Raw genomic sequence first — 566,909 nt, forward strand, 5'->3', positions numbered from 1 at the left:
TGACTCTATTTCAAACTTTTTTCCCTTTGTCACTCCGAAACGGGATTGTTTTCTGACTGGTTCCAGCTCCCTGACCTTATCCGTCCGATTTGGCCCGGCCCACTCCGTCCCAAACTAATGCCCCGAGTTCTTCGAGTAATTATTTTCCATCCTTCACCTTCACTGATTTTGGAGCAATCAACGAGAGCTTTGTGTGTGTGTGTGTGTGTGTGTGTGTGTGTGTGTGTGTGTGTGTGTGTGTGGAGTTGCCCCAATGGCATGGCGGGAAACTATTTTCCGCTCGAAGAAATTCTCGTTACCCGCGAAGGGGAAGGGAAAGGAGGCTCAAAGTGAACCTACCAACTGGAACACTCAGCATTGAAGCATTTCATCCTCTGTCTGCGTCCATCAGTGTGTGTGTATGTGTTAACCGGGACTACATCATTCAAACTCTACCAGCAGAAAGCCACGTGATTCATAGCGCACCAACGGCGGACAAAAAAATCCCCCCCCCCCGGTTCACGTGTACATTAACAGCAAAAAATCAACCCCAGACGGAGAAACTCTAAACAGACACGGTCATGATGAGTGCCATGCCATGGCTGCCCGGTTCGTCCGTGACGATCAAGTGCTCGGTACGGCCCGGCTCGTTGCTCAGACTCCACATCAGCAGCAAAAAAAACACACACACACACCGAGCTCGTATTCGTATCGTTTCGATGAATCTGCAAACGGAAGCCGGTCACATCCGGGTTCCGGAGCGCTCCGGGAAATGGAAACTGTTGTTTTCAGCCCACATCTTCTTGTGCCCGATGCTTCAAACCGTACGGTGCGCGGCTCAACCATCCTCCCACAGGAAGCTCATCTTCAGCTCGGCTGAAGGCAAGGTTTGGGGGGTCATTTGGAGTATGCTGGTGTGACCCTGGTACGTTTCGTTGTGTTTCATCGACATTCATCGACATCGGTTGCGTTACGTGTGAACGCATCGTTTCAATTTAACGTCTGCAATCTTGCTTTCGTGTACGGGCTAAGAGGGAAGCTTGGCTTTGCAAATGTAATGCAACACATTGTGCATGGATTCAGCAAGCTAATGAGTTGCCATTTGCTCTTGCTGTGCATGGTACAGTTTGAGAGTTTGAGAAGTTTTTAATGGCTTCAATTTCAGTGCAACCATTTCGCATTCGGGGGTTTCCTGTTTGCATCCACAAAAAGTGCATCCATAGCTCACCCGCCACCAACCTTTTGAACCCAATTTGAGTGCGATGATACGATGCGCTTTTATCCATACCATAGCGTTAATTAATATCTATTATCTGCATATAATTTGTTCAAGTGCAGTGGAGCACTGAAGTGGCGAGGAAATTTGCAAAGCTGTGTGCTCATCCACACATCCGTCCCGCAACATTCGCCGGAAACAGACCGACCTCGGCAGCAAAACATTTAGCCCTTGCCGCAGCATGGTAAGTGTTCTGACCGAATTTCATTAGCGCCAGACCCGACCGACCCGATTGCCCCACGCCACATTTTGGACACGGGGATGCCGAAAATCCCACCCGCCCCCCCCCCCGCGCATCCCATTTGCAACGTATTGCAATGAATAAATTATTTAAAATCATGATCATAGCACGTTTAATATTAATTTGTTGCGAATCGCCACCGACCGTGGCGTAAGGAGGGGAGCAGTGAGCCACAGCACCGAATTATCAGGTTTGATTGCCTCCTCACCAATGCCAGTTCGGGCCAGAACGTTGGTCAATTTGACTGTTCGTTGGGGTTACGCTCCACAAAACATTCGCTTCATTTTATTCAATCGGGTTGGGTGGTGTGTGTCTGTGTGTGTGTGTATGTGTTGGATTCAATTTGCAATCAAAAACACTGTCACGGTGTGGTTCTGCTTCGACGTGCAATGAAATGTTGCTTTCGGAAGCAGAAACAAATTGAACTACTCATTTTCCATCCCATTTGCCCGATTGATTGGAGCATTGAGAAAACGGAAAAAAGCACAAGATTCCAATGAAGATTACAATATTTTCAATCTTGTTAGATTTGGAGCAAAATTGAACGGTTTTAGGTCCACATTTCAGTATTGAGTTCAACCAATTGATTTCTTTTTGTTATATCTGCGACTCCATTTAAGGCTAAGAACATTTAAGCATTAACCTTATTACGTACGAAGCCCTCTAGGCGTAAGAGTTGATGACACTCTGCAAGCAAAAGAACCATGCTGATATTTCCAATCTCCAAGATCATCATTAAGGCCGGGCTACATTGATCGTACTCGCAAGCGTAATTTTGATTTTCACTAGCGCATCTGGCGGCGGCTGACCGAAGCATTTTGCCAAACAACTTGAAGCCGCTTCAGAAAATATGTTATTTTTCCTTGTTTTTTACTTTAACTGGACTGGAAAAGCTATGCAATATATAGATGAATATGTTGTTCACGTATTTCAGCCATTTTCGCATCAAAAAACGGTGAAAAAACAACTTAAATTTGAGATCCGGCACGACCATTCCCTTGATGACCAAAAAAGCTTCCACCAGTCGCCGCCAGATGCGCTAGTGAAAATCGAAATTACACTACGGAGTACGATCAATGTAGCCCGGCCTTTACACCGAGGCATTGACCGAGAGGTTGTCCGGAGATCTTTGGACCTTCGGCGGAATCTTCGATCTCAAAATTCCATTCCACTGCGCCGACATTCCATCTTCTCCGCCGTCGAAAAACAGACAGCTTCAAGTGCATAATGTTTCAAGATCACAGCGCCCGCACACACCAACACAACCCAGCAAATCTGGGTCTGGTTTTAATTTTGAGCCGCGCGAAAAGTTTATAAATATCTTCCTATAACCACGCGCAAGCCAGACCCCGCCAGACCGGAACAGCGATGGATTTGGTTCCGATCGCTGTTGTTCGGCAATCGATACCAATGCTCGATGTTCTATATTCCATTCCACCCATTTAAAATATCTCCCAACCCTGTGTGTCTGTGTGTATGTGTGTATACACATGTGTACCAAAAGGACCAAGGACAGCTGCAACCCGATCCGGTTCGGCTCAGCCACTCAAACCATTCCTTTGTTGCCCCGTATCCTTGACATAATTTCTACGTGTTGTGTACCTTTAAATTATCTGCGACACAAATGCGTTTTCTTGCCCGGGCCGGCCCCACCCCAAATGCCATTTCCATCGATGCGATTATTCAGAAAAAATCAATCCAATCATCAAAAAACCCCCGGACGAATTCGAACGGACGTATTCAAATTTATCGATTATCTGCTTCCCTAAATCTATCCTTTATCCATCGGGGAAATATATTCCCTCGCTCCCTTTGTGTGTGCCTCTCTCTCTCTCTCGCTCTCCCGCTCTATCTCTTTTCTCCATCAAAGACTTTACACTCTTTACAGCTTGGTGACGCTATTTGTGATCACGGGTTTTCCTTTTTTATATTTTTGTGCCATCTGCCATAGAAGCTCAAAATGGTTCAGAATGTCTATTAGAAGAAGAAACTGGCGTCTACCGAAAGCATTCCATCTCTCCCGTTGATTTCCTCTCACCTTGCTTCCTCCTGCGCCCTTCCCTGTCCCAGAGACACACACACGAATTGATGATGCGGCAAATTATTTCCCCTCAACTCACGACGGCCAACGCTTGAAGGACTTTGTTTGTGTGAGTATTGCTGGGGCACTTGTTCACCTTCTCCGTCTTGGCTCCCTCCATTGCCCTCACGGTGACAGCAATAATGCCGTGCCGGGCTTTGAAAACTCAAGAGTTTATCCACCGGGACACCGGGAACGGGTGATGGGGAGACGGGGGCGTTGTAAAAGGACGTCACTGCGCTACTCCGCACCCGAGCACCGGAACCGGCCGACGGCAGCTTATTTTGCAAGCTATTTTTCTCCATTCGCTGATGCCGAAGCTGCTCGCCATTGCCGGGAGAGCATGCCCATTCAAATATTCACTCTCGACGCCGCTATTAACATCCCTTTTCTTGGGTGCGAGTTTTTCGTTTGCTTCCGTTCTATTTTTTTCTCCTTTTTTTTTTGCTCTCCTTCCAGTCAAACCCTCAAAGGCCCGGATCTCTTCAGACGGTTGACGGTTGAAGGTGACGAAGCCCGGGGCGTATGAAATTGCCCACTGTCGTAGCGGCGCATCGTGCCTCAAGTGGCAAGTGTAAGTGGCACGAGACTCTTTACTAGCAAACGCACAACGCACGGACAGCTCCCGTAGCCCGGCCCGGGTAGGTGTAGCTAATTGGGAAAATTGCCTCAAACCTTGCGTGGCGGGAGCTGGGTATTAAGTACACAACATTGATTGATTCTGTGCAAAGTGTTTTCCCTTTTTTCTCCCTGTCTCTCTCTCTATCTCTCTCTCTGATTAAATGCTTCACGTTTACACCGGTTTATCGCAATCTGACCTTCCACCGTGGCGGGATTATGCAATAAATCTAAAATTCCGGGTCGTAAAGCTCGCACGATTTATCTCGTATAAATTGATCGAACGCTTCACGCTTTTGTATGCTTTGGTCCCCCGTCCCCGTTGGAGTTGGAGCGTTTATGCAAATGTGTATGTTTTTATTTCTGTCACTGCGCCACCCGATAAAACACGTCCCATCCAAACACTCGCCTCAGATAAATGTGTCCATTTTTGTGCGGGGTAAAAGTCGACGCGCTGTTTGGGCACCACACGCCCTGCTTACGACCTAGCAAACAACTACACCGGTTCCACTCTCTCTTTCTTATCCCCTTCCCCTTGGCCGATGATGATGATGATGATTTACGAGGCCCAAAAGCGCTAGCAGCACTCTCGGAAGGCAAAAGTTTTGTGCCACCACCGTCTCAAAGCCTCAAATCTACTCCGGCGTCTAAATCTGCCTAATTCGTTCCAATTCCGCGCGGGGCAGGAGGAAAACTGTTGCAAACTTTCTCCCCTTACACCCCCTCCCCCAAACCAACCCGATATCACGCTGTGTGACCTTTCCGGAATGGACCATTACTTTCAACTCGTTCCCGGTCTTTGGGTGATATAATTTCCCATTTTCTTTCTTTATTTCTCTCTCTCTCTCTCCCGCACACTCACACACACAGTGTTTTCTCCTACGGAAAGGTGCACAGCAAGGGTAGGCGGAACACCCGAACTTTCACCCAGTTCAGGTCGATGTCGGCGAATGGCTGCTGAAGTTGGGCGAGGATGACCAGGATGAGAGAAAAAATGCTGACATGGGGTGGAAAAGTTTCCTGTTTTGTTGTTGTCAAAAATTGATTAAACGCCACAAAGGATCTCTAATCTCGGAGAGGGAAGAGAGAGAGAGAGGATAATAAGGCACGCTCAAACCTTTTCCCCTGTTGCTAAATGAAACGTGTAAAATTGTGTATAAACATGAAAGGCCTTTGGCTTCCCTTTTGGCCCAATGATGAAGTTATGATGATGGTCATGTTTCGAGCGAATTTGCGAGACGTGGAAATGCTAAATAGATGGCACATTTCGTTTGCCACTCGAATGATGACATTAGGCGTGTGCCCGAGATCTGCCTTCAATATTTTATGCTTTCACCAGAAAGATGGCGATGGGATTTGCATCTTACCAGCTTCCACGGAAAGGGAGTTCCTTTTTTTTGCCTTCTCCAAAAAAAAACCATCCAACAAAACTAGAAACACTTAAGCAGCGCTCAAGTTTTGTTCACAGAGAAAGCACCGAGAAAGTTTCAACGACGAGGTGGAACAAAACTTTCTCCCCAGCGCGTTCTCGAGAATTGTTATGCACTTCTCGATCGTTCTCTGGGGGCAATTTAACGAGCTCTCCACAGCGGAGAAACCGAACCAAAACTAACCGTTTGCCCGGGAGCTACTTTCACGCAGACTCACGCAGGCTGTGGCCAAAGTAAGAAGAAGAAGCATAGAAAAAACACATTGAGACACAATCATACATACACATAGACTCACATAAAAACAAGAAGATTTCACTCGAGAATGGCAAAATGGTGGCCATCAAAGCGTCCATCGCCTGAGCCGCCTCGATTGCTTACAAGGGGGCCGCGCTCTTTTATTATGTGCTTCGTTCGCTATGCCGGCCAATCGTTACCCCTGTCCATTATGGGGGGGGGGGGAGGAGATGGTATGAGTAATCAGCATTTCCAGCAAAGGCCCACACTCAAAGACAGCACCACAACCCGGCAGAAAGGAAAAACGGAGGGCGGTGGCGAACTAATCATTCCTTCCAAACTTATTAACGTTTCTTTTGCCGACGACTCGATTTTGCTCCGCAAATTCGCACCGATCGTTCGCTTTCATTGGACCTGCCGACGAGGGCAAAGACGTCCGTGGCGTGATGCTAGCGAAGGGAAATGGACAGCACGATACTTTCCACTTCCAGGTTCCAGGGGGTTTTGCTGCCTCTAGTTCTCCCAGTTCGGCAGCTCTTATCGGGTCGCGAACAAGAACATTCTTTATCATTGACGTCCGCAACCGGAACGTGTGCACTCGAGATGGTTATATACTGCTGCCTGTCCGCTGACGCCTCCGCTGGAGCGGCGGCGTGATGAACGGAGTGTGGCACACGCTATCGATCCTGCTATCCTGCTGCCCATCTTCAAGAGCGAAAGCATGCCCCCAGCTACCCTGTTCCGCCGAGAGACAATAAAGCTTACGGAAGCTGAACCCAATAACGAAACAATCTGTATCCTCGTTTCGATTCCTCGACGGGCCGCACGGGACGTATGAAAAATTATTGGAACGCTTTCCTTTCACCAGTATCTTTCCAGTTGCTGCCAAGGGCATTTTTACTGCCAATGGCGCTCTGCTTCTCCTAGCCCTGCACAAACTCATACAAAATCCAAGCACAAACTCATACAAATTCAATTAAAGATATTCATCTCGAGGTCCCCGCCGTCTGCCCGTAATGGTGTAATTCGCCCTAATGCACCCTTAATACGATACTTCACCCTGCGAGGGCTGCGGGCGGCTGTTGTTGGGAAAAGTTCAATCATGCAAAGGGGGTGGAAAAATCGTTCAATAAGTTTCGTTTCATGATCGCCCAGCTCGCCCTTCCGTTATTGAAATTGTTTTCCTAATAATCAAACCGGTTCGGTCGGTGTGTGCGTGGCCGGAATGCAAATATGCAGCCACCTTCAATAAAGTGGCAATCATTTATTCATACTCCACCGCTGGAGGTACCCCTCGGCAAGCAACACGCCGAGGACGCCTACACACACACAAACAGTCCACCGGAAGCTGCCAATGAACCGGGGGTGCGCCCGGAAGAGCAAGAACCGCTTCGCTGGCTTCGTAATTAATGAGATGCCATGAATATTTGATGCATGAGTTTAGCGGCGTTGGCTTTTTGGGGGCTATGCGCGCGAGTGTGTTAATGCGCCCATGCCTCCCCCGCTAAATGATGGATGTGTTTGTGGCTGCACATTTAGTGTATTGAGTCTTGAGGGGACTGCAGGCCGCAAAGGCTTCAAGGTTTTTCACTCGTCCCCAACGCCGTACGTACAAAGGCAATCCGTTTTCTTCTCGAACACTCTTTCTCCACTGACGACTGACGGCGACAGTATTTGCATTCCAATGCTCACTCACCAGCGACGGCACGAGACGCTAAATCAATTGCTCGCGGCTGTATGCTTTGCTTTTCTGCACATTACATTGCCCCCTCGCCCCCTTTCCGCCTGCCCTCCATTGCGATCTTCGATGGCAATCAATTGCGAATGAAAAGCGATTCATCTTGCGATGAAGATTAATGGTAATCTTCCCGGTAACGGTGGCAGCATTCGCTTGCCGCTTTTATCCCGTCGTACGACCAGCCAGCCAGCCAGCAGCAACACGCTACACCAATGATCGGGCCACAATCGTTCAGCACTGCCAGCGAAACGCATTCGGTGATTCATTTTTTTGTATCTTCCGTAGCGTTTTTCGATCGTTTTTTTGCCTCATAAAGTGTGTACCAAGTGGAGTAGCGACGGCGCGAGTTCATAAGCAGCACCGGTCCGGATGGCGTAACCAACAAACACACACACACACAGCGTCCACAGACAACTCCATTGCGCTGGAGATGGCGGGGCCGCCCGACGAAACTCGTTCCACTGGGGTCCCACCGGTGTTTACTTAATACACACTTCGATAAACACAAACATGTTTCTATCGCCCGCTGATCGAAGTGAGAAAAATAACTCCCAGGCTGGGTGGAGCAAGGGGAACGATCCATCCTACCCCTCTTCCACTCCCCCCGAAAGACATCTAACGCAAACTGGAAGATGCACGGAAGCGATGAAAGGCTTTGCGCTGAAGAATCGACGACTGGGAAATGGGAAAAACGGAGGGAGGGGAGCGAGAGACAAATTATGACCCCCCACGGACCGCTCAACGGCTGGTTGAATCACGTGAGCACCGACGGGACAGCGGAGCGGATGACAGAGGTCGAACTTCATTATGGATGCAGTAATGAGCTATATTCGGTCGCTTTGCTGCGCCATTTTCCCGGGACGGCGGGATGTGTGTATTTTGGGCTGCTGCTGCCTTTGCGCTCGGAAAGGTTATCGAGGCACTAATGGATGGCGCTTGTTGCGCTTCGCAACTACCGATACGACAGCGTGGTGTGGCCCTAGCCCTACCAAGAAGCTAATAGCGGTCCCAGTATGTGTGTGCTTGTGCACCCTACTAAGTTCATTACCCCGCACGGCGACCAATTTTCGGTACCGTACGGGTGAAGGGGTTTGCGTGCCAGAACACTTCCGTTTTGGGGCGCGTAGTGGGTGAGTGCGCATCCCGCAAACACGCACCGAGCATGCACGCAACCGTGCTTAAGCAGGGCTGCTAGTGGGGGAAGTGAAGGGTTCGTTTTTTATGACTCCTAAACTGCTGTGTCTGGCGAGAGCCGCGCTGTTGCTACGTGTTGAACGAGTGTAAACCGTAAAGGTACTTTTAGAGCCTTTTTTCACTCTCTACCCTACAATTTGTCTACTCATCGTGGTCGTGTATTTTGGGAGCGAGGAAGGAAAAGGAGCACTGACACCTCCAACACATCCCGGTGAAAAAAAGGGACGTTTCTTTTTTTACAAAACCCCTAAAAGTGAAAGCCACCGGTTCGGGCGCTAGGAATGCAAAAGTTAATTTTGTGCTTCATTTATTTAATATTACAGCAAAAATGTCCAAAATCCAACCGCCCACTCACACACACGAAGGCAGAGGAAGCCAATGTTAACAACAAAAGCGTGGCCAATCGGGGCGGAAATTTTTAGAAAGACTTCAAAAGCTGCCAGCTCTTTTAATTACGTTTGCATTTTTTCTGTCCTTCCTATTATCAACTGGCATTTCTTTTGTTTTTTTTTGTTTTTTTTCTTCTGTTTCCGAACCATTTCTTTGCAAACACTCTCTTTTTGCAATGGTCCAATGGCAGAAGCGAGGGCAAATATGTAATACGCACACGACTAGCTACTGCCCTCCCCGTTTGCACTTTCCACCTAAAAGCGCTTACATCCCTTTTCGTTACAACCCTCTTGATCTCTTGCTTTCTCTCTCTTTCTCTCTATCTCTGTCTCTGTAGCCTTTCTTCTCGTTCGAACGGTGCTGATGCTCGGGCTAGATTTCACCACATCCGATGCATCGACCATTCGATGTGCCCGATTCGAAGCATCGTTGCCATCATCATCGTCTGCATTAGAGAGGCTCGATGCACACAATCCTTTTTGCGTTACACAGCCTCGGTCGTCCCCCATGGGAGCGTTCTGGATCGCACACACACACACACACTCACTCACACACACGCACAAGTACAAACGCACTCTCTCAGGCAGTAGATGCGCGCGTGCTCATTCCACCAACATCCTTCATCACTGTGTATTCACCATTTTGATTAACTTTCCTTGACGTTACACCGCTGTGCAGGTGGGCTGCACACTGTATTGCATCCGCTTCTCTCTGTCTGTCTGTCTCTCTCTCTCTCTCTCTCTCTCTCTCAATCTCTCTCTGTGTCTGAATTCAATCACACGGATAGTTTCTGGGTTCGATCAGTGCACGGGCGAATGAAATCCAATTCCACGATCACGAGCGTCATCACCCTCACATCACATGACATCCATGGCCTAGGAAGCGTCTCGCACCAACTCTTTGCATCCAATTACCAGGAAACAGCATCCCCTGATTTTGAACCGATGCGTTAACAAGCTTTTCAACAACAAAAAGGGGGGTGGGGGGAATAAAGCCCACACACTGGTGCACAGCTACACACACACACGCGCTCTCCGCTACGACCACGGAAATCCCCCGGGAATGAATGGTCAACGCTTTTCCCGTCGGTTCGGTTGATGCGGTGGAGTCAATCCACCACACGGGGCCTGGCTACAGTGGTCAGACACATACACTCACGCACGCGCTGGTCTGTTACACGAAGGAGGGTGGCTGCCACTGTTCCCAGCTCGGCCGACGAAAATCGACTGACTGCACCGCGCGAGCCTGCGAAGGTGACGCGCTCGCACCAATCCAGCCCGGACACGATCGAGCGCCGGGCCCGACCGCGGGTTCGTACGCGCTCGACAGTTCGGGTTCGGGCACGAACCATCGCAGCGCGCGGAAAAGCGGGGAAATTGTGTTTTCCAGCAACTCACACACGCACGCACACACCCTGAAGGCGCAGTGAGTGGCACCACCAAGGGCACTTTCGAAGTGTTCTGGCCCAGCAAGCGCAAAAGGGCACATGGCTTTTTACATGTTCCAGCATCCAGCACAGCACAGCTGAGTGGCTGAGTACTGAGCTCCCTCTTCCCGTGAGTGAGCCGTTTCTGTCCATGGAAAGCATACATTGAAGCACTCACATACCCATTGGGGAGGGGGCAAAGAAAATGTATTTTCCATCGGTTCATTCTTACGTTTTTTCGCTGTTTCTTCTTCTCCAAACACTCCCGCAGGAATGACACTTACTGGGGCCTGGGTTTGACACACAACAGCGTATGAATGTCGCCCCTGGATACTCGAGCTGGCTCGGGCTTTCACACGCCAACTGATGAATGGTATCGCTTACATACAGTGGCAACGGCACAAACGAATCGAAAGGAACTACCGACTCACAACGTTGCCAAAATCAACCAACTCACACACAAACACACAGCCAGATCACCTGCTCTGCAACCGCAAACTGGTCGAGTAGTAGCTCCATTTACAGAAAATTGCATTAAAACCACACGCCCTCGTCCCGTTTTGTCCCTTGATTAGGCAGCCTAATTAAACGGGCTGCTCGCTGGCTTCTGAGGCCACACTGAGCGTGACATTAGGACCGCTCTTGTCTGTTCTTTCGGGGAATTTTCAAATAAAGCCCTGGTTACGCATTTCCCGGGTACAGTGTGACTTACAGCATGTGTGTGTGTGTGTGCGGGCGCAGCAATATTCAACCCAGAAAGGCTGAAAACGGCTCCAGGTTGAACGCCCAATTTGTCGGAAGAGTCGGAAGAGGTAGGAATTAAATCCCACACCGCCATCATTTCTCCGTACGCTCTTTCCGACGAGCTCCAAACCGGGAAGCGGGAAAGTTTTTGCCGGGAACAGTGGGCTGGCCGTTCAGCACGTACAACACTCTGCCCTTTTCATGGGAAAAACTCCAAAATCTAGCCGTAATTATTCGCCGCACAGCTCGGGTGGCTTTTTCCGTTCATTTCTTTTACTAGCACCCACAGGACCGACGCAGTGGCTCTTTTGGCCACTAACTTTTAAACCGACCTGAGGCCAGACCGGGCCAGGGCACAGAACTTTTGTCGTGCGAAGAGAAGGCAAACGCGGGGAAGCACTGCCACCACTCGCCTCTCAGCGGAAACAGGGAATCTACTTGAATGCGTAGCACACTAGAGGTGAACGGCAACGGAGGCGGACAGCGACGAGAGTGGACGCAAGCAAGCAAGAAACCAAAATCAAATAAGCACAAGAAAAACTTCCTCGCTGTCACACAACGAGAGGGAAACGAGAGAAGAGACGCCACGAAAAACAGACACCGACCAAAAAGCGCAAACCGTCGTGAAGGCTGTGCGTCATCTGGCACGCCATCATCATGGTACCTCCTTCATCCCGGCACCGCAAACGATGGAAAAGACCATCCACACGAATCCATGTGATAAAGCGGGGTGGGTGGAGGCTTTTCACCCACAACGCACACCACCGAATTTCGCTCGCTCGCTCGCTGGGATCAACTTTACTGAAACAATTGCCATTTGCCTTTTCTTTTCGTCGCTTTTGTCTCGACTCGGTCCGGGATGCATGGGTGTGCATAGCTGCGTGTGTATGTGTGTGTGTGTGTGTGCATTAGCCTTTTTTCCTTTACGGTTTAACAAGCATTCCCGCTATAATATCCCAGTCTTTATCCTTCCAGCAGATTGGCTACCGGTCGGTTCTGCTGTCCTTTCGGCCCATCCTTCCCACGCCACGTGCTGTTACGATACGCTCCATCGACGGACTTAATTTTCACCCTCTTCAGCAACCGGAAATGGTAAGCGAGGGCGCAGAGGGAGGGGTTGCGCGCCGGAATGGAAAGTTGAAACGCTCGGTGGAAGCTCGGTCCGAGTCCTTGGTCCCGTTTCGCAAAGGCCTACCGCCTTACCGATCATCTCATTTTCAAGAGCCCAGTTCTTGCCGCGTTTTCCGGCATCGCACCACCTGCCTCTGATCTGCACCGGGCCTATTATCACGCTCGGGGACATTTCAGAAACTCTCTTCCAGTGTGATTGCCCCGTGCGAGTGAGTGCCACCGGCTCCGGGAGCTCCCCGAAGACGGACGAAAAAGCACTCAGCCGCGCTGTTATTGATCGCGACCGACCGACCAACCGACCGACCGAGCTTCCAGCCGAGTATGAAAAAACGGGCCCCGAAGCCGGCCCCGAAATGCCCCCGAACGCTCCGTTACCATGGGCAACCAAAGCTCGGGCCGTCCCCCGTTACCCCGTTTCACTGCATGCAACAGCCCAATGCGAGCCATTTCCAATGCCATTCGACATCATCATTATCATCATGGTTGGTACCATCCCGCGTCGTTATCTTTCGGATTTTCTCCCTGTTTTTGTACGTGTGTGTGTGTGTAGTGTTACAACACTACTTCAGCGCTCATGTGTGCGTGTGTGAAATAGGAAAACCCTTCCCACAGTGTGTGTGTGTGCGCTTGGGTTTATGAACATGGAAACACACCAACACACGTTGGTTCAAGTGCTTCGCGCGTTCGCTTTGGGTGCTCCCCCACCGTCAGTTTTTGCCGGTGTCAGGTGAATGTTGTACTAGCCAGCTCCTAGCATCGAACCGTTCCCAGCATCCGCTCGCCCAAACCCTACCTCGCCCCGCAGAACGGGCCCGTCCTTGCTGGTCAAAGTTGGTGGGTCAAGTGTCGTGAATGTTTAGTGGTGCTACGTGTTCCAAGGACAACAACTGCGACCCCGTGCAAAAAAATACGATCCGCTGCCGAGGAAGTTTTGCCCGTGCGCGGAAAAAGGTTGCACCAATTGTAGGGAAATTTCTTCCACCCCTTCCACAGGCCTTCCACCTGGGCCACAGGCCACCCTTCGCCAACTATCGCTCACTAACATAACGAATGGGTATGTGTATGTGTTGTTTGCTGGTTGTATCCTTGGTATTTGTTTTCCTCCATTAACTGAAACTTGTTCCTTTGCACGTAAACACGTTTTTTCGCCCTTCACCTCCCCGTTTAATGGAACTCAATCGAGTGAAAAACTATAGTCCACTAACAATTCATGACAAGCCGGAACACGGTAGCAAGAGAGATATAAAAACCGTTGCAAAAACTCGCCCCCGTCACTCGGGCGCAATCAGTGTGATAGGTTTTATTAGTCGTCTGAATAATCGTTCCAAATAACAAGCTTTCGCTTTATCTTGTTTTGCCTTTGGACTGTAGCGCGCGCTGTAGGTCCAACAGTCTCCAATGGCAAACTCGTAGCAATTAAGTGAAATGAGCCATATATGTCATCTTCCCGATACGATTGGTAAATAATGCAGGAGAATAATATTTGATCGCCAAATAAAGGAAGAAACGCAAACAGAAGGCAATGAAACACGTACGCAGCTAATGGAATCGATTTGGGTAGAATAATTACTTGCATTACAATCATTTCCGGAATGCGCAGGGAAAGCGATCGAAACATCAAATGTGTTTGTTTTTATATGTCGGTTTATGTTTAATTTAAACAAAAAATATGCTGGTAGTATACAAGAAGACGTTTAAGACGAATTTGGTGCTAAAATTGGTTTTGTAAAGCAATCAGGTGCTGTTCTTCAATAGATAATTTATAAAGTAAATAACTATACAAAATGACACAACCAATTCCAGTTCTATTCTCGCTCACCATCACAGAAAAAAACAAACAAACCTCCATTCGATTTGTTCTGCCTTATCTTAACTGAGTTTGGTCGTGTCTTTGTGTGGCTTTGCAAAAACACACTGTCTTACATTGAAGCTATCCGCACGGCTGCACATCAGCAGCAGCAACAGCAGCAGCAACAACAGCACCGCCCATCGAGCAGACCCAAAGCAATACCCGGGCACGAGCGAAAAGAGCCCGCTCCTGTTGATGATTAATAGGGCACGATAAACCTTCGTCGCAAACCCGGGAAGAACACACCGTCCATTCAACAGCAAACACTGAACATAGATCAGCGCCACTGGGAGTGCGCTTTCCCGGCCGTTTGTCGGGTTTATCCGAATGCAGCTGCAGGTAAAGCCTTTTTTATAAAAGCGCAAACCAACATTTCCACCGAGCACTGTGTATTCGCGGCTGAAATGTCTCTTAAACACACTTTCATACCCGGGGACACAGCACTGTTGCAGTTTATAATGGGACAGTGATAGAATGGCAAAAAAGCAACGGAGCCATCGTGATAGTTTACAACTACGACAAGCTCTAGAGCGAGCATGGAGCATGGAATGGTGATCAATTTCAATGCTCTGTCCCACAACTGTCCAGGTAGCAGCGGTAGAGTCGAAGGCTCTTTGCATGTTTGGCGCACTAAATACTTCGGTGTAGCACACAGCAAAAAAAAAAAAAAAAACAAACCTAACCTCAACCGCGCTGAAACCTTTTTGCAGACATCGGGTGCTGTTGCTGTTGATTGCATAATTGAATTTCTGTGTTGAATCGCGAAACCAGCTCGCCTGTTAATTGAACGCTGGTCGAGGGACACTTACCGCAGTGTATGCGTTCTAAATGGTAAGTTCCATGCCCACCCGATGCCCATTGGTGTTCCTATGCAGTGCACAAACGTGGACTTACCTGTGGAAGAGAGAAGAGCAAGATAAATACATTAAAACAATTAGTTTAAAAGTTAAACGAGTTAAAACTTTAAAAAGACAAAGCTTTATATTTTCAACGCCCTTTATGGACATATTTGTGACCGCATAACAACTGCCCACAATACGTCAACCTCCCCAAAAAAGCCTCCACGTCTAAGATCGTTTCATTCAAACAGCCCACACCAACATCGGGCCACCCCGTTTAACCACTAAAAAAGATGATAAATGTCCTCTTCACGTATTGAACGACTCGAACGAAGCGGGGTGAACCATCGGCCTCGCTCTTGGAGCTAATCTGGCCAACCAGAACCAGAGGCTAGCCAGAGCGATAATTGATTAGATTTTTCTCCATCAGCAACGCTACCGAAGCGTAAATCAATTTTTTACCGCATTAGCCCGGCCAGTCCGCCATCAATTGCCGCCCAATCGTTGTCAACAGCCACCGCTGAATGGGTGCTAAAGCACAAGATGCTGCCGCGTGTGTCACGTCGACGGTTCCATTCACCCGCTCACCTACCAACGCGCACCGATAGCAACGACTTCGAGGCGAAGAAGAATGAAATCGAGCTCCATTCTAGTGCTGCTCGAACCAACTTGATTCCATTCCACGCTTTCAGCACAGAAATAGGGAATGAAAGAGCAAGAGAGAGAGAGATTGGACATTCCATATCGGAGTTTTGGGATTTTCATAAATTGTTGTTCCCACTGCGGAATTTACCGCCCCCATTGCAGTGGTTGTAACTTTCCCCCCCCCCCCCTTCCCAAAAACGACCGAACCTTTCATCCCATCGTTGACCTCTGGGCGCTATTTTTGAGAAGCACCTAACCCCCGGGACGAGCTTTTGCCCTTTTTGGCTCGTGAAAGCTAGACCACTGTATTTATTAGGGTTACCTGATATACCTTCGGTTTCGGGGAGAGCGGATGGGGTTTTCTTTCCAGCATTCGAAGCGACAACGGAGGCGAAGCAAATTTCCACTCCACTCCAATTTATTGAAAGTATCAAACGGCCTCCATTCACCTTGCGAAGATTATGGCCTTCGCCGGAGCGGAGTGAATGTTTGAATTAACAACTCCTCCATACCAGGCGCGGCCGATGGGTGTAGACGCCGCAGAAAGCAACGCAGGGAAGCGAGGGAGACAGCGGGTAAGATTGCTTCATATCTTCAGATAGACCATGCACGGAGACTGAAAGCACGACTAATAATGAGCTTCCGACGATTATGCCTCCGCCGCCGATGCTCCCTGTCGCGAAGGCTTCTCTCGGCTTCTCCACCGAGTCCACAGCGGTAAGTCAATCAATTCTCATTAATTATGCCCCTCGCGAAAAGCCCGTGTGAACCAGTTTATGAGCCCTGACACCGTTCCTAGTGGCAATGATTAAAAGTGATTGGATCATCAAAATTAGGATTTAAAAATTAACTACCCCGTGCTGCTGAGAGGCCCCGTAAGGCTTTTCGCTAAAGGCACTGCGACCCATCCTGCGAGGCAGCGGGAAATCTTCTCAGCAGGCACACTTAAGACGTATCTAGCTGCTTGGTACGATACAACGCTCCCTGCCTGCACTACTACCCGTCTCCTTACAGCGAACTTACACTCACCCGCTCATTGACGTGCTAATCACATTTACATTACTAAAGATTTCAATTTCTGTTCCGAAACAGGCTCTCCCAACTCCTGTGCCCGCTCGCTCGCATGGTTGAGCGAGCTTCCTCTCGTCAATCGCGCCCGGGCGCGGAAATGAATTTCATTTCTGCTGGGATCAACTTAATTTCTGCAACTCCCTTGCCAGAAGGCAACGAAGGCACGGAAGGGCCGGGGGTGGTTCCGTCACGGCCAAAATGTTAACGCACACGAATCAAAGGTGCTGACAGTTTTACGATCCCGGCATTAGCTGGGGCAACAAAAATCCTACACCTCGTGCCACGTGGCATGTTATTAAAATTTACAACCCTGGCTGCCAGCACCACCAACCATACCTTGGGTTGCTTTCCGTTCTTCAAACATGCGCGCCAGCAACGTCAAATCGCAAGGCATGCCTACGGATACCAAAAAAAAAATGTGGTCCAAAAAACACTACTACTCCAAACACCTAAAAACCCGCGACCGGAGCAGTTTAAAAGTCGAATGCCGTCGAACGCGAATTCTAGCGCTGCTATGGGGCAGGGCGCAAGAACACAAATAGCGCAAGAACGTCCCTTCTGCCCTACGAATAAGCAATGTTTTCCCCGCAGCCGAATTTGGTGCGCGCGTGCACACGGTGGTCCTTCGGTGGGGGAGGGCTCGTAAAATTGGGCACTTTAAAATCTTGCTTAAATATGAATGTCAAATTTTTAGCACTGCCCCACACCACATTCGGCTCACTCCGTTTGGCTCATTCTGGCAGTACCATTCTGGTTTTTGGCAGCATTTCCGGGACACGGTAGCATCAGGAATGGAGCGCGTTTTGAACGGCGCTTTTTAGCGGCACAAGTAAAACAATGCTATTTTTACCGGCTGAGTGAGAATGGCAAAGGGGAGTTGTGGAGTGTTTAGAATGGTGGAAATAAAATCTTTGTTACACAATGTTGAAAAACAGTTGAAATAGAAACAGAATCATTGCTGAAGGCTTTATCCTCATCATTTTGTTGAAATTCTTCTCCTTTGTTGAGCTTCTCTTTATCATTCCCACATGACAGCTGGCTCAAATGGAGTCGCTTGGCTGTAATTAATTTACACCAGAGTCCGGAAGTAACATGCTCCTTCACCTTATTTGTTTGATGTCCAAAGGTGTGCAAATATTGAGTTAATGTTTTCAATCCAACCAGCCAAGAGGTCCTCGGTTTGTTTACCTTTTCACCAGTGTCGCGTTTGTCTCTCGTTCTTTCACATTCGTCCTGTATTTTGCACTGCACTGCCATAGCGTACACGCTAGAATGAGCTTTTCCCATTCATTTCTCATAATTTCTTCCTCGCCACTGCGCTTCCCAGCGTTCAAACATTCCCAGCGTTGGGCTATCCCTTTGTGCTTACCGACCGGTGGGGTCAGACGTTCGTGGGGGAGGAGCGGCGCAGCCTCAGCCATAACCCAGCGGAAACCGTGGAAACGCTGCCTCCACTAAACGGTCCCACCGTATGAAGTTGAAGCAACTCAAAACTTTCCGCTCACAAGTGCTCGTCACCATCGACTGCGCCACTCCCTTTCTCTCTCACACTCGCTTCCCACTCGCTGTGTACCGGGTCAGGCGTAAAAGGATTGCGTAATTGTGCTCGGAAAAGAGCCCGAAGTTGTTTATTTACCTTCTTGCCCTCAGCTCTCTGGACACATTGAAATCATTGTCACTTCCACGAACGCGAATTGTGTGCGCCCAGGAAAAAGAGGAATTGGAGAGCTAAAAAAAGGGAACGGGAGTGCCGGGAAAAAACAACCCTACAACACGAGACGGAGGCTACAAAAATCTTTCCCTGTACTTGCTAGATATTTAACCACCGAGCAACACCAGCCCACCAGCACTACACCCGTACTCCTCCTGCGTGTCAGCTGCACGGCTCGAACTCCAGCAAAGCAATAACTTACAGATGCCCTGCAAGAGGAGCAAAAAACGGTTCAATTGACGGAACAAGCACACTGAAAATGATTCCACTGCACAGCACACAGGCACATGACCGCGCTCTCGGTCATAAAAAGAAGAGCAGCTATTAACATGAACAAGACCTGCGTTCGCTCGTTCTTACCGAGTGAGCGAGATTCATTTCGCCCCTGTTGCACTGTTGGGCGAACCGTTCCCTTGCTTAAGGCGTGCATTTTTAATGAGTGAAAGCAATATAAATAATAACTGTATCCAGTGTGCCTTGCGGACGCGCTTAAGATGGCCACTGTGGTCTTTTAAAAGTATTAGCAGTCTCAATAGCTAAGTAACATAAAGCAAAAGTTCGATAAAAACTACTTCAATTAACTGAAGTTCCTGTTAATGTTATTGTTTTATAACATGTTCTAAATTGCTTCGACAAAACCCAAAGCACCAACGCAGACGATGAATGTAGTCGATCACAACTTCACACCATGATTGTAATGTTATTTATTTATTTTACCCCTCGAGCACCAAAACACACACACAGCTTCCGCACACACACTCGATAAACAGATTGCTTTGTGTCAGCAAATAGCGCCCAAAACCAATAAACTATAGCTGACACCCAAAACCGGCTCACTATTTTTCGGACATTTTTCCAGTAATAAACCCCGACTCTGGCCTCGCTGGCCTAGCTGGCGGTCGAACGCACGCAGAGGGCGTAAACCTCTTTTTCACCCAACCAAAGTAAAGCGAGCGTGTGTAAAAACATACGTACGAAAACTGCACCACCACACGGTTTTTGACGGCATGTCAGTTTGTTGGTTTTGCGTTTTATGCCGCTCGCTTTGGAGCGCGTGAACTTCCTCACTCATCCCCCGCCTAAACGTCAGAACGTATTTATGTCCGCCTCCGTTTGTCCATGTCCGCCCCGTTCTTTGTCTGTGTACAATTTTCCTTTCGCACGCTTTTGCGCCTCCATTTTGGGGCTGCATGCAGCTTCGCGCCTTCTCCTGAGACGACCTCGGTCACTCGGTGCATTTATCAGTCATGTGTCAGTGGTGAATGGCGACGATTCCAAGTGGTGGCGGCTCTCTTTATCTCTCTCTTTCCCTCCCTTCCGTCACAAAGACCATCATTTACACCCAATGGTACATCCATCGCACAGCGGGCCTATACTAACCTACAACGGACGGCTTGATTGGCAAGCTGAGTGCAACTGGGGCAGCGTGTACTTGAGCTTCACCAACCGGCTTGGCGTGAAGTTGACAAGGCATGTATTTAATTTATCTCTGCCAAGCGGTGTTTGGAGTTTGATACTTTCAACTATAACTACCGAAGCGGTGTAAGCGGTTATGTCAGAGGCTCGCTGCTCGTTTGTGGTTTCTATGAGCAAAGTTTCGGTATTGTCTTCGGGAACAGCGTGTAGCGGAAGTGCAGAACATTGCCTTCCGCATGCTCCGGCAAGGCATCGCAATTGTTGCCTGCGGGGCTATCGTTCGCCAATAATTTACAACCCAATATGTGGGCCGAAGAAGAAGGCGGGTGGTTGTTGTCCTATAATAGTACTCAAGTGACGTCAAGCAATTTAGTGCAGCGATTCTGAGAAGAGAAACTATACATATCTTCTCAGTGATAAATTAGAATCTTGTTAATGTAGTCCTGTTAATATATAAATTAGGTTTTCTATAGCATACAACTGTAATATGTATGTGGCTAGTGCATAATTTTTGACAATAACGTTTGCATGAAAAACAATGGAAAATGGCACCAGAACTAACAAAACGTTGATTTCATTTTCAATAATAGTGTCCTATGAGTCAGCAGCCAAATTTTGAAAGCTCTATCAGTTGAATTCTAAGCGTAATGATCAAAAAATTAAGCAACTTCGCTAGAAAGTGTGCGCGATTAAAACAAAAAAGACACAACGCCACGACGGCAACGGACTTCGTGCGGCTGTTTGGGGACATCTGTAAAGTCCTTTCGGCATCTACAACATCTTGGCACTATTAGACAACAATCAGAGCATCGAAAGAAAGCCCGATTCAGAATGCCCGACGACCCTGCGCGACTTGAGGTTTCAAAGGAAGCTCGTAAAATGAAGACCGAGGAACAAGTAGCTACAAAGCTGCGTTCGCTTGGCCGGCAGGTCGATGCAACTGGCCAAACAGTGAAATAGTACCTAAGAAACATGAACAAACATATCAGTAAGCAGAAAACGAGTCCACTGGCTTCGCAGCGGCAAGCAATAGCGCCAAAACTCATTGTGATCTTACTTGTGATCACCGTACATCTCGTATAGCTTGTCATTGTAGCAGCTTCTCCATTGTCCTTCCACACATACGGACCCAAGTATCCTTCTGAGCGTCTTCCTCTCGAACGCGGCTAAGAGGGTTTCGTCAGATTTGTACAGTGTTCATGTCTCAGAGGCGTATGTGAGTACCGGTACTCTATAGATACTGTATAGTCCCAGCTTCGTCCGTCGCGACAGGTTCTTTGAGGTGAACTGATTTTTCACGCTGTAGAATGACCGGTTGGCAGTGCGGTCACCTATCTGTACGTCACGCCTACGTAGATTCTGATTATTGATTGTATTGTGGTCATTTTAGGCGAATTTCTGCAGATTTTTGATGTAACACCCAGGACAGCGAACCAGTTCAACATGTTAGAACCAGTCCACCATGAGGCAAAAGATCTACTCCAACAATTTTGTCGCTAAACCTGAGCAGCATTTGATAAAATTCGAAGATAGAACTTAAGACATCCCTACACACATGTCTTCGTCCACCATGTCGCAAATTTCGGATAACATCCGGAAGGCAGCTCGCAAGGTCGTAGTTGAAATAATAATCTTTGAATCAAAAATCAAATATTCAACCTTACTACTGTAAGGTAAGGTAAGATAATGTGTATATGCCCCCTTCGGTGTATAATACCTCTTCTTATAACTACTGCAAACAATCTCTTTGTAGCTTATAATACGGAAATATACACTCAATTTATCTGCAAAATTAATGATTGAAGCTGATTCATGCTGTTACACAGACTATAAAAAGTGTGCCAACATCTCAGGACAAATCGTGTAACCCTGCACAGTACGCAGACTCTATCAAAACTGTTCAGATGAATCACAATGGCCCGCTGGTCAAAGTGTAGAGCTTGCGGGAAAAATGAAATATTCACATCCGCCAAATGTTCGACCAGATTGCAAAGCTCCTTCCCACATAAACACACACACACACACACACACACACACACACACACACACACACACACACACACACACACACACACACACACACACACACATACGCGAAACATTCAAGAGCATACGTTAAGAAACTAAACAGCAGCGGCTCCCTCTGCAATCTGCACCTCCCACGCGCTGCCACCCAAAGAATGCCATAAACACTATCCCTTATGTGTAATAAATAATCTTCACTTACCTCCATGCAGAAACGTGAACATGTTAACAATGAGCAAAGCTGGTAAAACCATACGCAACGCGTTCCGCACGCCGTAACACCGCCGCTTGCCGCCCGCCGTACGGGTGTGCTGGTGGTTTTGCTGTTCCGGTCGCAGCTGCTGGTGCTGCCGACGCTGTTCGTTGTAATGTTGTTGCTTGTCAGCAATGACGCTAACGCCATTATCGCCGTGGTAGACGCTGCCGCGGCAAGTGTTGCTAGTTTCGCTACCGTGCGACGTATCGCTGCCGCGCATGCAGCGCTCACTATTGCCATCGTGGAGGGTGGTGTCGGCTGCTTCGTGCGGCCGTGCTTTTCTTCGCGTCCCACGTCGGTACGGTGTGGGCGTGCTGGCGGTACAGCCCGGTGCTGCTGCTGTTGCTGCTGCTGCCCACTGGGCTGCTGCTGGTGGTGATGGTTGCGCTCGGCCACCGGACCGGGGTTCGTTCGCGGACGACGACGACGAATGGAAGGCCGTGACGCTGGCGGCGCCGTTGCCGGGCGGTTCGAGATTGCGCTGGCCGGCCGCCCCGATCCACGTCCAGGGCGAGGCGAGCGACAGCAGACTGGCCAGCAGAAGGCGCACCAGCAGCAGGGGCAGCAGCTCCGTCCGCCGCAAAGCGCCGCCGGACTCGCTAGTCTTATGATTATGGTATTCGTTATCAAAATTATTACTCTTATCAAACGTACGTAGGTCTTCAGTGTTCTTTGATTGGAAGCATTCATGGTTAAATTGTTTACACTTAGTGGGTTTGCGGGCGATCGCCGCCGACCGCTTCGCTGACCGGGCGCTGGTGACAGTGGAAGGGAGGGGAGCGGCGGTGGCAGTCCCGGGCCGGCACGGGTGAGCACGAGCGGGCTCGCGCCGGAGCGGCCGAACGGGGCCTGTGTTAACTGCGTGTCGTCGAGCAGCAGCAGCAGCAGCAACGTCAGTAACGCGTGCAACGGGGCCGGCTGCAGCTGCAGCGATAAAAAAGTGGCTCGAAAAAGACGGCTTCGATAGACGGGTGGCGGTGGTGGCAGCAGCAGCGGGGAAAGGCAACCGGCCGCGGGCGGCTGGCGTCGTTCTATCGCGGGCGGGCGACCGGCCGCTCCGTTTCCAGCGGTGCCGCAGCGTGGCAGGCAGGCCGCGGCGCCGCATCCGTATCCGCGTTGGCCACCATGTTCGCCGCGCCACCGGGGACCACCGGGCCAGGGCGCCGGCCCTGTGTGCGGCTGCTTTTCGTCGCTCGTTAAACTCGCCCCGGGCGATGCGGTCCAGCTTGGAGCGGCTGCGGTTGAGGGTGCTGCGGCAGCAGTGGTCGCGGTGCGCGGGCTGTGTGCTAGCGTGTTGGAACGGGCATGTCCTCTCGATGAATGATACTGCTGAGGCCATGCTGTGCCCTGGAGGGAAAGGGGAAGGGAAAAGAGGTTCACACGGTCAATGTAAATATAAAAGCGGTACGAAAAGTTAGATAAGAAATCATGGGACATTTGGGCGGCTTCGTCAGGCCAACCGGTTCAGCATGTTTTTCTCCAACAATGGGCGTTAGCTGGTTACATAACAACGATCAAGGCGAACGGGCAACTGCCGCCGCCGGTTTTCGAACAAACAAGTCGAACAGACACAAGCACAAGCACGAGAAAACCTTTTCCCTACGCTTGCAAAAGCTCTGCATCGGAAGCTTTGCATCGCTATGCTTTTGGGCTAAGTTCAACTGCTCGACTGCTCGAATCGGATCCTTTCGGTCCTTTTTTGCCACAAACCCCACACGCTCGAGCACGAGCTTTTGCATTGTTATACGAAACTGTTATACAGCGGGACATCTCACCCTGCACTCATCAGCGCTCCCATCTCACAGTCTGCTAGACTCACTGTCTTCCTGTTCTCACTGCTCGTCTGTACGTTGCGAAGATAAACACTCCTAAATAAATCTCCCGCTCTTACGATGCCTTCACACACCCATTTCCCACGCACACGAGCAAAGCTCAAGAGCATCGAGCTCTCACACCACTATGTAACAAACAAACACGCTAGGGGACCCAGCGTTCGCTCTCCCACACGCTCGCTCTCGCGCCTGCCAACGCTGAGCCACGCTCTCTGGCCAAGTGGTGCTATCTCTCGGCAAACCGACCGACTCGCCCAGTTGTGACAAAATAGAAGTACACTTACATAATCATAATAATGGAGTAAAGTGTGTAAACAAACTTTATGAGGGATTTTGCTTGATTTGGCTCGGACACGGGCAGACTCGGGTGGGCCCTTTCTTTTTCACGCCCAACCCATCATCATTACCGGTATTGATTGTTCTGTTCACAAACACACACACACACAAGCACACACACACAATCGGTCCAGGTTCTGGAGAGCACCACAGGGACAGGGGGCTAAGTGGCTGAGAGGGCGGCAGCCAGCCGGGGGCCAACCATCTTCACCGAAAGGCTAAGAGCCCGTATCTTATCCTGTATCGTTTTACCTATTTCCGGTTCAGTTGAATGATGATTTGATGAGGTAAACGATGAGCGCGGTTGATCCACCCGGGGAAGGCAAACGAAGAAGAAGAAACAGAAGAAGACAAAAACTCGCCAATGCTCGGCAGGTCGGGACGGGATGCTCATCATCTGCCAACCGCTTTTTGGTGGAAGCGGACAGAGGAAGGACAGTATCGGTCGTCATGGTTGTTTATCGTAAAACACTTACATTATCGTACCCGATATGGTCTTTGCTGAAGGGGTTTTGCGCTTCGAGTGAAAGTGAGCCGCCGACGGAGCGGGCCCTTTTTTTTTTTTTTGGTCTGTGCGGGATGGAAGTGACACACGAGCCTACCGAATTTTGTCAAGGGTTATTCAGATCAAGAGCGAGCCCATGTCAAGGGGAGATTACGCGTAAAATCGGACCAGCGCTTCTCGCCAGCTTACCGAGCTTAGAATCGTGTAGCACGCATCTGTCAATGTGCGGACAGGCGAAGCAATTGGGACAAACAAGTAAAGGCACGAGCATAATCGTACCATCCCGTGCGTTTAGCTCGCTTGTCTGTTTGTGGAAGCTTTACATCTTACATTATTGCTCCTATAACTCCATCTTTCTGCCCCCCCCCTCCCCCCCTCCCAAACAACCCGCAAACCCGTTGCACGAATGCGTATTTACTTTACAAATTGTGATTGCGAAGAGCCGCCATCAGCTGCAGTATGACGTAATCAGTTACTTCCTTTCGCATTTCGGAGTTCTACCGTCTAGTCTCATTAATATTCCTTTAGGGAATTGCACACTGCTTCGCAGCATAAGCCAGTGTACGGGTCCTAGCACGTTGTACACGCGCTCTCGCCAAGCTGGCATTAAAACAGGAACGATTTAGACGGCATAATTGTATTTTTTTGCTAATGACAGCAAATCATTCAACCGAGCGCATCCAGCATCTCGCAACAGAACCAAACGCTCATGACCTAACCTCACATGACGCTCCCAACAACGTTAACAAAAAACGCCCATTTCCTCACCCCACCACATCCTGCTAACTGACTTTTATCGCCAAAAAAGGGCCCCGTGTCTTTTGCCTTCCCGCTTCCCGTTGTTATCTCGATACATTAAAATGACATTAAAGGTATCGACCCTTGTGCGCCGGTTCTAATGGTCCGTGTGCTGATTTTATTTCTATTTCGAATGGCTCCTTTTTCTTCTAGCTTCCTGTCCCTTTTGAGCACCCTCCGCCTAACTTTGCCTAAAGGCGTTCAATGCTCGTTCGCGTTTTTGCTGAGCGTCCAAGATGCAAGAGCGTAAGTGAATGGAAAGCAGCCAAAGCTGAGGTGGAACTTTGCGAGCAGGGCCCAACCGGGAAAAAACCCATCGCATCTTGTCGCGCGTCCCCAAGACAGAAGGTTCCCATAAAACCCACCCATTATGATGCTGACGGCGGTCAAACCTGCGTTCACCATACATCTCATTTTCCGTTCTTCCGACCTCCCCAACAAACACATCTCATTTCTATTATCAGTAACAGTGGTCACGCCTATCACTACTCTATTCCCTTGCCCCCAATTATTCCCATTAGCCGCTAAACACTCACCATATCGTCCGTTTCAAATCGTTGATACAGCAACGCCTAGAAAATGTTCGTGTCTATAAACCTGCAACAGGAGAGAGAGAGAGAGAGAGAGAAAGAGAGAGAATGTTACTATTATTATCAAATGCATTCAATTGAAAACAGATACACACAGTGACAGAATTAGCGATGGATGAGAGTATAATCACTTTTAATCATCAATTGTCTGTTCCAAGCGTGGACAAATTTAGTACATCGAACCTGACACATCTAATCTAGTTGCAGCTCATCCGACCCATCACTATCTACCGTGCATTGATTGCTGTGCTGTGATAGCGGAGAGCAATTATTGTACACAGCATGCTGTGTTTGCGTACAAACTTCGGACGCTCATCTGTCAATCATTGTCCTCGCGTGCGTGACATTGTTTATTGGTAATTTAATTTGTGTTTGTTTACAAAATAAATTACCCACTCACCGGTATCGCTATATAGGCGCGTCATCATTATTAGTTCGAATGAAAAAAGCTCTATGGAGACGCCTGGTTGTTTTTGGCAAAACATTTTTGTACTAATGGAGACGCCTAGTGATTCACACCAAAAAAGGCCCAACATGTTTAATGAAATACATATCAAAAGGCAAATTATGCATAATTAGAACCATGATAAAACAGTTTCATTTTTCCTCTCCACGCATAGGGTAGAAACTTTTTCACCCTCTACTAAAAATCGATTCCAATGTGTGCGCAATGATGGAGTATATTGCTATAATAAAGTTTCCAAAATTCCATACATAATCCATCCCAGATTGAACCCCGCTAGCATCACAAATAGCATCGTCATCATCATCATCATCAGCATCAGCATCAGCTTCTTCCTTTCCGATCGCTCGGATTCTTCATATTCTCCGTCGTGTTAGCCATTTCTCAACGAACACCCAGCACAAAACCGTCGGGGGGCCCAGGCAGCGCACAGAACGCGCACGAGATGACAGAGAAAATGAAATGAATTAAAATAATCGACTATAATTTGCATATTTTATTCATTCCACAAACGATACCATCATCAAATCCGGACACCGAATCAAAACCATATCAAAGCCGCAGCCTTCGCTCAATATGCTATTTATCGGGTGCGCTACACGGTGCGACCGGTATGAAAGAGCCGAGTGGCTCGCAAAGGGCGGAAGGGCAGAGAACGTTAGCAAACGTATTATTTGCTCATTTCCCAGCGATGAGTATTTTTTGCATTTTTTTTATATAAAACTCGTACCGTTTAGCGTACGTACGTACCTATAGCACAGTTGGTAGAAAATACAAACAGCAAATGAGTGGACAGTTTTTTGTCCCCTCCGCACGAACGTGACAATTAAATGCAAAGCCCTATAAATAATATCAGAACCGAGGTTTTCCGGTATATCTAAATTGCACAAGTATTGCTGGGACCGGCTCATTCCAGAACACCCGCCGCCTTCCCCTTTCCTTCCACAATCTGCTCCTCCAGGGAGCAGCACAAACTACTTTCATTAGTAAAGCGCACAGTTCCGTACCCCCAGAGAAACGGAAGGCGGGGGGGGGGGCTGGTTTTAATTAATTCCGAAACCGAAAAACCGATTACCGATGCGATCAATCAAGATGCTCTGCATCTAGCTCCGGGATATAATGTGTGCACCACTTGACCCAACCGTAGCTCGACCGTAGCGAAGAACCGTTTGGCACTCCGCGGATCCCGACCGAGACGGTTGACGAAATGAATCCCGAATCGCCATTAAAATTCCACTCTATTACTATGGTAATTTTTCTCATTCTTTGCCGTGACGGGCTCGTGCCTCGACCGGTACAGAAGACAGGGCAGGACAGGGCGGCAGCCGACAGGAATCATTCGGGTGGGATTTCCATCAATTTTGAAGCGCTTGATCGGCTTTGTGCTAAAACAATCGCAAACATGCTCTGATTGCTAGGATTGGAAAGGAATGGCTTTATGTTGAGTAGAGCATGTAGAATAAATCAAAGCTCACATTCCTAGGCGTACAACACATATGAAGCGTTCATTGAAAAAAATGGCTCGTTCTTCGTTTCAATTCTCTCTCAATTCAATGCATCTGTGTCTTGTGCGCCCGATGTTGGAGCTGTAATCCATCTTGGCCGCAGCCGTGAAACGAATTGCATCTCCGTTCCGCCCAAACCGCCAGCGCGAAACGAGCTCTCCAGCAACATATAACACAATCAGTGCCATTAACAACAACAAAAAAACCCTGCCTGTCTTGGGCGCACGGGATAGCGTTCGCTTCTCACTCGCAAAACATGATTTAATAAACATCAAATACCGCTCCATTACATTGTGCCGGGGAGAGAGATTGGGTAGATTAGCTGAATTCTTTCTGCACCGCTCACGCATGCCGCACCCATGCGATTCACGCGCCGTTTCACCTTCCCGTCAAGCCTTGGCACTCGTACTCGGCTCAATTGAACGCGTTTCAAAAGACATTCGCATCAGTTGCTGCGAGAGACATACGGCCGCGGCTCTTTGCACAGCTGCCCTTCTCCCACTTATGCTGTTGTTGTGTTGTTGTACTGTCAAATTGCATCAAATTGCTCATCAACCAATGGATGCCGCGCGTGTGCGTGTGCGTGTTTGTGTGTATAAGTTGATCCATTGAATCGCCACCCAACCGGACACTTCTCTCGACTACGGACACACACACATACACACACCATGCCACCCAAGGTCTAGCGCGTGTGAAAGCGACCGCCTTTCGCTTATTCTACCGTTGCCCCTGGTCACACATCGTCCCAGTAACAGGAAGCTTGTATGACGTCTTTGGGATGGTTCGACCGTTTCTTTCGCTCGGTGGAAGGGTGGAGAGAACGAGTAAAACAAATCCATCAACGAAATGATGATGGACAACCGGCGGATTACTGTTATCACACTGGCACCAGCAATGGCGTGGAGCGGCACCACGGGCACACCTTCTCTTCGAGTTTCTTGAGGCTCAGCATGGAAACGCCTCATGTAAAGAGACTTTGGTTATTGAATTTGATAGCGAAACTGATTAAGAACGCACGCAACCACGCCATACATTTCGTGGTGTAATGCTGAAGAACATCGTTTTTAAGGACATCGACGATATGGGCACTGTTTTGATATCTAAATCAAGAGCGAACGACTCACAAACACCTTAGGCTTCCAAAACAACTTAAACCACTTCGGAACATTCAGCAAATCATTGTACGAAACAGTGTCACTCGTGTTCACTAACTCTCCCTACCTCCAGTGCCGAAGCAAAGCATTTGTACCCAAGATTTGGAGGCTAAATAGATCCATCATTGCATAAATTTGTGCCACAAACTTTTACCCTGCCTGTCTTAGCACTATTGCTGCTGCTGCTGCTGCTGCTGAGAGGTGGAATAATTTGCCGAAAACTTTGCCCAAACGCATTCAAACAATTAGTGCTGCGCTGCCCGTTCTCGACGTCCTGTACGGTCCTTGTGCCGCAACACTCTAGATGACGTGTACGGGTGTACGGGCGTGTGTGGGAAAACATATTTATTTATGACAAAAATCTGCTCGTGTTCCACTATCCAAGGATGGCCATCGCCGTACACGCGTATTAGGAGGGCCCGGTGAGTTCAAGTCAAATGTTCATAAATAATGCATACACTAGTCACTGCTTTTTTGTCTTCGTCGTGTGTGTATGTATGTGTGTGTTTGTGTGAGAGAAAGATTGAGCAAAGCATGCTACTTACCCCATCGCTAACGTGTTAACGCTGTTAACCATCATTTCGACCAGTGCACTGGCAGATCAGTTCGATCGATCTGCTCCGAACGCTGAGCGGGAAAAATAACAAATAAGCCCACTCCTCTCGACAATCTCGGCACCGCTTTGCCCACACACATACACAATGCAACACACAACCGCAATCTACACACACACACTTAAAGCATTCGATTGCTCTTCCTTAAGATCGACCGCTCGATCAGCACGATCATTCGACCAGTAAGCCACTGTCACTCTTCCAATCTATACAACAACCTTCACCACGTACGACAATCCCTTTTCCGTTTCAGAGTGTGAGGAGGGGTGGAGGGCTGTGGGGGCCAATTGTCCCAGGTCCCAGGCCCGTGGGTTCACTAACTAGCGTCACACAAGCGCAATCGTCGATCGCACATTGCCAGCCACGCCACTGACCGATTACACTGACACCGCACAGACACTGTTGGCTGCTTCAGTGTCTTCGCTTCGTCACCACCTCGTCGACCACCGATCCATCGCCCAACCCCTTGGGGCCAGTACCCGAGGGCCACAGGGATACCCAGCGATGGTGGTGCTGGTGCTGGCCACCGCAACCGTACACAACTAGTCCCCGGTACGAGTGGACTGCCGTCGTCAAGAGTCAAACGACGATGAGCTCGACCCGGTTGCCATCATTTCGCATCAGACGCAACACACACACACACCACACCCGTTGGTGTCACGATCGTCGTCGCACGCAGTGAAGCTCTTAATTAATCACACACACACACACACAACTAACACACACATGCAGCAGTAGCTCGTGAACTTTGTAGCACTTTCACTTTTCACTCTTATCACTCGTGACGCTTCGATTCTTCCTTATCGGTTGTGATCCTTTTTAGGCTCCGTTCGGTCGCCCTCTTCGCGGGCGTTTCTCTTCACTGTAACACTGCACTGCTGCTCATTACTTCGGACGCAGGGGTTTTCTTGCCACACGGGGAAACGTTTGCCGAAGTCATCAAGCGTGTGGCCGCTGGTGCCGCTATTGTTTCTGCCTCCACTTCAGTTCATTCTGCTGAAAATTATCCAATCATTTTATACGGCTTTTCCACACATGTACTGTAAATTGAATCCCCCCCTCCCCTCTCTCTCTCTCTCGCATACATTCATTCTCTCTCGCTCTCTTCTCTCTTCAAACACACGCACCGATACATACGCAACCGTTTTCTTCAACCAAACATCAAACCCCACATCACAGTTACATTCTGCAATAGATTAGCCAAACCATGGCACACCCCTTGCAGTTCCTTTTATTCCTTTTCTTAACCTCACCTGTATTCATCTTCATCTTTACATCCCAAACCAACCGCAATGGACTCGAAAGAAACACACTAAACAAATGTGAACAATTGCAAAAAAGCAGGAGCGTGCGAAAGAACATGGCTCTCTCTCTCGAGTCAGTGTAGCTGGTGAACGTGAGCTTGTGTGCGGTGATAACGCATCGGGAAAAACACATCGTGTCTCTGATAACACGCACCGCACGCACACAAACACGACACAAGATAACGTTAGACGTCTGAAGGAACCGTTGGGGAACAAGCAGGCAGCCCACGAGAGCGTGAGATTAAATGTGCGCTGCATTAGCGCTTCTCTTTACACGGAGCAAATCCTCCCTACTTTCGAGCAAATCTCGTCGTCCTCATCTCAGCAGGACACTCCCGTCTCGATTGAGCGTGAACGGATGGGCAAACCAAATTATGGATTAAGTAAATTACTGTCCAGCATGGGTGTTGTGTCACAGGCAGGCAAAACTAGACACTACCCCTACTTGAGGAGATGTTGCTACTACTACCGGACCGTGTGCTAGACCGTTGTGCCCCATGCTGGCTTCCTCGCTAAGGATGTATTAGGGCGGTGCGCTTTGATGCTGTAAGCGAACAAACATCCCTCTGAGAGGCAGTCTGTTTGGTTGTCCTTCAAAAAATAAAACCAACTCAGCGAGCGTGTAGCGAAAGAGAGTCTGTGCTCACCGGAGAGATATTACTCTCACACCGCGCAAGGACACACCGAGTAAACACACAGTAATACTCACACACTCACACACACTCACACAGCAGCAGTAGCAGCAGCAGCAGCAAGACCGATACAAAACAACATCAGCGCACGCTTTGCTTCTGGCTGTAACTGTGTTAAAGCAGGGCGTCACCATGCAGACGTATGGGGTTCGGTAACGGTTTTACCCATCGCACAGCACACTATCCTGCGGTATGCTTGCAATGTTGGGTAAGGTTCGCACATAAAAACGGGGGATTCTTCTTCTTCTTGGGGCGTTAGGACTTAAACGCTTTATTCGAAGATCATAACGACGATAATATCTACTATCGAAATTTATTCAAATCATATTAGTTAACAGTGACGGTATCAAACTAGATTAAAGCCCCACTTTGAGCACAGTATTCACACACAGTATCACACCAATCGAACCGATCTTTGTCACCCAAACCACCAAACATCCTTCAAGCTGTAAGATTTCAACACAAATTCAAAAAACACAAACACTTACAAAACGGTACCAAACCCAAACGTGGCAAAGCAACGCGATGGCGAGATGCGATGGCGCTCACCACCAGCGAGCAAGTGTGTACTACCACGACGAACGTTCTATGCTACTGCCCTCCAAAGCGTTACTAGCTGCTGCTGCTGCTCCCGGTGCTATTGTTCACGCCATCAATTGTGCTAATGGTGCTCTACTTTGGCTATTACTATTATTACTGCTACTACTGCTGCTGTCGTGCTGCTGCTGCTGCTTCTACTACTGCCGCTAGGCACTATTGTACGAGAGCCTTTCGGGAAGAGAATGCAAACAAGCAAGAGAGAGTGAGAGAGAGCAAAAGTACGCTCTCTGTCCCTTTACAAACGCACACAACCCAACCGTATGCCTTTCTCTCACTCGTCACAATTTCTATCACACAGCATCCATCCGAAAGCATTCGTGACACATATCCACACTCACACACACATACACATGCACACATTAACGCACGACTCTGTGTTCGGGGCACAACCGCACTGACAGCCGCGACAGCCTTCGTCACGCTGTACGTCGTCGCAAGGGGCACACGGGGAAGCAATATGTCGCGTGCGGGTATGTCCTTCACGGGGGCCGTCAGTTCGTACCGTCCGAGCAAACCGCAGCGCGTATTACAATATAGCCAAAGCACACACACACACACACACGCACACACACACACACACACACACACACACATATTGCCTTCAAAAATGCGCTCCCATTGCTGCGTTGCCTTCGGTAGTTTGGCCGCTTTTGTAGCTCAATCACCCACTTAGCACGGTTGGGGTGCGCCACTGTCATTGTGTTTACGCTGCGTGTGACGTTTTTTGGTAGAGTTAGTGCCCTATCCCCTTCTTGTTGTAGAGGATTTTCACGACTTTTTTTTAAGAAAAGGCGGTGCCATCTCCTAGACACGTTTTTTTTTGTGATTGCAAAGAAAGGTGATGTTTATATTGACGATGGTGCCCCTGTTGTGACATGATTAATTGGGTTTTGGTTCCGGTTTTCCACCCAAATACACCCCTGTGCGGGCCATGCACCCCCATTTGAAGTGGTAAAAGTAATACATCAATTCGGGTTTGGTACCACTGCTACTGGGCCGACCGGTGGCAGGCTGTCGAGGAACTCTTGCCTTTTAAATTGCCTGCTTTTATAGGCCGAATCCACTCCACACTAAAGCTCTTCAATTTGTCTTCAAAACAATTTATAGCAAAGTGGTGCTCCCGCTCTTGGGAGGATTTCCATGCTGAGCAGATTGACACACAAAAAACGCACCCAACCCCACCCAACCTGTCACACTATTTCTTTGGCCAATAAAAATAATAGCGACACTTATCGCATGTCCTGTACGAGCGACGAGCCATTTCCACAACTGGCACATGAGTTCCACACTCCCACATCCGCACTGATGGGAAGGGGCGACCGGATAAAGGGGAGGGAGGGGCGGGAGGAAGCATCATTTATCAAGCTCAGCCCAGCTCCGGCTCAAAACCACACCGGTGTAGGCTCATCTGTTGGTAGCCCCCAAAATGCGCGACCATATACATCCATCAGCCCCAGTAGTCCCATAGAAAGTGTGTGTGAGAGAGAGAGAGAGAGCGGCTCGGTCTCGCTTCGCACGGATTCACTTCAATCTCGTTTGACGGAATAATTAACCAAGCGCCTTTGCCACACACACACACACAGACACACAAACACACCCATTGCCTTCGGAACTGAGCGCGGAATGGAATCTGCTTTCCTCCTGTCATCTACCGGAATGACTTATTGTCTTTCTTTGTTACACTCGATTGCCCTTGTGCCAACCACCCTTTCCGACCCGAAAAGGCGTAATGGGGCGAACCGGCGACACCGGAGCGGCCCCGTTGTTGGCTCCTCTCCCCCCTCCCACCATAGGGGCCACATGATAAACACATCCACCGAACCGTTGACACTAAACGATGATTCGGTAAATTTTGGCTTCTTTCACAGTGTCATCTTCATGGCCCTGCTCTGTCTGCCCCTTTTCCGTTTTCTTCCGTTAGTTATTCAAGACATGCTGCTGAAAAGGAGGAGAAGGGAGCGACGAAGCGAAGTAAAAGAAGAGGGGGAAAAAACACATACCCCTTCGCCCCAAACACTATTTCCCACTATGGTCGCGGTGTAAGGAAACTAGCACAAGCGTTCGCGCGCGCACACACAGAACATTCGCTTATCGCGACACCTACAGTCGCGCGAGGGTTACGCTGAAGTAAACTAAAACTGCTCCCAATCGCTGGCGCACATTACGTAACACGCACAACACGGTTTTGTCTCGGGCTGGATTGTGCTGGGGCTTTTTGTCGGATAAACCTAACCCATTTCGGTTCTGCCGTGTTGGTTATGCGGAGATGATTGATCTTGGGAATTGGCACACACACTCACACAAACACACACACACTCATGCATGCAGGCCAGATGTGTAAGGCGTGTCGGTTTCACTGGAAACGACAGCTGCTTCAAGGTCGAGGTGTGAGCTTTTTTATGAGCTTCACACATTCATTAAGCGAGCATAAGAACTTCGGCATTCGGCAAGCAAGCTCTGTAAAAGTTGTGACTTTCCAAAACCATGGTGAACATGAATGAAATTTTAAAGTCAGAAGCAGTATGTTAAAGAAATAATTCCTCAAGCATCAAACACTTTCGATTGGCTTTTCATACATTCCAACAGTCATCAGCCAACAAGCTGAGATTTCATCCTATCAGTGAAACAATAAACATCATCACAGGTTGCTTAAATTTGACAATTATGATCCGCCATATTGTATTTCACCATTTGTTTAAAAACAAAGATACATTTTAAAATCCTTTGTACTTTGAATAACTTTCAAAATTCGATCCAAACAATGTCTAACCATTGTTCACAAAATAGTTATGCTTCAGCAAGAATTATCAATCATGAGCTTCATGAGCTAACCTGATTGAGCATGCGACGAATCGACGTTGGTTTACATATTTATCAGCCCAAAATAATTTATTTGCATGAGCTTTTGTTTGAAGTATTTAGATTATCCTGCTAGTGAACCGGTTAGTGTCAAACTTCATATAAAAAAGCTGACTGGAATTGTAAAATTCCCCTTAGTTACAGACTATGCACAAAAAGCTCTGTACCGATGGAGGCGCTTGGTGGTTCATGAAAAAATCGAAATAATCATTTTTAATTTTATTTCCTTTTATATTAATTTCAAACTAAGGAAAATAATAGTACAATAGCGACATACAAAAACAAGTTTTCGATTAAATAAAAAAAACTTGAAAATCAACCTGCTATTCTCTCTCTCTCTCTCTCTCTCTCTCTCTCTCTCTCTCACTCTCTCTCTCTCTCTCTCTCTCTCTCTCTCTCTCTCTCTCTCTCTCTCTCTCTCTCTTTTCAGAGCTAAACGAGTCACAATGGGGAAGAAATATTACACAATATTCACTTTCAAAAGCCAATAGAATAGAGCAGTAGCAGCAGCAGCAGCAGCAGCAGCAGTTTCTCCAGCCCAGTAAGTACTGTTTGAACAAAACTGTCCCTTCTACAGAGAAATGGGAAGGGGGAAAGAAGGAAGGGACGAATCAAAATCAAATAAACAACCGTACGAAGCAGTAAGAGCTGCGAATGCCAGGCAACAAAGTTTCCCACCTCCCCCTAACACCAGTATGTTCCGCGCCCATCACATTCCGCCCCAAAACTGTGTGCACATCATTCTCCGGCAGCTACTTATGCTGACTGTTTGATGCTTTTGAGTGGCATCCTCCACCGATCCCACTCCCACCCGCACCCGCCCGCCCGTAAGTTCGACACAATCATCTGGCCTGGTACCATTCGCAATGTGGAATCGGTTACGCCCGGTTGGATGTGCTTCGTACCGTGCAGCTAGCTACCTACCTACCGCAGCGCCACCGAGCGAAGCCAATGACAATTTCATCATTTTTGTTGTGCTCCTCCGTTTCACAAACAGTGTCCTTCACTCAATTGCTGCGGCCCACTTCAAGGTGTACGGCGCCCGAATGCCGATGAAGCAAGCATGGGGCACGGCCGCGACCAACCCGGAACAGACAACGACAACGACAGCAACACAAAAAAACAGACGATGCTTGCCTTCATCCCTTCAGGGCTCGTTTGCATCGTACAAACTGGCCCTGGAACTGGCTGTGTGTCGAAGTGTGTGTGCAAAGGGATACAACACTTCCACCTCACCCGCGCGGGAGACTCGGAACCTTCTTATCATACCCGATCACCAGCACCAGCAGACACTAAATATGAGTGGAAATGGACAGAGCATTGTGCACGGTAGATGGATGCTTCTCGCTCAAGCGGAGCAGAGATAGAGCGATAGAGAGCGAAAAAGAGGTGATAAAACATCATTATCCTTCAGCTGTACCGATTCAACCTGCGAAACCTGGAACAAACAGAGCCGCCCTACCAGCTGCACCAGGCAGGATAGGTAGACGCAATGACAGCCGGCTGCTTTGTTTGTGGCTGCCTGTATCCCACCCGAGCCGTACCTTGTCCCCAGACGGCCATAAACAAACCAATACGTGCGTTAAGTAAATGAGAAAATAGAACGACGAGCGTAACCGGGGAAAGGTGGCCGCACCGGTACCATAAAACCGTTTCTGATACGCTGTTTAGTGATGATTGATGGTTTGCACGGGAGGATGGGGAAACGATCCCAGGATAGAGAGAGCAGCGGCAGAGAATGAATTGCAACGCCCAGCGTAGTTTGTGCGGCAGTAGATTACATTAACGGCTATGGGTATCGGTAGCACCCTCAGTCGCACTCGAAAGAGGGACAGAAGGGAATAGAAGGGAAAACATCTATATAACAGGGGGCAGAAGGAAACAAAAAGAAGCACGGGATCAATGCGAACACGAACAATAAAAGAGATTTAAGACGGTAGACGCACTGTCTGGTGTGTTTGGTTGTTTGAATGTCGACTGTTCCCCGCCTGTGACGCCGTGACGGTAGGACAGCTTCTCGATTATTTATTACGCTCAATCAGCGTTCCGGTTGATTGATTTTTGGACCAATATCTGGTGAGCCTGGTCAGCGCCTGGACATTGCAAACCATTCGTCATAGTTGTGGAAGCATTCCTTTTTTTTCTAACATCCAACCAGCTATTTCACAACATGTCGCTCGTTGCAGCACGCCTTAACGGGGTTTAAAAATAGACCCTTACTCCAACACACACACACAAGTAAAACAATCCCGTTACACACTACACTGCACATCCGGCCAGTGTCCGTTGATCCGGAGCAATCCCGTCCCGATCAAACCGCATCATTTAAAGCACGTCCGCGCTTTCAATCGACAAGCTAAAAATAGCCCAACGCTATGCCCTCCGTCCACGGATCGTCCACTATCACGGGCGCACACCTTTTATCGCCTCATCCCCACCAGCTGTTTGACGAATTGGAACAGTGGGTGTGTGTGTGTGCGATGAGAAGTCCATTCTGGCAGTGGTCCAGCCCATCGAGCTATTACACGTCCCCGGAAGCAGTTTGTCAGTGAAGGCAGCGGTGAGAGAGGGCGGACACCGTTGGGTGGACCTGTCACCGTTAAAAGGCGTCTCCAAAACGGGACTTCCGCCCGGTGAAGGGAAAAGAAAATTTCAACAAGATTGTTACCGTGTTGTCCTTCCCTCTTCTGCTTCCCCGGACCTGCTTGCTGGCAGCATCCAGGCGACGAACGCACCCACCGGTGCGGTGTTCGAAATAGACCGCAAGCAAGCCCGTTCCCGTTCGATCTTCATTGCTACTTCTGCACTTGTTTTTTTTTTCGGTCGATGATTGACTGATGCTGAAAGAAGTGGTGGCAAGTGTGGGTGGGGGGGGGAGGAGAAGAAAGAGGAGGTTGCTTGCTGCATGTGCTCCCTGGTGTCCGGGAGACAATTTGTCACATCTGACATTTCGATTTCCTTATCATCGAGCTCGACGACGCCGGTGGCTCTCTTCGCGGAGTGGCCCTTGAGTAAGGACCCTGTTGGACGTGCCTTTTTTTGTTTGTTTGAACGGCCATCATCTGCCAGTCGGGAGTGGAGTGGCCTATCCCGGCAAAGGAACTTGTTGGCCGGAGGTCAGGTGAACCTTGTCAGTCCAGTGACCAGTGATGTTCGATAAATGACTTTCGTCGTTGTTGTTGTCCCCCCCCCTCCCCCCTCATTCTTGCTCTTCTTCATTGGATTGGCAGGAGCAACTCGTCCTGCAGCGGGTCATCACATTCGCTCAGTAGCCAGCTAAATATATTGTCGTTTCACAGGACACGCTTGAACGGTTTCGGCAGTAAGGGGTGAAAATGTCAATCATTACATACCCCCTCCTTCACATCAACCTCTCCGCTCCCCTACATCATCGGTTGGGACAATTTCCTGCCAACTTTTGCCAACCCTCCCCTCTCCACTTTCGAACAAACTCCACAAAACATTCCATTGACATACTTTGTTGGAGGATTTGTTCGCTTCCGTTCGAGGCACACATCGCCGCCGCCGCTACCATTGTGACAAGCCACACAAAAGAAACCGGAAAAGAATGGACACAGTGTGTGTGTGTGTGTGTGTGTGTGTGCCAGTGGCTCAAAATGGGTGGATAAATCCACTTTCAAACTATTTGACTCCCGACCTACCACCCCGCCCCCCCCCCCCCAAACCCCCCCATACCATCCATCCATCTATCGCCCATTGTGCTACGGCCACAAGGAAAAACCAACCAAAGCCGCCCCATACCTTGATTGATGGAAGTAGAGATGGCACGCTTGTTGGTGGAACTAAAACAGCTCCCAAGCCTCCCGCACCACCTTCTTGCCAGCCAGTGTTCGGTTCGGGGGGAAAAAAATAGTTTCAAAAGGTTTGGCAGGCAACTTTTTACCCCGTAACAAAACGAAAGATTAAAAAACGCACACACGAGAAGGCGAGTGGAGGAAAATTTTAAAAAATTAACAAAACCAGACAATAGCAGTTCAGTTTAAGTTCCCCCACCCCCCTCCCCCTCCCACAGTGAAAGGCACCGGGCTTACCGGGCGGCGTAATGGTGTCTTCGAGGCGGGCGGGTGCTACCTGATCCTGCGTACGGCGCCGCACGCCGCGGATGGACGGAAATTATGCAATCTTCTAACGATGTGCGAAGATTCGCTGTTGGCACTCCTTTTCGGGCCTCCTTTTGCTCATTTCTCCCTTTCATTCCCCACCCACCCAGCTACCTACCATCTGCCAGAACATACACGCACACACGCACACTCGACACCGGACGCCTTTTTAAACGCGCTTTTGTTTCCTTCCTCCCAACTGCTGCGTTTCTGCGTTCTTCTCAAGACGAAATCAAAAGTAATCCGAGCCAAAAGGGGGCAGTGGGAAAAGGAAGAAGCAGCCACCGTTGATCCCAACACTGTGGCCACGGTGTCGCGAACATAAACCACCGCGCCCCACAACATCAAACGCACACACACGCACACACACTGAGTGAGCTTTGCGCTGATTGCACTCATTCACTCGGGCGCGCTCTCTCTCTCTCTCTCTCTCTCTCTCTCGCGAGAGCACACACACACGCACACACACACACACACACACTGCTAAGACAACTCCACCAATGCCACCATGCTACCACGGATCTTTATCGGCAGCATCGCCGCAGCAGGCGGCCCGCACGAAACCGAGAACGTGTACATCGTCTTTTGACATATTTTCGGCACCATCATCATCAGCAGCAGCAGCAGCTTCAGGGAGTTTGGTTTGCACCACACAGCATCGCTTACCTCCCCCCACATCGCTCTTTCTCTCACACACACACGCTCTTGCAGAAGCTCTCCGCTAAGTAGGGGCGCGTACACGAGAGATCCTTTTCTCAAATGCACTGATGATAAACTGTTCTCTTTACCATCTCGCGGCCACCACCACCATATCGCATCTACTTTTACAGCACGCGCTGCTTGGGGCGGTGTGGTGTGTTGTATTTTGCTTCTTCTTTCGAGTGTCCCCTTTATTTTGCTCTCGCGCAGACGCTTGTTTGTCTCTCTCTCGCTCTTTCTATGCCTCTCTTCTTCGTGGGTCACATTTTGCACAAAAGCTTGCACACAGCTTGCCTCCGTGCTGGCCCCTTGCTATCCTTGCGAGCAAAAGGCGAGCGAGATAGAGCGATTGAACAACAAAGAGAGAGAGAGAATGAGGGAGAATGAAACCGAAAAGAGGGAGAGAGAGAGCGCGAGCGAGCGCGAGAGTGCGTTTGCTCTGCCTTTTGAACTTCAGACCGCTGCCGTTTGACAGTTGAAAGGGAGTTGTCAGCAGTTCGCCCGCTTGCCAATTGGGGATGTTGATTTTTTTTTTCCTTTTCTTCTGTGTTGCTCCCATCTTTTCTTTGCTTTTTTTTTTGTTGTTGCTATAGCTGGGTGGATTTTCCCGAGAGGGGAGCTGCTGTTTTTTTTTCTTGCCTTTCCTTTTCTTTTCTTCTGGTTGCTGTTGTATCGTCACTGCTGGCAAATGGGTGCGCACTTGCAAACACACTCTCTCACACACACACACAAACACAAGATCTCGCGGCATGGAATCATACCAAAAAAAAACCGTGCCCGTTCAACAATCGCTTTTCCGCCGCTACCGCTGGTGTTAGGAAAAGTCGAGCAGCGTACCGCGCCGCGGATAAGAATGGGCGAGATGAACCGCGACATTACATAAACTTGCTGTACGGAGCGAATTTGCGGGAGGGGGGTGGCAAAAATGGCTCCCCGTAACGTGACCTACCAGGCTGCTCCATAACGCCATCAAGCGGCAGCCAGGGGGAGGGGAGAGGGATTGTGGGGTGGGGTTTTGTTGATACAAAAAATGTTTCAATTTCAACGCAACGAAATTGAATTAATTTGGAATTCGACTGTTCTGCTATTGATCTTCATATGCTTCCCTGCTCTTTGGCCCGTTTTGGGCACTTTACTGCACTGTACACTACATGAAGAATAGGAAATTAATTGCAGTATGAGAACAAAGTCTTATCCTTCAAGACGTTCGATGTATTACACCCAACACCATCCAATACAAGAACGTAAACGCTGCACACCATTGCACATACAATTGATATTGGCTAAAGCTCAGAAGGAACTGCAATGCCAGGGAAAACAGAAGATAAAATACTTTGTTTTGCTCCAGAAAGAATGAAAATATGTTTTACGAAAATCATCCAAGTATTATCCCCCAAACCAAGAGCCCAAACGATGCTCGATGGCTACACCCAGCAGCCGACGCACGCCACACTGTCGCAGTAGAGATCGCGCTGTTCCGGAACGACGACGTTCAAACCCGTTCCATTGTCCGTTATGGTGCTTACGTTCATGGCGTGCCTTGGCGTCGAGGATCTTGTGAACGGCTTCACGAACGATCGGGAAGGACTAAAAGAACACGCACACACACAAAACGTGTGATCGCGTTGGTTCGTGCACATGTGTTTGAAGGGTGCTTTGCCGAAAGGATGAACCGATGCTGCGGTTGGAAGAGTATGGGCAACGGAATTGGCAAAGGGGGGGGGAGGGGAATAGAAATACATCTTCGTTCTCTCTTTTTTTTTTGCTCTACCTCTCCCCCCTCCCCCAAAAACTCTCTCCCTTGCTGGTGTTCGCTGGCTGGCTTTTCTCAGCACGAGTTTGAGAAGATCTCCCCTGCTCTTGCTTTCTCCGGCACAGGAGAGTTCTCCTTCTTTCTTTTTTTCATCAATTTGAAGCAGAAGGAGAAGGGCAGTTGCTCTTCACTCTTCGCTCGCTGCTCGCATCGCGTGTCCGTGTGCTGCATGCATAAACGGCTTACGTACACGCCCGTTTGAAAGCATCATGCGAAACGATCTTCTTTTGGGGCGTTGGACTACCCGACTCCCAGCGGGTCTCACGCTTTTGTTTTGTGGGCAAAGTAACGCGTTTCTTTGCAATCGTTACTTCTCACAGTGTCACTGATTGTGGGTTTTGGAGCAAAAAAAACAAAAAAAAATTTACACATACAGTCACACACACACAAGCACTAACAAAACGGTACGAACAGCAGCAGCAGAAGGATTTAAGCTTAGTAGCCTGCGACAATGAACCACCACCCAGTGTGAGCGAGATGGTGCGATGCATCAAAGGCTAAAAAGGAGCGACAGAGAGAGCGAGAAAGAGCGAGCGAATGCTGGATGAGTAAGAAAACGTGCGTGTGTCTGTGTGTGCGAGAGAGCGAAAGGGACGCCCGTACACTAATTCCTTCGCACTGGGGAGTGTTGTATCCACTGCTCCATTGACACAAAACCGTCGCCTTTTTTCCGCATCATGCTGAGGAGGAGTGAAAACCCCACACACATGGGCGTTGAACGCTTTTCTTCGGTTGGTTCTAGCGGCTGCTGCTGCTGCTGCTGCTGCCACTGGGCCTTGTCCACAACCTTGCGGCCTGGAGGTGGTCAGTTAGGGGTTGATTTATTTCATGCCACAAGATTATCTCTAGCGCATTTACACACACACACACGCACACACACATTACACAAATTTGCCCAATCCACCTGCAACTATCACGCCCGTTTCGCGAAAGCAGTCACTCGGTCACACTTGCTTCTCGGTATTTCCATTTTTTCCCCGAGGATTTTTTGTTACGAAAAAAGAACATCCACCACAAGATATTTGCTAATCCTCAGGCCACACACTCAAACACACACACACACACACTCACATTCACATGCAGTAGAAAGAATTTGTTTGTTTTTTTTCCTTCCTTGCTTGGGAGCCTCGCCTCGGCTGGGAGGTCCCAATTTGGCAGGCAGCAGTATTCCATTTTCTTTTTTCGGGTTCTTTCATTGGCCCGACGCTCACGGTACGACGCCCCAGAGGCCTCGTATACACACGACCGATAGACGGCTGCGATTAGTATTTTTCACTTTTGTAATTAAGATTTATTCAACTGCTATGTACCACAAAAACCCACCACCACGGCCACTAACCGATTCAACCGAGCAGAAGAAGTCCTCACGTAGTCCTACTTGCAGCTCGACCACACTAACTCGGCACTCAGACGACTCTGGCACGGCCGTACCGTTCGCTGGTGCTCTCTTGGCTGGCCATCGGGGTGTCTCCTGCTGTCCACCACACGCACACACACACACACCCACAGTAAAGGGATGCTGGATGGAAAAAGCGACGTTCCAGAGCACGAGAATAAGTATACGCACACACACATACTCACCCACGGTGTCCTCTCGCATGAAATACGTTGAAAAGGGTCAGAGTGTTTTTTTTTGTTTTTGGTTTGCTTTCTCTTGTTTGTGACGCCCCGTATCGGAACACGCTGGGAGCGGCTCCTTATCACACCAACACCACCAAAACGGAGTAGCAGCAGCAGCAACGATTTCCCCACAGCACACTTGGATTCGTTGTGTGCGCGCGCATGTGCAACCTTTGGCTCATTCAGTCGCTTCCGACGGATGATGGGAGAGTTGATGCTCTATCCCGCTTGCACCTCGCTGGATCATTGCCCAGCTACGAGGTTGCTTCTCTCACTCTCCCATTCGTCCCATGCCGAAGCACGTTGTCGATTCTTTGTCACACCCTGTGTAGTGACAATGTGTCCGTGTAGGGCAAAGAGAAACGCATGCAAACATTGGAATCGTGTGTGCACGGCGATACACTCCAAAGCTTGCTAGTTTGTGTCAGTCAGTGTACTAAACACCACACTCACACACGTTCGTAGCTCACCGTTGTATCGGCAAAAGCTCACAAAAGCTGCCTTAGTGTGGTTGGTGTACTAGTGGAGCTTTCAAAGGGAAGCTTTTGCCGAATGGTGACACATTTTCAGAAACCCTTCTGCTTCTAAAAAAGACTGCTTTTTTGCTATTAATTTACAGATGTAGAGTAGTGATGTGCTCTTTGAAGCGCACCCACGACTCCGATTCGACTCCGGCAATTGTTAGTCCGATTCCGACTCCGGCAACATCCGAATTGACTAGTGAGTTTAACACGGAGTCAGAGTCGTCCGGAGTCGTTCGGAGTCGTTCGGAATCGTCCAGTGTCGCCCGGAGTCGTTCGGAGTCGTTGTGATCAGGCTTTTCAGGGACGACTTCGAACTAGTCAGACGACTCCGAACGACTCCGAACGACTCCGAACGACTCCAACGACTCCGACCGACTCCGACATCTCCAAACGACTCCGGACGACTCCGAGCGATTTCGGACGATCCCAAACGACTCCGGATAATGCTGAGTGGACCTACCTTCCGGAGTAGATTCCGAAATTATCGAAGTTGAATCCGAGTGTACTCCGGATTTTTGCCAACTTTACCCTTCACTAATGTCGAGCATTGTATCTTCTGCTTATTTGTTACAATAACATTAAGGTAAAATATATAGTTGTATATGAGTTCAGTATCAGTTCCAGGTTCCGATATGGGTTCAGTAACAGTTGTAGTAAACATATAGGTTCAGTATCAGTTCCTTGGTCGCTATAGGTTCAGCATCAGTCCTAGGACCGGTATGAGTTACCGTTTTGTTACAAAACTAGAACAGGTCTATGAACAGTTCCGATTCCACTTGGCTCCAGCATCAGTCTCAAGATCGATACGGCCTTTTTTACCAGTTCCAGGACCAGTACGGGTTCTGTATCAGTTTCAGGACGCGTTTTGGTCTTGAAAATGGTACAAATATCTCTAATAAGTATCTCTTGAATGTAATCTCGTACATCATTAGTCATGTTTTCCCAATGCAATGCGGACAACACCCTCGTGACAACGAACAACGATCTACAGTCCGCAGAGACTTAATGCATCGACCATTATCGTGCACTGTTTGCCTTCCAATTGTTACCTTTTAGCACGGTTTTTAAGAAACAAACAAACAATATTCAGCACCTGTTTGTTCAACAATTCACGATGCATCAAACGAACGTGGAGGTTTTATGTTGACGCAAACCATTAGCATAGGATAACAACAAAAATTGATTGTGTTGACAAAATTTAACACTCCACGCGGCATCCCCAGGTGTATCTAATTTCGAATGTTTTGGCTTTTTTCTTCTAACGCATGCATCAACACAGCACTCGGACTGCACATACTTCAGAGCTTTATTGTCAACAAATAAACAGAATCTCTCGCTCTCGATCTCTCGATCTTCTTTATCGCTTTACATGGTATAAAAATTCACCTTACAGGTTCACTGGTAAAACACAACTTCTACTCAAAATAGAACACATTATTCCACAGTTTTTGTCTGTTTGTTAAATCCTTGAGAAAACTAAGTCCTGCACTAGCATGTTTACACCACAGCAGCCTTCTGCTTAGTAGTTGCTTTTGTTTTTAAACGCCAATTCCTGCCAATCTTTCTCTAGAGGATACACTTTCGTATGGAAGAAAAATGGTTTACTTTCTGGGGAGGTGTTGAAAGATCTGTCTTTTATCGCGCATTTCGCCCTCTTGAACGGGAAACGGAAAGCTACAGGCAATAAGGTAAAAGGTGTGCGGGTTTTGGTAGGGGAAGATTGTTAGGGAAGCTGATTTCGCCGTCCTATCAGATTAAGGTGGTGCCAATTTCGAACTACTATTGCCACTACAGACTACTACCGGCTTTGCTTGCTGTACTAATTAGTTACTACCGTACGAACATTATTCGATTGTAAACGTTAAACGTGCGCCTAAAAATGTGTTGCGTGCGTAAAAGTTGCTTGCAAAATGTGTCTAAAAATTTACCTATTCTATAAAAAAGCATCTACTCACCACTGAGCAAGAGTCAGTGACTTTTGTTCGCATAAGAGCCGTTGTAAAGGAGTGTCATCGTCTCTTACTGGCCTGTCCCTTATCTACCTGTATTTCCTATGTCGTTTGGTTATTTATATATTCCCGCCAGGTACCATTGTTCCCGTATAGTGTTCTATTCTATCTTACCGATCGTGCCGTAAGATTGGTTCTCCCCATTTTAGCACCATAAGTGTAGCATCTTTCCATCTCTACTAGCTGGCGTTTCGCATCGTAGGATGAACAGTTTGTTCAAAGATTCTATGTTTTTTTGTGCATTTTGTTTTGCTGCTGTAAAGGACTTGCTGTTGTTAACTGTTGCATACACACTTTCACCCAAGAAGACTAATATCGGTTTGATTCGTTTAACGATCACACTTTCTCTTTCTCTTCCGCTCTCTTTTCCCTTCCTTCAAACACACACATTCCCAATTCGAGTGGCGTTCGGTTGTGATGTTCGTTAGTATGTTTGCATTGCATCGCGCGTTCGCATTAGGCTGCGGGTTGAGCTTGCGCTTTCTCCATCCGCTCCTTGCCACCCATATGGTGGTACTCGATGAACCGAGCGCCCTGCAAAGCTTGCGCGGTAGTGTTAGTAATGTGACACGCAAAAAGCAGCAAGTTTCTCGGCTGCACCTTCCAGGCGAAGCGCATAAAAACCATCGAGTACAGACAGAGAGCTACAATGAAGGAAATTAAGCTGTAATTGTGCTAATTAGGCGCCGCACCGAACCACTTACCGCCAGTCATCGTGCCGGAAATAATCTTAGGATCTTTCTTCAGATCACCGAGCGCCGCAATAGGGATGCCCCAGTTCGCTACCGGGCCCCAGAAGTGAGTGCTCATCAGATACTCCCGGAACTCTTTGCTTTTCAGGTTGTTTAACAATTTGCGTCCCATCGTGGCCATCCTTGCTAACCGGAGGGTGAGGTGCGTTCTGTCTACTGTGCAGGACGGTAAAGAGGCTTATTGTAAACAACACTTTCTATCGCAACTACAACACCAGCAACAAGATACCATCGATTGCGTAATCATCAAATCTGTGCGAAATTGATGAATGCTACTACCCCGCACCGTGTCCCTACTAACTTACCGCTCGCGATCTAAATGATACCGACACACACACGGATGGGTGAGTTAAGTTCAAGGTCAGCCGGAAGGTTCACGTCGTGCCTGGTTCGAAGATGTCCGCTTCCGTTAACCAGCACAACCCGGTCGTACTTTTTTTATGTAAGCACCCACCGTATTTACACACCCGCCGGAAATCGCACGATGAAAGCAAATATCAACAACACATCAACGCGATTAAAAACAAAACTCCTTTTTTCTTTTTCTTTTCTCTGCCACTTCAAACTGCTGCTGTCAACATTCGCGCACAAGGTGTAGAAGGTGCCAGATGGTACATCGCTCTATATATCTTGAAGCAATTGTGCTCGAATTGAAACTGCTCGAACGATTCAAGCGAAAAATTTCAACGTTTCGGTGAGCCGTTACGATTTGAATTTTGAACCGCAATTACGATCGGTTTGATGATGCAAAGGAAGGATGCACTTGCGCAATGCTGAATTTGAAATGCAACACAGACGTTTTTGTGGTGATTTGAAACCGTTAATCTTACTATTTAAAAATCAATCACATGCCTTCCATTATTTATGAAAATATTGCCCCTGATGGACCCTCGTTTACTATCACCTAGCACCCTGTTCGATCCAAAATAAAGGTATGTCCTTTTGTACACCACTTAACTGCATCCCACGATCGCCCCGGACCCAAAAAAGAAAAGATTCCACTCTCTTCCGGCTGACCAGGCCACCGGTGGTGGAACCGTATGAGGCGCAGAGGAGGAACCGAGCATGAGAGCGGTGGAAAGATTTGTTTTGTTCAATCGCATAAGACTAAATACAAATAGGAAATGAATAAATTTCGTCCTTTCGTGCGTGCATCTTCGCGTAAGCTCTCCACAGTTGGTTCTTGCGCATTTGCAGCTCCTCGCGCCATCGCTACCGCGCAATCGCCTTTTCCGCAAGCAGCATCCATTGAGCTTCCTTTTCTCCCCATATATCTCTCTCTTTCCTTCTCATACTCGCTTCATTCGCTGCTGCTGCTGCTCCTGCCATAGCCCTTTTCTCAGCTTTTTGTTGTACGGTGAGCTTCTTTCTTCACTTCCCCGCTCCACCACTGTCTTCCCCCGTTCCCTCACTGCCCTTTCCGAATGCCATTTCCTTTTGGCAGCGATTTTTTTTATGTTATTTTTGATTTATGGCTCCTTTGCGGCTGCCAGAGAGCCCGGCCGCCAGCAGCAGTTTGAGTTGCATGAGAAAATCGTTTTTTTTTTCTGTGTGTGTTGTGTTTGGTTCTGTCCGACCTCCGATGGACAATGCAATACGCGTACATGTACATAGAACCCGATATCCTTTCAGCGCCGGCTCTACACACACCGTAAGCCGAGACAGCCGGTGAAAGATGAGTCCTTGTAGCACGACACAAAGGGCCGGACTGACTGACCACTGCTTGCACCGGGTCACACGCGGAACACCGAACGCCGTGGAACAAAAGGCCAGAGCTCGACCGGCCACTGCGCACTGCACACCACCACCACCACTGAGACGGTGAAGTACTTCCGCCACTACGGCAACCATAAGAGGGATGTGAACCGTCAACCGACCAGCCCGTCTGTCGGTCCCTGGGTGACCCCAAACGTTCGCACTACCCCTGCTCTTTTCATCCAAAAAGGGTCTAAGGATACGTTTTTTACCTGCGCAACCTTTCGCGCACTTGTACGCTACAGTATCACGCTGACCGCAAAAAGGATAGCGCAGACGCAACCGACGATGATGAATGATGAGCCAGAAGAAAAAAAAACAGCAACCCAAGCAGACCCCACAACCTTTCGGGGTAATTTGGGTTAACTGGTTTTAAATAGGTTCAGAGGGTAAAGGGTTAAAAGGTAAGGTACACCGGGCTGGCACTCGATTAGTTCCTTGTCGCAGTGCCGAACTGCCGAACCCTAATTGGTTATGGAGTGCCGCCGTCTGCTCACCGATCGATCTACCTGCTACAGTTCGACAGAACCGATCTCTATGCCGATCATCCTGAAAAAGCTGCCAGCACTTCAACGGCTCACAGGAGGACAATGAGCATCAACGGTCGCATCAAAATCGCATTAGTCGCGCCATCGCAGCAACGTTTTTAACGACATCTGCCGTGCCAACGGTGCGCCGCCATTGCCTATACATGATCTATCGAGAGCAAAGGTACAGATCGAACATCTAACGATTTGCTGTACCTTTGTTCTCGGGTTTGTTTTCCTTTGCCCGCCGGTCTCACGCATCAGTTCGCCGGCCAAAGGCGCATCATCCGCCAAAAAAATACAAAACCCGGCGTGGCCTTTCGCGGTCAAGCAAAAGTGCACACAAAAGGGCGATCTTCTCTTCCGCCACCATGTGTGTGTGTGGCTGGGCGCGGGCTAAAACAAATATCTCCAATCCCCCATTGTCCCCGAAGCTCACCAGCATGTAACCAGCACTACTGCTACTGCTGCTGCTGCTGTCTTAACCCGGTCGGGCCAAAGCGGTCGTCAGCGGCGCATCACCGCGTGGTGAGAGGGCACAATTGAACGCACTACTGGTTTTGGTTATGCGGATATGCTCGCTTCGGTGCGCACACCGTTGTTGTTTTTTCCCGTTCCTCGGAATCTCCTCGATGGCCTCGGCCAAATGGCATTTAATGTGGCAATACACACACGAACAGAATTCCCGCGCGCGCGCCATTCCTCCCGTTTGCGCCCGGAGGCTGATAACTCCCTGCGCAATTTCCAAGCGTGTCTCTCTTCTCTCTCCCGGCGCTTGTGGGAAAGTTCCCAGCTTTTCCGGCCGCGATCCTGCGCACAGGAAACAGGTCACCGGAGACCTGAATGGAACGGGGGCACACCGGGATGCTGTGCTGACCGTTGTCTGTCCAGCGAGGACGAGTTGCTGCTGCCCCGCCCAGATTCTTCACCGATGCAGATTTTCACGCTTCGCTTCGCGGTAACACTTCGACAGGAAGCGCGCTCCTCCGGTCGCAACGGCATGGACGAGCATGAACTGGACACCAGCAGCAGCAGGAGAAGCAGTAACAACATTACCAACATAAAAAAACGATCACTCAAACACGCCAGCAGCAAGCAAAATCCCCGTGCATACATTAAATGCACCACCCTAGCCAAAACCCCGTTTTGTGCACACCTTCAGCATGCCGGCGTCTTCTCTATCTTGTCTCTCTGTTTAAGACATCGAAAGAAGCACACACGCACACGAAGACACAAACTGCCCATCCTTTCGGTTGTCTACGCGGTAAGGCCAAACGGGAAAAGATCGGCCACTAAAGGGGGAACAACGGATTCCGATTCCCCCTGGTGGTCGCCTGTGCATAGCTGCTCTCTCCCCTTGGGCGAAGAGCGCGCAGGCTCATCTTCACTATTTGCTGTTTCAACCCCTATTTGGTCAACTTCCCCCCCTCATTGAACCATTTACGCGCAGACCAAGCCAGCGCGCATCATCGACAGCGCATTATCTTGTCTCTTTTGGACGCTGCTGCCTTTGCTGCTGCTGCTGCTGCACGGACAAGGGGGAACTGTGTATATTAATGTTTTTGTTATTAAAATATTATAATGTGGACCTTCTTTTTTCGTCTATTCATCCCTTTAAATAGGCTGTCCAGTTTTGTGCGAGTAGGACACACTTGGAGGAAAGGAAAAGCAACAAAAAAAAAAGACAAGTTGGTCCGCTGGCGCTCCTCTAAGGATGTGGTGTTTCATAGACATCGCAGCAGCGTACCGCTTAAAGGAAGGAGAATGTGTCCTAGCCCAAAAGGATGAGGATTCTTGGCGGTGATGCCTTCTTTTTTCTTTCTTCCCTCCGCCGCTCTCGGGCACAACTATCTTTACCGAGCCAACTTGCAGGAACGCCGATTACACAACTCCCCTTTTTGCCGGACTTGCGGAGTTTTGGACGAAGCAGCAGCTGATTCGCCGCATAAAAAAGGCATCCCTCGAGGACAGACTACATTGAAAAAGTGATCACCCTGAAGCTATTTGTATCCCGGTTAGCCGGGAAAAGGTCTCTCGGGCTGACGTCTTGCAGCGAGAGTCACCTCTTTTGTGGTGTCATCTTGGTGTGTCTTGCTGCAATCATTGCTGCCCGCCTGGTGTAGTACCCTGACAACCCCGGATGACCCCGGACTGTGCGCCTGCCCTACGGCAGAGCTGAAGTTTTCAAAGAGTTTGCACTGACCGACGCGGAATGTATTTAGGTACTGTGAATTTATTCCTTCACTGTTCGTTAATTGGTATAAAAACAGGTCTCCGCTTTGCTTCGAGATTCGATTCTGATTGTAAAAACAAGGCAGCTCCTGTGAATATATATAAAAAAAAGGAATCTATTACAACTATGGATGCGCACGGGCATCCCCTACCGTTTTGCTGCTTTTGTAGCTATTTAAACTCTAACGTTCCTTCGTGGTGGGAACTCGTGCGGACGGCAACAATTACATCATGTTGGAATGGATGGAGAATAAATCTTACGTTTTTTCTTTGTACGTTAGTTTTGCACAATTAACCTACCTTTTTACCTTTCTAGTAGCTCTAGCTTCGAGAATGCAATTCTGGTTGCATATTGCATGGATGGAATGAATTCTTGTTAGCGCAGCGAAATGTGGGACCTCACTTCCACCTGCACTATTATACCCTTTTCCACCGATCAGCGGAAATGGGTAGAGGGTTTAAAATATAATGGCGTACTCTCTCGCGCTCTCTCTCTCTCTCTGATTCGCTTGCGCCTCATCGCGCCTACCGCCTAGCACTGGAGATTCCGGCGCAGCAATATCCACCCGAACAGCGACACAAAGACGACGATGGTAAACTGCACCTGCAGGGCGGCCGCCCCGGCCAGACGGCACTTGAACGTCTCGAACCGCGATTCCTTATCATTCACGATGTTTTCGAACTCGGCCTCGACCAGCTGCCCGTCATAGTAGGTGATCAGATCCTCGTACGGATACTCGAACCCTTGCAGGCACTCGCACTTATAGCCGCCCGTTTCGTACCCGCGGCCCAGGATCGGGACACACTGAAAAGGAAAAGGAGAGCGCACAGAAAAAAAACAGCAGAAGGTGAGCAGAATGCATTGCAAATTGTCCGTCGTGTGTGCGTGTGGGAACGGGGGTATCGGTTGCGCTGCGCAAATCCGTGCGATTCCGAGTGTTCCGTCCCATTATTACAGTGCTGCACTTTTAATAGGTCAATGTCCTTTGGGCAGTGCATAATCAAATACGTTCGTTCGTTGCATTTCCGTGGCGCAGTGTGTGTGTGTCTGGGAGTCTGGGACGTCCAACCCTATTTTCGCTTTGTTTGCCGAAGCTGTGTGCTGGAGGAAATGAATACCCCCGTCGGCCCGGGCACTCCGGCACAGCTCGCACAACGGTGATCGCATTACAACGGTTTACCCCCTCCCTCCCTTCCCGCTATTGCTCCCGAAGGGGTCCATTTTTCCGTTCGTTTGCCGTTCTCTCGTCCAACCGAGAACAAAAGCAAATCTTCAAGTTTCACGATGGCCGATGCAACCACACGTCCGAGTCCGAGACAGGAATATGGGGGGGGGGGGGGACGAGTATGGGTTTGAGGGAAACAACAGGCCAATGCACAAAATCGTGCCTGACGATGGCGAGACAAGAAAGCGGAAAGGATGAATAGGGACGTTGGACCGGGAAAGCGGACGCGTAACGTTTGCGCACGGCACCATTTTGAGCCGAGAGAGAGAGAGAAGAGAAAACAAAAAACCAAGGGCAGGAAGGAAAAAACGCATGATCCGCGCGCGCATACTTACGTATGAAGACTTCTCGTCGCATTTGTGAGTGTTTTTGAATGCATTCGGCTCGTAATAATCATCCGGACATTGGTTGATATCCAGCTGGAGCATGTTCATTGAAACTGCAACGACTCCCCTGCAGAGCGGACAATTCGGCGGGAGAGTGGAAGAAAACAGAACAAAAGGCAGTTAGAAAATGGTGCGACAGAGAGACCAACACAAGACCAACAAACGGGCCGCGTTTGGGAAAGGAGAAGAAACGGACCAAAAAAAACCCAGGCAGTTAAAACTGCATTTCCGGTTCAAATGGTCCGCCGCGCTATGCTTACTTGAATTCTAGCTTCGCCTTCAGGCTGTCCCAGCCGAAGAACGGCACCGCGTACGTTATGAGCCACTTCTTCACGTAGCCCTTGCAGTCGAACTCGGGCGTCGTCCAGTAGCCGTGATCCATCGTGGCCGCGTGGTAGAAGTTCGGGAAGTGCTCGTACCGTTGCGCATACTCGCCCGTCTCGTTGTGGCGCAGCCGAATCTTCAGATAGTACTTCTCGAGCGAATCGAAGTTGGTGGCCCACCGCTGCTTCAGCAGCCGGAAGAACGGTTTGTCGATGTACTCCTCGCCCGTCTTGTTGTAGCGGGCCAAATCTTCCAGATTGAACTTGCGCGTGTTCAGCTCGCGCTTGTACGCGTACGGTCCGAACAGGGTGCGGTTCGGGAACTTCCTGCGATCCCACAGCGTGGTCGCGGACCAGATGCGCGTGTTGCCCAGCACGAGCGCGAGCGTTTCGCCCATCATCTGATCCTCGGTCAGCGGTTTGTCGGCCACCCGCTTGCCGGAGTACACCTCGCTCGGGTCTGAAATTTGCAGAAAAGCGCTGATAAAGTTCGCCAACCGGATGGCCATCTTGGCCTCGTTCTCGAACTGCTTCTGCGCCTCGTACGCAAACTCGCCGGTCAGCATCAGATCCTGCGGGTGGTAGTTCTTGCACGAGCGTGCATTTACGCCCAAAATGAACTTGAGCACCTCGTTGATGTTGAGCTTGTGGGAGTGCAGCGAGCTCGGCCCGGTCGTGAAGTTCTTGTACTCGTAGTACCGGTTCAGGTACTGCTCCCTCACGTACGTTGGCGCACGGAACCACTTGATCGGTACCTTTTGTACCCCTGGAATTGGAAGGGGGAAAACGTCCAATACTCATTAAATGACCCAATACCACACACACACACAAGCCGAGGGCAGCACACTCACATCCTATCTTCATGCAATCGAACCCATTGTAGAACTGCTCGTCCGAGGCACGCTCGAGGATCTCGCCCAGATAGGGCCTCCGAACGACGCCCGGCAAGCGGTACCCCGGTTTACAGCGACACTGATAGCCGCCCCTCCGGAATCCCCACCCATCTATCGGTTCACATTCGGTCGTTTCCTTCTTGCAGCGCGCGGTGTCGGCGAATATGTTCGGTCCTTTGTTACCCTCGCCCTTGGGGCATTGGTTTATGTCGATTCGTTCGAAATCCATTTCCAGCACCGAAACGGCCGTATATCTGTAGCAAAGCGAGAAAGGTAGACACACAAATAATGCAATTTCTCCCCAAAGAAACCCCACCCCTCCCCCTCCTGCACCACACTTACGTCGGATACTCGATGTGCCGGAACTGGGTGTGGCGCGGGTAAATGTCGGCAATCGGTGTAACGGCCGCCACCAGCCACTTGTTCGACCGGCGGCAGTCAAAGTACGGCTTGGTGAACTTCACCGGGCCCGGGTTTTCGTCCGCCCCCGGCGGCCCATGGAACGTAAACGTTTCGTTCGTGTTGTTCGCGTACCGGATCTCCACCTGGTAGGTCGTTTTTGTGTCGTGCCGCTTGTCCACGTTGTCCGGCAGCCACAGGTTGTACCACTCGTTGATGTGGTAGTTCTTTATCGTGTAGTCGTGCAGCGCCGAGTCCGGCGGAAACGCACCCAAATCGCGCACGTAGAACGTGTTCAGCGTGGAAATCTTCTGCAGATGGATCGGATCGTTGAAATCGTCCTCCCGGTAGGTGCGGGGCGCAAACCGGGGGAACGTCTTGTTGAAGAACCCACGGTACGAGGAGGAGAACGACGAGTTCGGCGCAAAGTAGATGGCGGACGCGTTAATGTGCCGATTGGACGACACGTCCGCGACGGTCGACAGGAAGTAGTACATCATGCCCGGATCGTACGTATCATTGATGGCCGGCCGAATGAAGCGACTCTGCAGTATGTAGCTCCAGAAGAACGCCCGACTCAGCGCCATGTTGTGCAGGTGCAGCAGGGCCGTCCGGTTGGGGAACACCGGATTGATGTTTACATCCTTAATGTCCGGCAGGTGGGAGACGCTGTCCTCGGGCAGCGTTAGATCGCGCGGCGGCAGGATTGGGCAGTTGTCGCCGTTCACCTTATCGAACCGCACCTTGATCTCATCGAACGCGTCCTTTGGCTGCCATTCGTACTGGGCCAACACGCCCATCAGCGTGAGCACGGCAAACAGCCCATAGCTGCGCCACAGCAAACCCATTTTCCTGTGGGCCTTCTTTTACCAACCCGGTCCGGTCGCGATTCACCTTCCGCTTATTACAACCTCCCCCCGTGTTAATAAGGCACTTTTGGTGGGGAAAACGAAAAGATTTGTTTAAAATACCGATACCTTACGCCAGACAGCTCATTTCACCTGACACACCCAACAAAACTGTTTAACAATGGCAGACAGCGCTGGACGCAGGTTCGCCCAGTGCGCGTTTGACGTTTCCAAGCAAGAAGAGCTAGAAGACCGACAGTGACGTTTTAGATCAGAGGGTGATTCAGTGGGCGTACGCGCTTGGGTGCATTGCGTCGTCTCGCTACAAATGCTTTTTTATGTGTTTTTCATGCTTCGAGTCTTATCTCTCAGTTCCCCCCTCTCTCTTTGTTGCTAGTGTTTTAGACTTAATCAAACTTTTGATCCGAACTCTATTCTGCGGGTGAAAGACTGCTCACATAAATAACAAAATTGCGGACCAATTCATTCATTTTCGTGTTTATTTATTATTTTTTATTCTCATTTGTTCCATTATTTTGCCCCTTTCATCACTTCTCCCCCTCGCATTCTGAATTTAAACTAAAAAAAAACAAGCTCATCGCACCCCTACAGCATCGGCTGCGGTCAACGAGCGGCAGTCAAGGTCACCCACAGCAGCCACCTTCTCGCAAACTGACAGCCTATAGGCGCGTGCTGTCACACTGCCGTCACTGTTCGTTCAATTCAAATCGAACCGAATTCGGTTACGTCGACCCAAACCACGCGCTGCTATGTCGACCGGCTCACTTGTTTGTTTATTCGCGAGGCGGTTGGGCGAGAGAGAGAGAGAGAGGAAGAAAAAAGAAAAACAACAAAACGGGTCAATGCACTTCGCGAAACGCAAATTGGCGCAGCGAATGCAAAGCGACGCGAAAAGCAAAGGAGCGCTTCTTGGCCGCTAAATACGGCAAGAAATGGCCATAAATCAATTTACAGCCGTCTGTGTTTGGATGATCGAGACGATCGTTGGCCCACGTGATGATAAAATTGGGTTATACGCATGAGATCATGGGTCAGAATAGGTGCATTCAGTGAAAGTGGAAGGATGTGCTCAATTTTGGTTTTGTAAGTATATACTGTTTAATCATCGTATCTTTCACACATGCAAAAAGTAATAAAGGTTAATCGTCTCCGTTCGAATCTTTGGAACGTGAATATTAATAATGAAATACGCCCTTGAAAGCGAAAAGCCCACACCGTCACGTCACTCCCAACAGCTCAAGTAATTTAAAATACAACATTCAAACCCTACTACAACACTCGAATGCATCGGTGGAACAAATTCGCTCAAGTTACGCGCGCGCGCCTGTAAAAATAAAACCACCAACAGTGCAACGAAAACAACCTGCCCACCCTGCACCCAACACCTTATCCATCGCTCCCCATCTCCCCCACCCAGATAATCGGAAATCGAAAGAAAACCCTCTAACCTGCTCCCACCCCACGACCATACGCGCAACAGTCTCGCGCAAAAACAGATTCAATCGACCCGACCGATCCGAGAAGGAGAGTGCAATGCACTTTTTATCTTTTTATTTTCGGCAACAGCTGCTGCTGCTGTCGCTGTGGTGCGCTTTTGCGTGCATTGGCCAATCACGACAGCGCACACAGATAGAAGCGGCGCGTTCGAGAAGGATGCGCGCGGCACAATCTCCCACAAGGAGCGGCCGGAGCGCGGATGCAAGAGTGGAAAATGAATCTAACGCTATAGAGAGAGAGAGAGAGAACAAAAAAACGAACACACACACACTCAACCGAGTTTCAAAACTTTGCGTTGTAACGCAAACGCAAACTCACCAAAAACCGAGCTGCGCAAGGAGGTTCAGGAGGAGGTACTGGTTGCGGTAGCGTGCAGTTTTTGGGGAAAGATTGGTTCACAGAGAGGGAAGGGACACGCCAGATCTTTGCATCGTGGCAAGAAGAAAAAAAAACAACAATGGCCACAGTTTCGGCTCAAATCGATCGGGCAGCAATCGGTGGTGGAAGTACAAACCGAACCGAATCGAACCATCCCGCTGCCAGACGCCGGCTTGTTTTGGAGTGAATGCACTCTCGAGCGGAAAACTCACGATCTGTCCAGCATCACCGCCCTATCCCACGCCAAGGGGCCCACACAGCGAACATGGAGAACTTGATATTTATGCAAATGCACTTCTCCGTTCCTGTGTGTGTGCCTGCGCCGCTAGCTGCTTAACATGTCGGAATGCATCCCTGGTAAGCGTCGAACGTGTCACAGAACAAAGTGACATCGGGAGGGTTGTTGGACAGTTTTTCGGATGCAAATTTCCCGTGGCATCCGTTCACACACTGGGTACCGCAAGCTTCTTTTCATTTCGTTTGCAATTTGTTTTGAAGCGATCGGTTTCATCGGGCTTGGATTGTTCAGATTGCTGTGCATTTAGTGTGAATTAATTGACTGGGATGACGTACCAAAAGGCAACGTTTAAGTCGGCTTGGCAAATGTTATGTACAGTTATCCTCTGAAGTGCATTTGTCTCTTCTGAGCTTCTATTGCAGTATTTGCTTCGATTCGACTCGATTCGACATCAAACCACCCCACTACTGCTCGATAGAAACTATAAACACTTGCATTTTAATTAGCCACGATCGCCGCCCTTCCCACTCGATCGTTGTTTTTTAATAACAAATTCATTAATCACATCGCCATCGCTCCCTGACACGCATCTAAAAAAACTCACCCACCACGATGGAATGTGAAAAATGCTCCTCCTCCTTGCCGTCAATGTTTTTGCACTTGCCATAAATCCTACACGCTTCGCGATCGTCTCGAACTTGAAATAGAACGCAGTTGCAGTACTAGCTCCGCTGCAAGCCCACGTCACGCAAACGGCGCAAATGGGGGAGATTAGGCAAAGGTTTTGGTGTGATAAATTTAGCCAACCAAACAGTCACCGCAACCCTAACCCCACACACACGCACACAAATGGTTGCGCTTTGTGTTGCTTTCCGACTGTGCTGCGCTGTGTAAAGCTGTGTATAAAGTTGGTAAATTACTCAGCAGAGGTTAGGGAAAGGTTCATTATCAGTCGACCGTTATAGAGCAACCTGAAGCTGCCAAAATGGTCCCCCGAAAACTGCACCATCATGGTGTGTTACCCATCATCATCATCGTCATCGAAGAACGCATCTTATGCCGTGTGCATTAGCCGGCTGTCATTGATGAGGGGGAAAGAGAGAGAGCACCGTAACACAACAGTGTCTTATTTTAGGCGAAAAGGCGAAACTTTTTAAAAATATTCACCATCGTGTGCACACCATAGCAAAAAAAAACCACAAAAACCACCGAAAAACAGCTAAAGTAAAGTTAGAAGAAAAGTAAGAAAACACACAGATAAAATGCCACTACGCTGCACGCGTTGCACACAAAGACACACACACACACACACACACACACACACACACACACACTAAGCGGTCACAAACGCGAACGAGGTCTTTGGACCTTTGGAGCTGCTCCAGGGTGGCAATTAATAGGGGGGGGGGGGGGTTGTTCTCTGTGTTGCATTTCCTTCGGCATTTCTAACCCACTGTCAAATTGTTTCGTTTTTTTTTTTTTTTGGTCAAGCGTCAGAAGCGTAAAGAGGAGAGGGCATATGTGAGGTAGTTAGCAACTTTCAAATGTGCAACGCATTATTATCATCACGGTTGCCTTGCAAACAGTCCCCCCTTTCCCTCTTTTTTCCCTCCTTCTCCACTTCCACCGACCAGGTTTCGTTGGTGTTAGTAATCTAATCATTCTTGCTGGCTGCTTCCTTTTTTTGTCGAGCCATCTTCTTCGACTCTTCGACGCCCCTCCGTCATAATTTAGCTTCAAACCACCTCAATTGTTTCAATAAGTGTGTGTGTATGAAGAGACGAAGAAAACATTAGAATTCATTTCTACACTGCACTTTGCACACTGCCCGCGCACAGACACACATACTGGCATATCTCTCTACTGAACCGAAACCAGTCTTTGGCCAGCAGCGGGGGGGAAGGACTGGCTGGGTGACGCAATTCCCCCCTTTTTTTTGGGCCTCCCCTTTTCCTCTCCCCCTTTCGCCCACACACCCAGTAGCAAGTTTGTGCAGTTTGATGCAGTTTGTGTGTATGCGCAGCCGGGTTGAGTGCACCGGCCGGCCTGTGCCAATGACCGACGATCGGGCCTGCTGTTGTTGGTGCTGTTGTTGTTACTTATTCCTGTTTGTGTTATATTTTCGATGGGAAGCACTTTTCGTACCATTTCGCTTCATGTTCCTGCCGTTCGGGTCTTCTTCTTCTTCTTTGTCTTCTTCATCATCATCATCATTTTCTAACTTATCCTCCACACTTACGCGACTTTGCCATTTTAACGAATTACGATCGAAAACGATCGAGACAAAAAGGGTGAGTGCTGCGAAGCTGGGAGGGTGGAGAGGGGGATGAGGAGAAGAAGAAGAAGAAACAAAAAATTGGCGATGCATCTTCGTCACTCGCCCGCGAATCTGTGTTTGCAAGCTGGTGCAAGCTGTGTGCCCTCCTGGCCAATGTTTGCATTTAAAATCTTCACTTCACTTGGCAATTCTGTTTCGGGTTTTGCGTTTTCTTCCCACAGTTTTACTTATCTCAGCCCTCCCTCACCCTACCCCAAATAAGCTGCTCAAACACACCATGCACACACACACAAACGCTGACGCGCATACATCCTCCCTCCGTGTTCGTGTGTGCGAGGGGTCGTGTGCATTCTGCAAGTGTTAGGAATTTGTTTGGTTTGGTTGCGTTTTACGTTCATCGCGATGCTTCGTGTTACCGGTTTCTAATGCAGCTCCGTTTTTTGGTTGTCCGTGCTTCGCTTCTTGTGCCTACCATGCCTCTTTGCACAAGAAAATTTGGCAATAAAGAAGTCATTAAACTTTGTGCGCTCTGGGTGTGTCTTTGTGCGCTGGCAGGGTGTATAGGCAGGAGCAATGTTATTCGAAAATATAAAATATACAACACACACACAGAGCGAGCGGAGCACGATAGAAGAGTGGCTGTTTGGGTTGCATTTGCTGTTCGCTGGCAAACGACGGAATTAGAAGCGAGTGTATCATTTGACCGTGTCCGTGAAAATCATTCAATTCGACTGTATTTTTTGTTGTTAAAGCAAGCGAGAGATAGAAAAGCAAGAAATAATTTATTTGAAATTATTAAACTAACAAAAATAGTTTAATATAATGCCCGCCTTTCGAGTAGAATCCGGCTCGAAGGACCAAACATATTTCTTCTAATATATTCTTCTTTCCATTGCAACTTAATATCGACACTCGACACAGTAAATTATTTACCGTACAAAATGGTATCGGTCGCTATTCCAACTGCCATATTTTATGCACAACTTATTGCCTTATTTCCCCTTTATTACTTCGATATTAATCAAACCCACGCCACCACGTGGTTGCCGCTATCCAACAAACAAGTGCCTGCCAGTTGTCTTTCCCATCGCCGGGTACTGCATCGCGTTCCCCCTTTCTTTCTTTCTTTCTTTCTTTCTATCGTTCGTTCGTTCATTCGTGCAATGAAAGTGCAACGAAGGCCAATTGCATCGCTGTACCGGTGCCGGAACCGGTGGCAGTGGCGACGACATTTTGAAGACGCCTCACTTTTGGCGCGCATTTCGCTGTACCCGTAGCGCGTTGGGGTTTTGGGATGCATTTTTTGTTTTTTTGTTTCTTGCACTCCGAGCTGCAACTTGTTCGTTTGGCCGCTGGGACTTGGCGAGGTACACACACACACACACACACACACACACACAAAGAGATCTTGCGAGGCCTGTATCGATCGTGGCATCAAATTACTCATGCTCGCCCGATGTCAGCCGGTCGTAGCCCTGTCCAATCTCAAGCGATTGGAGAATGTTAATTAACTTTCTACCGTAGCGGAGCGTGTTGTTCCCGAATTTGTTCGGGATGGACAACCAGTGTTTAAGATGGATTACCGTAAAGGAAGTGAAAATGGCTCCCCAAACTCCGCGTGCGTGTGCGATCGCAACATCCCGGCAACATTAGAACTTTGCAAGTTTGGAAGGGAAAGCAAAGAGAACGAGAGAGGGAGAACAAAAATGATTCAAAAATAAAGGAGAATACAAAATAAAACAACAGCCATCCACACGACGCTACCACGCACAGCCGATACTCTGCAGGATGGATGCGAAAAACGTTTCCAGAAGTGCAGTTCGACAGTTCGTTGAACTTGCGCTGAATCGCGAATCCCTCGGCCCTATCGCGCGGAATGGCAGTGTGGCAGCAGTGTGTACTGTGGCGCCCTTGTGTGTGTGCTGGTTGGCTTGTATATTTTTTTGCCGTTTGTTGCACTCCCCATTCTCGAAAAAACAAAACAGCCGGCTAGCGAAAAAGTGCGTAAGCGATGGATTTGCAGCCGTAGGGACGATCGAAGAAAGGTGTGCCCTACCCACGGCTAATGGTGGAAGCATTTCGCATTCTATTGCACGTGTGAAGCGATGCACTCGAGGACAGATGCAGTCCTCCTCGACTACCGTTAGGTTAATTGTGTTTGTGGGAAGGGCATACGGGGGGGAAGCATAGCATATTGTTTTGTTTAACAATTTGTATTTGTTTCTCCTTTTTCTCTCCCTGTTCTACCCTCTTATTTCCACGGGATGAGTAAATTTTCGTTGAATTTCTTGCAAAATATCTGCCGAATTTTACGACTTCTTGTGTGTAACTGTTTCTACAACCGAAACACGTTTAAAAAAAGAGTTATGTTCAATACAAAACCACAACTTTACCACAATTTTGTCGTACAATATTTAGCGATCTTTATAAAGCATAATGACGACCCCGAGTAACGTAAAACGCGTCCCCTTTCCAGGGACATTCTATTACACAACTGCGCCCAAACAACTAACCAACGCGCTCGGCACATCTGCACATCTCTCGAAAGTGCGTTGCACCCTGTGGCCCCAGGAACACGAATGTGCGTAACGCACTCGATCACAATAACGCGCCATTTGCTGGATGCTGCCAAGCTCTCCCCCCCCCCATCGATTCGATTCTTTTCCCACAACACGAACAAAGAAGTGCTGCCACCTTCCATCCTGCGTTCTGCACAGCTTCCTGCCTGCCTGCCTGTCCGGAGCGGGGCGATGACAGCAAAAGGGAAATTTATTCCTGCGTTGCGTGCAGGATTTGCATAAGCGAAACTGCAGCTGCATCTGCAGTTGCGCTGAGGTGTTAGAAAATGGTGACGAGCCGAATTGGATTCCGCACCGGACCGATCCGCGGAATAACCCGGGCAGGATGCATGTGCTAGGAAACTAGCTTGTCAACTTAACGGCCGTAGTGTCCGGTTTTTGGGCTCCCTACCTTCTTTCTGGTTTCTTTCTGTTGCTTGAGGATATTTCTTGCAAATGCATCTTTTTCCCGTACTAAAATCGCACACACATGCACGATTTAATTCCCGTACATCCTGATGCAATAAACAACGGACACTACCAGGCAGGACCGGGCAAGAAGATGTTTATCATTCAAATGCAATTGCAATTGCAACTCGCCCTGGTCCATTGCAATCGAAGCATCGCCGTTTGTGCGACTGATGACTTCCTGTTTTTGACCCCGCTTGTCCACTGGCACCCCACGAACAGAGGGGCGGTGGCGAAACAAAAGGATAAAGCAAGGATTGGAAAGATTCTGGTGCATCGCAATCGGTATGAATAGCTGCATCGTGCATCAGGAACGTTCCGGCGTGCAGAAGCCTTAATTTTCACCCTCCTGTTTTTAAGGGCACACAACGCGTTCCCCGGGCGCATCCTGTCCGAGTGTGTTTGTGTGTGTGCGCTCGTATGTTTTAGAATGCAATTGCTAAAGCAATTCTGGCGAGAAGAAGAGAACATCTCAATGCACGCATAAATAAAACCGAAACCACGCCACGACGGCCAAGAGAGAGAGCGAGAGAGGATGCCGGCGTTCAGCGGGTGCAGCAGGAGGGCATGCTTAGTTCCCCCCCCCCCTTGTTTTGCTCGGGACGTTGCCCGGTTTCCTGCCCAGTTTTTTCCCCCAGCTCTACCTCTTCTGTTTGTTGCGCACTCGCAGGACAACGAGAAAATCTTGCACAAATGCTTTCTTTTCCCACCATCCCAGTGCAGGGACCGGTCCCGGTAGTTTGGCCATTACGAAAAATGAGCCAAAAACGCAATGGAAAATAATACCACAAATTTGAGATGGAAAAACAGTGCAGGCCGGGGCGAAAAACAAAAAAACAAACATCATACCACTGGCTCTAAATAAAACTAACAACACAACAAACTACAAAAAAGGTCTAACATACGACCACGGGAAAGGAACGCCAGTTGGAAGCGAGCGTAACAAACAAAACCAACCTTCACCTCCGAAGCTGGCCAACTGGCAGCAAGAACAAAGTGCATAATCACAGCAGATGCAGTTTGCACCAGCGAACACACACACGTACACGCGCATAAACTGTAATGCCAACATTACAGCACACGAGCAATGAACCTGGCCCTCCATGTCCTTCCAACCCCCCCCCCCCCCCCCCATGCAGTTATGAATCCCACGGACCTGCGGACATACGCGAAACCGTGCAAAGCCACAGCGTGCCCTGCCAACTGCTCTGTGTGCGATCGGGCAGCATCGGAGAGTGGTTTTTTGAAAGGATTCGCCTTCAATGAATTTGGCTGGCTAGCGCTTCAATGTAAAGCGCTTTTTACGAGTTTTGTTTTTCGGGTTATGTGCAGCACCACAACACCACACGTTGCGCTTTAATGGTTGCTTGTTTTATAGATACGGCCCAAAACGTGATTAATTTTAATGTACCGTGAAAAACAACACACGCACTGTAAGATGACGGCTAATTGTCGGGCAAGGATTATGGTGGTGCATCCTTTTCAGGATCATAAACTTAATAAGCAGTTTAAAATGAGGTAAAACAGACATAAACGTCTCGGGAGTTATGCAGAACGTTTCAAACACGTTCATTTTTGGTTTGGTTTGGTTCCACAAATAGATTGTTTTACACTTTCAGACGACTATATTCTATCCAACATGTTCGTTGTGCCCTATACTTATCACATCATTCCGTATATATATAGCTGACAGTACCTCAACGAACAAAATCAACATACATTCTCGTTATACCCAATAGACCGTTATTTGTTGCTTGGGACACTTATCATGCGATGATCTATACCAGCGATCAGCAAACTACGGCTCGCAGGCCGAAAGCTGCTCTTTGATATCGAGATGGCGGTTCTAAACAGTTCATATATTTAATACAACTTTCACACATGACTACTCTTGGTTTAACAATTTGGCTCTTTACGTGAAGCTTTACGAACATGTTTGTAGAATCTGTTCTCCTTAAGGACAATCTTTCACATGATTAAAGTGCAATTCATGTTATGAAAGTCAACTCTTGCTACGTAGAGATGACATAAAGAACATCGTTAAGGATTTTATATATCTCGGGTCAAAGGTCACCAACAACCGAATGGAAGCTGTGTTGTGCACGAAATTTGTATGCCGACGATCGATTGGTCATTTTATAAAACTGTCGAGTTGGTCGGAGCAAGCACTCAGACTCACATAGGCCACTGAAACACGTCCAAATCTGACAAAAAAGTTCGTTAGTTTCAGAGGAATATATTCAGAAGGATCTTTGGCTCCGTATGTGTGGAAGGACAATGGAGGAGTCGTTTTAAAGACAAAGAGTTGTACGAGCTGTACGGCAATCTAATTATCGTGATATAGTAAGTTGTTGTTGTTTAAAGGTTCAAAGAGGATTTGAACCTCTTAGGGTCACTTTCGCCTCTGGTGATCTAGTAAGTGAGTAAGTAAGCCCGCTGTTGGGGGTGGCTTGATGGTCTTGCATGTTCAGTAATAAACATATAACGGACTAGAGCCGTTGGTCGACTCGTGCCGTGAACTGAATGTTGCGCCATAACACCCGGTCCTGTGCTGCAGATCTCCAACTCGAGACACCAATCCTCCGCAAGTCCACCTCGACCTGGTAAAGCCACCGTACTCACTGCGCCTCTGTCCTCTGTGTGCCTGTTGGGTCCTTTTTCGATGACCTCCCTGGTTGGATAGCTAAGAGACCTCCTCGCTATTTGCCCCAGCCATCTCAGTCTCCCGATTTTCTCCCTGGATAATCGACCAGATCACAGCCACTTACGTAGGCTGTAGACTGTAGGTGTAGGCTGCACATCCCTAGTAAGGAGGCCAGCCGAATCAACATATACTACAAACGAACAAATAAAGTTCAGTAATACTAAATAGTATAAGGTCTATAGATTGATGTGGTTTGACATTGTCACAGTACGTGAAATACATCAGTAAAAATGCACCACAACCTCCAGCTCGTATATTCTCTCCAGACAATCCACATTTACAACCACAGAACGACTCCATTAATGACGCACTGAACACCCCAGGCCTCAAAATCACCCAGCAAAATGCTAGTGAAGTAATCAAAAATACCCTAATCTGTCAGCCTGCAAGACCTCTGTCCCAAAAAAAAAATCCCATTTCAACAAAAGGATCTTTTAAAAGATCATAAAGTCATCCGGCGTAGTCCCTAGAAGTTACATTTCCATATGACACACGTCCTAAAAGGCTGGAACCTGGAGAAGAAAAAAAAAACTACCCCTAATATCCCATCACAAGGGTCGCTCGAGACTAAATTTAACCAAATTAGCATCACACCTTAGGGACTTCGGATCATCCGAGCCCCGGTTCACCATGACCCATAAAAGGTACAGGTTGTTTTTTAATCACACACCGGACAGTCCCCGTTTAGCCAGCACGTGCCATCAACTTGCTACCATTCTGTTACCTTTGCCTAAGTCTGCTAAAGTTGAACTCCCCGCACAGGTCTCGCAAATGGCTCTGACCCGGACCCAGCCGCCGTGACGGTCACACAATTCTTACCGTTTCCCCGGTTCACAATGAATGACCTGTTTAGAAACGAACGATATAGTACAAACAAAAAAAACAATCCAGCCACATCGTCATCCGAAGACGACCAACCCTAGGGTTCTAGGCATTAGACCATCTTTTTAATAAAAAAAAAAAACAGACACCGTACACATCCCCTCGTGTGGAATCACAGCAGATCATCAAAAGGATCTCAGCCAGCCTCGCAACGCGCCTCGCCGGTTGGCCCCTGATCCCGACGCAGTACGCGCACCAGTGTCAGGGTCGATATGGGTATTGTTTGCGCAAGACAATGGGCGAGTGGCCAGACCGTGACCGAGACTTCTTTTATCCAGCTTGGGACATCCTCTCCCGACGAGAGCCGTTTCTCAGGCCGTAATGTTGGTCAGTGGTCATATGCAATCGGACCAAGAAGGCAAGACATTGGAGGAGCTACAGAAAAGAAGAGCTAGATCCTTCCCAGTGCGATCCTTCCCAAGGTACTTGTCTGCCCGGTTGGCGTGTTCCATTGTTCGTTTCTTCTGATGGACCATGGCCCAGACAGCAAGTGGGAAAACTGAACTTCTTTTTAGGGGGGGATCGTGCTCGTTCTCTTTTTTATGATGAGATTGAAGGATTGGAAGCATATTTTTGAAGGAAACGTAAGCATCCGTGATGATTCTGGAGGCCTGTGTCTTCCTGTATGTATGTATGTTTCTGGACTGGTAAAGGATCGTGTCACATTCCTGGGAATATGGACCACTGTCCACGGTACGGTATGGGGCCCGTTCCATTCCCGGTGATGATCGGTGCTCGTATTACAAGCGGAAGTGCTGCCGGTTTGCTGACGACTAGCCGGTCGCCACACTACTGCACACAGTCGCTTGCCGAATGGTGAGAAATGACCGTTAGCAACTTTCTTCACGCCACGGCCACGGAAAGACGACACCGAAAGATGCCAAGGTACCGCAGACCAGCGCAACAACCCTCTTGCCAGATGGGAAGCGCAGAATCGATTAATCATACACCCCGGGGTCGAACTGAACGCTGCGGCTGGGCCAGGGCAGAGCGTTTCGCCTTTATTTATTTACCGAAATGGCGCAACATCCGAAAGTGAAAAGTCTCCCGGCGTCGTATCACAGTTTCCCTTTTGTTTTCCCTCCTCGAGCCCGTCGATCCTTCCTCGTATGGGCAAACGGTAGGGGCGGGCAGGGATGCTCGATGGGAAGGAAGGAAGCGATGCGCCCCGGATCTCGAACCCGTTTTCCTATTCGGCACGGCCAAACGGTCAGCCGGGTCGGTCGGAGGCTGATGGTCAGTGTTGGCTCTGCTGGCAACACATAGGCAGCGTACGAGCCGTAGAACGACGAGTGGTGTAATCGGAATAATAAACATATGTGCAACATTATACGCTCACGTTCAGGATGATTATGATGATCCATCCATCGGCAGCGCCCTATGTGTTTGTGTGTCCTTTTCCTGCTCCGGCACCTTTCGGAGACCCCTCCCGGTCGGTCTCCTTCACGTTCGCTCAACACTTCTCCTGCAAAAGAACTCCTTCTGCTGCTGCTGCTGCTGTTGCCTCGCACCGATCTTCGCACTTTACGATCACATCGGAGCGGCAGGATCGGAGGGGATAAGTTTTGCCAATCCATTTACGCACGCACACAACCGTCCACACACGCCACACGCGTTGTCATCACGCGTCTTCTTTCGCGTCGGACCCAAAAAAAAGGATCCGAACGAAGACGACCACAACGACAACGACGACGACGACGATGACGATCCTTCTGCAAGCAGGAACTCGCTCGATGTCATCTCATTATTCCTGCGTGAATCTGTGGGAATAAAAACAGGAATTGCGTTTACAGCTTCTTCCATCCTGCCGCCGGTCCTGTCTTCTCCCCTTTCCCCCTATTCGCTCTGCGTTATGACCCTTTCGTCTGTGACTCCCTTGACCAGTTCCGCGTGGATTTAATAAACGCTTCCTTTCGCCTCGGCTGCGTCCAGCATCTTTACCGCTTTTTTTATCTCGCATATACCTCTCTCTCTCTCGCTCTTTCTTTCTTGAGTTCTGTTGGACTTGGTATTTACCTTGCAGCATCCTGCAAAACGTTCCTAAACCCAGCACAGGGTCTCTAGTGTCAGTCTGGCGAGTCTTTGCTTGGGGTCTTTGCGCTACACAGCAACCAGGCGGTAGATGACACGGTCATCATCGTTACACCGTGTGCTGTAATGGCCAGTCCAGCAAACACTACTCACAGGCCACGAAAGAAACTTTGATGTACGTTTTTTGCAACCATTTTTGAAGTTTACTTCTAAAAAAACTCTCCTTTTAACAATAATGCTGCCCATGTATGGAGAGTTTGTTGTTCTTCTTCTGTTCGTTTCGTTGCTCTTACACCTTTATTCCAATCATTTCTGTCCGATGGAGAACCGAGTACGGGCTGTGTTTTTTTTCACGTACTTCTAAGCAAAGTTCATGACACTTGGTCCGCTGGTCCTGAGAGGCGTACCATTCTTGTTGGCCGTTTCTTCCCTTCCCATACGGCTGACGATCGTTCCTCGCGTAAGAGGCCTCGGTCCTCGAGGATCATGCAACCGGATGCGGCATAAAGAGCGGGGCAGCGAGAAATCATTATTCCTCTGTGTCATTGGGGTCGACAGTTTGCGCTGGCCTCACGTTTCTTTGATCCTTCTCGATGGTTTTGGATTGAGCAGAAGGACAAAAGGTGCTGCCTCTGCTACCATATCCAAAGTGCACACAGGGTGACTCATATAAAAGTGGTTAGAAATGGGGAACTTTAATATCCTGAAGTATAAGCATGCTCTGTTTACTCCTTTACTCATAGTTATGCATCTATGTTTTATGATCAGTCGATTGTTGTTTCATACGATCACGTTTCCCTCATAGTTTGCACTGCCCTGTTGTACTCTCTACCTCTTCTTCCGCTTTTTCGACGCTCAATCTTCGGCTCTCGTACGGAATTTTAATACACTCCCGGTCCCTGGCCTTTAATGGATCCTGGCGACAACGTTCGCCAGGCTGTGCAAGATGATGCTGGCAGATTATCTTACAGGTTCAATCCTCCTTTCAAGCTGCCCCTGTGCGTGTGTGTGTGCGTACGTTTGTGAAAATGCATGTATTGGTTGCACGCCCGAAAATTCGTCCATCTTAGCTTGCCCACATGAAATGCTCCAAAAACCCATCGCTAACCATCTCAAAACGTACGCTGCAACATCTTCCAACTGCCAACATCTCCGCCAGCAGCTCGATATGTACGCACACATACACATGCAGCACCGTCGCTTCCTGATGCCGCCCCTCTCCGCACAGTTGATCGTACACAGAGCACGCACAAAAACGGACATCGTATGTCCGCACGCAGAAAAGTAAGACATTTCGCCGCGTTTGCCCGGCCGGTTCGACAAAACCAACAAAACGGGTTCGGTACAATCCGGCTGGTTTCTCGAAAGAAAATCGCTTAGAGTGTGCGTGTGTGTGCGTGTGTATGTGTGCTTATATATCTTTTACGCAAGCGATATAAACCTTCGCTGACAAAGGCGCACGCACGGAGAAGACAGTTTTGATTTACTTTATCGTCGTCGTTTACTCGGCGGAAAAGGGCTCACGGTCGGGCAGATTGGTGTAGTTTCGGTTTTATGATCGTTGGTGGCCTGCACACTTTAATGGTAGGTGTGTGTGTGTGTATGAGTGTGCATGTATTTGTGTACATTTCTAATGCTCACCAGCACACCAATACACGGCCATTCGGGGGAGAAGTGCAGTGCACTGCGCTCGGGTGCAATTGCAATGCGGTTAATTGGAAGATTGCACACACGATCGCACACGATCGTATGTGTTGGTGGGCGAGTTTGAAGCGTGGATAGTTTATGAAAGCGTCCCTGCACGCTACCAGGATAATCATTTATCCGTACTAACGTAAAACAATCATAAATATGATGCACAGTATTTTAAAATTACTTCAGCCTGCACAAGCCCCGATTTGTTGCACTTGTTTGTTGCGACTCGCAGGACAAGTTCATCGACTTTTTCTATTCTCTCTCTGTCGACCCCTCTGTATCATAGCTATGCTTTTTAATAACATCAAACATAAACTATAAAAAATGCATTCATTCCTCCCTATTCGGGTCCCTTTTCATGAATTCTAACCCTATTAAATTGCCCAGGATCACTTCCCAACTTCACATAATTATTTTTTCTTCTGGGGTGAACCCCGTACCCACGTTCCAAAGTGCCTTCCCTAGTGTGGGGTGACATCAGTGGTGCCCCTCGTCCGAGGGAACACCGAGCTTCTGGTTAACCACCTTCCACACATGGATGATTGCAATAGAACTGAGGGCAAGCAGCAAGCAAGACCAGCAAAACAAAAAATACCAGCACACACATGCATGCGTAAAGGAAAACTCAAACCAAGTTTTGCACTATTGCCATCAACCCTCCAATTAGGCCTACGTGTATGTGTTTTTTTTTCTTCACTGCACATGCCTCAATGGTTAGAAAATGTGTTTTTTTATAAACAGTTTTTAAGACTGTTTTTACCTCTGATGTTGAACCCTTTCCACAGAGCAATTATAGTTTTTTTACAACAACAAAACACTTCCATGCGACGGCCATGTATGATATTTAAATAATTTTGAGGGACAAACACAGGGCTAAAAGAGAAATGTAAATAAAGATGATTTAAAACGATCATAATTTCTTAAGGTGCGCGATGCACGATGGTGTTCCCGATCGCACAGAATAAAGTTTATGTAAATTGGCGAATTTATTCTTAATATGTGTTGATAACCAATGTGCAATGATCTAAAAACAAAAGCATAAATCAGTTGACTCTTTTGTGAAATGAAAGATGATGCGCCTCCATCCATCGTGCGCCGATCGTTCGATTTCATAACCACACGTCCTATTTGTCTGTGATTCTAGCATTGCATTTATCACCTTTGCTCAACGCCGGTTTCTTTCAAACTTCTTTACTCCCTCCTCCTGTCCATTCCCCTCCCGAGCAAACGTATTTCCCCGTTTGCGTGCAGTTCTGCGTGCACTCTCTGTATGCGTGCAATGAGTATGACCGTACCCCGACAGGGGGGGGCTGATACGTGTCTGTGTATGCATGCATCTTCTTTGCCTTATCTCGTTTCACCTCCCGGCCTCGTTCACTCCTTCTCACTAACCAACCACCCAACGCGGCCATCGAAAGCGCCGATGGAGACGCATACCGAAACGCGCCAACACACATGCAGCTGCACCGAATGAGCTGTGCCTGCGTTTGCGTATGTGTGTGTGTGTGTGTATACCGCAAATGCAAACTGCATACTGCATATGAGCGCTCGTGTAGAAGAAGTACGCAAGAAAGGGAGCACTCGAGACTGCAGCTTTCCCTCAGTGTTAGGCGCTGCAATTTTTCCTCGGAAAAAAAACCCTACTGCTTGTGCCGGTCCTGTTGTATGTAGCACCAACACAAACACAAAGAGACAAGCAAACCCAAAAGTATTAAGACGAAGGAAGGGACACAAAAAATTGCACACGCAAGACAAGAACAGCAACAGCGGAGGCCCCTCGCGCGCTTAATCGCGCATATGCGCGCAACACACGCAAATGCACGCGTAACCGAGATAGCGCGAGATGGCGTAAGTGTGTGAGCGAGAGGCCGCTTCTATAGCAGGCCGGCGGGACAAACAGCAAGGAGCATTGCGAGATGACGGGGAGTATGGAACGGAAGCCCACCACATGCAAGCGCTGAAATAAACGAGAAACGAGAGCGAGAGAGCGAGCGAGAAAGAAGTGAACCAAACAACAAGGAGCGACAACAACCAAAAAAAAAACAGCACACATTCCCGTGTACCGCGGGTCTTGACGAAGCGCATTCGCATACACCGGTGCACTAGTGAAGTGAAACGCGGACGATCAAGAACGTCGAGAAATCGAGTCGTGGTCGTCGTCGCCGTCGCGTTGCATTCTAATCCCCGTGGCATTCCCGTGGCTCTAGCAGGAAAAACTGTGCTTTTTTTTTTGGCCCTTCAGTGCGCGCACGAGCGAAGAAACAGTGGCCGTGTGTGAGCGAAGACAGTGTATTGTTTTTTGGGTACAGGATCTACACCTTTTTTGTATAAAATTTAATAATAGTTAAAGGGTACTGGGGTGTGAATGTTTAACCCTAAACTTTGACCCAACATCCAGACCCGGCTGTAGTTGGGACGGGATGAAACTGAGGGAAGCAAAAAACGTGCGTGAATGTGCCCTAAACCGGACCGGATTTTTTGAGAATCGGAAGCGTAGTGGACAATGTAAAGTGCTTTAAAAACGAAAAAACATGCAAAGTGGTTGAATAAAAACGTTCACAAGGTTTAGAGCAAGTTTTTCTTGCTGTATTCTGGATGAAGAAGGCCCACCATGGCCACGTGTGATCTGTCAGTGACTGTGACGATTGGTTTATAAGCGAATTAGAAAAACAAATTGCCAAGAGTGAACCATTGGGGATGAAAAGCCCTTTAAAACGTTAAAGTACGTTTTTTTTCATCGTAATTCATTGTGTTGTGTCACCATGCAAAGCGCGATCGGTTTCTGGTTTGCATTTTTGGAGGTTAAACAACTTTGATGATTTGAAAACACTTTACAAAAAATCAATAACTGAGTGCTTTGAATCTGGAAGTGTGCTCCAGGAGTAGGAAAATTGCCAGACAAGTTGTGTTCAAAACGTCGAGCAAATGGCAGCTTGACATGACCGATTGAATTCACTGCACTCCCGACGGCTTTCAGTGTGGGGACACTCTTTTCGTGTACTTATAACCTCAATTTACTCAAGAGTGTTTGCGTGTGTGAGTGATTCTGTGGCGGCACAGAGCTGCATATGAGTGTACGTGTGCAATTGCAACCCGACTGCAGCTACCAGATTGCACACCTCGTTGCACAATCACGTTGAAGACACACAGACACTAACGCGCACAGAAAACGGTGTCACTGGTGTTCTAGTAACCTCTCTGAAGACTGTTTGCTGTGCGTAGAAACTGTACATTTTAGTGAATAAACACTATTTTGGACATTCCCCTTCCTCTCCGTGACGCCACCCGCCCCCTTTGCTATCCCCTTTACCATATCTGGCTACAATAACTAACCCATGGTTTCGCAAGCAAAATTACTAATCTCTCTTTCGCCCCGTTCATGTTTTCCCAGTGCGATGCAATAGTTTCAAAAAGTTCGTTTCGGCCTAATACCACCACCACCATCATCACTACTAATCCACTAACAACTGTGCAGTAGTACCCTTCTTCACATTCCCTCCGTCCGTGGAAACGAAAAAACAGTATCTATCCCTTCTCTTCATTCTTTTACAATCGCTCGGCGCATCGCCATCACCACAGCACGCTCCACCAACACTGCTGGCATCACTGCTACCGGCGCAAGTTCTTTGATATTCGCATCTTTGATATTCGCGCAGTGCTAGAGAGCGATGCCACTTGCCGGTGCTGTACCGTACAGACACGTTTTCGGATTCTAACCACTAACAACTACCTCCCATACACCTGACACACACACACAGACACCCTCTTCCCACTTTTGATCTCCCCTTCATCCTCCTCTACACTCCTCATAATAACAATCGACGAGTGCAAAAAGAACTGACAGCGGCGATGATGATCGAGTAGTTCCATCGGTCCTCCGCCAGAGGGCCACCGAGCAGCAGTGTCGTACACTTACGCGTGTGTGTGTGCGCGCGCGCATATGTCTCGGTCTGGCGGTTGAAGAATGTACTTTTCCGAATTGCACTGTACAACAGCAAGCGCGTGAAGACACAAGCAAATAACAATCTCCTCTAAGTGTGCGTGTGCGAGAGTGTGTGCATCCGTTTGGCTTCTAAGTGTACCGTGTCTCATCTACTAAGAGTGTGCCCGCGTTGATTAAGATCGTTGTACTTTTCTCTCTTTTTCCATTTTCTGTTACAACTGTTGTGAACACTGTATTGTTATTAATTTTGTTTTTGCGTAATCGATATGCGCAGAGTTTTGTAATTTTTTTACCTTTTTTGGCGTGACGCGACTGGAAGAAGCCCTTTACTAGTGTGTATTAGGAAAACAAAATCGGGGAAGCTTTGCTCACACTGCTTTACACAATCGTGTGTGTGTGTGTGTGTGTGTACGCGCGCGCGCTTTTGTTTTGTGAAAGTGTATTCGTGCGTCGCTGAGTGTTATACGTGTGTTAGTGTGTAAAAAGTGTACTAGAAAGTAAGTCAGAAAATCATCAAACTTCCCGCCCGACCAGTGAAACGACGATAGATCGTACGCATGATTGTTCTGCGTGTGTGTGTGTTTGTGTGCGCGAGTGTCTTTAAAGAAAATGTAGCTTAACAGAGCGGGAAGATACACAAGTAGATCTAAAACTACAATTAAAACTTAAGCAAAAATACCCCCAACGGAAATAGTGCGACAATAAAGATCGGGAAAAAACAATTTCTGGGAAAGGATTTACGAACTGCACAGTGCCGCCATCTAGTGTGCAGTGTGCGAACCATACATCATAAGGCCGTCGCATATTCGCCACCATAATCATCATCATCATCATCATCATCATCGCCATCCTTCAGTGTGCTTCAGTGCCGCGGGTCAGTCAGTGGCCACGTGATCATCTTTTCAACGGTATCGGCCTCGACGTTGTGTGAGCGAAACGGTGCGCATCCTCCGTATCTTCAATGTATTCCATGTCCGGGTGCAGCCGCGTGTCGTGCATCGTAAGGAAGATTGGCATTGGTTTAAAAACTCAAAAGTCTCACCGAAAGATTAAATAAATCATCAACAACTAATTTTACAACAAAAAAAATCAGCGCCATCACAACAGGACAAAAGGGCTCAGCAAAAACTACCCAGTTCGGAGCTTCCGTTTGTACTCGCAACAACATAAAGAAAAGCAAATCCCACTTCCCTGCAAATACTCATATACTAACAAGCAGCAGATAAAACCCTTGCCACTTTATACATTGGCTTTGGCATACGGCAAAAACTGTTAGCTGCATTAAAACACGCGAGCGATACACTACGGTCTGTTGATCTTTGATCGATTACGGACTACCGCCGAAGCTAACCGACACCGATACTCATCATCCATCAATCATCATCATCTTCAGACATACTCATCATCACCAGGCCAATTTACCCAAGCGTCAATTGGGACAAATGCTAATCGGATTCCAAATTTTGCCTTAAAGCAAGCGCCTAACCCCATCGGCCACACAGTGCTAAAACTTACAGAACAGAAAACCCCAAAACCAGTGAATTGAAAACCTAAGGCTGAACGCAAGCAGCAAAACAGTGAACAGTGAACACAGAGAAGTGCTTCCCCGTCAGCAGGCAAAGAACTACATCCCGGAGGTCTAGAGAGCTATAGCGAGGATAGCTTTTACGGTCGAGTTCCTTACTTTAACTTCAGACATATCTTGTTCAACCTTTTGCTTTTGAGGTGAGTACAAGGTTTTATTTTCCACTTCTGATCAATGTAGCGTAAGTGATATTGTACGAAGCAGGTGGCACAAAAACCTAAGCCAATCATCATGTCGATAAACCGTGCGCAACTTCGCAACATTCCCAGACTAAAGGTAGTCAAGGTGGGGCGCAAAATATGACTTCTCGTCGTGAGGGGACCGCGTAAGCACTCGCTAATCGAACGTGGCAAACAGCTTACGGCTCTACTGCAGCTGGCCTCATCAACGCGGCGCGGCAGCGCTTGCATGCATCAAACTGCAGCTTATGCAGTTTGCTCACACACGAACTGGAGGGACTTTTCCTCAATGGCCTTGAGTTGCTGTACTGCTGCTTGATAGCTCAACTGAACTGGAAGATGAATGTTTGCTCACATGTTGCAGCCGATTGCAACACAGACAACGCCAGAAGAAATGCATCCCGGGCTGGCTTATTCGAGAAGCTTCCCACTGAACCGGAACTGCACTTTTATCATGCCTGTCCGTTCCGTTTGGGGCGTTAATTTTTTTGTTTTTTCACTGCACCTTTGCCACTCTTTTATCAGCAAAGCTGGGCCATCGTATCTCTCGCTCGCTCTCGCTGATACGGCCAAAGCATTGCTATTTGCACAGCTTTTTGTTTAGCCTCGCCTCAAGTGCAGTCTGTGTACATAACCTCAAACAACTGGCGCTCTCGATACGAGCTCTTGCCGGTCCTCGCTGGCTGCATCCATCCATCCGTGTTGCGCCGGTGTGTACCGTCGCTAATGGCTTATCTTTTTTTACGATTTTCTTCCCATTTTATTCCGCGATGTCGACCGCCATATCAATGCGCAACGGTCGGTCGCTCGGGCGTATGCCGCGACGGCTTAGAAAACTGCAACTCAACGCGCTCGTTCGCGCTGGTGCTATAGCCAAGGTGGAGTAGATTGTTGTTGCTGCTGCTTTGTCGGTTTATTTTTAACCGCACAAACGTGCAGATTGTCCAAAGTGGCATTGGGGCCGCATTTGCAACGCTTCTTATCAGCAAACCCAGTGGGTGATTTAAACGGAAACCCCTTAAAAAAGCGGACCCCAATCTAAGCTCACTTGGCGAGGGAAAAAGCGGAAGATCTTTCTGCTGTGGTAACTTGAGGATATCTTTTTCTCATTTTGTCTAGACACGTCATCTGAGAGCTCTGCTTTCTATCACCAACATCATCATCATCTGTTGCTAAACGCATGACATCATCGTGTTCTCACTCGACACGGCACTCCCTAACCATATCGCCGTGTGCAACGGTGTGCCCCGTAAGTGTATCTTCAAATGCAACTTATGCACTTTATGTAACACGGCCGAGGAGGGGCACAAAAGTGTCAAGGCCTTCCGCTCTCGCCTCATACCGCCCAGGGACGACGGGCGTGCATCCGCGGAGCCGGCCGCCGTACATGCACGCGTACACCCTTGTAGGGCTTCGTGCTGACATGTGACACCAGCGCGTCTCTACAAACTCAATATGTGTGTCGCCTGCAATAAATCTAGTTATAGATACGGCGATAGTATAGGAAGAAGAAGAATGCGAGGTCCAACAACAAAAAAACCCTTAGTTAAACAAACTCTGCTACGGGCAAAGGAGAAAAAGCAAGGCAAAAGCAACAGCAAAACAACAGCCCATACCATTGTGCTGGAATGCGTTTGAACTATCGGGGATAAAGAGAGAAAAAAAACGCACACAGACACATACATTACAGCGAGGAAAATTTACACCAAAAAAAACGGTTAAACCCCCTTATTTTTTAACGAAATCGGAAGTCACAGTATGGCTTTAACCGGCCTTTACGGGGATGAAAATTTGCATACATGGTTTATCCTTTCGAGGCGCTTTACATGCGCAACCCTCTCTCGCTGGACGCGTACTGTGTGTGAGTGTGTACGAGCGTACCGTAATTGTTCGCCAAGGACTTCCCTCATTCGCACATTCCGTAGGGTTTCGGTGCGGAACGTTCGCTGCACGCATTCCCTTAATGCGCCGTTCCTAATTTGCAGCCATTTACACACTTTATTCACTCGCGCATGGGCTGACTCAATCGGTGTGCGCACCGTGTGTGTGTGTGTGTGTGTTTGTACAGTAAATTGCAGTTTTATTTTTTGCACCAACTACCCTCACAAATCTGCCCGTACTGTTTCGTGCATCATGTTGCTACCCGTTCGCACAAGATGCATTTAGCAAGACGGGCAAGACCGGCCAGTAGGGCGTGACGGGAGCAATGAAGAAAAAACAACATCCCCTGCGCACCAACACTAGCCCGGGGAACAAGATTAGAATGCGCTTGGGTTGAGACAGCAGCAGCAGCAGCAACAACAACAAAAATCTCTCACACTCACTTCGGTGAGTTGGCTGTGCGCACCGGGCTAGATGCGCAAGATGCAGTAAAGATGCTGTAAAGATGGGCGTACGGCTGTAAGCTGAAGGAGTTTATTTGTTATGTGAAAATGAAACGCAAGCCGAGCACGGCACTGCTGGTTTGCTGACATTCCATTTGACATTTTGATAGCACGAGATTTTGTACGGACAGAGATAAAGCTTTTGGCTTTTGACGTTTACAGAAACTGTCAATTCGCAACGCAAGAATGCGAGCGAATGTGATTTTATATGAATTGATGTTGTAGCTATATAATTCAAATGATCAATTCGCTATGTTTTCAAATAATCTTTGAAATATTTGGGATTAAGGAATATTTTTTTGCATCTTTAAAAACGAAAAAAGAATTTAATTACACAAACCAGAACGACAGAAATGCTCGATGGAGACGCCCAGTACCTTATATTTCTTCTGCAGGCGGTGTAAATAATTTTATTTAAAATAATTTTATAAATTACCTTCCAAAATTCTAACTCCAACAACCACATTCCATCGGTTTGCCAACTTTTTTCTTCCCTCTGTGTGTGTGCGCTACAAATCCCGTTCACGCTGCATCACGGCTGCTACGCAACGTGTTCGATGTTGCTCGCTCACGGTCGCTCACCGTACGCGCTCAGGGCCACCGAATTCGCAACACGAACGCACACAAACCCCCATGCGGCACTCAGGCGGCACTCGCGCGGCACTCACGCTGTGCTAAAATTTCGCGAACCTCCCACCCCACGAACCCCTTCGCATAAGCATCAACCCCTTTTGTTCGCATTGACCGTGCGAATGTTGGTACGCTGGTATGCGTGAGATGCGTTTCGTGTGGGATTTCTTTTTTTGTTATTCGTTCATTATTGTGGATTCTCGAATTAGAAGAAATGCACATATCATCAGACCTCTCAAGCAAACACACATACACACATACACGCAGGCACACACAGAGAGATCGAGTCCAGCTAGTCGCGCTGTGCAATCGCATTCAATGCCGCTCAAAACCGCCCCTTCACCCAACCCTTACAATGATGCTTTTCGCGAACGCGGCGCGGCACGGCGTAAAGCTGTGTGCGTGTGTAATTGAACGCTCGCAAGTGTGGTTGTGTGGTCGACCAGTCGGTGCCGGACCAAGTTCCTTCACATTCAGCATCATTGTTTCGAGACGGGTAGCCGGCACTTTTTACCCTCCACAGCACAGCCCTTACACAGTAACCGACGGGGCTGGTAACGCATGTTGTGGTGGTTTCGTTCGCAGATTTTTTTCTTTCGTTCTGTTTTCTGCCCCCAAAAAAAAGCCGGCTTTTCATCGGTGTGTTTGAAGGTCTGGTTTACCACACAAAACCGGAATTGAGTGTGTGTGTTTAATTTTGCTACAAAAGGGGTTGGTGTCATGTGTGTTTCAGAAAAAAAGAATGAGGCTTTGCTTTAAAACTCCACCCCGATTCCGACTGTGCCCTTTAAATCCATCCAAGCACCAACAAACAGACCCAGACGTGTTTTGGGCGCTACAAGTGACGAAAGCAATGGGTTTTCCCGGCACTCCGTTTGGGGCTTTTCCTCTCGCGGATGGACGGCAGGCGGGTGTGTGTTTGATTTTGTGTGCGTGTCGGTCTTTTACAGTCAACCCAATGTGGGGGGGGGGCATACATTTTGGTGCGCGGAAGGAGGGGGCGCCTGGTTGCCGATTAGATCACCAACACAAACATACGCAGCTCGGTTTCAAATGCTTCGCTTACCTTCAAAGCACTCTTTGACTTGACGACATTACAACTTTGCCGAGGGCCGTTTTGACAGCCACACTTTGCCGCTTCTAAATATCACCCGCCCACCCCGCACATTGCCCCCTCTGTCTTTTCCACCGGCGTTTGACGGCTGGGCATGTGGGGGCACGTCTACAGCTGTGTTGGTGCGTATTATCATGCGTCCATTGGTACGAGCATATTTCGCGTGCGTTAGAAATCGAACTGTTTCCATGCTCCACACTCGCGTCTCCATGCGCTCGAAACGCCCCATACTTACAGCCACGCCAAAGCGAGATGGCACGATATCATAGCCTGCCTCGTTCGATTCTAACCACTTTTCTGCGTGCCCCCCATGTTCTTTCTACCCTGCCAGTCTTGGCCACAGCAAACATTAATTCCACATTTACGCTCCTCACGCGAACGTGTACTTGCGGCGAGAAACCTTTTTCGCAAACCTTTTCGCAAAAATCAAAACTCGGTACGTTTATGTGTGTATGTGTGTGAGTGTTTGTGATGAGACTCATAAATTCGCTCTGTGTGCGTGTGTGAGAGTGTCTGTTGAGCGTGTTGGTAGTCAAGCTGACGTAGAACTCGCACCAAACATTAAAGCAAGCCGTGTGCTGCGTCAGAGATTTGCACCAGTGTGCAAAAGGGACCGACGACCAAACGGTTGGACAAAAAACTACCCGTCGAATACTGGAAACGGAAGGACTTGGCACTGGTGTCCAACTAGGCAAAAGGGACATCTGTGGCCGTGTGTTTGTGAATGTATGCGAGTGAAAGAATGGCAAGACATACAGCGAACGAGCGAACGAGTGATAAAGGTTTTAAGATTTATGCTCTCGCACTCTTTCCAACCAAGCTGTTGCCTCTCTTTCACACACACACACACACTAGCCCTTCTTTCTCTTTCTTTCTTTCGCTCTTTCTCGCTCTCCCGCGCTCTTCGTTTTGAATCCCTGTTTCTTGGACATTGAAACCCTTTTTCTTTCGTTTTCTTTTTTGTTCCTCTCCTCCCTTTGCGCGCGTACGATTTTTCTCGCCCAAAACCCCGTCGTCGTCGCCGCAGCCGCTGTTGCTTCCTCCCAACAACCCCACGGGCAGCCCCGCACCGCACCGCACCGCACCGCACCGCACCAGTGCCGTGTGTCCCTTCGGGTCATTGTTTTCTTTGTGTGTGAGCGCGCGCGAACAGCATCGGCCAAACAGCATCGGCCGTGCGTACCGAACCCCTCGTCGCGTTTGATTATCCGGGGGCTAAAGGTTTTGACGGCGGTGGCCGGTTAGTTTTCTGCGCTTCTCAGCCCCAGTCGGATGAGACTGCTGGCTTGCTGGCTTCCCACTCCGCGACACGGTACGGTTCGCTTGGTTCGCCCGGCTCGACGGAATCTCTCTCGGTGTGTGCGTAGACTTTTTTCTCTTTTTGGCTGTGTGTGCTGTGTTAAAAAGCCTCTTGCCCATCCCCCCCTGTGACACGGTACCGCGTGATGATGAAAAACTCACACGCATAGCACCACCGGGTCTGGTTTTGTCTGGTGTGCGGTGTGGTGCCCTTTGTGTGGCAGTACGTGTTTGGTGTTTTTTTTCGGTTTAGTTTTCTCGTAAGCTGCACTGCGATTAAAACCCCAATTTCTCAATTTGTGTGCGCAAATTGTTATGCCGGAAAAGTCACTGGATGTGTAGTGTGCAAGACGGACGACAAGAAAAAAACTCACCCAACTCAGTGTGGCCGTGTCAACCCGTGGTGTGCTGCTGTTGCTGGTAGGCAGGACTGATGGTTGTTCGAGCTTGTTGGGGTGGCTTTCTAGCAATGAATGGAAACAAGATTCCAAGTTTTTTTACACTTCTTTTGCTGCTAATAAGACGCTAGAACACTGTGTGTCGTGTCTTGAATGGCTCTGACAGCACAAAAACCGGACAGCACACACTTGCCACCGTGTTTATGACAGTGCGCTGTGCCTTGGTGTTCGTTGGCCTACTTGTGTGTGCTTGGTGATGTGATTCGACGACACCACACGGAACGGAACGCGGGTGTGTGGGCCCGTGTGTACGTGATGCTTGTGTTGCTAGGGGAAACATTTATTAGCGGTGTGCATTCCGATCTCTTCTCGAACGGCGTTGGTATGCGATGGAAAGCTTCATGCAAGGGCTGATCTGAAACTGCCAAAGGATCTCTTGCGAGGGTAATTGATTCAGTGGATTTGTGTGTGAGTGTGTAATTGTGTGATTGTATCTCTGATGATCAAGTGTGATCGGAATTAAGGATGTTGGGTCGTGTGTAGAAACGGTCGGTGGTGATTGCCTCCATTTACAAAAGAAAAAGAGAAACGGCACACGGAGACGGAGGTTAGAAAGAGTATGAAAGAGACAGACAGAGCACAGATCGTTTCTATTGACCTACTCTCTCTCTCTCTCTCTCTCCATTCGAGTGTTACGGTGGGGTATCGGGGGGAGAGGCTAGCTTTCGTTCTACTTTTTTTCCAATACACCCTCGTGCAGTAGAAACAAGATCGCGCTCCAACATAGTTGACCGTTCATTCGATGCTTATTAGCGACGACGATCGCGTGGAAACAGGGCAGGCAGGCCGCAAGGGGAAAGCGGGTGAACGAGATACAAAAAAAGGTGAATGGTGGGTTACGCGTTTGGTGAAAGTTCACCCTGGCTATCCTGGCCGCGGTGTTCGTCATCATCAGCGAAACCGCTCGAATAAAGTGTAGAGTTGGTCATCGTCGCCGCCGCCACAGCCTCCTCCATATTGTGCGATCACGAAACTGTGCAAATCCTCGTGTGCCTGGTGTGTGTGTGTTGCGGTTTTTCGAAATTTAGGATGATTGGGAGTGATTTCGTGAGAAAATGCATAGTTTTTCTTCTGCCTGCGGTTCGTGAAGTGCTCGAATAGGAAGCTGGCGAGGTTGCGCAAGTTGAATGCGTGACTTACCGACTCGTCTGTATGCGTGTGGCTTTTGTTGCCGAGTGCCGAGGAGTGAGGATGGATGGGAGGAAGCGTCCACATTGAGAAATGTCGCCTATCGCTTCTCGGGAGGCGTGCGCGCTCGCGCGCCCCCCCTGTTCCTTGGGAGTTGGTGGAATAATTGTTTGGTTTTAATGCGATATGTAATTTCTGATCTTATTTTGTAGCAACATTCGGTATCGGTGCCGAGTCCAGTGGCTAACAAAGAAATAGAAAACCCGTCGATGAGGGGTGATGTATGCAGCGTGTGTGCGTGTTTGCGTGTGTGTGCGTTTCGGTTAGTGTACGCGTGCCCGTGAGGCGGGTGGGTGTACGTGTTCATCACCGTTCAACAAGCGACTAGTTCATGTGTGCAATAGTGCTAAATTTGGGATCAATCTGAGGAAAGCTACGCAGCAGCAGCAGCGGCGGTGTGCGTGATCCATATCAAAAAATCGTCGCAAATACGGAACGGGATACCGTGCGCAGACTTTTAGGCAGGCAGCGGTAAGTGTTGTGTCCACGGCGGGCTTTCCTTTTTGCAAAACTCAACCAAACCAAACCAAAACCACGACACGATCGTGATGCGCTTCACAATCCCGTTTTTTTTGCGCGGAAGATATTTGCGCAAGCCAACACATTTTTTGACCGCATTTTTGACGTTTCCACGCCAAGACGCACGAGGCGTCTACTAACTGCTCGAATCGCTCGCACTGCTCGAAATAGAAGGGCAAATGCTTGGAGTGAATGGGGGGGGAGGGCTGCCGCGTTGGAGCTCTGGGGTAGGTTGACACATTTTGTGCCCCTTGAATTGGTTTGATCGGCCAATATGGTGGTGTGTCCCAGGCCCGGGACGAACGAAACATCTTGCACTGCTCTCATACACTGCAGTGACGCGATCGTACGAAGCACAGGACAATGAGGGCAAAGCTGATGATGATGATGATGGCGATGACGATGATGATGAGCATAATCGAAGCAACAGAAGCACACACACTCTCGATCTTTGCCGCGCTGTCTCTCTCTCACTCACTCTCGCTCTCTCTCGCTCTCTCACTCGCTTTTCATCGCTCTTTCTCCCTTTCGCGCACACCCGTTGATGTGCCCCGGCCGTGCCGCCATTTTGTTTTTTATTTCGCATGGTGTGTATTGATATTTGCTCGGGGGTTTTCGAGCGATGCGGTTTTTGAGCTTTCTTCGCTTCTTGAAGTTTCTCTGCTGCTGCTGCTAGTTTCCCCGCTTCTTATTGGCATGCTGGTTGAAGTGTTGGCCGGCTTACTACCCGATGGGGTCTCTTGGTCTCATAATCGCCACCTTGTGCGCTTAAGGGGGTGGTTGGTGCACAGGAACCCAACCCTCCCAGGCTGATGCTATCTCTATCCGGGGTTCGGTTTTTCTTTCCGATGTGGCCCCCCTACACATTCAGTGCGACTGGGTGGGTTAACAGTTCTCTTCTTTTCCCGGGATCGGTCCATCACACACACACACACACACACACACACACACTAAATTGGAAACCTCTGAGTCTGAGGGGGCGCGAGCTCCTCTCTGCTAGCCGGTGTGATTTATCCCTCTAAACCGCGGAACCCCGGAAGTCGCTAGGAGCAAACTAACACGAGGCCACAACACTATAAAACGGTTCAGTCTCGCCGGGTTCTGTTTTTTTCCTCTTCTCTCTTCTCTCTCTCTCTCCCATCATAAGGGCTCCACCCCACGGCCAGCCGGCGTGAATGTGGCATGTCGCTGGCGCATTGGCAGTGTGTGTGCCCTCTCACTGTCCCGCTCACACGCGCTTGCCGGTCGCGCGTATCATACGTACAAGCCCAGCCTGTGTGTGTGCGTTTATACTCGCTCACCGGCCACGCCGTATGTACACCGGGGCACACATCTGTATATGCAAAAAGTGCATCACATGCACATACAATTGCAATTGCTTGCGCGCGTGTACGAACGATGTGCCGGGAGCGAGCGCGCGCGCCTGCCTGGCCCCTTCCATTCCTTCCGTTCCGTTCGAAGCGGCTTCGTCTTTGCCGACGGCCACGACGACCACGACCACGACGACGACGTTCGTCATCTTCGGGCCCGGTACGATGCGGGCAGTACGGTTTTCTGCGCCCTTGCAGCTGCATGTGCATGCGGTGTGTGACTTTGGCTCTCGAACGTTACGCATCCCAAAACCGGCCGAACCCGATCATCAGCACTAGCGGCGGGCGCAAATCACACGGGGCGGTAAGGCTTCCTTCCTTTCTCCTTCCTTTGCTCCACCTAATCATCTAATCAGAGACGGGGAGCGGCAAAGAGTGTTGTATTCTTGTCTGTGTGTGTGTGTGTGTGTCAGTGTGCGTGCGTATATGTGCTCCCCTTCTAATCGTCGTCCATCTTTTTTGCTCGCGCGTTCGCCGATCATTTTCGAGCAGTTGCTCAAGCAGTGTGCGTCGAGCGCAAAGAAAAGAAACCCCAACCCGCATACACACAGTAGCATTTCCGCGAAAAACGGACAGAGCTCCTCCAGTCCGTAGCGCACGGTGGGCCGGTCGGTGTTTGCTGTGCTGTAGTTCTGGATCCGGTCCGGTACGCCTAAAAGTGCATGCATTAGAACGAAAAAAGTGCTTTGAGTAGTCGCGTGTGAAAGCTTCGAGCTTGTGATACCTTTGCAGGAAGCATATTGTTGGCAGACCGGTTCCAAACGCGGCTAGGCTAGGAAGATCAGCAGAACAGAGCACGTGTGTTTTCGCCGCGAGTGATCATTGCCGTTTGACAGTTCTTCTTCCATACCAAGAGAGAGAAAGAGAGAGAGAGAAGAAAAGGAGTTGTTGTGTCTACTAGGGAAAGATTTTCAAACGATTTCACGTTGAAGTGTCATATCCTTCATATCGGAATCTGAACATCCGGCTTTCAGTTCACGGCGGCATAAATACAGTTTGTGTGCGTGACTCTCCAAACCCGTCTTGAAGGTGAGATAGTGGGGATTGTGATACTAAAACGAGATGGATTCTGTTAGTCATAAATTAGTCAAAAACAGTGATACGCTTACCCTTGAGATGTTGATATCCAACGTCTGGTGTTCTATTCTTCGTTGTCGGTCTTTGGATAAGCACTGCTGGTGCCGCTTTTAAAGTTTTAAACCAAAAAACTGGAACTAGAAAATATCTTACACATTTGCAGCATTCTTTGTCTAAATGTTGTTACTTAAAGATGTCTGACTTCTTCATTAAAGTGCTGAAAGCTACTCTTGAATTACCAGGAAGTTGTTGTGAGTGATTTCATTCTATTCCCAAAATTCCTCGTTTTGAGTTACGGGTTTAAGACACTCGCTCTCCAATGATCCTAATCCTGGCGGAACTTGGCATGCCACATAAAGAACGCATTTTCATTGCAGTCTGCAACATTTTATATAAACTGAGCGTGTCGTATTCCTTCTACGCCGAAGGGGACAGCGGAAAAGGGGCAAAAGCGTTCTACTCATTAGACACGTCTTCTTATATCCTAAATGGTTATTTATCGACTAGAGACATAAATCGAATTTGAAAGTACGGAAGGGTGCGAAAACAGCTCCCCGCTCCTCCACCCTTTCATTCGGCTTCCTTCTTCGCCTAGCATCATCTTTGCAGACACTTCTGGTGTGAGAATGGGTGTTGCCGAGCAAGGCAGAAAAACATCATAAATCCTTTTCCCCCCTCCCCCAGGAAGCACGGGGCACGTGGAGTGGCAGTGTGTACCGGCGGTTCCAGGAAAGCCCGAAAAGCTGAACAAAACGAACCCGTTCCCGTTTCTGTCGTTTCCGGCATTTCCGGGACGATTTTTGAATTTTCTTCGAATAAATCGATGAACCGTTGGACGCTGGCTTGCTGGGTGGAGGGAGGCCTGAGGAATGCAATTTTCATGTTTCATGTTTGATGGTGTGCTGTATGTGTGTGTATTTCTGCTGCAATCACCACACTTTTCGCCCCTATTTGGCACAGGTTGCGCTGGCAGACGGCCAGTGCGATAGTGGAGCCGACCACAGAACTCCGAGTCTCTCTCTCTCACACACGCACACACACACACAGGGATGTCTCGTAGCATTGCCTCCACAATGCTTTCCCGTTCGCCACCACCCGCCAAAAGCAACAAAAGTCTCACCGGCTAAAAATATCGATTTTGTCTGCGCTTTTTAAATGCTGTGGAAAGAGGGCCGCCGCCACCGTCGCCATTCCATGTGCAGAAAAAGGTGGCTTCTGCTCCGCACCTGCACACACACACACACATGCACACCCGCTGCTTGGGTGGGTGGGGCACGACACACAGGCATCCCTCATCCGCTGGTGCGCGGCAGCCGTCGGCATCCACCGAAGGGCCCGAGCGGGCCTCAATGCCGTCTGGCCGTTGGGGTTGGTCATAGCCTTCGTGCACGTTGCCAGGACGCGTGTCGGCGATACGAGCGGGAGTGCGACTGAAATAGACAATAGATATAGCCAGTGTGTGTGTGTGTGTGTGTGTGTGTGTGTGTGTGTGTGTGACTCACACCAACATACACACACTCATGCCGTTTGCTTTTAGTGTGGTAGTAGACATCGTCGCCGTACACGGAAGCACTTACGTGTGGGTTCGTTGCTTAGTGTGTAGGATAGATATCCACGCCGCACCAGTCCAGTGGAGGTACGGTGGTCCCTTTTTCGCTCGTGCTGCTCCTTCCCGCTCATGTCCTACGCAATGTTCGGGTTTGGGAAAAGTCTCACCCTCTCGCCGGCTCGCCGGTTCCGTTGTGTGCGTGTGTCGGGAAAATTCCCGACCGTGGTGCGCATTTACCGCGTTGGGTAAGGGCGCCCAACTTCCCACACGTACTGACTGACAGGCTGACTCCTCGAGCCTGGCTGGCTGGCTGGCTGGCTGGCACGCTGTTTTCCGGGACGTCTCTTCCGGCTTGTGGAACCGTCTGGTGCGGAAGAGACGGGTGTGTCTTCGACGGCAGAAGGACGACGACGTCACACCGCTTGGTTTATCGCTCGCTGTCCCGTTTTTTTTACCCTGGTGTGAGTGCTTTCTCTGTGTGTGTAGGTGAGTACAGATGCACACAACTCGTGTACATAGCCAACACCACCAGCCACAGACAGGGTTCGTGCTCGCGTCCTTCCCGTGGGTGTTGCTCCGGTCGGGTAAGGGCGCACTCGGTGTGCGCCGGTTGCTTCCGGGTTTTCTTGCATTCCGTATGGGGGGAGAGAACGAGAGCATTGCGAAGAAAAATCGATTTATATACAGCTGACGAAGTTTTTCCCGGGAGCGCCCGACCCCAGGGGGGAGGGAAGGAAAACTTTTTTGCTCCTCTCTTTTCCTCTCTTGCTGTCACCCTCCTGTGACGGGGATGCGGTCGTTCGGCGCTTTGCTGCATGTTCATCCTTCGGCGCTCGCGCTTTCGCACCTGCAAACAGAAAACATGAAGCTTTTTTGTAATTAAAAGTATTCCTCTAACTTACCGTGAATTGTTTAAATTGCCACTTCCAATTGCGAAACGCACCAGAAAGAATTTCTGCAAACCACACACACACACACACGCACAGTGCTTACCATCAGTTGACAGCTCTGCTCTGCGTCTCCATGGCAACGAGGCTCGCCGGGTTTCGCGGAGACGGTTTCAGCCACACACCACGCAGTAAACATTGCGTCCAGCCGTACAGCCGACCAGTAAATTTCAGTGCAGTGAAGTAACGAGTACGGTACAGCATCGGTTCCAAATCTTTTTCGCGATTGTCATCTTCATCTCCGGACCTGTCCTGCCGCTGCTGCTGCTGCTGCTCCGGTGCAGCTTCATTGTTTCCGATGAAGTAAATTGCAACGTGTGCGTGTGTGTGAGCAGAAAACAGGAAAACACAGACTGGATGGACAGAGCTTGAAGCATTTCGATCTGCAAGCAGGACGCGTGAAGTCAAGACGTGAAGCAAAAAAAAAACGAAAAGCGATTTTAGTAAAAGAAGAGGGCACGTTAGGTTTTGTGTTTTGTGCAAAAAATTGTGTACCGAAGAGATTTGAAGAGCAAGAGGAACGGAGTAAATCAAGCGACATTTTAACGAGCGAAAGGAGCGCGATTGAAGACGAGTGCGAAGGAAGGCGAGGCGACAGATACTGGCATTCAACACCCACATTGCGACCATGAAAAAGCGATTGGATAGGCTGCGCAAATCTAGTAAGATTAATTCACTGGTACACCCCAGCACCGAAGTGGAGATTCTGACTCCGTTACTTTGCTGCATGTGATGTAACAAAGTGCCGGGGAGGGATGCTCGTTTGATCGTCTCCATAGGTTACTGTGTTGGCTCCTGTGGCCTTTGCTCGCTTGTGTGACCAAATTCAGTTTTAAAGAACAGTTAGTTTAAGCATCCCCCCCCCCTTTCGCAACTTCCACTCCATGTGTGTAGGAACAAAGTGTAGGCCATCATGTCGTCCCACCATGGGCTCGCGGTTTTTTTTTTCTTGTTAGCAAGAGCGAGACAGCCACAGCGAGAGGGAATGGTGAAACACAGTGCGCGAGAGCGCCAGCGGAAAACGGTCCACCGTGTTCGCGTTGCGTCACAGAATCGGGCGTCCAGAAGGTGAATAACCTTAGAAACACACACACACACGGCAAAGTTTCAGCGCTGTGCGTGTGTGTGTGTGCGTTAGAATTGAGGATCTTTTTCGCGTTCTGCGGGCGCGTTGTTTCTCGTTGCATCGTCCCTCGGTTAAGATCTCCCCATTCGCGTGCATGTGTGTTTTTCGCTCGCCATTCCCCACCCTTCGGTGTGAAAGGGATGCCAATAATCTAATGAAGCAACTTCAATCGACGCACACACAAAAAAACACAAAGCACGCCATTACAAACACCATCATCAGTTTGGGGGGAAACATTGAAACACTCTCTCACACACACACATACACACACAATCCATCAATAGCAATGTAGGAGGAATGGCGGTTTGGGGGGCACGGAGAAGCGCGCGCGGGGCTAGGTTGTTGGCCACGCGCGCGTCGTCGTTCGCGAAAGATAATTAGTTCGCAAAAATTTTCGCGAATCTCCCGGTTGGGGTTGGTTCGGTTTCTTCCTCTTGCTTTTCTTCCCCCCTAATCCGGGTGGAATACTTTGAACGCGCTCTCGCGATGCGCGAATTTCTTTGCGATTTTCTTACGTTGCGCTGCCCGTTGGCTTTCTTGCGATGGGCCGGGTGTAACGCGCTCGCGCGATATAGCACTGGTGGAACAAAGGACAGAGCAAGAGAGAGAGAGAGAAAGAGAGAGAGAGAGTGTGTGCGTGATTGGTGGTTAGAGGAAAAGAGGATCCAAACGGGAGTGAAGGTGTGTGCCTTCTCCGCTACCACGGTGAATCAAATCCATTTCCTCAGCCCCGGTTAGAAGCAGTGAAGACGGGATGAAGTAAGGGCGACACATTAAGGTTTTTTTGTTGCTGTGCCTTCCTGCTAGTGTATTCGGTGTACTGTGATCGCGGCATCAAAACGTTCAAACTTTTGTTTGAGAAAATCAGCTTTGCAAGCACAACTCCAACACCCCACTTCCTTTCGCCTATGTTGAGCACTTTTTATTGGGAAGAAATTTTGTGCATTATCGCCATTATCGTCACACTTTTGCCGTGTGTGCGCGGTTTGTGTTATCTGATAAATGTAATTCATATTGATCTCAGTTTTGCATCGCGTAGCAGAGTTTGCGAATTTGTGTGTGGGTGGGTCCCATTCCAAAAACCCCATTCCATGTAGAAGTGAGAAGTGTGTGAACAGTGAAGCACGGGCCCTTTTTTTGGTAAATAAAAAAAAAATAAAAAGGGCTACACGAGGAAACACCGTCATCGCTTCACTCACAGTGCGGCGGGTTAGTAATCGAAAAGGGGGGAGGTGGCGATGGTGGTGGGCCCCAGGGCAGGGAGATAGTGTGTGCACGCTCGCGTTATAGGGACAGCCGATCTCGTCCAACTCGCTGCCAGACGGTGACGGGCGGGCGCTACGTGTAGTGAGGATAGAACATGGTTGTGCCCCTGCGCAGTTTGCTGGCAGATTTGTACAGTTAATCGTGCTTTCCAAACCATAATATCCGTGCGATCGGGGGGATACTTGGAGCTGTAGGGACAGTGCACCGATATTCAATCACGGGCCCTTGGTAGTGTGAAGAGATACATCATTTTCAGTATGACATTACACAAAACGTTTCCCATCAGTCGACAAAAGTACCGTTTTCAAGAAGGATAGTGAATGTTGTATGCTACCCATTGTGTTCGTGACAGGGCAGTGTTTTGGGGCGGTGTAAATTCATAGAGGAGACAACCCTTACGCTTGACAGGCGGCGGAACCGCGTCCGTTTCTACGGTGCAACAAGGTGCTAATGAAAAACAAACAAAAAAGGATGCTCAACAGGAGTCAAAACGTTTTCGAAGCATTTTAAAACACCACACCATTGCCGTCACCCCCGATGACCAATAATCAAAGAAAACAGCGTATCTGAAGGTCATTAGACTTAAGTTTTTTGACCTCTCTTTTCATCCGTATCGTCGTGTCTCTGTGTGGGTGTCTGTGTGTATGTGTGCGTAGTTAGGCGTTGTACTACAACACCCCCAGTTTGATGATATATGTGCGCAAAATGACTGAGTGTGGTTGTGCTTCTGTGTACCATCATCTAATACTGCCACCCCACTGCCACAACCTTCTTTTGGTATGCCTGTGGTACACTCTTGCAATCGTGGTGGTTGAAAACGCACGCCGCAACAGTGTTTTATTTAAGCCAAGCTGTGCCGAATGCGTGATACACTTGAAGTGCGTAAAATACCCATCTGCAACACTTAAGTTACGGTGGAGCAAAAGATGTGATTGTTGCTGGGAAGATTCGATCAGTAATTTGCTAAAATGTTGCTTAAAAACACCATATTCTCTTGCCTCTTGGCCCGTGTGATCTGGTTTCGATGTGTTAGAAGCACTGTTGATTGTATGTGTGCGTGTTGAGTTGAACCAACACTAAGCTAATTTTGGGGCGGGCGAGCATCATCACCACCAACATATCAAACGGACACTCACGAGCAGGCTTAGAAACAGCTACAGCCAGCAAAATGTGCAACACAGTGTTTAAGCGCAATTTTTAGAAAAACTAAATCAAACTATTCATTCAACTAATTTTGTGCAAATAAATCCAACGACGATAAAACGATGGTTCGTCGCTTGCTCCGTTTAAGCCACATTCTAAGGCACCAGCACACATACACATACACCGCCATGCACAACGCATGAGTTCAACGGGAAGGAAGCAGGGTTGGAAATAGCCCGTTGCGCAAGTTTTTCGCAAACGAGCACACACTGCCCCGTTGGGGCTTGGTTTCACTTGTACGTGTGTGAGTGTGTGGTGGTGGTGGTGGTGGTGTGCAAAAAATCTATCGCGCTCTCACTCCTGCCACTCAAATTGTGCGAACGTGTACGCACTCAAACAGAAGAGCACATTTGGTAGGAAGCGGCACTCACGGAACTTCCCACTGCTGCCCCCATGTTGCGTCAGGGAAGAAACATCGCTTTTCTGTTAGAATTATTCGTAATTTATTTTAACACCAACACAAAGTATCACTTAGTTGTCACAAATATTGGATAATTTGCAATTGAAAGGAAGTTATCAGTATGAAGTATGAAGACAAAACTGATAATCGCACAAAGCCTGCAATCACACTGGCGCACACTGTGTTGACTTACAGGGTTTCCCACGATTTATTGGTCAGTTCCCATGATTTTTTGGTGCGTTCCCACGATTTTTTGGTCGTATCCCATAGATTTTTGGTTCGTTCCCATAATTTATTGGTATTTTCCGATTGGATATCAATACAATTGCACCAACAAATTCTGGGAAACGACCAAAAAACCGTGGGAACGCACCAAACAAACATGGGAACCCACCAAAAATTGATGGGAACCAACCAATAAATCGTGGGAAACCCTGTATGTGTTAATAACCTTGAAGCTGTTGATTGAAGAATTAATGGCAATGTTTGTTCAAAACCAATGTTTTAACGCTCCTTTAAGTTACCAAAAACAGCACTTTTCCCAGAAAAATCCACCCTAAATGCTACGGTTCACATTCGGCAACGGCACAAACCTCCTTTTCTAAACTAAACAGCTCAACACCATGCGATACACTGTGATCGTGCGTAGCGCACTGACACAGACACTGTTTTCACTTTCAAACCGCGCACGGTGTTCACACTCTGGCTTCGGACTGCCTGCCAACTCTACATACATTAGAGCAAACGCAAGAAAACGATGCGAAAAGTAGAGGCGAAGGTCAACCCGTCGCTGCGTTGTTTGCGGGCTGAGTTCGCAAAACCTCAACCGAACGCAACCGGCAACGACCACCACTTCATCGTCAGTGCGCGACTAGATTACTTTTGCACCGTCTCTTCTCCCCTCCTATATTTCAATCGAACCTAACCCAGAGACCTTGGCCTCGTTTTCGGGGCCGCCTGTGCCGAAATATGATTATTTGGCGCACGCACTCACACACAACAGCACCGGCCTCTCGACACACACAACACACACAGCAGACAGTAAAAGCATGCGTGTGCGAATCGCGAAACGCATCGCCGGTCGAAACGAGATGCGTGCGTACCCGTCTCGCACACTTGCAAGAGAGTCTCACTGTACAGAACGGGGATAGAAAAAAAATCGGCGATGCGAAAATCACACACAAAAAAACACGCAACGCACACAATCATCTTTTCGCCAAAAAAAAACCGCATGCGCAAAAAAAAGAAACGCCACAACACAACGCACCATCGCGCTTATCTCTCTTTCTCGCTCTCACTGTCAGGCCTGATCTAGGCCACCGCGTGCTAATCTATAGCACGCACCCGCTTGTCTACCACTACCATCAAATGCGTTGCGCACGCGGTACGCGTCACCGTTGACCTACTTTGCGAGGCGAGACGCGCGAATTTTTGCCTACGCACACACCGCATGGGACCGTCGCGAACGCAACGGCCCCTTTCTCTCTCTCTCTCTCGCTCTCTCGCTAGACACGCACAATCGATACGCTAGAGCTACACGCAACTGCACGATACCGCGCGTGCACAGCATCTCCTCGCGCAAAGCCGGGTGCGTGTACGCGTACACAAACGCAAGAGAGCGAGCGAGTGCGCGAGCGTGCGCGACGGTGTATCGCAATTTTTAAACACACTCACACACCGCCCGACTCTTTGTGTTGAGTAGGGGAGAGCGGGGTGTAGGGGTGCGTCGCATAGAGTTTGCAAAAAAGATCCACCGCGTGCGTGGAGAAAGAAAAGCACTTGCAGATGATGGTCGTTCGCACCGCGAGAATAGAGAAATAGTCGCGGACCACAGGGTTGCGTATCGAGAGAGCGCGCCGGCAGTGTACGCATGATGCGTGCCGCGTGTTGGATTTACGCTTGCCCGGTGGTCGCTCTCACGCTCGCCATACGGTCGCTCTCTTGCGCGCCGCGACTTGCTCTACTCTCGCTGTCAGTGATCATCAGATGCTTTTTCGGGTGCTTCCTACAAACTGAACTTGATGATGTTGACGCTATCCTAGATTATTTTTCATGTTCCGCTGATTTACATAGGGAATTCTGAAAACTAAACATTGCTTCGTTTTATTTTAAACCGCTCCGTTTTAAACAAAATTTAACTATTTTCTCTTTTACTTTGCTTCACAGAAATGGCCGAAGGTAATGGTGAGGTTGTAGAAGAGATGGCAAATCAAAAATCAGGCGAGGGTGGCGACGGCGAACGAACGCAGGACTACTCAAAGCTGCTGGAATATGGACTACATAAGATGGTGAGTAGTTGCCCTGCGGTGCTTTCCGGCATTATTGTTCCCCCGGGTTCAAGTCTTCATTCCATATGCTCTTACCTTCATCCGTACAGGTTGCCGGCCGGTTGGACGACATCTACAAAACGGGCAAGCTGGCCCACTCGGAACTAGATGAGCGGGCGTTGGATGCGCTGAAGGAATTCCATGTAGAAGGTGCCTTGGACGTACTGGACCAGTTCCTAGACTCAAACCTCGAACATGTGTCGAACAAATCGGCGTTCCTCTGCGGTGTCATGAAAACGTACAGGTAACTAAGCGTCACAGCTCTCCATCTTAGCATAATTTGCACTGATTGTTAACGCATTACCGTTCATGCTTCCGCAGACAAAAAGTGCGGGCCACGCAACAAGGACAACCGGCACCTGCAGTCACAGTACAAGCGAAGGGGCCCGACGAGGAGAAAATTAAAGCAATTCTCGAACGAACAGGCTACACATTGGACGTCACCACAGGTATGTTGGAGAGTGTACTGGTAGTGTACTGGTGCGGTCTCTTACCAAGCACGCTAACACTTTTCGATTGCTTCTCCCTTTCTTCCCTTTCTCCGTATTCCGCACCCGACAGGACAGCGCAAGTACGGTGGGCCACCGCCAAACTGGACGGGCAACACGCCCGGCAACGGTTGCGAGGTGTTCTGTGGCAAAATACCAAAAGATATGTACGAGGACGAGCTGATCCCGCTGTTCGAGAAGTGTGGCAAGATCTGGGACCTCCGGCTAATGATGGACCCGATGACCGGCACCAACCGGGGTTACGCCTTCGTTACCTTCACCTCACGGGATGCGGCCTCGAACGCCGTACGGGAGGTAAGTTGTTTTGTTGTGTTTCCGATTTCCGACGACCCATCGTCGGCTCCCCCGGCGGCGGAGACCGCCCGGCCATTTGTGGCCGCGCTCCCCTCACTCGGGCGTACAGTGTGGTTCAAGTTTTACATGTCCGATTATTACAACCTTACCACACCACCGACTCCCCCATTTACTCCCTCTATACAACCACATCTGTTCGCTCCTCTTCGAGACTCTTCTTGTTTGTTTATCCCATATTCCCTGCTCAACCCTATTAGCTCCCCCCTGTGCCGTTTGGTAAATACTATGTATCCTTTTAGTTCGTTATGTTGTAGTACGCCTGTATTGTTTTAGTTTTTGTTAAGCACACAACTACAAGCTTCATTTTAAGTTATGTTCCTACCAACTGTCGCCTGTCCTTCAAACCCACTCCTTGATGCCATTTTTCGTGTTATGTTTATTGTCCTTTTCCTTATATTTCCCTCCTCGTGCTCCTTATTTTGTAGTATGTTCCTACCTTCCAGCCATGTAGTTACCGTTAATATAATTTTGCACACAAAAAAAAGAAACAAACCTCTTTCTCTCTCTCCCCCAATTCCCCACCCGGCGGCGTACCTTACTAATATCTATCGAAAGATAAGAGTATGTAGTTCGTTTTATATAGTTTTAACTGCAAATAACCACCAAACACAACAAACATCGTTCTTTTGTTTTGCAACCAATGTTTGGCCAGTGCAAAATTTTCACCCATCCGGTTAATTGATGCTTTAAATTGATGCAACAAATGATGCAAACAAAAAAAAGCTAGCGACAAAAGCAAAAAATATCCCCTATAACATTATGCAATGGTGGACTCTTCTGTTTTACAATGATGGTGTTGAGTAGAGGTGATTGGTATTTATTTATTCATAGTTATCTGAATGTATGTCGTTGTTTACTGGTAGAGAAAAAAAAAACAAGCACTACAGTGGGTTATCTCTCTCTCTCTTGCCCTTGTTTGTGTTACGGCTTCACACAATTAAACCATACATATATAGCACACACAGATACACCCCTGCTCCAACATTTGGCACTGCTGAATAAAACAATTGGAATCTGATTGGAACAAAAGTCAAACGAATCTTTTTGAGCGGCCCCTCAAACCAAATCATAACCGAACGGAGGTGATTAACTGAGCTTCATTGAACAGGAAAGGTTCTCATCGGCTACATGTTTGACGATTCTCGTGACAAATCCGTCCCAGTGTTTTCGTACACTACAATTGATAGTATTAGAATGTTTACCTTCACTCGATCGTTTATTTTCCTTTAAACTCCAATACTATCGTTTAACTTTTGCATATCGTTGTTATATTTTGGACGACGTTTACGACCTTCTAACCTTGCATCGAGGTAACGGTACTTTACCGTTAGTTGACTTGTTTGTTGATGTATCCCTTCAACCGCCTCCATATGCCTATTGCACTTTCTGCAAGATGGCTATGCACCCTGGGAAGGGAAAACGGTTAGCACGTGCTGCTTTCTCCACTGACTGCTCTTCTTTACCGTTGCGTGTGGGGATGAGCTATGGAGCCGCACCATCTGTATCCTGTTGCATTTGAATTGCATATGGCACCTGGCCGATCCGTCGTTTGTCACGTTTCTCGCGCAACCGAAAACACTCTTTTAAGAAGCAAAAACGCATCCGACGCTCCCCTCCGCAACATGGCGCGGTTGATCATCGAGCAATGTCGAGCACACTTTCATCGACTTGCCTCCACGTATCGGTCTTCCGCTTTTAGTGAGGCGCACGTGCATCGCACACGCCTCGAGAGATGGGGAACAGAAGGGCACAAAGAGGATGGTCCAAAAATATGATTAATCCCATAGCAACACGTCGCACAGGATGCGTTTTAATGCCAACCGGATCGGGCGCGAGCGATCCCTTTTTTCTTGACGCACACCGATCCACGCGTCGACCGGAAGATATCGATCACACACCAACACCGCTGCCACTATCAGCTGCTGCTACCACGACGCTACCTATTCAAGCCGAAACAAATACGATTTCCGCATCCTTTCCCGTTCTTGAGGGCGTGCTCTGGTGCTGATGAAATAACGGTATCCAAAAACGTCCTTCATCTCTCCCTTTCCCCGTCTTCGTCACATACACACACACACATACGCTTCGGTTCAGTCATGCTGCGTAGAACCCCCATTACTTTCGTTTCTGTGTTTCAAGGCCTGTGCAAGCCATCGTTACGGCCCAGGAAAGGAAATGTGCGCGTGTCCAACAACCCGCTTTCCTCTTTCTCTCCCACCCCTTTGTTCTAAAATGCACATGCACTTCCGATGAAGACGCAAAAAGTAACGGAGCTATCGCGCGCGTGTGTGTGTGTGTGTGCTCGGGTGTGTCTGTATGGGGGCTGGTGGACACAACAACCCCATACGTTAGTAATCGGTTCCGGTGGCAACAGTTCTCTGAACCCTCCGAGGAGAAAGGTTGCATACGATCGCTAACTTTCTCCCAACCTTTGGCTCGGGCCCGCTGAACAGCTGCCGGGGTCACTGCCGTGCACTGCCTGCTGCTGCTGCTGCTGCTGCTGTTGTTGTTGCCACTGTCATTTGTGCTGCAGTGTTGCAATTTTGCCTCCTATTTTTTTCGTTTTGGGGCCATTAAGAATTGCAAATGATTGCTGATCGGTTTTTGTACCGTTCTTTTGTATTTTCTTTTTTGTTTATTTGCCGGGAGCCATTTTTAGCTACGCCGGGGGCTATAAATGCTTTTATTTGGATGGATACAGCTGCATTTTTCTGGACCGGGTGCAGTTGATTGCACCGCTTCTGCAGCTACATTATCCGTTTCTGTCCTGTCTGTTTTCGTGTGCCATGGTGTTACCAGATGGTTGTCTATCGATGCAGAAGCAGAAGAAAAATGTGATCGTTAACATGCAAACATCAACACACAGCTTAATATTTCGTACAAGTTTTTTTTTTACATATAATGCAAAAACATCTATTCGCTTTGGTACGGAGCAGTGTAATGTTAGATATCCCCTCGCAAAATTAGAAATATTGTGTAAAGTAATTCTTTAGATTATTGGGATTATTGAATGTTCTATCTATTTCACTCAAGCATGATCATTAATTGTTTCCGAATTTCCTCTTACTATTGTAAGTATTGTTTGAAAAAGTTGTTTCTAGTGCCCTAGACGAGATCTTACTGTTAACGTTTACTTTCTCCACTATCTATGAACTGATAAAACACAACTGATAATTGATCGTTTTAGTTACGCTTTAGGAATGTGTATATTATCATAGACGCGTCGTCTCTCTAATTGCTTTCCACTACGTTTCTCTGTACACAAGCGATTAGACACACTTAGGTTATCATTTTTCCTTCCATCCTACGCAATCAGTTCAAAATTTATTCCCCATCCAACTCCCTTCCTCGATATTATTGCCCTGACTACATTTTCTCCACACCTCCCAACGCCTCCTGATTGGTCTCGTACGTCTGATGCCGGATCCGTCCGGGCACACCAATTCGGTCAAAATTGTTACATCTTTTTTGTTCACCACATTATTTTTTTCATATCTGTTACCCCACAGCTCAATAATTATGAAATAAAGCCCGGCAATTGTTTGAAAATAAATGTAAGCGTGCCGAATCTGCGCCTCTTTGTAGGCAACATACCTAAATCTAAAGGAAAAGAAGAGATTTTAGATGAATTTGGTAAACTAACAGGTAAATCATGCTCAAAATTATCTTATTTCTTTGTTTATTTTTTTCATTCTTTATTCTTCACTTCTTTACTTGTACTAAACACCTTTTACTTTGTTTTATATTTTATCTTCGTTTCCTCCGTTTTGTTTTTTAATGTTGAGTTTTTATTACATTTTATACACTTTTTCTTTACTATGTTTTCGGATTATTATTTTGCATTATGAAAATCGGAAACGATGACTACCGTTTACAGTGACGGGCCCGGTTCCGACATAGTAAAGAATTGCCTCGCGCGTTCAAGTCTTATGCGAATGCTTATTTTCAGCAGTTACGACCTATACCATACGACGACAATTGTGATGCCACCGGGGCATTTATGGTATCGGAAATTTCAAGCACAAAAATATTTTGAGAACAACCGATCACGCAAAAAACAGTTTACAATACAGTTGAATATATTCTACCGCAAGCGGATCTCTTACGAGTGACTGTTTTTGAAGAGTTATTAAAATCGCTGGCTTCTATCACGATCTTATTGCAAATAACATCGTGAGCTTTTCCATTCTAAGGCCACATTCAATCAGTCAAACATGCTTAGTTTTGGTTTCTTGCAAGCTTTTGCATTTGCAAACTGCTGTATCCAATCTACACATCATAATCGTTTCTTTCCATCAAACAACTTCAACCACTTCTACTAGCCAACAGCTTTTCTTGAGAACTTTCATGCTCAAAAGGGTTAAAGTGAATCTCCACACGGTTTACGATCGGCAATCGACCAAAGCGACCTTCTTCAACGTAGCTTAAAATTCTCATCTCCAGTGCCCAATGGTTTTGTTTGTATCTTCGCAAGAAGTCTCTTACACCCACACACAACAGTGGTAGTGCGTACTGTGTTTTGTGTTACTTTGTTCATCGCCGATATGTTTCTAATCCGCTGCAGCATACATTCATCCTATTCGCCTCACTCGTACCACAACACATCATCATCATCGACCATTTACCACCACTAATTTGTAATTAATGTTCACAGTCAAACATCCATCTTGCCTTCATGTCGCATTTACAACTGCAACAAAGGATTTATTTTTTTAAATGCAATTTTTATGTGTTTTGTGTCATTTCGTTTTAACGATTGTACGATTATTTTTGCACTGTTTCTTTTTGTTTTGCGTAACATATCTGTGCGTAACAATGAACAATTGTGTTCTAACAACAGTTATCGTTGTTTCTCGCTCATGGACTGTATTTTATGCTTCCATTCTACTCATCTGGTGTTTCGATTCGCTCTCGTTTTAATGGCGTATCTTTGTGAACACTCATCTCCAGTCATTATATTCAAAATACAAATACAAAAATAAAGCAACCAAAGAGGATGTATACACCAATTGAAAGTGTCGCCAAGCTCGAACCACAAAACAGTAATTTGCAAACTGTGGTGTGCGCGTTATGTATGAACTATTACTACTATCTCGCATTGCATTGCTTTTACATTTACGTTCTACACTCATCTCATTACTCTCCATCATACAATCGACAGCAGAATACCATCAGCTAAAAGCTCTATCCTTTCCATTCCATAAAAAAACCATTCCATAGCCATTCCATTTTGTTTTGTTTTCGTTGTTTTAAAAGTATTTCCTCACGAACCATTTCCATGTCGTGACAGACGGCCTTATGATTTGTTATCAAACCATCCATTTTTTGTTATCGCATTGGCATAAACGTCTTAACATGTACAATTGCTTTTATCACAACCTCGCTCGGGGTTGTCATGTCGTGTGTTTATTTTTATTTTACTTTATCCATTCCATGGTCCATCATTTTATGATTTTATCGCTTCGAAATATGCACTCCATAACAGTACACTGCTAGAAATAAAGTTCTTGTTACCACCCCCCTCGCCCTGAAACTCACACCCCTCTGCTCTACCCGTTCAACATAATATTGGTATTTTTCTTAAAGCCTCCAGAGAACTTACCGCAAAAGCAGCAAACGATCTATTTACCTCAGCAGTGAATGAAATCTCTGTCTCTCTCTCTTTCTTCCAAAACCAACAACAATAAAAACCAAAACCAACTTCACCGCGATAATCCGCTTCCTCCTCCAGCTGAATGATTATGAAATTCGGAATGGCAAAAAGATTGGTGTCACGATATCGTTTAACAATCACCGACTCTTTGTCGGCAATATTCCTAAGAATAGAGATCGCGATGAGTTGTTAGAGGAATTTGCTAAACATGCACGTAAGTTTCAACCACGTTCGAACCCCCCGAACTAGGGGAAATAAGACTTTTCCCTTCGTTTCTCCTATTAAAGTTAGTGTACACTTTGATTGAGAGCGCAGCTTATTATTAACTCTAAATCGACCAGACCTAGCTAAAGATATGTAGAGCACAACGCAACCTTAAATAGAGAAATCAACCAAACGAACAAAACATCACAACAACTACGACGAGAGGAAAATGTTGACGTTCTGTTGCCTATTTGAACATTGGATGCGTGTGGTAGAATTTGGAATTGGCATAACTTTTTTAAGAAAGCACGACGGTTTTGTTGTTACATTCATTTTCTCCTTTCAAACTACAAACGGCTCGTAGAGTATATTTGGCATCTCAGACGCAAACAAAACAACCCCTAAAATCTGCTGTTCGAGAAAACAACAATAACAAATGCATTGTCTATCTTCTTACAGGAAAATTACAAACTTACCAAAAACTCTGTCTCTCTCTCCTGCAACCTCCTAATCTGTAGCGTAATACACTAAACTGTCCGCTGACTGCTCACAAAATCATCTTTTGCGAGTCTTGCGAGTCTAGATCACAAACCACACCCACAACCCCCATTGGCGATCGGATTGGCACATGTCGGATTTTTCGATTGTTGTTTTCTTGTTTCATTGCATTTGCCATAGTTTGGTTTTTGTTTTACCGTTTCTTTGCTGGTTTTTATTGGATCGAATGCTTTTTAATTGGTTTTATTCACATTATATTCAATTGGTTTTTTTGCAACAAGTACAGAGTTAAGGTATACATAAGATCATGCAATTGGGATACTACCATGAACGACGAAAAACCAACCGTTAATAGCCACGTGTGTGTGTGTTGTAAGCGTGCTATGGATTTTTGTACTTATTGTTTTGCTGTGGTGTGAGTATCTGAGCTGTGTGATAAATATTGTGTGCTTGACTTTTCAGAGTTGAAAAAAAGAATGATTATGCGGAATGCATTCCGACCTTCTTTCTCTTGCCCTTTTCCCTTGCTTGCTGCCAACCAAATCTTGCATCCATTGCGTCACCTTTAGCTCACATAATATGCGCCCCCTGCTTCACTTGGTTTTTCGTCGTTCATGCTACGTCACCCTATATTTGATGTGTTTATTGTGCGCGTGTGTTCTCAAAATTTGTATGCAAAATTTGAAATTTCTTGTTAAAACTGCAAATTGCAAACACGGAATTAGCTGCACGAATCATCGCGTGCGGTAATGCGCCAAATGCACGTGATAATTCGGGCACAAAATCCTAGTATAATAAAGATAGAAAATCGTTTGCACAAAACTATTACAACTGTTAAAATTACCACCACTACTACTACCACTACTACTAGCCAACGAAACAAAATGACAGTAGGTAGAAATTGTTCTCTGCGACGATGCAGTGGAATGGAATGGAAGATACTAGTGTAAATTCAAAATTTCCATCCCCTCAGTTCTGTAGCTTCACAATTTCGACATAAAAGAGCATCTGAAAAAATAATCTAAACCAAAACTCTTACAAAACCCAAAAATAAAAAAAAAAACCATATTCAAATTCATTTGCCAAAATCATACAAAAACAAGATTATTAACGCCAGTCCCGCACTGCAGCGAGCACTGCCGCTGGCATTACCCAATTTGCTGTGTGGAATTGTTGGACAATCTGATACGAGTGCAATAATTGGACATTGCTTGTGGAACACAATTATGTTCGATTGAGAAGCTTTCAATTGGAAAACCTTTTCGGCAATCCTAGAATTGTCTGGCTACAGTACCAAACCAACCGAAGACTCCGCTGTGAATGAATCGGAACCGTCCCTTAGTTTCCTCTGATGTTAATGTTCTGTGTTTCGCCCTGGTGAGGATCAACAATCAACAATCTGGCGCCCAACAACCTTAGACTACTGCATCTTTTTCGTCTGTATAAATTCCAAACATCGCAAAACTGTGTTCAAATGGTAGCGATCAGCCCATCACCATCATCACAACCAACCCACCTTCACTACTACCCCCAGTACTACCGTCAGTCATGCCATTTCCGGTAAATCGGTAACCAATTCTAGATAACGTCTCTATGTAGTCGCACGTAAATAATGGTCCCCTACCCTGCCACAGGATACTGATGAATTCGGTTGCACTCTAAATTTGATACGAATGCCATATCTTACATTCGAAGAGTATCATCTGGTTATATCATTTGGTTCCCGACGTGTAATGACTGGAGACCAAAGAAAACAAACTCAACCGAAACGGCTATCTAACATTACAGCATATTTATCGGCCAAACCCCACCACCATCGCACCAGTTGTTGTGTTATAGATGTGGAGACAGTTTGCTTTGAATGCCGGTAGATTATGATATTTGGTTCATGTTCCAATTGTTTTGGTTTTGTTTACAAGTGGTGTGTTGTAAAATGCTTTCCTTCGACCTACTTTTCCGTCTAGCATAATTATCGTGCGTACGATGATGATTATGTTTTGCTCCTATTTGTTTTTTGTTTTGTTTTTTTTTAGACCACCCCTCGAGCTCTGTCCTCCTTCTCTCTATCTCTTATCTTCTACTCTATTTACCTATTTCTATTTCTATCTTTAACAATGTTACCCAAACTCCCGTCTGAACGAATCAGTTTTACTACTTCTCTTCTGACCCTCAATAGGTTTTCAATGTACTTTGTATGTTTAATTTCCCATCAGCTCTACTTATCCAGTACTCTGCTCTTACCTATCTCCAACAATTCCAAACGCTACACCACAACACAGATTGTTCTTTCCATGTTTATTTGAATTGTGTCACTCTTCAATGTTTATTGTTTCCCATCGCCAGAACTCCCACACGGTTTTCTCTATGTTATGTTAAGAGTAATCTTAAGTAATTCTAAGTCTGTGCCCCCTTGTCGCCTTACATAGTTCATGAGCGGGTGGATAATAGCGTATAATTTGTGCAGTATATTTTGGCAAATGAATTTGGCTAATTCAAACAAACCAACAAAAGGTTATTATATTGGATTCAAAACAAAAGCGTGGAACCGTTTGCAAAAATCAAACCAAATTCAAACGGATTCCTCCCTTCGTATGTCGAAAGTTGATCAGAACTGATGGATTTGTATCTTCTAGCTCATAATAGGCACATCAGTGTGTTTTCGTCCTGAATCAGGCGTAACAATTGGCACTAATTGGTTTCTAATGATAATAATGCTCAACTGAAATAAAACAAAACAAAAATAACTCAAAAACACACTGATCTTCTATGAAGTAAGCAGTGAAAAAACAAACAAAAAACAGTGAAAGGAAACATTAGGAAACGAAGAATTTCAACTCTTACCTCTAGTCTAAACTGTTTATAATCTCCTTGTCTTGAATACATTTTAAGACAATCGTATATGCTGCCAAGATGAAGCGCGTACATGACTATCGATACTAATATTTTGTATTTTCTTCTATTTATTCTCCACTCCAACCCCGTTTTTCCGCATGATCATTATTGAAAACTTGATCTGGTGAAAACAATCTACCACAACACAAAAACAAAAACCATGCTATCTAAAAAAACTATTACAGCGGGACTTGTGGAGGTAATTATTTATAGCTCACCAGACGACAAGAAAAAGAACCGAGGCTTCTGCTTCCTCGAGTACGAATCACACAAGGCAGCCTCTTTGGCAAAGCGGCGACTAGGCACCGGACGGATAAAGGTATGGCCGACGGAACAGCGTGGAACGCGGCAGAGCGACTCAGACGTTGAATGCAGTTGTGAACTTTATTGTTGTTTTTTCATTCCCTCCCTCAGGTATGGAATTGTGATATAATAGTAGACTGGGCAGACCCACAGGAGGAACCGGACGAACAAACGATGAGCAAGGTCAAAGTATTATACGTACGAAACCTAACACAAGACACGAGCGAAGAAAAACTGAAGGTAAGATTACGCCGCATTTATCAGCTACCGAAATTCCCGCCACTGTCTCATCAACTACAATGCTATTTATTCCCTTCATCATCTCCTACAGGAAAGCTTCGAACAGTTCGGCCGTGTTGAGCGAGTGAAGAAAATTAAAGACTACGCATTTGTTCACTTCGAGGATCGCGACAATGCCGTAAAAGCAATGAAGGATCTGGATGGTAAAGAAGTCGGTGGATCCAACATAGAAGTAAGTAGCACTGTGACAACCATCCAATGCAAAAGGAGGGCTTGCTAATGTTCTTTCATCCCCAAATCCACCAGGTATCGCTAGCTAAGCCCCCGTCCGACAAAAAGAAAAAGGAAGAAATACTACGAGCCCGCGAAAGGCGCATGACTCAGTTTCTGCAAACTAGAATAGGTTTGGTGAAGTAAGTAATAGTACATCAGCATCTTCCGCCTTCTGATCAACCAATGTGGCATTCTGACTAACCCATCCGGTCGATGTTTCTTATCCTTCTTATCTACCCACCCCAGTACGGTTCCATCGTTTCCCAGTATGTCGCCGCAGCATGCTGGTATGATGCCGGGCGCAATGCCACCGATGCGAGTGCCGAGCGGACCGGGAGGTCCACGGGCTCCGATGCGGGGCGGCCCAATGGGCGGCCGGGGCGAGTACGGTAAGTGACACATTCCCCGAACAACCAACTCCCCATTTTCTATATTCAGGAGGATGCAAAAAAAAACAAAATCCTCTGTCTCTCTTCACATAATCAAAATACACCAATCTATCTGTACTTTTTTGTGCCGTACAATATTGGCCAGTACTGTTGACCATACAATTGTATACCGTTGAAGAAAGTACCCTCATTCGTAGTTTGAATCTTCCTATGTATGATTGTGCAATCATCAATAATTGACCGTTACATTGGACATGAATATATAGAACATTGCATCCGTTTTCTGTAACCAATTAGTAAACGTAAACGTAAACGAACAGCAAATCAAAAGCAAAGTTGGTCCAGAATATAGTACGAATTGAGAACGAATTAGGATTTTACGCGTTAATCAATCTCTCTCCCCAGTTCCCACACAGACACACACATACCTAAAACGGGGATCCTAATGAGAAATGAATTTCAATGGAAAATTAGATAAGCTAGATCAGAGATAACAGCAGCTTAAATCAAATCAAAATCCATCCTCCCTGATTGACAGAACGCAAAATTTGAGATAGAAACAGGAACCTACGCCAATGAGTGTGTGAGCTTACTATCAATCGTAATTGGTAGTAGTGGTACCTACGAGAAAAAAGCTAAATTGTACAAAACACCATATCAAAACGATTTCAAAATTATTCTTGTATTTTCTCTCTACTGCCCAAATCTCTACCAAAAACTTTCACACATTCGGGAAAAGAAAAGATTCAACAATTGGAGCAAAATAATCCAAAATTTGTAATCAGGAATATCAAGCAAAAACACAAACATTGTTGAGCGCAAATTACATCGTTTAGACTCTTTATGTTGTGACGCAAAGCAAAATCACAAAACCGAACATCTTTTGTTTTTGTTACGTTCCTTTTTGTTGTATTTCTTTTTCCTTTCAATTCTCTGTTAAGTTTCCAACTTTTCTTTTGTACATTTTAATTGCCCTGTGTTTTAGTTTGTGTTTGAACCGCCGTCCCAGTTGTGAGTTGTGTACATTTACCAAAATCGTATACATGTTGCGGGTTTGTACAAAAAGTTACGGAAAGGAGTATTGATTCCTCCCATTCCCTCGCCCTATATCCAGTTTTGCGTAATTTCTTTTTCGAGACTTCAACTGTGTGCTCCTGAGAAACAGGCTCCGTTTGCATGTACAAAATTTAAATACCGATAAATAGCATTCACACACACCACCACCACTACCAAACTTCAGTTCTCTCTGGCATTGAACTTGTTGTTTCGTTGATCCTATCATACTGTGGCTTTTTTACACATCCCAACTCACCCACTTACATACACTCACGTCATCGTTAGTGGCTTCCACTGGATTCAAATACTTGCGTGCGTGTGTTTGTGTGAACGTGTGAGTGTTCGGCGATGATTATTATTTTTGCAACGCGTGCATAAAGCGTTGAATACTCCGTCGGGGCGTGCAAAGTAAAGGTCAAACCCAATAGACTGAGTAAATAAATATTCGCCGACAACTTTCACATCAGTTAATTCCAACATCATTCTGGCATAACAACCCCCCTTCCCCATAGTAATGCAACTGTGTGTGCAAGGAAACTGCAGTTGTGCGCTATAGTGCATGATTTTTAAAAATCGATTTTACGATCGTATACAGCCGTGCCTCTTACCCTGTACTCACACGAAACAAACAGAAAACCTAGTATCTAAACGAGAAACTGTTGTTGTTTATTATTACCTTTTGCAATGAGAAGCGTAAGTTGTTCTATATACATACCAAACCAAACGAGCAATCAAACATACAGAAGTAGTTGTTACCGTAGGTAAATATACTGTTGTCAAGATATGGTCAACGAAAACCTGTGTAAACTTAGTCCAGCTCTTCCCACCATACACTACTACTATCCCCTTGTAGCAAACGTACAAGTAGCAAGCTCTTCGGTAGAGGGCCGTCGTGTAGCACATCCCAAAGGCCGCGATCAAAATTTGCCTGCTCAATACGTTTCGATGCAACCGGCTTCACCCCGCAAATGTACCTAGCTTTTCCCTGATTTTTCCGAACTCTGTGCCATTGTGATTATCGCAATTTTGTTAGTGTCAGCTGCATACATGCAACAGGAGATGTTCACAAAGTCGCTCAATCATAGGCTAAACTTAATTTAAGATAACCAAAGCAAGTGCTCATGCACACCACAAAGGGCAGACCAACAACCATTCCCGGGAGAAGCGCAGCGCATAGTTCCATTTACTCTTCTGACATGCATCGCTAAACTGCACTTCCACCTCTTTATCATTGATCAAACCATGACATTAATCTGGCGGGCCAAGTCTACCTGACTTGAGTGTAGAGCTTTATAATCGAGATATAGCAGTAATGTGTGTGTATTGCATGAGTTGATGTAGATTTTCTTCCTTAATTTTGTATACATTTTGAAACATACACAGTAGAAATCTCGGAAGCCTTATCGTTTGGTTGTATTAAGGCAAGCGCAATTGCATGCTGATGTTTACAACACATCGCGTCCAGTTAATGGCGAGCCATTTATGTACAACCGAGCGAAAGGCTTCTTACAGTAGGCTACAAGAAAACCTCCCAACATGTACCATATCTTGGGTAAGTAAGTTTTCTTGTACACTCAAAATCACTTCACCATGTAGACGATGATGATGAGCAAGTAGTTGATCGAGTTGATGGCTAGCCGCTTGCAAGCCATATATGGTAGGGGTTCCCACTTATGCGTTCGTTTAAGTTTTTCGTGTTCACGATTTCGTTGTTACTTTTCATTTTGTTTAAACCGTATTGTTTTACCATTGGTATCTCGTACATACGAACATAACTTAATGCCATAAGTGCAAATCAATGGTGGGAGAAGAGAACAATACGCAACCAATTGTAATTCCTCTCGAAATTGTGACGACAGCTCTCCTCGTAGCTTGTTTAGTGCAACTCTTTCTAGTGCGGGTTTCCCTCTGCAAGTAAAACTAAAACTTTGTCCAAATTTGTTCAAAATCATCAAAATTTTCATCATACCGACGTCACCCACAAACAGAAACGAATCAAAAGCGAAAACTGTGCATTCTAAATCTACATTTTAGGACCAAACCTCGGGCAAAATTTACATGTTCGCTATGAAAAGTACAGGCCGCATTTTTCACGTGTACTATTGTCGCGTATGGACGTAACGCTGAGGGCAGCCCGGGAGCAGCAGCGACCGCAGCATCCAAATCATGACCAAACCTCTGTACACAGGACCGATACCGATACCGGTTACCGAAATTCCAATCGATCCCAATCCGACCGTATCAACGTTACGTTCATGCCTATCATTGTGATGAGTACACGATCCCCGTTTGCGCCGCGAGCGCTTGCGCATCCGTTAGTTGCTCTCTATCTTTGTCTGTTTCTCTATTTTTCCGTTCTCTTAATTTCTGTCATCCTTTTTACACATGCAAACTTGTGGCGCACTGCTCTGCTACTACTCTTCCGACACACTGTCCCATATTCAAACGGCTCTCCGCGCGCTAACTTATCTGTTCCATCGCTGTCCGCCCATGTGCGACGGATTGACGAATCTCGAACGACGGGCTCGGGCTTGTTTGCACTCGTCTCATTCACGATCTCGAACAATGATGCATCTCACACTGCGTGTCTTCATCACCATTTTGGGCGGAAACGGGCAACGGAAACGGATGGGACTCGACCGACACACTCTGTGGGTGGTTTGCTTTCCATACATAAACCATGGGCGAAATGCGACCCACACCTGCACACACACACATATACACACACTCTTTCGGCTTTCTGGACCTAAACCTTAACATACCTGCGGGCCAAAACGTGGACCATCGGACGGACAGAGCACGAGTACGAATCGTACGGGTACGCCGCGGACTATGCGCACCGGAGCTTGGGTGCTGGCGGGTATTACGAGACGGCCTCGTACTACGACGACTACTACCGGGGCGGTGGATGCTACGGTGATGGCGGAGGAGAGTACTACCTCGACTATGCGTCGAGCGCAACGGCGGCGGCAGCCGCGGCAGCTGCTGCTGCGGCCGCCGCCGCCGCCTTCTCGTCCGGCACCGGAGCCCATCACCATCATCATCACGCAACGTCACACCATCACAGTCACCACAGTCACAACTACCATCATCACCATCATCACCACAGTGCCGCTGCCGCCGCTGCAGCCGTTGCCGCCGCGGGAGCACGTAACAGTAGTACGGTGGGTGCGCTCGGGCGCCGGCTCAAACTGTTCTAGTCAGCTGGCTGCAGCTGTCCCGGTTTCGAATGCGACCATCACATCACACCACTATCCAGAGCAGAGCAAAACCAGGGAGGAAAGGGTATGAGGATGCTGTCCGTATCACGAGCCCCGCTCAACGCCGCACTCCGCTACAATTGTCGATAAACTTGCCTTAGCCGCCGTTTTGCGGTGGATATGTATAAACGAAATCACCAATCTACCTACTGTTCGCCGTGGAGAGAGAGTTGGTGGGTGTGTAGAACCTGTAGCCATTTTGCTACGGGGGTTTTCCACTCGAACGTTGTTGGTCGTTGACGACAAGCAGGAAGAAACAATCATTCATGCAATACTCACAGATTTATTCTGTTTTTTTTTCTTTTCGATGGCCCTTTTTCGTGTTGAAGCAGCCATACACATAAGAGTAAACATTCGAAGGCATACTCTAGTAATACGAGGCCGTAGAAGCCTAATCTATCGCAGTCCACTGTTTTGAACGCTTTTTAGTTACGCTCTTAGTTTACATCTTCCGCTTTTTCGCGCTTTTAGTTGTTAATTTGCTTTTTAGTTTCTTCATGCCAACTTATACGCTTCTTAGTGTTTTGAGTAACTTTGCTATTTTATCCCTCTCATTTCATATAACTTCTCTTAAGGGTATATTGATACATTTGTCCAAACTAACACTAATGTTTTCCATTTTCTTTAATATCTTTGTTAAATTATTCTGTCTCTTTGATGTTTTCGCTTTGATGAACAAAGACAAAACAGAAAAATTAATCAATTCTTTGGCACCATTATTAATACCACTAACAATAAGCTTTTTTTCTACAAAATAGTAATTGCTTTGCAAAACAACACAAAAATCAATCACAGTTTCGGTCTCACAAAGAAGTTGGACTTTGAGTAAATTTATGTTTAGAAAAAAATATATTCTCTTCAGAAATTAACAGTTGAGGATTGTTGCCACACTTGTGTGTTGTACAAAGCTAAGGATTTTCGGTGGCTTCAAACAGTTTCGAAAGACAGTGAAAAGACAGGTAGCGCTATACACAGAACCAGCTGTTCCCCAAAACAAAGATCCCAATGCAGGGTGCGCCTGCTAAGGCAATTATTTAAGTCTGTTGATTTCTGTATCGTTTATTTTTTTATATATCTAACGCGTTTTTGCTTTTTTTCTTTTTCGTTCTCTTTTCTTTTATGTTAAATGCCCTCCCCAAACTTTCAAATCGTCCTGCTATTACGCGCGTGCACACACACAAACACATATAAATATGTAAAAAACTGTGACAACGATACAATCGAATTCCATGTAACTGCGAACAATTGTATCATTTCTGACTCGTGCAATCGCGTGTGTGCGCATATTTCTTGTGCGTATTGTATTACGTTTGACGTATTGCTACTGAACATATGATGGTGTGATTCTTGCGTTGAAATGACGCTTTACTGAATGACATCCAAAACGTACAAAAACCAACCGATCTTCGTGTTGAACACAAAACACTTCGCCCCGCCAACGGTCAACACACTGTGCGAACCACATCGCGTGTGCAACAACACACACTCTCTCCAAACCACGCATTCGTCCTCATCGCCATCTGGATACCTCCCAAAACATGTAAAACAAAACGCATACAACAATAACTCAATCCCAACATCATCGCCAAAATATTCGTCCGACTGCGGATGTGTGTGTACCACGCCAACGACGATATCGCAAAACAAACAATGCCGACATAATTACCATGTTTCGCGTGGATGTACCTACACCAACCCAACCGACAACACAAAACCGAATCGAACTGAACCACACATGCATGGTCCCTTAACCCAATGTACCGTACGTTGCGCGCGTTGTATCAATCGTTGTAAAACCCCATTATCGCACACCGGTCGCCGGTTCGCAATGCGCCTATGACAGGAGGTTGGTCATGGACGTGGAACCATGGCACCTGGCCGAATCGCTGGGCACCTTGGCAACAGCAGCCGCCCGGCGGTCCCACCGGGTCCGCCAGTGGGCATCGCGGGGGTTCAGGAACAAATCGCGGGGGAGGTGGCCCATGGGCTGGGTCGAACTCGTCCCAGCGGGTATGGCACCCTGCGCGTCAAACCAAATATACCAGGTGAGGACGGCCCCAGTCTTAAGCAACAAACCCCGACACACGCACACAGTAATGAGAATTAAAATTAAAAAAAAATGAACAATAAAGAAATCAGCGTCGGCGTTGCGCCAGAGTAAATACAATAGTAAATTAAGCGACGAACCCTGTAACCTATCGCGCCCGGTGAACAAGCGACGACAAAAAAAACACGCACACACACGACGCCCGCAACTGCGCTTGCCTAACGACGTGTCCGGCCGCCTTCGGCGTACGAGTGGCAGGCTGGCGCGCGCTGGTTGTGTTGCAAGCTGCTGACTGCTAGAAAAAGTTTAAGCAATGCGGTTTGCAGGACCTCAAGACGATCAATCGATCTCGGGGAGCTTTTAGGCAGATCAGAATTAGTCCTATTTTTGTGTAGTTTTAGGATCGTACTCATAAGGATTACTGCCAATTCAGTGTGTAATATCTTCCCGTGAAGCAGCCGTGTCCTTCTTCTTGATTTGTACCCGTGCCGCTTGGCATTGCCATGTTTGCCGGGCATCATCATACACGCTTAATCATAATAAATAGATACAATTTTATATACTTTTTAGAAGAGTACGCCTCGAACAGTGGGGAAAATGTTAGCACAAAGTTAGGGGCGATGCAAAAGCATAATGTATGAGTGGTACACTGTATTGTGGTGTACACGCTGATTTAGGTTGTCCCTATTCTCCACGCACATCGTTAACGTGGATGATTTCAATGGCAAAAAGATAGTAGCAGCTTCTTGGGTGCCTATTTTTTATGTTCCTTCAAAATTTTCAGTTTTGCATCGTTTTTTTTACAAAATCGTTTTCGTTGTTTTTTTTTTCTTCAATTTGACCTTGTTTTCTTTTCACACAGCGGCGCATATTACGATTGTTTTGTTTCTATTTCATTCTGATTAGTTTGCGGTAGCTCCTATTATTATTAAGTCTTGTTGTATTTGCATTATTTTTTTTTTTGTAAGCGAAATTCAATTGTTATTCTAGATTGTGTACGTGTACTCACCGCGCTTTATGTTTTGGAATGTCATTGCATACGTTTAAACTTTCGTTTATATTATCTATTAATGTTTGCGCGTCGACGCGTCGACCCAGAAGGGCAGGTTTAAAGGAAAGGAGGTGTGTTGTAAACATGTGAAGAGTAGGATTTCCCTCACAATATATATTTTGAATGCTGTCAATAGCACAATAGAATGTGTAAGTTTTCTCTCTTCGGCAATCGGTAGGGTATTACGTCATTGCGGAGTAATGAATGCATACCAAACCAAAAAAAAAAGGAAACACGCGGAATATAGGATCTTTATATGTATATCAGAATGTATACTAGCGTTACTAAATCATGATTATGCAGAATGTAAGAGAAAAAAAAGCAACAATGTCACGTATTAATACAAGAAAAAGTGGTTATGAATTAATCGATAAGTCGTCTGTGTTAAGATTGTTAAGCGTACATTTAAGCACGGAAAACTCTCCATTTGTTTGTAAAGGATAAAAAGTATGGTTATGTGTTACGCGACAGGACAGCAATAGAATCGATTAGTATTTATAGGTCTTCTTCACGCTCAGTAGCCGACCCTGAGTGTAACGGAAAGCGGAACGGCATTGCTGTTTAGTACTAAATATTCGCATCCAGTGTATTGAAGCGTGTGATTTACCGACCCCCTAGTATCAGATGGTTCAGCGTACGAAAAGCATCGCTGATGTAATGTTACATCTCTCGCTACACCTTATGTCCAATGTCATTTGAAGAGAGGAAAAAACACAAACTTTGTTTTTACCCCTAACGGTTTTTTTCTACTCTCATGTATTTCATACTTTCAACATTTCATTCAGCTATCTCAACAAAAAACTGCTGACGCATCAGTTATGACTCCCTTCTTGTCTTCGGCTCTTGGCATCTTGGCACCTAAACCCTTTTTCTTCTAAATGAATGTTTTCGTGTTTTTGTTTAAGCTTGATCAACTTTTCCCTTGCTGTTTTTTTTCTCAAAATTAATTTTCTTTACCATACACTACTTACAAAACTATTTCAACAATCGAATCAAAACGCATTATAACAACTTGTGGTCAATCATGGTAGCGTACACCCCTCGGCTGTTACGACACCTACCTTGGTACCTATGACAAGACGGTGGGTTAATTAAGGCCATGCTATTTTTGTTCAACTCATTCCACCTAACACATAACTGTTCGATAGTTTAAAGTTATGCCTTTCATGCGCATTTGGGGAGAAAGAAAACTAACGTGAATAACAACTCTAATCGATATTTGTGCGTATTTTTACAATGCTTTCTTTCCGACCTTTTTTCCGACCTTCCCGTCTAAACTTTATGCTGCATACATGACACAATCGCTTTTCTCACTACTAATAACACCAACCATTACCTATGGGGAATAGGCATTACACTATCGATCCCATCCTAGAAACTCATCGCTGATATTCAAAGTTACAATTGCGACCGATGTGATATCTGCGCTAGCTTGGCGACAGGAGATCGAACCGAAACTAGATTACAAAAACTTCAGATCAATAATATAGTAGCGTACCTATACAAAACAAGTAACATACACTTCTCATTTTCAAAAGATGTTCTTTCAAAAGCAAAGAAATAATAAACAACAATAGTTTACCGACTAGAATATGATTCATGATACTGTCACAATAGGAATAAACAACCTCTATCAACAGAACACACACATAACAACATAACCGCTAAGCAATGTGAGATGCGGCACTATCAATACTAATCGATTCGACAGCTAACGATGTAACGAGATAAAACGATAAAATTATTATTAACCGCGCGAGAATCAAGCGTTCGGAGATTTATGTTGCAAGTGAGATATCGATCCGACATGGTTTTTATTTGTGTGTTTTTCTTTCTACTCTACTCGCAAAACGTACACGATTCTTTGCGTTCCACGTGTTAACCAAGATAATAATTGTATAGGGCAGGTTCTTAACGTAAGCAGCAAACATTTGTACCTTTAGTTAACGATGGAAATATGTGTATTATGTACAATGAAATATATCGACAACAATAAAGTGACAAGAAAATAGACCTGCTTTCTTTACGTCACCACTTGCACTAATGCACACAAAAAAATGCCGAAGAGAGAGAGAGAGCGAGAGAGAGTTGAACTGCATTGGAGAAGGCAGCCAAAAGCAAGCACAACAATAAGAACAAAGCATACCAAACGACAAAATAACGACAAAAACGGATTTTGGCAAAAGAAAAGCACCTTGGGATCATTTTCTTTTTTATGCGAGGATACCGATATTTTCTTTTTAAAAAGCTAGCCATTTTGCCACCAGTTTTTTTTATTCTGTAAATTATTTTTTAGTCAGATTCGGATACAGGATCATTACAGACTCAAAACATTCTGTTTTAGTAATTATTTTCAGTTTTTAGTTGAACTGTTTTGGCTAGTTCTTGCTCGATTGAGTTTCTATTTTGTGAGGTTCTGTTTACTTCTTTCATTTCCTTTTTTCACTTTCCAAGGTAAGTTAGCTAAGTAATGTAATGAATGAGTGGCTTGAAACATTTTTTTTTTATTTGAAGCTTACTGTTATATTGGGAATTATTCAAATCACCAGCAAAATTGGGGGATTTGTAACCACACGCACTCCATGCAAAAACAGATACTCTCCGTATCCGTTGTTGTGAATTATATTTGCAAATGTATTTCACTTTTTTGAAGCACATCTAATGTTTAATATTATTTTATGTCTCGTTTTATGGCGAACTGAATACGAAACTATCAATTGGAATCGAACAAACAAACAAACGTAAACTGATAGGGAGCAGCTATCACACGGGTAGTCGAAATCCTCCACTCTATCATTCTCCAATTTATTAGTGTACATATACACTGAGGAGACGAACGAAAAACCAAAAAGCTAGGGAAATATTGCCGAGAAAACTGAAAGAGAGAAAGAGCATATGGGGTTGCCAAAACGTCGACTAAAAAGAAGGTATCGGAAATGAGTACATCTGGTGAAGCGTGTTGCTCGAAATATACCTCTCAACTATGGAAATGGTGGACTCAAAGCACGTCACTCAGTTTGTTTGTTTTTCATGCTTATGATTTCTTCTTGTTTTTTTTTTTTTGCTTATTGATGATAGCCAAACACCAAAAGAAATATACGATATCCGATAACGAAGAGAGAAAATGTATACGATATCTCGTTGGAACAATCAAAATCGAAATCGAATGACATCATCGAACTAATCAGAGAAATAGAAACAAACGATATGTAGTAATATAATGTGTGTTTCAGCATAAGAAATGATGTAATATCAATCAATCGTGTGTATCGTAGCTTTGTTCGTTCGGTACAGCGCTTCTGCATAATCTACCTTTAGGCGCATTACGCTCCGACGTCCATGGAGACGCCTGGTAGCTTTCGTTCGGCACGATCGAAGCAGAAAGTGACAATTAACCTTTGAGGGACAGGAAGCTAGAACGATCTAACGATTCGACAGCGGTCAGAGTCAGTGCAGAACAATCGACCATAGACACAGACTTTACTTGCAAGCATTTATCTACATTATACTAATCATGTGTTTTATTTCTTCCCATTTCCCTCCCAACCCTGCGTTTCTCGCGCGGACACTACTGTTGCCCTCATGCCGCCGCCGGTGCGCGATCGAGCAGCAATCGGTAAACGCAAATTCGAAGGAGGTCCTCACAATCAAGGGGACATCAAACGACGCTATGGAGCATTAGCAAATTTTGGTAACAGCTGGGGCAGCCAACCATTGCCCCAGCAGCCACTAGGAGCAAACGGTGGAGAGCAATGGTATACCGACACCTACTCGGCGTGGAGCTAAGCAAACTATACACACACACACAAACATACCCAACCCCCCACAACATAACCCCCCCCACTCCTCTCCCCCTTCTTCCCCAATCAACAACTCATACCCACCCCACCAACATTAAGCTACGGTAAAGGCGCCTACTGACACAGCAATAAACACAGATGTTCGACGAAAACAAAGGCGGTGATGCGTTTGGCATAAAACGTATTTCGGGAGGCGGCGCGTTTGAAGTGTGTTCATTATGTGCCCGACACCAAATTCAACTCTTTCGCTCGGTCTTGATTGATCGACAAAGCACGGCTTACTCGAAACGTTAAAAACTTTGTTAAACATTCGGAGAAGAAGTGACAGCGTGGAGAGGATGAACCGCTTAAACCGAGCTAGAGACAGGAGAATAGGAGCAGGGACTTGTGGTATACAAATAACTTTAGGCAAACAAAGCAACTGGCGATTGGCGATAAACTGGGGCACCACCAATTGTGGAAGACTGTTGTGCCAGAAGCCGGAAGAAAGGGAAGATAAAAAAAGGGAGTACATTACAAAATTAAGCAAAAACCGACTGATTTTATTTGTGGCATTATTCTAATGACAATTATTCTCAAACTTAACGAAATTCGTTCGAGCACATTGAAAATCGTATATTAGAATAGAACTCATTCGCAAAAAAAATCTTCAAACTTCAGTGAGATGAGTAAAAAAAGCGCGAAGAGAGCGAGAGAGAGAAATGAACGTTCTAAAGGAATAAAATCTGTGCTAAAATTTAAAATTTTACTAAAACATGAAGACAGGGACAAAAAAACGTTGTGTAGCAGATGAAGCAGCAGGTACCAGGGGTTATTGTGTGCAGCATTGCAAAAAAAAGGGGGAAGGAACGCAATCATCAAACCGGGGGTCGATTAGTTCATGATTTTCGTCAAAGTCGTCGTTCCCCTCTCGCACACCGCCATCGTAATTTTCACTTAAAGTTTTCTATCATCAAATAATACATATTTACTCCACGCTGAGATAGGGTATAGTTAGAGGATACGCGAGCCCAGCAAAAAAACACTGGCACGAAACGCGTGCGTAGCAATTCAAACAAGTATGATAATGCAAGGAAACAAAACAAAAAAAATCGAGATCTCCACCGTTTTACAAAATCGATAAAGGCAAGGATGTAGTTTATGTAGATGTCGGGCGCAAAACATAAAACCAACGCGGAAGAGTTGCTCCAGGGGCTTGATTACCAATAATTTCTAATTGCTTGTGTGTAAGAGGAGAAGAAAAGGGCCCGGTGGGCAGAGAAAACGGGAGGGAACCGTCACAATGTAAACGAGATGACGGCGTTGCAGCCAGTGTAAAGGAATGGTTAAATAAGCGTGATTAAGATTATGTTCTTGATTATTTTCATTTTTAATTTCGGCGCTACTATTTTTTTGGACAACAAAAGGAAGCTGGCAGAAAATGAAGAAACAAAACAAAAAAAGAAATCCCAAACCTAGGAGAAATGCAACATCAGAGGACAGAGAGAGAGAGAGAGAGAGAGAGAGAGAGAGAGAGAGAAAGAGATGTGTGGTAAACGGGAGAAAATAACGTCGGAAAACACAGTCATTCTGTCAGGAGCACATTTATACACACAAGAAAGAGAAAAAAAATTGAAAAGCAAAACGCAAAACTCTAATCGTGATAGTAAGTGAAGGTCGAGCATTCGATTCGTGAAAGTTTTTTTTTTAATAATGTTTCGTTAGTAAAAATCGTGAAAAGAGAAAAAAGTTTATTTTGAGTTATGTTGGATTTGTTTTGTATTGTTCTTGTTCCTCCAATTTAATTTTTCGAGACAAAACAAAGCGCAAAACATTTTCTTGCGTATTGAGACAAGTGTATATATAGAGAGAGAGAGCGAATGCTTAAAAAACGAATCAAATAAGGAGCGATAGAGAGAGAGAGAGGGAGAGCAAAGTTATCCGATTGCGAAATATACGGTGTGCGAAATCGTTGACGATTTGAAATAGACAACACCTCAAGTTTTTTGTTTTAAAATCGTGTTTTGTTCTTTCCAGAAGAATATTTATGTGTACAATTCAGGCCAATCGGTATAAAAAGTATAAAGTGAAACTGACCTTAAATCTGTGGTGTGTGATATATTCGGAAAAAATATGAAGAAATTTAGTTACGAAGAAGAAAACCCAGGAGGAGAAAGGGAAAACCCCCTCGGCAAAAACCAGTCACGGTAAATAATGTAAAATAATATGCTAAAAAAACCCATAGTGAAAGGGTATAAAAAGTTGATTCTAGGCTTATTTTTGGTTGTATAAGTTTAAACGTAATGCAAAGTTAAAAAAAAAGCAGGACTAAAAAGTGTGTAGACAAAAAAAAAACAAACAAACAGAAAGCAAAGTGAATCAAGAAAGCAAAATTAGTGTTCAAATTTATTAAGAAGAATTGAAATTAACAATTTAAAAGTGATTCAATTGGTAATGCTTCCTTTACGGGAGAGCAAGTATTATTTGGATGAGGGAAAGAGAAAAAGAGACAGAGAGGGAGAGAAGGGAGAAGAGAAAAAACGTTATTCTGTACTGGGTGCTTAATTGGCCAACTAAATTTAAACAAAACCTTTGGCTTCGCGAACTCACGTATTACTCTTTCGTTATATGTTTTCGGTAACTGTTGCCACCCGTCAAACCCTGACACTGTGAGGTTTTGCCAAGCGCGGTATAAAAATATTAAACGAAGAAGAAAACTAAAAAACAATCCCGTGTTCATTAGAATCATTAGAAGCAAAATTGTATTCGAAGGCCATGATAACCGTTTTTTTTTCTTTTTGGCGAAAGCACATTTTGAATAAACGATAAAAATTATGGCGCAAAAAAAGGAAACAAGTAAAAAGGATAAAAGTGATAGCATTTGATTAAAAAAACAGTAAAATACTCTTCATAGACGAGTGCAGCATAGTGCAAAAAAGTGCAAAAGGCAAAGTGAAAAAAATGCGAGAAAAGAATGACGAAAAGGGAATGAAAACTATACACGAAGACAATATATCAACAAAAACAAAGGAAAGAAAACAAGTGGTATAATTAAAGCGACACTTTAAACAAATACGATAACGAAGAAGCACATCGTAAAGGCTTAACAACGGATTAACTGAGGCAGGCAGATGAATTAACTTACAACTTTGATTTCTGTGTGTTTTTTTATGTTTGTTAGGAATGGCAGGAGAGAAAGCATGGCAGAGGAGGAGGATGAGGAGGTTAGGAGATATAGGAGTAATCAATGTTTGCAATACACAAATGAATCACGCAAAGTGAAACGAAACATTAAAATTATAATTATAAATACACATCAACACTCAAACACACACGCAAAACGCCAACACGTAACTAAAAGAATGCATAACGAGTATGTAAGCACACGTGAACACGGAGACGGTTCGGGGGTTTGTGGATGAGCAGGCAAACATCATTAGAATGTCCCATAGCGTCGGGAATGCTGCTGCTGCTGCTGCTACTGCCGCTGCCGCTGGAATGTAGAATGCTAAACACAGGCTGTTAGTTATACGCGCGACACTAATCCCAGCGAGAACGGCGAGATTCATTTTGTTTTCCTTTCCCATTTTGTTATATCAAACGAAGTTGTACTCTTTGGCTTAGTCCACCAATTTACATACAATAAAACTAGTATAGCAGAACGCAGAACACGCTAACGCTACGAACGAACGAACGGATGCGGGCATAAGAACGGAGAGAACGGATTAACAGCGACAAACGGAAACTAACGCAATCGAACCTTATCGACAATTAGCATTGTACTTTACATTGGTAGTTTAAAACAAACGAAAAATACCTTACCGATTAATAGCAACAAATAGCAACCATTCAACAGTGTGACGTCAACAGCATATGAACAAAAACAATTAAATATCCTCAATGTAGACGAACTGACGGTACCCGTGAGCACACGAACACGAGAGGTGCATACAATAGGAGCATAAAACACGGTACCGTATACCGTTTATTTCTACCCTAATACTACAATTTGTTTGATTACCATTTACTTTTATTTTGTTGTTTACGTTACTTGATAGCAACTGCCGAATGTATGCCCCCATAACAGTATGTGTATGTGGCCCCTGCCCGTCACAACAGCCAATGCTTCTTATCCGGACGCTACCTTACTTAGCTAAAGCAATATTTCAGTTATCGGCTTTTACAACGTTGGTGGTTTTTTCGACTATTGCACAGTGCACAGAAGCTTATTGGAAACAAAATTATTCTTCAAAACACGCAAAAATGACGGAGAAACAAAACTCTAAGCAAACAATTTCAATTCCACCACAAGCGAGAAACTTCTGCAGCATGCAAACAAACAAAAATCAAATTACTTTAACGAAATCCTGTAGCAGTAGAGATTAAAATTCGAATAAAGCATACTGTTATCTAGAGTTAGGAATCTGTAAAGTGATATAAGCGTAGGGAGGAAAAGAACAGGCGGCAAAACACAGGCCCACTCTTGTAGGTTTGTGTGTGTAGTGCCCTTGGGTAGAAGATAAGAGACGAGACGCAGTGCTTTTATTTCTATTTCGTCTCTGCTACACTTAGTCGATAAACGGGGCGCTGTCGCTGTCAAAGGGAGAAAAAAAGGATACGTGTGGGGCTAGGAACGGACGGACTCGGAAGATGTTCTATGATGATGGTGCCCAATAATTGCGAGCTGCCTTATAAAAGCAAAGTGGGAGTAAAGACTGATTGAAATATAAACAAACAAACAAACAAATAGCGGCTTCCGCCGTTGAGAGGTGAAGTGTAGGTAAGGACGGACCTGCCCCTGCCCAGTTTCTGAAGGTCCGTGTGCGCGTGTAGGTCAAAATTATTATACAGATAACAAATTGTGTTCGGTTTAGGCTAGAGCTTACGTAGAACAGACATAGGGACACGAATTTTGGTCCAACATTCTAACCCTTAACAATAGTTATCCGCTATCTCCGGTACTACATGCATGGGATGTCATGCTCACTTTACAATATCGCTAAAATATAGACGAAAAAGCCCTTTAAAAATCCCCAAAAACAGCAACCAACAACCTTAAGCAACGTTGCGAACAATTACAAATAGAAAGAGCAGAAACTTTTAACCTTCCTCAGAGCTTATGGTAGTGCAGAACTTTTAACCTTTAAGCGGTCTAACGGTTGTTGATGAAACAGAACTTTCAAATAGCATGCATCACTCGAGGTCAAATTCTCTTTCACAGTAATCTACACATACATCATACTCCACGACTAGTGCACGGACGGTTATTAGGAATTATGCGTAGGAGTGAGGAAAAACGGAGGAAAAACGGAGGAGGAAAAAAGATTAGTAACAAAAGGATAAATTATGCAATATATTGAATGTTTATTTTATGTTATTACTTTTATTAGTATGGTAATCCTTTAACGGTTAACGTTGCTGGCTAAGCTTAAGGTTGGACAGATTTGATCCAGTTAAGGCAGTTTATTCGGACACCAAACCACACCACTACATAGAGCCCGGGGACCATCTTTGAACACTTTGAAATCAATTCGACACGATCATTTCAGCTAGATCCAACAAACACACACACACATGGAGTTCAATTATAATGCATAAGACACACCCACAATCATTTAATTATGCTTTAGAAGGACATAGTCTCTTTTATTTTATTTTATTTTATATTTTTTTGTTAGAACTGTTTTATCCATTAATTTTGGGTTCATCAGTAACCGTGACTGTTGTGCTGCAGTGCTCCTACATCCTTCGTATATAGATATTCGTAAACACGGAAGGGAAATTTTCAAACGCTTAAAAAAACCTGTTGAGTTGTGTGATTTTTCTACATTGTTTTCTTTATTTCCTTTTTCGTTTCGTTTGTTTGTTTGTTTCGTTTTTGCGTCTAAACATGCGCTCGCTCACAGGCCTTTTTGTTGTACTCTAGTGTACTAGCTCTTTACTATCGTTATTAGTTTGTTCTATTACTCACACATTTGTTTAATGTGATAGCTTCGTTTAAACGGCGGACAATTTGTTGCGTTCCGCAGTTTTGTAGTAACAGTTTTTCCTATCTTTTTTGTTTTGTTTAATTTTTCTATTTTTTTTTTTCGTTGCTCGGTCTGGTTCTGCATTATGTTACAACTAAAAGGCAATGAAGTTACAAAATAGTGTTTCACTCCTATCGACCCAAATCGGAATATTTCACTTAAATCTGGGCTAGAAAATTTCCCTTCCACACTTTTTATTGTTTGATTTGTTTTAGCAAAATAAGTAAATAATCAACTATCATTCAGCTCCAGCAGATTGACGAAAACTAAACCCCGTTTTTTGTATGCAAAGTAGAGAACGACTCGAAAGCACTAAGCTTAAACATTGCCCATTTTTTGTGTGTGTTAAATTCGTACTTTTTACTACATCGCTATATAATCGGCTAGAATTTAATTATTGAATGTTACACATTGCTATAACTAATATAGTTCTTACGGTTCAAACCCAGCATCATCTAATACTGTACCAGCTGCAGGCAAAGAGTAACAGCAACATATAACGTATAACATGAATCCGGCTCGATTGTTACTACTGACCCTTACATACATACTGACGCTCAAGTTTGCGAAAAGCTACGATCAAAATGTTGCCGTTATAATTTATATTGTTTGAATTTTACATCTTACTCTTCCACTCAGAAATGGGAGATTTTTATGTTTTAGATAAAGAAAAGAGAAAAAAACACCCCACGCGCCCTACGTGACCGTTGATTTTGTGTTTTCACTTTATTTTCATTCTCATGTAAGAATATACTAGCTCAGCAACAGTTGTTCCGGTGTGTGAGCAAGGTCAGGTCAACCGGTTAGTGCGCAGAAAACCCGTGCGCGCGCGCGCAGAAGCTCCGACGTAACAAACGTTTAGTTAGCGTAACGTTGCTATAGAAACGAATCCGCGAGCAAAAGCACATTTAAACAGAAAATATGCCCGGATGACACAGGAATTTATACCTTTTTCGTAAAATAGCAGATTATTTTTAAGATTGCTCCATTTATTGTGCATAAATAAAACTTTTAAATGTAACCGAATCTATTACACACAAAAAAAAGTTGACGTACACACACACACATACACTACAATATTTTGAATGGTTTTTTGTTTCCTTTCATTTCTTTCCTCAATATTATAACATTTACTCAAGTAATCAGAACACTCGAAAGCTCCTTTCGAAATAGAGCAGTTTCTTTCAATTCACCCGCTGTTTTTCCTTTCTTGGAATAAGCATTTATCTTAAGTTTGCCCTCCTCCGCACCAACCGCTTGTGTGTTGAACCGTGTTCTAAGTGTAGTAGTAGTAAGACACAAAATTGAAGCAATAGTTGTGAGAACATCTACAATCGCACTAAGACATAGTTGGATTGTTATTGATAGAATGATAGAATTCGGATAAACATAACTGAACGCATCCTTCAAAACCCTTCGCAAACGTACACACACATACATACATACATAGCAGGACGCAATTAGCGATATGGTTCGTTGTTCCGTTTGTTCTCAAAAATCCACCGCCCAGCCCAAAAGTGTGGGAAAGTGACACCGTTTTCCCAACCTCATTTGCCGTTCGTCTTTCATACAATTAGAAAAACATGCCCGATAAACCCCCGTTTTTTGCATACAACCGAAAGCGGACAGAAAGCGCAAAGAGCAGCAACAGTTCATGTTCCCCTTGATTGTATAAACTAAAACCAAACAGTAAAGTAACAACCACTACCAACGTAAACTACGAACCCACCACGCACGGGGGCTCCACGTGGGCTCCCCTGTCGGTGGCTACTAGATGCTACTAGAAGGCCGGAAAGGAAGGCTAAGGACTCCGTTCGAAATGAATTTAACCATCCCGCCCATCACGACGTTGCGCCATTTTTTTTTTTTTTTTGTAGTAGCTTCTTTTTGCATCCTATATATTATTCGTTTTCCACAAACGACGACACAGCCTTTGTAGCCGGTCGTAAGAAAGGGACACATAAGCTCGTTATGCCATTACCGAAACACCGCATGGCTCGACTGCCACTAAGCTATATATGTATAACTTGTAAGGAATCGAAGCAACCACAGCCCGCTGGTGGTGTGCAGTGACCAACGTGGTCGTCGCGTACCAACGTGGACCGATGTTACACGCCTAATTTCGCAAACATTTCGACATTCGATTTCCGGTGTAACGAAGCTCTTGCGCGGAGTTTCGGAGCGGCCCCGGCCACATCGCTCTAGCTACACGATAATATCCTTGTAATAAGCAATACCGACGGAGAGGGCATACCACTGATGGGATGAATTCATCATTTGAGCAGTTAGTTTATCAGTTTTCGTTGAACGGTTTTTTGGTTAGCTGGAAGGTTTGAAGGCAGACTGAAAGTCTGCGAGAAAAAACACCACGAAAGATTGAGAAGAAAAAGAGGACGAAACAGAACAAAAAGCTTAAAACAGGAACAGAAGAAGAAGAAAATACGTTAAAATAAGCTCAATCCACCACCACACTCACGGATGAAGAATGGCTGCAACAAAAAAAGAAAAGAAAAAAGAAAACACCCAATGACCACAATCAATGATGCCGGGAGCGAGAGAAAGAGACACACAAAGAAAAAGAGAGGGCGTACGGTAGAATTGATAACCGGAATCCGAACGTGTTTGGACGATTGGTCACACTGCAAAACCACATCATACTCCGACAACCGATCAGTCGCAGGCAGGCAGGCAGTTGTTGTATGGGGAGCCAGATAGGATGCGTTTTTTTTAAGATAAAAGGGCAGTAATAGGGATCGGTTGAGTGGAGGAGAGTTGAAGGAGGAGCAAAAAAACGGTGGAGAAGATAGGAGCGCAGGACTAGGAAGGAAGGAAGGAACACAGGTGAGAAAGAGAGAGACAGAGAGAGCAGACACAGGCCGTAGAGGAATAGTTAGGGAAGGACAGAAATAAAAGGAAAACATCAACCACCTTTGTAACTGCTCTATATACGAAAGAAAACTAAAAATAAAAAATAAATGTTATAATAATCGAGCGTGTGTATATCAATCTGTTTCCCGCTAATGAGAGAAAAAAGCCCCGCCCAGACCGTTACAGCTTTACAGACAGTCAACAAATTAAGCTTTATTTCGTGACAATTATCCTGAACAATACAATTAAGATTACGATTCGTGGAATCTGGTCTAGCGTGATACGCGCCCAACACACGCTTGTGCTGCTGCAGCTGCTCTGTGTGTGTGAGAGAGAGTTTGTGTAATAGAGTGGTGCTCTCTACCCCGCACTCCGCTACGCTATAAATAAATTACTGACTTGGCAGACTGACTGACTTCCTGTCTCAAACAACAGCTTCTAAACGAGGGACGCATCACACAAAAACGGAAACGGAAACATAAAGGGGGGGGGGCATATTCGAATAGCAACTTCCGGGTTTTGGCATGGGTATCCCCCCATGGACCCCCCGTTTGCCGCCTTACTTGGCCTTGCCCTGGTTAGCGACGGATTCGATCGCCTTGCGGACCGTCTCCTCATCGCCGAGGAACTTCATCGACACGACCGGCTTCAGGTTCTCGTCCAGCTCGTACACGAACGGGATGCCGGTGGGTAGGTTCAGGCCCATGATCGCCTCATCCGTCATCTGGTCCAGATGCTTCACGATACCGCGCAGGCTGTTGCCGTGCGCGGCAATGATAATGTTCTTGCCCTCCTTCAGCTGCGGAATGATAACGTCGTTCCAGTACGGCAGGGTGCGGGCGATCGTCAGCTTCAGCGATTCGGCCATCGGGAACTCGTTCGGTTTCGGGTCGTCCTTGTACCGCTCGTCCTTGACGATCGCATCGTAGTAGGCATGGTCCGGTTCCATGTTGGGCGGGGGAACATCGAAGCTGCGGCGCCAGATCAGCACCTGCTCCTCGCCATACTTGGCCGCCGTTTCGGACTTGTTCAGCCCGGTCAGGCCACCGTAGTGGCGCTCGTTCAGGCGCCAGGTCTTCTGGATCGGGATGCTCGTTTGGCCCGACTCCTTCAGGATCGAGTCCAGCGTGACCTGGGCACGGGTGAGCAGCGACGTGTGGGCAATGTCGAACTTCAGGCCCGCCTCCTTCACGGCCTTTCCGGCGGCCAGGGCTTCCTCCTTACCTATACGAGAGGATGGTTCGCACATCAGCAATCGTACTACATAGTTACATCACAACAAACGAGCGACCGCGAATCGCTGCCATACGTACCCTTGTCGCTCAGGTTAGCATCGAACCAGCCGCAGAACAGATTCTTCTGGTTCCACTCCGATTCGCCGTGGCGAACCATCACAATGCGGTACTTTGCGGCCATTCTTCTTAGCAGCGAGATTTTTCACCTGTTTGGAAATCGAAGGACAAGTCGGAAACCGTCAGGATACGAGCCGCACGGTAAATGCTGCCACTGCACAGGAGCAAACTGTGTAATCCACAACGACGACCTTTTCGATCCGCTGAAGGTCACCCGACGGTATCGCTCAACTGTCACCGCGTGACATTTGTTTTGATTTGTTGGGAAGAAGCGTGTGTAAGCTGGTCGCGTGGATGACAAAAGAATTAAATTCTATTGCACAAAAGTTTTACAGAAAAAGGCCCAATTATCGGAGCAAAACAATTGATTTTGAGCTAAATTAAATTATAAAATATGGTTTTCGTATTCAATTTGCACGTTCCGCTACGTGAGAGCGAGCGCGCGCGCGCGCGCGGTGCTATGTTTTTCCATGAACTTTCATGTCGCGTCATGTCAGTGACAGTTGCGGAAGTTTTGGCGCCTTCTTCATCATTTCCCTGCAGCCGCCGTATACAAAGCAATCGGTTGTGCGTTTTTGTTGTTTGTGGCAAAACTTTTCCCTCGTATTTACAATCGTTTTCGGTGTTTCAACACACATTTTCCGTCTCTCTGTGCAGTGGAAGTGTATTTTGGGATAGTGGTTTAAGGAAGGAAAACCGGCAGCGTATCAAAAACACCGTCCCGCACACCTAAAACACAATGAGTTCCCACGGGCTGACTGTTGGTTTCCTTGCGGTAAGTGTAGCTGCACTGGGACGATTGATAGAAGATGGGCGTTCATTTACACGGCGTTTCAACCCACCCCCGAACTGCAGGAAATCATGCAAGGTAACGAGCTGCAAAACCCGGTCGTACAGATTCTCGGCTCCAAGCGCATCGCCGGCAACGGGGAACAGTCCGAGCGCTTCCGGCTGCTCATATCGGACGGTAAGTCGCTGTACAGTTTCGCCATGCTGGCCACGCAGCTGAACGATCTGCAGAAGCAGGACAAGCTGCCACAGTACACCATCATCCGGATCGATCGCTACACCACCTCGGTCGTGAACCGGAACGAGAAGGGCGAGAAGCGGGTGCTGATCATCGTCGAGCTGACCGTGCTGAAGGAGGGCAGCTTGGTGGGGGAAAAGATTGGCGATCCGCAACCGATGACGGACACACCGTCCCAGCCGGCCACCACGCAGGCCCCGGCCCGCCCGATGGACACTGGCAGCAGTAGCATGGGCAATGGTGCTTCGTACGGCAGCGCCAACCGGTCCCTGTCGGGCGGTTCCGCCGGTCCGACGCAATCGATCGGCGACTCGCTCACCCATCCCATCTCCTCGCTCAGCCCGTACCAGAACAAGTGGGTGATCAAGGCGCGGGTGATGTCCAAGTCGGGCATCCGCACGTGGAGCAATGCGAAGGGCGAGGGCAAGCTGTTCAGCATGGACGTGATGGACGAGTCGGGCGAGATTCGCATCACCGCGTTCAAGGAGCAGTGCGACCGGTACTACGACATGATCGAGGTCGACAAGGTGTACTTCATCTCGAAGTGCCAGCTCAAGCCGGCCAACAAGCAGTACACCAGCCTGAAGAACGACTACGAGATGACGATGACGAACGACACGATCGTGCAGGAGTGCAAGGATGCGGACGGTTCGATGCCCGAGATACAGTACAACTTTGTGCCGATCTCGCAGATCGCCAACATGGAACCGAACGCGATGGTCGACGTGATTGGCATGTGCAAGGACGCGAGCGATGTGGTCCAGTTTACGGCGAAAACGTCCGGCCGGGAGTTGCGCAAGCGCGAAATTACGCTCGTCGATTCGAGCAACGCATCGGTGCAGCTGACGCTGTGGGGTGACGATGCACAGAATTTCCCCGCCACCACGCACCCGGTCGTGCTGCTGAAGGGAGCGCGGGTGTCCGAGTTCGGTGGCGGTAAGTCGCTCGGCCTGATCGGTGGCAGTGTGATGAAGCTCAATCCGGACCTGGAGATGGCACACAAGGTGCGCGGTTGGTTCGAGAACGGTGGCAGCGAGGCGTCGGTTAGTAGCGTGTCGGCCCGCACCGGTGGTGCCGCCGGAGTCAGCACCGAGTGGCTGTCGTTCCAGGAGGCGAAGGATAAGAACCTGGGCGCCGGCGACAAACCCGACTACTTCCAGGTGAAGGCAATGATACACACGATCAAGTCGGCAAACGCGGTGTACAAGGCGTGCCCGCAGGCGGACTGCAACAAGAAGGTGATCGATCAGGAGAATGGCCAGTTTCGCTGCGAGAAGTGTAATGCCGAGTTTCCCAACTTCAAGTACCGGCTGCTGGTGAATGTAAGTGTGCGAAGGGAGTGGCGCTCGATCGAGCCAGATTCAATAACTGCCCCTTTCCTTTACAGATGCTCATTGGCGATTGGACGTCGAACCGCTGGGTGACGGTGTTTACGGAGCTGGCCGAAGAGATGCTGGGCAAATCGTCGCAAGAGATCGGCAGCAGCCTAGAGTACCAGAAGGAGGAGGCGGAAAAGTTGTTCACCTCGATCAGCTTCAAATCGTTCGTGTTCAAGCTGCGCACCAAGGTGGAGTACTTTGGCGAGCAGCCGCGCAACAAAACGTCCGCCGTCAGTGTGGCCCCGGTCAATCACAAGGAGTACAATGCGCTGCTGATCAAAAGCATCCAGGAGCTTACCGGGGTGGGCAAAAACTAACCACACACACACTCATAAGCGCGGCATGTTTCGGCATGGAGCATAAGTATACACTTCCATCCCGCTTTCTTTCCATCTTGCTTTTTTCTCTTACTTTTTAAAATTAGTTCTACAACTACTACACACATACAAACAAACACACATTATACAGCGAATAAAAAATATGAGTGTCTCTTGGCGGACGCTACTCATAAGTCATTGTTGAGTATAAACCGGTTGCCCTCGGACTGTGCCCCAACGTACCGGTAGCGGCACCGGCCGTACGCGCCCCGATGATCGCCCACCTCGCGCAACGTCTCGGGCAGCGGACTGTACACCGGCGGGTTTTTCCGGCCCAATCCCAACCCACTGCTGACGGTCGTGTAGAGATGCTTCAGCGTGTTGCTCTTGCGGGTGCCGTTCGTTTGCTGCTGCTGCTGTTTGGCCGAACCGGACACCGCGTTCGGATCGTTGTCGAGCGTCTCGCCGTAGTTCTCCAGCTGGCAGCGCACAAAGTCGCGCTCCATCTTTTTCACCCGCTGGCCGTCAAGGATGCGAAGCTTCGGAAGGTGTCGGATGATGTACAGTCTGCGCAAGTGTGACAAGCCCCGTGAAAATTGGGTTCGATGCTTCCTTCTTCCCTTACTCAAACTTACCTATATTTCTGATAATCGTATTCCGTGTACTTCAGGTTGAGCAGATGGCACGGGCAGGCAGGATTGCCCAGCAAGCTCAGATACTCCAGCTCGGGAAAGCAGAGCGACAGTTTGGTGAGCAGGAGATCCAAATTCTTGAACTGCAATGATCGAAAACCTTTGTTTTAGTACACGAACGTGTTCGGTGCAAGCAGGCAAGCAACGAGCAAGCCTGCAGACTGCAGTGATGTGTGCATTATGGTGATGATGCTGCTGCTGCTGCCTATCGGTACAGACGAAACATGATTTCCTCTCGCTTCCGATGATAGCCTTTGAGCCACCCCGCGAGTGTGCATGATAGTGAACTGTTCTGGGCTGTAGCAATTCTTATCGTATCGGGCTTTTTTGCAATTTTACGAGTACCCCCGCCGTCACTTACCTTATTATTGTTCAGTGAAAGCAGCTTCACGTTATTGAGCTGTGCGGGAAAGATAATCTCGTCCGTGAGGTAGTTATTGTCCAGCAGCTTGTTATTTGTTGTGGCTCAGGTCGAGATGCTGCACACGGTCGGCGTACATCGTCACGATCGCTTCCGGCAGTCGGTACGTCTTTTGGTCGAAGTATATCAGCTGCCGATTGGGATTGGGATTGGGCGGGAGGGAAAAAACGAACCGCATTAGCTGTGACAAACGACGAACCACCGACAGACACACACACGCACACTAACGGTGAAAAGATTTCACCACCGCTCAAAGAGACGATCCTCCAAGATCTTTGGCGATGCTGCACTAGCGGGTATCGGTGATTGACCGTATGGTTCTAATCTCACAAAACTTCCACACGCACTCTCACGGCAAACAATGGCACAGAACACACACACTGAACCTCCTCCTCGTGGCCCCACGGTATGTCCGAAACACTTCTCGATTGTGTGAAACACCAAGGATTTCACGACGATCGTTTGTTCCCTTGCTCTGGAATCTGCCGATCCGGTATGAAGCTCTCTGGTCTCTGGGCTCCCGTCTGCGTCGTTGCTATCCTTGCCCGGTCTGGTATTGTAATGGCATCGCGGACCAGTACGAGTTCGGACTATATTATTGCGCGGACCCTCTCTGCGAGATACTGCCGGCTGGGATCGGCACTCTTACAATGCTCACCGGTCGATTGCACCCGTGTGTCCCCGCACGCACGCACGCACCTCCTCCCCGCGGAGTAGTTGACGGTGGTAGTGGCCCCGCCGTGGGGGGAAAAAGCCTATATTTACCCACCCGATTATTCAGCCGCCGCCTGCTGTGTGTGCCGGTCTTATCAGCAAACACAAGGAGACAGTGGTGGTACTGGTGGCACACGCTCGGCTTCTCGAGATTTGTTCGCTTGGTTGATCTCTCGATCGTTTTTACAATATAATAGCGAAGATGGTGCACTCCTTTTACTTCCCGCAAAGGCGGTTGTCCACAACCGCCAAATCTCTTGCCCTGCCGCCCGAGACACACGACAACAATGTGTGCTACCTTCGTCGTCGTCACTTACTCATCCAAGCAACCGCGCGGTGGATGCTTACCGGTCACCACGACGGCAGTTGCTAGATTTCGTCACCAGTGTGTTGTTGTACCCACCGGGAATGTTCGTGTGGGTTTGGACCCCTTTTTTGTCTCGCTCGCGGTGGCGGTAGCTTCTTATCAGTTTGCTGCAAACGGTGCTGCTTTTTTGTGTGAACAATTCGTTATTCGTGGTGCTGTAATCTTCGAGTGCTGCCAACAACAGTCGCCAGCGGAGCGCGATGTCTGTGGTTCACGTCGGATGAGCTGAAAAAGCACGCCGGCCAAGGAAACCCCTGGAACGTTCGAACATATACACGACGCGGATACGAGGGCCGAGTCCGTTTCGCTTCATTCGTCACTTGAAGTGATTCCTTCGGCAGCGTTTACATCGTGCGTTTGTGTGTGTGTTTTGCCCTTCCCTGTGTAGAAATGGCCGCTCCAGAATGATGGTGGCTGGGGTTTACCGGTTAGTGCTGGGTAATATGATACTCTGTGGAATGCCGGCATGTCTGCCTCAAGGTGTAGCTTCCACCAAAGGCAGACTTGGAGACCGTGAACAGAATTGCAAGCATGTGGTGCATTTGATGATAATGTCGAGCCCCAGTGTGTTGTTGTAAATTCTGTTCAATCTTGCGTTGCCAACTGCAATAGACGTTCGAACGCGCAAGTCGCAGATCGAACTTGATAAGGTCACTCTTAGTAGGCTGGTGCATGGCAATAGCAACGGCACAACTACATCCTCCGTGCCGTGCAGCGAAGCGAAGAAAGCGAAAGTGGCAACGAGTTCAATAACAAGCAGCGGAGTTCAGCGGAATTTACATATCAGTTAGAAATCATTGTACTTTATTGATTGGTTTTCGTTTTAAAACGATCGCGCAATTTGTGTGTGTTTTTAACATTAAATGTTTTTTTTTTTGTTGTTGCTTTCAATGATGGAACAGTCGCAGGTTCGTGTGCACCATCACGATGTCGTGCTCGTTGCAGGCATCAATCACCCCCGCATCGTTGGTCGACCCGGCCGGACTGGCAATGTACGACACGCCGCTCAGCTTCGCCCGATCCACATTGTCCCGGAAGGGGAAGAACGCATCCGAACCGAGCGAAACGCCCGTCAGCTGACGCGTCCACTGCTCCTTATCCTCCCCGGTCAGCGGCGCTGGTACCTTCTCCAGCATCGCCTCGAACTGCGCTACCGGCATGTCCTTGCCCACCGTACCGTTCACGTAGTTGTCGATCGCGTTCGAAATTTCCGCCCGCTTAACGCCCTTGCGGAACTGCATGCCGGCGACACGCGGATGCTGCCGCAGCCACCAATTGTCCGCCTTGTCGCCCGCCAACCGCGTACAGTGGATGCGCGACTGCTGCCCCGCACCAATGCCCACCACCTGCCCGTCCTTCGCGTAACAGACGCTGTTGCTCTGCGTGTACTTGAGCGCAATCGTGGCGACGATCAGATCGCGCAGCGCACCCTCCGGCAGCGTCTTGTTCTTCGTCACGATGTTCGTAAACAGGGCCTTGTTGATGTCGGCATCGTTGCGGCGCTGCTCCAGCTGCAGCCCGAACAGCGTCTTGCGCTCCACCGGTCCCGGCTCATACGTCGGATCGATCTGCAGCACGCAGTACGAACCGTTCTTCTTCTTGCGCAGCACTTCCAGCGCTTCCTCCGTGTAGCCGGGCGCAATGATACCGTCCGACACTTCGCGCGCAATAATCTTGGCCGTGGCCAGATCGCACGTATCGGACAGCGCGACGAAATCGCCGAACGAGGACATCCGATCGGCACCGCGGGCTCGCGCGTACGCCGTCGCCATCGGGGTCAGGCTGTCCATCATATCGTCCACCATGCACAGTTTCGCCTGTTCAAGCGACAGCGGCACACCGACCGCTGCGCCAGCGGGCGACACGTGCTTGAAGCTGGTCGCGGCCGGCAGCCCGAGTGCACGCTTCAGCTCGCGTACCAGCTGCCACCCGTTCAGCGCATCGCACAGATTGATGAAGCCGGGCGACGCGTTCACCACCTTCAGCGGCAAGCGTTCGAGCAGCGTGAAGATCTGGGCCGGCTTCTGGTGCGGGTTCATGCCGTAGCGCAGGTTGAGCTGCGACACGCCCGCCGAGTACTGCTTGCGGAAGTAGTCCGAAATGATCGCATCGTACTCGGCCGTGTGCGTGAACGCTTTCAGCGCCAGCAGCTGGCGGGTGGCCGGCGTTGTGTCGCCGTGCTGCCGGATTTCCTCCAGCACCTTCGGGTAGTCCTTCGGATCGCACAGCACCGTGACGCGCTGGTGGTTTTTGGCCGCGGCACGCAACAGCGTCACCCCGCCGATGTCGATGTTTTCCACCGCGTCCGCAATCGTCACGTCCGGCTTGGAGATGGTCAACCCGAACGGGTACAGATTGCACACGACGAGCTGGGCCAGCTCGTACTTCTGCTGGCTGATGTCACGCTGGTCGGATTCAGTCATCCGGGCGAGAATGGCGGCATGTACGGCCGGGTGGAGCGTCTTCACCCGCCCACCGAGCATCTCCGGTGCGCCTGTTATGTCCGAAACGTCGCGCACGGGCAGGCCCAGGTCGCGGATCGCTTTAGCCGTGCCGCCGCTCGCCACCAGCTTCAGGCCGAGCTCGTTCAGCCCCTTGGCAAACTCCACCAGTCCGGACTTGTCCGACACGCTTACGAGTGCTGCCGACAGGGATGGATGGAGAAGCGAGGAATTTAGTGAGAATTTCTTCGATCATTGTCCCCTGACACCGACCGACACTTACCAATCTTTCCACTAGCCATGGTGGTGGTGCTGCTGCTGGTGCTGGTGTATTGCTTCAAACCTTTCACTACCGAAGTCACGCAAAGACTGCCGTTCCGGGTCGACCACTGGACTGCTGGAAAACGAAGAAACACAGTGAACGATAGAACGATCGATAATGTGCGATCACATCACAAGTGAGAGTGGCAGGGACCGAGAAGTGGTACAATAACAACAACAACCCCTCGAGGGGGAAGCTGATAAGAGGCGCCCTCAGGCCAACGTCAGCCGAGAACCGAGAACCGACGGTCGACGTTACCAACAGCCTTGCCGATCGATGCCAATCCGCCAGCGGGAGCAGCCGGGGCAGCTCTCAAGTTAGTTCCGGAGGCGATAGTGCAAATAGTGATAGTATAGGGTATGGTAAAGTGCCTCCACGAGGGGGTCAATTTGGGAGGTTAGGGATTGTTTATTGTAAAAACCAGCAACGAAACAAACACACACACAAACAACTGGGTCACACACAGAGAGGAAGGACGTGTGCTACAAACCGAGTTGCCGGCGTCGTTTTACTCACGTTTTTGGTGAGACGAATGGGTTTGGGGGGGAGATACCACACACACACGATGAATTTTAATGTGAAAATCACACACAACACAAAGCTGACCACAGAACGGGGCAACCGGCTTGCTGAACGATCTGAATCGCAGTAAAAATCACACCACACGATATCCTACTCACAGCAGCCAGCGAAGACGAAGGCAAGTGATCGTTTCCAGCACATGGAATCCCCCCTCTCCGCTTCCGCTTGATTGGTGAGGTTAAATTACTTTGTCAAGCCGGTGACGGTGCTGGGACGCTTCCCCCCTTAGGCATTAGACGGACGAGTGAAGAGGACGGCAAGTCATTTGCGTCTCTTTTCCGCACGAATCACGCGATCACTTGAGAGCGCGATCGCTCATAAACACGACAAAAGGGCCCTTAACCGGCACATCGCTGTAGTGGTAACAATAGGATTTAGCCTACTGTGATGCAATACAATACCAAGGAACCATTTTTGTGGAGGAAAACCGGTTTTTAATTTTTCGCTGCTACTTTGACCGCCAAAGCACGTGGTTTTACCGCTGTATCGAACATGGTTGCTAAGGTAACGCTTACGCGACATGAGGAGCGGATTGAAAAGACAGTTGCAATTATTGAATGCTACAATTTAAAATGCATTTAAAAACAATAAGAAAGCCGTAACGTTAAGGTTTGACGATAGTTTTTATTTACGTTGTTTTTTTTGTTCCTGTTTGTTTTTTTGTCATTTGTTGTTCCGTAAATATCTATTCATTCTTACGGTTTTGCACGCAGAACACAAGAAAAGGAAAATATCGCTTTGATAGTCTTGATTGTTTCTACTCCTACTACGGTGTAAATGACTCTTGCTAGCTACGTTGGAGCTGCGGTGAAACAAAATATTGTTACACTGGCGACACAATCACGAGTAAAACAAAAAAATATTAATTGCAGTGCAGTAAAGACGGAAGGAAGTTACTGTTTTTTTTCTCTCTTAACGTAAAGAAGTGTTGTTGTTTTCGACTCTGTTAGCAGTGATTGTGTTCTTTCTCCCCCCTTTCCCAACGGGTTTACTTCCGCGGGACCGCGGCACTGCAAGCAGATTGCGGGGGGTTACAACGGGAGGACAATAAAATTTGTCCACCTCACCTCACGTCCTCGTCCTAACACCTCGAGAGCGCTCTTCTCATCAGTCCTCGTCCTCGTTATCGTCCCCTGCTCTATACTATGATCCTTACGATACAATTCACACATACACGCAGTCACACACTCACACGTACACACATACATAAATGCATCTGCATCACTTACATACAATTACAATACACACACTCTCTCTCTCTCTCTTTATGCGCACACCGTTCAGTCATGCAGTTGAATGTGGCCCGAGCTAGGCCACAAATGGAACAAGGGGTGAACTCGCTAGCTGGCGCGGCGGCACACCTTTTACAGCTCGTCGTGGTCACCACCATCGGCATCGATGGATTCTTCGTCCTCGTCGGCGGCAGCGCCGCCCTCCTCACCGCCAGCCGCCGGCTCGTCCACGAACTCCTCCTGCTCGGGCTGCTCGTCCAGCGAAACGCCCAACGTTTGGCGCATCATCCGCTCGACACTGTCGGCAAAGTCGGCCGTCTCCGGCAGCTGGAAGCCGGACCGCAGCGTGGCCGTGTTGAACATCAGCACCGCCATATCCTTCGCCACGATATCGTCCGAATCGACCTCGACGCGGCGCAACAGCTCGCGCATCAGCGGATGGCGCGGGTTGATTTCGAGCGTTTTCTTCTGGTTCAGGTAGTAGTGGCGCTGCGGGTCGTCCGTCTTCTGGTGAGCGTTGGCGAGCGCCAGCCGCTCCATGTTGCCGGTCCAGCCGAACATCGACGCGACGAGAGCGCAGGGCGAGTTGGACAGTCGCTCGGACAGCTGGGCTTTGGCGATTTTGTCCTTCAGTGCGACATCGTTCAACCACTTCAGCAGGGGTTCGTACTCCGTCTTCAGCTCCTCGAACCGGGCCTTCGACTCTTCCGACTCGTTCAGCGTGAAGCCCTCCTTGGCGACGTTCTGGAAGCGCTTGCCGTCGAACTCGGGCAGCGCGGAGATGCTGTACTCGTCGACGGCCTCCACCAGGAACAGGACTTCGTAGCCGCGGGACAGCAGACGCTCGACGAACGGCGACTTCTCGATCTCGGCACGGTTCGGGCCGGCGATGAAGTAGATGTTGTCCTGCTTCGGCTTCATGCGCGCCACGTAGTCGGACAGGCTGGTGTACTCCTTGTTCTTCGTCGAGGACGACTGGAAGCGGAGCAGCTTGGCCAGGCGCGACCGGTTGCTCGGGTCCTCCATGATGCCCAGCTTGATGTTGGTGGAGTACTCCTTCCAGAACTGCTCGTACTGCTCCTTGTCGATCTTCTTGATCATGTCCAGCGCCTTGCGCACGAGCTTCTTCTTGATCACCTTGATCAGCTTGTGCTGCTGGAGCGTTTCGCGCGACACGTTCAGCGGCAGATCGTCCGAATCGACCACGCCCCGGATGAAGCTCAGATAGTTCGGCATCATGTCGTTGAACTCGTCCGTAATGAACACGCGCCGCACGTACAGCTTGATGTTGTCCGCCTTGGTGCCGTACTTGTTGAAGCTCTCGGACGGCTGCACCTTCGGCACAAACAGCAGCGACTTGAACGTGACCTCGCCCTCGGCAATGAAGTGCGTGTGCGTCAGCGGGTCGGACGTGTCCTTCGTCAGGCTCTTGTAGAACTCGGTGTACTCCTCGTCGGTCACGTCGCTCACCTTGCGCGTCCAGATCGGTTTGCTGTCGTTCATGATCTCCCAGTTCCAGACCGTCTTCTTCACCTTCTTCGTCTTCGGCTTGTCGCTGTCGGTCGCCTCCTCCTCCTCCACCTTCACGTCCTCCTCCTCCTCGTCCGTGCTGTCCTCGCTCTTGGCCGGCTTCTCGGTCGCCTCCTCCTCGACGGCCACCTCCTCCTCCACCTCCTTGCTCGTCCACATGTAGATCGGGAAGTTGATGAACTGCGAGTACTTCTTGATCAGCTGCTTCACCGTATCGTCCTCCAGGAAGTCGAGCGCTTCCTCCTTCAGGTGCAGCGAGACCTGCGAACCGCGCTCCAGCGTGTTGCCGCGCGGGTCCTCCACAATGCTGAAGCTGGCCGCATCCGACTCCCAGATGTACTGCTTGTCGTCGTTGTGCTTCGTCGTCACCACGACCCGGTCGGCCACCAGGAACGCCGAGTAGAAGCCGACACCGAACTGCCCAATCATGTCGTTCACGTCCTGCCCGTCGGCCTTCTCCTTGTCCTGCATCTTCGACAGGAAGTCGGCCGTGCCCGACTTCGCGATCGTGCCGAGATTGTTCACCAGATCCTGCTTCGTCATACCGATGCCGGTATCGATGATGTGCAGCACCTTGCCCTCCTTGTCGGCCTTGATCTTCACCTCCAGGTTGCGGTTGCTGTCCAGCACGGACGGGTCGGTCAGGGACAGCAGGCGGATCTTGTCCAGCGCGTCCGAAGCGTTCGAGATCAGCTCACGCAGGAAAATCTCCTTGTTGCGGTACAGCGAGTTGATGATGAGCTTCATCATGCGGTTCACCTCCGCCTGGAACGTGAACTTTTCCGACTTTTCCCGCAGCTCCTTGATCTGGGCCACGTTCAGACCGTCCAGCTTGATGGCTTCCTCTTCGCGCTTGACCGCCTCCGCGTCGGTGCGCGACCCTTCCTTCGAGGCGCCGAGATCATTGTCCACCATTGGCAGTGTGTCATCGTCATCATCCGCACGCACTTGGTGAATTCCTGCAAAACAGAGAGCAATCCCATTGTAAATCCACGTCAACAGTCATGATGGGGGAGGCGGGGAGAAGGAGGGACTCTCGGTAGGTTGGGGATTTCCCCGACCTTCATGCAGCTTCTCGAACGTTCTTGATGGCCACGTATACGGTACCGGCGGTGTGGCATGGCGGCGAGAATGAAAATGCCGAGCAGCAGCACTTACCTGACACCAGGAACACACCCAGTACTAGAAGTAGCAAGTACTTCATAGTGATGTTTTTGTCGATTTAATTACCACCGCACACAGCTACAACCGATTTGCACCGGGGGCCAACAGGAAACGGGGACAAAAAACGTCGTCAGTAGGTTTGGTCAGAAATGGACGGACAAGCCGCTGCCTTCGACGGTTAACAAATGAATACACTCTGCCCTGCAAAAGACCGCTGTCAAATAAATGGGCAACCAAGCCGCCGACCGTAGTCGTGCCCACAGTGTAGCTCTCGCGTTTGAATCATGCTGCTGTGCTCACTCCAATGCGGCGGTGGTGCTGACGTCACAGTAGCCACAGCGTTTGCCGTGCTTCGTATGGGAAGTCTTCCTTACGTGGTGCTTGGAAGAATATTTGGCGAGCGCTGATTGGTCCAAATCAGAATGAGAGCTTACCATGCGCTCTGGCAACGGGTTGACGCAGCAAATGCTTCGTCTGACATTTTGCTCGTGCGACAACAAAACACGTCAGACATGCAAACGAGATGTTTTAATTATCAAAAAATAGGTTAATTTAGTTAAAATCGTATTGGTTTACCATACACTTTGTAAAATGGCCATAATGTTGTTGTTTCCAAATTTTAAATTATCGTTTTATGTGAAAAGAAACAGCTTTACATATTAAACATGTGATTCCATCAAAATTATATTGCATTAAAATCATTGAAAATAAAATAATAAAAATGTATAGGAGATTTAAATCTGAATTACAAATACTTAAAATTTTGTTTTCCCAAATAGTATGTGATTCTTGTGTTGCTTCCCACAAAGACAATCCAATCAGAGCACAGCCTAAGAAAAGTTGTTTTTGGGGGTGTTTATTAAAAACTAAAAATAAACATTTTAAAAATTAGCATATCCAATCCATCAACAAAACTCTTTTATATCGATCCTACAGCAATGCAAGCTCTCCATCCCCACACTGGTCACTACTAACAATCGGGAAACCGGATATCGGTTCCGTTCAAATTCCGTTCCGTCCACTCATTGAGCCGTCGTTTGATATCGTCCGTCATCTCTTCCGCATTGCCCCGAACCTGACCATTGCGGACGAACCCTTGCTCGCCACTGTTGAGTATGCCCACGGCTTTCAGCTCCTCGCATGTAACCGATTTGTTGTGGCGGAAGTTCCGAATGTCCAGATGGGTGCACATGGTGTCGATCTGCTCATCGGAGAAGCTTTTACCCAGAAAGGCTGCCGTCTTGCGTATTGTGTCCGGCAAGTTGCGCTTCATGTCCTCGTAGTACATAAACAGCACATTTTCCCGATCCCGCACGGCCCAACCTTCCTTGATGTGTTCCCAGTACGGCGACCAGGGAGCTAATCGTGACGGGGGAAATTGTGTGTTACCTTTACATCGCTTATCCGGTGCGTCGGAGGTAAATTACTTACTTAAATCTTTTTCAAAATAGTTGTAAAAGGTTTCAAAATCTCCAACGTATCCTTGCGTTCGGTACAGTCGATTCAGATGGTAGTAGGACACAGCCACATCGGAAGGGTTCCGTGCGACGTAGATGATCTGTGAAACAGAGGAAGAGCATGCTGATAACATTTGCATATGCATGCCTTACGTTTATCTCCCACCGTACCTTTGCCTTCTGCTCAAACACACTCGGCGGTAGCAGCGAGATGGGCAGATGTGTCTTGATGAATCGGGGCGTCTTCATTTCCGCCAACATGAAACCGGCCGGTTGAGAAAGTTGTTCGATGAACTTCATGCTTTCTACGTCGTGTTCGTTTTCCTTCAAAAATTCAGCCTTCACTTCATCGTGCACAAACAGGTGGAATCTGTAGGAAATGAGTGTCAGAAATCATCTAAATTTTAAACTTCGCACTGAGCTTGGTGTACTTACTCCAGGAAGGGAAATCTCTGCGTCAGCGGAATGCTTTTCGCGGTTTCAAAGTCAAGCTCGTTGCATAGCAACCAAACCATCTCCTGCGACCATGTGGTGCCCGACCGTGGATAGGTGACGATCTGCGGATAAACATAACACATCAGTAGGCCTTGCATTGGCTTTAATTGAAAATGCAAAGGCACATTACCCACGTGTCGTCCGGGCGTGCTTCGAAAGAGTATAAACTTTCCGCATACTGCTTGAAGCGGGACGGGAAAAACCATCGCTTTTCGCCAACTTGTACAAATCCGGTACGTTCTCCTAAAAAAAGCGTCGAGCTACATTAAATAAACGAATCAATCACAAACCAATTCCAACAAACCATGAAAATCTTTCAGCAACTGTTCGTTTTGTTTGGGCTCTACAAAGTCTATGCTGTATGGGAACGGCATTTTCGATGTGATACGCTACACAGGCCACAAGCTATTCCAAAGCCTACCAAGCCAACCAAACACCCAACGACGATGGGATCGAAAACGAAACTGAGGCGCGAAGCGATCCAGCAACCACCAATCAACAATCATCGACGTCATCATCATCATCATCATGGCTGGAGTCGTCGTGTTACCGAAATATGCTGACCGTAGTCGGGGTAGGTGTTTTGTGTTGAGTAGGAGAAAGTTTTTTGTTGACACAGTTCCGTAGCTTCGGGTGGCGCACCCGAAAGCAAGCATCGGCCGGATGGGGCAACGGCGCTTCATAACCATCATATTATAATGAGGAAGTGTGTGCGGTTTTCGTGCTGCAAGCTTTAACGTTAACAGTGACGGATTTCAATTGCCGTCGGTTTCCACGGCGCCTATGGTCAGTGCAATTTCCTTCAATCGCAATCTGGCATGCGATGAAGGTGATGTTGAATGAAGGCCTTTCTTTTCTTTTGTTTGTATGATAAACGATGTAATGGAATATTACACTGCAAGAACCGCGATTGGTGTTGTATCAGACTGACAGAAAGTGAAAGTTAAATCCACTGAAGTTATTTTTTGTTCACTTGAGATCACTTGAGATCGTGTGAGATCACCGCATAGCTAAATCGCAGTGTGGGGAAATTGTTTCTCAAATTCCTATGAAATAAATTGATTGGATTTTTAAAATCTTTATGATTTTGATAATTGCATACATAAATATTCCCTTTTCAAGTCTACAGGGGGATTTACCTAATAGAAACTGTATTAAATATCGACAAAAATTTTACATTTAATACACTTGCTTGTGTAGTTTTGCAAATAATCAATCACGCAACGTAAAACGCCTTCAAATTTAATATGAAAATGAGCACAATCGTGCTGGAATCGATTCTAGGAAAACACGTGCACCGCTTGTCGTGCAGCGGTTTCCATTCAAACACCTTTCTTTACAGCGGCTTACCTTGCGCTCTGCCATAGTGGATCACCATCAATAGAGCTATTTCACAGCGGCACATCAAAGCAGCTGACTGTCAAAATGCTAGTCAGAAGAAAAACACCCGCAGTTATGCAAACCAACCCGCGGTAGTGAACATTCCGTTCGATTTTGCCTGTTTTTGTGCGTCGACTGGACAAACAGTGAAGAATGCTTCGACGTGCGGTGTACCGGTTCTGTGTTCCGGGCGGATTTGTGTCGGCTGGACTGCTACCGTTCACGCTCAACGACCATGATCAGGTCAAAATCGACACCAAAACCGTACAGAGCATGTACGAGGAGGCGCCCGGTGACAAACAAACCGGCGTGGAGCGGCTACAGATGATGTTTACGATTGAGTAAGTGTATGCGGAGCACCGGTTTTCTCCCGTTTCGTTAACGTACCTTTGCTTGTTGCAGTGAATTTGGCCGAGTATCGAGCGAACTCAACTCCATCTATCAGGCCGGCTTTCTTGGCTTCCTGTTCGGCGCTTGCTACGGTGGGTTCGTGAACTCCCGCGTCGCCTACATGAACTTCCTCGAGCGCAACCAGGCAACGGCGTTCCAGTCTAGCTTCGAGGCAAAAAAGAAACTACAGGACCAGGTTACGCTCAACTTTGCCAAGGGAGCATTTCGTTGGGGTTGGCGTTTGGCACTGTTCACCACCAGCTATGTGTAAGTGGCTCTTTCCCCCCTTGTGGTTATGCATCCTTTAGTGTAATCACGCTTCCTCACTTTGCAGTGGCATTCAAACGGTCGTGTCGGTGTACCGAGGGAAATCCTCCCTGTACGAGTATCTGGCGGCCGGTGGCGTTACGGGCGCGATGTACAAATTCAGCATGGGACTGCGCGGGATGGCCTCCGGTGGGCTCGTTGGCCTGGCGCTCGGCGGTCTGGCCGGTGGACTGTCGCTCGGGATAATGCGTGCCACCGGTACCACGATGGAGGAGGTTCGATTTTGGCAGTACAAATGGCACACGAACCGCGAGCAGGCGATACGCGACTCGATGAAAAAGCAAACCGACGCGGAGGAGGAACCGTTGCTAACGCACCATCACAACAAGTTCGGCACCGCCAACCTCGATCTCGACGCGATCGAGGCGGAAAAGCGCAAGATTCAGCTGGCGGTGGAGCGGGAAACGTTGATGAAAAAGCTGGAACAGGAAGAACAGGCGGAAGCGGCAGCGGCTGCGGCTGCGGCAGCAGCAGCAGCAGCAACAGCGTCAGCGGCTAAAAAATAAAGCTTAAGTTCAATTGGAGAGATACGTTGCAGTATTTTTTTTCTTTCACTCCAAGCTATTAACATCTATACACGACACACGGTTGTCGTAGATGCATGAAAGATACAGTACAGAAGAAGAAGTTTTTATTTCAAACGGATGTATAGAAACGGAGATAAATACACACACACAGAGAAAATCAGCGTATCCTTTTGCCCTTTGGGGGTAGAGGACGTAACCGGATACACATTAGGAGAGGGATGGGGAGTCGGGAGGAACAGAACAGAAGAAAGATGGCGCAGCGGATACACGTTGCTCCTCGCTCCTTTAACTTATTGTCTTCATGTCGGGCAAGGATTTGGATTTCATTAGCTTCTTTTTGGCTTGCTGTTGCTCGTGCTTGAGGCGTAGCTGAAGCAGTACTGCCGCACCGCAGCCATCTGTGTGGGAGAGGGAATCGTGGACAAGGGCGGGGTGGAAAATAGAAAAAAAGGAAAATGGAGGAGGATAAGGATTAAAAATGTATCTTTTTTTCATTAAGAAAAGGAACCACTAAAACGGAAGAAAAATGTGTGACGCGCGTTAGGTGAACGCGCCTATCCGCAACACGCTCCATGCGCACCACGACGGCGTGTTAGGGATGGGCGCGCAACAGAGAAACGATCAGATGCTACACGAGCGAGACAGCTAACGCAACGGTTACTTTTCGACTTTTATTAACGTACAACATAATAAAATTATTTAAAAAAAATCTATCTACATAAAGGTATGTGGATGTGTGTGTATATGTATGCATACATGCCTGTGTGTGTGTGTTTTTATGTGTTGTTCTATTGCGATTGCGAAACATGTAAAACGCGACCACAGATGAACGTACGTACGACGACGCACAATTAAGGATACCACACACACACACTCATGTACACAAGTACACATTACATACACAGAGACGCCTAAACAAACATAAATGAAATGAAAATTTAACATAAAAATCGCTCCGTTTTAAAGTTAAAGGAGGTGTGGTGTGTAAACTGTCGGTACTGATTATTGTTTTACGTTCTTCCGCTAACAACACAACAATGATGCAGCGATGAAGGATGAACGATGAAAGGTGGGCAAAAATAATAGTGAGAATGTCGGTGGTGGTTTGCGGGAAAGGGAGGAACTGGGGTAGATGACCCATCCGAGAGCATTAATGTACGAAGGGGAGGGACGCATCGACATCCTAAATCCTCCTAGCCTAGCCACGCGCATAAAGCACCTCTTTCTGTTAGATTCTATTGCTTTTCCTCCATGAGAATGGGGTGGAGGTGGCACCCCACCGAAGCACGTGAATGTGGGTGTGTTTGTTGCTCTCTCTCTCTCTGTGTTCTCTACAACTGAATTCGTAGTAACATAAACGAGTGATTTTGGGTGGTTTTTCGGGGTGGGGTGTGTGGTGGGGGCGTGATGTCGCGTAAATGTTTGTTTGCCACTCTGCCAAAAAAAAGGTTAATTAATGTTGGATGTTTCGCGCTTTTAGGGCTTGTACTTGCCGATCCTGCCCTGTTGATCAATTGTCTTGCTTTGCGTCTCGCTTTTGTGAGATGGACGTACGCCCGCGCGCGCGTATGTGTGTACTTTTACACTATTCAATCAATATTTTAATGTTTTCCACTTTTCACATTCACACCTTCTTGTCGTCGACTTTGTTTGAATGTTTCTCCCGCTCACTCTCTCTTTCTTTATCACGCATTTCGTACCTTTTTTTTAAAAAAAAAGTTTATCAGGTAAGTTGACAAAAATACACTAAACCATAACAAGGAAATGAACAAAAGAAAGCTCAAGGGAAACGTAAAGGCAGGAACAACTAAACACAACAGAAAGATATAGGAAAATGAAAGGAAGCAAAAACAAAAAACAAAATTAAAACAAACAAAACGTATATAGCAACAAAAATTATGTACGAATAAATTTCACCTTATCACAAGTGTGCTTTTCTTGTATATCACAGAAGAAGGAAACTAGGTTGCAGTAAACGCACGCGCGCGCGCACGGACCCACACCCCCTCGCATTAGCAATTAGACGCGCTTAGAAGACCGGATTAGCAGTAAGATCAATCGATCAACAGGCAGCACTGTGCATACAGTACGCGTGGTGCATGAAAGGATATTGGAAAATCGCTGTGTGGCTTTAAATCGGTTATCGGTCCTGAAGATGGATCTGCTTTCGACAGCGCAATAGGAGCTGCTTTCGGTCGTGTGACACAGCAGTGTACCAGGTAATGATCCCCAGACTGGCAGGCAGAGATGATCATGGAATCTTGATTCTACAGTATGCGTGTGGGTGAGTGGGGGGACATGAATGGTGATTTCGATGATAGTATGATAAGAAAAAGGGATTTTTATGTTCGATCTCTTTTCTTTACGTGTGCTGCGTGTGTATGTGGGGCGAGACATTTCTCGATTCACGCGCTTTACGATTTGGATTGCGATCGATCATTCCTACTTCACTTTCTCTCGCTCTCTCTCTCTCTCTCTTTTTGCAATTTGTGTGCATATAGCTAATCTTTTTTCATCCATTAACTGTGGGTTCCCGGGGGGGCTGTGGTTTGTTTTTCCCTTCAGTGTTATTTTTGTTTAAGTAAACGTTTGCCTAAATTTATAATGCGTGATGCCGTGTAAGTAAAACGTATGCCAAAAACGTATCCTAAACAAAACAATAAGTACGTGTACGTAAAATCCGGTCCATCGTGTTTCAGCCCGACGCTGTTTTACGCACGTTTTTCTTCTTTTTTTGGGAGGGAAATATTTTTAAGAAATTAAACGTTTGCAAAATTATAGTACTTCGTTTCGACCATTTCGATTGCCCTTTTTCTAATGCACGCAATATAAATTCTATCCTTCCTTTTACACCAGTTTGCCCATTCGTGCGTGTGTGTGTGTGGTTCGTGTACGAGTTATCGTGCCTTTTTGTTTCAAACGTTTCATTTGTTCCTCTGTTCCTGTTCTTCAACGTTTGTTTTGAAAGCAGTTAAAGGGGGGGATAGGACACACTTTCCTTCCCCAGTGCCACACCAGAGCCCTCAGCTGTCAGTTGTCGGCGGAAGTGGGTTTGATGTTTGATGTTTGATGTTGGTGCCGCCCACGGCCATTGATTAATTGGTTTGTCACTTGAACGCTGCCAACTGTCCAATTCGTGCGGAAGCGGACACTCCGCCGAAAGAATGTAATGGCTGTATGCACTCTTCGTAGATGCATTTCTTTTTTTTTTTGCACCGTTCCTGTGCGACAGTGCCGGCGGCAGCTCGTTGGCCAACAGCCAACCGCTAGACCGCTGATTGGTGCCAACGAAAAACCACAGGCACAAGCGACCGAAACTCAATTTCAATGCTTGTTAGTTAAACTAAAAAAAGACATCCTCGGACAGAGGTGGGGGAGGGGGGGGAGAGGGGGTTCTGCTGCTTCATTCATCAATCTCACCTTCATTGACTGTGCGGCAAAGAGTGATCGAGCTGACCGTTTCCCGATACGAAGCGATCACAATTGCGATCTTTTCAAATGATCGCTAATAGCAGGCAGCGCGCTTCACTTTTTTTTGTTCGCACGCTGTTCGATTGCACAGAAAAATCATATCTTTTGTCTTTTCACTGTTGCTGCTTGATTCGTGGTGCAAAATGGTACAATCCATTCCACGCCAAGACCGGGAATGGGAAAGTAAAATAAAACTCTGTACCAAAAATGGCACACACACACTCCTTCGTTCAGCCCATTCAGCCAAAAACTAAAGCGATGATCGGTCTTGGGCCTACCCTATTGTCCTTCTGGGGCCTGTCTGTTTTGTGTGTTTTGGTTTCATCCTCACTTTGAATGCCCCGAATAATGCATATCCAGAGAGGGGGAGGGGGAGGGGGTTATGATAGCAAACTTTATGTCCACTTTTCTCTACTTCTTTGCTTCGCTCACGCTTTCCCCTATCAGTCGCCATCATTGCGGTGTATCCGTTTTGGGATTTTACACAGTGTTTCTACTCTCTTTCTCTCCGCTCTCTCTCCTCTCTCTCTTTCTCGCTTCTGGTTTGTGTATTCCTTTTTTTATATAATATAACCTATTCAGTCAAGTATAGTATATCAAAGTTGGTGGTTCATCCAATAATGCAATCTTTCTTCTCTACATCGCAACGGGGATGTACGTTTTCCTCGAGTTCATTAGTAGCTTTGCTTCCAGGTGCTCGTTTCGTAGACGATCGGCCAACTTGCATCGTTTCATCATCGCGCGCTAGTACGCGTAGGTGATCGCGGTTTTCGTTCAATTTCCAGCTTCCAAGTTTAAATTGTTTCAATTATTCAAGAAGGCACATTATGTTTCTTTTCTAGTAGACTGAAAGGATGGTAATGGTTTGATGGGGAGGGGGGAGGGGAGGAGAAAAAACCTCTATGTGATTTAAAGTAAAACAGGCCATATTGCGTTGTTTGTTAACTGAAAACAGTTCTATCAATATGATCTTGCTTTTTTCTCTCTCTCTTTCTCTCTCTGTTGTGGATTGTAGCTCGTAAACGTAATTCGTTAGCAATAGACACCAAAGGGGGCAATACATCATAACTGTTTGCCGCAACTGACCGCAAATATGATGAGGCACTGTAGGCACTGTAGGAGGGCACTGTGTTTCCCCGTGTTACCATTTGTAAGCACAACAAAACGAACACGTTAGCACACGCCCGGAACCGAACGCAACGAAACCCTAACAGATATTGTAAGCACACCCACACACACACGCACACCCAAGGGATGAACCAGTGTTGGACAGTTTGTGTTCAGATAAGTACTGCCACCATCACCCTTCGCTCTTTGCCCTGTGCCCTAGCGTGTTTCAAACTGTATGTCGGCCACCAACGGGGCCGCCGCCGATGCGGATGCCAATGGAGTTGATGATGACGATGCGGTCGATGTGGGTGGTTGTGGTGGTGCCACGGCAGTCGCGTTCGCTGCCACCACCGGTGATGCATCTTTCCGTCCCGCCGCTGTCTTGGTGTCGCCTCCGATCTCCGTCAGCGAGTCCATCGAGCGGATCGAAATCGAGTCCTGCGAGGTAAGACTGGGATTCTTGAACATGCTGAGCGAATCGCGTGCCAGCTGCCCGAGATGGCTCAGCACCACGACCGTGTCCGACGTGGCCGACTGTCCGCTGGTAGTGCTCGGCGAGGGGGACACAGCCAACATTCCGCCACTTCCGCTCATCATTTCGCCGGCGCTCGTGCCACTGCCGATGCTGATGCCGCTGCTGTTGCTCGTGGTGCTACCGCCAAGCAAACTGCTCGGCCCGCTCTGGCCACCGCCACCACCCAAGCCCGGATGGTTGCCGTACCTGCTGGTCAGCGTATCGATATCGTCCTCCGACTCGTCGTAATCGCCGCCGAGCTGGAAGATAACCTTCGCATAGGCCGTCGTCGCCGGTGCCACGTTCACGATCGGAGCAGCAGCCGGCGCTGGCGAGCTGGGCGCTATCAAAACGGTCGACACATCCACCCCAGCAGCGGGTGCATTCGAGGACAGTAGCAGCTTGTTGGTGATGGTGTTTTCCGGTGAAATGTTTTCCTTCATCTCCACCTTCAGCTGCCGTGGCATACGTTCGGCACTGTGCTGCTGCTGCAGCGGATGACTGGAGCTGGACTGCAGTTGCGCCATCACCTGGGCCTGGTTTTGCAGCGGCTGCAGCTGTTGCGGCGTGAGGGTAGTTTCGGGCGAAACGTTCACCTTCAGCGCGGCCGCCCGATCGGCCTCCTTTTTGCCGGCACTGGTGGGGCTGGTGTTGGCGCTCGTGTTGCTGCTGTTGCCACTGCCCGCCCCGTGATGCGCCCAGTAGAACAGCCCGCCCATCGGGCTTTCCTTGCGCGACGGCGGCTGCGAACCGTCCTGTGCCGCGCTCGGTGGCGGGCTGGCCGACGACGCGGACGAGGCTTTGCTGGAGGAAAACAGATTGCTCGGATGAAAGATACTGAGCAGCTTCTCGATGGCGGGCGGGTAGCCGCTGCCACCACCACCGGGTGTCGGCGTGCTGCCACCGCTCGAGCTCGAATCCGCGTGCTTGTGGCTGCCGCTGCTTCCGCTGCCACCCAGTATCCACGAGGTCTTGCGGACGCGCGGTGGCTTCTCGCTGTGGCTTGCCGGCTTGGTAACTGTCGGTTCGCGCTCCAGGTTTTGCACCGAAGTGAGCGTGCTTTCGTTGGAATTATTGCCACCCGCCGACAGGGTTGCCGCCCCGGGTGCCGCACCGGTAGTATTTGGCGTAGGAAGAACACTGCCACCTGAGAAAGAGGTCGGCACCGGCGGGAGGGCGGTCACTGTCGGTGGTGGTGGCTGTGGTTTCACCGTTGGCGCTAGATTTGCAACAGCAGCAGATGAAGAGTTTGAGGAGCCCGATAGATCATGCACATCGTACAGCGACTCTTGCGAGCTTGCCAGCGGCACGTGCACCATGCTGGACGAAGAAAAGCTTGCGGGCGCATCGAGCGTTGCCTTCGGCGGCTCACCACCGCAGGAGGCCGACTGCCTAGCAATCAGCGTACTCTCTTCTTCCGGGATGCGCGAAATGGAGCTAACGTTAGGGCTCACTTCGGAGGAACAGCTTACTGCGCCACCTGCCGGCAACTGTACGAAGCTGCTGCTCGCAATTGCGGAGGTAGTGACCGGCGGTGGAGAGTTTACGATCAAATCAAAGCTTTCATCCGTCGAGCTGATGGAGGTGTTGAGGTTGAAGTGTGCATTATCGATCGACTCGATGCTGTTGCTGCTGATCGACGAGCAGCAGCTGTCGTCCCGCAGCGCTCCGCCGGACATGAACCGTTTTACCTCGAGGTCCGGACTTTCGATGCTGGTGGAGGAGAGCACGGAATCGTGCAGCGTGGTACTGCTGGTGTTGCTGCTGCTGTGCTGATGCTGATGGGGTGATTCGCATGAATGCTGACGCCCCTTGCCCGTGTAGGATGACGGTGTCTGTGGTGGAATCTGCTGTTGTTGTTGTTGTGGGTGCTGTAGTTGTAATGGTTGTTGTTGGATCGGGTGCTGCGGGGGCAGCGTTACGAGTGGTTCGGTGAGATTAGGGTACTTTTGTATTTGGGTAATCATTGGCTGCAGCGGAATCGATGTACTGTTCCCAGGGCCAAACGTGGTGATAAAGTGATAGTTTGGCTGCAGCTGCTGTTGCTGCTGCGGCATCATGGGAACGAATTGTGGCTGATAGTGAGGCTGTGGTTGTAATTGTTGGTGCTGCTGCTGCTGCTGCTGTAGTAGTGTCTGTGGGATTCCCAATGGCAGCGTGGCGGTGTTTGCGACGATCGGCACCAGCCCACCAGGCATGGTAGGGGACGATCCCGCCGTAAGCAGTGGTGACGGTAGCATGGTGGTGGTCTGGAACCCCGTGCTGTGATACCCCGTGCTGTATGAGGGAGGCAACAGTGGCGACGGTGTTTGGCTAGCGACAGCGACGCGTCCCCCTACCGGCCCGCCCGCAGCCAGCGGCGACAGTGGCGACGGAGGGAAGGACGAGAGCGTCGGGGCAGAGCTGCACACCGGGCGCCGATTGATCGTGCCCGCCGAAGAGGCCATCGTACCGGCACAGCTCGTACCGCCCATGGCAAAGGATGAGGCTGACGATTTGCTCATGGGCAGACTGATCGTGCTGCTGCTGCGGTACGGATTACCGTTAGCACTCTTTGCCGCATCCGGCTCGGCCACCGTCACCACGCGAAACCGCGAGTTCGAGGGGAAGAAGAGCGTCGGCGAGCTACCGGTCGACGAGGGTGATGGCGATGACGCCGTCCCGCCAGCACCACCGCCGCCAGAATCGCTCACTCGCGACACGTGGAATCGATTGCGGGACGGGCTCGGCACTGGCGAGGCAGCGGGTGAAGGAATGGGACTGGGCAATGGTGAGCGTAAACGGCCCCCGGTTGACTTTTTGCACCCACCGTTCGGATCGAGCAGATGCTGCTTGTCCGCGATCGCACTCGGCGACGTTTTGATCGATGGACAGGTGAGGGAAATCTTGCGCGAGCTCAGATAGTTGGCGCGCGCCCGCCGCACCGTCGTGCTGATGGGTTCACTCGGCTCCGGCGGGTTTTTGTTCCGTTCGCACTGTGCCCGGATGTTGTTCACCAGCCGGCTGTACTCCGACCCGACGCCGTCCAGCGATGTGTCCTGCCGCAGAGAAGGGGGATTAAGGATTAATGAAACGTCCCGAGCTTTCTTCGCCCGCACCTTACCTTGATTCGTCGCGGCGTATCGTCCAGGTCGATGCGGGTGACCGATTTGTTCGACTTCATCGCCTCGTTCAACGCTTCCAAGCCCGCCTTCTGGATGTTGTTGTGCCGCAGATCGATCCGCTGCAGCGATGAGTTACCGCCGAACTCGATGATTTCCGCCATCGTCTTTACGCCCTTGTCCGACAGATGGGCACCCTGGAGGCCCAGGTTGGTGAGCGTCGTGTTTGCCTTCAAGCTGCCACTGATGCCGGCCACAAAGCTATTGCACAGCTGATTGCTACCCACGTTCAGCGTGTCGAGCGTGCTGGTTTTCTCCAGCAGCCGCTGGAAGTGACGGGCCGAGCTGCGCGTCATCTCATTGTTCCACAGCACTAGCACCTGCAGCCCGCCCGGATTGGCGGCCGCCTGTTCCGCGCCGGCCGCGTCCCGGTTCACGACCCGGTTCGATTGCTGCCGCTCCAGCGTACCGTTTTTGGCGGCAAACTTCGACTCGTGTATTTTAAGGCTCGATTTCGAGTCGTTCGAATCGATGGACGTTTCGCTGTTCAGGCTCTCGGAGCTGAACGATCGCTCGTTCGGAAAGGGACCGGGCGCAGTCGTGCGGAACGGGCTGCTGCTCTCAAAGTCGGACTCCGACTCACCGCCGACCGAGTCGAGCGAGCGGGACAGCGGCACACTGTCTTTGATTTCAACGTTCACCATCTGTATGGCCCGCTCCGCCGACGGCACGTAGCTGTCGCTGCTGCTTGATTGCGTCCGATTCTTCTTGGTAGTAGCTGCCGGCACTGCTGTTGCTGCTGCTGCTGCTACCGGCCGCTCATCACTGCTAATGGCACTTTTTCGCTCCCTGTCTCCGCTCAGCGTCTTCTGCGGCGTGGCTGGCACTGCCGATTGCTCCAGCCGATCGGCCACGGCTTCGCCTGCCGCCGACTGTTTCGACTTTTCGATCAGCAGCTGCAGCTCATCCTTCTTCGATGGTACGGCGACGAGCGGGGGAAACACATCACCCGGCGAATCAGGCGCACCACTGTCCGCTTCCAGGCGCTCCTCCTGCTCGCTCAGTGCCGGTATGCCAAGCTCAACGAACAGATTCTCCTGCGAAATTCGCAAATTGCTACCATCGTCATCGTAGTCGGCGCACAGCTCTGGCACGTCCTCTTCCATCACGCTCGCCGAGCTGGGCTGCTCCTCGATGACCGAAGGTATCGTGACACCTTCGCCGCCACTCAGTTTGTTCTTCGGCTTTTGCTCGGTTAGCCCCTCACCGTCCTCGCCCGTTTCCATGGCGGTCGCGATCGATGCCTCAAACTCCGTCAGCACGCTGTCCTGCTTCGCCAGCCGGGGCTTTTTAGGTGCCTGTGGCACCGGACTCTCCGAATGCTTGTCCAAGTCCTTCCCCGTCAACTCTTCCTCCGCCCCACCGTTGCTAGCTTCTCGCACAACCACCGTCGACTCGCTGCGGTCGGTTTGTACTGTTTCCGCTGAGGTGCTCATCGTCCTGCTCTCGCCATCACCATCGCTCAGCACTTGCTCTCCTGTCTCCTGTGCTGTCACCAACGCCACCGCTTCCACCGTGGCCGTTGCTCCGCCGCTAGAGGAATTCATCAGTGCTTCTTCCTCGGCCGTCATCATGGCGGGGCGCGCTGCCACCGCGTCGAGCTTCTCCCTATCACTAGTTGTTTGTAGACTTACGCTATGTTTTGTACTCATTTCCACTAGCTCCACGTTCGACGGAGCAACAGCACCGAGCGTTGGCAGGGTGAGCGGTGACGATGATGTTGATGATGCTGATGGTGATGATGGCGGTAGTAGTGGTGGGTTCGTTTCGTCATTGTTGGACTGCTGCTGCTGCATCGTATACACTGTGGGCGCTGCTACCGCGAAGGTGGCGTCACCATTCGTAGGCTCTAGCTGCTTCTCGCTGCTGGCCTGTGGTTGTGCCACCTGCTTCGTCTCCTCCGTGCCCGTTTCGCACGTGGTGGGAAGAGCGGGAGTCGACGGTGGCGTTACTGGTGGGGTAAGAGTTAGGGGCGATGGCGATTTGTCCTCATCGGCTTCCGCGCCCGCCGGCATGGACTCGGAATCGGACGATCGTAGCCGTTGATGGGGGAAGTAGTTTTTCGCACTGTTGTTAATGTTGTTCAAGCTGCTGGATAGATCGGAAAAGTTGAGATCACTCTTACGCTTCTTGTCCTGCACGTCCTTAAAGTACACCGCCTGCTCGACAATCGCATTCACAATGTGCTCAACGCCTTTGTCCTGGAAAAAAAGAGATAGAAAGAGAGAGAGGGAAAACAAACCCCATTAGCAACGATGCAATGACCTTGAATGTGTGTTGACCTTGTGGAAAAAAAATGTCGCCTACCCCGATCCTGTTGTTGGAGATGTCGATCAGCTGAATGTAAAAGTTCGACCGCAGCAAATTCGCAATCTGTTGCGCATCTTCGCAGTTCAGCTGGTTGTGCGCTAGCCAGAGCTCCCGTAATACTTCGTTACGCTTCAGCACATTGCAGAGCGATGCGATCGGCTGCTGGCTCAGCACACAGTGCTCTAGCTTGAGCGTGTGTATGGCGGACGCGTTCAGCGCCTTGGCGAGATTGTTCGCCTGGTAGTCGGATATCGTGGGACCGCGCGTTATCAGCACGTTCAGCGCCTGGCTCTTCTTGAGCATGTTGATGCACGCCGTCCAGCTTTTGCTCGACATCTGCAGATTGTCCGATATGTCCAGCTCGGTCGCCGCCTCGTAGTACTCGATGATGTCAAACATCACGCTGGCCGTCACATCGTTCAGCCCACTGTGCGACAGGTCGATGCACCGGTACTGCACGTGCTTGAAGATTTCCTCCAGCGCTTCGCAGCCGCCGTAGGTGAGATGCTGATCCCTCAGCGAGAGCAGCGGGACGCGATCCTTCGTGGCGTCGAGCGATTGCAGGTGCTCCAGCACGCTTTGGAGCGGCACCGTGTTGTGTCGCTTGCAGGAACTACGGTACAGTTCCAGCAGCTCCGTTGTTTCGCAAATCGATACTGTGGAAAGGGAAAAGAAAGCAAAAAGAGCTTGTATGCTTTATCGTTTGCAATACGGTGTACATACACAGATACATACTGCAGGACCAAGGGTTGACGGGCTCCAGATACCCGGTGATAAGTTGCGCATCCTTCGGAAAGGAAACTCGCCTCGTGTTTTCGCCCTTTGCCGTCTCTACCGCCGCTGCCGCTGCTGCTGCCACTGTTCCGGCGCCAGTTGCGACCACCATCCTTTTGCTCGGTTTCTTCAGGCTGCTGTGCAGAACGGGCGACGTGCTTCTACTACTGCTGCTACCACTGACCACCGCTGCTGCTGTGCCGGCAGCACTCTTTGGTAGGACATCTACGACTGTGGACGGTGGCGGTGCGCTTGCTGCTAAAGACGGTGCTGCGACGGTCGCGTACAGTGACGAAGGCTCTGCTGCTGCGCCTGCCTGTGAGAGCTCCTCGGCTAGCGTTAGCAGCCGCGTGCCCGTCGTCGTGACCTGTCTGTGTCGCCCGCTACCAATGCTGCGGCACTCGTCGTCCTCGCTGCACGACTGCGGAACCACGGCAGCATCTGCATCAACCGTTCGAAGGGCGGGTGGCGTTCGATGATGCGTAACAGCGGGAAATCCTTCACCATCCTCAAGGGAGTGTCCTTTCGGTGAGCCATCACCTAACGGTCGATTGTCTCCGACGAGCTGACTCGCATCATCATCACCATCATCTCCCTTGCCAGAAGGTTCTTGTTGGGATCCGGCCAACACCACTTCTGGCGATGGTTCGGACGAAGACGACGAGGAAACCGAGGACGACGACGGTGGCGATGGGGAGGGTGCACTAGTAGTAGTAGTAGACGAACAAGAGGATGACGAGCTAGATGGCGATGCGCCCACGGTTGTGTCGGTCGCATCGCTTCTGCTGGCACACGTTTCGTTCTCCTCAGATTGCGCCGCCGTAACCGCATCACCTTCATTCGCCTCCTCCTGCTGCTGCCGTTCATCGCCGTTCTGCTGATCCACCTCCGCCACGGCCACCACATCGGCAGTGGTAATTAAGTCGCCCTGTCGCTGCACTGTACTGCTGGTGTCGCTCGGTAACGGTTCGGTTTGTACTATCTCTATCGGTGCTACGGACAACTCGCAGTTATTGTCGTCATTCGTTTCATTCGCCACCTCCTCCTCCTCCTCCTCCTCGTCAGCACTACTACCGGCGGCTTTACCCAGCAGTGGCGGCAGCGATGGTGGTTGTTGCGACACATCAACACGGCTTCCCAAATGCTCGCAATCGCAACCGGCCCGCTGGCAGGTGGCAGCAGTACATTCGTCGCCACCCTCGCCGGGAGCAACACAGCCCCGCCGATGTTCACCTTGTCCTAGGGCTATTTCGGTGGCGGGTGCTGCAGCAGACGTTTGGACGCCTTCCTCCAAGTCGGTGCGACTGGCTGGGGACGATAAGAACGTTGCCGACTCACTGTCACCACCATCCTCAGTCCGTTCGCTGTCTTGCGTGTGCGTGGTGTTGCTGCTGCTGCTGATGTCACCCACAATTTGAAAGTCACTATCACTGCCTTTGCTGATGTCGTCGTTGTTGTTGTTGTTGTTGTTATTGTTGTTGTAGTGGTCATTGATGCAGCCGCTACTGCCAGCATCGTCAACGAGCACCGGCGCCGTGAGCTCAACCTCTAGCAGCGCAGGATTATTGTTCGATGCGGTTAGCGTCTCCTCGTCCTCGCCCCTACTAAGATACTCCTCGTCCGCTGCAATCGTATCCTCTTCCGGCACGGCCGGCAGGCGCCGCTCCTCGCTCACGGACGGCGTCGACGATGTGGATGAGGAGGAGCTCGACGAGCTCGCTGACAACGATGGTGGTGTTTTCGGTGATAAGGCTTCCGCGGTTAGTTCTTGCGTCGACAGCGCCTCGCCCGCCGCACCATCCTCCTTCGCGCTGTCGCACTCGTCCTCCGTCCTCGCGCCCTCCGGCACTGGCACTGTAGCTGGCGCATCCGTATCGGGTGTCCTTAAGTCGGTGGTCACGTTTTGAGCTAGCGTATCGGTCGCTTCTAGTGTCATCGTTGCGTTCGGCCCAGCGCCCGCCAGTTCCGTTGGCGACCGCTCACCGTGCTGCTGCTGCCGAACGGGACTGTTATTGTGGTGGACATCATCTTCATCGGCTCGCTGTTCGAGTTCAAGCTGCTGTGCCGTTTTTAGCTGCGGTTGTTGTTCGTCCTCCCCTCGGTGTGGTGCCGCCGTCGATGCCGTTGCCGTCACCACCGACTCGGCACTACACACTGCTTCTTCTGGGTGCTGCTCTGCTTCCGCCGTAGTTTCATCGACCTCGTCGGTGCTGCTGTTTTTCGAAATCGATGAAGCAGTGGGCGAAACGGTCGACGCTGACGAGGGTGACGATGGGGATATTAGTAATGCTAGAGCTGCTGCTGCTGCTGCTGGTGGTGTTGTTGCTGATGTTTCTGGTTCGACCGTCACCGATTCCGTCGCTGCCACCGTCGTCGTTTGCTGCTCTTCCTGTTCTTGTGCCTGTTCCGATGGATCTATATTCATTTTCCCAACAGCTTTGCCACACTGCCGGCTTCGGGTTTCAGGTTTCCGTTTGTTTGGAGGGAGCAACGGTTTTTGTCCACAAAACAACCGAGTATCATTCGAGTTTGCTCCCTGTTTACCTTCTTGCTGCTTTGTCTACTATCACTTACCGGTTCAAATTGTTTCACTTTTTATTCTGCCAGTTCTCCCAAGATTCCAAATTTGATCGTTTTGCGTACGTGTTTGCTACCTCTGTTTATCGCAACAAACGCAGGGCAGAGCAAGAGTTTGCTGTGCTGTGCTTTGTTTTTGCCAACTCCTCTTCTTTCTGTGCCTCCTCTCACACTCGATCTACCTCTCGGGGTAACCGCTCAGTACAGCACTGCCGACAGCTCTTTGAGGTTTAATTTTAGTAACCAGAAATGGCTAATTTTAAACCGACAATCATCTGTTCTGTGTTCCACTTTTTTTGCGCCCCTGCTCGGTCAAGCCGTGTAGACACAAATTCACTGGGGGAGGAGGTTGGAGGCCTAACACCGGTCCTCACTTTACCCGACACACAACACAAACACACCTGTAAAAACGACAGCGCAGAGGACGTTGTACTTGGCCTGCCTTATTATTAGTATTGTTTTTTTAAGTGCTCCTTCTCCTACTAATTGTAACACTGGCCGCAATCGTGTAAGTCTTTACTGTTGTTCGCCACGCCAAGAAAACGTTGTTCTGCTGCTGCTGTTGCTCCCTTAGCTGGCGGAATATTATTCCCTAAGTACAGAGAGACGCGTATGTAGATCTCGTTTGGGGGTTGACGCTGTTGCCCCCTCGTTGCTGTTTCTCGCTTCCCCCTGTTTTGCTGGTCTGGCGGATCTCTGGCTACACGTAATTTTAAAAGAGACCGCCAACACTATTAGGTTACGCTCAGGGTACGCTCTCGCACTGTTGCTGTTGCTGTTGCTGCTACTGCTCACTTAACAGACACACCGACGCCGACGATACACGGCCGCCTATAAGTAATTTGTTCGCATTTGCTGATTTGTTCAAGTACTCTCGCTTTGCCGCTTGTTCTTCTTCTTGTTCGCTGCTGCTACCCGTTCCTTTACTCTTAGTGTGCCGTAGTAAACTGCACGTACGCACGCGGCGGTTCGGGTTTGTCCCACGTCGCGGACCTACGCCGAGCCGGGTGGGGAGGGGGAACAACCCTGCCGCCGGTCCTCGCTCTTCGCGCCGATATGTACCCGCTCGCTCGCTTGTCCAGTTATCAGCATAACCGTCACACACACGCTGGACGTTCGTCGTTCGGTAGGGTAAGGGTTGTGTGTGTGTGCGCGCGAATCCTTTACATTGGACAATCCTTTGTTCCGGTGCGGCTTCTGTTCTCTGTTTGCCCCAATCTTGATTCTATCACTCCTTCGCCATTTTCGCCCTAAAGGTCTCTCTTCTCTTCCTCTTTTGTATATGACACACTTTGCTCCTCTCTGTGCGTGCTGCTTTTGTCTTTCACGTGTTGTACTTCACGCAACAACCACACATGCACGCACGCACACTTTTGGTTTATCGTTGATATTCTTCTACTGTTTTGCTGCTGCTGCTGCTGCTGCTATTGTTCCGTGTTTTGTGTTTATTCCTCTTGCATGCACCTCCTTCGTGTATTGGCTTGCATCCACTAGCCTTTTCCTACAAAGATACAACAAAAACAATAAGCATAAAACAGAGTGCAGATAACAAAAACGACAAGCAATTCATTAAACAGTCTTTAGCGCGATAACAAAACAGCAAAGATCATCTGTGACATGAAACACAACACTTCCGTCGCAGCGTGTACGCTCTTTATCGCAAAAAAAAGCTGCGAAAAGCTGCAGCTTCGGCTGATCTAATGCAACAACAAACGATCCGGTTCCGTCCGGTTCCGTTTTTCCCGTACGTGTTAAGTGGTGCCGCACGAACAGTCGCGCTAGAGTCGCGCTAGATCATCGTTTTGCGCGCGGGAGCGCGCGTGTATGTAAGCGTCGTTAAATAAAGCCCTCATCCAATCAACAAATCTCATCAACAATATGCCGCTTCCAGTACACCCCCCACACACACACATGCGGCACACAAATCGTTTTGCTTCATACGCTTCCCCATCCGTTCTCGATCGCGATAGTAGTACGAAATCGTACGGAAGACGCAAGACGTTGCTGTGTACCCTCTCACCACCAATTTCAGCCAGCTGATTGTGTGATGCAGCACTCCTCCTTCGCTTCACTACAGGCACTGCCAAACATAGACCTTCTCGTTCGCAAAATCAATAGCAACAGCTGCACAAACGAGAGAAGAAGAAAAAAAGTACAACGCCACAAGAAACAGGTTGCAGCATCCCTGCGAGCGCGCGCAAACATATGATTGCGTACGGCTGGTGTGCGCGAGAGGGAACCGCACGCACCAGTGAGCGCGATGCTGCTGCTTCTTTTTATTATTCTTCGTCGCCGGTGGCAGAGCGATTCGAGCGATTTGAATGAAGTGGGAAGGCCAGTTACGGCGTGGAAGCTTTAAACCTGTTTCTCCGCCTGATTCGTTCGCCGCACATATGCGAATGCGTGCCGCTCACAGTTTCCTAGGTCAAGAGAAGACGACAACGATGATGATGATGATGGTGATGATGACACAGAGAGACGCAGTAGTAACAGCTGCGAGGGTAGAACGGCGTTGCTGGGGCTGCTACTGCAGCTACTGCTACTGCGATCACCCACAATCGCCCCAATCCTCCACTTTGAATGAATGTGACAGTCGGTCACTGCGAGAAATGCACACAGAAGGCGGTCGCGGGACTCTTTCTTATAACAATCACTGCTGCCGACACCGACTTTGACTCTTCTTCGCATCATCATGGTTCTGTTTTCTATGTTCTTGTTTTACACATCGCTTACACCATCTCCCACCATGAGCTCATCGCACAGCTGTGTGGGGCCCGGATTGAATGCGCTTTACAACGTGTGTCTGGGGACGGTTGGCTTGGTGGGAAGGGATCGCGCGTTTGTTGTTTTATGAGGGCTCAACCACAGAAGCGTCAAATAGAGAGCGAAAGAGAGAGAGAGAGAGAGTGTGCAGTAGTGGTGGTACACACTTATCGGGGTCTGGGCAATGTCAAGAGCGGTCGCGGCCAGTGGATTACGTCATTCTAAGAATAATTTTGCATCGCAGCCCATGGTTTGGGACGCAAACTTGGCAGAATTTAAGGGACTCTCCTGGGGGTAGGGTCTTGGTTTTCAAGGCACACATAGCACACACACACACACGGACCACACAAAATGCATAAAAATTTTCTTCAGTTCAAGAAGAGTGATCTCACCGCTGCGCGTGAGTCAAGCGATGGATCGATCGCGCCTTAAAGGAAGTGAGTGCAGATTGGTTGTGTCTTTTACAAGCAAGAACGGATGATGATGTAATGCAACGTGGCGGCTCAGAGAGCCTTCTCTCATCCAGAAGATGTAATCATTGTTTTATTAGAGAAGCATTATTTGTAAGCAATTCCTTATTGAAAAAGTTTTTTTTTAACATTCAATAGTGAATCCTCCAACAAACTCACCGTTGTAAAGTAGGTCAGATTCGAACTTATGCCCTACGACATCAAAGACCGGACGCTTAACCACAGCACCGTGGGCGCTACAACCAGTTGCGACGCTAAATTGTGATCCGATTCATAGCCGATTTCGTCGAATATCGAATAAATCGATCGTTCAGTTCTACGACTGTCGTAAAATTGCTTTCCTGAGCAGTTTTAAGCCAACACAAATGCAAACACAAATGCTTCAAATGCTGCTTAGAGCAGCTGCTGCGCATTCCGCTGATGAGCTATACGGCAATTAAATCAACAAACAAACAACGTTCAGTTGTACGTGCAGTTGTTACAACAAGGATGAAAAGAATGCAGCCGCTAAATTAAAACAAATGAATGCATGCATCTTCCGTTTTTTTTCAACGTCTTGAACGTCTCCCTTACAGACGGAAGTCTAGCATCTTACAAAGGCACGAAACGGGCACACACCATTACATCATGAACTATTTAAACTAAATTATCTTCCCGTCATTCTCCATCATAATAAGCTCACTCGTGACAGGAGCGAAGAAACCCACCTACTCTGTGTGGGGCTGTGTATTTGCGTGTGTGTGTATATATATTGCCCGCAAATAGCAAACAGTAATCGCAATGATAAAGTGTCTCGCTCACCATCAACCGACGAGGTACAACCACCTCCGGCCAACCTCCTCCAGTGGCCAGCGTTCTTTCCTCAGCCCGTGTGTGGTGGTGTGTTGTGTTGTCACGTTATGGGGAAGTTTCGTGTGCCGTGACCAGTGGCTTAAAAACCGCTTACTAACTGTGTCTAGCATGCACCGTCCACCGCACCTACTTCCCCCTTTCAATGAGAGGAGGGTATACGTTCGCCACTATCGTTATCGATCCAATAATGAGCAGTTTGTGATGGTCAAGCGTACGTAACGCCACCGTCCAAAAGGGTATACCACACACCCTGGCAGTCCACTTGAAAGTAAAAAAACGACGTAATGGAGGACGACAAAATTAGAACACAGCAAGTAAGAAAATATGCAACAAGCAAGGCCGAGGAGGTAAGGCAATTGCATGTCTGGGGCGGGAAAAAGCGTCCCAAATAATCACGATATGTGGTTTACAATCGCATCATGGAAATAAAAATCGGCACCAAGTGTCAACCTTCTTTATACGGTTAATTCTCCTACCACTAATGCAGCTCCACAACACCCAAACACACACACACTTTGTGTGTATCTTTGTTCTGTGACAAGCAGAAACGCATTGCATGCCACTAATTGCAGCCACGTCCTTTCGGTGTGCAGCTTTATAGCTCTTTCTTGTTGCCGGTAGATTGTGGCCGACGTTTCATAACCGGAAGGTTTCCTTCTCCTGCCAAACACTACAAGGCGGCAATGCACACACACACACACACACCCAGACAGGTCATCGATCACAGCCAACCTTCGGGGAAGGGACTTTAGCTTGCCGTACAAAGTTCGGCGTTCGGCTTTGTTTCTGTGCGGGAGACATTTTCGATAGTTGATGGTTGATGATTTTTTGCTTCGTCTACCCTGTAGTGGGGTTTCCAAGGCTGGTGGTTTAGGGTTGCATTTTTGCATGTAATTCAACTATGATGGATAAAGAGGGAAAATAAAAAAAGATAAAAAGCATTTTGTACTTGAACTACACTCACTGCACAGCAGAATGATTCCGATCTGGCATTGGTTTCAAGGTTTTGACCAATCGGTGTTTGTGGTTAACTTTTGCTGCCCTTTTTACTTTGGTTCCGGATCCATTGCCTTACCATCGGCACGAGTTTGGGTGGATTAAATTTCCAACTTATTTAGCATTTTGACATTTTAAAGCGCGTGTAGGAAAATGTGATGTCAGTTCGTTTGTTGCAATCGATTATTTCGAATATCAATCTCATAGCACATGATACATACAGCCAATTTTCAATATAATCGTATACAAATGTTGTGCAATGTTTCCTTGGTTGTGGCTTTACAAAAGTCTCCATTTGGAACATTGCTAAACGATATAGCTGAAGATATTGCAAATGATACAATGAGTTTAAACAGTGAAGCGAATTCACTGCTACGCATTTTGTCTCTTCTTTCCTCAAATCAAACGTGTTTCTACTGCTAACTGCGTCTTTTTGAAAGGAATTTCATCGTCAGCACATTCTTGTACCCTTCGTTTAAATGCATTTTGTTGACGCCAGTGCGCACACCATCCGCCACATGCGGAATGCAACATTTGCTCGTGCCACGTGCTACCACCTCCTGCACCAAAAGAACCAAACGACGTAAAAATGAAAATGAAATAAAAACGCGAAAACCCCCATAATGCACCATTTTGGCCTTCCCGAAAATGGTTCGATATGCAAACAAAACCAAGAACACACCATGGAGCTGCTGCTCGCGTACTGGCTGCGGGACCAACGCGAAACAGTACGCCACCACCAACAGAGGGCAAGCACCTTGCGTGCGCAAACAACAATAACAAAAACACACGCGCGCGCAAATACGCACACACACACACACACGGGCTCTCTCACTCACTCTTTCTTTCGCTCTTTCTTTCCTACTGGAATTGAGGCAGGCTGTGCGTAGAACATGACACGTAGGATGTAATACGCGAGTCCAGTGCCGCGTACTACGGAGCGTAAACCGTACTGAGCAGGCGTTTTTGTTGAATGAAGCAAGGATGACGCAGGGCATTGGGCCCAAGGACACCGATAGTTTGAGGGGAAGGGCTTTTTGTTTTTGTTTTGTACGGCGCTCCTTTTCATTCCGGTGGCAGGGATGTTATCCTTTTCTCTCTCTCCAGCCGCACGCACACACGCACACACGCACAGGCCTTTCCCTCACGGGTTGCTGTGATGTTATGCATTTCCTCACGCTCTTCATCTTTTTCTTCATCTCACGAGCGTCGTGTTGCTTTTTCCTTTCACTCTCTCTCTCTCTCTTTCTCTCTGGCCATTTAAGCATGGCATGGCATTAACAACATCCTAATGAATTTTGAATTATATTTTCGCTTTCAGCTTCAATTCATTAAAGTCTCTAATGAACGTCAATTACTACGGATTAACTACACCTGGACTATTTGGAGTGAATGTGATGGAATGTGAATGTAGCTTTTACTTTTCTTGATTGTTATTTGTTCGCTTGTATTGCACAAATCGATTCTACTATCAATATTCTACTTCAAAAAGAAGCCCTTCACGTCACAAATACCGTCTAGGAACATCACATGGTGGCCTACAATGCCTTCAAATTATAGATTTTTGAAATACTGCCCAAATACTGCAAACTCACGTGTCAGCAAATGGCAATTTACGGCAATTTAGTGCTGTACAGAGCCGCAAACTTGTTGAGAGCGTCTAGACTCAGTCAAATAAAAATAAACTAAAAAGTCTAGACTCGAAACCTGTCTTGTCTAAAAAGTCAGTGTAGATAACACCATTGAAGTTATGCTGCAATTGCGGTCGGTTTGGGCATATCTTCACAAAAAAAAGGCATAGGAACCCAGCACTAATCGAGTGAAAGCCTCATCGAAAATAAATAAACAATAACCTAGCTAAAGAAAACTCTTTATCTCAGGGTTACCTGCCCCGGACACGAAGGACTGGAAACGGACCCATACACCAAAACAGGTCACAAACCTTTCGGGCCACACTGGGAACGGAAGATTTATGGTTCTTCGTGTTTGTGGTACAACAAAACAAGGGATGGTGTCGACAAAACATTGCGCTTGAGTGCTTTAAAACCCTTTGACCCGCTCTAGAGGGTTCATGCCACCCCGTTGCTCTCAAGGTCGCTAACAATGTGAAAAGGATCAAGCAGCTGGTTGTTTCCACGCGTTCCGTCTTCGCTTCTTCTCTGTGTAGCCTCATTATCTTAATCGATTTACGATACACTTGGTCGTTTTTATCGAGTTTGTATCAAGTGTTTGCCATTATCTTTGTGAAACGCTCATCACGATACGATAGCATTGCAGTGCCAAAAAAAAAGAAGACGATGATCATTACAAAGGCTTTGTATTACTCGCAAATCTAGGTGCAGCTAGTCGAGAACAGAAAGTAATCGATGTGTACGATTCTGGCTTAATTTAGTAATCAGAGCTTTAGAACCGTTTTAGAAAAGAAGTTGAACGAAAGCGAACCCACGTCACGATTGTCCTACTTCCCCGGGAGCAAGTGTCAACCGCAACTGTAAAACAGCCACGATCAGCGTCCACCCCCCCTCCGATTAATCGATTAACTGTGTGCAATCGTGCTGAAATGATGGAAGTGTCGCGCGTGTCACTCACTCATCGGCCACCCTCTTCTTTTGTCGGTCAATTAAATCGACAGGTTAGTTAGAAGAGTGTATGCAGGTGTGTGTGCTTCGTCGTACACGCATAAAAACGCCTCACACACAACAGCAGAACCAGATCGCCATCGACACGCGTGTGTTCGCTTGCGTTGTTCTCTATCTCTGTGTGCCCCGAACTGTGGTCATTATCTGGCCGCGTACTCACGAACGAACGAACGACCGAACCGCCGCTCTAGCCCCTGCGTTCGTGCACGTGCGCTCTCTACCGGGACAGTAGCAGCGCAGCATTCCTCTATTCTGCCTGTGTGTAGGTAGGTTGCTGCTGGTAATTTTCCTCTCGCGCCACTCACTGCTGGTGTCAGTCGGGAGTGATTAGCCGATGATGACTTTTTGACACGGCGTGGTGTGTGTTGTGATTCGGATGTGAAATTCTTCTTTTGCAAAGGACGCCAGACTTACTGGCTAGAACGTACTTCTAGGACGAATGTTTAGGGGATGGACCTAAAAACATCGACACGTCACAGCTGTCTTTTTTCACTGCTCACCACTCATCGATTCACAGTTCACTCCTGTCATCTTGTCGCGGTATCACACACAGCTCCCCCGTCTCGCGGGTGCCACACACTCATCTCCCATCTAATCATAAATTCATCACAGTAGCCCTTGCCCTGCCACCGCACAAACACACGTGCTGATAGTAGTGGCGGTGGTGGTGGTGGTAGTAGTTGTTGCCACACCAACGCGATTTCCTTTCTTCTCTACTCACTCGCTGCCTTCCCTCTCCTGCGCACACTAGTGCGCGCTCGAGAAGCTGACCGTACTGCACTGTACCTTATTTTTCCCTTCTGTTTGTGTGTGTGTGTGTGTGCACATGTGTGATTAAATGCAGCTGCAGCTTTGCCGCTGCATCCGTATGCCGTGCAGAAAAGAGAGCGACGAACGCACTACCACACTAGCTCTCCTCCACCCCCGGCGGCAGGGGGTTCGACCGTGCACGAACAAAACGAACGAAGAACCGGGCGGACGGGCGAGCGCGCGAACACGCGAACTGCAATTGCAACCGATTATATCACACTTTGTTTCACATTCGCCAGCCACCAAAGCCAACCCAGCCAACTACCCAACAAACACAGTAAGCACTCTATGCTCGCGCGGAGTGCTGTGCGCTTCGGGGCTGTTTTGCGTATGAGTGTACTGACGAAACCCCACAGACCTTCAGGGAGAGACCCCGAGAGCCGGCCAGATTGTTACAGGCCAGGCCCATTATCGTGGGCGTTTGGGAGGCAAACTGACACAAGAATCGAAAACACACACACACACACACACACACACACACACACACACACACACACACACACACACACACACACACACACAATGGGGGTAAGCAGCTAACCCTGCCACTAATCTACCTTGAGTGTCGATCGACCTTAAGTGACGATATGGTCTTTTGGTCACCTTCTAAACGCACTAGATCGAACCCAATCCCGCGATCTTCGATTTATCGAACTCTCGGACACTTTGTCGGCGCGAAGAGACGAGAGAGAGAGAGAGAGAGAGAGAGAGAGGGAGAGAGAGACGTCTCACCGTCGGTTGAGTTGATGACGGTCGATGCTCGTCTCCCGTTGTAACCAAAGGGCCAGCGGAGGGTGAAAGATGGCAGTGAAAGGTTATGTGTGTGAGCGGTGCTCCTGGTGTGCTCCTTGCTGGACTTTGGAACTGATTGGCATTGGTGCATTGGTTGGTTGGACCTCCCACCCCACCCCCCAGGACGTCGGATTTCAAATTACGCCAGACAAAATGACCGTTTCGGAATGTGCGATTGGCCCGGCCGAGGATGTCCTCTGCCGCCTCTAACCCTACCGCACCTACCCTCTTCTGGTTTTTGATCGAGCGGCACACATACATACACACGCACGAATCGATCACAACAACAAAAGACGCGAGAAGAGATTGCGCAAATGGAAAACAAAAGCAGAACCAGGCACGCCGAAGAAGGATGATGTCGCGATACACCGTGCACCCTGCGCGAGAGATGCACTGAAACTGCAGCTGCACACAGCGCCGTGGTGCATGGTATGTATGGCCGACACGACAACCCTACAGACAAAGAGAGCAAAATTTACAGGCGAGGGGCATGTAGAAACAGGCGGAAGGGGCTCGGTCGATTTTGTATTGGCCGCCATAGTCGAGCCGCAGTGATTTTTTTCTGAATTGAGAGTGAGCGCGCGCAGCGCTCTCTCGCATGCCTTCAAATTACACGGGGCGCTCTCGCGATACAAAATAGCTGATCAGCTGATACCCCTCCCTCCCGTTTTTTCCTCTCGCGCTGCGCTGGATGCGCGGATCAGCTGTTGTTGCTCTCTCGCGTTTCTTTCGGTTTGCGCTGCGCTGTTGCCGCACTTGCGCGCTGCGCTGAACACCCCCTCCCGTGCGTTCTTTTCGGTTTGCGCTGCGCTGTTGCCGCACTTTGCGCGTAGCGCTGGACACCCCCTCCCCCTCGTTTCTTTCGTTGCGCGTTGTGCGCTGTGCGCTTTCGTTCACTTTGATTTGCAGCGTAATAAAATCGCATGCATCGAAATAAAACTTAAACACATCAAACTCGTTTGATATTTTTACACTTTATTGAAACTTAAGGCACAGTTCCACACATCGCTTACCACAATCTTGCCACAAAGCCACACATTTTTTATTATAAATAATAAAAAAAAAATCGTCACTTCAAGCACCCGCCTTACTGCCTGTATGTTGTTTATGTTGAATACTGTAAAAAAAGCATTGAAATAAAGCAGCATAATTTACATATTCATGTTGAATTATGAAAGATTATCGCTGCTTTATTTCAATGTGCACAACACTTCAACACTTGAAAATACGACCGAGGCCGTAATAATGTGAATTGAAATAAATAACACTTCAACACTTCACTTCAAATTACATCGAGCGCCCGGGACTTAGGCTAAAACGCGCGCGGCCTCACACTGCGAAGGCTTGAACTGTACTGACGATTTTGTGTGGTAGCAAGAAAGGGAACGCACGAGGAACACTCGCTACACTAGTGCGAGCGAGACACCGACACCAGCAAGCCACTGCGAGAAAACCAAACTGAGCGCGCTGGCTGAAAGTGAACGCACACATTCACACATGTGTGATGGTGTGAGTGCAAAAACTGTGTAGAAAGCAAAACACGCTCTCGCCGCCGCGTAATTCCGCGTATTTCCAGCCGTCTCCCCCTGCTTCTACATGCCCCTCGCCTGAAAGACGCACACTTTTACATTCTCATTGCTAGTAGGGAACCCTCCCCATATCTCTTTCTCAATTTTTGCAACAACAACAAAAAAACAAGAGAGATAGCGAGAGAGAGGGGAGAGCGTACAGAGAGAGAGAGGAAAAAATTAAATCACCCAAGAGCAATCGCGCGTTTGTGTGGGTGTGTGTGTGTGTTTGTGTGTAGTTTCCGCGGAAGTGCATCAGACTCTCTTTTGCACATGATGCACATGCACCAGTTGTGGTGGCTGGTTGGGTGTGTGTGTGTGTGTGTGTGGGTGGGTGTAGTTGTCTCGTTTGAGGGAAAGAGAATGGCCCTTCTTTTTTGTGTGTGCCGCTGGTGTGAGAGGCAATAAATGAGGTGTGTTTTTGTTTTTAACGCAAATATTATGAGCAAGAGGGATTATGAGAGAGAGAGAGCGAGAGGGAGCACCAAAGCAAGAGAGTGAGAGTATGATAAAGATTGCAGGGAATTGCACACAGCCGTCCAATGCCGTCGGCCGTGTTGTATGGGAAAATGTTTGCTTCTCTTGCATCTTCCCCCCCACATTCCATTCTAATCGTTTGTGTAAAAAAACAGCAAGAAGCAGTTCTCGCGTTCCAGGAGAGAAAGAGAGAGTGAAAGAAGCGGTGGTCATCTCCTTTCCTTTGGGGAAGGCAAACAAACACGCAACCCGTAATCAGCCGACTTCGATTGACACTCTAAACGCCAACTGCTTCCAATCACTGACGGATGCATATTGCACGTACAGAGAAGTGTACATATGCACATGTGAGGTGGCGCAGATATGGATTATTCTTGGGTGCAAGCGTGTGTGTGTGTGGCTCGTTCCTTGCTTTGGAAAAATAGTTCGCTTCATGTTGCGATTTGCAAACAAAGATAAAAAAATGGCCATTTATCTTCTAATCACATCAGTGTTTGTCACATGGTGCAATGTGAAAAAGGGACAAAACTCACTAACACACACACTACAGACACTAGCGAGTCTTCTAGAAGCAATGCTTGTTAGTGGCAGACCAGACTGGCCAGACATTATCATTAGCTGGAGCACACCATGCTTAATCTGGCCAAACGGCGAATTAGCAGCAACTCCCGTCACCGCCACTCGTAATCGTTTACACCCAAACGGACAGACAACGCGCGGGCTCGATATTTAGAAAGTTTAGCCGCCAGCGTGTTTCGGGAAATTCCAGCCCCGTGTGCCAATCAGCTGCTGCTGCTGCAAAACAGGTTTGCATACACACTTACGAACAAAAAGGGCACACGGACACACCCGCCCACACCACCCCACCCTAATGGGGGGAGGGGGTGGTGGGTGAATGTCGCCTTTGTCGTCGAACGTACGGAGTAGCAGCCCCCTCTGCCTTTGTAGTAGTTTTTTTGTTGCTTCCCTTCCCTTCCTTCAATTTGCAAACCACTTGCGAAACGATTGAAGAAATAAAAAGGTCACTCTTTTGAAAATGGAATATCTAGTTTGAACTACACATCACCACAATAAGCAACGGCCGCTCAACAGCGCCCGTTTCCATTTTCCCTGCGGGGTGTAAAACTCCGAAATTCGCGACGCTCGCTGCGTGCGTATACGCAGCTACACACGCGTGTGTAGCTGGGGCTTGTCCACAACACGGCCAGCCATTCTCTCCTCTCCGTTTGGGCCCGATCATGCCACCTCCAGCGAGTGTTGCGATGTTACGTGCGTAGCAGTGCGTGTGCGTGTACGGCGGGCTCAATGGTGTCGCGTACATGCGCTGGCCTCGGTGCGTGTGTGTGCGAAATGTGCCATCAAAGCAGGCAGGCAGGGGCGCAACAAACGACTGTGTCTTTCTCTTCGCCGCTGGGCGCTTCTTCTTCGCCCTTTTCTCCGCACGGCCAAACGGAGACAACACACACGCACACGTTTTCGGACCCTTTTCTCCCCCTCCCCCTCTGGTACATCCGGGGTCGCGAACGGAAGTCGGCCTATGACCTAGGGGCTACATGTTTTTACAGACTGGCTGGCAGGCTGGCTGGCTGGCTGGCGGGGTTGGAGATTGTTTCGCCGTCGTCACTGGATGATATCATCGTGCGGGAAACGGGTTCTCACCGACTGGCTTTTCTTTTCACTCCGCTCTCGCTAGAACGAACCTTGTGCGATCATGTGCACACCACCACTGAACTATACTACTACACCGTGCACACTACCATTGGCGAAAGAAAGAAAAGGGCACCACCGCCACCGCCGATAGTTATGTGACAGGGAAAAATTTCCACCACCGACTGACCAAGGGAGGTACAGCACATCAGCTCACACACAGAAACACACACACACGGGGACAGCCTAGCATGTGGAGTACGCTTATTCTCCGGCAGGGACAAAATGTTGCCACCCTTGGAACACTCGAAAGAACAACGCACGGGGGGCCCATTCGATAGGTTGATCAGGGGGGGGGGGGGGGGGCGGCAAAAACTATTCCACACACACACACACAAACGCGCGCGCGGACCGAGCACGCACTTTGTACCGGACCGCGAGGAGCCCGTTCCCTTTTTTCCACCTTTTCGCCCTACCACCGTACACCCTTTTCCCCGCCACTGCTCAACACACATGTACCAGATCAGCAGCACACACCACCAGAAGGGAAAACCTGCTGCTGCCCAGTTTTACTTCGTTTCAGCACCGGATACTTCGTGTTACGGCGCGGATAACCACATTCTCCACACTAGCTCAGTAAAGGGCTACACTTTCTGCTCGACCGTATTTACCTTTGCTCACTTTTGAATCACACTTAATCTAACTATTATTGCTCCTGCTTCGGTACGGTTCTGTGTTTAACATCCATTTTTTCACTATCTTCGTTTTGCTTTTCTTCTCGCTCGGGAGAGATTTAACGAAAACGTCACGGCATGCAGCCGCGGATTTAACGAAGCTGAACGTCAGCCTGCGTTTATACGCGGGTCGGATTGAGCACGGATCGAGCGCCGAAATTCGAAAAATGCCAATTTCTTCCAGCTCGATCGTGGTAGATCTCTACAGATAAGGAGAAATGTGCATAGTTCTAGTTTGAATAAGGTGCCATTTATTTCGCTGTGACTTCGTATCCTTTAAATAGTAAAAATGCGTCGTTATTAGATGGTCTTCCCGCAGGAAGAGTCCGTTGAGATTATCACAAAGAAGGAATAGGATCCGCTCCATTCAGTTAGCATCGGCAGCGCACCGGAAGCCCAGATTGCCCGCCGAACTGTCCTCGGTGTTCTGCGATCGAGCCGCACAGCGATAGCGATAGCAGTACGATTCGTGACACAGGTATGAGCCACCCTTTTTCACCCGATTCGGTGGATCGCTGCCCGGCTTGCGCTCGATGGCCGCATCCTTCGAGTCCCACAGATCCGCCGTCCACTCCCACACGTTGCCAACGATGTTGTACAGCTCGAACGGGTTCTGGCGGAAGGACGTCACCGGGCAGGTGGTTTCGTAGCCATCCTCCCTCAGATTGCTGTCCGGGAACTCGCCCTGCCATATGTTCATCATGTGCTGCTCCTTCGGCATCAGCTTGTTGCCCCAGGGGAATAGCTTTTGTTTGCGACCGCCCCGGCAGGCCGCTTCCCATTCCGCTTCCGTCGGCAGGCGCTTCCCTTTCCAGGCGCAGTACGCGACCGCATCGTTCCAGGACACGTGCACCACCGGGTGGTCCAATCGGTCGCTTATATCACGTGACACGTCACCTTCCGGATGCTGCCAGGAGGCTCCGCGTACCTTGTACCACCAGGGCGCCGCTGCAACGCGGAAATCTTCGTACTGCTTGCGCACCGCTTCGCTGAGCAGCTGCTGGAAGACGAAGCTGTCGCCAAACTTTTCCGCCTCCGTGACGTAGCCTGTCTGGTCGACGAATGTCTTGAACTGTGCGTTGGAGACTTCGTACTGGTCGAGGTAAAAGTCGCGGATCGTCGCGGGCCGGGCCGGTGATTCGCGATCCTTGACGAAGATTGGTTCATTCGTGCCGATTACATATTCACCTCCTGGGATAAGGCTCATGTCTTCGAACCGCTTGGAATGTTCCACCAGATCGAGCAAGCTCTCCGGACGACGGTCCGCCCCGTCGGAGTGGGAGTGTTGTGTTGCATCGGCCGAGAAGATGACGCGTTCCTTCGGCTGCTCTTGGCCCTCGGCATTGCGTTTCAGCTTGTTGCATCCACAGTCACCGTTTGCGAGCTTAAACACTAAAATGCAGCTTAAAAATAAGAAAAACAAGCCACACCGATTCGTTTGCTCCATTCTGCTGCGGCGAGAAGAGTGCAGTTTGACAACAAATGCACCCTGCGATCAGCTGTTTTCTTGCTTTGTTGGTGGCATTGTTGTCAAGATGTCACAATCGTTGTGTTTTTTTGTTTATTATTTCTAAAAAACATCGTTTTATTCATGAATTGCATAATTAGTCAAAAACATCTCTTTTCTTCAAATTATTCGGTAAATTTAGAGAAAAAAAACGGAAAAAGAAAATCGCAAAATTGCAACGAACCGTTCAAGTATTGAACCACTTAATACAAATACGCATCGTTTTTGCAGCGTCCGCCTCAGTGTGGCCAGATTTTCTTTGCGGTTTTCGGTAGGAGCTTCAACATTTTATCGGTAGTTTTCGGTAGGAATTTCAATTTGTGTTACCAGTACGTCCTATTTTATCGCATCTCATGAAGTACAGACACGGGCCTTAGTTGTCAGTGTTGAATTTCTGGTTCTGGTCTGTAGTGATTTCCATGCATCATATGGAGTTTACTGCATTCAATCATTTGGCAAATGGTTTAAAACAGTATTCTGATCACTCTGGTCCGCGTTGTTGTTTGTTGATGTTTACGAAACCACCAGCAACAGTAGCTGTCAGGCGTCCATTCGAGCGAATGGAAGGAGGACAATTTCTTTTCGGGGCGGCCACTGGAACATGGTAAAAACTCGAATGATTACCAAACATTGTCCAGAGTGTGAGGTGCAGGTGGCGATTGCGTCGAAGAAATGTTCCTGCGGCCACGTGTTCAGCATGCGGCAGTCCAGCGCGGCCGTGTACGAGCCGCCGTCCCGCACCAAAGCGGGCAAGCGTAAGGCGGCCCAAGCAGCGTCCGCCAGCTCGAGCGATGGGCGCAAGGGCTCCGGGCAGGTGCAGCGCCGCCGGACCAGCCGGGTCCGGCGCGAAAAGCCCAACTACTACGACTCCCTGCAGTACGAGAAGAAGAAGAAGAAAACGAAGGTTTGCACCGGGGGAATGTCGGTCCCGAGCGTACTCGCACTAAAAGTTGCTTCCTTGTTTGTCTTACAGAAATCCTCAAAATCGTCCCTTTTCAAAGGGAAAGATGCTAAGCAAACGCAACTAATAACGGCCAAGGACACGCAGGCAGCAAGAGCAAACCGGCATGCGAACCGTCGGGCGAAGAAGGAAGAGATCGACGGTGGGGGGGATCTTGCTGCAAAGTACGCAAGCGAAAACTATGCGAAACTATCGGAACACACATTTTAATCATTTTACTTCTTTCCAGACTGCCGCTCGACAAGCAGGAAGTAGCCGCTATAATTTTATCGGAAATTAATCGTAAAATCGGTTCCGTCGTGTGGACGCAACCCTAGCAGACGTACACCACGCTGTAAATCCGTCGTTAGATTAAGTCTCACTAAATATAACTCTTTTCCATGTAAATTAAGGCGTAGTTTGTATCTGTTTGCCTACCGGATTGAAACCCACTGGCTGCGTTCGTGGCAGCTGCTTGCGTCCTTGTCCAAACGGTTGCGCCCTGTCTGTCCGTGGTGACTTCACCGTACGTCAGCCGTTGCCATGGCGATGATAGGTCTACAACATCAAGAATAACATTTTCCCAGCCCAAACACCTTCGGTTCTCGCTTTGTTGTTCCACTATCCGTGTGTATCTGCCGTCGAGCGAGCTGCTCTGTCCAAGAATATCCCCCAAAAGTGGGTCAGTCGTGTTCCGTCGGGCCATCGAGCACCTCCTCGGTAGTGCAGGTAGTGCATCATCATTGATCCATTGATTGTACGAGCAATGTGCCAGCATACCTTCACCACCGTACTGATAACGTGCAACGAGCGATAGTGAAAAGCGATTCAGTTCCCGCTGAAAATGGCATCCGAGCTGGATGCGACCATTTTGAAAAGAACGCAAAGTTCCCTCGGCAAGTTTGTGAAGCGACCCGCACTGACGGAAAAGTTGCTACGAAAACCACCGTTCCGATTTCTTCACGACATCGTGCACGCGGTATGTAAATTGCCACGATCGATATTGCCGGTTGCTGGTGTATATAGTTCAGTCGTAGTAACCTGCGACGGAATTTCCGTTTTATCCTTACCCCATATTCCCCCCTCCCACATCCGCCGGGGTAACAGATCATTCGGGAGCATGGATCGCTGGACGGGCTGTACACGGCGGACGAACTGAACTCGGACAACATCAAGGATCGTGACTCGAAAATGGCGTTTCTACAGAAGCTCATCGATGTCGTCAGTAAGTATGGAGTGTGAATGGCAGGGCGTCGTTGTTTATTTGGCGTCAATCAGCAAAAGGTTTGGGGTTCGCCCTTGTTGACATAGAGACAAGCTGTTGGCGTTCGCAACGGATAACGGGCCACAAGATGGGGGACTAGTTTCGGGCGACGAGAGTTTCACAATGCACGTGCTACGCTCGTCCACGTCCAAAAGCCTTTCCATTTCGATGACCTTGCCTAGACCTCAAACCACGATGACCTGTCCGGCCGGTGGTCAGCCGTGGTGGGCGATTATTGATTTTCCATTCGGACTGTTTTTGGCTCTGTATTTGTTTTTCTGATTCGTCATCCTGCCGGGCTTATCAATATTTGAAATCAAAACTTGTTTTTTATTTGCTTAATGTTTTTGTATGACTACGGACATGGTAATTCCCAGCGAAAATGGGGACACTTTTGCTTTGAAATTTAAAAATAAATGCACATCATGGTACATAACGATCTTTTTTCAATCCCCCGTTCGATAGAATTGACAAGTGGCCGTGAGCTAAAAGTTCGTCCTTCGAAAATTGTTGCCGGGCTGGAACCGGAACGTACCAACGAGTTGCTGCAGGCTCTCGCAAGCATATTGGAGGAGAAACTAAGCACAACCGAAATAGTGCGACACTATTTAGGCGACAATCCAACAACAACCAATGGAGTCAATGGCAATGGCTCTGGCCCGAACGCTGGGCCGGAAACGAATGGCACCAAAGGGGAAACACGCGAGGAAGGTAAAAAATCCAAACAAGAAAGGGTGAAAGAAAAGCCCAAAGAGAATGAAGCAACAGCGGTGGATCCAAGACGAAAGGATAAGAATGGTAAAGTGAAGGAAAAGGAAGTGCTTAAGAATGGCACAACCGTTAAACAGGTGGAAAAGGCAAAAACGAAACAAAATGGTACTAAAGTGCAGCCTAATGATTCCACCAAAAAGAAGAGCGACAAACCGAGCAAAGGAAAGGAGAAAGAGAAAAGCGTTAAACGTATCTCCTCCATCCCGGAGGAACCGCAACCACCGGCTGTGCCGGAAAAGGTGACACCAGCGCGACCGGAACCGACAACGAACGGCACCGAATCGATGGTAAACGGTGGAAATGCCCCGGAAAGCCGGAAGCGAAGGGATTCAATCAAAGAGTTCGGCGAGCCGGTGACACTGTCCGACGCCAATGGTGAGGCATCGGGTGAGGAGGAGCAAGAGAAGCGGAGACAGCAGCAGACCGGCAGCAACAGCAGCAGCCGACGATCGTCGCTGAAAAAGCAAAACAGCTTAACGCCTAGCGAAAACAACGCCCTCTCGGAGATGAACCAGTTTAATGGGCTGCAAAGCTCGCTTAGCAGACAGGACAGCAACAGTGCGCTGGTCGGGCAGGATGCACTGTCCGGGCCGGATGACGTAGCTGCCACCTCGGAACAACGGATGACAGAAGTTACAGTAACAGTTGCGGCACCGGTTGAGTCGAAAGCGTCCGCAGTGAAACCTCCGATGCATCGCCAGCAGTCGGTCGAGACGGTGATGAGACCACGGACCAGCTTGAGACCACCGAGCGTGAGGCCACCGTCCGCCCGTCCCGGGGCGCCGCGCCGGAAGGAAAAGAACGTCGAGGTCATACTGCAGCCGAACGAGACGCAAAAGCTGGGCGAAATCAACGTAAAGATGGAAGTGTTCAACAGCGAGCTGCTGGACGACGATGGGGAGAACTTGATCGTGATCGAGGATCCGACCACCGTGTCCGATGGGCTCGTGTACGGCAGGGCGGGCGAACCGCCGGGCGGAGCGGCCGACGAGACGGCACTGCTGCAGTCCGCCGAGCAGGAGGAGCAGCAGGGCCATCTGGTGCAGCAGATACTGGAAACGCAGAAGGAGTTCTCCACACACACCGGCACGGACAGCGAGCTGCTAAGGAAGGCGGATATGGTAGTAGCTTGCATGTGCTTTCTCAACGTTTCCTTAGTGCTAACGGGTTAAGTTTGGTTAACCTTCTCCCTTTCTCCAGGAATGGACCGCCGGGCAGCGGCAATCGTCCGCCAGACAGATGGAGTCGCTGCGTGAATCCATCCAGAAGCTGACGCGCTCCGTTAATCCGCTCGGGAAGTTGATGGATTTCATCCAGGAGGACATCGATTCGATGGAGCGTGAGCTGGCCAGCTGGCAACAGATCTACACCCAATCCATGGTGGAGCTCAACAAGGAGCGCAGGTACGTACGTACCCCGTTGATGATTCACGGGTGAGGTGAGGATGATTGTGGCGTGATCTCCCAATCGTAAATCGAATCGTTTTCGAACGTGCTAATTGCAGCGCCACGGAGAACGCCATCGAACCGCTCAAACAGCAGCTGTCGCAGATCGAAGTCAACATCAAAGAGTACCGCGACATGATCGACACCACGCGGGCCAACATACTGCAGAACGAGGCCAAGATCGAGCGGCTGTACATGACGGAAATTTAGCAAAACGATCGCCCCACCGTCTCCTCCACGATCGTGCGAGGACAGGGATGAGCGATCGTTGTTTTGCAACACGTTTTCACGTATTTTCTTTTTACTGTTCAACTCCACCACCACAAGTGTCCTCTTCTTAACAAATCAAACTGGAAAATTTGGACGAAATACATTAGTGTGTCCAGCACGCCCTTGAACCGAATCTTGTCCGCAGAGGAGTCCGAGAGATAGGTTTTGTTGTGTTGTTGTGTGTTTGGTTAAACATGATATAGATATACTTTATTTCGTTTACTTTTGTGTTTCCTTAATGTTTTCCTCACCGTATTTTCTCCCCCTTCCTTCCCCCTTTCTTTTATCGCAATAACCGCTCATCGAGTTAGTGTATATACTTAATCCTGCCCCTCGCCTCTCTCACGCGACTCGCTAATAACGGCTGCAACAGCCTCACTTTTCTAGTGTTTTTTACCATTCGCTTCCTTTACTTTACAGCCAGTTGTTTGTAAATTTCCACATTATATACACACACACACCAAGCACTTTCTGCGCGAAATCTTTCCAATTAGGTTAAAGTGTTTCGCAGAGGGGGTTCGTTCCCACCAATTCCTTTCACGCTCTTTTTTATAGCGACACGATAGACGGTCTGCCCATTTAAGATTACAGTTACTATCATACACACATTTACACGGCTAAGGCTCTCGTTTTCTTCTCGTTTTTCGCGCGCGCGCTAAGTTGCATCAGCAATAGGAGGGGTTTTTACCAACCGGGTGTGTTATAACGCCTCTGTGCATAAGATAGTGTGGTGTGGTGCCTTTTTTACTTCCTGCTAGCTACTGCACGACGACACGCGACAAACTACCGAAAAACCCTGGGAACTGCTCTCGATTGCTCATCAAAAGAAGGTCTGTGTGATTGTGTATTTGTGTACGGTGAATCTCACTTTGCGTGTCTCTACTATGTACATGGCGCGAGAACACAAATTAAGCTAAGTGGGGATAAAGCGTGGGCAACGAGAAGGAGAAGGAACGCGGGAGGAATTTCCTACCAAGCTTCTTCCCGAAGCTGTGTGTGGTGTCCGTCAAACAGCAATTACAGATTACACCGACAGACCGAGGTTTTGCGTTCTCATTAAACATTTTTCCACGTGGGCTTGGGGGATGGTAATGGAATAATACACAGTAAAAGTTTGCATCTTTGCGTGTTTACAATTACATTCAATTTTGGTTTCGTTTGCTACTCCCGTTGCTTCGTGGCTAATTCGGTTTCGGTTTGATTCGGTTGGATTATGATTTTGCTAGTAGTTGCCTGGTTCGGCAGCATAAATTAGGCAAGAGATAAAGGAGATAATAATTGGGAAAGAAGGGAGAAGGCTTATACATAATTTCCTTAACGCATTTAGATAAATGATATCACAATTTTGAACCTAGCTCTAAACTCAACGTTCAGTTTGTGGGGCTGTTTTCCATTTATTACGGGGTTGATTGTTTATTTTGTTCGCTCTCTGTGGCTCCGCGCTTTCAAAATTAATATAAAATACAAATTAATTATAATAAAATAGAAAAGGGTTTGCTTTACAGTAGAGATAAAGCGGTAAAGCAAATTTAGTTTCACATTGTTCAAGGAATTTCACACTTTTAGCGTCTTTTGATCGACAATCGAAAATAAACTCTATAATCAAAATTTAGAATCTTACAACTTTTGCTTTTGTTTCGCTTTCAAATTACACCCATACGCGTACAACCATACACACTCTGTTCGTATGGTGGCCCATCATCACGCTTCACATTCAACTTTTAAGCAACCTACATACATTTTACATGAGAAAGTCGAACGCAATCAGATGATTTTGATACACACTAGAGCATGCCTTTTTCGACGGCAACGCAATGGCGATGGCCATGTTTCATGCAACATAAGCAAAATTTAACTATTTCACCCACACTCCTCTAAATAATCTCTTACTGAGGAAGTACCTAACGCGATTGATGTGTTCCACTTCAACAGTGAACAAGAATTTCTATCTGTAAGTGGTTTGATTCGCATTTTTGGATTTGAACTTAATGAAATTTGGTTAGTTAATGTGAATTGTTGGGTATGGTCGATCCACTCTTCCACACTTTCCACACGAGTAACTGCGAAAACGGAGGGAATCTCTTTTCTCGCGACGATATGTATTGATGAGCGTGATGGAAATGACTACTACTATAGCTACAACATTGCTTAAAACATAACTTGTTCGAAAAATACATGAGTGAAGTGAAGTTTTAACTATCCCGCAGAGCTTGCGCAAATGTAATCTCTGCCCAATTCGCATGATGAGCTGCACAACAGGCACAAAAAAACGCCGCAAACAGACTGACTGGCACCGGATCCAGGTGCCGGATTGTGGATGCAATTAACACCCACCATCCCTCCCAAGCTCCCCTGTTCCGATCACAAGCGATCACAAAAGCGCTTGGGATGAAAATAGAAACACGCTTTAAAAGCCGCGCAATTCTGCGGTTTGTCGCTAACGGGTGTATCGGGACAACGGCGTTCAAAACGATGCTACCTTCCCCATGGTCCATCCGATTGTCGTCCAATCGATAGCGTGTTTGTCTGCGTCATACCCTCACAACACTGCGTGCTCTTCTCAAGTGATCGGCACGATTGCGCAGCGGGGGAACGCGCAGTGGTCCAGCTGACGAAGCGGAATTATCACACTTTCTTCGCAGACACCAGTGACAAAGGCGACCTATTTAATGTCATTTACTGCGCGCTGTCGCTTCTACGGGCGCCCTTCGCACCGTACACCGTACCATCCGGCAACCAGAGGCTTATCTTCAAAAAACAGTTGATAACTTCTGGATGTGCAATGAAGCAATGATTAAGGGTGTATGATGTGTGTATGTCTACATGCTATACTAATAACGATATCATTCTCTCGTAGCACCTTTCGGTCAGATTGTTTAAACTGTTGCATACATCCTTTGTGTGTTTGTTCCCTTCCGCGATGCCTTCCCGCGATCGCTGTTGAATTAAATCAACACTCATTTGCACCTAGAGCTTCCCAAGCGGTCGGTTTCTAACCATCCTGCTGCAATACTGTTATGTGCACGTCTGTGCCGAGAGCATGCTGCTGTGCTCCAAAAAGATGGGACAAACTAAGCTCACGTCCACATCAAAAATACACTGTTTGATACCGCACTTATCGTGCCGCAGCAGCACACACGAAGGGAGCATGGGGATGGATGATAAAGGGAGAGGGGGGCACAATTTGCTCAACCACTTTGTATGGGATTGCGTGGATGAAGGCACATAGAGTAATGATGAAAATGGGTAATAATACATCGTGCACGAACGTGTGCGGCGCGACTCGTCCTAGCACCCATAGTCCCTAGGTTGAGTGGAACTGTAAAGCTAGTTGGATAAATATATGCTTAACCCATCCGAAAAACGATCGTGATCGGTTACCACAAGACAAAATTAGCACAGTGTACGTGTCTTTCAGCGTCACCTGGTGCGCAAAAGGGGGTACGTTCATGTTGCGTGATGATGATGATGATCGATGCCCAAAAGGAGTAAGATTGTATCCTAGGCCCAATAATTAAAGGTTGGTATCTCCGATGGTAGTGTGTGGGATGGTGGGCGCCGGCAGCAGAACGCCTCTCCCTCCGGTGCGACGCGCTCGATTAATCAGCACCCCAACGATACTGCCCAGCTTGCCCTTTAAGCTAGCGCCGATGGTTTGCAGCTGCACATGGAACGTATATCTATGCCGTACATACCGCTGAGTAAGATAGTGATGTCGATAATGGTGTTGTGATGTAGCGATGCCACCGTTGTACCTTCCCGAAGGTACCAGCATTAGAGCTTGTGTCTCCAACGAACCTTCCGTCTCTGCTGCACTGCTTTCCCAATCCTCGTCTCCAGCGTCCCCTGCGTCTTCCTGAGCGTCCGTCGTCTTCCAGCTCTCGGTGCTCGTTGTGAGTAGCAGCACCTTCCTTCCGCTAGCGGTACGAGCATATCCTTGCCGCGTTTGATGCTACAACTCGAACAGCTCGTCCTGCTGGCGCTCCAGCTTCTGGAGGGAACTTTGCACCCGCTTGCCCTGCGTCATCACGATCAGCTGGTTCGTATCGGACGCCGCACTGCCGGAGGAGCTCTGGCGCTTGTGGTGGTGGTGGCTGTTCGCCCCGCTACCACCAGCGCCGACGTGCTGCGCGCTGTTGCCGGGTACGTGATAGTGGTACTGCTGGTAGGACGAGATCGACGACGAGGACGATGCGTTCGAATAGGCACGCGGTTTCGAGTAGTACCCACTGCTGCCGCTCCCACTGCCGACCCCGCCGGACGAGGACGAGAAGAACAGATTGTCGTCGCTCTGGCTGCTCGTGACAAAGTCGCTGTTCCGCTGCACCTCCGCAATGCACTTCCGGGTGGACGCGATCGAGCTGTCGATTTTGCCGAGAAACTCTTCCAGATTCTTGCGGCTTTCCTCCTCGGGCGAGACGAGCGGCGATTCGTCGCCCATCGAGTATCCGTTACCGTCCGAGCTGATGCTGTTGTTGTTGTTGTTGCTAATGATGCTGCTGCTGGTGCTAGCACTTCCCCCGGACGGCATCCGGCTGGCGCTGGTCAGCGCATTTGGACGTATGATTGCTTCCGGGTCCTTAGGATAGTGTGGTGAATCTTTCGCCACCGGTACCATCAGGAACGGTCGCAGGAAGATGGTATCCGTGGGCAGTAACCTATTTACTCGCCTAATTTGTTCCATCTGGAAAGGAAACGGGAAGAATGGCGATGAAGCGCGGAAGTTAAGCAAGTGATGGACAGTGTGTGCGTGGGGTTCTCTATTTATGGCCCGATACTCACACTACATCCGTACTTCAGGGCAAGACCCTGCAGGGTGTCGGTCCGCTCGACGTCGTGCCGTATCAGTGCGTCGGTCGGCTGCAGGGCGGCCGGGCTGCGACTTCCGCCGGATATGCTGCCGTACTTCTTGAGCGAGCGGGCCGAGTCCCGTATCGATTGCTTCTCGCCAAACATGGTTTCATCTTCCATTCCGGCGTCCGACACTAGCTTTACAAACTGTGGCCCGCGCACCAATTAAACACACACATAAACACACACGGGGTTGAGCACGGGAAGTTGGGAAAAGAGAGACAAATTAGTAGCACATCACACACCAAAACACAGCAATCGGGCTCCTTCTCCTAGTCCTCCTCCTCGGGGTTCTATTTCGAGCGTTTCGCGGGAGGTGGGGGGGATGTTGGTTACGACCAGTTTTTCAACAGAGTGAGCCCTTGCAGTGAATGAGCCCGCCAGTCAGCCAGCGAGCAAATCGGACCACCTGCCACGACTTCGGTATGCTGTGTGTCTCTGTGTGTGCGCGGAGCAATCCGTAACACCCTTGCAGCTTTACCGTTCAAAGCACCACCCAACTGCTAGACCATTTTCCCAACCAGACGGGGCGGGGGAGACCACTTTATCCGCGATATTCTTTCCAATATGCTGACAGAAAAATACAGTGAGCGCACTTGCTGCTTTCACCAGCTTCGACCCTTTTTTGCCCTCCTCCCTCCTTCCACACCGAGGGCAGAATTGACAGCTGCTCTGGCGCAGATGAAATAGCAACTCTCATCGGCAACTCGGCTTCAAGTGGCGAACGAACCCTTCTAAACACGGCCGAAAGCAATTGCACAAAAACACACGAGCAAACGAAAACAAAGGCGGCCACACACGTACACGGCACAGAGCGCACGGAATGATAAGTGCCTTGTGTGTGTGTGTGTGGAACAACGATTAGAGACGTATGTGGTGTCCGGGTCGCTCTCCGCTATGATAAGACTGTTTTAAATGTAAAGAGGGGTAAAAAAACATTGCACGCATATTTAGACAGCTCGATAAGGGCGCTAATTTGACACTAATTAAACAAACAAAGTGGCTAATCTGCCATTTAAATTGATAATACATACGCACACACCAAGAGAGAGAGAGAAAACAATTGCTACTTGCGGGGCATGGTAGAGCGCCTGTAGCAACGCTGATCGATGGAAGTTACGATGTTACATGGCAAATAATTAATGCGTAGCCGTCGCTTCAGCAACAAAGCGCGATAACGCCACGAGACGAAACATCTCCCGCTCCATCACGCACACATGCCATCTCTTGCCACCCCTCTTCTTCCAACGGTACAGCAAAAAGCAAAAAAACAATCGCCACCCGCCGGAATAACTTTCGTCTGCCGTAATGCAATATCGCCCATCCCGCGTGACCTTGCGCGATCGCGGGTCTCTCTCACGCGCATTTGGTGACTGGCAGGCAGGGAGCAGGCGATCGACGGTGGAAAATTTGCTGGCATGGAAAATTTGCCACAAAAGCATGGTCTGTGGCCGTGTGTTGCAGTGAATGAAATTAACCCGAATGCCTAATTTCGTTTTCGATCATTCAAGGCGCCTACAACGATAGATCCAAGAGGGAGAAGATGGGAGATCATGCAAGATCGTGCCACAATAAAAAGAAGGGAAAACTTGTGAACGTGTGACTCATCCAGCTCGAACGTCATTCTGAATCGGAAAGGGGGAGGGTTTTTTTTTGGAAAAATCACCGGACGGGTAAATCCGTTTCGTAAATACCCCTTTCGCGCAATCCCTTCCGAGGGGCGGTTTTGTGTGCTTTTTTTGCATGTTGTATGTCCGACACGTTTACCAGTAGTGCACACACACACAGGCAGGCATTTCATAACATCAGCAAAACCGTGGTCCGATGGCTTGCGGCTGACGATGATGATGACGATGATGGTGATGCCCCCCGGAGTTGCGGATCGTTGACCGCCCGGCTGCCCGGGTTGCATGTGCATGAAGCAACACCAACAGCTGATCGGGGGGAGGAGTAGGAGGAGGAGAAGGAGCGATTTTTGTACTTGTGTTGTTTTTTTTGCCTTTTCCTTACCTTCACGTAAGATCTCCAGTTTTTGTACTTTTTCCTCAGATCGCTCATGGTTTCGAGGCTCATCGTTTTCCGTCACCACCGTGTATCGCCGTCGCCTGCTTCGTTCTGCTGTTTCTATGCGTGTGTGCGTCGGAAGCTGCAGCACGGGAAGGGGACGGTTTCGGGGTGTGTGAAGATGGTGCTGAATTGTCCGCAATAAATCACGCTTATCCTAGCCACACACACTCTCATGACAGCGTAAACCATCCAGCGTTTGCCTTGACCACGAACTTACAGCGACGGGGAATGCAGTTCCGAGCACGGACGCGGTCCCGCTTCTGGAATTTTGCATACAAAGAAGATAACACACCTGCCCTGTTGTTCCCGTTCCGTTCTGTACGGAGAAGGCGTGCGGGGTGACGAAACACACAAACGCCTCGCCTCGTGTTATCACCAATCAACGGCAGTGCCGCAACGATCACTTTTTCGGGACGTTCATCAATGTAACGCCGCCAACGGTTCTCGGAGCTCCCCCCCCCCCACACGCACACACAAAGCGTTTTGCCGGAAATAATAGAGGCAGTTAGCGAGAAACGTCACATCACAGATTCACCACTATCGCCCCCCTCGCTCGCTCGCTTGATTTCCCCCAAACCGCTGCACACTTCCACGTTCTCGGTAAGCGACTCGCGAGTCACGATCACTTCGGCGGCGCGGTACGACGATGATTGCTGCGTTTGCGCACTCGCGCGAGTGTGTCTGCGGTCTGCGATTCCGGCGAAGCCACCGCCGCGAACGATTCAAATTGGAAGTGCGTGTAGAACGCCAGGATGGGCTGGGTGCGTGTTGCAACTGCACCTGTGACAGCTACTTTTGACAGTTCACAGACCACCGGGAGAGGAGCAGCTTTGGCAGTGACGAAGCGAATCGACTTTGCGGCATTTGGATCCGGCAATAGGGGCAGAATTAATCTAATTGCGATTGTTTTGCTGTGCTACGCAATTGTGGTTTTACTTTTACGACCCCGTGCTCGTTGACAACTGGCAACCCAGCGGACCGTTATACGAGCGCAAATGTCACCGCGCACGGATCGGTACCAGCCTGGCGGATGCGGAGTTGTTTACCAAAACAAAATTAAAACAAAACCGACGCACCCAGCACGGACGCCATCGTCGTGGTCGGAGGGCGCGGGCCACACACATCCAAGATGCACTCGTACCGGGCGAACGTGAACCGCAAACACTGTGCGTACTTCCGGTGCAACAACAACTCGGTGTCTACTCCGGATATCACATTCTTCGGCTTCCCGAAACCGTTCGACCGCTACGAGACGTGGATGAAGTTTGCGGGCGTGCCGCACGAGCTGCTCGAGAACAAGCGGTACCGGTATCTGTGCGAGCGCCACTTTGCCGACATCTATCTGTGCCGCAGCCAGCGACGGACGCTGCTGCTGGGTAATGCGGTGCCCTACCCGTTCGACCAGTCGATTGTGACGGATTGCGACGCGTCCGAGGGAACGGTCGAAGTGTACGAGATGGAGTCGGACGGGACGCTCGCGAAAGTCGCACCTTTGCGGCCGCTTGACGGTGAGTGGTAGTCGGTGTGGGGTGGTCGTTGGTCCATGAGAGTGTAGGGCGGTCATTAACAATGTTGGTTCTCTCTGGTTTTGCAACAGACAACGAGGGCGCCGAGTCGACGGACATGGAGCAGACCAGTGAGACGGACATGGAAGCGTTAAGCTCCCCAACGGTGACTGTCGTTCGCTCCAGCACTTCCGAGGAGCTGCAGGATACGCTAAGCGTTGAGGAGGTGCCGGTTGCAAAGAAAGACCCCCAGAAGGAAGAACCGAAATCGGAAGCTGTTTCGTCGGCCGGCAGCAGCCACAAGCAGAAGCTGGTCGCCTCGAAGATAGCGGAAATGAAGGTGAAGGTGCGGAACGCCGCTGCTGCCGGTGCGATCACACCCAACCACCGGGAGGCAGCCGGCAAGACTGTGGTGCTGAACGGCAAAACGATACGCCTGGTGCCGATCCAATTCCGCAACATCGTGCACAAACAGTCGGAAACGGACCCGGAAGTGACGATCGTCGACAACGACCACGAGGACGGGGGCAAGCCGGATGAAGCTTCCGGCGAGGTGCCGAACGCCTCGAAGAATGTGAAATCTCCGGTTTCGTCATCCACGAACTCGCACGACGAAACCGTTGAAGGGCGGGAAGACGAGCCGGCGGAGAGCAGCGCAGGGGGCCAGCAGGCGACGGAGCGGGACGACAAAATCAGCGAATTCATCTTCAAAGGCGAGGAGTACGTGCAGATGCCGAAGGCGCACTTTGTCGGCAAGCTCAGCAAGCTCGAGCAGCGGGTGGCGCACTACGAAAGCGTCATCAGGAACATGCGCTCCATACTCGACCACGCCAGTCCCTTCGGTTCAACGGACGGTTGAGGGAGAGGGGGGGGGGGGATTGAACTATGCCTAATTTTTACCGAGAACAGGTACTTGCGAGTACTTAATATGGGAATATTTTAAGAATTTATCGATACACGCTGTACGCGCCAAAATGATGAAAAACGGTCCGAGAATTAAAAAAATGTGAATTTCTGACGAAAAACGTGCCATGAGTCGCTTTTTTGAGGAATCCGAACAGGCAGCGACGTGTGTGGTCGCGGTGGCCCTCTTGAGTCGCTTCCGCGAATTCTGCCGTTTGGCGCTTTTGTGAAGTAGTGGAGTAGGTGTGGTGGTGGGCGGAGGGGAAGGAGCAGGAGGGGGGGTTTGTTTTGTTTTCAATCCCTCTGCGTGTGTGTGCGTGCAGTCGGTCCGAGGCGGGCGGGCTGTCAGGCGGATCCCTCGACTCCGTTTACAGGCGTCGATTTCGAAAATAACGGTCGCATTTTCGAAGACGACGAAAAAATTCAAAAATCGCGGCCAAATTTTAATTTTCGGTGAAACTTTTCGCGCGAACCGTTGACATTGGACGACCGATTGGTGGGGCGTTTTCACCGGGATGCGGCAGCGACAGTTGACGGATGACAGTTACCCGACCGTTGACAGCGAGCGTAGGGTGGCGATACACGAGTCGGCCATCCAGCCCGGTATTCGCGTAGAATTTTAGTGAATATCGCTATTTATTTTATTTTTGAAGGTTTTTTACAGATATTTGATTTTTTAATACCTACCGAGACTCTTCTGCAGCTTGGCAAGGCAACACCGAATCGTTTAAGCGCAATTACGTCTCAATTGACGAACTGCCCGCGGATATGTCTCTCGTGCAGAGGGTCCCTCACCGTGAGTTTGATACCGACGGCAGGCCACAACACGCTGTTGTTTACAAAAAGTAGTCAAAGCGGTCGGACACGGACGGCCCGAGCTCCGCATCGTCACTGTCCGGGGATTATTGCAATCGCGTGCATCCACCGCCCACCTGCACAGGGAAGAAAAGAAAGAGACTGTGTGAGTGTGTGTGAGCCTAGCATTCCAGAAAGCAAAGAAAGCGATGTGTGGTGTGTGCCAGTCAGCAAAACAAACGCCGGCGAACCCGTAATGCGCCTACTTGTTTCGTGGAACCGCTAAACGAGGAACCAAAAAAAAAGAAGTTCATTGCACCACGTGCCAGGAGTATCCGTTTCTCTGTGTGTGTGTGTGGTGTGTGTTGGTGTGACATGGCGGAGCAACTGTGCCCTGTTTTGGGAATTTCTTAGCTCCTTCCTGCCGTGTGCAAGAGTGTCCTGAAAAGGAAAAAAAACACACACACGCGAGCGAATGTCCTTTGTTTGTGATATTGGGAGTGTATTTTCGTCCAATAAGTGATAAGAAGGCGTGTGTGTGTGTGCGACAGACAACTGGAGCGTATAGTGTGCCAGGAGGGGAGGAAACCAGACGTGATGACGGTGGCCAGCTCGCTGGTTTGACCAGCTCTACCAGCGGCTGCTTCTTTGCGGCGCGGTGTTCGTTCGCTTCTTTGTGCCCTCGGCCTGCTTCGATCCGTCGCGGCGTAATTCCGTGCCTCAGTGGCCACGGCCAGTTCGGGCAGTGTGGCGAGCGTGTGTGTGTGTGTCGGGAGGCGCTCCCTTAACCCACAACCATACACACACAAACACAGGCAAGCAGCAAGCGACCGACCCCGTCACCGCAGCCGGTTCACAGAGCGCTTTTTTGTCGAAGCGAACTGGCACGGGGCGCCCAGGGGTGCTGCTGCTGCCGCTGCTTGTCGTTGGTGGCGTGAGAAATCCCATCCCTGAGCGCGCGCGTGTGTCTGAGCGGGAGAGCAGAGCCGAGCCGACCCGTGGCGCGCGCTGTGTGTGAGTCAACAGCGCGTACCGGAGGGGAACGGCCATACCACGGTCGGACGTAGCGGAGAGGGTGCGCCCGGGTGGCGGTGGCCTTCGGTTTCGTTCCTCGCGCTTTGAGCCGTTCGCTCGTCGGCTGCGGCGCGCGCTCTCGTCGAGGCCAGCGGCGTCATTGGCCCATCGTCGTTGTCGCGCTGTGGACGGTTTTTCGGTCGGCCCCGTGGTCTCGTCGTCGTCGTCGTTGTGTCGGTCGCGTCCTACACCCTACCCTTGCCGTGCTACCATTCCTCGTCTCCGCAGTGTGTGTGTGGACGGACGACGGTGTGGTGGTGGTACACGCCTCGCGCGTTTCTCTGTGTGTGCGTCGTCGCGACGCGCTGGTGCCCTCGCGCCGTTTATCTCGCTCACGGGAACGACACGGGGGACGGTGTTTGACGTCGCCCACCCGCTTCACCTTCTCCTTCGTCGGCCCATCCCCTTTTCCCACTGTTCCGGTGTGCTCCGGGTGTGCGGCTGCTGCTGCTGCTCCGCCATCGTGACGAGGGCAATGGTGGCAAACAGTGTACGACGGGCGGACGAATTATTTATCATCGAGCCTCCATCGAGCTAGTGTGTGCGAGTGCGTTGCGCGTGTGTCTGTGCCCAGGTCCAGGGATTGCGTGCTTCGGAAGAAGGTACGGATAAAGCAAACGTCGCGAAAAAAAAAGAAACAACGGCACCAAGCAGCCAGCATCCTCCGCAGAAACCGGCCGACCGGAGAGAGAGAGAGAGCGAAAGAGGACATCGAGAACGTTCAGCAAGGTTTGTTGGTTCCATCGGGGCCATCAGTGTGTGTTGATGTAACGCGGGGGTTTCGTGTGGTGCAAGTGAAAGTGAAACTGCCACACACTCTCCGTGGCGGCCTGTCCGCGGTGTGTTCCGTACGTGTGCTACAGTGGTGCTAGAGCGGTAAAGGGAGGTTTCCACAGTGAACTCAGTTGCGATCGTTTCCATAGTTACCTTTACGGTGCCGTGGTGGTTTGGTACCACGTTTAACAAACACACACTCACACATACACACGCAAAGACACAGAAAACAAAATAGAACGATGGCCGAATCGAAGCAGCTTTCGCTGGCGGAACCGGAACCGCAGTCGCGGCAAGAGAGTGGCAAAGAATCTCCCCGTGCCGAACCGGTCACCTCGCCGATGGACACTGCTACAGAAGACACTGCCGGCAAGGGACGGGACAAGGGGTCCCCTTCCCTTTCGCCAGCCGTCCCGGTGCCATCAGAAGATACCGACAGTGAAAAAGAAAAAGTAGAAGCAAAAGAAGAAGTAAAAGAAGAAGAAGAAGCAAAAGAAGTAGTGAAAGAAGAAGCAAAAGAAGAAGTTATAGAAGAAGAAGTGACAGAAGAAGTGAAAGAAGAAGTTATAGAAGAAGAAGTGAAAGTAAAAGAAAAAGAAGAAGCAAAAGAAAAAGAAGAAGCAAAAGAAAAAGAAGAAGAAAAAACAAAAGAAGAAAAAGTAAAAGAAAAAGAAGAAGCAACAGAAAAAGAAGCATCAAATGTAGATGCAAAAGAAGATGCAACAACTGAAGATGATTCTACTGCGACGAGCAAACCAGACGAGGAGTCACCAGTGGTGGTGGCGGTGGAGAAGGAAGAAGAAGTTAAAACAGATCTTGTTGTGGAAGCGCCGCCACAGTCCGGAGTGGAATCTGCTGAACCAGTGGCGCCGGAGAAAGAAGTCCCAATGGAGGTGGCGGTGGAGGTGGTGGCTAGCGAGAGAGAAGAAGCGGAAGCGAAGGAAACCGTTGCGCCGGTAACCATGATGAAGACGCAGCAGCAGAACGATGACGTTGCGGAGAGTGCTGTGGAGAGCGAACCAAAGGCAGCAGCAGCAGCAGCAGAAGCAGCCACAGCAACTGCTGTGGTAGAGCTCGCCGTCGGTGAGAGCAGAAAACGTTCGCAAGACGACCACAGTAGGCGCAGCAGAAGCAGCAGCAGCGGCAGCAGCAGTACCAGCAGTACCAGCAACGGTGGCAGCAACAGCCTCAGCGAGGAAGCGAGCAGTGCCGGCAGTACGGGCAGCGCTGGCAGCAATAGCAACAGTGATAGCGAGGGAGTCAGTTCGGCGAAAAAGGTGAAATTGGAAACTGTGGTGGAACAACAGGAGCAGCTGGAGGAACCGCCACTGGAGCAGCAACCAAAGATGGTGGACGCAGAGCCAACTGCTGCGGTGGAGGTTGTGCTGGAAGAGAAGAAAGCCTCGGAGTGTGAGAAGAGTTCGGATGAATGTCCCGCAGCGAACGACAGGGATGTAGCAGTGGAGGAGAAATCCTCGCCGGAAGAGAAATCGATGGAGGTGGAGACATCGGAAAAGAAAGAAGAGGATGAGGAGAACGCTGTCAGGACGGCCTCACCGGCACCACCTCCAACCGAACCCGTCGCCGTCGAGTGCAAAAGTCCTCCCTGCTCGCAGGAAGAACCACCCAAAGCGGAACCAAAGGGCGAGGAAGAAAAGCGCACAGAAACGTTGCTGCTTCCTCCGCCTCCCCCTCCACCGCCTGCCCAACCAGTGACGTCACGAGTGCCGGCCGGGGGGAAGGCAAGCATCGTAGCGCCCGTGCTGGAACGGCCCGATTCGGCCCGCCTCACGGCCGATCTGCAGAGCTGTCAGCGGCAGCTGGCGGAGGTACGCTCCAAGTACGACGTCACACGCAAAGAGCTGCACGCGACCAAGCGCAAGCTGAAGCGCATGTCGGTCCGGTTGGGCAACATGACCACTGGTGGTGGTGGTAGTGGTGGGCCGGCCGCTTCCGGTGGCATTGTGGGCGGCGCCGCCTCCCCGCACGCACTGGCGGGCGGCCCGGCGGACGACGACCGTAACCGGAAGTGGCGCGAGCCGATGATAGTGGCGGCCATGAAGATAAAGAACGCGATGGGCATCCAGGCGTACAAGTCGCTGATCAAGGACGGGGAGCTGCTGCTGCCGAGCCTGCGCACCATCACGCGCTACCTGGAGTCGCTGCGGAAGGCGGGCGGTGGTGCGGCAGCGGCGGCGGCGGTGGCCCTAGCGAGCGCTGGCACCGCGAAACCGAACGCCCCGATGGAGGTGGACGAGCTGCCCGAGGACGAGGAAGACGAGGACGTGGAGGAGGAGGACGACGATGTGGTGGCGGTGCGGGCGGACGGTCTCGTGAACCGGCGGCCGGAACCAACGGGGATGGTGAAGAGGAAGCAGCCGAAAGCGAACGGTGCGCCCCGAACGGTCGATCACAACCGGAACGAACAGCGAAGGCATCCGGCGGCGTACCCGGCCGGTGCGGCCCAGCAGCAGCGCCATCATCATCATCATCATGGGCCGGAAGTGCAGGACATCAAGACGGAGCAGGATCCCGTCAGCTTTACCGGTAAGTGGCTGTTGCGATGTAAGTTTCGTTGGATTTGGTAGAGTAGTTAAAATGATTTTTAATAACTTGCGCTGGGTCAAATGGCACAATTTGCACAGTGCCACAAGATCTGGGGTGACATCTGGTCTCAGAATGATGTTATTGTGTTATCTCACGCTCTGGGTTTGGGTTACGCATCGATTCGAACCAATGGCGGCAGATGCTGGAACCGAATGCTCTACTTCAAGACATCCTTGGATTTCCAGATCCAGATCTCTCGCCAAGGGCAATAAAAGCGTTGTGCAAAAACCTCAACTCATATCCCCTCGAGTTGCAGTTCTGTTCTGGAGTGGAGTTGACTGTTGGTGCCGACCGGTCCGAAGAGAAGGCGGTGGCAGTCACGCTGCAAGCAGGCGGTGAACGCGACTGACAGCAGGAGAGTGTAAAATATTGATTTTCTCAGAACACGACTTCCGAGCGGGGGAAGGAATCTTGACGGTGTGTTGTTGCGTTGTTGGAAAGGGGTAGAGAGAAGGACGACGACGACGTACCTTACAACCGTAGGCGATGGTTGAGTATAAACTCTGGATGAAAACTGGTCCATCACGCGGGGGGACCCATGGTTTGTCGGCTGTGGGATCGTTCTGGAATAGAGCGAATTCCAGCGAAACACGGGTGAGACGACGCTCGGTCTTGGCCGAACATGGGCTGATGTCACGCTCGACTATAGAGGACGTGGACCAGAGCATGAAGCCTTTCCCTTCGGAAGTTACCGGGAGGCCCTCTGGTGGCGTAGTGTTGTATCTGTTTGCGTTGCTGCCCGCCCGGGACATCGAACTCTGCTAATGGAACTGCTATCGACCTGAAGGCATTCCACACACAAAAAACGGGCGTCCAGAAGGGATCGCGAATCTTCTTCCCCTCTGATGCTGTGCCCCCCCTGCTCCGATGAGTGAAGTAAAGGGGGCGGCGGCAATGTCTAGTGCACTTGGGGCAGATTACCGGCTGTTTGTTCTCGAATCCCCGAAGAGTTCCCCGAACCTGTCAGCTATTTCGAGATGTGCCATGCGGTTCCCATTCCGCCCCATACGACCTACACTCCTCGGCCAAGGGTACATTGCTTAGGGGACAGACACACGCACACACAAACTGGCATGGCGCAGTGCGCTTGCCCCGTATACCTATTGCTACCTGCCCCGGGGACTGGGGACAACTTCCGCTGGCAACACGGTCGGGCAAAAGGGCTCTTTTTCATCAACCCTCTGATCTCTGGGTGAGCGGGTGGTGGTTGGGTGGAGGTTATCGAACGGTAGAGCTGCCCGTGCTGTGTGTGTGTGCTTGTGGCAGCCCCGTAGCCGTGTAACTCGGTCATATCATTCCCGTTGGCCTCGCGCCGTTGGGAGAGCTGGACGAGATTGTCTGAAGAGAAGAAGTTTGGCCCCTGAGTTTCGGTCCCCTTTACACTCTGTGCGCCGAGAAGACAGTAAGGGGGGGAGGGTGAAAACAGACGCAACGAAAGAGAGAGAGAGAGGGGACGCTCGAACGCAAGCAGGCCGCCTGCGTCTAGTAGCTTGCCCCGTTGTCAAGGGGTTTTGTCCCTCGCGCGCACACACACAGAAACGGCAGACGAAACGTCAGCGAGGGAATGGTTTGGGGTGGGGTGGCAGCGTGTTGGCAACACCAGCTCGGCCCGCGTAGGACATTGGACGGGTACCGATCGACCGACCCGACCGACCCGACCGGTCGCAGCGTGGGTTTGGCCTTATTTTTTGTTCCTGTCGCTGCTTCTCTGTTCTGTCCACAGTGGCCTGTGCGAGCGAACCGAAGCCCGAAGGTCCATGAAATAGGACGGACGGACGGACGGACGGGTGGGTATCCTGCCAATGGTTGTGAACCTTTTCCCCTTTCGTTTTACCCAACCCTACCCATACTCTGCCGCCCGACGTGTTCGTTGCCCTGGACATAGCAAGACCCGAACAGCAGCGGCGGCAAAGGCGCAAAGCCAGGCAGCACGCAATGTGTGGTGCGTTTCCATTTCATTCCATTCCGGGTGGGAGCGTTTTTTTTATTAAATCCTCACTCCTTACGGGCCTTTTTCCCCCGTTCCGCCGTTGCTTGGATTACCCCGCCGGCAACGGGATGACGACGAACCCTAACCGATTCGACAACTTTCCTTCCCATTCTGGACCTTTCCGGCTAGTTTTGGGGGAAAGAATTTTGTTTGCTCCCTTTCTCCCCATTCCCCTCATTGCAGAAGGAGGGACCCCCACAAAACCTTCGAAAATCCACCCGCTGTGAGTGGTGGATCAGGTTGAGAAGGGAAATGAGGGAAAAGGCATCCGTAGGTTTTTGTTCTTTGTGCTGAAAATAATGGTTCGTAGGAGAGAGAGTCATCTATACTGACTAGGCTTCAAGCAGTGAGTGAATGTCCGGAGATGTTGGCACATTCCTACTCCACACTTTTTTCAAACACTTTTGAAATCTTCAGGAAAATTCCTCAATTAAACATCACGTCTTGGAGTATTCGGAGCGGAACAGATATGATGCTGCTAATTCCCATGCTGCTTAATGGTGCAACAAGCTAACAACCTTTCCGATAAGTCCTTACCTCCTTACGGATAAGTCCTTACATCTGAATCAAATATTGTTTTCCGATTCTGTTCCATTGGACCTGTTCTTGGTAATTCCAGTAAGAACTTGCTGGGAAGCTATTCCCTCGAAGCAGTTCTTGTGCCCATAAGGACCCAACTGCTCCAAACGGTGAAACTGTTGGCCAAAACAACGCCACTTGCTTGGCATGGGGAAGTCCCATCCCCTGCCAGCCGTTTTCAATATGGCCAGCCCTTCTCTGGAAGAAGTCACGCTCGGCGCTGCTCTTGTGTGAGTTCAGTTTTTCCTCCAGCTTAATTCTCTTCCATTAATTTAACGCGGCGGCGGCTGCTGCTGCTCCCTCGTGCGACGTCGTGTGGTGACGTCGATGTTCGTGCCGTTGCCCATGGCCATCCGCGCCATGGTGTGGTGCGCCATCGCCGTCTGCCTGCCTGCTGGCCTGTAGTTGCTTCTCGCTCATCCTGCCCTTTCTTTGCCGGGGCGCGTTCTGTCTCGCTCTGGGTCCCGTCCTTTCGTTCGCTTCCCTAACCCTCTCCGGCAGCTAAGGATATCGGTTGAAGGCCCCGGTCGTCGACATGCTGTGGTCGACGGCGTCGTCGTGTAAGCTGCACCCTCTGCACTGTACGCGCTCCCTCGGTCCAAAAAACGGTACACTGCTGGCCGCATGCTTGCCTTGCCCTCGTCCTCTTCGCCATCAGTTCGGGCCGGTTTTTACGCCGTCGCCGTCGTGGTTGGCCACCGAAACCTGGGAGGATGGAAGAGATGATAGCGAGCAACGAAAGGGACTCATCATCTTCCCTCCACTCCACTTTCATTACCACCGGTACGGTTCTTTCGCTCTCTCTCTCTCTCGCTCTCATCTCGGCGGAGGATTATGTTACCGATGGAAGTAGAAAGAAACGCACGAAGGAGCATCGTCCCCGGCACACACAAACACAATATAATTTCGCTTCCTTTCTGACCGACCTGGTCTCGAAGGCCCTCTCTTTCGCTCCTTTTGCGTGGGCTCCTGTGTGTGTGTGTGTACCCTTCGTTCCCAGGTCAGCTTTGTGGCAGAGCGCAGCGTTTGGGACAGAGTTTTCGGGCTGCCTGTCCGTCCACCGACACCGACGTCTTGGGCCTGCCCGCTCCCCCACCGTGTACACTGGTCCCCGAAAAGGAGAAAAAAAGAAGGAGAGGAGGGCCCCTTCTACAGCCATCAACGCGCAAATCTGCACGGAGAGCTTCTTGCCGCTGCTCTGCTGCTGGCCGCAGCCGAGTCAGAGTGTGTCGTGTCCGTTCCGCAGTGCGCCTTTCCCACCTCCCACCCCGTCGTCCCGGTGTTGTAATTTTTGGGTGTTTTTGGTGGGCTGTGGACCTTTTTTGTCGGCTTTGGGTAAAAAAAAAACGGAGGCAACATAAAAGAAGAATGTTTGAGACGACTCCGTTCGAGTTAGAATTTTTGCACTCCGTGGTGGTGGTGTGCGAAGGTGTGTGTGTGTTGGGTATTGGGCAGACCGAAAAAAGCGTCGGATCCTGTAGTATGTCGGATCGTCCCGGTGCGCAGGGTATCGTCGTAGCCCCGTGGTCGAAGTTTTAATGATGTGTCCAAACGCGGGCAGAACCGAATTTGAGGGTTTTGTGGACAGGCAGGCCTTTGCCGTTACAGGTTGATCCCTGCCCATACACACACACACATGCATAGAAAAAGGTATATTATTGTATCACACACAGATCGAAGATGCCTTCTTATGTGAGAGAGAGGACTCATCGAACAGTACTACACTCGTACGTAATCATACAATCATCCCCCCTTAGCTACCTATTTCTGCTGGTCCTATTGCTATACTTTCCAAACAGTTGGTGTAAAAATCACCCATCAAAACATTGGCAGAAGGTTGTAGGAATTTAATTTAAATAAGTTATGGCATTTTTAAATTGCGAAAAAGGGCTCCCTCCCCCCCACATCCAATGCCATGCATTTTGCGAGCAAGATGTTACAGCATAAACATCGAGTGCTCTCTCTATATTTTTGTGGAGGGGCAAACTTCTCTCTACCGTGCCAAATCCCCGTATCGAATGGTGGTGCGCCAAATTGTTGGAGCATTTTGTAGCGTTTGTTTTGTGCCTTTTGAAGGAATTTTCCTACATCCTAGCCGTATCTAATTGCGCCATATCATCGATGTAACGCTGGTTGTTCGTCCTGTGTTTAACAACATGGTCAGGCTTTGGAGGTTGCGATGTGGAGGATGTTAGGACTTTTCGTGGGGATGTTGGGAGTTTGTCGTATTTATTTCTAGTTGATGCTGCACAGGTTTTAAGGCTATCGAAGAATTACACTGAATTGCAGTGAATTGTTGGGGGCTCATAATGTAGCTTGAGTTGGGTTCGTTGCTTATGCTGTCGTTTCGGGTAAAAGAATCACCTTCCCTTTTTGTAATTGCGTTTCAACATCTGTTGCATTAGTGCGGGTGAAACACATTTTAGTTAAACCAACTGAGCTAGAACAAGCGAATTACCTGCATTAGAGATACAAGCTTGAACAGCGCGAATTCAAACAATCATTGAGCATCCATTCTGGTTACAATTGGCATAATCAATGATTGATTTAGAGCTTTTTTGGCTAAATTAACACCAACATTAGTTACAGATTGAGCGGATTCATATCTATATTGCATGTTGCAGTTGTTGGGAAAACTGCATTTAGAGGAAACATGCAGTGGTTCCGCGAACATTACATTTTTGATGTGAAAATATCTATTGCGGTTTGGGTGGAGGCCTGTGTGCATTATTGTGCCTTTGTGCGCTTTTGTGCACTTTTTCTGTGCAGTTTCCGTGCGGCATACAAAATTCCACGAAGGGCAGTTTTCTATCGCATTTGTTTATGACGTTTTAATTTCTCTGTGCGTACGCAAACACAGTTTTCCCATTGGCGAAGCGCAGCACTGGAAAAGCGTTGGTTTTTTTAAATCATCACACAAAAGTGTGCGTTATTTTATTTTGCTGATCATTTATCGGATAGGTAAATTTCAAACTCGAATGGTAAAAAAGCGTATGTATGTATGTACCACCACCCACCCACACACACTCCCTTGTATTCTTCCTGCGGTGTAGATTTGCACAAAAATAGTTTCCCGGGCACTGGTGGTTTGGCCATTTTTATCCCCGCTTCACCAGCACTGTGGTGCCTTGGCCCTGTCCCTCGGGGGGTTAAATAATGATCCCCTTTCGTCTGTGGCAATGGCAGCTCTGGCCAACACTATCCCCTGGACCAGGCACTGCTCTCTCTTTCTTTCTCTCTGTATGTTCGTAAGCGTTTTTTGTGTCGTCCGTCCATTCCGGCGAGCTCTTTTCATCAACGGGCCGCCGCTCGATCGATGGGCGCGGCGAACGCGAGGAGAGAGTAATATGTTGCCCGTTGCTAGGCGAAAAACTCTGAAATCACGAATATATGAAATGGTGATTCGAACAGGATCAAAAATTTAGCGCACACCACCATCACGGGGGGGCGCAAATACGTTGTGTTCTGTTCTCTCACACGCAAACCCCCTCCCGTTCCAGGGCCTTTTGTAGGACTCGGGGAGCTTTATATATTTTGCTGCGATCGAACGTAAAAAAAACCCCTCGCTACCCAATTTGCGAAATGCAAACTAAACTGCTGTACTTCGAGCCTGTCAGAGGCTCAGTTTTTTTGTTTGTTCCAATCCTCCCATGTGCATGATGCGTGTGGGTGGGATGATGTGGTGCACATCAATAGTAATTCTATTCCATTGATGTTCTTTATTAGTTTTGCGCGTGTATTTCATGGTGCTTTCAGCAATAGCGAGCGCCCCTCAACGCCCCATCCGCCCCTCCGTTGGCGTTGGACATCTCCGCAGTTCGCCATGTCCCGGGATCGTGGAAATTAATGAGAACAGTTCTGATTTATTCAGACTTTTGGAATGCACTATCACTACCCACACACACACACACACACACACTCCACATCTCCCCTAATGTCCAGGCCCAGCGCTGTCGAGCGCGGGTTTTAGGATAACATTTTATCCCCTCGAATTGCTCCTTCCGGGCGGGGCGAAAAACACTTCAATCCCATCAATATGTGAGCTTGGCGAGAGGACCTCAAATTCCACCCGGCCCCGTCCGTCCCAATGTGTGCCACTGGTCGCTGGCTATAATTATTCCCATGGACGCGCGATCCCCTCGGAAAGCGTGGGAAATGCTCGCTTTCGGTGGCGCACACAGTGACTCTCCCTTTGGTCTTGTTATCCGAGGGCATACAGTCGGGGTCTGAAATTACATCCACTGGGGGGGAATGGTTGGTACATTGAGCGGTGTTCGATTATGCATTGAAAAATTCGATCTGATCCACTCCAACATCACCCGGCTGGAAATTTGGGACTCTCGCTTCTTTTGCAGATAATGCTGTGCGAATGAATGCCTGAGCTTTTTCCACGTATTCCTACAGTTGCTAGAAATACATAAATTAATAGAACAAACGAAAAAAAACTCGCATATACACACACACATTTAAATGAAAGCAATCTGACAATCGTATGTGTTGGCTCCCGGCAGCGGCACAGAACCGTGTCTGTGATTTTCGAATTGCGTTGATACATTCACGGGAAATATTCATTTTTAATTGGGAAAAATATGTTCATAATCAATTCGCTTAAAATCATTACAATGTACCTCCATGATTATGGAGAATATTGGCTCCTGCTGTGTTTTTGCCTTTAAACAAAATGACACTGTGCATTCGTGACCAAAGGTGTCCGTTTTAAATTCCGATGCTTGTGGAATGAAGTGTTTTCTTTTTTTTTTTGTTTAATTGTGGACGAAAAGTTTTAGCAATTAAATGGACCGAACCGGACGGACCATCGACACTGAACCCTGTCCCTGTCCCCCTACACGCTATATTGGGTGTGTGGGATGGGAAAGGGTCCCGCTTTTAACTTTATTCGATTTCCATCGGCAATATGTAGTTTTCCATCGGAAAAAACCCAGCAAAACAGAATAAAGTGAACCCCCCGATATCGGCATTTTATCCCCACTGCTCCCCTTTCAAATGGCCCAATATGGTGCGTGTGTGTGTGTGTGTGGATGTGAGGGCTGTTGCCGGGTCACACTGTTTTTGGGGGCGAGGGCACGAGGGGTTGGGTGGCCTCGAAGCATTCCCCGGGCTCGGGATTATATGAGCACGGGCGGCCTCCGAAGCGCCATGGGAGATGGAAACCAGGCTTTGGCGGGGGACGCACCAGCTCGTGGGGGCGTTTTGGATTGTATGTGTGTGTGTGTGTTAGTGCTGTACCTTTACCGTCGTTTCGCATCGCCCCCGGAGCGCGAATGGGAAGGACAACAGTGTGGGTGAAGGATGAAGTTAGTCCTGCTGCTGCGGATGCTGTGTGTGCGTGTCCCTTCAGCTCCCTGTTTGCCATGCCACAGGGCCACAGCGAAAACCGTGGCAGCCCATCCCTCTCCTCCCGCTGTCCCGAAAGGTTTTCGGAGGCCATGGAAATGATGGCGGTGTTTGTGTGTGTGTGCGTCAGGCCGGATTTGGGCCGTCGTGCTCTGTGGGCCCCTACCAATAAAATCGGGCCATCGGACCCGACCGCGTGCCCTCGCTGTGGCAGGGTAAACCGTACCGTGTAAGCGTGTGCTTGTGTGTGTTTGTGTGGCTGTGGGTGGAAGGTTAACGCACGGTAGGCGGCGGCAGTGGGCTGTGTGTAAGGGAGGGGAGGGCGAAAAGCCACCGCAGAAAATCGATAAAATACCATCGACAAGAGGCGGCAGCGCGCGCTCGGAGGGAAAGGTGAACCTGCTGCTTGTGCCGCCGCTGTGTTACCTCTCGGCCGGGGGAAGTCAGATGCTGTGTGCTGTGGAAATGGAAATGGCAACCCCGGGGATGGAAACGCCCGTAGAGAGCGCCGCCATATTCGCGGCGCAGAGGTTGTGAGGTTTTTGGCGTGATATTTGGAGCCCCTTTCTCTGGAGTGTGATGGGCGATGGGTGTCAGGCAAGGAAGGGGGGGACGTGTTATAGGTGGTCCTGAGCCATCGAAGTTCTCGCTCTCTCGCTCCCGCCTGTATTTATCTCCCCGCCGGACACAAAGTTGGCATTGGCGGGGCGATTCTTTTTTTCCGTTTTTGACGAGGATTCGGCTGGGCTTTGCATAATCATCCTTGAAATAATGTGATAATTACGCGTAGCCAGAGCGAAGGACACGATCGATGGGAGGGACAACCTGGGCAGCAGGGGTTTCTTCCGGTAGCGCTCGGCTGTAAGGAAATTAGAAGCATTTCGAGGGGATAAAGTGCAGGAGTGCCGAAGTCAATTAAATACTGTAATGAGTAGTCTGCAGCGCGATTGGATTCCTTTTGGGAATTTGGAGGAGTGATTGGAACACCGGAACACCAAGATGTATGTATATAAGTACGACAGCAGCAAATGTTGGCATTGTTTTCCCGTTTTGAAGCACGTCAGTAAAAAAAAACTTCATCCCTTGAAGACGATGGGGCGGCTGGCACACTCCCACGGCGGCCGCCGCCGCCTTCGCTGCTTGGGTTGCTTCGGCTGGGCCCAAAACGCTCCCGCACTTCCGAATAAAAAAGGGGACGGCCATTTTGTTGCCATCCCGGGGACCGACCGGGCCCAGGCACACGCTCTCTCTCTCTCTCGCTATCGATCGGTTTTCGGTTGTCCGCCGTCCCCCTGGCCACAGAGAAACCCAAGACGGGCAAGAGATCCCTTGGCCCCTTTTTTTGTTGCTCGAGCTCCTCTCTCCTTTGTTTGTGTGCGTGCTGTGTTACAGGACGGCCCTGGCGGTGCGGACACAGCACGGCAACCCAGGGACCGGTCCCAAAGCCCACGGTCACGACGCAGCATCCAAGGTGTGTCAGTGTGTGTGTGGGTGCGATGGCAAGGAGGGTTTTCTATCCCATGGTGAGTGTTTTTTTTTTGTGTTCGTTCGTTCGTTCGCTTCGTTTCCACCACTGTGTTACGGGCTGTGTGGCCAACTTCTCTCTGGGAGGAAGGGAGGAAGGAGCGTGCACTTCCTTTCCTTAGTTCTTCTTCCCCCAAGCTGCCCGAGCTCTTCTTCCCCCCCTGCTTTCAGGGATGTGTTTTCGCCGTCCCTGCTTTGTGGGCCCGATTTTTTCCTTCTTCTGATAAATGATGAAGGGAAGCGGATTGGGGGAGCGCAGCTACCGCTGGGTGTTGGAAAACTTTGTACAAAGGGGACGGCTGCTGCTGCTGCCACAGGGATGATGGGTTGTGCCCCGGTGGCTGCCGGGACGAAGGGGCGAGAGTGAAAGTATAGATGTGTGTGTGTGTGGGGGAAGATTACCTTTTTCGAAGGAAGTGGCGGCATTGGCGGCGGCGGGTGTGTTTCTTCTCGATGCGAAGGGAAGCGGGTTGTATGGCGCAGGATCCGCGGGAGCACGGCCCTGGCCGGACAGCCATCCGAGCAAAAAGGTCTGCAAAGAAGGGTCTGGACGTGGCCGGCAGTGTATTGGTATTGGATGGAGGAGGGTTGTGTGGCACTGGCCCAGCCAGCAGCACCTGATGTGGCAGGGATACGCCTGGCCGAGTGTTCGAGAGCGTTGGCTGTCTTCAATACACAAACACAACCATGCAAAAGGTTGGCACAAGGGGTGGCAATGGCCTGGGTGGTGTGCGCTATCCTATCTGTGTCTCGGTCCCTTCTTTTGTGCTCACTCCGGAATGTCTCATACCCGTGCTATATGGCTTCTCATCTTGGGTCGGGAAGAGCCCTTTTTCGGGTCATCCACTGCTGCTGTCGGGCTTTCGTCCCTTTCGTCCCATCAAGATGGGAATTCGGTGCGAGTATCAATTATAAGACAACGTCCCAGGGCACAAGCAGGGCGATCTGTAGTCCGTTCCAGCTCCAGTTCACCTTTTTGGTAGTCAAAATATAGTTCTAATACTTGTAATGTGTTCAATCTCTCTGGATTAGAATGTTCTAGCAATATGCTCATTAGCAACTTGTGGCTGTTTTTTTTTAAATTGTGTTCGACGTTTTATCCAGTCGTAAGGATCTTCACTACGAAAAACTGAATCAAAAACTCAAATTTCTTCTTCACAACAACCAAACCGAAACCTACCACTTCTCTCCACCCCTATCACACCCCCTCAGGGTGGTTCTGGGGGCATCCAAGCGCACGGACATGGGCAGAAGGCAACGTCGGTTACATTTCGGCCATGGCAACTGTGTGTGGCTGCGGCCTCACAGCACTCACTGGCGGGTGTGGCACAGGCGGAAGGGAAGGGATGGTGATGGTCGGGGTCCCCCTAACCGAAGCGCAACACGGCGCACGGCACGTTGCCACATTTTGCGCGTTGCGTGTATGTTCTCTCTCGCTCTCGCTCTCGCGCTTTCGCATCGCGCGTGGCCGCCGGTCTCGCTGTTTCCTTCTGCTTCGACTGTTCGACCGGTCTTGTTGCTGTTGTTGTTGCTGTTGGGCACGGCGAGAGGAGGGACCGACACACACGAGACCGTGGCCGCATTGCCATCTGTCGCGGGTATCGCGGTGCACACAACCCCCGGCCACACAGAGAGCACACGGGACGACGGGGCAGGAAGCGCGCTAACCGATGCCGTGTGCTTGTATATATGTGTGCCTTCCTGTGTGTGTCTGTGTGTATGTGCGTGTGCGGGATATAGGAAGGTGGAAGAGTAAGAGCAGAGAGCGGCTGGGCTGTGTGGTGGTGAAATACAGCCACACACAACCAACCGTAGCAGCAGCAGCAGCAGCAGCAAGTGTGGGAAGCTTGGGAAGGAACAGTACCCACCCTATCCGCGCGCACGGCCATCTTGGTTTGGTGTGGCCGTATGGCCCTGAAGAAGAGGCGACCACCGGTTCGCGAGAGAGAGAGAGAGAGAGAGGAGGTGTGTGTTGCGGTGCCAGCGTTTGGGTCCTCTCGTCCATCATCTGTGCACGGGCTGTGGCTGGCCTGACGACTCCCAATCCGTTGTCTTGCAGCGAAAAATGTCGATCAATGCTCCACATTCGTACGTGTGTGTGTGGAGGATCTACTGAATGATCCTCGCATGATCGCAGTACAGTAAGCTACATGGGCAAATGTCCTTTTTGATGTGAAACCGCTCCAGAATCAAAGAAAAAGCTCTTCTTGTCTCCCAAAATCTTTTTGGGGCTCGTGTTCTCATCCGCATCATGTTACACGAACGGGGATAGTGTGTCTTCATTTGTAAGACGCACGGAAAGGCAAGACGTAGAACCATTCCACCTAACAAGTGAACCAAACACATACACACATCCGTACAGCTCCGGCTGACAAAGGGAAGGATCGAAACATTAATGGCATTAATGGTATTTGTGCAATGTGCATCCTTGGTGTTAATGCTAATAGAGCGAAGTGGGGTTGGGGTGGGGATGCTGTCAATTTATTTCATGATGCACCACCACACGATGATGCACCCTGGAACTCCCCCAGATGGGAGGAAAAGGGGCGCTTATTTAGGGAAGCTGCTGCTGGTCCTAGCCATAAATGGTGATGATCCCAGATATTATGGTGATAATATTTCAAACCGAATGATGATGACGATGATGACCGATGATGATGTTGTGTGCAGTATTGTTCATCAAAAACCAATACCAGTTTGGGGGAATTTAAGCGAACCCCGGGATGGAGGTGTGTTTGTGAGGGTGCGGAAAAAGCGTACATAGAATTCATATTGCTCTTCCAGGGGGGGGGGGGGGGGGGAGGAGGAAGTGTGGAGGCTTTGGGGTCACATAAACCACCCACCGGCAATCCAGCAACCACACGCACACACACACACTGATCCACCCAATCCACCACCCACAGGGGAACACAGGTGGTAGTACATAGGGAAATGCGTCCTTTCTTCCCATTCTCCTCCACTCCGCTTAGGCTTATATGGGAGAGGTTATGGGTGGCGAAGGGGGATGGGAAGGGATGGGTCATCATCCCTCAGCATCCATCTCCCATCATTCCACACACACACACGCACACACACGCACACATCGCCTGTTAAATATGGTGCACGCGAAAAGGTGGAATTTGAAATTTGATTGCTTATTTGTATTTGCCAACCGATTGCCCATTTGCGTGTGTGCACTCTTATGTGTGTGTCGGTGTGTCGGTACAATTGGAAATATACAAATTGGCGAGTGGTGGTGGTGGGTGGTGCTCGCTCTTGCGGCCTAGTGTGCATGGTGGGTGAAATGGGGAAAGGATTTTTTTTAATTTCTCTTCTGTTTCCGGGCTTCCAGCAGCAGTAGCAAGAGAGCAGGGTGGTTGGTTGGTGGGTTGGACGGCCCTGGGAGTGGGTTATATGACCGATATCTTGATTCGGGTGTGTGTGTGTGTAGGGGGAGGTGTAGGTACAGGTGGACACTTGCATACATACATTATATCAACACATTCATGCCTAAATGCGTGTGCATCGGGCAAGGGGCCTATGACGACCCACCCAATGCTCTTGTGGATGATGGCGTGACGGGGAGCGGGTTAATTGAATGCAACCGGCTTTGTGCTGTCCCGTTCTTTGGGGGAGGCCCGGAGGAAACCGGTGCCTCTGTTTGTGTTTGTGTGTATGCGTGTGTGTGTGTGTGTGGGTTCGATTAATTTGTTCTTTAGTGGAATAGGAAGCTGCTAGTAACCGTTCAGCATCGCCTAACAGCTCTTCTAACCGTATCATCGGCATTATTGGGCTCTCAATGTTCTCTTTATACGTTTTACACCCTGCGATAGGGAAGGTAACGAAAGTAAAAAGAGAGTAAAGGACATTGCCGGACAAATATACATGGTATAGTTGATTACTTCTTCTGCTACCTTAATTGATCGCAACGATTCTCTGTTTAGTCGCGGTTTGTCTTTTCGCTCCTGTTTCGTTCTGCTTCGCATCGTTTCGGGATATTAATATATTTTTGTTTATTTATCCATGAGCTGAAGTGAAGGGTGGTGAAATGTAGGAAAAACATCTTCATACGTTTGCTTCAGTCTCTTCCACTACCATCCACTCTCTTGTTGGATAGCTCTGTGTTCTGGTGAAGCATGTAGGAGATGTTTTGTTTTGTAGGGCAATTAGTGCCTTCAAACGACCGAACACTGGTTGTACTGCTGGTGTATCGTCGTGACGGCAGTAATTTGTGAACTCTTGGTGACGTTTATGAGCAAAGGTTTTGAGGATGGTTATCGTACAATTTGTCTCTCTCCCGCTCGCGTCACATTTCACGTTTTCGTTCCCCCCCCCCCCCCCCATTTGTGGGTACATCGAAAGAAGCGGGATAAGGCGTAAAGATTGTGACGTCTTCGTTGTGGAGTCACGATTAGGCATTCTCGTGGGAGTTGTACTGGATTGGATTGTCACGATTTTGTTGGAGGACCGATCATATTCTCAGGGTTTTGTGTGTGGGGCCGCCAGAGATCTTTCGTCCCAGAGGTGTTGAAACGTCAACATTTAGAGGCATGTGTCAGTCGAGATATGTACTCCACAATGAAGATCCAAACTTTGGTCGCAGTTTGTACAAATCTCATCTGGCTGCGGGTTTTGTTAGTTTGTGATTCTTCCCCAGATGATGATGATGATGTTGTCGCGATCTGGTCCACAGGGCATGAGGCGACAGCGTGGTGTTCACGTACAAACCGCGTGGAAACTGTGGCTAGAGCAAACAGTGAAAGCTCTCCCGCATATGTGGCCCCAGCCCGCATGGCCCTGATCGTGGCCCTGTGTGTGTGTCTGCAGCAGTGTTGTTGTGTTGTGTGCATGTGGCGTAGCGGAGAAGGTGGCCACATATGCTCGAACACGCCACCGAACGCACACTCGTACCGACCCGCGAGTCTCCCCCCGCAGCAGGCGCAGTCTGTGTGAACACCGTGTGGCTGTCAGCTGCTTCCCGACATTACTCCAGACATTAAGCGACGGCCCGCAGCTGGCCTTTTTTTTGTGTCGAGCCGTTGCTGTTGTGAAGGACTTTGCGGTGGCCAACCCGCCTTTTAGTGCGGCAGCTTGTCATCGATGGGGTAAGGTCGGCATCTCCACCCTGGGGGGGAGCGACCGACCGGCCCCGGTGATGTGGGCTCTTTTTATGCTCGAGGCCACTGTGCACGGTTGTGTGCTGCGAGCGAGAGAGAGAGAGAGTGAGCTGTCCCCGCTCGATCAGCGCTCACCGGAGGAGGAAGTGTGGAATTGGCCGCACGGTGGCACGGTCGGCTCATGTGTCTCGCTCTCGCGCATGCGGGACACACCCGATCGCGTGTGTGTCTGTGTGTGTTGTTGCTAACGTTGCGCACCCCGAAAGCGCGCGCCGCCGTCCGTATTACGTGCGTTGTTGGGCGCTGGCCGGCCGGTCGACCGATGGCGACTACGATTACAAATGGGGCTTGCCGCGTCCGTCCGGTGCCAGTTTGGTTGGTGGGAAGAATTAGTGGGAGAGGTTTGGGGGGACATGGTGCCGCGCTTCGTGTGTGTGTGTGCTTTTTTTAAAATGCTCCAGCCCCAACGGCCGGTTTTCGGTTGAGTTGCGCCTCAGAACGCTTCTGTATTATAGCGCGCAGCACGCGCGCACCTCTCGCCTCAACACAAACACACACAACTGCGCCGAGAGAGCAGCAGCAGCACGCACGTGAAAGAAGGAGTCCTCAATCCTCGAGACACCCTTCCCCCTCTTTCTCCGCACAGGTCCAAATGAGAGATGATGTCGCCCCTGCCCGTGTGCGCCGCTCTGTGTGTTACGTTTTGTGGCCGCAAACGGAACGCTTCTCGCTTCACTTCACTTCCGCGCGGCAATCGTTCGCTTCCCTATCCTCCACTACTTCCTCGGGCTTGTGTGGCTGTGTGTGTGTGTGTGGATGAGTTGTCCGCGCTGGTCCGACGGGGGGCGTCCGACGCGCTGAATGCTGACGCAGCTGCCGCGCTGCGTATGGTTTCTTTTTTTTTTTGGTTCGTTGTTGTGTCTCCCTTTCCGTCGTCCATCGATCCGCCGCGCCATGCCCTTCACAGCTCGCGCGCGCACCAGATCCGATCGTTTTGCTTGCTCTCTCTCTCTGTCTCTAGCACCGACACACACACTGCTTGTATTTAAGTTGGCTCGCTCACGCACTCATGATCGGTACCGCTGGTCGGTGGATCGGTGGCCGGTCGGTCAGTTGGTCGGTCCCCCGAGCCTCGCGTGTCCTCTTCTTGCCCCCGCCTGCGCGTCGAAGATTCTTTGCCCGACGGCGGCAAGTGAGTGTGTTCGTTCGTTCTCCTGTGTGCGCTCGCTCGCATCCGGTATGTGGCGGCGCGGCAGCAGGCCCTGGTGGTCTCTGTGTGACCGTTCGGGGGTAAGGGAGGAGGGGCTGGATGAAGATGCCCGTGTACAGCACAGGGTGGTAGGAGGGGGGGGGGAGTGGAAAGGTTGTGTGTGGCTTTCGTGGTCGTCGGGTGTTATGGCCTTTGCCGGCAGCAACTGTGCTGCCGCCGCGGCGTGCTCGCGATACCTGTGTGTCCCAAGGAAGGAGGAGGAGGAGGAGGAAGGCACCTTCCCGGTGAGGGGATGGATGGGGTGGTATCGGAGCGAATGCGTGTGGCGGTTTGCCATGGTCACACACAGGCACCTGACTGGTTTTTCGGGGGGAGTATTTTGTGGCTCTGCTGTTTCTGCGAGAATAAAAAAAAATGTGATCGTGCGCGCGCCCATACCGTTTTTTTTGTTTAATTTGGTGCGAAGCGCTCGAGGTGCCACGGGGACGCGATATTTTATAACAGGGGCCTGTGGTGTGTAAAAATTATCTTTGTCCTCCCGAGAGAAGCAGCGTGAACATTCAATTCGAGAGTTACTACAAACGGTTTCGAAGATGTTTTTAATGGAATCCTTTGGAATAACGGTACCTTCAGGGTTGCCAAACCATCCTATCGCCATGTTTAAGGATCCGTGATGGTGGTGATGTAAAGCCTCGAAGTATATGATACTGGAATGATTTGGACTGGAAAGACTCGGAACGAAAGCAGGAAGGACAATCTCCACGAACGAACGAAACCACCAAAACCACCCATTCCCAGTAATATCTTTTGGACAGAGGGCAAAAGAAAGCTCTAACCAAAAAACTCGCGGTGTGCACTCCCGCGATTGCCGCCGCCGCCGTCCCCAATTCCAATGCCGTCACGGTCGCCGGCTTTGTCGTGGATGTGGCAAATTCTGCAAACCCCGCAACCAACACGTAACGTCTGTCGTGGTGGTGTTGGTGGTGATGCTATTTTTAGTGTGCGGCTCTCGACCTGTCACTTTTGTGCATTTTGTGGGCACCCCGGACGACGACGACGACCACGTTCGGCCACGTCGACGGCCAGCGCAAACCCGTTTTCGTCGATCGTCTCGTCCACGGGAGGTTGGGACCAACAAGCACAGCAGATTTTGTTAAATTTGTGGCAACAAAAGTGGGCCGAAGGAGAGAGAAAACGGTCACGCGGGGGGACCTGCCGCCGCCATTCGGATCAAGAAGTCTCTTCCAGCGAGAGACAATCATGCATCAAATGGTCAACGTAGAAGTGGTTAGGTCATTACCGTACGTCGTATCCTCCCCGGCCTTTTGCCGCGAAAGGTCCTGACCTTGCCGGAAACGATCGTTGTAGAGGCTCCGTGGAGCCAGCAGAGTCAGTATTGCGTCAGTGAGGAGAGGGTGTCTTTAGGGTCCGAGAGAACTGTCCGAGCCCGCGATCGGCGGGTGGCCTTTTTGGGACGGGAAAGCCCAGACGTCCACCTTGGGTGGGGAAGAATTATAGCGGCGAGCGAGCTCCATTTCTTGACCCCCAACAATGTTGTGGTGGTGTGTGGGACCACTCTTGAGCAAGCAAGCTGGCTCGGTGGTGCACCGGAAGACTGTCAAGGTTGGCAGCGAAGCGGATTTCTCTTTCCGTGGCGAGGCTAATGACGCTTGGGAGAGCAATTTGTGAGCACACGGTTATCGTGGTGACTGGTCGGCGTAGCGCGCACAGGGCCCCTATCGGTCAGGCGCGTTGCGTGTTGGATGGGTGTCGCCGAGTTTAGCAATGTTATCATAAGTTGCGGTTCAAATAAAACTCCCGTTCGGCAAGATGATGCTTATCTGCCTGTGGTCGCTTGGGAGGACTGTGGGGCCCTGGGGGACGACTGTCCCCGTCAGACTTTGGAGGGGGGATGGGGTTTGGCTTGAGAGGGAGCGAGTCGTGTGGTGGACAACGTGTTACACGCCGCTGGATGGTGGTCACTACACGGCTAATCAATGTTGGTCTTGTCCAATCCCATCATACAGTGTACCGAGAGAGATGCTTGAAGCTTTGGATAGGATGTTTTTGTAAAAATAAATCATAAACCACCACTTGGAGGAATATTTATTCGATTGTGTGTGCAAGGGGAAGTGGAAAAGGAAAAAAAACAGACGCAAAACCAATCAAATGAGGTAGCTAAGAAGCGAGGGCGAAAACGGTTGTGTGTCGTCGTGGTCGTCGTCGTCGTTGTCGTCGTGGCCACAGAGCGACAGAGGGACCGCCGACCGCGAGCGAGTCGCTGGGTTTTCTTATCGCGCCTCGCACCAACTTTGCACCACCACACCGTTGTGTTGGTTCGGTCCGGGGAGTGCGGGTGCGGGTGCGGTGTGTACGTGATTACATCACCAACCGTCACCGCCGGCGATGACCGCGGCCCGTCGACGAAATGCCCTTCACTCGCGCACGGCAGGCCGACCCACGGCTCACCACCACACCATACCCATGCTGTTGGTGGCGACCACGCGCACGGCGCCCAGCAACCCGAAAGCGCGACCCCGATGACGACGACAACGACGACGACGATCACTACTAGCCAGCCTCGACCGATGGCGTCGTAAGGCAGGCAACGACCAATGCAGCACTGCCCCGCGTGAGAATGTGCGTGTGTTTGTGTGGCTGCTTTTTGGGGGACATGATGCTTCTCGAACCCCCCATAACAACATCCCGCGCCTTTGAATTAAATTCGCCCGACCGACCGACCGATCGAACGACCCAAGGGGTCCGGGGCTCCAAATGGTCGGTTTCAATTTTGGGCCCCCAATAATGTGTCTTGGTGTGTGGTGGTGGTGCCATACGATACGATTTTGCGTTGATTGGCGGCGTTCGATATTGCTAAACGGTGCTGGATGTGGCTACAGGAGAGGAGAGGAAAAAGAATAAAGCGAAGACCTCAACGAACAGTGTGACAGCGATCTTTCGAGCTGAGCGAAAGGCGAGGCGATCTTCTTCTCGAGTTTGTGTTCCGTGTCCCAGAAATCACGGATGGGAGCGGAAGGGGGGGGGGGGTAGGTGTAGCACCTTCTGTGGCAACTGTTGGCGGTGGACACTTCTGTCGGTGGCTATCAAACCGGCAAACACACTCACATGTACAGCTTCGCTCCCCAATCGCGTGCGCTTCGTATGCAAATCCTCCCCAATGTGGTGTTGTGTCGCGCCGAGAGGATACCTAGGCGAATATTTATTTCATGTAACCGGTTTTGCCCTGCGGTAACAGGGGAAGAAAACGGACCAAGAACATGGCACCTTTGACGTATTAAAGGCCTTACCCCTCCCCCTCCCGTGTTGATCGTGCTGATAAGTGTGGCAAATATGTTTAAAATTGTATTAAAAATCGATAAGCACTCGAGAGAAACATGGTTGGAATGTTGTTCGATCGGAAATCACTAGCTATTGGTTGATTTTGTGGGTTTTTTTTTGCGAATACGTGTTTCACCGATCTGCGTTATCTTTTTTCCTATGAATTCAAATGTGACTTAATCACACTGCAGGCAATGCAACGACGTAAGCTCTGTGCTCTGCGAGAACGAATCATTAGCAATAAACTCCTTTACTAATTTTCATTTTTGTTCTGTTGTTTTCCTTTTTTTAGCATCGCCCGATATTAACTACTACCAGCACAATGCGGACGAGGATGAGGACGAGGATGAGGACGGATACCGAGATCCAACCTCTCTGCTGGAAGGGTGCCGATACGAGGATGTCAGTGGCATGCAGCTGAACGGAGAGGACGGTACCGGCTACCATTACGCTCAGCAAGGGCAGCAGCAGCAGCAGCAGCAGCAAACCCTGTCCCAGGCACAGATCGAGTTCCTAAAGTCGATGGTCGGCTTCCGGAAGAAGTGGACCCCGTACGAGCTGCGCACGTGCAACGACATTCGGCGCATCATCGGCAGCCGGGAGTACGAATCGCTGCGCCGCAAGGACGGTATGCCGCTGCCGAGCGTGAAGACGCTGCGCAAGTATCGCCAGGCCGCCCAGCTACCGGACACGGTCGACGTGATGGGCCGGAAGCGCAAGCACAACGAGCTGGAGGACTCGCCCACCAATCAGTCGCGTGCCGTGTCGCGCCACAGCGCAGGTGGCGAGTCCGGGTCCGCTGACCATGGGGAGAATGGGTCGGGGGTACTGTTTCCGTTCGGCAACGACATCGACAAGGAGCAACTGAAACCGGAACAGGATCCGGATGGTGGCCATTTCGATGTGAGCCTGCTGACGATACCGCAGATCAACTTCCTGCAGACGCTGACGATGAACACGAAGGGTTTCTCCGATTACGAGCTGCAGCGTTCGCTCGAGCTGAAGAACGAGCTCGGCAGTGGCAACTATGAAACGCTGCGCAAGCAGGAGTTCCTGAACATTCCGACGCTGGCGATGCTGACGCGCTACGAGCAGGACAATGGGCTGGAAGATCTGTCGCGGCTGGTGAACGGCCGACGAACAACGGGTGGCGGCGGTGGCAGCGATCGCAAGCGGCGCAAGGAAGCGGAGGCAGCACTGGAGCTGGCCCGCGATCAGGAGGAGCAGCGCAACAGAGAGATCGAGGAGCAGCGTGCCCGCGAACAGCAGCAGCAGCAGGAGCAGGAGCAGGAGCAGCAGCGACAGCTCGAGTTGTACAACCGGCTGACGCAGGCGGATCCGTCGCGCCACCCACTGTTCGACAGTATCGCGGGCGACGCCTCACCGACGGACGGTGCCGATCCGGCCGCTGCGGCCGCTGCGATTGCTGCTGCCATGGCGGCGGCAGCCGCGGCCGGGCTGCATCCTTCCCAGCTGGAGCACTTGAATGGTAGTGTCGGCGGTGGTGGTGGGACGGTGGGCGGCGAGGATTCGTCGCTGAGCATGTTCGAGCATCACTCGATCTTCGACAAGGACACGCCGATGTTTGACATGACCAAGCTGTCCCCGGCACACGTCGAGTTTCTGAACACGCTGCCCGAGAACCCGAAGCGTTGGACGCAGGAGATGATCAACTCGGCGCTGGACATCAAGAACGAGATCGGCACGCGCGACTACGAAATCTTGCGCCGGCAGGGCATCCCGCTGCCGGCCGCCCGCACGCTGCGACGGCACAAGGACATTCGCAACAAGGCCGACCGGGCGATGAGCGAAACGGGCGAAATCTTGCCCGCCAGTGGTCCCGTGACGACGCCGGCCGGTGTTGTGGGCGGAAGTGGTTAAACGAGGCGATGCCGCTGGTTTGGTGTCAGTCTTTTCCAGAATTCTTGCTACCGTGCGTCCCGTTGTTGCGGAAGTTTGAAATGTACCTGTGCCAGATATTGTTTTTTTGTTTAGATTGCATCGAATAGCGAAGGATAAGAGTAGAATAGCGTTTGTGCGCTGTCCCCCCGAAGTCGAGGCACAAGGGCGCAGTGGAAGAAAACGGAAGCAGTGGAGCGATGGGTGGGAAGTTGGTGCATTATGAGCCATGTGCAGCGGGAGCACCAGTTTTTGTTGTGATCGTTTTCTCCTGGTGGATTTGTCACAGAATATAAGCTATAGCATATCAGTAAGAGAGTAGTAGTAAGTAGTCAGCAGAAGAAGTGAGAGTGGCATTTCTTTTGTCTCCCCGTGATTAATTTTACTTAAACTTTCAATTCCTAGCCCAGATACACGTACGGAAAAAAGAATAATTGTGTCAATAACTGTGTCGCGAAGGTCACAGAGCTAGCAATAAGAAGGGGGGAGTTTTGTTTCCCCCAATGTTTTTACCAAGTACTTGACTAGATCTGGAAACGTGATTTATAGAAGAATGCACCAAAAACATGGTTTGAACGAACAAACAGGAATGGACAGCAATGTGTGTATTTGTGTACCAATTAACGAAAGCCTGTACATAGTTAGGGAACTCTATGGTCTAGATGTTTAAAAAGCACAAGTAAGGGATGTGGATCTGTGTATCTTACGGTGTAATTCCAGGGCAGTTAGGAAGATCGCGATCGAGATGCAAACGAAATAGTTTAACGAGCATGTTATTACTGGTAAGCAAGCTAATTCTTACGATGCCAACCCTTGTCCGTGTTCGATGGATGGTGATGGTGGCCGCGCGATAAGCGCACACAATCAGCCAGAAAACTAACGTGTATGGAATTTTAACTCTCGGTGTGTTTCAAATCCCAGATGATGTGTATGTCGTGACAGAGTGTGTAAATATTGGTGTATTCTGCTGTAGTAGCTGATAATCAACTATTTTTCCTGAAATTATTACTCGGATAGCAAACGAATCGATGGAATGATGAATTTACCTTTTGAGGTGTGTCGCAAAAGTAATGTTACAAAATAAAACCCCGAACGATGGCGAAGGTTCGTGCGAATCTGCTAAAATGATGAGGCATGTGCTTAACTCTCCTGTATAGCTTTAGTGAATGAGACATCCGAAATGATGTAGCTTTCTTTCGCTCTGCGTCTAGGTTCGAGTTTCTTTTGTCGGTAATTTCGGATTGTAAGGCCAAGAGCTGTCCCTAAAGCAGTACAGTGAACCCTCTCTTATTTGACACCTCTCCAATTTGAAAAACCTCTCTTATTTGAACATTTTGCACTGTCCCTTGATTTCCAGTACATTTTTGTCCCTCTAATTTGGAAAACCTCTGAAATCTGTGTCCCTCTTATTTGTGTATGGTGTTGCCATGGTTATTTAATGATGTATGCTCAAATTGGCAATCCTGTTCGCAGTTTCCTATAGCAACAGTTAAGGCTGCATACTAAATGTTCTGTCTCTTTCTTGTTTGGATGGACCTTTCATTCACTTTCCACCTCTGTAATTTGAAAACCTCTCTTATTCGACAGTCCCATCGCCTCTCAAATAAGAGAGGGTTCACTGTATTTGATTCGATCCAATCGGTGGTTGTGGTTAGGTAATCGGTTGGATTGTTATACCGAAACGAATTAAAAATTTGAATTTAAATTTAACGGAAACATCGATAATAGCGCCACCTACATGCGAAATGTTGAATGTGACAGCTCCTACTTGTATGCAATCGTAGTTCACAGCGCTCCGCAATGTATGCAACCAGTAATGCACAGTTTCAAATAGGAAGAGAGGTATTTGCTACAAAACAAAGAATATTTTTAGTATTTTATCCGATGAATTGTGAGTATAGAAACAATAGATTATTCTTAAAAAAAAAAATGATAAAATTGAACATATACTGCACGTTGTATGTAAGCTACAAACAAACAAGCAAGTTAAAAATGCAATTTTCTCGCTTTTGTATCGTACAAATCTTTTGAATGCGATAGCGAATAAATTGCTAAAAGAAAAGGGAATAAAAACAATACACTATTTATTCATATGTGCACGATAGAAATCTATTCACTCGCATTCTTTTTCCTCTCTCTCTCTCTCACTCTCTCTCTCTTTCTTTCTTTCTATCTCCTTCACACTCTTTCTTTCTCCTTTCTTTATCCTTTCTTCCTATTCCCTTCTACTCTCCCTTCTTTTTCTCTCCCAATCTTCCAGTTTCCCCATCGTATTTTGCCGAGTTCCGAACTTGCGACCTTCACGCCCGACCAATACAGCACCACACACCACACTGCACCATCCGCAACCGATTGTAGGTGTGTGTTTACCCTGCAGCACTGTGGCAATCGAAAGCGACGAACCCCTTTTCTCGCTAGAGCGCACCGCACCGCAATGAAGGGGGCTTTCCCTCTCCATAGCGCCGATGCGCGAACGCAAAGCAAACCGGCCGCTGCGCCGCTGAAGAAATGGTGTGGAGAAAAGCACGCCACACCGAAGCGGCAGCGATCGTCCGTACGATCTTGCGCGCGGCCCCGGCAAACCCGATCGAAACGTGCCGCGCACCGGACGTCTTTTGAACGCGAGCGCGTGTGCGTTGTTGTGTGTTGTTTGGGTTTGGAAGCTGCGATCGGCGATTGATCATACATCGTCGCCCGTGGCAACGTGTCTGGCATCTTAGAAGGCGTGTGTGTGTTTGTGTGTGTGGCTGTGTTTGGTTGAAAGTGAGTTTGCATTTATTCGAATCGACAGGCGTAACAAGTGTCAGCAGCAGCAGTAGTAGCAGCACAGACGCTGGCCACCAGATTTAGAATCGATTTAAATTGCATTTTCGCATTCATTTGAACGCCAGCGACGGTGCTACACGGGCGAGCAACTTTTGCAATCCCGAACCCCGCGTAAAGCCTTCCCCTATTGCACACACTCGCGACACGCGTGTGCCGTGGATGAAGGTGAAAACGAAAGTCATCTCCCACATCCAGGCCCGACCACCCCGACCGGATTCGAAACCGGAAGTGTATACATGTAAATATATTTAATTTGCTTGTAGTGCTACATTTCCCTTTGCGCGTGATTTGTACGATCGTGTGTGTATGTGTGTGTGTGTGTGTGTGCTTGCACTGCAAAAGATTACATTTCGTGTCGGTTGGGATTTTTTTGTGTGACGGCTTTGACACCCCAACAAAAAGCATTAAAACGAAAAAGCGAACCTTCTCCCCAAGCAAAACAAAAAAGCGTCACAACCGAAACATCCGTCCTTCGAGCAATACGCAATAGCACCGAAGATCCCATTGCATGCATATTTAAACCCCAGCTTTTTTCCTTCTTTCTATCTTTTCTCCTCTGTTTGGGTCTTTACCTTTCTTTCTCTGCATCAGACGGGTGTGTGCGCGCGCGCTTGTGCAATAAATTTCAATTGCGTAAAGTGACGGAAAACGCGGGCAGACGCGTGGCGTGGCGTGGTGTGGCGTGTGTGTGTGTGGGGTCCGATCCGACCAGAGGAGGGGGGGCAGGGTTTCGCATGTGTCGCATGTGGCGTGTATGGCGTGGCCAAATCGAATAAGAAGAAGAAGCAGTACGCAAGCGCCTTATGTAAGAGGGCGCCCGAACCGCACGACATACACACCGGCGTGTTCGGACCGTTTCGGTTCCGTTAAGTGAAGCAGCTAACCAAGCAAACCGTGAAACAAATAATAATCTGACGTGCATATCCGTGTGTAGGTTGTGTTTAGTAACGGGGTGCAGTTTCGGTTTTTTGGCGTTTGCACATTTCCGGCATGCGCTTTCGGTGAGTTGCAGTGGAGAGAATAAAATAAAAAAACGCACACAAACAACAGCAAAAAGCTGTTGCAACCAAGCAAAACCGAAGCCAGAAGATTCCAAAGAAGACACAGTGGGTCCGAGCCGCATTTACGGACGCAAATATCTCCGGAGACGCTTCTGGAGCAACGATGGGATCGGCGGTGCGGCAAAATGTGCTGCCACTCGCAGCGGGTAAGTGCAGCTGGCAAGATTTTCTGGCCAATTTATTAACCGTGTCGCCGGTCGCCGGTGCAAATGAGCATGAGCAGCAGCAGCAGAGATGATCTTCCGACTTTATGTGGGGTCTCCAAATTTGGGAAGTGTAACGGTAGTTTTATGTGCGCATTAAAAAGCAAACGATGAGAATGATGACTGTACGAACAATTTCCACACAAACAAAAAATGTCGATCTTATTGGGCTTATTTCGAGCTTAATTCTAAACCGGAATTTGAGCTCCAACCGGTAGTACCGAAGCACTGAAGTGTACACGTTTCATCCCGGATATGTCCGTAAGTGTCTTCCGTGCCGCCGACGCACGCTGCAGTTTCGATCCAAAAGATCCCGATCGTAACACAACACACAGAGAGAGAGAGAAAGAGATAGATAGAGAGAGAGAGAGGTGAAAAAATCGCAGTACACGATCATCACGACCTTTGCGTGCTGAAACCCATCATCGTGGGACATCAGGGGAGCTCTTGAGGATTTGATATCCAGGCGGGCGGGTGTAAAGAAGACTTTTCCCCTCTCCTCTCGATCCGATGCAAAGGAAGTGAGTGCACCGGAAGTAATGTTGGCCTTTCGCCCGTTCGGGCCGTCACTTTTGACACAGGCAGGCGCAGAAGTGCGCGAGCACATTTTCACTGCACTCTACTCTACTCGTCTGCGTTGCCATGGGTGATGATGGCGGGAGGCGAGCGCTCCTCACATTACATGCACCATTGCAATTGTTGCATTGTTTGCAAACGGAATGGTGCATGGAAATGAAGCCAGTTTTCAGGGAAAGTGGTGCAACTTTATGAGGTGGATTAATCGCGTGGCAGCGATCTGTGGTCGGAATAGGAATGGGCTTACGAAAAGAAAACATTCCGCCAGATATGCATCAAAATGTAACAATGATACACGGTTGCACATTGTGTTTGCGCAGCTTTGCGCAGAGCACGCGATTTAATTATCCCATAACAGCATGATTCATAGATATTTTTTTAAAATTTTATTGCCTTCTGCTTCTGAGAGCAAAAAGCCATTTATGAGCCAAAATAAAATCACAGATTTTAAGCACAGTCTTACCCCGTAAGTCACACTTTCCCGCGCGGTTGTAAAAGCCAAACATATATGCAATATCCCCTCAGTTCCGATTAATCACGTAGCAAACGAATGGAGAAGCCTGTAACAACCACCTTCACATGGTGTGGACATCGCCCCTGAGTGTGTGTATATGACTCATCGCTCTGCTTGGTTTGGGCACGGTGAAATGGAAGTAAAGCGTGTTGCATGTTTGATTAGCCTTAGCTCAGGCGCATTGCGCAACAGTGGACGTTCCCGCATTGTCGAGTCTGTCGAAATCATCCGCTGCAGGGGGTGGAGGGGAGGTCTTGCAAGTGGGTCATCACTACGTTGGCCTCCAGACCGAGGTGGGACCATTTTGCTGTCATACTTGCTGGAAGCTGTCGTTCACCTTCGTGGGCTTTCCCGCGCGGTCGATCTGTTTCGCCGCAAAGGTCCGGGTGGCGTGTTTCTTTCTCTTGCGAAGGAGGAGGACACGTCGCACAAGTACGTCCGGATTGCATCACTGGTGACTGGTGACGATGATGATGATGGTGAGTGTAAAAGTGCAGCAAACGGATACCGAGAAATTTAACGTTGCGTTTGCTTTAATTATGGAACGCTGGATGGTGCAACGCTTTAACACAAAAAAAAACCCAACCACTATAATGGCACTCTTGCATTGGGTTGCGTTCGAAGTTCAAAACTTTGCTCGAAAAAATACAAAAACCTTGTTCGGGGGGTTTTGCTGAATATTTATGAGCTTTCTTTTCGGATTAAGAAATGATAATTGGACAAGCGGCTACCGGACGTTGGAAGACATTCAAAAACACACTCTTTCATATGTGCAGAGTTGCCAGAGTGCTTGGTTTGCTGGCTAATTATCATTGACGGGAGCTGAGAATGGAGGGCAGGATCAGTCTTTACTGCTCCCAGGACCTTGGGCAGGTTATTTGCATCGTTAAAATCGATTGTGGAAAGACATTAAGCATGAAACATTGGACAGGTTTGGAGAATGTTTTTAAACGCTCTCTTGTAGCAAATTGATATTGGTACATTAAAGAGCGCAAAAACATCCCCGCTGCGTGTAACCTTCAGCCCCGGGTTTGTGACCCCATTTCCGTGCGCTTGGGGTCACACAGCACTGGCCCGTTGCCAACCGTTGCCCGCTGCAGCCAGGAAGGCGAGTGAAGTCTTCTGTCCCAAAGATTGTGAACGTCCCCGCCGTTTCGGACGACTTTTCTGCTCATCTCAGCTTCGAGCTCGAGAATGCAGGTCACAGGCGCTATCATCATTTCTAGATGCCGGTGCCAACAACCGTTTTGGATGGATCGTGTTCCAAAAAGGGGGTTCCAAACACGCGTGGATAAAGGGAGTTCCAAAATCATATCAGCAAAGCAATAAACCAAAAATAAAACGACCTCGTGAGCGTGAGAAGAAAAGTATGTTGTAGTTAACCTGATTAGTATCTGGGTATGGGATTGTTGTTGTTTTTTTACGGGAAATATTTGGCAAAGTAGCATAAGCAAAGTGGACACAGAACCGAGTGTCATAAATTTGCTACAAACTGGAACAGCCCCCACACGACGGCTGTAAAATGAAAAGCAAAAACCGAGCCGATAGAAAAGTGTAATAAATTGTGGTGCGAAAGCAATTAAACAATCAACACGAAAGGCGAGACGTTTCACAATCCATAGAGTAGGCCTTGACGTAAGACGCCATCGATTTTTTGTTGTTGTGGCGATGTTGCTCTAGTTTGACAGCTGTCATTCGTTTAGTGCTGGAACCACTGTTAACAATATCGGTATTAAGAAGGGAATAGAGCATACAATACAGGGGTTTGCCAGGAGTTCTTATAGCTGTGGGACACTTTACTGACTCTTTCCTACGAAAAATGAACTTACTGCTACTGGAAATCGGACTCTGTAGCACCGTTGTTGGAGTAATCCAATAGGAATTTCCAAGGAGCCTGTCCAAAAAGGGTGCCAAAAGAGCCCAGTTTCACAATCATATGAAGTTCACTTCACTTACGAAAGCGCCAAGGAACTGTCCGACAACTAGGAGAACCCCTTGGAAAACCCTGTAACGAGCCTCACAGAGTGTTTATAGCGTTATAAGTGGAAGTGTTTCAGCGGAATCTGTCGTCGCTTTCTTACAAAATGAAGCCATTTACAACAATGTTACCCTAATTTGTTGAACAAACTAACAATTTGCATAAAACACCGTGCAATTATCCCGAGCAGGCTGGTTCAGTTCGTGGGATACTTTCGTGTGAAACCCCGTGCCACCCCATGTCCATGTAAGTGTGTGTGTGTGTTTGTGTGTGTGTGTAGCAAACCCACTCTGACCAGCATCTGATCTATCACGGTCAATCACCAAACCGTTATCGCCGTTTAATAAAGCGATAAACTTTAACCGCCGGAAAATGAAAGCCGTCAGCGAATGGGGGGGAAACGCGAAAGAAAGAGATAACTTTCCGCGAAGGGAACTGTATGTGTGTGTGTGCCTAGTGTTGGTGTGTAAAATCCGAAACCTCCGAGCATCTGTCGTCGTCGTCGTCGTCGCCTCATCATCATCGTAGTTGGCGATTCCCGCTGGGTCGAGGGCGGTTTTGTGCGCTCATGAAATATTCATCAAGTTCCCAACAGGTTGAAGTACCGATGGACGTGTCTGTGTGTCCATCATACGTATCATTTTATTTCTTGTTCGTTTGATGGCAGCAACTGTGCGTGTGTGAGTGTGTGTGTGCGAATCTTTTTTTTTATTGCCATCCAGTGGATCCATTCCATCATCTGCTTGCCGTTCCTGTTCGTCACGGTTGACCCCATTCTTCACGATCGCATAACCGGCTGGACAATGCCGGACGTTCCCATTCCCCGTCTCCCCAAAGGAAGAATGCTTTGCTCTCCGCAAGGGTCCCAAAGGAATCGCACAAAGACCGCACAAACAGTGTGAAAACACTTACATCCACGAACACAAAGCGCTCACAAGGCGTGCGCGTGCGCTCGCGTTTGATGGTTAGTTTGAAGCGCAAAGGCTCGGAGGTTCATGACTGTTGGAGGGCTGTTGGGCGTGCTAATCGTACGTGGATCATTAGCCGCGGACAGATGTTGAAGATGGCATTAGTTATGGTATAAGAGAGCTCTTGAAAAAGCGGCGAAATGATTCATCGTAACAAGGTTGTCTAATTGATAAGATATCATTAAATAGACCTTAATTTCAACTGTTAACATGTTGTAAATATAGCTAGAAAGACTTGCTAGGGACTGCCAACAAATCTGGAAAAGCATTCCTCTTCTGTTCCATACCTACCTCAAACAAAGCCAGTGATTATTCAGTTCATTCACATTAGGAGCTTCTTCCGTTGGAGTTTTCAGTAGCCAGAAGATGAAATTTATTGTAAAATCATTCAAATTTACATTACCAATGTAAATGAAACCTTTCCTCCTGCTTCGTTATCGGGTAAAAGATGGGCAGGAAAACCCCTCCCTCCCCCCACCAAAAACTGAACCATCAATGGAAAAGACCCTGCCCGATCCCGGTGGGTCGGTTACCCCACTCCAAAAACCGCTCCATTTAATTAGCTTTCAATATCTTCCGAAACGCACCGGCACCACGCGGCCGCAGCTTCGTTAACTGATTCGGCATCCAGGGTTTGAAGCTTGTTGAAACTGCCACAACCATTTTCACCAAACCTGGGACACCACGGTTCATCCCCTTTATCACCCATGTGTGTGTGTGTGTATCCGGTCCGGTTCCGGCGGTCCGGTTTGGCTCCCCGTACATGGCGCTTCCGGCAGCTGGTTTTCAAACTAAAAAGCTCGTTTCTCTCTACCTCTAAAGTGAAAGAGACAGCAGCAGCACAAAACAAAAACAAGCAAAACATTGGGGGAAAAAAACCGGGTAAACCCCACGGGCATTGAAACGGCGAGGAAGGAAGATTTCGCGCTGATTAATCGATTAGATAAATGTGTGTCTGTCTGCCCGTTTGTCCGTTGGTACTCGGGGAAACCGGTGGCAAAATAGGGGGCCGTCTGTTTGTCCATCCCACCGGGTCCCCGGCTCTGCCGAAGCTTTCATTGGCGGGTGTGCGTTTCTTCACCTCCTTTTTTCCACTTCCAAATACGGGAGGCACGTGTGGCCCGCGGTTGATCGATCGTTTAAGAAGCTGTACCCCCTTTTTTATGCTCTTCTCTCTCTCTCTCTCTCGCTGTATCGATCGATCCCTGGGGGAAGGTTGAATAACGAACCCTATAGACGGAGAATCGGAGAGGAAAAAAGAAGAAAAAAGAAAAAGAAAAAAACAGATCGCAAACAGCTAGACAGACAGCGGCCAAATGGTTCGCTGGCCGGCGCCCCGGCGCTCCGGCGCTCGGTGTCTTTTCACTTTCGTTCGCCTATCATAACCTCCTCCGGTGCTTCGGCTTCGGTGCGATCATCAGCCGAACGCCATTACGCGGTTGCTGCGCTTTCATGGCCATTTGTACGCCCCCCCCAAGGAAGGTGTACGTGTGTGTGTGTGTGTGTGTGTCTGTTTGTGGAGTTACTGCTGCACTTCCTTTCCACTTCCGCGATCATCGTTCCAGGCGCAAGGTGCATAATTGCGGGCGAAATGGTGTAATAAAAATTGACAGCCGGCTAAAAGTGACAGTAATTGACGATCGAACTCCTCCCCCTTCCCCCTCCTCACCCGCCAGCATTGTGGCAGGAAGTGGAGGGGCATTAGGGGGTGGAGAGCAAAGTGGCGCCATCTAATCGGTGATCGGTGAGTTGATGGGCTGGCGCCAAACACATCCACACACGTGCGTGCGTGTGTGCGTGTGTGTGTGTTTTTTTGCTGCTCCAAACAACCTTTCCCGACACTTCCTTTCGCTTGGTGGCCACACGCCAGAAGTGATGTGTTTTCAATGTGTTTTTTTTGTGTTGGTTTCCTTATTGCTATCTACTGCGGGAGCTTTTATTGATGGGACGATTAAAAAGACATTTTAGCGAAAAGGAAAGGACGAAGGGAAGGAGGTGCTTCTCATACATGAAGGAAAGGTCCCCCGTTTCATGGGGCCTTGTGCTGTTATGATTGTGCCCCTGTGCCACGGAAGTGCAATGCGGAAGCGTGGACAAAGTGCTGGAAAAAGGCATCATTATTCTAGCATTACATAGGAACTTGCTTTCATAATTAGTGCCTTAACCCTCACCCACCCCCCCCCCTCCCTTTTCTGATTCGATGCACACTTTCACCTGACCTTCGGCGGGGCGGCTCCACGCTGTGTAATTGAATGATAAGCATTGCCACACAAAGGGCAATGTAAATGTGTCAATGTAATGGTCCACAATCAACAGATCAGACAGATTTAGTTGCTCAACCATCTCCCCCCCCCCAAAAAGGTAACGTAATAATAGCACCAACCCATTGCAATTCGGATGTGAGCATTTCTGCATCGTAGTATGCCGGCTGTTTGTCCAAAGCTGCGCGTACAATCAACCTGCCCGCCAGCCTGCTACGATGGTTCGATTACGCGCGCGATCGGCCACTGTTCCGGCACGATGAGCTCTCGCTTGGTGCTGTTGTTGTTGTTGTTGTTACTACCTCCGAGCCTCAAGGGGGGGAGGGGCTTCCCATTTCACCGTTGATATGATGCCGGAACGAACGAAGTGCAGCAGTCATGCTACATAATTCCGCACCGTATCATTATCAGCGTGCGCCCCAAACCGTGGGGTCGGTGTGGGGTCTCTCCTCCGCTCCTGCGCGGTTGTGCAATCTCTTCGGTTTATTGTTCGGAGAGGCCATCATTATTAGGAGGAGGATGAGGAGGCGGCGGCCCGGCAGTCGTTGCCGTCCTGCCGAATTGAAAAGGGAAATGAATGTGTTTTCTACTGTGTTGTTGGTTGTTATGCACGGGGAGAAAGAGGTAAGATACCCGGGGAAGAGGGTAAGGAAAGGGAGGGGGGGGGGGGGCGGGTGACGCTCATTACTGATTACTCGGCTCGGTGTGGTGTGGACTAATGGCCCCAAAAAACACACACACACAAATACATCCAAAAAGGCAACGGCAAAACACTGTACCACTCCAAATGTGAGCAAGCATTTGGCGAACACTGTAAATGTACGAAAGCGATGGTGCAACAAAACACAAAACAAAAGAAACAAAACAAGCGAGATCATTGTGAAGTGAAGAAGAAATGATAAACGGAGTACGATGTTTATTTGTTTGTGTGTTTTGTGCCTTCTTTCATGCTTTGTTGCATGGCGAAACGACGATGGGCATGATTGTGTGCAGGGGGGGGGGGGAGAGACCGAAGGAAAGAAGGAGGAAAAAGAAAAAGCCCGCATCGCTTAAAAGCAAATGCAAATATTTGCAAATGACGCGTGGTCGGGGGGGGGGGGGGAAGAGAAAGAGAAGGTCAACAGGCGAAGAAACAGCAGGGAAAGGTGAAACAATAAAACAATTGCAAAATTGATCACACAAAAGGAACGGGAAAGAAAGGTGGCACGGGAAACGATGGCTCACCTAATGGTGCCATTGCTGAGAGCTTTTTTGAGCTTGAGCTTGGTGCACAAATGTTACACCACGCAATGGCTGAATGAAAGCGAAACGTGTGCGTTGTGTCGCGTGTCACCGCTCCTCACGAGCGATGGTCGGTCGTGCCTGTGTCTGCACAATGCACGGTACCTGGTTTTGGTTTGATGTCGTAAGGTTCGTCTGGAGCGAGCTTTCTCGTTCATCTGTTGCGATTTAATGAACTGGAGCCTACAACCACAAGCAATCACAAGTTGTAGGTGAAATTGTTCCGCTCGCTGCCATTGGTGGATGAAGATGAGCCCAAACTCCAGGAGATTTGGTTGAGAGATGTTGGACACTCATCGTAACCTACTAAATGAGCGATTTTTTATACGGGAATCTTAACGCTTTGTGCTGCAAAACAGGACAAAAGCTTGTTGGCGAAAGACGCAAGTCACCGGGCGTTGATTGGATAGAATGATCGATTATTGACCTCGTTTAGCAATGATATGACACTGTAAAGGGGCTTGAATGTTTGCTAACATGAGATCAGATCATCATGGTCAGGTGGGAATAGGTGTTGGATATTATTTGCTAGGAGGAATTATGATAATAGGAATTGTTAGAACTTGTTAGAGAATGTCTCAAGAACCTTGGAATTTCACATTTCTGACATAAAGGTGATGTTGAAGATGTACGGTGAGACAAATTTGGAAAAGATCCCCTTAGAATGTTCCGAACATCTCTCTCAAGCTCATTAAAAACTCATCCAAACTCAAACACTCTCGATTTTTGTTATTTAATGTACAAAACCTCCACCAGCAGCAGCTGTCGTTTATCACCTGCTGGTCAATCACCGAGTCCCCCCCAAAAAAACCAACATTTAGATGCCGTTACTTTCACTTCTAACTTCTGCTGCGATACGCTCCGATTCTGGACGTTCTTGGGGCGGGAGAATATCTAATGAACCGGTTTTTGTGGCTGATGATCTAACGGAAGATGAATGGTACTGGAAAGGTAAAGGCCAGGTTCTGCCGCTGCCGTAGAAGAAAAGCATGGGAAAGAGGATTGATTTTACTTTCCCTCCTTGCCAGGGTGTCGAATCTTCATCTCGGAGTGAAGAATGTGTTGATTCGTTTCGACGGATTTTACCTTTCCAATGGTTGGAGCCCGGCGGCATTCAAGCTAGAATGCTGATTCTCCAAGCATCGTTAGTGAAGTGTACGGAATTCACTTCTAAGTGTATCCATTTTTCACAAGAACTTAAGCCATAAAATATAAAGCAAAGGCATGGGCATTAGCTTTGTACACGCGCGTGTGTCTAACAGATGTGTAATTTTAAATTACGGAATGAAAAACACACCAACAACGTACAAAAACCAATGCACCTCACCCGAAACAAAGCGACGCAGTTGAGCGGGGGATGATCGTGGATCGGAAGCGAAGGAACTCCGCATCTGGGTTTAATGAAAAATCCGAAACCGTAACCACGGAACCACCACCACCACCACCACCACCACAACCACCATTGCAAGTGAAATGATTCATAATTCACTTTCACTGCACTACTTAGATCTTAGGCGGCCGTGCGGTGTTCCGCAGCTCGTAGCAACGCGAGCGCGTCATTTGTGGTTGTCGTTTGTGTCGGCGCAGTTTGTTTGTCTTTACCCTTTCCGCGTGGTTTTGGCGGTGTATTAAGCGTAATCGGTAATGATTCAAAGTTTGCAAAGTACGGGGGTGTAGTGGGATGAAGTAAGAAGCTTCAGTACCTGTACCGCAGTGCTGCTCCCGCACCCACGTGCAGCCGAGTACGGAGAGAAGCACAATTTTGTATCCATTTTGTAGTTTTGCGCTTTTAAGGGTTGTTGGCAGTTGGAAGGGCTCGCTTCAAAAATTCGGATGTTGAATTTCTATAAACAAATTCCATCTTTACACCCCGGCTGTTATGGTGTTATGTAGCTACTGCTGCTGCTGGGTCTGTTGCTGTACAATTTAAAGCATGTCCGACGCTTCCGCACACACACACAGAGACACGTGGTCCCACGTGCGCAAAGGAGCATTCCGTACAGTTCGTTCGGTGCTGCGGTGTTTCCTGCTTTCTCCGTCAGGGTCGCCCTCCTTCCACGTGCTGCACCATTTAATGTGTCTTATTTTCTGCACTCACGTGTCTTGCAGAACATGGCCACGGTATGGTGGCCAGCAGCAGCTGGGAAGGTGGAGGGTGTATAATAATAATTTAACATTTTATCTGCTACCTACCTTGTGCGCTTTTTCGTTCACAGGGAGCCTTGGAGTTATGGGTGGAATGGGTCATGAAGTTTTCGGAGAGGGTGGAGGGAGTTGCACTCAGTACGCCCCGTAACATATGTCGGGGCTAATGTGTAGTAAACGGTACTGACGAGCGGGATGAAAACGAAAGTTGAAACATAACCTGTACATGATTACTTTCGCAACTTATTCGAGCTACTGTTTCCGGGTGTTGCAAAGGGGAGGTCTTTTGTTTTTGGACTTCACTTCAAGAGGGCAGAGAGTCCGTTGTGGAGCTTGTTTTGAGGCAGTTAAAGCAATGCATATGTGTAGTCTTATAGGATTTAAACGTATCGTCCCTAACGACCTCCAATATCCCGCATTGAAAAACAAACAATAAAGACTAATGCCGGTCTTCCGTCAATGAATGCCTCAGGTCACGTATCGGCAGACAATCCGCTTAGTGTGGATTTGATAGGAAAACCTCCCATCGCAGTAGCCATGAATATCAATTGCACGGATAGCGCGGGTTACTTTGACGCCTGGGACGCAATATAGGTTTGAAGAATCCCTTCGGCTGACATTTGCCTTGACGTGTGCGTGTTTACGCTTGCATTACGTGACAACACTGGCACTGAGGCCCGTCCAATATGGTTCACATTGCGCAACGCAACATACACGTTTGTCCTCCCAGCAGCAGGCAAACAAACCCGTGTAGCGAACCATCAACGCCAACCCGCGTCACCGTTGCCCAGTTCCGGATGCCCTGCAGACATTAAAAAAAAAACACACACACACACAGACGTGCGCCATGAAACGCGTTCCGCATTCGCGTGTTCGGAAAGATGGATGTGTGGATGTGTGGATGTGTGTTGAGTTTGCAGTGGAGAAGAAAGTGGCCTAAATTCGCGAAACCGGTTAGCCGGTGGGTCCCCCCACCCCTCCCCTCGATTACTTAATGCCGTTTGTATGTACGGGGTTGGGGTGGAAAGGGATTGTTGTGTTTGTTGTTTTTGTTTTTCTTTGTAATGTTTTTGTGCTACCTACCCTCACACGAGTTAATAATGATGAATTCTGCTTCTTTTCTTCGTTACAGTGTTGCTGGTGACAGCATTGCTCCTGTCCCACGCCCTGGTGCGAGGCGACTCTTCGCACGGCGCAAGGGGCCGGGGATCACCGGCCCTGATCGATTCCGGCATTCGAGGTAAGCGGTCGTAATGGCGTGTGCACACCCAAGCTAGAGGCTTATGAGTTTTCTTTCCTTCCTTTCCTTTGTGCCACGTGCCAAGCTGGGTCACGATTGCCGGTGGTTCCTGTTGCCGGAGCGAAGGTGACGAAGCTACGGCCGGTGGGCAAGCAGCGTCCCGCTGAAGAGGAGGACGATGATGACGATGACGACGATGACGATGATTACTTTGACTTTGGACTGGATGACGATGATGATGACGATGACGATGATGACGAGGAGGAGGAGGAGGAGGAGGAGGAGGAGGATGAAGAAGATGAGCAGCTGGTGCCCTCCGCTCCAGTAAGACCAGAACTTCCGGTGGAAACGAGCACCACCCGAGCGAGATTGCTGTCCGATGCGGCGTTTAACAAGATTTCCGAGACGCTCGGTGCGCTGAATACGGTCGGGCGGTACATTGTGAACATTACCAAGGGGCAGGAGGCGAGTGCCATCACGCAGGTGGACCCGGGCACGAAGGAAACGGTCCCGGAGGCACTGCTCACCCTTACGAAGACGGTTCTCGGGCAAAACATCACCAAATCGTTCGAACCACTGATCAAGCGTGTGGGCACGGGTGGCGGAGAGCAGGAAACGGTCAGTGCGGTCACTTCCGCATCGCTGGCGATCGTGTCGTCTAGTACGCCGGAACCTACCCTTGCAACGTCTACAGTGGAATCGCTCGCTGTGGCACAGCGGAAGGAAGACAACGAGGTGACGCTCGGAGGTGGCGTGACGGAGACTAAGATCACTAAGGTTCCGGCCAGTGGAGCAGTGTCGGAGCAAAAGAAGAAAAAGAAGAAGAAGAAGAAGAACAAGGTCAAGCGCAAGGATCCGGCCCATCAGGAGGTTCGCACGACGACGACTAGCACCACGACGCGCAGACCGGACCCGGCCCCAAGCAGTAAGTAGAGCCGCACTTGTAACTCCTACAATTCTTCTGAAATGGTGTTCTTTACCCCCTTTTTCAGACAAGATCGTTGAATCGACAAAGGACATTGAAAACCGGTGCCGCACACCGGACGGTCGCCCGGGAAGGTGTGAAGATCTGAGCACCTGTCCGGGGTTGCTGCTCGATCTGAGCCATCTGCGCGAGTCGCTCTGCTTCAAGAGTCTGTTTGTGCCGGGCGTTTGCTGTCCGATCACGACGACCAGCACCGTGCTGACGACACCACGGCCACCCTCCCGGCCCCAGCAATCCGGTGGCAGTTTAGTGCTCAGCCCGGTCGCTAAACCACCGGCCACGACCACTACAACGACGACGACGACCACCACCAAACGGCCGCTGGTACCGGTGTACACCGTCTCTCCCGGCGAGGAGGGCAGCGCGTTACTGTCCGCCACGCTGAAACCGATCGACAACATCGTCGATCCGGACGACTGCGGTCAGCAGGAGTACTCGTCCGGCCGGATCGTCGGTGGCATCGAGGCACCGACCGGCCAGTGGCCCTGGATGGCGGCCATCTTCCTGCACGGCACGAAGCGGACCGAGTTCTGGTGCGGTGGATCGCTGATCGGCACGAAGTACATCCTCACTGCGGCCCATTGTACGCGCGATTCGCGCCAGCGACCGTTTGCCGCCCGCCAGTTCACCGTCCGGCTGGGCGATATCGACCTGTCCACGGACGGGGAGCCGTCGGCACCGGTGACGTACAAGGTGACGGAGGTGCGGGCCCATCCGCGGTTTTCGCGCGTCGGTTTCTACAACGACATTGCGCTGCTCGTGCTGGACAAACCGGTTCGTAAGTCAAAGTACGTCATACCGGTGTGTCTACCGGGGCCGAATCTACCGTCCAAGGAGCGGCTAGCAGGTACGAGAGCGGCGGAAGTCCCTTTCAAACCCGTGGAGGATATTAATCGTTCCGTTTTTGGTGTTTTTTTTTGCAGGACGTCGAGCAACGGTAGTCGGCTGGGGTACGACCTATTACGGCGGCAAGGAGTCGACCAAGCAGCAGCAAGCGACCCTGCCCGTCTGGCGCAACGAGGACTGCAACCGGGCGTACTTCCAGCCCATCACGGACAACTTCGTGTGCGCCGGCTTCTCGGAGGGCGGCGTGGACGCGTGCCAGGGCGATTCGGGCGGTCCGCTGATGATGCTGGTCGAGGCGCGCTGGACGCAGGTCGGTGTCGTCTCGTTCGGCAACAAGTGTGGCGAACCGGGCTACCCGGGCGTGTACACGCGCATCAGCGAGTACATGGAGTGGATTAGGGAGAACACGAAAAAGTAAAGGCCATAGTGTGTGCACAGGAGAGTGGGGGTGGGGGGGATGGTAGGTCCCTTTCGGATGATGGTGTCCGGAGCACCAGAACAGTCCAGTAAGCATAGAGTTTGGCAGTTGTTGGTTGTTTTCGGTTTTTTGTATATAATTTATTTCTGTGTAATCCATCCCTTCTTTCCCCCCTTCCTCGCAAAGTTCTTACGTTTCGGCTAGCCTCTTCCCTCCCCCTCCCCCTCCCCCCATTCTCCAGGTTTTCTTTTGCGTTTTGCGCTCCGCTCGGTAATCAATTAGTTGTTAGCCCAGCTTTATTTTTTTATGTTTGTTTATCCTAATTTATAAACTAACTTATACGAGACCTACGCATCACTTAGTAAGTTGAGAGACAGACAGAGAGAGAGAGAGAGAGAGTGAGAGGGTGGTGTGTTTCTGAGCATTCCTGTTTTCTGAGCCTTCCTGCGTCTAATTGATAACGGCGAGAAGGATAGGGCAACGGAGGGCAGTAATAGCAGTAGTGAGCGTGAACGAGGCGGAAAGTTCAGCTTCATAATCAATTACATAAGGTAGAATAAGTATAACAAGCGGCAAACTGCTCTTTAGCGTCGAGCAACGGTGCGACGAGCCGGGCTGGAAAGGTGGAACAACTGGTGGAAGCGAAGAGCGCTTCCACCCTTTTCAATATGCATTAATGGAAACAACAAGAGCTCGCGCAACACAGGCGAGGCGAGACACGCACGTCACGGACGAAATTGACGAAAATGTGGAAAAACAACACATAGCTTTCCCAGCCCAAAACGGTGAAATATTTCAGTGAAATTAAATGAGAAAACACGCGCGCATTTTGCAACATATACTCAACGGTTGTTTCATTTTGTATGTTTTTTTACATGCTATTTCCTACAGTGAAATGCACTTTTGTTTACATTCCATCTCACACCCTCTCCCTCTCTCCCTCTCTCCCTCTTCCCCGCTGTACAACAACGTACCCTTTTTTAACCCCCTCCTATCCGAATTGTCCACCCATTTCTGATGCAGGTTTTGTACCGCCACCCATCTACTACCGAGCGCTGGGATCTACAAAGAATACCCCCTTCCCTTCCCTTCGTCTCATGGCACGTTGTCATAGTAACCACCGAAACACACTGCTCTACTGATCAATATAGACATTCGACGATCTTCCCCCCCCCCCTAGTAGCCACCAGGGTAGTGGTAAGGGGGTGCATTGGGGCGGGGCGGGAAATTGTTTGAGTTGGGGCTTTCTTCCTTTTTGTTTTGTAACATGAAACGTTTAAAGATTCGACACTAGTATTTTACACAAGTACATCATTACGGTAGCTACAGTACGGATACGACGTCCCTTCCGACATTTCCCTTTCCCTGGTGCTGATATATGTATCATCTACCCCCCCCGCCTCCCGTAACTACTGCCAACCCGCACAACGATCAAATGTTACATGCAGGGTGCAGGGGATTTTTCTGTGTGTTTGTGTGTGTTTGTGTGATTAGTTCGCTTTGCTAGGCTTTCATTTTTAATGGACAACATTTTGCTTGATGGTATTTCAGTAGTGCACCTTCGCGGGAAGCAGTGGTTGCAGTGCCGCGAAGGTAAGTATTTTGTGTCTTGATTGTGTGTGTGTAAAGTGGCAAACACTGTGGAAGATGCCAATTTTGGTTTGGAGCTCGCTCGCCTTATCATAATTAGCTTTGCATTATGAAGCTAGCCTTCGCCGCTCTCGTACTCGTTGCAAACCAGCGTCCAGCTAGGCCGTGTATGTGTGTGTGTATGTGTTTGTTGTTCTCCTTTGTGTGTGTGGGTACGATCTCCACGGGTACGACATAACATTGTTCGTTAAAATCTGGAGTTATTATGTGTTATCTTCATTTCATGTTTTCTTTTTTTTCTTTTTTTGTTTAATGCACAGCACCACAGTTACAAGGTTTTTTCTTCTTCTTCTTCTTTTTTTCACCTCCATGTTCAACATTAACCACCGGTCACGTAGGAAAAAAATCTACAGTTGTATGCTTATAGACAGATTGTTTTGACACCTTTTTGCCATATTTACGTAGATAAGATTTGCTCTTTGATTGTGTTAATAACTCGATTAGCGATAAATCAGTGTTTGAGTGTGTTTGTTTTATTTTTCTGTTGCTGTTGCTTCCATTTCCTAGTCTTTTCTCACCCATTCTGTGCAACCGATGCCACTGGGTTGTGTGAAGAGTGTTTAGGTAGCTAACAATTATTGGCTTCGTAACAGTTAATATACGAAATCATACCCATCGTATGAGTCATGCAGGCGAGCTCGCACAAGCAGCGAACAACACTGCCAGCCGGCTTCTACAAAATGCTCCGATGATGATCCGCCGGCAAACGAGAAAAGTTTGTCTGTGTGTGTGTGTTTTTGTGTGTGTGAGATAGGGAAGGAAACAAGACCACAACCACCAGAAGCAAGAAGCAAAAAAAAGAAAAAGAAAACGGCCGCAACGGACGCGCGCGCACGTGCAGCATGCATGAAATCTTTCATTATGAAATGGAAATATTTCAGTCCGGTGCGCGCGAAGAGCGAAACCCTACAACGGTCGCCCCTCGGCAGCTCGGCGCCTCGCAAATATCTCCACAACCCGGAAGTTCGAACTGTGTCTGTCGGTTTTGAAAGAATGGGCGGATTCGGTTCGCTTCCCATCGCTGGCCGAATTTCGCATCATTTTATGATAAACTTGTGTGTTTTGTGTTTGTGTGTCAGTTAAACTTATACTACACATGTGTGTGTTGCCTTATCCCTTAAGCATCGCGGTAGAAGATGTTTGCCCCGTTTGTAGGGCCGAAAACAAAAAACCGTGTTTTCGGTGTCCCCGGGGGGAGCGGTGTACCGAAGCTCCTTTTCCTCCTACGGTACGTTGCAGTTTTGCAGTTTCACTCTTCACTCGTGTGTGAACCCAAATAGGTGGATTTTGGTTGAAAAAGTCGTTAAAAAGAAAGTCAGTGGCGCGTGAAGTAGGTTTAAGTATAGTTGTTTTTTTTCACACTCGGTATTGTTGTTTGTTGCAGGTTTTGTTGTTCTCCCTTTAGCTCGCACTACTCGGCCTCCCCTTCATCTCCCCCCTTCCCCTCTAAGCCACACTGCTAACACTGGTTTCTTCTCCCAGGATTCTGATCACTAGAGCTTTTCTGATCTAGAAAATACGTTAAAATTTCATATAAAAACACGTGCAAACCACATAACGCAGCTCATCGAAACGGCTGGATGGTTTGGCTAGCGTTATTTATCGTAAAGTGTTTAATTTGCTCCTCCCGATCCCCGCGTACTTACTTAGAAAAAACCCAAAAACAAAACACATTACACTACAGAGAACAGTTGTTTTTTTTTGTTTGTTGTTGTTTGCTTCAGTTTTGTTTCTCCCTTTGATTCGTTAATGTTTTTAACACCCTTTTTTGTTGTTTCCGTTTTCTGTTCCTTTTGTCTTCGGTACGATTCTTTCTTCATTCGCTTTTGTTTTTGCGTTCGTTTTCTTTTCTTCTTCTGTTCCTACCACGCGCTCGTTCGCGCTACTCTTCTCTCTGCTCGTCCCCGAATTCTGCCCCTTTTGTTCTAACACGCATTCTCACATAGCACAGTAAAGTAGCACTACCATTTATAACATCTAAAATAATCTTCGTTCGATTTGTTTGACATGTCTTTTGCTTATCGTACTAAAGTTTATGCGCACTGTGTTTGCTTGTTTGTTTGTTTGTCTGTTCTGCTTGTCTAGTGTATTTCATTGTGTGTGTGTGTTTTGTGTTCTTATTGATAGAATTTGTAATTCATTTGGTTTCTTATATGTTACACGATCTTTTGCAATCATTTATATTCTCTTAGCTGTGTTGATAGAATCTCGTTTGTGTGTGTGTTTTTTTGTTTGGTTTTTCACTTAAGTTTTCTCTCTTTGCGTTGTGCATTCGTGACAACAATAGCTATGACCCTGTAATTTTTTTAAAGAGTTTGTATCTTTCCCACTACGCTAAAGAGCCGCCCTTCGTCCTACTCGTCTTCAGTTTTTTTTATCCCCCCCTCCTTCCGTCGAACATCGTCAGCACTTATTCGTTCTTTTTCTGTTTGTTTTAAATGCCTAGTGCGTTTATACGTTTAAGAAAAACTGGTGAACTATTTATCTTCCTGCACGGGAATAGCTTATACGATTGTTTGCAATGTGTTACTTGTGTGGCCTTTCGTGTTGCATTAATTCTTCCTCGATTCTGCCTTATGATTACGGTGTGTTTGAGTGTGTGCGTGTACCCTTAGTGTGTACACGTGTTTTTTTTGAATTGGTTTTTGGATATAGCTTATGAAAGAACATTGTGTTTCGCACATAGAGTTGTTTGTTTTTTTTTGGTAATAGATTTTCTTACTTCCCTTTTTTTAGTACAAAAACTACCGCACAGTACGTCTCTCGTCACGCTCTGTCGCACACACACATACGCTGTTTTAGTCGGGAATGGCATCTCAAGCAGGCTGCGTATACAGCCTATGACATTGAATGGTTTGTAGTTAGCTTGGTGAGTGTATGTGTAGTTTTGATGAGTGCATGTTGAACTTATTAGTACAATGCAACAGAAGCGAATGTGATTGGAAGGACAAGCATATCATTCGTCCAGCTGATTGTTGCAGTTCATTTTAGAAACGATCAAACATTAATCGTTCCGTCCGAAAGGGAATTTGTGTGATGTGCGAGTGTGTTGCAGCTTTCAAAAATCAAAGGATCATGTTTGAATCAGAACGTAGGAAGAACATTCACTTCCTGCAGGCGGATGTACGAGGCGTATGCTTGAGTGTCCCGGTCCGCATTCACAACCGCAAATGTTTTAACAACTATGGCACTAGCTTAATGGGACCAGGGACCCATTCAGGAGAGGCGATCCCTGTGTGTGAGACAGCTTCCTTCCATCGTCAGCAAAGGTAAAAGCAAAAATCAAATTTGAGGTTTACTGAGCACTTGTGTGTGTTTGAAAAGGTGAACTAATTGAAGCTAAAGGCACTATCCGTCCAAACTACCGAAGAAACCGAGCATATGGCAGCGTGGTTTGTATGTTTGTTTGTAGTGGTTGCAGTTGTGCATTTGTGTGGTCGAAAGTCGTAGTTTGGGGGTGTCGATAGGGATGAAACAAAGCTCGTGGCGGTAGGGAAAACGAAAACGAATACCCTCTTAATAGGATGATCCAGGAAAGGTCTCCTGAAAGTATGCAATCTGGATGATAAAATTCATTTGTTTGGGCTATGCTTATCTGTCTGTGCTGTTATTGCTCTCTATCTGGGTTCGATCGATGTTACAAGCTAGTATGTAGAGGGTGTGTAGACTGTTGCATTTGGTGAGCTGTCTGTGATTCGGGGGCTATCTATGCCAGTAATGGTGCTATTTGATCTGTATCCTCCGCTTACACGATGCTGTCGGTGCGCTATAACTGAACTATTTTGTGTGCTACATATCAACATGCATGAGTTGTTTACTGCTATTGTTTCTTTTTGCTGTGTTTGTTGTGCTGAACTTGTTGCGCTTCTGATTAAACTGTTGCTAACAATTGAGCGTGCCTGGGGGCGTTTCTTGTACTCTTAGTACGCGTAGTATGCTATGACTTTTGTTGCTATCGATGCTGAGACGCACTGCTGTTGCGTGTGTTGCCCTGGTGACGCGTGTTATTCTCCCGCTTGGCGTTGAGCTGTCAGTCGTCGACGCAGAAGGAAAGCGAACTGAAGGTGCGTACTGTGCGTGCGCAATATAGGCGGGCGTGCAGCCGTGGCTCGCTGCGTCTTCCAGTTGTCGTTCATCGGCATCACGCACTACGGCTGGTAGTGGGCGAGCGTGCTTTGTTGGATGGGTTGGCTGCTGTGACGCGGCCGTACTATATTGCTAACATCGTGACGGGGAACGGTCCGTTCGCTCGCTTAGTCCTCCTCCTCTTCGCGGAAGAGATAGGTGCTCCAGTAGACCAGGTTGAACAGGGCAAACACCAGCGGGAACGTTATTCGGGAGATAACGTCGATGCGCTTCGACCGTGAGCATTGCCTGGTGCAGAGAAAACGTGGGTTCGATTAGCGGGCTGACCATGGCATAGTTGTGGCGGTTTTCGCGCTCGGTATCGCGAACTACATGGCGATCAACGATCGATCAACTAAGTGGACTAGATTGCTTATCACGCACCAACACGGAAAACATATGCAGACAAGACAAGGTAAGTTATTCTAGAGTACATGTGAGTACATGTGAGGTATATATATATATGTTTGAACTAAGTTGTGGATGGATGTGATGAAGTAGTTTCATTCGACGCATTCCAAAACTGAAAACGGCGAGTAATAGATCAATGGGGAGCCGGGAGTGGAAAAGTAGTACGAATTAGCGCATTTACGGTTCAGTCTGTCTTGATGAATGATATATGCTTCTTTCGAAATGCGTAAAAATGATTAGAGGTTTTAGTATTTGGAAAGAAAAGTAACGAAATAGAAGAGTAACATAAGCATCGTACTAAGAAATGAAAAAAGGTGTGTAGCGTTCTCTGATTGTTAGTATCGGTGTAGAGCATGTGTGTTTATGCATGAGCTTGTGTGTTTTAGTGAAACCACTCGCTTCACACTGCATTTGGTATGAAGTTTTTTTTTGCGAATGATGGTTAGCATGGAATGGAACGTAGGACGAAACGACCGGGAAACTTACTACTTTTGCTTCGCTATCGCCAAGGATAAGATGAAATATGGAATGAGTATTTACAACAATGCCATTGAGTGGGGTATGAGTGATAGGTATGTTGGTTGCAGGTTTTTGTTTTTTTTTTGCTTTCTAGTACAGCAGCATTTGTCTAATTTAAAACAAAAAATGTACAATGATGGATGTAAATGAACATGCCGGAGCTGTCCAATAGGAAACTGAACTTAATGTGTTTTACTCGATATTAAACTAAATCGCTGGAAAGAAATCCTTTCAGAACGGGTACTGTAAGGCACAATGTAAATCATGATGCTAACTATCACACTATGAAATGGTGTATTAATTGAAGGATAACGACTCAACAGCCAGTTCTTATGAAACTAGCAATGAATGAGCAAAAATCCCATACAAATTGCATACATTTAGGCGTTATAGCAGTTTTCCTTGCATATATTCAGGCGAATATGAGATAGAAAATATATCTATCAACCAAACAGAATGATTTTTTTACAGTGAATATGCCAGCAAAGATGGGCTAGTTGCTCGAATAAGCGAAAACAATGCATCCTGTTTATTGATAAGCATGAAAAGGAAGCCAAACACGAACAGTTTTGACGGCCTGGGATAGATGAAACATGATAATAACTATAGCAAACGGTATTATACTTGGTAGTGAAGAGATAAAGAGAAAAATAGAGAGAGAGAGAGAGAGAGATAGTGAGTGAGTGAGAGAGAAAGAGAGTAACAAAAACAACAGAACCAAACGAAAGAAGAAAAAGAAACGTATCTTCTATAGTACGAGCGTTATTAATAATGATGCTTATTGTTAGGCGATAGGCAGGCGAAATTAGTAAATTGGTAGTAGTAGTAGTAAAGGTAGTTACCCTCGTCCCAGACACGGCACCTTTTTGAAGGGGCTTTAGTAGTCGGGTGTTCGGGATGAAGTGAATCGGTTTCGGAGTTTGTTTGAACAAATATTCCAAAATTTCCGTTACATGGAAGAATAAACAGATGGCATATTACATATTGAACACGCTGTCACGGTGGGCTATGCGGCGCACTTAAAACTCTGCCAGCGGTGGTTATAGTAAACGCTATGTGTAACGCTGCATATTGACAAAAGGGAACGCGGTATGGGCTTGTTGTTCGCGCTTGGGAAGCTCAACAGCGTTTCAGAGATGGGAAGAAAGAGACTCACAAAGAGAGACACGGACAGAATTAGAAAAAATAGGTTGGTAGCGAGAGAGAGGGAGAGAGAGAGAGATAGAGACTTAGTGTGAAGCCTAATAGTATAAGCCCTTTCACGTGTCAGGTGTGTAGATTTCGTTGTGAACATATACTCTATCGGTAGCAGTATACGGGTGAGTGTAGTAGTAGTAGTAGTAGTAGCTGTTTGTGCAAGAGTGTGTTTGCTGTGGAAAATGAAAAATGTTTGCACCAAAAACCAACCCAATCGACTTACAAACACAACGGACGGAAGAGAAAGTAGTCGCGGAAACAGAAATAAAAGGAACACAACCACACCAAGGACACTAAAAGAACACAGGCGACCGTAAACGGAAACGGAAAGATGGGAACGGAAAAAACGGAAATGCATTTGGCAAAGTTCGCTTTGGAATACACGATGCACCGACAGCGCTTTTTTCGGTTGCTGTTTCGGTTTGCTGTTGCCAGTGACGAGCGCCATATTGAAAGCTTCCGAGAAAGTGGCAGAGCAACGAGGGGCTTTGGAGAAGAGATACGTGGCACGGTACAGCACGACGACATAGCACGACTAAGCTTACCTGGTCGGGAACTTTGACAGCCAGCTACGGCAGCAGTTTGGCCGCTTGGGGGCCTGCATGTGCACCTCGCACTGGCGCAGTTTCTCCAGTGCCAGCGGATCACCCGGGTGGCGTACCAGCGGTTTCTGGAAAACAGGAGGGGGGGGGAGAGGGGAGTGGTAACGCAAAGGAAATTATTACTCGCACTGACAGACAGAAGGCAGCTAGAGCGGGGCTCTGGAGGATGCTATTAGCAGACTGTTGCTGCTGCAGATGAAGTTGTTCCTTAATTTCTGCTTAACCGAAAAGGCTTCAAGAAGATGGAGGGAAGTTTAGCTTGCTACAACGTTACAAGTTCGGAGGTAATGGTAATTGCAATTGACAGGGCTTCAACTTTCCGCCGGACAGCAACCTGGGAAGCTTGAGCATATCGCATCGGTCTGCGCGTGGTACTCTGTTTCTAAAACACATACAAAAGCAAACAATAAACTACCGTGTGTCGTATCGATCGACTGTAAAATCTAATAGTAAAACGCTCAAACACTAATAAAATCTGTACGATGTTAAAGGCGATCACTTATATCATTGGTCGAAAGTCGGCTAGATTTGCTTTCTGATTAGTGGCGGCGCCGTTCCCACAAGACGTCCCGGGTCGCGTGAGGGTTAGGGTCCCAAGAAACAAAGGCGCATGGCGCATATCCCCCGCAAAACCCGCCCGCACGGATACGAACCATCGCAAAGGTGGCGTTGCTGTCGGTGTCCAGCAGATCCGAGGCCGCGTCCAGGCTGGCCTGCTCCATTTCGCGGCGCTTTTTCTTCATATTCTCTCGGTGCATGTCTGCTGCCCTATCCGCTTGGTGAGCATGAATGGATTGATATAGAAGCGCAAAAGAATTTATGTGTTCCAAAATGGGAGGAAAAAATGAAGGATGAGGCGTACGATGGCGATGATGATGATGATGATGGGGGAATGATTGAGGGTGGCGTTAGGTAGGTGTGTGTGAGTGTGTGAGTGAGTAAAAATCATGATCGCGACCGTGCAGAAGGAATGAAATTGCGGTGGAAGTGGATTGGTGGAAGTGATTAAGAATGTCAAAACCGACAACAACACATCGAGTGAGGGGGTAGGGTACAGGAAAAGGGAGAGCGAGGGAGGGATGGAATTAAGTTAACGAAACGATATCAAATCACGTGGACAGATGTATGTGTGTGACATACGATGGGAAACGTGATTTTTGTTTGTTGATTGAATGGCGTGTGCGCGCGCGCGCGTTGGCAAGCAGGTACGCAATGCGTGTGCGCATATGGTGTACGACCGATTGGACAGATGAATTGACAGTGAATGGGGCACAAATGTCATTTTGTGATTGATTTAAGGGAATCATGTGTGGGAAAGACGATTTTCCAGAAACAGGTTGATAGGTTGATGTGTGGGATGGAAATGAGCGACGTCGACGACGAACGAATCGCAAGGAGGTATGATGGTGACGGTGGTGGTACGGGAATCGGTGGTAACGGAAAAAATAACGTTTTTGCAACGAAAGTGTAATGTCGAACAACGCAAAACGAGTGATTGATCGCGAAAGAAATGACAAAGGTGGGCCGTTGCAGCGGACGGAGTAACGCAACCGGTAACGTAACGTAACGTAACGTGAGTGACGTGAGCAGCAGGAGGAGAGGAAAAAAGAAACGAAAAAAGAGATGCGGGTGACATCATTATAATCGGTTCGAACTACAGTTTGTTGTTATTTAGGTTGTATTTAGGTTGTACAGATATAGAAAAGAACATAGCCCAAAAAGAGACAAAGAGAAAGAGAGAGGAAGGGAGAGTAGAAGGGAGAGAGACGAGCACAGGTGGGGAAGTGGGACACAAGCACACAAAGAAAGGTTTGCATAGAATTTGCTTCTGCTTTGCTTTTGTTGGTGCATGTGGGAAAATGGAACACACACACATGGGGGAAGGGAAGGGAGCAAAGATAACAGAGCATCTGTACAGCAGAAAAGCGCCCGCCAACACACACTCACACACAAACGAATGATACTGTGGCACGGTCCTTGGATGGCTTAGCAAAAGTACCGTCGAGCAGAACAAGCACGTGCCTACTAACTGGCAGTACAGTTTGACATTTGACAGCTGTCTTCCGGGGGACGGCCGTTTGCTCGTGCTGTTTTGCTGCTCGGCTACTGCGACCACGGCTATACCGCCACGTGTTAAGACGTGTGACGTTAGTGGTCGGGTAGTAGCCGACCGGTCCGTCCGTCAAGTGCCCCAAGGGACGGGACGCAAACCATTCGCCGTGCATGTCGTGTGAGACGGAGCCTTTGCAGGGGCGGGGGAAACGAGGGTTGGGCGTGGAAAGGAACGTAAAAAGAACGGTAACAAACAGTGGGCTTACAGATACAAACGCATCAAAAGCATAAAACAAGGCGCGGCGCACCCACAACCAAAGGCGACACAGAGCTCTAAACACATACACGAACAATAAAATTAGCTAACCTGAACGGGACGCGTAGTTGACCAGGGCAAACTCGAGCAGGGCCCCGAACACAAACGTCAGACAGACGCCGGTCCACACGTCGATGGCTTTGGTGTAGGACACGGGCGGCAGCGACGCGTTGATGCCGGACGTTTGCGTCGCCATGGTGAGCAGCGTGGTGACGCCGAGCGAAACGCGCGCCGGCACCGCGCCCTGATCGAGCCAGAACGAGACCCAGGACACGATGACCAACATGCAGCAGGGGATGTAGATCTGGATCAGATAGTACGAGAACTCGCGCTTGAACAGCAGATCCACCTTCAGGCAACTGTATTCACCTGTGGGTCGTGCGCGAGTTTGTGTTTGTGAAGGCAACCGAGAGTGACAAGAGAGCGGCAGAGGAGAGAGAGAGAGAGAGAGAGAGAGAGAGACGGTAGACGGGTTAGTGGCGTAGTGTGTGTGTGTCGGTGGTAAACGGTGGTCCGCCACTATACGGGTCTCTGCACGAGACAGCATGCCCGAGTGACTGGCGCTTACCGGTGTTGGTTTTGCTGTTGCAGTAATCGGTCAAGAACTTCTCCAGCGTGAACCGGGGCAGATGCAGATTCTTCACCACCTGCACGGGGTCGCCCTCCTTCCACAGAAACACTAGATCGGCCGTCGTCCAACCATCTGCGGAGAATGCGGCAGCCGATTAGTTCCGTAGGGGTTGGTCTAACAGCGTCGGGCAACGGACAATCGTGTGACAGTGTGTGTGCTTGTGTGTGTCAGTGTTCATGTCTCATGTGTAAGTATACCGTATTGGCGTGTTCGGTGTGTGTGTGTGTATGTTGATGAGAAACGGTACTTACAACTTGCCATACGCAGCGAGCACACCTGACGATCCAGTGGGTACAGCTTTAGATTCATCGGGCAGGCCAACGTGAGTGAAATACGTATGCTATATAGTACCGATCCGTACGGGAAGATACGGATGTAGACGTTCGGCATAATGATGTTGTGGAAGTGACCTTCCTTCTCGTTCGAGAAGAACAAATCAGGCATCCACACACGGTTTGCTTCGGTCAGTGTAAGGTACTTTAAGCGGCCTGCGTGGAAATCGTGGGAAGAACAGAGTGAAGATAGTGAAAGAGAGGGAGAGAGCGAGAGACAGAGCGAGAGTGAGGCAGAGATATATAGAGAGTGTAAGAGCGGGAAAGAGACAGGGTGTGTGGGGTGTATGAAGAGAGCTGGACGTTTTTGGAGCTAAACGAACTTTTTAGTACACCTAATCTGACGTTTCTCCTATGTACTAACGCTTGTGACAGTTCTTCTCCTTACTTTTTTCTATAAATACTACTCTTTAAAGCTGCTTTTTTAAGCAGAAAAAGCAATAAAAAAGGGCGCATATCCCATCGAAAGGCAAAAACCTTAGAATCTTTCGAAACAGTCACGAATCAACTTTTCACATTTATCTTCTGATTAATTATCTGTCACGCCCTTGGAGGCCCTTGCTGGATGCTGGGAGCGGTGTTGGCGCTGTTTGCAAGGATCGGCAGAATCGAGCATATCTGATTAAGCAGCAGAAGTGCATGCCCGAAACAATAAATCTTCCATTCTCTTTCATTTTATTGTCCACCCAACGGAAATGGGTCATCGGGGAGTAGTTTAAAAAAGGAATTAAACTGCGTTAGCAAAAGAAGTATGGTATTCACCGGGTATTCGGGACCGGGTCGCCGGATTCTTGGACCCAATTGTTGTTTGCTTAGGACAGTTTGTGTGCGCGCGTTCGCGCGTTTCGCTGTCCGATTGGTTCCAATTTCTCAAGAAGAGGAAGTAGAATGTGAGGCAGTAGGAGTCGTTAACAGTTGGTGGAGTATCAATTTTGAACCATTTTTATGATCTCAAATTCATAGGGAAGAATGGAGAAGCTGAAGCTTCGTTTGACTGGTGCTTGCATAGTACGCATCACACACACACAGACACACAGCCTCTAAGCTTGTGAGAGCAGAGGCCGGTTGTCCTGGAAGACTTGTTTGCACTTAAGGCTTTGAATTTGAAGTCTGGCGGTGTTGAGTTGGGTGGTTGGGGAGAGTGAGAGAGTTGGGGGGGAACTTCAACGATGGTTGGTTGGTTGGTTGGTAGGTAAATTATGATTGATATGTAAACTTTACAGCCCTCGCCTAGACATACACTGACCGAAGACCGAACGAAGGCTGCGATAGACCGTAGTCGATGATAGATCCGTGTTTCATGGCCCTCGTCGACCAGCCCTTTAACCGTCGGTCCGTACCGCTAGAACCTTTTTTTTCTGGTGTGTGTGCTTGTATGTGCGCTGTCCTGGTAGCGAAGAGGTGTGTGCTTGCTTGTGTGCTTGTGCCTTGTACACGTTGCCTCGACCCGTTTCGGCGACAACCGCGCGACGACGACGACGACGACGACGACGAAAACGACGTTTTATGATGACGAACCTCTCTGATAATGGGGTTTCTCGTCTCAACCGTGGGACAAGCGCCGGTGGCGACGGCAACGCTAAATGGTGTGTGGATGCGTGCGCGCGTGTGTGTGTGCATACATGTGTGTACAATTTATTTGTTGCCTCGCCATTGCCTTAACGAGCCGCCCGAGACCCGGGAATTGATTTCTACTACCGAACGTCGTTTGGTGATCAGAAAAATCGCCCATATCGCTTCCGGTACCGGAAACGGATAGGGAACATACTGTTTACTGTTTCGAGTTGTGTGGTGCTGTTGCGCCCGGGGACACTCCACACGGGGACACTCGTTTTATCAACATGATTGCGTTTTTGGAACTTCCCTCCGGGGTACGGATTTTCTTTTTTTCCGAATTTGATGAAGATGAAGCAGGAACACATACACACACAGAGACAGACACGAAAACAGGCGTTGTTGGTTTATGGTTGGGATGAGTGTGGTTGGGCGAGTTTGACAGGGAATTGGGGATGGAGGTAGAGATTGAAGGTGAAGACACATATTAAGAAGGCCACGGGCACATGATCGAAGCACACAATATGTCTGTGCCGGAGCGTATGTGTCAATGTTTAAAGAATCGAACCGGAAATGCCCAATCCTTGGAGTAGCTTTGGTAAGTGCCCGGGCCAACCGAGGGCCGAGAGAGGGATGAAACGAAGCATGGTGATCTCGGACGGGAATATCAATATTTCGCAAGAGTTCGCGAGATTTTTGTAGTGCGCTGATTGCCTCCGTTCAAATAGTAGGGATGGTGAGGGGTTTGGTTTTTTGGTTGCCTCCATCCTGGGACGACGAAGCGGGATGCTGAAAGTGGTCGCGGGAAGGGCGAGAAGGTTATGAGGACGGATGGTGTTACTTCCCCTCGGGCAATGATGGTGGTAGTAAAAGTTGTTCCGGGCCTCAGTCCCGTTTTCCTCCCTCCCCCCCCCCCCCCCTTGAGGGAACGCAAAAACCCTTGATTGGCACGTTCTTGGGGACGTTCTTGCGTCGGTGATGTGTGTCGTAGCCTTTGGGCCGGATCGGTCGATGAAGCGTAATCGAATTTCGTCAGCAATCTAGGCAGCGCTAGGCAAAGTTGCCGCCTTGCTGTGAGTGGCAGCCGTGCGCAGGACAGAGTGGGAAGAGGGGGAAGAATTTCAAGTTTGTTCCGGTAATCGATGGTGTTCGGAAGCGTTCGCCCTCCCTTGTTGCTATCTTTCCGTTTCGTTTCTGCACGTGCGGACGTGTGGAAGAGGTCCGGAACTACGAAACAAGCACGTGCGCGACGTTTGATCGGGAAACGAACGACGGGACGGAGGACTGCTACTTGGGCGATAGGCTACTGCGACCGGGAGAGCCTTGACTTGACGCCGGCGGTGGATGATGAGAGATGGCTGCAATGCGGTGTGCCTAAATGTAGGCGCTTTAGCAACGTTGACACGCGCGCGTTCGTTTGTGTGTGTGCGGGAGTGGGGAATGGAGGAGTCAAAACATTATTATGGTCTCCCAGATCCCCACACTCTCCCACATCAAACGAGTGGTAAGCCGAGTGTAACATATCGAATTTACGATCGAGGAAGGCGAGGAAACTGATTTTCGGTACAAAGTCCCGGGTCCCGATCTCGGGCCCGCTTTATAGGGTCGAAATTGGCAACCGGATTTTTGCCATTTGCCAATGTGGATGTGGCTTGTGGCGGTGGTGCGGTGTCGCGGTGACGCGGTGCAAAGCCTACTCTAATTTCCCGCTACAAGAGATGATTGAAACGCTTATGACGTTTAGCGAAAATTTAATCTGTACGACGACGACGACGACGACGATGAGGAGCCCACCCACGGATGGGTTTGCTTTGGCATGGCTGTACGAGGCAGGGATTGTCTGAGTGATCGACCCTGCGCTGAATGGCACTACTGACGAAGGGCGCTAGAGGGCGTTGCTCTATGCTAGTACATCTTGACTTTTATCGCAGATCAAAACTGGAAACGTTGTTCGAAATAAAAACTCGATTTTCGAAGACCGTATGGGTACGACGCAATTAATTTGCCTTTAAGAGCTCAAAGTTTACATGTCACAGCATCCCAAAATAAGACCCCATAGCATGTATCTAATCCCCGTCACAGCGTTACACCATACTTACCTCCGATGTCATCGAACTTTAATCGTTCGTCCAGCCACTGTTCTCGGAACGTAAGCTGTACACTGTACTCCTACGGGTTCGTCATGATATTTTGGGTGTGCATTTATGTGCGCGTGTGTGTGTGATTTCGTATTTAATGTACATGTTTGTTTAAATTTTCGTTTCGCACGTTTTGGTTGGACATCAACGGTTGGATTCGACGGGACGGGCGCAGCGAAGAGCGAGGTAGCAGCCATGTTGGGAAACGAAAGAAGAAAAACATTAGTGACATCTGGCGACAAATATGCGCACTGTGTGTACTTAGGTCGTAGACGGTAATGATTGTATTGGTTGGGTATTGGATTTTTTGTTTTGCTTTTTGGAGTTGATTAATTTAGGTATGGTTGTTAGGTATTTTTAACAAACAGTAGCTAGTTTTGGTCAAGGGAATTAATAGAGTAGAGAGAGAGAGAGAGAGAGAGAGAGATAGAGAGCGGGGGAATACTAAGGGTCAAACAGTTGGAAATGGCGGTGTGGTAGGTTTACTTCTACAATGCACTGAGGGAGTCATTGAGGGAAAGGAAGGAAAAGGAATGTAACATTTTCCGGTCTATTTTGCTATCTCGAGCAACTATTGTACTGTACATCAGATTAAACAATGAAATGGTCAAATTAATATTCTTCCTCTATAATCCTCTCTTTGGGGTTTTTTTTTGCGAATATTTCTCACTATACGTTGGAACTGTACTCGCCGGCACATACACACATAAACCGGAAAAGGATTTGAATAGTGTATGGGCGGATGTTGGGAACAGTGGCGGGGGAAAAAAGGAAGTTTCTACCAGTGGAGCAAATATTTTTTTTTTGTGTGTAGATGGAATCAAACTTTCCCTAAACATTATCCCTCGCTGGATCTGGGGTTTGTCTCGCTAAAAATAAAGAAACTAAGCCTCGGAATATCCGGCAGCGCTTCTAAAACCCTGCACGGCGTAGGTAGGATACAGGAAGGACGGTTTGAGAGAGCAAGAAAGAGAGAGAGAGAAAATAAAGTAGACAAAACACTCACGATACTGATTATTAAACATGGTACAAGAATTGGAAGGATTGTCGATATTTTTATTACAAAATATCCGGAAATATGACCGTAAAAAAGGGGACAAAGGGGTTTCAAAACGGTAAGGGACCAAAGGAGTGGATTGGTGGTGGGTTTGTGGGGTTGGGAGGAACAGTGGGTAGAAATAGTTTCCATCCAGTTGGTCACAGTTGAGCCATCACGGTATGATGCCATGATGTGCTCTAGAGTCTGCATAATTAATACATTGGAATGAGTCGGAAAGTGTTTTGTTCAAAAAAACAAGACTGAGTAAAGGAGAAAGAGAGCGAGATAGTGTGAGTGTGTGTGTGAGAAAGAGAGAAAACTAACTTGAAACTATTTTTTTTATATGTACGAGGTAGAAAGAGAGAGAAAGATCGAGGAATAGAACGATAAAAAGGACCAACAGTTACTCGAGATGATGGTAAAAAGATAGGAAAAATCTAGTAGGAAGAAACCAGTGTTTGATAGAGCGAGAAAGTAAGGTTGGTAATTACTAATAAAGGATCTCCAGAGCATGTTAAAAATGAATAAAATTTGAGACCGAGTAAAAGAGTAGGTAACCAAGAGAGAGAGAGAGAGAGAGAGAGAGAGAGAGAGAGAAGGCAAGGTACACTAGGTCAAACTTCTTACGGTACGGGAAAGAAGAAAAGGAGGTTAAAAAAAGGCAAAGAGTATGGGGAGCATCAGAATGTAAAGAATGCAAAACGGGTTGTAGTCGATAGTGGGAGTCGGAGTTGAAGGACTTATTCCAGAAGGATGGTTTCGGGATGGTGTTGGTTGGGAATCGGTTTCACCAAGCAGTCTTTCAGGAGGGTAGTGGATGGTAGTATGCGGGAATGCGTCGTCTAAAGTATGTAAATTAAAGCCCGAACAAAACGGCACTTCGGAATACCGAAGAGAGAGAGAGACTTGTGTGTGTGTGTGTGTGTGTTTGTGGTAGGTGTAAAGGGGGGTATAGGGTTCGGAAAAGCACTGAAACATCCATGAACTGAAAGCTTCGCGGTAAATTGGGCATTTTTTTTTTAGTACGCTTTTAAGGAAAACTACTATCCATAAAGGTAAGGGCGGTGGGCAGTGTGGACACAAAAGGAAAGGGACCCAGCACACAACAAGCAAAGGTCCATGGGGAGGTAGATTGCACCAAAAAGTGTGGAATTTAAAAATGTTGTATGCATTAGTTGCTTTTTTATCATTTTAAAGCTGTACTCGCAAGAGAAAACAGCACCTTGTGCTTGTTTTGCTGTACCATTTTGGAAAACATCCCAGCGTTGTTGTGTGCTGGTTTTGCCGAATGTCGAATTTCTTTTGAACTGACACCATATAAAAAAAACTGTAACCACGAATGCATGCATGACGATAGGAGAAAAAGAAGAAAAAGAGGGAGACAGAGAGAGAGAGAGAGAGTGGCAGTTCCGGTGCCAAGACTCGGTGGCGATTCGAAAACCTTGCCACCTTTTTGCGCATTTAGTTCGCTCTCAGTGTGGCGGTGGCGGTGATTGTGTCGTTGTTTTTAAGGTTGGAAGGGGGAAAAAACTGGTGGCTGGTGGGGATGGTGGATTTTTCAAAAAAATTAAACTCGTTTCTTGTATGTGTGTGTGTGTTTTTCCTTATCTAAAACATTCCAAATTGCCCGGCTCGGGGGGGTTTTTTCTCTCCCCCCGGAGCGGGAGCAGTGCGGAGTGGTGCGGCCATGCAAGGTACAGCCGTTACTGATAAGAACAGTGGTGGAATGTTGGAAAGGTGAGGAGGAAGAAGGAAGGGAGGGAGTAAAATAAAAGACAACATGCAGCAAACCCTTGTCATACCATGCACGGGCAGGCAGCAGCCACAGAACATGCAAGGTGACGTGCAGAAGCGCACATGCAGCATGCAGCATGCAGCCAGAGCATGCACCTGGATGATGTGGTCGTTAGGCTGCGACGCAAGGCAAGATAGGCAGCGGAGGAGAGTAGTAAAATAAAATAAAATAAAAGAAAAAACACATGCCATACCATGCCATGCCGTGAAGATGCGATTTATCGAACCATGCAAACAAAGGCTATACAGTGTTCGGTGTAGTTGTTCGTGCTTTAGTCGTTTGCAGTAGCAGCGTTTTGAAAGCACCAGGTAAGTAATAGCAAATGGGGAAGGATGAAAGGGGGGTGGGGTGGAAAAAACCTACAACAGGACCAAATCTAATGCTTAATGCTATCATGCGAGAGGAAACATTTCATGCGACAAACGGCTGAGGTACACGAGACTACTACGCCACGATGCAGACATGCACAGGCACACACAGGCACACAAGCACTGCTGCGTGTGAGAGGGAGGGAGGGAGGATAGTGATACACAGGCAGGTACAACATGCAACAATCATCATGCATTATCATCATCGTCGTCATCATGCTTTCATCGTTATCTACTTGTTCTACATGCACATGCACACATGCACACTGACAACATGCGCGAGCGCGAGCTGCATGCTTTTTCCGTCATGCCGGTGCACATCGAAGGCAGCTACGAAATATGAAATGATGCAGTAGTAGTAGTAGTAGTAGTAGGTAGTAGTAGTGATGGTAGTGGTAAAGGAAAAGACAAGACCAGAAAGAGAGAGAGAAAAAATGGAAATAAGATGTGGGTGAGTGTGAGAAGTGTGCCGGTTTTGATCGCAAAACCGATGCGCATGCAGCTAAAACGTACATGCAACCCTTTCACTATGCTGGAGAGCAAACCCTTATAGATGCGGCAGAAGAGAATCGCCGCAGAGACGCATTCGCGAGCATGCATTCGCGAGGCGCGTGTTAGTCAATGGACGGGGGTCTTATTTTTCTTCGTTTTTTTTTTGGTTTTGGTAATTTCGTTGCGTTTTTTTTTGTGCGCGAGGCTTTTGGACATGTTAGCTGCAGGATCGCACCCCGCGCAGAGTGCTTGAGGTGGCGAGCGAACGGGATACGCTTAGATCTCCGTTTTTTTCCCCGTTCCCGAACGGGATGCAGCAGCCCACGCTAAAGTCGGAAGAAAGTTGCCTAGAAAAAAAAACAACAACAACAAACAAATGATACCCTGGTAAACAGAAATGTAACAGAAGAAATAGAGACAGATAGAGACAGATAGAGAGAGAGTGAGGGGGATGTAAGAAAGATAGAGCGTGTAATACACTCCGACGAAGAGTATTGTATAGAAAAAGAAGCCACCACCCGCGGCTACTGGGCGAACCGGTGGGCCCGGTTTCGTCCGGAGGAAGCTGTGTCTTTACTCGTTTTGTTTTTTCTCCCTTTGCTTTCGTCGTCGTCGTCATCGTCGTTGTGGTTGTTGTTTTGGGTGTCGAGCTGCCCGTGCCCGTGGGTCGTCGTGGAAGGTGCTACTTTGACGGGCAGTAAGTTGCAACTGGACAACCGGAGTAACCTTATCCAGGCAGGTAGAAGCGGGGGTTAGTTTCCAAGGGCAACGGTTAGGGTTCGCTGAGGTGTTTTCGCCCGGTGTTTTGCGTGTAGTGTTGTGGGAGGGAGCTGTGTCGGTCGGTGTCTCATTTGGTTGGTAGTAGTGAGTGGGGGTGGGGGGCGGGTTGGGGGGGGGGTGGAAGTATGTTTGTTCAGTGTTGGTTGCATTTGCCCAGTTGTTTAAACATTGTCCACAGTTTTAAGAGTGATACCAGACAGAGAGACAGCGAGATAGAGAGAGTGAGTGAGAGAGAGATAGTTAGATAGAGAGAGAAAGAGAGAGAGAGAGAGAGAGAGAGAGAGAGAGAGAGAGAGAGGATTGAAAATGGAAAGGAGCACGGGGTAGTTATGTGAATGCACGTTCAGAACGTGCACAGGAAGAACGGTGTCTCGTAGCTTGACAGATGCTGTCACTTTGACAGTTGTGGCGTGTAATGTGCTAGTAGTAGTGGTAGCAGTCTGGCATAGCGTAGACTTCGCCATCTTTTTACTACATCTTTCACATCTTCAGCACCTGCTTCATTTACTTGTCTTTTTTATGTAGCGTTTTGTTTTTCGTCCATGTTCAGTATGTGTGTGTGTGTGGGTGTGAGAGAGTGTGTATTTTTGTTGTTGCTTCGTTCGCTGTCTCGGGCAAAACCCATACTTGCCACACAAGGCGTCCTAACATACACAAACATACACACATACGCGCACGTACAGTCACATACTAACAAACGCACACATACACATACACATACACTAGAGCGGGAGCGTGCATACAACCCCATCAACCCTCTCCCCCCCTCCCATTTAGAAACGCGTTGACGGGAGGGGTGAAGGGGGTGTGTGGGGGGAGGGGCGGAGATTTCTCTTTCACATTCACCACATCCATTGGGAACCACGATGGAAATGAAGATCGAAATGAAATGGCACGAAAAGAAGGCACAAAATAGGAAACCATAAAATTGAACGAAGAAAAGTTCGATTTGATTATTTTGCGAGAAGAGCTGATACGCTGGGTAGTGAGACTTTTTATGTCGAGGTGAGGGTTAGACAGTTTGTCAAATCACAATTCGTTACCCGTGTCAGGCCAAACGACACACCTGCTTGTGGTGTAAATTTTTATTCTCTCTCTCGTTTTTTTGGGTGGGTGGGGAGTTTTTCAGCATTGATTCGATGATTGATTTGATTGGCTGTTTGGCGCAGGTCTGTGCGTTGGAGCGTAGCCGGGCGTTTTTCTTGGCCCAAGTTGCACAGTTTTGTTTTTTAAGAAGGAAAAAGTGTGTGTGTGTCCGTGTGTGTGCGTGTGTGTGTGTAACAGTTTTATTGACCAGCCAGGTGCAGAGTTAAGTTTTCCAACTGCATCACTGTAAGAGCCGGTTCCATATGGTAGAATGTGTGCATTTGGGTGTGAGCGACGATTCGTCCCAGGTGACGTGGGAGCTTTACAGTAAAGGACAAACTTTGATCAAACATTAATCAATTATGCAAAATGTGATCATGAGATGTGTGTATGTGTGTGTGTGTGTGTGAGAGAGAGATTGTGTGTGTGTGTGTGCACTTGATGAGCTTACACCGAGCTGGCAGGCTGGGTGGAATAGTTTTCCCCGAAGAAAGTTAGGGTTGATTAGGTGTTTTAAAGTATGCGGAATAATTTACACAGGTTTGTATAAATGTGTATGTCTGTGATATAGACGTGTGTATGTGTGTGTAAATGTGTAGGGATGCAGACTGAGAGAGAGAGTGTGTGAGAGAGAGAGAGAGAGAGCGCGCGCTAAAGCACAAACGGTACGTAGTAACGGTGATGCAAGCCGCAAGTTAGTAAGACAGATGTTTGAAAGCAGAAATGCATGTTGATGATGTGAATAAATCATAAGAATGACACAACAAGCGTTAATTAAAAATCAGTTTGACGATGCTTTGCTAGTGAGCTGGAAGGTACAACACACCAGTTGTTTAAGATATTCAAATGAACTTTTTATCCTTGCGGGTTGACTCAAGCTAATACAAATGATTTGCAACAGATGGCGCCAGTGTATGTGCACGATTGCCATCCATTACTAATAGGTTCATTAATAGTAGGAAAGGCACCCTGAAGCTCGAAGGCTTTTGTATTATTCAACAGTCAGCATTTTTCGCACAAGCACATCACTCACTGGTATGGTTGTGCTAAAGTGCATTGCAGCTGGTGGGTTGCTTGTCATTATAATTAAACCATTTTTCCCCACTTCTGCCTTTCACTATAGCAACACGAAACTATCCAGCCAGAGCGTCTTCGGGCTCATGTGGATGCAATTTAGTTTGAAAAATTGTATTAGATTGTGTTTTAAAATCGAAAAAAAAGAAAAATCACTTCATCCTTTCATTCATCTAGCACCCGCAGCACAACAAAGCAGCGTCCGCTGTCTGAATGTGGTCATCGTTGAATTAGTGACCCAGAGGGCTGGCTTTCTTCTCGCCGTAGCGCACACAGAAATAAAAAAACACACGACAGTACCACCTTTCGCATTGTTATAAAATAAAACAAAAGCATCCAACAGACCCCGGGTTGGGAGTGCGATCGTTCGCCCGAGAGTCATGTGCACCAGAGCTTTAGCGCTGATGAGGACGATGATGATGAAGATGAAGATACAGACACGGCCACTGATGCACTGTGTGGCCGTCGTCATAATTTATTCTCGCCGTTTGTGGCGAACCGCCACCGTCCTCGTGGCCGCCTGCTGGTTGGTTGGTCAGCCACGAACGGCACCGTGCTACGGTGGGGTGGAGTGGGGGACTGTGTCTTTGGGGATTTATTTGCATTCATTTTTTATGGCACGGCGCGCAAGACTGCAAGACGCGGCCGTTCGACTATCTACCAGGGCTTCGCGTTCGAGTTATTGCATTATTCAACAACTTGAACAATGCGGTTCGCAATCGTGTTGCTGCCCCCATTTGCCGTGGGCTCCCCGGGTGTGGGTTGCGGGCTGGAATGATTCACAAGTTACCATATTTTATTCCACTCTTCACCACCGTGCACTGCGTTCGCCTTCGCCCCATCCATCCTCGTTCGTTTGGGGCTGGAGGGATTAACTGCGTTTTGCATCGGCGTACGAGCTGTTTGGACTCGGCGCAAATGAATGGTAATTTATGCACAGAAATTGCAGTAAAGAAAGCAAACAAACCACCATCTTAATGTTTACAGAAATCAAGCTTGTTATCGTTTGCAACCGGTGTGGTTGCCATCGCCTAATGGTGTACCGTAGTGTGTGCATTAAAAAGCGGCACGGTAGAGCCTTTGCTGCAACACATAAATATAGCTTAAGTGTGTGTGCGCGCTAAGACCGGTGGTGGTGATGGTAGTAGTGCGGAGTTTTTGCTTGCCAGATTGACAACCGATTCGAAGAGCTTTATCTGTAGCCGCACCGGTACCGTTGCAATATTTAGCTCGTGCAATTTCGGGAAATTGAACCACCACCGGGAAATGGATTGCAATCGTAAAGTAACGTCAATAAAATAAACGAAAACCTCTGTCCTCTGGCTCTCCCGGCTGCGAGGTTCAGCAGATAGTGGAAGCGAGTGTTCGGGTTCTGCAAATACTACACCGGCATTCACTCCCCGCTGCAGAACGGGTAAAGAGGGGAAAAAACAAGGAGAAACAAGAGGTTTGCGGGAAGCCCGTTCGATCGTCTGCATTTTGAATGTGGTCAAAGCACATTCGAGTTCGAGTGGCAAAAGATGCTGAGCGGGTTTTGCAAAAGCGGGAGGCAAAACTGGGCCAGAGCGAGCGACGGTTTTCGGGACGGTTTTAAAGTTAATTGGAAAAGTTTTCCTGCAGCGATCATACCGCTCTGGTACCGTGCGGCACGGCGCCGCAAACAGCAAACATTTGGCAGCGAGCGGGAGAGCGAGCGAGCGAGCGAGCGAGCGAGTATTTTCAAAATTTGTGGCGCACATGCACATGCTTCTGCTTCCTTCCCGTCCCGCATTTACCGTGTGATGGTAAGATTTCACCCGGGACTAGGGACATGGTGTTGGTGATGGTGAGGTAGGCTGACTTATAGCGTACCGATAACCGTAAAATGCACTTTACTAGGGAACTTTTGGGCCAATAAATGCGAAACGGACTACGCCGTCGTGTCGTTTTGGTGAGGATGGGTTTCTTTTTTATTTCATACTGGTGTATGTTCTTTTTTTCCGCCCGTTTTACAAGTACATGCCAAGCTCCGAACGGCTAGCCGATACGTCGTTTGCGGGAGTGGCCCGCTGGACGGATGGTCGAGTGCTTGGTCGGTGCAAATTTAATAGCTTATTAATTTTACGGTCTCGAGTGTAAGCCGATTTCGACCATGGTCCGGGAGTGACTCGTTGAGATAATGCTACCGAACGGAATGGCCATGTAGTGGGTCCCTGTATTTGTAGGCTTGCAGTTGTGTCTGTGCGCCAATAAAACCGGAGGTTTTTACGTACGTGCATCACACTGGGAGTATTTGAACGAAAATGATTGCAAGTGTAGGTCGTGGGTTATTTAAAATCAAATCCACCTTTAACATTGCAAGACAGTGTAGCGAATGCATTGGAGCTCTAAAGCATCGCCATCTTCCTCCGGTGGTGCGGCTTTCAGGTTAGCGAATGGAGACGCCTGGTGGTTTGTAATTTTATGGCAATTTAACGGTGAAACGGCAAGTTCGAGAGATCATTGCCGTCATTATTGTTAAAGACGGCACTTTAAATCAATCTGGCTAGCTGCGTGCTAGTACCCTAGCTAAGAATGGTTCCGCTCCAAACGGATCAGTTTCCCTTTTCATTCTGGAGATGGAGACGCATGGTGATTTGTAAAATCTGCTGCTGAAGCAATCACTTACCCATTCTTGTTTCGGTACCGTACGCTTCCGCACCGAACATCGGTGGGATGGCACAGGTTTCCTTAATGAGATGTAAATCTTGCATCCGGTTCGGTTGAAGGGTTTCATCCGTTTCCTACCATTGAATGTGCGTGTGGGTTTTATGTGCGCCTGTGTTTGTAAGGTCAGCCCGTACTGCTATCGAAGGTCAGTCATGGGACATGGGCATAGTAGCAGGCCGGTACCCCCCACCCTCTCAGACAGACAGGAAGAAAACGGGCAGTAGATGCGCTAATGATGTCATTCGTAGGCGGAAGCAGCAAACAGTGCTTGACAATCGTGTCAAGTGGTCGGGGCCACATGCACGGTTTTTTTTCGGGTCCGCAAAGCTTTGAAATAGTAATCCCCCCTTAACTCCACCAATACACGCGCCGCTGTCAGCCACTACCACTGCGGATGGCGAGGACGTCACACAAACGACGGTTTTGTTTGGATGTTTTGTAGCGGGTGCGGAAATGGTGATGAAGATGATGAGGATGTTTTTGAATTATTTTGCTCCGGCAGGGGCAGGTTCGTATGTTCGCAAAAAGCACCCGGAGCACCCGGGCGAATGGAACGGGCGAAAATGTAAATGTGCTCATCAAATCAGGACCTTGGATTTGATTAGCATTTTTCTTTTTTTTGTTAGCTGCTGTTTTTGCGCTCCCGTCGTTACTATTTGCTTCCGTAACGCTTTGCTCACTGTTCGGTGTCGACCGAACGGGCGAGCTGAAGAAGACTCACCGAGCACCTGACGGTTCGTGCGCAAGTTTCGTGCTGCTTTTCTAGCGTACCGTAGGTAGACGGTAATTAATTCTAGTGAAAAATTTTGCATTCGAAATGTCGCTCTTTCGAGCCTGATTGGATTAGTGTGGCGCAAGTGGAAAGGGAAGGGCGATGGCGCCTGGGTCTGTTTTTCCCAACGAGCGCTGATAAATTCGTGAATTATTATCACTTTTCCGGGTGAGGGAGCGATTATGGGCGATAGCTTTAACGATTTAATTGTGCTGAGAATGGTCTGCAGCTGGGGGCTATTGAATGTTTGTAACTAATTTTACGCGTTTTATATGCGAACCAAACTCTGGCTAGTCGCATTTCAATAGAAATAACAGAAAAATAAAATTAAAACACAACCACAATAACAACTGAGCATAGAAGTACAACAAAACAAAGGAAAAAACTAAAATTAATTTGAAAGAAAAGGTTTTTTGTGTTAAATATAATATTCTTTTAGCACATGGATGGGACAGAGTAAAACGTAACAGTGAAATAGAGGATAGAATCGCAACAAGAGAAGAGGAGTACACTAGAGCACGCAGCAGTACGTTAAGAACAATAGTATGTACGCAAAACGGTAAGGGATTACATGTCGCAACATATGGATAACAAAATTGGTCCGCTTCGTTTGCTAGTATAACGTCATACACACAGGGGATTATAGTTAGACGATAGGATATACAGCAGATAAGTATGGAGTACGAGAAAGTAGCTGAATGCTTTTAAATTACATAAACGAAATTGATTTGTCACACGTAAATACGGTTTATTAAATGAGCAAAGGATGAAACTGAACTAAATATGGAGAATGGAAAATGGATGGTTATGGTAATGGACGGCAATGGATGGATGACATGAATGAAATGGTTCAGGGAAAGATGAAGTATGAAGAGCGTTGACTGTGTTTGAGTAGTATTTTTTGTTTGCTTAAATTGACAGTAGTGTAAATATACAACGGGCAAAGAAAGGGGCAAATGAAGGAAAATAATGCTGTAAAAGCGTGTGGTGTGGCAGATGTTTAAAAATTTAATTGAATACCGTAAAGCAGAATTGTAAAAAAATAGTAAAATTAGAAACAAAGTTTACTGATAAATGAAATAAATAACATTGTCTAGCAAAAAATATAAAAAAAATAGTAAACAAGTAGAAACGAAATGGCAACAGTGCAACGACACATAATCGATAGGCGACATTTTTACACAACAAAAACACTTTGCATATGAAGTAGAGCAGTTGCTGTACTCGTCCGGTGCCGCTCGTTGCCGCCAAAAGGGACCGGAGGAAGTGTATGTGTGTTGTTGTTGTTGTTGTTGTTGTGAATGTGGTACGTCTGCATGTATTCCACTCTTTCGAGCAAAACTGCAAAGCGTGTAAACTGCAAACGGGGCAAAAGGGACGATGGAACGCTTCGAGAATCCGGTTGGCGCCTTTGCATGTTATAACAATGCCGTTTGGTTTGGGTGCCTCCGCGCTAGTAGGATGCTGTGCCGGAAGTCGAAGTACGCGAAAAGTGGTGTTGTTCGTGCACACAGACTCAAACAAACGCATACGCACACAAACAAACGCGCAGTTCAGTAACCACTGGACGGCGAAATAAAAGTAGCGCATAGCAACGAGCAAAAGGCACAGAAGAAGAAGAAGAAGAAGAAGAGTAGGAGAAAGAAACGTTGGGTGGAAAACACTTGAAAACTAAAGAACGAAAGGTGAAAGGTGGAAGTGTGGACAAAGAAGTAGATCGACTGGGTAGCCACGTATTGTCTGGTCGTAGGGTGTAGGTTGTGTACGCTGGCCCTTCACACAGCAGGCGGGGAAGGTATTGCTTGTGTATGTCCGCACAGAATGGTGCGAAGGCTGTCACTGTGCTTCGCATGTATGTGTGTATTATGAAGGGGTAAGAAACCGTGTATGGAAAAGCGGCTGCATCCTATTCCGATGATTAGATTGTACAGAAATGGGAGGGCACGTAGGGCACCTTTCTCTTTCCGGGTTTGTCAAAGTAGTGAACTGGGTGCACTTGGTTGCTGCAGAGCGTGTGACAGACATCAACATACACATGTAATCGGTAGACATCGAAAGAGTGTGCACACATACATAAATCAAGCTCACTCTCACACACATACACTCACGCTGACACACACAAAAACCATACATAAACACGCGAGCAAGCCAACGTTCACACACACACACGCACACACGCACATACACACACAATCACACCAAACAGAGCAACGCGTCGGGTGCTGGCGGATGCTCTAGCGGTGGCAACAATAATGACAGTAGTACACTGAGATCGTTTACACTGAACGATTGAACGCTCGGGCGATAGTTGTACAGCCCCGTGCGAACGGTGGAGCGTTCGTGGTTAAAACTTTACCAACGGAACAGCGGTTAGGTTGCGTACACTCGCACACTCGAACAAAGTGTTGATAACATATTAATGTTGCTTAGTAGATTGTTAGAAACAGAAAACGAAAGATAAAAACATACAAAACAAAACACAAACACAAAACTAAATCACAAATCAAAACGATAAGATAAACAACAGACAACGAAATAACAGAATGTAGGTGAATGTAGGTTCGTTTTGAAGTATGAAGGAAGTGGCGGTATTGCGATCGAGACAGACGGAGGAAATTTCGCCGATCACTGTGAGTGGGTATGTGGGTGTTTGTGTATGTTTGAGTGGTTAAACATGTCCTTGGTTGGTTGGCAAAAATGATTCAAAAAAACAGAACGATAATTGTCTCATGTAGGGTAACCGTATGATGGAAAGGAATGGAGGAAAGGGAAATGTTTGCTGACAGGGAGGGGGCGTGGGGAGAAGCAACTAGTGATGGACTAACGATCAGCACGGGAAGATCATGTTGAGAGTTGAGAGGGTCAATTATGGTATTGATGAGTAAGGTATGAGTACAAAAACAGATAACATAGAGTTGTATTTGTTTGTGTTTGTAAAACTTGCGCGCGCGAGAGTAAAGTTTCACTCGAAACGAACATTGTGAGACGTTTAACGTGGAACCATTGTTTGACGTTACTTTAAATTGATTGTGTTTGCGCAGTGTCACAGTGTGTGTATGAAAAGAGAGCGCCGAGATAGACACCGAGAGTCAAGAAGGAAACAGAAAACAGAAACAGGGAAACAAACAGAGACAGAGAAGCCAACAGCGCTCAGAGTGACGCCGGTAAGGGTGTGTGGGTGGCCACTCAGTAGAACGCCTTTTCTGTGTAATTTTTGTACAAGTGTAGCGATGGCTCTGAGCCTGTTTTTTTATTAGTTAAATGTAGACGTATAAACACCGGTACTTTGAAAACACAACACAACACAGTTTTGCACTAGCCCGCCGAGTAGTACCCGCGGACTAGATGCAGGAAAAAAAAGTCACAGGAAACACGAGAAACACTGTACAAACTGTGTGTGTTTTTTGTAGTTGTTGAGACGGAACAGAGATTAATTAACGGACTTTTGGTTGGTTGGTTGGTTGGTCTGGGACTGTTACAAATGCACACTAACTCACCATTTTGTAATCGTCGATTTTCGAGATCGATCTTAGGAACATGTTGACGAACACTTGTGTGGCCTTATCGTCTACGGGGTTTGGTTTTGGTTTTTGATTTGTTTTTGATGAATTGGGTTTGCAATTATCGCGACATTTCGATTTTTTTTTGTGTGTAGATGGTGTAGTTGAAGCAGTTGAGGTAGACATTTTTTACATTGTATTGTTTTGGTATTCGGTTTTTCGTTGACATTTTGGAAGAAACGGGAACGGGTATTTGAATGTTGGATTGGCGTTTGTAATGCGGTTTGATGCGTTTTTTCACGGCGTGTTCACGTTTATCGCGCGGGATTTTCAGGACAGTAATTTGTTGGTGGCCAGTATTGTGTGTTTTTTTTTGGTGGTGGTGGTTCAAGATCAAATAGTAAAAGCAGTATGCGAACGGGATTCGAGTGTAGAAAAAAAGAGAGAAAGTTGATTAGCACTGCATATCGATTGCACGGTACAGATGACAGTGAACGACACTGAATGGTTTAGCTTTTGAGTACACTTACGAACTAACTTCAACGAAGGAAATGATTATTGAACGAACGAAATCAAAACAGTAGGCGAGGATAAGAGATAACGGAAACAAAACCAACAGTGTGACCAAAAACTGGAGTCGATCAAACCCCCAAAATGATTGTGGTAACTAATAATGCAACTAAAAAATCGGTAAATGTATGCAATGAATGCATTAAGATCACGGTTAGAGAGAGAGAGAGCGAGAGAGATTAGAGTGGATTCAAATTGCACCAAACAACATCTACCCGTTTTGTACATGCGCGCAGCACATTGTGCTTCACACACACACACACACACACCCATACATACACATACATACATACACACTGATGCATGTAATAAACGGTATGGGGTTCGATTCTGGTTATCGTTATCTGATGCAGTTTGCATACTAAGAGGACTTGTTTCGTTCCTGATTCGCTCTAATTCGCACTACGGTAAGATGCATGAATGGGTGACAGTATGAGTCGATTGCTTGCATGTCATGATGTTGGCTAAAATGCGCTACGCCCATTACAAATCTGCGTTCAAATGCTCTACAGTACTAAAGGAGGCAGTAAACGAAAGTTCCTATATATGCATATGTAACACAGGTACGTTGGGTGTCGTTTTGACTGTTAGACTATTTAGCTATTTAGGGTCATGTTTTTCTCTTCATCGAACACAGAAACCGTGCTCCCGCATTATACTAAACACACTCATCGGTCATGATTTAGCACACACACACACACAAACACGATTGTGATTCGCCGGCTGTGTGCTTCGACGTGGTGCCTATAGGAAAACTATGTGAAGAGAAAACAAAAACATATATTCATCTATACAGCTGAACAGTGTTGTTCACTTATCGTACTTATCGCCTAGAAGAATCGAGAGGTTATACGCAATTTTTGCAAATTACGAATAACAGTTGAAGGCGATATGGCAAGAAATGTTGTTAAATAGTTATAATTTCTATGAAGTATTAATATAATATTCGGCACATCGAGTGCCTTGTTAATGTCTAGTTTGCTAAAGCAATAGAGAGAGAGAGAGCGAGTGAGAGAAAAAAAATGCAAAAATCTATTACACACGTAGTTGAGATAGCGGATATTTTTATGTATATATATAAAGAAAGAGAGAGAGAGAGAGAGAGTGAAAGAGCAAAGGAGTGATTTCAACAAAGTTAGCTTCAGCTTACAAAAAAAGCTAAAATCAAGACAAAGAAGAAAGAAACGAGCATTATAAAAAGAGCAATAAGAAAATCTAAACATTAGATGTTTGAGAATACATAGAGAAAAAGCAACAACAAAAAAAAAAACAAATTTAAAACAGCAAAAAATGCAACCAAAAACATTTAGCCAATTACGCATTTAACCTACAGTGACATTCAGTGAACTATTGAATGGCCGATAGTAGAGTAAATTGACGCCAATGAGTCTTTTTTCCATACTAAAAAGAGTATTCAACGGTGCTCCAGGCTCTAGACGTGGGTTAGTAGTCGCGCTTTGGTTGTAGAAAGCAACATTTCGTAGACTGCGAAGATCCAGATCTAACGCTAATTAGTTATTCGTTAGTAGTCATGTCATAGAATCTATACACTCAGGCGCATCTATAAGGGAGGAGCAGCCTGTTGATTGTTTTACAGTTGTAGCAAATACTAGCAAAAGTCTAAAGATACACTACAATCTGTTTGCAAAAATACCACACAACAATATGACACCAACGTGCTTAAATGAAACACATGAACAGAGATAGTCTAATTAGATACAGTGAATGCGAATACTACAGTCGGAACAATGGTAAAACTGTCGCGATGGCGACGGGACTGTACATGCCACCTGCTTGACAGATACATCTAAAGACAGTTGAGGAAGGACATACTAAAATGAATCGACCGTTTTGAAATGAACACTCACTCACGGTATGATAGGAAGAGACACAGAGAGAGAGAGACAGAGAGAAATAGAGAGAGACACTAGGAGAGCTGTGACGTTTAAGTACTATTATACTACGAGGTAACAACGTTTAGTTCAACACTGACAGATTCATCTACTCTCAATAGACAACAGTGTGAGAAGGTCGCGTGTGCGTGTGTAATCCTACATTATCGTCCTTGTGTCTGCGGTGTACGGTAGCCGATCATTGTTTGGTGCCTGTTCTTTTCTTTTTCCATTTGTAGCGTATCGTTAGAATATTGTTTTACTTTGTATATTATCTGAAAAAAGGCCAGCATAGTGCTGGTTTTGCGTTTAGAATGCATTTAGAAAACAGTTCACACGCGTTATACTTAAAAAAGTCATCAATTAAAAGCAAATACCATTTACGACAAACACATTCACAACCGAGACAATTAGCTTAACAAGGGGGCAGCAGGAAAACAAAACTCGGGTCAAAACAAACAGCACAAAAAAGGGAAGGAAAACGGGGGTGGATAGAACGGGAGTGGCAGTGATGTTGCAGTAAAGTTTCGTGAAAAACATCGAAAATAAAACACACACACCACTGTCAACGAGAACGAGAACCAGATGATGGTAAAATAGGCGATGGATGAAGGGGTGTCGTCAATCAATGAAACTGTGAAACAACAACAAATTCACACTTGAAGTTTAATAATCAACCGTTAAGAAGGTGGATCAACGGAAGTGAAATGGGGGAACAAAGGCTGGACAGAAAACACCAATTCATATGTAGGAGGATGAGCAAAAATAGGATGATAGCGATAGAACACATTGGTAGCAGCTCTACGCAACGGTGATAGATAACGCCAGATAATATGCTGATGCTGGGGACCGTCAAAGGAGCATGTCGGTAGGCGGCAGTGAGGCTATAAAAAACTGGGAAATCGTTTGATGCATATGCATCTTCTACAGGGTTTGTAAAGTTGTAAGCTGCTGGAGACCTTGGACTAAGGGGGACGAGGGGCTACGGGGTTTGGTATAGAAGGAATGAGCGTTGGGAATGAGCTTGATGGAATGGAGCTCGCTGTGCCCACGTATGATGAAAACAGCAGGAAAATGTATGAAACGCGCGCAGGTGTGTGAGTCACTCACACCCCGGTTATTTGAGCACGATCATCTGCAAAAAAGCCAACGATTAGTTCACTGAATGTTGCATTGCATGTGTGCGTTAAGGTAACACGTGTTGGTGCTGAGCCGAGATAGCATTTATTTTTTTCCCAAAAAGTATTAAAATTATCATTTGCAAACCAAAGAAGCAACAATACGGAAGCATCAAAAGACTATACAAAAGCAAACTGAGAAGAAACAAATACAGCAAAACAAATGCAGCGATTAGGAAAAGGAGAAAATTGAATAGAAGAAAGAAAACTGGTGAAAAAGAACGTCCAAAAATGCAAAAGCAAATGCAAACTGACTTCAAAACATCTTCAAACCGACTTAATCATTGGAGAAGAAGAAACTTATCAATGCGAAGTAAAAATCGACTGACTACATGGAGAAGTACGGCACAGCACAGGAAGACGAGAGCAAAATGCTACGTGAGGGAAGGATGCACAAATCAAAATGTACGTAAAAACTTGTACACGTTGAGGGGACACAAGTATCAGCATTGTAACTTCAGATGGAGCTAATCGTTGACTTGGCAAGTGTTATGTTTTTGTCGTTGTTTGCGGCTGTGAGAGTGCACAAGCAACCAACTATACGGTTGGTACAAGTGTTCCAGTAGCGATTGTGTTTGCTCTTGTTACGGCCAAGGTGATTCATTTCATTTTTGTGGTGTTTGCATACGTGAACAGAATACAAAACAAAGGAACGTAAAATTAGAACAGCCAATAAATCGTTCGATCCTCGCACTTTGCCAATTGTTAAGTATTTTATTCATGTTTAACATTATTAATGTTTTATCATTATTAACTTTTAATGATGTAAATTGGATTTATAAAAGAAAGAATTGTTTTTTTTTTACAATATTACACTCAAACTAAGTCGCCAAGGATCAAAAGTGCAAATAAAAGAAAGAAATATGCGCCCGCTAAAATTTGCAGATTCAGTCTGACAACCTGTCGTCCGCATAAGAGAAAGATGATGCAAAACGTTAAGAAAACGCATAAAAACTGTCGGGGCTGTTAGTAAACAACAAACAAACAAACAAACAAACAAACGCGAACGTGATGGTAAAAGTAGATCAAAAAGATTAGGAAAAACCGAATGTGAGACGAAAAGGGGGCAATTTGTGTAACAAACGAGTAAAAGAAGAAAAAAAGGTGAAAATCGATCGCAACGGTGGGCAAAAGAGTAAACGCAAAAGATAAATGTAAAAAAATCAAAACAAATTTGAAAAAAAAAATAACCAGCAAACATGAAAAAACATGAAAAAACAAAGTAAAAACATTCGGAAATGGTAGTAGCGTAGTGGAAGGTGGGTAAACGACACAGCACTCGCTACATCATCAGCAGCATAAAACTGGGATAAAACGAAAGTAAATCGAATCAGACGAAACACGTTTAAGAAAGGGGGAACACAAAACGAACCGAGTGATGGCGAAGACTGCAAGTACGACTGTACTAGCAGTGGAGGGAGCAAAAGAAAAGGAGCGTTTTGTTTATCTTTTCACTACGGTTACCTAACGATCGCTGGAACTGGGGCGTGAATTTGAGTAAAAGGCACACAAAAACAAAAGCAAACAAAATGCTCACACAGACACACACACAAACACACAGACACACAAGAGCAAACACAAGACACTAGTGTCGAAGCCAGACTGGAATTCTTACACCGAGCCAACCCGGAACACGAACCATCGAAGGCATCGAACGTGTTTATGAATGTTGCGAGTCATCCGTGGAATCGCTCGGAAAAGTGCAGTTGGGTGGCCATAAGGGTGATCAGATCCATCGTGGTAATGGTGGTCATAAGATCGAACTGGGAGAAGGTGTTGTGTGTGTGTGTGTGTGTGTGTGTGTGTGTGTGTGTGTGTGTGAATATTTGTAGTTTTTTTTCCAAAAACATAAACGATGTGCTCTCGCTTATTACGAAAATAGTTGCATTCAAATTGGAGATACTGAACACACAAAACACAAAATTGGGAGTGATGGAAAAAACAAACGTATGTGTAAGTGTGTGAGTATGTGTTTACACTTCTTTTACGGGGTAGGAGAGTGGTGGTGAAGAATTTTTGTTTAATTATTATCATTCCGGCGTTTTAGATTATATCGGTTTGCTGTGTGCTACAGTTTCAGTACGGAGCAAAGAGAGAGAGAGAGAGAGTGTGAGAGAGAGTGGGGAGGAGGTTGGTTTGGTTGAGTTGTTTTGTTTGTTTGTTTGATTTTTGTTTTTTTCTTTAGGAGGGGGAGAGCTGATACCGTCGCACTTCTACACTTACCATAGTCACGTCATCGATTTTAGATATACTTCTTACAAAAATGTTGACGCGAACAACGGCCGGACCGTCTGTGTGGGGGTGTTGTGCACGAGCGAATTCGATTCGAGCGAAAGTTGCAGTATTTGAGCGATTTAGTTGTTTGAGGGGTGGTTTTTTTTAGTTACATTGCGGTTTGAGTTCGAAGTATTGGTTTAATTTTTCGTCATTTTTTGCAGTCGGTTGCAGTCGACGTTTGGTTTTTTGCAATTTCCGGTCGTCCCGAAACCGTCGATCGATCGGTAGCGAACGATCCGTTTTGCACGCAGTAGTCGTTTACCGTGATGGTGATGGTGTACGCACATACAGATCGCGTTTGGTTTTTGATCATCACGATCATCACGATCAATGAGGTGTGTATATTTTTTTAAATTAATTTTTTTTTTTGGTTTGCAGCAAAACAGCATTGTGATGAGCGTTTGATTTTGTACATATAGTTTGTTTTTTTGGGTTGTTTGTTTGATTATCATATGCGACATAGAAATTCGTGAAACACGGAAAAGTTGCACACAAACAGATGACGACGACATTGCCCATAATGAAAAGAGAGAAGAGATGTTGGCAGTTGAGTTGGTGGTTGAGAATGGTTAGTTGCTTGCATTAGAGCGGTTAAGGTAAAGAAATAGGTTACGACGTTTTGCCAAAACTTTGATCAAGTTTTGTACTGTTTGTAAAATAAAAACGCGCTACAGAAAACCCGCATCAGGATGCTACTCCTGCAAAATGCCGCCGTGGTTTCGTGTTTGCTGTACGCGCACAAAAATCAAAACGTAACACACACACACTGAAGAAAAAAACGGACCCACACTGGTGTGTGGTAAAAGTTGGTATGAAAAAAGGGGAACGAAAATGTGGCTGAAACAAATTTGTAAAACGAAAAACGTATTGCGTTGATCGCTGCGCGCCTAAATGTATGCACAACGCGAGCACGGTGCAACTAGCTGTCAAAGCTGACCGCAATGACAGCTGTTGGTTTGTTTGTTGATGATGGACGCGCAGTCGTGTGAAGAAAACGGAGCGAAGCTGTTAGTACGACAGGAGTTCGATAGAAAATCGATAGAAAATGATGTAGATACAGAGACGTTTCACTTAGGTTTTACCAAAGACTAATGGTGTATGTACATGGGTGTGAATGTGTTTGTGTATGGTGAATTACAGCGATGAGCTCATATACATTTGGGTGCAAGATAGGTCGTGTGTACAAGAGAAGAGTGTTAATGCCGTTCTCCCGGGAACGCGCACGCCGAGCTTATGCGGTTACGGGGTTTCGTTTAGCGAATTGCGTCGATACGGAGTAACAATTGAGCCTTTCATGTGTAATACAACGATAACGGTGGCAGCAGCACGGTTCAATTTTCGAAGCAAGCTTATCCGCCCTCTCTTGGCTGCGTAAGCGTTCGAATGTAACAGATCCCGGCACTGTATGGCTCTTTGGGTGTGTGGGTGTGTGTGTGTGTGTGTAGAAAGTGCTGAAGGGAACGGGGGAATACGGTATGCATCAAGGTGGGACCGTATTGGCAAATTGGTGCATACAACAGCATAATCCGTGAACAAGATAATATACAAAATGTAATGTAAACTATTGCGAGAACTGGTAAGGGGCTACAGTGAAACACGCTAGTCAAAATGGCAAAGCATAGCAAGCGCTGCTAGAAGAAACCCCGCGACAAAAGCGCCAGACCGAGGAGGAGAAGGACCTACGAAAGGAAGAACAAAAAATGGTGGTAAGCAAGCTCATAAACGGTACGCAACTAACGCAAAGCATAACCACGCTTCAATAATGGCTTGTGTTTTAGGCCTTTTCAGGTGGACTACTTTCAGGCGGCAAACGGGATCTTCTAGGCGCATGCTCTCGGCTAAGTGACGGTGCAATCAACTTGCAGTAAGTACCCCGCCCGTACGCCCGAGGTGCGGCTCGGTTACCGCTTCACACGGTCGACGATGGGCAACGGTGCCGGTAATCCACCAACGCAGCAACACCATCCCCGAGATGCAATGCCCGACTATTTGCGTCCCGTGGGAAGCGGTTCCATTAGCGTTTATTGAGAATGCTTTTAAACTTTCAAGTTTCCTGTGAATGGGCACCCGTAGCCGTGCCCTTGGGGAGTAGTAGTTGCCCCGTACGTGCCCGATGGCAAGGGCCGTTCTTAATTTGGCTTGAAAACGCGCTGAACTTTCCGCAACTACACCGGGGTCGAGGGGTGTATGGTGAGCTTTCTGGGGCAGTTTTTTCTGCTATTCTGCTTCTGCTCCTCGCTCCTCGTCCGTCTAACGGAAAGGGCAACAGCAACCCGATTGTGTGTGTCGACCGTGTCGAAGGGGTTTTCACTGATGGTGATGTGTGCTCGGGGAAATCTAGAACGAGCCCTGCGTTTCGTGTGGTAGATTTTGGTTCTGGCACTTTTCATGGCCCTTTTGTGGTGTGTATGCTGTAGTTGGTACTTTTATCCGGCTGAAAAGGGGATGTTTTAATTGGACTCTGGATTTTTACCACCCCTCTCTCCCCCCCCCCCCCTTTCCCGAAACCATAAACCTATTTTGAATGAAACCGGATAAAATGGAAGGCTGTTGAGTGCTGCCCTGGTAGCGATGGATATGGTCGTAAAAATATCCTTAACAAACCAAACTTTGCCCACCGAGGGGATGGCTCTAGAACCGTTCGCCCAATGGCATAATACACATACACACAAGCACAAACACACAGCACACTGTTCCTTTTGACTCGGTATCGATCTCATCGGCACTGAGCTGTTGCTTAAACGCGACATGCTTCTTTCATCAAACAAATAATTGACGAGCGTTCTCTGGCTGGCGTTCTCGTGACAGCAGCGGTTCGCCGAGACGCGCAGACACGGTGCCAGGATTCAATGAGAAACCGGAAGGTATCGGTCCACTCAAGTGTTTGTGTGTGTGTGTGTGTATGTGCTCTTGGGGTAAGAGCAAAGCTCCAAGCAGAAGCAATTACTTGCCAGCAAATGCGTGCTCGGACAAGGCTCGAGTCGATTATTGTGTTATTTTTATCGTCCTTGTCCTGCTGCTGCTGCCCCCGAGGGTACGCTTTTCGGAGCCGGGATTATTTTGCCATATTGTCCGGGTGACAAGGGGAACCGTCCTCGGAAATAATTTGGCAATGTCGGGAAATTGGACACGACGATGCCGCCTCCGTTCATCGGCAGATGGCGGAGAGCAAAGGGAGAATTGCCGGAAGCTGCCGAAATTTATCCTCTCCTTCGAGTGGCCTCGATGGCAAGAGCACGAGAGATGTAGCAATTTCAACGATGTAATTGATATGGTGTTCCGAGCGTAAGTGTACCGGTGATGTGCGTTGTTGTTTCATTATTTCTTCGCACGAGTGTGTGTGGCGCTTGGTACCCGGGGCGTGCTGTTGTACATTTTAGTGCACTGTGGTCGACGTACTGGGGTAGGTTTTTTCTCACCCTGAGGGGCAATTCTCGTACCATTGCTTCAAAAGGTTGGATGTAGGTTGCTGCAATCGCTCCAACTCGTACGATCGAGGCAACACCGAGGGAACGATTTTCTTTAATATTGATCAACATGTCACTCTCAGATTGAGATGCAAACTTAACACACGTACCGGCCCGGTACTGGAGCATTGCTGAACATTGTGCTTGTTGTGTGTGTGTGTGTTTTGTTGTTCCATCTCCCCTCTACCAGTAAGTAGTGCAAATAGTTTTGGCAACTAGAAAACCGGGTTTGTGTGTGTGTTTCGCCGTTCTGTTTGCCGCTTGCTCCGGCTCGCTCGCTAGTATCGTATCCCTTTTTGTCATCGGAAACAGTACCACTGAGGCATCCCCAAATGGGGCATCCCCACATGCACCATCACGTTTCGGAAGAATTTCAAGTACGTGCCGGTGCATTACCGGACGGATTTGGCCAAAGAACATGCCCTTTTTCTACGCTACCATTTGCACCTCATCTCCGAGCCCGACAGCTTGCGGTACCCGGTACCTAATGCGAAGGAAAAGGCGATGCTGGAACGCCCCCCGTACCATATGGCCGGACGGTTTGATATGCTGCCTGGCTGGCTGCGGCCAAAAAGTGAAAATTTCTTGTTTGAACCAATATCAACGATGACTACGGTCTACCGTTGCTACAGCACTGCGGGGAAGACTTCTAGGGCTCAGGTTCGTTCGGGCTTCTTTTGCGCCGAGCATGGTTCTCGACTCAACATGAATCTCGAGGGATCAAAACACCCCCCCCCCCCTTTTCGACGTGCCGGCTATCGCCCGTTTTCCCGTGCCGGGGTTTTTTGGAGTTGTTAATGGAGAGCTTTGGCCGTTTCGGAACACCCTCCGAAATGCTAGCAAACAAAAGTGGTACCGAATCCATTTTCGGCAGCTGACGACAAAATGCAAAAGCTCGTTTCGTTGTCGTCGGTTGGGCGCTGTGCTGTGTTGCTGTTCGCTCGCTTGGGTGAGTGCGCAAGCAAGACGCGTGCTAAAGCCGTTCTGCCGCCGCGCGAGCATGGTGTGTGAAAGTTTTTCCCCGTTCGGGCCGGGGCTGTGTACCGCCGCCCGCCTTCTATTAGTGGTTTTTTAAGGATGCGCATTTTAGATCGTACGTCTTTCGCCGTTACGAATCGAATGCTTGGAAGGAAGAACAGGCAATTAAGAGACATTTGGTGCGCATGTTAGCAGCTGAGAGCAGCGGTACCGCATTTGAACGATCGCGGGCGAGTTTTCGGTCCGCGCACGGGAAGGGCGGTGATGCGGCGAAAGTTTTCTTGCACTGTCACTTGCCAGCCAGCGCTGGGAAAGCTAAACACAATCGATTACGGTCCGTGACCATCATTTTCATTCTAGCTACTAGCAGTTTTGTAAATAACGACAATGAAATAATTTCTTTTAGCTTACTCTCACGGCGCACGGTCGCGGTGGAAATGGTTGAACGAATAAGGCCCCCCGGGAAGAGGGGCGAGTTGCTGCTACCGGGAGAAAGGGAAGCTGGGTCTAGCTATGGGATGCTATGATGCTACGGAACGCAAGCGGAAACAAGTGAGCAAAAGTGAGCAAAAAGTTAAGAACCACGGATGCAGCGAACCGGTAAAATGGTAAAAAAGGGAACTTCTTAGCCCGAGTGCAAATGGGAGCGGCGGCCGCGTTGGTGGCTGCTCGGGTTGACTGCTCGGCTCGGCGGTCCTGGGCACATGGATGCAGCAAAACTCCCCGAACCCGCGGAGAAAGGAAAAACGTGTAATGAATAAGCGATGAAACAGAGCAAACCAACCATGGAAGCGTATTATCAGCTTAGCGCATTAGCGCTAGAACGGTTTTAGCCGAGAGAGGTTTGCTGGAGAGGAAAAAAAAGTGAAGCTAATTTAATCACCGATGGTTTGCTGTTATTTTTTTTGTGTTGTGTTTTGTTCATTCTTTCCAGCCACGTGCAAAAATGCTGTGGAATTACGATGGGATGAAGTTTTTGTATTGTTTTACGTTCGCAGCTGAAGTGACGATCCGACGTCTTGACGTCAGCATGAAGTCGTCGGGCGCTGCTCCGTTTGCTCCGGGGCGGGGGGGGGGGGTGTGATGTTGGCGAATAATTGAGTGAGCTTTTTGTAAACGGATTGGAAAACAATTTCAAACACGACACAAGCGCGTATATAGCTTAAGCTAGAATTATAAAACATAGTGATGGAATTTTGGAAGGACGCGTTGAAGTGACTGATGAACCGGAGGCAACGCGTTGAATGGTGTAGCGCATCAAATGCATGGCTTTTTAGATGATGTTAATCAAATTCACTACTAGTGAAGTATTCAACAAAGTCTAATGCAATCCTAGAAGATACGCAAGAGAGAGAATAAAAAGGGAAACATACCTTTCGCTAGCGTTTAAAGTACCAACTGGAAGAACGTACACTTATAATGACAAAAAAGACGTAAGAAAAAATGGAAACAAGTAAAATGCCGACGTGATGTTAAAAACTACTCAAAATTGAAGGTAAAAAAAGTCCATCCTACGCTAGCAGCAACAGAAGCGGTGAGACACGGAAATGGAAATTTTTAGCAAGTAAAATCGAGCAAGAATCAACAACCTTGTTGCAGAAGGACCTATTATAAGAAACTTAATAGCTAGAAGGTTGAGTCTGGGCGAGACTTTGCAACGACTGGAGTAGACTCCGTTGACAGCAACAGTTACTGGGAAGGAGGATATTTTAAAAATAAATATCCTTTAAAACGCACCAAGAGGGTTAGCATGAAAAGGGAATGGAAATGTCCATGTCGTGGTGGTAGTGTCAGTCAGTGCAGTCACCACGACGCTGCAATTGCACATTCTTTGAAGGGGGACAGGTCGGTGGCAATGGGCCTTGTGCTTGCATTTTTGTTGTGTGGTTGATTCTTGCAAATGGCTCCGTTGCTCGCTCGTCGCTCTACTCGCTATTGCAAAATTAAATTACGAACGAACGCACACCGAGAGAGAGAGAGGGAGTGAGAGCTACGAAGAAGAAAAAAAGCACAACTTTAACGAGAGAAATGGGGAAAAACGGAGGGCGGGTAAAAAACACGATTGAAATTGAAATGTAAATGGTTTTGCTAGAAAGTTGTTAAACAAAATGCACAAGCAACCAGTATTACAAGAGTACAGGAATGTGTGCGAGCGAGCGTTTTCCGAATGGAAAAATAGCGTGCCGCCGAACCGTTAGCGCAAGCAAAATGGTGAAGGTGAGAAAGGGAGCGCTAGTCGACGTAGGCAACGTGTAACGTGTACGATAAATTCACTACACCGAAACTTGTTCTGGGGCTGGCTTGGCACGAGTGGGTGGGTGGAGGCGCAAAAAAAAGAAGAATAAGCTAAATTGTGATAAGTATGACTGAACACCATGGTCAAGTGTTTTATTTTATTCGCATTTTTTGTTGGTCTCACATTCTCGTTTCCTTCCTACTTGCAGACGCGGAACCGAGCCGATCCTTCCCGAACCTGCCCTCCGGGTGTGTGTAGGCAGGTGTGCTGGCGTCTAATTGGCTTTTCCGTTTACCGTTTGCCAGGGTAAAAAAGTGGCAGTACTGTTGCTGCTGTTGCTGATGGTGCTACCACCACCACCGTGGGCGCAGCAGCATTTTCTTGTACTGGCGCGCACACGGAACATAAGGCCGGTCCCCCGCGTGCATCGGCAGTAATCCAGTTGGTAAACTTTTTCATCGTTTTGAAATGGGCAAATTATGAAACTCGGGAAATGAGAAACGAGACAACAAAAACTCGTTTCACCCGTCCCGGGGAACGTGTGTTGTGGTGCGGTGCGGAAAGGGCGGGATTTGCTACAAGCTGTTGCTGCACGGTTTACGATTCATGATTCGTGCGCAAAGGGCAGCATGGTTAGTATTTTTAATGAAAATGGGACAAACAAGATGTTCGTTGGACTTCGTTCGTTGCTGTCCCCCCGCAAACGAAAGGAGGGATGCGCGACAGCCGTAAACAGTTTTCTTAGCTTTACCTCCAGACCTCCAAAAGGTTTGTGTGCGCGCGCGAAGCGTTGCGGGAGAAGGGGTTTGCAGTCCAGAGAGGTTGCATAAGCGCACGGGACCAACATGTGTTTGCGTGATTTGTTTATTTGTTCTCAGGATTTGCACTTCGCTCACAGCTCCGGACGGTGCGGGAAAGGTGAACCGCCGGGTGTGTGTTAGTGTGTGACGGCTTAGTGCTATGGTGCGCGCTGGTTCCTGGTGCACAACATCCTTTTTATGGTTTGGCTTGTGGATGGTGCCCGTTCCAGACCCGTTCCTAGGTCGGTGGAAGCATGGGGATAACATTTGTTTCTGGCTAACTTTTAAAACATCGTTTCGTTAGTGTTAGCGTTTGACTTGGCCTGAAGCACAGGTGTGTGTGCGGGAAGAAAAATGTGATTCCACCACCAGCAGGAACAGGGTTTGGAACATGTTTGTAAAGTTGTGCTGATGTGATACATTTTTCTTGCAGTAAAAAGCACATCAGCATCCAGTTACGGAACACATCCATTTTTCTTTTCGGTTGATTTGTGCAACAACAATCAGGTTGGTTGTGTTGCATATTTCATGGAACCGTTTGCGTCATGGTGAAAGCTTTGCATTTGCACCAAGTTGCCGTTTGTATTCAAATCGTCATTTTTTTGGGGATGTTTGGATGGAACAACTCTTATCACGATTACATTCCACATGCTCTAACCATTTAATATTCCAAGTTCCAGGTTGAATTTCTCATTCATCTTTTGTTTTAGGATGCTTTACGTCCAAAATATCACTGCTTTGCTTTGCACTATTGAAAGAACGTTCAAAGTAGAATGAAAACCATCGCTCCCGTTGCTGTAAAATGTGTTTTCCGGTGTGGAATTAAAGTCAGTTCGAGCCGGCAAAGATGAAATGGAAGATGAAATTTAATTTATGGCTTCAGTTGTCGGTCTGTTGGGTCCTGTTCCTCCTGCTCCCTGCTCGAAAAAAGCTCATTTTCGAGAACGGAACCCACTGTCACGGTCAACCATCGGTTGGTGGCCACACATGAAAGCAGCCCATGTGTGTGTGTGTGAGTGTTTGTCTGTGTGGGGGCTATGACAACTGGCCTGTCATCGGAGCGGAAGGCAAATGTTTCATTAAAACTCATCGTCAGCGTGCCGCACAGATGTACAAGAGGTGAAAGAGAAAGGTCGTGGGTGCATGTGTCTGCCCCTGGTGCTTCTGCTGGTGGTGATACTGCTACTGCTGCTGCTGCTGCTGCTGCTGCTGCTGACGGCGATGATGATCGTAATAAGTGGAGCATTATTTTGCGGTTCTACCATACTGCCCAAAAGCTGTCTGAGGTTTTTTATTTATTTTTTTCTTGCCGCCTGTTGGGTTGGCAGCGGTTGAAAGGTGGAAGAGATGTGGGTGAACCGCCCACAATCAAGCAAACCAAAATGAAGCACCCAATTTGGAGGGGTAGTCCTTTTATCCGGGATGAAGAGAACCCGGGGCACAGGGTACGGCGGGAGGAGGGATAGGGAGACACGGATGTTTAATATGCAAGCACTTTTCTTTTGGCACCGGCACCATCGGCACTGGCAGCACGGCCGCTCCGCATCTCGCGTACTGTGGGTAGGTGGCAATGAGCGAGGAAAATAATAATAGCGAGAAAGAAAGAGAAGAGAGAGAGTGAGAGAGTCTCTTTTTACCGTATACCCATGGGAGGCTGTGGCCTGTGGATTAAGGAAGCGCATCGTATGGTTTGCGTATTCGAGGGGGAGCAAAACGGAGCGGGGACCGGGCGTGAGGACCTTATTTATTTATAGGATTCGACTGCAGTAGCAGTAGTCGAAATTTTGTACCGGCCGCAGCAATTTGAGGCACATCGAGCTCGAAATGAAATGAATAAATGAACGCCAGAGGGCGGTGGCCCCGTCCCGGGGTTTTTTTTTTGAAACAGGAGATTGCATTCTGTGGTTACGGAGTTCGGACCTCCACCAAACGTCGGGCGGGGGGTCGGGGAGCATTTTAAAGGTTGGCAAACACCTGCAGAAGCACTAGAAGCTTGACAGCGGAGGGTGGCACAAATGAGAAAACCAGCACGGTGAGCTAATCCGGCTGAGTGTTTCCCCCATGGGGCGGAGGGTGCTCTCGGGGCTAAAGATGATGAAGCCGCTGCTGGTGTCATAAGCCCGGGGTTCAAGGTGTGTGCTTTTAATAACACTGGGTCTTTAATCGATGCAGCAAAAATCCCCACGGGAGGGGAGGCAGGGGAAGCTTGTCGAGGGTTAACACAACACACAAGAGCCACCGAACCGTGGGTGAGATTTGCCGTATTGCGGATTTTATTGCTTTTTTTTGGTCTGTCCCGTCGGCTGCCATCGTCATCGTTGTCTTTGTTGTTATTATTACTGTGTTTTCTTGTTGTTTTTTTGACGATGAGGGTGTGTGGAGGTGATTTTGATCCGCATACACTTTTTGACCATGATGTTGCAGACATACGTACGCGCACCAGCAGCCTGCGTATGATATGCGTGTGCTTTTGGCGGGTGGCTGGTATGGCGTCGATGAAAGCTCTGAACGCGTCAGTCAGGGCTTAAAATGGTTTTGATTGCTCACAATGTTTTTGCGTTTGTTGACTTTCATTAAACATGGGCCGCAATGGGCCGGTTTGGATGGTTGCGGATGGTGCGGCAAGCCGCGTGAAAGTAATGTTGGGCTTTCCAAATTCAAACAGTGAGCTATCAAGGCCAACACGATGAACGATGGAGTGATGGAAAACAGCGAAATGAACGCTTTGAAACGCAAATTAGAGTGACATGATGGGGGAAACAATACACACTACTGGCTTGGCTATGGCTATGGCTAGTCAAAACATCGCATCGCAAAACCTGCGCAAGGCAGCATATCAAGCATGAGCAGTAAAGTCAAACCAAACAGCAAGACAAAACCAAAACAAACTAGGTAAAATTCGGTAACGTTTTCATATTGTGAAATTGAAATATGTTTTTTAATAAGAATTAATTAAAAATAGTAGTATGCAAGCAAAACAAACGCTAGATGAACATGAGGCAGAAAGCAGCCATCATTCAAGGCGATGGTGTCGCAAAGGAGATAGGCGAATCATGTTCCGGAGGGAATGCGATCGAGACATTGAGCTCGATGCATCGAGAATTGATGTCCGAACCGTCGTGGCAATCGTATTTGAGCCTAGCCAGAAGGCGACCACAAGAAATCGCTTGTTTTTGGAGCATGTTTTGCAGAATAAAAATACTTCATTGCCATTCCGAGATCGGGAAGAGGAGCATATATCAAGCGAACGCGTGTCTAGGACGTGTACTAGACGTACCGGTTACTAGCAGTACGCCAATGGGGGGAGGGAAAAATGCTTTCAAAAAAAGAACAAACAACCAAGATAAATCCAAAATTCACGCCTAAGCCATTCCTAGTTCAACGCAATGTGTTGACTGTTAGTAGTAAAACTAATTTTCAAATTTTATGAGATGAAATCATTGAGCAAACAGGAGAAAGTACACTACAAATGTAAGCGAATGCCACAAAAACACAAAAAAACTCGGGTGGCGTTTTTGGAGCCAACCGAAATGGCTCTACGGTGCGCAACTTGCGCATCTTGCATAACATGACTCGACGATCTAGTAGGCACTTCTTTCTTTGATGCTTGTTCCAAATTGCATCAAAATCAATGTTTTCATTCACTTCTTGGTGTGGTGGTCACAGTTTCCAATCCAACTATCCTCCAAGAACGATCGCGAGTCACGCAATGGCGCCATATGGCACAGAAGCACACAACAAAAAACTGGATCACTATTAGTAACGCAATAAAACCGTGTGAAAGAGTCACAAAAACAAAAAAACAACATAAAAATAAACCAATCACGCAACACTCTCTACGCGCAGGCGAGCAAACAGGACGGAATGGAATGGAAATGCAGCAATGAACAAGTTCTAGAGAGAATGCACGCTGGTTAAGATATAAAAAAGAAGAACTCATCCAGCCTCGGGAAGGTTGGCTACTAATTCTACCAGATAAAGGTAACGTGTGTTTATTTTTTTATTGCGGTGATGTTTTTTTTAAAGCGAAACGGGGATCAAAACTATTAAAGAAGAACGCTTGGAGAGTAATTCCGGGTTTTGTTTGTTCGGTTTTGCTCTAAATGATGGGGTGTGGTGTGGTGGGGCGGATAGTATGCAGAGTCAGGGGGAGAGAGAGAGAGAGAGAGGTGATTTGTCGTTGCTGATCGGTGGAGATCTGTTTGGCTGAGAGGCTCAGATGATGGCAGAAGACAAACGGAAACTTACCATCTTAATGTCACTGATGGTCATAATGCTTCGAACGAACAGATTGATACGAACGATCGCCGGACCATCTGGCGTTGGTGGTGGTGGGTTGGTGGTAGTGGTGGTTTTGTGGTGAGAATTCGAGAACGTGGGGAATATTTCGTTTATTGCATTTCGGGCGGGGGCGATAGATAGTGGGGTGGGGTTCATTCAGTGTTATGATAAATGGAATGTGTGATCGTAATTTGTAGAAACGAGTTCGTTCCCGAGAAAAGGTGGCGTGTTTGACCGTTCGTTGGTGGTTGTGTGGTTTTTGCCATGTTCGGTATTTTTTTTGTTTTTGAGAAAGTTGCCGCATTTCGAAGGGTCGGTTCGGTTAGTTCGGTTGCAACGAAGAGCAAGTTCGACCAGTTCGACCGTAACGCGTACATTTTGTGTGCGTTATTTTTTCGGGTTTTTTTTTTTGGTCAGGATTTGTTTTGCATTTTGCGTTCGCGCGCCGTTCGGGAAAAGAGAGAAAATTGAAAGAGAAAAATGGTCAAAATACTGTGATACGTTGGTAGGTTTGGTTTTGCTGCTGCGAAGGGAAATTGTAAATTAGCTCGCACGCTGAAAGTTGTGTGTGTGAAGATGCTGTAGATGCTGCTGCTTAACGAAGCGTGGTGAAATTGTTGAATTGTCGCGTACATATTGCAGTGACGTTCAGGCGGACGGGTATTTGATTTGTTCAGCTTTAAACGGAGTTCCATATACATACATAATCATAATTATTCCCCTGTTTTTTTCGACAGAAATGTGAAAAACGTGTAACCAAAAGAATGAAACAGTTACCAATAACAACTGTTTGAAGATGAAACGTTGGTGCAAAACATTTAGTTTGTCATGTCAGTGATTCGGATAATGTGCAACCTTAGACATAGAAAACAAGCGCCATGTGTACAGCGTTTGGTGCGTTTGAGTGTAATCGTCTTATCGAGTGACAGTTGTCAAATTTGCTGCATTAGTGAAACGTCTTGCGTCTTACGTTGATGTGTTTAGTAGTTTGCAGAACTAACTACCCATGTTCGTGTGTGCGTGTGTTCATATGTTACAGCAGCGTCTGTGTATCGTCTATTTACAGACAGACAGACATGAGTGTGTGTGTTCAAGTCGGTTGACGCAGTTGTCGGTGTTTTCGTTGTTGCTGGTAGTGCGCGGTAGTGTTGAATTTTGGTTGCTTGGTGTGAGAACAAACTAAGGTACAGAGCGTTGTGAAGTACAACACACAACCAACACATGTAAAAACGAACGGGAAGCTTATTTACATCGCAAGCGAAAGCTTGAGCTAATTGTACAACTCAACTCCACGGCGGACGGGGTGTATGTATCGCCGTGCCGACGATATGATGATGCTTGGCCGGACGCCACTTGGAGCGCAGATTAGCCGAAACGAAGAGGTAAGTGTGGAACGCAACGGTTTGTTCAGTGCCAGAATTACGCGCTGTGGTATGTACAAGCCTCAGGATGCATGTGTTGTTACATCTTTAAACACCGTTTTCGTTGCCATTATCTTTTCCCTTGGACGACTCTTCCCACATGTGTATATCTTCTGTCCGGAGTGCACTGTCGGGGTGCACGTATGTTCTACCACAAGCTTCCCATGGATATTTTATGTTCGTTTCGGCATTAAACTAAACTCATACTCAAGCTTAGGCACATACACACACTACACCGCAGACCCCAAAGCTTGATGCTTGATTTTACGACGCCCGTAGTAAAAACTATCCAATTGGGCACCGAACGTTCCCTTGTCCGTAGCCCCGCGGGGTGGGTTGATACCAACACACACACACACATACACACTCGGTGCACTACGGATCTGCACGGAAGACCCGGGGAGAAAGTTTTACGAGCACCGGGGCACATAAGTGGTGCGCACATATTGCCGGCGATTTGTATTCCCGGTGCTTGATGGGGAGCGATTTAAGTCAAATGTTTGTCTGAGAGTGCAATAATATCATCGTTTATGGCCTGTGTGTGTAAGCGGGACCGCGCCATGTGTGTGTGTGTTGACGGACCGTTTAAAGATTAATGCTCAAGCCATCTATGTCGATTACGGTGGCTCAATGGTCGCTATATAAAGAACGACCACACAGCCGTTTTAAGAACGGTCTCTGGGAGGAGAAAATTTCCAATAGCACGAACTTTTTGGAGCGTGGTAGGAGCTTTCCCTCCAAAAAACTGACGTCTTGAGTTTTGCAGCCAAGCTTAGCAAGAGGGGGTGCCCTCTTGCTGCCCCCATCCATCCCGCCCGGGAAGGCAAACAACGGCCAAAAAGTAAACAACAGCTACCGTCGGATGCCCTTGCTGCTTAGTGGTAGCTTTTCAGCAGCACTATCCAATGATGGCAGCCCGAAATTTGGTTCACAACATTTTTGCACAACCTTCAATCATTACACAAAAGGTCCAAAGTTGCTCCCTTTCGTAGCACGTTCGGTGTGGCTTGTTTCGATTTCAGTGCCGGGGTCAATCTTTCAGAAAAATGGCCAACGGCAAACACAATGGGGGGCGGCTGTGCGCGCAGACAATTTGCTTAACTCACTAATAGGTCGAACAAACTTTTACTTTCGTAGCGTAAGTACGGAAAGCTCTTTATGGTACAGGGGTAATGGGGGGGGGTGACAGAGGGGCCGAAGAGTTGTTTGCAAGTCCACCCCTTGTCCTGACCCCAGAAACAGGCACACACACACACATAGAGACTTGGCATCAATTTAAGACAGCAAAACTTGAAGTATCTTTGAGGAGTGTTCGCTAATGCCTTCGCTTCGTGCGGGTCCGCGCTGATGGTGTTTGTTGTATTTGCTTCTTTTTTCTTCTCCCACTTTCCACCGCCAGTTGTCAGAGATAATGGTACGGAGGGGAAAGGCGAAAAGATTTTCTCTTTGTTAAAAGGCGGATATATACGGAGTAGCGAACAAAACAAAAACGAAGCAAAAAGCAAGCAAATCAACCACCAAACAAGGGACGAGGAAAATGCCCCGAAAGCGCCGAAGAACAAAACACTAACGGGGGCTGTTGGTGTTCCCGAAAATGGCCCTAGCAGTTGTGCTGCACAATGCTCGAAATGGGTCATGATGGCAGAAGAGCACGCTACTACTGCCACTGCTAAACTCGTCCATCTGCTGTAGCTCGGTGTGTGTGTGTGTCTGTGTGTACAAGAACATCATCCTCAGCTTGAGAGTAGTGTGCCCCTTCGATGAGCTTAGGTAAATTATGGTTTGGCTCAATGTTAGTCCTCCATCGCCTGTGCTGCGTTCGCGTGGCTCCATTGATCTTGTTACGAGCGAGCGGTCCCGGGCGATATAGTAATCCTCCCAACACCAGACACGGTTGATGGATTCGGGGAAAGTTTTCCATTTCAAGCTTCAACGACGAAACCACAGAGCTATCCAGACTACCCCCACAGACTCTGAAGTTGTTGGCAACTCCTGCCTTTCAACACTGCACTGCACCTTACTACGGTACCACAAAACAGGGGAGGACACGCTTCATCCTCAGCAGTTCCCATTCAGCCGAACCGATTTGCTCGAGCGAAATTCAAATAGCTGATTTTACATGACCGTCCAGCGACCGATATCATCACATGGTGGTGTCGCCCCCTTCTATTCGTCGCCGAACTGGCCGTGTCAAAGGGTCCGGCTTCCGGACGACCAAAAACAAAATGTCACTCGCTCCATCAGCGCAGCACAGGCCGCCGGAAGCCATTTTGCAGCACGAGCACAAGCATTAGAGCAACGGTAATTGGGGGCGGGGCGGTGAAACTTCTTCGCCACTGTGGGAAGGAATGTGGGAGCACCGAAAAATGTGACCAAGGAGCCCCGCGGTGCTGTGAAGTTTTTTGCCTAATTTGGCAATTTGTATGATTGAAGGACGAACGGCTGCGTGCGCCTTTGCACGGAATGGCATGGGTGGAGGATTTTGTGTGATTTGCTTTGGAAAGTGTGTGTGTGTGTGTATTGGTAACCACGGGGAAGGCAGGGATTGGGAGCTTTTAAGACCCTTTCCCGGCTTTTTTTTGTTGCTCCACTTTTGGGTTTCTGTGTTCACGTCCACTTTCACCGGCGGCGGGTCGAAGCGGCTAAACTAAACAGAAAAGAAATGTGTTGTTTTAGCAGGACATCTTCTCCTCATCTGGAGACTTCCCGATCACCTCAGTTTATATAGCTGACCAGCGTGTTTGTGTCGCTTTGGAGCGCTTTTCTTCCTCCCCGTATGCCCCCTCTGCCACAACACGAAGGTTCGGGCAATTTGTCCGAATATTTAGAGAACCGCGTGCTCTCTACATCCTGCTGCGCGGGCTGCTACCCTTTTTTTTGGTGGTCCGTGTGGAGTGCTGTCAGTTAGTAAAATTGCTCTCCATCTTCACAGCATGGGAGGGCATGCCGTGTTTTGCAGCTGCCAGGCTGGCCGGCTTTCCTTCCCGTGGTGGTGGGGTTATGTTTTTGGCATCTCATTTGCATGCGATTAAAATGCACAGCACCGACCCTCCCGCCCTTTCCTCCCCGGATGGTGCCTGGTTCCCCCCAACACAACAGGCAACAGAAGAAAAAGGGGTAAGACGACGACGCGCTGTGGAAAATGGAAACTTTTCCCCCCTTTTCTTTGCTTTGCTGAACTGATCTAGGAAGCTTGTGGGTGATTTGTTTTGTGAGATTTTTGGGTTTTTTTGTTGGGTGATGCCAGTAGTGATTTCGGTTCGGTCGCTTCCCCTTTTTTGTGGAAAGGTTTTCCAACTGATTGGTTCGGAGTTGGGTGATTTGAAATCACAGAGTCGCCCGGTGGGGACGAACCCCTGCGACACAATACAACCAGAATAGAAGAGGAAGAGAAAAAAAACTGTCACAACGTCCCAAAAGCAGGGATAAGGGCACAGGGATACCCAAAGCCAGTGCTCTGGAATTCGGGAAAGAATTCTTTCGGGGAAAGTAAGGGACAAAAGCAACACACAACGCAACGCAACCATCAGTGCGAACGGTTTGGCTGGGCACAAACAAAAAAAATAAACTGCCGCTCAACCTCCGTCAAAAGTTCGAAAATCTTTTGAGAGTTAGCACTGGGTTTTGTGTGATTTTCTTTCCGTCCCCCCGTGCCCCTCGCTGTCGTTGGTTGCCGGGTCGATTCCAGTGCCAGTGTTTTTCCGCGGAGAGTCACTTGTTGTTGGTGTTAAATAAAATACTCTCGGGAGGAAACAAAAGCAACAACACAGCAGCCAAAGTTCGTGGCCGAGAGCAGGGCGCGCGAGTAGACTTCACTTGACGTGCTTACTTTCGTTCGCGCGGAAAAGGGATTTACCTCATCAGCCCCAAGTTTTGTAGCGATGCCGTGTTTTTTTCATTGTTCGAAAAAATGAAACGTAAGTGTGTTTTTGTTTTAATTGGGTTCGTTGGTTTTAACCGGGTGTGTTAAAATAAAAAAAAACAACGCTTCAACGCTGATTTGATATTAAATGTATAGAAAAGAAGAGAGTTTTGCTTACAATTACTGCAAAAGAAGTGTGTGAAAACAATAGTTTCAACGGTGTGAGGCAGCACACACGCCAAACTACATTGGACGATGCGTCTTATCGCGAACTGAAAACTAGATAATGCGGTACAAACGGCAATTTTTCGATACCGTTGGGTGGGATAAACAAAACAAATGATTTATAGCTTCATTTTCTGTTTCTACTCAAAAGCGAATAACTTCTGGTTACCCGGGTACTAGTATAGCGAAACGAAAGAGCGTGGACCGTTGGTCCAGAAAAAGTAGAAACAAACCAAAATAGATACTGGAAACGATAACAAATGACAAAACAAAACCAGAAGACTATGGAAACAAAAGCTAAACTCAAGGGGAGGCGGGCCAGAGACGTAAACGAAACGGTCCGGGCCGGGCAAAACCCGGAAAGCGAACACACACAAACTGGACACAAAAGGCTGGCCTTACCGGTTCCGTTGATACCCGACGGTCGGATGCGTGCGTCGTACTTGCCGGCGCCCAGAATTTGATCTAGAATTTTCTTTTCCTTCTCGCGAAAGTTAACTTTGGCATTGTTGGCTCTGCAAGATGAGGGGAAGAATGGTTTTAGCGGCAGTGCGTGCATTGATTATAGTGAGGAACTATTAAAGCAAGCATTCTGCAAGCAGCGAATAGCATACTTTTAGGAGCATTTCAGGCGCAGATTACGGTCAGCTCCTAAATGTATGCAATTCCTGTGCGGCAGGATGCTCTGATGTGAGTAAGTGACGGAACAGTGAGTTTACATTTGCAGTGTTTAAAATACATTAAATTATTATAGATAAATTTAATGCTGTCGAACAATGCCTTTCAGGGGAAGACGTTGGGAAAGTTTTGTCCTGAAAAGTCGTTAAAATACTTACAGCGATGCACTGCACAGGCAAGCGAAGTAAAATATGGCCCAAAAGAAATGGCCCGAGGCCATTCTGGTAACGTTCGATTTCGGATCCTGCAAAGAGAACAGTAGAGAAACAGTAGGAGAAAGATGAAATTTTATGCGCTAGAGCAGCCGAAGGCGCAGTTAAATTAAAACGACAGTTTTATAAAGCGAAACGGTTGGCTCATTATTAGATCATAAGATCGTAATCGCAACTGTGGGCAAGCGGACCGCAAGGGCCTGCGTTTCACCGGTGACATTCCAGCATAAGTTGACACTAACTCAGTTTTATATCAGTCACTTCCAGTCACAAACAACCCTGGGCAGCCGCGTTGGGATAAATAGGAAGGGAGGAAATTTCGTTTGCTCCGGAGATAAAACGCTGCGATATAGCTAAACGAGGTTTTTAATGCCCTCCCTCATCCGAGCCTGTTGTGGCTGTCGGGCGACGGTTTGGCAAAACACCAACCCAGTACACCGCCAAGTTTATTACAGTCTTCCGGTAGTCGTCCCGAAAGGTGTTATAAAGCTACTGCTGCTGCTACTGCTGCTGCTACTGCTCATCGTTTTCCACCGGGTCTGTCGATGGGAAATTACAAACGATCAGCAGCAGTGGCAGGAGGGATGACTCTGCCCAACCGGTAACAAGCGCCACAAAACGGTTCCATCCGGTCGGTGAAGGTGAACTATTCGAGCCATTCGGAGCGGCACATACCGCGCCCGAAGGTGAGGCGAATGGCGTTGACAGACGGGAAAACCTTTTATTGACAGATACTTATCAGGATAAGGATGGGACGGCGATGGCGGCGGTGGCGGCGAATGGACTTCGCTTGGAGCCATTGTGGTGTGGGCAAAAATGGTAAAGTAAAAAATTTCTCCCTGGAATGTAATACGAAGATGCTTTGGTCTTCGGTCTATTATTTTGTCCCCCCCCCTCCCCTCTCTTCATCTCGATCGCTTCCTTGTTGCGCAACGGTGTAAGTAAAAGCCACATCAAATCTCAAAGCTTGTGCGGTTGTGCCACCACCGCCGCCACTGCCTCTCCTTTGCTGTGCGGCCGGGCTTGGTCCCTGCGGAATGGGTTCGTGCGGGTTTTTGTTCTCAACTTCACTCGTTCTATTTGGTCTTTCCACTTATCCACACTATAACCCAGAGGGAATAGATTGAATTTGGTGTCCCACAGGGGTGGGGCAAAGGTGGGAGGGGGGGGGGGATAGAAAAACCAAACATTCCGCTACGCTCTCTCGAGCAGTCGTTAATCTAAGGCACGTTGCGTAACGACGATTGATGAACGATGGTTTTTGGCACTCTCTCACTCTCTCTCTCTCTCTTTGTCGAACGGGAGTGCTTAAACTTAGGCAACCGTGGGTTCCGGTTGACCTTTTTTGTGTGTGTTTTTTTTCTCCCTCCAAGGGTCTTCCTTGTCGTTTGGTTTTCGGTTCGCCGGTTCAGGTGGTCCAGAATTGATCGACATGTGTAGGTGCGTGCGTGTGTGTCCGTGTGTGCGGCTCACTTGCGTTGCACACTCCAGACCGTCCTTTCGCGGCTAAGGTCAATCCTTCGAACACCTCGTCCTCGAGGAAGGGCGAAAACTTTTCCACACGTGTGTTTCGCTCGTGCACCCCTTTTTTGTACCTTTCACCGTCCACCGCCCCCCCCCCCCCCCCCCGAATACACGCTTGCTCGGGAAAAAGGGAAAGTTTTTCCCAGGCGGCCGAAAGTTGTGGTAAATCGGCAATGATTAAAGCGCCTGGATGTGGGAACAGGGGAGGGATGGAGGCAAGCACGAAAACAATAGAACTTTTCGGGCTCACTTGAGGCGCGCGCAGGGGTTTCAGTGGGATGAGGATTTATGTTGTGTGTGTGTGTGTGTGTTCTTTCTTTGGTTTGGTTTTACACTGGCTAGTCCAAGCGGGTAGCGCACGAACTTGTTCCGGTTAACCAACAATCTTTCCCCCCCGCTCTTTTTATTTCGAGGTTGATCGGTTTCCGTTTCGACAGAAACCATCGAATAGGGGAGGAGCTCGGTTGGGAGCGACAACGACGGAGTGTTACGATGTTTTATTTCCAACCTTTCACCCGCAAAACTCCCTAGAGAGTGGAGTTTTTTATGGTTCCACTGTGTTTTCGATGGGAACATGTTCCAAACAACACTCTCACAGACTCATACACACACACCCACTTCCATGTATGTAAAGGCGCATAATGGCGTGAGTCCCGTGTTTTGGGGCTGGAGGTGGTGGTGGTGGCGGTTGCATGTGAAGGATAATTTTTCACCCCCAGAAAGGCACCGCAGAAAAAGTGAATAAATGGCGGTGGTGCTACAAGTGAAAGTAAAACGCACAGACGACATCGAATGCGCGATGCCGATTGCAAATACCTTCGCCCCCGGAACGATCCCCCCTATTCCCCTGTTTTTTTTGGGGGGCCATGCCCGAACCCCACCCGCCCATCCGGCGCGAAGACTAATGGCACGGGGAAGTAAATTACGCTGTAACATGAATCTTTTTTGCGCTACACACACACACACACACACGCACGCAAACATCGGGTACCGGGAAGGTGGCTTTCTGTTGTTTTCTTTTTCACGTTCGTTTGTGTGTGTGTGTGCGTGCGTGCGTGTGTTTGCATTCACCATTTTGCCGGTGCCCCTGTTTTATATCTTGTTTTAATGCTCTTTGAAGAAAACGCTCGTTCGCCTACTGTTCGAATGGGCAACGGCGCTTGCACCATCGTGTTGTGGCGGCTCTGTAGTGGGAAGTGGGGGGAGGAGCCGCCGGTTCTCTGGAAAAAAAAGCAGTCCGTAACACGGGAAAGCTTTCTCGAATGAACATCATTATGGGCAATTTGAGAAGAAAAATCATGACGATTTGATTCACTTTGTTCGCGTGTGCCAGAATGGGTAGATGAGCGGGGAAAGATGCAGGGGGGGGGGGGGAGGGAATTGTAACTGTGTAGGCAGGGTGGTTCGTTATGATAAAGTGTACCGCTTTTGTATGGGTGTGTGTGTATTTTGTTTCTTATGGGTGAAATTGCATGAATACATTTCGAATGCAGCATGGGCGAGACCATGATTTATGCGCACGAATGATAAATTATCGTACTTTTTTGCTTTTTTGTTGCATGGTTTTGGGGTCACAAGGATCAGAGGAAAGTAAGTGTATGCGCGTGGGTCGAAGAGTGTAATAGTTGAATAATTTATATTTTTATTTATTTCTGTTGATGTTGCTGTCCGATGTTGTTGTGCCGGAGACATACGTTAATGGTAGCACGATGGTTGCATTAATTCTTTAGAATGCATTAGAAACGAAAGATAATAGAGAGAGTCAATTGAAGGGACGATTTCAATCTTCATATGCTTTTTGCATATTATTTTTACGGTCCATTAAAGAAAATGACCATTGATAATGAAGCAGTAACATTAAAAAGGTAATGTGATTACAATGTTTGTGCTTGTATTGAAAGTAAATCTACAAAGGCGATTTTACAGTTCAGCGGCACAGGTTTAGGGCGTACTGGATAAAATGTTCACTATCCCTGTTGAAACACATGTCCGAACAAACAAAACAGAAAAACTTAGCATTCGTTCTAGCACACGAACGCTAGCATATACCATACCTTTGGTCAAATAGCCGACGGCAAAGTATAAGCAATCAGCATTTCAAAACGTGATTGGCATACACCAAGCAGCATCCTAACCTGTTAGCGAGAAGCAAGCAGGCCATGACTTCAAATGTTGTTGCGAGCGATCAGAACCTTTAGCTTAAATAAATGATCAATTTTTTGTGTGTAGCCGCTAGAACAAGCTCCGACACGTAAAAAAAGACTAGTTTTTTGCGCCCAACGTTCACTAATGTTGTTCGCAATATGTCACGAAATCGACTCGAGATGACACTTCTGTTCGTTGAACAACTCTGCTTCATCTCGCATCACCAGCAGCCTCAAGTGGGCAGGATACGGCTGAAAAACTAATCCTTTTTTTGTGTGGTGCTCTCTTCAGCTGCTTCTTTTGCTCGTACCGCAACCGAGTCCCTGCTAGTCCAACAACAACAACGACAAAAAGAAAAGACCGAAAGGAAAAGAAGTTCGAAACTCCCAAAACTCGCTTGATTGATTCGACATTCAACAACAGTGTTCAAGTTGGTCGATAAACAAACCATTCGATTTCTCATTTGCTTGATCCCCTCCTTTCCTTGGGGGCACTACACGAAGCGAGCAAACCCTAGTACGGACCGGAAAGAAACTGGTGAGCTCCTGTCCTCCTCTCCCCCCCCCTCTCTCCTCCCTGGCACCCATGCACGCCGACTGTTCGATTGGTCACTTTCTCGAGGGCGTGAGGGCTTGGCTGTTCGGGACGGGCCGTATTTCGGTGATTGCACTGGCACGTGCAGAACGGAATCGGTGACAACCGGCAACACCAACAACGGGGGACGGGAAAACGGTAGTGATGCGTAAATTGTACGCGCGTGTGTGTGTGTGCCGATCCTTACGACCGTTGGCGGAAGGTTGCGATCAGTTCGGTTCAGTTCAGCGGACGAACGGAGGCTGAGGTTGGTGTCCCTTTTGCCAACCGGTGGACCATGGAAACTGTGCCTATGTATCTGTGTGTGTGTGTGTGTGTGTGTGTGTGTGTGTGTTGTGCCACGAGAATCGTCTCGGTGTCCATTTTTCATGTTTATGTTTCCGTTCTTGCTGTTTCTTCTTCTTTTTTTCCGACGCGTTCTTTCGAAACGGTGGATTCGGTAGGTTCGCATTCGGGTGCGGTTCCGAAATAATCCTGACACGTAGCGAAACAAATGGCACAGCAGAGGCTATAGTAGTAGTAGTAGTGGTATTGGTAGCAGCGGTAGAAGCAGAAATTGTATTCTCAAGTGTCAAACTTTTACTCGGTGACCGCTCCGCGCTCGAGTGGTCCTTATCTCTAACGACATTGTGCACAGGACATTGAGCTTATGTATCGTGATGAGGCGAAGCTTTCGATGTCACTCTTTCGCTCCGTCACCGTGTCCGACCCCGTTACCCGTCGTCTGTTCAGGTTGTGCAGAGGAGCGAACCGAAGTACAGCGAACCGTTCTAAAAGATGTTCTGATGATCGTTTCCGAGAAGCGTGGAGGGAACGGAATAAGGAACGAAATGAAGTTCGAATTGGACGGGCTGGGAGAAGAAACGCGGCGAAACGGCAGCAGAGAGGTTCATCTTTTTCGATTCCTTCCCGAAATAAGTGAAAGGTTGGCTTTCGTGCCCACAAGGCACCCCCCTTCCGCTCGGCCCAAAACACTAAACATTCCCCTTTTCGTTATCCTTCATTGGAATCTTTCGAGCGCATGGGGGCAGCGCAAGAAGAAAAACATGGGAATATTATCACCGGTAGATCCTATTTTTTTGTTTGGTAGAGAGTGCAAGAAGGACTCGTTTTTGTTGTTGGGTGACTCTTTCACTCACCGTGTCGTGTCATTTCTGCAACTTCCCAAACAAAAAAAAAGAACCCTTTCTGCTGTCAAAGGTAGCACACGGGGCGGGTCGTATCCGGAGGGCTATTTGCCATCGGCAACGGCGAGATCCGGCTGTTGCCGTTCGCAACCCGGGAAGGGTAGAGAGAGGGAGTCAGTGTGTCCTTGCCGAAGGTCGTGTGAAGGATTTATACTCACGATTTGATTTGCGTGTTGAAGGATGAAAATGGATGGAAGTGGAGAAGTGAACCGGATAGAGTGAGATAGAGAGAGAGAGGAAAAAAAGAAGAAATCAACGAACGAACGAACGAAACGTTCCGTTAATTGGGTGTCGTTCCGTTCCCGGATTTTGGGCGATGCTTTCGGACTTCGGTGCGTTTTCTGGCAAATTCCAGTGCGCGTGGCTGGTTTTTGGCTTTGGGGATGGTGTGACAGATAGACGGATGTTGCAGGCAAATGAAAAACTGCCCAAGTAAACGTGAAGCAGCAGCTATGGCAGCTCAAAAAAGGACCCAAAAGTTTATTCGCGAACGGTGATGGCGTTCTTCTTGCGGACTTCTTTTACCCGAGGGCTGTCCTCCTTACGAGCGATGCAGGATGCTGGAGAAAATTGATACTTATGGTAATTAGGTTTTTTTCTTCTTCTGCTGCTGCTGCTTCTTATGCCCGGCTCCTGGACGACCCGCTCTTCTCGTCCATCCTGCCGCGACCGTTTAAGGGCACGATCGTGGTGTTCATGTAGGCGATTAACGATTTTTCTGCTCTTTATGCTGTGTCGTACCCGTCGTCGTTCTTGGTGTCCCCTCCCTGTCAGGTAGCACGTGGTGCGCGGTTACGCCAGAAAAGGTGTGCATGAGTTTTAGAAACTTTCCAAAAAGTTATATTTTGATACGCCAAAGTATGGCGGCGGCGACCACCAACGGCGGCTGTGCGAAAATGTTTAAACGCGTCAAACGCAGCGAAAGGAAACTGTCGGCACGGGAATATAATTAACGAGGGGTGATTAATGTTCGGTTGAGTAAGGGAGGTTTTTAGAGGGGGAAGGAGGGGGAATACATATCATAAATGGGTGCTGGTAACAGATATCCGTTACTGCTTTGAATGCAGGCTTGTTAGAAATGATTTATACCGTGAATGGAATTTGGACCGCATTGAATCAAATGTGTCATGTTGGTAATATGGTTTTACACAATGCACTGTTCCTTTGTTCTTTTGGTAAATGTTACATACATAATATCCGGTTTGCAGCGATTAATAAAGTATGCTTGGAGGATTACAATATTAATCGGTGCCCTTTGATTGAATATTTAAAGTGAATTTAAAGAGGACAAAATAGAGACAAATCTTCCGAAACATGTTTCTGTGCGCTCGTCGTTCGGCGCGTACTGTCCCTTGTAGTTGAAAAGGTGCGAGAAAAGGTCCCGCGTACCGTGTGATTACACGTGAATTGTCCCTGCTGTGCGTCACAAGCGCACAGGGGAAAACGGCGCGTTAAAACGGTGGCTCGTTATCAGTGGGCCCAATCCCCCGAAACAACGCTGCCGCTGTCGCCCTGACGCACCCCAAAATATCGTGCAAATACGGTGTGCGAAAACGGAAAGTAACAAGAAGGAAAAACACATTTTCAATGTAGCCATTTCCATTAACCGACATCATCCCATACACACGCACACCGTGCTCCACACCGTGTTCCGGGAAGCGATCCGGAAGAGAAGTCATACGCAGAAAAAGGGAGATTTCATGCTGGAATGTGTGTCTCCGTATAGCGGGGAGCACAGCGGAGTGAGAGGCGGAAAATGTGACACAGCATCCGACCGGAAGTTAGATAAAGTCATCTATTTCTTCTGAAGCTCAAGAGAGCAGGAGGGAGCGAAGTAGTTGCGAACGAAAACGGAAAGGGAGACTATCGAGCCACTTTTGCCCCTCCGGGGGGAGGAGAACGACGGGGGCAATGGCCAAGAAGGGCTGGGTGGAAGGTTTGAAAACTCCGCTCAACAACCACCGCTGCTGGCGCAGCATCCAGTAGCGCGTCAGGGGTTGTTTCGCGACCGAGCTCTGCGCAATGTCGCGCTTAAATTATCCAATTAAATTAGAATGATAATAAAAGTTTAACTTAATTAAAGCGACCCACATGGTGGAGGGGGGAAGGGGGGGGGAAGAGTTCGGTGGAAGAAGCAGGGAAAGCATTAAAGTGGGGGAGCAGCCCTCGTGTAAAATCGTGCAATCAATTCTGGTCGCGACTTGTCCCACACCTGGCCCGCAGCTCGCCGCTCGTCTCTTCGTTCGCTCTACCACTCTATCGCGATTCCCCATGCTTCTTCGGCCCGTTTGGAGTTTTTAACAATCTAATTTCCCTTTAGCGTGCAAAGTTTCGCAATGGATTCTTTGCTCGTATTTTCCGACCCGAAGGGCCCGAACCTTTAGCCCCACAACCACACCCCGACCGGCCGGCGGGGGCCGATCGGTCGTCTCTCGCTCTCTTTTTCCCTTAATCCCCGACGGGGTTCATCTTCAGCGCATCGATGTTTTAATTCAATCCGCGTAACAGGCCGCGTCCGTCCGTCCATCCATCCGTCCGTCCCCCCTTTGTTTGCCCCTTTTCCGGTATATCGCGCCACTGTGCCCGTTGGGTGACGTAAGGCTAATGAAACCTTAATTTTCGCTTTCCGGGCTCGGGGCTGGCGGGGCTATGACGGGGCTGTGGCGGGGCCCGGTTCAGTGTAATGGATAATTTAGAGCGCTCGCTATCCGCTCGCTCGCTGCCACTGACCGCAAAAGTGCATAATCGCAAATGACTCGGTTGCAGTTTACGGTGACCACGCTTAATGAGAGCGAGCGCCCGGTTTGCGATTTGTTCTTTTGTGTCTTTGCAGAGCATCATCATGGGGATGGGCAGGCGAATCATACCAGTGATTCGAACCAGAGGAGGGGAACCCAACAGAAAAAGAAGAAGAGGAAGAAAAAAAGGAAGAGAATTGCTCATAAAACGGTTTCGCGATGGGTTTTACTCTGTCATTTGTGGCCAGACGGCGGCGACAGCTGCGGCAACAGAATCGTGGTCGTGGCCGCCAATGGTCGTTTGCTTTTGCGTGCCTTTTTTTTACCCGTTGTGTCGCACCGTGCTCCATCGGTCTAAAAACGGTACGCAATAACTGGGGGACGGCAGGGTGCCACAAATGCTGAATTTAATTAAATAATTAAATACAAAGTGTGAGGACGAGCTTTTTTTTGTTTGTTGTACATTGCTAGGTTTTGTTGTTGTTGTTGTTGGTATTGTTTTGCTAATTCATGAAGGGATGTGGCGCGTTGGAATTGGTATCTTTCTATCTGGGACAGTTGTTCTTGCGCGACCGTTGGGCTGCGCTGGGTATAAAGCGCGTGCTGAGTTTGGGGGAAGGAGGTGGGGGGGGGGTGGAACGAAAATAATAATAACCCCAACATGCAAAAGACGGCCTCTCTACCATCATCCCGCGGATCGGAGGGTTTTTGTGTTTCAGGCGCTTCAAGCGCAATTTCCGTTGCGTAAGCCGCCACCGCACTCGCCGCCGTCGAGTGAAGAAGGAAGCAAAAGGAATAAACAAACATCACACACACACACAAAACTACAGACACAAACGCAAACCAAACCGTTAGCAGAGACCGACCGCTCGTGTTCCAAGCAACGTGACCCAAACCGACGAACCCCGGGGTTGCCCGAAATAGACAAAACAGGACAACAGGGCAGACACAGAGGGGTACGATTATCATAGATACTCGGGCGTGCTCCACAAAGGAAGGGCAATATTTTTAGCAACATCTGGGTTTGGTGCGTGCTTTTTGTGTTTTTTGTTTTATGGTTTGTTTTATTTCAATTGCCACTGACACTCAGTGATTGCATAATCCACCCATTACGCACCGAGCTGTTGTGTATAGTTGATTAATTATTATAGGCGGAGAAATTGTAGTGCAGAAATAGTGCGGGAACGTTAACTACCATCCTCACAAAAAAAAGGACGAATGTGGTTGTGTTTGGTACTGGGGAAAAAGGGGAAAAAAGCTGGAAGCGCACCGAATTGCAGCACGTTGTTTGCAGAACTCTAATCTTTCGCTCTATTCACTATCGTCCTTGTGTGGCTGCCCCTTGCACGCTGTACAACAGTGATGGTTGAAGGCTTTTTTTTTGCTTTGTTTCATTTATCCCGAAAGTACGGAAGAGATTATCCACAGCGCGGGGTGGGTGTTTATGTAATCCGGATTGTTTTTGTCATGTTTAATGGACAGTTATTCCCAATTCAAATCTGTGCCATCCGTCCGCGTACCGCGCACTCTGTGGTGGGTGATGGAGATTAGGTCCAGGGTTGTGGAGTACACTTGGTGAATAGTTGATGAGTTGTGTTGGAAGTGATAGTGAGAGACATCCAAACGGTTGTCATAGAAAATGGCTGGAAGTTATTTAGTGTGGACAGCAGGAGAGTAGAGTTATGCATTGTAGTTGTGTGATGTAATTAAATGATGTAATTTTGGTCTTGTAATTAATCATGTTTGTTATGCTACTTTTCATGTCCACTTGAACATACAGAAATTCTACAAAAGCTCACCAAAAGTAGTCAAGTGCTACGTTCAATTCTAGTGTTACATCGTTATGCAAAGCAAAGCTTAAATTGGAGATTAGCAATACTTTTGTTCATCAGAATCGATATAAATATTGAGGTTAACATAAATGTCATTTGCAGTGTAATGTACCGATTGCCATTCGGTATAGAAGCATCTATGAAGTTGCCATGAATTCCACTCTCAGTCAGCAACAGCGCTACACTTAATCGGCTTACCCACGCTACTAATCTTCACCGTCGGAAGCAATCGCAGTAATACACGAATTAACTCACGAGCAATGAACCGCAGGGTAGTGTTCGGTGCTGAACTGTGGCCTGACTTTCATATAAAATACCACCCCGCAATACACAACATTATCTCCCACACACGGGGCCAATGTGTTCCAATGCAAATATCTGTGGCGGCTTTAGAGCATTCAGCTGGACTGGATATAGCAGGCAGGCAGGCTGGCTGGCTGGTGGTTTTTGATGACCTGCCGAAAGCATCAAAGCGCTCGAAAATAATTCTATTAAACCACGTGCATAAATATCCGGCTCCCGAGGGGCGAGGAGGGATGATGGGCGGCCCAAGTCCCATACCGAAAACCAATAATCACCTGCTGCGTTATTCATGCGGCGGTAGCGCAACCGTAAAAGAGAGGAACCATGTAGACCACCCAAACCACCCGGAAGGAGAGCGGGCGCACGGATGCGGTACCGAGCATCGAACGGAAAGCTTCGCCGAACGAACGTGCGCCATTAATATACTAAAATTATAATTTCATTTCACACCGGCAAACCACGCCGCCGCACGCCCCTCTTTTGGGCTCTTCCACTCGTGCGGGAGGCGCAAGAACGGCAAACGAGCTTAGCATTAAAGATCATGAATATCAAATCAAATGCACTATCGCATTCACTCCCCCGACAAACCAACCGCGCTTCCCCTGCCCCGTTGGAGCTAAGTCGCTGTGTAGAGTGGAGAAGGTCGGCAAGTTGTTGTTGTTGTTGTTGTCGTCTTTTGTCGTGGGCGTAGAGGTGAGAAACGTGTTCCACGTGTTTTTGGGTCCAAACCTTTTTTTTCCCCGCAAACTTTGTTCGGGGTGTCTTTCGGGTGACAAGACTCCACAGCACAAGCGCGTACCAACAAGCGGCCAACAAGGAAGAAAGCAAACGCTGGCGACGGAATGTTACACGAGGCCGTAGTAGTAGGTCCCGGAAAAAATATAAAACAAAACCGACACGAAACAACAAAGAAAAAAGAGAGTATAGAATGGTAACAGCTCGGAAAAGCGCCCCAAAAAGCAAGCGACGACGCCTTTAATCGGAGGCAGGCGATTAGCATTTTGATAAGCGAGCGAGGCTGTCGCGCGTAAAAACGGGCCTCCTAAGCGAGGAACCCTCCACTGCATGGGAGAGGTGCGTTCTTTGCTGAGGTCGGGAGTGTTGTGTCTTTTCGTGTTGGTTAGGGCCGTAACAAAAAAAAAAACCGTACGAAAATTCTCATTCTCCTTTCTTCACACGACAGCGGGCGGGTCGAAAGTTCAAATCGACTCGTTGGTGGTGGGTAAAGTGCGACAAAGTCGCGATCAGAGAGCAGTCATTTTTGCTGTCGTTTTATGATATTATCAGACATGACCCCTCCGGTCTATCCCCATACTGAAAGGATGGGTGGTGAAAATAGGAGTGGGAGGGAGTGTTTTCCTCTTTCTCTTTTCGGTTACGGTTGTCGGGTTTATTTTTACGTGTTTTTTTTCGTTTTTTGTTTTAAGAAGGCAAAGGTTAAACGATGGTGCTCTATTTTTATTTACCGGTTGTCTTAAGGACACTTCGGCACACCTGGTGCACATTTGATGGTGCTGCTGCTGCTGCTACTTCTTCTGCATGCACACGAACATAATCCGGTAAAGCAGTAGAGCCAGTAGGATGGGGCCAAGAAGGCAAAGTGCTTCTTTCACCAGAACTGACAGGTTTGGGTTTGCCGGGCCGTGTGTATGATAACGCACGGGACGAACCGCCCGTGTTGGAGCACGGGATGGGTCGGAAAGCGTGGCGCGGGCGAGTTTTGGTTGAGGATGTAGAAAAGTTAAATTTTCTATCCATCGAACCGGAAGAGCATCTCGCACCGTGTTGGGCGCCGAGTTCTTTATCCATTCCCATCTCTCCCCCTCCGTCGTGCCTTCTGCATCATTTCCGAGGCGGCGCCCGTTTGTCGACAACTGGGGCAATAAAAATCGGCGAGAACCTTTTGCGTCAAGTTCTGCTTGTTCCGCTTCTGTGTGTTTTTGGCGTTCTTTTTGCTTCTTTTTCTCGTGGGAGGTTCCTGGCAAAGGGAGGGAACGACGCGGCGAGTGCGTGTGGCAAAAGATGTCCTTTCCGTGCGATGCGAAGGATGTTTTATGGAACGCGACATGTGTGAAACCGGTTGCCGCCGGTTCCACTTGCCTGGCGATCCTTATCGAGCTCGACATGCTCTTGACGCTTTCGCAGGAAAAAGAGCGCTGCAACAGAAATCAGGCAGAGGTTTTCAATGGAAATGTTTGGACTAGTGAGGTGATAAAATATTACTGAGATGTTAAAATCATACCGGTGAGCTGAGCAAACACCAATGTAACAAGCATCCAATAGGCAAAGAAGTGTTCGTTGTTGCAATTTTAGACGGGTTGTGCTTTGGCAATCACTGACAATGCTTGGCATGGTAAATCACAAACAAGAGGCAACATCCCGGCTGGCTTGTCGACCCCTGGCCTAGACTGATATTGCTCTGAGTCGTTTCTAAGAAGTGACGGGACTCCCACATGGGACGGAGCGGCGTTTGTAATCAAAAAATTGTTTGATTATTCCTGCGAGGTTCGGAAGGTCATAAATTGTGGTGCCTGCCAGCAGCTGTGAGTTTTCATTCCTTTTTGTCACTTTGTTTAGGATGTGTAGAATTTTCCAACAGTGAGAAAAGCACACCCGCATCCCTATACTACCCCTAGTTTAATCCACGCCTGTGCACATAAATCTTCCAAATTGTACAAAGATTAAAATGACAACCGCGCCGCGGCACGCTTTGAAGACGCTGACGCCGCTGGTGATAGACTAAAAAGACTAAATTACCTTTGGAAGTGTTTTAAAAAGCGAAAAACAAAAAAAAAACAAAACACTGGGTGGGTGTAGTATGACACACGCGCCACCGTACCGCAACAAGATGAGTAATCGAGCACCAGTGCAAAAAGGAAGCGGCACGGAAGAGAAACAGCAAGAAAGCGAGTGCGAAGAAAGTGTGAAAAGATCGTAAAAGAATTTCCACCGTAGTCTCCGTCACGGCCTCCAAGACTGTTGGAAGCAAGAAAACGTAAAAGAGAGAGAGAGCTGCTGCACATTATGGGCTGTGGATTTTTTTACGGCGTTTTTCGGGTAACGATTAACGATCGAAACCGGCTTTCACGAGATCATGCCTATGGTGGGAATGGAGAGGAAGGGATGTAACAGGAGGACACGTGGCGAATGGGAGCTGCGTTGGGGTTGTAAAAATGTAAACGGACACCGGCTAAACATGACAGCGGGCGGTCGGTCGATGGTTGGTTCATGTTTGCATTTTTATGAACCGTGCGCTGTAAAAACCGGTCCCGGGTGGCACTCAGCAGCATTATTTGGTGACGGTTTATAGATTTACAAGATGTTTTGCATCTCCTAATCATGGTCCGGAGTTAATTTGAAAGTAGTGTACTAGAGATGAAGGATGAGTGCAGGGGGGGGGGGGGGGTGAGGTTATGTCAACGCCTTCTTCATTAAAATCGTATAAAGTGTTCTTATTTACGGCTCAAACGACGGCCAAAGGGTTCAATTTCCGTCAACAACACTCTTCAAAGTCATGTTTCAAGACATGTTAACAAGCTGTTGACAAGGTTTAGAAGAGGTAAGAATTGATCAGTGAAAAATGGAAGTAAACAGCTATTTAAACGAATTTAGCCGAAGTCTTCTATAGTCGCCTAAATTGATGTAATCCGCTTAACACTGAAGATTTATTACACTACTAATCATCCTTTTATTGCTCTTCTCTGCCAGAAGCTGCATTTACCTCAGAAAAAAAAGCTATAAATTGATCGAAATAGATCATCATCTGAGTGTAAATAGCCTATATGGATAGCAATTACAATATATTGCTTTTAATGTTATTGAAATGGGAATTCTACTGGAATCCTTCACTGGATTCTACTGGAATCGTTCCTACTTCATTCTACTGGAATTGGGTTATTCAAAGACATCCGGATTGTTTTTGTTATGTTTAATGGACAGTTATTCCCACTTCAAATCTGTGCCATCCGTCCATGTACTGCACTCTGTATGACATCTGTATCACTCTATATTACAATAAATCTGCAAGATTTATTACACTACTAATCATCCTTTTATTGCTCTTCTCTGCCAGAAGCTGCAATTACCTTACAAATTGATCGAAATAGACCATCATCTGAGTGTAAAAAGTTTCTATGGATAGCAATTACAATATATTGCTTTTAATATTGTTGATGTGGGGCTTCATTCTACTTGAATTGGATTATTCAAAGACATTATGCCGCACGCTCTCAGTGCTTGATCGTTATTAATTGCAAAAACCTGCCAACTATCGGCATTTACTTACTGGAAACTGCTGATGCTACTGCTGGGACAGCGCACAGCAGTACCATGATTTGATCGTTTTTTGATACCATCAGTTGGTCAGATTACACCATATACACAGTACACGCTCGCCTACTGCTCTGTAAATTGGCAACAGCTTGCAACAGTGTGCAGGGAAACCATCCCAGTGCGACATGGCAATGGCAGCGGCGGCGGCCTCCCATTCCATTCCGCAAATAATACAAACGAACTCGGGGTAGGTGGGCAGTTGTTTTCGCTTGCACGTTTTCCCACACCCATGTGGCAGATGATAGTAGTAGGAGGGCGCGCAGTGGGGAGGAGAGCTCACTGCTGACAGTTGCTTTATTTTTAGCCAACGCACAGACCCATCTCCGGCCCGCTCCGTTGTCTTGTGGGTGAAGAAGATGCAACCGTGTTTAGATGTCGGATCGGAAAAACAAACCAGATCGGCCTGCGGGTGCCGATAGCTGGCTTGGTAGTGTTGCGAGCTGCCTCGGCACGTGCTAATGATGATTATGGTCACGATAATAATGGGCAACGCCGAGGAAGATCAGTGCACGGTGGCGGGGAAGGATCCCGTTTCATGCTCCCATTTCAATGGGGCCATTCTCACTCAACAAATGTACTTAACCGAGCGTACGTGAATGAATCGATCGGCGTCCGCGGGCGGAGCGGAAGCAGCGTGCACGCAAGGAGCGGAACACATTTTCAACCAAGGCAGCAGCGGACCGATGATTGATGAGCAACGATTTGTTTGCCGTTTTAAAGCGTGGACCCACTAATGGGACGGAGCGAAGGTTTCACCACAGTATTTACAAACATTTTGACAGCAGCATTTCGATCGTTCCAAATCACGCGCCTCGGCCTCCCTCTACTCTTCCCTGCGCTTCACGATCAATGGAACAAAGCATCAGCCTCGAATGGCCGAATCGATCCAACGAAGCTCGTAATCCCTGGCGAGGTTTGCGTAATTAAATGATAAATTTCATGCCTCCTTGAGCGCGCCGTTGCTCTCCCACCCCCGGGTCCCGGGCATCCGACCCCGAACAAAAAGAGTCCCATTCTTCTTGACCAGCCACCCGAGGGTGTTATGGAGCGGCTAGCGTAACAGATTAGAGACAGCAGAGGGAGGGCGGAGGATTGGAGCAGAACGTGCCGGAGAATGCAATCGTGCTGCCATTAAAATTCCACTCACGTCCGAATGGCTGGGCGTTTCATTGCTTTCCAGCTCACGTTGCACGTAATGCGCTACTGCTGCTGCTGCTGTGCCGATGCTTCTTGCTGCTCTGCTGGGTGGCGTGTGTCATCGTTCAAGAAGGAATTGCCTGGCGAGAGTACTGCTGATGCTGCTGCTGCTGCTACTGGTTGGAACACGAGCTCCGAAGGAGGGAAAAAATCCTGTGTCCGAGTCGCAAGTGGATGCGCTCGTTCGATGCCCGGTCTGGTCTGGTCGCCGCTGCACCAGTTGCTACTTATGCATTCTGCTCAGTAATCTTTTGCGTTCGAAGTATGCTCGCAAAAAGACCACACACACAAACACACACACATAAATGTGCAGATAGCAACACACATCTAGAGATAGGCACGTAAAGCGGGAACCGTTGTCACGTTGCCGTCGCCGTTATCGGCTCCGTTGTCCTCGTGCTCCGTAGTGCGTGCTGCGTGCGTTGCTACTAAGTGAAGCGTAATTCGATAGTACGAGCCACAGAGCCCTCTGGTGGCTGATAGCCACGAACCAAACCCTCCATTGCGCGCTAATCATTCCGCTTACTATTACTATGCGGACCTGTTTGGTGGTGGTTTGTGCCTGTTTCTAGGCGGTGCGGTGTGGTAAACAGTGCAGTTTTGCCCATCGCATCATCACAATCACAGCTACCCGCCAGAACCCTTGCACGCTCTGCCAGTAATGACCATGGCCCGTCCAAGCAACGTCAAAATGGCGAACCTCTCTCTCTCTCCTCGTGCACTGCAAAAAGCCCCGACCTGCCAAGCAGTGTAATGTTGACATCGGCCCAGTCCCCGTGCCCGGGCGCACGTCAAGTGAGTGAGTGAGTTAAGACACATTTCAAATCCATCCCGCGTGTGTCCTCCTCGTTCGTTGCCCATCGCAATCAAATCAGGGTGGGGGGGGGGGGAATGGGGGAAAGGGGACATAAAAACTTGCCGCAGCAGCAGTTACGCTTTGACAGCGGTGTCCCTTGTCGCTTCGGCGGCCAAAAGAATATGATTGTGATAAATTACAAACTCAACGAAACGTTGTCGCCTTATTTGTGTGTCGCTTCTTTGAGGGCGCGCACGGGCACGGGCGTGGGGAGAGCTTTTTTTTCTTCTTGCCCTTCAAGTGGAGAACCGAGAAGGAGAAAATTCATGACCAAGCGCTGGAAAATGAATGGCTGCTGCTGCTGCTTGTGGTGTGTGTGTTCCCTCCCAGGAGGTTCGCAAGTGGATCTCTCCTCCTCGCCAGGATCGCTTCGATGAAAAGAAAACCACTGAGGATGGAACATCGTTAAAGCGCCCGTTCACCGCTCTGGAGTGTGATGGAAAGCGGACAAAAGGGGAGGAACGGGGAAGGAGGGGAGGGGAAGGGCAACTGCTCTGTTTGCCTGTTTCTGTTTTTTCTTCTTCTTCTTCACTTGCCCGCAGTGTCTTTCAACTACTACAGCTTTTGCAACTTTTATTTGGGTCGCCCCGTCTTCTATCCTAATGACAGTTGCCACGGTGCACTCGGTCATTCTTTCTTGCACGCTTTCCTTGTCTCTCGCTGTCTTCCACTCTCTTCTTCTCAGCAGGTGGTGAAATGTTTGAATGATTTTCCACCTTCCTTCCCTGCAATTTAACCCGTCCCTCCTCCGGGGGCTTTGAAGCTGTGCTGTACCGCAGGGGGAGGGAAAATAGGGGATCGTGCGGGGACGCATTCGCTCGGATGCCCGTTTGCATTGCGGTGTAATGTGGGGATGTGTAGTTCTGCGTCCCGTGAAAGCACTTTTTCTTTTCTTTCTTTCTGATGCAGTGTGTGTTCTTTGAGCAATGTTTTTTTTTGTCGCTCTTCGTCTTCTTCCTCCTCTTCATCGCTGGCTTGGGGTTTGATCGTCCAACTCGGCACGTTTGCTATCACGTCGATGCGGTGCGCTTTGCAGAAGACATAAATCATGAAAGTTTTTACCCACGCGACACACTTTACCCCCTCCTCTCCCTGGAAAAAAGGTGGGCAAGTGTGATGAGTGTGGTGGAAATTCCAATTCGCCAAGAAATATGTGCGTGTGGTGTGCCCGTTGGCTGGTGGTTGAATGTGGAGATAGTATTCTTGGGCTATTTGTGTGTGTGTGTGTGTTACAGTTCTAAATTTCATTGCCACAAACAGTGAAGGGTCATTAATTCGCTGCAGTGCTAATTCATACGAATGACAATGGCGATTTTTCGCTTCAGCGCGCGCGGCTGGGAACATAATTTAGCAAAACTGCAATAACATTCGTTTCAAAGAAAGGTCGAAGACCGGTTACTATTCGATTGTGGTGTGCAAGAAGAAAAGGACAAAAAGGGGGGCTCAGTAATAAAAGCGAGAAAGCTGTGGTAAATGTAAATAAAACAAACTTGCCTGTGTGCTCACTAACAACGAGAGGACAAGCTCAAATCTTCATGACTAGTCGGTTCATCACATCGTACGAGCTTGCAACAACTGGTCCGAATTGATTGAATTGTATTTTTACACCAATTATGACGTTGCAATATTTGCAGTCAACGAAAAAAAGAAAGAAAGGAAAACAACTTTTCCACATCTGTATCGATCAAACGATCATGACACTAGGAGCCGTGGTTTGCCGTATCATTTTGGGTTTTTATGTGTCAATTCTCCAGCGTCAAATAAAAGCTGTTTGAAAAGATGTGGCAAAAAAAAGAAAAAAAATACACACACACAGACACGCGCAGTCTGTAATGACCCTGGCGAAGAAGCTACAGATTGAAAAGGAATTCTTTCCTTGGTGGGCTTGAAGATTCAGCGCTTGAAAGAAGCGTGGGCTCAATGACAAGGGGCGCGCAGGAAGGTTTCCTCTTCCATCTGCAAACACGTACCCAGGCACAGGCACACGCACAAACACACACTCACGTACAAAATCGTAATTTGCTTATACAAACAGTGCAAACTCCAATTACGGACAGCTTCAAATTGCGGCTTAGACGAAAAAGACGAGTAGGGCCTTGCTGCAGCAGCAGCAGAAGTGTCTTTTCATTTTCCATCGGCCCCTTGTGTACGGAACATTTTCACAAACACGACAGAGCGACAACAACAAAAAAGCACCCACAGACACATGCACACACACACACACACACCGGCGTGCTGTACTAGCAGGCAGGAACAAGAAACATCCACACGTCCATCGGTGTAGTTTTCCGTATAATTCCGTTCCAATGGTGCCAAGGATTAAGGAATAAACAACTCATACCATGCCGCGTTGTCCAACACCGGGTTGGTGGGAGGGAGAGGGATCGGGGGATGGAGGAGGATTATCTTTCGTGTTTTGGATGGAAATCCGGCCACCGTTGACGGTCACACCGTCGTCGGGGCTGGTCGGATCGGGACGCTTCGATGAAGTCGTCATCATCAGTCGGGTTTCGAGTGCGCTCTGGCCCAAGCAGAAGAAGTGGTGCGCCCGGGGAGGGAAGGGCCGCAGGGAAAGGAAACATGCTTCCTGTGCCACACCCCCCCCCCCCCCCTCACTTCTTGTGCTTACGACTTGCGGATGGATTTTCCCGGCCGCCGTTCGTTTGCGATGTTTCGTTCGGTTTCATTATTTCACTTGTAGTGCCGGCGACGGTGGGAGAGCTTTTTTATGCTTTCCCATTTTCGCTTCCCCATTCTTTGCTATGCTATGCAGCCCAGACTTCCCTGAAACCGTCCCATACATGATATGGTAGGTGTAGGTACACCGTGTTATAGACAATCGCTCTAGAAAGTGGAGGATTTTCTAGTGAACGTCTTCAGGGACATGCTCGCTCAAGTGTTTCGATATTTATAAATCCTTATCGATTCCAGCGTGGTGTGTGTGGTGCTAAACAAATATCGTTCGAAACGTTCGCAATGAATGAGCGATTCGGGCGCCAGTTTTGTGCCATTGCAGAATGCTTCCCTTTCGTGCCGCGGCTGTGTATTGTGTGCGTAACAAAAGTGGACAAAAACCCCGAAACCATACCATTAGCGCCACAATTTACGCAAACGTTTTGAAAGCTATAAAAATGCTTTGCTGTTTCGTTCCCCCATGCGCAGCAAAACAGCACACAAGACACATTGTTTGGAGGAAAAGAATCATCCCATTCTGTGTCCCTATTTCGATGGAATGATAATTTTCCTGTTCCTTTCCCATAAATATGCCCTTCCTGGTGCTGCTGCTGCTGTTGCAACATGTCCTAGATCCTTTGTGTGCGGAGTTGTGCCCCCATAGGAACTGAGCGCAAAACACTCGCTCGCTCCGCTGCCGCATCCGCCACAGTGTGTCGACACAATGAATGAAGTGACATAAATCGGGAAAAGCGGGGTGGTAAATATTTTCCAGAAGCTTAAATTTCGGTGCCCCCATCCACCCTCACGAGCACACCAAACCATTGGTGGGAAGAAGCAACATTTTTGCTTTGCCAATCCCGTACGCAAGACCATCGCGTACCGCGTAGACCGCACGCGTGTTGTCGCGTGTGCCTCCCCGTGTCGCCTTTCCGTGTTCCATCTAAAAAGGAACCACTGTGGGGAGAGGAACAAAGCAAAAAAAGGGGTGGCCGTAAAAATAAATCGAACATCGATTGTGTGTGTGTGTTGGTCGAAGAAACCACGCGTACCGCCCGCGTATCGGGCAAAACAATCGAGAATGCAACGGCTTGGGGAGGCGGGGACATTGGGGGTGATACAATCAGTAAAAGTATCAACATAAAATGAAGAAAAGGCAGACCTTTCCTCGCCTCCCTCTCTCTCTGTTGGTGGTGGTTCCGCTCTTTCCCGTGCTTTTGAAAGTGTGCCTTTGCGCGCCATCGAGCAAATGGAAAGCGATCGAGCTTCGTGGTCGGGGCGGGAGAATGGCCAATGGCATCATTTCTTCTTTTCGCTCGCCTGTACGTAACCCACCACTATCCACCGCTTGTACACTGTGGGATGGACGGAAGCAAGGATTTACGAGTTTGAAAAGAAGATGAGGATCTTAATCCTCACGCTGCTCCTGCTCTCGCCGCTGGAAAGGGCTGTCAGGGTTGGGAAAAATCACTTTCCAAAGCGGGATTGGGATGGTAAAAGCACATAATAAAAAACGTGTCCACATCCCTTTCATCCCCCACTATAGCAACCCGTCCATACCCGCGGTGTTTTCACCGTAACGGATGTTCGGGGGGAAATAAATGACGACCATCTTAAGTATAAAGAGGGTTGTCTAGGGTTTAAATGAAAATGAAGAAAAATCGAACCCCCGTCCGATAGCCGGAAAGGGGTACAAGCGGACAACCGGGCACAGATCAATTGTTGAACCGCAAGGTTGGCCCCGGATTGACCGGCAATGACACCGGGGCGTGCGGCATCTCCTGCCCGAGGACGGGAGCAGCGTTCGATGGCAGTAAAATTGCTTTTTATGGCATTGTTTTCATCCAAAGTTGACACAGTTTGCTGACAGTGCAAGGAAAGGGAAGGCAAACGGAACCGGAATGCACTTTCACGACCTTCTTCCACCCGGGAGAGGGGGGGGGGGGGGTTTGCTTAGAAAGGTCTTTCGCCTGACCGACCACCCCCAGAGTCGATAAGCTGCAGTATGATGTGTTGTGATGGTCATTTATGGTTCTTTTCAATAAAAGTGAGGAAACGTTCTGTTTGTTTGTTGTTTTCACAAAGCATATTGTAAATAATTATGTTAGTGAGCAAGCCGAACAGGGGGAAAAAACAAAATCACATAAATTTTATTACAATTTCTTAGAAATTTGCCCTTCGTTGGCACATCAAAACGCATGACGCGGCGTTCCGTGGTGGCTTTCGATGGGTCTATTTTTATTTATTTGTGGCAAAAAGAAAGAAAGCGACAACGCACACGCTTTCTTTCGTCATTCAAACGACAATTTGAGGTTACGTTTACGAGGCCCCCGGCCGTGTGGTGGAGCCATGTGTGTGCCATTTGGGCGCTGCTGTTGCCGGAAAAAAACCTTTACGCTACTAGACATTCGGCACAGATTCGGTCGGTCGTTCTTACTTTATCGTCTCAACCACACCGAGGACCGTGCAAGCGGGCGCACACACACACATACAAGCAAAACCTCATGCTGTCTCGGCAACTGCTGCTGCCCTTGCTAAATGGGAAGCATAAACAACAAAAATTCAAACATCAAGCAACCAAGCAATCGCGCGGAGAGGGGGCAGGCGGAATGGCACAGAAACGAACGCACAAGAAACACGCTGCCACCATGTGGCCTTGATTCGATTCGGCAGCATAAATTGGAGCAACACAAATGCGTAACCGGGCGTCCCCCGTTAACTCGCCTCGACTCTTGATAAGCCAAGGGGGAACCAAGGGGTGGATGGGAAGCGTGTCAGAGCAGACAAAAAACGAGCGAGGAGGAAGGTAAAACAAACGCTACCGGAGACCGACGAAGGCTAAGACGAGCCGAAAACTGAATCAAACCGTTTACGATCGTCTCGGGCGCGCGACACGGCTTAAGGAGGGTGTTCGGTGAGGCCAAGACCGGGTCGTGTTGGGTCGTGGAGTAACGCAAAACGGTTCGATTTTTCACATACCTCCGGCTTGCGGGTGAGGCGGCTAGTAGGGCACTAGCAACGGTCGAGTAGGTTTGATTATTTTATTCATGAGCAAGAAGCGGCACCACCCATGAACGCGCGTGAGTACAACCCGGGAGAGCCACAACAGCAGCAGCAGCAGCAGCAGCAACAAACAGAGTTGTGCCGCTGGCGACGGTGTCACTGGCCTGCTGCCAGCACAACTTTTCACCCAAAGCCGGCAAACAGCGAGGCCTCCGCGTCCGCGTTTATAGAGCGACGCCGTGTTGACGATGATGATGAGCATGATGAACCCGATGATGATGATGTTGATGATGATCTGTGCACACCGTTCACCGCCAGTGTGGCGCAGAAGTGTTACTGAGCGATGTGGCTTCACTGTTTGTGTTTGTGCGTGTGTTTTTGTATTATTTGGGAGTTTAGATTTTGATCGACCGAGCTGGGAGCGCCATGGGAGCTTTTGTGTGCGTGCCGGCTATTATTTGAATGTAATTGACGGTTTCGATTCCGGGACTATTTGCATTTACGGCCCAATCGGGCACGCGGGACGTCAAACTAGGGGGTTTATTTACACCGATAGCAAACGATCCCTTATTAGTGTGTGGCAGGCGCGTTCTACGTGAGCGCATTCACAATGGAGTCCTTTCCGGGGTTTTGGTGCGTGTGAGGGGTTTTGTTATCCGTGTTGGCTTCCAAGGGTTGACAATTCTGTGTTTTTTTCTTATGCGGATTATTATCTTTTCTACATGATTTGTTGGTTACAATCATTTTTGTTACTATTGTTTAGTTTTCCAACGTCGTGATAGTTTTCATTTGTCACAAAAATATTCATAAAGACGTTTAAATATTTGCGCCTTGAAGTATGCAATTTTGATTACAAAATACATTTTTTGTATGTTTTTACCTTAAATATAAGTTTAAAGTAATTATTCTTATTGGCTTAAACTGAGACACAATTTCTCGTGGTACAGTCGTGAATTCGTACGACTTAACTACATTCCCGTCATGGGTTCAAGCCCCGAAGGACTGACTATTCAACTATGGGTAAGTCAATATGTCACTTTCATCAATCAATAGCCAAGCCCAGTAGTGGTAGAGACAGGCCTTGACCGACAACGGTTGATGTGAAAAAGAAGAAGAAAGTCGTGATAGTTATAATTTATCACAAAAATATTCAAAAAGCCGTTTTGAAGTATTACGTAAATCTTTGCGCCTAGATGTATGCAATTCTGTTACAAAACTATGTTTTTTGGAAGTTTTTACATTACATATTTCATGCAAAAGCTAACGTTTGAATCTACGATGGACACGTTTAGAAAACCAATCATAGAGTCAACATCCTAGCCTGAAAAGTGACCTTGTACTATCTACCAAGCATAAAATGCTGCCCATAGAAACTCGTCCCAAGATTACATGGCTTTATTTTGTTTTATTGATTAAAAATTTAATACATAACCTGTCACATTAGTAGCTTAGTATGTACCATTAGACACACATACAAACATATATACACACACACACGCGCACCCGCTCGTACGTGGAAAAGGGATTGAAGAAAATTTCATAAATCATTAGCTCATCGTTAGGTCCGACCTTTTGCTCCTCCCCTTCCAGTGGCTTAAGGCAGCGACCCATACGGTACCGTAATGTCTTTATCGGATTACAGCATCGTGCCAAACGCTCTTGAGCCATCGCTGTGTGGGCTATTTTTTGTGTTCATCCTGCCCTGTGTTGTCGATGGGGATGAGGATGGGGGGAGCTCCATTGTGTTTCCTTGCACGAACGCCCCCCCCCCCCCCTGCGTTACGTCCGGACTCAGAGTTTCAAACAGAGGGAAAAATGCCTTGTGCATCATCATCTCGATTGTTATTACTTTTCTTTGGGGCCGAGAGCCGATTTCAAGCATGAACCGATCGGAAGCCGTCCACGACATCGGTGGCGGTCCCAAAAATTCATGGCCCATCACCATAAATCACATTCGCAATCCGTGAGACTTTCTCCCTGCTTCCCCCCAAAAATCCCTCTCGGTTACTCGGCCGGCACGAACGGTTATCCTTTTGATAATAAAATAAAAAAAGCTCCATGCGCACAGCATCACACCTTGCCGCTTGGTGGTGAATGTGTTTTTCTTCTGTGTGTGTGTGTTGGAGGGGGACAGCATTCGCTACGCTCGACCGCGCATTCCCGGGAGGTGATTCTGGTTCATTCATGACCCATCCGTCTTACGGCCGACGTGAAATCCAGCCCCACCGAAACTTGACCGTCACGCAACCGGTTCGCAGCTAAAACGAAGGAAGAGTGCCGTGCCGCAGCGCATAAGCAATGTGGCACGAAAATAGGCCATGAAATCGGGGAGCGAGCCTCCAGCTTCCGGAAGCCCGCCCAGGGCTGGGATGCAATATTTTTAGTAGCGTAAGCAGCCGCCGCCCCATTCAGGAGAAAATATTGAATGAAAATGGGACTTGAAATGGGCGAAAGTGCACGAAAAGAAGAGGATGCCGCGTGGAGCTGGCAAAGCATGTGCTGCTGGTACGTAAAAGAGAAAGCATCGACAGAAGGCAAGGGCTAGCAGAAAAAAAGGCCAGCAGAACGACCTCTCTTGCAGATGGATGAAGGCAGACCAACACAAAAAGGGAACAACGGGAGGGCCCGCAAAAAGCATTCCCAAAGTGAAGCCACTAAAAGGACACACCGGGAAATGGCGTCCATTTAGAGCAGAGCGTGAAATTGATGCTTCATAAATGGAGATGCTGCTGCTGCTGCTGCTGCTGCTGCTGGTATGCTACCGGCTACGGAATGGACCGCGTCACGAAACAACGCGCGCGCGCGCGCGCTCCCCCCGAACTCTAACGGCAGGCTTTTAGGTGAGTTTGAGGCGTTGTCTTTTCTATGCACAGGGTTGTTGCTGTGGAATGGAGTGGGCAGGTGGGGACGGCTAGAAGGCTCTATCTTTTGCCTCAGTGTTGGCTTTTGGCCGCCCAGTCCAAGCACATCATGCGAACAGAAGAAAAGAAGCAAGCAACAAACAACACAAAAAACGCTTTTGTCTGGCTGTGTGCGCCCAATTTTCTGACGATGGCCAGTTATTGCTTCATCACGGTTGCCGCAGCGACGAAAAGAGTTGGCTAACCGGGGCAGAACGGAGTCGAGCGTGCCGTCGTCGGTCCGGTTCCTAAATTGGTGGACCGGCCCCAGAGCAACGTTACGCTTCCGCTGGAAGTAGATCAAGGTTCGGTTGGTCAGGGAGAAAATTACCGCATAAAATTAAATAAAAACGTTATCTCGAGGTGAATGGTGTGTGTGTGCTAGTTGGTAGTGGTGGTGGTGGTGGTGGGTTCGGTTTTTCGGAGTTTGGTGATTGGGCCCCCCCGCTCCGGTTGCGCCCGGCCGTGGATGTTTGCACACTCTGGCCTCGCTTTAACTTTTATGCCGCACTGGTGAAACGCTATTTAGACAGTGGTCGTATTGTAGTTTACTTTACGGTCGCCCGAAACTCCTCAACCCCCTCCTCCCCTCCTCCCCTCGCATCGGGCGGTCGGTTCGGAATTAGTTCGGCAAAGCTAACCGTTGATGCTATCGGCGGTCAAAGTGTTTTGGAAAGTTCTTGGTGCGTAATCTGTGCGCTCGTTCGGTTTTATTTCCTCGGAAAAGTGTTGGCTCGTGCAATTCCATTGGCTTTCTTTTCGTGCTGGCCAAACAGTATGAATAGTTAGAGAGTTGGTTGGGTTGGGCTGGATGTGTGTGTGTGTGTGTGTGTGTTTTATGAAACATAATCCAGCTTCATCCATAAGTAAACAAGGCTTCATATAAATTAGATATTAAAATCGTTGTTTTATGGGTCAGTAGATTCTTCTTGGTCGTTCCGGGTCGTGCTGTTTTGAATAGTATTAGAGTTAACTGTGTTTTACGATTGAACAGTATATTTGAAAGAGATTTTTTTATCCTAGCTTCAATATTGTTCAAAGAACAAAATACTAGTTATATGTAGATGAACACATCATTCGTTCCCCCCGTACAAACGAAGCTAACCCATTGTAACCCCCAGCGTTGAACCAAATAATCATGCTAAATCACATGCATAAATGAATACTGATCCAAAACGAGCAGTAATTAATCAAACTTAGCCAAACGAAGCTAGAAAACAAGCAAACGGCAACCCTTTCGCCAAACAACACACACACACACACTGGCACTACTACTTCCGCCGATTTACATTCCAAATATTGGGTTGGTCGGTGACGGTAAGGAAATTAGTTTTGACTACACTACTCACACACACACACACACACATCCATGCACCACACTAAGCGTGATGCATTTTTAATGAAACAACACGCAAACGAAGTAAGGGTGCCGCATGGTTAAGGCTAGCCGCAAACCTGCCAGTTTCGCTTCCGAAAGCCTCAAAATCAACACCGTGCAAACCCGAAAGACTGGGCGCCTCCATCAAGTGAGCCAATTTTGGGGATGGAGACGCCCGGTACCGCATTTCCGATCGAAGGAGGCATCGTTATCGGATGCTACCTCACGCTCCCACCTACCTACCTCCCCCGCAAGCAAAACACGAAATGATTGAAATGTAAACATTAAGTCAAATCTTGCCTTCCATTAGACGAAACTACCGTCACCGTGAGCGGAATCATGTTGCGAACATAGTGGGAAGTGTTTCACCGTTTGGTGGGTGTTTTTTTTGGGTCCTGGTGGTGTTGGTGGGGGTGGTAGTGTAACCATGTTACCGAAACATCCGGAGTGGTTGGGGCATAGAACCACACCGATGAAGATTGGTGTGACTAATTTATGAGGTGCGTGGCGACCGGGGTTGGCACGCCTATCGCAGCGCCGTAACCATCCTCGCAACGAGAAGGAACCGGGGGACGGGGAGGTGGTAGAGGCTTCATAATAGGTGAAGCAAATTAGCGATCATTTTCCGACAGCGAAAGCGAATACTCGCGCTCTCGCACTCGCCGGGTGCTTGCACCTTCGTCAATTTGTATACCGTTTTTCGTAGGCGCCGCGCACACACCATCCACCATCCAGGACACTCCCGACACCGTCGACGACAGTGACGGTGTCGAAAGGAGTGGAAAGATTTGCACAAAATGTCACCAGGTGGTGGGAGGGGGGAGAAGCATGGGAGGGTTGAGGCAGGTGCCGCTGGTGAACCGTGGGCCACAAGATAAACTACCAGTCCGTGGTTTGGCGCACGGTGGCAAGAAACGGTGGGCTGCGCTTCGCCGTTTGGGAAAGGGGTTTTACATCGTGTGGCCGTTAATAAATCAAATAAATTGCTCAACCGATGGTGGAACAATTATGAAGCACATTATGAAGGATTGTTCGGGTATCGGGTTGCGATTGTTTGCAACTTTGCCGGAGCAGAAGCAGAAGCCGGCAACGGCAGCAGTCGCACCAGCAGCAGCAGCAGACCGATAATGTTACGCTCTTTGCCTTGCGCGTTCGCACCATTGAACTTTGGCCCTCGACGGTTGGCGGAGTTGATAAGGTGCGTTGTTAATTAGGCTGTGGTTTTTGCTATCGCTGCTACACCGGTTCGTGCCGGTTGAGACCGGATGGTGCGTTAAGTGCTTAAAAAATAGCATCCACCATCCGTCCCGCGCGCCCCGGGGTTAATGATGATGGTGGTGCGATTCGCGACGTGGGGCGTGCGTGATGGTGGGTATCCTTTTAGCAACTGGCCAAACTACCTTTCCACGAAAGGGAATGATGAATGTCTGCCCATAAATGTACGAAACGCGTGTTTGAGGTTGCGTTTCGATGATGAAGCAGCAGGGTCTTGTGCTCGGGGAGATTATTATTCGTGTTGTTTAAAGGTGGCCACCAAACGCGTCGCACAAGGTGTGTGTGTGTGTGGGCAGGAACAGAAGTGAGAGGTTGTGTTTTTTTTCTATACCATTTATTGTTACTTTGCTCCCACCCACTTTGCTTTGTCTGTGCTTTATGGCGCTTAGATATGCTCCGGCGTGTTCCGGTGCGCACAAAGCAGGTGCGTTCACAATGGCTCGCGCGCTCGTCAGTTATAATTCTCGTTAATGAATTAAGCGTTAAGAAGGTGGTGGGAGAGAAAACAAAACAAAAAAGAGCGAAAAATTGTGGAAATATGTGTGCGCGTGTGTGTGCGGTTCGTGTTGCCATTACCGATCTTTATTAATAGCAAAGTGGGGCTTCATTGTTATCAGGCACGGTGAAAGTATCACATTTATGTTTTCGCGCAAAGTTTGATCATTAAAACCGACGGTAGGGAGAGAGTGCGAGAGAGTGAGAGAACGGTAGAAAAGGTTGCATAAAAACATATCGCGAAGCTGCCATAAAAAAGGAAGTCATTAACCGAATGAAAGATTGATTACGACGCTTCGTGTTACGAGAGAGAAAGAGAGAGAGAGGAGGTATTTTTCTTTTGAAGTTGCGCCATAAAAACACGAGGTTTGATTTACGAACGAGCTGTACAATTGTTGAACGGCTCTTCACATGCACTCAGCACTAAGATTTAGAAGCCAAAAAAATCCATTTTCCTTTTGGAATAACACATGCATATACCTTTCACCTAACCTTTTAATTTTATAACACGCAAGTGTGTGCGTGTGAGAGACATAATAATTTCCCCCCGACGCCTAACAAGCTCTGTAAAACGCCACCGTCTAAGCGCAACACCTTCATCGGTGAAAAGATTTAATGACGGTTTAAATATGGCTCGTGAAAATTATTTTCTCACTTTTCGTCATAGCGCCACAACCACTAGAGGGTGGTGGGTGGAGGTGGAAAAGAAAGAATGTCTATTCCCCCTGTCATTTTAAATTAGATGCATCGTAAATTTGGTGCGTGAAATTAGAATTCTCACAGTGCATGTGTGTGTGTGGGGGGTGCCAACGGCGCCACGGTTTTGTTTACCTTTGGGCACACTGTATTTTTTACTTGTCCGCCTACAGCTTTGTTCGGGGAAATAATTTCACACAACGGATGGGATTAGTATGGTAGATGAAGAGGCAAGTGGGGGAATTAAATTTCTATGACTAAACCTCTCCCCTGCCGGCTTTTGAGTGTTATGATCCGTGCATTTTGTTTTGAGTTTTCATATCAATTTAATCATTTACGTAATAGCTCTCGGTTCTTTGTCTTTGCAGGCGAGTTGTAGCCATGCAAAACCCGTAAATGGGTACGTCTGGCAAAGTAAAAATATTGTATTGTTTCGTAATATAATTAGTGGGGTAATTGGACGTAATTGGATCCATCTAGATAATTGGAAAAATGCTATTAAAAAGTATGAGGGGGAACGATCTTAAACGCAACAAACTAGAATATGCAAAAAGTGACTGTTGTGGTGGCAGTTAAGGTATTTTTATTGATTTGACAAGTAACAAAGATTTTGTTTTTCTTTAATGATAGATATTTACTCGGTGCTGGGCTTCAGCCGTACATTTTTCTATTTTTAATGTGTCAATAATAAAAAATAATGCTTTTTTGTGAACAATTTCAATGGTCAATATCAACAAAGCCTAAATGGACTAAATGTATTAGCAAAAAAAAAACAAAAGATTTCCGAGTAATCGTTTTGGTTTTTTCTTATCATCGTCCTGTAGAGAAATATGTAAACATTTAAGGAAAAACCCATTTCGGTTAAAATAAACACACCTCGCCGTCCGCGAAACTCCCCCATTCCACCCCGCGCGTGTGTGTGTCTAGTTGGTTTGTTGTTCTTTAATTTTACTACAGCAAATTCGTCATCTGCGTTACACACCCGCGAGCATCTCGCATACAAATCGAATCATAACAAAGTCACCGAAACACCGATGTAATGTGACCAACAAATCCATCATCGATATACCGATACTGTTTGCTTCTTTCTCTCTCTTTCTAGTTCGTTGTGTTGTTTTGTTTTCCCGCACCAACAAGTCCAAACAACGAATGTTTACGTCCCATTAGTAGCTGTACCCTGGATTGTGGAGACGCAAGCTGTCCCTCCCCGGTACGACGTGGTTGGAAAGACGTTTGCGGTGTCGGTAATTGCTGGGATCAGACAACAATTTCAAAAGCGGCCCGACAGTGAGAGTAGAGCGACGGGCGACGGCTTTAATAATCATTTCCGTGCATTAGCGCGACAGGAAAAGCCCCGCAGCGTGATTGTTATTGTAGCGAAAAATTGGGCAAATCCCGCGCCTCCCCGTGGAAGGTTTTAAATTGCTGCGCGGGTGTCTTTCGAACCGACCTGACCCGCGGGCATCTCCCAAACCAGAGTTGGGATGAAGTACAGGTTGAACTATTTTTAAAAGCAAAAATTCACATCACATGGCAGCAGCAGCAGCAGCACCACGACGGTGGTTTGTTGATCTTTGCCGTGGTCGGGTCGGGCTTTCGTGGGATGGAGGACAGTATTTTTAGCACCACTACACGACGGACGAACGCCGCGGAAAATGTCGCACATTTGGGCGAGCAAATCGAACACCGTCACCGTCAGGAGCGCATCGTGGAGAAAGTGACACACGTCGGGGGCATGCTGTACGACGGTTGAACGAACTGAATGAAGAGTGAAAATTGCATGTACAAAACGGATTTTAATCCACACACACACGCACACACACACACACACCGCTCGCGGATGATTGCTGCTGGATTGGATCGATAGCACAGTTAATTAGCGAAAAGCACTTAAGCCTTTTGGTGTGGCGGGGGTGTCTCCTTCCCATTCCAAAACCGGCGACTATTCAATTCAAAATCTCTCGCTGGGATAATAGGCCCGTTCTATTGCATTAGATGACTTAATTCGGCATTAAACTACACACGGCTGCATTATGGCAGTAAAATTAGATGCAATTCAGCAAGCAGCTCAGCTGAATCGCATTCCCACAGATGCATCATCATCACCACATGGTGCGGATTTCCCACCGACAGAGAGGGTAGGGTGGTGGTATTACTACCACGCACTTCCACTTGCATCGTGTAATTAATACCTCTCTCCCCCCTCTTACGCGTTGCGGTGGAGATACTTCCGCTAAGTGTTCGAAAATCGTGCTTATTAATAACCCAATCAGCACCACGAGACACGGAACTCGGGGCATCGCTTGGCCTTTCCGGCCCTTCGCACTACCCTGCCTGACCGTGTAATCGTCTTCACGTGTGTGTGTTTTTGTTATCCCATGCCGTTTGTTGACGCAAACGAACGAGCGGAAGATGGCTGAGCAAATGTAGGTTAGTACATCGCTGATCCCATATCTCGACGAGACAACACAGTGAGCAGCGAAGATGATGATGATGATGACCACAGTTACTGCATTACTGTCCCGCACATCGTGAGGGGTGCAAGGGGGGAAAGGGCGGACGGAACAGTGACCGGCTCGTTACGATTGCTCGGGACGTGAGACCTTCGCACGCTGGTGTGCAATTTTACAGCCTGTCTCAACGGCTTGCAGACACCTTGGCGTCGGGCCAATAGGGCAATCTCTTTCGGCGGGCGGGACGAATCGATCGCAAGTGGTTTTTCCCCCCCTGCTGCTTCCTCCCCACGAGCAGGCGTGAGAGAAGACGCATATACCCTTGCCATATAATGTGTGTACTAAGCGAGGAGGAGATAAAAAAGAAGGTGATAGAAAGTGACAAAAATTGTCGGGGCTGATCGTCGTCTCGGCTGTGGCGGCGACGGACGTGCAACACATACACACACATACACACACATTCAGCCATAGGGGGGAAGGGGAGGGGTTTTCCCTACTCGTTCATCTTTTCGTCGTGTTGCACGTCCCGAATCCTCTTTTGACACCTGTCACTTAGCGTGCTATTACATTTTGCTGCCGCTGTGTGGGGATTTTGTAAATGGGATAGTGTGGGAGCGTTCCTTCTTTTATTTTGCTTGTGTGTGTTTTTTGTTTGCTTTCTCTAACCGCTTGCAAGTAATTTATAGTATATTTCTGCATCACTCCATTGGTCGGGTTGGACATCCCCCTCCTCTTTCCTAATGGAATTGAAACTCAACCACAGAAATCCATTTAATTTTGATACAAAAAAGGCAGTTTTTTATACGTTTAATCGGAAAACTTTCCTCTCTCGACGGTGTGGGTGATGGTGGTAAAAGAACGAGTTTGCTTGAACGATTTCAGCAAACTACGAAATCGAACTTGTGCTTACTCATCGAAATCAATCAACACGTTTCATCACATTGCCGTTTCTACATTTGAAGCACGTTACCAAACGCCAGCATAACGAACGAGCAGCGCGCAGTAAGCATTAGTTGTGATGCCAAAAGTTTTACACCTGCACGAAGGGGAAACGATGGGAACGAGGTTCCAAAACGGATAAGCTTCACCTCAATGCGCTGATTCTGGGGAGCTCGGTTTCTGCTTCACTACAATGGTTTTAATGGTAACGCGCGCTTCGCTTTGCTTGCGAAGAAATCTGGTTCGAAGGACCAAAATTTCGCCATTCGCCAGCACTTTTTGAGCGTGCACCAGGATTTATGTGGACGTATATATATATATATATGTGTGTGTGTGTGTTGTTGGCGTCTATTTTCAAAATCGATTAATTGAGCCTTTAAGTCGATAAATCTCTTAATCCACCCACCTCGCGAAAAGCGAATCGAGCGAATGTCTTTTTATGCGGTACGTGTCAAGATGATCGATTTTATTGAATGATGATGATGATGATGGTTTTCACTTTGATAGACAGCTAGCTGGAAGCCATTTCTAACCTCGAGCATGAAGCGCATTCGACCCGAGTGTATGCGAAAAGAAAACATCAAAATATATCACTTCTCTCGCCATCGAAGGTGGATGGAAAATAATATTTATTTTAGTGCTCTCGAAAGGAATGTAAATTTCAAAATAATAGTATTAAGTGCTTTTCTGGTCAATGGCAAGATGATGCTTATAAAAACATCGGTTCACAGCGTCCGCAACACACACATCAAGCGAACCAGCACTGGAGCATCTCCATCAAATCGTCATTCGAGCCATGGGACAGAGCAGAGTGCAGCAGGCCCCAGCGCTCAGCTCAGGGCCGACCGATCCATCCTTCTCTATTCTCTGCTCCAAATCCGCTCTAATCCTTATGCGAAAACATCAACATCCGAGATTTGCCGTTCCAGCGCGTTGCGACTCGTGTCCCCTTCTCCCTTCTTTTTACGCCGAGCCCGGCGGACGGACACACCCAAGTGATCACTTTTTGATGACAAATTGACGATTGACTCGACTGGGTGGGAGGGAAACGACCGAAACGGGAATGTGAAGGTGAAAGCGGAGGGGAGTTTTCACACAGTCACACCAGAGACCAACGCGAAACATTCATTGGAGGGCTTCAATCCAGGGCCTGGGTCGCTAAGTGTACCGGAAGTGTCGTGGCGGAGGTGACGACCATGAAGCTAGGGCAACATTATTACCCATCGGCGGCAGCGTGTGTATCCACTCGACACTACGCAAGCAACAAGGGGCAGCGGCCTACAGTAGCAGCAGCAGCAGCAGCAGGCGCAGGCTGCATGCAACAGCAAACACACACACACACACACACACACACACACACATACATTCCTTATGATTTGCTTTTCCGCCCAGCAACCACCGCTTGAGAGTGGTAGGTTGCTATGGGTTGCCGTGATTTTTCGCCACCACCACCACCAACGGTTTCGGTCCATACGGAGAGACCTTTCACCGGATGCGAACCAGAGACAGCACCAGCAGCAGCAGCAGCCATTTTCTCTCTAGCCTAGACCAAACCATGCCTCAAACGTCGGGCGAGTCGCAAAACGCAAACCCGAATAGGGAAATAGGTAGAAGAAGAACGTTTTGCTATGTTTATGATGGATTTCGCTATCAATATCGCCCTGCCCGACGATGTGGTGTGTGTGTGTGTGTGGCTGAGTGAGTGCGTCACACGGGAATCCATTTATATGTGTGTGTGCGTGTCCTTTGGGGTGCGTATGTGTGAATGCGATAGTATTTATTTATTGCCATTTCACAACATTGTCGCTGTCGGCGCTCTACAGCAATAACAACAATAAAAATATTCTTCCTTCTCTCTCTCTCTCTCGCACAGCGCCACACATACAGCCACAGAAACGCACCTAACAACATAATTTTATCGCTCTCTTTCTCTCTCGCTCTATCTCTCTTTCGCTCTCTCGCACACACACCCACAGCCAGGGGAGCGTTTTCAGGGAGAAAGAGTGTATGAGTGTGAGTGTGTGCGGTGCTCTCGCTTATCAATCGGTTTTATTTGCTGTGTCGTGCTCTGCATCCCTGTCCTTATCTGTCGCTATGGTTGGGATGATGGGGCTTTTTTTCTTCTTCTACTTCTCTATGTTCAATATCACTTCAGTTCGGTCGCTATGCTCTGTTGTGTGCGTGCCTGGACTATCCCCGTCTACCAACACCACCCCCCCCTTCCTCCTCCCCAGTTGTGTTCAACCTTCGTTGGAGGATGGATGGAAAATTGATTTTTAATTACTCCACCCTCAACACTCAACGAGGGGAGGGCAATGGGAGTTGGAGTTTTCGCTGCGTAACAGGCATAGGCCAGTAGCGAGAGGGACAACGAGGCGAGAGAGGGATGATGGGGGAGGGAGCAAAGGCTGTGCAGCTGTTTCCCTTGCGCGGCTTGTCGAACACGGTCATGAAAAGCGGCTTCAGAAGATTTTCCAAGGTTTTTTGATAAATTGTTTTGCTGTGATTTTTATTCATCATTCGATCGGGGCGAGGATTTCTTTGCAATTAAGCTTTTTTCTATTATTTTTAGACCTGTACCGACAGTGTCTTAAACTGCTGCTTTGCATAACAAATCGCAAAGAAGCGAATGATGGGATGAGCGGGAGGAAAAATCGTGACAAACAAGCACCCATATCGAGCCTGTTATAAAACCGTCCCCGTCTCCATGGCAAACACACGGGAGCTCGGTGGCGCTGCGGCTCTGAGTGTATGTGTGTGTGTGACAGGTAGAAGAATCCGCGAGATGAGTCTCCTTCACTTTCTTCCTCCCTGCTTTTCCTGCCCCTTTCGCCCCTCCCCCATCATACCTTCTCTCCCTGCCCGTTCGTCAGCGAAACAGAGAAAGAAAATAGCTCAATTTTCTCGACACGCACACACACGCTACCTTCCCGCCAGTGCCACCCGTCGCTGGTAGGGAGGGAAAATATGAAGGATGAGAACGTTACACGGCCGTTACATATATTAACTGTGTGTGTTAGCTACCCAGCCAGCGGGTACACACCCATACAGGCGCGCATACTAGCGTCAGCGGAGAGTCAGTGTCATCCGTCAGATGGGATGGAAGGGATTTGCGCGCTCACAGATGATAGCGAAGGGATGGCGAGGATGGTTTTCTGTCCAGCAGTGAGTCCCCCCCCCCACGTTTTTCTCTTGCAAAACTTACACAGCACGCAACGCTGTGAGGAAGACCAAGAACGGCGTGAAGCAGTGAACGCGCTTTTACCACACAGCCACATAAACAACACGCTGTTTACTTGCTCTCTTTCCCTCTGTTTCCCTCCATCCATATTTTCGGTCTTTCTTCTTCTTACGCGCTAAACAATAGCGTGAGGCGTAACGCGCTCCCCACCGAGAGAGAGAGAACGAGAGTGCACTTCGGAGAAAGCAGTAAACAGTGAGAGAATGAGATTGAAGGAGAAAGAGAGCGAAAGAAAGCCCAAGGTTCCGTTGCTGGGCGTTTTGAACTCATCGCAGCATCCCGCGGCTCTCCTCACCCACCCCCATTGCATGAGGAGGACGACGTGCAAACGCGTGTAGTTGTGCCGCCAGCTCCAACAGCTTGTTGTTGGTTGTTGATAACGCTCTTTCGCTCGTTGGTGTTGGTGTTGGAGCAGCAGCAGCAGCAGCAGGAGCAACTACTTCATTGCCCGTTGCTACGCGCTGCTCGGAACCATTTCACTCTCTTGCTCCCGTTCTCGCTCGCTCTTTCTCCAGCATCTCTCCAGCAAACACAGGGCCACATCCCTTGGTGATGATCGTCCATCGCCCGTGGTGATGCTTTGCATACTCTGGCCTTATTTCTTACGTCAAGCAAAACAACTAGAAGGGAAGTACAACAAAAAAGAAGAAAACCCGCTCATACAGGGATTTCAACCCCCTTTCTCCCACTCATCTCAACGCTATTCCCCTCCCTCAAAAAAAAAGGGATAGCGAAAGGGAGTCGGATTTCTGGCCCGGTTTTTGTTTTGTCATTCATTTTTATGTTTGTTTGTTTTTGCTTCGGGTTCTTATCGCTTTCATTTTGCTGCTACTTTTTGCCCACTTTTTGCCCGCTCAACGCTCAACCCTTTTTCTCGCTGCTCTGCGCTGGTAAGCTGTGAGCCATCTTCCAGGCCCTGAGCAGCTTAGCCGCAGATGGAGGATGAAATGTTTAAAGTTTTATATTTTAACACCTTTAGGGGGTATGGTCCCGCGGCTGGGTGTGCTGCTGCTGTGTGCTGATAGAGCGCGAGGTAATGCTAGTGTGCCATCATCGGCACGTGGTGTGTGGCCGGAGGTAAAACCATGTGGGGTGGAAAATTCTTCAGATAAAACCCCTTTTCTAAATGAAACGCAACTCAAGCCTACCTTGGTTTTCACCGAGGATGTGAAGGATACGAGCGGTGCGTGAGGAAAAGCCAGCCAGCGTGTGTACTATAATACGACTATCAACGCGGGACTCAACGCATTGGGGCTGTGTTGACTGACACAACGGCACACAGTGTGTGCGCTCTAGCAACATCATTAAATAACTCAGCCAAGCATACAGCAGCACACACACACACCGACACGCACTCTTGCGTATACAGCCCCTGAAGTAGGGGCAATTGTTTTATGACTTCGCTTTTCATTCTAAACCACTCGAAGTAGCGCTGAAAGCTGCGTAGAAAGCCCTCATCTACCTCTGTCTCTTCCAACGCTTTCCCCCCTTTCACACCGTTTGCGGTCACTGTCGGAATTCCCTTCGCATGTGTGATGTTTTGCCCCACCAGACACGTGCCCACCCACACAAACCCCATGCCCACCTACGCTCCATGGAGACGCCTGGTCTTTTATTCGCTTGTTTATTTTTTGTTCGTTGGGCTTGCGCTCCGTTTTAAAGGAAAAAGGGGGCGCAAAAGGTGAAGATTGATCTAGCCCTTACCTGGAAGATGTAATTTCTTTGGTCTGCGTTTTAGAGGTTTTCCCGTGTGTGTTCCGCTTTACCTGCTGCCACCTCTCGCACTGCTTGCTGCTGCCGCCCGCTGCCCTTTACGGTTTGTGTGTATCGATAAATTGAAACGTGTATCGGTCGGGGTTCGGTCTTTCACCGACTTTAAGACCCTTTTTCGTCAAGCACCGTACACACACCGACACACCGGCACACATACACACACCGACACTGTCACGCACACGCTCTCACACACTGAAACACCACCAGCACATTCTTTTGCAACTTTATCGTGGCTTTTGGGGGGGCTACTGCTGCTGCTGCCGCCTCCGCCGTTTGGTAAACCGAACACACGTCACCCAGCACTTTACCACGACCCCTCAGTCGTTTCGGGAAGGGTACATATGTGTATTGAAAACGGCACTCTGTGATGTATCAGCGAACGGGTTTTCCCGCTGATAATGAATATGAGATTGAGATTGGGTTTAGAGCAAGACGCTTAAATGACGATGATACTGCGCTGTCCGCTGTATTATTGTCCCCCGTGTTTGGTGAAGCAAGCACAGCAGATTCGGTACAGTACGCTTTCGTCGGGCTGGTAGCTGATTCACGCACTAATCGGAAACACTCATTCACTGTGCGAAACTATTTTAATAAAGCTCTACACCTCACAGCGTACCTAAAACGATTTCGATGCAATCAAAAGGAATAAGAGAAGAGAGGGCAATTACAATTCATAATCTTGACTTGGCAAAGTATTTTAATTTCAATCACCCCTACACAACAGCTGCAAAACAAACCAAGCGAAAAAAAAAAATCACAAACACGCTCTATGTCCGTTTGTTTTTTTTTCCTTTTAGAAGGAATCTCATCAAGGTCCAAAGAAAACGCCGAAATTAATTTGCCACAACTTTTTCGCTATTCGTTAACAGAAAAAATAGCTCAAACTCATCAGTTTCCATCCATCCATCTATCCATACATTGGCATTGACCATCTGGCGTTCTGCGCGCTTACCTGCCGGCCGCAAGTCAAATCATATAAAATGGGAAAATTGTTTTGATCCAGATACGGGGCTCACCCACCGTCACTGGCCACTTGCTGCGAACCAAACCGAAAGGACCAAAACAACAGCGTAGGAATGTAATGAAAACTGGACTCTGGACCAGGGCCAAAGTTTTACCATCCGGCGGCATTCGCTCTCCCACTTTCGGCATACGCGAACGCGTGGGAAGGGTAAAAGGCAATCTTCAGCCCCACAAACCAACCAAACCACACACACTCTCACACACACTGCGAAATGCCGATAGAAGGACGCATTTTTGCTGAACTCTAGCGGGCTGTTGGGCTTCCCTATTTTTTTATTTTTGGCATTATACCTTTCCCTTTTTGTTGCCACCTTAGCACGGGGCGCACCGGGGGGGTTCCGCTCTGCTCGGCCAGCGACGGGAAAGGTCGGTTCCACTCTTCCGTGGAACCACTTGCGCCTTGCTTTGATCTTTGATCAGTGAAGTAAATGGGCTTTTAGAAATCGCCCATCCATCGATCGGAAGGATGCCGTCCGTTTTTATTTTTATCTTCTATCTATTTTGCGAAGAAAAAGCGAACAACAGGGCCACTACGACGCCTCACGGTATGCCTTTGCCAGCGGCCTCCTCGCGCCTACATTCGCACACGCAAAACAAACCGTGTGCGTGTGTACGGCTGTGTGCGTGTGTGTCTCTCCTGCCGCTCTCACGCTGTCGATTTTTGATGGAACTTTTTTATCTTTCTCATTATATACTGTGCCCCATCCCCCCTCGCCACGGTCACTGTGACACAGTTTTTCCCCACCCCCCAAAAAAGGGGTAGTAATGTGATTGTTTTTAGCACACTCTGTAGAAGCTGCTTTCAGCATTAAAGTAGGCGACGGCGGCGTGTGTTTTGGGAAAAGCTTTTCTCCGGTTTTCCTTACGAGAGCAGCGTTAAAGCGCACCCAACCAGTTCCAGATCTTGTTTGCTCCACTTTCGGGGAGAGAAAAGCGAACAAAAAAGCAAGCTTCACTACCGATTCGACTTGAGGCCGTCCGAGTACAGCGGCACACAGCAGCGCACAACAGCGCGCTGAACAGCCGAAACATCCCTCCCAGAAAACTGCTGACTAAGACTGCTGCTGGCAGTCTTGTGGTGGGGCCTTGATGAACGATTGGGAAAAAACGCCTCAAACACCGTTTCTAGGGGCCTTCACTTCACTTGTAACTAGCCGCCTCCACCACCACCACCCCACTCACACACGCACTGTTCGGGGCTTTGCACTGGTTCGGGCAGAATGGCGGGGGAAAGCAGAACAAGGGAAAACTCACTGAGTTGAAACGCCTGGCCACACTGCCACACTGCCACACACACACTCACACTCTGGTGGAGAGCAGCTTTCGAGCACTTCCGACCAGTTCGCAACGCAGACTACACCTGACTGAAATCGATGGTGACCAATTTTTGCCCTGGATGCTGCTGCCTGCTCGGTGCTGTCGATGTGAGTCCTGTGCGAATTTCGTACTCGCGGCCCCGTCGTGCTGTATGATTGGCGGGTTTGGTTTTTCTCCCGCGAACGAAAGAGAGAGAGAGCGAGAGAGTGAGAGCGAACGAAACCGCGTGGTGTGGCAGATTTCTGGTACCCCAAAACATGACACCCCCAGAGAGCCGGACAGAGAGAGTGAGAGAGAGAGGGCTGAGATGAGATGAGGATGGGGATTGTTGTTGTTGTTGTTGGTTCGCGGCTGCTCGTGAACTCTGATTTTGCTCATCTTGGTTGGGATCTGCTCGTGCCCAAATTTGTTGACACTCTCACGCACACCGCCTTCAGTCTCTTTCTCCCTATGAGCTCTCTTTCTCTCCTGCTGTCGCTCTCTTGGGGTGAAATCTATTGTGCTTTGTACGGTACGCTCTTGGTGTTTGGTGGGTTTGGTCCTGTGTTGCTAGCGGCAAGGGGCAAAACAAGCAAGGGGCCAGGTGGGAGAGCGTCAGATCTCACGGCTTCGAGCGAACGCATGGGAGTTAGGGCTCGAAGCCGGCAACGGGATAACGAAATACACTTTTTTAATGAAATTATTGTGGAATCAAATATTAAGAAGAATTTATGTACGATGTATGAAAAATGTGTTTTCTTAGAATTACGTGGAAAATGTAAAATTTGTATCAATAATAACAGTACGCTGTATGGTTTTTGAGTCTTTTATGCTTTTTAATATGGATGAATTCGTTAAACAAAGACTTTCTTTCAGTTGCTTTAAATAAAATTGTAGTAAACCAGTTACGTTTGTCTTGTCGTTGTAGAAGAGGCGTTTCATTACAAACCAAATTTTCATGAACTTATTAAACCAGATATGAATAATATAAAAAAAGAAAAAAGAGCTAAAATTATGTCATTATTTATCAATTATTTAATATTTATTTACAAAGAGAATTTCACCAATAGCATAGGCAAAAATCAATTGAAAAACATAATATGTTAAACAAGAATTATTATAGATTTAAGCTAGCGAATAAGAATTTTTTGTTATAAGTGTGAATAAACTGTTCTTTGTTTTATATAAAAAAAAAATACGAATTGATTTTTTCTTAGATTTTGATATTCAATATGATCTTATACTGTGTGATCGTGATATGATCGTTTTGCTGAATCAAAAGTTCATCTAAGCCATTCATAGCAATACAAAAAGATAAAAAATTAATTCATAAAAACTATCGATTGTAACATTAAAGGATTTAAAATATATTTGAACTTGATATGTTTATTGCAAGTAACTACGTATAAAACAGGCATCTAATTGAAAAGAAACAGGAAAGAACCAACTTCTGCTACCTGGAAACAGGAATGGTTTGCAATATGAGAAACGAAATCGTAATAGCTACCATTCTTCTAGAGCATATTATCTGCACCACATTAACTTTACATTGCTAGCTTAGCAATTTAAAATTCCTTCCCAGTTTGGTAACTTTAAATCGGTGCCATAACTTGTGACGGCTTCGTTTAATAAGCATCGGGGCGCGTCTAGCTCCCTGCCCATAACAATAAGGTTCCACAAAAAAGGGGTTGTTTGGCTTGACTGTTGTTTGTGCCGTCTTGTCACACCCTGCCTTCCTCGTTATCGCCACACACACTCTTGAACACCATTGTCGCAAAAGTAAGTGACATTATGACCTTCAAGCTTATCTGCAGGTGCTGCTGCTGCTGCTAAAGCTGTTTATGTGTATTTTCTAAAAAACTTCCCACCTCTCTAGCCACGTTTTTTGCTGTTCGCTGTTTTCCACCCCTCTCCCCCTTATATACGCGACCCACATCCCGTATTCATCGACGTCGTTCCGCTAAATGTAGTGTAGTAATCCTGGCCTTTTTATTATTGCCAATCGACTTCGATTATCTTTCGAAAGCGGCCGATAGAGACGACGTCGCCGCCCGATGGAGCAAGGAAGGAAAGAAGAAAGCAACAAAAAAAAGAGCAAAGATATGCTGATAAGGCAGATGCAAATTTCAACTGCCATTTGAATGCTGTGAAAAACATACACAGGCACGTCAGCTTCCACGTGCTCTCGACGGGCCCACTCACCACGCGACGTCCTTGGCAGCGGAGGCACTCACTGAGTGGCACGGCCCGTATCACGGCACTCATCCTTCAGGATGGGGAAAGACGGGTCGTGTGTAGTGTGTAGCTCTCAGCTGTTTGTTTACTACACACACTCCCACTGGCTGGTTGGCTGGCTGGCTGGCTGGGTTGGAAAACTGGGAGAGAGAGAAAAGGCGAAACACACGGAAAAAACACACGTACGCGAGACGACGGGGAGGCTCAGAAATCACTGCAATCACTCCCCAGGGGGTGTCTTTGGGCCATGCCGAGAGAAAGGGGTGGGAGGATACTACACCCATACATACGGCCCTGCAAGCGCAATGCACTGGCGTGACGTAATGGCGTGGGAACTGGTCGTTTAATGCGTAGTGAGCAGTGTGAACGCGGTGAGCTGTGGTGAGCAATGGTGAGCTCTCACGTACACACACCTTCGTGAGATGAGCTGAGAATGCTCTCGCTTGGTCGTAGTTGGCTTCGTTTCGGTACATTAGTTCGTACCCCTAGATATTTGGGCGCTCCCCATTTGGCAGTTTGGGGAGGGGGTTGGTTATCTCGGACACAGGAAGTGACACCGAAGATGAAGAGACTGAAGACGAGTGTAGGGCAACAAGAACATTAGCGATGCGGGGGAGGGGGACAGTGGGGGAGAGGAAGCGAAGTTATTGTTTAGGCGGGGAAGGAAACGGCAGGACATCAATTCTGTTACGTTTATTACCATTTACTTCAGCAGCAAATCCCGTGCTTATGGCTTTATTTTTCCGCGCCCTCCACAACGAAACGAGCGCGGATTGGGGACGACTGGGCTAGGATGGGAGGTCGGGAGAGGAGCGCAAACGATGATGCGAACGCTGACAGCATCCACCCCGCATGACGATGGCGGACGGTAGCTGTAGCAGCAGCAGCAGCACATCGTTTGTGACCAATTTGTGCCGACAGCGGGGAAACGAATGAGCCATTTCAACGAATTGATACGATTATGGGCATAAGGATCTCTCTCGCCCCGCGCGAAAGCAGCAGAGGTTTTCCGAGGCGGTTGTTACGGGTAGTTTTCGGTGCTTCTTAGTTCCTTACACCTAACGGCAGCGCCCCCCCAAAACTGGGAAAATTCAAATGCAGCAACAATGGGCACCGTTGTGCCGCTGTGTGTGTTTTCTGTTTTCATTAGCAGCGCAAATGGTTTTCGCTCGACCAAACGGAGCAGCAACACACGGTGCTGGGTGAAGCTGTCTACATTAGCATTCGTGCACGGTGCTGGGTGGCCAAGGCGTGTTCCTTCTCCCACCAGAGGCGGAGGCGGAAGGGGGAAAATTATTGAAACCACCATCGGCCGGGGCAGATGGTGATGTTGAGTTATGGGTTAAATAAACGTTCCCCAACGTCTGCTTTTCGCCAACGGCCGAAAGAAAACATCCTCCCTCTTCCTGCCCCCGGCAAAACTTCCACGGGAAAACTTGTCCCTTGAGAAGAGGAGGAAGGAGGTTGAGCTGAGTTAAAACTTTTCACTCCTGATCACACGTGTGTGTGATAGTTCCGGCAGTTCGATCGTTTCTACGCCGCAACCACAAAACCCGAAAGCACTTCTCCTCTCTCTCTCTCTCTTCGTGCCAAACGGTCCCGCACTGGTAGTGATGTGATTGTCACTGTTTTAACATTCAACGGTGTGTCCTTCCGAGGGTTAGGCGAGCTCTGTCCCTTTGCTCACATTTGTGGCCGCTGGGTATTGTGATTTATCGTACAGCTGGTCACTTCGGCCCGCTAGGTCCAACCGAGAATGACGCTCTGCGCTAGGCTTGCGCGGCCCAGAAGACTACCCCCATCAGGGCTGGGCGCGTGTGCATGTGTGGATGTGTTTAGTTTGCATAATTGTGCGGACCGGTCGACGATTCTCGCACCGAACGGTTGGGAACGTCCAGTACGTGTGGTGCGTCCGGTTAATGAAGCAATTCTTACACAATTCCACTCCGGACCTCCGGATCCTGGATCATAATCAGTATCAGAAAGGGGGCGGAAGAAGCGGTGGTTTGAGAGGTGGCATGTCACTATCGGTGGAGTGTCGTGTTGTGCGCTCTGCCCTTCAGACTGGCCGTGGTCGTTCGGCGCCAACAACAGTGGAGAGGAAGGGAACACACGATTGCACAATCGAGTGTGCCGTTGATCCTTCTTTACCCTCGAGGGCAAACGGTGATGACATTGATGAATGGAATGGAAATCGAAGGGAAACGGAACGCTTTGAGGGGGGATGGGGTGGTTGATTTTCAACACGGTCAGGGGTTAAGCGATCGGTGGTGGAGATTGGAAGGAATGGGGGCTAGAAGGAAGCTTCAGGATTGGGGCGTTTTATAACAAGCTTTCTTTGTCATAATTCTTGCCCAACTTTCTGCGCCATTTTGCAGATGGGGGTTTATTATGAAAATGGGCTTGTAGCACGAATTAGCTACATCATTAGATTGTGAAGTAATATCTTATATTGATGACACAAGACTTTAACATTTTTCTACATTTTTTATATTCGAAATGTTCCCTAAAGTGTTGTTTTTGTAATTAAGATTGATTCGCAAAATAATACAAACGTTCAAACTAAAATCCCTTTTATGACATTTAACATTAAATCCAACCTTTCTCAATACATTTCATAAAATACAAAAACACTTTTGGTAGCTTCAAATGCTTTTATTTGCTAGTCCAACCAGAGCCAGAAGTGAATGACCGTTGTTGTTCTACCTTTCTTACACAGTACTCTCTACACAATGACCTGTACACTAGCGGACAGGTTGCCTGTTACATGTTAAGCCACTCACAAAACTATCAAACTGTCACCGAAACGTACAAAAAAAAAAGAAGGGGAGTGTTGGACAATCAAGCAGTGTAACAACCATCATCGAAAGCCAAACTCTAACGACAACAAAAAAGCAAAAAAACGAAAAAGAAAGAAAGCAGAAACCCTCGTGACACAAGAAGTTAAACCATAAATATATGACGGAAGTGGTGACGAGGACGAGGTGGCGTCCACGAGTGAGGCTGGAGCGTGAAATGTAACTAATTGTGCGATGCTGTCCGGACAAGAGTCGTCATTTGTCTTGCGGCCGAGTGTTCGTGCTGCGGTGGTGGCTGTGAGTGTGCTGCGAATAATGATGGAAAGCATTAATCATTTTGAGTAATGAATATTGCGCACTGCCGCCGCTGCTGCTGCTGCTGCATCGCGGAAACTTGGAGCCCTTTGGTGGGTTGGTACACGGAAAACGGAAAAACGGTTCGCATGTGTCGAATGTGTAGATGCGCTGCGTACCGGAGAACCGGAAAGGGGCCGAGAGCCGAGACAGCTTGCAAACGTTTGCACACCGGGGAGATTCAGCTGTATTACGATTCCAATGGGAAAAGCTTCCAAGCAAGCGTGTAGTAATAAAGGCGACGGGACAGGCAGAACGTTCCAGTTAGCGAATCGAACCAGATTTGAATTGGACCGCTGTGTACGTTAGTGTGTGTGTGTTCAAAGGACAAGTGGTACAGATTTCAAAAACAATCGTTGCAAGCCCCAGTGGGGGAGTTTTCCGTTTCGCTGTGTGCATCGCTCCGGCACTACTGGCCGGAGAAGAGTGGCTCCGGTCGCACGGCTGGAAACGTTCATTTTCTTCCACTGGCACAACAGGCACACACCGGCACAATCACATAAGCGCCACAGAGCGCCACATACCGCGCGAGCACACCGAGCAACACCGATCACCGTACAAACGATGTAACGATGCAACGAGGAGACGTTTCTGCCTGTCTGCCTTTGCTGTCTTTTTTTTGTGTGTTTGTGCAGTGCATCATCACCGTGCGCTTGTTGATTGGTTTGCGCAAACAAGCTCCTTGAGAATAGCGGGGGGGACAAACAGAAAAAAGAACACAGCAACCAAAGCGGCATCTCACTTTGATTGCATCCAAGCAGGCGAGGATAGACGTAAACGGGCGCGTCGCGGCAGGAGGAAAAACAATAACAAAAGACTTGCCTCGAGTGAGCCATGAGTAATTCGATGCAAAAGTGAAGCTAACAACAAGCATACTAGTAGCAGCAGCAGCAGCAGCACCAGTTAGTCAGTGAGCCAGTCCGATCCGGCCAGTCAGCGACTTATCTTATCGTGGATGGATTTTCCATCGCCATCATACTGCGAAGCGGAAGTGAAGAGGAAGCTGCAAGAGGGCCTAGATAAGTCTGGCGGCTAAATGAAGCCTTGCCGGGCTGCTGCGGTCGACAGCCCCGACCGGCCGACCGGCCGGCCGACCAAGAGAGCTGCTGCTGCGGGTTCATAATGGAATAAGCGGCATAAAAAATAATTGAGATTGATTATGTGTTTTCCGCCCTGTCCCCTGGCCGTGCCCGGTGGTCGGCGGATGGATCGCTGACTAAGTGAGCTGACGCGCGAAGACAAAAACCCGAGCAAAGAAGGGCATCATTTCTGAGAAGCTGAGGGACGCCATCGTAGCACACTACGCAATCAAACTGCACGGACGGCGCACAAACGCGCGACAACGAATTGGACAACAAAAAATACATGCACAGACACAAAAGTAATGACGTCATGATTCTCAGATCAGTGGTGGTCAATCTGCATGGATCGAAGTAGTGAAACGCCTAAAAGTATGCAATCACAATGCATAGCAATCTTGTTGGCGCTTCGTTCGAGTGCTCTTTGGAGTTTGTTTCGCCTTTTGATGATAATGATGAAAATCATGGTAATGATGGTAGTGAATCGTTGATTGAAATTTTGAACAAATTACTAATCCGCTGTCCAATGTGCGGTTTCATTTTCATAAGAAAACAATTCCTTGCCGAGCACTGTGCGCCGTTGAGCGCTAACCGCCCGACAATCCCAACGCTTCATCATTCACCATCTACCGAAGCCACCAACGACGGGCCACAGTCACTGGCCATCTTTCACGTTCTCTATCCCCATCTCTTGTGGTTGTTTTGGTGGCGGAGGGGGGATGGATAAAGAATGTCCATATCCTGTGCTTCGCGCTTCTTCACTTGATGCCAACTGCACTTTCCTTTCCTGTGGGTTTTTTTGTTGCTTTCTTTCTTTCTTCCCTGCGCCAGATCGAGTGGGTTGGTACTAGTAGTAGTAATGTGTAGTGTACAGGAAAAAAAGTGGAAGAAAAAACACACGAGCCAAGCACTCCACCGAGTGGGGCAGCTGAGGGGAACCCTGTACGAGGCGGAAACTCTCGAAGGAAAAGATACATCTTCACGTCGTGAAAGTTTCATCGCTGATATGTTTATCTTACCGCTGCAGCGCGCTAGTGTGCCGGTGTGCCGTACTCCCGGGCGAGTTAGTGAAGGGGAGGGGGGGAGGAAGGGGAGAACACTCTCCAAGCCTAGGTTAATGTGAAGAAAACTAGTAACGGATGCTGGGCCGTCGCCGCCGCCGCCGCCGCCGGTTCGCCTGGCTTGTTATTGTGTGCATAGTTTTTGTTTTTTCTTCTGCTCTCTTTTCCCGTTGTCTGACTGGCTGGCCAGGTTCGCTTCCAACCTTGCTCTGTTGTGCACCGGTGCTTCCTTCTCGAAGCTACTGGAGCAAAGAAACAAGCCGACATAGATCTTGCTTTCCTGTGGGAGCTTTCGAGCTTGAAGAAATAAACTTTCCTTTCACCGTGCATGGTAGTGTACGGTACGACGGATTGCAGGGGAATTCTCCCGGCATGTGTGTGTGTGTGTGAGAGAGAGAGGGAGGGGCAAAAATGTTTTCATAATAGAAATAAAACTGAACGCTTCCGCTTGCTTGCTACCCGCGTTCGTTCATTCCATTCGCTAACGAGAACCATGTTGAAGGTTGTTCGTGGTGTGTGGTGTATGGGAAAAGGGAAGAGAGCACACTTGAAGAATGGTTCGAACTCGGACAATTTCCCGAGCACGAGCAGCGGCAGCAAATGGGAGGGGGGGGGGTTGTTGGGAGAGTGTAGAAAGGATTGCGTTTTTATATTACCAGGAAGGCTTTGTTTTCCTTGCCCCCACCGCGCATCCGTTGGGAGCGAGCCGGCCCAAGCGAGGCCAATAGTTTCTTTCACAACATTCTTATCAATGCATTGCTATATCGGGCTGGTTAACGAAAGTGGTCGTTATTGACTTATGGGAAACAAAGGAGTATTGAAATATAAGTTCTCAACCAGTTGTTATTACTTTTGCTTCTGATTTGACCGACCCAACAAATGCGCAAGTTGTGAAATATTCAACCTGCTTGTCTGTTAAAACGCCTAAAAGTATGCAATTTATCATCAAGTAATGCTCTAACGCCGCACTTACACGTTAATGCAGGTCGTTATCTTAGTGAAACCATTGGGAAAATCATTTCCTCAGCAGCAGCATTCCCACAATGAGCACTACACTGCAGGCAAATGCCTCGGGAATTAATTTAAAAGGCTCGCCCGGAAACATCCACCCTTTGAGGCCTGGGACGATCGAGACGACTTCTCATTACTCTCTATCTCTCCCTTAATCTCCATTACTCCTGGGACAAAGGTGATGCAGACACGCAAAACACGCATCAAAATAGCAAAACTGCATCAAACACCATTCAAAAGGGAAGGAGAGCAGAGGAGCCGGCGGACACTCTTCACCGATCGATCGTGCAGGTCAATCGACGTCGGCCAGCGGGTCGACGACATCGATGACAGTTGGGAGAAAATCCAGCACGGAGGGCCACTGGAATGATAAATTACATCCTCCTAGTGCTGGCCCGGGTCTTGGAGCACAATCACCACCACCACTACCGACCCGCTCCGAAAACAAAAGCCCCCGACGATAAGATTCCAGAGCCGCCTTTTCTCCATCGAGCGGCAAATGTGCTTAGTTTGCAGCCTCCACCGTCCAGTCGCTTTCTATCCCCTGCACACACCCCGTGCTAAACAACTTTACGCAAAGAGTTGGCATCGCTTTTGGAGGCATTGCTTTCGACCCCGCAGCAGTGGTGTCCCCCACCAGCATCGATTCGTCAACTGTGCTGATTTACCTGCAGCGGTGGCTCCACCACCACCACTAACCAAACCACATCCATTGGCCCATAGGTCAAAGGTGACGCTCAATGTGTGCGTGTGTGTGTGTGTGTGGGACAACCATAAGCAAACGCAAACCCCTGGCGCCCGACGCACAGCATCAGCAGCAGCGTGTGCTACTATAATGAAAGCTTTATCGTTCACCAGGGTTCGCCGAAGGGTCGATTTATCGGTTCCATCCTCTTCTGGTGCCATATACTCTCCGCCTTTCTCTCCCTCTATCTCCCTCTCTCGACATTTAGTCGGATTACACTTGTCCGAAGCCTCTATCGTGACATTACATGCTCTTCATGTTGAAAAGCCGCTTTGCCAGCGGAGCGAAAAACCCGTTGGGGCAAAAGGGGGGTGAACGTTGGGGCGGAGTATGGAGGGTTCCTGGTTTTGCTTCCCAGGGCGCGTACATAGTTTATTTCCGGCAGCGGCAGAAGGTTAAGCTAGATTAGAAACAGAATGAAACACGGTGGGAATACTGGCGGACATGTTTTGGGGGTAATTATTTTCGCAGAATTTAAAGGCTATTCCTCGTTCACTATCCTTTGACGGTAACGTGTAACACAAGAGAATCATTTTCATTTTTCGTAGCAAAGATATTAGTTATGAGGTTACAATCAGCACTTTTCTCTTTTCCCTAAAAGCTCTTTCTCAAACAAAGAAAGACAAACACGTCCCAAATCTTGAATCATTTAGCTTTGTAGAAGATGCATCGTTTTATTTTGTATCGAATCACCGTAAAGTGTCACCACAACCAATGTTTCTTTCTGTTGCAATTTGTTCTATTCTTGCCCTTTTTTCCTGTTCAAATACTTCCCACTTGTGGTGTCCAACATCACCAAAAACATTGAACTCTGCTGTTGTAGCAATGCTTGCAATTGTCTGTAATCAAACAAACGCCTGTACCCTGTGTAGCCTTTGGGAAAGGCTTTCCCTACCCCGTCTTGCAATACACAATACTTTCACTTGAATTTGCGGCTGCGAGAGACATGTACTCGATGTACTAACAACGTGTTCAAAAGAGTGTTCAGTTTTACAAACTTGTGTGCGTAAGCTCTCTCTGGTTCTAGCTCTGGTGTGCGCTCTCCTATGCCGTTTTTTGTAAGTGGTTTTGCCTATATTTGTCCGATATGCTTCACAGCTTTCCTCTACAATTGTATGCTAGCGGGTTTGAATGCTTAAGTATCTACAATTTGTCTACAAAACACTGTTTGCACTCGCTATAATAGATGTCCCGTTTGTTCACTTTGCTCTTTGCCCTCTTTGCGTGGATACTACCGCGTACAGGACGTTTATTTACTTTTAAAACAATACGGAACATAATAGTGCGGAAAAATAGTGTGGCAAGTAATTTAAGTAAATCAATTTGAATTTTAAGTAATTTTGAATCGCACAAATCCCAATTCACCATGCTATCCGTAAGGAATGAACAATTTTGTATAATGCTTTAATAGCACCAGTTCCTATCATCGCTATATATAAAAAAAAACAAAAATAAAACGCAGTTATCCCATTTCCCAGCGTTGGTATAAAGTGGCAAAAGAAAAACACATTAAAATTACAACCACAAAACGAGCCTCCACCCATCCACCTTATTTTATACTACCGTTGAAGCATTAAAGTGTCGTCCAATAATCATCAGCACCATGATTTTTAAACACCCAACGCCCCAAGCGTCATGAAAATCATGGGGCCCCATTAGCAGCGCTGTGTATAAAAATCAAACGAAAAAAAATGCATATAAACACCAACCATCCAACCAACCAATCCAGAATTTAAATTCAATCGTCCCGATAAAATGGCTTCTCAATAGTTTTACTGCTGCGCTAGTGTGTTGAATATATTAAATAAAGAATAACACAGCTCCACCACCCACCGCTAAACCATAACCATTCCCGGTCCCGGTCGGGTGGCCTCCAGAACGCAGCAAATGCAATAGGGCAGAACAACAGCAGGCGTCGAGCTTTATGACGGGTTTGGCAAAGCTTTCACACATAACACTCACACACACAAACTCGGAGTTGTAAAATGTAATTTACACCTTGACCCACGACACAAAATCATTGGCTTCTCCCCGGCTGGTCTGTTTTTCTTCCCGGCTTTGTGAGGGAGAAGGGGGGGACCCATCAAACCGCCCGCACCAGACCAGACCAGAGGGTGGATATGTGGATTGCCCGATATGTGTCACGTTCATCACTGGAGGGGTTGATTTTTTTTTTGTGTCGATCGGTCCATAAACTTCGATGACCAGCCGAAACCGTTACGGACGTCGTTCGGTTAAATCAGATCCGTAAAACCCTCCAACACCCGTCCTTGCAATGGGCTTTCGGTTCGGTCTGGTTTCGTTTGATTTGAGTGTTTTTTGTGTTCTATGCGGTGCTGTGCCTCCCCGGGCATAGGGCGAAGGGAAAAAGAAAGGTGTGCGAGAGACAGAGAGAGAGAGAGAAAGCCGAAACTAATAAAACGGTAATGGGTGCAACATAGCCGGGTTTGGGGCTAGCAGCTATTGAGCATGAGTTAGCAAAAGGGAAGCAAACACACACATCCAGACCGAGAGGAGGACGGGAAGAGAAGAAGAAAAAACGCATCAACACAGAACGGATTCCGGAATAGGAAACGGTTGGCTAAAACGGATTCGAATGAAAGGAGCTTTATGACTCTCTCGGAAGCATTTACGCCCTTTCGCTGCCGTTTTGTTTCTATGTGTATGTGTGTGTGTGTATTGATGTGTGCTGCCTACGGCGAAAAGAGTGATAGTGTGGGAAGGGGGAATGTTTCCCCCTTGTGTGTGTGTGTGTGTAGTGCTGGTTTGTAAGCGTTTGCGTTCTGGACCAGTGAGGTGGCTCTGCCTTAGCGCGCGTGTAGGTAAACCTTGGTGAAGCCTTGGTCAACCAAAACCCAGGTGGTGAAAGGTGGTGAACACGGTAGAATAACCTTCAACTTTTCTACCGCTTTCTGCACTGCACTGATGTTGGCTACTAATACTAATGCACAGCAGCCACACACTCCCAAGCAGCAGCAGAAAGCCGCGAAACGCACACAAATCTCTTTCCGACCTGTCCCGTTCCGAACGGTTGCCATGGGAGAGACACAAGCGCGCCCACCGGGACGATGACGAGGCTGCTGGCGCTGTTTACTGTGATGGTTGCTGCTGTTGCTGCTGCTGCTGCTGCTGGGACTGTCTTCTGCAGGCGTTGTTCTTCGACAGGTCGGACTCGGAATTTTTCAGCTCCATCGCCAACTTGTAGCCCAGCTCCGGGCGACGATCCCGTCCTTCGACCATGGCTTTGACCTGGAAAGAGGGCGCCGGGATGGAAAGAAGAAGAAGAAGTAAAAAACCGACGTTGAAAGAAGCAAACCAACCAACAAGGGCAGAGCGCGTAAGAGATAAATCTGTTCTTGTGCACCGGCAAGAAGAAGAAACAGAAGAAGAAGTGATTGAAAGTGACCGAAAAATAAAACACATTTCGCCCTCTCCCCCAGACGGTCCGGCTCGAGGTACTCTGGTACTTTACTGCGCTGTGCGGTGCGATTTAATGCGAGACGTTCGCCATCATTTGCCAGCTTCCTGCACCCCTGCAAGGGTAGAACCGGGTTTGGGATTGGATCCCTGAAAATCCCGGTTTCAATTTTGGGGTTGGCAATTTTGCAGAGTGCTGCTTCTTTTACGTGTGTATGTGTGCCGCCTTCTTTCAGTCTCTTCTTTCTTTTGCCCTCTTGGATAGAGTAATTAATTTCCCTTTTTTCGGTCGATGCGCCCTTCGCCCCTTAGGGGCTCATTACCTACCTCGCGGGATGACACGATGACGCCATTGCTGGAAATCACCGTCTGCTTGGTGCTCTCGATGTCGTTCAGATCGACGCCCCGGCAACAGTCGTCGATCAGTATGGTCCGGTAGCCGGCCGACAGCGCATCGATGGCCGTTGCACCTGTGCAGCGGGAAAGAGAGTGCAAGCAATACAGTGGATGAAATGAATTTCTCTTTTAACAGTGGTAGTGGGTGACTCCACAGCATGTGACAATTTCCAACGAATCCGAAATCGAAAACCCCCGAACGGTACAACAGTATGGCCCTTCGCTTTCGATGCAGTGTAGCCTATTAGTAGATTAATTTGGCCGATTTTCATTTATTTAATGAAGCTCGGCTCGACCCTCCATCAGCTTCCCCCATTTTCCCGTAGGCCCGTAGGCCTTTCAATTTCGTGTCATGACGGCCCAAAATGTATGCTTTATGCGGGCTGCAGTAGCGGCAGCAGCAGCAGCAGCATTGGCGCTTCGTTTTGCATCCGTTGACTATTTTTGTGCACCGGTGTTACACGCCGGAGGGTTTGCTCCGGTTTTGTTTGCTATTCAATCTGTACTGAAAGCACACACACCCACTCATCCTTAGCATTTGCGGGGGCGGCCGGAAATGGCCTCGTCGGGAGGAGAGAAGGAAGCAGACACAGCAGAGAGCAGGGAGAGAGAGAGGATGTGCTTGATGTGGGGGATCGTGGAACTTTTTTGCCCCTCGCTTCGTCGCTTTCGATGAGTAGGTTGAAGTTCGATTTAATTTCCTTACTTACAAGGAAATTGAATCATTTGCCAATGGACGGGGGCGCCCCACCGTTTTAGACCCCGCATTTGCACACGTATTTTATTTTAAACAGCAAGTAATGAGATTCTACGAAGAGAAAATAACCTCAATGACGGCGCTGTGCAACCCAGTGACCGTAAGTAATTGTTGCGCTGTGCTTTATTTCTGGTTCGCCCACCTCCCCGGGTCGGAAATGTTAAATTAAAATGGCGCTGCTTGGACACAGTGTTACAGCGAATGTTTTAAAGCAGCAGCATGTGTTGTGTATGTAATGCATGTTGCTGTGCACGTGCACAATTTTGTAGCCATGTTGTAGCTCCAAACAATAGCTCATTATAAACAAACCACCGAAACCAACAAGAATTCGATTCGAACAATGATAATAGGAAAACCTAATCGTTTCTCAACGCATATGTTGCCCGGTTAAGCGCAAAGGCACATCGTCGCAGCGCGCAAAATCGATAGCGCTATTTGTTTGCGCTTCGTGCTAGCTAACGCAAGAGGGCGCCCCAGGGCCGTTCGAGCGCGGGCAGGGCGGGGAGAGGTTTTTCGCATACGAGTGGATCTGTCAAGATTGAAGCAAACTTAATTACGAAGTACGTGGTCGAAATTGAAAATGGCAAAGCTGCTACTAATACCTCGTACCGATTCGTTTCGTTTCGTTAGCGCGCCACACCGTTTCCACACCGAGAGAGAGAGAGAGAGAGAGAGAGAGAGACGAATGCCGCGCTACAACAGACCGCAGCAGGCAGGCAGGCAGCAAATCGATTCTCCTTCTCTTCACATGCCCTTCGCGCTCGGTTTGCTCGGGCGTTTGCGGGAGTTTCGAATTCAATTTTCAACCGACAGCAGCGTGGAGAGATAATGAGCGCGATTGGAATAATTATACAATCGGTTCTTTTGTTGGTTTTTTTGTGTGTGTGTGTGTGCATCTCTCTCGGGGGTGTACATAATGGTGCGCGATGTCGGCCAAAACTCCCGTGTCCATCAATCGGGGGTTAGGGAAGACTAGACACTTACCAACGCAAACGTCGTAAGCTAGGCCACACACGTAGATGTCGGTCGAGCCCTTTAGTCGCAGCTGGGCGCACAGTGTCGTGTCGGAGAGCTTCTTGTTGTCCCAGAACACCGAGTACGAGTCCACCTCCGGGTTGGTGCCTTTGTACACCTTCACGCCGTGCTCGACGACCTAAAATTGCGTTCAGAGAGAGAGAGGGGAAAATAAAGTAAGCACGATAAGCCCACAGCCATTTCAGCTTCGCAACTCTTACCTTCAAATCTTTGTGTAACTCCGAGCCCCACGAATCCTGCACGCAGTGGCGCGGCCAGAGCCGCTGCTTCATCGGGGGCGGTCCGGCAAAGATGACCGTATCGTAAACCTGCGCATTGTCCGCATTCAGCTGTCCGATGCGGGTTCAGCAGCAGCAGTAGCAGTAAGTCAAAAGAAAGGCTGATAAGAATGGAACACACACACACACACGCGCGCGCGCCGTCAACTTACCGGGCTGGTTGGATGAATCGGGCGCTGTTTGATGTTGTCGATGAAGGAAACGTGATCGCTCGGGTGCCAGTCCAGCGAGTAGAACACCGCATCGAAGTCAACCGTATCCAGCAGCTTATTGATCGGCTCGATAACCTAACCAAACAGAGAGGGGGGGGGGGTGAAAGGATAAAAGAGAAACTTGAAATGTTGATACACTGCCCGAAACAACACGGTGGCCGAGCCGTCGTTGCCAATGGCACCGGGCGACCATCCCACCCCACCGGCACGTCGGTTTCAATTTCAGCGCCTACGCGGATCCGTCTGACAGCTGTCGTAATTTAATTCACCATTCACGCTACCAAGGGGCGCACACACACACACAGACACACACACTTCATAGCGGGCCGCGCGGTGTGCCTGGACGTGTGCGAGAAAACAAAAATCCAGACGGCCGTTCAGCAGTGTCCGCCGAGTCAACGCCGCATGTCAGCGATGTGTCACGCAAGTCACGCAGACGGGATGATGCATGGTGGTAGTGGTGTGGCCGCCCACCCTCCTCCCGTTCACCTATCGAAACGAAATGGAGTCCTCCTAATGAACGGCTACAGTGGTTTGCCGGCTTAATAAGCGTTCCACTTTGCCGACACATCTCATCTGCTGGCACGGTAGGCAACAGGTATGAGGAGGAGAGAGGGGGTTGGTGGTTTATTTTATTTATGGAGCTACAGATAAGACACTATGCTGTCTCTCTCTCTACCCCGCACAGAGTACACCGCAGGTCAGGACAGATTACCCTGGCACAGGCAGGATCGCCCGGGCTTAAAACATCATAAAAGAGATCAAGCTTGATGAGACTCACTTGAGAACGAAATTTAGTACCGCTTTGGCGCTCATTGATTAGAACGTGGCACTTTCATTAATCACGTCTATCGCACGCAGCAAAAACAGCACGCACACACACACGCACAGTACAGCGCCATCATCACTGACACATAATTTCGAAAGCTCCGCCTGGGAAAGATTGTGTTTGCGTTTAAAAATTGCGTCACTGTCTGCGGATGACATGCATCTTCCCTTCGGCCAAAAGCGAACAAGGCGACAGGGTACCGTACCACAACTGGGCCTACCTTTCGCTCACACACACACACACACGTCTTTGGCATTAATTACACATCATAAATGTTACCTTTTTGCCGTACCGCCTGCATCCTCATGAGCAGAACCATCCTTACTCTCGCTCTCTCCCTCTCTCTGTGGAACATCCTGTTTTCCTCCTCTCATACCCGGTCTAATATAAGCTCGGGGAAAACTATCGAAAGTTTTGCATCGAACAAAAGGAAGTTAATTAACGTCGTCGGACGCCCTCTCGTGCCTCGGACCACGACCCGGTTCGGCAACACAGCTTCTTATCTGCGTTCGCACAGTTCGCAAACAGGACAGGCAAGGCACAAGACCATCGCCAGCAGCAGGGTTGCTCTACCATCCACCAGCAGGCAAAACAAATGGCTCGGTTTGACAAACTGACCTTGCCTTGGCACATCCGAAGAGTTGGCGGGGGGGGGGGGGGTGTTGGGTCACACAGAGGCGCCGGTGCAAACAGCGCCGAGGTATATTAAATTTCCGAGCACGGATTGGCATCCGGTTTAGTGAATGGTGGGTGTGTGTGTTCCTCCTGTGCACCGTGTGCGATAGACGTCAAGCATTTTGCGTGTTTTTATGCACACATACACACACAAACACATTCACATTGCTCGCCCGAATGAAGAAGGTGCTAAAAACCACCAGAAGACTCCGTCCGTCGCTCTCCTGGTGGTTGCTCAAAAGCGAAGCAAACATCATCACCGGGGGACGCTTGGCTCAGTCGAAGCCCCCGAGACCCATGGCTAAAGATAAGCCTTAAAAGCAAGCGAGAGCAAGCTGCTGCCCTCCCCCCCTCTCTCTCCCGGGCATTCCGACCATCATCCTGGGAGGTTGGACCTTTCGACCTGCACCTTTTGTTTACCAATCTGCGTCGTTACCTCTTCTACCTTTCGCACTTCACATCACCACTTTCGCTGTGTGCGCCCGTGTGCGCTTGTGTGCCTGTGTGTTAATGTGTTGACTTGTCTCAAAGGACATCTACACCGCACCTACACGCCCCCCCCCTCCCACTGGGTGGAACGATGGTGGTGGTCTTTACTTGAAAGTTGAAAATAGCCATTGCTTTCATCGCTGGCCGTCGTCGTCCCGTCCGATCTCATGCGGCGAGAGCGTGTTGCATCTGCAAGGCATCTTTCGTACAGCCAACAGCAGTCGGCTGCAACTTGCTTCCTTAGGATGCTGGCCAATGCGGGAAGAGAAGCGGATGAATAGGAGGGAAAGTAAAGGGCGGTAGGAAATGTAGCTACAAATTGAGGATATTGAATGGTGGCCCAGCGTGGTCCCCATGGGAAAAGGTCACCATCCGGCGGGTTTTATTCGTTCGCGCTAGCGGGCTTTCGGGGGTTTGCAAACGGACGCGGGAGGGACGTCTCTAGCAAGGAACGGCCAAAGAAACCACTCTGCGTGTTGAGCGCCTTATCAAAGGTCAGCAACGACTCGATATTGTTTTTCAGCGACATTGAGGCACAAGCAAAAGAGGGGAGTTGCGGTTTTATGCCGAGAGACAAAGTGTTGATTCTTTGGCAATCAATGTTACAGGGAAAACAAGGTTTTAACGCTATTAAACTGTTCCTTAATTGGAAATCTCAATTAAATCATAACAAAAATAAATATTTGTAGAGTTTTTCATTTTTGCGAAATTTGTTAAACAAATTGCATAACTTTAGGGGCTTGTTAATATGACGTGCATACTACCAAACCCCTAAACTTATGCAACGCGTAAAATAAAAGATGTTTTAACTGCATTTTCATTGCTAAACTGAGACATCAACCTAACGGCATTAGGGACGTCCTAACCCAGAAACTAAAAACCGCCTGTCGATGACGGTGTATTGATAGTTGGCAGGGTTGTTAATTTCACACAAAACATGATCTCCCACCGTGATCCTGTGCTGTGTCCGTCTTACCTCCAGCCCATTCTGCTGCGCGCTGCAGTTGCTGATGTTGAGCGAACCGCTGATGAAGTCGTTCTGGACGTCCACGATGAGAAAGGCGCTAATGGGGCGCACGATCTGCAGAAGAGGGGGGAGAGGGATAAAGAAAATGTTAAAAAACAGAATATGAAAATCTCGCTCGTTTTCGCAAACGGGAACGGAACATTCTTTGCAAAAACGTGCAAAACCCGGAAAAACAAATCCATCCATCCACACCAGCCAGAGAATGAAAAGCTGCAACTCATCACGGAGGAGGGAAAATACGGTACGATGACGGCGAAGCGATGGAACGATGGATAGCTTATGGTGTATTTAAACCGTGTGTGTGTGTTACCGTACTTATACCCCTGCGGTCGACTTCGGCACCAATAAGCCATGTCCATTATACACGTTTTCCACAACAACAACAACAGCGAAAACAGCACACACAGAACGAAACGAAACCCAGTGCTCTGTGTGTGCAGTACAAAAGGCACCCTCGGGGCGGAGGATGCTTCTGCCGTACTCATTATGCCGCTTTTGCATAATAGGACACCCATCCGGACGTCTCGCCCCGGCCGATGAAGCGATAAAAAGGGACGAAGTGGCCGCCGAGGGACAAAAACATGCCAAACAAGAAAAAGACATCCACACATGATCCACGGCACACGCGGGCAGAAAGAAGGATGCGGTTGCGGGCAGGCAGCAACGAGAGAAGAAGCGCACACAAAAAAACCCCGACAAGGAAATAGATGTATCGTACAGTAGCAGCAGCAGGAACAGTGCCAGGCCGGGCCAGGCACACAAAAAAAGCCACTTCTCATGTGTCGAAAACCTTTCCGGAAGATAAAATCCTCTCACGTCACGTAATCGCCCGCCGGTCGGTGTGTGAGATCCTGCTCACAAAATTATCATCAATCAAACCGTTTATCCTACATGGGCCCTTGGTGTGTGTGTGTGCCACCGCTCTCTACCTCCACTGTCTCCCAAACGACGACAACGAGAAAGGAGCGGAACAACACATCCCTGGCCGATTCGGTCCGGTCCTTTTGCCGTACTGCACGTCTTCTTCGTCACGCACGTCAGTAACAACGGAAGCGTACTTCTGTCCTCGTGTGAAGGATATGCCACTGACACGGTACTTTGACTACTACCGAGTACCGTGTGATGTTGTCGCACTGTGTGCTGTTCCGTCCAAACCAACCAAGCAGTCAACCACCCGTCCAGAAATGCATAAGTGCCCGGCAGTGCGCTTGTGGTGGGTGGGTTATCTTTCCGGCAGCAGCAGCGATAACGATCGCGCCAACCAAGCCGGCTGAGGTGTCGAGGTTCCGAAAGGATCGGGGTTATTTTAAAACAAAACGCCTCAAAACCCCCATGTTCTCTTAGGGGTGGGGGACAGGAGACTAAAGGCGAAACCTATGTTCCGGAGAACAACACGCTCGAACGCATCAGATATGCAGCTCTGCTCTGCCTTGACCGTTTTGACTTGAGCCCCCCGATATTGTGCGGCTCATTTGATGCAACAACAACAAAAACACCGCAAAGCCACCAAGCAGGGACGAAAAGTGGGAAGCAAACGAAAAATGGCCTACATTACACCCCCCATACCCTTCCCTTCCCTTCTCTCCATTGACCAACATTATCCAGTGCACACTCCAGGCGTCATTATAGTGATGGGATTGTGCTTTTTGTCTGTTTTTCCGCTCGAGGGTGTTGTTTGAAGCGCGCGTTGTTGGAGCACTGAAGGAGCGTGTTAAGTGTCCTGTACTGTGAACAACTGTGGCCGACCAAAAAAAAAAACGGCATGTTCAAAACCAGGAATTCACACCGGAGAGGACACAAAAACACGGGAAAGGGTGAATGGAAATTCAGTACAAGCGCACTCAGGTTCGCACTTCATTTCACGCAACGCTTCCTGTGGGCCTGGGTCTCGGAGTCATCGGTAACCGGAACCCCCTTTACCCTGTGCGTAGGGAAAATCGAGCTGCAAATCGAACCAATTTCAGTGCTGGTTGAATTCGATTCGGCTTGTAGGTCTTGTAGGAAGTGCCTACTCAGAGCGCTACTCACCGGGAAGGTCCCGGGAATGTGTCCCGACCAAAATGTAGCCACAAGCAAAGACTCTGCGTGTGTGTGTATGTATTGTTGAGGGAAATAGAACTACACACTGGCAAAAAAAGGTCTGTGAAACTTCTTCAAGGCTTTCACCATAGGTTGTGTTCAACCCCCGATCACCACATAGACACACATTGCAAACGTCGTCTCTTTTTTTGCTGTTGCTGTTGTTCCTCCCCATTCCCGTAGCGACTACTCAACACAACGACGACGACGGGGTGCGGGGTAAAGGTTCCTATCTCCATGGCAAAATGAATTCGTCCGCAAGCCGCCGGAACGTTTTCAGCTTACCAATGAGGCGGGCCATCACTGCTTCGGGCGCTTAAACGGTTAGCTAATGGCTGGCAATAGATGACTTCATCAGTGCGCGGCCCCGTTCCTCGGCCTGGGTGAGCCAACGGGGAGGCGACTAACTGGGCGAAGGTGGGTCTAATTTATTGACGAGTGGCTTATATTTTTTTGCGCCCTTTTCCCCGCCCGATTGGGATTGTACACACAGTTAGTTCCCTTTTTCGTGTGTGTTTGTGCCGTAGGGCAGGGCGTGCAGAGAGATTTTGAATGTTCATTGGTGCGTGGAACAAAAACACCCGCCGCCGGAAGCATATAAATCTGCAAAGCAAATTAATTTTAACCGATCAATCTAACCGATCCCGAGCTCGGTCGGTGGTGCTGTTATCTAGAGCAGAATTTAATTGAATGATTATAATTATATTTTATGGCTTTTCCGTATCCGTGATCATCTCTCGCCCTATATATAAGCTCTCGTATGAAATTTTGCCTGAAAAATACAATTACACTAGTTCTGGGTGGGAAGGGAGGGAAAAACAGGCTCTCTCGGAACAGACTAAAAACTCGGGGTTGCCATATCCGAAATCAAATATCGACATTTTAATTGATTTACTGTGTCTCGATTTTCCATTCCTCCCATTGCACCCGGTGGATTAATTAATGCGTACGTCAGGCGTAAATGTTAACAGCAATACTCATCGCCTTTTCTCATTGCCAACACCGCCCCTCCTCCTGCACGGGCTCCTCGTTGATTGATAAGCCGACAGGCATTGACGTTGATTGAAATGGATGGAATTGTTCTACGCCTCGAAGCACGCGAGCCGAGCCGAGCGAGCGAGCGAGCATTATTTGATAGAATTTTGAAGTTTTCAGTATCACACACCCATGCGCGCCCACCAGCAGCACCACCACGGCTAAAGCGCCAGTACGCGTGCCCTAGCAGCAACTCCATTATTGTGCTGTGTTTTGGTTATGCATGGCCAAGTTGCTCCTTTTGTGACCATCAGCACTTCAGGCCGTTTGTCAGAAGCGTACAACAATGAGGCAAACAAAAATCCCAAATACACGCATTGCAAATTCAGTAAAAATTGACAGCCATTTTAATTGAACTCTCTATACGGACATACATGCTGTGCGGGTATATCCAGTACAATACAATTAAATTCCATAGAAGACTGTTAATTAAGAAAGCAGTTCTGTGTGCTTAGATTTATCCCATAAATCAGAGCGTTTTTGCATCGAATTTTGTGTAACAAGACCTACAAGACATCCCCAACGCGCCTAAATGTATGCAAACGGCATGACAACATAGCGTTTCTATCGTCTTGTTTCTTGTCGTACCCCAACAGAAGCAGTGTTGTCGACTCACAACTTCAATCCTTCGTGCCCGAAACACATCACAAAATACTATTTCAAAAATGGCTAAACAGTCGTCTAATGCACCATACACACACAAACACACCATTAAACGATGAAAGTGGTGCATACGGTGGAAATCAAATTGACAATATTGCAAGGTCAGTGTGTTGTACTAGGTCCCCCCCTACACCAAAATGTCTAACCTCCCACCCCACGCTGGCACCCAAACCAGAACTGCCATTTCCGGAAGGAAATTGGGACTCCTTCCTTCGTTTGCACTAGGTGGGATACACCGCCGGTTCGACGACGACTTCAAATGCTTCGACTCATCCCGAGCGCGGAATGAAGACAGATTGCTCACCGTCCCCGGGAGGACCTTTCTTCAGGGCCACCGTACCCGGAATGCCGACTGTGCTCAAGCCGGAATGATTGATTTTCTTCCGAGCAATGGTTCGTGGCGCTCTTCTTCGGATTGACTTTGGCTGTGCACGTTGCGAGCCAGATTTGCCGTTGTAGTTGCTGCTTCTACTGGCCCGGTTTTTTTTTTTTTGCTCCTACCTCTTCTACTCCTCAATTGCTTGGCCTGGCCTGGCCTTGAGCGGTAGCCGCCGACGATTGTGTGGGGATATGGCCTTTGAACTACGAGCACACACACACACACACAGGGTCCGTACTTTTTCCTAGCTGCTCAAGAACGAGAATTTGCTCCATATTTCGGATTCGCGAGCGGGAAGAGAAAGGGGGCGATGCGGTGGCGAAGCGGGAGCCTTGGTACTTTCTCTGAAAGGTTTACCACCCCGGAACAGAACGTTGATTGAAATCGATTGCCATTTTTGCACGTCCGGGAAGGAAAAGGGCGACAAGGAGAGAGTTACGATTGCTTCGGCAAAGCGATTGAACTTGAACAACAAACTGCAACCTACGCGAAGGAGCGCGCAATGTTACGTCACTGCCCGTTTTGGTTGTGCAGTTTTTTGCTGTGTGTTTGTGTGTGTTTGTGTCTGTTGGAAATAAATTTAATTCTCTCCTGCATTCCCGTGCGCGCACGAACACAATTCGATTCGCACGTAGCGAAAAACAATCATAACCTTATCAATTCGCAAATGTGTATGGGGAGGTGCGAAGTGGTGGGTGGGTGGGCTCCTCTTCGAGACGAAACACAACTTACCGTCTTGATCCACTGGTTCCAGCAGAACTGGAACTCCTCCCGATCGATGTAGCCGTCCTCGTTCTTGTCGAACACGGCAAACATCTGCTCCAGCCGATCGGACGGCACCACGTAGATGTGACCTTTATCATTGCGGAACAGAGCCCGACAGATCAGCGTAAACTCGTTCAGCGAAAGCCGATCATCTCTGCAGAGAAGAGGAAAGGTGAAATGTAAATTAGTTGCTTTCCCAGTGGTGCAAATGCCCGTTTCCTGCTAGATGTGATTGACAGTCGTCGGTGGTTGGTGGCCGTACCGTAAAATCTACCGCAATATCCTTCCAACCGAACCACCACCACCGAGAATGCGAAAGGTCAATGGGCAAGGTTTTAGCAAAGTTTGGTCCCCCCAGTCAGCCCCACCTGCCACAATTACATGCAGCCTGAGTGCAGGCGAGTTGCAAAAGTTTCTGCGCCTTCGCGTGAACGGGAAAGCGGCGGCGACCTCGGAAAATCAGGAAACTTTCTCCGAAGGACGCGCGGGCTTGGGAACAGCAGCAGCATACTCCGAAGCCCGAAAACCCTAGACGATGCAAATTAAATAAATCAATACCACCAAGCATTCGCTGCGGGGGAGGGGGGCTTAGGACGTGGGAGTTTTATTTCGCGTTATTTATTTCTACTTTTGGTCGAAGCTTTCGCTCCCAACGCTCACGCGGATCATTGCAGGTGTAACAGCAGCAGCAGCAGCAGGCTGATGAGTGAGGAAAAATACGCAAACGGTTGCCATGCGGATGAGGCACGACGCCGCACGAGAGTACGCGCCACCCGAAACGCAACACAATAACTGGCGCGCCAACGCCGTCTGACGTCTGATTGACGTACATCGATACTGGCGGGTGTTTGGTGGTAGCTTCTGGAAATAAATCCTTCTGGGTGTTGATTTTCCCCCCTCCCCTCCCTTCCCAATTCATCCACTCTGCGAGAGGACAACCGACAACCGGCCGTGTTTTCTGCACAATACTACTGTGGTCGAGAGCCCGGTCGGGAGAAATCCTGCCGGGAAGTGGTTTGGGGATTGAATTTTATTTCGCACCATGAATAACTCAACTTTATAACTTTATTAGTGTCAGTTGCCATTTGCGGACGCGAACGTGCGTCCATCGACCATCGAGAGAGAGCGGGTGAAAGCTTTCACCTTCCCTGTTTTCTGCCACTTTCATCTCGCAACGCAACGCCCCGAGACCCCGTGAGAGTGGGCTGTGGGTGAGGATTATTTCATTTGAAAGCTCATCACAGAACATTGAGTACCGTCGAGCGAGCGAGCGAGAGCGCATCTTGGGGAATTGCGACAGTTCGGTGGAAGATTTTCCCGATTTGTTAGGGGCTTTCTCGCACACAGCCAGCCAACCAGTCGGTGTTTGCAATCGGGTTCCAGAACTGACATGCCCGCGCGCGCGCCATTCACTCACCGGCGGGTACAACTCCCGCCTTAGTGCTGCGTCCCGAGCCCCGGTTGCGCATGGCCCATGGACAACTTTATTTTATTTCTTACCATCTACCCACCACCACTGCCCTCCACCCCCCCTGGCCCCGCCGCCACTGGTGCGCCGGGTAAGTCCGTGCCATGGACAATTTATGGGTTTAATTTGCATATTTTTATGCTTCACCGCAATCGACACCGATTGCGCTTCGCCGACTGGCTTTGGCAGAGCTTAAAACTGGGCTGGGTGAAATGGGGGGTAAAAAGGACGGAAGAGACCAAACATAAAAAAACGGCAAAAACAAAACGAGATTCGTTTTCCTCCCTCCACTCCCATTTCCCCTTCCTTTGCTTCATCCTTTCCGTTCGGAGTTCCCTTTCGGGGCCGAAGCAGACGATCACGTGTACAGCTGACAACAACACGCACAGACACACACACATACACACATACACAATGCCTTCGACGTACGATCGACGGTACGACACGATTTTCACTCTCAGCAGCACAACTACTTGACAAAAGCGGCAGCTTTTACGGACGACAGCATTCGACAAGCAATAGAAAGGAAAGCGAGAGTAAAAAAAAAGGATTTTTGGTATATTATTTACTACTAGCAGACCCAATTTTTGGCCATTGCATGCGTTCTTCCACACAACTTCCAAAATGAATGAAAATGCTGGGCCAAACCTGGGCGCAAACTTTTTGGTGATGGGAAACTTTTGGCCGGAGATTTATCTCGCATCGTTCAACGCGCCCGCCCGCACGTGGAAAACTACCATCAACAAGGGTCTGTGCCGCTCCTGTGTGTGTGTGTGCTGCATCAATTCCGCACCACTCCGCTTCGTGTGATTGTGATAATGGCGCAAGACGCGCCCGGAACCACACGGTTCCGCCAAAATGATAATCGCTGAACCGACGCTTATTGCACTTCGTTTGTTCCCTTTGCCTCTCTCTCACTTCGCTCTTAACAGTGCCGTCGCTTTGATGTGCGTCGACAATGGTATCATTTTGTTGCACTAGGAATGCCTGCAACTATCTTGAGAAATTTTGAGAAAACCCTCCCAAAGGGTCCCGAAGCGAACTGTTGCCGAACTGTTGCAGTAAGAGAAAGTTTTGCAAGCGAAATGCGAAACGTGCTGCTCCACGATATTCAGCGTTCACAGCGTTCCCAGCGATGGCAGCTTTTGCAGTCGCGTTTGTTCAAGCGAAGACGATTGTTTTCAATTAGGCATGTAAAAGCACTTGCAACATGTAAATGAGTTATTTGAGTTTGCAAAAGTCAGTCGCGGTGAGTTTTGCGGTATATACGCTTTGCGTACGTATGTCACATGCTGCCAGCGTTTATTATTGCGTATGATTTACACTGCCAGCGATGGAACTGTGTACGAAGCAGTGCTGCACAATGTCACTGTCAATGGCATACATAATTCTGGCTGGAACAAATTCCATGCCAGCGTCACGTACGCAAGTATGATGATCAGGGGTGATACTCAAACTGTTGGTGTGACCAATACATGCTTAGTGACATTTTTGCAACAAACGCTTGGTCAGTCACTTTTTCATGACTTTTTCGTTTAACTGCGATCAGTTCTGCAAAATGGCACTGACAAATTCCGACTGAAACCAAATCCATGTCAGTGTCACGTACGCAACTATGATGATCAGGGGTGATATTCAAACAGTTGGTTTGTTAGCAACTCTTAAGTCAGATACTTTGTCGCGACATTTTCTGTCGGTGATCATCACGATAGTCATGGGAGATGTGTGGTGCGTGCGAGTGGTCCTAACCAACAAAATGAGGATGCTTTATCGCTCAAATGCTTTATCAGTTTACCCAACAGACCTTCAAAGCAGACAGATAGTCGCCAAGTTGGTCCCACGAATATCTTGATTATCATTGGGAGAAATTGTCATGATCAAGTAAGTCACCAAAAGTTACGTGCTATAAAAATGTCACCAAGCATGTCCACCAACTTTTTGAGTGCCATCCCTGTACATCACAATTATGAACCTGTGCTGACTTGAACTTCGTTTCAGTCATGAGTGTTGGTGCATTTGGCAGCACATGTTCACAGCCAGAAAAAATCACGATTATGTTTGCGCCGCCATTAAGCTCAGTCAGACTATCGCGTTGGACTCAAGCCATTCGCATGTCACATTCGGCATGTCATGGCGCATTTTCATTAAGTATCAGCAACGAACATCAAGCCATACCACGGATATGTTCTCTGTTTTCGTTAGTGATCGTCACGTGATGCTCATGACATTTTGCAGCACTGGTATAAAGTATCATTTAAATTATGCAATACTTCAACATCTTTTTTTTTTGGGAGTTTAACATGAACAAACAACAATCGAGATTAGAGCGAATGTGTCCAACTTATTTTGCTGCACGGGTTTTCAACGGTATGTTTAGATTTATCGGCAAGGCGAAACAACTTGCCTTTGCAATTCATCAAAGCAAGCCGCTGCTGGATGGCTCACCCTTCCCATTTCGAAACTACCGAAATAAAGCAGCAAATAATAAAACACAACTCTCCACCCATGTAAGGGGGGGAAGGGAGGGGGCAGCCCACACTGCAGCAGTAGTAGTTGGTGTTTGGAGTTGACTTTCAAAACCGAAACTTTGCACGCCACATGCCGAGCGCTGACTGTATAATTGTAACAAATTTCGCAATCCTGAGTGGGTCCTTTACCACCGCGCACTGCAGGGCGTCTCTCGTGTCCCCCGCAGAACCCGACCGCTGCGACAGTCATTTTCTGGTCCAACACGAATGAATGATATGTATCTCGAAAAAAAAAGCAAAAAAGAAAAAATGGCGAAACATACAACTAATTTCAGCAACATTCAAGCGCAGCAGCGTGTTTGCTTCAGGGACAAACACTGGTGTGTAGATTTGGCCTCCCGATTACTGCTCAATTATCCAAGTTCAAACTCGTATAAATCTTCACACAGCGATCTCACTCTCTCCCTCTCTCTCTCTCTCTCGCGCCTTCACCCCGAAAAAAGGAGTACATTTGCATGTTCAGCGGAAATTTAAAACTATTGGCTTTTTGCCCACGTCAAAACGAGGTTACTGAGGGCAGCAAGAGGAGGGCGAATGAAAAAAGAAAAAGAAACGGAAAAAGTCGATGAGGAAAGCAAGTAAAAGTAGTATTGGGTTGGAAAGGTAGGAAGAGAATGCCACGCTGGGGTGAGGAGGAGCAGGGTTTGAAAGATGAAAAACTCCCAACTAAGCCTGTGCCGGGCCATGGGGACGGGCCAGGATTCAATATCGTGTCGGAACGACGATTAGTTGTTTGCCAGAACCCGGAACCATTTTTCTTCCTTCATCGCTCAGTTCCCGCTCCACCGGGAGGGGGGACTCGACCCTCCAACATCCATTCCTGTCATCGCACGTAAGCATTCCCATGACGTAGGCATTTGTTTTGTGCCGTTTGACAACGCTTCGGGGAAAAGTTTTCCGGCCAACACACACACACACCCACACCCATACACACCCGCCTTTCTTGCCCTTGCGTAATCAATATCCGGTCTCACACTATACACAGTTATTTCGATGCATCATGGATAGGGGCAAATTTTATGATTTTCACATTCTCACGTCGTACCATTTACCCATCCGGCCACGAGCGCCGGTGAGAACGAAAGCGAAGGAGCACGACAGCACGAGCAGACGCAAAGCTCCGATCAAATATCGATGATTATTGTAAAAATCGGTCCAAATAAAGCTTACACCTCCCCTCCCCTGTCGCATCGACGCCCCTTCCGAAATGGGACGGGAATAATCATCGCGAATTGGCATGGAATTTATTTGTATTGTAAACAGTGGCATACCCTTTATTGAGCCGATATTCCGGGAATTTTTCCCCCGGAGTTCCAATTCGTGGTGGAGCCGCCTGGTAGTTCATATAAATGCTTGCGCAATGGCGGACTTCTCGGGAAGAGAAGCAGAAAGGATGGAATGGTACAGTTGCAAAATAAATATGCAACATGACGGGGGGTTTTTTTTCTGTGTCTAACGAATTGCAACACAGCCACGTTCTTAACAGTGAACAATGGTCATAAAAGTTTCGGGTGTGCACATAATGCAACACGGAAGCCGACTGTGGCAAGGCTGACAGGCTTCCTGGCTCGGTTGGCTGCCGCTTTCTGTACGCGCGAATCACATGAATAATTGCCACCAGCTGCTGCTGCTTAAGACGTGCAAAACAGAACAGAGGGAAGTGGCTGATGATGGTGCAAAGTTTAAAGAAAAATGGCCCGTCCTTTTTAAGGCAGCTGGAGAGGAAAAGTTTAATTGCCACAAACCATGTGGCTCTGCTCGCGCGTTCGCTTAGCAGCGGCGCTATGGCAACGGTGAGAAAAGAATCATAAGGGGTCGGCGGGGGTTTGGGAAGGAAACTGAAATCGAAACGAAACGGGCAAAACTCCCCCCCCCTTCTTCCCTTTCTTTCTCACTCTGCCGTCGTCATTGCACTAATTTCACTTGCTTCGGAAGCGAACCGCTCATTGTGCGCGAAATGAATGAACAGTGTTGCTGCGCTTCCGGCCACTCACTTACCGGAATGCGTCTTTTTAGTGCTCTGTTGCACTTTTCACACTCCCCCAGTACCTAGTGGCCTTCTGTAACGCAACGGGTGGCAATTGTACATCCTTACTAAAGTAGTCACACACACACACGGCACACTCGCACACAACAAATTAAGTTAAATGGTTCACCTCGAGGGGAATTTGTGAAGTGTGCTCGCTGCTGCTGCTTGAACAACAGTTCAAAGGCTACTTTGTTAAACTTTTAGCCCGCGCGTGTTGTCTTGCAAGCGCCAAGATGTTAATTATACATGCAACACGATGCAAACATTATGCGGTAGAGGAGGGAGAGAGGGGAGGAGGGGGGGGTGCATTCAGCCCCTCACAAAAGGGTGGAATTGTTCGCCTTTCTGATGTGAGTTTAATTTAATATCGCGATGACGTCACGGACAATGGATGTGTGTACGTCGGGTGCACGGTCGGGGCTTTGATTTGTGACGTCAATCGCTCACCGTAAGCAATGGATCGCATCGCCTTGCGACACACTCACACCCAAACACGTCTATTCATTATCATCAAAATATCATCATCATCGTCGTCATTATTGTCTTTCGAGAATAGCCGCTCGTCAAACTATCGCTAATTACTTTCGAATCATGCCCGGGCGTCGCTCTCGCTGCGTCATCATCCCCGTTCGTCGGCTGTCTCTAGAGAGCCGCATTTGTATGTGTGTTTGCGCTGGATTGATTGAATTTCATGTGTTCACACTCATGCCAAACCGACCGACCGGGCTGTGTGTGTGTGTGGGTCCTCTAGCTTTCCCGAAGCTATCGATCGTATTGACGTCTCACATTTGCCTTCCCATTGGGGCCCTTCGTGCTCTACTACTAGTCTGCTGAAAAGCCCGGAGAATGGGTGATTAATATGCGGCTATTGTTTGCGCCTTTGTGTGTGCCTTCCTGTGGCGATATGTGACCATGTCCCATGGGTGTGTTTGTGTGTGAGTGATTGAACGTTATGGAAAGGGAAACATGGTTTTACACGGAGCATTTTTCTGCTCGTGCCGTTATTGACTGTTTTCTCTGTATTTTATTCCCCATAATGATGATTAAATCTCCTCCGACAGATGATGTGTATCAGCGGGCGTGATTTTACATTAAAGTTTTTGACGATTATTCTCTTTCATTCTTTGGTGTTTTTAATAAAGATATTTTCTACTTGCAGATTAAATTGGACAGTCCAGTTTGTGTCAAAGGGGATATTTAAAGGTAAATGGTAAGTAATTGAACGATCATTACTAGTAATCTGAAATATATTAAAAGTATAAAAATATGACCATCGACTTCTTAAACAGCAATTTCAGCTTGTTGGTTACTCTATTGCATGGCTTCTAACAAGCGGATTGCATACTTTAAGGCGCATTAGCCTCAAACGTTGGATATTTCACACCCATACTCATGCCATCATGCGGCTCTTTTATTCGCACAGAAGTGTAGTGGCATGTTTTCATAAGTAATTCCGACATTGTAAGTTGTATAATCTCCCTTGTAATACAACCAATTCATTAAATCAACAAATCATCCACCACATCAACCTGTATGATCTAACAACAGCAAACCACCGAAGCTAACGCTTTAAAATCCCCCCCCCCGCTCTAAATAAAGGACGTGCTTCGCCTTCCAAACCAAACATTATAACTTCAATCGTCCCACAGCCCCTTGCCCCCATAAGCACCCCCCCCCCCCCCAAAACAAAAACAAAAAACAGGTGTACCACAGCTAATCACACCAAACACTCCACGCCGGCTCGGCTGCCCATGCAAAACCCTTGGCTCTTCGTACAACTATTTAACATCAACTTAGGAAGCGGCAACGCGTTTTAAAACACGAGCGCACCCATAAATTTGTCTCATCCGCTACGACAACATTTCAACGGGCACTTTGTCACTGCCAGTGCCAGCGCGCGCAACACGTCCGTCCCACAAACTGCAAACAATTTACATGAGACCGCCCTCCTCTCTCCGCCCACAGCCGCCTCGGCTGGGGTCGCCTGGTCTGTGCTGGATCTATCAACCGCCCGCTCTGTATCTTACAGCGCGCAGCGTCCGCTTTTATGAGTGATTTATTATATCGCGTGTGTTTTTGTACGAGTGTATGTGTGTGTGTGTATGTATATCACTCACCGGAAAACTATTTCCCCCATAACTATACCGGTCCAACAGATCCAACGAGAGGGTGATAGAGAGAGAGCGCGCGCGATTAGCACATACCTCGATGTGTGTGTTTGTTGCACGTTTTTTGAATGTTTATTACACTTCCTGCACGCCGCCGCGGCAGACCACAAATGGTGGTGGGATTTAAAACTGTCCTTCCCTTGAACAGTGACGTTTGCGATCATGCAGATTTTCACATACACCTTTCCCTCCCTTACTCTATCGTCTCTATCTCCACAAAGCGGGGCAGAGCTGGGTTTAGAGCAAGGGTTTGTACCGAGCAGAAAACGAACGCTGCTAAACATGATATCGCCGTAAAACAAAGAAGGATTTTCACCCATCATCATCATCTCCAACATCATAAGCAAAAGGAAAAGCGTGGCTCCTCTCGTTTTTGGGGATAAAGCCGTAATAAATTTCCATCTTTTCCCTTCGGCGAACCAACCAACCAAAACGGGGGGATGGGGGGGGTTTCTGCAAACTGATGATGATGAGGATCATGCATCAGTGAAATGTGTGCGCGCGCCAAAAAGGTCCGCTACTTCCGACGGACAAAATAGAACACATTACAACCCCCATGGTCGCTTCGTTATACGCCGGTGGACGACCTTTCGCCGGTTGCCCGGTAAAACAGGGGCTAAAGAGATTTTCGACCTATTCTGCCTCTATCCTCTCTCTCTGCGTACTACCATCGGTGGTAGGGTCAGAAAAAACCGACCAAAAAAACGGGCGGGACTTTATAATAAATACACAAATAGAAAGCGAATTGCAAAAAATAACCCGATTCATTTAATTTTGTTGCCCCCTGGTCGTCGCCATCGTCGTGTGAGGGATCATAAAATCCCTCGCTCCGGCGAGGTGGGGTCGGGTGCTGGTCGGGCGGGTCCAAAATGGACCAATTTTTCCAAGCCATGAATAAATTTGCTCTAACCTCTCTTTCCATTTTTTTGATCCCATCCTGTACGCGCGCGCGTTAACCGACACACATATGACCGGAATGCGCGCACACGTGTGTGTGTGTGTGTGTGTGTGTGTGTGTGTGTGTGGTGTCCCGAGAAAAAAAGGATCCCCCCTCATAGCTCTGTGGGTTTATTTATTTGATCTGATCACTGCCACGAGCTGACGAATGGTGTCCAATAACCCCTGGCTTCCTGGGGATGGTAGATAAATGTAGTTAGGGGGAAATGCCCTCTCCCTGCTCTCCTCCTTGCGACCTCAAACGCACGGGGGGGAAGTGGGTTCCATTTTTAGATTTCCACCTTTTCCAAACACCCAAGAGGAGAGGTACACAGGAGGAGGGAATACGTCCGGATTCATCGTACTTCCCAATAAATGGCAGACAAAATCCTCGTCCCTGCCACCGAACAATCCACGTAACCGAGGAGAGGATTTTCCAAAACGGTGGTAGCATGAAGAGCAAAGAAGTAACAAAAAACAGGCTGAATCCATCCCGAAAAGGTAGCACGATATCGAAATTTATCAACCAACCAACCCGTTCTGGGTGCCGCGCTACTGCCACACTGTGCTCTACTGGTAAGCCCTGTAGCTGACATCGCACGGAGCATCCTACTGTGGCCCTGTGGCTCTCTCTGTCTCTCTCTCTCTCTCGGTTGCGGCTCGAAGTGAACGAGGAAAGGACGCCACACAAAAAATAAATTACTTCGGATATCCGGAAATGTTTTCCTTCCTCTTTCGTCGTTTCGTCGTCGCCGTCGTCGTCGTCACCTTCCGGCGGACGGATGCCCGAAATGCCGCGCTGCTGTAGCGCGGTCGAGAGCACCCGGTCGGTATAGTTCTTCCTGTGCAAAGCGGGGCACGTTGTGGGGCATGACGCGACGGGGCAAGATGGTGGACGGGAACGTGCGGAGAGATTCGAACGCGTGTGCGCGCACCCTCTCCCACACTGTGTGGTACGGGTGATTGGGCGAGCACTTTTTTTTGCACTTTTGTATGCACAATTTTTGATGGTGCTTGATGGTGTAGTAGCAGTAGTAGTGCCACGAACTTGTGCCCTTTTGCTGAGCAGCAGGGGATGAAATTTGCAAAGGAAGAATCTTTAGTAAAGGGGCAGAACTGCCGCGGAACTGGAACTGAAAGGTCTATTCGGTTCGGCGAAATGAGATGATTGATTTTGTGCGGCGAATAATCATAATAACGACGTCGGTGGTCGGTGGTTGAAGGGTATTATTTGTTTTGCTAGCAGAAGCAGAGCGACAAAATGGGGCACAGATAGGAGGGAATGGAACCGGAACCATTGCCACTTTGAAATGCATTGCAGATGCAATCAATAGGCAACCTCTTTTCCCTAGCAAGGAGTGACATTTTTCATGCATTTTAAAGCTGATGCTTGTGCTGTGTTCTTACTTTTCACAACTAAAAAGGTAGAGCGGTTTTGAAAGGACATTAAAATACATCATTCGTCATGTCAATTGCATAGTTTTAGGCGCTTGTAACACATTTCAGTAATCGATCAGCAACAATGCGTTTGAAGCACAAATACTTGAATTTTCATGCTTCGAAATTAGTTTTCAATTCTATTTTTACATAATTAACATCAATATACCAACTAGCAATAGTGTCCCTTTCATCGAATTCCCTTAGGCATATCATTACAATGCAATCAAAGTCTCGTTTACACAATATCGTACCACCACTACATCGAACAGAGAAACGCTACGTTCGCTAATCTTCGTGCCATTTATCAACCAATCACACCAACCGTACTGCTTCACATAAAAGCGTGTTCATTCTTCCTTCGCTGCCATTGCCATTTTCCAAATGTGTCCCTGTATCGTGTTTTTCTCCAATTTTTCCAATGACGCCTAATGCTCCAACTATCGCCGCCAATAACAACGCCCCTGCTCCGTGTGTCCCATGAATGGAACTGCTCTCAAACGCGGCGAACGATGGGTGTCGGGTAAAATTAGTCCGAAAGGTGGAAAAGAAGAGGAGACCCAGTGGGATGGGGTTAAAAGCCAGCGCGCTGAATACGCTACACCCCAGGGGCCCCCAGGCCGGTAGGCGCGCACAGGCATTTTCCTCACGCCATATCACGCCATAGTGCGGTGACGTGTGCACGCTCGTATCGCCTTCCATTTTGCACACCAATACACCGGCGGCCTAGTAGTGTGGTGGTAGTGGTAATAGAACCCGGGCGATGACAGGCATCCAATTTGATGCCCGAGCTCGAAAACAATAGACGACGACGACGACGACGACGACGTCGGGCACATACAATACGGAGTACGGAGCAGACACGGAACATCACCCGGACAGAGGCAGCTGTCAGCGTCACAGACACAGAGGGAGGCGCGTTACCTCGACCACCGTACGTCTCTCCTGCCCATGGATTGGTGGAAAGCAGAGAGAGGAAAAAAAATGTGGAAAATCCTCGAAACCTTAACACTTGTTCCTGCAACTCTTTTACTGTTGCTATGTTTTATACTTCCCCCCCCCCTTTACCCTCCCCAGAGGCGTGGGTCATGGGTGAAGGAGCAGGGGGGGTAGATGATGGGCTCCATTCGCGTATCCCACTATCACTACCCCGGCATACTTTCTCTAATCATTGTCACTGGAATATTGTGACAGCAAATCGAGTGTCACTCGTTGTCGGTTCCATTGTCAGATGGGCCCGGGTGTCACTGTCCCTCTCTCTCTTTCTCTCACGGGCGGCAGCAGAAAACCCATTGTGCAGTTTTGGTGCATCTGTGGCACCCCGATAGCGCGAGACAACAGCAACAACACCTTGCTTGAGTTGCCGGGACCGTCCTCCATTTTTCGTCCAATTTTGTGCACACGAAGCGAACCGACCAACAATGCCGTGAGGACACCACGGGGAGAGAGCAATATTGGGAGGACAAAAATATACCCACGAGCGCGTGAGGCACTGCCTGTGCAGCTTGGCTATGCAAAATGCCAGCTAGACCGAACACCATTCCTCCTTTCTTCCTCGTGAGACGGTGTGCGAAAACACCCGGCCCCGAGACTCGAGCCTCTGTCTGTGTCTAGAGTTTCTGGGAAGGAAATGGGTTTTGTGGTGGTTCTATTTTTTCCCCCTTTGGTGACACACACACAAAGTGCTGCTACCTGGAGGATGCTCTCCTAAAATTGTTGTGCAGTTTTATTTTATTATCCGCTATCACTTCCTGCGCTTTTCACTAGCAGTAGGAGCAGTGGCGGCGGCAGCAGCAGCAGCAACAGCAACAAAGATACCGTATCAATGCAATCCAATTATACCCAATTGCGATTGAAATTCGTTGTCTGTTCGGTTTCTTTTTAGTTTAGCATACACGCAAATGAGTTTCTGTTTCTGCAGCGGGTTTGGCAGTGGTAGTGTTTTTGCAGTAGGTAGAGAAAAAGAAAGCGCCATTTCCGTTAGATTCAATTCGAGATTTCCACTCCAGGTCGATGCATTGACTTTGTTTTTCGCAAAAAAAGATAACGATTAATTATAATCAAAATGTGCTGAAAAATTACATTAAATCCTTTCCAGTACCACTTCCCAACTGTTATGTACAAATACACACACGAAAGAAATGTGCTTTAAAATGTAAACAACCCTACACCATCACCCCCTTACGTTATCGTGCTCGCATCAGAATGGTAACGATCGAAGAAGCAGCCAAATAAAAACGCTCCCTAACTTCACAAATCAATCGCAAACTTAACTTTCGCCCATAAAACCCGATATGCGCCATCAATGTTAACAATAACGATCGTAAAAACACCTCATCCACCATCCACATCGCGCGCTTTCCCGCTGCTTCGTCTGCATGCAGCTCGCCTCAGGATAAAGGCCCCATCGCCCGATAGAAACAGTTTCCTGCCATAAATTCCAGCCCAGCACTACTGCACTGCCAGCAAAAGCGTTGCATTCGGAGAGGGAAGGAAGGGTGGCAGTTGCTCTCCGATGCCACAAAAGCAGATTAACATTTATCTACGGTACGTGTCGAAAGCCGCCGAAGACACCAAAACCATCACAATCCCCAGCGCACGATGGTATCGCTATTTTAGCGCGAACGTACCCACAATCACACTCTGTGTCTGTGTGTGCGATTGTTGCAGGGCAAGTCTGGCTGGCTGGCGCACTCGTAAAACTTTACAGCCTTCACACAATAGGAATAAAACAGTGGCGTTTTGCAACTTGCCAAAATAGGATGTTTCCTACTCGTGCGCATCCTCGTGCTTCTCTTAACTCTCGCGCGCTGTGTGCTGCACTACCCCGGGCCGCCGGGTTGCAGCAGCAAGTCTTCTGCACCTCCGAGGGCCTTTACTTTATAGTGCGGGCTTACCTTCTTTTCCGGAGGATCTTTGTTTGGGGACGGAAGGGAGCCACAAAGCTCGCTAAAGCAGGTCACATCTCAACCGAGCATGAGACATAAATTTTCCACCCAGCTTTCCCAAAGGCGAGCTGCCTTTTACCCGGCAAATGGAAGGGGGATGCATCGGTGGACAGCGAGAGAAGAGAGAGAGAGTGCGCGCACAAAAAGTGATCACCCATAGAACTAACCGGAAGCGGGGGAAGTTTTTGGCAAGAAAACTTCGACAAGCTTCACGTTCAATGGTTCGACATGCCACGTCCGGAACACACACACACACACACACACTCTCCATGGGCACAGAGGGACCTGTGTGCGTGCCTGTGTCTGTGTGTCGTCTGCCAGTCGTTCAGGGCGTTTAAACAGTGAGAAAATTTGAAATTTATTGCCCGATCAAAAGGTAATACATTTTCCTTTCGCCATGGCGAGATGCCCACCGCGCAGAAAAGCACCAGAACTTTGTATGTGTGTCTCCATGTGTGTGTGTGTGTATCCCTTGAGAGTGTTGGAAGAAATCCCACCCTGTAGTCGTTGTCGTTGTGAACGTAATTTTCACGATCGCAGGAAAACATGTTCTTTTTCTGTCTCTCTCTCTCCCCGTGCCTCCCGTGGGGGTTTTCAACTGCAAGATATTCCCGCTTCGGGAAGGCACGTGGAAAGATGAACAATTTGTGCCGGTTTTTTTTTCATCCTTCTTTTGCTTTTACTGCCACCACCAGGAAGCAATATGATTTGAAATTTTATCCACACATTTCGATGCCCAGGTACGTGGCCGCGGAAGCCGCGTCGGGAAAAATCTGGAGCGTTGTTAGGGAGCGTGGCAGAGTGCGATATCTGCGAAGGAGCTTGGTCTGGTAGCTGGCATCCATCAACCCACATAAGTGAAGGACAATTTGCATGGCACGAAGAACGTGCGCGTGTGAAATTCCCTATTTTGAGGGGGGGCGGGAGTAATAAATCAAAATCAATTCATCACTGGGTTGTCATTGCATTGCTGCGCGATTTGTACGATCACCACGTACGTCGGTGACCTGTCGAGCATGGTACGCGCAGGTACATGGGGCGATGGATGCACGAGAAGAGGGATGAGATTTTGATGGAATGTGCAAAGGAATTTGATGCATTTGATGAGCTGGAATGATGACAGTATGCAGCAGGGGAGATCGATACAGGTTCAATTTGCAATCGCTTTGTTTCGTCGGCCAATGAACCACAAGGGAGCGGGTCCAATTGAAGGCAATAATTGGTATGCCCTTTAATAGTTACTCTTTTTTTTTGTGTGAACTGTCACATAAACATGCACAATAGCGTTTAGCATATGCTAATCATCGATCCGGTTTTACGATGTGCTGGGGTAAAGTGCAGCCACCGTACTTCAATGCAATCCGTAATAGGCTGATTTAGCATCAAGCGCAATCAACACGGATTAATCGAACGTCGGAACGTACCAGGCTGGGGCCGGGAAGGAATCATCGCCACACCGGCCACAGTAAACGGTTCCACGCAAAGTGCCAATTTTTATACACTCACATCCACGCAAACGGCACAACAGCCGCCGCTTCCCCGCAAGGTGGAATCCGTCGTACGCTTATTTCAGCACATAAACCACGGCATGGCATGGCATGAAATGAACCAATCAAACTTCATACTTCACTCCACCACCTGCCCAGCAAGCAGCAGGTTAAGAAATAGTGCGGACGTGTGGAGCATTTGAAGCCGTGCCGGTACTGGTGCTGGGACGAAAGCACACCGGCGGCAGTTGGTAGCGATAGTGCATTTTATTGAATTGCCATAAAACGGGTTTATTTTTATCCCACTGCGACATATTCTCTGGTTGCCGCTTTGTGGCGCACTCCTCTGGGGACATACGGAGGGTTCAATATAAGCTTCCAAACAACGCAACAACGCGGCAAGTACGCCACAGAAGCGGTGTGAGTGTGTGCAAAAGAGGTAAGACCTTTAACCCCTAGACTGGATAACGAACGAAGCACGTGCAAGCAAAGCAAGATGGGTGGGAACCACCTGAGAAAGTGGGCAGATCGTTGGGTTGGGGGGTTTGGGTGGAAAGCTTTTGCAGGCTTTCAATAGAAATTCAAGGTTGAAAATGCGTTTATTCTCTTACCATACGGAAAGAGGTAAATATCAAACGATAAATATTTTATAGTAAGTTGTAAAAAGTGGCATTCTGATGTGGTATTGTGGCAAGGCGCCACAACATGGGGAGTCGCCCATCAACATGACAGTTCACACGAAGCTCACTCGTCCTCGCGCGCGCGTAGCTCACACGGCTAGTCTCTGGCGTTTTCTCTCGTTTGACGTCGCATTCCCAAATGGCAAGCGCCAAAACAACAAACCCCCTAACTGACAGCTACACAATGTTTTGCCCCTTAACCACCCTCCTCGTTCACTCTACACCACACCAGCATAGCTTCTTACCCATCCTTGTCGAAAGCGGTGAAACAAGCGTCCATGGCCAGCGAAGGATTCGTCATAAAGTCCTCGTCTGGGAGCTCCGTCGGCTGCTGGGTTTCCGCCGCGGCACCGTTGATCCGTGGGAAGGGTGGAAGGGTTGGCGGGGGGATGCAACGGTTAATCATGGTTAAGCCGACAGGAAGCAAAGTCACCAGCAGCAGCAACATCGGTCAAGCAGCAAACCAGTGCGAGAAGAAAGAAGGAGAGAAAGACAAAAACAAAAGCATTTTATTATTAGTACAGTCTTGTTTGTCGGGGCGCGCTAACAACAAGTGACCCGTTGTTTTATGGACGCGAGAGTCCGGGTCCGGGTAGCTAGGAATGGATGGCACAGATTAGGTACACATAAATTTGTAGCAACACGAACAACGGAAACAAAAAAGCAGAAAAAACGGAAGCGGTTCAAGCAAGAAGCACACAAGTCAACAACCGGGAGAGAGACAGAGCAACATTTGGGAAGCAAACTTGGAAAGGTTTGAGGACGAGAGGGGAGCAAGGGCTACTAAATGGAGATTACTGGGAAGTGAGGATACTATTACTACTACTACATAGCAGCAGCAGCGACACAGAGCGCATCTCCTCAATAATTAGCCAACTGTCAAAGGTAAGCACCATAACAACACACACAAATCGACGGTACGATTCGGAAGGGAATGATTTTTGCTGTTGTTGTTGTTGTTGTTGTTGTTGCTGTTGTAGTTGTTGTTGTGTGGTACGGCACACTTGGTCGCTTTGGACACACCACACCACCAACACACAAACCCAAACACACACACACACACACTACTAAGCCAATGGAGGGATTTAACCGACTGCCGGCTCTAGAAGGCACGGTTTTTTTTGTTTGTTTGTTTGTCGTCGATCGTGTGTGCGTCAAACGTCAAACGAGGCAGGCTCTCGTCGGCGCGGCTGGTTCGTAAAAATGTGAGAATTTGGTGCACTAACTGGTGACTGGCAATCGAACACACTGCAGTACAAGCCCATGTACTGCAGACACACACGCGCACACACAACCACCACTCGCCGCCGGACGGTTACAGGCCTGTCCAGGAGAGCTGTCCCGGAATCAGCAAACACAACAGGGCACAAACAGGCGTAGCAGTAGTACACCCTATGAAACCCCGTTGGATGAGTGCGTGGAACCGTAATCGAGTGCGGGTTATATCACGGGACAGTCCTCCCCCCTGAAGCGAGGCCACAACACACCGGTCTGACCGCACGGATGGAGAACGTGAAAATGGTCGCACCGAGCAGCGCTGACTTTCCCGAAAGCGGGCGACCCGTGCCGCGTTGGCAACGTGCTTATTGAAGAAACCTGCCGCACGGTGACCATAGCAACGGGGGTAAATAGTTCCCAGTGTCCGCCCTCCCCCACGAGCCGCGATGACGTGCGTTGCTACGCGCAGTGCACGACCGAAGCGCTGGAACACTGCGGCGAAGAATTGCGCCCGTGCGGGGAAAGTTTAAGAGCGTGACGTTTGACGTTGGGCCGTTTTTTTTTTTTTTGAGGAATTTAAAATTTTAGGCCAGATTGACAGTTGCACGCAGTGGGGCGCTCGGGTGGTTGGCGCGCGCGCGTGTGTGTTGGAATAGGTCAAAACGAACAGACGAACTGTCCACAGTAATGCACACAGATCGGAATGGAAAATGTTGTGGGTGCGATTTACTGAGTTTCATTGAGCCGTTTCATTTTCAGGAGGTCGTAAACGGGCAATGGAGAGAGGTGGATTATTATTCAAACATGGCCAACATACATCGAGAGCGATATTTTCCTTAGAAGGTTTGTTATTTATATCCTTCCATGAAATTACGGCCGAAGAGCAGTCAGCCAGCTCCTGTTGGTGGTAGCATCATCATTGCCGGGCAAAGGCAATTGGACTGTCCTGCCATTAGACCGCATGAGTTAACACTGTAAACAAACCGACCAAGCGAGCGCACCAGGGCCTGAGAGGATCCGATGGTATTGGGTACGTTTCGGCTTTCATAGTAGAACAGTTTAGGCAAAGTAAATTATTCTCCGAAAGTTGTGTGTCCAGCGCAGTGTGCCAATTCTTGGAGTAGAAAAATATTATTCTTCAAGATAAAAATAACATACGTAATGAGGTGTGTGTAGGTTGGTCCAACGATCTGGTGGAAATGGTAATTTTTGGAATGGCTCGTCATCCGGTTCGAAGGACCAAATTCGAAGGAACGTCAGCCAAGACGATAAGATGCAGAAGCTTTTTTTAACTGTTAAATGCGAAATACAAGACCGATCTTTTAAGGTCCTTATCATCTGCTTTGCTTCGAATATTCGCCTCTGCATCAATAAAACAACTTCCAATCGCTATTGCTGTCGAGTTGGAGTGTTAAAAGTGGATAGTTTTATTAACAAACCACACGACACTAAAGGCCATTCTAAAGACACGCACAGGGACACAATCTTCTTCAACTAGACAATTACTTGTGTCGTCGTGGTGCGTTACCGGAATACCAAACAACGATATAAACCCGTTTCACTCCTTTGTGTAATGACAATACCCCGTTCAATGGCTGCTGTTAATGCGTCCGGATGTCCGCTCCAACCGTACGACGGATGTCCGGATCGTAAACATACGCCGGACCGAGTTGCTGCCAAGGATCAGGATTCAAGCGTGTCCCCTGCCCGCCCGTGTTATTACCAGTGACACAATCCATTTAAAAGCCGCCGCCCTTTCCTTATGTATCGAAATTATGGCTGTTGGTTCGTGTCCTCACTCCTACCATTACTTCGGCGCGATGCAATGGATAGAATGTTAACAGCAAATTAACGCTAAGATGCTGCCCGGAATAGTTAAACTAAACCCGAACGACTAAACTTTCTGTGTCTCTTTGTGTATGTGTGTGTGTGTGGGATGGAGAATAGGGTTGTTGTTGTTTTTTTGTATCTTCGTATTATCGTCCACAACAGCAGCAGCAGCAGCGGCGGCACACATGTGGCGCACAATTTCTTCGCTCGCATCGCTTGACTCGTTGCCTGGGGGAAAGTTTGCTCCAAATTGCAAGGTAAATTTCTTTTTGATTGCGTGTGAAAATCCACCGCTTTCCCGCTCCTTTTCCTTTTCCGCACTAGGAAACGTCTCAGGCTTCCGTCGGCTTCTTCTACCGAACCGAACGCGCGACGGAACGCGCAGCATTTACAACACGGCGGTGAGCCGTTGCCAGGCGTAATCCTTTTAACATTAGCGCCACTGTGAATTATCCCTTGCCCTCGACGGGTGCACGGGCGAACGGAACGGAAGTCTTTTCTTCTGCTGCTGCCGTTCTTCGGTCTTAGTTCCGAACTGGCGCAGAAACGAGACCTTCCTTTCCGGTGGTTACACCCCCCCCTCAATTCCTCGCGCTGATTATGCTGTGGACCACCCCGTTCAAGACGACGGCGACGACGAAGCTTACGATCGGTCTACGGACACAAGAACCCTTCGCCACCCACTCCCCTCCGTCGAGTGAACCCGTTTGGGGGAGAGAAAATTAAATACTCCTTTAATGCGCTTCACTTCCTTCGCTTTCACTCGGGGATTATTTTCCCGGCGTGCCAAAACTGGTGCGAAGATTGTCTTGAAGCTTCAAAATAATGGAGCCTGTTTGAGGCCGGTGTTGTAACCCGGTCGGTGGCAGTACGGCATCCTTGGTCTCGGTCCCGGTCCTCGGTCCTTCTCGGTACGTGTAATGAGACCTCGCGTTGCGCACACCGTGTACTGTGTGTTCTCTTTGCCCACCTCCCCTCCCGCATCATTGCGTTCACTGTGTATCATCTTGCGCCATGGTGCGCGTAATAACAGGCACAAGCCGCTAGGATTAAGCGGAGCCAGAGCCTGAGAGATGGAAGCTCGGCAGCAAACCCCCCCACGGACTGAAACGAGCCTCTCGGAACCACGTCGAAAACAACACAGTATCCCGCGTCTGGCACGGTGCAGGAATGGAGGGCAAAACGGTGAAGCCAAGGCAAACCGATTATGCTGTCCGTTCGGGTCGGATGGTATGATGATGCTTTTCCGAAAATATTTCCATCATTAACTCGTCTCCGGCGGTCTCTGGCGTGGCGATAGGGTGGTGCTTTCGGGCTTTAGGGACGCCACGGTTGCAGCAGCGGCGCAACAAAACTGCCCAGTACCCGGGTAAGGTGGCCCATGAAATAAATTTCACCACGGGATGAAACAACCTCCCCAAAAAAGAAAAAAAACACCCAACACAACCCCGGTTGAAATTGTTCGACTTGCAAATACCAACCTCTTGGAACGCGCACACACATCCGTCCAATCGCTGTGCTGTGCGATTGAAAAGGGAAGTTTACGCGGTTATTATTAACCCATTGCATGTTTCGTGGAATGTTTTCCCGTTTGGGCCCGGCCAAGGGAGGAGCCCCTGTTTTGCGTACGTATTACGATAAAATCAATTTTAACAGCACAATATGAGTGGTTTTGTACACCAAAATGGGAGGAACGGTTGGAATTTGCGTATCGAGTTGACTATTTCATCACGTTGCTTGAAGTGAAAAATGAAAGCTACAACTTTTCATATTTTTACGAAGAAAAAACCGTTGACATGAGACTCTTGGAAAGCTGTTGTTAAGCATTTAACTCGAGCACGGCTGCAGTATCGATTGATGAAATTCTATTTAAATCAATCGATTTTTTAAATTCCAAAAACTCCATAATCATTACGAGCCTCATGTCAAGCCTAGAATGCACTGAGGCAGGAGAGGCACTGAGAATGGAACATGAGTAAGAAGAACGTTTTTATCATCATCATCAAACCATATTCCAACTGCCGTTAGCCGTATCAATTACTTTAATTAAAAGCAAAAAATCTCTTTCAGCACAATGAATTTCCAACGTAATGATGGATTATTGGGAAAATGTTTTTTTTTGTGTTTTTTTCCACAGTTTGGTTTTACAGGGTTTTTGTTACTTGATTTCGCAAGCGTAGCAACGTTTAACGCAGCTGCAGCATTTGACAGTATAAGCGCAACAGTTGTTTTCGGAACGTCATCACGCTTTAGACAACCTTCGCACTTAAAGTCACACGCCCGGTGCACAATTTCACAATGCCAGCGTTGCAAATTCAAGGAAGTATTCAACTACAAGTGTATAAACGGATTCAGGGCATTTGACAGCGTGAAAATGTGGTTGTTTACAAGTTAGGAGATTTAAGTGCAAAATACAACATAATTACAAGGGACGAACACGTTACCTAGGGTTACCAAATTCTGTAGTTGTAGCGCATTACTTTGCACACGTTTATAGGCGCTGGTTAAATGACTGATTCAAGCCGCCAAACACCCTTTGTACTGTTGTGTACCACGATTACGATATCCAGTGCAAAGGCTGCCCTAAGCGTGATGACGTTCCGAAAACAACGGATGCTCTTGTCCTGTCAAATGCTGCAGTTGCATTAAACGTTGCTACGCTTTCGAAATCAAGTAAGCCGCTCCTGTACGTTTAATGCAGACACAAGCATTCTGTTTTCAGTTGAATCTTAAAAGTAATATGACGATGCATTGCTGAAGGCAAATAAAATAATGTTGCAAACAGTCGCCTAGAGCTAAACAACCCCGCAACTGTGACGGTGCTGTGAAGCCTTTCAATCCAAACGCAACTTGAACAGAGCAGATAAAGCAGCTATGATGAAACACATTCTATCTATTCTGTAGAACGGGAAGAATCCTAGACACGAACAAATCAAGAAAGAAGGATTCCTGTTCCTCCGAACAACAACAGAAGCAGAACAGAAGTCTATAAATACTTCTTGTGGTGACACACCGGGGCGACGCGGGGACGGTTACCGTTTTGCGAATTGTTTCCCACTGCAATTAGCTACACCGGGGGAACGGAAAATGGAAAATGGGAAAACTTAAGCTGAAGGATTTGAATGCTATTCTGCTTCGGAAATATCATCTTACCCTCGTCGGGGCTGTGCGTGTCGGCACGTTACGGAATTTCCACGAAATCCCGGTTTCCCGTCGGTGCCGACTTTTTCCACCGAACACGCCGGCTTTTGCACGGGCCACATTTGCCCCGTCTTTGAGCGCAACACGTGTAGGGTGTACACGGTACGCATTTGGGAAAATGGGAGAAACCTTTTTAGATCCCGCTTCTCTGCGTAAGTCATCGCCCCGTGTACGGCTCCGCGTTCTGCTGGTGGGCGCCGCCTCCCCTTCACGATGATACTTGGAGGATTTTCCATCAAAAACGGATGCCGAAATTCGGTTACATTTCGATCGTTCCATACCGCAGTCGTCGCATCGTGTGTTTCCCCCACTACCCTACCCGCCTTCAGCTGCCACAGAAAACCCCGTTACGAAGTCAACCATCCGACCGACCGATGATTGTGTTCCATATTTCTTCTGTGATTTGTTTCCCGATTTTCGTGCGCGCGCGTGTGTGTGTGTGTGGGTTTGTGTCTTAGCTCCTGTCGAAGAGGACTAGCCTTCGATTGCTGAAGACGCCGCACACGCACACACCCGGCCCGACCGAAACCGAAAAGCTATTTGCACGCCGAACCCTCCCCCCAACAGAACCCCTCCCCCCGCAACCCTCGGTATGCATAATTTATGAGCCACTCCTCGTCCTCCTCCATTTTCCCTTCGGTTTTGAAGAAGCTCCTCAGCTGCTACTGTACCCACCCTCCATCCCACCTGGTACGTGTATGGATCGCAGCTTCCCAAAAATTGCTCCACCGCACGGACAGGGTGTTTGTGTGTCTTTCTCACTGCTTGCTGAGAGATACTTCCATTCCAATGACTTTTACATTTCTTTCTCCCCAATGCGTGCAAAACAAAACATGAGGAGAAAGTGGGTGAAAGAGCAGGAGGACCAGAGCAAAGTGAGAGAATAAAAAACAAGAAGGAATCAATTCAACAAGACGAAAATGTGCCCCTCCAAAGTGTGTGCGATTGCGACAAACCAGCAACGCTTAACAGCCAGCAGGCTCTTTTCTTAAACGCGCGCGGTGGTCAAAGCACGAATACGAGGCGCAACTTAAAAGCAACAGCCAACAAACAGTGGCTGAGGGATGGAGGAGAAGAAGACACACGAGCACACAGACACACGAAAAATGCTCATTAAAATTCATTAAGATGTTTTTAGCGGCTCAAGCATTCAGGGATGGGATGGATGGAGGGATGGAGGCGCCCAAGGTTGGGTGGGGTCGCTTTTCTCTATGCAATCTTCCGAATCTGATTGTGGCTGCCGAGGCGCTGTTATGCGCGTCGTGAGTGAGTGTCGCGACGGGGAAGTAAGCTTTTTCGTTTTTCTTTTCTTTGAATGTGAGTTTAAGCTCTTCCATTCAAATTGAAAGAAAAGTGACTCCACTCTGACTGACAGTGACACGCAATGGATTTACGTCACTTGTAAAAGTTTAAGACAAACGGTTACGCGGCGGGGAGTTGGGGAATATTGAATCTCGATGCACACTGGGATGTGGAGCGGATTTGTGGTAAAGCGTACATTTGGCTGAGGCAAAATACACGCAAGAGGGCGCTATGATCGTCGCAGAGTGTTAGGAAAATGTTTTAGTAAAATGCGCTGAATTTATTAAGCAAAACGTCATATCTTTTTTTTGTTTTTGTAAATACATTTTAACATCATTGAAATCCGTCAAATTTAAGTCCTTAATTACCCCCAAAAGACCTCATCTTGGCGTTTCTGGTGATACTAATTTCCCCACTTTTGTCCAGCAAGATCAGCCACAGCCCAAAGTGACACCGGTCCCGAAGCCGGTTAAACTGTATCCATATCCAATCTCGCTTCAAAGTTTTTCACAAGCGAATCATGAGAAGGTGCTCTCTGCTGCGCGCCGTTCCTTCTTGGCAAAGAATTCTTGCCTTATTCCCCGAAATAAAGAACCGCCATAATGGGACGTTTAGAGGAGAAAAACAAAGCCCAAGCAGGGCTCGGCGGGACACCACTCAATGCATATTTCTGAGAGGGGATAATTAAATAATCACAGCTCGCGTACCCAGCCGCCACTGCCGCCACTGCCGGTCCTAGCCCTGGTCGGATGGTGGGGTACGAATTAGACACCAAAGCGAACGCTCGTGCTCCATTTTAATTAGCAATGATATACACACAGCGCGAGACAGCAGCATGAAAGGAAAAGCACGGCAGCAGCAACAGCAAAAAATAGAGACACTCACAAAAACTTTGCGGTGGTTAGAAATTGACCAACCTCAACTCTGTCTCACTCTCTCTCTCACACACACTGCTCCGCAGATATCCCTTGAATGGTTTGCATTCATTAAACCCACCAATCCTGCCCAAGTGGTAATGAATTTAAGCTGCACCCCGTTTCGTGTGTGTGTGTGTGCAGTGATTTGGTCGTGTGGCGCGGCATTAAAGCCGATATTAAAACCGGACACTCGAGCAAAGGCTGCGGGCTGCTGGAACGGGCACAACAACACGTCGCCATACCGTCTGGCTCTAATGTTTCGCTGACACGCATCCGAAGACTCACACACACCCTCCCTCCTCCTCCCCCCTGGCTGGCCGGGTTTTGGCACCATTGTAACCGGAAGGTGCCTCTCGGTAAGTGAGCAAGACCACCACCCCAAATCCAGGCAACTCTGACGGCCGGGCAAAAAGAACGCCGGACTTCCTGTCGCTTTCAACACATGCTAAACGGGCGGCCGCCGTCTCTGCAGCGAGCCCGAGTGCGAGACAGCGGCCTCTGGACCTGGGGATGATGGGACGCAACGCGCAACGCAACGCAACAAAAAAGCAGTGGAACAACAACGCCAGTGCTTCTATTGTTCCGAAAGGCAAGGCACGGTCGGGGGTGCAGGGCGTGGAGGAGAGAGAGGGGCATGGTGGGGCGGAAGTGAAACGAAATTACAATCACGAACGCAAACTCCGAAAGTGCTGCAAACTGTCAGCAAATATGTGTGCAAATATTTATCATCCAACTGAAGTGTGCCCAAGTGCCTTTCGGAAGTGAGCGTTAGGGTGAGTGAGTTTGGGGGGGGGGGAATGGCTGGTGTGCATGGGTTGAGGGGTACGGGTGTACCTAGTGCCAGGACCAACAGGACTACAACTTATCTGTGTGTCGTTTGCCCAACTCCTCCTCCTCCATGCGAAACACGCTGTTTGAGACCGTTTTGAGGCGGAACTTTGTTGCAGGTCCGCTCTGTTTCGTTGGGAAGTGTTCTGGACATGTGTGTGTGTGTGTGTGTGTGTGTGTGTGTGTGTGTGTGTGTGTGTGTGTGTGTCTGTATGCCAAGGAGGATGAAAAAATTGGAATAAAACGCCCTCCTCCTGTTCGTTCCTCCTCCTCCATGTGTAGTGTGCCCTATTTTTGGCTCATTTTGAGCATAATCTTGAGGGCTTCGAACTGGACCGGTTGCTGGGAACCGGGCTCGAGTGTGTGTTTGTGTGTGTGTCCAAGGCTGGCCATTACTAACGGCACCAACCGAACACTAGGCTCGCTCACAGACACAGATGTGTAGGGATATGGGTTCTGAATTTAGAGTCGCTAGTGTGCTTGCGTATGGGTCCTGCAGCACAGCTTTACAACAATGTGTACAACGGAGCGGACCCATTCCACTCTCCAGCGCCACAAAGCGTGTCCCCAATGCTCTAGTTGATTTCTAGCCAAACCCCCATTTCAAACCACCACCGAAACTGAACTGAGAATGGATTTTACACGCACAAACCCAGCTAGTGAAGAAACTATCGCAAATCGGACCGGACATGTATGTGCAAGGCACACTGGAGGGACTTTTTGGCAATCGTCCCTTGAAGCTCTGCCGAATCTGACTTTCGGTGAAGTATATTCAAACAGGGAAAGATGAACTGTCATCAAAAAAAAAAAGGCAGAGGCATCGGTCGACGAGGAACCGGGAAGCTGTATAAATTGCTTTTGCCTTTCGGTCCCCTATCGAAAGTCATCCGAAGGCATTGTGGCGTTTGTGTGACTTCACATGGCACTTTTGCTCCATCCCTGTACAATGCACAAAACAACGAATCACTTCGAACGATCGTTCCCAAGTCGAGCCATTTCGAGGTGATATGATTCATTCGTTCATGTTTTGGGCAGCAGCAGTGTGAAAAGCAGCAGCAGCAGCAAAAGGTGTTTCGAACGGGTACGGTACCAGGGAGACGCCGAAAACCCTGAATGTTCACCACGACAAGAGGTTTCGGAACATGGCAGGGGTTTTGCTTTTGCTGCTGTTATTTACGGTTGTTTTGTGTACACGCTACTTTCTTCTTACAGTGTGACACACATGCGTTATGGAATGCGATGAACTGCTGTGAGATGTGAAGTCATGTTAACAGAAAGATATCACTGAGATAGGGTTGGACGAGTGTCTCTGTTGCATGACACAAAGGTACCTGTAATCAATTACATTCACTTTTTTATAATTTTCCAAACCTTTACCAAACATAAAACATGCTATAAGTTTGTGCTCGTCTGTCTCACCCTGTACGAAATGTGACCAACGCTATTTAACCTTAAAAAGCAACACTTCCTGCCCCTTTGCATCTCCACGTATCCGCCTATTCCAATACCCTATCAACATGTGGTCCATTTTATGCAGCCTACAACTCCATCGCTTGGCTCGAAATGGAGGAAACATATGGGGAGAGGGTAGGCACAAAGTACTTCTTGACGATTGTACGATTATTGCCTTTTAAGACTTGCTTGGCATACGTGTGCTTGGCGCGAGTATGTATGTGTGTGTGTGACTAACCCTTTTACCTACACCGAACCTCCTTCCGAACCGAAATCGAACCGGCGAAAGGTATTTTGAACGTATAAACTAGCCTCTGGGTGCGCACCTACCGAAAAAAAACAAGAAGAAGCTAAAACACATTTTTCGATACTCTCAACACCGGAAGAGGAAAAATCTGCCCGGGAGAAGGACGCCAAAACGAGCGCGAGGCCACGGGCGGAAGCGACGAACGCAAGCGAAAAAAAAAAGACGTGAAAATAAACGCCGCCTGCCATTTACCGGTTCATGGGAAATTTATTGAGATTCGCAAAAGCAACAGTTTACTCAGCACTTAGCAGCAGCCGGAGAAGGATTCGGGTATGTTGCGAGGACCGGACCGAATGCGCGCGCGCTAATGTGTGAATAAATAATAAATTCTCTTGCCAAACACTTCGCAGCAATTCGGAGGAGATGCTGCTGATGGAGTGGTCGATTTAATGGGGGTCCTTTTTCGCGTACTTTAAAAGCTTTTCCAAACTGCCCGGATGCAGCAGCGGGGCCTTAGACTTGGGGGGGAGGGAGGGGGGGGGTGGGAAGTTAACGATGGTTTGCTGTTCCTCCACTGCCCTTTCATTCTCCAGCATACGCTTCCCCTGCGGTATAGGTGGTACACTTTAATCAGCATAATTAACTTACTAGCTCCGATACGGTTCACCTAATGGAACCAGTTGCTTAATTAAACATGCAACTCAAACACTTCCACACTGGATGTGTGTGTGTGTATACGGTGGTGCATCATTGCATGGCACATTGCACAGAATGCATCAGGGAACGTAGGATAGGATGGGATGGAGAAAAAAACATAGCAAATAAAACACTTCCTTGGTGACATTTGCAATGCAAATACACAACCCGCTTAGAGATCGCCTCGCCGCCAGCTTCTGTTGCGACGCTCTGCACTGCTGTGGGTTGTTGGATATGTTGATTGGCTTGTTTTCAAACTGAACACATACATGCTGGTAACAAACCGTGAAAAAGCAACGTAATGACAGCAATTGTTGAGCATTATTTGAAAACCGCCTAAAAGTATGCAACTGGCATTGCATAAGTAGCCGTAATGAAGTTATCGCTTTAATCAGTCTGTCAGTGGGACCACGCCTACCGACAGACAGGTCGTATTATGCATTTTCTGCAGATTTTACACAAAAATAGTGACACAATCATCAAACACGCTTCTCACGCTAACGAACCCCCGAAACGAAACAAAAACAAACAACCCCATTTTCACTGCACACCGGCACGGAGCTGGATGTTGGTGTAGATATTGAACACAGCTCCTTTTAACCTTTTACCTTTTAGTGTAGACCGTATGTACACTGCAAAACCTCTTATTTGCAAGCTGGTAAGCGTCTAACGAGCTATCATTGTTATACCTAAACTCTTTGCCATCACAGTAAGGCAAACCTCATACAGCACCAACACACTTATACTTCATCATCATCTCGAGGGTTGCGGTAAAAAGCAAGATAGACCTCGTGTTGACTGGCAACTAAACACAAACGATACCGGTCCGTGCACGAAATAAAACTCTCTGGAAAAATGCCACTACAATGGGGAACGATAGGGAATGCAAACTAACGCAATTAAACATGGTTCCCATCCCGGGAAGCATTTTATTTGTCCTTCGCTTCGCCAGCCAATGCACCGCTGCGACGTCGCTGGTGCAAAATAATTGACTGATCGATTGCAATTGCTGTGCTGGAGGACTCGGGTTTGTATGTGCGGCTCGGTATCGGGATGAGACATGGCTGCTGCATGCAATCATCCAATGCTGAATGCGGTCGATCCGGCCGTAACTGTGCTAACGAGGCAAAGTTTAAGGACAAGCTATCATTTGCCACAGCCGCCACGGACACACATGTGCATGGTGGGTGGCTCGCGTGGGCAATACGATGTTATGGTGACGAGTGCCGTGCACAGATCGCAACTTTTCCAATTATTAATTTCGGCAAGTGTGCGACTCGCGCGCTCGGACACACACACCCTGTCTGTAATGGTCAGTGGGAGACAAGGTGTTTGCATGGATCATCGCTAAAAATATGCCGAATTATGCCCTACGAAGCTTGCTTATGGTAACTGATTAACGGATGCTTACAGCATATTCCAATGGCTTGCTACCTATACACGCCTACCTACCTCAACTTGCACAGGAATATTCACCTTCAGTGACATGATTGTTGATTAACGCGTTTTTGTTTTTGTATTCTCCGACTCTAAACAAACACCGTCACTTAGCTATCGACGGAACGACGCAATCAATATCACTGGAAACGCAAACGGAGAGCTGATGCGCGAACGTACGCGATGCGCTTGCGGTTACCAACTGAACTAGTTGGAGCTGCACTTTAATGTTAGAAGTAGTTCCCCTCCCTTAGCCGAGGCCCTAAGTGCCTCCCCTCGTAGCCTGCATTCTCAACATACAAACATGAGGAGATGTTTTATTCATCATCTACTACATTCGAGATCGACCACACCGTTGTGTGCGTTGCAAATGTTTATTTGTGTTGCATGGAATAAGTAAGAGCATGCATGGAAGGGCTCCAATAAACTCTAATAGTGGACGTTTTTTTAGTCAATTTGTTACATTTTGATACAAACGATCGATAAAGTTGGTAAATGGTAAATCCGATTTGGAGTTCAAATTTCCCAATCAGACACAGACATGATCGTTCGATCATGATGACGATCGATTGTATTTACTCGCCAGTTTTTGGCATTGGACTGGCTTGTATTACTCAGAATCGGAAATGAAAAACTCAAACTCAAGTGGAAACACGAACCTAATCGCACAACAAACCCCCACTGTGTCTCTTGCCGCGAGAGGGCAAACCCATCAGGTCCGTCAGAGAGGAAAGATGCGCCTACCCCCTTTTCACATCATCCAAATGATTGCTGCGCGTTCCGAAACTGAACAGCGGCTCTGTGGTTCAACGGTGAACGGCGACTGTTTACAATAAACACAACGCCGCCCCTCCTGGGGCTGCTCCCAGTCACGGGATTGTCAAGACAAACGCGGGAGGCGGCACACACAGCGCTGTGGTCAATCGTGCGCAACATAAACGTGAACGGTGAGCCAGACAGACGGTGGTTGGTGACGATAGAATTACGCCACCGGAACCAATCAGCTCCAAAACGCTCCCACAGTGGAGGGTAGAGTTTGGGGCCTTTTGTGGTGGCTTTTCGCTGACACGCTCCTGTAAGCAGGTTGGCAGTGTGTGTTTGTGTATGTGTGCGGTCCAATTTCAATGGGATTTTCGGGGGCAAACTTAATCACGAATCTAATCACTGCCCTGATGTCACCGCTGATACTTGATGCAATCCATCAAATGGATAATTTCCAACAAGCTCCCCTGCACAATTAGCACACATTCTGTGGTGTGCTAAACAAGCGTAGTGTGCGCGTAATAACAGCGCCACTGGCGGGAAATTAGAGAACTCATCAAACGTTCATGCTGGGTACGTGTTAGTGCATGCGGCGAGTGGTTTGCTTGTTTAAGTCGCTCTGTGGTGTATATTAGCCGTACGAAAATGACAAATAAATGGGACAAAATCAGCCTTTTTGTCCTTCTAAAATTCCCACTGAACAACTGTGACATAGAGTTGATGAAGCTGATAATCTAAAATAATTATAGAGCAATTTAATTATGCTCCGAATGCTTTTTTTGTTTTGTCAGTTAATCAATCATGCTCGTTTGTTTAAAAATGTTCACCCAACCCGTAAATGGTGAAACGATAACACACATCCACCTCATCAATCTGTTCTGTTTACATTTCAAATTATTCTCCCTGAACGTTCCTGCCAGCCTTCCAACCTTTGTACATAAATAAACTCTACAAACCCCCCTTTTCCCGCTCACAAAGAATTGCATTAACGCTATCAACATGCAATCGTGCACGAATCGAATCCTTCACCCCACTTGACCTCCCCCCCCCCCCCCAGCCACTCATAAACGACTACACAATGAAACAAACGGCCAGTTCTTGGCTCATTTCCGGCTGCACAACCTCTGCGTTGATATGACACGCGAGCAGTTTCTCGTGCGGACAAGTGCTACAGAACGATCGAATCAAACCCGTGCAGGAATCGGCTGTTTACGGGCAGAAAATAGAAGTGCATTTGTTTGACGAACGATGGCACCCCGAAACAACACCACGGCATATATAGGCTGCTGCTGCTGCTGCTGCTGCTGCTGCTGCTGTTGGTCCCAAAAATGGCCCAGCATTGCATCATTTCGCTGTGCTCCAATATGGACCTGCACACATGCACAATCGGTTGCCGTTCCCCCGTAAGTGGTGGTGCCACACATCATTTAGAACAACAACGGCCCTCCCAAACGGACACACAACAAGAAGAAGTAAAAAACACATGCACCACGGATCTATTGGCGAACGCGAGTAGCAAAATTCGCATTATTTAGGAAGAACAAAGCGGAGGGGGGGGGGATGAGCATCGGAATGGAAAGACACAGGTTGACCTCGATTGCGTTTATTGGTTCGCGCGCGCGCGCGCGTACACTCACAGCCACAGTAAAACGGCGTACCCATGATGTTGTTGCAACCGTTGCGTGCAACCGTGCAACCCTGATATGCATCGCTGCACCCTGCTTTTGTGGCCCGAGCCTCCAGAGTGCCGAACCAGTCAGCTCCGTTTTGTGCGATATTATTATTTATGTGCCTTCGCACAACACCGGTGCGCCTCGTGAGCCGCGCCACGCTAAAACCAGTGCGCGACAGTGCCTTCAGGGGGCTTTTTCGGCAGAGGCCTCCAAATGCATGAATCACGTGTCTCACGCCAGAAAGCGCTGCAGAGGGAAAAAAGCGGTCGAACGTTCAAATAAAAGAAACAAAAATCGTTTGCCCCCTTTCCCCCCGTACCTTCGCTATCGAAGTGCATTCTGTTCCCGATTGTCCGATTGCCGCGGGGGGCCTGCGCACGGTTCTCCCCAAAAATGTAGCCCGTTCCCGTTAGCGATCCAAAATTTGCACGCATCGCCGTCGTCCTCGTCGGCTGGGAGGGAGGAGAGCAGCTTCACCACCTCATTCTGCTCTTCCATCACGCGGCTCGATTATTGTACGGCCAAAATTCATTCCAGCTCAACTAAGCAAACCACCACCACTCCCCCGGCCAAGTGGTGTAACTGGGAAGGGAAGGGCGGCAGGTGACCGAGAGCGAAAATTAATTATGCACGAGAGTGCATAAAATAACGTTTGCTTTTTTAATGTGCATCGCACCGGCACGCAGCAAACAATAGGATGACACTTGGCACTTTGGGGGGATAAGCGGAGGAACGGGGGCCGGATGAAAAGCGTCTTTGCTTTCGGCAACGGGGTACACGCAGCATCGACTTTTTCGGTCAATAAAATCGGGTTGCCAAAGCGTGTATTTAGGAGTGTGTGTGTGTGTGTGTGTGTGTGTGTGTGTGTGTGTGTTTTCATTGCATGGCATCGGGCGAATAACAAAAAAAACCCTGTCGGGAAGGGTGCGGAAGGATGGGGAAGTGTTACCGGCAGACAGGCAGCATACGGTAATTAAATTTTCATTGTTTCACAAAGTCACTGCTTGGTGTGGTATGGGTTTTTTTTTACTGTCGGTGGTGCACTTTTTTTGCAACAGTCAGTTGAAAATTCTCGAAAGCAATATGTTGTTTCATACTTTCATTGTAACGTTCACTGTGCTTTGGGGGGCGTTTTTTGTATAGCTAGGATTCACTTCAGCATAGAAGAAACCGGGTTCAATGTTCAATTTTGTAGGAATTTGGAAAATTTCATGTCATATGCACCGTGGAACTCAACCTGTAAAGCAACAAATCAACTCAGAACGATCGCTTTTAATAAAGAACTCGTTTTAATTGTGTTGTCGCTATAAATTTACAGTATGCATGAGTATTGAATAGGATTTATTAAGAAATAGGACATACTATTCTTAAAAATATGAATAATTTATATACTCTCTGCAGAATTAATTCTATTTTTTAACCAATTCTAACTATATTAAGACTAAGAACGAGCTCGTAGCCCCTTGATAACGAAATTGTGTCATGCGTTTTGCATAACTTTAGGCGTCCTTTTCATCCCACTCAACGATGATTATGAAGTAATGGTTGACGTATGAGGTAAAGTCAATAAAATACGGCGCTAAAGCTGTAAAATGCTTTAAAGCAACAAACTTTGGTCGTAAAATTGCGCCATGTTTCCCCCGAAAAGGCGAAAATGAACTTTGTTGACGACTGTCCCAACGCACGCCGTGTGCAAATGGGAGAGCGCGCCACTTTGGCATCGTTTCCGACCGAACCAATAACGCGTCGCCGCACCGGCAGCCCGCATCTTCTTTGCATTATTCAATAAACTTCCAGCGGATCTATTTCACCTACCGTTCTGCGCGCCACCTCTGCATCGATACGCCGATACCGGGTGGCCGGGCACGCATATTCGCATGCTCTATAAAATATTTATACTCTTAACCCTCGTGCACAGCCCGGTCCCGTCGACCGGCAGCCGATTGCTATGTCCTGCTTCTGCATTATGCAGATTAATCCTCGCCTCAGCTCGCTACGCCTATTTCCCGCACGGTCCCTCAGCACCCCTTGTAGATATGTTGGCCTCTTCCCTGTGGCAGGCGCAATACATTGTTCATCGCGTAGCGATGGTAGCGACAGGCCGTGACTGCATCCACCAAATCGGGTTTTCGATTCATGGGAAGGGCATTCATGGGAGCACTTAATTTTGCACCACCTCGAATCAGACACCTCCCCGGTCCCAATGGGCCTGGTTCCACCAAAACGGGGCAAACCCGTGGCGTGGCGGCCGCAATGCATCGGTAGGCTGTATCGGTAGCAGGGATCTCGCGGCTTTCGATCATCCTTACACCAGCCACCGCGCCACCGTGGCGGACACAAGCGGAGAAAGACGAGAAGACGGCTGTGAGTTTACTGCTGCTGTGAGGGCCCGGCGCGGTGGCCCACCCAGTAGAACGTTATTGTTGCCAGTCAAGCACACGAATGGCGATGGTTGATCAATATTCGCCTGCGGGCAAACCTCTACCGCAACCGCTCTTGCGCCGGGCACTGTGCGGTGGACACTGCTGCGGTACTGCAAGTACGTAAATCGTGTTATCGTCTTGCAGCTGGTTCGTCCCCCCGAGGGGACGACACTCTGCCATCACCATGGCATGGCAATGGATGGATGTTCGGTGTTCGAAAGTAGCTTCCTGACAGGCGACAGTTTAAGCGTGTGCCGTGGTTGTTGTTTGATGACGGCGAGGTCGTACGACCAACAGCGCTCTGCGAAATCGGTTTAATTGACCTACCGAACCTGCCACTATGCAAGTGTTTTTGTATGTGTGTGTTTACCGTTGCAACCGTTTCCACATGTCAGCGCAACAGATGTGGGATTTCGGAGGTCGGGGAGTAGTAGGGATATTGGACGGGATTTGACATTTAACCAATCGGTTCGCTGTGCGTGTCTAATGCGATTTGCTAAAGCGCAGAGATTTTGGAAGGCTGACATGGAAGAATGTATAGGTATCGGTCAGATGGCATGTTAACTTTGCCTGCTGCAAAAGAATGACAGTCCGACAGTCCGGAAGGACAGCAGCAATCGTTGGATTAGGAAACGATTGAAGTGTAAATGTACTGGACGAAAGTGTTCGAACGATATCCATTGGTATCATTCACAGTTCTAAACATCCGCCAGAGAGTTCGAAACAAGTAAAGTGGCGTTGTTTAAGCATTCGATGTATTCCTACATCGAGTAGTAATTATTTTTTTGAAAAAGTTCACCCTAGAATACATTTTCTCGACTTGAACCGAACTCAGAATAGAACAATCGATAATTATATGAATAGTGATGTAGAGAATGCCTACCTTTAGGCGACTCGTGATGCACATTGCATACTTTTAGGCTTACTGCTGAAAGCAAACTCATTCTATTTAGAAATGAAGTTTTAACACAGCCACGAATTTAGTTCTTCATTCCCACTTCAAGCTTATTTTGTCCGCTAAAAAACAATCACCAAAGGATGGAAAAATGGTATTTCTCATCACCTTCAAAGGTGCGTCAAAATTTACATCAGCAAATTCAATCTCAACCCCCGTCGCCCGAAAGCAATGCTACTACTCACGCATCATTTCCGTAAACACATTATTATGCCACGCAAGCCCTGGCGACACGAGACACGAGGGACACATACAAGCAGCACAAAAGCAGTTCACACATACACGCGTGCACACGCACACGCACTACAATAATGGTTCTGGCCGGGGCTCACACTGACAATGGCTTTGCGCAAACAGGCCCCAAAGGGGGGCCAGGGATGGAGACTTGAATAATCAATAGACAACCGCAACACTTGCTCGTTGCTGCGTGTCATTTTTGCATTATTCTGCTATGTCGACCATTTCCCAATGTCCCATCCCTCCCCTCCCAGAAATGTGTCCGGATCCGCACGGTGAGCAACGGGACACTGACGCATAACATATCATTTTCCGCCGGTAGGTTGTGCGTGTGACGCGCCCGAGTGTTGACGACGATGGAAAACGGCTCCTCTACAGCGAAAATCCCAGCCGTGGAGTGAAGTGGAAGAACCGGTCCACCCCGGGCAGGGCGACAAACTGGCTGTCATTTGCTACATCAGCCAGCGATGCTGATGGCAAACAAATCGGCAGGAATAATTCGACCGACCGACCGACTGCAGCAGCGCGCAACGCAACGCGCTGCGGGAAAGTAAATAAAAGTTCAACCAACCATGCACAGACACACAGAAACACTAACCGAAAATGGTCCGGGGTTCCACCCGAAATCGAATTTCCTCTGCACCACCACCACACATCCGATGGCCTGCAGATATTACCTCCAAAGTGTCCCCCAACCTCGGGTGGCTGCTCGATTTTTCTCAATTCCATTTCGATTGGGCCGGATGTTCGGATAGTGCCGTAGGATAGGAGAGCATTTTCCCACGGCCCCGCTCGTTGTCCGCATCACTCCTTCCTCGCTCCCATTCTCTCTGTTGCCGTGTGTTTCCATCAATTGCAATTTCATTCCACAGTGTGTGCACCACCCATTTTGCCGGTTCATGGGGACTCATTTGGACCCGTTGTCCGGTCCGGGAACGAACACGACGACGACAATGGACTCGCAACAGCCGAACTCGCCACACACCAAATGGGGAGCCATTTAATCGAATTGTATACGCAATTCAGCACGTATGGGAGAAATAAAATTAATGCCACTGGTGACGCAAATAAATCGTTGTCATTTGACACTATGGCCATCGGGCGTGTGTGTGTGTGTGAGTGTGTGTCTTTCCACCACAGTTGGAGTGACTGGTTGCGGCAAACCGATGATATAAAACAACCACACACACACACACGGGGACGGTCAGACGAGTTCAGAAATGTGAAAGCCAACAGAAGGAGTGGCGGAATGGGGGAGGGGGAGACACAAACACACAAGCACAGGGGACGGTTTGGCCGATAATGGCCCGAGAAAGTCCCGCAGACAACAATAGGAAAATGGAAAATGTCACACGGGGAGGGATGGAGTAACTGGACCTAAATGGGCGCCCTTTTACCGTCATTCCGTGTGTGAGAGAGTGTGCGAGTCTTTGCCCACTATTTCCCATCTGAAGAATCCCTCACCGGAAATGTGTTGCAAGGACACCACACAAAAACCATAAAACAATCAGACCCAATGAATGGTGGACGTCCACTGTCAAAAGGGCAAACTGTCAAGTGTGGCGCGACCAGTTTGACGTCCCGACTGTCCCGCGCGTAGGTAGTGAGCAGCGGCCTGAGTGCAATTAGCAGCCCGAAAGCGTCATCTCACCGGCCGCCGTTCGACTGGACCCCCGTCGGACCACTAAGAATCAGCACTTTTACGACCCACTACGAGGGGTGGGGAATTATAGACGAGGAGGGAGGAGAGTTGTGCTACTGAATACTGAGTCCCCATCATTTCGCAAACGCACATAAATCTTTTGCTGCGTCCCCGGGCCTAGGGACAGGAGGCAGGGGAGGGTCAGAAGAGCATCAGCAGCCAGCAGCAGTGTGATGTTTCGATTGTTGTAAAACAATAAATTTTCCCCCTTCTTGTAAGGTGGGATTGGTGGGAGGATTGGTGGAAGTACGATCATCAAACGCCCCGGGCCCAAATGACCTTGGCTCGGTGTTTTTGCTGGAGATTGCTTCTCCGCCCAGAATCTTCTCATTCCCTTCTGTGGGTGCCCAGGCAGGCAGCAACATGATGGAACGAACGCTCATAAAAGCTGATCTGATTGAAGTGTAAGTAAAATGGTTCGTTTTTATTGCCATTTTTGTACGAAAAAGTCGGATCGGAGTGGGTGCTTCTTCTGTGTGCGGATTTAGATGAAGCTGATGATTCCAGGCTTGCAATCAAAATGCCCAAAATCCGGGCTGATGGTAAATTGAGTATTGTTTACAAAAAATATAGCTCACTTGCTGGACTCAAGATTTCCATATTAAACAGGCAATCAACAGATAAGCTGCACTTTAAATTGAAGTCATGTTTTTTATGTGAAATTAAGTTTCTATTTGATATTTTGGAGTCAAATATCCTGTTGATTGAATAAAAAAGAATTTTATTCCTTTTTTTATTTAGTTTGAAACACGAATGGAACAATGTTTTGTGATTGAAATCTAGTTTGCATCATTTAAAATCACAACATTTTCTAGAATGGTTTTTCATCATCATCCTCCAGCTCCCGCCCCTCAAGTAATCGCCAACAAGCGAAAGCGATTATTATGACAATTTATGTAAATTAATTACCAAACAAACGGCACAACACTGCTGCTACACCAAACATAATTTATCGATTGTATGTGACCCTGTACGTCCCTGGCACCCGTTCATCATCACTAATGACACCACACATCTATATCATCAGCCCCCCAGTAGTTGCAGTTTGGTTTGAGTGAATGGTGCTGACAATGTTGAATGTCACCAGTCAATTTCACCACCGGCAGGGGAGTGTATTTATCCCTGCTGCAACTCACCAACCCACCAATCCACCACCGGAACCACTCGCCGTACCACCGTGTCTCATACAAAGTTGCAAACCCCCGTTGGAGGGGTTTTTCTTTTTCTCTCCTTTGCTTCCTTTTCATCGCTTTCCTTTCCTGTTTTTGCCATTCCGGCTCTGACCGCACTCTGTCGCCTTTTTCCAAAATTAGCCCCACACGAATTGATGGAATAAATTATAAAAGTAAATTATACCCACAATCACCCATCACACGGATTCCCTCTCCTTCTCCCCATGCCCCACGTGTTTGCTTCTGCTGCTGCTGCTGCTGACCAACAACCGCTGTTCCATCCAAGTTGCCACTGCTGTGTTTCGTTTCATTCATTTCGCTCTCTCTCTCTCTCTCACTCCTCGCTGTGTGCGTATACTGGCGACTCTGCCTTTGCGCGCTTTTGCCCATTTTGCGCGAATGACGACGATCACCATCATCAAACGAGTTTACGCGCGCAGTTCGCTTGGCGGAACCGTTTGGCGAATGGAATAAAAAGATAACCTCAACCCCGTGCGGGGTATGTATATTTATTCAAACCTGTATCGAGGCGCTCCCCTGCGGTGGTGGTTGGGTAAGGCCGGTTGTGTGGTTCGTTATGTTGATGATTATCACGAATTTTTCTCGAATTTCCACCGAACGGTTTCCCCATTTCCACCCTTCGACGGTATAAACGCAAGGTAGAGATTGAAGGAACGGGGGGAGTTTGGTCGCAGCGGGAAAACAAATAACAATCGAAATGATCAACGGGCAGCGATTCTGTTGCGGACTTTGGCTGTACAACGCACACACAGGGGGGCACACAGGTGAACAAGAGTGAGAGAGAGTGAGAGAGCGAAACCATTATACTTGTGTGGACACAAACCTTCTCCCCCAGGACGAAGCAGGGGGTTATTCTATCGCACGTCGTCGCCGCCGTCGTTGTCCTCCGGGGTCCTACCCTTACCGTTGCGGTTTAATCGGCTGGCAAAGCTTTAGCTCGTGGACCACCGCAACAACAACTCGTTAAAAAAGGTTAAAAAATGAACCCCAATTTCACCCCCGCCCATTTTCCCTTTCCCCATTTTCCCGTGGGGCAGCTTAAAGTGACAACCGGATAACCGTAAATTTCCACCCTACCGCCTCTTGAATCAAGTGCGAGGGGGGATGGGGGAGCTGAAGGGGGGGGGGCGGTCAGGACCAAAACAAAACAACACACACACACAGGCCCAGGGGTGGTAAACAAATTAGCAATCGTTTGATTAACTTTTTATAGCACTGCACTGCTTAATTATTTCACCGTGGTAGGTGGTAGTGGTGGTGGCAAAAACAACAAGGGAGAAAAGAGAGAGAGAGTGAAAGCGAGATAATATTTTTGGGCCATTTTTTTCTTCAACAATCTGCACAAACAGCGGAAAGCTCAGTTTTACAGCTAGTCCCCCTTCCCCGTTCGCTCATGGTGGAGCAGCAGTGAACATTGTCGTGTCTGGTTCACTTCTTCATTTGCGAAATTACGATACTGGGGAAGGGGGTGGAAAATGGTGCTTCAACCATTCTCAGACCCAGGCCGGTATGTGTACCACCTGGCCTTGGGTAGCGCAGCACGGTGGGGCAGCACGCCCGACGATAGGGTATGTATGATCAACGACCTTTCTTTCTTCGGTACGCGCTGTTTTTAGCGTTAATGTGAGCAACTTGAATTATTTCCACCGAACAGCTCTCCCCATCATCCACCACCACCACCACCCCCTCCCCAACCGGATGATGCTTTTACGATGGCTCGTAAAAATACAAATTACTTTTACATTTCCCCGTTCCTTTCTACCCCTGCCGCTGATGTGTACCACCCCGTCCGGTGGTCTTGTGTTGCAAAATTCACGATTACGATAAGTTGATAGCGCTACAGAGCACCACCAAAAACAAATCCGTGTGCCCATGACGCACAAGCCCCGGAGCCGCAAGACGATGCACAAGTTCACGATCTCCACCTCTCCACCCAAGACAATGTCGGAGGGGGAGGGGGGACAGAAAATAATGAAAGAAAATTTTAGCAAGAATACACTGTAGGGCCCCCCCCTGTAGGATACCCTGCAGAGAGCGCACCGGGGAGGTTGTGCCGGGTTGTGCCATGGAAACATGGTACGGTGCTATCGGTTCAATCAAATTGCTTGATGGATGATGGAGCCCCCGAAAACGGACTCGAGCAACGCACACTACGACCGACAGCAGCAGCGCGCGGTGGTCGTTCGTCCGACCGGGTAAAACAAATCCCTTAACAGTGTCTTCAAAATCCACTTAGCCCACGTGGAAGTGGCGTTTGGCCTACCGTTTCTGTAACGGTGGCGGTGGTACGTGGCCACACAGAACGGAAGAGAGAGAGAGAGAGGGAAAAAACGAAAATCTACTCCATTTGCCCGCACAACTTCCACTGGAGCCAGTCAACACAGCCAGGGCAGTTGTTGGTTCCAATGGTTCCGATATTGGATATTCGTTTCGTTGGCCTTACCACTACAGCCTCCATTCTAGCTCCCTCCCGCTCTCTCTCTCTCTCTCCCTCTCTGTGTGTGTCTCTCCGCATTCCCACCACCCTCCCTTCCCAACAATCCGGCAAAGTGTCGTTCGTCCCGGCTGCTAATTGATTGATGTTATTCAATCAATCCGTTCCGTTCGAAGGAGGAAGTGAGGAAGGCTGAAGAAAGTGGTCGGATCGGGAGATGTTTCATGTTGCGTCCATCCCTTTACACCACCGCGGATGTCTTCGATTGAAGTTTGGGGCAGCAGCAACAGCAGCAACAGCAGCAACAGCAAAAGCGGTAGAAGTAGCAAATGAATTGCAGCAATTTAGGGGCTTTATCGGAGAGCGACCGTACGACCGATTTGGAGGGAAGGAGGGAGGGAGAAGAGATCCCCGGTCGTAAGATATATATATATACCCTGTTGAAGACGAGGCATGGAGCGGCAACCAAAGGCAACCTAAAACCATAACAGGACATTAATAGCAAATTCTGCTAGAATAGGCAGTTTCGGGGCAAGTTCGTCTTTCTTTCTGATTTCTTTTTGTTCGGAAAGGGAAGGGGAGAGCATTTGCCTCAAGGAATATATTGGTCTTGCTTGCTGTGTTAGGTCTGGCTGTCTGTCTGGTCCGTCTGTCTTGGGTGTGTAAGCATTCTTCGAGTAGCAAATTAAGTTGAACAGACTGGAAATAAGACTGGAACATGTATAAAAACCCCGGTGGCTGCTGGTGGAGACGCACTAATTTACCCTTGCAGTTTGAAGAAGTTGATGTCGATGTGTGTGGTACGTGTTTATTAAATATGAATGACGAAGAGAATGGTTCACATAACGGTGACACACGGGAGTAGCTTCTGCACGGATGGTGTTGTTTTATTAGATGTATCGAGATAAACTTAGTCCTCGGGCTGAAACGATCCTGCCGCCCTACACTTCAGCTGAGAGAGATGCTGACCTTTTTCATTCCACACAATCAACTACAGCCAACGCACACTTCTTGTACATTAGTTATTGGTTGTTTGTAACTTAGCAGCAAATAGGGGGACTACTGACTATGCAGAAATAGCCTCTGTATGGAGTAACCCCGATTACGATGCAGTAAGCTCAAAGGGATTTATTGCATTACGTCAGCTACTTGAAGATTAGATAACTCTAAAAGCAGAGTAGTCTGATGCTGTTTCAGTGATGCAAACAACAGATCACCTAACCTTTTATCTCAATTTTAATGCATTTGCATCCTATCAGTGCATTCACAGTTGTATCAGTACATTTCTTAGTTGTATCAGGTTTATCTGATCCCGTACGACCGTTAACAATATGCATTGAAATCTTGAATGGATGGAGCCTATTGGTAAACTAAATCATAAGTCACAGATAACCAAGCCCATTTGGCCTAGACCAGACCGAACAGGCTAGGCGGCTCTTTGTTGCCTACAATGCCTAGACAATTATTCTTCTTCTTCTTTGGCACAATACAACCGTTGTCGGTCAGGTCAAAAGGCCTGACTGTACTCACTAATGGACTTAGCTTTCAGTGATTTACTACTGATTATTTAGAGCAAGATAGTCAAGGTCCTACACACGTATGGGGGCAAGGTCCATTCGGGGCTTGAACCCATGACGGGTATATTGTTAAGTTGTACGAGTTGACCACTGTACTACCAGACCGGACCAGTGTCTAGACACTATTTTCCTCATATATTTCATAGAACTTTCACACATTTTTATACTTGATTTATCACTATGGATCAGCACGTGGAACTCTGTGAGCGTTTTTTATAGAATTTGGCTATTTCGGCCACAAAATAAGACAAGAAGTATAAGGAGATCAATGATCACAAAGATACCTTATCTTGTTAATTCTTTTGCTTATTTCCCTTCTTTATTTTATAATAATTCAAAGAGAACTGTCAAGGAGGAACCATAGCGATCCTCGATTGACGGTTTTAGGTAAAACCTGTTCAAATGTCATATGTAGTCTAGGTCTAGAGTCTATAACAACTTGGCCATTCCGACAAGCATTAGTACAAGCTTTCCAAAATAGGTAGAGACTGTCCGGATGTGAATCTATCTACTTCTCTGCTTTTCAAGAGCCTGCACGTCTACCGTTAGACCTCCCTGAGACCTCAGCTCAATTTATAGCCGTTAGTTATACGAATTTTATGCGAAACTTACAGCTCTTTTACGTGCTTTTGTTGATTTTAATAGAGTACCCCATTGTGTAACTGTTACTTAGTTTTCTATGAATTCTAACACTCCTCTCGCAACTCTCTCCTACCTTCAGATTGCCAAATGGTTGGCATCTTGCAAACGGAAAATAATTACCCCCAGCAAGAGAGTGTGAAAGCACATAAAACAATCTCACCAAGCTTTGTCCGTAATGCTACGTACCCCTGCCGGTACCACCTCCGCCCTCCTCCACTACTCTCGCTGCTATTTCCATTACCCAAAGGGATTCGTGGTAAAGAATGTGGTTTTACTTTTATTTATGGATATCTGTGTGTGTATGTATGTGTGTGCATTGGTGTGTGTGTGTGTGCTCCTCGATGAATCTGTTGTTCGTTTCAGATTTTACATCTCTCCAGAAGAGCGCATTGCGCGCTACTGCATCACCGAAGTAGGCGGGGCAGCTGCTTTATCTTCGGCAGTTGGGGCGCACAGGTTGCAGCAGCAGCAGTTGTTAGTTACAGCAGGCGGAAGCTTTTGCTGCTTGTGGAAGACACACAACGGGGAAAGCATGCAATCACTCGCATTTCATTCCTGTCGTCGTCGTCGTCGCCGTCGTCGCCGTCATCTTCCCAGCTGAGCCGGTGATTAAGTCGAAAGCTCATTCGGGTTTATTTAGGATACCACCACCACAGCGGCTCATTGACGTTCTTCACCCCCTCCATCCCTTACAATCTTTTGACTCAAACAATCGCATCTCGAAGGTAATGGGGGAGGAAACCGGGTGGGAGAAGAAAGATTGTGATGTGCATAGTGCTGCTTATACTACAACACGAATGAAGGATTTTTTGTTTTGTCATCCCCGTATAAACTCAATGTTTGCATTCGCCACCGTGTTTCGTTTGCTTTACCGACGGGGGAATATGATATCCTTTCGACACCTGTGCGCACCACAGCTTGCCCCGCCACCCTATTGCTGGATGGAATCCTGCCCCTGTGTACCCTGTGAAAGGCAACTTTGAATAACATCCGGTTTTAGCTTCTTTGTGTGTATGTTTGCCTGCTAAAGAGAGCCCGGAAAGCACAGCAGGGATACGAGGGGCGCTTGGTGGTGTGGAACATTCCCATCGAAGAATTTACCCTAAGAACGAGGTGTTACACACACGCAAGACCACACGCGGTGTTCCCATGCACTGCCGTGTCCGTGCTGGAGGAGCGGAAGTATAGAAGGGTGCCATCACCTCTTTTATTTTCCCCACCCGTTTTTTTCCCGAGCGATCAAACATAATCTTTTCAACAACGTTTGCACACGCATCATCGCATGAGAGGCCCACAGGAGTTGGTTGACATTTGCTTTATTTTTCCATTTTCAGGGTCCTGTCCTGTAAGGTAGCTCCGGTGGCGACAAATCAGTGTAGCAGAGCATACCGAAGAACGCCGCAGCCAAAGTGACGAGAAGGGAAGGGTAAGGTGCATCAGGGTTGGATTTACTGTGTGGAGAGAAAGCGTTGCCGTTGCTCGGTTCGGTTTAGATCCCCACGATAAGCACCATCACTCACGAACGATCGCTTGCGTGCGTGTGTGTGTATATTGTGCTGGGGGTGGGAGGTGAGGGTGATTTACAAAACCCTCAAGTCTGTGGTTTTGCCATACCCAACGCTTTCTCTCTTGCGCAATATATGGGAATACCCGTTGCGGTAACCGACTGACTGGAGGACTAAACCATCCAGAATTCCACAACATCGCAGTTAGGGACAACAAAGAACCTGCACATACGAGCACGTTGCAGTAGCAGAAAAACACACACACACACATGCTTCTCCTAAACCATAGGACAACAAAATCCACCCACGGTGGCGCATCGTCGTGGTGGGTGAGGAATTCAATAAACAAAGACTTAAGTAGAAGTCTTGGTTTTTTGGTTCCCAGCAACTAAGTAGTGAGCATGGGAGGGGGGAAAAGGGAGCTGAAACATGCAGCGGTAGATGCCCCACACTACTGCGGAGAAATGTTTATATAAGATTTAATACAAAAACGTACTCCCCCCTTCCCCTTGGCACATGCCGGAAGTAGTCGTTTTGTTTTATATCCTTCCTTACATATCCGCCAACGGCAGGGGCGGGGCATCCGTTGTTTAATGCATCAACAGAGTGGGAGCGAGGGGGCGCCCCATAACGCCTCTTTCTAGCCTAGCCTGGTGGTGGTCGGTCATCGATGAGTCCATAAATTGACTTTGTGAAGATTTAATTATGTTTCCACGCGCTTGAGCGGGCAGGGCAGCGCAGCGCAGCGCACCAGGAGCTTCATATAAAAGTTGCAAAGTTGCAAAACTTTGGCCCATTGGCTTTCGTTCTTTCGGCGTTTTCCCCTTGGGCTTCGCTTCTTTGCTGCAGGCATGAATGCTTCTTCCCTTCCGAGAACCGGCACTGTGTATAAAGTCCGTCTTGAGAACTTTTTTTTTGTTGTTCTTGCTGCCCTTAAGATCATCCTCATCATCATCAGCAGCAGCAGCAGCATCTTCATCATCCAGCCGACCGACGCCGGTATACGGTACTGTTTGGTACGAACGTGTACGTACGAGTAATCGGTAATGGAATTACCGTCCTAAAAAGTAGAGGTATTAGAAACTTTTACGTGACGATAAAATCGTAACAGCGCATCAATCACCGCCATATACGGTCGACGAGCCGTGTAAGTGAAACTTTGGACCCCATCATTCACCCCCATTTCATATCTTCGCCCGGGGTTGCTAAGGCCGCTCCCCCTGGGTGGTGGTGGTGGCGGTGACGTTTGTTAACGATCGGCCGTAAAGCAACACCCACCTCCTGGCTCCTGTGCTCTTCGGAAGCTGGCGGTAGCTTTTTACACACATTTGAGGCCTGAGATTAGCTTTAAACTGATGTTCTGCCAGACAAAAAGAAGGGGTCCGTAGTGGTGTTTCTTAGAGGGAGGACTTGCTGGTGGGCAGAGGACGTGCTATTGCTATGGTAATCAGTTCTCCCAAACAACCAGCCGCCAGCTTATCAGCTTTATGGCATTGAAAGTGATGAGGTATGACGAATCGCGTAAACATTAGCGTAAGTGTTGCTGCTCTAGTGTTGCGCTACTGTACGACACAGATTATCAGCTGCACATTCCCACATTAAATTAAATGTTCTGCGTATGATTTGATGGTACGAAAGATGAAGGAACTCTTAACGTCTTGGTTTAAGACGGTACCACCTTGCCTTCCATCGCTTAATGCTTTCTAAATTATGGGGATTTTTTTTACTAAATCACAACTGCCAACTTCTCTTAAACATTCGTCAGCGTTTCTTCCCTACCGGCGGGCTACTCTACTCTGAATCATCTGTGCACACATTCCAACAACAGTCGCTTTCCTGCGAATCCATCATCTTGCCGCTCACCTGTGGATTTTCTTCGGCCGAAATCATCTTTATGGTTGACAAAAAAATCTACCCTTATCTTCCACACAAGTAAAGCACACTATCACAAACTGTTCACGCCACTTTTCACCACTTTTCGCCACTTTTAACCAACTTTTTCACCCTATTTTTCACCCTAAAACAGACGCTCTACCCGGCAGCTTGCGCGTTGTTGTTTTTGTTTATGTCAACTGTGCACAGCACGCCCGTACACCGTGACCTACCCAACCCCTTTGACAAATCTGTCAAACAAACGCTGGTTTCCGCGCAGGTCACGCACACATCAGGCGGCCATCGTATCCGTTATCGATGTGTATTGTTCGCAAAGATGTTGAAATCAAACGCAGCAGGCCGACGGGAACCTTGGCAACACCCCCCCCTCCCCCTTTTCTTTTTCTCGATCTCATTTACGTCATCGTGTGCGAGGGTTTTGAAAGTATTAATGATTAACTTCTTCGTTCATCCCTTGATATGGGGTACAGAGTTCATTCTTTTATTCATCATGTAAGAACGCTAACAGCTATAGGTGAGAATTCTATATACATGTTACAATTATTCATACTTTGTAACTGGTAATAATTAAATAAAACTAGCATGTTTCTTATCTGCTAAGTCACGATGCCATCACACTGCTGGCAAACGACTGTGAAAGTCTTGAGGGTTGAATTTCATACGGATGTATTATTCTGCTTACACACACACACACGTGCGTTTTCTAAGGTGTGATACACCTGTGTGGGTTATTAGGGGATAGGATTCGTGTCCTCTCTGTGTTAGTTCATTAGATGCTTTGCCTTCTTAAAACGTCTTGCTGGGTGTAGTGGTGGTTAAAATATGGCCGTTCGAGGGAAAACTGCTTCAGATGCCGTTCATGTACTGGTCCATTTCCTTGTCCAGCGACGACTTTGTGTTGGCCATGTACTGATCCAGCTCGCTGTCCAGCTCTTCGCGGCTCTTGGGCTGCTGCTTTACGTGTGCGGTGCGATTCTTCGATGCTGTAAAGATAAACATATCGTTAACCACCGAGCACTATTTCACGGGAAGCCTTCTAAACACTAACCACTGCGTCCACGAACGCGAGAGTTATCACGCCGCGATCGAGATCGTCCGCGTCTGCCAGGTGCGGCGGCTGTTGCTGCTGCTGCTGCTGCTCCTCTTCCTCTTGCGGCACCGTTAGCTCCCGCTCCGTTGCTTCTGGCAGCGGCTGCCTTTGCTGCCTTACCACCCGCTCCCTTGCGTTTGGGTGCTTCTCTGTAAAGAAAGCGATTGCGTACTTTGTTCAGTTTCCGTGTGTTCTGTTCACCATTCCGGCTGCGACACCCATGCGCCCATCATGCTGCTTTACGAAGACGGAATACAATTGCCCGAACGGAAGAGTTCCAGTTCCAACATCCAGTGGAGAAGCACACGCTCACTTGGTGACCACCCCGGTGGCAGGACAGTAACGCGATGCAGCACCCGAAAAAAAACATTTGCGAATAATAAAGCTTCATCACGGAAGAAACTCTGTACACACACTTTGTGCGGGCATAAGCCCACACGATACATTCCCTGGGCAAATACCTTCAAATCAGAAATATGTTTAAAACCACACAAGAGTTTCGTTAAGGTTATCTCACCAGTCCAGCACACATCCAGCCCTCAATCCGACCGATCCTGCCTCACCAAACGACACTTTTGCGGAGAAGCCCCTTATGTTCTTATCTTCGCGCTCCTCTCCGATGCACACATCTTGCTAGCCCGTAGAAAGTTGAGCAAAAACATGTCCTTCCTCATCGCGGTCGTGATGATGATTGCGTTCAATTTACGTGCCAACGCCCATTTCACAGCAGCACAGAAGCTTACGCGAATGAAAGCTTCAAGTTTGCGCCTTTCTTTTCGCGCTCGGCAGTTAGTTGGAGGAAGAATCCTGGGGGTTGCTAGCACTGGCATGATTTCAACAGCATGTCCACTCTTGCCAACTACTCGGTTGCTGCTGAAATTCTCAACTTTTTAGAGCGAAAGCAACCGAAGATAAGGCTCCAGGCTGAGGTGTTGTTGTTCCGTTGCTCTTCCTTTACACTGCCGCAAAACAGAGAATGCGCGAACGAAACGGCGAGTTAGAGACCCAAGGCTAACACTGTCTTAGACAGGGGCGGCCGCCGTGCTGCATGCACGCTGGTAAGTACTCGACCGTGACCGGCCTGTTCTGTGCCGCCGATTGCTTGAATCAGCAATAGAACAGGCGCTGCCGAGGAGTGCTACACTCTGTTACCAACGTTGCTGTGCACCGGTCAATCTCGAGCCGTTAACGCTGCAATTATGACAATAGTCATTATTGCCAGAAGGTGGGTGAGAAGATGCTGACACCGTTCTCTGCTACTTCCGCTGAGGAAAAAATGAGAAGATCGTTGATAGTACCAGCAGCTTCCGATCAACTAAATCTTGCTCTGCAAGTTAACCAGTGGCAGGACGCATCGTTCGTCTATGGTGAGCTCCATTGCAAGCAATCAGTTCCTCGTACCGTTCAATGTCGGCGTGCATCAACGTGCCTGTTGAGATCACTCTAAGCCGCACGAATCATTAGGACACATCGAATGGTGGACGAATGGGTCTACCATCTATCAGTCTGGCTTGGACCTACGAGAAGGTTTTAGTAGTGGAATAAATATTGCCTCCAATCTTCTGCCGCGGTTCGAAGACTTGGCCTTTGTTCTTCAACAATCCAATCCGTCCTTTGGCTGACAACTGCCCCGGGACAGGAGAAGCAGACTCTTTCCATCACGAGCTAAATAGCATTTGGGCATTTGTAGAAGGTGATGATGTCACGTCAAGATGGCCCTTGGGGTCTGGCTCACCGCGTTTAATCCCGTAACAAGTATTACCTCTTCTGCGGGCGTCCGGCGCGTGTACCGACGATCGATGCGTTTACGCGTGGACCATTGCGGTTGCGCTTGGTCACACGACCTCCTTTGGCCCGTCCACCTGCAGTGGCTGCCGGTTCGTTGGTACGATTCATGCCGAGCCGACTGTTCACGCTTCCAGCGCGAGCTCGAGATCCGGCACGCTTGCGGGAACGCGATCGTGCACGACCATTGGCGGCCACCGCCGGCACATTGGCAGCAACTGCTGGGGCGCCACCACGCACGCGGCTACGGCTACGGCTGCGGCCACGTGTAATGGCCGTCGCAGCATTATTAACAGTGCCCAGCCGATTGGCAAGCAGATTGTTACGGTTGATGCGTCGACGGGCATCATTCGGAGCGATCGGTTTACGGTTAACCACGTTCAGCGCATTGCGGCTTCCGGCACGGGTCAGATTGGTACGCGATCCGGCACGGGAGAGGTTGGTACGCGATCCGGCGCGACGCAGATTCGTCTGCGAGTTTGAACGGGTTAACGAGGGCTGGCGTCCTCGCGAGTTGCTGCGGGTGCGTGATGCGCTGCGTCCACGCGACATACTGCGTCCTCTTGAAACGGAACGAACGGCGCCCAGCCGGGACGAGATTGTTGGCGCACGTCCACGGACTCGTTGCAACAGTTCTAAGCGGTCAGCGGTCATTCTGGGGACGAAAGATAAGCGGAAACGGAATTGTATGATTAATAATACGTTCAATGCACCGTTTGATGATGATGGATAGACAACGCATCTAATAAGCATGTACAGAATACGATGTCTCTGAAACGTAGACAGATCCGTTTCAGTCTATTCGACGATTCTTTCCGATGTACCTTGAGCTATGACATCAAAATTGGGGTATAAAAACAAAGATGATGTTAACCTATACTCAAGGGTAATACTAACTTAAAGGATTTGAAAATGCCATATAACTGTTTACACTGCACCATAGATTCAAAAATAATACAAGACATCTTCTGTGGTACGGCAAATAATGTTTCTTTCAACATTTCCTGTGAATCTGTACTGTATTGTAATTCAGAAGCAAACAATGATAAATCGCTTCTGATTAGTAATACTGCATACGATTTCCCTTGAATTATGACATACCTTTTGATGGAATGTTACAAAAGCTATGTTAACCTATATCCAAGGGGAATTATACAATAAATATGAACCATTTCTACACTACATGTGAATCTGTACTGTACTGTAATTCAAAAGCAAATCGTAAATCGCTTCTGATTAGTAATACTGCATACGATTTTCCTTGAATTATGACATATCTTTTGATGGGATTGTTCAAAAGTTATGTTAACCTATATCCAAGGGTAATTTTACAATAAATATAAACCATTTCTGCATTTTATACGGACGTCCCACGAAGCGTAAACTTTGGCGTAAACTGAATTTCAGCCATACAACCCTGAAATCTTTTGACAGGAAGTTTACGCTCTCCCATACAAATCAAGCGTAAACTTTTTGAGTTTACGCTTCGTGTGACGTCCGTATTAAGTTAATCTGTACTGTATTGTAATTCAGAAGCAAATAATGGTAAATCGCTTCTGATTAGTAATACTGCATACGATTTCCCTTGAATTATGACATACCTTTTGATAGGATTTTTCAAAAGTTATGTTAACCTATATCCAAGGGGAATTTTACAATAAATATAACCCTATTATGCATCACATATGAATCTGTACTGTACTGTAATTCAAAAGCAAACAATGGTAAATCGCTTCTGATTAGTAGTACTGCATACAATTTCCCTTGAATTATGACATACCTTTTGATGGGAATATTACAAAAGCTATGTTAACCTATATCCAAGGGGAATTATACAATAAATATAAACCATTTCTGCATTACATGTCAATCTGTACTGTATTGTAATTCAGAAGCAAATCGTAAATCGCTTCTGATTAGTAATACTGCATACGATTTTCCTTGAATTATGACATATCTTTTGATGGGATTGTTCAAAAGTTATGTTAACCTATATTCAAGGAGCAACGGCGCAAGGAATCGATTATTCTATCAGAGCACTTACGTTGCAATGTCGGTAAAGCTGTTTGATCGCGGCAAACGACGCACGCCTCCGGTCAGTTTATCAATGGTACGTTTCACATGTTGAGCAAATGAGTTGTTGCGCTGCAGCCGCTGGCGAGCGGGACGAATAACAGGGACAGCCTAGAGTGAAAGACACAAGCAAAATATAAAATATTAACCTTCGGAAACACCATCCCGGCGATGTGCGTGAACCAGGTCCTTACCTTTACTCCCAGGGCTTGCAAAGCATGCAACTGATCCCATTGATCGACCAACCGACGGTTGCTTTCCGTCGCTCTGGTAACCGAGTTGGCTCGCGGACGGGGTGCTTCTACGATGGCCGGTGCCGCCCCAAAACCCACCGTCGGTTTGGTCATGGTGGTAAAGCGATCGTTCAGCGATACGCCCGTCGTGTTGACAAAGTGTATTTTACTTAGTCCGGCATTCATTGTTGCTGCTGCCGCTCTTCCTGTTGCTCTACACAAGGGCACACTCACACACACACGCGCACAAACAGACGTCACAGCGCGGTATCAAAGCAACGACTCTGTATTTGGGGTTAGCGTTTACAATATGGCGAGATTCTGTGAAAAAGTAAACACAATTTAATCTTCTAAACCATACAACGTCTCTTGCATGTAAGCGGATCCGATCGGATGAGATGAGTGTGTCCTCTTGGTCTGGGACTAGGTGTTCTATTTTTGGAAATGTGCAGCCGCCATGAATGACGAAATTCAGTGCGGTGCGTTTCCAAGAACGCTAGCAAAAGCCCACAAAATGACGGACAATGCATCTGCTTCAAAAACTCACCTTTTCACAGTTGCGGAATCCTTCAATGCACGAAATAACGCGAAATGTTCACGAAAGATGCAGAAAAATGCTTCCTTTTTCACTCGGCAAATGCGCACACGCTTTTTCACGGCACCTTTTCCTCCACACCTTTCAGAATGAGATTGTGACGCCGTGCTGCTTTGCTTGCTTGCTTGGCTATTGTGACGAAAGTAAAGCCCCACGGAGAAGGGTTATATACAAATTTATTTTCTCGTGTCGTAGGGGTGTCTTTTAAACAAGTATTACCTGTTCGTTCGTGCAACTACCTCGATTTTAATGGTACTTGTAATAACTTTTTATTTTACCCACGAGAAATTCTGTGCCTGCACGCGCGCGTTGACAGCAGCGAAGAAATCAGACGTCAGGTCCAGGCTGAAGACGTTTGAGCAAACGTCACCACTTAGTTTTGCTTCAATTTATGATCTTGTCGCGGTTTTAGGCAGTAAATATTTTAAAAATATTTTTCTTGTTTTTGCGATGTCTGTTAGGCAATTTAGTATCTTTAAAATTAAAATTAACAGAACCTTTTTCGTTGCTGCGAAAGAGACAGACGTTTCACTGACAGCAGCAGGGCAGCGCTGCCAACCTAGCCGCGAGACATGCCGTGCGATGACTGAACAGAATTCGTACTGTCAAACCGCTTCATTGAAAAGCAATCACCTACGAAGCACTCGTCCAATTGTTGCGTGAATTTCACCCGAAATAACTGATCCACAAACTGCTGTCCCTCCGTAATCGGTGAGTAAAACCATTGCCGTAAAGCCGAACGTGAAGCAATGGCTAAAGGTGGTGTGTTTTGGGCTCCAAAATGGACAAAACGCAAGCTTGTTGACATCTGCTTCGGCGTAGCGTTCCGATGACTTGTACGATTTTGAACGTCATTGTCCTCGAACCGAGACCCACACACACACGGCCTTTCCGCATTCCTTCCTCGTCTTTGTCCCAGCGTTTAAAGCTTGTCTGGATATTGGTCGATTGTCTACATTGTGAAATAAACTGTTTCGCCCACAGGACGTATTTAACGCTGAATCACTTCACTGGCAGAACGTGACCTGTTTGCATCCAGTGCATCCAGAGGGCAATCAAGCATCAGCAACAACCACAACAACAACACCAGCACGGCAAACAGTGTAAAGGCACAGTACAAGAGCACTGCAGTTGCGACGCGAGATGGCTGGCGCTATGATGATCGACCGTGCCCAATCGCACTCCCTGAACCGGCAGGATATGACTAACTTTGCCCGCGACCTGGAGGTGGATGAAAACGACGAGGAACAGATCCGACAAAAGGAACAGAAAATTCTCGAACTCGGCGAAACGTACAAGAAGGAGGGCAAGGCCAAGGAGCTGGCCGATCTGATCAAAGTGACCCGCCCGTTCCTGAGCTTCCTGAGCAAAGCGAAAGCGGCCAAGCTGGTCCGTTCGCTGGTGGACCTGTTCCTGGATCTGGAGGCCGAAACGGGCATCGAGGTGCAGCTGTGCAAGGAATGCATCGAGTGGGCGAAGCAGGAAAAGCGCACCTTCCTGCGACAGTCGCTCGAGGCGCGGCTCATTGCGCTCTACTTCGACACGGGCATGTACACGGAAGCGCTGAACCTTGGCAGTCAGCTGCTGAAGGAGCTGAAGAAGCTGGACGACAAAAATCTGCTCGTCGAGGTACAGCTGCTGGAGAGCAAAACGTATCATGCCCTGAGCAACTTGCCGAAGGTAAGGGAGGAATCAAGAACGAGCACAGACCAGTTTTACTCATCTCAAAATGTACTTTATTGTTGTTTTCTTTTCTAGGCCCGTGCTGCTCTCACGTCCGCGCGTACCACGGCCAATGCAATCTACTGCGCACCGAAGGTTCAGGCCACGCTCGATCTGCAGTCGGGCATTCTGCATGCGGCCGACGAGCGCGACTTCAAAACCGCCTTCTCGTACTTCTACGAAGCGTTCGAAGGGTTCGATTCGGTGCAGAGCAGCAAAGCGCTGACAGCGCTCAAGTACATGCTGCTGTGCAAGATTATGCTCGGCCAGTCGGATGACGTGAACCAGATCGTCAGTGGCAAGCTGGTATGTATGGCGTAGTCGTCCTCCCAATTCCCCCTCCCACCCCCGGTAACTAATACCTGGACCCACCATGCACACCATTTGCAGGCCATTACGTACTCCGGGCGCGATATCGACGCCATGAAGGCGGTCGCGGAAGCATCGCACAAACGCTCCCTGGCCGACTTTCAGGACGCGCTGAAGCAGTACAAGAAAGAGCTGGAGGATGATGTGATTGTGAAGGCGCACCTGGGCACACTGTACGACACGATGCTCGAGCAGAACCTGTGCCGCATCATCGAACCGTACTCGCAGTGCGAGGTGAGCTTCATCGCGGAACAGATTGCCCTGCCCATCGCCCAGGTCGAGAAGAAGCTGTCACAGATGATCCTGGACAAGAAGTTTAGCGGCATCCTGGACCAGGGCATCGGTGTGCTGATCGTGTTCGAGGAAACGCCGGTCGACAAAACGTACGAGACTGCACTGGAAACGATACAGCACATGGGCAAGGTGGTCGACACGCTCTACCAGAAGGCAAAGAAGCTGACGTAAAACGAGTGGGGAAAGAAGAAGGAGGTGTGTGTGAGTGAGTGTACGCGGTTGTCCCTCACGAGACCCGCAAAACGGTTAGCGCATAATGCAAATTAATTAATTTGTCTACCATCTTAAGCTCCCTCTGCTCTTCATGTAGTATTGTCTTTTTTTTTTTTGTTCAATTCAAAGAAACCAAAATCTTCTGTTTTTTGCTAAACGATCCAAACACCAAACATTCTGGTTCAGACTATCCGTTCCACACGAAGCCAATCCGACTGATGATGAACGTGTAATGTTTATCTCAATTTCTCAAACCGTAGAATTGGCCCAAGAGTTTAATTTTGGAAATAGAGATTGGTTGGCAAACATTATGTTTTTATTTCTCTTTTTCCTTTCAATTGAATCTTCCATTACAAGAGAACAAAGTCGTGTGTAGGGAAAGAGCGAGAAAGAGAGGGAACCAATCTGTAAGACGGCAAATTTAACTGATTAAAGTAAAATAACGAAACCAACGCCGCCGTCTGGTAGGGAAATCCAGTCTTTACTTTGTCATCCCTCTTGTGTTGTTGCGGTAGAAAACAATGTTCATGAAACCTACTCAAAAGACTTACATACAACTCCACCATCGTACCACAAAACACACTGCTGCGGAAGGATGCTGCGAATAAATTATTTCATTCAAAGTGCAGAAAAACGTTTGAAAAACATTTGTAAAAGCGTGAGAAAACTGCCGCCAGAGCGAAAGGCGAAATTTGCGGTTCAAATTTGACGTTGCTGAACGTTGTGTTGTAAAACGCACACATGCATGCAATTCGTACGCACACGCACACACCGGTAACATGATCAGCTGTCAAACGGGCTGGCGTAAACAAAACACACAGCAGCAACAGCCCCCCACTCTCCCAGCAATTGAGGGAAGGGCTGTAGAGCGCATAAGGGTGCGCAAAGAGGGGTTGATCGCTGTTTTTTTGCTTTTCCTTCGCTCTTGTGGTTCGATGTGTCACTCACAATATTGACGCGATTGATTCGAAGGTAGGAGAAAACGCGCACACCACAAGGTTGCCCTGGTGCGGAAAGAGAGTGTTTAAAGCATTGTGTCAACAAACACAGAGGCCCTGTTTTGTGTTTCACCCTCCCCGGAGACGCTGCATAAAGAAATCGAGAACGCAGAACAAAGTGCTTTGCATCCGAAACGAGATACACACACACGCACTATGCATGATAGTGGGTCGTCGTATCGTGTCGTCATAGCCACCGCCATCCCTTGTGACCGTCGATAAGAGAAAGAAAGACGCACCGGCGGACGACGAGAAATCCCCGAGAGTCCAGAAGCAAAGCAAGTTTGGCGCACATCCTCTTGTGGACAGCTTCCCTTGCTCCAATGCACTTCCGCCACAGACGAAGACGACGACGCTCGGTGCAATATTCCGTGACACGCTGCCAGCACAACGCCGCCCTGGATCAACGTGAAAGTGTTCTACCCCATAGCAGCGCCAACGACGCCACCACCATCGCCTAGCTGTGCTTTTCTTCCATACCAAAGGAGGGTAAGTGTATGCCAGCGTTAGGTTAATTAGCATTGCCCTTTTAAATCCATTGTTGACTAATATGGTACCCTTTTTTGCAGTCCACGACGACGACTCGACACCAAGAAACCCCGCGTAAAGTTCCATTGTCTGAATCGGTGAAGGCAAGCGAGAAACCGGAACACATCGCAAGATGAGCTCGGCGGACGATGTACTAACCCTGAGCAATGAGACTGTAGGCAATTCTACCTTTTTCGCGTACCTCGGTAAGCGACCAATATGCTCCACATAGCAAACTTCCAGCATCGAAGTAACGTTCGATCTCCTCCTCAGGACAATACATTGACTTGGACTACTCGATATGGCTGTCGCGGTTGCTAACGCCGGTGCTGGTTACATTCCTACTGCCTTGCGCATTTGTGCTGTTGATTTACTGTACCATATCATTTCTCTACATTTACAAGCTGCACAGGTAAGCCGGAAACCCCCAGCACAACTCGAATCAGCAGCGGAATCACTAATGCATTTCCCCCTCCCCCCAATGCCGCAACACAGTCGCTTTATATTGCAGGTCTACAATGAGGGTGACTTTGACTTTTGGGACGTGGCCCGCACCCTAGTCGCCGTTGTGTGGGATGCCCATGGTTGGATATTTCATGGTAAGAGCCTTTGCTTTAGAATTCCGCTTACCAATTCAATCGACACCCCCCTCTTTCCCGCAGGATACGAAGTATGCGGAATGGAAAACCTGCCCGAAACGGGCCCAGCCCTTATCATCTACTATCACGGTGCAATACCGATCGATATGTACTACTTTACCGCACGCATTTACCTGAAGCGGCAGCGTCTGATTTACACCGTCGGCGATCGGTTTCTGAACAAAGTGCCCGGCTGGAAGCTGCTGGCCCGCGTCATGAAGATCAGCCCGGGCACGGTACAGTCGTGCGCGAGCGTACTGCGCGACGGCAACATGCTGTCGATTGCGCCGGGCGGTGTGTACGAGGCCCAGTTCGGCGACAGCAACTACGAGCTGCTCTGGCGGCAACGGGTCGGGTTCGCTAAGGTTGCCATCGAATCGAAAGCGGTAAGCGTTCGCGCGCTGCTCGTGTCGCACAACAGGACGCAGCTTATTAACGAAGTGGTCTGCTTTTCCTCTCCCTCCCCGTACAGCCCATCATTCCCATGTTTACGGAGAATCTGCGCGAAGGTTTCCGCTCCGTCGGGCTAGCGAAGCGTCTGTTCATCCGGCTGTACAATGCGGTCCGGTTTCCGGTGCGCCCGATCTACGGTGGCTTTCCGGTAAAGTTCCGCACGCATCTCGGCACCCCGATACCGTACGACCCGGCGCTGTCGCCCGAGGATCTGCAGGAAAAGGTCGCGTACGCGATCGAGGAGCTGATCAACAAGCATCAGCGAATACCGGGCAGCATCTTCCATGCGCTGCTGGACCGTTTCATCTCCCCAAAGCCAAAGGTCGGCTGAACGCGGTCGGTGGTGGTGATGGTGGGTCCGTTTTGCATGGCAAACGTTTAATGTGTGCGGTTTCCCTCCCTTTCCTCTTCCCCTTTCCGTTCCTTTTGGTTCAGTGAGGTATGTGGTCCCCCCCACCCCGGGTAGGTGCTAAATCTAAGTCCTATATAAGCTGTTCAACAAAAACCCACGTAAACAAACGATCAACTAACTACAAGATGTATTTAATATATCTGTACTTAATAGATGTGTACATTACTGATGAGATTTAACCACTTCCAGGCGCTTACTATCGCCCCTTTGTCGCCATTTGCTTAACGTTACCTCCGAAACGTAGTAGTAGCGGGTCGCCAAAACACGCCAACAAACAAACTCTGCTGCTCTGCTACTCCTGGCCACTGGCACTGGCACTACCACTTGGCCGCGTACCAATTGAATCGCTCGGTAGCAAACGTAATTCACCAACGAATTACGCGCGCGCGCAGCACTCCCTCCCAAAATGCCGCTTCTCTAAGCGTGGTGGTCGGGCGCAGAGCATCACCGCAGTAGGCCAGGGTTGCAAATTAGATTAACGGTTGTTTGGGCGCTTAACCCCCTCTTTCCATCATTTCTCATCGTACGCGCGCAGAAACAACGCTGCTGGGAGAGAGAGGCAGATGTGTTGGCAGATGTTTTCTTCGAAACAATTCACAAGCGTGAAGAAGGTAGCTTTTGCCATTCACTTTTGAAACCGTTCCAACCGTTTATTCTAAACCAAAAAAAAAAAATCATTTAAATATCACAATGAAATTCAACAAACCCTTTTGCTATTTTCATTCACAGCCAAAGCCATCCGATTTGCCCGCAAATTCAACAGGTGCATTGCAACAGCACAACTAAACCCACCCGTATGGTGTGTGTCTGTGTCTGGTAAATTGGTATCGATTTTCCTTCCCCGGCTGCATATCTTTGACGCATTGGCCAGAGCGCAGTGGCAGAAGCAGCAGGCGATGCAATAGCAACAATAGCAACAAAACAGGCAAGCCTACAAAATCCATCCATCCAAGTAGACAAAGCGGCGAGATAGCTTAAGTAGAGCATCAACCCGTGCTGGAAGCGCGAAATCCTCTTGATAAGAGAGCACCCGGCGGCAGGCGAAGAAGTCCGTTAGATAACCTGCGCTTTCAACGGCGGTAATTTTGCTGTACGGTCCCATTGCCAGATGCAGATTTTATATAACCTTCACTGCTGCACATAGTGCAAGTGCAGTGCAGTGTGTGATTGCTGCAGTTGGTGGTGGTACACTTGCTTCTCCATGCTGTTGGGCTAGGTCGTTCGTGTTGAGCTTTGATCAAACGAAGATGGACAACGAAAGCATCTCGCACGCATCGAGTGGACTTGGTAGCACGTTGATTGGTAAGTGAGGCCGCGAAAAATGAAAGACACTTTAACCCATAAGTTTCTGTTTCTTTTTTTTGGCAGCTGCAGTTCCGAACTGGTTCGGTTGGATGCATAATTTATCGCTACCCTTGTTGGTGGTGTTTCTGCTGCCCTGGATGTATGTGTTGCTCATTTTGTCCTCCATTCCGTACCTGCATCTTTGCAATTTTCTGCGGTAAGTTTTGATAATGGTCCCTTTTGTTTCTTGCATTTCAATTAATTATCCGATTTTAGGTTGCGTTTTTGGAAGCAAAGCAATGAAGATGAGTTCTGGAAAGCGGCTCGATGGCTAATGGCTTACGTGTGGAATCTTCACAGTAAACTGTTTCATGGTAATACTCTAACGTGGTGCTGTTTTTTTTTAAATATAATTTAATTGTTTTGCTCTTCCACCTTCCACCAGGATACGAAGTAACCGGACTGGAGCACCTGCCGGAAACGGGTGGCGGCGCCCTGCTGATCTATTACCACGGTGCGCTGCCCATCGACATGTACTACCTGACGGCGGAAACGATGCTGAAGTGCAACCGGCTGATTCACACCGTTGGCGATCGGTTTCTGGACCGCATTCCCGGCTGGCGGCTCGTTTCGCGCGTGATGAACGTTACCTCCGGCTCGGTGCAATCATGCGTGGCAACGTTGCGTGCCGGTGAGCTGCTGTCGATTGCACCGGGCGGCGTGTACGAGGCCCAGTTCGGCGACAGTGTGTACGAGGTGCTGTGGAAGAATCGGACAGGATTCGCCCGAGTGGCGCTGGAAGCCAAAGTGGTAAGCTGCTTAACAAGCGAAGAAGAAGGGGATGGGAATGGAAACAAATGAAGCATTCTTTCTTTGCCCAGCCCATCATCCCCATGTTTACGGTGAACATACGCGAATGCTTCCGTACGGTATCGTTCGCCAAGTGGTTGTTTGTGCGACTGTACAGCGTGCTGAAAGTTCCCGTCCTGCCCATTTACGGCGGCTTTCCGGTCAAGTTGCGCACCGTGCTCGGCAAACCGATCCCGTACGATGAGTCGCTCAGCCCGGTCGCTTTGCAGGAGCGCGTGGCGGCTGCTATTGCGGAGCTGGTACGGGAGCATCAGCGTGTACCGGGCGATATACTGCAAGCGATTGGCGATCGATTTGAAACGGTGCACGCCGTGGAGCAGCGTGAAGAGGAGGACACAAAGCTGTGAGCAGGCGGGAGTATTGCCGTGTAAGTGGAGTCGTTGATGGTTTTAATCTGTTTTCAAAGTGTGCTAATTAGCTGTGTTGTGTATTATTTATTGTTTAACAACCTACAAATAAAATTGTTTTAATTGATTTGAAAGTAACCGTAATATTCCAATAGGAATTTTAAAGAAAAGTAGGAAATTCAAATTTTATAGCACACAACCGCACAGTGGTCGATAATCATACAGTTTTAGTTTATTAAAATATTTTCATTTTAAATTAATTTAACAACACACGATTGTAGACCTATAAACATTATGATTTTGATAAAATTTTACAACTTTTTTTTAAAATAACATGTCACCCAAATGACCACCATCCTCACACTGCCCCACAAACCACAATGCACGCGTGCGTCAAAACAACCGCATGTTGTGCGCTCCATTATCATCCAGTTCAAAACAAAAAGAACTCGCCATTTCAAGGGGGCAACTCTACCGACCCGTTTGGTGTTCAATTTTAATGCCTTTTCGAGTGTGTGTTCTTAAACGATGGATGCATTAGACGAGATAGTTCCTTTCCTAGCGAAAACCGCCCGTCTAGATCTGAAGGTTGTATCGCTCTCACACGTGCTTGGTAGGTGGCAAAATCAAAACAAAACGCGTCATAGTGGATTGATGAACTCTTTCTTTCAGGACTTACTGGCTCCGTGGACGGCATAAAGCTGCTGGTGCAGAATGAAACGTTGCTGAACAACTTGCTCGATCTTACTGGCGAAGAGTCGGTTGCGAAAGATGCAGTGCTGTGCTTCGTTAACATCACGGCGGAAGAAACAGGAGCGGCTGTGGTGGTTGATAAGGTAAGCGACACATCAAACTCGTTGCGAGCTGTGTTTTATCTGTGCTTTTGATTTTACAAAAGCTCACCGAACGATTGGTCCCACTGGCGTATGAAGCGGTGCTGGATGAGAACTGCAAACTAAGCGACGCCTGGTGCATGGTGCTGTGCAATATCACCCGCCCCGAGCATCTCGTCGAGCGGGTGCTGGCGCGTTTGCTGGCGATCGAATTTTCCCTCGAAAAGCTTACCACGTGCTTCACGCGCGTTAGCTACAACAAGCAAAAGTGCCACCTTAACTACCTCGGTCCCCTGTTTAGCAACGTGTCGCAGAGTAAGGCGGGCCGCGAGGTGTTCTGTAACCAGCAGACGGGACTGCTGCGACGGTTGCTACCGTTCGTGCATCACGAGGGCAGCATCGTGCGGCGGGGCGGTGCCGTTGGTTTGCTTAAAAACGTTTGCTTCGATTCCTCCGTGCACGAGTGGTTGCTGAGTGAGGAGATGGACGTGCTGCCGTTCGTACTGCTGCCGCTCGCCGGACCGGAGGAGCTAGACGACGAGACGAACGAGAAGCTGCCGGTTGATTTGCAGTACCTTGGGCCGGATAAGAGGCGTGAGGATGATCCGGACGTGCGCAAGATGTTGGTGGAATCGTTGGCACAGCTGTGCGCGACACGCAAGGGTAGGTCGTACTTGCGCGACCACGGTACGTACGAGATTTTGCGCGAGCTGCACAAATTCGAGTGCAGTCCCGAGGGTGACAAGGTGGTGCTGAACGCGGTAGAGAATGTGGTGGATATTTTAATAAGGTAAGGCGTACGGTGTGCTTGCACGATAAAACGGACACTAATTTTATACTTTTTTTTCCCAGAACGGAAGAAGAAATTGGCGAGGACAATCTGAAGCAGCTAGAAATTCCGGACGATGTGAAGGCGAAAATCGAAAGCATGACCGATGTGGTGGAAAAATAGAAAAATCAAACCCTATCAAACGAACATGTTTATTGTCTTCGCTTCAGCCGCACCATATGTCCGTTGGAGATCTTCATCGTGAGAGCTATTTTCATGGTTAAATCCTCCAGCTTCAGGTCGGTGTCGATGCGATAGCTGCGCAACACTTTCAGCAGCATTATCTTCATCGAAATCCAAGCGTACCGTAAACCTACGCAATTCCGCGACCCAGCACTGAACGGTAGCAGGGCAAACGGGTCGTGCCGCAGTCCTTCGAACCGTTCCGGGCGAAATCGATCAGCATCCGAACCCCAGTAGGCGGGATTGCGATGAATGTCGAAAATATCGATGACGATATCGATGTCCGCCGGTAGGCGATACTGTCCCAGGTCCACTTCGGCCGTCGTTCTTCGTCCAACGACGGCCGCTATCGGAAGCAATCGAAGCGACTCCTTCAGGACGAGTTCCATGTAGGTGAGCCGGTTGAGCGTTTCATATCCGATGGATTGCTCCTCTTCCGCACCACACAGCAGTCGTATTTCTTCGAACAGCTTCTCCTGCACGTGCGGATGCATCGCAAGGAGTAGGATCGTGTTAGCCACTGTCATAGCGCTCGTTTCATTGCCCGCGAATATGATTGTGTTCAGCTCTTGCTCCATTGCTGCGCTGTCGAGCATGGCGCTGTTTTGAAGTTGTTCAATCAAACTGAAACGGTGGCTGTTTTCGGTCGCTTTGCGCGCTAAAATCATCTTCGATGGTCGGCAAAACTCTTCCAGTGCTTTCGTTTCCTTACGGTACACTGAGGTCCACCGGTAGAGCCACTGTGGATGAAGGAAAAGGTTGACCGCACGGATGGTCACGATTTCGAAAAGTCTAGATGGAATGGAGGGGAAACGACGGTAAGATACGGAACTATTCGATGAACGGTAACTTACTCTTCAAGAACCTCCAGGTAGCTGCAAACAGGTTTATCCTGAATGTGCATGTCAGTGCCTAGCGTTGTGGCTAGCAGGAAGGAGTAGAGAGTTGCGTTAGCTTTCAATTGCCATCTATTCAGGTCATTACTTACCAAAAATCATATCCAGCGTACATCTAGCCGTAAAGCGATAGACATCAAACGGCTGACCCTTTTCCGCCATCTCGCCCAATCCTCGCATCATTGCATCGGTCTTTTGCACAAACAGCGGTATAAAACCACGCAAAATCGACTGATTGAAGCTGGGCTGAATCAGCTTCCGATGGGCGCGCCACTTATCGGCCGGCAGTGAAAAGATGCCTTGCAGTGGCGTAAACCGATAGAAGCTAGCCTTCTCCACCGTTGCCGGTGAGGTTAGTATGGTTCGGGCGTGGTCGGCTGAGCTCACGATCACGACCGGAACGGGCCCGAGCCAGATGCAGTAAGGCGATCCGTACGCACCCGTTAGTCCGATTATCGTCTCCAGATAGCGGGAAGTATCGCGGCCAGGGATAACGTACATTGCGCCGATAAGTGGAAAACAGCGCGGACCGGGTAGACGGCTCAACAGTTTCCATCTTTCTCGCATTTGCCACCAGCGGCAACAGTAGACGGTAACACAAAACAGAGCGCACTGCACGAACGTGTGAAACATTTTGAATGCTTCCGGTCTAGACCGGGGACAGTTTTTATGCAGCATCACAAGTGCAAGACGCATTGCTCTTCGACGCGGGTGGAGGGGGAGGTAATTAATTCGCTGCGTACAATGGGTGCGCCTCGATTACCCGGTATCATTGCTGGCCATTTGTTTAACGAATTATCATCCGTTGTTAATTGTCGGCCGTTAGCTGTGAGCATGACACGTGCTTTTCCCGTGCGTAAGCGAGGGAAAAGTGTCACATTAATGCGCGAAACGTGGTACGACGGAATGTATCATCGTCTGGTTGTTTGTTTGTAATGAAACAACCCCAGAAGATTAGTTGGAGCAATATGAGAGGGCATAAATGTCTGCCAAGTGCATTGTATTGTGGGCACAGGGGAAGTATAAATCCTACGTGGTGCATGGTTTTCCCGCCATTAGCCATCGTTTCATATCAAAAAGACTATTACAATGAAAAGATGTGATAAAGTTACGATGTTTATGCTTTTCTCAGTAGATTTATGTTAATTAGCATTATTAAAAGGTTGTTTACTCCAACATGTGAAGTTGTAACTTTCCGTGCATTAATGTTTTCGAGAAGGAGGATATGGATTATTCCGCTTTATGTGAAACTGTGCAACACACGTGTTTTGGTGGATAGAGTCATCTAAATGATGTATGGAAAAACTTCTTAATTTTAGTGCAAAAGAAGAACTCCCTGAACAACGGAAAAAAACGCTAGAAACACAACAATACTTATCTGACCGTTATTTGACGCCTCGCGGCCCACCGTCTAGAACTGTCAAATTTTGCTCGACGGGAAGCCGGGCACAGCTGTCAACAGTTTCGTTCCGCTGTGGACATCGCTCCGTGACAGTCAAACAAATTCCGCGAAACTCGAAGGATCACGACGGTGCGACGGGGTTCTGCGCGCTCGACCGTCGTCCGCTGTATTCTCCAGCCCAAACAGGCATTAGTCTTGCTCCGCGTAGTCCGCGTTTCTTTCCCAGCGAAATCACGCTTACACGTTTGTTCTATTCATTGCGTATAGAGTGTTATTGTGCGTGCGTTTTCCGCTTGTTGTGGTCGGTGCAGAAAGTCCCAGAAATAGCACTTTCGTCTCTCGGACACTGTGTAATTGTGTGTATGTTTGTGCGTGTGCGTGTGAAACAAAAGCAAAACAAAGCATCGGGTCTGTGTTTGGTGTTGTTTTGTTCGCCAGCAGCTTCACCAGCCCTAGTAGCTGTGTGTGAAGGGGGTTCGTCAGCGAAGGCAGCAGAATCTCCTTCTTGGAACAGCCCCCAAATTACACACATCTTAACTGAGCGAAGGCCAAATGGTGGTTTCTACGCGCGGGGCAAACCACCACTACGTTTGACGCAACCCTTGGGACGGGGCGATGCGAGGATGCGAGTCCGAATTTGGCATTAAATAACAATCGAAAATTGAGAAACCAATTAGAAAGAGAGAGATAGAGGGATGGAAACGAAAGCATGATAAATGCTGGGTAAACCATTCGGGGGTTGTGAATTTCGATGGGTCGGTGAGAAATCGGTGCCCTTTTCTTCACACACTAGACTAGACGCACCACGATGCAATCGACACGATGTTACTGTTGTGGTAAACAACGACGCGCACGGTAGGAAGCAGGAGGAGCAGTGGGGTCTATTAAGAACGAGGGAGTTTGCGGGTGGTGGTGTGGACATCGATCGCGTGTGTTCCAAAGGTGCAGCAGTGTTGTTCCAGCGTATCCTACGTGTAAGTGTGTGTGTCAGTGCATGTGTATGTGTGTGCAGCGTAGTTAGTGCAGTTTGTTTGCGGCTTGAAGGTCACTTCGGGGAAGCATAGAAAGCATAAAACAGCCCCCCAGCAGGCCGTGACGTGAAGAACACAAACCAAAAACACGGCAGCGAAGAACGCAGAGTGTGCGGAGGAGCTCTGACATAACAGCGGTGCGATTGTGTGTATGTGTGGGGCGAGGAGGCTCGCCGGATAGTGTTGTGAGTTCATCGACTGGTCGGGTTTGTGTCCCCCGGTCCAAAGGGTGGTGTGTACGCGGTGCTGTTGTGTACTGTGTATCCAATTGTGTGTTGGCTTCCAATCATATCATTATCACCTCGTTGAGCACGTTTGCCGCCCTCCCCGCGCTCGCGTGTGTGTGTGTTAATGGGGTTTGTGGGGAGCTTCCGTGCGAGAGGGAAAGTGAAGACATAATACTAATCCGTGCGGCGTAAAGTGACTCACATATCAACCCACCCACCCCCACGAACGAGATAAATAAAGAGCACACACACACACACACACTAAAGAACGGCGCGACAACATAACACACTATCCCACCACACACCACACTGGCCGTGCAAATGAAGAAGGTAATGATCCCTTCGTTGGATATGAAAAAGAGCATTTCCGTGAAGGTAGATAGTGATCTGACTTTGCTGCTGTCCAGTGGAGTGTACGAAATCAAGAAGATGGAGCCCCGCTGGAGGCTCCGGCGCCCGATCATCGTCGTCTGTCTGTTTCTCGCCATCGCCGGCATCATCGGCTTTGGCTACTACTGTCCGGATCAGGTAAGCAAGCCACAGGGAGAGAGGGGGGGGGCCTTATTTGGGGGATAATTTAGTGTTTTTTTTTCTCTCTCTTTAATTTTAAGGCACTTTTTGGAATTGGATTTGTAAGTGATCCTTCCAGTCGAAAGGGAGACTTTGAACGAATTTAGACGAATGTTAGACCATTGCGACGTTGATGAACTCCTCCACCCTAGAAGGGTCAGTAGCGGAAGGTTTTCTGGTGGCGAAGAACGAAACAAGCTGCAAGCTATTTTAAAGTAGGCGGCGTAATCAAGCAGCGTGATGATGCTCTCCATGGAGACCAAATTGGTCCTCTCTATGTCGGGGGTTGCGATCTTGTCAGGTTTCCTTAATTTTTTGAACCGAATAAGCAGCAGCAATCATCCCGACAGCAATTCCCTTCAACGAGGTGGTGGGTGCGTTCATCAATGGTGGGTAGCGAATGGATAGCTCCCCACACCGCTGGTCCGGATGGACGCTGGGAAAATGAAACGCAGTCGTTGATAAGTTTTTCGGCTGCGGTTTTCCACCGGCCGCTCCAATTTGAGACGGCGCACACATTTTCACGGAAAGCAAGGGAATGAATGTCTTGATTAAAATCATACACCACAACCACCGCTGCTACAGCCGCTTCCCGCCGGCACATCCTTCTTGTGCTTACGCGCTATTTGCCGCTGATTTTTTACTTACCGGGTTCTAATAATACGTAGTTTTCTTCCCAATTTTGCGCTGTTGTTTCTTTTCCAATAAGGAGAGTCCTTTTTTTGGCCTCTAGTTCGGGAAATTATATTCCCGGATTCTTCTCATTGGAAGCATTTGAGCATGTTCGGAACGGCTTGCTCTACGCCGCGAGAGAACGAGCGTACCACAGCGGTTAAGAAGGAAGTAACCCCGGTCCCTGACGTTAGCAGACCGAGCAGCGCGTATCCAATTGTGTTCTGCTCAAGTGGTCTACCACCGGACGGCTTTTTGGGAGTGGGGAGGGTTTGTTCCGGCGGCTTTTTGTACCAGCACCACTCGAAAACCCCAGCAAAGCTGCATGGGAAGCGGCTGTGTGTGTGGTTGTGGTGCGTTCAGGGTCGGGTTTGAGAGACGCAAAACATAGCAAAAGCCAACCCCCTTGCCGGCACTGTTTTGTGTCCGGAGGAAAATGTTGTAAACGGTGCCACTAGAGCGCACTCTAGTGGGGTCCTGCTGCTAGTCCCCGTCCAAAGCTAGAACGGTTGGGACGTTCGAGAATGCGTACTTGCTTCAGAGCGCGCGCGTTGATGTAGGGCAAGTCAGGCGACGTCAGTCGACCTTGCCACATACCAAGGCGTCCTTCGTCCTTTTCGTGGGGTTGATTGATTCCGGTGCTCTTCATCAACCCGCGTGTACCAAGTGGCCACTTCAGCAGGCGGCTGCTGCTGCTGCTGTGCGTGAGTTATGCGCCCAGGCCTGTCCAGAAGAGCTATTGGACGATTTATTTCTTTCATTTTAGCATTCAATCACGAGCATCAGCAGGCTGCCATCAGCAATCAGCTACCGTAGTTTCGCCTGTACAAGAAGACATCCTACACCATCATCCAGGACCTTGAATGTGATCTCATTTGTTGAGCCCGACAGTTCCAATTTCGTTGGACATTTAGAGGGATCGGAGAAGGGGACAACGGGCGCAGGGACTGCCGAATGTCGGAATGTCTCATAAAACGATCAGCTAACCAGAAGCGCTCACCGAACGACAAGCGGAACAGAAAACCGGTGCCATCATCATTCCAAAGGGAAGCATAACATATGTTGTGTGTGTATGTATGCTATTGGACACAGTTCATGTGGCCCGGAGCCGGCATGCCGTGTGGTTTCGGTGGTGTAGCGTTGATTTCATCATTCATGTCCCGCTTTCCCGTCTCCACTGGGGACCACTGGACACGATCTTCTATCGTGGAGCGATGCACAACCGGGCCGGCGACTGGCCTGGTTGACAGTTTGGCTTGACACTAACCGTTCCCATATCAATCATAATTTCGCAATTTTTGGTATCTGTTGTGTGGTGGACCCTGGGGACACCGCGAAGGAAGAAGGAGTGTGTTGAGAAGTGCGAAGAGTAAGCGTGAAGATGCGGATGTCTTCTATCACCGGACACTGGTGGGAACCACCGAAAGAGAGAGCTAGCCGCTGTTCCGATGGAATGGGATCGAAGGTCTGGTTGGTGTGTGTGCCATATCTCTCGTTAAGTGTTCCATCGTATGCCATTTGGGACGGCTCAGCGCAACATGTACCATTAAAACCCTGTGCTGTTGTAGCACGCCATCAACATTCTCACGATAGAATTAGAAAAGATGCTTCCAACTCGCACACACCGCTCTAATCAGACGGCCATCTCCATCACCTCGAGTTGATTAGCATTCGCTGGTCGTAAGCAACGAGAAAGAGTTGATGTACTTTTAAGACGTTCTGCTGCGAAGCTGGCGGACGTGCTTCTGCTCTGAAGATGCTCCGCACAGCCGGGTCAGATTGGTTGCAATAGTTAGAAGTTAGGTCGCTCATCTCGCTTGCCTGCCAGGGGAGAAGAAGAAGAAGAAAAAAGCCACCCTAAAATACCGAAACTTTCCGCTCGTTCATGCTAACGATGTTTTGATAAAGTTCCTTCAGCCCGAGCCGGAGTTTTCGGTGTGATGAGAAGTTTGTAGTTTACGTTTACTAAAGCGGGCAAGTAGGGCATTGAGGAGAGGATGGTGGGAATTCGATCGCTGCTGCTGTTGCTGCTGCTGCACCAGACAAAATCGTCAAATGTGTCAACAGATGGTGCTCCACTACTGCTGCTACTGCTGCTGCTGCTGGACCGCGCTGTCACGTGTTTTACGTGTCAGTAAACTTTCCACCCCGAAGACGATGAAGTTCCTTCCTTCTTCCCCCCTCGAGTGAGATCGGATGATGTAATTTCTGGAAGGCGATTCTTCTTCGTATCACCCTTCAGTGGGCAAAAAGTTGTTGGGCCAAAGTTGTTCGTGAAACCTTTTGCATCATAAATTATCGCACCCAAAGGACCATGTGGGGGACTGCTTTTTTTGTTTTTTAGTTCTTTTTTTTATTAGCAAAGATTTCTATTCATGTTTGGCGCTATGTGGAAAAGTTTGGAGAGGGAAAGAGAGAACAGATACACAGGATAAAAAAAAGTCCTCCTTGGTCCCCACTATGATTCGAAGGTCTTCTCCTTTTTTATTGGAACTGTAGCCGCCAGCACGTTTTTTCCGTTCCCGTGCGCACTGGCTCTAAAGGTGGGGTTGGAAGCCTTTTTTGCCATTTCTTTGTCGTTCATCCAGCGGGAGATTGTGTGACTGGGGCGGAAGATTACACTACTGCCATCTCAAGACGACGGCTGCGGAGGATTCTTAAAACAAAATCCAATAATGAGCTAGTGGGGAATTGCTTTCTCCCGTTTTCGTGGAATCCGCTCCACGTCTCTTTGTGTGCGCCGGTTTCTTTCTGCTATGGGGCCCCTGCCTGGCTATCAGTCAATGGCCAGCCGGTTAGCGATTAATCTTGGCCCTTGCGGAGAGGGGAACAGTACCAGAAGCGGGGGGTCGGGCTGCTCTGAGCCGTTTCAATTAGAGAGCAAATATAAACATTAAGATTACGCGTAGTCACACAGCCACTGTACGTGTGCCGGAACACTCTGATGGGGCACAGCTTACGAAGTTGGTGGTGGCCCCCGGGTGACGGCGGTGTGCTGTTTGCTCTATCTGCTATCTACTCTGCTGTGTGTGTTTGTATGTACTTAACCCATTCTTTCGCACCCACGAAAGCGCAAGTGTATTTTCTTCCTTAAGTAAACTCTCCCCACCTTTTCCTTTTTGGCACTCACTCACTTGCCCCCATCGGGAATCGTAAATTGTTTTCCTGCCCTTCTCCTTCTCCACCCTATACCGACACCCCCAGAACACAATCAAACACTATTTACTTGCGCGTCCACAGTTTTCTAATGCTTTTGTTTTTCTCTGATTTGCTCTTCTTCCCCAGGTGTGTGCGCTTTCGCGCCGGGAAGTAACCTCGTCGGTGGGGCTCGTCGGCGGAGGCATGGCGAGCGGCAGTTCCGGCGGCGGCGGCCTGACCGAGCTGACGGCCGGCTACGAGCACGATAACCTCGGCAAACCGGTCCAGCAGAATCTGCTGGCCAATCCGGGGCTCAGCTACGAGGAGGTGCTGAACGATGACTTCCAGTTCGACATGAACGCGCACGACGTGATGGTGTTTCTGCACATCCAGAAAACGGGCGGCACCTCCTTCGGCAAACATTTGGTGCGCGATCTCGACCTCAAGGTAAGCACTGGTGGAGGAGCATTCATTGTCACGTTTGCTGTTCGCTCTGGTGGTGAAAGATACGAATTTAAGGTTGCGAATCCTCTCCCGTGTGGGGGGATGGGATTATTTCAAACAGCTTTGTGTATTGTATTTCAACGAGAAAACAGCATCAGCAACCAACCGTTCCAAAAAAGGAAGCAACTTCCTCCTTGGTGAATGCTTTTTTTGGTTTCCCTTTTTGGAGTCTAGTCGTCCCCTTTTTGTTCTCTCGGTGTAGCACAGCAAAAGAGGAATTAAAGAACCGTGCACCGCTGCCGCTGCTGCACCTGAGAGCGCGCGTGGAAAGGTGGTTGAGTCGCGCTTCTGAAGTACTGCTGAAAAATTGAAACGAAACGTAACGGAACGAAACACTGCCACTGTGTCCTCCCCCGTGGAATGCCGTTTTTCCTTGTGTGCTGTGCTGTTTTCCACACGGTGCTCCCTTTCTTTTCCCCCTTTTTGTCTGTCTTACGAAGATACGCTCTTGACACTCTTTCATCTGCTGCCTGCTCGAGAGAGGGCCGCTGCGCCAGGAGTGTGTATCCTGTTTCCGTAAATTCAGCAAAATCTCTGATTGGTCGTAAACGGACAGGGCCCCTGTGTTCTGGACCGAAGGCTGGCATGGAAGGTGGATGGAATTCGTATTCGTAAGAGTGTTGTACCCCCGCCCGCCCGCACAACAGTACCTTTCTAATGATTTCGTTGGATATTTGTTTCCAGTTTTCTAGCTCGCCTTGCGCTGCTGGATGATGTTCTTTCCCGATTTTTTTTCTGCTTTCTGTGCTGCTGCTGCTGCTGTGGATGCTGTAGATCGAGGTTCAGGTGGACCGTGTGTACCTACGCTACTACTGACCAGTTAGTGCAGTTGTGTTGTGTCGCTGTCAGCACTAATTCATACGAGTGTTGTTGTGTCCACCTGGTGCTCACCGTTCTCTAGCAACAAACTCCAAGCACTCGATTGCATCGGTTGCATATTGCCTGCTCGCGCAAGAAGAGGCAGAGAGAAGAGCCCAACCCCCCCTGTGTGTGCGGGATAAAAGAAAGGAGAATTATCCTGCCACGAGAAGCGGTAGGAGGTATCCGCTCAACCGAAGTGATTTATGTTACACACTCGCCCCACAACAAAGAGCTGTGCAGAAGATAAAATGGGAGTCGGTTGGTGAAGTAGAATTTTTGGCAAATTAGAAATCCGTTTTTCCCTCGATTTGGTTGGCTCCGTTGGTTCGAGCCGGATGGGTTTTTGGTGGCTTATCTCCCCGGATTCGTTTGGAGTTGGAGTTGCATTGGAGCATCGTGAGTCCTTAGTCCGATGTTGGAAAGGTTAAAATGTCACAGCTTTACCTTTATCATTCCAAGAGCTGCTCTGGAGCCACTGAGAAATGTTTCATATCATTACTCACCGGAAGTAAGCATGATTACATCCGATACGGCTCTGGTAGAAAAGGGCAAATAATAGTTGAGAAGGAAATGGATACTTGTTTGTAATGCATTGAGCAGAAATGGCAGAAGAATCGATCACGATCGAGCGTCATAGCACGATTGATTGACAGTCGGGCTTCAGTCGGGCTGTTGACAGGTAGGAATCATCTTTTTCAATATGTTGTGAGTACCTCCTCCTGCCGTTGCTTGTGATAGAAGGAGCAGCAGCGACCGACGAGGAAATTCAATCTTGAAACAAACGTTGGGTGCGGTTAAATGGGCCGGCTCTTCCGCTTCGACAGCTAGTGACGACGGAATATTACCCATAAAACGTTGTGGATTAAACAGCAGGAAACATAAAAACAGACCCAGCGTCATCATCACCCCGAAGGTGTATTGTGTGCGTGTGTGTGTGTGCCTATTAGGTTGTGTCATTTAATGTGCGTTACTTCCTGCCCGCTTTACGATAGAACGATGCGTGGGGGATATAGTACGAGCGCGCGATGTTGGGATGGATGATTTAGCTGCTGCGGATGGTGGCGGATGGCCAGACTTCGCTAACTTCTGGAGATTAATCCCTACTTGGTGTCAATGTAGCGGACACTTGCCCAAGGTTATAATGGGTCAATTACTTGACTGTGCGCTTGACTCATCAGACGGTATTAAAACTAAATTGTCGCCCTGTGCCTCCTCTTGACACCGACGCACGCTTTAATCGCGTATCGTTTCGTGGGTCTCTCTCCACCGTAAACGCCGCATTCGGTCCTCCTCCTCCACGTACGTTGACCGATGGAATGGATGGTCTGGCAAAAATCAGCAACAACTTGTCCGACCCCAAACAATGATGGTAGACGACGGCGAACTCCCAGCACTCCCCAGCCAGACGGTGGACCAACGAATCAGGTCCGGTTGTGGTACCGGATATCATTGCCATGAATGTGAGCGCATTGTCTGTCTGGGCTGGGCTGCTGTGGTAATCCGACGGATATATGCACGGTAGTTGTGGTCGGAGAGGAAGAAGGTGGGACACATTTTTTGGGGATTCTTTGGCCAATTTTGTGCCGTTTTGTTGTGGCTGCTTCACGCTTCACGCTACACACAAAAAGGCCGTCCATTCATGTTACGTGGGACGTTGATTAAGAGCGTATGCCGAGGCGACGAGAATGAAGAACAACTGTGCATTGAGCATCCATTGGAGCAAGCAGCATTCTTTGTTGTGGTGCAGAGGATGTGTCCCGGGGACCGTGCGTTGACCACCGTTTTAGCAAACGCGTGTTGTTTTGGCTGCGAACTTCCTCGGCCAGTGAAAATGCGCGTAAATTATGTGCTTTATGGTGTAATGCGCGGGTGATGTAAAGAGCGCGCTTTTTCGTCCATTCCTTCCTGTTGTCTCCCTTCGTGTCCCTGCAACGTTGAAGTGTTGCGAGACACAACAACAGTACAAACGCGCTGCTGATATGTGCGAGGCAGCAATCGTGTCGTTGCTGGTGGTCTCATGGGGAAGAAGACGCCTGGCATTCCTTTTCTCATGAGACCGTTTTTCTCATTCCCCTCTCGTCGAGATTTTATAGCCAGTCTAACAGAGCCTGGTTGTGTTTGTGGGAACTGATGGACCAGTCGGGGACAGCAGCAGCAGCAGGATGGATGGGTGGGTGGTTTGTTTGGTCAACCTTAAATGGCAGCGGATTGACACACGCGCTTCTTCGTTCGATCGGGGGTCGTTGGTGTGGCGTAAAGGGACACACAGTGTCAACATAATTCTCTGTCATTCGTGTTCATGTTGTTTATCGAGAACGCACGGCGGCATCGCTTTCCTTTTTTGGTGCGGACGATTGTTGTTGGTGCGCACTAAATTGCTTTCCATTTCTATTGATCTTGTTTATGGGAAAAGTTTTGCGTTTGTTTTGGAGTGTTTTGGAGTTGGCCGGGTTAAGGTACACACACGCAAGAAGAAAGGAAACAGAAGAATTAATTGTGGACAATGTTGTTATTTGTTCAATTTCGTCTGCTCTTGTCCTTGAGAATCAATGCATTACGGCTCTATTTATCCGTCTTTGTTTCATCTATCAGCAGAAATTAACTTGTCATTCTCAGTAAGACACTTTTCCATTGTCCACAAAACCGTCTCCGTCTCAAAAGGTGTGCCCGTTTTGCGGCAAATAGCGTTCCAATCTTATTAGAACGCTCTTTCCTCGATTTACTTCACTGAAGATGAAAATCAAAAAACAAAACAACCAACCCCGTCAATAAAGATTTAACAAGCCCCCAAACGGCCCAAAGCCCCAAAAAGGTCCCAACATCATCACAGCCACAGCCACACAGCCACACAAGCGCCCCTTATGTCGATCGATCCACTTTGTCCGTTTGCATCAATGTCAGAATTAACCTCACCGACGTATCGCAAACGCAATGGCCTGGCACACCACTCTGTGTGTGCGTTGTGCGTACGTTCATTATTTTATTCACGTTGACATTTAAATCAGGAAACGGCCGAAAATCTATTTTTATGGTGTCCCATAAACTCCCGAAACCTGTGGCTTATCCGCAGGCTGGGGCCTGGGGCCGCCGGGCCGCCGAAGCAGTGGTGGATTACAGGTGGTTGGGTGTGTGAGTGAGTCGTTGCCGAGCCCAAGGGAGGCAAAGGTCTGTACGGTAGTCGTGTCAGCAGTTGAGCTCTCTCCCCACCCGATGTAAGACTGGGTTTGGGTGCGTGTGTGTGTGTGTGTGTGTGTGTGTGTGTGTGTGTGTTGCCCCGGTAAGACGCCGCCGCATGCCGAGCTGGCGTCATCGATGTGCCGAAGTCGCTGGGTTTATCGACAGATTGATGCCTGATTACCGACCGACTTGTGACTGGCCTGTGACTACTGGCCTCTGTGACTGGCTGTGTGTTTTTGTGTTGTTTAGGGTTTCTTTCCAACTGTGATTGGCGTTTTGGCGGGAATGGGAATTCTCGGGAAATCTCAGCGTGTGCAACGACGACGACAGGAAGGGTCGACCCGGTGTCTACCACACGCTTCGTTTGGGGTCGTTCTTTCTCCGTCTCTTTCTCCCTTTACTATTTGTGCGTGGAGGGTATTGCTTCGATTTTCGTCGGTGCGTAACGCCAGCCATATTATCGATCTCGGTTCACTTTACTTTGGTTTGGGAAAAACCTATTTTTGGGTATTACGATGCTTTACGTTTCATTTGCTGCGTGTGTGTGTGCTGGCGGCTCTCTGCTCTCTGTGGTCGGGGGCTTCCGGAAATTCAAAGCACGAATCAGCAGCAATGGTGGTTGCCCCTGGGAGAGACTGGCAGCGACGACCCTTCCCTGTTGGTTGTACCTTCCCGATCCCATCGACGAGGGGGTTGGTTAATTCAGAACTCTCACCCTTCTTTTTTGTGTGTGGCCCGACTACTGGCGCCAACCTGTTGGTTTTATTTGGTCGGAATTATTTCCGTTTCGTAATTTGATCGGCAGCGGCGGGGCCAACCAACACCACGTTCCACAGAGGTGTGTGTCGTCTAGATGGACGATGGGGTGAGCGTACGTGTCCGCATTCCATGCCGATTAGCGAACTCCTCTTCCCTGCTGATCGGTCGGTTGGATGGGCCGCATCTCTCTCTCTCTCTGTTTGTGTGATTGGTTTGGCGTGCTTTCATTTTCAACGATTGTAAAGAAATGAATGCTGATTCTGGGGCGACTATGGAGGGTGGAATTGGGTGGGTTGGATAGTACATCTTTCCTTCTTTCCCCCCTCTCGTGAGACTTAAAAAGTGCTGGCGTGTTAGGGCAATCAGAAAGAAGAAAGATTCGTGTTAGCATTTTAATGACAACGGTTTTCCTCCGTCCGTTTGAGTGTGCCTTAAGCAATTTATTTGGTTTCAAACATCTTTCCAGCACATTCAAAAACAGGCCCTACAAAAAAGACTAAAATGTACATAAATATTGGGCGAGGATAAATCATTCTGCTTTTGAGAAAAGAGAAACCATTTCCTCCCGCGTTCGCTCCATTGAAGTCATTCGCATTCGTTTGAAGATGGGCTCTAGGCCCCGTCTTCTCTTTGGCGAGGCTGCTGGACGCCCAAAATAAGGCAGGACAGGACAGGCCCATTAGGATGAAGAATAGTTATTGTTTGGGGGCAGTTTCAAAAACCGTGCAACAAGAAGACGCGGCCCCGTGACAGTCTGTGAGTCAGTTCTAATCCGTCCCTCCTGTGCCTACCTCTGAGTAGCGTATATTGTGTACAAAATTTGCACAAGGTGAAATATTTCCCCCCGGTTTTTTGGGTGTGAGTTGGGGCGAGTAAACGATTATGCCTTCTGGACTGGAAAGGGAAGGAATGGAAAGCTTCAAAGATATTGCAGTACAAAAATGGCTTTCACCTTTACGGGAAAACGGCAGCAGAAGAAGGAAGATATAAGAGGATGCTGATGCTGGGAAGGTGGAGGGATTGTTTATTGTTGTACCGGGAGAAGAACAGGAGGAGAAGCGCACGGGGGATCGTAATTCATTGCTAGAGCTTGGTTTTGTTGTAAATTTGATCGCGTGACATTCAATAAAAACGAAGAACAGTGCCCCGCTTCTGGTGGAGGAGAAATGATGGTTACGATGCTGGGGCCGTAAGATATATTGAGGCGGGCTTGGCTGGCTATCTTCAGCGATATCATTTCTGCAAAAGCATCAATTTGTTACATCGCTTTGAATACTTTAACAGCTAAAGGAAGTAAATGTATTCGTCTAATGATGCTCCTGTAACGCTCCTTCTCTGTCAGAACAAGCCAAGGGCAATTCTCGAGTTGCCAAAGCAATAACATACATGCCTCATAAACAATTTCGGTTGGTTTTCATGTGCCGCATGGTCTTCCAAAAAGTGTATAAATTGAAATGATTTTATTTACACCATGAACGCGCTTCTGCTTTACAATCAAAAGCGCTCATCGACTGCTAAACAATATGACGTACGTACGTGTGCTTTTATGCGCATCTCGTGTAAATCACTTTTCATACACGCTCTTTTACACACTTTGTTTATGATGGCTATTAATCGGAAATTGATGTAAAAGGCAGCGAATGATGATCAATAAACGATCCTTACTTGGCTGGTGGGAAAAGCATCGTCTTCATCACCATTTCAGTGGCGTCAGGAAAGGGAAGCATATTGTCTTTGTGGCCACATCTTTCCATCACCATGTCTCTCGTGTGAAACCGACACTGAATCGAACTTCTTCTTATGGTTGAGCGGAAAAGGGGGGCCCCATACTGTGTGACGGTGGTGGTCTGCCATTGATTGGCCAAGACATTTCAATTGTCGGACAACTGAAAAGAAGAAAAAACACTCTACCTTTCAGTGCTGCGAAAGGAAGACAGACTGCTGCTACTGTGTGTTCCGGCTTGGGGTGGTGATGGAAAGAAAATTCTCCATCAAAAAGAATTTCTCGCAAGGCGCATTTATTGTATTTGTTTTGTGTTTGAATGTGTGTGTGTGTGTGTGTGTGTGTGTGTGTGTGTGTGTGTGTGTGCCCCTGACTGCTCAATCGAATTCCACATTTTTCGCCATGATGTGTGAGTGTTGTTACAGCATTTCCATTTCAGCGAAGTTTCGGAACCACACACCAACACCACCATCACAACTCCGTTCCAGCGGAACGTTTTCTTATTGTGTTGTTGCTGCTACTTTCCTCCACCCCCCTTTCCCTCCTCCTCTTCCATGCGCACCACATCGTAAGAATGTGAAACATAAACACTTTCTCCCTTGGCGCAGTTTGGCTATAAAACATTATTAAACTGTTAGCACCTTCAGCGCGCGCGCCGGCTTACGGGACGGGGCAGTGTGGAAGTGGTGGCAGCTTGAAAATGGTTTTGAAATACGCTTTTTTAGCATCTACAAACGGTTGTAGAGCTGCTGCTTTTGGCCTCCAGAAGCGCAACGAACTCGCTGACAGCTCACAAATGATCTTCGTCCGCTTTTGGAGGTGGCGGTGGTGGTCGCTGTAAAAAGGGGAAACTTTTCCCAATGCCCCTGCAACAAGTTGCATATGTAGCCAGGGTCTCTGTGCCGGCGGCTCACGGGTTTGGGGGAATCGTGTTGATGGGAATATTAGGGAATTCTTTCAATGATTGCAGTACAGAAAGCATGCGAAATATATCAACTGTCACTGAAACGGAAATGGAAGTTCCTTTGCGAAGGAAAAACCAGAACTCATGCTGCATCGATCCTTTGCCAGCATAAGGAGAGAGGGAAAGGAGAAAGGGGAGGGGGAGTACCAACGGTTAAATTGAAAACTATCACATCTTGCACAGTGACGGCGAGACCACGGCGGTGCACTGCTGCGCTCGTTTCGTTTCCATTTTCATTCACATTCAATTTTTGCTTTTTCTCGTGTGTGCTTTTTTTAGGTATCAAGTCGGAATGAAAAATGGCCAAAATCACTTATACACACCGCTCCTTACCACTCCTCGGTCCCTGGGAATTTGGTTCGATTTTTCGGGAGGGTAAAGACCCGTGAAAGACGGCTTCAAACACACCGTTCAGTTCCGAGTGGCCCCGCCGCGCGGCAGTTGTCGTTTCAAAGCGAGGGAAAAAGCACTCCAAACACACACACCACAGCACCCGGCACGGATGGACGGCATGGTGTTCTCGGTCGTAGTAGTGTAGTGGCTCATAAAACTGTTGACGGAATAGAATCGCGCGAACAGAACATGTTCGGTTAACTGTTTTTTGCGCAGGAGGAAAGGGAGAGAAGGACCCCGGCGCCCCCGGCCGCGGACCATAGACGCGCACGTTTCGCCCACACGGCCAGCCAGCCGGTTCGACGGTTTTGCAATGCAGCGGAGATTTTTTTGTTTCGGTCGTCGGTCGTCTCGTCGAGTCAGCGCATATGGCGCTACAACTGCCGGCAAAGGGGGAGGAGAGCACATGGCGCGCACAGTTGAATTTTGTGTTCATGAATGGAGCTGGCAGCAGCATACCGACGACGCCGGACGATTATTCTTGCCGGTAGACTCACTGGTAGCAGAAGAAGAAGGAGGTGGTGGAGGAGGAGGACGGCGAACGAATCGATCATTTTTAGTGCAAGCTAGCAGCAATTACTAGCGCGATCACGTTTCGATGCAAATGCCTCAAATAGACGGGTGGGGCCGGTACAGTGCCGGTTCTCCCCCATTGGGGATGGGTTAAAGGAGGCATTTGGTTCCACCCGTGAGAGTTTATTAACAGAGCAACATTTTTGGGAATAGTTTGATGTTTGAAAATCTGTACCATGAAACCAGGAACGCGCGCTTCATCGGAAGCCATGACGTCATCGTCAGAGCACCACACACTGGCAATGAAATGGCGATAGCCGCCCGGAACGGAATCCAATATCTGTTCCTCCATACTACCCGCTCGGTGGCAATGATGAAATGGCGCTGTTTTGAGCCCCGAAAATCCTTGTTCTAACCGATGTCGCCTAGCATGTCCGACAAGTTGTAGCCGACTGGTGGCGCGCGATTGCGATGCTTTTATGTTTAAAATACTCGTTACCATCGTCACCGTATCTACGCTTATCGTCCTTTCCGTCCTCATGTGTGACAGTGTGCTCTGAAATGTGTTCATCATCATACGCCGGCTTTCCTCTCGCACAAACACACACATGACAATGCACTATTTTTCGGCTCTTTTAGGGCGGCTTTAGTTGGTGTTATTTTAATGCGATTATATATTGCTTCTCCCTTTAGGAAAAAAACGGACAAAAAGCGCCACAGCTCATACCCGTACTGTGTAGTGAATAATTAAAACGCACACAGCTGAGCCGAACTGGTTGGTTGGTTGGTTGCAATTAGCTATCACTGCTACTGCTACTACCACTACTACTACTACGACTACACCTATTTCGGCTTTGTGTTGGGCCAAAAATAATATCTCGAAATATCCTTCAAGGTGAATAGCACCGGATAGCTGACCTAATTTCGGTTCTATTTTCATAACTTGTTAATTGATTTTATGTTGCACACATGCATGGTGAGCATGGGGAGAGGTTCTTCTGTTGGAGTCATGTGTCCGTGAGGATGATTGTAGCGAAAAGAGCCCCCCTGCTGTCGTTGGGGGCAGTGTGTGGCGCACAGACCTCGCTTTGTGTTGTTTAATTAGATTTCGATTGTAGCCCACTGTGGGATAGCGTGAAAATATTTAAAAAAAATAGTATTACATTGTACAATGTTTAAAGAGAAAAGCATGCAAATGGAACATGCTTTCAATACGCTGAATTATGTTGGGCCCGGTTGGAAAAAGGTGTTAGGTCCCGGCCACTCTAAAGTGTGACGATGTTTCGTAAATCATCTGTTCGTCTGTTCTATTTTTGATGCAATACTCTACGCGAGAAAACCAGTAACAGAGGAGTCCGAAACACGTGCATCTCGTGGTGATGCATCTCGTTGACGGATAGGTTCTAGAAGCTGGATCGGAACGCTCACTCCAAAGAACACACACCGCATCACCTCGTCAACGTTGTGGCAGCCTCTAAACATATCGTTTGCCGTGAAGTTTCGCTCACTCATCGCGCGTGACACAACAGATTAGAGTGAGTTGAGCCAAGAAAATTGGAAGTTTGTTTGTCGCCTCCGGAGGGTAATGTGCTGAGATGATCGTGGTTCGTTCTCCCCGTACTATACTGTAAACTTCCGTTGCCTTGTATGTGTGCACGCTTTCGGGAGGGCGGCGAGCAATATGGAGCAATGTTTTTGGCCGTGTTTCACCACAGCAGGAGGTGGCGGTTGCAGAAAACGATGGATGAATCTCTCGTATGTGTGTGCTTGTGCTTGTGTGTCATATACACACACACATACGCAGCAGGGTGTCCCAGCAGGGAAGCAAGTTCGCCTTGCCGCCGCCGCCTCGTTTAAGCCTAACGATAATTCCGATAAAGCTTGTCAACCTGTTTCTTTCCGGATTTTCTCGAGGCCGGGGGTGAGCACGGGGCGAGAACATCGTTTATTCTTGCGTGTTTTTGTTTGGAGTTGGAATGAAGAAAGTTCTTCCGCTTGCTGCTGTATCTGCCGGTACTCCCCCCTCACCATGGCTGAAAAATCAAGTCAATCTAAATTAACTTTGCTTCGTGTGTTTGCTCGGCAGCTGAAAAGGCAGCAGCATATCATCCCCCCACGGTGCTCCACTAAGCCGCCCCGTGATTTGAGTGACGAAGGAGCACCACAGAAACACACAGACACACGCACAAAGGTGGCCAGCTGGGGACGAAGTTTCGGTGTGTAGTTTCAGTCAAAATTTTAGATTTCAATCTTGAGAACGGGAAGCAACCGCGCCAAGGGTTTGAAGTTTTATCAAAACAACTTCATCTCCCCTCGGCATCTCAAGGCCGGCTGAGAAGGCGCTCTTTGTGTGTGCGTCATCTTGTGCCGGCTCTTCTCCGGTGTGTGTGTGTGTGTTTCTTCCTTTTGCCAAAAGCGCGGCATCTAGAAGAGCTAATTTCTATCCCGCGACGATAAACAGAACCATTTTTTTGTTAACGCTCAGAGGCAGACAAGGGGCAAGATTTCACCTTTCGATAAAGCTACGGTGTGGAGGAGCCGCCATATGTGCCGATCCAAACATTGGGCTGGTTCTGGTGATGACGCGGTTACGCGTGTGTGCGATATCGGTACATCTTCCTTGATTGACGCGCAACGGTTGCGCTCCCGAGAACACCACATCATACGCGCGCGCACGCACTGTCAAGCGTTTCGAGCAGCTTCCTTCTCAACCACAGCTCAGCAGTTGTCATGCTCGTCGTCGTCGTCGTCGTCGTTATGTGTCGTAACCGCTCTCACTGAATGGTGGCTGTGCACGGTGGCCCACCCGATGGTGCACGAAAGCGGCGGATGTTGTCATTTTTAATGTATGTTTCTTTTTCGGAATATTAATTCCATATCGGTAGCATACCTCGGTTCTGGTCACAGGCACCACCACCACTACCACCGGGGCAGAGGAAGCAAGAGGGCCCGAACGACGCTTATCTCCGGATATGTATGTATGTTACGAACCATTGACCCCCGAACCGGTTGAGTTGCCGTAATGTAGCCGTAAGTGCACGGAAAGGGATGCAGAAAACATAAACCCAGGGGGGACCACCCAATGCCGATTGCAACTACTGCCCTTTGCCAAATGGTCCGTGCATTGACTGTGGGTGTGTGTGTGTGTGTGTGCGATTCTGCTTGCATTTTATGATTGCACCCAAGGGGTCATCACCACCACCGCCGTACTTTTGCTTCATGCAGTGCACCACCGGGGGCAGTGCATTGCTCGAATCACTTCTCCTCTGTCCAGCCATTATCTGGTGACTGGCTGGTAGTGTGTAGTGGATGATGTGTGTACCCCGGGTGGATTTGGTTTGTGATAAATCTCTGACATGATGATTTAAACGTTCGGTGCTTGGCATTTGAACGGTTTGAAATGCAATTGCAGTCAGGGGGGAGGATGGTCCCGTAATTGTGCGACGTAAACAAAGCCCCACAGCAGTAAAGTGTGTGCAGCCTTGCTTGTAATGGAAAGCGGAAAGTATGTTCTCTCGCCACCACCACACATATGGCTGGAGGCTGGATCCGTTTTGTTTTGTTTGATGTGCTCTTTCCGTTCCACAGCTTACAGAAGCGGATATGCGTTTTAGATGCGTACCGAGAAATAGTGCAATGAAGCATAAACATTATGATATGCCCACTTGAATGAAAGCGTGCTGCTGTTGCCTGCCGTATGTTGTGTATGGTTTGTTTTCATTGCTCCTATCATAAACGAACCTTTTCCATAAAATCTGTTTCCTGTGCTCCACTGCTGTTGGGCAGTCGAGAATTGGTCATAAATATGCGTTCAATATGTATCTGCTTTTTTCTATGATGCAGCATTGTCCAAGTATTGTTTCCCTTTTCTTCACAACCACCCTCCACACCATTCGTATCGTGCCCGTAAACGTACGTAAACATCTTCTACAATCTTTTCTCTAAAACTCCCAACAACACTGGGTCGGTAGCGTCGTCGGTAGCTGGGTTCCGTGTCTACCGAGGAAAGAAGGGACACCACCATCACACCGAACCGGAACGGCGGGTGCGCAATAAAGCAATGAAATTATGCACTTATTGTTAATTCAAATTTGTTGGTCTGTGTCCGCGGCGGACACGTCCACGAAAAGCGCGGCTTGCGGAGCACTGCGAGAGGAAGGAGCGTACAGTGGAAGAGGCCGAACGGAGATGAATGAATTTAAATAAACTTAAGATCCCCTTGAAACGAAACAACGCGGGAGCGCAGACGGTGCTCTGCTGTCTTGATCGCTCGCTGCTGCAAGCCCAACGCGGTCGCGGCCTTTCTCGGCAAGATATGGTTATGATGATGCACCAGGGATGCACAGATATGGTGGCAGCAGCAGCAGCAGCAGCAATGCTTGGGTTTGCAGGGTAAAATGTAAATAAATGCCCAACATCGGGGTGTTGTATCTTCCAGCCGCTGTCTCGGCGTCGTCGAGGCACTTTGGTACAGACGACGACGATCTTTCACTCACTCTATTTTTAGCCCCGGGTGTATGAATGCAGCAGCGGCAGCAGTATTTGCAAAAGACACCCGCCGTGTGTTCGTTGCTTTCTCGGGTCTCTTTTGTCGGACAGCGAGCATGCATCTTTTGTTTGCAATGCAGCAGCCCAATGCTTCGTGGGGGCAAAAGGAGGTAACCAACCGCCGGTGCAGGCGAAGATAACAAATTCTATCGCCATCGACAACCGCATCCGGCGATCCGGAGAGGGATGGATTGCTTTATGGGTGTTTTGTGCCGCGTTTCGGTTATGGTTGTGGCATTTGTTCGTTGCCTCTTCCCTTTCTTGCTCTCTACCCCGGATCATCCCCGTTTATCGCGATGATCTTTACGATATGTTAACAAGTTTGGAAGATGTAGTTTCCGTTTTTCCCTTCCCTGGGATAGTTAATGGATGGCGTTAGCGATGGATGCATTTTTGTTTAGAAATGTATTCATCTGAGGTTGAGGGAACAGTTGAACAAATCATTCCCTATCATATGAATTTATGAATTCCACAAAATTCAATACAAACTCCTGTTTAGGATTGGTTCATCTTAATATTTGATCATGCTTTATAGAAGTTTCCCATGTAAACAACATTGTAAAGACGCTTCATATTAATATTTAATCTCTGTTCTTCCTTTCTCATCATCTCTCTCTCTCTCTTACTTCCAGCGCCCGTGTACCTGCCAGCGGAAGAAGAAGCGCTGCTACTGCTTCCGACCGCACCGGAACGAAAATTGGCTGTTTTCGCGGTACTCCACCGGCTGGAAGTGTGGTTTGCACGCGGACTGGACCGAGCTGACCGGTTGCGTCGACCAGGAGCTGGACAAGAACGAGGGCGAAACGGCCAAGCGGCGCTACTTCTACATCACGCTGCTGCGCGAACCGATCGCCCGCTACCTGTCCGAGTTCCGGCACGTGCAGCGTGGCGCCACGTGGAAAAACGCTCGCCACTGGTGCCTGGGGCGGCACGCAACGCCCGACGAGCTTCCGCCCTGCTATAATGGTGAGTGCGTGTGTGTTTGTGTGTGAAATTAGTGTGTCCGGAAAGGAGGGAAGTTCAGAAGGTTTGTTTTTAATATAGCTTTCAGTTGGGGCCCTGGCGCTAATGTTCTCTGTACCATTTTAGCTCAAACACATACATTGATCCAACTTGGGAGTGTGCGGCGGGAGTCTTTTTCCGGATGTTTTTGCACTGTTTCTCGCTTTTCGCTGCCTCCCTTGCTGTTCTGAAACGTGCCAGTACGATCGGTGCAAAGCTTAAAGCTGCATGCTGGACGCCGGGTAAAGCCTTGTTGTCTGTCAGGCCCTCCTTCTCCCGATGCCGTATGCGGCCCAACTGGGTGGTGGTGTCGTGTTTGCATCCCTCCCGGATCGGTCGCTCTCCCGGTTCGCATAGTAATGCAGCCAAGGACATTCCAGATGGGACAAACACACTACACACGCCCCGACCCATCCATTTCGACAATTTGTACATCCGCTGCTGCGCTGGTTGTCGGTCGTGCGGCAGACGAAACCCTTCACAGCGCACAGTTGGGGCCGGCGGGAGTCACATCGAACATATTCGCTACTACTACTGTGTTTGTGGATCGTGGCCGTGCCGTGCATTGTAATTAGAAGGACGTGGGGTGAATTTTCAACACGCCGAGAACGGGGCGCCCTTGTCTCGTCTGGCGCATGACTGACTGGTGGGTCCGTGTCGTGTATGTCCTTCGCGCGCTCGGTCCGTGGTTCGGGCCACGGGAAGTCAAGGAAGGCAGGAAAGGACGGAATTGTCTGTTTAAATCTACAAACACGGGTGACTGAGTTTGGGGGAAAAAGAGTTTTGCCCGTTTGTGGCTGTCGTCTGGTGTAGCTGCCAGGCAGTCGCTGGCGAAGGGCGTTGATGGCCGAAGGATCATCATTTGTTGCGCATCGACAACAACCTCCGCAGTCACGACGACGGGATGTGCGGGATGCGCTGGACGTGCCTCGGGATACAATTTGCAGTGTGTAAAGCTTGAAAACCGCCGTAATTGAAACGGAACGAGGTCCGGCCATTTCCTGCGTAAATCCAGCCCTGGGCCACGATGCGCCGCGCAGGGGTGTTGTAAAAATAGTTTTATCGAGCGTGTATGCCATTGTGTGCCATTGCTGCGCTTGTGGGTTTTTAGTCGGGAGAATGTCGTTTGGTGCGTGTCCCGGAGTCCATTAACGCCCAAACTCTTGGCACGTTTGTCGCCCGAGCGAGCGAGATATTTGTGATGTGTCGCAAATGGATGAGCTGGAAAATAGTTGTTACACTAGTAGGTACGTGTGTGGATGGCACGAAGGGTTGGATTAAATATGTGCAAAAACGTTCGCCATGTTGAGATTTGGGATGGATTTGGGCTGCCGTAGCGCTGGGGTAATTAGTATTCCATACTTGTCGAGGAAAAAGATGGTTTCTCTCCCATCTCCCATCCAGCCAACGACGACTGACTTGTGATGCATTTTGCGTTTGGTGTGGCAATCAAAATTCTAGTGACAGGATCAAATCATGGACACACGCCCCAGCCAACAGTTGGGATTGGGATTCGCGATTTGCATTGTTCTGAGTTGCAACATTAATTCCGAAAATAGACAGCAGCAAACAAAGAGCGATTTGAGTTGAGGAAAAGAACAAAAAAAAAAGATGAAACACTAACACCACGGCCTTGTGTGTTTGTCATCTGTTGCTGCAAACAAGCGGCCGGTTTTATTAGCCATCCCAAAATTTCAAACGAAATAATCAATTCGGGGCACGTGTTAGACATCAAAATTAGCTGTGGACGGTTTGGAACTCTGAATAATTCGCGAATGAGTCTGCTGCGTGTGGCATACGGGGGGAGGGGGGATCAATGCTATCTCAGTTCCTGCAGCTGCATTGAATAACATCGATCGATTAATCCTATCAGCGTTTGTATGCAGCTGCATACTTTCTTTCTTTCTTGCTTTTTCGCTTAATCATAAAGTGGGGTGTAGCGTGTTAAATTGTGTTCAGTGAATTAAAAACAAACTGAACATTGTGCCCATAGGATCATCCGGTGGTACGCGCGGATTGCCGCTCAGAAGAAATGTTTGCATTTAATCAAGCGAGTGTTTTAGTTTGTATGCAGTGCTGTTGATTTTTTTGTGTTTTGTTTTTCAATCAACACCACACCACTCATTCAGGCGTCATTGATGATGCTGTTTGATTAACGAGAAACCGGAGAATTTCAAATATTGAATCATTTTATTCGCACATCAAATGAATATGACGATGGTGTGATGGTGGTGGATCCCCGTGTGTTTGCTGACTTTGAATGATTTGTGTATTGTGCAAGCAGCAGATTGGGGCCTATTGGACGATAAAGCAGTATCTGTTAAACTCAAATCATTTTGTTTTATTTCAAGTTTTGTGTCAAAAAAAAAAACAAGAATCTTCCATAATGTATAAGGTGTATTGAACAACAGCACACACCAATAGCATCGCCACCACCCACCCACCAACGCAATAAATCATAAGTCTCATTTTCACCTTTCCAATCGGTTTCCAAAGCATTGCTCATTTTCAATCATTGTTCCAAAAGCACGTGGAAAACAGCTCGCGACTACAAAACACATTGCACGTGTTTGTACGTTTCCGCCCGGGCCCGCGTCACTGGCCCAAACTAAGCCAACACAACTCTCAATCCCACAACTCTCTCCCGCACGTGTGGTGGTATTGCAATGCTGTTTATTATATCTCTGCTTCACAATTTTCCATTTGCCCGGGTTTTTGTCCCGCTGGGAATTGGGGCAACGGTGGTGTGCTCCTTCATCATAATCAAGCAGAGCAGCGCAGCGTGTAAGGCACTGCTGCTGAGAAGGAAGGGTTTTTATTTCCTGAATGCAGCAGCTAGGGAATCGCGCGTTCGCGCGATCACACTCCCGAGGATTCACGCTTCGGTAAAGTCGTCGTCCCCCCACACACACAAAATAGAGCAGAAATATTGGTTTGAAGTTTTTCTTTTGTTAGGATAATGAAGTTCAACCGTTGCGCCGGCGTGGCGTGTTCACCTTTTTGCACTTCGTCACGGGAAAGCTGCCGGTGTGTGTGGCGAAGTGTGGTGGAAATGGCAAAACAGAATAAAGCTCCAGCAGCAGCAGCAGGAAAACTAGTTGTTTGATTCCCCTTTATCGGACGCTTTTCCAAACGAAACGACGACGTTCTAGTTTACCACCACAATGCCGCGACCTTGGGTGGCAAGTTGTGCTCTGGCCCCTGCCTTCTGCTTCACCTCCGCCTCCAAACCAAAGTAAAGGGAGAAAAGGATAAAACTTTTTTCCTCGTTTACGAGATATGCTTTGTTAGCCCACCTCTCCACCCGTTCGGTTCGGAAAAGCGATGGATTGTTTCCCTCATTTTGCTGTGCTCTCCCTTTCGAAAAAGTCTGAACGAAGCCAGGTAGAATGTTTTTTTTCTATAGATTATAAATAGTCAACTATTGGCATCAATTTGCTTTCTGGGGTTTTGTTTTAATCGTTTTCTTTCGCCTTTCTCTATGTCTACTGCACCAAACACGTTCTGTCAGAACGATTAACTCGACCCTGGACGACGGTGTCGCTTGCAAGTTACAAACGAACAGAACCGCGGGGGTACAAAATTGCATAACCAACCAGCCAGCGCAGAGTTCTCTCGTACACATTGTGCTGTTAAATTGTCAGTTTGTTGCTTTAGATCCGTCCAATTTTAAAATGCTTTCCCCTTTTTTTGCCTGCCCCGATTTCCCGGATTTCCCGGACATTCCTTTTCGAGCAATTTTGTCGTGCATTGATGCGGAATGATGCCACGGACGAGTTCAAGAATATTGATCAATGTGTAATGGTGATGGTATAGTAGGGGGGTTGATGTCAATGTTGAAGCTAACGATTCTTCAGTAATGGAGCCGCAGCTTGTGAAGAGCGGGGAAATAGGGAGAATCCAAGCGAAGAGTTAGTTTGATTGAAGAAAAAAGAAAAGATTAATCATTTAAGGCAGGGCAAGATAAGATAATTTGAATTTCCGCTGCTCGTGAAGATCCTTTTCCGGATTTAGCACGGGAAAGCATTTCGGATCAGGTAGCTTTCAGCTTTTATTACTGCACATTGGCTCTGATGAACGTAATGCGCGGTCGTCTATGGGGAAAAGCATAAGCGCAAACGAAGAAGAAGCAACAAAAAAATAACGGAAAACAGTTTTGTGTGGTGCTCCCTTATTATACTTTTACTTTTCCGTATTGAAAAGGTTTACTGGGAGCGTTTTTTTGTCGTTGTTTTTTTCTTCTTCATGAAAACCAAGGCAAAGAAATCTTTTGGTCCAGTTTGTCACCGGAAGCGATCTGCGAAATGGAATTGAGTTTTTCGAGAGAGAGTTGGTTGGAGGATCTTCGTGCCGAATGGGTTAGAGGGATTGTTGGATTCCGTTTTCTTTCCTTCTAGTTATCGTGGCAAATTTGAATAGGAGAAGATCAGCTATATTTACAGTACAGAGCAGGCTGAATATCTACCGACAGAGAGTGGGAGGAAGCAGGTGGTGGTGGTTTCTTCGACATTTTCCAAATGCACCCTTTTTTGCGTCAAGATCGAGATGTAGAAATGATGATGGGTCCACAAAGTGTTGTGGAAAAAGAAATCAGTGAATAGGAGACCACCGGGACTTTGGAGTTTAGCCGCATCCGGTCCAAATCCGGTCGAGGGTTCCAGCAACAAAAAAAAGGCAGCCAGTCGCTACCAGCGCAAAAGCGCCCCGGAAAATGGCAATTCGTTTAATTCCATCAAATTGTGTCCTGTCTGCCCTGCTGCATTGGGGGTGGTTTGATGGAATGGAAGCTTTGACCGACCTCTATGTGATGGGGTTCGCTTTTTGTTCACCGCCTCAGTTTTCTCTTTTCCATTCGCGCCAGACCGGAAACCGGAAGCGGACAAATTTCAATACAACAATTGAGAGTGCTCCACGAAAAAAGTGTGTGTGTAGTAGTACGACTGTGTCTGTGAAGAGGATATGGGGGGAAAAAAATTGGGAAACAATTGAAACCGTTTGGGTCAGTTCGGGAAACCACGGTCCCTAGGGTATGGAAGTTGTTCTCCAACAAAGGCTGGAGGAGAGCTTCTGTCTACACCTTACCCCGTACCCATCCGATGTGTCTGCGGTGCCGATGTTGTTATGTGTGTATCCGGTGGATTTTAATAATACGCTTGAAGCACTACAACATTGCACGTGGGTGGGACGTTGGATGGAAGTCGTTATAGTTAATGTCTTTGTCGGCCGTGTCCTTCGCTTTCAATTACAATAACGGTTTAATTTTATTCATATTATTGTTCAATTGTTTTGTTCAAGCTATGCAAGAAGAACTCTGAATTACGAGTTGGCTTTCTTCTTCTTCTTCTTCTTCTTCTTTCGGAACAATAATCAGTAGAACAAGAGAACAGGAGAATCAAGTTTCTACCATATGGGGGCACGGTCCATTCGGGATTTGAACCCATGACAAGCATGCTGTTAAGCCGTACGAGTTGACGACTGTACCACCAAACGAGTTGGCTTTGGTTGGTTTAAAAACCATGTTGCTTCAAAGTCCTGTAGAAAGCTTATGTGCAGTCCATGGACTTTCAAAAACTTTGGACTGTCCCGCCTTTCTTTTTGCTCATCCAGTCCAAGCTTGCGACTCGAAATATATGCAGACATTTTTTTTTTTGAAGAAATTGGATGTTTCGTTTGGAAGTTTTCCCTTTTACCCTCACTCCTCCGGTGTAAAATCTCAACGGATTTGATAAAAATATAAAGATATTCAGTTATGGAACAGTTGAGAGTTCGAATTTCTCTTCCGCCTTCTCTCTTCCAATGTTCACCACTCAACGGAACCACTCAACAGCGCACAGTAAGTACAAGTTAAAAGATTTATATGTTCAGATCATGCGAAAAGCAGCTCTCTTCTTTGCGTGTATGTGTGCAGTGTTCCAAATGAAGAAAAGCTAACCATATAGACATCCACGATCCTTCCAACATCAGTTCGAGGGACAACCAAACCGGGGCGGGGTGTGTGAGGATAAAAGTACACCCAAGAGGATTCGCCCTCGCCACCCCCATCCACATTTTACTGGACACACACATACACACCCTAAGAGCCATCCTTCAGATGAGGTTGATTTCGTTTATTCTGCTCTTGGAACTGAAATGGATGAATAGCGAAAATGGCGATCCTTTCTCCTAGCCCCAGCTATCCTTTAATCCTCACCCCCTAACACGTTTCGATCAGTTCTTGAAGCAGTTAGAGCTTGTCTCTCACTTACTCTCTCCATCTCCCCCCTCGCACCCCAGTTGCTAGAATGAACGGGGTTTGATATTTCTATTGCCGGGCGCGCACAGAGTTCGGTACTCTTGAGTGCTCTTCTGCCAGCAGAGCGAGCTCCCGTTTGTTCTCGGAAGGACATTTCTTCTCGTGCGTCGTCGTTCGGTTCTTGTTCAAGTGTGTCTTTACGCTCTGCCCAATCCCCCCACTTTTTATTGGCATTATTTTATGTTTTGAGTAAAAAAAATGCTGCATTTTGCTACCAAAATCTAGAAGCAGACATTTGCTGCTGTTTGATGTGACCGTCGTCTCGGTTTTGATTTCATTGTTGAGATACAAGAACCTACAATAGTATAAAGTTCTTGTGGAAAGGACAGCAACTTGAACTATGATTTTACATTCTTTAGATTGTGTTATTGCAATGGGGGGGTTGGTATTACAGAGCGATTTATTTTCTGTGTTGCATCCAGCCAGAGGGAAAGTTCTAAAATATTCCATTCTATTCTATGCCAGGCAGCCAAAACAAAAAACAAGGAATATACGCTGGTTATCTGGTTATGGTTGAACCCTTCCACAAGTCGTGTCTCCCCTGCTGAAATCTGACCTTTCGAAGTGAGGTTTCGAAACGGCAAAAAGAATCTCCCCGAAACCCCGACCGAAATCACAGAGTAAAATGTCAAATGCCGCCTTCAAGATGGCACACAGGTTAAGCGGCTGTACTCGAAAAATCTTTTAGCGCGCACTAGTGACGATTCTTCCGGTCGTAGAACATGCAACGTGCTAAAATGTATGTGTGTGTGTGTGTGTGTGTGTGTGTGTGTGTCCGCTTCGTGTACGCTCGAGCGTCTTTCCTTTTCCGGGTTTTCCAGAGAGCCCCCCCAGAAGGAGGGTGCTGAATACGAAATTGCTTTCTCTCCTATCGTCACGAACGTTCTACACGCAAGTGTGGCACAAACCCTCATCCCCAAACCGTGTGTGTGTGTATGTGTCCCCTTTCTATCAAACCCCCTAGCTCCAATTCTAGCACCGGTATCGGTTTTATGCTATCTTATCATCCACCCCGCATCCCCGCAACCGAAATCGTCCGATTGAACGATGGAAATAAAAACCGAAATCATTGCGGTTTTCGAAAAAGGATTGCTGTTGTGCGCCCACCACCCTCCAAAGACCGAGTAGCTCGTTTTATATTGCTCGCATCTCGCAGGAAACACACCAAATTTACACCATCGCGCCCGTCAGAGGCACATAAAATAATACGAATGTGCGCGCACCCGTGTGTAACCTTTTGTGTTGGAGTCTCTGTTTGGACGTAGTTGGGCACAGCGAAGCGCAGGGACACTGCGAGAAATCGCAGAACATAAATTTATTCACCAACTGGACGGCATGGCACAATTTTATAAGGGCCGGCAATTGGGGTTATCTGAAGGGTGGTAGTGTACCATCTTCTTGTCGCCATCTCTTGTATGCGCTTGCACCGATGCAGAATGGGGATCGGACTGTCGCCATGGCCGTTTTTGTGGTGCTGCTCGAACACTATTCTGCATGAAGATAAGATTATGATTAGGAATCGAGTTTCGAGTTGAGATGTTATGCAGCGGCGATGAGGTCTAAAAATGATAAAATTACTCGTTGGCTATTAACATTTAAAACTTAGTTTTGTATGCCCTTTTCAGTACTATCGTGAGAGAGAGAAAAATACATAAAGAGAATAATGTTCTTTAGGAACGAAAAAGGATTGCAAACCGTCTCCAGATTGTATCTATAAATCGCTTACAACATAATTATTCATTGATATGAACACGAGCTTGACTGTGATCGGCTTATTACCCCAAAGTATGAAACGATATCATCATCACCATCATTCACAAATAGTTCCAATTCCGAGTGATGATTGCGGATGATAATTCGGTAAATCCTACAAATGGGCTGGAACCTAGTCCAGGGCGGATTAGACGGATTAGCTGCGAACAAATCAAGAAGCTGGCCGCCCCTTTAGGCGTCGTTTGGTCTTTGGTTTTCGGGCCGAGATTTGTCGGGCGTAATGAAATCAATTTCAAGGGATCATAATCTTAAGCGATTGCCTGCCAGCGTGTCGGTGCGCTTGTCTGCGTTTCGAAAATCAAACCGAAAGCATAACCCCAGCCAATATGTCACAATAAGCATAAGGAATTTCCACAGCCAGAGCGTAACAATATGTCCTTTACCTCGTTCAGTGAATGGAAAACGTAACTTTGTCGGGACAAATAAAGTTAAGGGCGAAATGCTTCTTTCTACTGGATACACCGTCAGATGGAAAAACAATCTCTTTCCCGTATTAGCGATTCGACACCGTTGCTCATTATTTTTAATTGGAGGAAAACTTGCTTCCATCCATCCATCGCTCCGCCACAAAACACTACCATTGCGCGCGTACACTTCTTTGAAGAAGCGTGTTTTCGTTGCAAATTTCCCACAAATCATCATCTTTCCGTTTGCAGGATATTGTGGCAGATATGTATTTGCAAATCATCGGTGTGGTTATGTCTCGCGCGTGGTATCTCGTTTGTGGGCTTGTGTCGTGTCCCGAGTGGGTAAAGTGCGTCGGAATCACTCCATTCCAGGGGCGTGCTTGCACCATGGAAATGTAAAATGAATATCATTTTCATATTGCTTATCGTGTGTTTTGCAGAAATTGTACGTTGTTTTTCTGTTTTTCTTTGTGCAAATGCTGGAAAAAGGGAAGCTTCTACTTGTTTCCCCAACACCCGGTAGTAGAGTTGGCGAACACGGGGTATATATACATAATCACAAGAGAAAGAGCGGCAGGACATTCGCAGCACTCTCACCTCACCAGGTGATTCGAACATTCCATTCTGCGGAAGTAAAACCTTCCAACGAACGCAAACGATCGCTGCTTCGTCGATGATGCCTACTGATGATGGTTAGAGTTGTCAAATGTAAGGCAGACGGAAGATTGTGGTGTAGTAGGTAGAAGCAGTAGTAGTAGCAGTAGTAGTAGAAAGTCGATTCGGTTTTCATGTTAGCAATCGTTTGTGGACTCGCGCCGCTTTTTCAGACACGCTGCCCCGTCTACAGGAACAGGAACGAACTAACGAGCGAAAAAGTGTAAGAACAGCTGAAGGAAAAAGTCCGAACCGCCGGCGTCTTTTGCGTCTCCAAAGGGATATGGCCGGAATGAATAATTCATGGCCAAGTTTTTAATCTTCCCTAACATGCATCTATTTGCATAAGAAAATAATCGTACTGGCTGGGAGGGAGGGAGGAATGGAATGGTGCACACCGACCGCACACGTTTTGATGTGGCGGTGGCCACGTGTGTGTGCACTCTTTCCTGCTTAGTGTATCCGGAAGCCAAAGCCGCCGTTTTTATCCTTTTCCTTTCTCATTTGCAGCCTTCCGGGATTGGGGATTTTCTTTTTGGCGCTTCTATTTTGAAAGTAAGTAATGCTTTCGGTTGAAGTCGGCTGGATCCAAAGGTGTGCCTGAGTGTGTATGTGTGCCGACGTCTACGTCTTCCACAAATGATGATGTCGTCGTCCCGGCTGCTGCTCCTCACACTCTCCCTTCCCAGGGTGTATCGCACATGGCGCATTTACGTCCGGAAAAGAAATGGGAAATTGGGATTTTGATTTAAAGAGCCTCCTCACACATTCATGAACTTCTCCTCTTACCGTGCGGGGTCAGAGGGGAAGGCACGCTAACGAACCACGCGGTGACCTGGAAAATGAAAGTGGAAAACGTACATGTTCTTCCCTTTCGCTCCTTGAGCGCCCGCGCGTGTGTTAAAAATGTTACAATGTGAAGGAAATTCTTTCTTAAACAATTGTGTATTCGTTAACCATTCTACCGGGAGCCCGTTTTCATTTCCAACGATCGATCGACGACCCAGACAACCATAGGGCGGGCTGCTGCCAGGGCACTAAGAGGACGTATTACAAGACTTCCATTTCGCAAGTGTGTCTACTGCTGATCCTGCTGCTGTAAAATTTCGTACAATCTCCGCAGGGATATACTTTGTTTGAGTTGTAATCTTTTGTTTGACAAAAGCTCTTCTTCCATTCCGGGAGGGGGTTTTGGCGCGTTAGCTTTTGAACGGCGTCGGCGTCGGCGGCGGCCTTGCTCAGGCGTCGTATTTCCGGCTCGCTTGAACTTTCTGTCAACGGTTGGGTGAAATGTAAGATGCCTTCATTGTGTAGACGAAAAACGACCTCCGATTATTGTTGTCCCCGAAACGCGTGACCAATTCGGGAAACCGTCCAAATGCCTCGTTACATCAATAACAGCAGCAGCAATAATAACAGCAACCTGTTCGTCATTGAGCGCCAGGGAACTGGTGATGAGATGGCCCCTTGAGTCCGGATGAGTAGATCCGGCAAAGGGGAATGGCTTCTGCTGGTGGCGGTGTGTACTTAGGCACGCTGGAATGACCACGTTGGGAGTTTATTTTTCTGTTCCAGTGCACTGTTTTCGACCACTTTTAATTTCCTGTGTACGGTTTTCCTTAAAGACACGTCCTTTTCCTAGAGCAGGAAGAGAGAGCGAGAGAAAGAGGTCGACGCTTTTTATGTCCTTGGATGTGCTCGTTTTGTAGCGCACTCCCAACGGTCCTTGGGAAAGCGAAGCATCGAAGCGTTTTTCTGAAGAAGAATTGCTTACTTCGCCTCCAAACGACGGGGACACGCCAGTGGTCGTCGGTGGCACCTTGTGGGAAGACGAAAAGTTTCATGTAATTTCCATTTCCTTCTCGTATTTCACATTCATTATTTCGTTTGTAGGAAAAAGTTGATGCGACTTGACGAACCTCCTCCGCACATCGGAGAAGGGCAGGAACCAGGAGGCAGGATGGCTGAGGCGCTTCTCTGCGCTTCGAAGTGTCCTAGTCTGCAGAAGCGCTCGAAATTCCCCAACGCGCTCGAAACCTGCTGCTCACGAATATAATTGTTTTTCTACACGCTTTGATGCTTCCCAACAGGAGTGCAGGGGGGTATCTCGCCTTGAAATTGGAGGGACCGCCGCATATGGTGGCGAACCGTGTCGTCTACGAAGAAAATAAATGCTAGCAAAACAAGCATAGCGGCAGCTCACATCTAACAAAAGGGATGGCGGAGGAGTACCATGGGGGTGTTTGGGGGTTTGGCCTTATGATACACAAAATGAAGCTAACACCGTGAAGCCATGAAGCTTTTCGCCGCCAGCCGCTGGCAGTCTGGGTTTGGGTACACGGCGGGCTTTAGGGATCGAGATCTGCTTGGTTGCCCCTTTTTATTGATGCTGCTGCTCTGTTCGCTGCTGCTGCTGCTCCGCCACGTGGTGAAAAGTAATATGCGCGATTGTAAATTTGCATACCGACTACAGCGAGCGAAAGCGACCGGCGGCACCCCCGGGGTCGTCCAAAAACACCACTGTGTGTCCCCCGCCGCTACCAATATTCCCCGCCGGTTGACTTTCGAACTCTGGGATTCAGGCGATTCCAAAATGCCGTTTGACCCGCGAGACAACATTCTGCGAGAAGAGTTGTATTCGGGCAAATGCTCAAGAAATGGCTCCCCGAAGGCGCTGCTGGCTCAGGTCAGGTTGGGGGGCTTTCGATGCGATGTTTTCGATGGCTGTAGAGCGTTCTTCTTCGGCATGGGAGATACAGAACAGAAGAAAAAATACAAGGATGCCTGAAATGAAGTTCATATTGTTGCAATTTAATGCTTACGGACATGCCATTACGCAGCAAACAATAACCTGTAAACAAAACGACGACGGCTGTGACGGCTCCAAAAGAGACATCAGCATAAACAACTTTCCTTTCTTTATTGGAAAGAGGTTGTCGCTTGATGATGATGGGGCTTTGCTCTATTTAAATGCGTCATACTGCACGTACAGCACGAGCTGAAAGCGTGTGCACCGAAGCCTGTGCATGGTAGTGAAATGCTAAGCAAGAAAGAACCATTATGACTGAGCGATTGCGATCCTGGAATTGATCTGTGCAATCAACCGTCCCTGTAATGGTAACAAACGGCAACGACATTCTACACCCTATCGTACTCTATCTCCTCACGGGTCATGGACGACCTGTGACTTGTTCGATCGACGGTCGACGCTGGCGTGTCGTCACCAGAGTAGAGCAAGATGCACTGCGACCTCGCCGAATAGATCGCGCAATTACTCAACGTTTGATAGAATTGCCAATCACTCGATGGGAAAGATTGTGTAAACACACCGCGCGCGCGCGCTCTGTCTTTGACACGGGTGTCTCTGTGTGGCTTTAGTGCACGATGAGTGTGCTTAGTTATCTGCTAACCATCACTTGTAATTAAATTTAACCCTTATCTCCATCGGGTGTGTGTTGTGTGAGGATGCGCGTGCCTTTGGATGTTGGAGTCCGGATTGTTGTTACGGGGCAGCCCTCAGTAGCTCATTAATTCATGGTGCTTGCGAAAAGAGCTTGCCAAGCACAGGCGCACAGGTCCCCGCAGAAGGCAATCACGCAATTCACTCGGCAGGCAACACACACATACGCTACGGGAACAACATCAATTCTGGGCTGGGTTTGGAACATGTCAATCAAGCGCCAGAGATTGTAGCCCTCTCCCGCATTCATTTCACCGTAATTGAATCGAATCAGCATTAATTTGTTCGAATTGAAACACACTCTCCCTCCCGTGTACGTGGGAGGGGAGATGCGGCCTCTTTTTACGCCACCTTTGGTGTTAACAAATTCAATTGTCAGATCCGTTTTTCGGTGGCCTGTAAAAGTGGGGCCGGGCCGGTGGTGGCGACAGCGAACGCGATTGATTGCTTGATTTTACGCTAATCATAAAACGAAATATCACCGGGGACACTCTCATTGTCGTCGATTGTCTTTTATGTATTCAGTTGAATGCAGACGACGAGCTTATGGCGAGAAGAAGGTTTTTAATGCTTTATTTACTTTCCCCAATGTATTGTTGGGTTACCGAAGAAGATACGCGAAAGACTCTCATGTGGCTGACAGTTGGTTTCACGCCGAAACCTGATGTTTGATTTCGGAAACAGCTATCACAACAAACCGACTCTTGCAGTTAAAATAGAAAAGTACTTGAAGAAATTGTATGTTTTGGCCATACAACATGGCTTACGACTGTTGAACAACAACATACCTCACAGGCTTCTTTGCCCTCGGTCGGTTCCGTCGGCGTTGGGGCAAAGTTGTTTGGCTATAACCTCGCTGCTTGTTTGCTCAGATTCGTGTCCTTCCCAGAAGGTGGGAAAGGTATCAACCACTTGTTTATACAAAATACACACCCCGGTCAGGTGTCCGCAAGACGATTTCGATGGCCTTTCGATGCTCAAATTATGCAGTGCAAATGAATGGTGTAATGGTATGAACCTTGTGAGAAAATTTGATCACGACGCGTCCCTCAGTCGTGACGCGGCGTTTGAAGCACTAGTAACGTTATTGAAGTATTAGTATATAAGTTTGTGTTTGTCGATTTGTTTTTACCTGTCGTCCATTCGGTACTGTTGTCTAATCGTTCTGTCTCTCTGTCTCTTTTTCTTCTATTCACAGGTGCCAACTGGAACGGTGTGGCGCTGGACGAGTTCGCCGGGTGCGAAAGCAATCTGGCCGCCAACCGGCAGACGCGCATGCTTGCCGACCTGGCGCTGGTCGGGTGCTACAACAAGACATACATGCCGACGGCCGAACGGGACCGCATCATGCTGGCCAGCGCCAAGCGCAACCTAGCGGCCATGTCCTACTTCGGTCTGACCGAGTACCAGAAGATCTCGCAGTACATTTTCGAGGAGACGTTCAACCTGCGGTTCGCGATACCGTTCGAGCAGCACAACACCACCGTGTCGACGGTGACGATGAACAGCCTGACGCCGGCCCAGCGCGCCCGCATCGACCAGCTGAACGCGCTCGACCTCGAGCTGTACGCGTTCGCGAAGAAGCTAATGTTCCAAAGGTACTACACTACACTACACTGCCTACACCTAGGTCCTTGCACGGGGAAAACTACCAATACAGGTTTTACAAAAAAAGAAAGAAAGAATAGGGCTAAGAAAGCAGGAAGGAGAAAGAATCGGGCTCAATTTTCTAGCGTGTGGCAAGTGGGCACTTCCGGCCTCGAAGCTGTTTATTATCGCAACACGAAATATGGCCAGTCGCGTGCAGCAGCTCGCCCTCTAGCTCTAGCTGTGCTGGCAACGGCTTCCCCCGGGTTAGCAGAGGTCGACATCGTCCGTGCGGAACTTTCTCACACCCGCCCGATATCATCCGGTCAGATTCTAGATACACTTTCGTTTAGCAGTTTGTATTTCTTCCGGTGACCACCAGCAGCGTGTTCTCATTGCTTTTAAAGCTTCTACTAGGAGTATAAAACGCCCTTCTACACGTCCCTGGTGGGAAACGTGTACGTATGTGGTATCTTTTTCTGTCCGGGGCGGAACAGTTATTAATTGAAAGTGCTTCAACGGAGTGTACGAAGCGTTTGTGTGTGATTGGCCGCTTTTCTGGGAAGGAGGTGGTAGGTTTGGTGGGCTGGGCGGGTTTTTGAAAAAGTGGTTAGTACTTCTAATACCATCCTGACATGCAATCTGTTTGTACAATTGTATTTTTCCTCGCATGTAACTGCGGATTCCACCGGGGGATACCTTCCCGGTTGCAGCAGGTTGGTGGTCTCTGTTGAGTCAGAGCACGTTATCTAGTAGTGCATGGTCTCTGTCTGCACTTCTGGATCATACCGTTAGATCCTTCCCGAATGAAATGGAATGCATATTTCGGTGGGTTTGGTTTTTGGTTCGTGGCTTCTAAGCACGAAAATATACTACCAATGCATGCCAAAGACGCATCACACACCGCCGGTGGGGGTAGGCATGCTAAACGAATTCTTGTTGAGTTGCCTTAAACATAATCTTAAACGTTGCCCTCGTTCAAGTGTGTGATAAATGACCGCATAGTGATAAGGGGTGCGCCACCCGGTTGTGCTGCATCTTCGCGCCATAAATTGAGGCCAAGAAGTTAACCAGACAGCCGAAGACAGTTACAAACACACACACAAACACCCTTTGCTGTTGTGACACGGACATTAATTTCGCTCCTGTGTGCCGGTGGGAACAATATCTTATTGCATAAACCCCATGCTGCATGCTTCCTATTACCCTCGCTTACTAATGCTGCCCGCTAGAAGGCGTGAAACTAGATACTGTCCCGCTCGCAGTTTATCGCTTTGCAGTGTTTTTTTGTAGTTGTTCTTGTTGGCCGTTTCTTTTCGCCCGTCTCAACATTTTGGCACGCGCGCAATTGACTATTAACTCTAAACACGACTTGGCACACAAACGATTGGCGCAATAAAGAGCGGGGCGCAACTATTATGATCCCGCCACACGCACACGACGACGGGCCTTGGCTGCTGTGGGTTGGTAGGGTTGGGGTTTTCTTTCCTGTATGGCACACGCTCGCCTGTGACGGGGGTTGACGGTGTTTAAATCTTTGGCTTAAACGTTTCTGGGAGCGGACCGGGAGGAGGGAGCGTTACTTTTCGTTCGACACCTTCCCGAAATGGGACAGCCCCGCCGGGGAGAAGAGGAGCTGGTTTATGTTTATGCTGTATGTGCGCTGCAGTGCAGAAGCGCAAAGATATATGTGGCTGTAGTAACTATTGCATTTGCGGCTTAACAGGGTCGTTTCGAGCGGATTAAGCTAGTAAACCGGTGGCATTAACTGACCATCGCGATAAAGGCGTATGCCTACGGAGGTGGTCAGGCCCCGTGGTGGGGTGGTTTATTAGTGTGGATAGGAGCTATTTTTATGACCTGTTTTCTGCGCAAGGATAGTTTAGGGGTACTTTATTAAATTGTAAAGAAGGTGGCGTGCTTTTGTGTGTTACTTTATTATGAGTCCATGGTGGGTTATGGAGTGAAAAATTGCTAGTAGAAAATTAAACGATAAGGTCAATTGCTGATCATGTTTGTATTTAAACTGTAAAAAGACATTTTAAAAATGTATAAAAATAGCCATACATTTACCAACATTTACCATACACATTACCATCCCACCACCATTGCGTCACGTGTGTCCTTTCCGAAGGAAACTGAAAGCGATAGGAGGAAGAGCGTGGTTGCGTCCATTAGCTTATCGATTAACCATGGCTAATCGTGCTCAATGGTAGCGAGCAATAAATTACGAAATCATGATATATACCTCCCCATTTTTGGGGTGTATCGTCCGGCGCCGCCTTGTCAGGAAGTCACGAAGCCATTAACCTGTTGGTGGCGGCGCTATTGCCCAACGGTTTCACACAACTGCTCATCGTTTGCCTTCGCTCTACCATTGCGCGAGACGCGCACAACGTTGACAATCCATTACCGTCACCAGTTTGCGGCACGTTTGTTCGCTTTCGCCATACTAAAATATTCTTGTGCTCTTGTTTGTTTGTCTCCCTTTTTTCCCGGTGTTCCTGCCTGCCTCGCTCACAGATTCGAAAGACTCAAAGCCAAAGATAACGACTTCGAGGTCCGGTTTGCGCATCTGGGCAATCTGGGCGTGCGGAACGGCGTGACGGAGTTCAACTGGGACAGCAACATCGACGACATGCCCAGCATCGAGCATCACTGATATCGGGCCCCACGGGCTCGTTCGGCCGCACTGGAGGGTGGCGACCGCGACCGAGCCATCATTACCGCTGGTGGACGACGCCGGTGGGCGAAGAGCAGCAGCAGGGCAGCAGTAGACGGTGGCAGCGGTGGACCGTTGCCGGCCATCGGACCATCAGCGCCACCATACCGGGTACCGGCGTCGGGCGGAAGCGGCACCAACCACAGTGCCGCGAGTGCCACCGCCACCGCCATCGCGGTCGCTCATCAAAACTCAATCAATCATCAGCGGGCCGGAAGCGGAGGCGGAGGTGGATACGGATACGGCGGACCGTCACACGCCGGTGACGTTGACAAACCCATTAGTGCTAAGCTCAATCTGACGACTAGTCCTAGCAGTGAACGTAGGCGTAAGAAGGCTAATAAGCAACACCCGGAGCAACAGCGAGTCCGCAAGCGCGAGGATACGCACCCGACGGTCGATGCAGCTAAGCTGCTGCAGCGATAGAATCGTCGGCGTGGCCGCGCGCCTCAACCGGGAGAATGGAATTAGCAATGTGCGCACCGTGCTGCGTACGGTAGCATACCCTACTTATGCCGGGACGCTCCAGTGTGTGTTCCTGCCCGTGCCCGACGTGAATCGAGCGAACGAAACGAGAGGAGGCGATTTGTTGTGGCTGCGGTAGGCGCTACCGAAAGGCCCACAAATCGGATCAGCCTTAGGAAGGCGTACCGCGAAAAGAGGCGGTGGGAAAGATTATTGGAAATCGAATCGCGCTAGTACCCCACCAGTCGTAGGTTTAGAAGCCCACAGTATAAGCTTTTTAAAGAAACCAATATTCAATCGCCACCGCGCGCGGGCTGTTTGTGTGCGTGTGTTTGTATAGAGCGGTGCATTATGCTTACTAATCATCGGATCGGTCGCTGCACGTTGGAGATGTGAGTTTGGAGCGCTTCCCGTGTTCGTCGTCGTTCCGTAGTTTATAGCTTTCCGGCTGCAAAAGTGACACAAACACCACCTTCTCGATGCACGATTCCACCGTCAAAAGCGGATGGAGATGACAGTGATCAGCGCCGCAGTCATGGCATACTGTGTAAGGCTTTAGGTTTAGCTTTAAGGAAATTATCATAAGCGCCGTGACAGCCGATTAGGGGAAGAATGATGAAACGCGGACTTAAAAAGGAACCCAGTTCAGAGCGCACACATAGTCGGCTGTGTGGTGTGCGCGCGCCCCGTTTGCTCCCGAAGCCATATCTGCACAAATGCATTCTCAGGGGGAAACAACTCTCACTCGTCGAAATGGTAGTGTGAAAGTGAATAATGCAGCTTCCTCACAACGCTGCACGGTTTTGGCAAATGGTGTACAATCGTTCGTAGTTTTCCGGCTGAAGCAGTCCGGCTGAAAGTATCTTGGAAAGATGATGCGGAAATTCACAGAAATTGTGTTTAGTTCGTTCGTTCGTGCTGGTTTTTTTCGCCCACTGTCAAAAATGTGGCCAGCGGCAGTGCCGTGTCGTGGTGTGAAGCGTAAATTACCGTGTTTCTCATCATTCGTGCGCCTACTGTGATACCAGGATACTGGCGTGTGGTGATGAAGCGCGTGCGACGCGGGCAAGGTTTGGATTGGAACTAAGAAGCATCCGGGCGGGTGTGAGACAAACCCACCGACGCGACGAGTGATGAAAAGTGAAACTCGCTTGCTGCTGCTGCCATCATCCTGAAGCTAACGAGTTAATGTAACCTGTCATCATGTCGCCGCGTTCTCGGTTCCTTTGCGTGTGTGTGTGATTGCATCGTTCCCATCATCTCAATGGCTTCATCCGGAATCGTCCTTAGACGCACCATCATCACCATTACGCGTCGCCGGAAATGGATGTGTGTAACGCCATGTAAGTAGATAATGTAGTCATTTTGAAAAATGCTTTTAAATTTCTGCGACACAAATCTTGTACCACAAGGCGCCGGTGATGGTGTGTAGCACACAGATTGTTTTTAATGCGGTGCTTCCCACGTTAATGCGCTAGGGTTGTGATTAACGCACGAAAGCCTGTGTCGACAGCTCCAGGATGATACATATTTCTTTGTTTCGACTTATCTTTGGTGATGGGTTGTAAAGAAAAGTGATCTAAAATGACTTCACGTTTCATGTTACAGTTTCTGCTTGGCAAAACCGACGCTTCAAACCAATTCGTCATCAAAAAATGGCCACCAAGAACGGGGAGGGCAGGAAGAAAAAAAAACATGTCGAACGGCATAATGAAATGAGTTTCCTCTGGCATTGAATGGCGACTCAATCGCACGAATTAATGGGATTCTCGAGCTACTAAAACATTCGATTGAGTTTAGGGTTCGATGCGAATGGGCGACACAACGATAAGAGCGACCATTGGACGCATTGCTAGTGTACCGCTGGACTGGGCTGGTTCGTTTCATCCATCCGGTGTGTTCCGGTCCTCTGTGTGTGTGTGTGTTGTTTGCCCGGGTTTTGCGGTTTCGTGCACGGGGCGGTCACGCTATTTGGTGCGCCACGAGAGAAGTAGTAATCCAATAAGGGTGAATCCATTCCACGGACCTCCGCACCACGGCTACGGGCGTTCGGGCCATTGGAAGCGCACGTTTCATCGGCGTTTCCATTATGAAATGTCCTCCTGTGCGAGCGTGGCGGCGTGGTCGTTGGATCCGTTCGGGAAGCGATTTGGCATGTTTCTTTCTGCTTCGACGGACAGCACCATCGGATCGAATAGTGAAAGTAACGAGGCGCGTCTCACGGCCATTCGGCCACATTTCGTCCGGCTATATCATCCCCCACGGGGTATCTATCGAAGTGGGGGGGGGATCTAGATGATGAGCTGAGGCGAATTAGGTTAGGGAGTTTGGAATAACCAATTCGATCGGTTATCTCAGTAGGCGCGGGGAATCGTTATAGTTCTCTGGCTCATCCGGTGTGTGCGTGCGGGTCGGGTGTGTGCGTGCGGGTGTGTGTGTGTAGCTGAAGAAGCAACGTAATCATCAGGCACTCTTCTTCGCTTTTTCGATCCGCGTTTCTAATTCCCATCACATGCCCTCGCAAAGGGCATTTTCACATAGATCGAACCTCCCACTTCCGCCGCCGGACGGGGCCCTACTACGGCAGCATCCTTCGCAGTCCGGGTTGACGATAAAACATTCATTCGAGGTGGTAGTTGGCGTATTTCGTGCGTGCTAAAGCCGCAGTATTGATGGTCCTGGATGGTCGTGTGCATGTTTGTGCGTCCACTATCACCACAGGACGCTGTATCGTAGAGCAATGTTCCGAATTGTCGCTGCATAGAAAGCGGCCTGAACGAGAAAACATGGCAGGACGAGCGAAATAACACACACTCAGAAAAAAAAACCTTCAACCCATTTGTGTGTTGTCCGGATCGTACGCATTTTGTCCTCCAAATTGTGTGTGCGTGTGTTTGGAATTCGTGGCAGAGTCGAATGTCTAGGGATGGGCGACGATGAACTCCGGAGATGACACGGTGTCATGTCCTGCTCGATTAGCTCTCGCGTCCGTCCGTTCGTCCATTGGAGCGTTGGAGTTGCGTAGGACGGCGATGGCGGCGTGGTGGGTGGAGGCTGTGTTTCTGCGTCGAGTAACTTAATTTGCCATTGACACCAGTGTTTGTCGTTGACCTCCATCTTCCTCCACCCCAGCACTGATGCTTAGCCTGTTTTTTTTCTGCTTAAACTTGGAGCGAGATGTATTTTTATCAGTCTCTCCCTTTTTTGTCATGTTCCCCTTTGCCCTGGGAACCGGAGAATTCATCCACATTTCCAATAGCCAGACCCTGGGACTGGGCACGTCGTTCATTGAAGCGTTTGAACTCTTCGTTGTCTCGTAGGGGCACACTAGACAAACGTTCCCGGTCTTGTGTCAATTATTTCTCATTTTGCACGCTGATGCTCGGACCATTTGAAGCCGAGCCGAAGGGAGAGAGAGAGTAAGAGTGAGAAGAGACCGGCAATGGTGAAAATTGTCCGGCGTCGTTCGCTTCCGGCACAGCAAACGATCGTCGTCGCCATCGTCATCAACAAGCTTTGACGCCACCACCCCCACCAACCGCGTTTGGTCCGGGAGAGGAGTGGAAGTTGGGTGATGCGTTTCTACTGATTGGTCACTGCTAAATGGCCGTAAGCTATCGTCGTCAGTTCATCGTCAGCCTGAGGGAGGGGAAACGCCAGCTAGAAATAAAACCTCGCAGCGCGCAGACATAAAACCATAAATTCATTAATTTAACTACCTCTTGCTGAGCCACCCGTGCCCCCCTATGCTTCCACTGCACAAGTGTCTCTCGCCCAATGAGTGGCCCAGGTTTGGTTTGTGATGGATGGGCGAATTAGCAATACGATCCTGCTGACGCCTACCAAACACAGATGGCAGATGAATTTAATTCTCTCCCATTGCAATTTCGAGCTGGGTGTGTATGTGTGGTGCAAAGTGATGCAATAGAAGCAACCTGCTTAACGTCAATTTGTATTGCCATATTTCCTGGAACTAACGATTTGCTCGCATGACCCCCTCTAGCTGCCGGTTGCGAAAGCGCAGTTTTTTCTATGTTATGACAATTGTTTGTCGTCTGCTGTTGATTACACACGCATTCAAGACGCTCTTGTGCCCTCCCCACAGGAGGTTGAAGGCCGGATCGCAGTGTCGATTGTTTACGTTTCGGTATGTTGGACGATAGAGAGTGCATATCAGGGTGACGAAGCGTTACTAGCATACAAATTGCTTCCAACAAAAAGAGAGTTACGGTTAAAGTACAGTTGAAGTACATCGTCTTCAAAGGAACCACAATTTGTACACCTGTGTGTACACATATGTACTTGGAATTGAAGGAAGAACAGCGATGGGATGTTAGAAAAAACTCCACATGCCACAGGACGGCCTACACTTGCCCCGTTGTATAAAGCTGCCGATGAATCAGACCCGCTCTGAGAATCTAATCGTAGATAGTAAATAATAACTGCCGGCTTTTACCTTACCTTAGAGATTGGTCATGCTGACCTACAAAAGAAACAGCAGCACTAAGTTGCTGAAATGCAACAAAATAGAACCATTATTTCAATGGCTTACTTGGCTGTTTGTGTTTAGCCAAGCAGCGAGGGAAATTTCTTATTAATAACTTCATCGTTTACATTTGCATTGATTTGATGTCGTTTGCAGAGGAAAAAGCATTTCTTTCCCCGTTCTTTGTTTTGCTAAAGCTGTGCAAAGGACAAAACACTCAGCGCGGTGGCGCACGGTCTGTGGATGTAATATAATACGATTTTAATTTCATTAAAAGCTACACCCATCCACTCCACGAAAATCGTTTCGATGCATCAATCCACCAGTGTTGTGCTTCGTTCGCTCCTTTTTTGCGTCTTATCAACCGTGCGTCAGCAGGGACCAACAGTCCGGGGAAAGCTCGGTGGTGTGAGGGTCGTCATGCAGGTCCTCCTGTCGGCGATGAAATTATTTGCATAATTTATTCCGATAAATAAATTCCTTCGATGTGTGTGTGTGTGCGCGATCTGATGCTGATTTCTGCTCGCTGATCGTTTGAATCAGTTATAGGGAGTAAGGCGGGACGTGGTGACGCCAGATTGCTTCTTCTTCTTCGACGGTGGTGGAAGACCATCATCATCATCTTCTCGCTAGAATCGCTTGAATCAATCATTGAGCTTCACTGTGCACTCTGCATAGCGCCAGTAGACCACCCATCTCACACATCCATCTCCGAAGTAATGCTCGATTTGTGGAGAATCGATACATCCAGGGTTTTCGTAATCGTTCGTTCCATTGCTGCTCATTAACTCTGAACCAGAGCCGGGGCTGAAGTTATCGGTGGCGCTAGCCGTTTGTGACAGAAGTAAAGTGTTCTCGGAGGAGTGTTGTCAGTCGCGGTTTGTAAATGACCATAAATAAATCGTTTATACCGCGGGAGATCAATATCCCGGTGAGATAGTCGGTCGAATGCTTGCATTTTATAGATGGCCCACGGGCCCCTGACCTTCGCAAGGGACGAGGGATTGGTGCGAAGCGAGCGAAAAAGAGCCGAGACCCATAAAAGTCACTCATTTCCATCCCTCAGTTACTTCATCGACGGATCGGGGCTTTTGGTGCGCACACACACACAAACACAAACGGTATAATGTGCCGCTTTCTGTTTATTGTCGGTCGAGCGACCATGTGCTTCGGATAACATATGGTCGCTACGGGTTACTGTTACGGCCTATGTTCACGACCCGAAGCGGGAAACCCAACTCGAGCGATGTTCAGATGTTCCGTAGGCACGGTTGGAGTCCTGACCGATTGCGAGTATGTTGGATATGGGTCGTGACAGATGGATAGATGGATATCCCCGTGAAAGAGAGGATCCTATTTTTACACGCTTTTTCTGCTCATTCCTGCAAAGCAAAACCCATCATTACACAGGCTGCTGCACACGTGTGTGCGGTACGGGACAGCGTACCATTGACCGGAAAACCCCTCCCGGTGGAAATTCCAACTCCAGCAATTGGGATAGGAAAGCACGCACACACACCGAAAGCAAACGGACCGTATCAAATCATCTGTTGAAGGATTATGTGGACTAGCTAAATAAACTTTCCCGTGCCAATGATCTACAAGAGGGAGGCCCCCAGATGGCTGCAAGGCCTCCTATCATTTGTTTATGCGATGATCCTTTTTTAGAAGATTAATTCCTTCCTCTTCGCAAGCAATAGCATAATGTCCATCGCTGCTTGTACCTTTTCGTTGTAAATTCGACATCAAAAAGAGGAAACCCGTTTTGGTAGTAGCAGCTGCCGGTTCTGGGCGAAAATTTCCTTCGGCTCGTTAGCTCGTACTAGAATTAGGTGAAAATCACTATTTCTCCAAATACGTGACCCTCCACCATGTGTGTGTGTGTCTGTTCACTTTCGTGCTAAAATCGAAATATGATGACGGTGTTCCGGGGTCGCCGTTGCGCCTTTTGCCGTACGTCGTTCGCTTCCAAATCACACGGTTCAATAATGATGTTTCTTTTTATACCGTCGGTTGTTGTGTGAAGGACTCTCGGTTTCATTTTCTTCGCCGGATCGATGAGGAGATTATTATTATTATTATTATTATTTTGGTTCGCTTTTCTGGTCCGATGCTTAAGCCGATGTCGCGACCTTCCGCGCCAGCATGCCGGCCACGAAACGACGAGATAACGATGGCCAGAATGGCCATCATCGTAATGTCATTATCGGTTTTATGCTAGCAATTAGTGAAATTGGAAGGAAAGGGGATGGGAAAATGCGAAGCTCTCATTGCATGCGGAATTGGAAACGAATTGGATTCGACACGGCCCACGTTCCAGTTGTTATTTGAAGACACACTACTATAAACGGCACACGGAAAAGCGCACCCGGGCGCCGCTTCCGTTTTATGCGCTATGCGCCATCACCATTCGGTGTGTGTGTGTGAATTTGTCATGTGGTTGGGGCGAACGGGCGCGGATGATCGTGTAAGCAGTCGTGTTGCGGACGGGAATGATTTTTGTTGTCCCACTTATATACGTATATGTGCACATAGGGTAAGGAAGTGTCCATTTTCCTGGCGTGGTGAGAAGCCTTTTCGTTCGTTTCTTTCTTGTATTTCTAGCACGCCGTGTGTGTGTGTGTGTGTTACGTGTCACTACCCAAAATAAACGTTGCAATCAGTGGAAAATAACATTCGGTTTTACGGATAATTTCTTTGCGTGTTTCATGCTGTTTTATACACGTGTGCGCTCTCTCTTGATGTCTAGAGCATTGGTTTTTATTTGCCTGTGCAACGATTTTTGCTGCCTCTTTTTATGGCCAGTTTGAAGTTATGCTTTTTCTGGCACCACCTGACAACAAAACACCGTCGAATAGCGAAATGATTGAATATTGTGGTGGGTGACGGCGTAAGTAAGGTGTCATTCAACGCTATTACGATTGTAATTTAGAACGGTCGTGAAAAAGTAGAAACCATTCGGGAAGTACACTTCTAACGTGCATACACACATTCGATTGAACTGGTGTAATGTGTGTCCCACAGTGCCTCTAAAGTACGGAATGATCGTAAAGTCATTCAATTTCAACGGAATGGGAATGCTTTTATGCTCGCAGAAGGTGAATCACGACCATCATATTGCTCTGGGGCGGTAATAATTCGTACCAGCAGCACATTGCACAGTCGTCCTTTACTATTACGCAGCGACTCACTGTCTGTCTAATGCACCTTGCTGTGGCAGATGGTCCATAATCCGGGCGTCGCCAACACTTGGAGCCCACGCGGGTCACGATTGTGGATGTAAGTGATATGATGCGTGCTGACCGAAGCAGAAAACGGTCACCACGGTGAAAGGTGTCCTTCCGGGTATTGTTGTCTTAAATTAGATTTCCCTAATCAACAACCACGAGACCAAGCTTCTCCTACACGACATCATATCTTGGCCAGTTGGCGAAGGTTGGATCCTTACCGGTGGACTTTACACTGACGGCAGTAGAAGGAAAGCCAGTCTCTAGATGAGTGTGTGTGCATCGTTAAGGTAATTCTGAGGACAGCGGCCAAACTCCACCGTGGCCGTGCTCCAACGGTACATTGACGACGACGACGACGACGACGACGAAGACTCATGAAGCTTAGGCAAACAGTTCCAACGAAACGTAGGCGCCCCGCCGTTTCGGTTGTGTTGTAATGTAATCTTATGCCCTCCGCTTCTAACCCTACGAGTGTCTCGCACGGTCATCTCGCTTTCAATGGCATTAGGCGGATTTTCCAAAGATTTCACAAAGGTCCCAGTGTCGTCCAAGAAGGCGAATGGCCAATGAGGGACATCCTTTATCACACGGGCACGGTTTTCCACGAAGGAGCATGATGTGTTTGTATTCATTTTCTCCACAACAAATTCCATGTCCCCCGGTACCACCCATGGGGGGGACAGTGAGGCTGTGAGAGGGAGAGATACACGTGAGATCATCTGGGTGGCGTTTTAGACATTCTCAAATATTTGTGGTACAATGTAGAAGGAGGACTGACTGACTGTTCAGTCATCCTTAAAGAAGTGGATTAATGCACATAGAGTCTCCTTTGTCGGGGTTTGTGTCCCTGCTTGGTGGTTGAAGATTTCTCACAAAACAAGAGCAAAGATTCGTCTGAAATAGTGTCGCTTTATTATCTTCCCCAAACGCCATGTCTTCAGCCACGCGTCTCCCCTCGCAGGTGGTCGATTTACCGTGGACCTTCGCGCATTATCATTAGCATTTAAAGACAAGAGGAAGAAGCCATCCGACGACAACAACTACGGCCACCACCACGACTACGGCAACGGTGTATTGTTCCAAGTTTTATGAATAGGTTTCTCAAGCACCGTGTCAACATCACCCGCAAGCGACCATTTTGCCTCCCAAAAACTGTTAGATTCTGCCCAAAAGACATTGTTGTTGGTGCCCATTGTTGATGTTGATAACAGCCGTACCTGGGTGTGCACTACGCTCGCGTAATAAGTGGCACTGTTGGTTATTCGCGTGTTTGCTGCAAGGTGTTGTCGCGCGTACGCCAAAGCGCTCTTTGCTGCTGCTGTTGTGATGTGCGCTGGTACTGTCGGAAGTGCTTCCACGGAAGGGAGCAGACAGCACCCGGGACACACGAACGATGGTGCTTGTTCCGAGTGCCATATTTTTTATTATTTATCTTGGTGTTCCCTCCCTCGAGAAACTGGTAAACAAGGTGATTATTAAAAAAAAGGAGGCCGAAAAACGGAAAACTGATAGCACCTTTTCCCGATAAGCTTCCACGGCGGATGGTGGGGGAGCTTTCTTGGTGGGGGACAGGACAGGGCCTAGTGTAGTAGGTGCATGTGTCTGCACGTGTCACAATCGTAAACTTTCTCAAAAAACTGAAGGGCACTTCTGTTGTTGTTCCGGGTGCTCCCCCTTGGTGCTTCGATTGGTGTAGACAGTTGGGCCTACAAAGCCTAACGAGTAATGATTTCTTTGCGAGTGGAGGGAAGAAAAGCGACCGAAGAGGATTCACCTGATTTTCCGAGTGGTTGTTTCACCTTTTTCACACGCTCTGGATGTTCCCAAAGTGTGGAATATGCACTCCACCCCAAAAAGGAGTCACGGGTAACTAGTTGTGAGGGGAGCAAACAGGCAGCAGCAGCACTCAATCCAAACGCCCTGCCAAAAGTAGTAGGTCCTCAAAGATACTTTCCAGTGTCTGTATTTTCCACCATGGCGCTGGCAAGTTGTACCGAAAAAGTTGGTCCTCTTCCATGAATCCCCTCAGTTCGCCTCGCAAAAGTCGCGCGTTGCATTATCTAATGGAAGTGGAAGTGTCAGCCAACACTGGAGCCAAAGAGGAGGATGAGAGGAGTAGCTTCGACACATCACGGCACATCACTTGTCACGGGAGGAGAAGAGAGTGCCCGAAGAAGCCCGGGTAGAATGCGGCAAAGAATTTTATCGGATCAAAAACATTCCACACCGTCGTTGTTTTCCTCGTCATCGTCGTCGTGTTGTCGTTGTGTCGTGCTCCTCTTCCTTCCCCGCCTCCCTCCCGTATGGTTTGGGTGGTGTCCCACTGGCACCGGAAGTTGCCTGTCTTTCGCGAGTTATTTCATCACCTGCTAAACCAATAAGTATGATAAGGTTGCATGACGACGACGCGACGCGGCTGTTGGAAAATGCCCCCACATAACGGGCGAACTGTTTCGGGGAGGTTGGCAACATTTCATAATTTATGCTCCCGTGGCCGTTGTGGTTGCTGTTGATTTTGGGGAATTTGTACTGCACTCTGCTGTTTGGGTCGTCGCTGGGGCTGTTGGGAGAATGATGTGTATCGTTTGGGGCTAAAATATTTGCCAGAAAACTTTGCATATTTTAAGCGGTGGAATATCAAGGATGATTTGTGTGAGGAAAATAGGATAAGGAATAAAAAATGGGTGGAAATATTAATTAATTCGTCCCTTTTGCGCAATACTTCCTAGCGTGGAAATGAAGGATCCTTTCGCCAAATTACATCTCATACACGATCCTGGAGCAATTGGATCGTTTCTTATCCCCTTTTTTTGTTTTGTGTTTGTGTGTATAAATCAACAAGAATATGCTCCAACTCTTATTATCGTCCCAAGTGCCTGAGGCGCTAAAATCAACGATTCCTTCACTGCCGGCAGTTTGGGTCCGATGATGGTATGTGCTGGAAAAGGGATCGGCCACACTTACCAAACATCATCAGGATATGATGCCCCCTTACACACGATCCAAGATTTCCGAGAACCGAACTACAAAAAGGGGTAAAGAGAATTTCAATGCGTTTGGAGCAGGAGTGAAAAGTTGACGGAGGACTGATTAAAACATTCAAAACCCTTTTTTTTTGCTGCTGGTTCGCTTGTCCATCCACCATCACCATCACTATTTCCGAGGCAATGGTACCTGGTGGGCTGGCGGAACCCTAACAAACACCGAAATCTCTTGCCTCTTCTCCTTCTACCTCCTGCAGAGAAAGCAGAGAAAAAAGCCCTGGGTGAAAACTTTTTGAACCGTAAAACTTTTCCGAATGGGAAAATGGGTTCACCAAGGAGCCCACGTCTTTTGTTCCTTCATTTCCATTGCCCAGCTAGTTGCATCAATTTCAGTACAACTTTCTTTGCTTCTTTTTCGGTTGCTGGTAGTGTGTGTAGATCCTTCTGGTAATAACCGAATGCTTTCCCAGCCACACAGAAACACACAAAATTCCATCGCTGCGTCTGGATGCGTTTCAGGGCAGGCCCCACACCACCATGGTGCGGTGGAATGTTCTTGTGCGTCTCGATTTCGGACAAAGTTATGCCTCGATTCGTTCTTTTTTTGGGCTAATTTTGGGTGTGCATATATTTGTACAAACAAATGTGCTCCACTTGCTTTTGGGTTTCTGAGACCAGCTTCTTGTCCGAAAAAAAAATAAATCCTTTCTCTTTGCTTGTTTTGTTTTCGGGGGAAACAAACGACGACAAACATGAAAAACCTCCGGAGTAAGTTTGTGCTTGTTGAAATAAAGATGCTTCCAAGAATATGTCTATCGACATCACTGAAACGGAGGAGGTTCATTCAAACAAAGCGAGCCTTCAACATGAGGCGCCCACACACCACCACCACCACCGCCGCCCAAGTACCCACACAAAGAAATCGCTCATCCCTAAACGCGCCCCGCTGTGAAAGAGAAGCTCTCTGTTAGCTAATTTAATTAGAATATATTTTAATTTCATCTCATTTATTCATTCTTCTCTCTTTTCTTCTTCTATTTTAGGCTGCAACATCTTGAACGCAGCGGCGGAACAACAGTAGTAGTTGTAGCAGTGTAGTGCATCGAACGAACCGACCGGGTTTTGAGATTTGAGCAAAAACGCTCCTCCCAGACACACATCCGACCAGCACCACCCCGCGTTCCAAGCCAACGCCACAAGGGCGGGCTTTTCACAGGCACGTTAAAGCTTTTGCCGCCTAGCCCGCCTGGTCTGGCCTATGACCTCGTTTACGTTCGAGTGACGTATGTGCGGGGCCTGCAATAAGGCTGTGGTAACACAAGGGAAAGCATACAATGTTTGCCTTGCCTTGGAAATGAAGGATACAGGATGTGTGAGCCGGTATACTAGCTTCCGATGCTTCTGACGCTGCTGCTACTGCTGCTGCTGCTGCTGCTGCTGCTTGTATGCACGGCAGAATGCACCACCCGTGCGTCTACAACTCCTCCTTTTCATCGTCGTCTGTCCCATCGTCTTGGTCGTCACTCTCTTCAGTGATTAGTGTCCTAAGGCGGTGTTGGAAGGGAAAGAACCTCAACGAACCGCGCGTTCGTCACACTTTCCCGAGACATGGAGCAACTTGGAGTGAGGAATAAAGCTGTCGCCGGGCACTCTCAAGAATCAACACACACACGCTCCGAACAATGCGGAAAAAGTGGACGCTTTTCTCCTTTACCCGCGCGCGCGCCGCCTCTCCCGAAAAGCCAAGGGAGATGGAGAAGGTCCTCTGCAATGGCGCCGCCCGTTGCCGGCAGACGAGCGAACGCTGCTTGGATACTGGATATCCGGGGTGAGTAGACCCACTTGCTGTAAAAGGCTCACTGTGTGTCGCGTTGTACACAACAACCTCCACACCCCACCACTCCCTCATTCAACTGTCTGGGGGTTTGTTTCCTTTGATTTAACCTCGGAAGAATGTAATTTCACACCAATGAAAGGAAAGTGTTCTTTTAAGGGAAGGAAAAAAAACACAAGAAGAGTGATGCTGGGTCAAAGGAGCGGGAATGTCTGCGCTTGTTCCCGTGTGACATCTGATGGAGCCTGGATTTTTTTGCCGTTGTTGTTGTTGCTGTATTTCGATGATGGGTTGTCCCGAGAAGGAAAAGGAACGTGTTAACAGGCGCATTGGACGAGTGCCCGCACTGTGGAATTGGGCGTGAGAATGAAGCTAGCTAGTGAGCTAGAGCCGCCTGATCTAATCAGTTAGTCAACAAAGCAAGCAGGATGGCGCCGCAGGATTGTCACTACTCGAGAGTTTATAGAAAGCTTTTGCTGCCGTGTCTGTAAGTGTTTTAAAGGCGCCGGCGACATTCCGGTGGCCACCTTTCGGCTCTGAAAAGTATCTTAATACTACACTTAGCTTGCACAAGCTAAGTAACCCTGCTGCTGGTGCTAAAAGCTTCTATAGACTTATGGACTGTGGACTTATGGCCTCGAAAAACTACGGCACTACTATAACCCAACCCACCAAAATCGATCGAGGTGTGTGGCTCTCCTTCCCCGTGCATCGCTTAGCCGTCCGTGCTGTGGAATGTGCTGCAATGGGTTTGAATGCAACATTTTCGTTCCGTTCCGTTCCGAACACCACACGCTCACGAACCCGGCGACTTCACAGTAGCTTTTGATCTCTTTGAAAATTTCACCAAGAGCGCCAGCCAGCACCACCAATTCGAGTGCCGGCGATGGAGAAAAATCTCGAGCACGTAGTCTGCCGGGGGTGGGGTTTGGAAAAACCCGTGAAAAGGCACGAAAGTTCCCAACATCATATTCCCCCCCATCCCGAAAACTCGAATGTTCCTTTTTGTCTTCCTTTTCTGCCGTCCGGCAACCATGCAACACACTCAATGCTGTGCACCACCCCTAGTGTGTTGCAGCAGTGTTCGTGCCTGTGGTTTTGGATATGTCCCTAGGGTGGTGGTAACCTCTGTAGCATCGATCGGAAATCGATCGGAACTAGGAGGGCGGGGAAGCGATGGGATACAAAAAGCGGAACCGATTGAACTATGAAGCTCTAAATACACGAACCGTCGAAGCTCCCGAGCTCTCACAGCGCGGTGTAGAGGGTCTGCTCACGTAGAAAACGTTCGCCAGATGGGTGTTTAATTTGCTGTTTTGGAGGGCATCCTGGGAACCGTGCCGCCGCCTCCCCCAGAGTGGTGGTGGTAGTGGTGTGACGCTCATAAATTTGCTAGTAAAATTCAGCGCTTTTCCCCGCTGGCTGCGGATGTAGATTACGCTTACGAAAGCCAGGCGAGGGTTACGACCAAACATACTGCATCTTGGTTTCATAAAATGGCCTTCTGGGTGCAGCGTTTCTTAAACTGCTCATTCCATTGTTGGTCCTTGTGCATATTGGGCGCTAGGGAATACAATCCATACACACACACACACACGCGCGCGCGCGGCTTCTTTAAATATCCACAACGGTGGCCACATCGGAGTAAACAATACTCTCTAGCGGTGGCGTGAACGGGAGGAGCCTGTGAAGGGTACCACCGTTTGCGGTTTCTAATTATGCTTCAAATGAGCGGCTTTCCAACACCTAGCTGCTATATTTGTACGTGTCTGTATGTGTGTGTGTGTGGTGTAGTGTACGGGGAAATGTACCGGAAATTGAACTGCTGTTTTCCCGTGCAGCACGCGCAGCGAGGAAACCTTTGGGGGCACACTAATAAATGGTTTATTTGCAGTTTCGACACCACAACCACTGTATGTGTGGATGGTGGAGGGTGAATAATGAAGTATGAAGTTCACAGGTTACGGTTCCGCTGGGTTAAAAAAACACCCTCTAGCTACCTTTTCCTTTCTCGCGCACGGAATGGTGTCTCGCGGAAATAAAGGTTTATTATTAGCGACATCTAGTGGCTTCTCGCGCACATCGTGCAGTTGTTGTTGTTGTTGGTGGTGCTGGTAGTTCCAAGCTCAATCCCGGAAATGGCACGAATAATGATGAGCGTGGAGAGAGCTGGGCTGGGATGGGATGCTGCTAATTGAATGAAACCCCTCCCATCATCCTTGCTGCTGCTGCTGCTGCTGCTCTTTCCTTGTTTTCCGCCTCCTACAAAGTGGTACAATAAACACAAGGCCGTTCGATAAGGACTAGGGGGGATACCTTGCTAGACGTGCCCTTTGTTGTCGTAGTTGTGGAAAATTTGTGGCCCCATAATGAAAGGAGGCTGCGCTCGCTCCTTCCTCGCGAAGCATCGATTATCGCGACCGGGGAAGCCCGCTTGCAAGTAATCGTCTTGCCGGCAAAGCAAACCATCTTGGTGGTACTAGGTAGTACACACAATCGCCTCCATCATCGCCTCCTTTGTTGTTATTGGTTGGTTGGTGCCCGGGTGGCTACAACGACTTGCTTACGGGCCTGGGTCTGTAGCAATTCGTCGCCATCCACAACCGTCCATCATTTACCGTTAAGTGTTGTGATTTGTGCCCCTGTCGGTGGGAAATTGTTTTTGGCCAAATGGGAGAGGAAAGGAGCGCCATCGGCCTTTGGGTTGTGTTGGTGAAGGGCTTTCCACGATTGTAAGGGTGAGGGTGCGATTGATTAAACTGATCTCACCTTCTTCTCACCTGCCTCGATGCCGCGAGCGCTAAAGCAACGTAATTTAAATATGTAATTCACTCGAAAGAGAAAGGGGCCAGCTTATGGTGTTGAGATGAGATAAGTTCGATTACATAATGAATGAATGCAAATTTGTACAGTTTACGGTACGTTTCAAGATAATTTAATTGTTAAAGTAGTTTAAAGTCGATAGGAAGACTCAAAAAAGGCTTTTACAAGTTAGTAATCATTGCTCGTAATTGCACTCTACCTTAAAAGTCTGCCAATGGTATGCCGATTGCCTAGATGCAGGGGCATGAATAGAACAAGTTGCATGGTAGCAATTTTAGTGCACAACTAAATGCTTACGATCGCAAAATAATTTAACTTGATGATGAGCTCACAGAGCATTCAAACTGCGGTTCTTGTTTTAGTGATATTTGCGCGAAAGCTCATAACATCCACGTTAGCTATACGAACCGAAAAGGAATTCATATGTGTCTGTTTGTGTGTGTGCTTGTGTGCATTACTGTCTCTCATCCATATCGAAAGTTATGTCCTCGTAAACTGCTGTAAATTATGCACCTTTCATCAACACCGGGGGGAGGGGGGAATTTCAACGACCCTTTCTCTTCCATTTATTCTGAAAATCGAACCACACTAGCGCCGGATGAATGCAACGTGCGTCGTCCGTTAGAGTGTGTGTTAGTGGTATCAGTGGATTCCCCCTCAGGAACTATAAATTCATCCGCTTTACGAACAGCCGTCACACGAACAGCCGCGCACACCACCCAAGTTACCCAAGAATCGATGTGCCCAAGAGTTGCGAGCTTGGAAAATGCATCCATTGCCATTCCAGCTAGGAAAGATGCGACGAGAGAGAGAGAGAGCAACGAGGAGGGGCAGGCAATCCCTATCGAATTTCGAGTACACACACAGAGGAGTGCTAGTGTTCTGCTCGAGTTTGTGGTGGTGCAAGTTAAGCGATGCCGAATCATCGTTTTTCGATAATATGTCGGTAATATGTCGGCGAGAAAGGGGGGGGGAGTCCACAAATTTCCCAATCCTTTTCAATTTACCATCAACTATTCCCGTTCCACGTGTGCGTGTGTGAGCCACCACGGTACATCCAATTTATCATAGAAAAAAGGAAACGGATGCAGGAGACGAACCCCTGAATAGCGCCGGGAATCGATGAATTTGCGATGCTTTTGTTTGCCAAATTTTAATTGCCCTTGCCTAAAAAGGATGAGCGCCAGCCTTCTATCATCATCATCATCATGCTGTTTCGCTTCGGGTTCAATTTCGAATCGGGCGTGAGCTTACTAAATTCGCGGGAAAACTCGGGAAATTAATGTCCATAAACAAGCACTTCTTATCCCCCCTCCTTCTGTTTGATGAAAATGATTAAAACATTTCCAATAATCGGTCAGAGTATTGAAAACAAAATTAATTTGAAATATTTCGCTCCAATCCCAACCGGATTCAGTTGCGCCGACCACACACAAAAGCAGCGCGCGAACGCGCTCTCTGTGTCCTTTTGGAGGAGATATTCGGCCCGACGGCCACCACCAAAACGTGCCAACTGGACCGCGAACGATTGAGAGAGAGAGAGAGGAAGAAATGTCCTTTCCATCATCTATTCCCTCCCCAGGGACAAATCCGAGACAAAACGCGGAACCGGGAAAACTCGACGGTAAAATCAGTGGACTATTTTCCGGAAATCAATATGTAAATTACGACACACAACTGTGCGCTGTCGATGGGTGCTGTTGTTTTTTTTGCCTACCGGAAGTGTCCCACGATGGAGGAGGGGGAGAACGGCAGTGTGTCCATCGATAATGAAGTGTCAATAAAATCGTATTATAAATGTCTGATCAAGTCACAAGTCGGTGGTTTGCCATTCGATGGGCCGATGGGTGATGGGTGGGAAAATGCGATTAATAACCCCCCCACCGCCATACAATTTGTACATTTTCACTTTCATTTAATCGGTTTCATGGTCCAGCTTCATCGGGTTGTGGAGACGGACGGTGATGCAAAATAAACAAATTAATAAATTCCAATTTGATGGGAATCATCGGGGGGAGACTCACAAACAGTGTTGTTGATGAGCGAAGTGGTCATAAAAATCGAAGTTGTGCGCCTTCTTCCCTTCTTTTGGTGGGTGATTTTGGGTGGATTGGACACATTTTGGCACAACTTTGTTTAATCCCGACGGGAGGGGGAAGAGTTGGGTTGTGTGTGCTGAAAAGAACTGTAAACGCTTAAAAGAAAAGAACTCGCCTTTTTGTTATGACGACCCCTTATTTTGCCATTTTCAATTCAGGGCAGACAAATGCCACTCGCCCTCCCCTCCCCCAAAGCACGGTGAGGGTCTCTGGGTCTGGTCTCTGGTGCTGCGTTTTGCGCCGATGATGAAACACGACGTTGTTTGCTGCGGCCGTAATTTATGCATTCGTAAACAGATCGTAAAACCCTGCCTCTGCTCTCTCGCCGGTTCGGTTTGTGTGTTTTCTCCGGCAGCTTTGTGACGTTGCTGCAGACTCCTCCTTTGCCCGGTTTTTTTCGGGAACTTTCCGGGAAGGAGGTGTGTTTCGCGCAATTTAAATTCAACCACCAACCAAGGCGAGAGCAGAAGAGGAGGACTGCTCCAGGCACACACACACAAGAGAGAGTACCACAGATTGTGGATCACTGAACCTTCTAATGATAGGCCGTATTATAAAGCGCACCACCCGATCCCTCACCACTTTCGGCATAATCCTCCGGGTCCTCCGGCCTCAAACCGTACAGAACACATTTCGTGGATATGCAAATAATCTGCCCTCTCTCCTCTCCACATCCCCCTGGAGGGGTTCGAAATTGAATTGGATCCATCCATGCTTTCTTTTACTCCTTTTTCTGGATGAAGCGGAGAGCAGAGTGCCGAAGATGGCAAGATTCATTCCACACTGCCGTAAAGATAGCTAGAACGTAAAGACATAGCTCCAAATTGGTTTCGGCTCTATTAGGTGGGGCACTCCCGAGGGAGACGATGTGCGGATGTGTGTGTGTCTGTATCCGTTGATTACCGTAATCAGTTGAAGAAAGTAAATTATGAAGCAAAGTGGCACTTCAGGTGACATTCCAAAGCGGCAAAGAGGAAAAGAAGAGGAGGAGTATTCCAAGGCACACTTTGGTAATCATTTTCCTTACATTTCCTTCGGAGCGTACTTTCTGCTTGGACGCTTTATTTTGCTTATTCAGTGGATGTCAAGTAATGCAAGTGTGCCATGCTTTGAAGGAAATCCTGTGATGTAAGATTGATTGATTTTTCGCTTCGCTACCACCCAGACCAACAGTGTCTCTTTGTCTTTGTGGAAGTAAGTGGGTTAAATTAATTCTGTTTTGAGCTCAAAGGATGAGATAAATATTTTTCAAATAATTGACGAGCAAAAGCAAGTAATATTGATGGCCCTGTAGCTTGAGATGAAACACGAAGGTAACAAGTAACAACTGTCAACTGATAGTGTATACAAGTATTGCCAATGCTCTCGTTGCAGGTTATCTGAAGTTCCCTTAACTCCTTGCAGAAGATTGCGCTTTTAGGTTGCATTATCTTGTCATACTTCCCAGAAAATGGTTCTTGCCTACCATCGCATAAAGGTTTATCTCTTCATCTTCCCTCCGACTGGTGATTGCAGTGAAAACAAGCATCTTAAACCAATCGGAACCTTTGGCCTATCAATCGAAAAGAAATACTTTAATCAAACCAATTGCCTCAGAGAGAGAGAGAGTGAGATGCTTTTAACATCGGTTTCGTTTGATCAAAAACCCCATCGGCCGGTCGGCTGGAAATGAATTGCTGTGAAGATTTGTAAACACAATTGTGCACAAGAGCCGAGAAAACGGACCAGCCCCCACCAAGAGGGAAAACCATTCAATGGTGAAGGAGAAAACAACCAACCCAAGAAAATAGACCTAAGAAGGAGGAAAGGTCTCTCAGACGACAACGACGACGACGGCGTTATTGAGCTGTAAATCTTCGTTTTGTCATGTGCCCGTCCAAACCAAACATTGCGAAACGGATGGGCCTTTTATCGATTGATCCCTGGACCGGACTGCCAGCCTCCAGCTAGTGTACGTGTGTGTGTGTGTGTAGTCCCGTACATACACGTCCATGCCCTTTTTAGCCTGTATCTGAGTGTGGGGTGGGGGGGGGGGGAAGGAAAGAAGAAGACGACGTCATCCAGGCGAGTAAACCGAGAATTACAAGGCCGACCGATGCTATGCTCCGCTGAACACTTTTGGCACCTTTTGCCTTTGATGGGCCGGCACTGGGTCGGTACACACACACACATCCGCCGACCATACAGTGGGATTTGGAGTGGGGGGTAAAGGTTGTACTCAATACACAGCACTAGCAGCGTTGTTGTCCATCCCTCGGGTTCTGGATAATACGTTGCGCCACTACGCGAATCCCTTACCCGGAAGCTGTGCCTGCTATCGCCATTGTATCGTCACTCACGCAAAACGACCCTCACAATGTTCTTCAGCGTCGATACACCACGGCGAGCGGCGGGCTCGTGACTGACGCCCCAGGTCATCCGGACTGGATCCTAGGTCCAGGATGTGGATCAAACTTCACTGCAATAGCAAAAGGGCGCGCGATGCGACAGACGAATTCTTCACCAACCTTCATAGTCATAGTAGGGCTTGAGGGGGGGGGGGCACCCCTGAGGGAGCATCCCCTACCACACGTGTCGTGTTTATTCGATGCCGCCCTCAGGATGAAACGCGTTGACAACGCGCGGGAACAATGTGTATGACCCTGCCGTGGTGTGGGGTAAGGCCCGAGCTCGAGCTCTCTCGTGAGCTTGACAGCTTGCAAGTTGCCGGCAGCGGCGGCATGGTTGTAGTAACACACATCGCTCGAACGCGCTCGGTTGACACTTTCAGGAATCCAGCTTTACGACGATGTGTGTGTCGACTAGTTTGAGAGCAGAGGGAGGGAGAGATAGAGAGAGAAACAAAAGGATATTGGGCCCGATACACGTGCCGCAGAAGATTAATCTCGAATCGAATTACAGTGTATTTAATCATCCCAGCACATGAATGCTACACATAGGTAAATATTGTTCTCAAGTCGTTATTTTGTGAGCGTAAAACTAAATTAAGATCAACCACTAGTTGACACGAACTTCGGTTATGTCAGTAGGTTGGTCGTAACAGAGTCTAACCTTCCTTCACCAGGACCTCAAAGACTAAGTTGCGTTTTCCTGCAACTGTAATGCAAATGTTACAGTACGTTTCGTCATGATTAGTTTGCCGTCAGTTAGTTAGTTTACGCTCAGAAACTGACGCCTATTACACCTTCCGGATGATGGGATGTTTAGCAAAAATGTGTCACCGGCAGGGAGTGGAGACCATTGCTTTACAATTTTCACCATTCCTGCCTGATGATGGTCTGGTGTGTATGTATAAGCCTAATCGAGACCTCCCATCAGCACTTCTTTACCTTAACCGCCCCATGCGTCCGTTCGCTCTATCTCCAAGGCACAAACCGCAAGCCTTCAGGACATTTGTCGTTCGTCGTGTTTCGGTGTAAAATTCGGCCTGAAAGACTCGTATCCCGCATATCAAGTCGTCGGGTCGAGAGAATGAATGCAGCCGTCTTTCACAGACTCTATACACTACACTCTCTACACCCCGGAAGGCTAATATATAGACTGGAAGACGGAAGACGGTGGTGCTCTCTGTGCTTGTGTGTGTCATTCCTGTGACTTTTCGATGTAAAGCTCCCGTTTTTGTTGTGATTTTTGCTGATTGCTGAAGCCTCGGGGAAACTGAAAGGTTGGCAGAAGACCCCCCGAGCGTAAAAGGCAAATGTCAAAGAGTGTGTGTGTGTTTTTGTTGTGTGAAATGTATTCAACTTCCATCTTACCCAGTGCGAGTTTATCTTTTCATCGCGCTCCTCCATTCAAAGCAGGAGAAACAGTGCTTTTGAGGCATCTCATTTCATCTCCTACACAATTCGATATTTACATTCGTTCTGTTCATTTTTAGAGACATTCGACAACGCGGCGGCGGCAACGCCTGAAAGGACACTGACACGTGGTGTATGGTACTGGCGCGGTGGTGACCTTATTCTCCATCTTTCCAACCATAATCATTCCGACACATTGGCGTTCTGATGTGATGGAGAGGAGCCGCGGAGCGCACATCCATCCCAAGGCGGAACGGATTGGTTGTCTCACGTGCAATAGTCAAGTCATTATACGCCGCAAGAAGTAGTTGAGAGGACGGCATGGCTGAAGAATTCAGACGCTTCAGAGCAGACACAAATATGCGCACGACATCATCATCATCATCAGTAGTATCAGTCACCCCGCGTATCAGCCATTCGTTGATCCGATGAGGCGTCGTTTGCTAGCCATGGGGTCCAACATCCAAGATAGAAATATGCGAATTTCGGGCATGCATAAGTAGCCTACATCAGAGCGACATTTCCTCCCCTTCTCCCCACGATTGGGTTGGGGATGCGATGAGCTTTGCTTGAAGCTTTGCGCGCACACACACACATTAGACACCCCTCCGCGGAGAAGGGTTAGATGATGGATTTGGTGCGTCTTTCAGCTTAAATTCCAACGTTGAACTTTCGGTTCAAATTCACATGAATGTGTATGAATGGACAGAGGGGACAGAGAAAGGGGAAGCGTCACGGCGGGGACCAACGCTTTGTCTGCACAATTTAAACGTTTAATAGAGCATGTACGCCTGTGTGGTGTTTCGGAAACTGTCCCGCTTCGAATTCGAGAGAAGAAGAAAAAAACGTCCTGATACGAGCAAATTGGCAAAAAGCGCTTCACTCGTGGCGGTGGTGGAGAAACGGGGGAGCTTTCGCGCTGCTAATTAGAATGGTTAATTAATGAGAGCGCTTTTTAATCGGACGTCAAGCCCCCCCGCTGAAACCCGTTCACGCGAGTGGGGTTGGGTAGGTGGGTGGGTGATTGGAGTGATTCGGTGTCGGAGGTGCTGTTTTCCATTGGTGCTGCTACGCCTCCGCCAATTATGTATCGTATTTGAACCAACGGCAGGGAGGGTATTTTCGCTCGTTTTTAGTTCAGGCAATTTAACATTTTAACGACGCGCGTTGGAATGGGGGAAAATTGTAAAAAAGGTCGTTTTTTCAGGCACGGCGCAATATGTCAATTGAGTGGAAAATATTGACTTTTAACCCGTTTCAAAAAGGATCAAAAGTCACGATTCAATCACATCAACCACAAACAGTTTAATGTTTCACCATTTTGAAACCGTTTTTGTGCGACATTTTGTGGTATGTCTGATTTTGTGTTGTACTTACTAACATCGAAATGAGCACAAAGCATATGAATTCCTTAAAGAAGCCCGTTGGCTTTTCTTGCCTGCTCTTTCAAGCGCGAACTAATATAAAGCCTGTGCCGGTACTGGTAAGCGAAGCTCTAGTGCGTGAAGAACGTGTCACAGGATATTGTTGAAAGGTGTTGTTCCTTTTTTTCACGCCACGCCAAGCAATTGGTGGTGCACCTTTGTTTGTTTGTGTGGTGGATTAACAAAAGCCCTGCCTCATTACTTACACTTTTGTGGCTTTCTGCTGCTGCTGCTGCTGCTGCTTCCATTGCAAACAAGTGTGGGGCTTGAATTCGAATTCGAAGGCTATAGTTTGGCTTAGTGGCGGTAAGGTTTCGATGAAAAAGAAAACATTTTCACAGGAAACAGAGGAAGTAAGATACAAATCGTAAGGCAAATTGCATACATTAAGGCGGTTTTCGCCCCTTGGTAATGCTGATTGAACGTAACTGGGTCATAGTTGTTGGATCGGTAGTTTGGTGCCATTCGAATAAAAGAGGCTGCAACGGCGAAACAAAGATCATATAGTTCAGCAAATGAAGCTTATCTTTTGTCATGTTACAGGCTTCCCGTATGACAGTGCCCCACAGTACAACAATGAATCAATTCAATGCTCTCAACGCTTTTATTGTACCAAACTGCTATCCCTCCTCGACTGTTGGGCCATATCGTAAAGGTGCACTGAGAGTTCAGGAGAGGAAAAATGCACCACACACACGCACCAGATGGAAAGCGGCGGAAACTCCATCCGGTTCCAGCAGACTGCGAGCCATATTACGAAAGCGAATCGAATTCAATGGGAATAGGGAATGGAGTTGCTAACTTTATTATCGACTGCAAAACACTCGCACACACACACACACCCATGTACACCTTTGTGTCGATGGGGGATGATAAAAAACTGGATTCCGAATCAATTAAACTTTGTGCTGCCCTATTGGAAAAGGGGGGATTGAGTGAACCAATGAAGAGATGAGCGTGTAGTAGGTGGATGGCGGAGGGCGTAATTGGTCACTTGAGCTGTGTCGTGACCCTTTGCTAGAGTGTGGCCAGGGGATTTTTGCATGAACGAGGGGGCTATCTAAATCTATTGTTTGAAAGTATAAAGGTCTCTAGTGGAAGCAAAAAAGAGAGCAGCGAAAACCCCTCAAATGGTACCCAATCGATACACAATTGATTATTAAAAAAGCTAATTGTTAAAACTCGGAAACCCACCCCTTGTGTGGGGTGGAGATGAGGAAATAACAATCGAAATAGAATGCTGGGGGGGAGTAAGTGAGATAGGAAGCCTTGTTCTCGGAGCCTTTTGGGTATGATTTATTTATCAAAAACTCCAACCCAATTGCAAGCGAACTGCTCCTGTTTTTTTTCTGATGGAAATTCCCACTTCTTAGGATAAGAAAAGATTGTAACAACCCCATAAACACACACACGCACACGCACATTACATCGCAAAATCGTAAATCGCAAATCGCGTGCAAATATTGTTCCGTTTCCGCCGCTCCATCAAGAAGCCGCGCGCGCGCTCCGACCAACGGCAATGTGTGTGTGTGAGGGGTAAAGAGAAGGGGTTCGATTCACAATTCGTCTTCCGTTTGCTAATCTCAGCAACCATATTCTTGACACGTTTCATGTGTGTGTGTATTGAGTGCATTTGAAGTCCTCTGGTTTCTATGTGTAGGGAGAGCGAGAGAGCGAGAGAGAGAGAGAGAGAGTTCAACATGTGATGGAGGTACAGGGCAGATGAATGATGGTTTGAATGAGTGAGGGGATGGGTGTAAACAAAATTCGGCACTTACTGTGTGTTGTTGCGTAGCGTTTGCGTCGGTTTGCTGTACGTGAGTGTGATGTATGTGCACCGTACTGTAGCAACATAAACATGGAAATTCTTTCACAAATTTGCACTCTTTTACGTGCTTTTTTTGGCATTTTTGACTTTTGAATGAAGCCAATGTAACTGAAAAAAACCCTCAACAAACAAACACAAACAAACACATGAAATAAATGTTCAAACTCATCAATCTTTGTGTGGGGTGTGTTGACTCTATCCCACTACCTTCACCAGTAACTGCGGTGTCGCGGTTTTTTATGCTGTAAATCGCTTTTCGACTACACCACACACTTACTCATCAAAAAAGAAAAAAAAACCATCTGGTTGTGGTGGTGGTGGCGGTTGGTTAGTACACAGTGTGTGGTGAGTGAGTAGTGACTAGCGCGCAACTTTGGTGGAAACTTTGGAAGCGGTTCCACTCCCAAAGTAATGGTGGGGCAAGGAGCGACGGGAGCAAAACCGCAACAATTCTGCGGACTTTACCCGGGGTTCACTTTTACGGCTGAGGGGAAAACAAAAAAGCAGACAAAAAGGAATGCTTTATAGGGCGCGTCCTGTGTGTGGGTTTGGATTGATTTAAGGAGGGGGGGGGTGTGAAGTAATTAGAAAACTAGTTTTAAGTGTGGATTTAAATTTTACTATTTCATTGCTTCTCCAACTTACTTTTATTCTCTTTTTTTCATTTCAGAACAAAAACAAAACAAAACGACACACCGAAATCTCTCCACCACCTGCAAGGGACGATCTTTCAGCAACATCCTTCTGTTGAACCTTGGAACAGACTTGCTGATTTTGGCTCTCTTTCTTTTTATCAAAAGCGACAAAACGAACACCGGTAAACCACAACGGACCGAAAACGGATGCCACCGTTGTTGCACACGTGTACAGTTTGAGTTAGTTGATAAGCTTTTAAATTGAGATAGGACATGAAGGGAGGGGGTACTACCAGCAGACGAACAGGAAATAGATAGGGAAAGGGGCTTGCCTGGCTGCTCGCCTTAGCGTTCTCCTCTCCTTTAGTAGGTATTCTTCGTTCCGCTTTTTTTGTTTTTGCTTTCCCTCTCATTGCTGAAGCTTTTATTTTGTATGAGTTTTTACGTTTTTACTATTACTAGCCCTCAGAATACAATTAAGTGATCTGCGTGTCTGCAAAACAATACTGGGCCGCTTGTATGTAATCCGTGCCGGAGATATCGTGTAAGTGTAAGCGCAGCGTACCACCAAAGATTTTTATACGCAAAAACGGACGACATTCGTTACGCGCGTTGCTTTGCGCAAATAGAAGATTGAATTGTTTTCTCAAAACAGAGCTTACAAAGCTCTACACTGAACCCCACTACTAAACCCAAACCCGCTTTAGGCAGCAAAAGGGTTTTTTAAAGGTTTATTTACTCTATAATATTCTCACATTGCTTAGACTTCCCATTTAACAACGCGCAATAGACACTTTTGTTTCATTTATTTTTAATTCAGGAAATTCAGGTGGTTGTCATAATTTTAGAGACACAACACACAACATTCCCGACTCCAATTAGCTGCAATAGAAAGCTGTGTAAATCACAGCACATCCTTGTACCATTTTGCTTTTAAGCGTAACATACACATCCACACAGTGCAATAGAGAGACAGAGAGAGCTAGAAACATCCATACAGTAGTGAAGAAACAGAATCAACAATGCCACAACAATGAAACAATACAACAAAATCAATCATATCACGAAATAAAATAAGAAATAGGAAAGAGAGAGAAAGAGAGAGAAAGAAACAAACAAACAAGTAATAGTAAACAAAAACACAATAACATACACACGAAATACTCCCTTAGGGCCAGTCAGTTGCACAATAGAAAATAAGTGAAACAACAAGACTCAGAGAGAAAGAGAGAGAGAGAGACAGGGTGGTAGTTTTCCCCAACAGCAGCAGAAGGTGGTGTAAGAGATTGTGAGGAAAAAGTGTTGTTTGTGTGAACATTAATTTCGTTAGCGGGCCCCCAACCATTTCGATCCTGGTTTTTACCCTTCCTTCCTACTTTTTTGCAAGGTTGATTACAAATTCTCCCACCGCGCTCGCTCGCTCAGTGACTTTTCAGTAAGGTAAAAGGGTAATATGGGAAGCAGCACACAAAACACCACACAACACACACAGAAAACGCGAAGCTTCAGTAGGCTTTGGGGCATTCGGGCCGCCTTTCCATCAAAATCCCGTCGAAACCACTGCACAAACCTTTTTCTCGTAGCGCAGAGACAGACGAGAGAGAAAATGAGAGAGAAAGAGAGAGAGAGATCCATCCCCTTCTCATCGAACTGTACTGTACGAATTTTAAGCTTTTGTGGTGAATGAGGTTAATTTAGTTATGCTTTTGCGGGTTCGAGCTCTCCGTGGAGCCCTTCGTTCGCGCTGTTTTCTATCCCCATCGTCCTCGCTCTTTCTCTCCCCCTGCTTCGAAGGGATATCGTTCCTTAATAAGGGCACCGCGAAGGCATTAAAAACACAACCCCCAATCCGTTCAGCGCACAATGAAATGAACCCAGAAGGGGGGGGGGGGGGGGTGATGGATGGATGGTGGTGGTGGCGGACAGGGCGCCGCACAAGGAAATTAGAACAATTTATTGAGTGCGTTATGCTCTCTGGTGGGGTGGGGGGGGGGTCGAAAAGGGAACGAACCACACACACACACCATATGGGGAAGGACAAGGAAAGGATTCATTTGCTTCTGTTGTTGGTTTGTGCGTAAGGGAAAACGGTGTGATTCGCTAATTTTCGCCATAAATTTTCGATCCTTTTCGTTTGCCCAATCGCCCTCTAGATTACGGGATGGGAGGGAAGCTTTATCATCTGCTCGACGTGTAAGGGAAGTGGTTCGGAAAATGGGAGAAAATTCAATCAACTTTTGGAAAGGGGAAAGGTAAACGGCTAACCGCACACACACACACACACACCCAAAACCCATGATGCGGTTTACAGTGAGTTGTGCAGTGGCAGTGCTTTTATTATATCATTTCTTTGCTCAGAAGCGTTCATGTTACGATTTTTGGTTTTGTTTTCTTTGTTTTTGGTGTGAAAACACACAATACTTTACTACAAAAAACCGGAGCATTTAAAATGAGAGCCCCACCGCACTCAACGAAAGCAAGAGTGCGCATATTAGGGGGCAACGAGCAGCCGAGCAGCAACAAATTGCGATAAAACAACATAAATTAAACCAAAAACAAACAGGAAGAAAAGTATATTATGATACATAAATATACTCTACGCAAATGGAACGATAAGGAGAAAGGAAAAAAGCAGCGCATCCCCCCACAATTTGTATGTAGCGTTACTCCTAATAAAAGAATAAGCGCAACACACAAGTGATTAAAAGTAGTAGGATTGATACAAACAAATAAAGAAATACCGTATAGCGTTTTAGATTTGTAAGGAAGCATTACTTTTCAGGTAGAGAGGAAAAAGAAGAAGATGGTAGAGAGAAACAGAAACCGGCAGGCCATTTGTACAGTGAATCGAAGCATTTTGTTAGTGGTTAAGAGGGGTGGGAACAAGGGAGGAAGAAAGAATTAGGTTTTGGAGGACATGAAGCAAGCAACAAACAAACAAAAAACAAACACACCACGTTGTAATGCGCGCGAATGCGAAGTGCGCAAAAAAAAACAAAGATATATATGATATAAACAAATAAATTCTTACCGAAGCGACAAGGCGCATGGAATGATATGAAAACCGCACGCGTTTTGCGTTAATTTAAACAAAAAACAATCCGAAACTGTTCCGCTGCGACGCTCCAGCCCACTGTTCAACGTGCAAAAATTTGAATTTCCCGTACGTACGCAGCCAGTGCGGAGTTGGCTGGTCACGCTGCTGGCTGCACGGCTGCATGCTCTCCTGGTACTTTAGCTTGAGAACAAGCCGAAATTGCAGGTTTCGCCGGGACCCGACCGGTACGGGAAAATTTGAATGGGAAAGTGTTTTCTTCCCATCTTCCCATTTTCCGCGCTGTTCCATGTTGGAAAGTGTGACCGGGATGGCAAATGATCTAAAAACAAAGGGACGATCGGGCGCTAAATGCTGCCGCCTCTCGCCACGGTGCATGGGCGCCGGTTAGCAACGGCCGAAAAGCAACCCGGTTTTTGGACGGAAGCGATTGTTTTTTTTTTCTAAACCAAGCACAGTGGCGCTTCCACGGGACACCAGCTGTTGACAGTGTGCTTCAGGTTCGATTGTGCAGTGCGTATTGCATACCTTTTGGGCGTTTGTTCCACGGATTGCATACCACACGGGCTGCAAGGTGAGATTTCTGTGTCTTCAAATACGCTGTTGCATTTTGTTTTCCAAACATCATTCCTATTTCAATATTCACAGCATGGGATTTTAATTCGTGATTTAAAACTTCATCAAATCAATAAATCAGATGCACTCTGAAAAAAAGGGAAATAAGTTTTGAAATAAATACACAATAATAATAATATTAATTTTGTTTACATAAACCCAGGAAACCATTCCCTAATTCACACAGTTCGAATCTGGACGCGAGTCACCAGACTACGGGGCAACTTTACCCCCTACGCACCCATCAACAACCGAACCTGCTGACTTACTGACTTACTCCGCTTCTTGCCTAATGTGCGGAAAGTGAGTTTTTCACCCGAGCGGCGAGAAAACTAGTTTTTCCCCTGATGTAACAAACTCCGACCGACACGCTTCCGGATTACGCAGCCCGGGGACAGCTTTCAGGACGGCCGCGTGATGGAACCCCACTGTCGCACTAGTAGCCCACATTTGCCGACGCCGCAAAAGGCGAAAGGTAGTTGGGGCGAAATTGGAACTGGTTCTGCAAACGACGTCCCCGAGGCCAATCTTGCGCCGATGATTGAGCGTGTCGATGAAGGAAGTGAAAGATCCGCGTCCGGATGATAAATGAGATTGATTGATTGATTAGAGGTGTATGCACATACACACACACACATGAAGCGTGAGAATAGCAGCAGGAAATAATAGTGCACAATTCGACGACATGTGCAAAATGGACACGGAATCAACACTGCAGCTTTGTTCCGTTCGTTCCGACCGTCCTCTTTCCCGTAAAGTGACATAAGTGGCGCCACGCCATCACCAGTTGCGCAATCAGGTGGTGGAGAGGCGGGCGGCGGTAGCAGCAATGAAACATAAATTTATGATTCAATTATGTTTACCCGTTCTTCCTCGTTGCTTCCCTCGATTGGCAGACGATTGCTGCACCAACCGCTCATTATTTGGATCTTTGCGTGAATGTTTTTTTTTTTACAAAGGGGCAATTTTCGTTTAGAGGGAAATGGACCAATCGTTTGTGTTTGTTTTTTTGTTTGTTTCTTTCCCCGTTTTTCCCTCTACCTTTCTTTTGCCACCGTTTTTGTTCCAAGTCCAAGTGCAAGGCGGTGCTGCCACTGTGGTCTGCGGTCCGCGGGTGGTGTGTGGTTTTACTTTTCTTCGCTCCTTTTATCGTTTTGCCAACCGTTGAGGTGGTGGTGCCGGAGGCAGGTGAAGCGAATCATAATACAGTAAAGAAACGAAAAAAAAACCCTTTCACTATCAGACCTCGATCGATCGTGGTTATTATTGTCGTGGGGACAGGAGGATGGAGGAGTAGGGAAATGTTTTCAAAATATCATTTGTATCATAACTTTTAGGATTTAAATGTTTTTGATTTGCATAATTGTGTTAGATTTTGATGGATTTATCCTATCCTATTGACCCAATTTCTAATCTTATACAAATTTTCACTTATTGTAGAGAGTCATGACTAGATGTATGCCAAATTAATGTAAACAACGCTGAACATCGTTTGGTGGGTCCTGAAAACATTCAAACAAACATATTAAAGAAAAACACACACACACACACACACACACACACACACACACACACACACACACATGTTTGTCTCTTCTGTTTGAATTTAAATTAAAATGCGCGCAAAAGCAAAACACATGCTCCGCCGATGCGCAACAAACCGCACAAGCACGCACAAACACCGCACGGGAGAGGAAAGTGCAATCCAAGACACCAGGTACAGAGGGGCAGGGGTGGAAGTAGGATTAATTGTAAATTGCGAATTATACATTTACCAAGAGAGAGAGAGAGCAAGAGAGGGCGAAAGGAACGCGGCACTGTTTACCATTAGGAAATCCTAATTATCTTGCGCAAACGTGGCGAGCGGGCGGGTAGTCGTTCGCGTCCAACCGCGCGCGGTGGTTTGCGGAAATCAAAGTTTAGAAAAAAAGACTTCCACCAGCGCCTACTATGTATGATACGGTAACAACCACACGCGGCCGATTGCTACTACTGCTCGATAAGCAAATCGAAGCAGGCCAACCGGGGGAAGTGTTTAGTTTTTGATTGAAAAACGAAAAGACTGTGGGGGCAGACCACAGACCCTACAAACATTCTCAAACTCAATCTGTTTTGGGAATGCTTTTGATTGTAAGTGTAAAAGCCGAACCCTTTTTGAAGGCAGTTGCAGCCAGCATTCCATAAAAGAAGTCCATTTTTCCTAAACCGCAAACACCAGTAACTTCCAATGGAGGAAATGCATACCGCACTCAAGTGGAATGAAAAAAAAAGGAAGGGCAAACAGAAAGGGGTTGCGTTTTTCCAGCTACAAGCAGCTGGAGGGAAAATCCTTCCGTTAAGCCCTCCTATCACCCTATCACACTGCATTATGTAAGGGTGGCGCAAACAACGGCGGCAGGAAGTGTGTGCCTCGCCTCATCCTATTCTGCGCAACAGCTGTACGCAAAAGCTCTACACGACGCACGCAATACGAAGCGAGGCCGAGCCGAGCTTCCACGTGGTGCCGAACGAGTAACGAAATAGACGCGTGCTCACGGGAGAAGGGAGCCGCGATTGGGATTGGATGGGGGGTTTGGTCTCTCCCCGCCCGATCCGGAACCGGTACCACTACAAACACACTCATATATATAGTCTTCGTGGTTCGGTGTGTTAGATCGTACTCAGTCAGCGACCGTCGATCAGCGAAGAAGCAGCAGCAGCAGCATTGAAAGCGGCTTTATCGGTTTATGTGAGGTTGTGAACACCAAAAGTGAATAATAATAGTGTCCCATTGCACAAAGTGTGTGTGCGTGCATACAAAAATGGCCAAAAAGTGTAGCAGTACCGTCATCTTGCTCCAGTGCTGTCTGGTGTTGCTGATACCATCGTTGTGCAGTGTGTTTGCCAAAAAGCAGCAGGAGGACCAAAAACCTGAAGGTCAGTGTGCGTGTGTGTTTCGGTGTGAAGCAACCTACAAAAGATTGTGAAGAGGTTTAAAGCAAGTTAAATAAGAAATCCGCTTTAATGGATGACTCACGTACAGAAAGTGTGGCCATCGATTCGGTAGATTCATTCGCCGAAGCCACGCAACGTCAGCGCGTAACGGGTTCTTTGCCTTTGCTCACCCCCATTCCGGTACGATCGCCATCATGATCATCATCATCATCATCGGTGCGTGAGCTTCTTCAAACCACCACGAATACACACACATACGCGCGCTCAGTGTTCCCGGTGGGGTCAGGTGGTCGAGTTCTTGGGGGATGGAATCATCCACCTGGAACCGGTTTTCCACGACTCACTTTCTTTACGTGTGTTGGTTGGTTCTGGCATGCTGCACATTCGTCGGTATTGTGTAAACTGTGGCTAGAAGACAGAAAAGAGCGGGAATGTATGATTCTGGCGTTAAAGCATTAAAATGACCTAACTTTCACCGTCGATTCGGCTTATCTTGTAGTTGCAATTTTAGGTCCTTTTTAATAGGATTTGATCAAATGTTACATTTTGTTAAATGATATTAAATCCAAATACATTCTCTAACAACTTCCGCGTCACACTTCTTCACCCCCCATAGAGAGCCTTTTCGAGCAGGACCTCGGCGATCAGTTCAAGATCGACGCCTCGACCCAAGGCCTGCAGAAGGTGAACCTGCGCTGCGGGGCCGACTCGATGCGCATCGAGCTCAAGACGGAGGAAGACTTCCAGGGCGTGATGTACACGCGCGGTAGCTACTACAAGCAAACCGAACCATGCTTCGTCAAGCCGGAACGGGCCGGCCGAACGCTCGAGATGAAGTTCAATCTCGACCAGTGCCAGACGGTCAACAATGGGGAGGTGTACTCCAACATCGTCGTGGTGCAGCACGATCCCGACATTGTGACGCCCGGTGATGCCGCGTTCGCCGTGGAGTGTGACTTCCGGAAGCCGCGCGGTGTGACGGTCAGCTCGGAGATCCAGGCACGGGATAGGTAATTATATGAAAGAAAGAGCGTCAACGGGAGGTCAGAAGAGGGGTCCAGTAGGGAGGGAGGATTAAAGGATTTAAGCAGATAAGCGTTCCGTTTCAGACACTTTTGTACCATAGCTAAGGAATTGTTTAAATTACTCGTTTTTTTGCTTTTATGTTCCCGTTTTCCACCCCTCACACGCACAACACTCTCACAACACCACATACACGCCGGGCCGAGAAGCGAGGAGGAAACACCGACACCGTCGTCACGCATTACACTGACCAGTCCGGATCCGTCGGCAAACACACAAACACCGAACGAACACAACTCGGTGCACAGCGCGTCCGGCACGGTCACGTTCGTGCCGAGCCGGTTCCGCAACGCGTCGTCCCACCAGCTCCCGGAGCAGCGGGTCCGCGGGACGGTCGAAACGGTCGAAATTCCACAGCACACAACACCACAAGAACAGCAAGCAAACGATGATCAAGATCACGATCACGATGAGTTGTGATTTTGGTGTGTGGTGTTAGGCGAAAAGCCCGATCACCACCTGCAAGGGTCATTGTGGTCATTAATTTATTGAAACTAGAGAGAAAATGTCATCTTCCATCGCTAATCTCCGTCCCCGAATATTAACCCGTTTTTTGTATCCCAATTTTCTCTACGCTCTTCTCCCACAGCATTGATACGTCCAAAGCTAACGCAACCGCTTCCTATCCACCCACCGATTAATACAACTCCCTCTCCCTGTGGACCCTTCCCTCCTCCTTGCCCCACTCGCCAGAGAACTAACCAGAGGTAATGTAAGTTCCTTCTTCTTCGGTCAACCGAAAACATAATCCCCCCACCCCTTACCCTTACAACCCCCCAACCCTTACACAACACTGACTGGGGTGTATCAAACTTCCAAGCGCGTCACTGTTCTAAGTGATCCCATAGGTAGTGTGAAAAAGTGTTAAAAAGTGTTGATTAAAGTAATAAAACTAAACGTTGTGAAAATGTCAAAAAATGTGTGTAACATAACGGAAGAAACGAAAGAAAAAGGCATTCAAAACGCTCACTTACCTCGCGTTATATCTCGTTCGCTTCACATCTAATTATCATCATGATTCGATTTGCTTCAAAGCCGCAGTAGTACTTTATGTGTATTTTATATGAGCTATCTCTCTCCTTCTTCTTTAATATTTTTACCGCAATTGAACTTTCCATTAGTTTCTTAATAATCATCTTAGCGATTCAACGTAACTCTTCTCTGTTTTGTTTCGCGTACGCGCACATGCTATACATATTCCGCCTTCTTCAGCTTTTTTCTAACGTACACACACGGAGGTTTTACTCCCTTCGATAGCGGGGTGTGTGTGTTCCCAGCAATTTCCCCCCCCCTTCCCTCAATCTGAGTCCGTTCCATAATATTCTATAATTCAAGCGTTTTTCCTGCGACGCGCGCACACTGGAAAACAACAAGCGTTTAAGGTACACACACCACCATCACACTCGCGAGCAATGCAATGCAATGGGGCCTTGCCTTTTAGGAGAGAAAAAAGGGAGAATACATCGATTGTATTCAATAATTTTCGCCAATCATAATATTATCACCAAATTTTGCAATTGCTTACACAACGCAAACGTCTGTGTTCTCTTCTTCCAATCTCTCTTGCGTTTCGAATGTTTCCTTCCCTTCCTAATCACGAGGACGACGACGACGATCACCACGATGTGGTGGGCGCGCGCTTTCTTCCTTTTTTCGCCTCTGTAAATAGAGCCGAGACAATGCGCAACAACACAAAGCAAGGCAAAGTAGAGTAGAGCGGTGAAAGTAAAAAACCCTAAATAGAAACCTTAAACGTGTATGTGTCCATGCGGCGGAAACGATAATCTTAACACATTTCCGCTCAAAACGAATGCTGTTTCCTTTCTGCCTTCAATCTCAACTTATTGCATCGATCCACACTCACACACTGCTTCGCTTCTCCTGCTCTCTCTGTGGACGCCTTTGGGTATAGTGCAACAACACGCCCTTTTATCTACTATCTGTGTAAATGTATAGCTAGCTTCTAAATAGTTTCTGTTGCAGTTTTCTTGCTGTTTATCTTTTCCTAGTAAGCCCTATCTATTCACGATTTGTTGTGTTGTGTGTGTTTCACATTCTTTTAGTAGTTTCTCTCGTTTCTCGTTTCCTTCTGCTCTACATATCCCTCTCTTGTTAACATCATACATATCTCTTCATATTAATCGTTTTGCTTTGCTTTCTTTGCATTTTACCCAATTCGTATTCGTTTAACTCTTGCACTATACACTATAATTTTTAAATTATTATCAAATAAGTTTGGTTTTCGCATCCTACACACACACACACACATACACTCACACACGACGTGTGTGTTCGCGCAAATTAATTAGTATCTCTAACCTTCCTTAAGTCGCCCGCGCACGGTGTTTACAGCCCACGAAACAAACAAAAAATCTAACAATTTCTCTCTTTACACGCGCGTTACTTTTACGCAAACAACAATCTATCGCAAAAACAATACAACTGTGTGTGTGTGTTTAATTCGATCGAATAATAAAATGTGTGGAAAGAACTCTACTCTCTTTGAAACCAAAAAGAAACGGATTAAAACAAACATGCGCCTCTAACCCTAACCAAAAAGCAAAGAGAAAGACACTTCTCTGCACGCACATTTTGCCTCTTCTGGAGAGGGGCGGCGCGGTGCGGGCATGGCAGCAATGAAGAAAAAGAACAAATAGTTAAAATCTGTAATGAGATAAACGGTGCACAACCCACCCACCCACCCTTCTCTGTCTGCTTTCTGCCTAACGTTCCCTGCTGCTCCGTTCCTACTCTTCCCGCTGGGATGGGTCACCGGCACCGACACTGCGCTGTGTGTGATTTCTTCTGCTTCTTCTGCTATCTTTTGGTTACTTTTTACTACCACTACTACTACCCTCTACCCCAGCCGTGTGCTCTCTCTTCGGCGCTACTGGATAAGAGAATATTGTAATGCAAAAAGTACTAGAAGAGCGTACGGGGACACTTTCCTCTCTACAACAACAGCCGAAGCGAATGTTTGAATTTCTGCGCGTTGCACACAAGTGTCTATTAGAGTAGAGTTGAATAGAATGTGTGTGTGTGTGTATGTTTGTGTGTTGCAATGTTTCAGTTCTGCCAAACGCATTACTAACTCGCTCCACACACACACACGCACGCACACACGCAGCGGAAGCTTGCACTATGTTTGATTGGCTTTTGTTTTGCTAGATATTTGTTTTGTACTTACAACCTAAACCTTTACACAACACCAGCGAAGTTTGCAATCTTCCTCCAATTCGACATCGATCCGATCCAAGATCGATCATCTTATCTTCTTGCACAGCGCATTCAAACTCTCCTCCACAGCACAACACAACTGCTTCTACGCGCACGTCGGCTACCGCGCACACGCCGGTTTTCCACAACAATTGGAAACACGTGGGGCGCGACCCAATATATCACACAGCAGACACACATCGAGAAAAAGGATCGGTAACAAGCGGCAGAGGCGGCACCACGCACACAATAATCCCCGCACGAAAGCACGAATGAAGGAAAGGGGAATCGATCGATCCCCACCAACTTTCAATCTTTCCGCGCGTGTCGCCAAAACTGACACAACGAGACCGTGCTGCTGCTCTTGTCCCCGCCGACTGAGACGTTTGGCGTGCCTCTTACTCACTAACCAATCCCACCTCCCGCTGGACGGACTGCAGTGGGACGTCGGTGGCGAGCATTTCCTGCGCGACGGGAGAATCATTGGCACTGCTACGATCGACCGGTGTGGACGCGGTATCGTCCGGGTCTTCCTTCGCTTCCTCTGCCAGCTCCTCGACCGCCAACTCTGGGACGGCATCATCTGCTGTCTCCACTTCCACCTCCGCTTCGTTCTTCTGCCCGTCCTCGTCGTTGCTGGGAGTGGCCGGCGTGATGGTGGTTTCAGTCTTGTGAGCGGCAGCATCCTGCTGTTCTTGTTCGGCGTCCTCCTCGGTGGTTTCCTTCTCCTCCTCGATGCTTTCGTTGCTGCTGTCGCGCTTGGTGGCCTGCAGCTTGCTGCTGCTGCTGCCGCCCGCCGGCGAGCCCGCCTTCATCAGCCTCGGATCGGTGGCGCGGAGCGACTCGGAGTCACCGATGCCGTCCCCGCTGGGACGCAGCACCAGGTAGAGCAGGATGTCCGACAGCGAGATGATGCCGATCACCTTCTTCAGCTCGTCCACCACCACCAGCCGATGGACCTCGACGCGCACGATACGCTCCATGATGGTGTAGAGCGTTTCGTCCAGCGTGCAGTGGTGTACGCCCTCGAACCACGCATTTCGATGTTCGTTTGCCTTCTTCAGGGACACGTCCAGATCGTTGTACGTTTTCTCGGCAGCCAAGTTCTGAAACGGAAGGTGTGTTAGTGGGGGACGGGGTGACGATGATTTCGACTGTGACGACATTAGTTCGCAACAATTCACTCACAATAACATCAAACTTGGCGTAAATGTCCGTCAGGCGCCCCTCGGAGTCGACCATCGGCAGAGCGGACACGCGCCTATCTACGAACTTGTGCAGCGCCGTTATGATGCTGGTATCTTCCGTCGCCGTTTCGATGTTGTTGTAGCTGCCAATGCGCACCTCCCGGAGGGTTTTCTGCATGTACGATGGCTTTGGTAGTTCATTTATCTGCAACGAACGACACGATTGTTAACAAACAGCTCTTTCAACCGTGTGCTTTCACGACCGGCGAGCGTACTTACATATAAAAATAGGAATCTAAGTATCCTCTTGTGAGTTAGTATATACAGCACGTTGCCGGTGACCGGATCGATCACGGGCAGCCGATGGATGCGGTTGTGTACCAGCATCTTGATGGCATCGTACAGCGACGCATCTGGACCGATGCTAACGAGCTTCTTCACGTCCTCCTGTAGCACTTCTGCACAATGTACACACACAAAAGTAAATTACTTATTCTGGCTCGACAGTTCAACCCCCCTTCACAGGTACTTACTTCGCCAAGTGTCCAGCTTGTGCTCCTCGAGCTCGTCCATCGACGCGTTCGGTGATTTGTAATACATTTTTAGAATCTTGATGAAATCGGTGATCGTTAGCATGCCGACAAACTCTTGGCGCTTCGAGTCCCACAGCGGTGCCGCCCGGACGCCGTTGTAGACGAGCGCGTAGAACGCCTTCTTCACCAGCAGCTGGGTGTCGAACACGACCAGCTTGGCGGAGGTCGGCACCAGATCGTAGCACTTATGAAATCGGAAGAACTTGACAAATATCTGCGACTCATCTTCCTCTGCAAAAAAAAAAAAAAAAAAATGAATGCAAACAAAAAGGCAATTAGTCCGAGATTTCAATGATGCACACATACAGCACACTCTCCGAGCTATCGAAATTGAAACTAGACCATCCCACCCCCTCACGAACACTTTCTGGCCGACCTTTCTTCAGCAGCTCCGCCAGATGCCGCTTCCAGGCGCTCGAGATTGCCTCAAACTCCTTTATGCTCTCCAGCGGGTACGTTTCGGTGTTGAAGAAATCGTGGAAGCCGGCCCCCAGAACCAGCCGGCCGGCATAGTTCGAGTAGAAATGCAACGTGGGCCATGGCTCCCGGCCGGCAAACCAGCGCCGCCTGCAGCCATAGTTGGACCGTTTCTTAGGGTTACTAATTTTCTTAAAGTTTGGATTCACATAACACACTGTTGTACGCGCAACCGCGTTTCGAAGAGCAAGGACAAGAGAGACACATTAGGCAAAGGGCGACCACAGACCCTCTCTACAGATCGATTGAACGTTCGAGTGAGTGAGTGTGCGTGTAAAGATGGGCAGCGTGAGGTTGTTGCATTCAAAGCACTTACTGCAGGTGATGTTAAGCAGCGGCAAATGAGCTCCTTTCACATGGTACATGCAGAACAGATATATACACACACAGACAGACATCAAATCTATTACACAAACACGCTCGATCATCACACCACACTCTGCCATGAAGATGTATACACAATTATGAGCGAACAGTGAAGCGAGCGAAGGGAGGGTGTGTCGTGTCGTGTACATCAATGTAAGATACTTTCAGATTTTGCTTCTAAGGCCTCCTCCTCCTCCGGCACCACCACTGCTGCCCCCGTCCGGTTCGGAACAGGACCCCAGACAGCAGCTGCTACTGTCCTGGCTAAGGCTGCTCGCACTCGAGCAGGCAGAGCTGGTGAGATTGGACGCGATGCTGATAGTACGGTGGCTGTGCTCGCTGCTATCGGACATGCTGATGCCACTGCCGAAGCGACTCAAACTGTCCCACGTTCCAATGCCGGGATCCATTCGGGAAGTTGGTGGTAGGTAGTTAGCACAGCAGAGGGATGTTGCAGAGGTATTAGTTTCACACTCACGGAGACACACGCTTGGCGTTAAGCTGCAAACACACATTCACAACATACGGTGCTCTATTTCTTGGTTTGCGGCATATAATGACGGTTCTACAGTGCACAGATAGGAAATGAGTATACTCTACATGATCAAGCGTTTCGACTTCAAGACGCCTTTGAAGTCGTTCACTCTGAACTATAAGTTTATTCTTGCTAACTAGTATGGAGTACAAGATGCCCGCGTCTCGTCTGATCCCACCACTTGTCCTTTACAACTGCACCCTCCCCACAAGTTACGTTGGTTCATGGTCGCCCATCCGGGTGTATGTGTTCAACCACCACACAACTGACACTAATTGATGGCATCTAATGAATGTCGGATTTGTTTTCAATTTACATCCCATATTACCCGCTGCTGCCAAATGGGAACATAATGTCAACGACGCAAGGTGTGGTACAGATTTTCCCCCGCGTTCCTGACCAATGTTCGGCGAAACCGTTGACAGCACCTGTTGACATTCTAGTTTCGGCAGGTTTGTTCGGCAATCGGCCCACTGTTGCTCTTTGAAATTGGCCTCTTATTGGGCCGAAACAGCTTACATTTTGGGATCGTTAAAACCCAAACTCAACAAGAGCAACGACCCTCTGCTGTGATGATGCTACTTTCTCGTTAGATCATCCTCGTAAATCACGGCGCACGAAGGTTTATTCCCAACAGAACATCTCGCACACCAGTGTGTTTACACAGTAGTGCTGCTGCTGCTACTGCTGCTGCCCGCCTTGCGCTAGTGCTAGGGTTGTTACCACCATTGTTGTAAAGTTCAGCCCCTTCCGCTTCCTTTATTCGCGCATGAGAGCTGTACGGTGTCCGCCGCATGACGATCGAATAATTAGCGATGGGGTTGCCGCCGCCGGCATCCATCGCCACCGCCATCTCCCCCTGCTGTTCCATCAACAAGTCTAGACGTTATGGTTGGTGATCGACGCCACCACTTGTAGGATTAAAAATATCATTCACAGTGTTGTACAACCTCGGATTCCTTTTATTCTGTCGCTGTTTTATTACAGGGCAAAAACGAACGATCAGCTGTGACGATGGGGCTACTACATGGGGTCAGCCAGTTCGGGCATTAACGCCTTTGTGACTGTGCTTTAGCCACACACACCGCACACAATCACAACCCCGAGGAGCCTGAAAATAAGATGAATGATTCATGGCAGTCAGCGCACAATGCGCACGTATGCGTCGCATTAATTGATCTTGATTTATCAAAACAGCTCAACACACAAACGCGCGTCCTGACTATTAATAACACAGCTCTCACTGCCACCACCACTACACCTCCACTGTGTCAATGGCAGAGGAGCGAAGTGCAGAGGACGTGCCTCTACTACACTACTGGGCTGGGCGGCTACTGACGATAGAACCATATGTTTGACGGTGGACGGCCAGTCCTCCACGTGTCGCGGGTGGGTCACGATCGACCGGGCGGGGATGTACGCATCAAAAACTGAATTGCCTACGCGCGCGCTCGTGTGACGTCATTCAGGTCACAAAACATCACTCTTACTTCTTCTCAACCGTTTTCGCTCTCTTTCCTTTCCTGTCTCTGATATCTTCATCAAGTAAAACAACAATCTATCTACCATCAAGTATCGGCGCAAAATACGTTAAAATGTGTATTCCTTCCGCGCTCACTGCTACTCTAGATTGGTTTTCTGGCGCGACACATGACTCTCCTCGCTGAGGAGAACGCGTGCCCGCCGAGTATGTGTGTATAGTGAATGATTTCCAATATTTTCCTCGTACGCTCTATTTTTAAAAGTCAATCATGGGGCGCATACACAGTACAGGAAGTCAGCAAACAAAGCGCACACGATATTTGTTTGCCCGTTAGAGAGCAAACCGAAACGGCGTGATCGAACGCTATTGCTACCCCTAAACGGAGAGTATGTGCATTATTAGACGAGGGGAAGTTGATTTCTACGAGCCACAACATCCACAGTGTTAGTAAAGGGGGTACTACACCACACGTGTGCACTACTGTAGCTACAACACATAAAATGCATCCTGCAAACACAGCGAGTGCTGCCAGAGAGAGAGAGTTAGTTGAAACTCCTTTTCGAAACGACAACTAAAATAAAAACTATTCTATCGCTGCGACATTGAGGGTGAATGAGTCGGTTGGTTGGTTGGTTGGTTGGGGAAGGGAAGGAACCATATTTACACAACGATCACCACACTACGCAAAAATGGCAGAGATTGTCGCGGGGCCGGGACGACAACGTTCGCCCTATATCACACAACTGTTCGATAGTTCACTAAACGAGATCACGGATCACAGAAAGATTTGGTATACACTACAACAGTACTACTCTACACCGACGGCGAACCGAAAACACAATCCAGCTGCGTAAGAGGAAGTCGAGGAGATCGCTTCAAACGCGGAAGAAAGAAGAAACGTTCACTACGCAAACGATCGCGACGGAAAGCAAATTCAGGGTTTTCTCTTCTACTGTTCGTTCCGTTTGTTGCTAGTTTCGCCTTCGCCACGATGGTGTGGGGCGATGTGTACAACAAGCACTCCCAGCATTCACCGATCAACTGATCCGTGTGCTGTTCCGACAGCCCCCCGGTAAGCATCGGTGGAGCATTCCGCTTCCGCTGACGACAACAAACGACGATGCTTTAACGCCATTTGCCAGCAGTCTGGTCTGCGCAGCCAGATCCTTTTCTTATACAGAGACGCGGCTTTGCGCACCCCACCAAAAAGGGTAGATCGCGCAAGGGAAGGTGGTGTGTGGTGCGAAAAAGATCTTGCCCCGATCTTGACCGATCTTGACCGAGAGAGCAGAACAGCAGCAACAGCAGCAGCAGCACAAGCAGAGCGTTCGTGCCCGTGGTCCGAAATTACAAACATTCAAGGCAATCTTTAACCGTCGTTCGTGGTCGTCGTCGTCATCAGCCGTCGTCGGCTGTGGTTAATTGCGCATGGTCAGTGAGAGAGAGAGAGAGAAGGGTGTTCGGAATGCTTCCGCAGGGTCAAGTGGTGCTAGCGACACACCGAAAGGGAGGAAAACGAGGGCGTCTTTTCAAATCTTCGTTCAATCTACTGACGGATAGTTTACAGCCGGACTCTGCCGATGATCTACGTACAATATCGTATGCTCACGCATGCTCCCACCCAAGCTGATGGAAAGAAACCCAAGCTCGACAATTGTTTTGGAGCACAAAGGAGGTCGAACAACAGCACTAGAAATTCCAAATGTTCACAGCTACACTCAGGTTCTTCAATCTTGAATATTTAAACCAAAAAGTTCAAAAGTCGCACCATTTTATCTAACTCATCATCGTAACCCAACGAAACGTAATAACATCCTTGTCTAATAAATCTTTCAACTGTCACACACAATTTGACATTTATGAGCGAAGAAGTAACTTTTCTTCGTCATGTCTTATTTCTACATCCTTCGGTCCGGTTGCATCCTTCTATCTTTCGCCGAGACGCTGAGTTAGGTGGCGAGGAGTGGCCAAGTTTTGGCAATCGATCAACCGTTTGAGTGAAAAGCGAACAAACAAGTGCAGTCTGTGGCGCATACTGCAGGGATACAGAAGATCATCAAGCGAAGAAGAACAACAAGATGAACGGGCGAGAGGTGGCGCCCCGACAGGGCCAAAATATCGATCACGTAAGGTTTATAAATACATCCACAAAACAGCGGAAAACATGAGACCCAGCAATCATATATCAGAGACACAACACTCACCTAGATCCGACAGCGGAACCTTCTCCAGGAATGGGTCGGCAACGGGCAGCTAAAATGAGACAAAAACACAGAAAGGAAAGATTCCATTACTAATCGTTTCTTTTGCGCAGCACACCAGCAACAGAGCAAGTAGCAATAATGGATGGATGTGATCAATGGGGTAAAAGTGCGTTTAATCGAGCGTCTTCTTAGGCCAACATTACGTTTTGACTGTTGTGGGCGCTGGTCGAACGACGCAGAACATTCTTGCGCAGTGAGTGGCTGAAGCGCGAGTACCAGGTCGGCGAGGTGTAGTAGTACTTGATGCTGGTCGGCATCGACGTCGACAGCGGACAGTCCGCGAGCTGGCTGGGCGAAACCGGGCTGCTTATGGAGCGTCCGGAGCTGTATCGTTCGCGCGCGGTAATGGCTGCGGACGGGCGAACCGTTGGGCCACCGTTGGCCGGTGCTATCGCCGACTGTACCACGGGCACATTGTTAACCGGTTGCCGGTTCGGACCGTGGTGCTGGATGGCTGCCGCGTACAGTAGCTGCTGCTGCTGCAGTGCGCTGGCCGTGTGGGCCGGTGCCGATCCACTGATCGAGGAGTGCTGCTGCCGGTGGTAGCGTGTAGCCGGCGAGGAGGAAAGTAACTTGAAGCCACCACCAACCGATGGTGGTCGAATGACAGTACCACCTCCTGCCGACGATGCCGATCCGACGGAGCCGGGCGAATGTCCCGGTGTGGTGTGATGTAGATGCAGCAGCTCACCGGTGCTGGAACCGTCGCGCATCAACAGATGAGGACTACGGTTGCCATTGCTGGCGAGCAGTGCACCATTGCCACCGGGTCCACCATCGCCGCCTGCTCCGGCGATATTGATCGGATCGGTACGAGGTGGGGCACGAAACTCGGGCACCGCAGTTGCACCGTTCACTGCCGCACTGGAGGAGTGTGGCAGCTTGGGCACTTGCGGTGGTTTCGGCCGCGCCACAGACACCGTACTGGAGGGTGGGGCAGCATCGAACAGGGAAAAACGACGGAACATGGTTCAATCGCGTCGAATCCTCACCACATACGGAAACTCATTGGATAAAAGCTTTGATACGGCACAGACTCACACTCAGAATTTTGAACAATTTTTACGCACAAAGAACACATTCGAGACTTTAGAATATCCACTCCACTCCAAACACAGCACGTGGATAAACGAGGCCACACTAACCAGACCACCTAACAGACGAACCAAAAGAAAGAGAAAACACACGCACGCACACAGTCGTTGGATATTATTTACGGATTCGGTACACCACTTTGCCGAGGATCACACCGCTCGATCGTGTGCCATCGAATCACTCCGTCTTCAAACTGGACGTACGAAATGGACAAAGTTCCGTTGGTAACACATCACACAACGGCACACACCACCCGCTGGGTCGGTTACATACACGATTGATGGTAGGACACACTTGATCTTGTTCTCGTTTTCCCCTGCCCTAAAACGTTCGCGTCGTATGGCTGTGGATGATGCGCTGCGCTGCTGCACGCGTTCGCTCGACACTAACCTTTGCTATTTGTTTACGGAATTTGCGGACTAGAGTGAATGAACAAATGCTACATACTGCCCCCCGATCGGATCTTCAGCGATCGGGGAGAAAAAGAGAGAAGAAGGCACAGAATGCTAACCATCATGTCGATTTTCCCTTGCCACCCGACGACGATGCCAAAACGGCCACCAATCCATCACCGAAACGCCGTGTCTTATTAGCACCATTTGACTGCCCTACCTCCCCATCAGGTGGAATGGGGTGGGTGTTAGTGGTGCAACATTTGCGCAGTTCCCGCTCTCTACCCTCCCTTACCCCTCCCCTTATAAGTTTTGTCTGGTTTACGCTAAAGAGCCGAAACATTTGGCCGCCCCGACTGGCTGCTCTCACGACGGTTGAAATAACTTGTAAACACAGCTTCTCTTGCTTCCTCTGCAATTAAAAGTAATTGAACTAGAATCACCTCTTATTGATGGATGTTTGCAATTTAAATCAAATTAAATTTTTCCCCTCACTGTCTTGTTCAATACTCCACAACACACTGAAAGAACACTTGCTGGGCGCAGCAGCAGCGATGGAAAAATACAAATCCAAATCTTTCCAAGGTCCAATAAAAAAGGCGACATCAAAAGGCTAACCTACCTACTAGATCCCCTTTTTCGCTTTCCGTGGTCAATAGCCCCACTGATAAGATATGCGCCCCCGCGTGCTGCACACAACAAAGGTGGACAGAAGAAAAAAACAAGAACTACCACCAAACCGTCGATGCAAATCATTACAAATCCTGGCCTGTGTCTGGGGAGCCGTTAGCTCGAGCGTGGGCTGATATGAGGAACAGACAGAGAATGTAACCACCACGCATCAGTAAAGCCACCCGAAAACCCGAAACACATCCTGCCCACCCCCAGCAACCTGTTCTTTTTCCGGACACGGGGGGCAAATATTTGGTCCACACTCATTATCACCACCCCCGGGATCCCAAGGGTGGTGGAGATGGTGATGTTGGTGTTGGTTATATACACACCACCACCGTCGTCCCGACCCCTTGGAGCACAACAGCGCAGAAAGATCCCCCCCTGGAAGGAGGAGAAGCGATAACCACGACCGTACAACGTGGTCGAACGCCCGCATCACCCCCCACCCCCCCCCCCCCCTGGAAACCAAATTGAAACCGAAAAAATCCAACTTCTTAACCTCCTGTCTCCCGTCCTCTCAATCCTCAACCTCCTCCGGCGCTCCGGAGCGTCGACAAATTCCGCAGGCGGCAACCAACACACGTTAGTGACGCGGTTCCAGTATCAATCACTGCTGGTTTTTCGGAGGGAGTATTCACACGCGCCAGCAGCAACGAGTGCAGTAAACACACCACCGCAATACACACTCCTCATCCACCCTGGGCCGTTTTATTGGCCATAGATTTTTGCACCACGAAACGCGCATTGGAGGAGAGGAAGCGATGGGAAGCGACACCATCAGCTGCTAACTTTGGTATAACGCACGTCCACCGGAGGGGGGAGTGCTACTTTGTCCTGACGACTTCTATCACAAATCAGGCAAGGTAGGTGCAGAGGTGCACGTTTCCGGTTTTATTGCTCTATCGGAGTACAACGCGTCAGTTGACGCGCGATCAACACTAATGTTAATCGATTTTATACACCGGGTGTTAACTGGATGCAACTAGAAACTGGTGAGAGGAGGATCAGACACACTCAATTCGGTTTCGCGATTATCAAGTTGGCTCTCGCTGCCTCTGCTATTGGAGATGTTTGTTTGTCTTCGATAACTACTGTACAGTGTGTGGTGTGGAAACTTTCAAGTGGATTGGATTTAAAACTGTTACGACAAAGCTTACAAGGGTATATCAACTTGAGCACTTCTATCTAGAGCGTACTACTACTGATAGTCGATAGATCAAGTAATCTTGTGCAATCAAATTCGATCATTGCTACCTAACTGGACATCAGCCGCCGTTCGTTTCTCTTTCACATTCCAGACAAATGCCCTCCGCAGCGAGACTAGAGACCGGTGAGTAGGCCTAGGTCAACAGCAGCGTACTAGTACCACCAAAAACCTAATGACACTCTCTTGGAGGGACGCCGCCAAAGGAGAGCGCCTACGGCTGTGGGGAGTTACACCTCCATTCCAAAGAGTCGAACCAATCCATGAACTGGTTTTGACCAACTTCAAGGACCCTTTCAAAAGCTCCACCAAAACAGCTCACGATCTCTCCTCGGCACAAGATCACAAGTACGACTGATCGGAAAGGCAGGGGGGTGGGATGATGTTCTGTGCCCTTTCAGGTTAAGTTGATCAGTGTTGTTGCTTCGAAAACAAGACTCGCTGGTACATGGGGGAGATCTGGTAAAGTCATCAAGGAGTCGCACTTGTATATCCGCAGTTCCCCCCGTTGGCGTTAATAACATCCGCATTGGAGCGGATTTCCTGGACAGGAGCAACCACAGCCAGCAGTTTTCAACCCGTCTAGTGGTTCCCAATAGGCAAAAACAAACCAGCACCCTCTAACCACGATCCCTATGGCACGAACACACGTAGCGCGACGAACGATCAAACGCTCCTCTTCCGATCTGCAGCTAATAAGTTTAGTGTTTAATCAAGCTTTTCGCGTTCGTTTTGCGCTATTTTTATCTCCACGCGCCGACAACACCATTTGCGCGCGATACATATTAGAGGGGGAGCGGGGGGCCTGCGTGCGTGTTAAGATGGCCGAAGATAAAAGCTGTGCGCGGTGCCGTGGACAGCAGTGGGAAGGATCGTGCGACACACTCTGCTGCCACCGTCGTCGTCGGTTTTCGTAGCGATTTCTGCGACTTCTTGTTGGACAACAACAGGGAAAGGGGATAGAAGTGGATTTGATGGCGGTGTGTCTACTACTACGACGCACTTTAATTCCAACTTTTTTGTTCGATAAACGTGAGCGCATTCACACACACATACGCACTTTACGAGTCTAGTGGGAAAAGTCACATGCCCGGTGGTGGGCGATGAGCGGAAAATTAAATCACACGACACATGCCGTCTTGATGTGTTATCGTTGATAGCGTTTTTTCAGTTCACGCTCGTGATCTTTCTTCACCATTTCTGTCACGCACACACACACGATCGTCACACACTGAGAGAGGGGCTCGGTGGGGCTCTATGTACGACTTTTCTACGCACTGAAATAAAACATGCTCACGAGGAGCTTCGCGGCTTTTAACACGCATCGTCGTACACCACACCACACATCAACACGGTTCGATCAATCGCATATTTGTGGTGTCCCTTCGCGGGTGTCGCTCTTGCTTGAACGCGATCAAGTGTGATTGATTAAAAATCGCGGGTCTAAAAAATAAACGCCTTCCGAAACACGACCGCAACCGTAACGTACCAACAGCAACCACGGGAAGGAAAGAAGGGTAAATTGGCAAAAAAAACACGCCGCGCGCGCCACTGTGTATGTGTGGGGTTTGTGTCCGTTTTGCGCGGATCAACACCGCGGATCTCAAGCGCGCGCGTCTGGTTTCGCGAACGAGTGAACTCAAACTGCGCGCCGCCCGGTAGACGGTTTTTCGAGGCCACAATACACAAACTCTCGTGTGCCCACCGTGCACACACATATAAACACACACTCGTGCACTCGCGCCGCCCTACCGCTGCTGCTGCTGCGTCGCGCCATTCCAATCCGCCGCTTGCCCCGCACACACTCACTATCAATCTTGTTACGTTCATTCCGCGTCTTGTCCCACCGTCTTGGGTGCCACACCACAACGTTCCTTCAACCGGAGTGTGATCGTTCTGTGAACCTGCTGCTGCTGCTGCTGCTGCTGATCTCACCACCCTCTAATTCCCGTCCTATGCCATAATCTGGCGAGATGGCGCCCAAGAGAGGAATGCATTTTCTAACCTTCTAACCGCCTTAGTAGCGTGTCGTAGGCTTAGTAAAGCACACCGGACAAAGCACCGGAGAGCTCAACAACAGGCCGGCAAGCTGATCTGACGTCACGCGCACGGTAACGAGATTGTACTGCAATCGCACACAACCACACAACACTACAGATAGACAAGTCCGGGGTGCCGGGCGCTGCCTTAGGAACCAATCAATCTGGGGGGTTGCTCCGGTGCTTAGAGGTATGTAACGCGCGGTCAAATGCCACCAGCAAACAACACACCAGGAGTGCGTTTGCTCTAATCGTGAACAAAAAACGGTGCCGGCTTGGCATTCGATAATGCTTCATCATACCGCACAAACACAGACACACACACACACACACCAGCACAAACTGTTTCTTATCAGTTGCTTATTAACCCGGAACGTCGTCGCGAATAGCTTTGCGAATAACCCGGCGAGCGCCCGCGACCGCGCGCACGCCGAGGTGAACAATTACGTGTGTGCGTCGAACACACAGACGAATCACGTACGCACTACTCTCTCTCTCCCTTCCAATTCATCCCTATACTAGGGGTGTGTGGTGGCTGTGGTGGTGGAATCGAGAAGGCATTATTCAGTAACATAAAGTGACCAAGTTGGTACAAGGTGTTTGTCTCGAGAGCTCGTCGGAATTGTTTCCTAGCGCACTCCCACATGGGACCGGCGGGGGTCGGTAATGATTAACCGGATAGCTGACGATAAGAAGCGCTGCTGAGAGGCTTTATCTGAGCACCTCCCCACACACACACCTCAATTGCAATGTGTTGCAGTGGCCCGCAATTGTGTTCTGCCTATTGCGTATCGCAAAATCGTGGATGAAGCTGATAACGGCCGCAGCTGAAAGATTTTTGAAAGATATAAACGATTTGGTTTCAACATCTAGATGAGTATTTACAGCTTCAGGCTCAAACTCTTGATGTTCTTCCAATATCTATCACAGTTTTGCGAAGATATTTCATGACAAAATCTCTCGAACTAAAAGGTTAAATAATTAAACTTAATTTAATCCCACCGTATACTGTGCTTCTTGTGCCCTACTGCAGTAAGCAAACGGTAAACAACCGAGATTATTTGGTGAATATGTATGAGAGTGTACAAGCACACACCCTCCTTTCTACGGTCGGCACAGAGTGTACCCCGGGGGCACCAAAACATTGCCTCCATTGCACAACGCGCGCCAAACTGTTCCTCCCTACACGACATTGGGGCCTGTTGGAAGAAAACACTTTTATTGCCAATTAGTCATCACACACACGCTGCTTCGTTCGTTTCTCAATTGAACGATGGATCATTGCGGCCACGACACGACGACCGGCCGATGGCGCACCGTAGGGAGCGACGATTGCTTATCAACAATATTTTTACGTTTATTAACAGTGTGATAGACAAGTTGACGCCTTAAACAATTGAAGCTATATGATCGAGTGAGTTTCAAGTGAAAAATGTAAACCGACATACGAGCGACGCGTTCTAAATCAGACCGATCAGCACCGTACACCACACACTGTCACTGCGTTGTCATGTCGCTAATTTTATTGTTTCATTAACGGTGACGGAGTTGTGATCGACTTTGTCAGCTTCCCTTCTCTTTCAATAGAATCACTATTAAACTCATCGCTTCACCACCAACACACACACACACACACACACACACACACACACACACACACACACACACACACGATATGAAGCGTGCAAATTAAATATTGTGCAGTAGTAGTAAAATCATTCATTTTGCCTGTCTCTCTCACTTGAAGATGACCAGTAGTTGGCGCCAGTGTACCGATCTCCCTTCAAAGTGCCATTCATTCCCAACGCTTGTTTGCACTGTTCCTATGTATGACATTAATTCCAATTTCGATCGTGTCATTTCCAACGAAACAAGGGCCTGCTGGAAGGTCCAGCGCCATTGCAAGTTAGATCTTTCTTTGTCCGCCAGGCACATTCAATGCAACGATCGGTATTGTGCGGTGAGATGGTAGTAGTAGTAGTAGCCCGGATCGCAAAACAGGGTGCTAATTTGATACAATTCACGTGTCAACTTTGACAGGTCGACATTTCCGAGCACAGTAATATCAGTCGTGGGGCGCCTAGTTTGAACAGCAATGCGCCAGCGATTGGAATAATATCAATCATTGTTGTCGCCACAGCGAGGATGATGCGATAGGTTTACGAAGAGAAGCTGTTATCTTTCCGGCTAAAACACCCCGACACGGTGTTGTGTTTGTGCAAAGAAAAAAACAGTGCCTTTTCCACATTATTTCTGGAAGACTATCTTTACAACAACAAACACACTTAAATAAGCAATGATTGGTTAAATTAGAAAAGTAAACAATAACAATACAATGTATCATTACTCGCGCGCTGATCTTGACCATCATCAGGCAAATTGACGCGCTGCAAAACCGCTCGAATATCTCCCCTTCGCTCGACAACCACGTGGCGCTCGCAGTTTGCGCGGTTCGCGCCTACACCGTATGCAATCCGTACAGCACCACGCAAGAACGTTCCGCATACGATTCGATTTGTGATCGATTTGAGTTGAAATCGTGATTTGTTGATGTATATGTGAGACGGAGCGTGATGGTAGTGTATGTAGTATGATTTATTCAAAAACTTACCCCTCTTGAGTCACGGAACAGGATCGCAGCATGATACGGATCAAGCGTACCGTCCGCCCGAAGTCCTCGCGTTGCTCCTAGCGATGCTCGCCGACGTTCTGCCAGTTCGGCCGAGGCCCTTCGCATATGAGCGGCTGTTGGGTGGGAGAAAGGTAAAAGAAAAGGCGTGTGTTACTACGTGTGTAAGCGTGTGATGTGTAGCGCGGCGGCATCTGTATTTACTGTCGCTAAATATTTGTCAAATGCATTTCTCTGATTCAGGAAGCTAAAAAGACCGATTGCGTGTTTTTCCGCTCGTCTGTCCACTGTGACCTTAAATAGTATATACCGTCTGTGACCCGGACACAGACAACACAACAGACAGTACCGTGCGTCCCCTCGTCAGGGGCAAATGAGTAATTTGCTTGTAAGTCTACACACAAAAAAAAATCCTAAACCCCGTGTTTCGACACACTTGATGCGTCACGTACGCGCCCAATACCGTTCCAGCAAACCCTTCTGACCGGACGACGAAGTGGCACATTCCATGTACATCAAAGGTTCACACAGCAAAGAGGCACTGTGCGATGAATGTTCTCGAGTGAACACGGTCATGGATATGCAAATAGAATAAAAAAAGACAAACGTTTGATTTGCAAATTCACGCCAGCGACAGCGCAAAGGAACAGGACCGACAATGACCGGGCAATGTTGTTCCCACGAAGGTCGACTTTGACCGGGGAAGAGACTGTTCCAGAGACCACGTGTGTGTAGGTAATAGTGTAACTAACGAGTTGCATTCGTTCTGCATTCATTTCTGCGAGTTGCAGCAAAAGAGGAGCACCCCACACCCCACATCGTTATTAGAAACCTGTTGGATGGACAGGTTTGATTGGTTCTAGCGTTCTAGTAGCTTCAAACGGGGAACACCTCCTTCAGGGTGTAAAACGATGGTTCCCCCCTCCTACTAGGTGCGTCACAACACACGCGGGATAGTTGATGGGGCAGGTCAGTAAGCTTATCGTGTAATAGTGCGCAGTTTACTCACGAATAAATGTAAACAAGTAGCACTGGAAGCTTGAGGGCACAGGGTATCGTGCGATACTACTCGATTGCTATCTCTTCCCATCCATCCAGTGGGTGTGTTGCTCGTCAAGATGATATCGCCCCCAGTGGGCAGGATGAATAAATTAATCCAATTATAGTAATAGATTAATTTCGATATGGCACCAATTCTGAACCCAACCCAACAATTATTTATCGTCTGTGAGCCCCCGCGTGGGGAAAAAGACCACATCGCGATACACGACGCAAGAACGTAAAAGACTGCGCTTTCCGTTCGATCAACTTGCACACTTACAAAAAAAAACCCACACAAACCGGACAGCAGAATGGACACACGAGGCTCAATTTGCATACACAGCGTCGTCGCACGCCGTGCGAACGAAGCCGCTATTGCGCCGATCTCTATGCGCCGCGAATGCGACGTTTTTAACTAGCTCCCCGCCGACCCATAGGAGTTGTCGATGGACGAGAAGAAGCAAAAAAAAACAAATCCACAACTGCTCCTAACCACATTTGCATAATACCATACTTCGCTGACGCCATCGGCAAGAACGCGGGCTTGCACTGGACGTGCCTCCAATTCGTAAACAAAATCGCCGGTTCTGTTCGCCGCGGCCGCTTGGACGCTCTCGCGCGAGTTTGCCCCACTTGTTTGCGTTGTTTATCGATTTCAAACTCGGGCAAACAACCAAGCATAGTCCGGAGAGTGCCCCCCACCCTTTCCAGCTTCTCCTCATCGCTTGCTTGTGACGAGGTGCAAAGCTCTTATGCATCAAAACATGTTTTGCACCTCATGCAACTGAAGGTTTTCCAATAGAAAAAAGAGAAACGAATGCACTTCAACGGACAACAATATGCCGATGAGTGCACGATTGCTCTGAGAAGCAGCTACAGTGCTGCCTTCTAAAACGTGTGCGTAATACATTCGCCAAAATCACTTACTATTCATCGTGTTTGCCGTGAAAAATTCATCACCGCATGAAAGATTTAAACATTTTTGCTGCTGCTGCTGCTGTACCGCAAACAAATTCCCTGTTTAACAATCCAACAGACTCACGAAACAGATCCAGCGTGTCCCGAGAGAGAGAGACAGGCAGTCAGTCCCGCGGATGGTAAACACACATGTTTGTAGCCCTGCTGGTAAAGCAAACCGATCTGCGGGAGCATATTTGCTCTTCCTCACAGATTCCATTATCTCATACCGAACGTGCATTGACTTACTCAATAATAATCTACCCATTACTTCATGCGTTAATTTTTTGCCCGTGCACTTTGGACCTCATCAAGCGGCTCTCTCGCACATCGATGCCGAGAGGAAGGTGGATTTCAAGCAATCGCCGGCAAAATACAAGCTTACTGTTTACAATCCCATGTAAACAACGCCCGAGACTCGACAACTCAAGTAAGTCTGCAATCACCACCGAACCGCACCACACAACAACGCATTGCAAGAAGTAGACGAACAGATACGAACGAAAACCCCGCAACATCGCACTTTTTCACGCTGCTTGGGAGACACGCTCCGCAAACGACTGGCCACACGCCAACGCCGCAGCGACAAACCTCTCTCCCTGGCTTACGTAAGCGCCTAGGTAAAGAAACCGGCAAACACGCCAAAAAAGTGATTGCAGTGGACAAAACACTCCGCCTATTTATGTACACCCACCAATAAAACCGGTCGCAAGGGAGAACACACTGGCGACGACTGTGTGTGCACACACATTGCCTCCCTCCTCTTGGCTCCTTGTGGGGGTGTGGGGTAAGAAGTAGTGCGAGGGATCAACAAAAGCACCACAGAAGATAATTGGCAGCTCGTTGTTGTTGAGTCCAAGCACCAAGGCACACTCCTCCTTTATACTGCGATTACATTTTATGACCGTGATGTGTGTATAGCATCTCACAATATCTTGAAATGGAGTTGTTGACGGTGTGCCCTGTTTCCCTCTATATAGAATAAGCATCCTACACGGACACGAACACTGTGGACGAATTTTGGTAATAGCAATCCATCCACAATGATGGTCTGCCCACACAAAAGGTGAGATCGTCGTCTCATTCGAATTCAAATTCAAAACACTACTTTGAATGGCGCTTCCTGCGCGTTGAGTTTGTTGGGTCACTCTTACCAGTAGCGGTTTTACCTTCGCGCAGTATTTTGTTATAAATTTTGTACGTCGATTCACAGTCGTCCAGTATTCGGCGCGTCTGGTCAACATCGAGCGAGCGCGATCGCGACCGGAAGTCTTCCTTCGGCGGAGCAATCATTCCATCGCCGTCCCCTGCACCACCGCGCCGATGTTCGTCCGTGTGGTGATCCTCACTGATCGACGAATGACGGGTACGGCCGCCCGGCCAAATATGTGCCTTCTTGCCCAGATGCTTGATCATCTCCGTTATCGAGTGATGATGATGGTGGCTGTTGCTTCCGCCCTTCTCGCGGGATCGCTTTTCGTGACCATTGTTGTTCGACGTCGACGATTTGGATGCCGTCGAGTGGCCACTGTCGATGCTGCTCTGCGAGATGCTCTGCGTGAGCTTGCGGGCGAAGCTGCTGTTATCGAACCGGTTCCGGTAGCCCAGCAGCCGGTTGTTGGAGCTGTTCGAGCTGGACACACCGGACGAGGCGTACTCGTCGAGCGAATGGAACCCGTGGTTGCGCTGGAACAGCAGATTGCGCTGATGGTCCGACGTGAGCGGATACGCCGGATGCTGATGGTACGCACCGGTGTGCGTGAAATACTGATGGTCCGTCTTGTACTCGTAGATGTCGTCCAGATCATGCGGAAAGTAGCCGGCAGTAGTGTTGTAATGATGGTTCGGTGGCGAACACGCACTCTCCAGCGAACCACGCCGTGCGCTCTGTGAACAGTTCAAGAGAGGAGACGGTCTCAGTGCATGTGTGCTAAAACCGACGATAGACAGACTTACTACACACACTATGGGAAACACTTACCGGGTTGTATGCGTTCGTGCGCGGGTCCGGCATGCGCTTGGACATGCGCTTGATTCCGTTCGCTCCGGCACTCAGTTCCGAGCACTGGCTGCCACGACTTTCGGGCGATTTGCGGCCGCGTGGTATCGAGATGCCCAGGTTGTAGTACTCCTGCGGTGACGTTGGCGATCGCACTGAACCACCGGGCATAATGTGTCGCGGACTCGATGCCAGCCGATAGTCTGTGTGAAGAAGAGAGCCTTATTGCACGAGCCGTTTCTCCCTATTCTACGCCGGCGACAAACGTGTTGTCCATATGTGTGGAGCGTATGTGTAGTAAAACAATATACACGATTTTTTTTTGTAATTGAAAACGTGAGCTTTTAGCACCCAATCGCTAGGTCAAACAACCGAACACGGACGTTAAAAATCGGCAATCGTTCGAGCGACAATAAAACATTCACGATTATTAACTGGCGGCAATATTTGCGCGTGGCTTCTAATCGATCATTCACGGAACATTTTGAGAAAATAAGTCCTAATTTAGCATCTCGTAGAACAAACTGCAAAATAAAGCAAAACGCCACCAGATGCAGATGGCCAGAAAACACCATTCTTTTGACTAACTTGGACAGACTAACTGCAGATCTCAAATCTGTTATGGTCAAATCATGTTTTACACATACACATACACAAGCACGCACAGTGCAACACAGTGGTCGGCCGTATACGACGCAGACAACTCCGGTCCAACAAAAGCCAAAACACCTACCTTCACTTGCGAGTGACACCTGCGACTCGTCGATGCTGTGCGATCGCTCGTTCGGTGCCCGCTGCTGGCTGGCCGAAGAGGACGCGGTCGACGACATGGTCGAGGTAGAGCCCTGCAGCATCTGGTTGGAGGAGTTGGCCGAGTGCCAACTGTCCGCACTCGCCTGCTTCTCGAGCGCATGCTGCCGAAAGAGGTGCTGTATGCCGTGCATGGCCGGTCTGCTGCTGCTACTGCTGCTGCTGTTATCCGATCGATCGCTGATCTCTTATCTCTATTACGAATATACGTTTCGGTATATCGCTCGCGCGGGTCGTCCGACGACAATGTTGGTGGTACGTTTTGAGGGAAAGTTTGAAATGCACCGCTCACTCACTGCTGGCTGCTGTATGAAATGCGTCGTATTGAATCTCACTTTCACATGAACACACTCACGCACACGGTTGTGGTTGTTGTTGCCTTTCCGAGTTGAAGGCTGCTTTGGTGGACACACATACACACTTTGTCACGCACTGCAGTCACATTATGGAGATTCCGTGTGAATGAACCTATTGTGAATAGAAGCGCTCAGTAAACTCTCCACATTTGCACTGAATTACAATCACTGGTCACTGTTTGTGCAATATAACAGCAACGCCAGAAGATAAGAACGCGCGTGGACCTTATGCAAAGGGCGGCTGTGTTGCGTTTACCTTATCTTAATGCTACTTTTCTTCCACTAATAAATCCAGTTCAGTATTGTTTCTCACAAATACAAGTTTTTGTTAGTTTACATGTTTAATCACCAAACCGACCCAGTGGATAATTCCGAGAGTGTGCGCTCTGCACCCGTAACACGTCGTTCATGTCCAACAAACAATCAACGACTGAATGGCACCACCGTCCTGTGTCTCCCTGTGGGTGACTCGGGTGTCTCACCTCCAGCCCCCAGCATGAAGTTTACCTCCCTCCTCCTCACCACATGGGGGATATGATATTAACGTGAAACGTGAAGCGCAAAACCAGCTGTTGCTGCAAAATCGTGTGACTCTCGCTGCGCTGATGTTCTTCCCCGGTTTCCCACTTCCACAACTCAAAACTACAACTAAACCCCCACAGGCACATACACCTTCAGCTCTATGACTCCCGGCGTGCTAATTTATGGAGGAATCATGTCGGTTTCGCCCTAACTTCGCACAAACTCCTCCACGCCTCCACACAATGTCGAAGTAAAAATGGCAACAAAAAACAACTCCAACTCGCCACCGGGAGGGAAAAAAATTTCGCACAGGGATATCCACGCGCAATCATGAAAACAAGGAATTCAAAGTAGATTCAAAGTAAGAGTAAAAAAAAGCACACAGGGCAAGGACTATTCGTTGGGATTCGCAAGGTTCGCGCCGCTCGGAGCATTACATGTTGCCCGCCGCTATTATTGTCATCTGTCTTGCTCGCATCGTAGCTACAATGAACATTGTAGGAATAGACAAGAGGGAAATATTGCTGTCATGTTCTGCACATATCCTGCCACTTCCCCTTCGATACAAAATACCCGGGGCACCGGAATGCAAAGGCAAAAGGCAGAGAGAGTAAAACGTAATTGGACCATCACAACAATGTGGAGTTGGTGCGGCGACTCGTTATCTAGCTGTAGCATCACGGTGACACCTCTCTTCCGTGGATGGGAGAGGCGGAGATCGATGTAACAAACTAAATCACCGCCGTATGCAGAAAATCGCCAGCAGAAGTTGTGCGCTGCGTGTTCATTAATTATTATTTCCCGCTTAATTAAACAACTTCACCACCACCACCACCAGTTGGACAAGAGAGGTTGATGAGCATAACTGCGCCTGTCTTATCTAAACCGGCTGATAAGCAAAATGTGTGCAACATTACGTACAAAAGCTCACCCTTTTTATCTACTGAGGGGGAAACACGGAACCATGAGGCAACCAATTTAGAAATTGACACTATTTTCAGCAAAACACATCCAAGCGACGCCTGATAACACACAAACGCATAAAAATAGTCGATCGATCGATCTACGGGGTACGACTATTTCGCCGTTTATTTCGACAACCAAATTACGACCGAATGTCAAGGTCTGAAGGGTGGCCGGGTTTCTGCCGAATGTATTTAAAATGTTGGAAAACCACACCGTAAAAACAAAATCAATATCCGCGTCGGCACACTCGGGTGTGTGCACATGGCCCGTTTCTGCTTCATTATGCACCACACACCGACGTCGCCCACACGCCGATTGCGCTGAGAGCCCGTGCTCTGCGGTCAAAAAAGAAGATGATGTTAGAAAAGGCGCAGGCGGGCAAACACTTGCCAAAAATTGTTAAGCCATCGCTGGAAGGTGGGGTGCACACTGGGCAGTACTGGGGAGACAAAAGGGTAGTCTCTACTACCAGCAGCATCAGCAGCAGCAGCAGCAGCAGAACCGTCTATTTTCGCTCGATATTGATTATAATTCCTATCACAACCCGTTCTCTCCTCGTTGGGCTGAACACCAAAAGAAACGTTTCTTTTCGGTATGCTTGATTGCCTCATTCTCTCAACGCTGTGTGGTCGGTGGTTTCGTTTGCAGGGATGGAAAAGGGTAACACAGGCTCATTGGACGTGTACCGAAACGTGGAGACACACGACCCCCTTTTCCCCCGGCACATCACATCTTCGATTGATCGTTGGGTTTGGGTAAATTAATTCAATCATATCTAATTAAACGCGGCAAGGCTACGGTTCGCGGTGGTGTGCGAGCCATCATCAGCAGCAGTCATGTCCCCGATGGAAGAAGCAGTGTGAGCTTAGACCAACGAGATTGATCACCGCAACTTACGGTTACGATTTCTAATGGGTCGCGTGGAAAGGTTGCACTGTGATGGGGGTCTGTGAGCAAATACAGCGCATTCGAGGCAAGAGAGGGCGGCGGCAGGAAACAAGATGAGAAAATCGAAACGAGTAAGCAAAACAACCCTTTTGCGCAACGCACAATAAGGCGGCACAAAGTGGTACTGTTTGAAATAAGCAAAAGGTTTACCGTTTTGAAGATAGTTCATATCTTGATCGCATTTAGCGAACTCCCTCCCATCACCATGTTTTTACCGTTTCGTTTCTCTCCCTAGGTGCGGAATTTGGTTCTACAGTTTCGCCTATGGGCATCAATGACATTAAAAATACGAATAACTCAATCTTCTGGGAATGGTAAGCACATGCAAATGGCGTGCGGAAGCGAAAACGAAAAGAAATACGAAACACACCACAAGCTGCGGTTGAAATTTGACTTCCTCCGGCCGGTCTGGAGAATACTCATACACAAACACACCCACACGGGACGCTTGTAGTACACCATAAACACAAACACAAACCATCGCACGGGAACACAACACACATCGTAATTGAAGGAACACACATAAAATATTACCCCGTTGTTCCCTCGACTCGAATGACGATTGACGGTCATGTTGCAATTGCATTCGTTTGCACAATATCCATCCGAATCGTTAGCACACACACACACACACACACACACACACACACACACACACACACCAACACAACCTCCACCACCACTCACTTTGGAGATTCTCTTTTCCAAAGTTCGCTTCATTTGCTGAAACTTTTCTTTGTTCGTCCATTTTCCATCTCAAATTCCAAACGACAACGCACAGAGAAAACGGCTCCTCTGCGCTCGTTTGGGCAGGGAGGAAGGCCGGGTGGTAATAAAAAAAAACTAGCCAAGAATGCACTTTAAACCGAACTGGCAAGTAAAGCGATAAAACCCGAATTAAATCCCACACAGACAATTTGACGCTTGCTAGTATAGCGCGACGTGAAATCAGGCACACATTGCGCACTGGATGAAAGGGAACACAGTCGTGGAATTTGAGCTGGCCAGCTGCTGGTGTGGTCCGAACGCGAGGAATGTTTTTAATATTTGCAAACCTTGTTTATTAACATTGCTGCAAAATAGCAAACAAATGAAATCCCTCTTTAACAGAGATCAGAAAAAGTTTGAAGCAATAAGTAGTTTGTAAGTAGTTTGGTAATAATAAGTGTTGTTTTCTTGCTTCCATTTCTACGAATGAAGGATGTAAAGCTATCTTTAACCCAACTAAACTGTTCATTTTTTACCTTCCTGTGATTTGACCTCGACATTGGATCTACTACTTCATACACTTCCAATTCGTGCAACAGGAGAAATTATTTATTTATCGCTCACCAAGCCGATGATGCTCGGGTGAACAGTTCACATTTATCGTCGAGACTTCAACGCCTCTTCGTTTATTGTGGCGTCAACTCGGCAAAACCATTTTCTTAACGATCCGGGCATATAATAGAACATGACACACCAGAGAGAAGAAGGATGATAATGATGGAAAATCAATAGAGATCTCAGAATAAACACGCACATAGGAGGAGTGTTTCTACGACACGGTAAGGAAAGGCGCTATTATTATGACGTATGAGAGGAACTAGTATAAAGCAACCCGATAAATTGAAGATGAATTTCCTCTGGCATTGATGAATAATAAATTGCAAGGAAATGGTTTCTTGAATATGCTAGCGTGAGGCGCGAGGAATAAGGAAGGAAACTAAGGACCTTTTATTTCCTATCTTTAATTGCCAATGAACCAGAATAGGCATACATGATACAAAATATTACGGAGAATTATCCATTTTCCAATTAAGCTATACAATGTCCAACAAAAATAAATAAAATTCTGAAAATACTTAACTTCATTCACCATAAAGCGTTACCAAAAACGATGACCAAAACCTCCTCACTCCTTAAGAAACCAAAGGAAGGGAAAATCGATACTACAACAAGTTCACCTTTTCCCGTGACCTAACGCATCAACAGTAGTGAGGCCGGCGGAAAAACGATGATGGAGCTGGATGCCCACTTTGGGCGGTAAGAAAGATACTTGACGATGAAAATCAAGCAGACGTTGCCGCGATCCACTTCTACCCATTCTTATGCGGCGAGGGGTTTGCCCCGTTTGGGGCCCTCCAAACACACACTCATCAGACTCAGCTCATCTTGCATTTCATCGGCCCCCGCCAACGGTACCAGTAGTGAGAATGAGAGCAGCAATCTCACTCATCCAGCATCCTCACACACACACGCACACACATCATGCGGGGTCTCTCATTGGGGAAAATGGTCTCGTGCTCATTGCTTCAAGTAGCGAAGATAAATATGACGATGTTTCATCTTTCTTCATCTTTTCCATCTTTCACAGACAGCGAATGCGATGGCCATGGACACTGTTGCTGGCAGCTGCTTTATTTATCCCAGCAAAAGTTTTGGTTTATCAAGGTCTTTGTATCATGTATCATAAAAACATACATCACCATAGCACACCCTGCAATATCTAGTAAACAAACCCCTAAACGCTCTATTTAGATAAGGTCCCGCTCCCCACGGGTCATCGGGGTGGCGATAAGCGCGGTTTCAAAACAATTGTCACTTCACCGTGCGAGTCCGTGCCAGCTGGACGTAGCTGAACGTGAAAGAGACACACCAACCACACTATTCTGTAGACCAGCATGTGCCATCCATCCAGAATCAAAAGTCACATGGTCAACGTATGAATGTATGAGAAGGTAAACGAATATGCGTGCAGGGCATTCCATCCAAAACCACCCAAACTCCCCCCGAAATATATTTAGGTCAGTACGCGGAAGGGTTCTCTTCCCCCCCCCGACACACACACCCAGAGCGCGTAAAACCCTTCCCAAAACGCCACCGGAGCGAAGCGGAGGGAGGAGAGGGACCTTAAAAAACTAAAGGAACAGAGAATTTACATTCTAGTCACCATTATATAACACCACTGTTTGTTTGTTTATTCTCGCCGAATCGAAACTATGCGCCTGCAGTGCACCGTCTCTTCCGCATTTGGGGAGCTTGTTTCACCATTCACACCACACTCCACGTGCTACTACTACTGCTGCTGTTTGTTTCTCGAGGACGACGTCATTAACCCGCTCTATCGCTCTATCTCGCTTGCTTCTAACGAAAGGGTTTGCACTTCACAAAACGTGTACTACGCCCTGTCAGGCCCTAGGGTACCGTGTCCGACGCGCGCGAGTTTCAAAAGCGTATTGAATGGGTTTCGTTGAGCCGAGATTTTTCAAACCCAACTTCCCAGCGCTCTCAACTCACGTGTGTGTGCTTGTGCTGCACTCTCAGCTCACAGCTCAGCTCATTGCGATTGAGATAAGTGAGCGCCGCGATGAGGATGAGAATCCTCCCACTAAACTGTCGCTCCCTTATAGTGTATGTATGTGTCCCTTTGCTGCAAGAAGTCACGAGACTCACGTGAATACATTCTTCTGTAGAAACTGATGTTTGGGTTTGAGTTTTAGCATTTTAAAGCGTCATAAGGTACCAGCTACTGGTAGCTAAACTTGCTCATTTCCGGTAAACTGCGAACTGTTATGTTGTATTTTTTTTGCTTCCGCAGCTCTATTTCCCTGTGTAAGTTTAGATTGAGCCTTTTAGCGAATAATAGACAAGAAGTTCGTAAAATGGATATTTCTACGACGTCAATTCCTTCCCTACTACACAAGGCTAACCCACGGCGAGTCTTACCCCGTCCATATGGACTCTCCCACAGTCCTTAGGGACAGGTTAGAACCGGAAACGAGGGCCATGAAGTGATTCAAATACGTAAATAGAAGAACGCCGGTACATTAAAGCTGAGCTTTGACAACCGTTCAACAACAACTGACTGCAATGCCGGCATCTTAAAACATCTTCATTTTTTCATATCAATTGGATGGATCAAATCCCTCCTTTGATTGTAGCTTTAAGTTAACTTTTAAGAAGGAGATTAGAGAAACGCTTATTTACGGTGATTTGCAAATCCCACACTCTTATCTGTCAGAACCCATCAGCATCACCCTAAAAGCGAACCCTTTATGTAATGTCTGTTCAACCTCTTCTAGACAGCAAAAACGAACATCTCAACTGCTGATTTGCTTTCTGATAATCTCACCGAATTCTCCACCATTAACTCCTTCACATGGAGATTTGAGAACATTTTCCACTTGACTGACGATCCGCATTCGAAAAAGCTTTCAGCGGTAAATTGAAATAAAATAGAAAATGTAAATAAAAAAAATGCTTTACCGGTTGTGGTTGAGCGTACCACAACCATATCCTAGCCGGCTCCATCCTTCCATTTGCCTCATATTTAATAGCTTCCCCCAAGGAAAGAGGATAACAGAAAGCAACGGCGCAAAACGGACTTGCCGTGCTGGGGCCTACGTGACACATCCAAGCCTTCACACCACCACCACCACCACCACCGCGTATTCTTCCTCGTCCGTCGTCCGCGTTCTCGTGTTGGAAGGGAAAACAGAACTCGCGCGCGGGAAAATGCCTCACGTAAACGGTCTGGCCGACGTGCGCAGCCGCAAAACAGCCGTACAAACAGGCGAAGCCAAAAGGAAAGAGTACACAATATACCGTCTGCCAAAGGGCGAGGATGGCAATTCCCATCCCCTCCCAACAGAATACGCTCCCAACAAAAAACACACGATCCAACAAGGAATGTAAACACAGTCTCGTCTGTGCATTCTTTTGGAGCTTTCCGTCGAAACGGTGAGAGTGAGAACCACCAACAAGGGGTGAGAAAATGAGTGCCACGGCACCACCCGATGACGACACACTCCGTTCCTCCGTGGGCCAATTGAAAGTGAGAGTGAAAAGCGTTCCCGTCCTTGAAACGGTGGACGACTTGGCGTCTCCACCACCACCATACCACCATCGGTGGTTGGGGTTGGGTGGCAGGCGCGGTAAGGTGATACGTTTTCTCTCTCTTGGCCTTCCGGTTTTTCGAAGCAATACGATGCTATCGAACGAGTGGAAACGGTGTAATTTGCATTGCGAGAGAAAATTCAATATAAAATGGGTACCGCCGGGCGCGTTGTTGGCGCGATTAGCTGGAAGAAAGGTAAAAAAAAAACGCGCAATTACCAATGCGGGCTAAGAAGTAACACCGATGGGGCGTATTCAACCGACACCTATTAAATGGCTGCATCAGGTTACACTCTTGCCAGGCTATTTTTGCGTTTACTTATTTTCCTCACATCCCCATACAATCACAGGCCATATATTCTCTTATCCTTCGCCGTAGTACACGCTCTCTTTTTCTCTTGTTGCACATTCCGTTGACCTTCGAGCGTGCAATTTGTTGCTGTTTCCGACACCGCACCCTTTTGCTGACAATTTCGTACGACCTGCTCCGTCTACAGTGGTGTGCTGTCATTAAGGAAAAGCGACACTATTGTATTCATTTTCCGTCTCCGTAATATTTTGCTTTTGCGGGGATCACACAGCATTGAAGAGGGGGTGGTTTTCATTCTCATCCGACCCGCTTTGCTCTGTGCTTCGTGTCACGCTTTTCTGCAGGGTCATAGCTGGCGTTAGACAACAAGGTCTTACAGAAACAAAAAGATGTCAAAACAGGTCGTAATTTCGTAGTGCGACCAACGGGAAAGAGCTACAGTCCGGGAAGCCTGTGCAAGGGCACGGACGAAACAACCACCACCAACTAGCACAAACTTTCTTCCAAAGAGCATCTTTTTTCCCGCACCGGATGTTCTTACACACTTCTATAGCCATCCCCTATGGCCTCCCCTTCGTCTCGGTCAGCTCGTAGCGGGGAATCATTAAGCCTACAGGATCTACAAATTACTCTCTTGTCAAATTACGGGTTTATGAGCGACCTTGTGCTGGTGGGGACAACGATTAGACGTCTAATGCGGTGGGGCGTACACGTGTACGACGAGACGAAGCTGGCCCATAAGCCCTCGGGGGAAAAGTTTACATTGTCCCGGGATTTCCAAGAAGTAGTGTCCTTTTTTTACCGTACCGTGTGTCTCCTGCCGGTTACAAAATAAAAAGGCATGAAAATAGGAGCAAATATTAAGCGTAAAGTTTACTCCACTCCGTCGATGGAAGAATGTTATTCCAAGAAGGTGGGGCCATAAATATTATATTCAACATCTACACAAAAAAGGCATGCAAGCAAAGCATCTGGGACCAAATTCTCTTCATCTCACTCAACGGTCACTCAAAGTGGAAGATTCAATAAGCTAATATCCAGCAACGAGCAGAAACTGTCCCAAAATTAAATAACTGTGTTGTGCCCATTATGTATGATAACGGACAGTTTATACCACACATTCTCACATGAAAGCTACAGAAATATGGATCTAATTCAATAGAGGAAAGGACAGCCAGACTTCAAATGCTTAATGCTTCTAATTCCAGCCATGCATCAATCAAAATACGGATGCGAAACACAATTAATTTCCCATTAGGATGATCGATCGATGTGTTTTTCCGCCTTCGTCCATAAGTAGAGAATGTCGGAAAAAGGATAAAAGTGTATTTTCTACCGCTTTCAAGGACAGAAAAGCAAATGGAGGTTCACTTGTCCTCTATATCGGTGTACCAACAAGCATCGGATAGAGTATTAGAGATTGAGTGCATTCAAAAGAAAGAAGAAATGTCACAAAAAGGTAAAATATAATCAAATTATTTCACATTATTTCTTACGACCGAATGCATGCAGGGAAAAAGTTTTTCGCGAAGGGAGCGAGCAGTAAACAAAAGCATAAAAACTGAAGATGTATTTTTCAACAATCGAATTTAATTCCATTTTCCATCTCCGGCGAGCATTGTGCCAGGAAGGGGATCTAACTTTTCCGGTCGTAATGGAAGCAGCAATTGAAATTCGATTGTTTCCGCCGTTCAGGATCTGCTGATTTGATTGCAGGGAGTGCTAGTGCCCAAAACAAATAATATAACTCTCCTAAAACTTGAAAAAAGATAAGTTCTCAAACCCAGACAGTAGGTAGTCATTGAAAGAAAATAGCAAAGCGCAGGAAAAGCTAGAACATCGTTACTTTGATGACCGTGTGTGGGGGCGAATGAGCGTGAAAGAAGTTATTTTTACATCCATCCACCATCATCATCACGAGATGCGTCCGCCGCGTCCACGAAACGTGTGAAACGTGGACACGCGCCACACGACTAGTTTAGTTTATTTGTCACCGAAACCGTCCATGTTTGTTCCGCTCCTTTCATTGCCGCCTGTCCCCATGTGTTCCCTTCTAGTTTTCGAAGAAGTTCCCATGGGAGATACTCGCACACACGTAAACAAACACTCATACGTGTGGCGCCAATTCCGACAATTATTATTATTAGAAGGCGAGATTGATTGAACAATTAACAGAACCGCAATCAACCAGATAAAAAAAAACACCAAGCTAACGCAAGTGAGTAAATTGTGACCAAATGATGGGAAGTATCATCACCGTAGGGAGTTTCAAACAAAATATCCCGCAACAGATAGCTTGAAACCGACCCAAACGTACGTGTGTGTGTGCGTACGATAAAACGTCTAATAAACACACAAACACCGTTTGAAAGTTGTTTTTGTGATGTCTTTTCTAGCAGCTTCTCACGATCGCGATCGTTCCACGCGCTCGTTGGAAGCAGGCGGCACGTGGAGGGCAAGGCAAGTGCGTGTGATCGCCGTGCGCGGTCATCGTAGAGGGAGGAAAGAGACACAAACAAACTGCAGCAGAGCACAAGTGTAGTTGGGGGAAACGCACAATCCCTCTCGCGCGCGCGTTCACTCACTGCGTATACACACGCGGGTGCGTTAGGCGCTTTGTAGGGGTACAGTAGTAGTGGCACGCGTATATTAGTGGAGCCCCACTCAGTCGTCTGTGGAGGTTACTGAGCTCTCTCGCACGGTAGGGCCCCTTGTGGCGGAGCGCTGGAAGTCACGTAGCCACCACCGTCAGGCAACCGAAGCGATATTGAAATGAAGCAGGGTAGGGGAATAGATAGATATTTGGGTATTACACCGACTGACTGGCCCAAGCCTTAGCTAGCTAGCCCTTCGTGGTAAGATGGAAATTTCCCAAAACTCAACTCATAGCCCTTACGAAGCACTACAAAGACGCAGCTGTCACCCTTAAAACACACACACACACAAAACCGTTTGTGTCTAAAATACCACGATCGCTTTTCAAAGAAGATTGTAAAACGTTCTACAGTGGAATGAGTTCGTCTTGTTCTATTTACACACCATACCATAAAAAGGTAAGCCCTTTTGTTTCTTCCTTAAGATGCGCCCTGCAAATACCATACACTTGTGGTCACTATCACTAATTCTAACTATCACTTGCTGAACGTGTGTAACTACGCCACGATATTCCACACAAGTCGATGGATCTGTAGTTTCGTATTTCACTTTCATGCGGCTCAAATACCAAAGAGCAAATGGTGGGATTGGCCGCAGCGCGTGGATGGGTTGGCCATGCTAACTCAATCGCTACCGCACTATGGGAGCGTTACAGAAAGGGGTGTTTTGTTTAGTAAAATAATAATAAACATTTTCACACAGATGTTTACATATTTGAGTTACACTCGAGCCCAGTTTTAGCATTTACTTTTTACACCATTATTTTTTTTAAATTTATCCGTGGCTCTTCTATAGAAAATAACATCCTGCCGGCCACATGCCTTTCCCATAGTGCGTAAGACGAGATCTCGATGTGTACAAAAGCGAAGGAGCAGGATCTCACGCACACTACAAACCACAACGCGATGAGGTAATGCGCATTAGGCGTGTGTATGTGTATGTGCCTGTTCGCGCGTGTATTCATCGCACACCTTCATCCGAGCTCGAATGCGGCGTTAAAGGAAAACAAAACCAACCCTTCCGCTTTCTCACACCCCTCTCGTAACCTTTCCCATTCCAACATGCTACAAATATCAACGAGTTCTTTTCAACGCCGCCAGTTGGTTTCACGGAAAAAAGTGGAACAAAAAACATGCATGGGAACATTCGTTGCTAATGGTAGAACAATTCGTTTCCAGTTAATCATTATTTCCAATCATCTTTGGCAACGATTGTTTTCCCAAATCTTACTACTGACAGAAAACAGCAATTATGCCGGCTAGTGGAAACAGAACGGAAGCACCACTACTACGATAGTTGGCTTTTACAGGTAAAGCTGCGCAATTCGGACCACACGGCCCCTTGGCCTCTTAATTATATTGTTTACCCCCTTGCCCTTATGTGCCGTAATACACGGTAGTTGTGTTGTTGTTTATCTTGCGCCGGCCGAGGGCTGGCCAAAAAATGTCGGACTGTGTGTTAGTGTGTCAGAATCGGTTAGATAATATTCTTACTGCAGCAGGCAGGAGGAGGAAACTGTTCTCTCGAGCTGAAACGCCGAGGGTGCGCGGAAAGGAAAAATGAGAAGATAGTCGACCCTGAAAATTAGGGAATATCAGTAACAGCAGCAACCACAACCGGTTTTCACCGGCCGGTTTCCGCTGTAATGGTGGTAAACACGCTGTAAAAAATGTGCCGAAAAAGCTGCTTCTGAGCAGGTCTCTTCTCCTCTCCGCCACTGTGACTTGAAGGTCTGTGTACCGTTTGTTAGCATTCTGATGCTTTTGATAGCGGCAGTGTACATGCCTCGTGGCGGTGTACAATCAATCAAACTCTCGAGATAAACCTTTGGCGCAGGTTTTTTTCTATTACCAAACACAATCAGATCTTTCGCTCGGCACCTTCTGAGTCATTCAGCGTCAACACGCTGCGATTCGATGCGACCTTCATTGTCGTGCGTGTTCGATGATGCCTGTGCCGTGCGATCGGGTAAACAGCATGGGCGACAATTTCTATGTTTACCTGAGTAGTGTAGAGTTCGAACACTCTATTTTCACGTCCATAAAATCAGCCCATTTTTACACAGAGCACAGAGCAAGCGCGCCCCATCGGTGGCAAAAGTGCGATAAACAGGAAACTCATTTCAGAAACAGTAACACGAAAACAACGGCACGGAAAAGGGAACGAGATAGAGAGAGAGAGAGACAGAAGGAGAAGGAAAATGGGCGAGGAAAGTGTGGACGGAATCAGGCAAGAATGAAAAAAAAAACACACAATTATACACACACGCACACTTACTAACACCGTTTCAAGGTTACTATAAAACACAACACGGGTCTCTTCTCTCGCTCACTCGCATTACGCTTGCCCGCTGTGCAAAGGGATGGCTTATTTTCACACGCCGTTCGGCAGCCGGCAGATTTTTACGCTGTTTTAATCCCCCCTTTACGCAAATTCATCACAAGTTTTGCTTTCTTCAAATTCTTGGCAAACCATTTTTTTTCTTACTACTCCAACTCTACGGCAAAAGTTTCCCTTTTACAGGCCCCAGAAACCGCACAGCGTCGTAGTAAACACAAATTCGTGTGGGATGGAGGGAATAATAAAAAAAACACATACACACCATTCAATACACACGCACGTTACGCAAAGAAAGAGGCTCGCTCGGTTGTACCAACACTACCGTAGCACCCAGCTACGTGCGCCCGATGTGTGCGTGCAATCTTTCGTAGTAAGCCGGCGGAAAAGCAAAACAAAAACAAATGCCTCTCTCAACCCTTGTGCGCGGATGACAGCTGTCTCGGCGTTGTGGCTCTCGATTATCCGGGCAATGTGAATATTCTATTTCTGTGTTTTTGAATGGTAAGTGGTGGGGAATCTATTTTTAATCATACTTTTGGACATTCAATTAGGCAATTATATTTTCCATTCAATTTTGTCTATTTTCATTAGAAAAAAAACAACAAACAACCAAAATTATGACATCATCGGTCACATGTTTTTGATGAGGAAATAGACATACCTCAAGCACGGGACACGGTAGTCAGCAAAACGGGTTCATTAAAACGAGACAGGGAGAGAGAAAAAGCGAGAAAAAGACATCTGCTACAAACCGCAATAGACACGGATGCTCTCAATTGTGTGTGTGCAGCAGTAGTGCGCATAATGTTACGATGAATATTCCTCCAAAACATGTTTAGCTTGACAGACAGGTGGAACAGAAGTAGAAAAAAAAACTCTTGATATCTCGTTTCAGTTTGCACTGACACTTCACTTTAACAGAGAAAATGCATTTGACGTGTAGTTGACGCTCCTCGACAGAGCTCATTAATATGTCTTGTTTTTAGATAGGGGAAAACAAATTGTATACCGAAATACTTACATTGGACGGCTAGCTGTTGCTGATGCTGTGCGGCTGCTTTCTGTTGGGGTGGGACGAGAAAAAAGAGTCAGTATCAAAACTTAACAAACGCATATATAAATAAACTGAACTGAATCTTGATGTGGTTCAACGATTAATAGTTAAATATAACCGAATTCTTACAATCATTAACGCCTGCACACCGGAACGCTGCAGGGCCTCCACGTCCAACGAGCGACTACGATGCTGCCGACCCGGAAGTTCCATACCTCCCCCCGATTGTCGCCGCAGCAGCTTATTCTTCAGGTAGGTCGACATGTTCGACCGGTTAGAATTAGCTTTATCTTTCTACCACCACCGTTTCCGGTGGCTTTATACACACACACAAACACGCACGCAAACACTTGTCAGAACAGTAGAACTTAAGGCTTTTATGTATACTCCCAGCTAATGGTCACCGCCTTGGAAAGTTGTACTGATTGATCGTTATCTCTACATAAAGCGTACTACAATTACCGACGTACCTTACTGAAGAATGGGAAAAAAACCACACAACTATTGACCGATTCCGGATGCAATGTTACGGCGACTTTATGCTTTCCACAACTACGATAAGCTAAACCACACAACACTCTACTCCTCGTCAACATACGTCATTTGCAGCGGAGGGACAAGGCAAATTGGACTGGACAGCAGGGCAGTATACTCCACGTTGGAACCAAAACCCGTCTAAATGCACATCCAGACCCCCATGCAACCACCCTACATGCTTTAGTAGGCCCGACGCGTGGGTAAACAACAAAACAATTGCAACGGCAGCGCAATGGATAAACACGAGCAGAACGGAACTCCAATTGGCGAACGAGCGTCATCATTTCTGGTACAAACAACAACCTTTCCTACTCATCTTGTGCTTGATGAATTGGTAAGTGCTGGATAAAGGGAACTGCTCGTAAGACTCACTCCTCCTCGTTTGCCGCGTTTTAGTGCTATTTACGTACGTCTTTTTGCCCTGCCAGTGGAACTTATTGAAACCATCCAACTCATTGACGAGCTGGTTATAGGATGCTCTCCGTACGATGCATTGACAATGTGCCACATGACAGTAAACGCAATTGAGGTGAAGGTTTAGAGCGGGGAGCGATAAAACAACCGCCTTCAATTGATGGTTTATAAAAGTCCGTCACAATGAATCTGATTGTACATTAATTTACTTTCTTCCTTGTTGTTTGGTTTGTTTCCTACCAAATGTGTATATTTTTAAAACAGTCTATTTGCGTCTATTCCTGCACAAAATGCCACATACATACACCAAAAAAACCATCATGATCAATCATGTCCCCGACCTTTTGGTACAAATGTTTTGAAGCATCCGTACATAGAAGCAACACGATGCACCTGAGACAACACTTCCGTCTTATCACCTACAGAAGTGAAAATGAAAAACAAAAACCAATCGTGCCTTGATAAAGCTCTGTGCTGTCGAGCGTTCGCTAGGGGCCCACGTGTTTTTAGTAGAAAGGTTCAGTTTTGATGAGACTGCCCAGATAAGCGAAATTCATCACCACTCGCTTCACATGCGCCGCAACTCACTGCAGATAACCGAAAACAACTGGAAATAACACATTTTTCCGCAATTGATTATGATCGACCCAGAAAGACGACAGGTGCGATTGAAGAATGTTATCAGCATTTTTATTGTTTCTTGTAGATGTATTTGCTTGTTTGGAAGAAGATTTCAAACGCTTATTACCTGCGTTTTATGAATAGACTTGGATGTTCATCCACACCAAACTGCTGAGATTACAGTTGCGACTTGTATTACGTGCCAAAAGGGCAACGGTGCCTATCGCGAAGGGTAACTTCTAATCGATGTGTGTCCCTCTACCACCTTCCAACGAGAGACATTTGGTTCCGCACGAGCGCGAGGCAAAACCTGACCCACCACAGAGCGTCTGAAATTACATCGCCACAATCTGACGGTTGTCGGAGAGCACTAGTCGAAACTACGAAACAAAAACACTACGAAAAACAAGTGTTCCTGCAATTATAAAGCTTATTCCACACATGATCGTCTCACCCCCGTTGGCTACCGGAGCTGGTGCATATATTAGATCAACATGTCAACCTGTCATCCTCTCCACAGGTCATGTGTCTGATCGCTCGTACGTGCGCATCACTCGCATCACAGTGCAGCGATGGAAATTGGCTGAGAACGCCGGAACGACGGAAATGCATCTCTCTTTCCCTCTCCGCTGACACAAACCACAGGGACACGTGCATTCGGTCAGTAGGTAGATCGTCTCATGTTTGTCTGCTTTTTTCATTTCTGGGATAAGTGTACACACACATCGTAATGTATGCAAATGAATATAATTGCCCATCCAAAGGGCTGGGGGACAATATTTTGAAAAAAGGGAAATGGGAGATTACCATACCAAAACAGTTGTTAGTAGTTCATGTAAAAAGTTGAGAAAATCAACTCGTTACTAAACATGAATTCCAACATTCTCTCAGGATTTTAGCTTTATTTTCCAATTTTGAATCTTCTTGATAGCCCAATAGTTTGGCAATTCCCATAACTCCCATTCTGTTGATGAAGCGTCAACTCACCTCACACACCATAAAACTAAATCAGCCACAGTGCAAATAAAAACAGATCATTTCGAACAAATATTTACTCTTCACTTTGGCCTAATATTAACCTTTCCTGCGGTTTGCTGAATTATTCCTGTTGTTATTTATCCGAGCTCTTTCTCTCTCTCTCTTCCCACTTTTCCATCAAACGTAGAAAAACACGCTAAGTGAATAAAACGGTTCGGTGACGGTGAAGGTGCTAAACGGGCGAAGAAGTGAACGATCTACTACTGTACTGCATAGATCGACCTGGTACGGTCGCCGACCACGCTTCTGTTAACTAATAGAGAACTGGATACACTGTGCTGCAGCGAACAGACACACTTGACCCTAAGCTAGTCAGTAAACAAGGTGTCAATTGAACCAGCGGACGAACCGTGCTGGACAACCTCTCCCTCCCATCGGTAGGGACAATATAGTACGCGACTCGCAATTTCCAGTAGACCTCGGTGGAAAGTGTTGTTGCTAAAAATAGGTCCACCCCTCGGTTGCATAAAGTCCCGCGCAGCAGCGTCGTTACATACGGCAGGAAGTAACAATTACGACCCACTTCCGGACGGCGTAAGGCTCCTTTCCTTCGTCGTGCTTGGATTTAAAAGGACGTCTTTTGAAGCTGGAAGCTGAGGAGGTGTATCTACCTTCAAAGAAGAAGCTTCTTTTGGAGGCATATTGCAGTTTTTTCTTACGCTGTTATCAACGGACAAACAAAATCTTCCTCCCCGTGCGTGTTCCAGAGTCATTCGCATTATCTAGTAACAACTAGAGCAAACAAACGATATGAAGCCGTTAAATATTGGCATTGTGTGTGCACCACAGAATCAATATTATCTCGCACAATTTTATCATTTAGCAAGGTTTTTGGGGGTTGGATTCTCCTCCACCATTTGAGGCCACCCCTCGTTATACCCTCTTCTCAAGGCCCCACACCATGGGTGTGCAGGGTAAAAGGGCATTACGCGAACGATAAACACACTCACACACCACAGCGAAGTGCGTTTGTGTCATTGCTTGCAAATGAAATCAAATTGAGCGTACCCTCTATTACGCTGGAGGTTTACTGTCACTTGTTTACGCTTCAAGGGATTGTTTAATTTTCAAGAACTTGAAAACAAAGCGTTATTCTTGCGATGATGCCCGTATCCAGAAATAAACCTCCTCCTATCTATTATCCAATCTGATAAAAATCCCAACCGGATGTTACGAAAGAGGACTACTCCAGTGAAGTACTAACAACGTAGTTTCAAAACTAAACAACTCCCTCACACATCATTTGCACCCCGGAGGAGGGATAACTCCTGTACCATCCGGTAGGAGGGGAAGAATGAACAAACAACCATTTTGAAGTGATTTTGCGATACTCTTTGCACACTATTGGCTCTTGCGATTGCCCTATCAAGCTGCCCCATAATCAGACCCATTATCAGACCCACTATACTTGTTCAGGTTGTCCCAACCGCCTTAGGGAAAGGTCCCTTTACCCTCCCACCCCAAATAGAGGTGTTGATAAGCACTGTTACTGTTTACCGGGCATCCGGGTTGGAGCGATGAGTCCAATGCGCATGTGCATGTGCAACCTTCAATCCAAAAAATCGCTACCGATCGATCGGCCGGGAACAGAGTGCAGCACTCCTAATCGAACGGGACACGCTGGAAAGGTAAACATACTCCAGACACTGTGTGCCTGTGTGGTGTACTATCAGCTGGCCAACTAATAGGCGTAATGGAAAATACTTGCTTCCAAAAGGAGCACTTTAATCCGGGCAATCGGTTCTACACGCTTTCATCGCTTTCATAGACACTCCAACGCCAATGATTCAACGTGTTGGGGCTGGCGGTTAAATGTCAACATTTAAAAAGGTTCTGAAGAGCTGTGATGCGCGAGCACTAGTCGCTAAAAATAGCTTCTTCACAAAACTGTTGAATCTTCAAGTTCTGAAGAGTTTTGATTGCATTTTTATTGCGCACACGTTCGTTACCGGTGGAATCAAGTACATACAAATATTACATAGGGAGGTGAACTTGTTTTTGCAGCAATACTTAAGTGACTGATAAACCACGGTCAGAGAATGAGAGTAACACAAAAACCACAACAAGAAGATGTCTTTTTCAATTTCGTCGCAGACATTTCCCCCCAACATCAGAATACATTTTCATATAGCGCCCTACGCAAACGATACGCGAGAGGCGTCTTCTCAAGGTTGCACGCGAGTAGAGGATCATTTACACTACGCAGCCGTCTTGCCGTTCTTTCTTAAACCGGAAGTTTCATAAGCGTGTGCACTCGCGGGCAATTCTGATTGAGCAATTGGTTGCACGATCCAAAGTCCTCTCCGGCGGCTGGAGACGTCCCCGTAACAACAACAGGTCTACCCAGCCGCATGGCCGGCATACCATCCCACATCAGCGCTCCATCTTCATTCCATTTCCACAAAACACACTCCACGCAACGATGGTGTCGCTGTTGCACATCACTTTCCTTCAAAGCTCTTGCGGCAGCTCTTGAACCGACCAACGGCGCGGTTTCACTTTCCTACCGCAACCGCGCAAACAAATACGCCACGGACGGTCGACCCTGCGCGGGGGGGGGGGGGGGGGGGGGCACGGTAAAAAAGCCACCAGCTGCAACCGATCGATTGCTGCATTAGATTGGTAGAGATCGCATCACACAAACACACTGGCGCACGGGCACGCGGCATGCGAGTGAAACAACAAACCGAGGCACAGAAAAACACAAACACACAACGGCGATGGAGATCTGAGCTTTGGACGGTGGCTACAAAACTACAATAATAGTGAGCCACATGACCACCGACCTGGCCAATGCTCGATTGCAACGATCCCGTTACCGTACACACACGCACGCACGCACGCACACGTTTTCTATCCGTCACTTGATCTCGTTTGTGACGAGCGCGGTCACACCGCACACCGTACCGTCCGCCACTAGGTTGGTCGTGCACGCGGTGGCCTTAGATAAGTGCATTCACACTGCACAGAGGGGGTGCAGTGATCGAGATCCGGAGAAGGGAAGAGAGTGAGAGAGGGAAATGGAGGCTGCTTCAAGAACAAACTGGGTCACATCCGTGGCCTTCCGTGCCTTCCGAAAACCAAACATGCACGTTGTCGCGCCCGAAACACACACACACACACACACACACGTGGTGACACGACGATACACAACCACTAAAGCTCATCCACGAGGTCCGTGGTTTTGAATAATCACAGTCAATCTGTATAATCACCTATTCCTTACACCCGGCGGTAAACTCGAGCGGAACGCGCGTCCTATTCAGACCGACTGTGCAACCGAACTAAAGACGTTTGCGCCGAGCACACGCGGCACATCCGCACGAGCTGCTGTGTGTCGCTACCGGTATACGTCATCACCTTCCAGAACGCGCTCGTTCACTCGCAAATGAACCTGCCGCCCTGTGGGCACAGCGCGATATCGGTCAAACGACCAACAAACGATGATGACGTCACGTACGGTACGAAGCACACGAACCGATACTAACACTTGCAGCTGCACTATCAGCCCGCGCGAGCCCGAGAGACTGCGCGAGCGCGCGTAATCGAACCGATCTTTCACTATCTATCGGTGGGGTGTCACCGCACACAAAGCAAACACCCACCGACTGCTGCACCAGACACCAGCTTCTCCTCCGTGTGCGGGCGAATCTTCGCACGCTCATACGAAAAAGGACATGCTGATCCACCACGTCTGCCCGATGGCGTCACATGAACAATATGCCCCTGCCAGTCTCGGCAACCGCTCTCACACGCTCTCATAGACCCCGCCCCCTCCCCCCGTGCAGGCTCGATCACTCTTCTACCTTTGCCCGTCACACCACCGCCGGTCGGTTGGTTGCTGCTGGTGGTGGAGAGAAGGTAATTGAATCGGATGCTGCCGATGTTACGAGTGATCGATCGGTGGTGGTGGTACTACAACAAAAAGTGCCCCCCCTCCCCCTTCGTACCGTCCGGTAGCGTACGTACGTCAAACAAGCCACCGTTTGACCTTGCGCCGTACACGGTTGCGGCCGTGCATGGAGCGACCATTTTTGTGGACACTCTCAGTCGCGCACACGTTACACCGTGTCCCGTGTCAAACGGCTCGAGAAGGGCTCGAAAATTCACCACCAGTCGAGAGACTGGCAAACAAATTTATTGAAAAACACTAAAAAATACTTCTGCTTCAGCAGCAGCGTCTTCAAACGTACAAGAGTGCGCGCGTAAGAGGCACCTGGCGAAGGAAACATTCAACCGATCGCTGGGCCGCTCTTTGTACCGCTTTTATTCTGACGTAATTAACGACATCGTTGCACACCATTGGCTGGGGGGTTGTGGTCCCTTCGCCGTGTCTATGCCGCTGCGCTGATGGCGGCGCACAGATAATTGCGTATCGATTGCTTATCTACTAGCGTGTTTATAGAGTAGTAATAGCTGATAATTCTATCACCTTCGATTAAAAATGGGACCCGCTGTCATGTGTGGAAGCTTTTAGCCCCGCGCTCGTTTGTTTGCTTGTTAGTTGTTTAGTTTTCCCTTGTGCCAAGCGATCTTTGATCGCTGTAACCTACACACAAACAGTTGCGTAATGGTGAAATGCTGAGGGAATTGACAACTCAACAACAAGCCGACGTGTCGTTAATGAAGTAAACAAAACAAATATTTGATCAATTCATCCGCTATTCCAACAACAGGAAGCAGCCTTTTCGGTTGTCAGTAAAAACTCCGGTTAAGAGCACAGCAAAAGGAACAGTTCCCTTTGGTGAATGTTCATTTGATTTTTAATTATCTTACTAAATATTCAAAACTCATACTTATAGTGTACACGTGTAGGCGACGCACATTCCCTCGCGAGGTATTTTTGCTAACAAATCAACCAACGCTAGTAACAATTCGAAAGAATTGCCTGGGAAGTAGCTCGGCTCCACAGCTATTTACGGAAACAAGCATATTTTAATTATATTGTGCAACAAAAAGAAGCAATTTTACACTAAAACTCCATGAATTACATCATTGTAAGAGGTGCCCGAGTTGAACCAAGTTAATTTCATTCGTGAAACCTCGGACATGAACCATTCTTACGGGAAAACTCTCTAGCGCCATCTATGTGTCAAACTGCGTCGAGTAGTTTTGAATAGCTCGAAACGCTATTTCGAGCACATTTCTAACGCTCCGCGGGTTTCAACACTCTTTTACGTCTGATTTTTTACTTTTTAATTCCATTTACGCTCTCCTTTTTACTATCACGTCAACATCATTAATCTAACCACAAGCAGTGCTTTGCCGGTAAAACAACTGATCCGTGCCATTTTCCCTACACTACAATGTATACACAAAACTGTCTCTGTCTGTCCCTTCCTACGAGACAAATCATCGTGACCACATCAAGATTCATTTCATACCAGACAAAAAGTGTCAAAAAAAACCCACTGCCCACCAAACCCACTTACCGCTTTACGTTTATCCGCCTCGGAAACGGCCGAATTGGAACGGTGCCTAAACAAATCCATCACCTTCGTCATCGGAGACTTGCCGACGTCCGCTCGGCGCACAGCCGTGACCGTGTGGTAGTACTAAAAGAGACACACAAAACAAAACCGAGCACCAAATTACGCCAGGGTCGAATTGGTGGCCGGGTGATCCAACGCTCTACCAACCTGTGCATCACTGCCCGCGTGCGGATGGGCGGAACCGTCCCGCACCTTCGACGAAGTGCCGGCGGTGGCGGCGGCGCCAGAAGCACCGGCCGGTTGCTGGTGCTGGTGGCTGTGCCGGCCGCCGACGTGCAGCGCTGCCTTCATACTGTTCATAATGCCCCCGGAAGTACTGATCGGCCCGCTGCCCATGCCGGTGCTATCCTTATCCGAGCCCGATTTGCTTCCATCGTCCTTTTTCTTCTTTGAATCGGAACCCTTGCGCGGTCGGAACACGTCGAATATCGTCGGTCTTCGATTTGGACTGGCAATACCTAAAATAAAGAGGAACAACAATAACGCTCATTAGTTGCTGTGGCTTTGGTGTGTCTCCTCCCCCTCTCTCCTTACCGTGCACGGTCGATTGGTTCAGTACGGGCGTTTCCTCTCCGCTGCGGCGCCGTTCCAGCGAACCGGAACGTGCGCCGGATCCGACCCGCTCCGAGCTGCGCGACAGGCTTTCGTGCTTGCGGTTCAGCTTTTCCAGCTTGGCCGCTTCCTTCTCGAGCCGGCGTGCCTCCTCGCGCTTCTGCTTCATCACCTCCTTCTCCTGCTTCTTTGCTTCCTTTTCGCTTTTCTTCTGCTTCTTGGAGGCACGCGTCGACGACTCGCCCGAGGTGGCCGGTGCCGTCGACGGACGCTGGAAGTTGCCGGAATCGATTGCATCCTGCCGGAAATGAACCAAAGTAGAATTAGCATATGGATTGAACATTTAAATGGAAACCTAGCATCATCATCCCCTATCAATGCATGTGTACGTTATCAGCACACTTTGTTCGTTCGTTCGTTGTTATCTTTTTAGGTTATGTTATGAGAGCTACTATCGCAAAACAAGGACATAGTTAAAACAATCGAGAAGCTACAAAATTGGATTCCAAAACCTCATCGTACAACCAAAACTTACTGCTTTCGTGGGAGACTTTTTCTTCGCGGGACTGTCGGCAAACGCCGCGTAGTTGGGTTTCGCATTCGCTGGCAGCGTTGTCGCTCGAGCCCCGGGCACCACTGCTGTGTCTTCCTTCGCTTTGGCGGTCGCCACCGAATCCGGCCGCTTTACCCAAACCTCATCCAACTCGAACGGAATATTACTGCTCTTGGCTGCTGCCTCACCGGCCGACGCTTGCTGGCCGTTCGATAGCGAGTTGACCGAATCGCAGCCACCCGCATCAGCACCGGCTGCCGACGAGAGCGATCCTCGGCTTTGCGTGAGTGGACGGATTTCTACCAGTGATGTGTCGAAGAAGCGCCGATCGAGATGGGGCGTGTTGAGGTGAGGTGCCGCCGCCGTGTCGGGCGAAAACATGGAACGCAGCGAGGTGTGCTGCCCGGTGCCGCTACTGCACGGGAAGTGGATCGTTTGAGAGTTTTGTGCGGCCGACACCGGGAGCAGCGCGATCGTTTCCGGCCGTAGCCGGGCGGGAGGGCTCGGTGTGTCCGGCTGCCGTTTGTACTGTTCCTGCTGCTGCTGCTGCTGCTGCTCCTCTTCCTGCGTCTTCGTGACCATGAAGCGAGACTTGCGAGGCGCCTCCGCTTCCTCCTCCTGCTTGCCAGCCGTGATGATCGCTGGTTCCTTTTCCGCTGGCGTACCGATGACGATCGCCGGGATCGGACCGCAAGCCGGCCGGCCGGTAGCGGACGGGGGGGAATGTGATGCCAACTGCTGCTTCTCGTCCTCTTCGTCCTCCTCGCGACACTCGGACAGCCGGCGGCGCACGTGGAACGGGAGGATTATGGGCAGCGAGGAGGGCCCGAACAGGACGCTACTGTCCGAACGTCTGCCCGGGCTCATCGGGGGAATGGGCATTCGGAAAGGTGTCCCGGGCCCATCCAAAAGCGGATGGTCCAGCGGTCGATGCTCGGTAGGGGTGGTGCGCGTTCGCCCCACACCCTCCTGCTGCTGCTCATGATCCAGTTCCTCTTCCACGTCGCTCACCGAGCTGCTGCCGTCGCTCCAGGACGAGGCAGACGGGTGTCCACCGACTTTGGCCCCAGGTCCGCTACCACCACTGCCACCGGCTGACCGTGCCTGTCCTCCCCGGGCGGCGGAAGAGCGCTGCGGGGGCAGACCGTGATCGTCGCCAAAGTCGGAATCCGAATCGGACCGAATGTTCTCGAGCTCCTGCATCAGGCTGTCGAAGTGCTGCTCGAAATCTTGATCCATCACCGCGCCTCCCACGTACACCGGGGTGCCCTCGCTGCCCCACGGGTGGTGCAGCAGCTCGGTGGGCCTGTACGGGGGCATGTTTTTGAAGTTCGTTTGCGGCAGCGCCTCCTCGCCCGCCCGCGGTTGGTTCTCCTCCATGAAGTCGACGCGCTTCTTCATGCGCCGCTTGGCCTCCTCCATGTCGCGCGCCATTCGCCGCGCGTTTTGCTCTTCGTCTGCGGTGTTGCCGGTCCCGTTGTTATTGTTGTTGTGGTTGTTGTTGTCGTTATTCTTCGGCGACGGTGCCATCGATGTGGCGAGAGGCGGCTGTTGTTCCCGCTCCAGTATGAACAATCCAGTAGTAGTGGTAGTTTCAGTGGTGTTAGTTCCGCCACCGTTCGATGAATCGGCCATTTAATTAATCTAAATTCGCTCTCGCTGTGCAGCCACGCAGCCGGTGGGCCACCGGGAAGACTGTGGACCGCGGCTGCCTCAGTGCTTCCCAGCACGATTAATTAGGGTTAATTTATTTGTACTGCTGCTGCTGCTGCTGCTCCTTTTTCCTTGCACGCCCGCTGTCTCTTATCGCGTTTTTTTGAATTCTTGTCTTCTCGGAAACTCGGGCCTAAGTTTCTCTCTACGATGATCAGGTCGTTGCTGGGCGTTGTTTATCTTTCCGATGCAACACAGCGCACCGGAATGCAGTTTGTGTTGGAATACAGCACACTTTGTTTGCCTTTTTTGCTTCGCGATTACAGCCGGCTGCTGCTTGCTTTGCTGCCACAGGTCTCGCCACAGATGGAAGCGGGATACGTGTCACCTTGTTTCATTTTCTACCGGTCTAGCCGTAGCCGTACGGTGCCTGGTGAAGGATGAAGTATGCGTGATGAGCGGAGAGTGTTAATCGGTCAAGAAAAGGGTAATTTCGGTAATAACGACTTCAACCGAGCCTATGAGGCAGAGACGTGTTGGAATAGCTTGAGTAGACTGTAACCGGCAAACTTTGACCAATGTTCAGGTTTGGCTGACCCTTACGAAGCATAACCCTTAGACCCTTATATATTAGAATCTGTATTATACTGAAAACAGCATTATTTGCATTTTTAAAAGGGCCCCACAAAGTTGAAGCGCCGAGAAACAGCTGTCTATCAAATGCAGTTTCTTGAACAAATAGTGCACAAGAGTGATAACGTCTTATAGCTTATAGCTGTCTTGCTTGAAACCACGACCCAACGTAGCACACTGGGCACGTCAATGTTGCCACTGCTAACGATAAATGGAGCCGTCATCGCTGTCACGCATGCTAACAATCTGTTTGTCTGGAAACTATTTTTACATCTCCAACAAAGACGTTCAACAGTTTCTGTCCCTGTGATAAGGTTGTTGAAGCAAAAAGAGAGGATTGTTTCTACTGCTGGGTACAGTTGGATGCTCAACACCATGATATAACATGTACAATACCGAGTAACATCCATAAATTATCATTAAAAAAACAGTTATTATAGTTTGCCAATGTTGATCAGAACTCAGAACGATTTCAAACAATTACTTCAATCGTTGCATCTTGGTTTTTGCACCCCTGGCTACAAGCGATACTCCAGCAACCCCAGTCTAGCCCTACTTAAAAGGGTACACGTGTACGACCGAAGCAGAGTCGGCCGCTTGCACCCCACCCAATTGCGGAAAGCATACGCGCACCCGACGACCCATCGAAAGCGCTTCCCCATACATGGGGCGAAGGGTCCGGCGCACATGTGTTAGAATGAAAAACGCGACCAAACAGTTTTGTGCGTCGTGGTAACGCTGTGGTTGTACTGATGCTAGGGGGAAGGGCGCATTGTGTTGTGCAAACAGAGCTGGGTGGCTGGGCGGCTGGATGTCTGTTTGCTAATGATAACCGAACCAAGCAAACACACAAACACAGCGCGCGCCCAACGGATGGGGGGGAGATTGGTGGTTCGAGACATTAGGAGTATTGAAATGTTACCCTTCTCCCACCTTCTGCCCCTTAGCCGCCCACTGCGCTGCCGTCGGTCTCGACGTGACATAAAGGTGACAAATAAACACTAAACCATCATCGCCCGTACAAACATGGGCACGAAATCATCTTCCCATTTCCTGCGCGATTGAAACGTGTTGCCGTGATATTCGGAACACGAGCCATATTGTCCATTTGTGTGTGTGTGTGTGTGTGTGTGATTCGGGAGCAAAATGGACGCCACCAGTTGTTGCTGCGCTGACATTGGTAATGTTGAAGATGGATGAAGCTGTGTATTCATGCTACAAAAGGAAACTAATGTCGTCTAGGAGTTCGATTTACACGCATTCAGTGGCATCAAACAAAGAGCGGCGTGAAAGAGAAAGTCAATTAATGCACGCGATCAACCATGAGGTTGTAGTGGCAGGCAAAAGGGGTTGAACAGCATAATAGGTCACGATCCGATCGCCAACTCGCCCCTTCGCTAAACAGCTGAGTGAAGCGCGGAGGCCGTTGAACTGTACGCCTCGTTTCGTCTTATGGCATCGGACTAGAGTGCTTTGTTATTCAATCAACAGTATGCAAACACAGTCTAACTTTAAATTGTACTTGTTTTAATTGGGAATTGCTTCCAAGTTCTGATACGTTTGAGGATGGAGGAGTTCTTTGTTAGGAAAAAACCCTTAAATGATCGCTGAGGTCATTCTGTTATTTCCAATTATTGGGAGATGTACCATCAGTGTGGGTACCATTTTGCCCTTGACATTGCAACTCTGAATCATTAGAGCATTCCTGAGACTCATCACCAATATCTTAACAGCAATAGTAGTGCCATGTGTGATAAGATATCCAATCTTGAATAAACAGCTACACCCTTCGTAGAGACTGATGTCATACTAGGTTGGAAATAACATAAACGTTTGTTTTAAATTTAACAGAAATTAGCTGACGAAGGAGAGGAAGCTCAACATGAAACTTATGAGCTCTAACGGCTCTGAGCTTATGACTTCAAGACAATGATCAGAATCTCAGAATAATTATATCTAAACTCTCTTCTACGGAATCTCTTCTACGAACAGCACTGATAGCAGCAACTATACCTACAATCATTGCTCCGATTAGACTATACATTTAACAATCAAGTGACTCTATACCGGTTAAGTGTGCCTGTGTGCAGTAAAACTTTTAATTACCCTCACGACTTTTATTGCAAAACGTGATCAGCTGTTCAGCGCGTAGGTCACATGCAGCGCAAAGCCGGGCCTCATTTCTACGATTTTACAACGCAACGAAAACACACCCAATCGCCACATTTCGAACTCACGTGTTGCACATTTACCACGGTGTGATATCTTGTGATATCACTGACAAAACAAACACACCACACCAACAAACTTAAGTGAGCACCAATCGCACCAGAACATTTCGTGAGTATTGCTGGAATCAGGTACAACAAGCCATTACGCGATCCGTTAGCCGTGGATTTCATTTGCATTCATTCCAACCGGGCAGGCAAAGCCGTTTGCAGCCGTGGCCATCAACTGATATGTGGCCGGAATACATAATGATTGCTGCTGGCGTCGTTGTAAGTCAAGGGTCCGTGCCGGTGGGCCTATCTTTTCGGTCACCCTGAACACTAAGGTGTGTGTGTGTTGACGTGCCTCAGGACTTCGGGAGCTTCGAAAAACACATTCAGTTTCAGTGCCGACCGCAAGCAGTCGGTGGTCTAGAGGGTGAAAAAAATCACCACAATCGTTCAAACAACAAACACGAACGATAAGACAACGCCCAGGCCATCTTTGTACTACCAGTACCACAGCCGCACAGTATCGGGGACGTTCACGGTGTACCTTTTTGATGGAAGATTGGTCATTTCATTTCAGCCACCACCTCACAACATATTGATCGACGACGCCTCCCTGTACGAGAGGTTAGGGTCCATCTTTAACTGGGGACAGAGCGGCGACCTTGGCAGGGACCTGTCATCCGCGCGTGAATTCTGCTACGAATTCTGCTATCTTACAGGGTGTGATGATGATGCTCCTTCGTCCCGTAGATAAGTACTTTAAAGCCACTCTTCATCAGTCTGCAAATAAATCATCACCGGCGGCGGTTTTGGTTTCAACAAACACGCGGAACAAAACAACAACAAAAAAACGCTGCGTAACGTAGTAATGGAATTTGCATGGAATTTGGTTTGAAGAAAATAAAGCCATAAACCAACGTCATTTAGGAAGCACCGCATACAGATTCATACACACAAAAACGGGCGGCGGAAAGGCGTCTATTTTTGCCACACTATATTATGCAAGGTGATTCTGGTCGTGTTTATTGCGACCGGCGCGTTGTCGTGTGCTGCAGGAGCAGCATTTTTCGATAACAAATTAGAATCACACGACGCAAAAACCGGGCTCCCGGGTGACAGGCGGATAAACAAACACGAAGCCATTCCACCCAGGCGCCCAGACGCCAGAGGTATTTTCTCTCCGTCGAGGTGCGAGGAATGATTAATGATCAATTATTTATTCTTGGCGCTTTGTTCCGCACGGAGTGACCAATCGTGTTTGCTGTTAGTGTTTTTGGACAAAAAGACTCAAGCGGTGGTTTGTAGAGCGAAAGCTTGGAAAAAGGTGAAATTGAACCACTACAAGAGCAATTTGCAGGTGCAATAAACTGCCTTCTATTCCAAGAGATAATAGATTGGGAAGATATACCATATATACATAGAGAATGAGTGATATTCTTAATAACGTCCATGCTTCACAAAAGCAACTACTTCCCTGTGACTAGACGAGACTATCTGGCCACAACGAAACCAATACAGACGTACATAGAACGTCTAGTTCGTCGAGTCTTGTTAGTCTCTAGCAGCAGACAACAAACACACACAACATCTCGCGCCATGAGTTCAAATCGTGAATCTATCACGGCCATCGATAAGTTAAGACACCAAGACCGAGGGGGGAGATTAGTCGTCTGTAACGAAGAGCTCCTGGAAGGTAATCCACAAACAGTTCAACCTGCATTCAAGTGTTTGTCCACAAGTTTTCAAGCCATTAGGAGCATTATTCCGACAGTATTAAGCCCTCCCAGAGTATCTTGCGTTGGATTTACAGCTTCTAGATAAGGTCTGCTACCTATATTACTTTTTTACTTTAAATCCCCAAAATAGCCTACAATGTATGGCATATTAACTATGTTTGTTTGATATTAGCACACGTTTAACGTTCTTGATCAGATCATGTCAGCACCACCGTGCAATACTGAACCGCTTACATCATCCAAATGATTGAGGAAATGGGAACGGATTACAAACCGCCCAGCTGTGCACAACAAAACGCTCGATCGGTTGTGCGATCACTTGCATCGATTACCAGTCTCGACATTCTTGAGCAAAGGTTTGTTTCACCTTCCCAAGATTAAGTGCGGATTTACTGACGCAAGGAGCGACGAGACACACACATACGGGAGGGGAAGCTATAATTTGCTCGTAGTAATCGAACCAATCGAAAGGTCTCTTAGCTCTTGTAGATAGAAATCACACCTCCTTCAATACTGGCAGTGTTGGCAGTTTATTATAGAACATGTGTTGGTCTGCCATTGCCTGGTGATACCTTGGTGGTGCATCGATTTAAATGTTAATCAAACCGCCACAACATGAAGCGGGTATGGGAGGGTTTCACACCGACCCCATGTGTCTTGGAAAGAGGTCAAGGTAACAGAACTGCAACACAATAGAAAGCAAGAGGTGAATATGCAAATAGAAGGAAACAGATAAAAAACACTCTTTGGAAAGCATTGATTGTATGATAGGAAAGATTATGTTTGTTTTTAGAAACTAATCACACCACACTGCCAACATCAAACGCTTCAACCTTTTTCACCTGGAAAGCCTTGAGCGCGGCGCCAATTGCACATCGCATCACCACCACCACTGCCGTGCGGCATTTTCAATGTCGGCCAAGGCATCATCGCGTTGCCATATCGATGCAACCAATTAGCATGTGACGATGACAACGACGACTGCGAGGAGGAGGAGGCAGTAAGTGTGTCCACGGCGACAAAATAATCGACGACGGTTTGACTAAACGCACCGCGGCACTTATCTCACACCGAGGGCCCCATCGTCAACAGCCAACAGAGCAAAGCATCCCACCCACCCAGTCGCTTTGCGGAGGGCAAAAAAGCCGCACCACCGCCTGGCGTTGGCGTGCAAATTTCTCAACCCATTCGTTAATATCATTCGCGGCTGCGTGGGGCGCGAACGACTAGGGGTCGCGGGAGTGGGTAACATTCCTCTTCACAGCTGTTTTCAATTAGAGAATGTCACCGACCAGCGGCCACAGCGGAGGGTCCGGGGGCCCTGCCGATCAATTGCTCCAAACGAGCGCGGGATTTAAATTGAAGTTAATGATTTATGTAAAACACCGAACCGAACGTCGCGAATGTGTGGCTAAAGGTTAACGTTTAGCGAAAAAAAAATGATTCGGCGGATCGAACGTTTGACCTGCCACACAGTTTTATGAGGGCAGAATGTGTATGAAGTGCTATAAAGTGATCAAATGAGTTCTGTTTTTAAGACAAACTGTGCCTCATTAGAATGGAAGCTGTTTAACAAATTGCTCTTTGTACTCAGCAAAGCCATCAAATGCATGATTTTTCCACTGTGAATGATGACACGGTGGTATACGCCCGTCAATCATTATTGTGCCGAGGGCAACAAGCTGGCACGGGCCATCGTTAAAATGCAAGCTCGATTACGTTTTCCTGCTCATTGAAAACTCGGCCAATGCATCAAAGCTGACCATCCCTTAGCTCGTCTGCCTATGCAGGGGACGTATACTACGGAAAAAGGCAAACATTTTCCACAGTGTAAAACAGAACATTCATTTCTCCTGTAGCCGAGAGATGGATAACTATTAATGATCAAACATTATTTCAATTTATTTTAATTATTTTCTAGTGATATCGTTTGTACCAAGCACACACTAAAATGGTGCGAAACCCCCTGTAATTGCTAGTGGCGTGACAAATGTACCACCGTGCACCAGCTGCTAGGATTAGAACGTCGATAAGCAAGCATGCCCCAACCGTACCGCGATGGTCGAATCACCCCAACCATAACGACGCGGCGATCGTTAAGAACGCGCCGTAACTCTTGCGTGAGGTTAATTTATTTCGCGTGCTGCCCCTGCTCCTGTGTCTGTGTGTGTGAGTGTGTGTTATGCCACGGCACCTAGGTACACAACCGTGAACCGCATGGCAAATATAACATTAGTCTTTCGTCCTCCTCTTCTTGACCTTTACCGGCCACATCCGGTACAAGCCAAAACAAAAGTTTCTCGCCCCAACCCTTTGCACTTTCTCTTTGTCTTCGCTTGAAAATCGCTTCAAAATCGGGCGATCAAGAGGTGATTAGTGCGAGCTAGCACACCAATAACGGCGGCATACAACGGTGTTCTGTGAGGAAGTATCATTTTGCTTTATTGGCTTGGTACGTGGTTTTGTTGTCTCGCTATCCAGACTGGCCGCCCAATCACGGGTAGTGTGCCAGCGGATTGATGCATGATAAATGGCTCCCAGCATGATGATGGTGGCGCGGTTGGTTCGACTAATCGGTCTGATTTACGGGACGCGTACAATCGATAGCCATCGAATGGAAATAAATTAGCCGGAGCAGCTACCACTTTGCAGTGTGATAAGTGATTTTCCCCGGACCACAGGAGGTTGTGTTTTGTTTTCGTTCTTTGATTTTAAGATAAGATTTACACAAAACGATACAGCAGAGCAAAACACAGTAAACAAACCAAACAGTGAAACGAAGATTGATAAACGAAATAAATGTGGTACGATTGAATTTGCACTACCCCTGTACTTATGTTCTCGGCTCACAGGTATCGTTTTCCCTTGAGTAACACCGCCACAAACCCGCCCCCTATGGTCGGTGCCCATTCGTCTGTAATTTAATCTTTGATCCACATTAAGCCCATCGCCCATTCTTCAGCACCACTTTTCGACGGTCGTGTCGCACCCGTTGGCCATCGCTTCGGAGTGTGATTCATAGACCGGAGTGGGATTTGCGACGGCATGCAGACGTCACGTGCGAAACAAACTGTGCGCGAGGCAGGCCAGAAAAAAGTCGTTAAAAACATATCGAATGTATGTATGATGTCTGATGTGGGGTTGTGTTCCCCCTTCATACTCTTTTTTTAATTGTATTTTGTTTATTAGTAGAGACGCGAACCGGAGAGTGAGCGAAACCGTGCCGAAGAAGGCGCAGGAGGCGCAGACATGCGGCGGTGGTTTAAATATGACACGTAAATAAATAATAAAAACGCTTGATTGACGGTTTAATTGCCCATATTGGTGTGTCAGTTTGCGGTGACGGTTTGCCTTTCCCCCCGCCAATCCTTCGCTTACTCTGTACACACATTCGCGTACAGTTGCTTGTTTATACTATAAGGGAAGCGGTATTTGCAGAGTAGAAGGAGGAAAATTAGCGTAAACAAATTCAGACCAAATCGAATTGCAGCTAACTCACTACGATTATGCTCTATTTGGCACTCTCCAACAAACTGACGCAGTTGGAATTCTTATCACCATCGGCATCTTATCAACGCGTAAACATGATTGTAATTGTGAACCAAACATTCCAACACTCCAACACTCCAACAAAGACTTCATCTTCCACAACTTCCGACTGTTGACCTTCACGTGACGCTCATCTATTCCAATTTCAATCTGCAAATAGTGGCCTCGGTACACAAACACACACACACACGCGCGATGATTAGCGTCATTGGCTGTGTCATTGCGGCGTACGCGTTCAAAGCAATCGACACAACCCCATCAATAATCAAAGACCTTATCATCCCGTCACATACATTGTGTGCCCTTGGGTGAGCGTCGTCCCTTCAATTTTCGCAGTCCCAGCAGTCCCAGCATCCGGGCGCGTGCGACATAAAGACTTTGCACCATCTGTGTGGCCGGATGGAAGAAGAAAAACCACCGTCACGCAGCTGTATGTAAATTGAGCCTCAAGATGATAAGATTTGTTGCGAATAAGTCCGCTGCTTCAGTAGAATCGTCAAGCCTAAGACCATTCCCAAATAGGAAGTGTTGTTGAAGTAAAGCCGGCCGGCATTTTCCAACAGCAGGTGTATTGAGATCGCACTCAAACTAAGCTGAGGCGGAAAGGAATAAATTCGACAAAATACTAAATTCATTCCCGTTGTGCTTGGCGTATTTTTAGATCAATTGCATACTTCCGAGTTCAACTGAACTCATCAAATCTGGCCTTACTTTATTACCTTTATGTGCACAACCGTGACCGTGTGCTCAGGTTCGTTCGGAAATCCGTATTCAAGGCATAGAACCATTCTTCCCACACGCACACACACATGTACGAAGGGATTTGATTTTCACTTGTTTTATTTCCACCAAGAAGCGTCACTGTGTGTGTGTGGCAAATGGGGGTTCTCTCACACAAATTGTGACATTTTTGTAATATGATTTTTGCATCATCCTCACCATTGCCGAGATCATTTACTGCAGCCAATGCACTTACTCATGGCTAACAAACCGATGACGATGCGACAAAGAACAGAGCTTCACCCTTTATGCGTTTGGTCTTTCAATCTGCCAGCAATAAAATTGCCGCCCAGACGTACACACAACCTTGCCGAAGATGGCAGAGCACCATCAAATGACTTCCCCATTACACCAGAAAAATCCCTGACGCTTCCCATCTGGTTCGAAGCGTAACTCGTAACTCTCCCTCTGGCGGGATCGATCGCGTGCGCGTTATTAGAAGCCATTTAAAAAAAGATGTGAATTAAAAGCTCGTCGCGACATTGTTACGCCAAACGCCACACCACCATCGAGCCTGAAGCATCGACCGGAGACGATGCAGTTTTTGTTGCATTGAACTCGGCGGCGGCGGCGGCGGCGGGATTGACGGGAGACATATCGACGTGTGGTCGATTACCAATTGCTGAGATCATCACAAGGGTGGGTTGTGGTGAGTGAGTTGTTGTTGGCGCTTAATTGGGCGACGCAAGGGCCCCGTGACGGAAACGCACAATTAAACGAGCTCGAATGACAGATTTTATCGACACAATTTGCTAACAGCAATTAATTGCGAATGTTTTGTGCGCACCCTTTGAGTGAGCTGGGCTGATTTTTTCATCTAGCGCTAGTGATAATCATTAGCAACTGCAATAGACTGCAAGTTTCCTTATAAACAGTTGTGCGATGATGTTACGATTATTACGCACGCTCGCAAGACTTACACAGAACTGTTTAGAACCAAAACAACGATCAAAACATCCTCTAAATGCTGCTACATTATGCTCCACCAAGCAGTGGGCAGCATCCGACAGACCACACCGGTCACGCTTGAGGCGAAAATAGAAAGCAAACATTAAGCTTGCTTGGTAAACATAGTTTCACCTTGTTTGTTTCCGCACACAAAACCCTAAGTCAAATGCATTTCTTTTTCACGTTCTTCAAGGAAGTAAAATTTGGCATAATGTTAAAGCCTTTCAGTGATAAAATTCATTCATTGTGCTTATGCGCATCTCCTTCGAAAGACAACAAAAAGCGGTCCATTAAGACGCGGTCGTAGAAAACAAAACATGCCTATTATCACATCGAACCGGTTTTTAGCATTTTTGGACAATCCCACCAGACACGTTAATGGGATCAATTTAACCCGAAGAGAAGAAATAGATTTCCCCGAAAAGCATCAACACTGTTGGCCTGTCTACTCAAGCATCGTCCCATGTCTCTCTCTCTCTCCCTCTATCGCATCGACCACAGAGATCAATCGGATGATCGGATGATGTACCATTCGATTCATCACCCGGATTGCGTCGTGCGGGATTTTAAAGAAAATGTCGTTGTTTGTTTTTCCTTACATGATCTAGTGGCGGGCCGGCCGGGTGATGATGTGTGTTCGCTATTCGGTCTTGTTTATTTCACTTCTTTTGCGGCCAATGAATCACTCCGGAAGCGCTCGCACACACACACTCACACGGTTAAAAAAGAAAAATTCCCGATGAAGCAACCGGAACGGAACGGGCGTTTGTTCGCTGCCAGAGGTTGTTTGCCGGCTGACTTCAACCTATCTGCTAAGGTAGGAGAGAATGATGATGATGATTTTGCAAAGACAACACAACAGAAGCTTCGCGATCAGCTGAACGTTTGCTTCTCCCTTCCACACACACACACAGACACACACACACAGCACGTTCTTTTTCGCTCTTCTTTTCACCACGCACGTAAATCAGCTGATTTTGCCCCTGCACACACACACACACACGGTTAGATAGATCCGGTTTCGGCACTGATTTAGCTTAACCTAGGCCACGCTCCGCGCCTTGTTCTAACGTTTAGCGCTTTCTCTCTTCGTTCCCTCGTACACTACTGCGGTGCGCGTCTCGTACACGCACAGCCGACTGCGATGGAAAAGCGCGACGACGACGGGGCGGCGACGACCGTCTCACTTTCAACTCTATTGCCTTTGCTGCCACTTTTTCGCTCACCTTTGTTGCCAATTATCAGTTGGACCGGGGGAGGGGGGAGTACGAAACACACACACACACACGCGCCCCACACACTCGAATGACGTCACAGCTGTGGTGGCACACAACCGGACAGACTGGTTAATCCACTTAGCCACGAGGCGACTACTACGCTACACTCTGCACCACACACGGGGAGACACTCGGTCGACACTTCCAGCCCGCGTTCGACTGTTTTCCACACCGCAATGCTGGGGAAAATAGCCCGCACACAATGGAAATGGCCGCAAAAAGTGCCGTCGTCTCGTGGCCCTTTCTTCGCACACTATCTCATGCACTATTCTAGCACCAACACACACACACAAACTGCTATCTCTCTTTTTGTGCTCTTTCTTCTAGATTTGCACCGCGACACTCGCTACACACAGCTGAGGCTGAGGGAAGGAAGGGAGAATTTGTGCGTCGATCGATCGTGTAAATGCACATATGCCCTTCTCCACCCCCCCGCCACCTTCCCCCAAAAACCTTCTTAGTATTGCACTGCGCTACGCTTCACTGCTGCTTTTGCTGACACCGTACAGGGTACGTGTGTGTGTGTGTGTGTGTGTGTGTGTGGGATTGGTGACGCATGCGAAGCCTGTTTTGTTGGCTGTTGCGCCTGTGATGGATCGAATGCCGGAGAGCGTTACAACACGATCGGCATTATCAATTTTATGCACACAAAATAATAAACACCCACGCCTTTTCATTCAATGGTTTCCCTCCGAGGGGCAGCCTCATACACACACACACACCAGTTACTTAATTGCTACTTAAAAAAACACACGCACACAATTTAAAAGCACCCTTTTTCTGGGAGGGAAGCACACAAACAGCACACAACCGGTACACAGGCACAGTAGCAACGCCGCACGAAACAATAGATTTCTGCGGCCGCAAAACGCGCGCCCCACTTAGTCTGGCAGCGGGCAGGGACGACTCTGACGGCGGTACTCCTTCCTCTGCGAGCGCACCGATAGCAATGGATGGAGGATGAGTGAGACAGGCCGTACGTACCACCCCAACTGTGCGCCTATCGCGTGTGTGTAGTAATCCGCAGCAGCAGCAGCTTTCTTTGTCGCCAAACCCCCCACCCCCACAAACGGTCCCAGACATACGCACACACTTGCGCGCGAGCGGCAAACACCCGCCTGGCCTGGTACGCACACACTAACGACCAATTCACCCCGTCACGAATGGGAGTTTTACAGTGTCGCACGCACCGTGCGCAATTAAGTGTTTGTAGAATTGTAGAATGTCACTTGTGTAGTTGGAAATATCAAATTCCCATTGCTGCAAAGTCTTATTAGGAAAAGAGGCCGTTTATACTCAGTGCAAGAATGTATTAGTATCTCAATGAGAATTCCAGGATAATATTCAGCAATCACACTTAAATGCGTGCACTTTGATCGACATACTCAAACAAGCCAATAGAATTACCGTTTCTACAAACGATAAAAATTCTGCTTTAAAAATTACGCCTCTTCTGCAAGCAATTTCACCTGCGTTTTATCCACGCCAATAACAAACGCGCATCCGGACGGGGGAGCGCAGTGCAAAAATAGCACCGGGAAGTAAACAAACGATCAAAATATCTTCCTACTTGACAGCTGATGCGGGAGAGCCCATTTCTCAACGGAAAAAGGCAGGACAGAGCAGGGGTGCATAATCCCCGCGTGTGCAAAAAGGGGTGAAAGTACACAACAAAACGGACGATTATACACCGTTGCTGTGTGTGATCGAAAGCGAATCGAATACACACTCTCTCACACACACACATGCACACATGCACAACATCTATCCATGTAGATGGTGCTATCTTTGCTTTTCGCTCTATTTCACTGGTGCAGCTGATTCAGAAGGGTGGGGAAAACGCAAAGTAGGCCGCGCACGACCCGTTTGGCGTGGCTGCTAGTATGTTGTGTGTGTGCTTCTTTTTTTTTTGCTTCCATTTTGCATCGGACCTTTAATCGCACCACGCTCGATGGACAGTTTCTATGCTTGTTGCTAAGACTGTGTGTACTTGCTGGTAGGTGCGTGTGTATGTGTGCGTGTGCGTGTATGGTTCACTATTATCTCACGCACATGGGAAACTGCATCCGATTGCGTATTACGAGCGAATTGGACACACTGAGAGGTAGAATGGGGCAAACCCAAAATTCAAACAACTTTCCGTACACAAGCTGTTGACGAAAGGAACAAACAATAATCAATGCTACGAGCTCGCGCACAACACACGACTGCACTGTACGAAGAGACAAAACAAAAACACACGCGTCCGCGGAATCGTCACCCAAGCCCCTTTCCAGGTAAAAGTCACGAATGCACAGTGATGTACGTGTATGTGTGTGTGGAATGTTTACCACTCCTGCTCATCGTTGACGCTTCGCCAGTGGTGCGTGTTTAGTTCAATGGGTTGATTTCTTCACTGGCGTAACGTGGTTCCAGTTGCGTATTTGACGCAACTGGGTTTGAACGTTAAATTTATTTCAGATTCAGACAGTTCAGATTTCTAATAACTGCATTTATTATGTTTGTACTCTTATAATAAGGTGGTATTTAAAGAAATGATAACAGCATGTTAATCATTTTGTACATCATTCTTAAAGTTCAAAAAGATACAACGAACGAACGAACATGTTTTGAAATACATCCCATATAATAATAAAGCGTTTACTTTATACTTACGGATTTATCATCATCAAAGTCCCAGTCGGGTGAGCCCTGCCTAGGTGCGACCGTGGTTGTGATGATTGGTGGTGTGAGGGCCGACGCACCCGGCGAGTTTTGTGGTTCCTCCGGTATGACGGAGAATCGGCCGCGTTGCAAAAAGGGCGAGGTCGGTCCGTAGTTTCCTGTGCGATGGCAGGTAGACAGTGGTAACATTAGACAGTCGTGCAATCTGCGAATCGATTGTCGATGCTTTACGTACCAGTTTGGGGAATCAAACGGAACCGACCTACGGTGGTTTCTGGGGGGCCGGTCGATGGTGCCGACACACGGAACCGGCCGCGTCGCGTGGTCGCACCATCGTCGTAGCTTCCGGTGGCTCCATCATCGCTTACATCTAGCCGAGAAATGAAGCAGAAAAATGCAATTTACAAAAATTCTTTGCATTAGACCTAATTATATTATTTATCTTTTTCTTCTTTTTTTATTTTTATAGAGACTTTGAGCCAATTGGCCTCATTTGCTTTTTCTTCTTGCTCCCAATAGATCTGTTAACCTCATTCTAACTAGGTCATAAGTTTGGCAAGGTATTGTTGCAAAATGGGCAAACATAATTTGAAAAAGAATTGTCACTCATTGTCACAACCCATAATAAATAGGTCAACGTTTTTACCAACATCTTAAGATACATATCTTTATCATACGTTCGATGTATGTGTCAATCGGTCAAATTCTACGGTAAAGTTTGATAACCGATAGATAAAGGTTCTGTCTCCATGTCAACGTACCTTCCTGGGACACCTTGCTGCTTGCTCGCCAACCGCTACCGGATGCCGTTTTGGAAGCTATGATGACTAACGCTGACTGATTACACGAAGCAAATCAAACCGAGGTGATAATGTCACCTCACCACACTTGTTACACGTTCTTGCCCTAAGCACCCGACACTAAACACCGACACAAATGCGGCGGTAAACACCTTAAAGCAAAGCACGAAAGCAAACTACCTTGAACTACCGATTAATCACTGATGTTCTTACTTATTTGTCGTTGTCGGAAGACCAATCGTCACTATAATGGTGCTCACTGTGTACACTTTGGAGCTGGGACAAGCTTTCAGAATCATAATCTACGGTGGATCACTTTTGAGCGCTACTTTTCATCGCGTTCCCTTCATTCACTTTAAACACTTTTTCATTTACACAACATTAAAACACTTAAAAAGAACAGTAAACAAATAATACCTGAAAATTGTAGGATAAAACACAAATTTAAGCTGTAATTAAGAATACACTTTCACGTCACGGATCACTTTTCTTCGTTATTTTGAGAAACTGAAAGCGGTTAACGAACCGCACGTAATTGCTGATCCCAGTGACGTTTCATCGGGGTCAAGAAACAGCTGTTGCCTCGCAAAAGAATTCGGCACGCCGCGGACGTGACGTTTACTAATTTGCTACCGATTCAACAAAGACCATACCGCACACGGAATATAAGAAACAAAACCGAAAACAACTCAAGTTAGCAACTGGCCACAAATGTGACACATTTAACGGAAATTCTTTCGCTCCTCTTCGTTTTTCGTGTTCGACAGTCAACGCGCGCGCCAATGAATTGAGTGGGAAAGGAAGTTGAACTGTTGCCAACAATTCCGACAACAGCACTTTTTCAAACGCAGCACACGGCTTCGCTCACTATGATTCTTCGCGATCACGTGCGCACGAGCTTGCGCTTGAACGATGCGTTATGGAGCGTTACGAAGCGTTACGGACGTACGACCGGAGCTAGTAGAGCGATGCTTGGTTGAGGTTTCTGACAGGACGTGGCCACGGTGCGTTGATGGAAGTGTAGGAGCGAGCGGTTGTGAGCAATCGGATCGGCTTTTCCCACGCAAGCTGCCACCAGGGACACTCTGTAATTGGAGCGGAAAAAAACGGATATCGGATGAGTACAGTCAGGTTCTTCACAGAACAGCCATGGGGGTTGGTTTGACAGGGGTTTTAAAATATACTACATGTGAAATGTTAATAATATGCGCATAGGATTCAACAGAAAAACAAAATCCAACATACAGTATTTGTAGAACAGCATGTGTAGAATATTTGCAAAAAATGGAACATTTGCAATCGTGGTACGGTACGGACAGACAATGAACTCACGGTCACAGGGACAGGATGTGAATGTTTAGCATCAATTTAATGACTGTCATCTGATCCATCTCTCGCCTGAGGGGGGGGGGGGGGAAGGATGAAGACAAAATGTGCACAAAATGTTGCCAACTGGAATGATGCCGATTGAAAAATTGCCTCTCATGCATTTCTTTGCTCCATCCCGGAGCTTCATTTACGACTTTCATTTGTTTGATTGCACGAGGAATTGTACGAGAAATGGGGAGTCGAAATGGGGTTTGTTCATCTAAAACAATTAATAGCTAGCGCAGCACGAGCAATTTACATCCCTCCTCAGCCGGCTGACGTCCGAAGAGCTTCACCGTTTCATAGGTTGTCAATTCAATTAGCAAAGAAAAACATGGACAACTTAGAAACAGCTCTTCAGCAAATAATCGTTAACCAGTCCAGAGCATGGGGCCCATAAAAGTGTCACCATAATTCGTTTGTCGCCACGTTCGCATTATTGTTTCTGCAGCCCGGGTTCTGTTCGGGTCACTGTTGTTCGTCCTGTAGCCTGTAGACAGAAAATTACCCTTTTCTCCCTCGGCTTCATGGCTCCCTGCTGCAGTGTGCTCAGCCCCTCGCCCCTCTCACTGTGCTTTGAAGCTCATCAAGACCAACACCTAAAACAAACAGTCAAAACACTAAACGTACTAGTAGCCCGCACGCCGCATATCTTCAACCGTTTCTATCCACTTGCCAGTTGCTGCTGCTGTTAGAGCGCCCTTATGTCAGCTTCTGGTCGGCCAATCTGGGTGCAGTCGTACAGCGGCGAAACGTAAATCGATATCCTGCGTCGTCGTCAAGACGCACGCGACCTAACGAAGTGTTGCCACGGCAAGCACGGGCTGTACACCGGGACCGGGACCCAGTTTGTTAACACGCTCACCTGTGCCACCCATTTCGGCGAACTGGGCGTTTTTCCTTTTTTTTCTCTCTCTTATAGCCTCTTTTTGCAGGCGCGCTTTGAATGTGGTGTGCTTTTGAGGGACCCCACAATAAGGGACACGTTGTTGCTGGGCACGTTTTACTCCCAACGACCCAAGTAGGGAGAGTGCCATGTGACACGCAAATTGTGGTAAAAATCGGAACCATTCTGACGCGTACAACCATGGTGCCATGTGAGCACGGGCTTCCTGCCGGTCGGTCGATGGTTAATTATTCACCATAAGAAGGGTTCGCTTTTTCAAATCGTTGAACGTTGAAACGGGTTATGAAAAATTCACCAGCATGTGTTGTGCCTTCGGTAATGGGCACTTTATGGGTCAGAATGGAGAAATATTGCAAAAAAAAACTTAACAGCAAGGAGATTTGCATAAGGAATGAAGTCAATCAACGCACAAGTAGCAAGAAGTTTTTGTATTGCAGTACTGATTATTATAGTAAACTGTAATGCATGTTTCTGTTACAAATTCTTATCCATTCGACTGCTTGTTAACACGAGTTGAGTAACACTAGTAGATGCAGTGCTCTCTTGTAAAGACGACAGTGGTTCAATCGTTATTTTGACTGTTCTCCCAGTCTACGTTAACCTCAAATATCTTTCAAAAAACCATTCCAAACCTACGAAAAATTAATAATGCTTTAGCTGTACTATATGTTCTAGCCATTCAAATTCAGTTTTCATCAACGCTCTCGCAGTTGCAAGTGCAACGCCACCATTTGAAGTCATTAAAATGTATCAAATCAGCCTGAATTATGAAAATGAGCCTCCTAATTGACGTTGGCTTTCCATTCCCACCCCAAACAATATAGTACAGCCGGAGAATGCACAAAAGAACGACCGGTCAAGTGCAATCTGCCGCGTTTGCCCGCCTGATACTTCTTCCGTGAAGAGATAAGCTTCATTAGTGTTTAACTCTTCTTCCGACCGTCCTCGGCACTAATGCCTTTGCAGATTTGTAGTGCACACGGACAGTAAAAAAAAAGAACATAAACAAAGCGTCTACTTTTTTCACCCCTTTTTGTCAAGGACAACAACCTCGGCACGTGTCTGAGGCAGTTTCTGAAGCGAAATTGCTATAATTATTTATCTTAACTCTTTGCTCTAAAAATAAACTCTATGTATCTCTAATCCAAGCTCTACCCGTTTCACTGCTTACTGGGTCGTGCAAAATACGCTTCTTGTGTTTACATTTCATCGGAAGTTGATTTTAACGAACGTAAGAATGATTCTCCTCTCCCGGTACGAAGCCATTGCCTGCAATTTGCCGGCGAGTGTAAACACACAGCGCAATTGGGTGAAAAGGCGTGAAATAACACACGCACAGACACACTCGTGCATTGCATCGACCAAACAACATCACCCAATTGTGATGGAAACAGATGATTTTCCATCCTCACTCTCTCTCACTCTCTCTGCTCGTGTGTCGATCAATTTGCTGTGATGCGAACGCGTACGTCAAGCGTTCGGTTTGATGCTGGTTTCAATTGGTTTGCATGGCAAATAGATGAATCCCGGGCCCGGGACAACACACCGCTCAATTGACAAGTTAGCTCGTGGGGATGGACATGGCTGCTCTTTTGGCTGGTCACAATTTGTATGACCTTCAGCATGATAGCAGCCCGCCGAGTGTGCCCGGTTTGGAGTTCATCAAACCACTCCAGCTGATTGTGCTCTTGGCACTGGCGCACGGCTTCAAACCCTTCCCGAATATATTGAGGTTTAGGATGAGATGCTGTCTACTCTCCTAAACATATATTTAAGTGATATTTCGAAAACAAATAACATCCGAAAGGCAAGATATTCTTTAATGCGACATTCATAGTCAGTGGAAAGTTGGTAATTATGAGGAAACCATGACGCACTCAGCAAAGTTTCATAAACACACTCATACAGTCAAAAACCAAACAAAACCAAGAGTGAAAACCACTCACGGTGCCAAAAATGGAGCTTCCAGTGACCTTTAAAATTCAACGCTTCGCGGCACGAACTACTAACACCCAACAATTGGTCCCTCCCGAGCCGCCACAGTAACGCACGCGACATAAAAAAAGAGCAGCAAAACCGATCGACTGCAAGCGTCATCGAGAAAATGCACAGTTGCAAGCATTTACTTACTTGGTGCTTGGGGCCTCTTTCCAGCGTTGCTTTTTTGCATTCCCAGGCCGATTGGCGCCAGCCTGTCAGCCAGCAAACGATGAGCAATAGCACAGTTGTTGGCTCACGTGTGCCTGTGTGCCTGTGCGTGTTCCTCCCCATATCTGAGGGAATTGTTTGCATTTTTGTTTTTGCCATGCCATGCTGAGCCATCGGCCAAAGGAAGACGGGTAGCGCAGCCGTCAGCATTAATTCGATTCGCCTCACCAAGCACCGCAGAAGGCGCCGACCTCCCGTGCGTAGAGTAGCATGGAGCAGAATGAACCCGCAAGCGACCAAGACGAAGAGGGGGGAAAACCCCGACAAAAATTAACTGCGAAATTTTGAAAAAAATTGACAAAAATTAATGAAAAATTTTCCTTATTCTTCATTCCAGTGCGAATCCGACCACAGTGGAATGATTTTAATGTTAAACAAACGTCATGAAAAATTGCCATAAAAAATTCTGGTATAACCCGGGACGGAAATCCGATACGACCAAGACTGCTAAACTCCCCCCTCACACCTTCTCGCCTGACTCATTCGGGCTGACTTTCTTCACCAGACCGTGCAAATGAGCTGCGGTGCGGTAGGAAACAAAACACCAACACCCAGCCAACAATATACCGAACCGAATATCGTCATGTGGCCGATATCCGGACCGCGATCTGCGCCGCTTGGCACGCTGAAAGTTGGACATTAAACGCGTTCAAGGACGCGTGTGTTTTAGCAGCATCGTTTTTCCACGCGCATCGCACGGAGCACGCATCGCACGGTGGCGCGCAAAGCGGATTGCGGGGCGGCGGTTTGCCACGATTGAAGATCAAATCATAAAACAACAACACACTTTGCTCCACATGAGAGATTCCACGTGCAGGAGAGTGGTGGGGTGGTGAATAGTAAATAATCTTTGCTCTTTTTTAACTGGCAAAGAGTTTCAAACAGCTCGGAAGGGTTCAAACTACAACTCGATTATCGAAGCAGAAGCATTCGACTGAGACAGATGACACCGATTGTAGAGATTAAAGTTACAAGTGGTCAAATTAATTAGTAAAATTATCGCCTACACAAGTTAAGAAAACTTTCCAACAACCATTCACACTTTTCCAATTCCTTTCACTCTCGTTCGTTTTAATTAATTGAATAAGGAAAGCACTCAATAGTCCTCATGCCGCACAAATCGAACCCTTCTCAGAAGGCTCACGTGCGCGCTTTCGTGACGAGCGTTCTTCTAAGAAGGGGAAAAAAACGCCACCACTTTAAGCCCAAGGTAAAACCATCGCGCTCTGCCCTTAATGCGTCACGATTGCACCTGAGCAGAGCGATGAGGCAGAGCAAAAACAAAAAAAAAAGGCAAACAACACGCTACTAACCCATCACCCAGTTTTCGGCTGCAGCTGTATTTGCGGACTTAATTATTTTCCACACCACACGAAACTCGGTTCGGCACACCTCTGCCCACTTGGTCCGCTTGGTTTGCCACTTGTGCACACAATCACACACAGACACACACACAGTGTGAGTTGCACGTAAAATCATCCAACCCAGCTTTGCATGCCTTTGCCTTTGTTTATGATCACAAGTGAGCTATTTTATTTTCGTACACAACCAAAACTCACCCAGGCCACCCAGGCCACCCACTTGCATCAGGCGGGGGCCCTTACCAACGGATTGGGATGCACTTTTTGCCAATGTGATGTGATGAAGTGAAAGCGGTTGGGATTAAAAGTGGCAAATTAGTGGCGAGAAACTCGAGTGCAAGTGGCAAATGGCAACGAGGCAGGAAGGGATTGTTTGTGTTTGTGTCAGTAAATATTGCTTCACTGCATCCTCTTGCTCACTCTCTCTGACATCATTCCGTGTGGGGGGTTTCGTTGCAAACGGGAATGCATTTTTGTTCGAGTGAGGGAAGCAACACAACGGATTCTCATTTTGGCAAGGAATGTAAAGCAAAACAAAAACGATACAGCTTTTCGGCAATACAAGATGACTCCGAGACGGAGACGAGTTGTCTGGTGAAAACGGTGGAACGTTCTAATCCCCCTCACCCACTGACCAAGATCGGGTGAAAACGGCGGCACCACCAGGCACTGCACCAAAATACGACTGCAGCGTGGAAAATGTCTTCCCCCTCACCCACTGACCAAGAGCGGGTGAAAACGGCGGCACCAAAATACGACTGCAGCGTGGAAAATGTCTTCCCCCTTTTGCACCACCACCACCACCACACACACACACTCACACAACAGCAACAATAACAAAAACAACAACCAGTGGGTATGATGTTTTAAAGAAAATCGATCGGATTACATAAATCAGACACGTCAAGCAGGCCGGGGGCTGGGTTGCTGCGGAAACTGTACCCCGCATACACACACACACGCGCGGGGCAGACTTCCAAAGGCTTTTCACAATGGTTTGCTTCCAAGCGATGATCAATTGCGACGGTGAAGGATGATTAGTACGAACGAACCTTTTACCTTTTTGCCTTTGCGCTCCTTTCCGCGCTTGGTTGTTGTGATTTTCCACCGCTCGTTTTCACCGGGAAATTCACCGACTGAACCGCAGACTGAATCAATAGAAATCGATGCAAATCCACAACACAACACGCGCACACCCGCACGTTGTAAGGATTATTAACCTTCGCCACACACACGCTGGCGTGCCGCAAAACGCCTTCGCTAACACACAAAACATCAACCGCGGTTTTGCCGCAGTTTGGAGTTGTTTCTGAGGGCACCGACACCGTTAGGGACACGAAGCACGGCGGAACACTGTTTTTCGCGCTCGCAACTACTGCTGCTGCTGCTGCTGCTACTGCGGCTGGTGCACAGAATCCTTTTGCTTCCCTTTTTTTGACAGCTCACCAACAACACAGAGACCAGCAGCTCACCAATACCAAGGCGCCAAGGCGACAGGAGGTTTCGATTTCGCCGCATTCACACACGTGTGTGTACGTATTTTTGGGCACACCACAAAAACACCACCACTTGCCCCGGTGTAGAGAGCCGAGACTCTTTTCGCTTTCTTGTGACGGCGGGAGTGTGAAAAGAAAAACACGCACACACACACACACACAGCTATGTGTAAAGCCTCATTTGAAGCGATGAAACGCGGATTTCACTCCCGTGTACGGGTGGTTTTCTTTTTATAGGATTTCATTTTCACACATTTTCGCACATCCGTTCACCAAACAGCAGCCAGATTGCTCTATCGGTCGAGGCGTTTGCAGCTCCATCGAGCTTGCTTGGGGCTGAGAGGAAGCATCCCTCACGGCTTCAGCGAAAAGTAGGCTGCTGCGATACAAACACGATTACGACATCTCGATACTTACTAGAACAGCACCGCGGGGAAGAAGAAAACCGAGCAAACCCGAGTCACTTGGGGCAGCCCCGCTGCTTCGATTCCTGTGCACCGCGCACCTGAAGTTGCCAAAAAACACTGATGCGGGCGGTACGGCGATACCCCGGAAGAAGAAGCCGATGCTTCACTGCTTAAAATAAAATCACCCGGACTGAAAACTCGGCAAGAACACTGACTGCGGCACGCGATGATGGGCGAACGTGAGAGCCAGGCTGCGTGTTGCCAAGTAGACGGCACGAACCGATTTAACCTCTCGCGCTCGGCTGACCGACTGGAAAGGACAGTGTGGCAAACGCTCTACAGGGGGGAGACTGGTGTCCGGCAGGGGGGAGGGGAGGCAGGGAAGAGAAGACACAAATGTGCCAAAGCCACCCCGCGTGACGCACAGCCAAAACGCGTAACGCGAGAATCACCACCGCACGCAGGCAGCGGAATGGAACAGTGGCGGACGGACGGCCCACAGACACACACACACACACACAAGTGGCGGCAAACACTATTTTCAATTTAGTAGGACACGAGCAACGCTTGACATTTTTTGCACCATTCTCCGGCTCTTTCGCTCATTTGCTTTTTATCTTGCTCTCTTTCTCTCTTCTTCTTCTCAGTAACACACACTTACACACTCACTACCAGCATAGCACAGATTGCGTGTGATTTGGTAAGAGATTTCAAGCGGACGCCTGGTGTTTCATTGACGCAGGGTACGCTAACGCGTTGAACGGTTTATCAGCCGGCCGAAAATCGCCCTTTATCGGTCTTTTGCGTACCTCGGTGCACTGGCTGCTATTCGAGCAAGACTGCTTATCACGTCACGGAATAACGGTACCGATACCGATTACGCCCTTCTCCTCGAACGAACGAAAATAAGTTCCTACTTTTCGCCTCCTGGTGCGGAATTTCAAGTGTGTGATGTCAGCTGTCACAACATTGCACACTAACTGCTTTGCCGCACACACACCCACAAACGGCTAACGGCAAAAAGGGACCAATGTTTGTGTGACTATGGTAACGCAATGCGCATACTCCGTTCGCGGCGCCCAAATAGTCTTTTTTGGGGCGGCCTTTTTGAGAAGCGTCAATTGAAATGGACGCTTGAAAGCCACTGGTAAACCGTTAATTGTGTTCTAGTTTTGCTTTTTTTGTTGGTGCCATCTCATCTGTACATTTCATTCCACGGTCGTGTTTAATTTACACACTCGCCCAGCATAATTAACACATGCTATGGAGCTCTTTAACTGCCGCCCCTGTTAAGCGAGTTTCAATTTGCACGTGCAGGGTGCTAAATCGATCGTCCGTCCGGAATGTGATAGTTTCGTGTACAACCAAAAATGATCATCTTTTACCCGATTATCTTCCGTATAAATGTGTGACTTTTTTGTTTATTATGTTCTATGTTTTTTTCCTTGCTTAACTACACTATTCAAGGACACAGGTAATAACGTTTACAGCAGGGATAGCAGGTAGAATCTTTTGTTGGTTCGGAAGAAGCCTTCTGTCACGGTGTGTGCGCATCGTTTGGATTTCATCTTATCTTTACGGTGCTTTAGCACCATGATGGAATTACACGTAAGTTAAATGCTTGCAGCATAAATCATTCCACGCGGAGGAGCAATTCAGCGTTTCGCTTCCAGCAGCTCGCCTTCACTCTTGTCCTTTTGCTTTTGCAGCTTCTCCTTCACTGGGGCTGGCTTTCGCCCGAAAAACATGTCCGCAAACAGACCGCAAAACACGAGTACGGCGCCAACCCACTGCCGGCCGGACAGTGCATTGCCGAAGAACAGCACCGAGAACAGGACGGTGAAGAATTTGCGCGTCGTGGTCACCACCGAACAGGCGAGCGCACCGAACGAGGACACCATCATGAAGATGAACAACTGGCCCAGCGCTCCGGTCAGGGCCAGCAGTGTCAGGTGCGTGAAAAGCTCCGGATGCCGGAGAGCGAACAGAACGAACGCTTTGCCTTCGCCGGTCACCAGCAGACCGACGGACACGATCATCGCGCTCCAGCCGTTCATCGCCAGCATCATGTGCTGGGCGGAGGGTGCACTGTGGGCCCGCATGCGCTCCTGAATCGCACCCGTCAGCCCGTCCATCGAAAGGCTCATGATCAGTAGCAGCTGGCCGATGGTTTCGTGCTCGAGTACGGCGCCGGTAGTCGCTTTGCTGTCCTTAAACATGAACAGTACCACGCCCACCACGATCAGCAGCACGAAGAGGTATTTCTGCATCGGATAGCTCTTCCGTCCAACCAGCACGCCAAGCAACATTACGGGAATCGGTTTTGCCGCCTTCGCCACCACCTGCATCGGGTAGGCGACCCAGCGCAGAGCCATGTTCGAGCTAATCATGGCCAGCAGGTACGTGAGGGCACTGCTAGCATAGTACGCCTTCGGTGTGCCGTCTTCCGGTTGGGGTGTGATCGTGAGAAGTGCTGCAAGAAGTACAATTACATAAATTATAGGCCTCTTCCCATCGTGCTTCCAACTTTATACGAACCTTTTGCGAAAACCCAATTGCACACACACTGGACGCCCACCAGGGCCAGCATGTACGTAAACCGCTCGCCGCGTGAACCATCGTCCTGCAGCTCGTCACCGTACCGGCCGCGTGTAATCTTTTCCTGCAGTATCGCAAAGTAAAAGTAGCACACGAAGATGCCCACGGCAGAGATTACCAGCGTTTGCTTGTTGTTCGTCATCGTGCCTGCCGCGTACTGATCGTGTCAGAGAGCAGAGATAACGCTCAGAAGGGGTTGGAATTTTAGCTAATACTAAACACTAGCAGATCCAATCACAATGCATGGCACGTCCCACATAGGGTAAAGATGCTTCGCAAAAAGTATGAGCCTTCGCTCAGCGCGAATTAGATCCCCGAAAGAACACGTAAACCTTTTTTTATGCCGATTCAGCTGTTGACATTAGCTCCAACGTATACAAAACAAAACGCGCACTGACAGTCAGTGTGGCCAGATTATTTTGGCGGTTTTCGGTAGGCGCATCTAAATTTTATCGGTAGTTTTCGGTAGGAGTTTAAGGCTGGAAATAGACGAACCGAGATCATCGCGGTACCGCGAAAATCGCATATGACTTGAGCTGTCAATTATGTTATAAAATCTGACAGATAGCCGAGATAATCGCGGTTCGTGTATGGAACCATCCGAGATCTGGTGACGATTGAATGTGCCATGAAGAAATATTTTTCTATCAATTTGCGAATCAAATTATTTATTTCACATAGTGTATGCAAAATAAAATACAAAACTCATTTCTCGACACGAGTTTTCACACAAATCCGCCAGAAAAAGTAAAAATAATCGGTTCGCGCTACCGCGAAAATCTCAGCAATACCGAAGTTGGGTATCTCTGCGAAACAGCAGGCGTGATTGGAGGCGCGGAAGATTTGACAGCTCTACTGTTATACAACTGTTATAAACAATGCGCGAATTTCGCGGTACCGCGACGATCTCGGTTCGTCTATTTCCAGCCTAAAATTTTTTCGGGAATTTTTCGGTAGGTTTTGAAGTGTAGGACGGGGGAGGCGGGGAAGCATTAGCTAATCTGCCCTACGAAAGTTCAGTAGCATGAGAAAATACATCTTTTATCTATTTAGAGGAGATACTTTAGATTTGGTTCATAGCAGTCACATGAGGCCTTTCTGAAGTGTCGATTTGAAAATTGTACTAAAGATTGTAAGTTGGTAAGGATCTTTATACGCGTTTGAACGCGCCTGCGGAATCGCGCGTCATGTATTTACGACCTTACATTATCTGTCAAATCCCATATAAAATTTTACCATCGCGTCCTATATCATCGCATCTCATGAAGTAAAGACACGGCTCTTTGTTGCCTCTGTTGAACTTCTGGTTCTGGTTGCCTGTGATTTCCACATGGAGTTTAATACATTAACAATTTGGGAAATGGTTAAATGACTTTTTGGTCAGTATTACGGAAAAATCTGTGATTTTCGGTAGAAAAAAAAGAAAAATCGGTAGTTTTAGGGGGCTCATCTTTGAGTCGGTATGCATATCCAAAATCGGTAGGAATACAGATAAATCGGCATTTATGGTCACTCTGACGGAGGCTCATGGTAGCGCTAGTGGTGGGCTTTCGATTGCGGAACGCACAATCCGATCCACTTCAACTGTGGCTGCCAAACAGCTTGTATAAAATCCGTTAATTCAAACAAGCAGTTTACAGTTCAATTATTTTAATTTATTGGCAATCCAAACGATTTTAGGACTATATGTTTGAATTTTGTTTGATAATTACAACGAAAGAGATTTCGACGGATACGTTTTATCATGGAATATGTCTCTTCCTGCTCATTTATGCCCTTAAAAATGTTCACATTCAGAACTCAGTCGCAACACACCTGTTAGGAGGAGTAATGAAAATAATTTATTTTTTTATGACACTTCACATGACCCACGCATAATTATATGTTTTGCCACTATTATTATTAAAAGCCGTATGCTAACCACCATCCTCAAGCAATCTCTCGCTAAACAATGTACTTTTCACATTTTCCAACCATTACCGTGCAGTTTCCTTAAATCCCTCTAGACGCGTATGCACATCACAACAGCTTCTGATAAGATCCAACGGCAGAAAAGCAAACGAACCATTCATGCGGCACTATCATCGCAACAATATCACTCTTCCACACCCGGTGGTAGCCCATTGTGCAAGCGGGGCATGCAAGCCTTCGAACACGCAAACCCCCTTCCCTGACCGCGGTCAGCCCTCAGCCAAGGGGCAGCGAACCGTTTCCGTTCCGGCGCAAAATTAAGTTATTATTGTTTTCCGATGCGCTCGGTTTAATGATGTGCGCATTGGGACATCACTGTCTGCATCCGGGATGTGAAGAAGGACAAACACAGCATACAGGGAAAAAAAACGGAACACAATCGAACCCTGCACGCCCGCCCAGAGGGGTTGTGCGCAAACACGCAAGAAGGGTCGCGCGAGAGCGTAATGAAAAGCGTAAGCGACGAACCCGTGAGCATCGGGGGAAAAAGGATCTCCCTCGCGCCCGTCGGGTGTAGCGATAATTATCAGGCGATTAGTTGTTTATTCAGTTGTAAAAATTGATGCCCTATCCACTGTCCTCCCCTTCACCTTCACCGAGTATATCCCATGCGAACAGATTTTGATCGGAAACCACGCACCGTTTCCCGTGCGTATTGATTTTGATAGCTATCTCACTTGCGGCAAAGCACTCGAGTGTGCTTTTCCCCATTGTGTGTGGTTGGGAGGAATGCAAAAATAGGAAAAACGTATGCTGCAAGCTGTGTGTGCGTGTGATGCACTCAAGCCCCCAAGGGACAGGGATGATGAAGCAAAAGTGAAGTGTTTATTATTTACTCTCTTCTTCATAAACCCCTCGGTGATGTTTTTTTTCCGCACGTTCTCTTCTCTTCAGGTGTTTCTTCTTTTTATTTCGGGTCGAACTGATCGAACACATTTTCGGGGGCGAAACTGATCGTCACCCCACCCTCCACCATCGCAGTGAGGTTGTTTGTTGCGCTTCGTCGCATCGGCCATGGAAGGGTGGGGTGGATGGGTGAGTGATAGTATGATATATTATCATCATTCGGTATGCAACGATGGCTACCACACCACCCACACTCACTCCCTTCGGGCAGGATCGGTTTGGTGTAATAAATGGTTCGACACATATGTTGCATGCAATCGATTTTCCCACGGAAACCCACCGAACCGACGTTCCGAGGTTGCTCAGTCGGTATGACGGACACTGGTTGGATTTTCTGTACCTGAAACTGTTGAAAGAACTGTATTGATGGCCCTTGCTTACACTTGAATTGAATACATGGCTGTATTTCATCCCATTTTGTTGCTACATTTTGTGCATACATGTTGCTACAAGGATATTTGAATGGTTACTTAAATGTCGAAGGAGATGAATAACTATAATAGACATATTTGTCTTTAATATATTATTTACATTTTTCTATTCAATACAAAACATCAACTCTGAGATTCTATCCACTTATTAGGATTTAATTTCCCCTTACAAAAACCTGAAATAAATCATGATAAACACGCACCTACCGGAACACATGCAAACACCTTCACCTTCGCTGGTGCTGCTGGTGGTAACTGTTTCCAGTCGTAAAACGCTTCATTACGGTGGCCCCTCACCCTCCCCCGGGAACTTTGACATCGATTATCGATACCTTGCCACTTAACCCTCGCCCTCGCCGAGGGAAATTAACACAACACACGATTCTACGCGAAACAATAGAACACATGTTCACGCACCGTATTTACCTGAAAATGGGGCCAAATCGAGCCTTACAGCCAAAAGAGGGAGTACCATTTGAATGTTTAATAACTAACCAACTCCTTCCGGTGGCAGTGGCAGTGAGGAGGGGACGTGTGGTCCTACTACTGATAACCCTTACACGTACCCTCCCGGGGCTAAAGGCCGCCATGGGTTGAATCCCGGAAATGGCGTTATGACTATCATTATGAAAATCGGCCCGGTCTGTATTTAGGTGAAACAATGGAAAAATTACATTCATTTCGATTGTGTAAAAACGGTGCCCGAAAATGAATACACCAGATGGCATTTGAGGTTTGCAGGATTGTGGAAGTGTGTTCTTGAAAAAAAGTGTGTAATATACCGATAATATGGAAAGGACCTCATCATTTAAATAACTTTTCATGTTATGAGAAGACTTGAAACGAAAAGGGGTAGCCAAACTAAACCTCTTATCTATCGGGCAGGTGGCTGGCGCACCCTTTGAAATGGCTCAATTCCCTTACGGATAGGGTAAATGCATTCCCCATATATGTGTGTGTGTGTGTGTGTGTGACGAACACCTTGCAAACGTGTTCATATGCTAACGACCGGAAATGGTCTCCAACGTGCAGGAAACGTAACATCCCCTTTGCAGTGTCATCCTTTTGATTCTCCTTTTCGACACCATCGCGTTACCACCGCGTTACCATAGCAACGTGTATACATTTCCCAGGAAAGCACGGTGTGTGCGTGTCTGTCTTTCGTACAACATTCCTTCGTATACGCTCCGCCCAACCAGTACAATTGGGTGGTGGGGTGGGTAAGGAGAAACAAACCTCCCGCTGGAAAAACCAATTTGCACCCGCAAGCGCACTTTAGAAGGACATTTTCAACCACCACTAGGACATTCCCCTTTGCAGGCAGAGGAAACAGGGGCGATGAATGTTGAATTGCTGAACGGAAGTGCCGCGCACCGTTTTTGCCACCCGAAGCTCAGCAGCTGTGTTTGTCTACGTGTGCTGCACGGGTGTGATTTTCGTAGGGGTGCGTAGGATGAGCTACAAATTGATGTAAAAAGAGCAGCACGACGTGGGCCACATTCTTTCGGGGAGGGGGGGAGGGAGAGAGGGAATTGTTGTGGGATGTAGCCCACAAAAATGTGCCCCCTGGGTGAAGTGGCCGGTGTGAAACCGCAAATATTTCACTAAGAAATGTTTGGATTTTGGAATGGAGAGTATCTACGTGAAAGTAGGGAAAGTGTATTAATAAATTATCATTAGAAATGGAAGCTTCTATAAAATCGGACGAAGATTGATTCCATATTCCGGATCTTTCACTTGTAGTATAAATCAGCGTTGATGAATGTGCAACAGATAAAAGATATAGGAAAAGAGATGACAAGTGAGCAAGAAAGCTAGAATCAAATCAATCGATGTGTATGTATAATGAATAACTCATGCACGAAATAAGTATTCTCATGAAAAAAGTACCATCAATAATTACATTAACTGTAAAATTTAATAAACAATTAATAACAATTACTAAATTAGGCATATATAGCAATACAATAAAAGAAACTAATGAAATAGATGAGAATGAAAGTTTAAACCTATTTTATGCTTAACTTACTGTCATAGAAATACATTACCATATAATGACATTTTATTGAATTGAATATCAGTTAAGCACCTGTACCTACAAAAGCAACAAATTGATAAAAAAAGAGATTTACGTTCCATTGCGGCAATGCATCTTGCCGCAGTACTCGCTCGCGTAAGGACCTCCAGTGCGCATGGAGCGATGCAGCGGCAGCGCGTTCGCCATCAACCAACCAATCAGACGCAAACGGGCGTGGTTTAAGTGAGATTTCCCGAGCAACGCATCTGCAACGCTTTTCTCCCATGCCTACCACAGCAGTACGCAAGCACACACACTCACTCTCTCTCACACACACATAGCGTGAATGCAAATACCCCTATTTGTTTTCTTTTCATCTTTTCATGGCCTGCCCTGTTTCCTTTTCCACCCTTCGACAAAGGTCCTAGCTATTACCAAACCTGCACGGGTATAAGCCGTGGTACGGTTAGTCCTTTGTCGACTCTCCTGGGGTTATCATCGGGCTTTTGGGCCACCGGGACGAACGGTTTTTCAAACGCTGGAAGCTCACTTCCGGTACCGCGTGTAGGAGGCGTGTGGTTCCCTTTACACCTTCTACACCATTTCCCCATCGACAAGTGGCCGGCACGTGCTGTGGCCGCGTGCAGCGTGTTTGTGCGAGTTAAGTGAAAGATCAACCCAAAACCAAAAGGAAGTGATTTGTATGCAAACAGGCGTCCATTGTTGCGCCAATTAGGCTCACTATTAGCGAGCAAACTAGCCAACTGTGTTTACCCAATGGCCACGTGGCCACGGTGGGAACTGTGGGTGTTGCTCGCTGTGGACAACACTGCGGCAAAGTGAGCGCCAGCCAAGAGGTGGTTGTAGTGTGTGGGAACAGCAGTAAAGTGTGTTTAATCGGATAATTTAACAGGTGTGTAAACGAGGCGCGTTAAGTGTAAAAAGATCCCCCTGGGAAAGATTGTGTTATGATTAAAAGGGGAATCGGAAGCATGGGAAGGGTAATGCCACATTCCAGAATGTAAACGCGCAGCAACTGTGTGTTAGAGCTTAAGCCAAAGAAACCAAAACGACGACGAATCTAGTCACGTCAATCTAGTCTTAGAATAAGCCCCACCATGTTCTCGATGGATACGTTCGACTTTGAGGCGGTGATGAGCCGACATCTGTTCGAAGGGCCGTCGGTGCATCAGCACCAAAGTCAGCAGCCGTTGCACCATCTGCAGCAACACTCTTGCCAGCAGCAGCAACAGCAGCAGCAACAGCAGCAACACCTTCATCATCACCATCACCAGCAGCAGCAGCAGCATCATCTGGACAGTGATCAGCAGTTGAGCAGTCATCATCGGCATCAGCACGATTACCATTCGGACACACAGTCGCACGACCACCATCAGCAGCATCATCTGCATCAGGCCAACAACGTCGACTCAACCACGTCCAACAGTTCGGACTTCTTCCTGGCCGACGATGAGAACACCACGGACAGTGAATCGTACTGTGGGTTCAACAGCGATCAGGAGAATAACGATTCCATGAAAGAGTAAGTGATGTTAGGTCCTTTAATTATGAGTTACTTCAAAATCAGTTTCTCGACTTATTGGTAATAATATATTGAATTATTTTGATAATATCAAATATTCATAAGGACATAATTCAAATTTTTAATCAAAATCGCTCTAGATCTTGAAAATAAGTAGTCAAGTTGTCAATATACGATGAAGTTTTCAAAGCTTCAGAACTATTTCTAAATTATTGCATATTTTTTTAAAAACTTCCTTGTTCTTATTCTTATTTTTATCTATACAAACAACAACTATTATCGGTGTAGGCCAGTCTATGCCACTTTTTGGAAGTTTTGGCCATCTGTGAAAGATAGGACCCTAGCCCGTCGGACCTAATCTAATCAGAATCTAAGAGAAGCTTAGTCGAATGAAAGTTGTCTAACCCATGGAGGTTGTCTTGTGTCTATATTAAGTCGAACTCTTCTTTCCAACCTAAACCACTCCATACGCGCAAGCGAATGAAAACTGATCCATCTTACAAGGTTTTTCCGAGGCAATATCCAATGTCTACCACATTTTTTATTGCTCGCGAGTATTTACACGAGTAGTACACCACAATAATGTTTCAGTTCTTCCACATGATTTTCAAGACTTCTCAAGCTGGATTGTACAGTTTTACAGTTCTTTGTGATGTGTTGAAAATCATGTGTAATAACTGAATCTTATGTGTAATGTTATCTTGTTATGAATCAATTATCTAGTTTAAATTTCCGTCTACATATTGACAAAACTGGTAACAAGGCATACAAGATGCTAGGTTTTATCTTTTGAAAATTCCGTGAATGTAATGATGTATTATGTCTTAAGTCGTTGTTTACTAGTCTTGTGCACGTGAAGTATTGCTCAATTCTTTGTTTCCCGAATTGCACCTCGATGATTAACAGAATAGAGGCAATGCAACGGAAGTTTACAAGACTTACTTTAAAATGCGTTGCCTTCTACTTGGCCTACAGACGCTCGAACACCATTTTAAGGTAAACCAATGTGTATTTGCAGCCAAAACATTAAAAAACGAATTAGACGTCCCATATTTACTAGAGAAGATCAATATCTACGCGCCATCGAGACCTCTTCGCTCTCGTAACTTACTTGTTGGCGAGAACATGCGTACCTTATATGGATACAACGAACCGTTACTAGCTATGACCAGGCAATTCAATACATGGTCCCATCACTTTGATTTTAATTTAACGACCAACGCATTTAAAGAAAACATTTTATTAATCTTCCATTTTGGCGACACTGGATCAAGGGAGATGTAAGGGGAATAATTTAGGATTTAGGTGTAGGATAGGTTTTAAGTACTTAATTTGTCACAGTCTCAAGAGTGCAAGACACATATGTTGATAAATAAATAAATAAATTACACCATTTGACCATTTGCTGTTAAAAAACATCTTGGAGGAGGTGAATAATTTTGTGCACAGCCGAAAATGACTTATAAAATCCTGTACTAATCGAAAATGTACTCCAAAAAATTATAGCCGTAGCTCGATGCGTTTGCTACAGAAGGTCAAATAGACGAATAGATCGTACACTGCACGAACACGTCTTTTGTACTAGCTTTATAAACATGAAATCCCAGTCATAGTTAGAACTTTGGAAACGAACTGAAATATGAAAAATGGATTAGCTTGAAACACATTTTTAATAGCCTCATCTCAATCTAAAGAATGAAAATTAAGTGGTCTATTATTATCGTTCTGTTTTAAGGTCCTTTAAGGTATCTCACCGTTAAATGTAGATTCCGTTATATCCTATATGATAAACGTACTTGCACATCGGTCTTCTTACATCGGATCTAACACCTGGCCAACATCTCCTTTTTTTGGAGTATTCAACAAACAAATCTAGGAAAAAATGTTACAGAAACCTTAGCAGCCGGGTCCATTTTAACTAGTCTCGTGACGATTGATACCAATCATTACACATCGCAACACAGACCACAACGTTTAAAAACCCCATTAAATTACGCCTAACATTGCATTCTTTCCTTATTCCCTTCCCGCAGCATGTACGGCAACCGTACGTCCAAGTACCGACGGCCCAAGTGTGCCTCGCAGCAGGCCCAACAGCGCCAGGCGGCGAACCTACGCGAACGGCGCCGCATGCAAAGCATCAACGAAGCCTTCGAAGGGCTGCGGACCCACATACCCACCCTGCCGTACGAGAAGCGGCTCAGCAAGGTGGACACCCTGAAGCTGGCCATCAGCTACATCTCCTTTCTCGGCGAGATGCTGCGCAAGGACAAGAACGGCAACGAGGCCGGATCGAACGGTATCAAGCGGGTGCCGGTAAAGGAACCGCCCAAGAAATTCATCGTCCGTGGTGAGTTCCGTTTGCGAGGGAAACCCCCGCTCATTGCACTACATTTGATCATCCTCGCAGGCACACCGATCAGCCTCCGCTAGCCAACTGCTAGCCAACAGCAGAGGTTAGTCCAGAGGTTAGGGCTGCGGCTCCGGCGGCTGTGTTTTGGTAGAGCTCAAATGTTCCGTAGCGAATGGACCCTTTCCCCGTCGATCATCGGTGTGGCCGCTTGGGGGACCGTTCGTTTGGTTCGATTGCGTTCGTATTGAACGTGGCTGTACCACGGGAGGGTAGAGGGATCGCACTAATGTAGCGGAAACCGTAACTGATGCAGTTATTGTGTCACGGTGTTTCTACACGGGGCCAGGCCACGGGGCTGCTAGCATATGCGCCTTTTAGGGAATGGTGTGACAGAGCATACAGTACGAAATGGTGAATGCATTTTTGCGTTTGCCCGTTATTCGGTTGCCGGTTGAAAATTGATGATACGACACTGGCGGGTACAAAAGGGAGTAGTTTTTGCGCCTCATCTAGCAGCTGTAGTGGAAAAAGCAACAAAGGGTTTGATTGAACAGTGAACAGTGTGATCTGTAATGCTGTACGTGTACGAAAAAGGTAAAAGAAATGGATTGGAAAACGTTTGCATATCGAAAATATGACATTATAGCTGTTACGAACCGAGCTTCTGCAGTAGGCCACGTGAAGGATTGGCCCTCAGCAAGAGTTGCAGGGTCGTAGCGGAGGAGAATGAAACAGAAATTGTGGACAGAGTCTTTGATTCTTTGCCTACTAACCAGTCCTTCCCGATTCTAATCCAAAGGTTGGGAAGCCTATGCAGACGGAAGGGGGTGTTTGGCTTGGAGATCCAGGGGCTCTGTCCTATCTCGGATGTTGGAGTTAAACCTCTTAACTCCAAGAACTTCTGCGTTTGAATCAATATATGGCGCAAATATGGCCTACTTTTATACTAAATTTATCCTTACACGTTGACCCAAATATCCGTTCGGACTGGATAATTCGTTTTCCAGAAATTTCCTATTTTGACGTAGAAAGATAAACAATGGTTACTAGGATCAGATTGGTGAAAAAAGAAATTTAGAATCGCGTGTGTAACAATAGCTATAAGGTCTGTGCCAGTTTACTTGGGAAATCGCCGGAATACACACAATTTATCTTATAAAATACAGTCGCGTTTGTATTTCAATTTGTAAAATGTTGCCATCTACAATAGATATGTAACGAATTGCTCTAAAATCCCTTTAAATGTGCTTTAATGTTACACCATCAAGCAAAACCGACAGCCTTGCAGCACAAAACATGGCGCCCGTACGCGAACGCTAAAAAAAGGCCAGCTATCCCAATACCCACACACACACAGAGCTCTATTAATGCCCGACAAATCCGCTCCACTTGATGGAACTTTTTGGACCACCTGCACGCTAAGCGGCAAATTCTCACGCCCATCCCCGTGTGCGTTCGTGGCGCCCGGCAAAAACCATTGGTTGCGTGCCGAGTTGGTGCGCATTTGCGCAAACTCCTACCGCGGCGGCTCGCTTGCGGGATTGGAGCTACACGCAAAACAACCACCATCATGTTTCTGCTTTCCATCAGCCTACTATGACGATGATGAAGAGGATGATGATGAGCATGAGATGATGGGCAAAGGAAAGCAAAGGCCCCCGCCGCCGTACGGTAAAGATGCCTGGGAAATGCGAGCACATGCCCGTGTTCTTCTCCGTGTGGCGGGCAATTTGTTATCTTGCATCCCGCGTAAAACTTGTGATGTGCTGTGTTTGTAGCCTGAAAACCAAACAAAACAAAGGGAAGACACAGACATTTAAAAGGGAGCACTTAAAAGCTGGGGGATTTGTAAACAAACTGCAGCCCTGTCGGCTCACTGTCACTGTGTGTTGAGAGTGTTTGGCTACCAAGGAGGAGGCAAGGGAGGGAACACAGAGTGTCCTTAAATGTGATCCACCCTCAACCCCGGAACGAATCGCACCATCGCGCACGCTTTCTGCAGAGAGGGTCCCATCCCTTTGGTCACTTTGGGAAGAGTCTTCCACAATTCGCCGTGCGGGAATGGGTAGGAAAACACAATCGAAACAATGCGCTAATGGTGATTCTTTCTCTTCCCCCTATTTTTTCGCAGGTGGTAGCGGTCAGACACACTCCCTTTCCTGGCACCGGAAGGGCGATCGGAACGCGAACGGGCGCTACTTTGCACGCATTTGGCGCCCGGAGGATCCGCGCAGCAATCATCGCAATATCGCGGCCGGTCCGTCTGCGTACGCGACGAACGGAATCTGCTAGAGGTGGCCACCGTGTCCCCTAGATGCTGATGGATTCAGAGTCCAGTCGGAACGACATCTTCAAACGTATATGTGCAACCAAAAAACAATCTAGTCTTTGACACACAGTCTCTCTCTCTGTCACTCTTTTCGGTGTTAATGTTACCGGAAAAGGGATTGTAAATAAACGTATCCTTATTATATTTGTGGTGATCAGCGCCACCTACATGTGAAACACCATGCGTCAGAGCTTTAGAGCTTTAGCTTTAGGTTGAGAGCTTTAGATTAGCGCAGGCGTAAGTAGTACAGGTGTAGGTATAATATGAGTGTCAAGGAATGAGAGCCTAGACAAGCGAGTTAGGCTAGTTAAGAAAGTCAGGAGAAAGGGATCGCTCTCTTTGTGCTAGACCGCCAGGCTGAACGGACGCGAGTTAATAAAATAATAGTAATTTCCTCCGTATCGACACTGGAATATTACATATTATTTACCTTAAATTCTTCCATCTCTTTGGACAGTTTTTCAAGCGATGTTTCGTTGTGAAAGTGAAAGAAACGTTGCAGCAGTGTATCGAGTAAATTGCTAATGTAACTGATTAATATATAATCAAAAAAGCAAACAGAAACCCTTTCCTTTTCCCTTCCCAACGGCCAGCATCCCGTCACACCGTTTCATTCGCACACACACACTTAAGGACCGGTAAATCCTTTACCCGGCTGCGAACATCACAAACCCGTCGGTCGGTCGTCAACTCCAACCGGTGTTACCCGAATCGATTTTAAAACAGTCAAATTTTAGCGCTTCATTAAAACGTTGTTCTTTTTCCATTCCCTCTCGCGTTGATCGATCGAACTGCCTCCTGATTCGCCGAACTGCCGCCAGACCTGG

General features: G+C 48.1%; 33 protein-coding genes and 6 long non-coding RNA genes across 116 annotated transcripts in view; 19 read left to right on the plus strand and 20 right to left on the minus strand.

Moving 5' to 3' along the window:
• LOC120896740 overlaps positions 1 to 10,435 on the minus strand; it is a 22,542-nt gene extending 12,107 nt beyond the window's left edge. For 3 of the 5 annotated variants that reach the window (XM_040301140.1, XM_040301136.1, XM_040301138.1), the window contains exon 1: positions 10,095 to 10,326. The gene's annotated coding sequence lies outside the window, so the exon portion shown is untranslated. The other 2 variants (XM_040301135.1, XM_040301137.1) reach the window with 2 other exon arrangements.
• LOC120896737 (cubilin) overlaps positions 1 to 43,694 on the minus strand; it is an 89,625-nt gene extending 45,931 nt beyond the window's left edge. For 2 of the 17 annotated variants that reach the window (XM_040301128.1, XM_040301131.1), the window contains exons 1-4: positions 43,518 to 43,688; positions 30,022 to 31,086; positions 26,301 to 26,361; positions 22,240 to 23,640 (exon numbers count right to left, since the gene is read on the minus strand). In XM_040301128.1, the coding sequence (XP_040157062.1) occupies positions 22,240 to 23,632 (1,393 nt within the window). In that variant the 5' untranslated portion in view covers positions 23,633 to 23,640; positions 26,301 to 26,361; positions 30,022 to 31,086; positions 43,518 to 43,688. Of the gene's footprint in view, positions 1 to 22,239; positions 23,641 to 26,300; positions 26,362 to 30,021; positions 31,087 to 32,574; positions 32,774 to 40,332; positions 40,441 to 43,488 lie in introns of those variants that run through there. The other 15 variants (XM_040301127.1, XM_040301133.1, XM_040301129.1 and 12 more) reach the window with 13 other exon arrangements.
• A 1,910-nt stretch (positions 43,695 to 45,604) lies between these two features.
• Positions 45,605 to 47,646, minus strand: LOC120895857 (mitochondrial pyruvate carrier 1). Of its 2 annotated transcripts, none has more exons than XM_040299546.1 (3): positions 47,389 to 47,646; positions 47,036 to 47,236; positions 45,605 to 46,975 (listed from the first exon to the last, which is right to left on the minus strand). In XM_040299546.1, the coding sequence occupies exons 2-3, from the start codon at positions 47,202 to 47,204 to the stop codon at positions 46,788 to 46,790; spliced, it is 357 nt and encodes a 118-aa protein (XP_040155480.1). In that variant the 5' UTR covers positions 47,205 to 47,236; positions 47,389 to 47,646; the 3' UTR covers positions 45,605 to 46,787. The 2 variants fall into 2 exon arrangements, with proteins under 2 accessions (XP_040155480.1, XP_040155479.1); XM_040299545.1 differs by having other exon boundaries at positions 47,036 to 47,239; positions 47,389 to 47,644.
• Positions 47,647 to 51,578: 3,932 nt separating this feature from the next.
• Positions 51,579 to 56,177, minus strand: LOC120894485. Its single transcript, XM_040297095.1, has 5 exons — positions 54,768 to 56,177; positions 54,384 to 54,679; positions 53,470 to 54,298; positions 53,159 to 53,276; positions 51,579 to 52,402 (listed from the first exon to the last, which is right to left on the minus strand). The coding sequence occupies exons 1-5, from the start codon at positions 55,670 to 55,672 to the stop codon at positions 52,130 to 52,132; spliced, it is 2,421 nt and encodes an 806-aa protein (XP_040153029.1). The 5' UTR covers positions 55,673 to 56,177; the 3' UTR covers positions 51,579 to 52,129.
• A 16,335-nt stretch (positions 56,178 to 72,512) lies between these two features.
• Positions 72,513 to 126,447, plus strand: LOC120898298 (heterogeneous nuclear ribonucleoprotein R). Of its 16 annotated transcripts, XM_040303940.1 has the most exons (14): positions 72,513 to 72,725; positions 74,640 to 74,862; positions 75,840 to 76,090; positions 94,826 to 94,947; positions 95,037 to 95,230; positions 95,308 to 95,435; positions 95,548 to 95,789; positions 99,359 to 99,494; positions 105,282 to 105,415; positions 105,511 to 105,639; positions 105,731 to 105,871; positions 105,946 to 106,052; positions 106,159 to 106,301; positions 110,154 to 112,453. In XM_040303940.1, exons 4-14 carry the CDS (start codon positions 94,828 to 94,830, stop codon positions 110,555 to 110,557), a joined length of 1,878 nt encoding a protein of 625 aa, XP_040159874.1. In that variant the 5' UTR covers positions 72,513 to 72,725; positions 74,640 to 74,862; positions 75,840 to 76,090; positions 94,826 to 94,827; the 3' UTR covers positions 110,558 to 112,453. The 16 variants fall into 16 exon arrangements, 13 of the variants coding, with proteins under 13 accessions (XP_040159874.1, XP_040159876.1, XP_040159877.1 ...); XM_040303942.1 differs by lacking the exon at positions 74,640 to 74,862; XM_040303944.1 differs by lacking the exons at positions 72,513 to 72,725; positions 74,640 to 74,862 and adding an exon at positions 83,355 to 83,673 and having other exon boundaries at positions 110,154 to 112,454.
• A 131-nt stretch (positions 126,448 to 126,578) lies between these two features.
• LOC120898300 (phosphoglycerate mutase 2-like) lies at positions 126,579 to 127,930 on the minus strand. The gene is made up of 2 exons (XM_040303953.1): positions 127,705 to 127,930; positions 126,579 to 127,615 (listed from the first exon to the last, which is right to left on the minus strand). The coding sequence occupies exons 1-2, from the start codon at positions 127,805 to 127,807 to the stop codon at positions 126,951 to 126,953; spliced, it is 768 nt and encodes a 255-aa protein (XP_040159887.1). The 5' UTR covers positions 127,808 to 127,930; the 3' UTR covers positions 126,579 to 126,950.
• A 324-nt stretch (positions 127,931 to 128,254) lies between these two features.
• Positions 128,255 to 130,660, plus strand: LOC120895961 (replication protein A 70 kDa DNA-binding subunit). The gene is made up of 3 exons (XM_040299721.1): positions 128,255 to 128,518; positions 128,599 to 130,092; positions 130,158 to 130,660. The coding sequence occupies exons 1-3, from the start codon at positions 128,483 to 128,485 to the stop codon at positions 130,464 to 130,466; spliced, it is 1,839 nt and encodes a 612-aa protein (XP_040155655.1). The 5' UTR covers positions 128,255 to 128,482; the 3' UTR covers positions 130,467 to 130,660.
• Positions 130,532 to 131,757, minus strand: LOC120896435 (leucine-rich melanocyte differentiation-associated protein-like). Its single transcript, XM_040300559.1, is given in 4 exon segments — positions 130,532 to 131,033; positions 131,102 to 131,241; positions 131,520 to 131,613; positions 131,615 to 131,757. Coding segments are annotated over 4 exon segments (756 nt in total). The 3' UTR covers positions 130,532 to 130,654.
• Positions 131,758 to 133,435: 1,678 nt separating this feature from the next.
• LOC120905544 (bifunctional purine biosynthesis protein ATIC) lies at positions 133,436 to 136,282 on the minus strand. Of its 4 annotated transcripts, none has more exons than XM_040316442.1 (3): positions 136,104 to 136,282; positions 135,385 to 135,495; positions 133,436 to 135,301 (listed from the first exon to the last, which is right to left on the minus strand). In XM_040316442.1, exons 1-3 carry the CDS (start codon positions 136,144 to 136,146, stop codon positions 133,548 to 133,550), a joined length of 1,908 nt encoding a protein of 635 aa, XP_040172376.1. In that variant the 5' UTR covers positions 136,147 to 136,282; the 3' UTR covers positions 133,436 to 133,547. The 4 variants fall into 4 exon arrangements, with proteins under 4 accessions (XP_040172376.1, XP_040172368.1, XP_040172393.1 ...); XM_040316434.1 differs by having other exon boundaries at positions 135,385 to 135,498; XM_040316459.1 differs by having other exon boundaries at positions 135,940 to 136,206.
• Positions 136,283 to 136,609: 327 nt separating this feature from the next.
• Positions 136,610 to 140,148, minus strand: LOC120905538 (endoplasmin). Its single transcript, XM_040316420.1, has 2 exons — positions 139,926 to 140,148; positions 136,610 to 139,726 (listed from the first exon to the last, which is right to left on the minus strand). Exons 1-2 carry the CDS (start codon positions 139,969 to 139,971, stop codon positions 137,370 to 137,372), a joined length of 2,403 nt encoding a protein of 800 aa, XP_040172354.1. The 5' UTR covers positions 139,972 to 140,148; the 3' UTR covers positions 136,610 to 137,369.
• A 679-nt stretch (positions 140,149 to 140,827) lies between these two features.
• Positions 140,828 to 142,304, minus strand: LOC120895853 (sulfotransferase 1C4). The gene is made up of 6 exons (XM_040299540.1): positions 142,188 to 142,304; positions 142,014 to 142,126; positions 141,824 to 141,945; positions 141,560 to 141,758; positions 141,363 to 141,489; positions 140,828 to 141,290 (listed from the first exon to the last, which is right to left on the minus strand). The coding sequence occupies exons 1-6, from the start codon at positions 142,255 to 142,257 to the stop codon at positions 140,902 to 140,904; spliced, it is 1,020 nt and encodes a 339-aa protein (XP_040155474.1). The 5' UTR covers positions 142,258 to 142,304; the 3' UTR covers positions 140,828 to 140,901.
• On the plus strand, positions 141,987 to 142,965 carry LOC120895885. The gene is made up of 2 exons (XR_005738386.1): positions 141,987 to 142,116; positions 142,204 to 142,965. It is a non-coding gene; the product is annotated as an uncharacterized LOC120895885 (long non-coding RNA).
• A 336-nt stretch (positions 142,966 to 143,301) lies between these two features.
• LOC120895872 (RPII140-upstream gene protein) lies at positions 143,302 to 144,510 on the plus strand. Its single transcript, XM_040299572.1, has 3 exons — positions 143,302 to 143,604; positions 143,666 to 143,920; positions 143,988 to 144,510. The coding sequence occupies exons 1-3, from the start codon at positions 143,417 to 143,419 to the stop codon at positions 144,484 to 144,486; spliced, it is 942 nt and encodes a 313-aa protein (XP_040155506.1). The 5' UTR covers positions 143,302 to 143,416; the 3' UTR covers positions 144,487 to 144,510.
• Positions 144,511 to 145,164: 654 nt separating this feature from the next.
• LOC120895812 (serine-rich adhesin for platelets) lies at positions 145,165 to 172,234 on the minus strand. 3 transcript variants are annotated; one of them, XM_040299472.1, is made up of 5 exons: positions 172,110 to 172,234; positions 155,809 to 159,925; positions 155,071 to 155,729; positions 152,706 to 154,964; positions 145,165 to 152,640 (listed from the first exon to the last, which is right to left on the minus strand). In XM_040299472.1, exons 2-5 carry the CDS (start codon positions 158,270 to 158,272, stop codon positions 149,305 to 149,307), a joined length of 8,718 nt encoding a protein of 2,905 aa, XP_040155406.1. In that variant the 5' UTR covers positions 158,273 to 159,925; positions 172,110 to 172,234; the 3' UTR covers positions 145,165 to 149,304. The 3 variants fall into 3 exon arrangements, with proteins under 3 accessions (XP_040155406.1, XP_040155415.1, XP_040155424.1); XM_040299481.1 differs by lacking the exon at positions 172,110 to 172,234 and adding an exon at positions 167,972 to 168,152; XM_040299490.1 differs by lacking the exon at positions 172,110 to 172,234 and adding an exon at positions 167,687 to 167,933.
• A 166-nt stretch (positions 172,235 to 172,400) lies between these two features.
• Positions 172,401 to 173,665, minus strand: LOC120895845 (formylglycine-generating enzyme). Its single transcript, XM_040299526.1, has one exon. The coding sequence runs from the start codon at positions 173,617 to 173,619 to the stop codon at positions 172,540 to 172,542; it is 1,080 nt and encodes a 359-aa protein (XP_040155460.1). The 5' UTR covers positions 173,620 to 173,665; the 3' UTR covers positions 172,401 to 172,539.
• A 283-nt stretch (positions 173,666 to 173,948) lies between these two features.
• Positions 173,949 to 175,031, plus strand: LOC120895875 (UPF0547 protein C16orf87-like). Its single transcript, XM_040299587.1, has 3 exons — positions 173,949 to 174,583; positions 174,653 to 174,804; positions 174,870 to 175,031. Exons 1-3 carry the CDS (start codon positions 174,281 to 174,283, stop codon positions 174,955 to 174,957), a joined length of 543 nt encoding a protein of 180 aa, XP_040155521.1. The 5' UTR covers positions 173,949 to 174,280; the 3' UTR covers positions 174,958 to 175,031.
• A 99-nt stretch (positions 175,032 to 175,130) lies between these two features.
• Positions 175,131 to 178,502, plus strand: LOC120895827 (TRAF3-interacting protein 1). Its single transcript, XM_040299502.1, has 5 exons — positions 175,131 to 175,598; positions 175,727 to 175,844; positions 176,349 to 177,775; positions 177,855 to 178,057; positions 178,159 to 178,502. The coding sequence occupies exons 1-5, from the start codon at positions 175,464 to 175,466 to the stop codon at positions 178,307 to 178,309; spliced, it is 2,034 nt and encodes a 677-aa protein (XP_040155436.1). The 5' UTR covers positions 175,131 to 175,463; the 3' UTR covers positions 178,310 to 178,502.
• A 50-nt stretch (positions 178,503 to 178,552) lies between these two features.
• Positions 178,553 to 186,000, minus strand: LOC120895859. 2 transcript variants are annotated; one of them, XM_040299551.1, is made up of 3 exons: positions 185,231 to 186,000; positions 183,152 to 183,367; positions 178,553 to 183,053 (listed from the first exon to the last, which is right to left on the minus strand). In XM_040299551.1, exons 1-3 carry the CDS (start codon positions 185,291 to 185,293, stop codon positions 182,322 to 182,324), a joined length of 1,011 nt encoding a protein of 336 aa, XP_040155485.1. In that variant the 5' UTR covers positions 185,294 to 186,000; the 3' UTR covers positions 178,553 to 182,321. The 2 variants fall into 2 exon arrangements, with proteins under 2 accessions (XP_040155485.1, XP_040155494.1); XM_040299560.1 differs by lacking the exon at positions 185,231 to 186,000 and adding an exon at positions 183,702 to 184,291.
• A 198-nt stretch (positions 186,001 to 186,198) lies between these two features.
• On the plus strand, positions 186,199 to 187,817 carry LOC120895835. The gene is made up of 2 exons (XM_040299514.1): positions 186,199 to 186,795; positions 186,885 to 187,817. Exons 1-2 carry the CDS (start codon positions 186,417 to 186,419, stop codon positions 187,649 to 187,651), a joined length of 1,146 nt encoding a protein of 381 aa, XP_040155448.1. The 5' UTR covers positions 186,199 to 186,416; the 3' UTR covers positions 187,652 to 187,817.
• A 3,136-nt stretch (positions 187,818 to 190,953) lies between these two features.
• Positions 190,954 to 215,079, plus strand: LOC120893629. Its single transcript, XM_040295631.1, has 2 exons — positions 190,954 to 192,885; positions 212,331 to 215,079. Exons 1-2 carry the CDS (start codon positions 191,226 to 191,228, stop codon positions 213,917 to 213,919), a joined length of 3,249 nt encoding a protein of 1,082 aa, XP_040151565.1. The 5' UTR covers positions 190,954 to 191,225; the 3' UTR covers positions 213,920 to 215,079.
• A 677-nt stretch (positions 215,080 to 215,756) lies between these two features.
• LOC120898280 (serine proteinase stubble) lies at positions 215,757 to 232,080 on the plus strand. The gene is made up of 7 exons (XM_040303897.1): positions 215,757 to 215,828; positions 216,198 to 217,001; positions 217,698 to 217,970; positions 228,883 to 228,990; positions 229,076 to 229,915; positions 229,983 to 230,822; positions 230,899 to 232,080. The coding sequence occupies exons 3-7, from the start codon at positions 217,928 to 217,930 to the stop codon at positions 231,237 to 231,239; spliced, it is 2,172 nt and encodes a 723-aa protein (XP_040159831.1). The 5' UTR covers positions 215,757 to 215,828; positions 216,198 to 217,001; positions 217,698 to 217,927; the 3' UTR covers positions 231,240 to 232,080.
• Positions 232,081 to 233,120: 1,040 nt separating this feature from the next.
• Positions 233,121 to 324,409, minus strand: LOC120898282 (glutamate-gated chloride channel). 15 transcript variants are annotated; one of them, XM_040303904.1, is made up of 13 exons: positions 324,249 to 324,409; positions 321,903 to 322,587; positions 284,384 to 284,469; positions 283,950 to 284,062; positions 260,358 to 260,428; positions 246,728 to 246,797; positions 242,994 to 243,230; positions 242,680 to 242,814; positions 242,163 to 242,480; positions 240,397 to 240,515; positions 239,687 to 239,811; positions 238,787 to 238,819; positions 233,121 to 237,263 (listed from the first exon to the last, which is right to left on the minus strand). In XM_040303904.1, the coding sequence occupies exons 3-13, from the start codon at positions 284,443 to 284,445 to the stop codon at positions 237,143 to 237,145; spliced, it is 1,404 nt and encodes a 467-aa protein (XP_040159838.1). In that variant the 5' UTR covers positions 284,446 to 284,469; positions 321,903 to 322,587; positions 324,249 to 324,409; the 3' UTR covers positions 233,121 to 237,142. The 15 variants fall into 15 exon arrangements, with proteins under 15 accessions (XP_040159838.1, XP_040159839.1, XP_040159833.1 ...); XM_040303905.1 differs by having other exon boundaries at positions 240,397 to 240,503; positions 324,249 to 324,408; XM_040303899.1 differs by having other exon boundaries at positions 240,397 to 240,518; positions 324,249 to 324,408.
• On the plus strand, positions 267,272 to 392,018 carry LOC120898293. Its single transcript, XR_005738641.1, has 5 exons — positions 267,272 to 267,983; positions 268,056 to 268,141; positions 278,777 to 279,421; positions 354,794 to 354,844; positions 391,351 to 392,018. It is a non-coding gene; the product is annotated as an uncharacterized LOC120898293 (long non-coding RNA).
• Positions 334,212 to 393,658, minus strand: LOC120898286 (nicotinamidase). Of its 10 annotated transcripts, none has more exons than XM_040303925.1 (9): positions 393,385 to 393,658; positions 363,536 to 363,618; positions 347,577 to 347,763; positions 342,638 to 342,742; positions 339,609 to 339,743; positions 339,379 to 339,507; positions 339,128 to 339,296; positions 337,318 to 337,460; positions 334,212 to 336,822 (listed from the first exon to the last, which is right to left on the minus strand). In XM_040303925.1, exons 1-9 carry the CDS (start codon positions 393,409 to 393,411, stop codon positions 336,664 to 336,666), a joined length of 1,137 nt encoding a protein of 378 aa, XP_040159859.1. In that variant the 5' UTR covers positions 393,412 to 393,658; the 3' UTR covers positions 334,212 to 336,663. The 10 variants fall into 10 exon arrangements, with proteins under 10 accessions (XP_040159859.1, XP_040159858.1, XP_040159861.1 ...); XM_040303924.1 differs by having other exon boundaries at positions 363,536 to 363,621; XM_040303927.1 differs by lacking the exon at positions 393,385 to 393,658 and adding an exon at positions 376,458 to 376,609.
• Positions 393,659 to 393,853: 195 nt separating this feature from the next.
• LOC120898284 (circumsporozoite protein-like) lies at positions 393,854 to 399,544 on the minus strand. The gene is made up of 7 exons (XM_040303917.1): positions 399,410 to 399,544; positions 399,143 to 399,319; positions 398,557 to 398,916; positions 398,334 to 398,473; positions 396,267 to 396,944; positions 394,463 to 394,653; positions 393,854 to 394,397 (listed from the first exon to the last, which is right to left on the minus strand). The coding sequence occupies exons 3-7, from the start codon at positions 398,779 to 398,781 to the stop codon at positions 394,261 to 394,263; spliced, it is 1,371 nt and encodes a 456-aa protein (XP_040159851.1). The 5' UTR covers positions 398,782 to 398,916; positions 399,143 to 399,319; positions 399,410 to 399,544; the 3' UTR covers positions 393,854 to 394,260.
• Positions 399,545 to 399,765: 221 nt separating this feature from the next.
• On the plus strand, positions 399,766 to 402,240 carry LOC120898285 (26S proteasome non-ATPase regulatory subunit 11). Its single transcript, XM_040303918.1, has 4 exons — positions 399,766 to 399,901; positions 400,175 to 400,870; positions 400,949 to 401,218; positions 401,303 to 402,240. The coding sequence occupies exons 2-4, from the start codon at positions 400,334 to 400,336 to the stop codon at positions 401,744 to 401,746; spliced, it is 1,251 nt and encodes a 416-aa protein (XP_040159852.1). The 5' UTR covers positions 399,766 to 399,901; positions 400,175 to 400,333; the 3' UTR covers positions 401,747 to 402,240.
• A 280-nt stretch (positions 402,241 to 402,520) lies between these two features.
• On the plus strand, positions 402,521 to 404,991 carry LOC120898288 (transmembrane protein 68-like). 2 transcript variants are annotated; one of them, XM_040303932.1, is made up of 6 exons: positions 402,521 to 403,275; positions 403,356 to 403,520; positions 403,588 to 403,726; positions 403,810 to 403,913; positions 403,977 to 404,338; positions 404,425 to 404,991. In XM_040303932.1, exons 2-6 carry the CDS (start codon positions 403,448 to 403,450, stop codon positions 404,734 to 404,736), a joined length of 990 nt encoding a protein of 329 aa, XP_040159866.1. In that variant the 5' UTR covers positions 402,521 to 403,275; positions 403,356 to 403,447; the 3' UTR covers positions 404,737 to 404,991. The 2 variants fall into 2 exon arrangements, with proteins under 2 accessions (XP_040159866.1, XP_040159865.1); XM_040303931.1 differs by having other exon boundaries at positions 403,810 to 404,338.
• Positions 404,992 to 405,104: 113 nt separating this feature from the next.
• Positions 405,105 to 407,452, plus strand: LOC120898290 (transmembrane protein 68-like). The gene is made up of 6 exons (XM_040303935.1): positions 405,105 to 405,428; positions 405,547 to 406,119; positions 406,186 to 406,318; positions 406,378 to 406,475; positions 406,547 to 406,911; positions 406,983 to 407,452. The coding sequence occupies exons 2-6, from the start codon at positions 406,065 to 406,067 to the stop codon at positions 407,316 to 407,318; spliced, it is 987 nt and encodes a 328-aa protein (XP_040159869.1). The 5' UTR covers positions 405,105 to 405,428; positions 405,547 to 406,064; the 3' UTR covers positions 407,319 to 407,452.
• A 362-nt stretch (positions 407,453 to 407,814) lies between these two features.
• On the plus strand, positions 407,815 to 409,127 carry LOC120898287 (protein HGH1 homolog). Its single transcript, XM_040303930.1, has 4 exons — positions 407,815 to 407,931; positions 407,991 to 408,154; positions 408,217 to 408,941; positions 409,004 to 409,127. Exons 1-4 carry the CDS (start codon positions 407,847 to 407,849, stop codon positions 409,101 to 409,103), a joined length of 1,074 nt encoding a protein of 357 aa, XP_040159864.1. The 5' UTR covers positions 407,815 to 407,846; the 3' UTR covers positions 409,104 to 409,127.
• Positions 409,117 to 410,722, minus strand: LOC120898281 (probable cytochrome P450 313a4). Its single transcript, XM_040303898.1, has 3 exons — positions 410,152 to 410,722; positions 410,018 to 410,087; positions 409,117 to 409,955 (listed from the first exon to the last, which is right to left on the minus strand). Exons 1-3 carry the CDS (start codon positions 410,690 to 410,692, stop codon positions 409,133 to 409,135), a joined length of 1,434 nt encoding a protein of 477 aa, XP_040159832.1. The 5' UTR covers positions 410,693 to 410,722; the 3' UTR covers positions 409,117 to 409,132.
• Positions 410,723 to 411,396: 674 nt separating this feature from the next.
• On the plus strand, positions 411,397 to 461,431 carry LOC120898283 (heparan-sulfate 6-O-sulfotransferase 1). Its single transcript, XM_040303916.1, has 6 exons — positions 411,397 to 413,247; positions 417,247 to 417,546; positions 431,174 to 431,507; positions 445,328 to 445,727; positions 448,240 to 450,246; positions 460,647 to 461,431. Exons 1-5 carry the CDS (start codon positions 413,041 to 413,043, stop codon positions 448,376 to 448,378), a joined length of 1,380 nt encoding a protein of 459 aa, XP_040159850.1. The 5' UTR covers positions 411,397 to 413,040; the 3' UTR covers positions 448,379 to 450,246; positions 460,647 to 461,431.
• A 9-nt stretch (positions 461,432 to 461,440) lies between these two features.
• Positions 461,441 to 475,286, plus strand: LOC120898295. Its single transcript, XR_005738643.1, has 2 exons — positions 461,441 to 461,924; positions 474,079 to 475,286. It is a non-coding gene; the product is annotated as an uncharacterized LOC120898295 (long non-coding RNA).
• On the plus strand, positions 461,948 to 468,207 carry LOC120898294. The gene is made up of 2 exons (XR_005738642.1): positions 461,948 to 467,672; positions 467,734 to 468,207. It is a non-coding gene; the product is annotated as an uncharacterized LOC120898294 (long non-coding RNA).
• A 5,086-nt stretch (positions 475,287 to 480,372) lies between the features above and the next one.
• On the plus strand, positions 480,373 to 482,642 carry LOC120898291. Its single transcript, XM_040303936.1, has 3 exons — positions 480,373 to 480,629; positions 481,264 to 481,657; positions 481,880 to 482,642. The coding sequence occupies exons 1-3, from the start codon at positions 480,515 to 480,517 to the stop codon at positions 482,148 to 482,150; spliced, it is 780 nt and encodes a 259-aa protein (XP_040159870.1). The 5' UTR covers positions 480,373 to 480,514; the 3' UTR covers positions 482,151 to 482,642.
• A 132-nt stretch (positions 482,643 to 482,774) lies between these two features.
• On the minus strand, positions 482,775 to 542,987 carry LOC120898279. Of its 8 annotated transcripts, none has more exons than XM_040303891.1 (13): positions 542,869 to 542,987; positions 540,046 to 540,258; positions 527,911 to 530,011; positions 527,358 to 527,673; positions 526,971 to 527,281; positions 526,764 to 526,886; positions 518,689 to 518,728; positions 499,868 to 500,001; positions 491,792 to 491,840; positions 486,667 to 486,957; positions 486,413 to 486,591; positions 486,135 to 486,338; positions 482,775 to 486,052 (listed from the first exon to the last, which is right to left on the minus strand). In XM_040303891.1, the coding sequence occupies exons 3-13, from the start codon at positions 529,561 to 529,563 to the stop codon at positions 485,345 to 485,347; spliced, it is 4,008 nt and encodes a 1,335-aa protein (XP_040159825.1). In that variant the 5' UTR covers positions 529,564 to 530,011; positions 540,046 to 540,258; positions 542,869 to 542,987; the 3' UTR covers positions 482,775 to 485,344. The 8 variants fall into 8 exon arrangements, with proteins under 8 accessions (XP_040159825.1, XP_040159829.1, XP_040159830.1 ...); XM_040303895.1 differs by having other exon boundaries at positions 540,046 to 540,255; positions 542,869 to 542,983; XM_040303896.1 differs by lacking the exon at positions 542,869 to 542,987 and adding an exon at positions 541,497 to 541,680 and having other exon boundaries at positions 540,046 to 540,255.
• A 653-nt stretch (positions 542,988 to 543,640) lies between these two features.
• Positions 543,641 to 552,558, minus strand: LOC120898292. 5 transcript variants are annotated; one of them, XR_005738639.1, is made up of 5 exons: positions 551,091 to 551,245; positions 548,593 to 548,944; positions 545,137 to 545,272; positions 544,149 to 544,604; positions 543,641 to 543,757 (listed from the first exon to the last, which is right to left on the minus strand). It is a non-coding gene; the product is annotated as an uncharacterized LOC120898292 (long non-coding RNA). The 5 variants fall into 5 exon arrangements; XR_005738640.1 differs by lacking the exons at positions 548,593 to 548,944; positions 551,091 to 551,245 and adding an exon at positions 551,945 to 552,558; XR_005738637.1 differs by lacking the exon at positions 548,593 to 548,944.
• Positions 552,559 to 553,328: 770 nt separating this feature from the next.
• On the minus strand, positions 553,329 to 554,918 carry LOC120898289 (solute carrier family 35 member B1 homolog). The gene is made up of 2 exons (XM_040303934.1): positions 554,473 to 554,918; positions 553,329 to 554,407 (listed from the first exon to the last, which is right to left on the minus strand). The coding sequence occupies exons 1-2, from the start codon at positions 554,672 to 554,674 to the stop codon at positions 553,590 to 553,592; spliced, it is 1,020 nt and encodes a 339-aa protein (XP_040159868.1). The 5' UTR covers positions 554,675 to 554,918; the 3' UTR covers positions 553,329 to 553,589.
• A 5,400-nt stretch (positions 554,919 to 560,318) lies between these two features.
• Positions 560,319 to 566,518, plus strand: LOC120897184 (pancreas transcription factor 1 subunit alpha). The gene is made up of 3 exons (XM_040301856.1): positions 560,319 to 561,400; positions 563,434 to 563,750; positions 565,885 to 566,518. Exons 1-3 carry the CDS (start codon positions 560,976 to 560,978, stop codon positions 566,043 to 566,045), a joined length of 903 nt encoding a protein of 300 aa, XP_040157790.1. The 5' UTR covers positions 560,319 to 560,975; the 3' UTR covers positions 566,046 to 566,518.
• Positions 566,519 to 566,596: 78 nt separating this feature from the next.
• LOC120897747 overlaps positions 566,597 to 566,909 on the minus strand; it is a 609-nt gene continuing 296 nt past the window's right edge. The window contains exon 2 of the long non-coding RNA XR_005738575.1: positions 566,597 to 566,905. This is a non-coding gene — a long non-coding RNA (uncharacterized LOC120897747). The remainder of the gene's footprint in view (positions 566,906 to 566,909) is intronic.

The sequence above is a fragment of the Anopheles arabiensis genome, chromosome 2 (assembly GCF_016920715.1).
Source record: "Anopheles arabiensis isolate DONGOLA chromosome 2, AaraD3, whole genome shotgun sequence".
NCBI lineage: Eukaryota > Metazoa > Arthropoda > Insecta > Diptera > Culicidae > Anopheles > Anopheles arabiensis.

Bases quoted from the DNA above. Each gene is read 5' to 3' on its own strand.
- LOC120895857 (XM_040299546.1), bottom strand. From the start codon at position 47,204: ATGGCCACGATGGGACGCAAATTGTTAAACAACCTGAAAAGCAAAGAG. The intron at 46,976-47,035 runs GTAAGTGGTTCG...CCTTCATTGTAG, and splicing joins TTCCGGCACGATGACTGGCG to CTCTCTGTCTGTACTCGATG.
- LOC120894485 (XM_040297095.1), bottom strand. From the start codon at position 55,672: ATGGGTTTGCTGTGGCGCAGCTATGGGCTGTTTGCCGTGCTCACGCTG. The intron at 54,680-54,767 runs GTAAGTGTGGTG...GCTTTGCTACAG, and splicing joins CGGCACATCGAGTATCCGAC to ATATACGGCCGTTTCGGTGC. The intron at 52,403-53,158 runs GTAAGTATGCGC...TTTCCTTTTCAG, and splicing joins GCGACGAGAAGTCTTCATAC to TGTGTCCCGATCCTGGGCCG.
- LOC120898298 (XM_040303939.1), top strand. From the start codon at position 89,293: ATGAAAAAGCGATTGGATAGGCTGCGCAAATCTA. The intron at 89,327-94,825 runs GTAAGATTAATT...TTTGCTTCACAG, and splicing joins GGATAGGCTGCGCAAATCTA to AAATGGCCGAAGGTAATGGT. The intron at 95,436-95,547 runs GTATGTTGGAGA...CGCACCCGACAG, and splicing joins CACATTGGACGTCACCACAG to GACAGCGCAAGTACGGTGGG.
- LOC120898300 (XM_040303953.1), bottom strand. From the start codon at position 127,807: ATGGCCGCAAAGTACCGCATTGTGATGGTTCGCCACGGCGAATCGGAG. The intron at 127,616-127,704 runs GTACGTATGGCA...CCTCTCGTATAG, and splicing joins TGCTAACCTGAGCGACAAGG to GTAAGGAGGAAGCCCTGGCC.
- LOC120895961 (XM_040299721.1), top strand. From the start codon at position 128,483: ATGAGTTCCCACGGGCTGACTGTTGGTTTCCTTGCG. The intron at 128,519-128,598 runs GTAAGTGTAGCT...CCCGAACTGCAG, and splicing joins TGACTGTTGGTTTCCTTGCG to GAAATCATGCAAGGTAACGA. The intron at 130,093-130,157 runs GTAAGTGTGCGA...TTTCCTTTACAG, and splicing joins AGTACCGGCTGCTGGTGAAT to ATGCTCATTGGCGATTGGAC.
- LOC120905544 (XM_040316434.1), bottom strand. From the start codon at position 136,146: ATGTGCTGGAAACGATCACTTGCCTTCGTCTTCGCTGGCTGCT. The intron at 135,499-136,103 runs GTGAGTAGGATA...TTCGTTTTCCAG, and splicing joins CTTCGTCTTCGCTGGCTGCT to CAGTCCAGTGGTCGACCCGG. The intron at 135,302-135,384 runs GTAAGTGTCGGT...CCCTGTCGGCAG, and splicing joins CATGGCTAGTGGAAAGATTG to CACTCGTAAGCGTGTCGGAC.
- LOC120905538 (XM_040316420.1), bottom strand. From the start codon at position 139,971: ATGAAGTACTTGCTACTTCTAGTACTGGGTGTGTTCCTGGTGTCAG. The intron at 139,727-139,925 runs GTAAGTGCTGCT...TCTGTTTTGCAG, and splicing joins GGGTGTGTTCCTGGTGTCAG to GAATTCACCAAGTGCGTGCG.
- LOC120895853 (XM_040299540.1), bottom strand. From the start codon at position 142,257: ATGCCGTTCCCATACAGCATAGACTTTGTAGAGCCCAAACAAAACGAA. The intron at 141,946-142,013 runs GTAATGTGCCTT...GTTTATCCGCAG, and splicing joins CACGCCCGGACGACACGTGG to ATCGTCACCTATCCACGGTC. The intron at 141,759-141,823 runs GTAAGTACACCA...CATTTCCTACAG, and splicing joins CAGAGATTTCCCTTCCTGGA to ATTCCACCTGTTTGTGCACG.
- LOC120895872 (XM_040299572.1), top strand. From the start codon at position 143,417: ATGCTTCGACGTGCGGTGTACCGGTTCTGTGTTCCGGGCGGATTTGTG. The intron at 143,605-143,665 runs GTAAGTGTATGC...TGCTTGTTGCAG, and splicing joins CAGATGATGTTTACGATTGA to TGAATTTGGCCGAGTATCGA. The intron at 143,921-143,987 runs GTAAGTGGCTCT...CTCACTTTGCAG, and splicing joins CTGTTCACCACCAGCTATGT to TGGCATTCAAACGGTCGTGT.
- LOC120895812 (XM_040299472.1), bottom strand. From the start codon at position 158,272: ATGAATATAGATCCATCGGAACAGGCACAAGAACAGGAAGAGCAGCAA. The intron at 155,730-155,808 runs GTATGTATCTGT...CCCTTTCCACAG, and splicing joins CGTCAACCCTTGGTCCTGCA to TATCGATTTGCGAAACAACG. The intron at 154,965-155,070 runs GTAGGCGACATT...CTTTTTTTCCAG, and splicing joins TCTCCAACAACAGGATCGGG to GACAAAGGCGTTGAGCACAT.
- LOC120895845 (XM_040299526.1), bottom strand. From the start codon at position 173,619: ATGGAGCAAACGAATCGGTGTGGCTTGTTTTTCTTATTTTTAAGCTGC.
- LOC120895875 (XM_040299587.1), top strand. From the start codon at position 174,281: ATGGTAAAAACTCGAATGATTACCAAACATTGTCCAGAGTGTGAGGTG. The intron at 174,584-174,652 runs GTTTGCACCGGG...TTTGTCTTACAG, and splicing joins AGAAGAAGAAGAAAACGAAG to AAATCCTCAAAATCGTCCCT. The intron at 174,805-174,869 runs GTACGCAAGCGA...ACTTCTTTCCAG, and splicing joins GGGGGGGATCTTGCTGCAAA to ACTGCCGCTCGACAAGCAGG.
- LOC120895827 (XM_040299502.1), top strand. From the start codon at position 175,464: ATGGCATCCGAGCTGGATGCGACCATTTTGAAAAGAACGCAAAGTTCC. The intron at 175,599-175,726 runs GTATGTAAATTG...CCGGGGTAACAG, and splicing joins TTCACGACATCGTGCACGCG to ATCATTCGGGAGCATGGATC. The intron at 177,776-177,854 runs GTAGTAGCTTGC...CCCTTTCTCCAG, and splicing joins TGCTAAGGAAGGCGGATATG to GAATGGACCGCCGGGCAGCG.
- LOC120895859 (XM_040299551.1), bottom strand. From the start codon at position 185,293: ATGAGCCTCGAAACCATGAGCGATCTGAGGAAAAAGTACAAAAACTGG. The intron at 183,368-185,230 runs GTAAGGAAAAGG...CGCGGGCCACAG, and splicing joins ACTGGAGATCTTACGTGAAG to TTTGTAAAGCTAGTGTCGGA. The intron at 183,054-183,151 runs GTGAGTATCGGG...TTTCCTTTCCAG, and splicing joins CCCTGAAGTACGGATGTAGT to ATGGAACAAATTAGGCGAGT.
- LOC120895835 (XM_040299514.1), top strand. From the start codon at position 186,417: ATGCACTCGTACCGGGCGAACGTGAACCGCAAACACTGTGCGTACTTC. The intron at 186,796-186,884 runs GTGAGTGGTAGT...GTTTTGCAACAG, and splicing joins ACCTTTGCGGCCGCTTGACG to ACAACGAGGGCGCCGAGTCG.
- LOC120893629 (XM_040295631.1), top strand. From the start codon at position 191,226: ATGGAGGTGGCGGTGGAGGTGGTGGCTAGCGAGAGAGAAGAAGCGGAA. The intron at 192,886-212,330 runs GTAAGTGGCTGT...TCCTTTTTTTAG, and splicing joins GGATCCCGTCAGCTTTACCG to CATCGCCCGATATTAACTAC.
- LOC120898280 (XM_040303897.1), top strand. From the start codon at position 217,928: ATGGGATCGGCGGTGCGGCAAAATGTGCTGCCACTCGCAGCGG. The intron at 217,971-228,882 runs GTAAGTGCAGCT...TCTTCGTTACAG, and splicing joins TGTGCTGCCACTCGCAGCGG to TGTTGCTGGTGACAGCATTG. The intron at 228,991-229,075 runs GTAAGCGGTCGT...CCACGTGCCAAG, and splicing joins GATCGATTCCGGCATTCGAG to CTGGGTCACGATTGCCGGTG.
- LOC120898282 (XM_040303899.1), bottom strand. From the start codon at position 284,445: ATGGCCTCGGGCCATTTCTTTTGGGCCATATTTTACTTCGCTTGCCTG. The intron at 243,231-246,727 runs GTAAGTATGGTG...ATTTCCACGCAG, and splicing joins AAAGTTCGATGACATCGGAG to GCCGCTTAAAGTACCTTACA. The intron at 237,264-238,786 runs GTAACTACCTTT...TCTCTGCACCAG, and splicing joins GTGCCGTGTCTGGGACGAGG to GCAATGCTCACGGTCGAAGC.
- LOC120898286 (XM_040303919.1), bottom strand. From the start codon at position 364,555: ATGGGCTTGTACTGCAGTGTGTTCGATTGCCAGTCACCA. The intron at 339,744-342,637 runs GTAAGACGGACA...CTGTTTGGTTAG, and splicing joins CGCAGCAGAATGGGCTGGAG to GTTATCGAGCCGATCAATAA. The intron at 339,508-339,608 runs GTAAGTTGACGG...CGCATCGGACAG, and splicing joins CGATTCATCCAACCAGCCCG to CTGAATGCGGACAATGCGCA.
- LOC120898284 (XM_040303917.1), bottom strand. From the start codon at position 398,781: ATGAATGCCGGACTAAGTAAAATACACTTTGTCAACACGACGGGCGTA. The intron at 396,945-398,333 runs GTAAGTGCTCTG...TTTCGTCCCCAG, and splicing joins AGCTTTACCGACATTGCAAC to AATGACCGCTGACCGCTTAG. The intron at 394,398-394,462 runs GTTAGTGTTTAG...TTATCTTTACAG, and splicing joins TCGCGTTCGTGGACGCAGTG to CATCGAAGAATCGCACCGCA.
- LOC120898285 (XM_040303918.1), top strand. From the start codon at position 400,334: ATGGCTGGCGCTATGATGATCGACCGTGCCCAATCGCACTCCCTGAAC. The intron at 400,871-400,948 runs GTAAGGGAGGAA...TTTCTTTTCTAG, and splicing joins CCCTGAGCAACTTGCCGAAG to GCCCGTGCTGCTCTCACGTC. The intron at 401,219-401,302 runs GTATGTATGGCG...CACCATTTGCAG, and splicing joins AGATCGTCAGTGGCAAGCTG to GCCATTACGTACTCCGGGCG.
- LOC120898288 (XM_040303931.1), top strand. From the start codon at position 403,448: ATGAGCTCGGCGGACGATGTACTAACCCTGAGCAATGAGACTGTAGGC. The intron at 403,727-403,809 runs GTAAGCCGGAAA...GCCGCAACACAG, and splicing joins TACATTTACAAGCTGCACAG to TCGCTTTATATTGCAGGTCT. The intron at 404,339-404,424 runs GTAAGCGTTCGC...CTCCCCGTACAG, and splicing joins TTGCCATCGAATCGAAAGCG to CCCATCATTCCCATGTTTAC.
- LOC120898290 (XM_040303935.1), top strand. From the start codon at position 406,065: ATGGACAACGAAAGCATCTCGCACGCATCGAGTGGACTTGGTAGCACG. The intron at 406,120-406,185 runs GTAAGTGAGGCC...TTTTTTTGGCAG, and splicing joins ACTTGGTAGCACGTTGATTG to CTGCAGTTCCGAACTGGTTC. The intron at 406,912-406,982 runs GTAAGCTGCTTA...TTCTTTGCCCAG, and splicing joins TGGCGCTGGAAGCCAAAGTG to CCCATCATCCCCATGTTTAC.
- LOC120898287 (XM_040303930.1), top strand. From the start codon at position 407,847: ATGGATGCATTAGACGAGATAGTTCCTTTCCTAGCGAAAACCGCCCGT. The intron at 407,932-407,990 runs GTAGGTGGCAAA...TCTTTCTTTCAG, and splicing joins ATCGCTCTCACACGTGCTTG to GACTTACTGGCTCCGTGGAC. The intron at 408,155-408,216 runs GTAAGCGACACA...ATTTTACAAAAG, and splicing joins CGGCTGTGGTGGTTGATAAG to CTCACCGAACGATTGGTCCC.
- LOC120898281 (XM_040303898.1), bottom strand. From the start codon at position 410,692: ATGTTTCACACGTTCGTGCAGTGCGCTCTGTTTTGTGTTACCGTCTAC. The intron at 410,088-410,151 runs GTAAGTAATGAC...CCTTCCTGCTAG, and splicing joins TACGCTGGATATGATTTTTG to CCACAACGCTAGGCACTGAC. The intron at 409,956-410,017 runs GTAAGTTACCGT...CATTCCATCTAG, and splicing joins TACCTGGAGGTTCTTGAAGA to ACTTTTCGAAATCGTGACCA.
- LOC120898283 (XM_040303916.1), top strand. From the start codon at position 413,041: ATGAAGAAGGTAATGATCCCTTCGTTGGATATGAAAAAGAGCATTTCC. The intron at 417,547-431,173 runs GTAAGCACTGGT...TCTTACTTCCAG, and splicing joins TGCGCGATCTCGACCTCAAG to CGCCCGTGTACCTGCCAGCG. The intron at 431,508-445,327 runs GTGAGTGCGTGT...TTCTATTCACAG, and splicing joins GCTTCCGCCCTGCTATAATG to GTGCCAACTGGAACGGTGTG.
- LOC120898291 (XM_040303936.1), top strand. From the start codon at position 480,515: ATGGCCAAAAAGTGTAGCAGTACCGTCATCTTGCTCCAGTGCTGTCTG. The intron at 480,630-481,263 runs GTCAGTGTGCGT...CACCCCCCATAG, and splicing joins GGAGGACCAAAAACCTGAAG to AGAGCCTTTTCGAGCAGGAC. The intron at 481,658-481,879 runs GTAATTATATGA...CGGGCCGAGAAG, and splicing joins GAGATCCAGGCACGGGATAG to CGAGGAGGAAACACCGACAC.
- LOC120898279 (XM_040303891.1), bottom strand. From the start codon at position 529,563: ATGGCCGATTCATCGAACGGTGGCGGAACTAACACCACTGAAACTACC. The intron at 491,841-499,867 runs GTAAGTTTTTGA...GTCTCATTTTAG, and splicing joins TGTTCCGTGACTCAAGAGGG to CTGCCCGTTGCCGACCCATT. The intron at 486,592-486,666 runs GTAAGTACCTGT...TACATTGTGCAG, and splicing joins CAAGCTGGACACTTGGCGAA to AAGTGCTACAGGAGGACGTG.
- LOC120898289 (XM_040303934.1), bottom strand. From the start codon at position 554,674: ATGACGAACAACAAGCAAACGCTGGTAATCTCTGCCGTGGGCATCTTC. The intron at 554,408-554,472 runs GTTCGTATAAAG...TACTTCTTGCAG, and splicing joins CAATTGGGTTTTCGCAAAAG to CACTTCTCACGATCACACCC.
- LOC120897184 (XM_040301856.1), top strand. From the start codon at position 560,976: ATGTTCTCGATGGATACGTTCGACTTTGAGGCGGTGATGAGCCGACAT. The intron at 561,401-563,433 runs GTAAGTGATGTT...CCCTTCCCGCAG, and splicing joins AATAACGATTCCATGAAAGA to CATGTACGGCAACCGTACGT. The intron at 563,751-565,884 runs GTGAGTTCCGTT...ATTTTTTCGCAG, and splicing joins CAAGAAATTCATCGTCCGTG to GTGGTAGCGGTCAGACACAC.